Source organism: Neofelis nebulosa, chromosome 14 (assembly GCF_028018385.1).
Source record: "Neofelis nebulosa isolate mNeoNeb1 chromosome 14, mNeoNeb1.pri, whole genome shotgun sequence".
Taxonomy (NCBI): Eukaryota; Metazoa; Chordata; class Mammalia; order Carnivora; family Felidae; genus Neofelis; species Neofelis nebulosa.
Genome location: NC_080795.1, coordinates 52,002,142 through 52,482,525, shown reverse-complemented (window position 1 = coordinate 52,482,525; position 480,384 = coordinate 52,002,142). Strand labels below are relative to the sequence as shown.

The following is a 480,384-nucleotide window of genomic DNA, read 5'->3' as shown; positions in this document are numbered from 1 at the left end:
AGCCAGACTTCTGAAAGTTTCTCCCCAGCCCAAAACCCTTCAGTGTTTCCTCACTACTGCCTAAATTTGAAATAAATGTCAGGTTAACCCCAGCCTACATCTCCAGATAACTTCACTCCACCTACTCCATATTTCAATCAAAATGAAGAAGCCTCTGTGGTAGACTAATTACAAATATGACCACTACCATTCCCCTTTCTCTACTCCTGCCCTTACAATGTGACTTTGCAGTTCATCCGATAAAAAGGTGGAGTCTACTTCCTAAATGGCTGGCTTGAGACTTGCACTAGCCCATAGAATGCAGAAGTGCCTATATGTCACTTTTGAGCAAAGGTCTCAAGAGTCATTCCGCTTCAGCCTACTTCTCAAGGTGAAAAAGCCCCAAGTAACTTAAAGGAAATTTGGAGATCACAGGAAGCAAGTTTACCAGCTGAGACCTCTGCCCCTAGTCCCAACAGCCCCCACCTGACCTGCCACATGACACCAGATACGTGAGGGATCTCAGCTGAGATCAACTGAACCCGGCTCAGATGAGCGGGAACTGCCCAGAATAATCATAAGAGACATTAATGGATGGTTGTTTTAAGCCACTACATTTTGGGGTGTTTTATTAAACATCATTGTAGCCATAACTAACTAATACAGAATGAAATAACAACCAACCTCTCGACACACACACAAGATTTTTGTGAATCCTAAGGTTTCAGAACCACTCCCCCAAATTATGTTCTCTTCCTTCAGATGGGCAAATGCTCTAACAGTCCTCCATGGTGCATCAAAATTGTAGTTCCTTCCTGATACTTTTTCTGATGTCTTCTAATAATCATCACCCTCTCTCCACTCACAAAGCTTTTAACACATTTTGCTTGAGCTTTGTTTTCTCTTTTCTACTGTTTTATAAGAAGCTGTCTCCTACTCACTTTTTTAATTCCCCACAGTACCTGTTAGACTCTTGTTATTTGTTCAATGGAACTGAATTGCTCTGAAAGATGAAGAAATCCCTTCTATCTATACAAAATCCAATACCTGTAGATTTGACCACTATCTTAAGCCATTTAAGATCTTAAGCCATTTGCAGACTTTAAACTTAGCTCATTTTCTTCCAGAAAATAAAAGATGTCCAAATTTATAATTTATAATTTTAGTCAGCTCAGAAATTTATTTCATTACCAACTTTGCTGGAGCATTTTTATTGTGTAGATTGAAAGAGGTCTATGTGTTTCTTTTAACTTTAAATTATGTAAATATAAGAAATGTGCTATTGAATAGTAATTATTCACCTTTATTACACATTTGCTATTGTTATTTTAACGTAAGACAATTTTGAATTTAGATATATGGATTTAACCTTTGGGATTTTGCTCCTCGAATAAGCATTGTCTTGTCTAACTCAAGGTCAGTACATTCTTATGAATCCTTCTGATCATTACTGTATTGATTTCTTACTTGATATCAGCCATTGAGGTTAAAATTAAAATTGAACATACAAATAAAGGTAAACATAATGAAAAAATTCCTAGGAAATATTGACGTTAAACAAGTCGTTACATCTCTTGCATTCTTTCAAAAAAGAAACCAACAGACTCACCTGAAATAGCAGATAATGGTTAAGGTTTAATAACTCCCAGGGCTTTGCCTTTTAACCAAGGATAAACAATTGCAAACTCTGCCATATTAACTCTCATTTTGATGAGAAATGTGAAAGTATAGTTTATTTTATCTTATTTTCGTGGAGGGCAGAATGACTCCTGCTATCCTCTTTTACAGGCAAGCTCCTACTTCATCCACTCATCAGACCAGTGTGCCTCCTGACCATCCATCCAATCTATCTTGGCCTCCATGGGGAATTGGTGTTCATGATGTGATGGTGGGAAGCAGAAAGGTACCACTATCAGCTAATTTTGCCACAGAACTACAACTACCCTAAGTTTCTCTTATATACATTCTTTTTTTTTTTTTTTTTTTAGTAAATACACATTGGCTTCCCAGATATGCTGTAAGGAACCAGAATCAAACAAAAGAAAAGTGAGGGGGGGTACTAAAACATTTTAAGTTAAAAATGGATTTAAAAGAAATTATAATCAAGGAATATTCATTTGTATGCATTGTAATACAATGTGTAAGCATTAAAACAGTGGTATAAAAGGTTAGAGAAGACATTATTAAGGTTCTAAATTAACTTAAATATATTTCCATTAGGAAAGGTACAACCATAAGTCATAATGAGATGCTGGATTATACTTATATAAGCTCTTCCTTTGGGAAATTATTTTATAGCAGTAATTTAATGGTAGAATGGGAACTATATTTAACAAATATACTGGATCATTACTAGCATCCAGATGAAGCATTAGGCAGAAAAATTTTAATTAATAGGATTAAGCTACAAAAAGAAGTCTGAGACAGGAGTGATTAAGTCCACTAAAGGTTGTGTTGTGGGATAGCTGTGTATAATAATGATTAGTGTGTAAAGACAAAAATGAGTAACTATAACTCAATAGTAAATTTTATATATACATGTTTTTAAAATTAAAAGAAACATGTAGGCCTCTCTGAATTCACATAATCGATTTCACAAAAGATGGCATCTGAGCTTTATTTTGAAAGTTTATTGGGAGTTTACAGAGAGACAGAGGAACTACAAAGGCATAAAAATGTCAGAAAGCACGGAGTTATGGGGAACTCCAAGTGGTTCAGTATGAATGGACTATAAAGTTTCTTTGAGGGAAGGGTAAGCAGGAGATGAGGCTGGAGATAGGGCCAGATAAGGAAGGACTTTAAGTCATGTTCTTAAGCTTAGGCTTTATTTTCTTGTTAAAGGGAGACAGTGCAGGGTTTTACACACTTTAGGAAGACTAAATGTGCCGCAATTAGTAGGAATTGAAAGGGAGTAAGACCAGAGAAGTTTGAGTCAGTGAAGATGCTATTCTATAAGCCTGTTAAGAAGAAAGACCTGATCTATACAGCAGTGGCAGTAGGAATGGACTGAAGAAGTTGGATTTTGAGAGATACTAAGGAAAAAAAATCCAAAAAATGTAATGATTGGATGGAAGGTGGGGAAGAGATGAAGGTCATTTCATATCTTTGTCCTGATTAATTAAATAGAAGGTGGTACAGATGTCCAAAAGAGGAATCACAGGTTTTGAAGAGTAGCTAATGAGTTAATTTTACATGTTGAACTTGAGATGCTAATGATTCAAGTTTTGCAATTGGATACATGAGTCTGAGCTCGATCAGGACCGAAAGGGAAGATTTGGGACTCTATAGTATCCAGGCAGAAATTAAAATTACTAGATGAGATTGTTTCAAGAGAGTATACAGTAAAATATAAACTGGATGGAACATAAACATTTTAAAAAACAGGTAAACAGGGAGAATTCAAAAAGAAGATGAGAAATTGTGGTTAGACAAAAGAGAAACCAGGAGCGAATAACATCATAGTAGATTGCATTAACAGTCAGGGATGCTTAACTCCCCAAAGAGGGTGGGAGGTACTATGACTGCAAAGTGTCCATTGGGTTTGGCATTCCAGGGAGAATTGGTGATTTTTTATGGGGGGCATTAGAGGTATAGAGGTTAGAAGCCAGAGGGTAAGAGGGTTCTGAATAAATGGTAGATAAAGACATAAGGGGAACTAGAGTTTAGACCTTTGCTATGTAGAATGACCTCTCTATAGCAGCATTACAGATTGGGGACTAGGTTGAGGTGCAGGATCTCAGGCCCCATCCCAGACTACTGAATTGGAACCTTCATCTTAACAAGATCCTCAAGTGATTTATGGATATTAAAGTTTGAGAAGCTTTGGTTTAGAAAATACTTCCAAGGAAATGGATGAAAATGGAAGGAGATAGGGAGGGAACTAGAAGGACAAGGACAAGGATAGGGATGGTTTTTAGGATGAGAGGTGTGTGAAAGAATTTTAAGGCTAAGGAAAAAGAGCTAAAGGAGGAGCTGAAAGGAGGAGCGGAAAAGTCCTTGATGGAGCAAGTACTTTGAGATAGCTAAGGATCTGGAGTTAAGAATAGAAGGGGTAAGGGGTGCCTGGGTGGCTCAGTCAGCTAAACATCCGACTCTTGATCTCAACTCACGTCATGATCTCATGTTTGGCAAGATTAAGCCCCACGTCAGTCTCTGTGCTGACAATGTGGAGCCTGCTTGGGATTCTCTCTCTCTCTGTCTCTGTCTCTTTTTCTCAAGACAAATAAACTTAAGAAGAAGAACAGAGGGGTGAGAGGAGGCTGAATTTGAGTAGGAGAATTATTCCTTCTTCTAAGAGAAGAGGCGAGGAGGGAATGAAATGCCATAGGAGGAGCAGCCACCTAATGGCCTGTTTTATAAAGGAAGTGGAAGAAAAGGAAGCTTTATGAGAGTATAGGCCGTTCAATTAAACACTGTTTGAAGATAGGTCTGGAAAAACCACTTAACATAATGGAAGAACTAACTGTCCAGAAGAGTTACAGCTTTACCAAGCACTGTTAAAGACTTAACTGAGATGGGAAATCATGAATGTGAAGAGACTAATCCACTCTTTCCAGTGATTTCTATATGTATGAAAATGGTGTAATGCATAGCACCACTTAGTGTAACACCTTCACACTGCCACACCCAAGTTTCTTTACACCTTCTAGTGTCTAGTTCAGCCAACACCATTTGTGCCTGTGAATGTTCACACCCAGGAAACACTGCCTCCTCTTTAAAGGCGACCCAAATTCCCATAAACTCAATTACTCACCCTTCCGCTGTGCTGCCACAGCATCTTACTTCTACTTATATTGCAGGATTTTTACAGTTTGACTTGTGTTCCAGTCAACTGCTAACATACTTGTTCTTGCTCCAGATCAAGAGCATTTGGGGTCAGGTATCAAACTTAGTTTTGTGTTGGTAGGACCTAACACTACCTAAAATATTCTTTGAATCACAATTAAGGGAAGGTTATTTGCACAGTCTTTTTCCATTCCAGATTATAAACTCCTTGAGTTCTTGTTGTGACTTATTTTATTTGGTTGTAAGTAAAGGTTTGTTCATTGGGTGGGTGGATGGGTGGATGGATGGATACATGACACATGAATGAAAACAGCAGGAATTCAAAAGGATCTACCAAATCATTTTTTCCCTGAGAGTTTATATTTTAAGAAAAATGCTTTCCTGCTTTCAAGAAGAAGATTATGAAGACACATTTTTCCCCAAACATCAAAGAGCTCATGTAAAAAGAACATCGGATTATTTATATACAAATGAGAATCATGTGGATTACATTTCTTCAAAATTAAAGATATTTTGTTTAAAGTTTAAGGAAAACCAGGAAACAAGCACTGAATCCTAGCATAACAAACCATTTGATAATCTTTGAACTGCCTATGTCCAAACTAGTGATTAACAGTGAGTCTAGGGCTCAGAGAGCAGCAATACCAGTCTAAGTATTTCCCTCCAGGAGGGAAGAGCCAGAGAGCAGGATGACAGCCTTTCTTTGGCCTGTGAAAGGGGGAGAGAGGGACTCAGGGATTTCCATTATTACACAAAAAGACAGAAGACTCCCCTGTAGTCTCTCTTGTTTTGATGTAGTGCTTTTGTGAGACTTCTGGTTAGGAGTGGGAATGAGCCACTTGGAGAGGGTGCCTGGGTAGACAGGGATCTGTAGAAATTTGTTTATTGACTGTCACTGAGCCTCAAGAATCTGAGAAGTCTTACAGCAAACACTATTGGTGCCTCTCCGTATTGACCTCAACAAAGGAAAAGATGTTTACTGCGACAATCCAGCAAAGAGATGTTTTGTTTGCTTTCATGTTTGTTTGTTTGCGGGCCAAGAGAGCATGCTCAGCTCCTGGATGCGGCGAGCTAAAACTAAGGGATAATTAATGTCTCAAGAAACAGACTTCAACAGATGATAGGTACTTGCAGATAAATGCCTCCGCTTCTTTTCACCTCGATTGAAGTGACTCTGAGGTGTAGAATACACCTGCTCAGATTCCCCAGCAGAAATGAGCTCCCGTTGCTCACACAGGCAACTAGTTTGATAGCACACAATTTATGGACTTATTCTCTTCCATGTCTTATCTCTAATCCTTTACCGGTATTTCCTGGAATCCCCTCCTGAATAAACTACTTGCCCTTGATTCCTTTTCTCATGCTCTACCTCTGGCAGAATCAAAACCAAGCAAAGTCTACATGTGTCAAGGTACATTCTTGAGAAACAGATGCCTCCAACAAGATAAAGTCCATTTGAATAAAAGCAATCACAGAGGAGTTTCTATGAGGACAGATGGAGCTTGTGATCTCTCATCTAGTTACCAGTTATGAGTTATATTTTATCTCTGTTACCATTATGCTTCCTTTTGCATGGTTTTGTTAAATATGCCAGGCCAGAATCAAATATATACTATAGGTAACTGAGAGAAGGATATATGCCTCCTCTGTGTTAGAGCAGAATAGTGAAAAATGATCTTCCCTGAGGCAATTTTGGGGTTGGCTATGGGGACTGAGAAGTTCTCTGAGGGGGGAGGTGAATCTGAAGGGAAATGAATTAGAATAGCCAAGTATTACTGTTCTTCCTCAGGAGAGAATGCTTCCTCTACTGTAACCTCAGAGTATTTCAGATTAAGGGAGTCAGCCGATTTCTTTAGTGTGTCTTCAATTTAAATGTACCCTACATGTAGTGGTTGCGTCAGCCCAGATCCAAGCCAGTGCCTATGCCCACCCTATTCCTCTAGTCTTCCATTTCAGCATTTCTCACTGCTCCACCCCTTTCCCTGCCAACTTTCTATTGCTCCATCCTTATTCCTTCCCAGCTATATAGACCCACCACATTCTTAGTCCTGTAAACCGCATAACTCAGTCTTTCATATTCTGAGACGTGATTACGTGCAAACTCAAGCTGGTTTTCAGCATTACTCTTTCAGTGGGAAACATCTATTTGGCTTAAAATATTTTAGTATGTTTTATTGTTTTCTAACATAAAGACCTTATTTATTTTCTCCAAGAAATATTTTATCAAAATATTTATTTCAGACTGTTATATCCTTTTGCATTATTGCACTGAACTTTCTGCTCAGAGTCCCACAGGTCCAAATCAATGCTTCCGTAGGCTGCTTTCTCATCTAGAGCTGGGGATCCCCTTCCAAGCTCATTGTTGGCAAAATTAAGTTCTCAAGATTGTAGAACCAAAGTTCTGTTTCCTTGCTGGATGTGAGCTGGAGGCCATACTCAGCTCCTGGCTGCTCTCAAAGCACATTGTCTGTATGGGCTTGACATAATCACAGGAGCCCTTTAAATCAGGTACTAGATGTCAGAGACAAGAGTGAAATCCATCGCATTCACAGTCTGGGAGATTATATAGAGTAAGTACAATAAGAACAGGGAATCTTTGGGGCCACCACAGAATTCTGCTTACCATTTGTGATAAACCAAGGGTATAATAATACTCTGCTTATCAGGAAAAAGATCTAGGCTTTTGGAAATGGTTGATGTGCAGTGACACATTGTCATATATGGTTAATAACTCAAGAAACAATCTTCAACAGATGACATATCTGTAGATAAATGCCTCAACCCTCTCTGACGCTCTGTATTCTAATTCTATTGAATTTTTAGTCCATCCTGTTGATCTAGTTCTCTTCTGTTCACATGCCTTTGTGTACTATGTGTATCCATATATTTGGTATATCATATGCTTTATGTATATGATACTGCAGTCAATACTAGGGAACAAAATCATCATGTTGAAAACTAGTAAATGAAGGGAGAGAATCTGGCATTTATCCCGCCTATCTTCAACAAACTTTTCCTCAGGATAACCAAATAGTTGATGTAAATACTTCTGCTTATAAAATGATAGACTTACAATATCACCATTTTGCAGCCCCTAATGAACCAGTAGATCTAAGCAATGGCTGTTAATATCTATAAAAATAAAGAACTAAATATCATGTGACTACTGATTGAATCATATTGTTACAAAAGGCAAACCTGAATCTGATCCAGCCTCTAGATCTAACTACTAGCTAACAGGATCCCTTTTGATTCTTTTTTTAATTTTATAATTTTTTTAAAAAAATTATTTTTATTCTGTTGAACGAGAGATAGAATGCAAGCAGAGTAGGGGCAGAGAGAGAGAGAGAGAGAGAAAGAGAATCCCAAGTAGGCTCCACACTGTCAGAGCAGAGCCCGATGCAGGACTCAAACTCACAAACCATGAGATCGTGACCTGAGCTAAAATCAAGAGTCAAAGTCTTAATTGGGCACCTTAACACCTAGGTGCCCCTACTGGATGGATCCCTTTTGAAATGAACAAACTGTAACATATTTATAAGACAATCAGGGAAATTTGAAAGATAAATCTGTTTAAGTTATTTTTAATTTTTTTTTAACATTTATTTATTTTTGTGAGAGAGAGACACACACACACATAGAGTGCAAGTGGGGAAGGGGCAGAGAGAGAGGGAGACACAGAATCCGAAGCAGGCTGCAGGCTCTGAGCTGTCCGCACAGAGCCCGATGCAGGGCCTGAACTCACAGACCATGAGATCATGACCTGAGCCAAAGTCAGATGCTTAACCAAAGAAGCCACCCAGGTGCCCCTTAAAGAGAAATCTTAAAAAGATATGCAAGTCCAATGTTACTACAAAGGCATCAAAAAGCAGGCTTACCTAATAAACGCATTTTCAACCTCATTTATAAGTTATGCAAATATTTTGTTGAAATTTGGCTAGTGACTTTTCATCTTCCTCATGAAGTAATTTTTTCTGGCAAAAAATAATACCTTTGACTATTTTAATAAATGGATTCAAAGCCCACAATAACTTTTTATTTGTAAGATTCTTAACAGGTGGAAAAAAGTTTCCAATATATTTTTCTTTAATTCAGAGATTAATGTTTCAGAGTAAACACACTGGTAATTACCACTTTCAGAAACAAAATATCATTTTGTTATTATTGAACCTGGAAAAATCTCTTAGCATCTTTATTTTTTTTATTTTATTTTTTTTATTTGAGAGAGAGAGAGAGAGAATGCACAAGAGGGTCAGAGAGAGTGAGAGAGAGAGAGAATCTCAAGTAGACTCCATGCTAAGCACAGTGCATGACATGGGGCTCAATCCTGCGACCCTGGGATTATGACCTGAGCCAAAATCAAGAGTCAGACAATTACCAACTGAGCCACCCAGGCACTCCTCTTAGCATCCTTATTTAAAATGATTTTTCCGGAGCACCTGGGTGGCTCAGTCTGTTAAGGATCTGACTTTGCCTCACAATTCATGAGTTTGAGCCCAGTGTTGGGTTCTGTGCTGACACCTGAGAGCCTGGACCCTGCTTCAGATTCTGTGTCTCCCTCTCTCTCTATGCCCCTCCCCAACTCTCTCTCTCTCTCTCTCTCTCTCTCAACAATAAATAAAAATAAAATGATTTTTCCATAACAAAATTTTCTTTGAATTTCAACTTTTTTAGAATAAGTGTGTGATTTTTAAAAATAATCCATTAGTTATGTTAGTGCTATCCATTTATCTTCAACAAATTTAGAATACTCTTTTATGTAGAGTAAATGTGTAGATTAGCTTTAAGTCCACTTAAGTCCAACATTCTTGAAAAGTTCCTTTAAAGTATTAAGTCTCTCTAATTGTGCCGTGCTTATACAGAAAGATTTTCATGACCGCTCCCTATCTCACTATATAGTATTTTGAAGATTCTGCTGTATCTCAGATGTCCTGCTTTTATATAGAAGGTATCCTTTAAGAGTTTATGTACCAAACATTTCTGGGTTTATGTACCCTTTTGCCTAAATCGCTTACCTATGAAGGATTTAAAAAACAGTGTTCTCTGCTCAATATTGCATTGGAATCCTTCTGGGAAATTCCGGGAGAGCAGCTGCTTCATCAGTGGTTGCACTTCACAGTTATTTCCACAAAACATTGCTTTTATTAACAAAATAATATTCTGCTGAGAGTGCATCATCTTTGCTACATCTTTCTTTTGGTGGTTTACAAAAATAAGTATTTCCTTGTGTATTTCATTATTGAACTAGAATTTAGAAAATACTGTCAGCTGAGACATGTTAGCAACATTTGTGCTTTCCTCCAACAGCATTGCAAAATTCCCAAGTTGGGTGGCTTCTTTCTAATACTCAAGTCTATCCATCTGTATCAATCTTGTTCATCTTTGGATGATTTTATGACAGAGGCATGCATTTAAATATGTAACTACATTTTCATGTTTTTCTGTGTATTACTGTAGCCATTTTTGTTGTGGTAGGAAGAATAAGCATATCCTTAAAGGCATTTGGCTTTCTGTTTTTCATTATTAAGTAACAAACCTCAAAAAAACATCCTTTAAACATTGATTGTTTTATTTAGTAAATTTTGCAAAGTGTGGTTGGGTGTCTCGCAGCTTTAAGCAATAAACAAAGGTATAGATATTTGTTTTTATGTTCTGACTGTTTCCCCCAAAATTTCTCATACTAAATGTGAGAGTCAAGCAAGGCACCAGAGGCCATGGAGATAATTAGTAAGTCTTAATTTCCTTACATTGGATATCTTTGAATTTTGTATTTTACTAATGTATTCTTTATTCTTTTCAAATTTTTAAATGTTATCAACAGAAGTAGAAGTTGTAATATTTCTCCCTGTAATCAAGGCTTGTCTTGGATAGGTCTGGTAAATGACTCCTACTGTGAAACCAATCTTCTCTCCTGTAAGTGCCCCCAGGGGGGACCAGTTTATATTCATGTTTGTAAACCTAGATTGAAGTTCAGTGTTAGGCACAAGCTAAAAAACTGTTTGTAGAGTTAAAAAGAACTGAACTACTAGATTTTAATTAAGCTACATATATTCTTACTCTTTCAAAGGAGGACATTTTCTCTAGTTTACTGCATTTAGTTCATTATCTAAAGTTCATGTCCCTCTCCTTTTAATGAGATTGATTATAGATCTATCAGTGTTTAATTAATACCAGTTTCATTAAGGTGAGATATATTTTATCATGATTCTTAAAAAATAGACTTTATCCAAGCATTTGAAATCTTAGTTAGAGATCTGCTATATTTAAAAGGTAAACTGTAACCGTAAAAGAAAAAAAAAAAAGACTTATGTTACTATTCTCAGTGCCATTTTCTACATTTAAGGAAACAAGCATCAAACCAAACAAAACCATTACTGGGGCATGATATGTGTGCTTCCCTTGGATATTTAATGACTAGGACTAAAACAAATAATATTTCTTTGCCTCCACTTAATAATATCATTAAGGTTAGTCTCTAGAAACATGCCTGAAATTTAAGACTTCTCTATTATTAACCACTATTTATTGGCCTTAAATAATAGAGTTGGAGCTATTTAAAAAAAAGAGAGAGAGAAAAGGATAATTTCTACATTGAGGGTTTGCTGTGTAACTTGGACCAGAAGCTGAATGGAAATGTTTCAAGGTAGAGATCCAATTTTAGCTATTAGCTACATTTGCAGTTCACAGATACAATTTTAAGAAGGCAATAACCCCCTACGTTATGACACTTGAAATTTCAAATTCCAGCCAGTCAATATTTATAGAGTACCCACTGTGTGGAAAATGTTGTAGTGGCACCATGGATAGCTAAAAACAAAGTAAACATTTTATGACAAGGAATGAACAATTCAGTTCGGTCACCCTGTGTCAAACCCTCAATATCATGCTGGTCACTCTGCTATGAAGTTGAATGGTACATTAGTAAGTAAATTCACTCAATTCACTCAAGCATTTTTATTTTTCTGCAATGCTGAGGTCTTTTCCCTGATTCCTTCATACCCTGAGTGCTAATTGCAGCATACTGAGCTCGTCCATCATTTCCATCCAAGGTTGCTGGGATGCTGAGGCAAATTTCCTAGGCTCTGTTTGCATGCAGTCTCTTACTTCCTCTCCATACACTAATGAGTGGGAATTAGAGCCCTGTTTCCAAAGAGCAGACTGAAACTCTCAAACAAGGAAGTAGAAAGAAACGCTGTTCCTACTTTTTTGGGAGGATACCTCAAAAATTAAGAGTAAGCAATGATAAGTGAAAGGGTCATCCCCAACCAGAGGTTAATATACATCACTGAGCAAGCATGCTAGGATTGGTGGAATACTCAGTCTAGAAAGACAAGATTGTCCGAGAACCAAAGCACTAATTAAATGTATTCCAAAAACAGAATCAATAATTATACTAGCATTATAAGAAGGCCTTTGGGGCGCCTGGGTGGCTCAGTCGGTTAAGCGTCCAACTTCAGCTCAGGTCATGATCTCATGGTTCTTGAGTTCGAGCCCCGCCTCAGGCTCTGTGCTGTCGAGCCTGGAGCCTGCTTCGGATTCTGTGTGTGTCCCTCTCTCTGCCCCTCCCCCACTCACACTCTGTCTCTCTATCAAAAAATGAACAAATGCTAACAAAAATTTTAAAAAAAATGAAGAAAGGGGCGCCTGGGTGGCGCAGTCGGTTAAGCGTCCGACTTCAGCCAGGTCACGATCTCGCGGTCCGTGAGTTCGAGCCCCGCGTCAGGCTCTGGGCTGATGGCTCGGAGCCTGGAGCCTGTTTCCAATTCTGTGTCTCCCTCTCTCTCTGCCCCTCCCCCGTTCATGCTCTGTCTCTCTCTGTCCCAAAAATAAATAAAATATATAAAAAAAAAAAAAAAAAAAAAAAAAAGTTGAAAAAAAAAAATGAAGAAGGCCTCGAATACGAGTATATATATCTGGATAGGTGTGTGGATGGCACTCAAGGAGACTTTGACCTTGGGGAAAGGGGTAACCATATTAACATTTTAGTGGAGTCAGGGCAAATAGCAGACCACCCTGAATTATTTCAGGAAATCTGAACATAAACAAGGCAGAACAGTAGCAAAGCCCAGTCCAGTACTGTAGGAAGTGAGGCTGGAGAAGCCTAGCAATAAGTTAGAAAAATAGTTTCAGGAAGTTGTCATGGATAATAAAAAAAATGTATTATTTGGGATGATGTTTCCTCTGGACAGAGGACAGTCTCATGTCAAAAACCCTGGAGAGGAAGTACTGACTTAGAAGGCAATTATTAGGTTGTTGAGAGGCAATCTTTCTTTCTCTTAGGCCCTATCTAAAGCACAGAGATGGAGATGGAGAGGGCGAGCCCAATCGCAAGTGTGAAAAAGTAGTTAGAAGCCCTCTCCTGCAGCATGTCTTTCTTTCTTTGTTTATTAACGAATGCAGTAAGTAAATGCTGCATAGCTGGTACAATCCTAGGCTGATCACAAGACCCATACATCCTCTACATCACTGACTTTGTATTTTTCTGGGGGAGATTAATTAGTTAGTACATAAATAATTTAATGATAACTAAAGATGCTATTAAGAAAATGAAGCAGCGTAGGATGTCAGAATGAATGGGCAGGGGATGAGGAGGCCATTTTGGAAAGTGATCAGACATACAGAGGACTTTAATGCGAACAGTGAATTAGGCAAAGGCTCCGAGGACAGAGCGTCCTAGATGAGGAGACTGCAAATAAAAAGGCCCAGAGGCTAGCATGAACTTAGCATGCTAGGGAAAGAGCAGAGGTCAGCATGGAGGTTGTTGAGGGCTGGGAGAGGTCACTGGGCTGCAGAGGTCTGTAGCACCCTACCCTGTAGGTGTGGATAGTGTGTGTTAAGGATAGAGGTTTTATTCCAGGTGCTGTGGGAAGCAGTGGAAGGTTTTGAGCAGAAAGCAATGTAATCTAATTTAATTCTGTAAAATTATTTCATTTTTCTTTGCTTTATGATGAGAGCTATTGCTGGATCATGATACTCTACACCTCTTTCGTATCACTGACACCACTCTGGCACAGACCATACATCAAATATCATCCTAAGTATTATTCCAGAACGTCCACCAGCCAAAGGTATACATTCTCTTGAGCGTATCATACTGAGGAAAATTTTAGAAAGGTAAATAAATAAAAATATAACCAATTATAGGGACGCCTGGGTGGCTCAGTCGGTTGAGCGTCCGACTTCGGCTCAGGTCATGATCTCACGGCCCGTGAGTTCGAGCCCCACGTCGGGCTCTGTGCTGACAGCTCAGAGCCTGGAGCCTGCTTCAGATTCTGTGTCTCCCTCTCTCTCTGCCCCTCCCCTGTTCATGCTCTGTCTCTCTCTGTCTCAAAAATAAATAAACGTTAAAAAAAATAAAAATATATATAACCAATTATAAATAAATAAATAAATAAATAAATAAATAAATAAATAAATAGAAAAAAACAATCTTTAAAGGTGAATTCCATGGAGAAAAAAATTTTAAGCATAAAATGTTCCTAACGATAGTAAAGTTCTTCTGTTGGTACAGAATCTAGTAGCAGTGGAGTTAACTTCTTCTTTTAAAAACATGGTGCCAAAAATTCCTAAGTGATGATCAGAATAAAAATAATCCATTGGAATGGAATTCTGGCAAAAGATGAATGCTTCTTGATTCAGGAACTGCTCCTTGGTGTTCTCTCATGACTGCCACCTCCTTTTTGACACATTTCCTATTGCACCTAGAGACACCTCTCATTTGCCACCAGGACAGGCACCATGATTTAAAGAAGAAAAAAGAAAAACTTCCATTCTAGGGAGGCTGGGTGGCTCAGTCAGTTAAACATCCAACTCTTGATTTCTGCTCAGGTCATGATCTCATAGTTCGTGAGATCAAACCGCACATCAGGCTCTGTGCTGACAGCATGGAGCCTACTTGGAATTCACTTTCTCCCTCTCTGTCTGCCACTCCCCCACATTCTCTCTCTCTCTCTCTCTCTCCCTCTCTGCCTCTCTCTCAAAATAAATAAATAAACTTAAAAAAACCTCTCATTCTGTAAGCTTCTTTTATTTTCATAAGGGTCACTTGCGTGGCTATGTCTCTATATTGATAAAACTTCCAGTTAATTCTCACTACCAAGTGATCCTCTTTTTAAATCATGTCTATACCTATACTAAGAACTATATCTCAGGTAAATAGATGAGCTTTTGGAAGACAACGTTTTCACATGCAGAGAAAGGAATGAATCCCTTCCACTTAAAGCTATGGGACTTTGAGCAAATTACCTAACCTGTCTGGACCTCAGTTTCCTCATGAAGCTATTATAAAGGTTGAGTTAATATATATATAATATATATAAATATAATATATATAATATATATATTAATATTATATATCATATTATATATATTATATTAATATATTATATTTTATATTATTATATTATATTAATATATCATATTTTATATTATTATATTATATATATTATATATTTATATATATAATATTATATGTTATTATATATAATAATATATAATATATATTTATATATATATTTAAAATTTATATATATATAAATTTATTTCACATTCAAGCACCACATACATGGTATATATAATAAATGGAAGATTTGCTGTTAATAAGTTGTCAGAATAACAATTACCAGTGCAGCCTACTATTTTAATGAAGAAAAGAACATAGTGAAACTATAAGCATTTCTGGTCCCAGAACCATCTAAAGAAATTCAGAGAACCCTTCAAGAGGGTTTGTAAGAAAAGTTATGAAGTTATTTGAACACATCAATATTTTTAGCTAAAAATTACATAAACTCACCATGTAGTAGCTCAAGTTCCAAATGTGTATTTTAAGAATTAAATAAGGAATGCAACAAATAAAATAATATGATAAACATTTATGAACGAGAACAATCTTTCAGGATGATTTCTCTATGACTATCTGTTTTACTTATGTTCCTCTGTGGGCACTCTTAAGTAAAACCCTACAAAACTCAAGAGATTACTTTTCCAAGGATTGGCATCTAGATTATTTTAAAATGACATTTCTTATTTTTAAAAAGAGGTCACCTATTATTTCCAAAGGAGTAAAACAGTTTCTTGGCCTTCACCTCTGAACTCTCACCTTCCCAAAACACATCTCCAGCAATCTGCAAACCCGTCCATATGGAATGATTTAATTTGACAAAGGACTAAAATACCAATTAACTTTATTTTAATTGACTCAACTGTGTGATGTCTGGAAAAGTTGATGACTCAAAAGAAAATATGACAAGAATGTTTTCAGATCAGAGGGAAATTGTGAAACTTTTGGCTGGGCACCAAATAGGCAAACTTTGGCAACATCCTGTAATAAACACCAGGAGAAAATTGTGAGGTATGCAACAATTTATTCAGGACAATTTTTAAAAGGTTTCCATTGAATAAAATGGCCTTTTCTTTTTTCATTTAATCTTGAGTGCCTGTCTGTGTTTAGTATTGTTCACAATGAACTACAAATTAGAACCAGACCTGGTACAAGCATCTCTGAAATTCTCCTCAGTCACTGTTGACCTGTGACACCCTTATGATTTCTACTGTGAGCCACTATTATGAGCTGCTTGCCTTAAAAAAAAAAATCTTTACTATTTCAGATGGATTAGGATTGAGCTGCAAACTTGAATTCTCCAGACCAGTTTTGTAACTTTCTGGAAATTTGAGTTTCCAGACCAGACGGCATCATACTCACCTAATGTGTGAAAGGTGAGGATACTGAAAAGGTATTATAATGGTTCAGAGCTTGGATTCTAGCACTGGTTGAGATCTCCGTTTTAGTAACAGATTTCTTACGTAGTAGCTGGGTGTCCTTGAGCCTGTTAGTTAACCTTTCCACGCCTCAGTTCTCATCTGCAAAATGGAGCTAACAGTATTAGTTCCTCCCATTTAGGGTTATAACAAGGATAAAATAAAATAAATCATGTAAAGTGTTTAAGCACAGTGGACCTAATTATATTAAGTTTTATAGCCTTCTCAGTTTAGAAGGGAAAAAATACTGATTTTATTTATATGTATTGGGTCAGATATTCAACCATATAAACAATTCCCATTGCTTCACAGGGTAGTTTAGCTAAACTATCAATCCCTCCTGGCAAACATTAGTTAGTGTTACTCTGTGGAGTGTATGAGAATTTAGTTTCAGCATTCACATCAGTCAGAATGGGTGCACCAATTTTGTTTGTAAACATTACCTCAGGTAAACTTGATTCTGAAATCACGCAATTTTGTTGTTTTTTTTTCTGAAGCCTAATTTAGTAGCAGTCAGGAAACCTAGACCAACCAACTATAAGAAAAATAATATAACATTAATTTTTATGTAGGCCCCTCATTTCTATCTTTTCAGATTGGTTTACATGCCTAAAACAATGATGAATTGATTGTAAAGGGTCCCATGTCTTAAGAAATTCATATATATTAAAAGACACAAATTTTTATATATTAGATGACTTCTAAAAAGAGGTAAACTCTCTGGACTTCCTAGGCACAGGTTACCTAAAATTATATGCTCACTGTTTTCTAAATATCATCCAGGAGACTCCAAAGGACAATATCCTCACACCAAGCTTTCAAAAACAATGGAATCCAACTGGGGTGAGCGAAATGATTAATCTTCACGGAATGCAGAGGGGGAGCAGAAGCACCGCCAAAGGTGAAGAGTTATATATAACACAAAGATGTGTGGTTTCAGACTGACACCTTGCATATTATCTAGGAATGAGTAGAACCAAAATAATGACTGCAAAACAATGGTCCTATTGTGTTCCAGGAATTTAATAGAAAAGCTTAGGAGATACAAATCTTCTGGATGGTCTTCCAGGGACCTTCAGTAATATCCCGCAGGGCTTGGAGACCTTTGGAAGACACGACATAGCTGAAAATGCACAGTAATCAAAGAAGCACTTTTTACCTTCTCAGCTCTTTGTTACCTCACCAAAGTATAGTCAGATGCAGCATTGTTCTAAGGGAAATCAAACTTAATCACTACAAAAAACCTATTTCCTAGAAAGCATTTCCACTTCTCTCTTCAGATTTGGCAAAATTCAGTTTAAATTTTATCTTTAACTCGAGCTCTTGATGATACATTGAAGAAGTGTGAATGGAAGGAAAGACTCAAACCAAAGACTTTATGTGGTTCACAGCAACAATTTTTCTTAATTCAAGTTGGTCTCCTCCCTGATTCTTAAACCTGGATGTTGATGAATGTCACAAGGCAAAAAGTAAGTAAAAAAATGCTTTTGTATCTTGCCATAATAAAAGGAGATGCTTAAAAAATTTGAGAAATGGTCAAAATAAGGATTTTATAATTCAGTAACCCGACCAGTTTTGATATGCAGGAAAGATGATGGTGATTTTCTAATACACAAGGGGTGAATGTGTCAATAATTTCAAATTCTAAATTTGTCTAAAAGAAGTAAATATGCTTGGCAGAGTGCTTGATATGTTATATACCAACAAATATTTATAAATATGAATATATATTTTTATATATAGAAGGAAGGAAAGGAAAGGAAAGGAAAGGAAAGGAAAGGAAAGGAAAGGAAAGGAAAGGAAAAGAAATGTGTATACACACACACTTAATTCATGTTAGCAGTTGCATAACAATCTATTACATTAGTTAGTATCTATTTACTAATTTCCTATAGATCGAAATTCAGATTGTTTATATATAATGCTGAATTAAACTTTCTTACACCCAAATCTTTATGCACTTATATGAGCTTTTAAAAGTGGAGTTCTTGGATCAAAAGGTACAAATAGTAGTTTACAAACTTGTATCCCTAGATATCCCTAGATATGTCCATATTCAAGCTCAAATCTTAAAAATATCTCAATTGGGGCACCTGGGTGGCTCTGTCAGTTAAGTGTCCAACCTCAACTCAGGTATGGGTTCGAGCCCTGCGTCAGGCTCTGTGCTGACAGCTCAGAAGAGCCTGGAGCCTGCTTCAGATTCTGTGTCTCCCTCTCTCTCTGTCCTCCCCTGTTCACACTCTGTCTCTGTCTCTCAAAAATGAATAAATGTTAAAAAAATTTTTTAAAAATCTCATTTAAATAATTGCAGACCTGAATAAAATACTCAGAATACAACACAACACAAATATAAAAGAAAGGTAATGAGACATAGAAGATACAGTGAAGTAGTCTAACATGTCATATTAAACAATCAGAAACAGAAAATTCAGATTGTATGGGAGAGGCAAATTTTTTTTTAATTTTTTTTTTAACATTTTATTTATTTTTGAGACAGAGAGAGACAGAGCATGAACAGGGGAGGGGCAGAGAGAGAGGGAGACACAGAATCGGAAGCAGGCTCCAGGCTCTGAGCCGTCAGCCCAGAGCCCGACGCGGGGCTCCAACTCACGGACTGCGAGATGGTGACCTGAGCCAAAGTCGGACACTTAACCGACTGAGCCACCCAGGCGCCCCAAGGGAGAGGCAAATTTTGAAGACAAAGTTACAAAACTAATGATAGATATAAATGTTTAAATTTTTGAAAGACCATAAACTGATAACTAGGGCTATCATAATAAAGCTAGAGAAAGCTAAAATAAAATTTTTTAAATGTAAAAGCAAGTAGGGAAAAAAGACAATATAAAAGGGAAGTAAAGTTAGACAGTAAACAACCAAAGAGCAACATTGAAGGTATGCTGTGAATTGAAACACAGCATAAGTTTCAAAACCACAGGCTTTTGAGTTGAGAGTAAACTCAATTTCCGCCAAAATTAAGAAGCAGCTTCCAGAATAAACTAATATAAACTTAGACCTTATTTATAGAAATCCAGTGACTATATTACAATAAGGGCAAAGGGTTTAGATTTGCTATATGATTTATTTGGTATAATTACATTAAGATTGTGGGGCTTAGTTCTCGTACCATCTTGTTTCAAGTGAAGAAACTCAAAGTTCTGTTATTCCAGGGGCAAATGAAGAAACTAGGGATATTCAACAGGAGTAACATCTAGAGATCTAGAGAGTTAGTTTTAATCAGCTGTCAATATGAACAGCTGCCACAAGAGAGACAAATTAGCTATGTCATATAGGATAGATCCGAATGCTTGTCGCCTAGAATAGGCATTAAATATGTCTGTACCTGGGAACTACTTGTGCATTGTCAGATTTTGAGGAAAAATAACCTGATCATTAGAACTAAACACAGATGGAATGACCTCTTTCAAAAGATAATGAAACTCCTATCATTAGAGATATTCAAAAGAAAACCTAGAAAGGACTTGGCAAGTAGGCTAAACAGAGAATTTAGGAAGTATGTGAAAAAGAAAAAAAAAAAGAAAAAGAAATAACAGCTCTAAGTTATGTGTTAGTTGGCCTGGAAGGAGTTGAGCCACCACCGAGAATATCTCTGGAGGAAAAAATAGAAATGATTGGAAACTTTCACAATGTCCCATCTTACCCAGGAAAGACCTCAGCCTGACTATATTCAAGTCAGAACAATCAAAATGAAAGTTAAATATTGGCCCCTTTTCTAAATTTAAAAGAAAAACCCCAGTTCCTCCTATATTATGGACTTTTATTTGAAAAAATCTGTTGGGTACATTTACTCACTTGTCTATGATGAGAGTCCAAGAAAAAGTATCCAAGATCTAATGGCCTATGATATTATTGGGAGTGCCGATTTCCATATTTTCACTCTGATATTTTGTGAACTGCACTATACTATTTCTTTGGATGAAGTTAAATCACTTAGTGACACTGAGGAAAGGACATTTGGCCCGCTGTATTAAAATTCTATAAAGCAGAGAGAACACTAAACTCAGCAGAGATGTCAAAAGACAGAATCAGACCTGGATTCAAGTGCTCACTCTGCCATTTACTGATTTACTAGTTGAGCAAGTTACTTCACCTCCCTGAGCCTTCATTTTCCCATCTATAAAATGAGGATAATAGTAACTACGTTAAGGATTATTGGTAAGTTTAAATAAGAAGGGAAAATTCTAGCTCAGTCCTGGTACAGTTAATATCTGAGATGTGTTAGTTTTCCTGTCTTGGACTCATTGATTCTTAATTTATTTGCTTGTAAGAAATGAATAAAATAGTTTTACAACACCTAAGCTGCATGAAGGTAAGAACCAAATCTGTTGTTTACCATTAGATACCAGGGCTTGGCACAAAATAGGCACTGACAAATAAGTCAGTATTATAATTTAGAGTACTTTAATTATATCATTAATCTGAAAAACAAAAGTGAAGATCAACATTTCCCTGCCACTTTATGACTTGAATTATTATGCTAAAGCATAAACTCTCTCTCAAAACTCTCTCAAAACTTAGGAAATAGTAAATTCTTTTTGTACTTTTAAATGCTATGTCTCAATAGGAGCTATATTTATTATTTTCCAATGTAAGAGGCCACATACTCTATAGGACAACTTTTTGGAATAGGCCAACACCCCAAAAGCCCTAACATCTAACCAACTAAAGCTGCCTTTTAAGTGTGTATTTGTAGATGTCATTTTTTAAAAAAATCAACTTTCCACTTCAGCATAAGAGCCGAGGACCACATTTTCAATAAAATCCATCTGGTTTGCATTGCATTTCAGAATTCAAACCCAGGTGTCTTTCATGTGTGTTTAATTTTAGAGGGAGAGAGTACCACAAGAAACAGAATGATTTGAAGTTGTTTAATAACACAGATAAAGGATATGCTGATACTGTATTGCCAAAATACAATTACTTCTTGTTGTTGCTCTTCTCGTTGTTGGTATGGACTGAATTTAAATTTTCTTTTAAATTATAAGCTTGGGATGTAAGGCAGTAAGCATGATTTTGGGTATTCATTATGCTTCATGTATTTGTAGGTGTTCATAGATAGAATGCACTTGATGAGAATTTCAGACACTAGACCCCTCCCCCCAAAGAAGAGAGTGGAAAGAAGGGAGGGAAAGTGGGGAAGAGAGAAAAATTCTTCACTAATATCTTTATCAAACAATTACTCATCCTTGGGAAATGTGGTTCAGTTTCTTTGATAGTGTAATGTTTAAACAAAAGAATAATTATTACACTAGTTACAGAAATCAAGCTGTCTTGGGGGAAAACTTTTTGATAAATGAAAGGCATTTCATCTTCTTGTGTACAGAGTGCTATAAAATGATTTCCCTTGGGAGAATGAGTCCACTTTTAATGAAAATAAAGCCCATGCTATGAGTCCATACACAGTGCTTTTAGCCCTGCCCCCAGTCATCAGAAAATCACTAAACATGCACAGCTCTCCAGTGTTAACATAATAGATGACATTTTATTTGCTAAAGCAAGTAAATACCACCAAATGTGTGACTGTCAAAGACAAATTCCTGATTTTGCAGAATCACTAACACTCAGAAACTTAAGTTTTCTTGAGAATGTTAGTAATGGTTTTTCTTGAACATCCTAAACAGAAGTGGACAAGACACGACAGGACAGGCATCCATGTGGAATTAAGATGATACACATTAAGAGTATTTTTAAAAATTAGTAAACTAAATAATATATCCAAAAACCCTAAAAGTATAATTTATTACAAGTAAACTAGCTCTGAATCTAAAATTTCCTCTCATAATTTTCTATACACTCTATGTTCTGCCTTTAGGATGAGCTTTCAACAAACACAGCCCTTAGTTGGTAAGCACAAGCTCTCCACATTCTCAGCTGAAAGAAAACACTTTTCAGAATGCAAAGATACAAAAGTCAAACTTATCAGGTACAATGATTCATATCATGCCTTAAAAAAATCTCTTTATCATCTTATTTCTTACTATGCAAATAATCAATACAAAAGCACCAGGAAATATTTTGGTGGTGGAAAAGCTCAGGTACCTTCTGGGCACCTTCTTGCATTGCGTGACTCATGGTTACAGGGACTGGGGGAGAGGTGGCTTTGAGACCTCTGTGGAGCCACCTCTTGGGTATATTCAGCAGCTTACACCCACAGGTAAGAAGGGTGCAGCACCTTGCTTCTATGCATTGGTCATATATCTGGCAGACTTTCAGGGAGTCCAGCTTTGCGTCCAGTTCATTCATGCAACACCAGCTCCATGGCTTAGCAGGTATGTGACACTGAGAAATAACATCACTTATTTCAACTCCACTGGTAAAGTATTAAATAAGACAATGTACTGCATACACACAGCTCATTTTTTGGTCCATAGTAGGCATTTAGTATGCGACTACTAGTACCATTACTATTCTTTTTCTTAACTCCCCCAACCCAAGATGAAAATTGTTGCTTAATGAGGGCTTATCAGAGTGCACTGGGTCAAATATAAGGATTGTCAACCAACAAACAAACATTTGCAGTCATGTTCAAATTATAAAATACAGAAACATTCTTACAAGCGAACTAAGACAAAGGATCACATTTTCCCTTAAGAAAGGCAGAAATAAATTGGATTTTTCTGACTATCCCAGTTTAAAGACTATAAACCTTATTAAACACACAGTAAATAATGGCTTTTCATTAATTTGATTTATTTAGATGTAAAGAAACTGGAGAGATGCACATCCTGAACTTATTATAAATCCAAAACTCCTGAACTACAGAAAGAATGGAGTAAGCATATAGTCCATACTTCAGAAGCAGAAATCAATGTTTTAAGGGTTGAAACAATTTCACTAACACATGGAAAGGATTTTTTTTCCAGATACACTGCAAAGATTTGCAAACAAAGATTGATAATAGAAATACAACACAGACCTAAGGTGAACTTGGTAGGTAAGCCAAGATTCAAGAGGTCAGAGAGTTATTTCCTTATGACTTGATCTTCACCTACCTAAGTTCCCAAGAGATCTGCAGACCTTGTAGTAGTTGACTGGCAGCAGCTGGGGTGGTTATCAAAGTTTTCATTGGATAAACACTTATTCAGTACCTATTATATAGTCAGACACTACGCCAGACTATAGAAACACGAAGATGACTAAGATCCTTCTTTTTTTTTTAATGTTTATTTACTTATTTTGAGAGAGAAAGAGAAAGCATGAGAAAGAGAGGGGCATAGAGTGAGAATCCCGAGCAGGCTCCATGCTCAACTCAGAGCCCGACATGGGCTCGATCTCACAACTGTGAGATCATGACACGAGCTGAAATCAAGAGTCGGATGCTTAACCAACTGAACCAACCAGGCACCCCTAACTAAGCTACCTTAGAATTCTGTAGCATCCAGTGGCTCTAGAAACATGCGAATGAGGAGTTATTGAGCAGCAGGGTAACAGAAGTTATCAAAGAGCTGCCAGAATGCAAGGTCCCATGTATACCTACAGCAAGGGGGCAGTCCCTCTACCCTAGGGAGAGAAAAGATTTCACTGAGGTTGTAACACCTGAACCAATGGCTTTGGAATAGCAGCCTAGGACAATCTGGTCACAAGTGGCTGACTTGAAGTTGTATTTGTATAGCACTTCATACAAAATTGATAAAATGTCATTTGTTCACAAGAAAAAAAAATATGGAGGAGGCAAGACAGGTATGAGGGATCACTCTTAGTCTCTCTCCCCTCTCAGTATCATGACTAATTTCAACTAAGTACCTCGAAATGAATAGAAGTTTTCAAGATTGAAATGAGAAGCAAGGCTATCCCTGGCAGAAAAACAAGATGAAAAAAAAAGAGAATTGGGAGAATTGATAAGAACTGGATCTCATTCTGGTAGTAAATTAGAATCTCTTGATGGGTTATAGAAAAATACCAATGTCCAAGTTTCACCTGAACTCAATTAAATCACAGATCTGGGCATGGGGACTTGGCATTGGTCTTTGTTTAAAGCTTCTAAGGTAATTCTAATGTACAGCCAGACTTCAGAACTATTGCTCTAGCAAAATGCATGTGGGAGAGGGAAAAGGGGTGCAGAGGTAGCAAAAAGTGATGCTGGAGATGGGCATCTCCCTTACAGATTATGAAAATTGGGTCTCATCACATAAGCAAAGTAGAGAACTCTTCATTAATTTTTAATGTTTATTTATTTTTGAGAGGGGGGGAGGGGCAGAGAGAGGGAGACACAGAATCTGAAGCAGGCTCCAGGCTCTGAGCTGTCAGCACAGACCCCGATGCAGGGCTTGAACTCTTAAACTGTGAGATCATGACCTGAGCCGAAGTCGGATGCTGAACTGCCTGAGCCACCCAAGAGCCCCTCATTAATTTTTAAATGGGAGGTGGTATGGTAAGATGAGCATTATGTCATTTTAGAAGTAGTGCAAAGATTGAGCTGAGTGGGAAGTATACAGAAGGCAGAGAGACCAGAGTCTATTGACTCAGGTCAAGGGATGGTACCTGCGGCAATTGCAGTTGGGGTGCAGAGAAGGGATGGATTTGAGAGACGTTTAGGATCCCAGAACCCAAGTCCTGGGAGTGTAAGGGAAAGAGAGAAGTCAACAAAAATACTAACCTCAGGTTTGAGCAATCTGATAGATGTTTTTTCAATCATCGAATCATCACATACAGAACAGAATAAAAGGAACTGGTCTGGAGGTAAGGAGATGAATGAGACATTGGACAGTTTGAGGTCAGCGTGCACAAGCAATAATCAGCTGGCATTTTTCAGAGCATGTGTAGATTCTTGGTGGTGCTCAGAAGAAATATCTAGGTTGCAGGCTTGGAGACAGGGTGATGTGGCTATCAGCAGGATAGCAATGGAAAGTCTCAGGGGAGGATGACTTCTCCTGGAGTGAAAGTAGTGAGGACAAGAGATGGCAGAGGTCAAAGCCACAGAGAAACATGACTTTAAATGTCTGCTTCAATTAGGGGCACCTGAGTGGCTCAGTCAGTTAAGCATCCAACTTTTGGTTTCGGCTCAGGTCATGATCTCATGGTTTGTGACTTCCAGCCCCCAGAGGGTTCTACCCTGACAGTGCAGAGCCTACTTGGGATTCTCTCTCCCTCTTCCTCTGCCCCTTGCTCACTCTCTTTCTCTCTCTCTCTTTTTCTCTCTCTCTCAAAATAAATAAACTTCCAAAAAAGTTTAAATGTCTGCTTCAATGAAAGAGTGGCTCTGGGCCATATAATACTTCAGTTTGAGCACCTGATCACATACAATATCACTGTAAATAAAATGTTGCTGGTTGAAGAATGCACAGTGAAACACTCCAAATTAAAACGAGATCCCCCTTTTTTAACCTATGTAATTAATCACCTTCACAGCTCTTTTTAAGTCTGAGCTGCAAATATATATTTTTTTCTAATAGCACATCCTTATTTACAACAGGTAGGCTTGGTAAAACAATTTTAGACAGTATCTTAGGAGTATGAATCAAGAATCTAAAGAAACAATATTGTTTTACTAATGCACCTCATTGCTGGTTGTCTATCTTGAGGAACAATTATCCAAACACACACAATTTTTTATTAAAAGGGTATTTAATTCATAGTAACACTCACTGTATACAGGATATTATTTATAATACTGAAAAAATCAGAAACAGAAATACCTGTTATTTGTGCTTTAACTAATGATGCACAAAAATGGCATATTTTTGTATAATCAAGAGAACATGTTCTGAGATAAGATTTTACTGCCTGTTGGCTCTGTGACTGTGAGAAATTACTAACTTTACTAATTTTCCTAGCCTTCCCTTACATTATCTATAAAGGAAAGATAGTAATCCCTATTATGTACGCTGGATCTAAGCATTAACTGGGGGAAAATGAAAAGTAAAATGGCTAACATTTATTCAGTGCATACAATAATCCAGGCACTCTTCCAAGGGTTAATATTTTATATATATTTTAAAATTAATCTTCATAAAACCATAGTAAATTCCTCATTTTAAAGATGAGGAATCTGATATACAGCGGGTTGAGCAAGGTCACACAACTGAAAGATGTAGGAGTGTGGATGCTGACCAGACAGACTCCAAAAGCCTTGCCTGTAACTGCTGGGTGTTTGACATCTGGGAGGACTCAATAAATACAGATGATTTTTGCTATTGTTATTAATTTAAAACATCATAAAGAAATACAAGAGTGCTTGCCTTTGGGTGGTAAGCCGATAGATACTATTTTTATTCTTCTATTATTCTGTGTTATTTTTAATTTTTTAAATAATTAACTCTCAACTCTACAGTGCAAACAAATAAAACAAACTTAAAATAAAATAAAACGCAACAAGAGTCTGAGTTCTACTTCTGCTTCCACCAAGTCGAAAGTAATTTTATTGAGTTGTTCACTTCAGTGTTTTTTCAGTATTCTTATATATAAAATAAGGGTGATATTTAACAGTGATTTTCAATATTTCTAACAATTGAATTATTTAAGAAAATACATTTTAGGAGGCACCGGAGTGGCTCAGTTGGTTAAGTGTCTGACTCTTGATTTCCACCCAGTCATGATCTCACAGTTTGTGGGATCACGCCCCACATCAGGCTCAGCACTGAGCACAGAGCCTGCTTCGGATTCTCTCTCTCCCTCTCTCTCTACCCCTCCCCTACTATGCTATCTCTCTTGCTCAAAATAAATAAACATTTTATTAAAAAAGAAAATACATTTTAAAAGCCTAGTAAACAAATCATCATATGTCTTCTCTGATTATAGTAGGGAAGAGTAGGAAATTTAAAGAGGGAGTAAACAGAATGGGGAGGCCTGGGTTATCTTATCCCCACAACACACACACACACACACACACACACACACACACACACACAACAGAGGGTTAGTTATGTTGCAGTAACAAGCAGTCTCAAATTCTCAGTCACTTCAGTCAACAAGAGTTTCTTGCTCATGCTATATGTCTAAGATACATAAGTGGGGGTGAAGAGATGTGGGAAAATGGAGGTAGTGGATTGGTCACTCAGAAACCCAAGTTAAAGGAGTCTCTTCCATCTTACTGATTTACCTACAAAAATTCTTAGACTTCTTGGTTGTGAGGACAGGGGAAGAAAGAGACTAGATAATTGGATAGAGTTTATTCTTTACCAGGAAGTGAAGTCTGTCACTTCTGTTCACATTTCCTTGGCAAGTACTGGTCACATTGCCCAGCCAACAGTGAGATGACTGTGAAGTACAATCTTGCTCAGGCCTGGCAGAGTAGGAGAAGCATTCACTGACGAGACCCAGCAATTTCCTTCACAAGCACCAAGGAGGCCCCAAAAGACCCTCAGAGCACAGTCTTAAGCCATCACTCAATGAGATGCTTAATCGTATCCCTCACACTCAAGGAGTCTGAGTCTTTGAGGTCTGCAAAGACTTTCAATAGCTGCACTTTGTTAACCCTGATATGAAACGGGGCATGAATCTATGTTATAATGCTTCATTGACCCTTCCTGTCCTTACATTTTTAGGTACAAACAGATATCCATTTTCTTTTTTCATGTGAACACAATCAATAATGCAGTTCTGCATTTTGCTTTTCATTCAATGTCACCTTAGAAATGAAAAATGGATTTGATGAGTACAAGGAAGTCTATGTTCAAGTAAATACTAGAAATACTGGAAAAAAATAAGTAGGCATATTTATTGCAGAATTATTTACCTTTAATATGCTAGCATAGTTATAATTTTCCATGAGGTAGTTAAACCATGCAGCATTTCCCAGTATCAAACTCTTTTTGCATTGAGCTATTATTCAAAAGTCTAAAATCTCATGCTCCCTAGAACACATTTAAGAAAATGCCACATATTGTGAAATATGTTATCTATAGTACAACCAGTATTTTGATCCTCAGAGATGTGCTATATTTTGGCTTATCTTATTGTTTCTAATGCCTTCAACAGCCATAGGAGTGAAATACAGATAAGCAAGTCCCCAAATCCCAAATCCCACATGATAGTGGGTGTGAAGTTGCTTAGCAGTGGTGCCCCTGACCTGACTGTAATGGTGTTACCCAAAAATCCTTGCATGGTGCTACGCAACAGGGGAGCTAGTTTTCAACACTAACCCTGATAAGTGAGAACTTCTCCCCCACCCCCACCATCTAAGGGAGGAGAATATATCATCATCTGTGTCAACAGAGCACATCCAGCAAAGAGAAGACAAAAAGAACTGAGCATTCAGGCCACAGAGAGCTACAGAACCAAGCAAACAAACACCATAACTGGGACACTCCAATATTCTGCAAAACCTTTTCAAGATAGGATTCTGAAGAAAAAAATTGCTAAAGATTGCTAAAGATTGGGTGACTTTTCTAAGTATAGAAATGAGGCCTGAAAGTAAAGGGTCTCAAAAAGAGAAGTTACAATATTAACCTAAATGGTGATCCTTTGTAAGCTAAGAATGTCATGTATCACAAAAAATAATTTAGCAGAATTCAATAGATTAACCCACTGTTTTCCAGAGTTTATATCCCTAGACACATTGACCATGAGCTTCTGCTGACTTATTTGTGAGAAAAAGGTGACAGTTTTGTCAGAACCACCTCTGAAGCCAAGAAGGTAATATAGCCAGAATCCAGGAGTAGCCCCCTCCTGCCTAGATGCCTTTTTCCATCCCTGGTCCCCAGAGGGATGCCCACCCACTTGATATGTTAGGCAAAAATGCTCTTTGTTACTTGATACGCCTTTGCCCTAAGTCCTTCTTGTTCTTCACAAGCAAAGAAAGGCACACTTTCGGTAACAACTTGTTACAGAAGTTTGAGCTTTCTGGAAAGACAATTCTTGAATTACAGAGTTCATACTAGAACCAGGGTTACTACTGGCTCTAGTTTATAGTCAATTATGCATGTTACCAAGAATCTACAGTGAACACTACCAGGGTTCTCCAAAAGGTCTAAGTGTCTAAAGAGTTTCTACCACTGTTGTGTATTCATAACATATGGTCAACTCCAGTACATATTTGACCTGTCTATTCATTTGTGAATTATGAAATGGGCTTAAATAATTTTCTTCCTAAAGTATGTGTTTTGTAATTTTCATGTCACATTATTATACTTTTAAGAATAGCAATTCTATTTTAAATATTTTGGAAATTACAATGTTTATTTTTTGCTTTTGCATACATTTGATCTAAATGCCCATGCTTTTCTTCAAATCCCCTCTAATATATTTATGTTTTGAATGAAATGAAATATAACTGCACGTAGATATAGAGAGAGTAAGAGATGTAGATAGAAATGTGTCCTCAAACAGGAGCACAATCCCCATATCACAAATGCAGGTATAGCAAAATATATATTGGCTCCATCTGGGCAGACACTATATTTCTCTTGCTTGCTAGAACAAATCTTATGGTAAGTACTCAAAAAATATTTGCAAATTATTTAAGCAATTCCTTAGGAAAATAGAGAGCTGGAAAATTTTTCTTTTTCATCACATTTCTATAAAACTCTACCATCAGATATAAACTATGATTAAGAACTTGAAATGAGTCAAACTGCTTTAATTCAAATTCCAACTCTACCAGTGAAATACCTGTGACCTCAAGCCTTACATTTACATCTTCTAATGCTTCAGTTTTCTTTGCCTTTAAAATGGGGAAAACAGTAACCCTAACTCAAAGGGTCATAATGAAGATTAGAGTTAGAGTTATAATGAGGCTCAGGACTGAGGTGTTCAAGTATGTAATAAATAAGCACCAGGTAAATGTTTACTACTATTACTACTACTACCACTGTAAGGACGAGGACTACCACTGCTGCCATTTTCCCTGGACTGCAGTTTCTTCACTTATGAAACAATATGTATGGATAATGAGTAGCTTTCAAACCCTTTCAGAATTACTATTATGGTTCCATTAGGGAAGCAAACCCTTTTGAGTGATGTGGACTAAGGGGCTTATTTTCAGTATGATACCATATCCCAAGATGTGAGTTGTAGAGCAGTCTATGGAAGGCTAATGCATCTGTTGGGTAGTGGGCCTGAAATGGCTGTAGGTCAGCAGAATCAGCATCTGGGAAGAATCCTAAACATGAAGCAGGGAGAGCACGGACTAACAGACCCTCAAGGACGACAGAAACCCATGAGGTCAAAGTGGAGTTCACCTCCACTTCTTACCACCTCCAGCAGTGGTGCTGTGGATGACCTGTAGAAGAAGCCACCCCATTGCATCACATGTGAAGCATATATACTATGCAACAGCAGAGTTGCATCAGGACCAACGGAGAACATGGAAAAGCTGAAGGAGCTATGGAACCAGTTGTGCCCTACGAATAAGGTAATCTGGCAGATCAGTGACAGTATATATGTGATGGCCTCTCCACTGAACTTCAGAGTATGATGATACCTCTGCATTTACCTGCCAGATCTACACCAACCTTCTCTTGCAGCCAGCCCTAATCTGGAACTACTCAGGGAAGGAGAATCTGGAGAGTTCTAGTCAAGCTACAGAGAATCTGTAGTTCTAGTCAAGCTTCACTGACACAGTCCAAAGCCACTGCATTTAGCAACAGTAGAAGCATTATAAATGCTCATAAAGACCTGCAATATCAGAAAAAAGGGGGAAAAAGTACTCTAGCTGAAGGGGGCAAGGACTAAGGAGCCTAAATCTTTTGGCCTATTCCTTGTATCTCCTCCACAGCTTGCCCTCCCCAGAATTCTTCACAGTTTGAAAGCAAACTTTAGTTGACCTCTCTTTCTCTGGGAAATACATATCAGTGTGTAAAATATGTTGGATACGTTCTATCACATCATAGACGTATGATGTCAATTAGGCATGAGACTCTTAGGTAACATAAACTTGGATTTACAGTCAAGATAATACAAATTATTTAAATCAACTCTAGATTCCATCATTTTTCAATAATAATCCAACACAACACTCTGAAAAACTATATGGGCAGCAAATGTCCAAATAATGACTGTGCTGATGCTTCAGTCTAATGTTGATGCTTAGTCCTTAGGGAATAAGGAAGGAGAATATGAATGCTTCCTAAACCACTGCAATCAATTTGTGACCCCAGGATTTAAATACATTTAATCCATGGGATTTACATCTGCATGATATGCTGCCTTTAGTTGTTGTTGTTGTTTTTAACTAATCATCTTCAAGGTAAAGATAGTTTTCCTAATAATTTTTAAACTTAAAAAGAATATCTAAAATATGAAATGATATTTCTCATGAATCAAAGTGTTTGGAATGAAAACATTTTCACTTGGCACATACTCAGGGTGCATTGTGTGTGTGTGTGTCTGTGTGTGTCTGTGTGTGTGTCTATGTGTGCATTTCAGTAGCCATCTGGGATTTGGAGGTTACTATCTCTGGGGTCGGCAAACATTTTCTATAAAGAGCCATATAATGAATATTTTCAGCTATAAGGGCCATATGATCTATGTCCCAATTACTCAGTTCTGCTATTATACTGCAAAAGAAGCTTTAGACTATATGTAAATAAATGGGTGTAACTATGTTCCAATAAAACTTTACTTTTAAACACCAAAATGTAAATTTCAGATGATTTTCACATTATGAAATATTATTCTTTAACATTTTTCCAACCATTTAAAAATACAAATACCATTCTTAGATCACAAGCACAAAAACGTCAAAAGGCTGGATTTGGCTCATACGCCATAGTTTTTACCAACCCCTGACCTATCTCAATGGAAATCATTAGCCAATTAAGAAAAATAAAATGTTTTAACCAAAACCTGCAAGTATTTAACTAAATTTTCTCAAATAGATTTAAGAAACTTGAGATTTTTAAATAGCCAACTAACTTTCTACCATTAAAACACAATGATTGAAAACTCAAATCCATTTGGATACTCAACATTGCAATGTTTTATTTCCAAGGTTGTACCAAAATAGTATATATGCTTCACATGCGTGCTGTTGGGCTGAAAAACCTATTATTTTATTAAATAAGAAAAATAAATTTTTGTATTTGAGTTTGTTTTTAAATCAATGCAGGCCTTTAACAAAGTTAAGATTACTTCTTGGCTACATAGGAGCATGTCAAGAATAATTAAATAATCTCTTGTCACATCATCACAGTTAGTTGCTGAGTATCTTACTTTTTCTATATTATGGAAAAAATGAAAACCTAAGCATTCTGCCAATATGTTTCTTTTCCTAGTGTTTTGAAAGTTTACAAAGCCATCAGTTGCCATGGAAGCAAAAGAATATAAGTTGTAATGCATAAAATATGTCCAAACATGGTATGGATTATCAGATCAATCTAGTGTGTGAGAAAGACCTTCACAACCCTGCCAGTTGATTATGGGTTTTGTGTCCCATGAGGGATAAGCTTGGTATTCCATGAGGAAATATCATATTACGGTGTTGATTCCATTGTGTTTATCTTCAGCAAGTGTTCTGGGCAATGTTATCAGAGACAACAATTTTTAAAAAAGGGTTTCAATCTTTTAGCAAGAATCAAACTACAAATAAATCAAGATTTAAATTTTCTCTAAAATGAACCTGGATTACAATTTAATGTATATTTCCAGGGAAGAATAAAACTATTAAGTTCATGTTAAATCTCTTTTGTCTATAGCCATGCATTCTAAAATTATGTGTTTTATGCTAATTAAATAATAATAATAGTAATATAATAATAATATAATGTGAAGAAAACATTTCATCCAAATAATCCAATTATTAGTATAGAAGACTATAATCCAAACCATTCACATTATTTTATTTCTCCAAAACTCAGCTATGCCTAAGTTGTTTTTATTTATTTATTTTCTGTAGCTCATCTACTTTGGTTCTTAAGTACTTTCTCATTGAAATATTTTTATGTTTGTGAAAACAAATTGGTTACTAAAAATAAGTACCTATTTTTACACACCTTTTGTTTTGACTGGAAAGAAGTCACAAGAGTATTGGCCATCATCAAATAATAGAGAATGGAAATAATGCATCAGGAAGTTAAAATATTTGAGGGCTTTAAAATTAAGACAAAATGAATAAAAATATACGAACAAAATATGGTATTTCAACCTAGTCATTGGACTCTTCAACCTCTTCATTAAAAGTGAAACAAAGTTGGGGGGCCTGGGTGGCTCAGTCGGTTAAGTGTCCTACTTCAGCCCAGGTCATGATCTCACAGCTGTGAGTTCGAGCCCCACATCAGGCTCTGTGCTGACAGCTCAGAGCCTGGAGCCTGCTTTGGATTTGGTGTCTCCCTCTCTCTCTGCCCCTTCCTGCTCATGCTCTGTCTCTCTCAAAAATAAACATTAAAAAAAAAAGTGAAGCAAAGTTGAGAAAATGGTCAATAAAATACAAGTTTTAAATACCACTCCAAATTCTTTTTGTTATCCAGTAATTGCTTTTCATAAGGATGATAAATGAAAGTGTATATGTTTTCAGTATAAAATGTGATGTATATTCATCAGACATTCTACAGAAACAAGAACAAAAAGAGTATGAAAATTATTTTCAAAAAGATAATTGGGGTGCATGGGTGGCTCAGTTGTTGAGTGACCAACTCTTGATTTCAGCTCAGGTCATGATCCAGTGTCATGGGATCAAGCCCCATGTCAGGCTCCATACTGAGCATGGATCCTGCTGAAGATTCTCTCTCTCTCTCATCCTTTGCCCCTCTCTCCCTCTCATGTGCTTTCTCTCTCTCTCTCTCTCTCTCTAAAATAAAAAAAGTAAAAAATAAAAAGAAAGATATCTTATACCAGAGGTGAGAAGTTACATAATCACAAGTATAGTCCCAAAATAAGTTTTGTTCATTACCCCTAAGCATAAATATAATGCCTCATTCCTAATCTACAGTTACCTATCTATTGCAATATTTCTTTCTACAAGATATTATAAGATGACCACTTCTTTTTCCTCCATAGAAAACTTGATCACCCTTGTGAACATTTTCATTCTCACACTTTTGGTCCTCTCTGAACTTCAGTCTCTTTATTTGTAAAATGAAGATAAGCACATCTACATCAACATGCTTGGGAGAAGGAAGTGAGACTACATACATGAAAATATTTTTCAAACTGGAAAATACACAGGATAAGTCATCTATTATTTTTATGATCTGTAAATATACTATTTCAGGTTTCCTTCACTACTCACCCACTCCCAACCACCACTATAGTGACATGATTAAAATAAATGAATGATGGGGAAATTCAAGCCCCCTTGATATGGTTGCATCATCAATAATCTTTTGTATATGTTCTTATTCATTTTGGTGAAACCAACCAGGGGATCTAGGACCACGTCTAGAGTGCAATGGTCATGAAAAAGCAAGGCAGACAAGAAGAACCTTCTTGACTACATATTGCATCAGGCATTTTGCTAGAAACACATAATTTTTTTAATCTTTAGGAAAATACATACATAGCAATGTAATGCCCATTTTAAAGATGGGCAAAGTGATGCTGAAGATTCAGGATTTGTGGTAGAGGGTACTGTGTTGATATTGGTTCTGTCCAACATGCCTGCTAAAGATACAGTTTTCAACCCCTTAATACCTCCAAAAAAAAGTCTCTCTGTCGATAACTTCCCATCTAAATGGAGGAATCAGACAATGCCAAGTGTGGTTGTGAACAAAATCTGTTGAGCATCAATTAAGCAGGACATTTTTGGCAGTAAACTAGCTGTGAGTGAATGACTACACAGGTGATTCAGTGACTAAAAAAAAAGGTGGCAAATTGTCATTTTAAATAGCATGCACCATCACCCAGAAGTTAATTCCTTCTCAAATTCTTTTCTTCCGGCCCCTCTTGCCCGACCTTAGCCTTGCTCATACATACAACAAAAGTTCCCCTTTTTGCTCCACTTGCTGTAGTCACTTATCTTTCATCTCCAGTGGAATGAGTTATTTTTCAAAACAACATAGTCACTGTAATAAAATGGCCATGTGGTTAGGTTAGCACAGAACATTTTTGTGCAGAATAGACCTACTTTGTTCCTATCTATTATATAACCAACATTCATTACTGAAGCCTTAAGTTTACATTTTAGATATCTAAGCAAAAATGTCAGAAAGGAGTTCCTTTATCTTTTTTGTCCTTATTGTTAAATGGCCCTTATTCCTTTCTAATTGAAAAACAAGCAGGCTCAGTGGTAGAAGGCACTTTCTTTCCCGATCCCTTTCATTACAGAAAGAGTTTGGTTCTTAAAGAGCACAGGCTTTGAACTCAGATCCGCAAAGCCTACTCAGGATCTCAGTATGATCTTAGGTAGGAATCTTAAACTTCAAAGCCCTAATTTCCTCATGGGAGTAATAGCCACAACCTTGACTAACTGCTGCTGGGGCTAGCAAATGGGACATCTGTGTGAGAAAGCACACTTTGTTTTTTAATGTTTATTTATTTTTCAGACAGGGAGAGGAAGACAGAGAGAGACACACAGAATCCAAAGCAGCCTTCAGGCTCTGAGCTGTCAGCACAGACCCTGATGTGGGGCTCGAACTCATGAACCTCTAGATCATGACCTGAGCTGAAGTCGGATGCCCAAACAACTGAGCCACCGAGGCTTTAAATGGTAATGTCTTGACATTTGACACACTTTCCACCATGACTTGTTCTTGTTTGGCCACTTGTTCATGGAACAAGAAATGTTTCCAGAGGGCCTAGTACATGCCAGATGTTGTCTATCTGCAATGAATGGTGGTATCTCTTAATACTTATGGAAAATTAGAAAAAGGTGAAGTGATTGGTGTCTTTAAATTCTAACACAGGTTTTTAGGGAGAGGCAACTTGAGCTGGAAAATTAGAAAAGAATCCAAAAAGGGGTATTTATATGGACATGATGAAGAACATGAGTATATGTTATGGTATGAAAGGAGATGAAGGTTTTGGCAGTGAACAGTGTGGGATATACCCAGGAACACCAGACTTTTCTGTCGTGGTTATGGTGATACCCTATGGACACAAATCATACAGGACCTTGAAAATCAAGCTAAGGAATATAGATTTCATTTTAGTAGGAAATAGAGAGCCTTTGACAATTTTGTATATAATAGCGGTATGATCAGAAACGGGGCTTCGAGAATGATGGTCCGAGGAGCTCAGGGAATACTTCCCCAGTGAAACAACCATTTAAATCATGAAAATTATAAAAATTATAAATAACAATTTAAAAACCACATGTCCCTGGAAATATTAAATGGGGAAATATTTATTCAATAAACTCTATGAGCTCTTAGTAAGAACAGTAAGAGTCTGTGGCATATTAGTCACAACCTACTCCTGCCGCTAATCAGCCTAAGGGGAGCTCTACTCCAGGCAGGTGTGGCTGAGAAGTTGGATGAAACAGTGGAACAATTTATGCCTGAGGGCATTGTCAAAAACAATAGAGCAATTACTTAGAAATTAGTGGGAGCTACCATTCGGAGGTTATGTTGGGGGCCCTCAAAACTGCCCTCAGTTCCACAATTCACTACGACAAATCAAAGGGCTCAGCATACAGTTCTACTCAAGGCTTGATTTATAGTTCAGTGCAAGGTGGCCAATTAAAATCAGCAAAACAAAAGGTGAATGAGGTGAGGCCCAGGGAAAGCAGGTGTAAGTTTCCAAGAGTCCTTTCCCAGTGGAGTCACACAGGATTTAGTATCCCTTTCACTGCAGATTGTGGTGACATGTGAAAAGATGTTTAGCAGGGAAGCTCTTTAGAGACTTTGGTTTTTACTGGAGACTCGTCACCTAGGCACTCTGCCTAGCATGGACGAAAATTTCAGAATCCCAAAAGGAAAGCAGGAGAGACGCCTGGGTGGCTCTGTCTGTTAAGCGTCCAACTTCTGCTCAGGTCATGATCTCATGGTTTGTGGGTTCGAGCCCTGCGTCAGGCTTTGTGCTGACAGCTCAGAGCCTGGAGGCTGCTTCAGATTCTGTGTCTCCCTCTCTCTTTGTCTCCCCCTCACTCGCGCTCTGTCTCTCTCTCTCAAAAATGAATAAACATTGAAAAAAAAATACCAGACAAAAGGAAAGCAGGAGTTTAGCATAAACCACATTCTTTGTGCAAACAGTTTAGCCACAGTGAACCTTTATTATCGGTTCTGGTAATAGTGGAAACCCTCGCTTAAATCCAAGTTCCTAGATATGAATTACATCACAAGAAAGCTGTCAAAAATAATGCAATCAAACCTGAACTTCTGAAAGGTTAATGCAGATTTAATGTAGTGGGACTAGAGTAGAGAAATACTGAACACAGACGAGAGAGTTAGGGGGGTTCTGCAATGGCCCAATCAAGAGGTACCGAAGAGCTGAAGGGCAGAGGAAGGGAATCACCAAATAGTGAGCAGTGATTGTGCCTATATCATGCTTGATGTGGCCCAAACCTTCATTCCAGGAAAGGCTTCTTTCCTGTTACTCCCCTCACGTGCCCTATACTGCAGCTAAACTCAATACACCCTGACTAAGGTGGTAGTAGTAAGAAAGGTAGAGGAGATCATGATGAAAAACGTGCAGTTACACTTTTACTTCTACCATTTCCTATACACATTTCCTATACTTATGCAACAAGTTAAAAAAAATCACAAAGTATTAGACAGGAGAGACTAGATTATGCTATTGCAGTGGTACTCAAACTTAAGCTTGCATAGGAATATCCAGGAGGGATTGTTAGTATATAGATTGCTGGGCCCCAGGCTGAGAGATTGTGACCGAGTATTCTGGAGTGGGACTTGAGAATTTGTACTTCTGATAAGTTCCTTAATAAGGCGGATGCTCTTGGTCAAGGGAACACACCCTGGGAATACCTGTGCTATTTTAGCAAACATTCCTCCAAATCCCTGTACTTTATCACAAGGTAAAGTCATACATGCTACTTGTCCATCACAGGACACCAAAGATAGGATAGAGGTACGGGAGGGTCTCTGCCCACATAGTCACTCAAGGACACAGGCTGGACTCCATATAGCTGCCCCATATAGAACCCCCCATATCATTGGTTGTCATAGAGGAAGAGAGCCACAAAATCTCATGGCTACTCTTTCATGTTTGGCCTAGAGATGACACCCATCAGGTCTGCTCACGGTCTATTGGCCAGAATGAGTCATATAACCCTTGAAATCTTCAGATTGCTGGAATGAAAAGGAAACTGGATATTAGTTAGATCCAATTCTCTAATATTGGAATTACATGTTTACAGTAATTAGCTCTAATTAATTGAACTGTGTTTAATGGAACACAAATGATCTACCTATACAAAGCTGCTGACCAAATCTTACTGTGGCTGATTAGAATATAGTTATAAATATCATTTTCTACAGTAATGAAAACAGTGTGATCTGCCATAAGGATACACATATAGACTAATAGAATACAATAGAGAGCTCAGAAATAAACCCTTGCATATTCGGTCAAATAATTTTTTACAAAGTTTGCCGTGGTGAAAGAATAGTCCCTTCAACATATAGTGCTGGGAAAAATGGATGTCCACATGTAAAAGAATGGAGTTGGACTCTTACCTTCTACCATATATGAAAAAAATCATCCCAAAATGGATTAAAACCTCAGCACAAGAGCTAAAACTCTAAAACTCTAAAAATAAAATATAGGGCAAATCTTCATGACCTTTGACTTGGCAACTGTTCCTTAAAGATAATTCTGGATATATAGGCAACAAAAGAAAAAAAATAGGTAAATTGGACTTCATTAAAATTAAAACCTTTTGTGCATCAAAAGATAATATGAAGAAGTAAAACGATAACCCCTCAGAATAAAAGAAATATTTGAAAATCATAAATTTAGCAAAGGTTTAATACCCAGAATGTGTAAAGAATACATACAACTCAACAACAGAAAGACAAACAATGTGATTAAAGAAACATACAAAAGACTTTAATAGATATTTCTTGAAAGACATATCAATGTATAAATTACCAATAAGAACTTCAAAAGATTTCAACACTATTAATCATTAGGGATATGCAAATCAAAAGCACAATGAGATAGCACTTCACACCTACTAGGACGACTATAATTAAACAAAATCCAGAAAATAACAAGTGTTGCTGACAATATAGAAAAATTGGAACCCTTCTACATTACTGATGAGGATATAAACTTGTGCAGCTGATGTTGAAAACAGTCAAAAAGCTTAACAGAACTACCATATGACCTAACAATTCTAAAAGAATTAAAAACGGAGACTCCAGCAGAAACACATATATCAATGTTTATTGAGGCATTATTCACAATAGCCAAAGAGTGGCCAGAACACCCCAAGTAGCTATCAGCAGATGAATGGATAGACAAAATGTGGTATATACACACAATGGAATATTATTCAGTCACAAAAAGAATGAAGTTCTGCTACATTGTAGATGAACTTTGAAAATATGCTAACTGAAATAGGCCAGACATAAAAGGACACAAAAGGATTCTATTTACATGAAATATCTAGAGTAGGCAATTTCATGGAGACAGAAAGTATATTAGAAGTTACAGAAGGAATAATGGGGAATTATTGCATAACAGGTACATAGTATGTATTTGGGGTAATGAAAAATCTTAGATAGTAGTGATGGTTGCAAACATTGTGAAAATGCCACTGAATTGTGCACTGAATTGAATGTATGAAAAAAGGAAGATAAAATTTTATGCTATATTATACATATAATATAAAATGATATGTCATATTATACATATAATATAAAAATTAAAAAGAAACAAATATTGATTTTATAGTGCCTATGTATCATAGTAAAAATAACAGGAATAACATTCTAACATGAATATCAAAATTGTGTCTGGCATAATATATACCAGAACATGGACCATACCCTCAAATAATAGGAGAAATTCTTTTTTTCCCACTATTATTAATAAAACTATCCTATTTTTATGATTAATGATATTTAATGATATCATTACATTATCATTTATCTGTAACTTAAGTTTCTTTGAGAAAAACCAGATGGAGTTAGGCAGCCAGCCAACAAAGTAGAATGGCTATGAGCACAGATCTTGCAGTTGGAGTGTAAGGGCTTTGAACCCCAACTCTGCCATTCATTACCTGAGTGACCTTGGGTAAGTCACGTAGCTCCCTGTGTCTCAATTTCCTCATTTTGAAACAGAGCTAATAATAGTACTTACCTCTTATGTTGCTCTGAAAGTTAAATAAATTAATACTTATGAAGTACATAAAATGGTGTGCCTGTTTCATGGTAAACATGCTATGTAAAATAAAATTTCTCAGTATAGAGGTTGGCTAATTTAATCTGTAACAGCCTAATTTCCAAAGTAATGCTGATACAGCAGCTATAGGGGTAATGCCCTATTTTTCACCTGGAACAAATTTTGCAGAGGTTACACACCTGAAAAGCCTTTGTATGATGGTGATACAATGTAATTACATTGGTGAGCAGAATAAAAATGACTGAATTACGTTAAGCCATCTCTGTACATGAGAGAGACCCAAAGACAGGACAGTTTGCTCTAACACTTCTCACCTACTTAGATACAGGATGATGCCCAAATCTCTCTCCTCTCAGGGAACAGGGGAGTTGGATTGCACACCTCCCTGAAGGGTTCTACAAGGTGGAGATGGAAGTAGGAATCTCTTGACATTGAAATCCCAGGAGTCCACCAAAGCAGTTGCTGAGAGGGTTTTCCAAGTCCAATTGGGCAAAAAGCTATGGCAGGCAGAGGGAAGCCAAGAGGAATGGCCATAGACTCAAGAGCCAAAAAATAGAAAAAAAAAAAAAAAAAGTGAACCTATGAACCTAAGAATATCAAGTCAGCTGTTAACCGGAAGAGGTATGGGTCAACTGCCTATAATTTCACTTCTTGTCTAAAAGTTGCTTTTATGTGAAAACCACAGCTATTGAACTAAGAAGCAGATTCAGTCATTTGTTCATTCAATGAGCACTTACACATACATTGTACTCTGCACTGAACACCACATTGCATGTGAAATGAGATGTGGAGCCTTCAGATACACCGATATATTGTTACAAGGAAAAAAACCTTTGAGACATAGGAGGGATCCCATGAAACGCTGACATTATTGCTCTTGTTTTTAAAAGGAAGTGAAAAAGGATACTGAATATTTCTTGCATGATGTCTCAGCAAGGAAATTCTTACACCTAGCTTGAAAAAGAAAAAAAAAAAAAGGAAGATTAAATCAACTGTGGGAATAAATCTCTTTTGACCCGGTGACTTATCTAAGCAGAAAGTCGCTTCCCTTGATGGTAGTTGAGATGCCTTGTTTGTACTCACTTGATCCCTGGACTCTTACCCTGCCCCAAACTCCCATTTGCCTGAAAATAGTTAAAAGGCAAAGCAGTAAATCAGGAAGTCTCCAAACACAGCAGGGTTCAGCTGACAGTACAGCAGGGTTAGGGCTGAAAACTGAAGTCATCTAATTTCATTTTCAAAGCTGAACATCTAATGGTGGATTATCATTAATGGCAGACAGCATGGTGTCAAAGGGTTGTGTCAGGCTCCAGACCTTTTCATGCTTTACATTCCTATGTTTAATCAAAGGTTAACCAAATCATTGCTGGTAGCAACCTGCAGCTTCAAGGGTCTGTGGGTGGTCTGTCTCTGCCACTGAGGCAGCCACTGCTGATAAGAAAAAGAATACACTTATAGTCCATATATACACATTCCTGGATGTTTACCGCTTTACAAAAACTGTAACATGTAACTGCCTCATGAGCTGCTGGGGCTGGAGAGGCTATACCATTTTATCTTCAATTGGGAACTAATTTTATTATTTGAATGTATGATTACTGATTTATTAAATCATTTCTTTAATTTGTTTAGTCAAACAAACAGAAAAGTGTCCAAAGTATTTATTATTATTATTTTTTTAATTTCTTGCTTCTTTCCCAGGCCTTACTTCAGCGGCTTCTCCAAGTGGCTGGTAACTTTTTCCTTAAATTTTTTTAATGTTTGTTTATTTTTTGAGAGAGAGACAGGGCATGAGCAGGGGAAGGGCAGAGAAAGAAGAAGACACAGAATCCGAAGCAGGTTCCAGGCTCTGAGCTGTCAGCCACAGAGCCTGATGCGGGGCTCCAACTCACAAACCACGAGATCATGCCCTGAGCTAAAATCTGACGCTTAACCAACAAGGCACCCAAGCACCCCTGCAAGTGATTGATAACTTTAAGGAGTTTCCAGCTAAGCTCTTTGCTAGGCCTCCAAAGACAAAAGTAGGAGAAAATTCCTGCAGGTGAGTTCTCAGCTGATGGCAGGGACAAAACCTGGGCTGGTCTACTCTATGGTGTGCTGGTCTGGTAGGAATTCAGTGGCAAAAGTAAAGGGAGATAAAAATTTTCTTAAATACACAGCTGGAGGTTTTTCAATGTTTATAGGTAGGGAGGCCAATCAGCAGTGGTTCTCAAACTTCAGAGTGTATAACAATCACCTGACGGCTTGTTAGAAATACAGGTTTCTAATGTTAAACCTCCTGGGGATTATTTAACCTGGCCCCTCATTTCACAGATGCAGAAATCAGGGCAGGACAACAGAGGGTCAAGCCCTCTGCCCAACAGCAGTCGTTGGTCAGCAGAACTGGGATTAGAATCCGAGTGTCCTGACTCTCTGATGTGGGTAAGTATTCAGAGTTGAATGAAATAAGATTTTGTCCTTAACCTTGACAGACACATAAGCAGAGCATTCAATTCATTGTGATAATTACTATATTAGTAGGGTAAACAAAGGGCTTTAGGACTAGAGGAGGGAGTAACTGCTGGCCACAGCCAGGAGATGTTGAGGGTGTACTTGAAAAGTGGGGTTTGTCTCTCTCTCTCTCTCCCTAAAATAAAAAAAGGTCAGGGGGGCACCTGGGTGGCTCGGTCAGTTGAGTGTCCAACTCTTGATTTGAGCTCAGGTCCTGATCCCAGAGTCCTGGAATGGAGCCCGGTTTCTGGCTCTGAGCTGAAAGTGGAGTCTGCTCTTCCTGCTCATGCTTGCTCTTTCTAAAATTAAGGAAAAAAAGAAAAAAAGAAAAGTAAGGCTTTACCAAACTGAGTGAAGTGATAGCAAGCATTTAAGAAGAAGTTTGGGTGGGACGCCTGGGTGGCTCAGTCGGTTAAGCGTCCGACTTTGGCTCAGGTCGTGATCTCGTGGTCCGTGAGTTCGAGCCCCACGTCGGGCTCTGTGCTGACAGCTCAGAGCCTGGAGCCTATTTCAGATTCTGTGTCTCCCTCTCTCTGCCCCTCCCCCGTTCATGCCCTGTCTCTCTCTGTCTCAAAAATAAAAAATAAACATTAAAAAAAAAAAGGAGTTTGGTTAGGAGAATGAAAATTATGCACGTGTCTGTGATACACTTGTGCTCAGTGTCCGTGCTGGGTTGCAGGACAGGGCAAAAGCTGAACATGGCTGGAGAAGTAGGTTAAGAAGTGGACCTTAAAGAGCCTTGTATGATATTCTAAGGAACCGTCACTGAATCCTAAAGGTGAGTAGTTCTCTACTTTACCATCAGGAGAATCACCTGGATGGCTCTTTGAAACACAGATTGCTGGGCCCCACTTACAGAATTTCTGATTAAGCAGCCCTGGGGTGGGGTACAAGAATGTACATTTCTAACAAGTTCCCAGGTGATGCTGCTCAAAGGATCATACTTTGTAAACCACCGCTGCTGATCATAGCCAGAAACAGTTTTAAAAAATAAAGAACATAATAGCATTCAAGTTGTGGAAAGAAAATCCAAGGTGGGGTAGAGAAATTAGAGTATGCTGGTTTCAGGGAAATAAGAATCCACATCGCCCGTTTGTTGCCATTTATCCTGTAGAGCATTGTGTGCTAGGAGCTAAATTTCTAGCTTTCGTTTAACATACTTAAACTATACAATTGCCAAGTCTTAAGCATAAGGCTTTGGTTTGACTAAGTGTTAGAATTACAGCTAATAGCCTCTCAAAGATAAGAAGAGGTAAGGATTGTTGGGCGGTGCTGGGACCAGCTCTTAGCTGCTGATGCAGAGAAACATTTCCACTGCGGCGAATGGAGTTTGGGCACAGCTGGCTCTACATTAGCTGTGGTGTGGGAAAGGACACGTATCTCTCTTTCACTTCTTCTAGGCTCCACTGGTCCTGCATATCAGGATCCTTAGCAGCCTCAATTTGACCTCACCATCTAGCATAAAGGAAAGTCACCTAAATGTACCTTAAAATCCGAACTCCTCATCCCAGCTCTCCAAATTCTTTTTCATCCAGATAACTTCTGTTACCACAACCTTTAAACATAACTTGTTTATGTTTGAGAGCCTGGTTATCTTTCCAAAAATATGCCATTTTTCAAACCAATAATACTACTGCCTTTCTCCATCCCTGTCCAGTCACAAACCCTACCCATCCTTCAAATCCCAGCTCAGAATCCTCTTCCTTGGACCCTCCCTGTATTTCTCTAGCCTGCACTGATCCTGCCAATTGTGAAGTTCGATAACGGCAATTGACTTGTAACTCACACTTTACTCCTCAACTGTGCATATTTCTGACTCCTGCTCAATGTTTCTTCATCCATCTTAGCTTCTCAGCCAGACTGCCAACCCCAGCTCCTCAAAGTCATCTGTGCTACCCAGGAAATCAGCAAGGTGCTTTGCACAGAGTAATTAGATTCTCAAGTACTGATCCATAATACCAGTCCATGTCAATGAAAACAAGTACAGCTAAAACCTGAATCAAACATACATTTTAAGTGGCACAGTAAGGCATTGTAGCAAATTACCTAAAATTTTAAAAAGTAAAGTAACCTAAACGTCTTTGGTGGACATTCTATTTGCCCATCCTCACCGTGTTTTCTCTATGGAAACATCATCATTACACCATTATGTTTGCTTGTCCCCATTTTTACAAACATTTTTCTTCTCTTTGCTTTTTTTTTTTTTTTTTTGGTAGTTTTAAGCTTCTGAATTGCAAGCCCTCTAATCATAGAGAGAGGCAGGATTAGTACAGATACAAAATGTTGAAACTCCAGACAGGAGTAAAGTACCCTCAACATTCCCACCTCAGACCCCCCTCTATCTGTGTCTGGGACCAGCTCCAACTTGGCTCTGCTCCTGGATTACGTGGCGCCCAGACCTCCCTCTCCCTGGCAGACCCCTACGCTCACCCAGCTACAATAGCATCATTTTGCAGATCATTCCCAGATCTACCTTTCTAAGCCAACCTTACTACTCCTCCTGTCCAGACCTGCACTTTAAGCTTTCAGATGTTTTTGCCCACATGTTTAACAGCCTGCAAACCTATCATCATATGGATAAACATAATGCTTGCTGTCTCCCCCAAGGCCACATTCCTATCTTGCTTGTCTTCATTTGTAGCATGAGCTTCACAGCCCTGCAATTGTCATAGACAGCCAGTGCGGAGGTCACTGTATTTCTCTTGGTTCATTTTGTCTTCTGTACTTTGTCGATAATATTTACAAAATATCCACATTTATCATAAAAGGTGAAATCCATGCCTTGCTAACCACATGGAGGAATTATGCTAATACTGATCTCCCTTTTCTTTTGTCCATTTGATTTGGATTGTTTTTTCTGTCCACACAAAATGTGGCTGTCAAAGATTCTAACATGATTAATTCACACACATGTTCACACCATTTCTCTACAGGATTTTATAAACTCTTTAAAAAATGAATGGCTTCAGGGTTAGCCACATGTGTATCCTTATTTGCAGTCTTTGTCTTCTTCTTTTGGACTCCTGGAATCGAGATAAACATTGAGTTACCTTCAACCCCTTCATTCTCTTTATTAGTGCTATACTTTCTTTTATGACATCTGAAGTCTAGTGCAAACTTTTTCTTGAGTTTAGAAACTATTTTAAGACGCTTATCCACCAAAGATCAAGAATTCACTGAAGCATCCTACTTGCAACACCAATCTTAAAAAGACAGGGAGATATACTGATTATTTTTAACTTTCCACTAATAATGAACCTAGGTTAATCATTGATACATTTAACTGGAACTTTTTAGATTGTATGGGAAAACAAAAAATCATGGGCCAAACACTGTAAGAACTTGGAAGGAATACCTTGAGATGATGGGAGAACAGACAGTTGCAACGTTAGTTTTCCCTCCCTTTTCTTTTTTGTGTTCTAGCATTTATCATGGTCTTTGATGCATAATAGGTACTAAATAAATATTGGTATAATGTATGAATTCACATGAAAATAATGCGTAAACAGTAGTAGCACATGGAAGTATTCCTAGTGGTTCCAAAATACGCAGTGTTCTTAATTCAAAATGCTATAGTTGTAATTTCTGTGTTTTGAAAACAACACTGAGGATGCAGCCAAAATATATCATGTACTCTACATTTAGAAAATCTTGTTAGTTTACGTTTCATCTTAGAAGAATGGAATTTCTAATTTATTTCCCAGAGTTTTGTCAAAAGGGTGGTATTGATTACAATGTTTTATTTATACTTGGGAATCTAAGGTTTAAACTCAGCTTGAAAGCAGGGTCATGAATCTGTTCTTGTGTAAGTATAACACAAAGTTGCTATAATCAGATAACTTTAGTATTCACATTAAAATTAAAAATAACATTGAAGTCATTTTAGGTAGACAGTTTGCAATGGCTCCCCTGAGTCCCCTTAAATAATTTTATGTTCTGGAGACATCTGAAACTTTGATTGATGCATTGATAAATGCTTTCTTCTGTTTTAGATAACGAAGAAACCATTGACTAAAACTAAAGCCAAGTTTTGCCTTTAAAATGTCCTCCAGTGAATGTCAAACTGTATCAAAGCCTAATTCACACTGCAGTACATATCATGAATATGGTACTGATCATAAATCCCAACTTTAAGTCCAGATCTTATAATGACAAGTCTGCTTTCAAACACTTACGTTGTTGGTGAGATCTCTCTGAAGACTGACTGAAGGGATTACAAGGTCATCCTTGGTTCCAGGGAAATCCATAAACTTGTGAATAAGAAGCACTTATTTTTCCAGGGTCTTAAGTGTCATGATAAGGAATATGTTAATAACCTGCTCTGTAGGTTTCCTGTCTTAGATGTCTGGGTTTGATCACATCTCGGGTAATAATTTTGCTTCATAATTATTTAAAGTGAATCATTTGGAAACGTGGATAGCTAGAGTGACTTTGGAAATAATATTTGAGGTTACCTAGAACTCAAGCTGATTCATTAATTTCAATCTGTTTTAACTAATGTCAATTCCAACCAAAGTCAGTGTATTTTCAGCATTTCCTTGATTATTCATATTATTATTAATGCGTGTTTGTCTCAAGTTCTTTCATAAGTGAGCTTAAACTAATACTATTAAATCTAATTCAGATTGCAGTAATGATATACACAAAAGCTTTCTCTGCATCAGTTCTCTGATTGAGAAACTAGATTTTCTCTCTCCCTACAAATTTCATTATTCCTAACCTGAGAATAACTGGTTCCCTAGCCCCTTGAATGATGTCCTAGTTCTCAGCATTTGCAGCGAACTCAGCCTTACATTTTCAGTGGACATACTTGGTCTTTCTTGCTTCTGTGCCTTTGCCTTCAATTCCCTTCCTTTCACTTGCCTCAAAGTCAGAAAACCTTTTCCTGACAGTTTCAGTACCAAGATCTCATTCCCTTTATTTTTAGTTTCCTGACACATTTAGCTGTTGGTACGCCTTTTTTTTCCCCCACATGTCATTCTCAAAAAGACAAAAACAATGTGGTTTTTCCTGAGTATTTCACCCAGAGCCAACTGAAATACTCCGTATACAGTTGATGCTTCCCACATGCTGATGAGCAAGGGGACATCAATGCATTTGGGAAAACTTCTTAGTAAAGTTGCCTTATCCCTTCACAAATTCTCTGTTAATCTCCTAACCAACTGTTTGTGTTGAAAACAAACAGTAACATGAATTACTATTACATGGTACATCCTACCACTCTCCTTTCTGATTATCAATCCAAATAGGAACAATCTGGAATGATATTGCCCAAGGGCAGGCACTTGGAAAGAAAAGGGAAGAAATTGAGGAAAATGGCTCATCCTTAGGCTGATAATTCAGGATTGATCTTATTGATTAACAATCATAATTTATTATGGAATTCTGATAGAAAAAGGATTTTTAGCTTAGACACAGAGTTTGAAAGAAGTTACTCTATTTATAAAATTGCACAAAGAAAGAGCTGGGGAATTGTGCCTGCTTGGTGCTATGTGTTAGATTTTTCTAGCTAAGTTATTCCTGAAACAATCTAGATATGGAAGTCTAGTTACTCTTCTGGAAGTCTGGTATTCTTGTTTCTTAGACTAGTAGCAAAGCAGAAGCAGCCTGTTGAATTAAGTGGAGCTGAAACCAAGCCTTCCTGCACCACACCTGTTAATCACTGAAATGAAAGGCCAATTCAAAGATGTAACACAACACTGTTGGTCGTCAAAACCTGCTTGAGTTACCACAGATTCATTTATGACTCTCTTGGGAGCATCACTGCTGTGAAATCTATCAAATTAGGAACTGCCCCCAAATTCTGCTCAGTAAAGAATGCAAACATTTCACTCAAATGGCACTTGTTTGTCAAATGGGCAAGGGCAGGGAAATTGATGAGGGTACTAATTATTCTTGAAAGAGCCAGAAAGGAGTGAAGAACATTCAAAGACTTCATAAAGAAGTGAGGAGCAAGAGAGTGAATTTCCCCAAACTTTAAAAGGCTTCAGATCCACAGACAGCAGGGCTGGTAAGCAGGGCAGGGCTTCCTCAATTAGAAACAGGTCTCCTCCTCTGTTGCAATCCTGACATTTCCCTTTGCAGATTAAGACAGAGTTGAATTTTTGAAAATTGTGAAATTTTATGTTTTCTTTCAAACACTGAATATGCATAATAGGGGTATATAGACCATAACTATTTTGTCTAATCTTTTGTTCTTGGTGGGTTTTATAAAAATTAATGTTATTTTGCCCAAATACCAGAAAGGAACACCATGGTAGTTTAAGTGGTGAAGCCTTTCAGGGAAAGTAGGGTTCAGCTACTCACTATTTAAGCTAGCTATGCTAATAAGCAACTCTGGGCCTAAGTGAAACGACTCAACCTAGACATGGCTAAGTAGAACTTGGTGTTCAATCAACAGGTACTTGCCTCTAACAAGTTAAGAAATTCAAGAAGAGTTGGAATAAAATTCTTTGACTTAATAAACTAATACAAACTGGCAACTAGTTTTATGTTCCACGCAAGGGTAAATAAAATATCCATATTATCTTCTGGTTCCCTTCTCTAGATATAAGATAAAGAAGATACTAGAAAGCAAAGACCTGAAAGAGAAATACCTTGAGAAAGCAGGCATCCATTGATATAGGGGAGACCTTAGGCTCATTCTGTCTAGGTGTGTTTTAGTTTTTAATGGGACATAAAGATGAAGAAAACTTCCAAGCCTAAAGAAATGAGTCTTATTGTTAGGAAATCAAGTGGTTTAACTGGTGTTGAGGATGGAAAATGTATTTAGATTGGAAAATACTTACATGCATGCCAGAGTAGGATGAGCTATCTGATATCCATTAAATTTTGCCAGTGAGAGAGCAAACAGTTTTTAATGAAAGTTTGCCACTTGCAAAGCACTGTGGCAGGCTCTCTGAGGACTTGTGCTTGCCCTCAAATTGGTTATAATTCAGTAGTGTTGTAAGAAATACGTGGCAATCTAGTGAGATAATGTTTAGTTTAAGACATAGCATAGGAAGAAATGTCATGTGAAAGTATGAAGATAGGAAAACCAATTCTCCATGCTGAGATAATGAAGAATGTTTGTGGCAATTAAACATGCATGGTTGCTTACTTTGCCTAATTGTAGAAACATTCTTACTTGTTGAGCTATGCTCCTCCGCTTCTGAATTGACCCTCAAGTCTTTCATTATTGATTTAATGGGGAGTATAGTGATCTTGCCAAATCCTCTTCTCCCCTTTCTTACCTGCTATGTCACCTCTTGACCATTATGACACCGGGTGGTTGATATAAGGTTTTGCACAGTGACCATAATTATTTTATCCATTATAAAATATTTAAACTACATGAGGAACTCAGATCTAGGCATATTCAGATAAAAGGTAGGTTTGGGTTATTAAAAGAAACTACCATGATGAGTTACGGTTGGATGACCCCATTTGAACTAAGGAATTATCTTGGAAACATGCTCACATAGGACAGAAACGACGTGTTCTTCCAAGAGGCTTTGCCAAAGCTTGTTCTAGGCCAGTACATTTGATCTCAGTGATCTCCCACAACTGGGACTGTGGCTCAGTAAAATGGAATTATATCATCCCTAGTTTCCTAAAATAAATATAAATTAGGGGTGGACATCTGGACATGCACCGGTGCCCATCAGGCCAGGGCAGTAGATTCTGTCTAAGGATGCCCTGATCATTGTTTCAGAGATGCAACCTAAGGCAGGAAACAGTTTCCCAGACAGGGTGGATTATTCAACGGATTTATAAATGTTTTATAGCTATTTAATTTCACAACCACGAGGTCTGGATTACAGGGAATTATATCCAAACTAGGACAGAAAATCTATAATAGATGCAATCCGGATCGATTGCTGGATAAAGATAGTGACTTAAATCTTTAAATAATGTTTTGTTTTGTTTTGTTTTGTTTTGTTTTGTTTTGTTTCTGAAAGAGCTGCTAGATTGGCCAAGCATAGGTCCATGGAATAGCAGAGTGCACCCACTATCTCAGGCAGATTATTAACATTTCTTTTCTTTTCATGATAAGTCTTCACTCTGACTGAATACTTGATAATTAATTACATGTGTTGTGCTCCTTTCTTTTTGGCCATGTCTAAAGCAGTAATTGATAGGTTGTTGTCTGGCTATTTTCTTGTATGTCAGAAAAGAAATATCAAGCAACTAACTGACACAGAAATTTTCTGCCCAGTTTTGTGTGCCCAGGGGACCTCAGTTGTAAGAAAGACTCAAACAGAGAGTGAAAAGTAGGTAGGAGAGCACTGTCCTTGGATGCCTTTCTATGAGAGTTATTGGTTATAATGTTACCTCTCTTCTGCCATTTAAATCTTCCCCTCTCTTGTGTTTTCTTTCCCCTGCTTTGAACTTTGGGCAATAATCAAGACTTCAACCTATTCTTTCTCTCAGCAGTCCCCAGAGATATTGGAGAAGCTGAAGGTTTGGACTGGCCACAAACAACCTTATGCATTTGCCAGATTAGCCCACTCTTGTCAAAACTGTCATGTTCTCAAATCTTTTTTTATAGAAGGACAATTCCCTTGGTTGGAGGAAGATTTTTCTCACCAGAATTTTAAAGAGTTAAAAAGAATTTCCTCATACAGATCACTCCTGCAGAAACCAAATCATTCACAGCTTGTATATGATTATAAAGGAAGTCTCCTCTCAATAGATAGTATCAGCTCCAAAGCCAAGCAAACAAGCTGAGTTCCATTCAAAGCCACAAGAACACACACTCTATGCTTCCTCTTTTCTGAAAATAGCTTAGCACCTTCAAAATAATGATATCCTCAAAGAATTGTGATGAGCCAAGGAATGAGAGCATGGGGCTGGTCTCCATCAAACCCTGGGCTTGCTAAGTATAGCTCTATTGGACTGCTCAAAAGACTTGTACAATATCTCTCCCAAATGTGATTAGAATAGACCAATGTATAGTTTCTGAGTAATTTACCAGCACTTCCCCCTTTTTATCATAATGGATTTATGTTAATCATCATCTTTGTCTTCAGGGATCTCATTTTGAGCTCAACAAAGTTGTGAAAATATCGACTGACTTCTCCAGTTTCTGCTCTAACATCCTTTATCAGTCTTGGATGTATAATGTTTGGCTTGGTGCCCTGTCAATTATAACATCTAACACTTGCAGAGTTCCAGCCAAAGCTGTTAGCACAGTCTTACTCTCCATTTGATATCCAGAGCAATTTAATCCCCACTTAAGCTAATCTCACTCCTCCCTGTCCACCATGATTTTGGATGGGGAAAGGATAATTGTTCTGCTATTTTCCTACCTCCTTGGGTTTCATTTCATTTCAAAATTATGCTCTTTTTTACTCTTCTGAAAACAGTGTTTGCTATCACTAGTTACTTGTTGTATATAAAAGAAACCTGATAAAGTTTAATGAAAAGAATTGCATCTTTCATTAAACCAGAAGTTATCTCAAGGTATAAAAATATGTATTGTCCTTGCAACTATAGGTTTGAGGAAATAAAAATTAAAATAATAATTATAATTTGGGCTTATCCACTTGGCAAAATAAAAAAAGAGGATAGATTATTGATGGAAATATAATTGGTATACCCTTTCTAAGAAAAAGCAGGAAGGATGTATCAAGAGTTTTTAAATGCTCATTTATTTTAAGTACCTTCACCTTAAAATGTTTACCCTGAGATGATTATTAAAATCATGGGCAAAGAGACTGATGAACAAGGAGACTTTGCTAAACCATTCCTTGTAATCAAATTTCATATGATAGGAGATTAATCGGTTATACTCATGGAATAAAATATTATGTGGTGTTAAAAATCATGCTTTAATGTAAAATTTTTTTACCTTTTAGTAAAAATTGAGCAGATTATAAAACTTTCCATATAGAATAAGTCTCTATCCATGTAATCACACATATATTTATACTGAAATAAAAATTTTTGTATCTTTACAGGGGAAGTTATTTTTTTCAAGTGTCAAGTTTTTAAATTTTGTATACTCTTTTATGATCAGAAATGTAACATAATTTCCCTATTTAAAAATATACAGAGCCATTATATAAGCATTTGTAAACATTGATTGTAAGTGTAAAGAGACCATCATTTGCAGGTTTTGACTTTTAAAATCAAGTCTATCACCTTAGACTTCAAAAGCAAGGCTAACAAAAGTATGTCCTATAATATATTATCATAATACACATTTTTGAAAACTGGTAACTGATGTTGCTCTAAAAATAGAAGACTAAAATAAATTATTCAAAGACAATGATTCTTTAATATTCAGTCATTCGGTATAAAGTATTCTTTTTCAGAAATACTGTGCTATAAAAGTTTGCAGAGTGGATATGTGGGAGTTGTCTTTGTACAACTAGTTAACAAAATTACCAGCCAGGTCTCTGGGTGTTAAGAAGATGACCTAAAGACAAATGCTCTTGCTCTGTTTAAAGCACGTGCAGAAAGGCAAGTTGACAGCCTTCTTCCAACTGAACAAGCACAGTAACATATGAACACTGGACCTTCATTAAAGATCTATTCATTTCGACAGTTCTTAAGTGAGATTCTCCTACATTCTTAACTCTGTCTTAATCATATAGATAAGAAGAGGTGTAAGAGTGGTTGCATTCTAAACTCAGGGATTAAAATCTTTCATTTTTAAATGTTTATTTATTTTTGAGAGAGAGAAAGAGCCCGCAGCAGGGGAGGGGCAGAGAGAGAGAGGGGATAGAGGATCCAAAACAGGCTCTGTGATGACAGCAGAGAGCTCGATGTGGGACTCGAACTCACAAACCTTGAGATCATGACCTGAATTGAGGCCGGTCGCTTAACTGACTGAGCCACCCAGGAGCCCCAAGGGTTAAAATCTTAAATAATAAACAGCAGCATGAAAGACAGATATTATATGATTTCACTCACATGTGGAATTTGAGAAACACGATAGACAAATATAGGGGAAGGGAAGGAAAATACAATAAAAACAGAGAGGGAGGCAAACCGTGAGACTTAAATACAGAGAACAAGCTGAGTGTTAATGGAAGGAAGGTGAGTTGGGGGTGGGGTAAAGGGGTGATGGGCATTAAGAAAGGCACTTGGGATGAGCACGAAGTGTCATAGTAAGTGATGAATCACTGGGTTCCACTCCTGAAACCAAGACCGCAGTATGTTAAGTAACTTGAATTTAAATTAATAATAAAAAAGAAGTGTGACACAGGAAAAAAAGAAGAAGAAACAGCACAAATGAAAACATTAGTAATAAACATACTTGAGGAGGTGGAAAAATCATGGAAGTCAAAGGCAGAGCAAATCATAAAAACGGTCAAAAGGGTATCAAGAAAAGGTTACTGGAAAGTCTGAGTATTGTTAGTATTGAGTCCGGTGGAGATGCAAACTCAACCATAGGGCCGTGTGTAAGGAGAACAGACACAAGGAAAAGCAAGGAAAAACTGGAGCCTGTAAGGTTGATGTGAAACCCATGTGGAGGAAACTGTGGACTGACTTGCTGCTCCTGAGCAGCTGAGCCAGGATGTAAGACTCACCTGTGCAGCTGCAGCAGCATCTTGGGCTCTCCTCTCACCTAAAAAGATGCTTGTGCAAATGCATCACCTTCCTGGTCCTCGTTCAGCTTCTCTACTCTTGGGACAAATGTGTTAGCTTCTTCTTCTTCCTTTTTTTTTTCTTTTAAGTTTATTTTGAGAGAGAGGGGGAGAGAGAGAATCCTGAGTAGGTCCCGTGCTGTCAGTGCAGAGCCCAATGTAAGGCTCAAAACCACAAACCATAAGATCATGACCTGAGCCAAAATCAAGAGTCTGAGGCTTAACTGACTAAGCCACCCAGGTTTTCCCAAAAGTGTTGGCTTCTCGATGAAGAGTACAAGTGTTTCCTTCAGGACACTTCCATCCTCAAAGCTGGAGTCTTAGAAGAGTAGAAGAACTTGGATGAAATGTTAAGCAATTTCAGTTCTGGACTTCGCTCTTTTCTGGGATTAAATGACCCCAGGCCAGTCACTCAACTTCTCTGGTGATCAATTTTCTCATCAATAAGATGAAAGAAGTTGGGTCACCTCTAAACTGGTAAACATTACTAGGAAAGTAATGCCTGTAACAAGGAAAGGAATATACAAAAATTATACTGGGAGAGGCTGTTCACAGCCTTGTTACTACTAATGGAGTTTCTGAAATTCAAATCACAGGCAGGTCAATCAGAGGTGACCATGTGAAACAAGGAGAGACAGAAAGATGGAGTGTAGTGGAAATAATAAGATGGAGAGTTGGGAGACTGAGGCTTTTGTCCTGGCTTTATCACCGTCTCCTTGAGCTAAACTCAATCGTTTAGCTTAGGAGAGTCTGTTTTCTCCTCCACAACATGAAGGCAAGAGGCAGTGGTGCTTATCGTGACTCACAATGAAATCCCCTCAGGAGCTTTAAAATATGTTGAAGTACACGTCCCATCACCAGAGATCTTGATTTAATTGATCTGAGATGTACCTAATCAGGATTGTTTAAAGCTCCCCAGATTGTAATGGGCAGCTAAGCTTGTGAATTCTTTATTAGAATTTGCTTTGGAAAATGGCAGTATGATTTAAGGGTTGTGGGAAGGCTTCCCCCCCACCACACGCCAAGTATGTCTGTTACAAACCTGTCAGATTGCATGTTAGCTAACCCTTAGAGATTCATCCCTTTGGGTATTGAAGCCTCTTAATTACTTATTAAAATTCACACGCTCCTGCTAAATGTGACACCTTGAATTTACAGTAAGTATATCTTACTTAGAATTGTAAAAACTAACTTGGAAAAAAATCTCAGAGGTCACAGTACAAACACGCAAGTATTTTTATTGTGATTTTTATAGATAAGAAGCAAATGCAGGGATGTCTTCAGTGTTAGGCTTTTCAATAGCATTTATTTTGGTGTGGATGTGGGAGGGGTTTTAATTAATGTTCTCTCTCTTACATAAGATTTTTTTTCAAATAAGAGGTTTGGGACTGTAATTATGTGACCATGCATTTTAAAACGCCAGCTGGGCTTTTATCTCAATCTATTCTAGAGTTTAAAATCCTTTTTTGGTTGGGGATTCCCACAAATGACGTTTTAGCCTTTAATGTGTCTCATTTATCTAAATAAGCATTTCCTGCTCTGATTTATCATCACCCTGTGATTGCTTCCTATGATCTACCTTTCACTCTTTTTGCCTTTCATCTTAATCCACAATATATCTGCTCTGCTGGCCAGAGAGAACATGTCACTGCCAGATTCCAAAGCCAAATGATCTCCCCCCTTATATCAGAAGACATAAACAGTTGTCATGTAATGTACATGTCTGTTCTCAAAGACATGTTGGGCATTTTGCCTGTCTGGGAATTGTTTGGGGTTCTTTTGTGGGGGGTGAATGGATCCAATTCTATAAACTTGTAACACATTAAATTAATTAATACCTAAAGGTAATGTTCTAGTCTATTTAAGGTTTGGCTATTCTAACTGGAGCACACCCAACTCTCCCCTCTAATCAGCATGGTCCTGTCCAAATCAGAAACTATCTGAATAAAACTGGAGGTATCTTAGTACCACATGCTGGTGAAGAGATGTTTGCAGAGGGACGACCACATCAGGAATTCCACTGGAAGGAATTCTAACCAGCTCACACAAGCAGGAGGCTATGACCAATGCATGTACTACTTTGGGACCTAAATTATAATTGGAATCACACAAATCTTGTTGTCAAAATTCTATTGCTGGTTTACTCCTCCAACAGGAGAAAACAATCCTTTTTCTGCACAAAAATAAACATTTGAATAATTTTTTAAAATCTTCATCAGCCTGATGTTTTTCTTCCTTTAAAGATACAAAGGTTAGTGCAGTATTATAGTACATTATATACTGTTTACATTAAGACATTTCATTTATATAAAGGACACTGCTCTAATGCATTCAGCTCACAAACTACTTAATATGTTATACTCTCCAGTCTGAGAGAGAAACAATCCCTTAAGATTTTTCATAAATATGAACAAGAGTTTTCCATTGACTGGTCTCAAGAAATCATTTTTTAAATAATTGAATGAGCAATAAAAAATTGTTGATGATACCTATCCAAGAAGAACTAAAAAATGCATTACTTTCACTTGGAAAAGTTATTAATGTGACCTAAGGTGCTATAGTTTTAAGGCTTAATATTTGAAGAGCCTTGGGAATTTTCCTTGGAATCTTAGGATTTATTCATGAATTAATGACTTCTCAAATTTCAGTTCTCTCCTTTTCATTTGAATCAAATAATGTGCAAAAAGCATTTTAATAAAATGTGTTTGAAAACCCACAGAGTTTTCAATTACAGTCATCAACATAGAATGATATGATAAGCATTCCTGAATTCTAGTCTTTATTCCATCATGTACTCCTTGTATGAAAATTGGAAATTACCTCTTTACAAAGCTCTCATATTCTCATTTGTAAAATTTGTTGTGTGAGAATGAATGATGATGTATGTAAAACACCTTGAAAAGTACCTGACAAAATAGCAGCTACTAAAGAGAAAGAGCCTTTTAAAACAAAACGTGTTTATCCATGGGATATTTGCTACTTAATAAAATACCCCTCCATTAAGGATTCTATCAAGTTTTATCTTCTCCAGAGTAATGTTTCCCCAAACATGGCAAAACCTGATCTCACCACTTCCTTCTCATTCTTAAAGTCTCTTCACTCTTTGCTACTTGATTATATTCAATTTATCACTATAAAAATCTTTATTTTTTTCTTTGTTCAATATTCCCCTAGAAATATGGTATGACCCTTTAGAAGAACCTTATAAAATAGTGTATTTCAACAGGGAAACATGTATTGTGTGTTTGTGCATTTGTGTATATTTTGTTATAAGGGCTGCATTTATTCAATACATTTCATTTGCTAATTTCAATATAACAGTTTTATGGATATGTAACATTCACATACCATATAGTTCACCTGTTTAAAGTGTACAGTCCAATGGTTTTTAGTATACCCAGAGTTGCACAACCATCACCACAATAAATTTTAGGGCATTTTCATATCCTAAAGGAAACCCCACAGGTATTAGCAGGGACTCCTCATTTTGCACCAACTTTACCATCCCAAGTAACCACTTTTTTTAAGTTTATTTATTTATTTTGAGAGAGAGGGAGACAGAGAGAGAGAGGGAGAGAATGCATGTGAGCGCAAGGCAGCATCAGAGAGAGGGGGAGAGAGAGAATCCCAAGCAGTCTCCACAGTGCAGAGCCTGATGTGGGGCTTGAACTCACAACTGTGAGATCATGACCTGAGCCAAAATCAAGAGTTAGGCTTTTTAACTGACAGAGCCACCCCGGTGCCCCCAAACCAGGTAACCATTAATCTAATTTCTGACTCAGTAGATTAGCCTGTTCTGGACATTTCATGTAAATTGAATCATATATCACACATACATATGTGTGTGTGTGTGTGTGTGTGTGTGTGTGTGTGTGTGTATACCTATTTTGTTTGTCATTTATTAGATGATGGACTTTTGGGTTGTTTCTACTTTGGGGCTATTATGAGTAATGCTGCTAGGGACATTCACGTAGCGGTTTTTGTGAGGACATATGTTTGCATTCTTTTAGGTGTATTTCTAGGAATAGAATTGCTGAGTGATATAGTAACTCTGTTTGAACTTTTGAGGAACTACCAGACTATTTTCCATCATTTTCCATCCCCAACAGCAATGAATGAGTGTTCTAATTTCTTCACATCCTCATCGGCACTTATTATTATTTGAATTTTTAATTAAATCCATCCTAGTGGGTATGAAGTGGTATCTCGTTATGGTTTTGCCTGTGTCTGCATTTCCGTGATGGCTAATGATGTTGAGCATCTTTTGATATGCTTATTGGCTATTTGCATATTTTCTTTGGAAAAAGTCTATTCAATTCCTTTGCCCATTTTTGATTGATAAAAAATTTGTTTTTTATTATTGAGTTGTAAGAGTTCTTTATGTATTCTAAACACAAGTTATTTATCAATGCAATATTTTCTTGCATTGTGTGGGTTGTCTTTTGACATACTTGATGGTACCCTTTAAAAAACAAAAGGTTTTAGGGGCACCTCAGTGGCTCAGTCAGTTAAGCATCCAACTCTTGATCTCAGCACAGGTCTTGATCTCAGGGTCCTGAGTTTAAGCCCTGCATTGGGCTCCACACTGGGAGCCTACTTAAACAAAATAATATAAATAAATAAATTTTCGAAAAGGTTTTAATTTTAATGAAAGCCAATTTATCTATTCTTTCTTTTGTTGCCTATACTTTTTTGGTGTCACATCTAAGAAGTCTTTGCCTCACCCACGTCACAAAGATTTTCTCATACTCAATTACTTTAATGGTATGTTCACTATATTTTTTTCTATTTTATTTCTCAGTGGTTACCTTAGGACTTACCGTATATACCTAAACTTATTAGAATCTGCTTCAGATTTATACTAACTTCACTCAAGTTAGTATAAATAACTGCCTTGTTACCCTAGGTAGCTCTTGTCCTTCTTCCCCCTTTTCTGTGCTAGTATTTCCTCCATCTCTATATCTTGTAAGCCAACAACACGTTTTCATACCTATACCCTTATGTTATTTTATGACTTCTTAAGAAGCTGAGAGAAGAAAGGAGAACTAGTCTATATTTATGTAATTTGTTATATTCTCTTATTTACTATTTCTTGATCTCTTTACTTCTTTCTATGGATTCCAGTTTATCTGATGTCATTTCCTTACTATATTATACCTTGATTCCTACCCACCTTCTTCCTGCTGTTATTGTAAAATATATTTTGGTTCCTTATGCCATAAGCCAATAACAATTATATCCATTTCTATGTGATTGCTTTTTAGCTCAATTAAAAGAAGACAGTGGAGGAAATATGTCATTTTTACTGTCTTTTGTAATTAGCTACATAATTACCTTTATTAGAGCTCTGTTTTTTTACATGGGTTGAATTACTTACTGTCTGGAGTCACTTGCTTTGAGCTCGAAGAACTTCCATTAGTATTTCTTACAAGGCAGGTCTGCTAGCAATAATTTTTTTAGGTTTTGTTTGTCTTGGAATGCCTTTATATTGCCCTCACTTTTTAAAGAGTTTGCTGGGTATACGATTCTTGTAACTTTTATTTTTCTGGAAATTTTAATATCATCCTACTGCTTCTGGCCTCCATTGTCTCTAACAGGAAATCATCTGTTGATATCTTTCTGTCATATGTGATGGGTTGTTTTTCTCTTTTAAGATTCTCTCTTCATCTTTGGCTTTCATTATTTGCTCTATAACATGTCTGAGTGTGGATCTCTTTCCGTGTATCTTATTGGGAATTCTTTGAGTTTCTTAGGTATATAGATTAATGTTTTTCATCAGATTTTGGATAGTTTTCTTTGATTCTTTTCTCTAACCTTTCTGCTCCCTCTCATTTTGGCCCTCCACCCATGAGTGAGCTTAGTGGTAGCCTGCATTCTCCTGAGAGTGTGTTCCTTTTTCTTCAGATTACATAATCTCTACCAATTCATCCTCAAGTTTTCTGATTCTTTTTTCTGCCAGTTCAAATCTACTATTGAGCCCCTCATGTGAATTTTTCATTTCGGCTATTATAGTCTGAATTTCCATAGGTTCTTTTGAGAATGGCTGTCTCTTTATGGATATTCTCTACTTGATGACACATTGACATCCTATTTTTTTCTTTAATCATGATTCCCTTTAATCCTTGAAAATGTTTATAATAGCTGCTTTAAAAGTTTTGTCTGTTAAGTCTGACACCTGAGCCTCCTTACAGGCAATTTCTTTTGCTTCACTTTCTGGTTTCTTTGCATTTCTCATAATTTTTTTGTTAAAAATTTGACATTTTAGAACTTCTACATTAATGGCTCTGGATACTACAGCCCTCAACCCCCCTGCTGCCAGGCTTACTGTTGTAGTTGTTTGCTTATTTATTTGTTTAGTGACCTATTGGACAGAAGTCTATATCCCTCTCAGTATGAAATCTCTGGATGTTGGCGTCTCAGAGGGTAAATCTTGATCATATGCAGCTCCCTACTATGACAGTAGTTTTAGCAAGGTCTTTGCCTTTTTCCCTGATTTATGTTAAGCTACCTGCCTCTTTTGGTATCTTTTGGTATCACGCCCAGCTCTTAGCTTCCACTCACGGCTATCTGATTGCTCTATTGTTTTCAACAATTCTCTGGGTCATAAACTGCTCTGCAGCCTGGCCTAATTAAATTCAGATGTCTCTTTGAAGGGGTACATTTTGAGGCCAGGCTTTGAGGTTTGTTCTGGATCCCAGGAGTGCTCTTCTTAGTTGTCTTTTTTTTTTCCTGCTTCTCTCTTTGAACTAGGTGGCTGAGGATTTAGTCTGTTGATTTCATGGAGGTACCAGCCCACTCTTAGATCTTACCGTCTAAATCTCCATGGTTTTCCAGCGTGCCATTAGGCTGAACCTCCCATAGTCTATTCTAAAGAAAGTCATTTCCTTAGGGAGAGCTTTGAGGCTCATTGTTACAATGACCTACCTCTCCCCTCCTTGGGAAGAATCTCTGAGCTTCTGCCCCAGGGCTGGAGTAACAGTCTGCTTTGTGAGCAGGTCACTTAGCAGGGACAGTAGCATCTAGTCTTATCAACTTTTCAACCAGTCAACTCTCCCACAGTGGAACCTCTGCCATACAACTGAGCTGAAGTGTGGTGAATCAGGGCCCCCAATACTTGGCCTGCAGTACCTGGAATAGAGCCTCCACCCCTATGAGGGGAGAAGCCTCCTCCCCTCAGCCTGTCAGCCTCACTCACCTAGAATACGGCCTCTGCAACACAAAGCTGAAGGGGATGAGAAGTGTTGTTGTCCTACCTGACTTGAGATACCATAGCCCTCAAGGGAGACATGGGGGACAGCGAGAGAGGAAGCAAGAAATTCACGTTCTTGGCTACACTGACCCAAACTAGAGCTTCTGTTGCATTGAGCTGGGGCAGGGGGGAGGGAGTGAGTCATACTCAAGCACCACAGAGCTTCACTGTATTACGGAAATTTAATACATTTTCCTGAGTAATTTTTTTTTCCTTAGCTCTATGCCCTCAGGAATATTTGCAGGGATTTTAAATCATTGTCTTTTTATCATTTTCATTAGTTAATAGTCATTCTATGGGGAGCAGATCTGCAGAGCTCCTCACAATGCCATGTTAGAAGTAAATCTTTTATTCAATAATTTTCAGCTCTACAAGGAAAAAAAGTCTTTGTCCCAACACAAATAACTGTTGCTAACATTTTGATATATTTCTTTCCAGGACATTTTTCTAGACTCGATTACCTACATTTGCCTTTCCTTCCTTCCGTCCTTTTTTCTTTCTTTTCTTCCTTTCTTTTTATTTAAGCATTAGAAATCACCACCTTTGTGCAGTTGGATATATTTTACTAACAGTCTAAGATAATTTTATGCATTATTCCATATTCTTTATAAATATCAATATTAATAGGCACATACTATTCTATCAATTTGATCTATCAAATTAACTTAATAGTCATTTCCTATGGCTAGAGGTGTATTAGTGATGTTTTATTGTTGTCATTTACTGAGCACATGAACTCAGAACTTCATAATTCATCTCAGTACTCACAACTGAATGAGGTAGAGCTTCTTACCATGTTTTATAGAAAACAAAACTGAGGCTTACTCAGAGAGCAATAACTCTCAAAGTCATAGAAATAGTCAGGGAAGGGGCTAGGGTGACCACAGATCTGTCAGATTCAGTGAATATGGTTACATATAACTTTTTTTTTGCCTTTATTACTATTTCTCTTTTTAGGCAGGTTTCTAGAAGTAAAATTAGTAGGCCAAAGGAGATTACTCCTTTACTTTTCTTGACAAGAATTGACAAATTGATTTCTAGAATAACATTTTTTATTCATCACTCTTCTGTGCTGCAATTAGTGGGGCCAGAATATCCCTTTCGTTTTTCACCAGAAGAAAATAGCATTGCATAATCACCTTCATTTATATTCTGTTATTCCCAATGTTGACAACATTTCCATTCCCTCAATATATGTTGGTTATTATACATTTTGTACATATGTCTGTTGAGACTCTTGAGGCTTTCTTACTATTTTTATGAGTCCTTTACATAATATAATATAACAGCCATCAATATTTGCTGCAAGTAATTGTACTTAATATGTTTTCCACTGTTTTATTGTAGCCAAACATATTTTTTATTATCTGAAGAATTTATACATAGTCAGATTTACTAGCAGAGCATCTATTTGGTTTTTGATATGACAAAGAAAAAAAAGGAACAAAGAGAATTATCCTAGAGATCACAGTTCTGAAAATTATTGTCAGTCCCCTTTGGTTCACGGGGCGCTTCCTGGGGAGTGGCTCCCCTCACACTGGCTGCGGGAGCACTACCCCCTCTGTAAGATGCACCTCTCCTTAGAGGTCTGGCAGAGCCCATTAGTGGGTAGTCATCAATTTACTTTTTACTGGTAAACTCTCTCCTAAGTAGCTATGCTTAAGATTCTAATTACAGTGGGCTGGGCTGGGCTGTCCTCCCCGCCCCCACCTTTTTTTCTTTATAAACCAAAACACTTTAGGAACTATGATATTATGTATTAGAGACTTCAATTTTCCTTCATCCAGGATGCACATCTTTCAATTCACTTGATGGGTTTGAATGAGTCACTTGACCTGTTTGAATGAGAACAGCTGAATGCATCTTGAGTAAGTTTGTGGTGACTAATCTCTTAAATATTCCTTAGTAGGCGGGCACGTGTATGTGCCCTCTAAAGCACATACTTCATTATTAATTTAGGATCTTAGTTCTTGAGTCTTTCTGAGACAGCATTCTCACCTATTTAAATGCTCCTACACAAGCTTCCACTTCTTTCCTTCAAGAGGGCAGCTATATTTAGTTAGTCCTCAGTGGTGGACCTGTCCATACAACTTAACCTAGAGTGTTCTAATGACTACATGCTTCTAAGTCAGCTGTGTAGATGCATAGTTACTGTCGATTCTGCCCCCTCCCGCCCCCATTCAAACCAACAGGCAATGAAAACACAGCACATACCCTGCAAGTTACCTACTTATTAATTTGGGATAGGACTAGTGACAAATGTGACTTTATTCTTTCTTTAAAATATCTGGCTAGTAGTGGTATTCATAGAAAATATTGATCAAAATAACTAATAGTCCAATTCATTTGAGAGAGAAATCAGCTTTTATAAGAAAATAATTTTTCTCTTGTGGTATGAAATAATATATGATCATATTAATTTAGTCTAGAAATAAGTCAAAATTATGTGTTATCCCACATTTTCCCTAAATACACATCATGGGCTATAATAACTTGTAGTTTTCTTCTGCCATGAAAGAAAAACTTTCTAACTGAAAACTTCAGAATCATATAACCTATATTTTATTGGCGGGGGTAGGGGTGTCTTAAATATGGAAATTCCAAACTGGCATTTTTTCTAAAATGCAAGAAGGCTCGTATTTCAGATGTGACCTTATCCTGAACTATTCTGAAAGAGCACAAAGAATGTATTTAACCCTATCAATTCACTGAAATTTGAAGCTATCTATCCATCCATCCATCCATCCATCCATCATCTATCTATTATCTATCTCAACAGTATATCTATCTATCTATCTATCTATCTATCTATCTATCTATCTATCTATCTCTACTATCTATATAATACCTGGTAATCAGGTATTGTCAGCAAAACGATAGTCCAAAGGTTCAGGTATTTAAAACCTCTTCACATGAAAACATGAGTGATTTTTGGTACTAAATGAAAATGTTCTGCCTGTTTTATCAGCTTCTATGTGAGTCTTTCCTTTATAAACAAAATCATTAAAAGATTAAAAAATTAAAAAAAAACATAATTACTCATTGTAAAATCCTCAGAGTATACTGTTAGCCTATATCTACTTTGAGGAAGGGAAAGGAAATCAGTTACCAGTTTTGTTTTAGGTAATTGCTATGGCCACAGTTACCACAAAGATTTCTCAAAAGCAATCTCACAGACAATGTTTTTATCCTCAGTGAATTCCACCAAGTAGGTATTTGACAAAGGTCCCACCCAGCAACAGCACAACAGAACCATTCTCAGTGGCTCAGAGACAAAAACAATATAGATTCCTCTGAGTAAGAATATGAGCCAACAGGTCCTAACCTAGTGGAGAACGTTTGGTAATACCAGCCTTGAAAAGGTTTATTATTTTTATGAAAGTGGCTTTATAAGCTTTAATATATAGACTCATACATTTTACTAGTGATATTTTTCAATAAATATTCCACCAATTTAGTTTATGGATACAACTTTTGACAAGACTGAGAAAAAGTAAAACCTTCCAAAAGGGCAACATGTCCTCCTTTTGTTGTGAATACTCATATGCCTAAAAGCATCCTGTCGAGAATACCACTTACCAAGCATACTTGGCCTAAACATCTGTGCTCTATTGTGTTTTCCTGAACAAATCAACCCATTCAGGGACTATAAAACAAGAATCCATATAAAAATGTACGTAAGGAAGACACACTTCTCTTTTTAAAAGCTCATTTATCCATGGTGAAGCTATAAAAAGAAGGTTCAAGTTAACAATAGAGACACACAATAGAGACAATTGTGTGGATATCTGGGGAGGCCCAGACAAATGGCAGTGTGGTTAGAATGATGGAGACCCAGTGACCAGACAGACCACAGGGATGTCCTCTGAGGCTTATTTAAGAATAAAAAAAGAGAGGGGGATCTACACAGATGTGCCAGAGATTCATGGTAAACAGCTGGCAGACATTTCAGTTAGTGAGGAAATCACAGTGCCAGCATGTCCTGGGATTATAAGAGGAGAGGCCAAGCAGAGCACCAAGAAGGTGGTGGAAAGGGATGCGAAGTAAGCAACCCACAAAAGTATAGGAAGAAAAGCAGTCAGGACCTGTAAAGTATAGCTATAACATGTACCAGGGGAGATAGGTTCAGAAATAAATCTCTGATACCACAAAGAGTGCAGGTGCTAGAGAAACTGGAATAATAAGGAGGCTTACAAATCCAGGAGTAAAGCACAAGTGACCCTGCTTCTGAAATCAAAGGACCTTAAAAGCATTCCCCAAAATGGTAAGGGATCACTCCCCTCCCACCCCCAGAAGTCTAGATCAGAACGTGCTTGAAGTAAGAACAAGCCATTTTGAAATTACACAATTACTCTGCCCCCATCCAGCCTCGACTCTGTTTTAACAGGCCACTGTTACTGATAGGAAAGCTTCTTATTGCACAGGTGTACTGGGGCAAATAAAAAAGGTAGAATAGGGGCTTGGTAATAAAAAACAAAAAATAAGAAAACAAGAACAAACAAACAAACAAACAAACAAACAAAAAACAAGCAAGGAGCTCACTGTTGCTCCTGAGCACAGTATCAGAAATACAGTTGCATTAAAGTCTATCTTGATGCTGAGCTGTGAACACCAAGCAGCTGATACAACAGGAAGCTCATGCACCTTGGAATCAGTTGGCCAAGGTTCAATTCCCAATCTGCTGCATACCACAGGCATGTTTTTAAACTCACTGGCTCTAATTTTTCTACTATTACTTTAGATCCACACAACCATGTGTTTAGAGAAAAAGTATACATCTGGTGATCCAACTTGGAACTCCAGAAATACATTTTCTATGGTACTTCAGTTCTTCAGTGGCTTATAATGTCCTTCCCACCATTCCTCCATTCTCTGTTCCTTCCCAACCAGCTGGAAATCCACCCCCCCCCCGCCCCCGCCCAACATGGGCCCCAATCTAATGCTCTGGGGATGAGTCTCAGGCAGAGGATGTTGTGGAGGAAGCAAGAGATATTGATGAAGAACAAATTGGTAGTTGGATGGGAGAGTAATGATCATGAATACAGGCTCTCAGCAAGTCCTGGGAAGGAAGTGCTGAAAAGGACCTGGGGCCTCTATGTAAACCCCAAGAGGCAAGTGTTCTGAAATGGCCAGATGTGAACCACTGTCTTTGTGCTCTTCTCAGGTCCCTAGCTACCATGGGCCATCTATGATGAAGGCCTCTCTATCCCTTCCCTCCTTGGTTCTCTGAAGAATGAACTATTGTTTCAAATTTTAAAAATAATAAATAGCACAATAAGTTTATAATTACAAATCAAGATAAGTGCTAAGTAAGAAAAGAAGAAGATGCAGTGAGAAAACATAATAGGGATCTGATTTAAATGTAAGTGTTGTGTTTGAGAAGTGGAGAAGTAGAATATGAGGAAGTTAAACGTGTAATGAATAGAAGGAAAGGGGTTTCTCGGCAGAGGGAACAGCAAGACTTCTATTTTAACACCATTATGATAATACCTCTAAGAGGCATTATCAGTATCTTTTACTGTTATCAGGAAACCAGATGAGCTTTAGAACTCTTTGACCCATGAATGATTTTATGCTTACAAATAAAATAAAAGAATAATAAAATGAACAACACTTAATTCTTAAAGAATGAGGCTAAACCAGCAATATAAACTGAGAAAATAAAATACTTTAAATAGTAATGTTATGGATGTAGTCATTTCCATTGTGATCTAATAAGTGTCCATCACTTTCCCCAGGCCTCAGTGAAGGGAAAGAGAAGAGAAAAAGGTAAGAAGCACTCTGTGAAATTTTCTTCCCCCACCTCCAAGTTTTCCAATCTGTCACTGATGTTTAAGGACTTAGACCCTCTCACATTCTTCCAGAACAGCACTGGAAGTCCTGGGCAGAGTATCACACATGTGATCCCTAACCTGGGATCTGGCCTCTCTCAGTTTCTCCTTCTTCACTGCCTTCTCCCGGTTAATGAACCTTAAAGCAGCACTTCACCTTCACTCCTCTGGGGTTTGGCCATAGGTTGATGGGCACCAAAGGAAGGCTTTGCCAGTCTGTATTATCTGTCCTGAGGCAACTAATTTACATAAAAGGCTCTACTGAATGTACCTAAGAGCGGCTTCTGTCATTAGAGAAGTTTCTGACACTACTTCTCATCATCACAAGTAGTTGTTAAAAGCTTCTGATATCACTGCTTCATAGAGATTATACTGGAAAATAAGCTAGGTTTTACTCAATTCTGGAGAGCTCTTCACATGAGGATCGACGCATCAGTCCTTTGGGACTGTATGGGGGAATGGCTAAGACAAGTCCAAATAATAAGTATAATAATCATAAACAGGGTAATGCCTTAAGCATTATCAATATGCTTTTCCTTTTGCCTTTCTGAATACAAGCGCTCCAGCCTCACTTACCCAAAACATCCATTAACCTCAGCCTTCATTTGGATATTATGAAGAGAAAGAATAGGATGCTACCTGGCCTCTGAGACTGTTGTTATGAGAATAGAATGTTCCAGTTCCATAGAGCCTTTTTTGCCCTTTGAGGTTATAAAAAGTATGCTCAAAGGACTCACTATTTTGTGGAGGGGGTGCTCCATCTGAAGCAAATGAATGTAAAGAAAAGATAAGATCTGGGGGAAATAGAAGAAATGCCCAGTGTGGTGTCTGAGTGGCTCAATGGGTTAAGTGTCCAACTATTGGTTTTGGCTCAGGTCATTATCTCATGGTTCGTGAGTTTGAGCCCAAGCAGAGCCTGCTGGGGATATTCTCTCTCTCTCTCTCTCAATCTCTCTCTCTCTCTCTCTCTCTCTTCTCTTCTTGTGCTCTTTCTCTCAAAAATAAATCAATAAATGTAAAAAAAAAAAAAAGAAATGCCAAGCCCTTTTCAAGTCTAGGAAATTTGTGGGAAAGAGTAGGGAAAAATGGATGTTAGTCAGACAGGTATCTTCTGATGTCCTCTCTGTGGTGAAAAGGAGAGAACATTCCATAGAGGTGAGGGAAACACTGAAGGCAAAGAAGAACTTTTCTCTCTCCACATTAAGACTCCTAGAAAGATAATCATGTCTAAAACATCTCCCAGTCACCAAGATGGGCAGTGGCCACAGCAAGCTGGCAATGCTAGGAGGTCAAGTGGAAGAAGTCTCCAAAGTTTAATGTTTTGGTGTAACCCTGGGTTTTAGAGCAAATGAGATTCTGGCTGGGGAGCTTGTCATACTGGTTTGACCACATGACTTACTGAGCAAACCGCAAGGCTCAAGGTCAGATGAGCTAAACCCTGAAAGGTCTGTACATAAGCACAAGTCAATATGAGGCTCATTTGCCAGTGATGGCTTCTCAGCCCTGACCACAATGAGAAAGACCAGCTCATGAATCTTACCAGCTGCAGACTTCAGCTGCAAATGACAAGAGGACTGGGTACACAGCTGGATAAGGATCATTGTCCTAGAGCCCAGCATGACATATAACACTGAGCCTGAGGGCCTGGCCCTTCTTATTAACTTAAGGTTTCGTGCTCAGCCCCTCCTTCTCCCTATTCTCAGACACTAACTTAAGGAGAGTAAGAGTATTTGAATGACTATTTTATGACACTTAATGGAATATTTAAATAAGACTAATATTGATAGCAGATGGTTCATTTATTCTTGTGATTGATTGACTTTATTATCTTTTGGAAGATGGTGAATTGTGTAAGCACCTTAATGTTAAAGGCTATATTTCATTCATTTTTGTGTCCCTTCTAGTAACTGACCCATGACTCTACGTGTAAAGGAAGCTCAAAAAAATGCTCTATAAATTAACAATGAGTAAATAGATATTTTGACATCTCAGTGGTTCACAAAATTCTAGAGAGCAGCTCATGATATCCTAAAGTTTCTCCCTGTTTCTATACTTTCCTAACTCAGTACTCTAGAGGTAAATCTCCTCGAGTAAGAAAAAACCACATCTATATGACTGGATTTCTAAACTTGAAAAATTTTTGTTTTCCAGTCATTTTTGTATTGGAAGGAGGGAATCACATCTAGTTTGTGAAACCCTGGCTAGAAGAGATTTTTCAGTCAACACACAAAGGTTCACAGAGGTTGTTCCTTCCAAGAATAATCTCCCAGGGCCCCATTCAACAATAAATATTGCCCAACTTCCCCATGCAGAAGTCAGCGTAAGGCCGCAAACACTAAGGAAATTACCTCTGCGTCCAGCCAGCTGATTTGGCAGGCCGAGAGCCAATGCACAAAGAAGATCTGTCTCTGTTTGTTTTCCTCATACTTTTCCTCCTTTCTGAGCATTAGGCCATGGAGAGTTATGGGGCAAAGCCTGGGAAGAATGTGTTAGAGACTCTCTTCCCGCAGACCCCCCTAATTACAAAGAGCCAACGGTTTTGCTTAAACTGACTGGGTAGTCATGATTCTGACCACTGGACATACTGCTAACATGGACTTCTGTAAATGTCCCCTTGAAAAAAGTCTTGGGAGGAAGACCTCAGAGTGTTTGCTCACTCTGTTTCATCTTCAGGCTCCTTCTCCTAAGAAAATTAAAATAAAGACAACAGCCATGTAATGACTCATCGGCCTTGTTACCCAAAGGGACATTCTTCTTCTTCTAGTGTCGTAGAAGAGCACCAAAACAGCAAGCAGTTTGTTATCTTAAAAGACCAGGATTTAAGAGATGTAGCTTATGATTGTAGTGTGAAAAAAGCTGCTGGATCCCTGCATGACATGGACCAGGTCCTTTTACTTGTCTGGGTCTGAATTTCCATCCTGAAAACAAGGAGACCTTAATGTGTTTGAAATTGTCATACCGAATAGTTTTAAAGTTATTAGCTGGATATAAATCTTGACACTTTGGCTTGAGTTGCAATTGTTTTCTTTTGTTGTTGTTGTTTGTTTTTTTGTTTGTTTGTTTTTTGTTTTATTTTTCAAGAATATATTTAGGTGATTAGTTGTATCTTAAGTTGATTAGTTTGTATTATTCTCAAATAAAAATTTTCCTTCACTAGCTAGCTGTATATATTAAGATAAAATTCACACAGAAAATGTGGAATAAATATTTGATTCTTTCCAAGTATCATGCATTATAATATCAATGCCAAGAGAGCCTTGATTTATGCATAGAGTTGTTTGGTGGCAGTTTTTTCTTTGGAGTTGTGAGTAGCTGTCTCTTCTAGGTCACTGTGTTTTTATGCTAACAGATGCAAGCTGTACTTTGTTGGTGAAATTCAACTAAAATAAGATATTTGCTGGAGTCAGTCTTGGTTCATTACTAATTGCAGAATTTCTGAATTCTGAATTTTAAAAAAGCTAATATTTTCATTAATCAAAGGACTGTCATCCTGTATAATCTTCATCTGGGCCATAAAAAATCTATTCAGACAAACTAGGTGGTCTCAGTGAGAGAAGAAAAGTTTTTGTAAATAAAGAAATAACATCCGTGAGATACTGAAATGCCAGCTCAAAAATAGTGACTTTGTATTAAGAAATGCCATGAAAGGGGTGCCTGGGTGGTGCAGTCAGTTAAGCATACAGCTCAGGTTGTAATCTCACAGTTCATGAGCTCGAGCCCCTGCTTCAAGTGAGCAGGAGCCCCGCATTGGACTCCTCAGTCTCTTTCCCTCCCTCCCTCTCTCCCTCTCTCTCTCTCTGCCCCTTGCTCACTCATGCTCTCTCTCAAGAAAAAGAAAAAAAAAAGAAACACGATGAAAAAGAGGATTGCCATATACATTCAGAAGTGATAAAACAAAATTGTTCCCATCATGTGTACTGCGTGGGCAAAATGTGTGTCAATTTGTTTGAAAATTGTATAGATACTAGAGGGAGGACATGTTTTTAGATATTTTAACAAAATTATTCTATTTATAGTTTTTGAAATATTAGTTTCTATTATATTAAATATTAGCTCCTATTTTGAAATAGAGCTACATAGTCTAAACATACTGTTCTATTATCAATAACCACTTGATTTTTATAAACTTCTCAAGAATATCTAGGTTAGCAACATCCTATACCTACACTTGGGTCAAGTAAGTGCAAATATCTAACAGAAATCAATAAAGAACACAACATATGGAACCATTACTTTTCCACTTACAGGTGATTATGTTCAGAAAAGAATGCAATAATTCCTTTAATGGTAACTCTACTTAAATTTCCATTTTCCACCTTTGTCTCTTGCCAGAAGCATAATAATTATTCCAAACCTGGGCTATGTAATAAATGTCTGGGAATAGTTTACTTGCTTGAGCTGTTTCTCATACTAAGACATAGAACATATGGTATCCCACCATCTGGGTCCTTTATATGTGACTTTTCCTACTTCTCCACCAGAGTTACCCCGTGCTCTGAAATATAATAATGCAAATAATAAGATATTATTTCACCTTTGGCTCAACCTATTATTCAAAGAGCCTAAGGAAGTCAGTTAAACTGTTCATTTTAAGTAGCATTGAAAAAAATGCTATGTTGGAAAATAATGCAGAAATGCATTTGTATTTTAAATTTCTAAAACTATTACCAGAGTATTAGGAATTTACAGCTTGATGGTAATCCTCCAACAAAAAAACAAGTAGAAGAGGATATTTAGGAATCAAATGATCACGTTTTAACCTGTAACCTGGAAGGGTGATGAAAGCTTATTAAGATTTTTTAAAAAGTAAAATACTAGCAGATGTGGGATATTGTACAAACTCAGTAGGCATCCACATAGAAAAGAACCATGACAATGTAAAGCTAAAAGGAGTTTCCTGAGGTTGTTTTTGTATTCAAGTAGGATGTACTCAGCCAAATTTGCCTAGAAATTTGGTCTGCCCAAACTGGATGGCTGATAAATAGGTCTAGACTGTGGAGATAAGTGGTCAACCTAGTGCATGCAAGTATGGCCTGGAAATTATAGAGAGAAGACATTCTAAGTTCTGAAATATACAACACTGTATATATTACATTATTACAATGTACTCTTGAAAATGAGAACACTGGTTCTTCTGGATACTTTTTTGTGTACTATGGTCCTGAAAATGGACTTTCTTGAGTTTCTCCCCGACCCTCATTCCAGGTCCAGGCTGAACATGTCTATACCTAATCTACTAAGCAGACGATTTCCTTGAAATTATCCCCTGGTTTTTCCAGGCAACCTCCAGAGCTCTCACAGAGAGATATCACAATGAGTCTAACATTGTTCTTCATGAGTTTGCTATGACCTATAGAGCTCTCCTGTGATCTGACCCCAGCCTCCTTCATCTAGCTCAACTGGAGACACTCTGTGTTACCCTCCAGCTATGCTGGATTTCAGTCAATCTCTAAAATACCACAAACTCTTTTCTGTTCTCATCCTTTCCCTCTGCCCAAAATGTTTCTCCCAAGTTCTTTGCATGTTCAAGTTGGTCTCATTCTTTAGATCTTGGCTTAAATCCAACTCTTCAGAGAAAACTCTCCTGAATACTAGGTAGAGTGCTTTTACTTCAGCTAGAAAGGAATCTGTCTCCATTAGGATATATAACAGCAACCCATTACTCTCTTGACTATGGCTTTTGTCACATGTGTACTGTTGGTTTTCCTCACTGGAATGGAAACTAGTCAGGGAGAAGTTCTGTGTTGTTCATTATTGCATCCCTAGTACCTAGTATAGCCTCTGAAACAAGGGAAGCCTCAGCATAATGTTGTTAAATAAGTTAATGAAGAGAAGATTTCACAGTGAAATGAAAAGATAAGAGAAGTAAATGGGAACAGTAAAGGACAGGAGAGAGAATAAGGGTGAGAGGTTGATTTTCTGTGGGTCGTTTTAAACCCTTAATTTTTCCCAGAACCTAAGCAGACAAGATGAGGTGACATAAGCATATCCCAGGATTCTTTAAGGATAGAACTAAGGGATTTGACTTAAGGAAGCAAAGGAAAATAAGAGGAGAATGTCCAAAATGCCACAAAAATAAAAGTCATCAGATACTCTATAAGAACTAACTAAGCCTCTTGACTCACTCATAAACTGGTTACCTTAACCATCTACTCTGTTTATAAATTGGGAAACTCAGCTACAAGATTAAAACTTAAACACCTTAGGGGGGTTTACTCAAATGATTAATGAAAATCAAGGACAAAACTGGAACACAGTTTGTTAGAAGAAAGAAAAAGACAGTGAAAAGAATGCTTATTATATCCACATTATCAAACCTTCAGGAATGAGGTAAGATTAGAGATGTACATATGAGAAGATGAGTAAGAGCTCGAGCCAGAATATGGCTGAGATAACCCTGTGGTGATGTGTGCTGAGATCCCCTCAGTTACAGAACACCTACCATCATCCTGTGGGTTGGTTCAGGAGTTCCATGACCTTCCGTGAAGCTATGTTGGTACAATGTACCAGTGAGAATGACTGTTTCCACTGCTACTGAGGATGGAACAGCTTTTTCCTGATGTCTATTAAATGCAATGTGGACTGTAAAACAACAGCAACAAAAAGAGAGTAGACAAAAGCATTTTCCTATAAGCACAGGGATCTCATTCGTCCCTGCCAAGGGCTCAAAGTCAGTCTGCACTGAGCAGCAGGCTGAAACCCGCTGAGCAGACAGCTGCCACTGGCCTGGAGCCCACTGTGGACCTGAAAAGTATAAGCCCCACTCCATTCAGGGCTTAAAATAGAGCTGACTCATCACTTTGGACATACACAGCGTGTCAGCCTAGGGAGGGCTGAGATCATTGCTTGAGATGTCTAAGGTCGGGCAGGAATAGAGAGATGCCTTCAGAAGATATGTTAACCAAGCCACAAGCTATATTATTACTCCAGTTCACCAATTTGAATTACTGTCCTGTTCACTATGCAAAAGATGGATAGGTGGATTTTCCAAAATTATTTTTGCTTCCCCGCTGATTTCAGAAAGTTAAGGATGACTCTCCAGACCTAAAAATATTTCTAAAATAACACTTTCTAAAGAGATTGTAGAGACCTCCTAGACCAGTGTGTTTATGGTCCTAAATATCTAGGGGCATGACTGACTCAAGGATCATTATCAGGAACCCCTCTGTTTCTGTTCCCTTATGCCCCAAGGTGGTGGCAGGACTTCAAGAAATAGATTCCACACATATTTGTACAAACAAAATTTATCAACCAGAGAAACGATGAGACCATAGCTTTTAAAAATACCCAAATAATGTAATTACAAAGATTTTCTGCGATGTAGCTCCCAGAGATCCATCTTCCTTTTTGACAAAGGATACTTAAACACATATAATAATTCACCATATCCAAAGACTGCGTGTCATCAGAAACAATTTATGAAGCAGTAGGAGGTTGTATGTGGCAGTACATTAAACACTTCTCAAATAGATAAACAGTTGGGGTTTTTTTCATATGCAAGTAATTTAAGTTTTCTATTAGTCATCTCATGAACTTTAGAGGAAATTGGACACCATATAAATGATATGGAAGCACTAGAAGACACTGAAACACCAAATGAATATGTCTAAGAAACTAGATAACATTTTTATGATGTGTATTTTGTTATAGACTGTTTTTTGAAAATTGGCAAACTACTTCTGTTTTTAACAGAGGGATCCAGATGGACCAGAATGTTCCAAGTTCTTTCTATTTTTTTTATCATTTCATTTATTAAGTATTTGTTGACATCAACTATTTGCCAAGCACTGTGCTAAGAACTAGACGAATACAAATTTAAAAAAGACAAGACCCATGCCCCTGTGCAACTGGCTACCAGAGGAAGCAGGCTAATTTGCATATTTAATTATGTAATTCTGTCTATGAAAAGTGCCCCCACCCAAAGAAATAGGTGGTGTTAAAAGAACTTGTAACAGGATATCCTGACATGCTGGAAGATCAAATGAGGGTTCTTTGATGAAGTGACATTACTCTAATTTCTGAAGGGTATAGTTATTAGATAAAGAAGGAGAGGAAGAGCATTCCAGGCAAAGGAACAGCATGTGCAAAGGACTTGGGAATGAAAGAAGCTTAGCAAATTTCGCAAGTGAAAAGTGCCAAAATGTCTGGAACATCAAAAGCCAAAAAGGGAGCGATGACAGATGAAGGTAACCAGGATCTTGCTGACTTTTTATCTTAAAACTTTGGGATTTTAAAAATCGTTGGGAGGGTTTTGAAGTATTAGATACACTGGAATGCTACCATTAGAAATAGATTTTTTAAATCTTTTTTTTTTTTTGCTAGTTAAAGGAAATGAACTGACAAAGGAATAAAGGATGTATGTAGAGATGTATTCAGCAGCTATTGCAAAAGTGCAGAAGAGAGATAATTGTAGTATTGAATGTGAGTGCTAGTAGCAGTGGTAATGAAAAAATAGGTTACTCTGCATTAGAATGAAGAGAGTTTGATTTACCTGGCACACAGTGGGCTTCAATAAATATTTGTTGGACCAACGAATGATTAGTTGTGCATTTAGGAAGAGAGAAAAATCAAGGATACCTCTTACATGGGTCTAGTTGAGAACTTTTTAAACATAAAGTTGTTCTCTGTTCAGTGTTTTCCATAGAACCAGCAGCATCAGCATCACCTGAGAGCTTATTAGAAACACAGAATCTTGAGACCACAAGGAATGGGGCCTTTAATGAGATCCCTAGGTGATTTGTATACACATTAAAGTTTAAGATGTGTTGCAAAGTGAGGCAGCCTTGGGGCTGAGAGACACGCAGTTAAGAGAACAGGATAGAATCAGAACCAAAAGGGGGAAATGCAGGGACGTATTTAAATTATACATGGATCAAGAATAATAAGCTATTAAAGATGGGCTTGAATACATAATTAGGTGAGACTCCTTACAAAAACTCATCACCCAAATAAGCAGGTTAAATTTTCAAATTCCAAAATGTGGTAAGACAATGCTAGTGATAACTATTTCTCTGCCTAATAATAAAAATAATAATAATAACTATGATAATAATAGTAAGTTATAACAGTAAGACTTGTATTACTTGATGGTTTTTCAGCTTCCTTTTATATACTCTTTCTTTTGGAAAAACTCTTAAGAGTATGGGAGGAAATGGCATTGTATTTTATGGTGTGTGTAAGAAAATGTTGAAATTCTTTACTCCCATGTATTTTAACAGAGGCTAACTTAAAAAACGAGATCAATACTGAAGCTATACACAATAACCTCAGAAAATCTGTATGCCCTGTGTATAAGGCAAATCATGTTGGGCCATTTCTATAGAGTAAGCACAGAAATACTGGAACAAAGAAGAAATGTGTATCCAGTATGGCTGTTGCTATGTCATTATGAATCTCAATAGGAAGAAAATGCCAGAAATAGTTCTAAGCTACACTCTAACTCAAAGTACCATGCAACCAAAATTACTAGGCTGCTCACCATTATGCACTAGATCAGTTCCATATACCCCCAAAGTATAGGAGGAGGTGGAGGGAAACCACAATATTTCACGTATCTTTAATATATTGCCAAAAAGAGATATGGTTCAATTGTGCTCAATGCGTCTTGAGGTTATGGAACATCATTCTTTTCTGAAGTTCCAGTTGGCAGTTGCTTTCCCTCACTCTCATCTGCTCCCTTGTGTTTATTTTATATTCATGCACGTGACAGCAGAGTTACCGAATCAGCCTGTGCGATCTTGCAACTATTGTTTTCAGAAAAATGCACATGACAGTTATTAGATCAACAATTGAATAACTGAAAGCAGTCACTTAATATTAATGTCATGTGTGTGTAACTTGAAGAGGGCACAGAGAGGAGCAGCAAGAATGTTGCAGGGCCTAAAAGTTTGAACTTGAGGGAAAAAGTGAAAAAGTGACTTGTTTGACCTTGACAACAATAGGCTGGGAGAGTAATCAGAAGCCTAAGAATATGGAGAAACAGGCTTGAAAGGAAGAGGTTCTAGGACTTGGTCAGCAGGGGAGCCGAGGGACACAGTGGAAATGAGTTTTAATGACCACAATGAAGTGGAAGATAAACATTTGAGCGATTAGAGAACCTAGTGTAGCATTGCTAATACCAAGCTTTGGGCTTTAGTGTTCCTGAATTTAAATCCTGGCTGTTCCAGATTAAAATAAAACTGACCAGAAAACTGTGGATGGAGGGAAATTGTGCACTTCTGCTTTTGTAATTGTTTGGAAAGGGCTAGAGCATGAAACGTGGGAATCAGATTATTTCAATGTTCTTATGGTAGAAGATTGGAACACATAATGTTTGCCTCTGTATTGGTTTTGGCAATTACTTGGTAAATTCATTTTTTTCTGACTTAGTGCCCCCTCCCTTTCTTGGGGCGCCTTCCCTGAGGTCACACCACCTGGGTTTGGGTCCTGTGTTGAAATATTTACCAGTTATTCATTCTCTTGAAGTCTCAAGTCTCATACTTGTAAAATAGAAATAATAATAGTACCTGGCTTGTATGTGTTTTAAAGGATTAAATGGAAGTTTTCAGACCGATTGGCACATCATAAACTCCCAATAAATGTAAGCTGTCTGCATTGTTATTCCTGGCCGGTGTAGAGCACTCCCTAAGGTCTATGAAGAAGTTGGAGATGAATCAGATAATGAACCTGAACTGGGAGAGCTTTTAGAATCAAGTAGAGGAAAGAAGGCATAGATTCAGATGGCCATAATAAAGAGGAGTAAATCTGCCTCAAGAAAGACACAGGTAATAATCTGAGCATTTACAGAAGAGAACTGACTTTAAAGTGCGGAGGAGGAGAAAGAACATGAGGGCACAGTTTGCGGGGACGGTGGTATTTGAGGTGGATTTAGAAATACAAAAAGAGTTCGACGGTCTGGAAATGAGTGTGTGGCAGGAGTGGTGGGAGTATCGTGGGGTAATGCATTCCTAGCTAAGAGAATATGACAGGCGTTCATTTTGCAAGGTTTTCAGATTCTAATGCTGACTTGAAGATTAGTTTCAACACATTTTTCCAGCCTAAGATATTCCAACTGTTGGCTAAATCTTCAGCAGTCAGTTGGCCACCCACACACCAGCCTCAAAAGCAGTGACATGTCAATTGCTAAGAACAACCATTTCAATGAAATACCATGGTCTTAGCATCACTACAACCCTCATGAGTTTTCATTGTTATTCCATTATGGAGTTTACTTCCAAATTTTATCGTTTAATCTTCCACATTGTGCAAGAACAGTAGTTTATTCATGATTGTTAAAAGGGAAGAAAAACCTCAAATATTCAAAACAACCTATTTGGATTCAAACCGAGTACAAAACTCACAGTGTATCTTTTTGGAACTAATGTTTTATTTCATACTTTGATTAAAATTAAAATGTAGAAAGTCATGAACATCAACAAATTAAAGATGCAAGAAAAGAATGGATTCATTTTCTGAGACACATAGAATTTATTGGGATTAAAATACTAGAGGGAAACATTCTTGGCAAAATATAGTCTAGATTTTCCTTCAGGCAGTTAGTTTGGAAACTTTGCATAGCTTTAAGGGACTGACTCCTAGACATAGTTTTTTTTTTTTTGTTTTTGTTTTTGTTTTTTTTTTTTTGGTTGTTGTTGTTGTTTCTCACCTCCTGCTTATACATACAGTGTTTAAAAATTGGGGCTCCTGGGTGGCTCAGTCGGCTAAGTAGATGACTCTTGATTTGGGCTCAGTTCATGATCTCACAGTCCATGAGTTCAAGCCCTGCATCTGTCTCTGTGCTGACAGCACGGAGCCTGCTTGGGATCCTCCCTCTCCCTCTCTTTCTGCCTCTTCCCTGCTTGCACTCTCTTTCTTCCAAAGTAAATAAATAAACTTAAGAAAATTTTAATACACATATGTTAATATAAATTACATCTGTCACATTTGTGCATTCTAATAAAAAGCTTACTTGTGTAGCATGGGGATTTAAATTCTTAACTCTATCAAGAAGGCTTTATTTTCTGAAACATTGCTGATTATTAGCCAGTCAGAATTAGGTACAAGAAGGGAAGGAGGGCATCAGCTCACAATTTGACACGTCATTCAGATTGAGAGAAAAACAAGCTATTAAAATTGCGCACACTGGGAAACACTGACAGCCTTAGCTGGGGTGTCCAAATGAATCAAATATGCGTCCCTGAGTCACATGGAATCGGCAAACAATTGAACTCAGGTTCTCAGTGAAACTGTTAACTTTGTCTATAAGCAACGGCACACTCCCTTTCTTTGGAATGAATTGAAGTTTCCTCTGAATGAGAGTATCACAAATTATTCAGAATTAAACCTACTGCATGATCACATTTCCTATGATAAAAATCAAATTTATCATTCCATCAGAACTGATAAGAATTGAATCTACTTGAATACAGAATCCCCTGATTGGTTTATATTTCTACTGATTTATAATACCCTCTCTCTTTTTGTGACTGAGACACAATTTTATTTTGATTTTTTTAATAAAGGAAGATGTTCAAAGAATTGCTTAAGTAGGATAATGTACAGATTTATGAGGAAGAAAATGACTTGGGAAACACAGTGTGTCATAAACATTAAAAACATGCTTGTGTGAGGCTGAACTGTGTACTGTGGGCAAGGGAAGGCCTTGCTTTTATCTGGATGCCATATGAGCTGATAGTGAATGACTGTGGTATACGTAAGCATTTCTTCATACATTAAAAGTGATGGCTACATCTGAACTCACATTTTCTAAGGAAAACCACATTGAGAATCATCACATTGTAGCGGCATACTGAGGTTTATCTACCTTGGATGAGGACAAAACTCTTCACTGGGGATTTCATTTTATAAAAATATCAACAAATTCTAACTTCTAGGTCATGAGAAATGCCAAGCACTGAAAAAGGAATGCTTTGCATGTATATGTCAAACAGAAGACACAACATTATTTTCTTTTTTCATCGTCAACAGGAAGACAGTTATGATGTACAGTGGGGACAACTTGAACTTTAGAGTCTGAAATAGTTTGAACCCCAGCTCTGCAACTTACAAGAATCTCTGAATTCCAGTTTCTTAAACATCTAATATAGAAATGATAATAATGCATATTTTGAAAGTTAATTGTGGATGCTAGATATGATCACTTGTATATCCAAGGTGGTTCTGGGTTTCACAAAACCATAAGCACTTTGGAGTCTCATTAATCATAACAATACAGAGGTGCCTGGGTGGCTCAGTTGATTGAGCGTCTGGGTCATGATCTCATGGTTTTGTGCCTTTGGCCCTCTGTCGGGGTCTGCACTGACAGTGCAGAGCCTGCTTGGGATTCTCTGTGTCCTTCTCTCTCTCTGCCCCTCCCCTACTCTCTCTCTGTCTCTCTTAAAATAAATAAACTTAAAAAAATCATAACAATACAGATTTCAGCGGCTCTGGCCCAGCCCCTCATAAGGGAGGACGTGCAGTTTATCGAAGTCTCACCCAGTTACTTCTTCATGTCCCCCGAGAGATCGCCCCCAAATATTTAACACCCCAGGGCTTTCCTTCATCAGTATCCTCTGAGCCTAAAGCCTTTCCCATCAGTGCTGCTCTATACACCAGGACAAGGTCTACACACGTGCTGAGAGTGCTGGCTTCTAGTGCTGCCCAAACAGGATGCTCCAAGATAGATGAGCCACTGCCTTTCTCTGAATCCTCACTGGACTGAAGCCAGGATGAGATCCACTCAGCAGTGTCTCACCATGTTACCTGCGCCCAAAAGCTGCCTGTGCTGCCCTGGTTTTCAGAATCACTCACAAAACCAGTTTCATCATCTTTTGCCTATGGCTTTGCTCTCCATAAGGCTCAAAGTGATGCACCCAGGCCATGAAAGGCCAGCTGTGTGACCATTCTGTACCTCAGTTTCCTTTTGTGTTAAATAAGTATTATACTAATATCTACCTATAGATATTGTCATAACCAAATACATTAATATATGCAGAGTGCCCATTGTGAGTAGTACATTAAGGGTCAATGGTTATTAGAACTTTTAGTATTCTCAAAATTGTTCTAGACTATAGACCCTGGGAACAAGAGGAAATTGTTGGAAGAGGTTAAAGGATGACTCAAACTATTTAATTTTATTTAACTGAAATATGAAAAGGAGATGTGACTTACACTATACCCCTGCTGGTATAGTTATTGCCAATCAGAAGGTGATAGTTTAAAAAAAAAATCAGACTATTGTGGGAACATAGAAGAGAAATTAATTTGTTCTGGGGATGCTTAAGGGAGAAGGGAGAGGATTCACGTCAGAGTTAGTGTGTCCAAGAGGTTTGGAAAAATTAGTGTGACTTTGAAAGAGAAGATGAGACGGTACAGCCAGACTGGCAGCAAGACATGACTATAGAAATAGCATGAACACCAAGCACACACGAGAATGGTGAGGGCGCACAGAGTAACAGAAGAGGGGAAACAGTGAGTGCTCTAGCTTGAGAATAAGCTGGGATTTTAGGTGATATGGAATAGCATGCTTAAAATTTAGATGTCTTGTTAAGGGAAGGAAGAAACACTGAGTTTTTGTAAATAGAGCCCTTGACCATTTTAATATTTTTAAACAACACTCACTTTCAGACAGTATGTTCGAAAACCCTAAAGTTGATTTTTCATGTTCTAAATGTATGTTTGTACCCCATCTGGTATGTTACCTTTTGATGGTAGTGCTTGCTCACTGAATTCATGTCAGCATCTTAGCACAGAAATTTAAACAAAATTGTAGTTTTATTGCCTTTCACTTCTTACTTTACAAGCAAATATTACCCCAAAAAAGTTCTGAGATTAGAGACAACGAGCAAAGATCTCATCAACTTAATAAACTTGAGATAAAGATGGGAGTCATTAGGCTAAACCTAAGCTTATTGACTACATTCATAATTAGGAAGGAAAAAAACAAAGTGAAAGGACATGCATGATATGTTAGTTATAAAATTATAGCAACCCTTTCTAGAAGGTGAGCTGTAATTAGGAATTTGGGATGAATTTTTAGTCCTCTAGGGAGAGATTTTCCTTATAATACATAATTCCATTGGTGGCTTGCACATATTTGACTTTGGTAAATTTTCAAGAATATCATCATGTTAGAGAACAGTAGACTGTCTGAAGATATTGTTTTAGAATGTTAACTTGAGGGGCTCCTGAGTGGCTCAGTCAGTTAAGCATTGGACGTCGGCTCAAGTCATGATCTTGCAGTCTGCGTTGGGCTCTGTGCTGACAGCTCAGAGCCTGGAGCCTGCTTTGGATTCTGTTTCCCTCCCCCCCCCGGCCCCCAACCTCTCTTTGCCCATCCCCCACTTGTGCTCTGTCTCGCTCTGTCTCTCAAAAATAAATAAATATATTTTTTAAAAAATTTAGGATGTTAACTTGAATAGCTATATGGCTAAGGGAAGAAACAATTTGGGTAAGGCCAGACAGAATCCTTTGTTAGAACCCAAATTAAAGATGGTGGAGATCTAAGGCAAAGGCAGAGAGAATGAAAAGAGATTTCACAACAGCTGCTCAAGGAGATAGAAAAGAGGGCCAGGAAGGATAACCTCCTGCCTTATCTCTCTCTAAAGCCCTGTACTGTTAAGGTTTAACTCATGACCATTGTCAAAGGAAAAATATTTAAAGGACCCATCTCCATTTTCACAGAGCAGGCAAAAAAGTGTACGCTTGGAGCTGAGAAAAAAGGAATTGCTAACCAGCACAATTAGTAATGAAAATCTAACAAAAAATATACAGTAACAATTATAATTTATTTTAAAACCCTCCCTTTAAAATCAAGAACAGGACAAAGATTCTAGCTATTACTGCTTCTATGCAACAGTAGCTGGAGGATCTAGCCAGTACAATAAGACAGAAAAAGATACAAAGCATATTAGCATTGTAATCCAAGGGAAGAATTTTCTAGTGCTCTATTATGAGAATCATAATATAATAAATAATTATAAAATTAGAATTTGCAGAGATTTTAACCTAGGCCGCTAGACTAAGGGTTCATATTTTTAATTACCTTAACATGTCCTTTTAAGTAATATTCAAAGGCAATTCAGGCTTTAAATATTTGTCTGTGACACATTTTCAGACTCATGCTACTAAGGCTGGAGGAAATACTCTGAGTATTCTCCACAGATATAGAAGTTCAGAGGACCCTGCCGTGGCCCGGAAGCACCTCGTCTCCAGCGATGATACCTGTGAGACTGCGTGGCTGACAGCCGGGATAGGAGCAGGCCCAGTGCCCAAAATCTCGGTGGGCGATGCTTGAGTGTGGCCTGCACCATGGCCACCTCTGCTGCCTTCTCGGAGCATTTCGAGAAACTTTACCAGATCTTCCGCTGCCTCCATGAAGACCTGCAAGGGGTGCCAGAGCAGCTCCTGGGGACAGCAGGGGCAGAAGAAAAGAAAAAGCTGATCAGAGATTTTGATGAAAAGCAACAGGAAGCAAATGAAATGTTGGCAGAGATGGAAGAGGAACGACATTATGCACCTCTGTCTTTCTGTAACCCTATGATGTCTAAGCTTGGAACCTACCGGAAAGACCTTGCTATACTCCATCAGGAAGTGAGAAGCACACCTTTGACAGCCACACCTGGGGGCCGAGGAGACATGAAATATGGTACATACGCTGTAGAGAATGAGCATATGAATCAGCTACAGTCTCAAAGGGCATTGCTTCTGCAAGGCACTGACAGCCTGAACCAGGCCACCCAGAGTACTGAGTGTTCTTATCGGATTGCCACAGAGACTGACTAGATTGGCTCAGAAATCATAGAAGAGCTGGGTGAGCAATGTGATCCATTGGAACGTACTAGGAGTAGGCTTGTAAACACAAGTGAAAACTTGAGCGAAAGTCGAAAGATTCTCCGTTCAATGTCCAGAAAAGTGACAACCAACAAGCTGCTACTTTCCATCGTCATCTTACTGGACCTGACCATCCTAGCGGGTCTGGTTTATTGCAAATTCTTTCACAGGCATTGAACTTCCTAGAGGGAAGGGTTTGTGGACCAGAACTTTGACCCTGTGAATGAATGGTGTTAGGGATGGGGAATAAGCGTAGTGCTGCTGTAAGGTAATGGTTCAAGGATGCACTGTGTAGCTAGACTGGGAGGAGGGAGGGAAGATGGAAAACCACCTAACTGTGAAGGAACAGCAACAAGACCAGTATGATATACCAAGGTAAAGAAAAAAAAAGAAGAAGAAGTTCATTAATCCTCCATTAGTACACAAACACACACATAGATACAATGTCCACAAATATACAAATAAATATATCAAGGAAAGAACTTGGAAATCAGATTATAGTACCCAGGGGACCGTGGCCTGATTTTCATTTCATCTGAATATCTGATGCAGTGCTTATTTTTATGGCTGAGATATAATATGTAACTTAAACATCCAATGAATATTCACTGAACACTTCTCATGGGTCAGTCTTTAAGATGCTCTGAAAATAGCTATAAAAATATAGGCTAAATCCTTGCTCACTTCAACTTACATTCAAACTGGAAAAGCACTGTGAAGAAAGTAAAACAATCATACACTAAGAGTGTCTTGGTGAACTTTGCAGAAGTCTTTCCTCCAACAAAACAACTCATTATATATTGGAGTGCTATCATCAGTCTCATGAGTTTACATTCTGGTTACAAAGCTAAATTTGATAAAGCATCCCTTACCCAAATTAACATTCCAGTTCATCACTTTCAAGATTATGCAATGCCTAATGGGATCTTGAATAAGCATGCTTTGATTGGTAGGCTTGGCCCACCACTTATAAGCTGTTTATGAGAACTATAAAATAACAATGATAATACATATCTCAGTACATATCATAATGTATAATCTCATAAGGTAGTCATAAGAATTAAATGAAACACCACATTTAAAGTACTGAGTGCAATTGCTAGAAGATAGTATTCAATAATTATAAATGATAATAGTGATTACTTTTATTTTTATTAAAAGTCATACAACTTGAATCACAAGAAGCCATACAACTTATCCTATCAAAAACATGTAGCCAATCCAGTGCCATAACTATCTGATATTCACTGAGCTGGGTGAATGAATTTGTTGGTCTACATCCAATTACGATCTAAAGGAATCTTCTGTTTAAAAAATCATTAAAGCTAGGGAAACAGAGTTCTACATGTTTCTCACCATTGGGTATAGGCTGTCCAGATTTAGTGGAAATGCATTTGTGGGCAAGTTTACATAGAACTGTAGTTTAAATTTACACTAAACTATATTTTTCCACACTACCATGACAAAAAGCCAAAGCTGTAAGTCAGCTGTGTATGGGAAATACTTACAAATTGACGCCAATAAACAAATTAAAGGTGATTCCAGAAGTTTTAGGGGAAAGAGAAAAAAAAGTCCCAGAAATCCCTATGTGGTATTTTTATTTTTAGTTGAATTGTTAAATCGTCATTTTGTGGTAATCGTTTCCGTGAGAGTATAGTTAAGATTGCAGAAGTTACCTCATGAGTCTTTTGCCAATAGCAGATACCAGAGAGTGGGTACTGGTCTCAAAATAAAATTGAAGAGAGAGAGGTAGAGAGAGGCAAATCAGGGAAGGAGGGAGGCATGAAGAAGGATGAGGAAAAACAAAAGAGATTCCTTCAGTTAATGATAATGATTCATGTGTTGTCTTCCTCTTAAAGCTGCTGCTGAAGCATTGTTGTCAATGGAATTCTTTTCCTTTCCTTCTCACACCCCACACTCTCTTTCTCCTTCTCTTACCCTCCTCTTTCTATATCCCTTGACTTCTCTCTAAACTAGGTTTCTTATGTTCATTTATTTTCTATTTGTTAGTAGAAAGGAATTGTCCAGTTCGGCAGAGGAGCTGAATATCAATGCTGTGTTCTCTTCCCCTATGCAAATAATATAGCACAACTAAAGCTTTGCATAGGAAGAGGAATAAAGTAAATTGTCTAAGAAATTCTTTCTGGATGGAAGGATTTGGATAAAGATTGTTCTTCTGTTTTTGATCTTTAGAAACAGGCTATAGTAGTATTCTCTAATAGTACCTTAATGATATCTCTAGCCCTAGGTAATAGTATATATAAAATATAGAATCATAGAGTTGTGGCAGACAGCCTAGTTATTGTACCTGACCAGGAGTTCTTCTCATTCTTGTTTGTTTGTTTTTTTTAAGTTTGTGTGTTTATTTTGAGAGACAGAAAGAGAGAGAGCATGTGTGCTTGCAAGCCAGAGAGGGGCAGAGAGAAAGAGAGAGAGAGAGACAGAGAGAGAATCCCAAGCAGGCTCATGCAGAGCCCGATGTGGGGCTTGATCCCATGAACTGTGAGATCATGACCTGAGCCAAGATCAAGAGTTGGACGCTTAACAAACTTAGCCACCCAGGCACCCTAGTTCTCATTCTTCATCGCATCTTCATTTCCATTCTAGGAGTTGTCCTTTCCCCATTGTGTATAATCTTGGTGGGAAGTAGCTTCTGCTTTCTATCAAAGAGTCACAGGGAAGCGATAAACCCTCTCCACGGCCCTGTGCATGCAGTGGGTGTAATGTGATCTAAGCCAGGCCAATGAGATACTCTCTCCCTGGACCTGAGTAAATGATGCAAAGATATGAGTCATCGCCAGAAGTTATTCTTTCCCACTGTAGGATTGACAAGCTACCTAAATTCTTGCTGTATGCTGTTCCATCTGTGAGCCCCAGATGTGATCCAAGTAAACCCTTTTGCTTAAAATAGCCACAGTACATTTTTGTAGCTTACATTCAAAACCTGAATTTTATATTGTTTATTGGAAGAGATCTTGGAAATTCTTAGGAAAGATATAAACAAGGTAAGTAGTCACCTGGAAAACGGGGTTCAGAAACACTAACCCGGTCCATGTACATCCATCTCTCTCCCAGGAAGACTGACAACGGATTTGGAGCACACGGTGGTTTTATCAATAGAAGAGCATTCAGACATCCACATGTATGGATTAGGCTCACTGCCTTGGGAAAGGGAAGTCACACTCAACAGGGAAAAGAGAAGTCAATTCTCAAAGAATAAAAGGAAACTTGTAAAAATGTTAGGGCGCCTGGGTGGCTCAGTCAGTTAAGCATCCAACTGTTGATTTCAGCTCAGGTCGTGATCTCACAGTTCATGGGTTGGAGCCCCACGTCCGGCTCTGCACTGATGGTGTGGAGCCTGCTTGGGATTCTGTGTCTCCCTCTCTCTCTGCCCCTCCCTGACTCGTGCTCTCTCTCTCTCTCTCTCTCTCTCTCTCTCTCTCTCTCTCTCAAAATAAAGGAATAAACTTTTTAAAAAATGCTAAGCAAAGGGTATAGGGTGTGATAAAGGATTTTTGAGTTCCCAAACCCTGACTTTTTATTAATGAAATTCAAACTGATGTATATAACCGATAGAGTTGAAAAGAATGCATATGAGAGCCGGGTTGTCGTTGTTGTGTTTGTTTGTTTGTTTTTTACCCTAAATTTGCTTTGAGAAATCAGGACTGAGGCAGGAAAATCAAAGCATGCAAAAGAGCAGTAAGAACACAGGTTGGGTAGTTCTGTGCAGGAGCACTTCATGCCGTCTTCTCCATATTGTCCCAGTTCCAGCAGAGGTTTAGTAAGATCACAGGGCAGATCATATATTCCCAGGCTCTGAGGGAGCCTACAGAGGCATGAAACCTTCTCGTGACCCTGACACCAGGGGCGGTTGTAACTGAAGTGTAGACAGCACTACAGTGTCTAGGCAGAAGGGCTGGATGTGCCTTCTCCAAGTTTTTGTGGGATCAGAGAGAATCAGAAAGTTTTTCTGGTCCTCCAAAGGGTACAGAAGTGTCCCAGAGAAGGTCAGCTTCTCTTAGGAGCTAAAAGGATGCAGTATGCACGGCCCTGCACCTGCAGCAACAGATGGGAACTTGACTTCACCCCAGATAGATACCAGCGGAGATAGATGCCAAAACATAAAGAATAGAGATGACATACATTTTAGTGACATCAGTCAAATATCTGACAGAGGTCTTCTGTGTTTACCTGCTTACCTCTGTGTTTACCTTACCATCACATTCTTATTCTGCTCAGGGCACATTAATTTTCCTTTGTGAAAGCCCTCGTCTTCATTCTCTCTCTCTGAGACTGACCCATCCCCTGGCTGTAGAGGTAGGAAAGTCACTCAGGCACAGCAGATCGGAGTCAAAGTGATTGGTTCCAAAATGAGTTCATGACAATCCAGAACAGTGAGTTATCTTGAGATATTTTCGTTACAGTTACTGAAAAGCAGATGTTGGTAGGGGAGATGCTAATGGCCATCTTTCCGTGTTAAGGTAAAAACCTTGCCTGAGAGAGGAACCCAAGCAGAGAAGGAAAGAAATGGAGAAACAGTCCCCTGTAGTCATTATTGAAGGTCTTGAAGATCCAATTCTGCCTGGATCAGATTTATCCCTTGAATATATCTTGATTGTAGGCAATATTTTTTCTATTGTTTAAGTGAAATTTATTCACTTGAAATGAAAAGAGCCATAATGGAAATAAATTCTCTTTAAAAGTAAAAATCAAATTGAAACTCCTTAGCATGACCTGCCAGGTGATATATTGTCAGCATTTTGCCTGACTGTCCAACTTCTTCCTGTGCTCTTAGCCTTTTCTAACGAAACTCCACATGTACTAAGTTGTCCTCCTCATGCTTCTGGCTCTCCTCTCTGTGCTTCACATGGCTCACTCCTCATCCTTCAGGTCCTGGCTCAAATATTAAAGAAAGATTCTCTGACCAAATCTGTTCCCCATATCCCCACCTCAAATCTTACTTCAGCACCCAGTTTATTTTTTTTTCATGAAAATAATCTGTATCTGAAATAGACTTGTCTATTTAGTTGTTTACTTACTTTTTTCTTCTCTTGCTCCTCCAACTAGAATGTAAACTCCATGAGGAAGGTACCTTATCAGTCTTAAGCAACCCATAGTGCCTGACCTTTGGAAGCCATCTAATAAATACTGCTGGAGTAATCAATGAATTTCATTTTTATGCTCAGCAATTACGTAGTGCTTGCTACAATACCAGGCACTGTCCTAGAGATTTTATAATTATTTATTTTTTTCTAATTTTCATAAGAATCCCATGAGGTTGGAATTAGAATTATCTCCATTTGACCAACCATGAAGCTAAGCTACATGATGGGTAAGCCATATGAACAAGTGGGAGAGCTGAATAAGGTTCACACCTGGCACCTGGTTCTTGATTCATTTCTCTTGGCCTCTGTGCCTTGCTTCCTGAATGACTTATTGAATGATTTGATAAACAAGTTGGCTACTAAGAAACTGATCATCTCTAGGTGAGCTGAGAATGCCAAGATATGACTTTAAAAAGTAAGTATTGGGGCGCCTGGGTGGCGCAGTCGGTTAAGCGGCCGACTTCAGCCAGGTCACCATCTCGCGTCTGTGAGTTCGAGCCCCGCGTCGGGCTCTGTGCTGACAGCTCGGAGCCTGGAGCCTGTTTCCAATTCTGTGTCTCCCTCTCTCTCTGCCCCTCCCCCGTTCATGCTCTGTGTCTCTCTGTCCCAAAAATAAATAAAAAACATTGAAAAAAAAATTAAAAAAAAAAAAGTAAGTATTGACCATGGAATCTGTGACTCAGCCCAGATATTAGCCGCGAGAGGTCCAGCCTCACTCCTTTAATTGCTACAGCACCATGCATGCTTGGGAATTGTTAATTTGCAGTGGTGAGTTATGAGCGCTTATAAAATATTTTACATCTATTTAATATTGTCATATAACTTTGGTCGGTTGAAAAGATACCAATTAGTTCATTCATGGAGAAAGACTGCAAAGGCTCTCAGTGAAGAAAGACCTCAAAGGCATATTTTTACCATTCCTTATGAAGCAGTATGACATTTTATAAAGTTTGATCAGCTACTTTATAGTTACTGCTATTGAACTTGTGTAGTGTACTTCAAATCCTACTCCCTAATAATTTTACAATTTTTATGATCTGACACTACTAATCATCAGGAAATATGATTAATAATAATAGAAAGGATGTTTCTCATTTAATCTTCAAAGCTATTTTTATGTTAACCAACATTAAAAAGCTGTGGGTATATTCATTTCTTTCCATTGAGAACATTAGTCTTCCCTTGTTACAGACAACTTTTTTTTTGTCCTTCTTTGGGTAAAACTTAATCCTACTGAAATGAGTTGCAGCTGTTGTACAAATTCATATTTTTATACTGATAGGAAGCAGTCAGACATTTCAACTATTCAGTTTTGTTTAAAAGTAAGTTAACAGTTCAGTTCACTCTTTAGAAGACACAGATGAAGGAATTGTACAGGAATGTGTTTGTGGCCAACTGAATGTTTGTGATTAAAAATACTTATGAAGGCAACATTGCTGGACTTGAAAAAAATTATAAGGTCCTACAGCTTGGGAGAAATTCATTGAGGGAGAATCCACATTAATGCTTGAAGTGGTAGCTTTTGACCTCTTGCACTGGTAAATACCAGCCCATGGTGCACAGGCTTCCCTTCTAAATGACTAACTCTTACATAATTTCCTTTCCTTAACAGTTCCATGAAGTCTACAATTTTTAGAATTACAGAGTCTGACATAACAAGATAAACTTTGATACCAGGCTTCCCTAAACACTGACCATTTTCTCCTCATATCTCCATTCCTGATTCAAAACCATATTGATTTCCTTTCCTGGGAAATTAGAAAGAATTAGGAAAATTAGTGCTTCATACAATTTCTCTATCTCAGATTTCCCACTAGCAACCCACATCTTACCTAATCTTATGAAATAATTGTTAAAAGCAAGAGCTGGAGGCTAAACTGATTGGAATTAGAATCCAACTAATGAAAGTCTCTTTGAAAGCAGTCTTGCCACTTAATAGCTGCCTAACTTAGGGTGAGTTAGAAATATCTTCTAACCCTCAGTTTATTCATCTATTCAAAGGGTATAATATTGCCTACTTCAAAGAATTTAGGGACATTAAAGAAGATAATCTATACTTAATGCCTAAAATCTAGTAATTCATCAATAGAAAAACCCAATAGCTACTGGAAATATTAAAAGCTTAACTTACAATCAAACACATATTTAGCTCCACCTCCCAAGCTGGTAAGAGTCAGAACTAATTCAAATTAGGGGGAAAAACAATTTTTAATAGTAATTTAAAATAATACTGGGGTGTCTCACAGAACCCCAGGACAAGAATGCCACTGGGTCTCAGGAAGAATTAGAAGAGGAACTTCAGAGCTAGCAGGAATCTCTCTGTCCCTCATCTATTCACATTTCTGAATCTCCACTTGATCCTTCTCTCTTCCTCTCTAGTTGATTCCCCCTATCTTGGCCATGTGGTGGATGCTATGACCATTAACATCTCCCAAGGGTTATAAGGTCAGCCATTTAAGAAGGGAAAATTACTTACCTCTTTACATTCCATATCCAAATCTCTGAGGGAAAGCTCTGCTAGTCCAGTTTGGCTCATGAGCCCATAGCTGGTCCAGTAACTGAAGACAGGTTCCTCTTTGTTATAATCCTGTTGGTGGAAGGGATTAGTTGTAGGAAGGAACAATTAATTTAGTTTCTAGGAAAGGAGTTTCACAGGTGGCTATGAAAATCACCAGCGTTCTCCAACCCTGTCCCTCTGTCTCTGCTCATGTTGGGATAAATGTATTGGGGAGGGAGAGCTCCCTTCTCCCTGAGTCGTTCTTGGTCATCCTGGCTGCCATTGTTGTTGATGCCATTCTATTTCCAGGCATGGAACACTTCTGCTATATTTTTTTAGCAGCACAGCAACTGCCACTGATACAACCTATAGGTTCTCAAAAGTGCTTATCTGGTCCATGTACCTTTATCCGTCCTCATCCTAATGGATTATAGGATATTGGCACTTAGAAGTAAATTTAGAACACAGAAATCACACACACACACACACACACACACACACACACACACACACACACGTTTTAAAATGAGAAAACTGAAGCCAAGATAGACCAAGTCCTTAGCTAATATCACATAGCAAATTAATAAATCAGGATCAGAAGCCAGGTTTCTAGACTTACAGACTAATTTTCTTCCTAAACTAAGTTGGATATTTCTTTTTCACCATCACCACTCATGATCCAGGTCTTTCTCCACAGGATATAGTTGTGTCTGGGTCTGGAGCACTGTTCTTCAATAAGAGTAGGTGCCTTTACCAGTCCACCCTGATTATAACTTTGCTGATTGTATCTGACTTCAGAAAAAGCAGATGCTGCACATGACTGTGAATTTCACTTGCTTTTAGTTTAGGGGCAACAATCTTACCTGAAGGAGATTTAAGTTACAGACTGTAATCATTTATCTTTGCTATTCATTTTTCCTTCATAAGTTCCTTATTATTAGTGCATAATATTAAGAAGCTAAATATCCCATTAATGACACTTTTGAAAGATATTTAAAGATGAAGACAGCCAAAAAATATATAATAATAAAGAGTTTGATGACAGTTTGGGACTTAGTATGACTTCGCCTGTGCCTTTGAGATATTTTGCCACTTTTGCCCATTTCTAGGTAGAAAAAGATCAATGAAAGTTTCCTGAAGGGAAAAAAAAAAAAAGAACACTTGTAGAGAGGGCCTAATGGCCCTCCTTTCATCTACTTTTTGGTGATTCTCCAAATAAGCCTAAATATCATGTATTTGAAAAAAATAAGGATTACCCTATGATGACTGTCTAAGGTCAGATATATTTATGTCATGATGTACTGAGCTTCATGATTAGTTATTTATACTTTACATATACTACTTCCTATTGACACAATACCTGTATATTTTTCCTCCTCTCATATATAGTTCATATTTATTGTTTTTGAGTTAGCAGAATAATACTCTAACTTTTTAAAAGCTGCCTCTTTTCTACTGCAGTCCATGAGGTTCTATAGAAGATGCCTCTATCCTTGGATCCAAGGGGTGGCATGTAACCAAGATATAGCCAATTAGAGTACTGACGTTGCCTGGCCATGGTGATGGGCTCAAGAATAAGCATGTGTCCCAAACGCAGCCAATAAAACTCAATTTTAAGACATCTGTTGGAATCATTGAGTAGAATGCTGAAAAGATAAATTGTAAGTTGAAGTTGGTAGCAACTGCCAAGAAGAGAGTCTTTCTGAGACTTGAGCTAACACAGAAGAAAGCCAAAGTGAAACAAGAATAGAATAAGATGGAGTTGAGTTGCTATTATTTGAGCCCCTTGATCTAGCCATGCAAGAAGTTTTTTTTTTACACTTAAGACAATTTTAATTATTTTTATCTGTCACAGCAGGAAGAATCCTAACCAATTCTTTGTAAAAACTTCTTTTACAAAGCTATATCTCATAAAAGCACTCTTTAGTGTATCCATCATAATTTTAGAAAAATAGAATTTATTGAAAAGGGTAATTGAAAACAGTGCAAGATTCCAAAATGGAGGATGTCGTGTTTTCCAAAATGAAAAGACTGATAATTCAATTTAATGTGCTGATACCAGAATCTGAATTTTTAAAAAGTAAACTATAGTAATCAAGATGGGAGATAAGCACACTTTAATTAATGAAGGTGGAGAGGAAGAAATGAGCAATGTAGATCCTGAAGAGAAAAAACATCAGCACTTAGAAATAATAAAATTTACCTTGGGGTTTTGTGATTTTTTTTCTCTTATAAGGTAGCATGATTTAGTGCATTTGGAGACTGGATGGGGGCGACAACCCTGAAAGCAAAGTTCACTGTTCAATCTTTGCTGAGTTTCCTTTGATTTCACACCAAGACAGCTAGTTTGAGGACTCTGGGAACTGGATGATGGGTGGGTAAGCCCATTTCCATGCCATGTGTGTAGAAAAGGTGTTTTACTGAAAGTAGGAGAATTAGTTATATCGTGGCTGATAGAAATTAGAAGACAGAGCCCAGGCTGGGATGGCAGGAGTTCACAGAAATTGTGAAGAAAGCTGAATAGAACATGCCATGTAGAATCTTAAAAGGTAGAGGAGGTAACCTGGACAAGGATACACCTTTTCTGTTTCACCTATTTATGAAGCCAAGGAAGATGAACTAAAGGGAATGTTCTAGCCCCCAGCCTATGTTTTTAAGAGGCTACCCACGTTACCACATAAATTAAGAAAAAAATTGGAGTTCTTGAGTTTTACTTTAATGTGAATTTAGCCATCATATAAGTCAGCTTTCATCATAATCCCCTCCTAGTTTGCATGTTTTACAAAATAATGTGGCACTTATGACAACATAGATGGACCTTGAGGGCATTATGCTAAATGAAATAAGTCAGAGAAAGACAAGGACTGTGTAATCTTACTTATATGTAGAATCTAGAAGCAGGTAAACAAACAATATAATGTGGCAGATTAACATCTTCATGTATGTGTTCAATGCAAAATGGGATACTAAACAAAACATTGCTGTTGTTTTCTTCTTATAAGATACCACATGATGACTATAATAAACAATAACTGTATTGTATACTTAAAATTTGCTAAGAGAGTAGAACTTACATGTTCTCACCATAGAAGAAAGAAGGGAAGAAAAAGGTAAATGTGTGAAGTAATGGATATACTAATTGCTTGAGTGTAGTGTTAATTTCACAATACATACATATATCAAAACATCAAGGGGGCGCCTGGGTGGCTCAGTCTGTTAAGCGTCCAACTTCTGCTCAGGTCATGATCTTGTAGTCCGTGGGTTTGAGCCCTGTGTCAGGCTCTGTTCTGACAGCTTGGAGCCTGGAGCCTGCTTTGAATTCTGTGTCTCCCTCTCTCTCTGCCCCTCCCCTGCTTGCACTCTGTATCTCCTTCAAAAATAAACATTAAACAAAATTTTTAAAAAATCAAGTTGTAGACCTTAAATATATACAATGCCTATTTGTTAATCATACCTCAATAAAGCTAAAAAAAATAATGCCATGTTTCTAAACAACTAGATTCATGGATATTAGCCTAATGGGAAAATCCTCCCTAAAAAAATTAGCACTGATATTAGCTAATAATATCTGATTATTTATGGTATATGGCATTGTCAAAGTTTTAATATGCTAGTGTCTGTTAAAAAACATTTTTACAGTAATGTAACACCTTAGCATAATTTAATTTGATGAACATATATATACGGTAGTGTTCTTTCATATATGAATGCAAGAATCTATCATTTGAATTTTTAAACTTTTTAAAGTAATCTCTACTCCCAGCATGGGGCTTGAACTCACCACCTGAGATCAAGAGTTGTATGCTCTACTGACTAAGCCAACATGGCATAATACTTAATTTTTCAGGAATCACTTAGAAAATAGACCCTTATTTACATGTGTAACTTGAATTAATATCTTAATTCTTACAAACATTGCATTATATTAGCAGAATATCATTCATAATGTATAATTTAGGAAATAATTACAAAAGTTACATTAATAAAATAATTCTTATAGAATTTGCGAAGATGCTTTATTTATTTCATGGAGCCATGTGACAATTGTTGTTAACTAATCCCTTTACTTACAAAGTCTAAAGATACTTTAGATTCCCAAATCTAAAGATTTAGGAATTAACATTTGCAAATTTTGGATTTCAGGGATAAACTCTTGTAAATTTGGACTTTTACAAGAGCACATCAACCAAAAAAAGAAATGTCACAGGACAACTGATGGATGTATTATATACTATTTTATTTTTTTTTATTTTTATTTTTATTTTTTTTTATAATTTTTTTTTCAACGTTTTTTATTTATTTTTGGGACAGAGAGAGACAGAGCATGAACGGGGGAGGGGCAGAGAGAGAGGGAGACACAGAATCGGAAACAGGCTCCAGGCTCCGAGCCATCAGCCCAGAGCCTGACGCGGGGCTCGAACTCACGGACCGCGAGATCGTGACCTGGCTGAAGTCGGACGCTTAACCGACTGCGCCACCCAGGCGCCCCTATTATATACTATTTTAATACTCACTGACTTCTAGGTATAAAAGTACATTTATATAATATATGCTTAAAACCCACCTGCTTTCAAACTGCTGTACCTAAGCACCAAATTCAAAAGGACTTTAAAAACGCCTATTTGCCTTTCTCTTCACTTCTGAAGGCAATTTAGTTCTATTCTTTCTCTAGGATGAGAGGAGAATTTAGAGGAACACAAATACCCAGAATGAAATCAGAAAGTATAATCTAGCCTTGATTGTCTAATAGTCTGGAAACGCTTAAGAGTTTTTTATGGGATCATTCTTGGGATGTGAAGGAAATAGAACCTGTTACTGATGTGGGAACAGTTAGATAGTATTTGCCAAACTCTTTCCCTCTCTATTTGACTTCCTACTGGGATTCTCTACCACGCACTTCTAGGACCTCCTTTTAAAAAAATCCCCCAAAGTCTCATTTCATCCATAAGGCTCTCTTTGACAATTCCTGCGCCGTTATGGCCCCAACTATTTTTAGATGATAGTCATAAAATGAGGAACAAAGTATAAATGACCAGAAGTGTTAACCACCATCTGTAAGACTAAAAATATGTTTCTAGTTGATGTCGTAAGGGTCATAGCTTTTCTGTGACCTGTAGTTTTTATGCAGGCTCCACAGTTTATCTCAGTCTATTTTGATCACTCAGGCCATATTATCTTCTCATAGAAGAGCATTTTTTTCCCTTTTATACTCCTAAAATTTATTTTACATGCTCAGGAGTTGGACTGCCTCTTATAAATTCCAATAGTTATTACTATCTTAAAAGTACTCTAGAGAACATTTTGATTAAAGAATCTAACCATAAAATCATCTTTTATGATCCTCAAGATTTATATTTTTGTAAAGGCATGTATATTATAGGTACACACATATACGTTATATATGAGTGTGTGAGTGTGTGTGTGTGTGTGTGTGTGTGTGTATGCATACACATATAAGAACGTGCTTATAGTGAAAGGTATAGTTCTTAGAAGCACACAGTGGAAGGGCTACAGACAATAATTTAAATGAAGTACATGACATTGTTTATTGAATAATTTACTAGTCTAGTTAGAATAATTTTCATGTAGATGGAAAGGACCAAAAAGAAAAATAAATAAACAAGTCATAGTTGTGAATTGTCAGTAGTAGTAATAACAGAAGTATCCTATTTCATTATTCCATAATTTTTCTACTCTTTATAACCACCCAGAAACAACAAACAGCACATTTTTTCCATGCTCTTTTAGACACTTGATTGCATTTCCTTTTTGTACTTTTAACAAGAAATAGAACATGATTATTTCAACCATGATTATATCCACATAATTGAAAACAATAAATTAAAAAAAAATCCATACTGGGGTTTTGCTCTTTGCCTCCCCAGCATTGTCCCTTCCCATAGTATCCATACTAGATTTATGTCTGGGAATCCAAATAGTCAAGGCTGCAGATTACCTAGGGCTAAACTGTGCACATATCATATTACGAGGGTTACTCTGGTCATTGGTTCCCAGAGGAGCGTTTCAGGGAGAGGTAGCGAGAGGCAGTGGATTTCAGGGGAATGTTGTGAAAGAGGCTCCTTTTCCACTAGTATGCAGTCTGGGAGCATGTAAGGAGATGATTCAGCCACCTTGCCACCACAGTGGAAAATCTTGCAGCTTCTGAGGTCATTTTATTGGGCCTCAGAATACAACCGAAACAGGGACAGGAAGGTATGATAGATGAAGATAGATAGATAGAGAAACTGAGTCCTCTTAACATTTGAGCCCCAAATCCATCCATGTTGGTGACCCTACTTCTGAATGTTTCTGATACTGATAAATGTATTTGAATTGGCAAAGTCTCTTTTACTGTTTTCTGATACTTACAATCTGAGCACACAATCCTTGGTTAGGGTGGGATTTCTAAAAGTATTGGCAATATGTTTTCCAAAGATACTGCTACCAGGAAATTTCTCATCAAAAGTTTTCTGTGGTCAAATACAGTTGGGGAAAGGTAAATATGATGCTATATTTTTCTTTAAGAAAATACTATTTTAACACCAGTTCCCTCATCAGAATCCTTTGTACTTAAAATAAAAATCATCCTTTGTACAGCCTCTAAGATTCCATGTGAATCTACCCTTCATTATTTCTTCTGCTTCACCTTGGGCCTCTTATTTCCTGTACTCTGGCCACATTGGCCTTTTCTTCCTCTTGTGTAGCAAATTTTCTTTTGCCTCAAGCCTTTGGATTTGCTGTTCACTCTGCCTGGAATGCCCCTCTGTATCTGGCTAATTTTTCTTATTTGTGCTTCATCTTAAATCTCACTTCCTTTCCTAAATCCATCCTCCAATTAAATTGATACCCTTGTTCATGGGTATCAAGATGTTTATGGCATCTTATTCTTTCTCTTCATAGCATAATACAATTTATTGCAATCTAGATATTTACGTCTTTATTAATCTCTCTCTTCCCATTACTTTAAAAACTCTGTGAGGACAGAAACCATGCCTGATTTGCTGACATTTCTTTGAGCAAAACATGATGCTGTTCCTGGCACACAGTAGGGACTGGAAAAAATATTGCCTGAATGCTATCTAGAGCCACAGGACATTTCAGAACATTATAGAATTTCAATAAAGAATCCCATTTAGATATGTTTAATCCAGGATTTCCCCAAGCTATTTAAAACCTGAAATTTTTGTAAGTAGTTAACATGTGTGAATATTCCTAGATGCTAATATTCCATAGCTCACATATCAAAGAATGCTGTTTCACATGTTTTAGGTCATTTGTCAGCTAAGAACTCAAGTCTAAAAGCCTAAGCTTATACTTTTATGAGCATTAGATGGATCTAAACTTCAGAGGTTCAAATGAGACATGGCAAAAGTGATAATTTGAGGACATTAACACCAATCATTCTGGACAGCATTATATAGCATGCACTTGTTAATTTTCCTATCCTGTTTTCAGTGAGTGGGTTTTAAAATACTCATCTTTAAGATCATCAGCATGTAGATTTGTATATTAGATGACAAGGAAATAATAAAAAGTCCCTGCACAGCAAAGGAAACCATCAACACAACAAGAAGGCAAACCGCTGAATAGGAGAAGACATTTGCAAATGATATATCCAATAAGGGGGTAATACCCAAAATACATAAAGAACTTATACAACTCAACACCAAAAAACCTCCAATCCAACTAAAAATGGAGCAGAGGATCTAAAAAGGCATTTTTCCAAAGAAGACCTACAAATGTCTAAGAGATCTCAAAAAGATGTTTATCATTACTAATCAGGCAAATCAAAGCCACAATGAGAGATCACTTCACACCTGTCGCAATGGCTAAAATCAAGGAGAAATAGCAAACGTTGGTAAGGATGTGGAAAAAAAGGAACCCTTGTGCACTATCAGTGAGAATGTAAATTGTACAGCCACTGTGGAAAACAGTATGGAGTTCCCTCAAAAAATTAAAAATAGAAATATTATATGATCCAATAATTCCACTATTGGGTATTTACCCAGAGAAAACTAAAACACTAACTTGAAAAGATATATGCACCCCTATGTTTACTGCAGCATTATTTTTACAATAGCTGAGACATGGAAGCAACCTAAGTATCTATCAATACATGAATGGATAAGGAAAATGTGGTATACACACACAATGGAATATTGTTTGCTCAGCCATAAAAAGAATGAGATCATGCCATTTGAGATAACGTGGATGGACTTAGAGAGTTGCACTAGGTGAAATAACTCAGACTGAGAAAGACAAATACCATATGATTCCACTCATAAATGACATCTAAAAAATTAATAAACAAAATGCAGAATCAGAACTATAAATACAGAGAACAAACCGATGGTCTCCAGAGGGGAGGGAAGTGGGGAATTGAGAAAAATGGGTGAAGGGGAGTGGGAGATACAGGCTTCCAGTTGTGGAATGAGTAAGTCATGGAAATAAAAAGCGGAGCATAAGGAATACAACCAATGATATTGTAATAGCAAGGTAACGGGACAGACAGTAGCTATACTTGTGGTGAACACAGCATAATGTATAGAGTTGTCAAATCACTAAGTTGTACGCCTGAAACCAATGTAACATTGTGTGTCAACTACACTTAAAGAAAAACAAGACAGCTATATGTTGTCTACAAGTATACAAAAAAAAAAAAGAAATATGAATTAAGAATAGAAAAAGAAATTGCTTACTCATTGTGTATTGAAGCCTATTGTTCTAGCTTATATTTTTTAGGCATCCTTTAAATTAGATAGTAACAGTCAAATACATTTTTATCAGGACTAAATACTACCCCAGGGCATGTTCTAAAGTTTACATAAAATTAGAATAAAATCTCAATAAATAGTGACAATTTTAGCTATGTCCCCTTTTACATTTGAAATGTGTATTCTACCAATACAGAAAATTACATATAAATGCCCTTTTCAAAAATCTCCAAAGAACACTTAAAGCTAGCTCTTGCATTGCTTTCCCTTTAGAATTTAGAGACTAGCTTTCTAACTGAGCTCTGCCAGAAACAGATGAGACAAGCCCAGGAATATGTTACATGGCCACACACATCAACAGTCAAATCTTCAAGCCCAGGTTCCTAACTCCAGAGCACGACAGAGTGCAGAAAGCCTTGAAAATGTCCATTAGCTGAGCATGTGTAGAGTGAATTATTATTTGCTCCGCCAGCTGGAAGTCTACCCCCAAAATAGGTTTCTTTGAAAAGCCACGAGCTCCTCTCTAAGCACACACATGCATGGCTTGCTCAAGGAAGTGTTGGGAAATGTCATCAGCTGAACCTGACATTCCTCTGCCCATCTGGATCTAACTTTCCCAACTTCATCTTGAGCCAGTAGATTCTGAACCAAAATTTACCAAGCAATATTACAGTTTTCCACTTGTGGTTTACCTGACACCATCTGTGAACGGCATTTTTGATGTGTTCAAATTCATTTTTTTTTAATGTTTATTTGTTTTAGAGAGAGAGGGACAGAGGATCAGAAGCAGGCTCTGCGCCGATGAAACTGTGAGCCTAAGTCTGACGCTTAACTAATTGAGCCCTCCAGGAGCCCTCCAATTCATTTTCAATAGCGACAGAATGTGCAGAATTTTCTCCCCTTCTTACCCCTACTTTTATTACTTCGTTCTCAGGATTGATATACAAGCAGATAAAAGACATTGCTAAGACTGTAACAAATTTGAACACAATTAGCAAGACTGATTTAATAGACATATGCAGACCACTGGAGTCACCGTTGCAAATACATATTCCTTGCCAATATAAAGTATATATATATCAAGAATTATATATAATTACTACTTTTTATGTATAATTTATAAATCCATATATCATTTCAAAACAAATTTCAAACATCTTTATACACATAGTTGTCTATCCAAATCCAGTTTTAGAAATGAAAAGCAAGAAATAAACCTTTAAAATATTAGTACTTATGTGTCCAAGAAGAAATAATATTGAAAATTTAAAGTCCTTAAAACTGGTCATTATTTCATAATAATAAATTATAGGTGGCATAATTAGAGATGAAGCAAAGACATAAGATATTAAAAACAACTTTTAGTCAAAATATTGGAAATTGAGGTAAAATAAATTCCTAGATTTAAAAAGTGCCAAAATTGTCATAAAAATATAAATATAAAAAGAAAAACTTTGAATAATCCTACGATAACTTGATAACTTTGATCTGTCATTCAAATTTTTCTTCCAAATACTATAGCCTTGATATTTTGGTTCACATTATTACCAAACAAAACCAAAAACAAACAAATAAACAAACAAAACACACACACACACACACACACACATCTTTTTAGTAACAAAGAAAAATCATTGGGCTACACAAGAATATAAAACAAATTAAATACACAATGATTTAAAAAGAATAAATTATATATATATATATATATATATATATATTTTTTTTTTTTTTTGGATTCTGAGTTTGTACACACAGAAAACCCAAAATTCTAAGTGGACAAATTATTACAATAATTAATTGGAGATATTAGCAAGAATGATATACAATTAGTACAGAAGTCCGATGTACTTTCTTATACCAGAAAGAAAATATTAGACAACAAAATATAAAGCCCCTAGGATAAATCTACTAAATGATCTATAAGACTGTTTTGGACAAATTTATCAAACTTTTTTTTAGGAAGGCCTACATAAGTAGAAAGATATAACACACTTATGGAATATGGCACAGTAGCTTACAGACATTAACTTCAATTCTATTTAATCTATAAATTTGTATAAAACCCAATTAAAATTTAATAGGACTTTTCTTTGATGAATGTTAGATTTATTTGAAAAGGGCCAAGAAGTAAAACATTCCTGAAGAATTAGCTAGAGGGAAAGCTATAGTGAATGAGACAGAGTGATAGTAAAAGAACATTGTACACATTTTCTAATGAAACCGAATAGAGGGCTAAAAAATGACGTGAAATCCATGGAAACGGGTGCAGGACAGAGATACACTGTAGATAAATGGAAAAAGGAAGGACTACTATTCAGTACATTGTACTGAAACAAATATCTACGTGGGGAAAGTGGATATGGATCTCCGCCTCTCAATATACACAAAACAATTCCAAATGGATTAAATCATAACTGAAATCTGAAAGACAAAACTTTAAAAATTCTAGAAAATATCTAGAAGAATAATTTTATAAGCTGTATTTAGGGAAGAAGTTCTTTTTTTATTTTTTTAACATTTATTTATTATTTTTTTATTTAAAAAAACTTAATGTTTTTTTAAATTTATTTTTGAGAGAGAGAGAGCCAGCAGGAGAGGGGCAGAGAGAGAGGGAGACACAGAACCCAAAGCAGGCTCCAGACTCTAAGCTGTCAGTACAGAGCCCAACATGGGGCTCAAACCCAAAAACCATGAGACCATGACCTGAGCCAAAGTTGGTTGCTTAACTGACTGAGTCACCCAGGCGCCCCAATGTTTATTTATTTTTGAGAAACAGAGCCCAAGCGGGGAAGGGGCAGAGAAAGATAAAGACACAGAATCAGAAGCAGGCTCCAGGCTCTGAGCTGTCAGCGCAGAGCCCAACACGGGCTTGAATCCACAAACTGTGAAATTGTGACCTGAGCTGAAGTCAGATGCTCAACCGACTGAGCTACCCATGTGCCCCTAGGGAAGAATTTCTTAAACAAGAATCAATACAAGCTGCAAATATCGCTATAAGTATATAAGGAAGAGACAACTGAGAAAGAAAAATGACCGAAGACATGGACAGACATTTCACTGGAAACATACGTGAGTGACCTAGAGAAATGTGAAAAAACACTCAACTTTGCTGATAGTGAAATAAAATTTCACACGAACCAGATTTACAAAAATTTTAAATGTCAACCAAGTATTGATGAGATTATAAAGCAAAAGGAATTTCCCTTTACATGGCTGCATATATTCATAGAGTGAATTTCTTTGGAAGATAATTGGGCCTCACCTAGTAATGTTGAAATGAACTTGTATTAACTCTATAATACCTAGTTCACTCATAAGGCATATATCCTAGAGAAATACTTGTGTATATTTATACAGAATTATACAAATTATGAATGGTCACAACAGCATCACTTATATTAAAACACTACTGACAACCCATAAATCCACGAAGAGAAGAAATAATTTTTAAAGTGACAATGTATACAATACAATATTGTACAGCACCCAGCTATACATATCAATGTGAGTGAATCTCAAAAATAGATAAGGACAGCTATTAGAGTGGCCAAACTCTGGATTCCTGGCAAAACCAAATACCGGTGAGGATGTGGAACAACAGGAAGTCTCTTCATTGCTGGTGGGAATGTAAACTGTCATAGCCACTTTGGAAGGCAGTTTGACAGTTTCTTACAAAAGTAAGTATATTCTTACCATGCACTCCAGAAATCACACCCCTTGATATTTCTCCAAAGAAACTGAATATTTATGTTTCACAAAAACCTGCACACAGATGTTATAGCAGCTTTATTCATAATTGCCAAAACTTAGAAGCAACCAAAATGTTCTTCAGTAGGTAAATGGAAAAGACAGTGGTACATTAGGACAATTTGTTCTTCAAATGTAGTTTTTCAGCACACACACAAAAAAGGAGCTATCAAAACATGAATACATATTACTAAGTGAAAGAAGCCAGTCTGAAAAGTCTGTATACTGTATGGTCCTACTATATGACCTTCTGGAAAAGGCGAAACTAGATCAGTGGTTGTCAGGGGCTTGGGGTTGGGGGAGAAGTGAACAGGTGGAATACAGATTTTTTAGGGCAGTGAAAATACTCTGCACGATACTATAATGATAGATACATGTCATTATACATTTGTCCAAATGCATAGTCTGTAAAACACATAGAGTGAACCCTAAGGTAAACTATGGCCTCTGGGTGATTATGATGTGACAGTGTAGGTTCATCAATTGCAAATGTACCACAGTGATCAGGGATGTTGATAATGGGGGGGTGGGTGGGTATGCATGAGTCAGGGCAGAGGTATATGGGAAATCTCTGTAACTTCTCAATATTGTCATGAATCTAAAACTGCTCTAAAAATAAAGCATATATACATATTTAGTATAAATATAGATACAAATATATAAAATATGCATATAATACGTATACATTCTATACATATAATACGTATAATGAGAAAAACAAGCAAGTCACACAAGAACAAATACATTGTAATTTTCATGTATGTAAAGTTCAAAGCCAGGCAAAACTAAATACCACATTCTTTTGAGATACAAATATATATGAGAAAATAATAAGAAAGTCAATGGAAATTCAGGCTGTTGGTTATTATTCTATTGGGGAGGAGGGCTGAGATGGAACACGGCACACAGAGAGATTTAAAGATGTTAGTAAGACTCTATTTCCTAAGCTGGCTAGTGGGTTCGTGAATGTTTATTTTATTATTATTGTTTATACACACGGGCATGTTATATTCACTTTGATCTGTATTATATATTTTATTTCCAACTGAAGTACATGTATTCAGTGTAGGATACATTTTACGAATTTCTGTAAATGGCCCGAGAGTCCGCCATATTCTCCCTCCCCAGCATGGCGATGTCGGAGCAGAGCAGTCCGTATCATCAGGGTCCTTGCTGGAGCAGACAGCAGAACAGCAGCAAGAGAAGCATCTATGCATTTTTAAATGGTATTGGTTACGGGACAGGAATATAACCAGAGAACATTTAGAACAAAGAAGGATATGAGGATGATTAGCACAAAACTGAAACCTATGAATCCCTCAGCCTATTCCTGAATACATGGGAAAAACCAAACATTACCTAAACTGGAGAAAAATGCCATAGACCACTCAGGTTTCGGTAATATTGCTGGAAAGAGGCTATAGTCAGAAAACGATTATTTTGCTTCTGGTCTAGTGGCCTAAAGAAAAGTAAGATAAATTTGCAAAAGTAATTAAATGAGACATAAATATTTTCCACCTTGGGCTACATAAATATTACAGGTTTTCTAAATCACAGGTCCTTCATCTCTTAAAAAAAACTCCCTAAGACAACCTGTATTTGAAAAAATAAGTTTGTATAGATCATTTTGAATTTTGCCATTATTGTGCAGACTTAAATTCCTTCTTACATCTGATCTGAGTTTTTTTTTTCCTTTGCATGATCTGAAAATTTTAATACATTCTCCAAGAAGTTAACCTTCATACAGGAAGCTTCTTAATCTCAGAAGAGTAAAGGCTTCCTGTTTCTTCCACAACAGCTACAATATGGGGCTAGTATTTCCTGCCTTCCTAAAGAAATGGTAGTAATTGATGGCTCAGATACTTAAAAAGAACTATACGATTCTATGGAATACCGGGCAAGTAAAGTATTGTTATATTTGGACATTTTTTCCTCTAATGAACTCTTCAGATTTTTTTTGGTTGGTATCACTCCAAAAATTATAAATAGGAAGAAATGTGTGTTCTCTCCCAAAGGGCAGTTGAACTTTGTTCAGAATGCTTAGGAAAACATCCGGTGGGATGTTTGCTGATGGAGCTATGTCAACTCATCTTCAAGATCCCCCTTCTAGAATAGTACAACCGTTACAAATGCCATGAATATTTCTGTATCACTGACATCTCACTGAGAGTGGCCACACAGCAGTTGTAACCAGCTACTGCTGGAGGCCTGGACATGTTGTTTATTCAGGAGGAAACTGAAAGTTGAAGAACAGAACAAAATCATAAGAGTTATGCTTTAGGGACAGGAACTGAAAATGAGAGACATCTTCAGCAAATGATAAATATGTGTGTGTGTGTGTGTGTGTGTGTGTGTGTGTGTGTGTGTATGCGTGAGCATATGTGTGCTTCATACTCCTTTATTGACAAATGTAAACACTAAATGGTTAATACATTAAAATGTCCAGGAAGATCTTTATAGACAAGAGCTGAGCCATAGAATATCACGGTTTTTGCCAAATAAGAGGAAGTTGCTATTTGGCCCAGAGCTTCTCTCCCTCTTCCTTGTGTCTCACCCCACTCCAGGGTTGCAGCAACAGGCATTTTTCTGATAGAAGGATTCAAAGACAAGAACAAAGGTCATGAATGTGTGACTCTACAAAGAGAGGAATTCAAAAGGAGATTACTTGGATAGTTCTACTGTGCTTTTGATCTTTTAATCAAATTATATGTAGAAAGTTACATGGCTCAGGCATTCTGAAAACAGCCCTGATTTATTTTTCTTCATTTAATCCCTTCCAGGAAATACTACTGAGAGCCCATTGCGAGCAAGTCAACTGGAGACCAAGCACAATCTTAGAATATCACCAGAGTTAAGACTAAATCTGAAAAATTAAATATAAATTGGAAAAATTGAGATTATTCGGATATTCATAAATAGTCATTGATAGATAACCTACTTTTCTCAGCATTGGACTGCACACTGGAAAACATACCCATTGCACATGGCATTTACAGTCTAGTGGGATGAGTTATTAGTACAGCCTCATATAGCATTACACAAATGCATAATTAGTAACCATGAGAACTATGCAAGAGAAAGGATATGTAGCAGACAGATTTTGATCCAGACTGGACATCAGGGGGCTCTCCAAGGAAGTGGTAGTTAAGCTTATACTTGATGATGAATAGACGTTAACTTGGCAAAGGATTGGAGATGAAGTGAAGGAATCCATGAACATAGTTCTGGGCGTTTTCATATTTTTCAAAATTCAGAACTAGGACAGGCTTTATGTTTCAGGAGAGTTTTCACGTATACTCATCAGAGTCATTCGTCCTGACGAACTAAATTGAATGTGCTCTGGACTGAGAAAATCTGATGGCAGAATCAGTCTCTTTCTGGTCTAGCCATACCCCTGGGCAGGGTCACCAGCCAGCTACACTGAGTGATTTGTAAAAGTTTGTAAGACTTTTAAGAGGTGTCCTCAAATATCCAGACATGTCGTTGTCTTCTCTGTGAACATTTCTTTTCTTTATTTCTTTCCTTTTTTGAGAGAGAGAGAGAGAGAGAGAGAGAGAGAGAGAGAACATAAGCATGAGCAGGGGAGGGGTAGAAGGGGAGAGAGAGAGAATCTTAAGCAGGCTCCATGCTCAGCACTGAGCCTGACACAGGGTTTGATCCCATGACCCTGGAATCATGACCTGAGCCGAAATCAAGAGTCAGCTGCTCAACTGACTGTACCACCCAGGTGCCCACCTGTGCACGTTCCTAATGGCCAGAACTCCTACTATTACTTTTCTTCCTTTGAGTTACGCATCCTCAGTAAATGAGGCTATAGAGCATTCTCTCTCTAAATCATAGACTTTGCCATGATTTGCGAAACCTTGGATGATGTGGCCCCTTGTCTCTACCCGCGCCCAGCTCCATATCTCATTTCTCCCCACCCATGCTCAGTGCAACCCAGTCAGGGGGGCCTCTTAGTTGTCTAATCCACGTGCCCAGCCACCTCAGAGTCTTTACCACTCTTCCCTCTCCCTGGCTTGCTCTTCATTTCTTTTTTTCCAGTTAACTATGATTTTTCATTTAGCTCCTATTTCCTCAGGAAAGCATTGTTTAAACATCTAGGCCAGGCTACTTTCTCATTATATACTGTGTTCACATCTTGTATTCTGCTTCTTAAATTTATCACAACTGAAATTTAAAAACGAAATAATTAACTAGTCAAGTGATGTCTATCTTCCTTGGTAGTTTATCAACTTCATAGAAGCTTATGTTTTCTCTCTGTCTCCTTGCAACAACTAGCACATAGTAGACACAGAATATCTACTAAAGAAGGGAAAAAAGAAGAGATGGGGAAGGTAGAGGGAAAAAATACACATGTGGTCCAAGAGGTCTGTCTGCCCACCATCTTTCCTTTAAATAACCACCCCTCACCATTCCAAGTGCCCCAGGCGAGAGTGGTTCCACCCCACGGCTAGTGGCCCAAGGCTCTCCATACCCCAGATTCCATGGAGAGATGTGCATGTGGCTCAAGCTGGGTCAGTTAATGTTCTTCCCAAGATGTCTACCCCAAGAGATTTGGAAGAGATGCTCATTTCCTCTTAAATCACAAGATGAAAGGAAAATGCAAATGAAGAGATTTGAAGCTATTTTCATTCGCCACACAAAAGAAGTAGTCAGCCGCAGGAAAAATCAGGGGAAAACCCATTATGTCGCAATGGAGACATGGAAACAGGGAATGTGTGGAAACCGATTGTAGAAGCAAGAGTGACAGACTTTATGACGTCTTGAGGGGCTCTGACCCAGCCACACTGAAGGCTTGGCTCCCTGCTCAAAGAGTTTTCAGTTACACAAATCAATCCATTTGCTTTAAATTTAATTTAAGTTGGATTTTTGTTACTTGGGGGGAAAAACTGACAAATCGAGGAGTGAGGGGCCTGTTTGAACAACTCTAACCCTTCTCTAATCAGAAACTATTTTGTTCTTGCAACATCGCTGGTGCCAGAGCAGTGCCCAGCATCTGACAGGAACCCAGTGAGCACTCTGGCTACTGATGAAATAATGAACGGCCTAACAGTAACTGTGAATATTTTCAAAGGCACAGACGGAGAAAGGAAGTTAAGAGAACATCACTTCAACATGAGTTACAGAGCTTTTGCGTGGTCAATGGGAAGTTATGCCTCAGTGACCACAACAGGTGGACTGGGAACCAGTTAGTAGGCAGTCAGCAAGCCGTGGACTCTGGTGGAGATGACCTGGGCTCATATCTCAGCTCCGTTATCTGTCCACTGCTGGACTTTGGGAAAGTTACTGAATTCTCACATCCTCAGCTTCCTTATTTGCAAACTGCTGATAATCATTTATGATTAGGAAGACTATAGAGTTGTTGCCAGAAGGAAAACATGAAAAGGTAGAGTTCAATGAGACAGTAAAAGAAGTACATGAATCCAATCAAGTGTTCTTCACCCACACGCACACACACACACACACACACACGCACACACATGCGCGCACACACACATACACACACACACACACACACACACACACCTTAGAAGAAGTAGGTTATAATTTCAGAAGTAAATCACAGTTTTGGTTGACCACAATACCCATTGGGCACTACCTACATAAATTATGTAACATTCCAACTGTGGTTCTAGGAAGGATTATCTGGTAGCTTTTTCTCCCAGGCCCCATGTTCTAGGTTCTAATATCTGAGAAGTAACTATATTGTGGGATTAGGTTTGTGGATTTTTAACCTCAGGGTGTCCGACATGGTAGCTGTCCTTTATTTGAGACTTTTAAACTCTAGGAGGACATAGAAATAAAAATCAAACCCAATCCTTGGTAGAAAAAGATTATGTTAAATTCCTTATAATCTGGGTTTGTCATCCATGGTATTTATACATATAAGAGAATCTGACATATGAGTTTCATAATTTTTAACTAAAAGTTATTTAGAGCATTTAAGTAGTCAAGAGTATCAGAATGCCTAAAAGAGAATTTGATTTATTACACTGCAAAGTTTAATGTTTTAAATTAGTTGGAGCTTTGCCACTTATTATCTGTGTGACTTTGAACAAGTTACTTTATCCCTTTGCTACCTCAGTTTTCCTTGACCTTAAGGTAGAACTCAGAATAGCTACTTCATGGGATTGATGTGAGGATTAAATGAATTAATATATATACATATATATGTATATATACATATGTATGTATATATATATATATACATATATATATATATATATATCTTAGAAAACTATCTGGCATAGAGTAAGCAGTCATATAAATGCTAACTATAAGGGTTTAGAAAGGTTTTGCAACTTAAGGTTATAAGTATACTCTGTCATATATTTGAATCACTTAAATCAACTTATTAAAATTTATAAATGCAGATAAAATACTTAAAGAAATGTGACTGAATTTTAAATATCATTGATGGCTTAAGGTGGTTTAGTCGGTTCAAATTCAGTTCATTGATTGCTGTTTTGATGCAGGGAAAAGTGATTTAATTTTCATATCGTTAATAGTAGGTATTCAGAAAGAAGATCAAGCAATGTAAGTTGAATTAAAAGGCTAAGGGAGGGGTGCCTGGGTGGGTGGCTCAGTCCGTGGAGCGTCCGACTTTGGCTCAGGTCATTATCTCATGGTTCATGAGTTCAAGCCCCCGTGTTGGGCTCGGTGCTGACAGCTAAGAGCTTGGAGCCTGCTTGGGATTCTGTGTCTCCCTCTCTCTCTGCCCCTCCCTCACTCACGCTCTGTCTCCCTCCCTCTCAAAAATAAATAAAAGTTAAAAAAAAACTTAGCTAAAGAAAAGCTGTTTTTAAAATTTTTCAAATTTGATAAGTTGAATATTAATTCAGATTCCAAGTCACTACGAAGAGTTATTTTTGCTCACCAAGGGTATTTACTGTCTCCTAGTCAAAGGGAAATTTACATTGACAAATTTCAGTTTCTAGTTAGCCAGGATAAAATACACTGTTGCATTTTAGCATTTCTAAACTATCTTCCAATGTATGTTAGGAAACTGCATAAACTCTATATCCTTCTTGAAGAACCAAGTGCTTGTTAGCATGTTGGTAAACCTGTTTATTTATCCTAGATTCTCCAACATCACTTTCCCATGGGGCATTTTATTTGTACACATCTGTCATCCTTGTGGGCCAACAGTTTGGGAACTTTAAGCCCCAGACAAAACAGAAAGTTTATAAATCATCAACTTCAGTATGTCTGAGATGGTAATTCTCTCATCCAGGAGTGAAGAGGGCAGGTGCTGAGGTAGAAGGGGAGGTCTGGTTGTGGGGGGAGGGCAGGGGGGACCCACTGGTGAAAAAGAAAACCAAAGTGGGGGTAGAGCACTGAGGCAAGTTTTGCTTGTGGACCCCCACCCCATCTCAGGCTGTTTACACATGAAGTTTTTTTTTATGTAAACACTCCCATGGATGGCAATGTGACATAGGTTCACCCCCACCCAACCCTTCATTTCAACTTCTATTGCTCCTGGGGAAAATATCTGCAATAATTTTATTTTAAAATATTTTAAATAGTTTTTAATGAATGCTTTTAATAATATGCCATGTCAGTGGTTGATGTATGGAACTGGCAACATCTTTTTGCCTGATGCTACAAAATTCTGGTGCATGGAGGTCAAACTACCTTGTGGAATCTAGGGAAGTCTTTCTCTGGTATCCTCCACACTTTTCTGATGTCTGTGCTTTAGTCTCCAGGACACTCATCTTTTGGAGCTCATGAGCTCCGGTCTGCTTTGGTTGTGGCCCCTTATGTCTACTAGGTATCCTAGGGAATTATCTAAAGCTCTTTGGTCCTCAGACCCTAAATATGTCACTTGAAGTTCTCCATCCATCTCCTTTCCAAATGTCTTCCCTTTTAAGTTTTCCAAACCTGGAAGTTGTCCCTTGTATCTTCCTGGAGAGGTTACCCCCCTTCTCCAATCAATCTCTACTTTCTTTCGTGAGAGCTTCCATGATGCATAGTTGTGGGCATGCTATTTTCTGATGCATTGCACTTTACATAACAATTTTGGCCACAACTTGTGTTTGCCAAATAAAATTATGCCTCCTTTCTAGTTTGTGAGTGTGTGTGTGTTCTTTGAAATTGCTCTAACTGCTTGTTGCTGTGATTTTGTATAGTTGAGGTTAGCCAGAGGAAATTTACATCCAAAAAAAGGAGATCTGTCCATTTGAAGACTTTTTGTTCTCTATTTTTAAAATTAGTACCCATGATACTGTGAAGCAAAATGACATGTTGTTAGAAAAATCTAAGAAATAAGAGGTAGTCAAGATCTTTACCGGAGAAGTGCACTTCAGAAATTGAGAATGGTTTCATATCTGAACAAAACTTCTGTTTTTAATGGTTGGTTGAGGTCATATTAAAAGGTTTGATGTCAATCAATGTCCTGCGATATATATACCTGAGACATGTAAACAACAAAGCAAAACATAGACCCCTTGTAAAATAATATTGGCCTGCAAGTAATCTAGGAGACAAAACTTTTTGTGCTAACACTCCTAAAGCACCCATAACCCATGGGGGCATTATGAACCCCACTGGGATAAAAATCGGTTCTTGCAGTGTGAAATAAACCATATATGTTTCAATGGTCTGTGGTTGCTCATAAACAGATAAGGTATATCTGTGATATTTCAATTTTATGGGGGAAAGAAGCAGCAATTAGGAAAAACATCAAAAAAGTATCCTTGGCAGGATAGTGATCATGAAAATAAGGTTGAGAAACAGTTATCTAAACTGGGACTCACGATGCATTGATGAAATTATTGAAAGTTCATCTCTCTAACATCTATCAGTTCTTGTTCTAATGTTTATGCTTCACAAACAGAATCTGCTGCCTGTATAGGTCTTGCTTCTTTGTTATTAAAGGTGTATCATTTCTCACAGCTGTGAAATATTTTTTGATGTTTCTTGGATGGGATGTGGGTAAAAGGCTATATATATGGAATTCAAAATGACATTTTCCTGTGATTCATTTGATTGAACTAAATTTGACCTTTGAATTGGCCTAAGAAAACCGTAAATGATGGGCCTACATTGCCACATGTTACCACTTATAATTTGTAAGTATTCATAATTTGTAAGAACTTATAATTTCCATGCCTACTCAATCTTTGAGATCCAAATCAAGCATTACTCTGGTTTTACAGCTTAAATAGAACTTCAAGGCCCAGGGAATATTATTATTCCTTCTTCTGAGCTGGCAGTATAAAGCACATGTGTCACTTATTACACTGGCCACACTGCATTATATTTGTTTCTCACCTTCCACATTGAGCGCTCTCCTGGGTGGAAAGCAGCGGCCGAGCCACCTCTGTATGTCCGTACCTTGCATGCCAACCAACAGATGCATCAGTGATCGGGTGTGGTGTTGCTCTTCCAAAGGAAGTGGCAAGAAGTCATGATCAAGGATTCCTTTTCATTTTTTTGAAGTACATTTACAGGAAATACTTCTCAGTTAAACTGTTTCAGTATCTGCAAAAATTACAACACTGCACATTTATTTGCAAGGCGCATCATTATTTTGTTCATACTGCAAGTGTTCAGAATCTACATCCCTGCTCCTTTCCCTTTCCCCCATTTTGGATAATGGCGCCACAATTCATGAGTTGCCCAGACTGGAAACCTGGAAGTTGAACTTGCTGGTCCCAATTCCCACACCACATCGATCTTTTTTCTAATATTTAATATTTCTTCAATCCTTCCTCAGCTTCTAATGTGACAGAAACAGCCTTGTAAAAGCATACTCTCTCACTGGCTAAAGTATTCAGTTTGCTATGGGTACAGAGGCATTGGCTATTTCAAGTTCTGCAGCAGGGAGAAGGGGTGGGGGCGGTGGGGTGGGGGATGCTGGAGGTTATTTATTGCAGTTCAATAATGTTTGGAAAGGAATGCACAAGAATTTCAGGATCAAACTGTAGCCATTTTTAATGCACACAGGAAGAAGAAATCAAGTAAAAGGTATATTAGTAATAATGGTTTTTTTTTTTTAATTGAAGCCCTAGTCATTGCTTGTCTGTTCCTAAGACATAAAACATTGCCACCTTTAGAAATTCTTTATGCATTTCTATTATGAAATTCGGTTATGTTCTCCATAAGACATCACTACCTTTGGAAATTCTATATGAAAGAGAAAAAAATAGAACAACTATTATTTACCTGATCACAATATATGATCATTATTAGTTTTTTGGAAAATAGTGAAACACACACACACAAGTCCAGCATTAATAATGATAATAATGTAGACGATAGTAGTGAATAACATTGTACACATACACACAAATTATATAATATGCTAATACACATTATATATATTTACCTCTATTTTTACAAAAAAAATAGTTTTAAAGTGAACATACTTCCCCAAACTACTTTTTCCGTTTTTAAACAATTATAAACATGTCCTGATATCTGTACTACTGTATCACTTTTTTTTAAATGACGCCATACCATCCTGTTCTATGGAACTTATCTGAGCAATCTTTCATTGTGCAACATAATAATTTTTAATTATATGTAACACTTTGAAGAACAACTGTATTCGTAAATCTTAACATACATCACTGATTTTGTTTTCTTCTGATAAATTCCAGGAAATTAAACTGCTGAGTCACGGAGGCATGTTTAAGTCTTTGAATGGATACAGCTGAACTTCCCTCTAGAAGGGTTGCGTCAATTCACATACAAAATATATTAAAGACAGTGCTTTAAAACCACAGTGTGACCCACCTTCATAACATGGCACAGATGTGGGCTTCCAGGCCATACCACAGCAGATTGCAGTGAGGAAGGCTCTCTTCATGGAAATGTTTGAGGCAAAGTTACAGAGTAGCTAATAGCAACAGCCCTGATTTAGAGTGCAGACCACAGACAAGTGCTCATGCCTACCTTGCAAGCTGGTCACACAGTCACGCGCTTTTTTTTTTTTTTTTTAATTTTCCCAGCCTGGTTAGTGCTATCATTTTTAGGATTATGCTTTTAAACCCTATAGGACAACAGCAGCAGAGCAGAGAAAGAAAAGGAAGAGAGGAAGAGAGGAAGGGACAGAGAAAGAAAGAAAGAAAGAAAGAAAGAAAGAAAGAAAGAAAGAAAGAAAGAAAGAAAGAAAGAAAGAAAGAAAGAAAGAAAGAAAGAAAGAAAGAAAGAAAAAGAAAGAAAGAAAGAAAAAGAAGGAAGGGAGGAAGGAACTCACAGAAGCACTCCAAATAAAGATTCTGGACTAAGATTATAAATAGTGCAAACTATGCCTGTCTCTATAGATGGTCTCTACATCTATATGTCAAATAAATTTTAATCCTGCACTGTGGAAAGATCTGGGGACTAATATTAGTTCTGTCAGCCATTTTCTCCCTCAGAAATGACATATAAACCAAGTGTAAACCTTGGATTTTATAGAGCCATTTCTTCCCAGTGCTCAAACGTTTCACACAGGTAACAAATATAATCATTTGTTAATGTTAAATACTGCCTTCACCTCCAGATAATAATAGGACTACTGCCTGACATAATTTATCCTGATAGATAGAAACATATTTTCCAATCCCTCTGCTGCTCTCATTATTGACAGTGAGAGATTATCCAAATGAGGGGAAAATGTCCAAAACCAGAGGCCTGACTGGAGAGTTAATATCATCATCAACTCATGGCCCGTGGGTCCTGTGCCAGAGCTGGTATTCTAGTAGAAAATGGGTAATGTGACACCACCGGACCTCAGTCTATAGAATTCATCAGCCCAGCCATCCTGCACAACTCAATTTATAGACAAAACCCATAAAATTTTGCAGTCAGGAAAGAAACCTTCAAAGAGTTTCATGTCTTCAAAGGATCAATTTTCACAATTAAGTCCCCAATTTAAGGCAGTAGAAGATACTTGGTGGGAATGCAGCCTGGTAATTATCTGTACAAAATAGCAGCTCTCGACACAGAAAGGAATTTGCACGTGCACGCTTCTATTTGTGTGAGCAATCCCCTATTTTGCACATGAGGCCATATACTGTGCAGACATAGCCCCTTAAAACTTTCTGGAGCCACTGTGATGGAGTCAGTTGGTATTCACCTAATGCCTGCAATTAGAGCACAACAACTGACCTACGGGCAAATTCAAGTTCTTTATTGTCTTAGAGCTAAACATGCATATCTTAAACCAGAGTAATTTAAAAATTGATAGGTCTGCAGTTAAAGCTTTTGGGGAGGAACACTCAAGAAATCCTGCCTCTGGAATAACACTTTTTTCTATAAACGGATTCTTTTCGAATCCCCAATTTACAACACCCAGTCCTCAAATAACCTAAATCTAGAAACAATTACTCCTTTACACTCTGCTTCGGAAACACCTGCTAACATTCTTGCTGTGGACACCCAGATAATGTTTACAGAAAATGTGTTGCTTCAAAACCGGAAGGAGAGAATAAACTACAAAGAGCACAAATCACAAAGTGGCTAATTCTACAGAAAGGCCATTGGGCGGAAGTGGCCTCTGCACGTGCACTGAACAGAGCCTTCCTTGGTCTGCCCAGGCCAGTGGACTGACTTTCTCCCTGTGGGCGCATCACTTTGCATTTCGAAAATTAGCCATCTATTCTGGAAAGCATCTTCATAGCACAAATGGTTCACAGAGTTTTCTTTCTTTAACAACTTCTACATTTTTGTTAGGACCACATAAAATAAAATCAACTTTTATTTTTAACCCCAGAGACACTTTATAAATGCCCTATCCCTTCTACTATCGCCTAGCAAACCTAAGTTATTCATTAGCCCCCTCATCAGCACGTGAGAAGTTTACGGTTTGCACACACACACACACACACACACACACACACACACAAATCAGGTTATCTAGACATAAACAACTTTATTTACTTGCCAGAAATTTGGCAACATATATGCCAAGTATGCATACATAGTCTTTTAAAAATCTGTGGAAGTAATGACTGATGAAAACAATCAGTATCTCCATGGGAAGATTAGCTTAACACTGCAGCGGTGGTGAATTAGAGACAGGTGAGGGCTCAGGGATACTGGAAACTAACATTTTTAAAACAAAATGGCTCTACAATGCAGAGCTACTATATTTTCTTAGAAAACAGTTTTATTTAATAGTTTCTTGAAATTCTAGTGACAGATCTGACTGTTCACAAAGTAGATTAAAAAGTGATAAATGAGACAAAGCAAAGATAATAGCTAACAGAACAGGGCACTAAAATTTATCATCAGTAATAAGTACAGCTCATGAATCAAGATGTTAATGCTCTATATCATATAGAAAACAAATACTGTGACTTATCTGTTAATGCTGACACAAAGCAAGAGAATTTCACACATCTTCCCAAGACACTTCTAATACACTTTTCTCATAAGTAGCAAGGAACAAATCATGTAATGAATAGTTGATGCTATGGGGATTTTTTTTTTTAATTTTTTTTCAACGTTTTTTATTTATTTTTGGGACAGAGAGAGACAGAGCATGAACGGGGGAGGGGCAGAGAGAGAGGGAGACGCAGAATCGGAAACAGGCTCCAGGTTCCGAGCCATCAGCCCAGAGCCTGACGCGGGGCTCGAACTCACGGACCGCGAGATCGTGACCTGGCTGAAGTCGGACGCTTAACCGACTGCGCCACCCAAGCGCCCCTATGGGGATTTTTTTTTAACTAAGTACCCAAGAGGTAAGGTAAAAGCAGCAAGAAAGGAAAGAAATTTGCTCTTTATTAACTCAGAAGACAGAAAAGGGTAGGAAGTACAGAAACAACATAATCTAAGAAACAATATTTAGGGGCACCTGGGTGGCTCAGTCAGGTGAGCATCCAACTCAATTTTGGCTCCGGTCATGATTCCAGGGTTGTGGGATCAAGCCCCACATTGGACCCCACACTGAGCATGGAGCCTGCTTAAGATTCTCTCTCTCTGTCTCTCTCTCTTTCTCTGCCCCTCTTCCCCACTCATGCTCTCTCTCTCTCTCTCTCTCTTTTAAAGGTAATTTTTTTTTTAATTTTAAAATAAAGAATATTTAACAGCTAGAATTGGTGAACAATGAAATCAACTTTGACATTCTTTGTGTTCTGTCACAGATACTGTTATGGATTATTTGTCAAGGAAGTTGTATGACAACACCTAGTATTTCACTTTCTGCATATTTATTGTCTATTATTTTCCAAACGTGCTGATTAGTCAAACTATGTGCTACTAGAAACCCAAATCCATTTTGCATCACACCTGTCACTGGTAAATACAATATTCTACCAGTATTGGGGAAAATGGTCAAGCTCAGGCTTGACCTCCATTAACCCTAAAACTCTCGCCCATCCTGAGCATGTTAAGATGCCAGTATGATATAGGAGAAGTCAAGACCTGCCTTTGGAACCACAATATGATAGATGTCAAAGAAATAGCAATGTGACAGGCTAATGGTCTGACTAAATAATCATCTCAAGACCTCACCTTGTGCCCGGCAGAGCTCTTGGCACCACTGATGTTCTCAGTCACCTCTTCTTTCCCATCTGTCCCTGGTCTTGCCTGGTTTATAAACCTAAGATCACAGTGACCGTATTTTTCCATTGGGCGGTCCTGAATTATGCCTATTTGTCCCCATGGGATAATAATAATAAGGCCCCCTTTCACTCTCAAACCCATTTTAGTTTGAAGAATAAACTATATTGTCACCTACCTTGACCCAGTATGTTCTGGAGTAACTAACTGTAGTGCTTGGTTTGCATGGTATTATGTTAATGGGAACCTATGCATGCTGGAACTGCTTCCTCGCTTTATACAGCAGAACCACACAAAACACTGACACGTTTGCTGTGGACACGTGTCATTGAACACAATGCTATGCCAAGTGAGGACCGCCTGTCCTTACTCTGCTTTCTGACAGAATAGTTCTCCAGCATCTATTTCTGGCCAAGTGGGATTGCAGCTTCACTCTTCCCCTTACTGTAGGTGCTGTCCAAACATATGACACACCAAAGGGATTTTTCCGATTAGGAGGCTAGAAACTCTGGGCCTTGCACCACAACTGCTATTTTGTAATTGACTTAGTGTCCAAAATGAAAGAACGGGAGCCTCTGACCCAAGAGGTCTTCCTTGGATGCAGTGTAGTTAATACTGCAGGTTGGTTTACCTGTATTAGAGAATCCTGTGTCTGCAAAAGGCTGGACATCTTGGGTACCTATAAACTTCTCTGGATGTGCAGCTAAGCCGGTTCACACTTCACGAAGCCTATAAGCCGCGTGTAAGGCTGTGTCTCATTAGTTAATGAGTGGCTTACTTACGAATGCCTGCTCTGGGAATATTAGAATTAGTGTGTTTCATATTTGGACGATATTCTAATGCACTGTTCAGACTTTCTGGCAGAAATACTCCATGTGCATAGAGCTCGGTCATCACCATTTTTAAGCTAAACCCCAGGTAACATTCCCACCCAGGCAGTGGGGTTCCTGGCCATGACCTGTCCTGTTCACTATCAACACCAGGCTACCTCTACTGAGATCACCAAAGTCCTGTGGTTTCAACAAAACTCCACATGTTGTAAGTTCTCTTTTTCCACATTTTATGTTCTGTTAATGAACTGCTTCAAAAAGGACCCCAATGGGGCGCCTGGGTGGCTCAGTCGGTTAAGCGGCTGACTTCGGCTCAGGTCATGATCTCGCGGTCCGTGAGTTCGAGCCCCGCGTCAGGCTCTGTGCTGACAGCTCAGAGCCTGAAGCCTGTTTCAGATTCTGCGTCTCCCTCTCTATGACCCTCCCCCGTTCATGCACTGTCTCTCTCTGTCTCAAAAATAAATAAACGTTAAAAAAATTAAAAAAAAATAAACAACAAAAAGGACCCCAAGTAGAAACAGGGAGTCCTTTCTTTTAAGAAGGCCCAAGTACCAACTATGTTTACCAGAAGTTCATCCCAGACATGGTGAGGCAAGTTCTCAGAGGATCATTAACTTCAACTTCATCTTGCCACTCACAGTTCAGACGTCCAATGAGCCAGGTTTGGAGCCAGGCTGGCACACCTGGACACTTGTCACTCTTGTTGGATCAGGTGGACCTCACTTTATTTATTTCAGTCTACTTCGCCTAAAAACACTTCACCCAGAAACAGGGTGAGGAGAAATGTGCCCTGTGACCCAATCTCCTAAAACTCAGTGCTTTTCTGAGTGTTTCTGAATCTTCTTGGATGTCTTAATTCCCTTTGTCATTTTTTCATGCCGGCTTTTCAAGATTTTTAAAAACCAATGTATGTTTACATCCAACTTAATGCTTTTTCATAAATGTTTACATAATATGTAGAATTTTAAAAACTAAAACATTGTTTTGACCTTTCATAGGTATACTTTCTTTTTTTAACTTTTGGGAACTTAATAATACATTATCCAAATTAAAAAAAAAAAAGAGGATTTGTCCAAATTGTAATTATTTTATATTACTTATTTTTGATTGGCTTAATAAATCCTTAAATACTCATGAAGGATTTCAATTGAAAGCTAGCTAATCATTAGAGGATTGAATCAACAAATGGCTATTAGGTGAAGAAGTGAATCTTTTGTTTCTTTGTTTGCTTTTGTTATTGTTTTTCCCCTTCCTTTCTGTCTATCTACTTACCAGGATCCGGAATCACTAGGCAGACTCCTGTGTTAAAAGCCATAGTACTAGATGGAAAGCAGAGGCTCCTCCCTCCACAGAAATCCTTCCCCTGAAAATTCCCCACCACAGATTGGCTATGTGGAATCACATAGGAACAGGTTAGAAATCACAGAGGCAAGATGAATGTTCTTTTGGTACATAGTGATACGTGTATTCCAGTTATGTATAATCGATGTGTTTTCAAATTGAGCCAGTAACTTGTCCAACTAATGATACTTGTGTTATATTAAACTTTATTCTATTTCTCCACTGAGAATGTATCAATCTTAAAAAAATCTTAGCTTTCTTAGCCACTTAGCCATTCATTCATAATTCCATATACTGTCACAACACTGGACTCAACACTGAAAAAAGAGCACACTACATAGGAGGATTATAATCAATATTAAATGTACCAACAAATAACACAATCAACATAAACCATAGAAAGGTGCATAGGCATGGAATATCAGGAGAGACACTGATTTTTGAAAATTTCGTGTTATGGGGCTAACAGTAAGAACTCAGTAAATATGACTCAGAAATCCTTTCTATTTGTTACATGAATAGCTTTATAAATAACAATATTTCTATTGTTATTATCTCAATTTTACTAATGAAGAATCTGGGATTCAGAGAAATTAAGGCATCTGCCTATAAATCTGTTCACTGATGTTACTTTTCTCAGCTCTACCCAACCCACATGACTTGTGCTAATCCCCATCAGACCATTCTTCTGCTACCCAGCAAACACTACTGGAAAGCTGGTTTCCCTTTATTTCTTTTCTTTTTTCTTTCTTTCTTTCTTTCTTTCTTTCTTTCTTTCTTTCTTTCTTTCTTTCTTTCTTTCTTTCTTAAAAAAGCTTTCTCTAAGGTGCCTGGGTGGCTCAGAGGGGTAAGCATTCAACTTCAGCTCAGGTCATGATCTCACAGTTAGTGGGTTCAAGCCTTGTGTCACGCTCTGTGCTGACAGATTAGAGCCTGGAGCCTGCTTCGGATTCTCTGTCTGCCTCTCTCACTGCCCCTCCCCCTCTCTCAAAAATAAATAAACATTAAAATAAATGCTTTTTCTAAACATCTTTGACTTGGCACCAGTGGGGTTTGGCTTTAACCACATGTTCATTCTTTCCTCTGGACAATAGGCTAAGTGCTTATTGCATCTTTTTTCTTTAAGTTTATTTTTATTTATTTTGAGAGAGAGAGCATGAGCAAGGGAGGGGCAGAGAGAGAGGGAGAGAGAGAGAATCCCAAGCAGACTCCACACAGCATAGAGCCCAATGTGGCACTCGAACCACCAACCATGAGATCGTGAACTGAGCTGAAACCGAGTCAGACACTTAACTGACTGAGCCACCCAGTCTATGTCTATGTCTATATGTCTATTTTTAGGATAAGAAAATATTTTCAGAAAAATAAAATTTCAGAACCCATTGCTTTCCCATGTTCATCTGGGGTCTCTGGGGAAGATTTGACAACCCTTTCATTGCTCTTTTGGTTCACAAACTCCCTTAGTTAAAGACATTTCTTTTTTTTGGAATTTATTAGTTTATATGTGTAATCAAATACCTCAGAGCACATCATAAAGTGTTCGTTTTTTTAAACACAAACAAGAAACCACAAACAACTAACATTGCATGCTGACGACAATAGACTTCAGTCTAGAGTGATCCCTAGTTAACCATCTATGAATTTAAATAAAATTTCCCGTCCGACAAACTTCCTTTAGACAAAGGCTTCACTAAACAGAAGGGTTAATCTTGGTTCCCTGTCCAGTTTCCATTCACTATGATAGAGTTTAAGGTGACAGAATTGACATTATGAATTATGTTCTCTATGTTGCTATGACGGAGAAAGAAGAAAAAATAAAAATTAAAAAAAAAAAACCAAAAAACAAAACTCACCTACCCACAAGAGACTTGCTGAGATGTCTATCTCTTCCAATCCAGTAAAAAGAGTAGGTAGGGCCAGATTAAAGAGTATGTAAAACGCGCAAATGTCACTACCCCTATTTTATAGGCCAATGTACTTAAGCCCCAGCCACACTCCTGCCACACTCCTACCACACCGCGCTGCAAGAGCAAATAGCAAAAAGCCGAGGTGAGGCTCCCGTGTACATTTTTATTCCTGCCTCTCGGGTAAGGGGTAGACGGCCAGTTGAAACGAAGAATCGCTCAGTTATCCATCAGCTGTGTTTTCAACACTACATAAAACTGATTCCACTGATTCTTGCTCAGAGAATGGCCAAGCCATTCAGCTGATTTACCATGGGCTTCTGGTTTTAAAATGAAGTCTGAAAAGTATTATTTAAACATATTAGGGAAAAAAAGAAACAAATGTTTGTGTAGTTTATTATCCTTGCTTGGATGGTAGGAATAGCTGGCTGATCGTGCACACACTGCCTAACGTTCTCAGGTACAACCAGAAAGGGAGTTGAGGCCAAGTGAGTTGAAAAAAAAAATGATAAAAACTTACCCAGAATATTGAACCCTAAGCATTTCAGCATTTCATCTCATCAAAATCTTTTCTTGCTTTTTTAATCCTTTAAAAGAATTACAACTATCATTAAATTAGGTATTTACTGGGGCACCTGGGTGGCTCAGTTGGTTGAGCGTCCGACTTCCGCTCAGGTCATGATCTCACAGCTCGTGAGTTCGAGCCCCGTGTCGGGCTCTGTGCTGACGGCTCAGAGCCTGGATCCTGCTTTGGATTTTGTGTCTCCCTCTCTCACTTCCCTTAACCCACTTGCATTCTGTCTCTGTCTCTGTCAAAAATTTTTTTTCTTAAATTAGGTATTTACCAATAGTAATGTAATAATATCTATCAGCAGTAATGAGTAACACCTTTTGAGCATTTCTCAAGCATTCTAAAGAGTTGTCACTCCTGATATATAAATATTTTGAAAACATGTTAGGAATGATTCAGTATTTTTTAAGGAAAGAGAAATGACACTTTAAGCACCCTGGCAAACATATCCTTTACCTTTTTTTTTTTCCAGTGGTGGATTATATTCTCCGACATGAAATCTCTGTGGCCAAAACAAATTTTTTAATATTATTCACTTGTGTACTCATACTGAGTGCTCACATTCTTTTAATCATTTTCTGGACAAATTAAGTATTGAGCATAAATTTATTTGCATGAGAGTTATTACTGATGAGTAACTTCAATGTTCTTTGGTTGCATACCCTTACACATATATATTCCTAAATATGATACATTTATTTTAGTATTTTCACATATGTGAGTGATTTGAAGCCCTCCAATTTTCTATATAACTTTCTATATTAATAAGCATTATTGTAAGCCCTCCTACTTTCTATAGAACTTTCTTTTTTTAAAAAATTTTTTTTAACGTTTTATTTATTTTTGAGACAGGGAGAGACAGAGCATGAACAGGGGAGGGGCAGAGAGAGGGAGATACAGAATCTGAAACAGGCTCCAGGCTCTGAGCTGTCAGCACAGAGCCTGACGCGGGGCTCTAACTCACGGACCGCGAGATCATGACCTGAGCCGAAGTCGGCTGCTTAACCGACTGAGCCACCCAGGCGCCCCTATAGAACTTTCTATACTGATAATTATTATTATAATGTTCACGCAGGTTTGGTTGTGGTTGTTAACAGTCTAATGTGGTTTGGGCTCCTCCTCATTTCTTCATGGACTGGACAGGCCCAAAGAGCTAAATATGGATTCTTCTATCTTCATTGCATTTACTTTCCAAATAACTCACCAGATCTCTCATCTTTGTTTTTTCCCTCTCTATTAATATAACGCTTCTCAACTTTGCTGCATAGCCAACTTCATAGAGAAGTACAGGAGCTATTGCATTGGAATCATGCTGCCATCTATCTGTCTTCCCAGACTACTTCAGCAGGGCTGGCTTTGAGGCAACTGCATTAGCGTCCTGATGACTGGCTTGTTCTAGGATTTTGTTCTGGGTAACCTCATCCTATTTATATGAAATTGAATCCAGAACATAGCTAAGACTGGTGAAATGCTTCAGGGAGCTACTATCCATAAAGGATTTTCCACAGAGAACCACACAGCTCTCTAATCTTTTGGACTTAGATTTTGATACATCTTTAAATTACTAATAAAAGAAAGGCTAAAACAGACAGATGGGAATATTTCTCCAATGCATTTGAGAAATAATTGCGGGGCAACTATATCGTGCATAGTACAAGGGGGAAAGAACATGTGTGGAGTACTAAGTGCTTATGCAAGTACTATACTCAGTACAATCCGATGAACCAGTTCATCTCACTCACTCTTAGAGATGGGCAAACTGAAGCTGAAAGAGGTTCTATGATGACCCTGGCCAGCTGCTAATAATTTGGATTTTAGGACTATCTATTTTAAAATCAATGCATTGTTCTACGCATGGTATTTCAAAAGCTAAAATATTCAGTGTCTACCCTAATAAAAATAGTTAAATGACAGCCATAGAAGTAAACTGTAATGCATTAGAAAAGCATAAGACATGCCCCAAAGCATCATGACATTAAAGGTGAGAGATTGAGGGGCGCCCAGGTGGCTCAGTCGCTTAAACATCTGACTTTGGCTCAGGTCATGATCTCGCGGTTTTTGAGTTCGAGCCCCGCGTGGGGCTCTGTGCTGATAGCTCAGAGCCTGGAGCCTGCTTAGAATTAATTCCCTGTCTCCTTCTCTCTTTACACCTCCCCTGTTCATGCTCTGTCTCTCTCTGTCTTTCAATAATAAATAAATGTTAAAAAAATTTTTTTTAATAAAAAATAAATAAAGGTCAGAGATTGATTTAATGTGATGGATGCCTGGGTGGGTGCCCTATGAAATTATCAGAAAGGAGGTGGGAGTTGAATGGGACCTAGAAATAAAGGTAAATGAAAAGGTACCTGGGATTAAAGGTCATACAAACCGAGGAGAAGGATAAAAATTCTAATAAGCGAGATGTTACAGAAATAACAAGCATGTCTCTTTCGAGAGGCAGGGAACAGTCTATACTAGTTGAGGAAAAATGTGAAACAGAACAGTGTCAGATTTAATTTCAAAGGTCACGTTATACTTGGTTATTATGCAAAGCTTTTAAAAGCTAATGGTAAATTTTTATTGGATACTACCCAATATAAAAAAGAGGATGGGGAACCATTGAATATCTGTGAGTAAGAAAATGACCTGATAAGAATGAGACTGCAATTGGTCTGGGGTAGGTGTGCAGGGTATAATGGAAGGGAAAGAAAATCAGAAGAAGGAAGAGTGCTGAGGAAGCAGATAATAGGCATGAGTGTTGTGAACCTGGATATAATGGCAGGAGCAGGTTGAAACAAAAAGTTTCAGAGAACCCGTGAAATGTTTTAGACAAGCATCTTCACTTTGGCAAAGATACATGGTCCATTCTTAAGGGTGTGAGGTTAACATGGGCGTTTTTATTAGTCTGTGTTTTTTTTCCACTGGCTGTTTCACATATATCGATGGCACATCTCATAACATGCAAGGCCACAGTCCATTATTCTAACCATGAAGTAGTTACAGACTGAAACCTATCTTTAAGGCTTTCTTACAATTTAATTCTTTACAGACTTTTAGCTATCCTTGAAAAGGGTACATTTTTTACTCATTCTTTTGGAGGGAGGACACTAGAATTAAATGTCATATACCAATGTTAATTTGATGACCAAAAGAGTACATATCATCAGACTTCAAAAATGAAAACTTAATACACACATTATTTTTATTTTTCCATTGTCACAGACATTTAATTTTCTTACAAACGATCCTATTTTAAAACTTCTAAAAGGCCAACTAAATAATGTTACATGGGGAATTTTAGATGGAATAGTAAGTAGATTCTTTGACCATGTTACATTGTGGGTTAATGTTTTTTACTACTACAGGAAAAATAATATTGATTTCTGAATGTAGGAGTGACTCTCATCAAGGGAAGCTTCCCTTATATAACTCAGTCTGTAAAGAGATGTTTTTCCTGAATCTGTTTTGTAAGGCTCATAATCTTTTTTTAAATGCGTTCCAGGCTCTTATCATAGTGGCACTCACATTTTACATAAGATTTGTAATTTAAACTTCTCTAATCTAAATGTGACTATGTAGAGTTAAGGCTACGTGATCACAAACAGGCAAATGTCTGCTTCCTTGAAATTTCATCTAAGAGTAATAAGATGTGTGTCAGTTATGAAACTTAGCCAAATTTCTGGGTAATGTTAAGTCTCAATTTATGTAGAGCTACTTCATTAGATAAGCAGACTTCTTAGAAGCCAGACCAGCATTCGTAATAAAGAAAACCAGCATTCGTAATAAAGAAAAACAGGGCTGTAATTCCCTCATTGTTATTGGTAGAATTTTCTGTTTATATTTGTTTTGGTTTTTTCTATTTTTTTTTAAATGATCACCAGCCAGGCCCAGAAGATTATTTCTTGTATTGGAATGGAGATAAGAAGGAATTTCAAAAGTAGAGAAATGAGAAACACCGTGCCGTTCCTTATCCAAAATATCTATTATCTAAGTATCGAAGCCTGGGAGTTTAAAAACCAAAAATCCTTCATCATTTCTTTTCTTACCCATTATTATTCTGGATAAGAACAGCCAGTAACAATAGGATGATGGTGACGATGAAGATGATGATGATGATGATAGTCTAAATTTAAGTGTTCATATAGATGGAGAATGGAACTGCTTGAATTAAAAAAAGTGAGTATTGTCAGGGAGGTGAAGAGATTGGGATTGGTGAAATAATCCACCAGTAACAGTATTGAGACGGCTACATTTAGACTGAAGAGTGTGACGGAAATTAAATCTAAATATACAGCAAAAGGAAAACCATGCAGGGGCACCTGCGTGGCTCAGCTGGTTAAGCATCCAACTTCAGTTCAGGTCATGATCTTGAGGTTTGTGGGTTTGAGCCCCGCGTCAGGCTCTGTGCTAACAGCTCAGAGCCTGGAGCCTGCTTTGGATTCTGTGTCTTCCTCTCTCTCTCCCCTTCCCTCATTTACGCTCAGTCTCTCTCTCTCTCTCTGAAAAAATGAATAAACACTAAAAAAAAATTAAGAAAAACCACTCCCCTTAAGAAAAAAAAGAAGATATAATTTTATGTAAGTGTTTTTAGTCCCTCCTTTCCAACAATGACTTCTAGAAAGCAGTTTCCTCATATCATTTTTTTCTAATCTTACCACTAATTTCTGCAGTTCAGATGCTTATCTTTATGGTGCTCTGTTCTCAAATACAATCATTGCTGGCCCAGACATTACTGTTGATAAAATGAAATTTATTATACCATATTATATTACACTCTAATATATATTGTTAGATGTGGGGGAAATATGTTCTCAAAGGTCCTGGTAGGGAAACTCCCATATATTATTCCTTCTTCTCCACAAGCTTGAGTTCATCAAATATACACATGAATGTAGGGACAGCTGCCTGAATTTTGTTTTTAAGAGCCAGTTCTTCCTGAGTTCCTACATCTCAACAGACATCTTACTCTCAGACTAAAAAACATCCCTTACTCTCTGTTCCATAAAATGTAAATTTACCTATATATAACATTGTGCTCTGAATTAATCACTTTTAATCCTTCACTGAAGGTCAAATTGTTCCTGCAAATACAGATCTTGACCAATGGATCTCAAGATACCAAAATATAAAGACCAAAAAGCCTGGTGATTTAATAAGAAAATTATATTTGACACTGACATAAATCCTTTCGCCAAAAATTGTCTTGAAGGAACACTACTTGTATGATAGTCTCAAATTTCAGTTTGTCATTTTGGATATTTCTGAATGACCCCACTGATATATGGTATCTATGTCTTTGTAACTTGGATGACCCCGGAACCCATTATGAGGGACATAAGGTCGTTATACAGAGTAAGTGAGTGACCCTAGCATCTCTAAACACATACATCTTCATGAGGCTTTGAGTTTGCACATTAAAATGAGTTATTCCTGACTCTGGACAATGGAGAAGATTCTTATAGAATAATAATAGTACATTCTCCATGCTATGATGAATAAGGTCAAGTTAGAGTGGGGAAATACACTGTGGAATCTTAACAGTCCTCCTTTGAAACACTTTGTTCTTGACTCTCAAAATTACCAATACAATCCTTAAATCAAGAAGTCATTCCGAGATGCCTTCAATGAAGTGTAGTGCATTAGAATATATAGAAGCTAGAAATCCAATTGTCAAAATTTTAAATCAGGCTCCAGGTGACAGGAAAAAAATGATAATGACATTTAACATATTGTCTGCCTTCTTTTAAAAGACAAATTAATCCGTCTAAACTACATCTCATAACCATTTCAGCTTTCAATATAAGTCCAATTAAATTCCCTAAAGCTTAATCACACGAAGGAAAACAACTGGTAAAGTCTTTCATTAGAAGACTCCCTTACTCTCTGGCCCATAAAATGTAAATTTACCTATATATAATATTGTGCTCTGAATTACTCGCTTCATTTCTTTTCATCTCATCACACTGGCAAACACCACAATTTTTCAGTGCAGGAATTGTGTCTTTATTCAACAAACATGTATGTTGTTATTTTCCCCAGGCGAAAATGAACAAAGCAGAATATACAGATGAAACTCAGTAAGTTCTGATCATTTAAGTTCCCCTACATGGCATCTTACTAGGCTCAGACAACACTGTCAAAGGTTCACGAGTGCAGTCAAAACGTGGTATCTCACTCAGATAAATGCACGATTATTCTTTTTTTTTTTTTTTTTTAATTTTTTTTTTCAACGTTTTTTATTTATTTTTGGGACAGAGAGAGACAGAGCATGAACGGGGGAGGGGCAGAGAGAGAGGGAGACACAGAATCAGAAGCAGGCTCCAGGCTCCGAGCCATCAGCCCAGAGCCCGACGCGGGGCTCGAACTCACGGACCGCGAGATCGTGACCTGGCTGAAGTCGGACGCTTAACCGACTGCGCCACCCAGGCGCCCCTATGCACGATTATTCTTAATAACGCATAAATAAGCCCAAGATCACGTGTGTGTGTGTTTTCATTGTTGTTCCATGCTACGGCTATTACTTCTGCTCACTAAAATGCAGTTGATTTTTTTAAACATGTATGTGAATATTCTCAAAGTTATTACAATTTCTTTCCTTGTACTTTCTTTATAAAGCTGACAAATCACATAGACCTTCACACAAAGTTGCTTCTCACAAAGGGCAATTCCGCTGTGTCATCCAGGAGAGAAATTAGAGTAGCAACCCTTATTTGCAAACAGCAGAGCATTCAACCAAAAATGAATTGGTCAGAACGATTTGAACAACAAATAACAATAGGATTGCATTATAACCCAAGGAATAGCATACATATTCACGAGTCCATACTGGTACAGATAAGTGATGGAATGAAATACTGGGGAGGAAGGACAGCTCTTCCTCAGAGAAGAATTCGATTAATGAAAGTTGAAGGAGGGGCGCCTGGGTGGCTCAGTCAGTTAAGCTTCCGACTTCGGCTCAGGCCATGCATGATCTGGTGGTGGGTGAGTTCGAGCCCCGAGTCGGGCTCTGTGCTAGCGGCTCAGAGCCTAGAGCCTGTTTCAGATTCTGTGTCTCCCTCTCTCTCTGACCCTCCCCCGTCCATGCTGTCTCTCTCTGTCTCAAAAATAAATAAAAGTTAAAAAAAAATTTTTTTTAACAAAGTTGGATGAATGAGGGAAATAGAAGGAAATCACAATTAGAAAATCACAGTAAGAACTGCTACAAGCAAGATCCATGGGCGAATATTAAATTAAAGAGAAACTGGAAATTTGCAGGCCCTCACAGTATGTCCTCCACGTAATTATCTATTACTGACATAGTTTTAATGTACATCCACAAACTCTTTGATACTCCTCTCTAGGGGGTGAAACGAATTCCTCTTTCCCTTGAGTGTAAGCTGCACTTAGTGATTCAGTTCCAAAGAACAGAGTTTGGAAAGTGAAAATTAGTAAGCTTACAGTAGTAAAACCTGGTAGGCACCACCTTAGCCATATGACCAAGGTTAATATCACTTGTTATAAAACACTGATATCATGAACGCTCTCAGAGAATGAGGACAACACATCTCTATGCATTCTTCTCCAAAAATCTATCTCCACAGTCATTCATTAAAGAAAATATCAGGCAGAGTGCCTGGGTGGCTGCATCAGTTAAGCAACAACAGACTCTTGGTTTGGGCTCAGGTCATGATCTCATGGTTCATAGGTGACAGCATGGAGCCTGCTTGGGATTATCTCTCTCTCTCTCTCCCCCTTCCCCACTCACACTGTCTCTGTTGCCCTCAAAATAAATAAATAAATAAATAAATAAATAAATAAATAAATAAATAAGAACAACAACAACAACAACAAAAACATCAGGCAAGAGTGCCTGGTTGGCTCAGTCAGTTAAGTATCTCACGGTTCGTGGTTTTGAGCCCTGCATCGGGCTCTGTGCTGACAGCTCAGAGCCTGGAACCTGCTTCGGATTCTGAGTCTTCCTTTCTCTCTGCCCCTCCTCCACTCACACACTGTTTCTCTCTCTCTCTTTCTCTCTCAAAAATACATAAACATTTAAAAAAATGTTTTAAATTAGGTGAAACCAACCTGAGGGGCATACTACAAAATATGTGACCAAAACTCTTCAAAAGTGTCAAGATCATGAGAGACAGAAAAAGACTGAAGGGCCATTACAGATGAGAGGAGACGAAGGGGCCGAGGCAACACTGCAATGTGACATTGAGGCTGAGACACTGGAACACCAAAAAGACACAGGGAAAGGCTCAAGAAACACAAATAAAATCTATAGCATGGTAAACAGGATCAGTGTTAATATCGTCGTTTCAATCTTGCCTTGTAAGATGTAAGATGTTGACCTTAAGGGAATAAGAGAACTCTCCAGACCCTCTCTGTAACTCTTCTTAAGGCTATAATTATTTCAAAATAAAAGGCTGTGTCTTTTTTTTTTTTTTTTAATTTTTTTTTTTCAATGTTTTTTATTTATTTTTGGTACAGAGAGAGACAGAGCATGAACAGGGGAGGGGCAGAGAGAGAGGGAGACACAGAATCGGAAACAGGCTCCAGGCTCCGAGCCATCAGCCCAGAGCCCGACGCGGGGCTCGAACTCACGGACCGCGAGATCGTGACCTGGCTGAAGTCGGACGCTTAACCGACTGCGCCACCCAGGCGCCCCATGGCTGTGTCTTTTTTAAGCCAGAAGGAATCTTCAGTGAGAAATTGGTTCAACCCTCTGCCTTTGGGCAGATGGCACATCACTCATTCATGATTTCAATCATTTATTCCTAGAATGCAAGCACCATAAGAACAAGGAATTTCTCTGTTTTGTTTGCCACTGTAGCCTCAACATCCAGGTGTAATGTATGATGAGAGGAATTTTTTTTAATGAACAAAAAAAATATTTAATGAACTGGATATATTCTTACATCTTAAAACTAAAATAATGGCTGCTAACAGCAATAGCAACACACCTTGGGTATCAAGGGTCTTCTCACACTCTATTTTTTTTAAGCTATCAAATTCTCCTAAGCCACTTCTCATCTTCCTAGTTTTGGAGAGGTGAGATGATTTACTGACAAGGAATCACCTTGTGCCTCATTTCAAGATTCTTTAAGCATGAAGTTAGATGCCGCCTTCTGAAGATTTAATGAATAGCTCCGGTGGCCTCGGGCAGTAGACAACCAGTCCAATGGAAAGTGATCTGGAACTCATTCCTGATCGCCAGGAACTTGTTAAATGATGTACTCTGTGACTGATGGAGGTTTTTGAGTTAACACTCTGCAGGAAGTTGACAGGGCACAGGTTACACTCTGCTTTATCTTCAAACAGGTTTTAGGAGGAAGAGAAAATAAGAGAGAGATTACAGACACCTCTGGTGAGAATTCTTTAAATGTGAGAGAGTTTCACCCTGCTGTCAGAAAGCTTCAGTCCTGACACTTTCCTCTGTCTAAACAGAATCATCTTTGGAGCATAAAAATGACAGGATATGGCTTTTCAGTCACAGAAAGGGTAACTATTGGTGAAGTGATTCAACCCCTGTAATCTGATACAACAAGAAAAAAACTAAATATTCTGATCCACATTCAAAATGTGCTACTTTCCAGCCAGGACACAAATAATGTTTCTGCTTAGCAACTGAATTGGCCAAAAAAAATAACATTTTCTCTTCTGCTTCTTACCTCTCCATATTATATATAATTCTTGTTGAAAACCAAAGAGAACATACCATATGGATTTTTTGTGTGTGCTAATCTCATAAAATTACAAATAAAACTTTCACAGAATCATAACATCTGCTTCAGCCTTACCCTGGAGAAAAGTCGTCTTAGCAGAATCATGTGAGGACATATAGTTTAATGTCCAAGTTGCCTTCCACATTTGGCATTCACATTGTCTTTGAGAAGGCTTGAAGGACATCGGCAATAAATGCCAGATGAGGAAAATGAGTCTCTGGATAGAAAAGGGCTTTTTAAAAATATATTAATGATAGTATTATCAAAATTGAAATGTGCTATCACTTTAATTTGTTCATGGGAACCTATGGCAACATATTTTAATATGCATTTTCTTAAGAAACAAAGGGTATGTCTGGCTGCACAATGGAATGTCCAAAGAGTTTGACCTTTGCTTTCAAACTGGAACTACTTGAAGGGTGTCAAGTTAGAAGTCCATTGACAGGTCAGAAATGAGCCTGGTGCCTGCTATGCCTTTCTTCTATCTCCATGTCTCCTTTCACAGAGATCAGACCTAAATACTTCTCAGAGGTAACCACATAGTTTTCATTTCTATTGCTACCACCCTGGGCCAAGCCATTCTGTTTCTCCTTGTCTCCACTTTTGCTTATATTTATCCAGGGATGTGATGGTAAACAGCTTTCCAAAAACAGCAGCAGCAATAACAACAACAACAACAACAACAACAAACAAAACCTTACTTGTTTTGGAAGTTGAGTTTGCCAATTTCCAGCATGTAATTTCTCCCACCATGTCCTGTTGCAAGCTACGGACAGTGTAACAACCACTTAGCAAGACTCCTGAATATTTATTTAGCAGTTGGCTCTCTTGTGCCAATGTGAGCTGACTCAAGCACACACTGTCTCCACGCATGGTTCCATGCAGCTGGTCTCTGTAATTTCCTTGCTTAAAAATCTTCAATAGCTCCCATTTCCCTAAGCACTGAGTGTCAAATCCCTCACTGAATTTATAAGACCCTTCACAGTCTGGCCCATGGCCACCTCTCCAGTCTAATGTGATGTTCCTCTTTAATCACACACCAGACATCGATTTTTTTAGCTCCTTATCCTCATATCTTGATAACTCCTACTTGTCCAGGGATCAGCTTAAATATTTGTTTAATTTGTTAAATATTTGTTGTCTGGGGAAATGAGCCAGCTAGGTGTTTCTAATATGTACACTCAAAGCATTCTTCACATCAAAACACTCTCCAAAATCCATCAGGATTACTTGTGTAATTATCTTTTACCCTCAAAACTAAAGCTTTCTGAATCCAGGAGCCATGGCTTTGAGACCATCACTTTTTCTCCAGGACCTAAAAAAGTACCTGGTACCTAGTAGGTCCTCAAAGACTCATTAAATAATGACTTAATGGGGGATTTTCATCTCACGTAACTTCTCCTTAGTTATAGGAGCCTATTTATAAATAAAAGAAATTCATAGTTATATTAAGAATTACAATGTTTCCCATTTAGGGTCAAGTAAATTCCAGAAACAGAAAAGATCTTCAAATTCTTACAAGAAAAATATGGTTTACAAAGTAATATACTCTGAAAGCTGAGGTCTTATGAAATCAAAAGTCATGTAGTTTATAGTTATGATTGAAAAATGCCACCTAAAGAGGCATTCTGAGTATGAAACAGGAAGAACATTCTTTCCTACTCCAGGGCACACACTCTGGAGTCTTGGGTGAGAGCCTGGAACTCCACGATGAATTTTTGTAAACTTGTCAGAGGTAATATCCACAGGGATCCCTGCATTAAGAAAGAAGTCAGGGTAGATGATCTTCAAGTTTGCTCCCAACTCAAGGATTCTGAGATACCATAAAACAAATATGAGTGGTGGGTGATGGTAGAGCTATATAGTCCGCTTCTGAGTCCACTTAGTTATTTGTCGTTGTGCCCTGGCAGTGACCTTGGAAGTTAGAAGAAAATATACCTGCAAATGGAGACACACTTCCACTGAGCAGAGCCCCGAAAGGAGGAATAGGGTAGCATGGTGAGAGTAATTTGCTATACAATCTGTCAACCCCTTATCTATTGGTAGTGTTGGAAAAAATTACCTTTAGAGATTTAAGGGACTAAAGATGTATGTAAAAACAAAACAAAATGCTTATGATACTATGTCTGTGAATTCTTTAACCATATAGATTCCTGGATGTGGTTTTCCACATAAATCATCCAAACATATTAGAGCAACTCATGAAGAATGTCTTATAAATATTAAAATGGGTTTTTGAGGGGCTCCTGGATGGCTCAGTTGGTTAAGCCTCTGACCTCAGCTCAGGTCATGATCTCATGGTTCGTGGGTTCGAGCCCTGTGTCGGGCTCTGTGCTGACAGCTCAGAGCCTGGAGCCTGCTTCGGATTCTGTGTCTCCCTCTGTCTCTGCCCCTCCCACTTGCTCTCTCTCTCTCTCTCTCTCACTCTCTCTCAAAACTAAATAAACATTAAAAAAATTAAAAAAGAAATAAAATGTAATTTTGCAAACTCAACTGAAATTATAAGCCCAGAAATAAGCAGTTCTTCATTCTTTCAGTTACAAGTCCTGCATAACTTCTATTAGGAACCTAAAATTAGCTCTGCAGGTGGCGATGGGGGTGGCCACCTGAATAGGACACAGTCTGTGCCCTCACAGTGTGCACAGTGTGGTGGAAGAGGCAGATGCTGTGTGAATACTTGTAATTGTCATAAAGGAATTGTCCTAAAGTTGTATGTGAACTATTCAGGAGCAGAGAGTGGATGCCATATGTTCTCTTTTAATTAGTTTTTCAAATGGTCACAGAAGGTTTTCAAATAGATCTTAGGTTACACATCTCCCTCCTCAAATTTTAACTTACCAGAAACTGTTGCATTAAATGTCTACACTGATTTTAAGTTGTATTACGTTTTCAAAAACGTTTAAAAGTGAAAAAAAAACCCCACCATGTTTGTGCAGAAGTAATGAGATAATGAGGCGAAGACAACTTACAACATCTGACAGCCAAATCCCTGCTAGGTAAATTCTCCTTCAGTGTCTGGGTTCCGGCTTGAGAGTTCACGGCATGGGATTAGGGGTAGCACTACACAGTTTAAGGCAAGACTGAAAGGATTTGGGAGTTTCCAGGGAAAATTCAAGAGAGAGGAAAACGCAAATGAAAGAGGGAGAGAAGATAGAAAATTAGGGAAAAACTTTTTGGTCAACACTATGGGCCTACATGAGACTCCAGGAATTTTCATCTTAAACTTTAAAAAGAAAGAGAGGGGGGCTTTCATGACGTGTAAGACAGAGACAGGACTGGGTTCATAAGTGTGCAACCTGTATGGTCACTCCATGCTTTAATGCTTCACTGTTGCTGCCTTGAAGTTCTTTTTTTTTTTTTTTTAACGTTTTTATTTATTTTTGAGACAGAGAGAGACAGAGCATGAACAGGGGAGGGTCAGAGAGAGGGAGACACAGAATCTGAAACAGGCTCCAGGCTCTGAGCTGTCAGCCCAGAGCCTGACGCGGGGCTCGAACTCACAGACTGCGAGATTGTGACCTGAGCCGAAGTCCGCCGCTTAACCGACTGAGTCACCCAGGCGCCCCGCTGCCTTGAAATTCTAAATAACCCTTGGAAGTGTCTATTTTAGGTGAAGTCCAGTGAGAAAATGGAGCATATGTGTGAGCAGAGGAGATATGTGTGATATGCATGCTGCCTTTTCTTGCCACTTCATTTGTGTATAGTGGTCTCAGTGTTCTGTGAACCTAGAAATCCGACCATGTGTGGGAGTTCAGCCTGTTGTCTACTACTGAGTAACTGAGGACATTGAGAAGACCCTAGAAACCTCACCTTCAATTCCTGAATTTACTTCAAATGCAGAAAGAAGGCAATGATATTCTAAGAAACACGAATGACCAAGAAATCTTATCACATATCTTTTTACTTGCATTGCTTCTCTGTATTGGCTGACCATTTATGCAAAAAAATATTAACAGCAAAGGAAAGAAAAAGGTAAGACAGCACATAGTCCTTTCTCTTTTCCTTCTTCCTTACTCTTCAATATGCCTAAGATAGACAATGTTGATAGAATGTGTACCTATTGAGAAATGAAATGAAAACAATAGAGTTAGTTTTGTACAGCATTTCTATTGTTCTAGTAATTATTACATATATATTACATATATATATGTACATATATATATATACATGTGCAAGTTACAAAATACAAATTGTGTAATTTCACTGATTCTACACAGGAATTACATGCTCATATATTTGCACTTAAAACTGACAGGGGTGCCTGGGTGGCTCAGTCATTTGAGCCTCTGACTTCAGCTCAGGTCATGATCTCATGGTTTGTGGGTTTGAGCCCCTCATTGGGCTCTGTACTGACAGCTCAGAACCTGGATCCTGCTTCAGATTCTGTGTCTCCCTCTCTCTCTGCCCCACCCCCTTGCGCTCTGTGTCTCTCTCTCTCAAAAATAAATAAATGTTAAAAAAAACTGACATTGCACAATATAAAGATGAACAGTAAAATTCATTCTAATCATTTAAAATTTTAATTTTCTTTAGAACAATAATAAAAAACAAATAAAAACATCATGGCAAGTTGAGAGAAAGTGCAGAGGAGAAGGAAAAGCTTTATATTTTAATTACTTTAACAGCACTTTTTCCTGCTTTTTTAAACAAGGGACTCCATAGTTTTCATTTTTCGTTAGGTCCCACAAATTAGGTAGCTGGCCCCGTATATGCATGTATAATTATATATATGCCTAGCAGCAAAACAGAGAAAGAGAATAAAGGAGGCAGAAAGATGAAAAGAGAGCGGTAGAAATCTTGTGCGCATCCACCCAGAGACAAAGCGAGGGATAGGGCTTTACTCCTCAGATTCTCCCAGATGACTTTTCAGCTTGGACCAGCTTTCTTGCTCAAGCTCTGGTTCATGAAATTCTTGCATATTGATAAAACATCCCTTAGATGTTACATGTTTGATATGGAAAAAAAAACTGTAAACTCATTATGTATACTTTAATTTTTTCAATAGTTATATATATTTATACATACATATAAATACATATACATATGTATATGTACAAATATATGTACATTGCATATGTACAAATACATATACAATATCATCACCATTAGGGGGTTTTTAAAGTAGTCAACTGATATCTTTTGAATCTACCCTCAAATGTTAGCCAGAAACTGAACATTTCTCCCCACCTCCACCTCTACCAAGATCAAACTATCATCTGTTCTTACCTGAACTATCACAATGGTGTCTTAAGTAGTTTTCCTGATTCTGCCCCTCTCTCCCACACACATAGCCTTTTAACACAACAGGAAGAATCTTTTCAAAATTTCACATCTTGTGCCCCCTTTGCTCAAAACCCTTAAATAGCTTCCCTTCTGTGTGGAATAAAATCCCATTCCTTAGACTGGCCCCAAGGTTCTACAAGCTCTGGCTCCTGCTACTTCTCTGACCTCACCTCCTTCCTCTTACCATTCCTGTCTTCACTCATCACAAGCCATGTTGGCTTCTTTGCCGTTTTCTAAGCATGCCAGCCATGCTCCTTCCTGGGGACTGGCTCTTCCCACCTCCTTGAATACTTTTCCCCCAGATACCTCAATGGCTTGCTCCTCACCTCTTCTTAGTGAGGCCTTTTCCATTCACCCTTTTTCAAAGTACAACTCCAACTTCACAGCCTTCCCCGCTGCCGCCCCCCCCCCACCCCCACCTTCCCGTGCATTCCCTCTTCCATGCGGGGTGAGTTTCTCCATAGCACTTATCACCATCCAGCACTTTGATCATTTCGCTATTTTCATTTTAAATTGTCTGTCCCCTGGGATACATATAATCTCCATGAAGGCAGAGACTTCTTTCTGTTTTGTAAAATGCTGTATCCTCAGCATTTAGAACAGTAACTAGCACTTATTGGGAACTCAATAAATGTCTGTTGACAAAAGGAACACTGGATTAACTAGCAAGATGTTAGTGATAGTGAGTCTCCAAGAAGATTAGGTTTCTGGGTTTTGTGACTCTGGGGAAACAAATGTTTACCCTTGTATATCATTGTAACCTTTTTTTTTCTTGATTTTCTTTGTTTTAATTTTACTCCCTTTAATACCTTGACCTTAATTGTACAAAATCCCTTGTCACCGGAGAGTGGTGAGGTGTAGAGTACGGCCCTGCAGACACTTCAGAGAGTCTAGAGAAGCTGTCAGGGGCTTGTATCCAGCAGCTTAGTCAAGCACTTGCCCTGATTAACACCTTTGTGTATTCTCAGCATGTCTATGGTTTTGTTTTGGTGCTGGCGTTGACTTTTTGGGGGATTCTTTGTCCAAATGGCCTCTTCTGCTTCTGACTTGTATTCAGATATGAGAATTAACCATGCAGCTTCAATATTAATACACTTCCCTTCATGCAAGCAAGCCTGATCCCACAAATCTCAGTTTAGCTATTAATACTTGGGACCTAAAAAATAGAAAAATATCAAATATTTTTGTATATATCCTTTCTAACATACAATTGTTTTTAGAAAATTATAAATGTTTTGAAGGGCTGATTAATATTTTTGTCTATATAGTCAAAATTACTTGTTCTAGAAGCCAAAATGTGTATTTTCAGAATTCTTTTCATTGCAAATAAGAGAAGTTCATCTCAGTTTATGAATAAAGTGAAGAAGTCTAGGGATAAAGAGGGCTTCTGAAATATCTGTATTCAGGTATTCAACTAATACCATAAGAATCTCTCTCTCTCTCTCTCTCTCTCTCTCTCTCTCTTTCAATCTTTCCTTCTTCAGACAGTTCATGCCACACACAAGATAGCTGACTAACCCCTGACTATATCCTGCCAACTTACTAAGCCCAATGGAAAGAGATCGTTTCACTAACATCTATGTTGAAAAACTAAAGAATTTTCCTGATGGAGATCACATGCCATATGTTCATTCCTTAACTAATCTCTTTGGCTGGAGGAAGGAATACTCTGGTTGGGGTTTATGACCACCATGGCCACCCCTGTGATAGATGAATGGAGTGAGTAGGGTTATCACAACCACAGGATCAGGAGCTTCTTATACTGGAAAGCTCTTACCATCCCACTCAATGCAACCAATCATAAAAAATTCAGTGGGCTGTTACTTACAGCAACTATTTCTAGGCGAGTTGGATACTTTAGATCTCTAGAAAGAGAGTGGCTTCCAGAATCAGGAGGCATGATTTGGCAGTGGGCTGGATACCCAAGGTGTATCAGATGCCTTCTATTTGTTACATATATCGCTCAATTTGCTACATGTGACCACACTCATCTCCTCTTTAGTCTATGAAATAACCCTGTGAGGTAGATTTTATTATTTTTCATTGAGAAAGCAAATTGACCTAGGCCATAAGCTTGGTCACTCAAGAATCAGAGCTTAATTTTGAACTCAGATCTAATTCTGAAAAACATTCACTTTTCAACATATGGTAATGTTCTTACTTGGAAAATGTCGGTGCCCTGACAAAGTAAATAGAGGTTCTTATTTTGTCTTACTTTCTCTCTTCCTTTCCTTTGAGAAAAAAGACATGTTGCCTGTTAGAAGTCAACTCTGAGAAAGGAATCAATTCCTAGGACCTGGGAGCATGGGTTCTAGAAAGGCTGTGAGGTCATTAGCATTGAAAGCAGCAAGAAGGATGGAAAAGGTCTTTAGTGGTGAGCTTTAAATGGAATATTTCCTTTTCCACTATCATCCATAACATGAAAGGATAGAGATTTGCTGGAATTTCCCACTTCTATATGTAATCAGTAAGGTTATTCTTGTCATGGGTTTTATATTAATTATTGGCATGAAAAGCCCAACTGCTTTATTCACTTATATAATAACAATTTATTGAATTTTTACTATGAGCTAATCATTAAAAAAAAAAAAAACCTCAGGGCATAAAATCCTAACAAAACAGTAAATATTTAAACCAGTGTTTCAGATAAATCAAGTAAAAAAGAAAGTTCAAAATTCAGCTAAATCAACAAAATCTCATGCAGGTCACCTTGTGTACTTTGATGGTTCTCATCCTCCCAAATCTTGAGGAAGAATGTGTTATGGCCAAGTTCAGTTCTTGTTATTCCTCCTACAAAATTATAGTAGACTATGAACTTGTGGTTTCTGTCCAAGTGAAAACTTCCCACGATTATGTTCCTGACATTTTACTATATAAAAACGTAAAATCTAAATTCTCTACAGAAACAGAGGATTTCAAAATTAAACCTGGAAGAGTGAATAGTTCAAAACATACGATCTCTCAGTTATTTGAAGTGACCTTTCACGACACTTAGTTGGAGCCACTAAAGAGCAAAAAGTCCTTCATTTTTAGTTTTCATAGAACTAAATGTATAAATATCCAAAGCCCCAAAGGGAGCTTGACTGAGTTGTTCAATCCAGAATAGAAATCATCAGTATCCACAAATATGTACGCAGATCAGCCTGTATAGTTACTCAGTTCCTACAAGATTATGTCCTAAATCTTAGAATGGCATCCTTGGGTTTCTATGTTCAGATGCCTGCTGACCTTTACATGTGACTCAAGTAACATCTTCTCCCTCTTTCAGTATCTAAAGGCCTTGCCATTTCCAGAGTCATGCTGCTTTTTGCCTCTGTACATTTACATGCACTTATTTGTAGGGGAAAAGTCTTTTCCACATTTTTAGAGCTAGCAAACTCTAATGCATTCTACAAAATTTAACTCAAAATTCAGAGTACCAAAGGAAAAAGTTCAACTCATTGTCTGTTATCTCAAAGTGTTTTTAAAAAATTTTTGCATATCCTTATTAGAGCTCTTTTATTACATTAATTTACATTAAATTAAATTACATTAAATTAATTATATTTAATTATGTTATATTTTACTTCATTTAGGGTCATTAGACTGCAAGTTTCTCAAGACTCTTCTTTTATTATCTTTATGCTTTCAAATCCTAAGAGTGCCTTTGTATCCTAGGAGGTGCTCAGTTAATAGCAGGTTGACTAATCACTTTCTTGAACATCTACTACATACAAAAAAGTTATTCTCATTACTCAAGATAAAAAGGGACATAAATAATGCTTCTGGCCTGAAGAAGTTTGCAATCTGCTTACAAACACAAGACACAGGAAATAATATTAATATTAATAATGACAAAAATAATAGAAAATATTTATGTAACACCTGCTATATGCTGGAGACCAATTGCAGTAGTGTTAATCCTCATAAAAGTACCTATGAGGTAGATATAGCTTTACCAGTGAGGAAACTGAGGCACAGAAAAAATAAGGAATTTACCCAGAGTAAGTGGTGAAATGGGGACAAAATCCCAGGCAGTCTACATTTAGAGTCATTTCAAGCTATATATTATTCTGTAAATGACCTAATACAATATTAAGTTTATTAAATTAAATTGAAAAGACTAAATATTAAAATAACCATATATTTATTTAATAACACATGCAAAATTTCTACATAAAAATATTCCATAATTTTAATTCACTTTGAACCAAGGAATTTTTTTTTCAGTCCCATACCTTCTCTCAAATATCATTAAACTCGTAGAAACTATGCACAGCTTCTTCTTAGGAACCTCTCAGAAGAGTAAGACATTGGTCCCAACTGCCACTCCTTCTAACCAGGGCAGCTTGCTTCTATTTCTCTTCTGTATTGAGGCTTCGCATAGGATTCTGTCCGCCAATAAAGTAAAAGTACTTTTAAAATCACTGTTATATCTGATATGTGTAAGTATACATAAGACTCAAGATTAGCCCTAGATAAAAACAGAAAATTAAGTAGTATCACATACCTCTGCGATCACATACCTCCCTTCTATTTCCTTCTCCTATGTCAACATAATCACCCTCTACAGCCACCGTTAACCTATGCATAGGTAAGCTAAACTTTTTGTGAAATATACAGGAAATGCTTCCCAAACCCTGACTTCATTAACTACCGGTGTCCTGAACTTTTCATCCCATCTTGTCTTCCTGTCCTGGCCAATGCTATTTTCAAGTCTGTATTTGATCACCTCTACTTCTTGTCTCTACGAATCCGCATTTAACCTTGGATTTGATGCTAAGCACATGTTTACTCCAGCACTCACTATTCTTGATCTTGCTTCCTAAATCACTCCAGGTAAAATTCCTGCTCTGGTAGACATCACACTGCTGCCAGTCCAGATCGCCAGTATTTAGCAAAATATCAGAAATCTGCGGGACATTGACGGGGCCTATGGCAATACCTTATCTAGAGGTTCCAGCTTCTCTTTTATAGAGATTCTTGTAAACTCTTAAAAAATGGACCTCTGTTGGTAGTTTAAAACATGCCAGAGGTTTGGGCTCCAGAGGCCTACCCATCAGCACCATGGGAACTGATTTTTCTGACATGCCTTATCTTCCAAACTCATGTCCAAAAAACCAAATACATTGTCACCCATCTCTCCCATTTCATCATTTTTTCCATTATAGTATCTTAAATATAAGGCTTTATGTATACATGGTACTGCTCTCAACTCTAGAAACCACGAATTATGGGCTTTAAAATAAGGCCACATAAGTTAAAATATAGCCAGGAAGTAGAAAATCTAACCTACAAGATCTTCAAACCCATACACACACACACACACACACACACACACACACACACGCATATATATGTATATATATAATTAAAATATATATATTATATATATTTGTATATTTTTAAAATATATATATTTTATATATAACCATATACATATATATATATGGTTATATAACCATATATATACGTGTATATATATACGTATATATATGGTTAAAAGACATATAACCATATATATACGTATATATATACACGTATATATATGGTTAAAAGACAAAGTGTCATTAGTAACAGGCCTACTCAGTTATCATAAGTTGCATCAAATGTAGTGTTTCATAACCTTCAACATTATGTGCTTAAGGTAGATAGGTTTGTCAAGAAGGCAACTATTCCAATATTACTGAAGTCTGTCTTGTGTCTGGTGCACTTTTCCATGGGACTTGATAAATGAGCAAGAGACACAAGCACCACAGGATGTAGATAAGATGGGCTGAACATAAAAATGTGTAGAAAGGGAGAAAGCTGGAAAAGAGACACAAAAATAGAAGTTGAAATAGCATGACCATCAAATTCTAAGAAGTCAAATCTAATAAGCAGTCTTTTGTACTCTAGGGATGGCTAGAATCTTTTTGAGGCAAGAATCAGGTGGTCCCTAAGGCCACAGGTAGTCTGGTAAAAGATAAAGACCTCTGTAAACAATCCCAACATAAGAGGATAACTTGGATATGAGCTCAACAAAGGACTATCAATCATGTATACAGCTTTAAAAAATGGTGAATGGAGGAAATAATCTCACAAGAAATACCTTCCCATACAGAGGACACAAAGAGCTATATGGCTAATACTCACTGAATTTTAGAGGGGCGTCATTTGGGAGTTTCTTAACATGGTTTAGGACTCAATTATCTGACCATGTCCATCTTGTTACAGTTCTTTAAATATGATTCCGTTTTTTCCTTCCTCCCTTCCTTCATCCCCTCTTCCCTCTCTCCCTTCTTCCCTTTCTACCTCTTTCAACAAATACTTATTTAATTCAAATTCTAGGTCAGGAATTTTGCTAAATGGCTCATGTCTTTATGCATGTTTCCCCAAACTAGCAATCCAGCCCATACTCCTGAAAAGCAATCCATATACCCAATGAATCTTGAAGTCATACAGCCTAGGATTCAATCCAACTGTGTAGCCTTGGGCAAATTACTTAATCTTTCAACTGCTATATACTCATCTATAACCTAAAAATGATAGTTACATATCCATTTCCTAGTTTTGTGGTAACTATCAAATGAGATAATCCAGATAAAGAATTTAATAGTATACCTGAGGTATAGTAATTGCTCAGTAAATTTTAGATATTACTCCCATCACTGTTTGTAAGATTCATCATGGCATCACTCTAAACCATCTGTGAACCACTCTCCAAGTCTGAACTAGCCTTCTTTTGGGATCCTATAGCATCCTGTGTGTGGTCAGCAGATCCCACCCCCCTCAGTTGCTTCCAGGTTTACAAGGAGTGTGGTCATGAGACAGTCTTCAGCTGACAGCTTCAGACTCTGGCTCAGCTGCAGAGAATGACCTCACCCAAGGTCATGTCATTCATCAAACAGCCTGCATCTGGCCACTAAGCAAAGAGATTTATAGACTTGGACTGACATGGGACAAGTCTGATGGGCAATACTGCAGATTGTCCCACTACGTTAGCCAACACTTTGGCAGACCTGCATTAGTTCGAATTTTCTCTCTGCCCAATCCTGTTTCCCGCCCACTACTTTCACACTTTCACTACTTTTATTAGGGATAAACATCTTGTCCCCTAAACTTCATCTTAGTACCTGCCCTCAGAGAACCTAACCCAAGACTACACCATAGCTCTGTTCTATTAGTTTATTCCTCTCCCAGACTAGACTGTATGTTCCTTGAAGACAAGGAGAATTCTATTTAGCCCTGTACCTTCAGCACCTAGCAAGTGTTGATCAAACAGAAAACACTCAGATACTGTACATTGAATGACTAAAAAATAGGCAAGGAATCAGCTTGAAAGGAAAAAAAAATTAAATGTGTTCAGTCAAATTGAATCATCATTATAATGATTCTGTTTCATCTTAACTTAAAATGCTTCCATGAATGAGGTAGAAGCTCTTGTACAAATTACATATGCAAAGGTAGAAGAAGTAAGTTTTATCAGCAAATTCAACACTGCTCTGGATAGAACCCTCTTAACATTTTAACAGCAACAGAAACTATTTTTTCTTTTCAATGCTTACTACACATACTTGGAGGATCCAATAATGAACAATGTATGTACGACATCTGGTGGCTCCCAGATAATGTTACATCGAACTTGCCTGGAGTCTGAGCCACAGAGCTGGGCGATCACACCAGCCTGAAACTTTGCTCAGATTGAAATCCTACCCAAGATTAACATAGGTTGCTTGCCAGTGTTGGGAGGATAGGAGTTATTACGTTTACCAAAGACGCCAGTTGTGATGAAAGTAACAGCCCCATTCTTTCAATCCTTTGATTTATAACGTCTTCAGAATTAATAATCATTCATCCAATTAAATGCTGTTGGTCTGGGCCTCTGGCCAATTCTATGTCATAGGAGGTGATAAGACCCATTAGCTCTGAGCCTTAAATTAACCAGCATCAGGCCCAAGGGAAGTATGTTGCCCAAATGAGCCACCTCCCTCTAATTCCAAACCTTCATGACTGATGCTAGAAAATATCTTCATTACATTGCTGCTGTTATGGTCAAAAGAACAGATTTAGATCCTACAATTAATAAAGCTTAAGGTCTCTTGATAGTTTTTCAACCATTAGTGGATTGAAGTTACATTTTAAAAATCTATGCACATATTATGTGACCTAATATAAACTTATGCAAACATAAAACATCTAGAGGTAGGGAAAAAATCAGAATTTTATGTGCTGTTGATGATGTTACAAGAATACACTCTGGTGACCAACACATTGACTAGATTAAAAAAATACTCTCAGTGGGGCGCCTGGGTGGCGCAGTCGGTTAAGCGTCCGACTTCAGCCAGGTCACGATCTCGTGGTCCATGAGTTCGAGCCCCGCGTCAGGCTCTGGGCTGATGGCTCGGAGCCTGGAGCCTGTTTCCGATTCTGTGTCTCCCTCTCTCTCTGCCCCTGCCCCGTTCATGCTCTGTCTCTCTCTGTCCCAAAAATAAATAAAAAACGTTGAAAAAAAAAAAATTAAAAAAAAAAAAAAATACTCTCAGAAATGGAAGAACAAACTTTTGTGCTTTATTAATAGGTAGCAGGACTAAATGTCAGATTATGTTTATTTGCTTTGTTTGGACAAGTGACTTTACCCTTGATTTTGTATGTATTCTTATATTTTCTGTTGAAAAATAAATTTAAATAGCATTGAGATATATAATTCATACATCAGGGAAATTAGGACATGACAAATAAAAATTTAGGAAACATTTGCTAAGTAGCTGCAGTTTCTTTAGGAAACAAAAGAAATCCACTAAAGCTAGGTTAATGTTTGGTGCAGTTCACATGGATTTGAGCATATGCTACTTTGCAATGGGCTAAAATGTGGGCTTTTCTTTGAACTACAAATCCTCAAAAATAAGAACTGATGAAAAGGGTCAGCAAAGTTAAATCACCATGGAAATCCAGGCAGTTTTACACTCTTCACTTTCAAAGTTGACAAGTGTCATTGGGTTGAGGTCAACATTGGTATTCAAACAAGAGGGTGATCTACATTCCTTGTAACTAAAGTCTAACAAACATTTTTATAATATTTTATTAATGGAAATTTCAACATGCCCTCAACCTTTGGAATTCTATTAATAAACATAGGACTCTTTCTCCAACAGTGATATTAGAAAAGATATCTTTATTAGTTTTCATTTGTACATATGAATTGTCTAAATTAAAATTATCAGAATTTATTGAATGTGGTTCAGAGAAAAGCCAGGAGACTTTCTGGATCAAATTACCTCATAGCCTATTTTATTCCATTTGATTTATAATGACTTGTGTATAATCTCCTGACTACAGAGTTTACTACAAGAGTTTGATTTGTCAAGGAGACGAGACAATTTTTGTGCTTATTGCCTGCTGGAACACATGCTACAAGTTCACAGGTTAGTAAACGTGTCCAGATATGAGCATACACTCGCTGGTTTTCAATTCCCTTTCAATTTTTCATGCTTACTTCTCAAGCTTATCATTGTTATTCTTGAACTTGGAATTTGAAATCTTTCTCAAAAGTTACCCTCATTGCTTCCTATTGTAGATATACATCTGTAGAACCAAAGTAGGCCAAATCTGTATTTGCTAAGTGCTAGAGTTTTATTTAGCAAAATTTTGCTAAGTAAATAAAAGAGCAGAATTTTAAATAGAGCTGATTGATGACTTCATGAAAATCAAACCCTAATTTTACCATAGAAATTCTGCAAATTCAGAAGTGGACAAGAAAATATATGGACCTAGTTATTTTTTAAAAATACATACAAAAATCCCCACCTCATTTTTAATTGTAATGAATTATCATATTATAAAATAGGTAAAAAAAGATCCATCACAGGGAAGTACGTAAGGACAGGAATCATGACCATCAAGAGGAAGAACGAAGGAGGGCTTACACAGAGCAATCAGCTAGCAAGACGGTTGATGATCAAATGGGAACACACCACTGACTGGGAAACTGAGGAAACCTACAGGGGCTGGAATCCATCTGTGGGCTCTGGGTCTCGATCAGGGACCTTGCTCTTTCACCTGTTAAACCTGGAGATCTTGGGCAACTTCTTAAACATTTCTTGTCTCTATTTCCTGCTCTGTCAAATGAGAGTAAAAAGTACCAATGTCTTGAAGTATTAACTTTGGCACTTAATACTTTGGCCTATTACTGGCACATGATACGTGTTACCTGTCATTATAAAAAGAGTTTTTGATAGAATCAAATATTGTAAAAAAGTAAAGAAAAATAATCAAAAAAGACATTCAGATAATAATCATGAGGTTGGACAAAATTAAATGTGACACATTAGAGGAAGAGAAAGTTTTTTCTTTGAAATTAGGGGAAAAGTACTGAGGACTTGGGCTTGAAATATCCCAGCAGAGTTTTTGTTAAAGAAAATGCCAACTCCTCCTTTTGGTCTTTTGATATGAACTAAGGGAAGGGTTTCACAGAGTTCACAGGCTCCCAGACAAATGTCCCTATTAAAGTCCTTTCATCAAAATAGAGAGAAAATTATTTGAAGGGATTAATGAGTGTGAACATGGGAAGAATTATTCACAATGGAATATGGATTCCAAAGGATGTTGCCAAAACATTACCACAGTTAGGAGAGGAGTGAAAAAAAAATCGGCAGTAAGAAAGAACAGCGCACTAATAAAGATATATGGAAAATAAGATAAAGTCAAAGTCTGAGAAAATAAGTACAGAATTAAATCATCACACATGTCCTAAATTTGGTGCAAATTATATTGGTTCTGGAACTGGCTGAGCTTCCCAGGTGCTGTCTGGGTTGGTTTCAGAGAGATACTGAAGTCCCAGGGAGAAAGTAACCAAGTGCATCAAATATCCATGTTTGGTCATGCAGCAGACACAATGCCATATGTTCCCCAAACCCCGTTTTCCTTTCCTCCTGACCACATAGCTAGATCCGGTTGTCATTGTGTCTAACAGTTAGGTGGGGTAATGAGATTGAATTATCCTAAATGGGGTGTAGAAGTTGTATTGTACATTATTTTCAGCACTAGCTCTTCTGAAAAAAGTAAACTTGGTATGCTTTTCTTCTCTTTTCCTTCATCTGCCAGCCATATTCAGAAGTTTTGGGGAGGCTCTAGAGGACTATGGAACCATTATTTGGAAAAGGCTTGGGTCATACAATATCATTGTCTCCCTATTCCAACCTTCATTTGTGACATGAGCAAGAAATAAAATTTCACGGTGCCAAGACACTGAGATTTCGTGAATATCAGTTAAGTCCCCACTGATGAGAACCAGGAATTCATCTTGGATTTGGCAAAACATAGGTAATTGACAACCTAAGTTTAGTTTTTAGTGGAATGATGAAAATGAAAGCATGATTGCAATATGTTCGAGAGACAATGTCAAGAGCACACAGTTGTTTGGGAAGTTTTTCTGTGAATGCAGAAAAGTTACATATATATTATAAAATTATATATATTATAGAATATATATAATATTTGCATCCACACACCTATAAACATACATATATACATATATACAAAAATCAGTGGCCAGGTTATATGTATAATGAGGGGTGAAATAGGCACATTAATAGCCCCCCCAAAGAGGTCCACTACCTAATCCCCAGAATTTTTGAATATGTTAAGTTACGTGGCAAGGGGGAATTAAGGTTGCAGGTAGAATGAAGCTGTTAACCAGCTGACCTTAAGGAGATTATCCAGGTGGGCCCAATGTAAGCACAAGAATACTTAAACAGGGAAGGAGGAAGCAGAGGAACCAGAAGCAGAGAGATGTTGTCAGGGAAGGACTCCACTGGCCGTTGCTGGCTTTGGAGATGGAACGAGTGGGTCAGCTGGGAGGAGCTGGAGATACATTCTCCCCTTGCGTCTCTGGAAAGAACACAGCCCTGATAACCTCTTGATTACAGCCCAATGAGACGGCTTTTGGACTTCTGACCTCCCGAGTGGTAAGATAATAAATTTACATTGTTTTAAGCCACTACGTTTGTAGTAATTAGTTACAGAAGCAGTAGAAATCTAATATGGAGGACATTCTAACAAAAACAACCAAAAATGGCGTGTCTAAGAATATACTTTATAGGGAATATGTTGTTCCTATCTGAAGAAAATTACATAACTTTACTGTAAATTATAAAAGAAAATAAAAAATAATTGGAGAAACTTAATATGTTTCCAAATAGGAAGGCTGAATACTACAAAGGAGCTCAATGTTCTCAGACTTACATATAGATTTAATGCAATCACATCCATACCCTTCAAAGACCCTTTTTATTATTTATGACTAATAAACTTAGCTCAAGCTAGGGTATTGTTATTGTTTCAGTGATTTTTGTGTTGGAAGAGTAAACTGGAAAACACTGAAAATTTGGATGGTCTCCACCTCTAATTTCTGCTTCTTTCCTCAGATTAATTTCTTTACTTTCTACAGCTGTTTTCTTCATACTCTCGGGAGAGCGAGGGCCATGGTTTCCCTGCAATATAGTCATTAAACTGATTGGCTCAGTCTAGGTCAAATAACCGTTCCTAAACTAATATGTGTAGTCTGAAGAATGGACATCATAATTGGTCTAGTCTAGGATACTAGCTAGTCCTATAGCCAGAAAAGATGAGTCTTTTACCAGAAGGAGAGACACAGGTAAACACAAAATTTCTCAATACAAATCTAATTCTAGGAATCTATTCTAGGAAATAAAGATGGAGAAAACTATGTAAATGTATTTCATCATTGTGTTATTTATAAAGGTTATTGAAACGATCTAAATATCCAACAATAATAAATAGTAAATTAAATTATGGTCTAACCACACGATGAAATACTTGGCAGTCATAAAAAAACATTTTCCATGAGTTTTTAGGACTGACTGATAGAATTCACATTCCATGGGAAAATACTCAAGGTATTAAAAAAAAAACACAAAGAATGTATATTATGGCCCTATATATATATATATATATATATATATATATATTTAAATAAATTCACCAAATATTATAAATATGTATATCTAGATAATCAGATTACATTTTCTTTAATCTTCTCCATATTCTAATGAATAGCCTCAAGTGATACATTTAGACTGTTTGTAAATCTATATATATATATATAATATATATACAAAACTGTCTTTGCAAACTGTATAAACATTCAACTAATATAGACACATCTTTTGCTACTAGTACCCAAGGCTATAGTGCAGTACTTCTCAAGTTTGATCAGGCATCATAATCCCCTTAGATGACAACTTGAACACTGATTGCTGGGCCCCATCCCCACAGTCTCTGATTCAGTAGGTATGTGGTGTGAATGGAGAATTTGCATCCCTAACAAGTTCCCATATGATGATGATAATGATCTAGGGACCACAGTGTGAGAACCAGTGCTCCAATCCTATTTGATGTCATAAAATTGCTTGTACACTCTGCTTAAGTGCCTTTCTGAACCTCTGTCTAGCTTCTCCCTCTTCGAATGTATTGGAAAACCATGGCTTCTTGTCAGCCTAAATCCTCCCTGATCAGAAATCCGATGAGACATTACCTCTCCTGAAGGATTACTTCTTTAATTTCCTAATCTGGATCAGGTGACTTTCCCATTGGTTCTCAAAGCATCTAGAGCTGATTTCTACCTGACTCCACAGGGCTCTGCAAGCCTCCGTTATGGCCCCTAGCATAGCTTTGAGTAAAAGAATGAGCCTATTGTCTTTTTGGATCTATAACTATGTAAGGTCATTGTTGTTGTTCAGTCAAATTGTACAAATCAGTAAAACTGAGGTTCACAGAGATTAGTTTACTATTTCAAGGTCAGCCAAATAGTTAACAGCTGGGTCAGGTCTCCACTCTAGGTTTCTTGATTGCAAGTCCTGTATTTTCTGTATTCCCTGATACTCTAATCATAGAGGATACAAACTATGCATCTAAAACTGTTACTTCTCCACTACGCACTACTGTGAGATCAAATTGAATCAGAAATAATGGGTCTGAAGCCTGCATCTTCACAAAAAGCCACCTGAAGCAGGGAAGTAGGAGACAAAAGAAAGAATTCTTTTTTAAAAAAACAAAAACAAAAAACTTGTATGCCTCTGGTAGCTAAATTAGGAATTTTTAGAACAGTTTGATTGAAAGAATTCACATAGGACACATTTACCCATTTTAATGTGTCCAATGTGCAATGGCTTTCCAGCAATACAAGGTGTGCAGCTATTACCACAGTCAATTTTAGAACATTCTCATTATCCCCCCAAAAAAGCCCATACCCTTTAGCTGTTACTCTGCAACCCATCTCCTCAGCCCTAGGCAACCACTAATCTCTCTCTGTAGATTTGTCTGTTCTGGATACTTGATTAAATAGAATCACTGAAAAAATGTGGTCTTTTGTGACCTTCCTTTACTTAGCATAATGTGTTGTGGGTTCATGTCGCATTATAAATTAATAATTCACTCCTTTTTATTTTGCTGTATAGTATCCCATATTTTACCTGTTCACCAGGTGATGGACATTTGGATTATTTCTACATTTTGGCTACTACTGAATAATGCTGCTAGGAATGTGTACAAATTTGGGGGCCTATATTTTCATTTCCCTTGGGTATACACCAAAGGCTATAATGACTGGGTCATATGGTAATTCTGTTTAACCTTTTGAGGAATAACAAAACTGCTCTCAACATGGTTACATCATTTAATTTATTTTTTAAGTGAATTTGCGCAAATACTTAAGTTTTATTTGGATTGTGCAAAAACAAACCTAACCAAAGTATTCACTTTTTGGTCAGTTATTCATGTCAGATCAACACAACGGACAGTCTTCTGGGGTTGGGGGGCAGGGGAGATACTTGTGAAGCATTCTTACCCTCCTTCTCCATCCTAGATGTCCTATCTGTCACCCATGGCTGATGTGTCATTTCACTTCTTACCGAGTACTACTAGCCTGACCATTTCTGAAAGCCTGGAATAAGGCCTAATTGAGTATGTATAGTAGTTTATATATGTCACTTCATGTAAGAAATTGAAAAAGCCTTGGTGAAAACATGTGAGGCTTACTCAAACAGCTGATTTTTCATTGCTAATCATTTGTAACTACTTCACATATTTCCCCTAAATTTATGGGAGGCATCATGCCATTAGAATAATAACCAAGATTGTTTCCCATTTCAAAAAGATGGTTTTATTCATGTTTCAATTAGGCTTTTCCATAATCACAGGTAGGCATCTTCAAGAACAGAGCTCTGGCATCTTGTACCCTACAGGATAACTCCTCGTTTCTTCCCAGAATTGTTGCCCTTAGGCATTGCCTGGTGGGTTTATTTGGAGTGGCTAAGAATCTTGCCCAGGTTTTAATCTAGGCCTCTTGTTGTACATGATTGTACATAAATTCTTGGGAATACTCAAGTTCAGTAGGAAGAATGAATTCTCAACTGGAGTGTATGATCCTTGCATAAGGACTTCATTTTTAAGTGTCTTTTTTTTTTAAGTTTATTTATTTTGAGAGAGAGCACAGCATAAGCAGGGGAGGGGCAGAGAGATTAGGAGAGAGAATCCCAAGTAGGCTTTGTGCCATCAGCCCACGGAGTGTGACACAGGGCTTGATCCCATGAACCATGAGATTATCAAAATCAAAAGACACTGAATCCACAGAGTCACCCAGGTGCCCCTAAAGCTGTGTTTCTTTAAAAGAAGCTTTGATACGGGCACCTGGGTGGCTCAGTAAGTTAAGCGACTGACTTTGGCTGAGGTCATGATCTCATGGTTCATGAGTTCAAGCCCTGTGTCAGGCCTTGTGCTGACAGCTCAGAGCCTGGAGCCTGCTTCAGATTCTGTGTCTCCCTTACCCTCTGCCCCTTCCCTACACACACACACACACACACACACTCTCTCTCTCTCTCTCTCTCTCTCTCTCAAAAATAAAAAAACTTTTTTTAAAGAAACCTTGACAAACCGGTGGGGGGGGGGCAACTGGACTTTGATTAGTTGTCCTTTGTGTTCTAAGGGAGGGGAAAGACGAACAGTTTTCCATCCCTTCTGAAGATGTGCCCTTTGCCTTAGATTTCTCTTGTTCTTACCCCACGACTTTGCAACAAAGTGCCTTAGAGTTTTGAGTCCAGGAGCAAAGCAATTTCCCAAATAAAAGTATGTGAATGAACAAAAAATGTAATTTGCAAAATGCTTCAAATAAAAGTATGTGAATGAACAAAAAATGTAATTTGCAAAATGCTTCAAGCTAGAAAAAGAAGGTAAGGCAGCTTGTAAACCTATTACACTGAGAATTTAAGTTTATATGACTTTAAGCCATTGAAATTGTAATATCCAGTTAATGAGTTGGTCATACTCCTGTAGGATTCTAATAGTTCTTAAGTGAAATAAACATCTTCTGTTCGAAAGCACAGGCTTTAGAGTCCAATAGCTTTGCTCTGAGTCCTGGTTCTGCAGCCTTCAAGCTATGACCTAAGACATGTAGTTAAACCGCCCTTGTCTAGTTCCCTGGTAAAATTGGTAAATCAAAAAAATCCATATTTGCAAATAGGATTTTTGTAAGAATTAAACCAAGCCATACAGTGAAAGATCTTTGCCCAGTAACTAGAAGATAGTTAAGTACTCAAAAGTTGCTTACTATTACAATGACCGCTAAGACGTTGAAACCATCTTCTCTAAAAGAAACAACTTCTCTGAAAGAGCTGTATCAAATCTTAACTAATGAATTCTAAAATCTTCAATAATTGAAATTAAAAAAAATCAATAAGGAAAAGCGTCAAAGGATTTTTGCCTTCAACAAACCCATCAAACCCAAAGTTTTCAGAACCAGTTTTTAGATAGCCTTGCTTCAGAATATCCATCTGCTTTTAAACACTAGTTGAAGCCTCTACTGGGCTTTGTGGTTAAAGTTTTACCTGGTGTCCTTCTTAAGTATCCCTTCCTTAAATAACTTCTATCACCTCCACCTTCATCCAATTTCCCACCAATGGCACTCCCCTATACACTGTTTGAACCCCTCCTTTGAGAGTCAAATTTCCTTCCAAGAGCTACATTGGCAACTGCTTCCATCACCAGCACTTGAATCAGGTACAAGTCTGTCTTGCTTTTTTTACTCCAATTTTTATCTCTTTAACTAGTTCAGTTTTTTCTATATTTTGGTTCCCCTTTTTATATTGAAAAATTTCAAACTTCCAGAAAAGTTACAGAGACCATGAATACTCAAATACCTTTCTTGTTTCACCAATTGTTAATAATGTGCCACATTTTCCTTATTTCATTCTATCTCCCTGACCCCCAACACACTTTTTACTTTCCCCAGAAATATTTGAGAGTTAGATGCAAGTATCTTTATTTCACCCTAGATACTTGAGCCTTTATCTCCTGAGAACAATGACCACATTTGGGAAATTGAACATTGTGTAATTTTGTCTAATACATAATCCATATTTAACTTTCCCCAGTTGCCCAATAATGTCCTTCATAGCTACACCAACCCCCACCCTCCAGTCTAGGATCTATCAAGGGTCACACAATGCATTTAGCTCTCCTGTCCATCCATCTCTTAATTCACCAAGGATACCCTTTCTTTTAATTTTATACTCTCATAATAACCCACTAAATTGATACACCTAGCCCTAATATCTAGGAGTGAGCTACTGAAATGGTCTATTGAATGCCTCTCTTCTTGCCAATCTGAGTGAGAGGAATCTCTGTGTTGATTAGAAAGATAGGGGTTGGAGTGCCTGGGTGGCTAGGCCAGTTAAGTGTCTAACTCTTGATTTCCACTCAGGTTATGATCTCACGGTTTGTGGGTTTGAGCCCTGTGTCAGGCTCTGCATTAACAGCACAGAACCTGCTTGGGATGCTCTTTCTCCCTCTCTGCCTATCCCCTACTCAATAACCTCCCCCCCCCAACATAAATAAGTATTTAAAAAGGGGGGACTAATTTCATTTACTCTGCCTTGATCTCTGTATCCAAGTCAATACAAATTCTTAAACTTAAAATCTGTTCACTCCAATGACTGAAGAGCAACAGTCTGCAAACGTTGCAAAAAGTTTTCTTTGTTTTTACTACATTAACCCCATGTTTTGAAATCTTGACTCCCAAAATGCATTAATTAATAATCAGTACCTTTTAAATAAAATCTCAGCACAAGGCTAAATTGGGGAAGGGAGGTGTTGGCAGGCAAATGTCAGCCTTAATAGGCTTTTTGAAATATTTGACAATAATGTTTAGTCTCCTTCCCAGGCCACTAGAAAGGATGCATGAACCCCTCCAAATGAGAACTACTAGCTTACTAAATAAATGTGGAATTCCTTACCCTGCCATAGAAATCTCTCTACCACATCCCTTTTTACCTCTGGCCTAATTATCCACTGCACCATCTTACGTACACTGCATCAGCCACTTTTGCTGTTGCCCAAATTTTTTCACACGTCTGCTCTTATCTGTTCCAAAGTTCAGAATCCTCTCATGTCCATTCTTACCTGTCAAGATACAGGCTAGTGTCATGTTCTCTGTGAAGCCTCCAGTCCTCTACACCATGATTTCTAGACTTACCTGAATGGTTTTCTCAGTACTTTGAAGATATCTCTATCATAAATTTTTATCACATTCTGTTACTACTCTCTCTCTCTTCAGAGACGATGAGCTACTAGAGGACAGAATCTCCCCTTAATCATTATTTTCCCCTGTGGTCTAGCACATTGTAAATGCTCAATAAATACATGGTGAATAAATAAATTCATCAACGAACCCTTGGGCAGATAGTAGAGGCACACAGCCAATGAATGGAGAGTATCTCAGTGATAAAATGGTGGTATACTGGTTCTCAAGCCATTTTGGCTCTTGAACTCCTTTGAGAATTGTCTATGAACCCAGAACCTATTCCCCTAGAAGATGCTTACATGCACAACCACATAAAACCCCTTACAATGTTAGGTTATTGAACTGACTCTCAGATAACAACTTCTGCTGTGTCCTGTGATTTTTCTGTTAATAAAGCTCAGCCAATCACAGGTTCCTCCCTTGGAAGTAGCAAACAGATTACCCATATGTTTTGCAGAATCTACTATTTGGCTAGCAAATAACTTTCAACCTGGCAAAGCAGTATCATGTTGATAACGAAAAAGGGAGCAAGTAATCAAATGATAACTATAGTACTTTAGCATTAAAACACCACTGGTGCCAATTAAATCTAGTTCCTCCCTAATTTGAATGATCAAACTAAATCTAATGGAAAAACTATTCCTTTTGTGTATCCACACTCAGATTTTTAAAGCAGTTAACTGTCTGCTTCTTTGTCTTCAGAAAAGATTTAAATTTAAGAAAGGCTTTACAACATGGAGAAAATTAGCTGCTGATAAATCAGTTTCTCTAAATTACATTACTCTAAATCCAGAATTTAATCAAAATCAATCACCAGTTTTCAGCAAAGTATGTTCTAAGAGTGTATCCTAAATATGCATTCAAGAATATCTTAGAAAGTCCGTAGAATGACCTATTTTTTGAAACTTCATGGACTGAAAAGATGAGAAAATAGATTGTTTAAGTCTATAGACTTTCCAGACATTTGATATAAAGAATTTTAAAATAAGAACTTAAAGCAAAAGCACACAGCACCATTTTAGATGTAGCAAACATGTTTTAAATGTTTTTGTTTTTTTTTTAATTTTTTTTTCAACGTTTTTTATTTATTTTTGGGACAGAGAGAGACAGAGCATGAACGGGGGAGGGGCAGAGAGAGAGGGAGACACAGAATCGGAAACAGGCTCCAGGCTCCGAGCCATCAGCCCAGAGCCTGACGCGGGGCTCGAACTCACGGACCGCGAGATCGTGACCTGGCTGAAGTCGGACGCTTAACCGACTGAGCCACCCAGGCACCCCTGCATTCCTTTTTAAAACAAAACAAAAAACAGATTTCCTATTCTATCAGAATCAACTTGGTGCTTCTTTTTTCTTTGTATGACTTATTTATTTTTTATAATTTACATCCAAGTTAGTACATGGTACAACAATGATTTCAGGAGTAGATTCCTTAAGCCCCTTACCCACTTAGCCCATCCCCCCTGCCACAACCCCTCCATCAACCCTCCATTTGTTCTGTATATTTAAGAGTCTCTCATGTTTTGTCCCCCTCCCTTTTATGATTTTTGCTTCCCTTCCTTTATGTTCATCTTTTCTGTGTCTTCAAGTCCTCATATGAGTGAAGTCTGACTAATTTTGCTTAGCATAATACCTTCTAGTTCCATCCACGTACTTGTGAATGGCAAGACTTCATTCTTTTTGATTGCCAAGTAATACTCTGTTGTATATGTATACCACATCATCTTTATCCATTCATCCATCAATGGACATTTGGGTTCTTTCCATACTTTGGCTATTGTTGATAGTGCTGCTATAAACATTGGGGTGCATGTGTCCCTTCAAAACAGCACACCTGTATCCCTTGCATAAATGCCTAGTAGTGCAATTTCTGGGTCATAGGGTAGTTCTATTTTTAATTTTTTGAGGAAACTCCATACTGTTTTCTAGAGTGGCTGCACCTGTTTGCATTGCCACCAACAGTGCAAAAGAGATCCTCTTTCTCCACATCCTTGCCAACATCTGTTGTTGCCTGAGTTGTTAATGTTAGCCATTATGGCAGGTGTGAGGTGGTATGTCATGGTGGTTTTGATTTGTCTGTCCCTGATGATGAGTGATGTTGAGCATTTTTTCATGTGTAAGTTGGCCATCTGGATGTCTTCTTTGGAGAAGTGTCTATTCATGTCTTTTGCCCATTTTTTTCACTGGATTATTTGGTTTTTTTGGGTGTTAAGTTTGAGTTCTCTATAGATTTTGGATATTAAACTTTATCTGATGTGTCATTTGCAAATATCTTCTCCCATTCTGTCGGTTGCCTTTTAGTTTTGGTGATGGTTTCCTTCACTGTGTGGAAGGTTTTTATTTTGATGAGGTTCCAATAGTTCATTTTTGCTTTTGTTTCTTTTGCCTCTGCAGACGTGTTGAGTAAGAAGTTGCTGCGGCCGAGGTCAAAGAGGTTTTTGCCTGCTTTCTCCTTAAAGATTTTGATGGATTCCTGTCTTACATTTAGATCTTTCATCCATTTTGAGTTTATTTTTGTGTATGGTGTGAGAAGGTGGTCTAGGTTCATACTTCTGCATGTCGCTGTCCAGTTTTCCCAGCACCACTTGCTGAAGAGACTGTCTTTATTCCACTGGATATTCTTTCCTGCTTTGTCAAAGATTAGTTAGCCATACGTTTGTGGGTCCATTTCTGGGTTCTCTACTCTGTTCCATTGATGTGAGTGTCTGTTTTTGTGTCAGTACCATACTGTCTTTTTTTTTTTTTTTTTTTTTTTTTTCTTCCCATACTGTCTTGATCACAGCTTTGTAATACAGCTTGAAGTCTGGGATTGTGATGCCTCCAGCTTTGGTTTTCTTTATCAAGATTGCTTTGGCTATTCAGGGTCTTTTCTGGTTCCATACAAATTTTAGGATTGTTTGTTCTAGCTCTGTGAAGAATGCTGGTGTTACTTTGATAGGGATTGAATTGAATACGTAGGTTGTGTAGGTTGCTTTGGGTAGTATTTACATTTTAACAATATTCGTTTTTCCTATCCAGGATCATGGGATGTTTTTCCTTTTTTTTTTTTTTTTTTTTTTTTTTTTTTTTTTTTTTTTTTTTTTTTTTGTATCTTCTTCAAATTCATTTTCTATAGTTTTCAGTGTATAGATTTTTCACCTATTCAGTTAGATTTATTCCTAGGTATTTTATGGTTTTTGGTGCAATTGTAAATGGGATCGATTCCTTGATTTCTTTCTGTTGCTTCATTATTGGTGTATCGGAACCTAACCGATTTCTGTGCATTGATTTTATATCCTGCAACTTTGCTGAACTCATGGATCAGTTCTAGCAGTTTTTTGGTGGAATCTTTCTGGTTTTCCATATAGAGTATCATGTAATCTGGGAAAAGTGAAAGTTTGACTTCCTCCTGGCTGATTTGGATGCCTTTTACTTCTTTGTGTTGCCTGGTTGCTGAGGCTAAGACTTCCAATACAATGTTGAATAACAGTGGCGAGAGTGGACATCCCTGTCTTGTTCCTGACCTTAGGGGGAAAGCTCTCAGTTTTTCACCATTGAGGATGCTATTAGTGTTGGGTCTTTCATACATAGCTTTTATGATCTTGAGGTATGATCCTTCTATCCCTACTTTCTTGAGGGTTTTTATCAAGAAAGGATGCTGTATTTTGTCAAATCCTTTCACTGCATCTGTTGAGAGGATCATGTGGTTCTTGTCCTTTCTTTTATTGATGTGATGAATCACATTAATTGTTGTGCAGATATTGAACCAGCCCTGCACCCCAGGTATAAATCCCACTTGGTTGTGGTGAATAATTTTAATGTGTTGTTGGATCCAGGTGGTTAGTATCACGTTGAGGATTTTTGCATCCATGTTCATCAGGGAAATTGGTCTATAGTTCTCTTTTTTTAGTGGGGTCTTTGTGTGGTTTTGGAATCAAGGTAATGCTGGCTTCATAGAATTTGGAAGTTTTCCTTCAGTTTCTATTTTTTGGAACAGCTTCAAGAGAATCGGTGTTAACTCTTCCTTAAATGTTTGGTAGAATTCTCCTGGAAAGCCATTTGGCCCTGGACTCTTTTTTTTTTTTTTTTTTTTTTGGGTGATTTTTGATTACTAATTTGATTTCTTTATTGGTTACGGGTCTGTTCAAATTTTCTTCCTGTTTCAGTTTTGGTAGTTTATGTTTCTAGGAATTTGTCCATTTCTTCCAGGTTGCCCATTTTATTGGCATATAATTGCTGGTAATATTCTCTTATTGTTTGTATTTATGCTGTGTTGGTTGTGATCTCTCCTCTTTCATTCCTGATTTTATTTATTTGGGTCCTTTTTCTTTTTGATCAAACTGGCTAGGGTTTTATCAATTTTGTTAATTCTTTCAAAGAACCAGCTACTGGTTTCATTGATCTGTTCTGCTTTTTTTTGTTTCAATAGCATTGATTTCTGCTCAAATCTTTATTTCCTGTCCTCTGCTGGTTTTGTGTTTTGTTTGCTGTTCTTTTTCAAGCTCTTTAAGGTGTAAGATTAGGTTGTGTATCTGAGACCTTTGTCTCTTCTTTAGGAAGGCCTGGATTGCTATATACTTGCCTCTCATGACAGCCTTTGCTACATCCCAGAGGTTTTGGGCTGAGGTGTTATCATTTTCGTTGGCTTTCATCTACTTTTTAATTTCCTCTTTAACATCTTGGTTAGCCCATTCTTTCCTTACTAGTATATTCTTTATCCTCCAAGTATTTGTTATCTTTCCAAATTTTTTCTTGTGGTTGATTTCAAGTTTCATAGCGTTGTGATCTGAAAATGTGCATGGTATGATCTCGATCTTTTTGTTGAGGACTCATTTTTGTCCCAGCATGTGACCTATTCTGGAGAATGATCTATGTGCACTGGAGTAGAATGTATATTCCACTGCTTTAGGATGAAATGTTCTGAATATATCTGTTAAGTCCATCTGGTCCAGTGTGTCATTCAAAGTCATTGTTTCCTTGTTGATTTTCTGATTAGATGATCTGTCCATTGCTGTGAGTGGGGTGTTAAAGTCTCCTACTATTATGGTGTTACTATCAATGAATTTCTTTATGTTTGTGATTAATTGATTTATGTATTTGGTTGCTTTCACATTTGGAGCATAAATGTTTACAATTGTTAGGTCTTCTTGGTGGATAGACCCCTTGATTATGATATAATGCCCTTCTTCATCTCTTGTTGCAGTCTTTATTTTAAAGTCTAGATTGTCTGATATAAGTATGGCTACTCCAGCTTTCTTTTGTTGACCATTAGCATAATAGATGGTTCTCCATCCCCTTACATTCAATCTGAAGGTGTCTTTAGGTCTAAAGTGGGTCTCTTGTAAACAGTATATAGATGCATCTTGTTTTCTTATCCATTCTATTAGCCTTGTCTTTTGATTGGAGCATTGAGTCCATTGATGTTTAGAGTGAGTACTGAAAGATATGAATTTTTTGGCATTATGTTGCCTGTCAAGCTGGAGTTTCTGGTGGTGGTCTCTGGTCCTTGTGTAGTCTTTGTTGCTTTTGGTCTTCCCTCCTCTCCCCAACCCCCCAGCCCTGTGTCTTTTCTCCCCTCCAAGTCCCCCTTAAAATTTCTTGCAGGCTGGTTTCGTGGTCACAAACTCCTTTAATTTTTGTTTGGGAAACTTTTAATCTCTCCTATTTTTAATGACAGCCTTGCTGGATAAAGAATTTTTGGCTGCATATTTTTCCGATTCAGCACATCAAATATATCTTGCCACTCCTTTCTGGCCTGCCAAGTTTCTGTGGATAGGTCTGCTACAAACCTGATCTGTCTTTCCTTGTAGATTAAGGACTTTTTGTCCCTTGCTGCTTTGATGATTCTTTCCTTGCCTGAGTATTTTGTTAATTTGACTATGATCTGCCTTGTTGATGGGCAGTTTTTGTTGAATCTGATGGTAGTCCTCTGTGCTTCCTAGATTTTGATGTCTGTGTCTTTCCCCAGGTTAGGGAAGTTTTCTACTATGATTTGCTCATAGAACCCTTCTACCCTTTTTTCTTGCTCTTCATCTTCTAGTACCCCTATGATTCTGATGTTAATCCTTTTTAATGAGTCACTGAGTTCTCTAATTTTTATTGTGTGCTTTTTTGCCTTAGTCTCCCTCTTTTTTTTTTTTTTTCCTGCTTCATTGTTTTCCATAAGTTTGTCCTCTATATCACTGGTTCACTGCTCTGCCTCATCCATCCTTACCACTGTGGCACCCATTTGAGATTGCAGCTCAATTATAACATTGTTTATTTCATCCTGACTAGCTTTTATCTCCACAGAAAGGGATTCTAATCTGTTTTCAACCCCAGCTAGTATTCTTATTATTGTGATTCTAAATTCTGGTTCAGATATCTTGATTGTATCTGTGTTAAGTCCCTGGCTGTCATTTCTTCCTGTTCTTTCTTTTGGGGTGAATTCCTTTGTTTTTTCATTGTGAAGGAAGACAGGGAATTAATAAGGTAAAAAAAAATTAATTTTAATTAAAAATAAAAATTAAAAGCAACACAAAAAAATCAAAGGATGCTAGATCCAAAGTGTGTTCTGGTCTGATTGTTTAAAGGAGCCTGACAAAAGAGAGAAAAAAGGGAAAGATAAGAAAACAAAGGAAAATGTTTGAAAATTTGAAAAAATGAATGCAATGAGATAGAATAAAATGAAATGATGGAGGTAAAAAAATACAATTTGAAATATTTACAAAGTATTAAAAATATTTAGTAGAAAAAAATTTTTAAATATTTTTAATAGAAATGGAAAATTTTTGTCTTTCTGTATTCAAGAATAAGAAAAAAAAATTGAATAGATGGATCAGGAAACAGACTGAAGTACAATTGAAATTACATCAGTTTCCCCTAGAAGTTGAACTATGAAGCACTTAAGAGTTCATAAACTAAGCAAGTGGAGAGACTTGTGTTGTTCCTGAAGAGTGATGTTGGCCCAGTTGGGCAGGGCTTACTGTAAGGGCTCCGTTCTCCACTAGATGGCACTGCTTAGCTTACTGGGATGGATTGTTGTGGCGCTTATAGGTGTGCATGTACATGCGCAGGAGGGGTGGAAATGGCGTCCCCCAGCTACCCAGTCTCTAGTATCAGAACTCTACTTGACCAGCAATCATGTACCCATCCTTTGTCTCCAGTTCCTGTTCACTCCCCATTTTTACACTGTCGGTGACAAAGCCATCAGGCTACCAGGCGGCACCTCCCTCCTGAATTTTATCTCCAATGTGGCTGTGTTTCCCAACCCCTCACTTCTCCGGGACTGTGGCTTTGACCTGCTCAGACTTTCTGGGAGAGGGTCTCACCGATCAATGGCTAGGTGCCAGTCACATCCAGGAACATTCATGGGACTGTGCTGTTGTCAATGCCCTGAGCCGGTGGCTGGGTGCCAGCCCACCCCAGAAAAAGTTCACACGATAGTGTAGCAGCAGCATTTCAGGGATTATGGGATATCACAACACACATTTGGTGCTACGTTTCCCCCTTAATGTCCTTGTTCTAGCACCAGCAAATGTGGTTGTTTCCCATGATCCACTGGGACCTTTGCATGTGGGGAGACCACACAACCTCTATCAGATGTCCTCCCAGCAGGGAGCAGGGGAACCACCTCTCCACGTGTGGCCCAAGGACACCCAGACCTCACTCTGTTCGTGGGGATTCGCCCCTCCCACCAGGGCACCGCCAGGTATCGAGCTGTGGAGTTTGAGACCCTAAATTCCCCCTGTTTATAGAGTCTTAATGGAATTTAAACCCTCTCCTTTCTCCTTTCTCCCTTTTTTGTTCAGTCCCTTGTGTACTTTCTTTTCTCTTCAGCTGCTTTCCAAGGAGGGGGCATGCTTTCCATACTCTCCCCCATCTCTGTCCTCTCTCCTCAAGCAAAAACAGCTCCCTGCTCTGTGTTTTCTTCCCCTGTTTACCTCTCCACACTGCATAACTGCTGAGTTCTCTGGTTTAGGTTGTGCAGATTGTTGTGTTAATCCTCAAACCAGTTTTCTAGGTGTGCAGGATGGTTTAGTCTGATCTGGCTGTATATCAGGGACAAAAGAATGCAAAAAGAAAAAAAAAAACCTTCCAGGCTGTTCTATCTTGGCCCTCCACCCAAAATGAAAAGCTCTCAACTTGGTGCTTCTAATAATACACCCTTCAAAATGCCACTGTATTGATAAAAATCCTTTTATAAAACAGCAGCCCACAGATAATTTAAATATGTGAAGATGTGATCAAAGAAATGAATTTTTTTGCCCGATTTTGATAATTTTATAACTGCCTCTAGTTTATTAAATGCCTCTCTATACAACTTTTCTGAACCTTTTCTCTTAACTCTGATGAAGGCAAAATAGACTTACAGATAAACTGTTTTCTTTTTTTTTTTTAACTTTATTCATTTATTTTGAGAGAAAGAGAGTGGGGGAGAAGCAGACAGAGATGGAAAGAGAGAATCCCAAGCAGCCTCTGCACTGTCAGCACCAAGCCCGGTGTGGGGCTCCATCTCACAAATGGTGAGATCATGACCTGACCTGAGATCAAGCATCGAACATTTAACCTACTGAGCCACCCAGGCATCCCCAGATATACTGTTTTCTACTAAATAACATGGTGTGCAACTTTCCATATTTGGTCTCAATTCTATTTAAAAAAAAAACTAAACTAAATATCTTAAAAGCCTATACCTGTTTCAATATAGTACTTTCCTCACTATTTGCAGGGGAAATGCTAAAAATTTGGGAAGACCTAAATTAGATGTAGAAGACAGATATATGGATAGCAAGAATTTGTTCATTCAGCTACCAGTATTAATAGGAAAAATGTGTAATTATCCAAGTTAAGATACTTTGGAGAATGAAACTGGAAGTGAAATTGAGATGCTATTAATAATTATGTTGGGACAATAGGTACAAATTAGACTTTCCCAATCAGACTGGGTTGTATGCTTAGCATAATTATTAAGCATCTGTTAACATGACAAGCATAGGAATATTTTTAAAATAAAAAAAAGTTGCTGCCTTCAAAGATCCTTGAGTCTAGCAACTGAAAGGAATAAATCAGTCCTGCTGATGCTGAAATAGCAAAAAGGCACTGTCTTGCCAGCCAGTTGCTTGCAGTGGTAACTCTCATCCCTTGTTTGAACTCTGGGATTAGCTTGGGGTCTAGGCTTCCATGATCTGTTTGGACACTTGTATGGCTTGACTCGAGTCATAGTTATGACCCAGCTTTGCCCTCTTAATGGCTCTTTGTGTGTATGCCCTGTTCCCACTGTGGTGGCCCAAGACCTGTAAGTAGGATTACATAAATGCTCTTGTTACCAGACCTGCACATGCTGCAAAAATGATCCAATTTTGAGTGTATGTTTACTCCCTGAGGATTTATGATATATAGCACTGATATTAAATCTCTACATTGGCACTAAGTAGATCATTTTGTAAATTGTTGGTAATATGTTGTACATTCTATATATTGGCTTCCTTATATATGTGGAACAATGCAATCTTCAAAACAACCCTAGGACATTGATCCTATCATTATTCTCAATTTGTAGATGAGGAAACAGTTTCAGAGAGGTTGATTAATTTGTCCAAGGTACCCAGCTAATAAGCATGGAACTAGGATTCAAATCCAGGAATCAGGCTCTAAACCTCCTACTCCTAACACTACACTTCACTGGACTGGGCAGAACAACATGCTCAACTTGAAATTGGCATTCTTGAATTAATCCTCACTATCAGCTCAACTGAAATATAAGAAGATTAAGTATTGTTAATCCCTTAAACTATAAAGAAAGCAAATTTAACTGTAAATCTTCTCAACAAGTGTGTGTGTGTTTCAAATGAAGGAATCTGAAACTGCTTAGAGAGTACACTGTCCTTTCACAAAGTAAATATATACTAATGTTATTAGAGGAAGGAGGGAGTCTGTATTTTAAGGGTTGAAGAAAAGATAGTGATTTAAGCTCCAAAACCCACAGGAAATCCACGATCCTTTATCCAACAGTACAATCAGTTGAGTGGTCCAAGTATCCATCATTCCAAAATACCTCCCCAAAGAGGAAATGCAGAAGATTGGTTCAATCAAAATCTTCGGTTGGAAATGTTCTTTATCATGCTGGTCACATAAAGATGCTTGGCTTATTTCTATATTTTGAATAAGTTAGTTTAAACTGAGCTTCAATTCCTCAACTCTAAATAGATAGAATTACAAGAATGGTATTCGATATCACAAACATAAAGAAGTATCTTCTAGCCTATCTATACAAAGTAGAATTTTATTCCATCAGAACATAACAAGTACTCTTCATAACTGGATTTGTTATTTTTGCGAATAGAATTAAAGCCCTCTTGCTTTCAACCTGAATTGTTGAAAAGCATTCCTAATTGTCTTTGTTCACTCCTGTTGTCTTAAATATGGACAAAAGACCTTAAGGTGCCTCCACTAGTTTCCCAAGGATAGGGTATAATGCAGTAACCTTAGAATGAAAACTGAATTCAATAGCTGTCTGTTCCTGACACTTAATAGCCACTATTGAGCCAAACCCTTAATCACTTAATCATTTATGTCCTGGTTTCCTAAACTGTAAAATGGGTGATTTCTGACCTATTGAATTTAAAATACCGGTTCAATGGCATCTGAGTGGCTGAGTCAGTTAAGCATTGGACTTCTGCTCAGGTCATGATCTTGTGGTTTGTGAGTTCAAGCCCCATGTTGGTCTCTGTGCTGACAGCTTGGAGTCTGGAGTCTGTTGCAGACTGTGTGTCTCCCTCTCTCTGCCCCTCTCCTGCTTATATTCTGTCTACCAAAAATAAGTAAACATTAAAAAAAAAAAGACTTTAGATCATCGTTTCAAAATTTAAATGGCCCAATGTATATAAATATACTTTGCAACTTAGAGGTGCTATATAAGTTCATATCCACTTAATAGGAAATATGTGTAACTAATTAGGCAGTATGACTTCCAGGTATACTTTGGAAGTTGTTGAGAATTTTCCATTTGAAGTATTAGCATGTTTTTGTTGTTGTTTACTGCCTTTGAGTTCTTATGACTGAAACTATTTGAATTCTGAGGTTGCTCTATACATACTCTGTCTGCACTAACCTGTAGTTCATTAGGCTTTATGAGATGTGTGTTGTGGTCTAGATTTACATACTGTTAAAAAAAATAGTTAAATCCCTTGATTTGTGTTTCAGTGTACTTTCTTTGGATATGAAAAATCCTGTAGTATAAAGGGTTATACTAGTTACTTGGTTGTATCCCCAGTCAGTGCTGCTGCTTTCAGATGATTTCAAAATTATTAGAATTGCAGCAGATTTATATGCCATTATATGCATCTTACTGGGACTATGTATGTGATTTTTGTCATGGGCAAGTGACTTAGGATAAAACTAATATTCTTTAAAGTTGTCACAAGCAAAATGCAGCTTAGGCATAGATGACCCATAGAAAGAAAAATACTATTTTTTTTTCCAAGTTTTTATTTAAATTCCAGTTGCTTAACCTATAGGGTAATAGTCATTTCTGGTGCAGAATCTGGTGTTTCAACACTTACATACAACACCCAGTGCTCATCACAAGTGCTCTCCTTAATCCCCATCACCCATTTAATGTATCCCCCATCCAGGCCCTCCCCCAGCAACCCTCATTTCTTCTCTATATTTAGGAGTCTTTTAAGGTTTGCCTCTCTTTTTTTTTTTCTTCCTTCCCCTGTGTTCATCTGTTTTGTTTCTTAAATTTCACATGTGAGTGAAATCATATGTCCTTTTTTCTTTTTCTGACTGACTTGTTTTGCTTAGCCTAATACATTCTAGCTCCATCCACATCATTGTGAATGGCAAGATTTCATTTTGTTTTTATGGCTGAGTATTATGGCTAACAGACACATGGAAAGATGTTCCACATCACTCATCAGGGAAATCTAAATCAAAACTAGAGTGAGATACCACCTCACACCAGTCAGAAAACGTTATAGGAAACAACAGGTATTGGTGAGGATGTGGAGAAAGGGGAACCCTCTTTCACTGTTGGAATCAAAACTGGTGCAGTCACTCTGGAAAACAGTAAGGAGGTTCCTCAAAAAGTTAAAAGTAGAACCTATTGACCTATTGAATTTAAAATATTGGTTCAAAATGTAAAGGGCCCATTGTATACAAATATTCTTTGCAACTTAGTCCTATTGCTGAATCATTGCATAAGGGATACATGCAGCTGTATGTTTATAGAAGCATTATCAACAATAGCCAAATTATGGGAAGAGCCCAAATGTCCATTCACTGATGAATGGGTAAGGAAGATGTGGGGTGTACACACACACACACACACACACACACACACACACACACGTTCTTTATATTTTCTGAACCATTTGAGAACATGATGCATATATCAAGCCACCTTAACTCTAATGCTTCAATGTGAATTTCCTAAAAACAAGGATATTCCCCTACCTAACCATCCTAATCAAATTCAGAAAACTTAATATTGATACAGGAATTGCATTTAAAAATTTTTTTGAAGTATAGTTGACACACAATGTTACATTGGTTTCAGGAATACAACATAGTGGTTTGGTAAGTTTCCACATCATGGAGTGTTTATAAATGTAGCCACCATCTATCAACTTACAACATATTACAATACCATTGACTATATTCCCTAAGCTTTATCTTTTATCTCCATGACTTATCAATTCCATAACTGGAATCCTGTATCTCCCACTCCTGTTCACCTATTTTGCCCATTTCCCAAACTCCTTCCTCTCTGGCTATCATCAGTTCTCTGTATTTATGGGTCTGTTTCTGCTTTTTAAGGTTTTGATTTTTAGATTCCACATAAAAGTGAAATCATATGGTATTGGTCTTTGTCTGACTTATTTACTTAGCATATTACCCTCAAGTGCCATCCATGTTGTCACAAATGGCAAGATCTCATTCTTAATTATGACTGAATAATCCATTTTAAATACACAACACCTTTTCTTTATCCATTCATCTATCAATGGTCATTTGGATTTCTTCCATGTCTTGTCTATGGTAAATAATGCTGCAATAAACATAGGGGTGCATATATCTTCTTGAATTAGCATTTTCTTTTTCTTTGGATAAATCCTGAGTGGTAGAATTACTGAAGTATATTATGGTATCCTATTTTTAATTTTTTGAGGAACCTCCATACTGTTAAAGGAACCATTTTGGATTTTAAGGGAGTTACTGTCACACATAAGGCCACAACCCACCAGGTCTTTCATTCCTTTTATGAAGAAGTGGAGAAGTGTCCTCCCATTTCTGTCATGATGAAAAATCAGTTTCTAGCCCTAGCAGAGATTATAGCCCAGACTCTAATGATCTCTTCTTGTTATGTATGTGGGGGAACCAATATGGGGCACCAATGGCCATGGGAGGCTAGAGAATTAGATCCCTGTAAACCTTATAGTGGAACAGAATACCCCAGTCCTACTCCCAGGGTTTGGATTCTCAAAACCTCAATTATTGGGAAAAACTGCCTTGCCTGGTGGGGAGGGAAGCTCACCATCTCTGTTGAAAGCTTAACATGCCTAGGCTAATGATTTTATAAGTCAATCCCCGGGAAACCCAATGGTGGGGAACCCCAGATCACCTTGAGCCAGGTCCCCACCTTTTGTCTAACTTGTCTTATCTCCTAGAGGCATGGGGCAATGTCAACACAGCCATCAGATGGCAGGCCCCAGGTGGACTATACTGGATATGTGGAAGGAAAGCCTATACAGTACTTCCCCCAGGCTGATCAGGCTCATGTGTGCTGAGAACTATTCATCCAAATTTCTTCCTGCTCCCACTTGCCAGGGGGAACATTTAGGCATCCAAGTGTATGGGGACAGGGAAACAACATGTCCTACAAATTGGCAGTTGGAAAGATGACGAATGGCCTCCTGAGCATATATATAATCCATCATTATGGTCCTGCCACCTGAGCAGAGGATAGGTCCAGGGGCTACCACACTCCCATTTACATGTTAAACCACATGATCAGACTGCAAGTAGTTGTAGAAATTATATTCAATGAAACTGCCAGAACTCTTAACTTACTAGCCAAGCAGCAAACCAAAATGTGCAATGTTATCTATCAAAATCACTTGGCATTAGATTACTCGCTTGCTTCTGAGGGAGGAGTTTGTGGAAAATTTAATAAGAGTAATCATCTGCCTACAGACAGATGATGAAGGAAAAGTCATAGAGGAGATCATAGATCGAATGAGAAAGGTTGCTTATGTCTCAGTCCAGACCTGAGAGGGTTGGAACTCTGGGGAGTTATTTGGAGAATGGTTTTCAACTCTTGGGGGATTCAAAACTCACATAGGTATTATCCTTTTGATTTTTGGGAGCTTGCTTAATCCTACCTTGCCTAGCTCCCCTGGTTATATGGTCTGTCTTCAGCTTCATTTAGGTAATGGTCAAAAGGAAAACAGCCACGCATGTGACTATGTTATGGAAGTATAAACCTCTGAACCAAGATGATGCTCTTTGACCCAAAATAGGGGGTCTGAGCATCAAAGGGGTGGAATGTGGTAGAGCCCTGCCCTAAGGAATGTGGTGAGAACCTCAAGACAAAGGAAGGCAACCTGGCTATCTGCCCATGTGCTACCTTCCTCATGACTCTGTAACATAGACCACCCATTCAGACTGTATGTTACCATATGTGGGAGACAAAGGAGCAAAAATTGTACAAAGGGCTATACTCCGCTGAGCTTGGGGCTCAGTTTTTTGGGTACCAACTGCTGAGCCCATGCCAGCATGACAAATTAAGTTGCTTTCTGCAAAGAAAAGCCTCAGTGTCCCATTTCTCTGTGCAAGAATCTTGCTACATTACCACAGAACTTTTGTTTGTGGTTGTATGATAAATTTTAGTTGTTAAAATGGGGGAAAGACAGGAGGAACATCTTATGCCACCATGATACCAATATCACCCTCAACCCAGCTGGAAATCTTAAAGGATATTTTCATGTCTGCTTTCATTTCCTCATTATTCATTTCCTCTAAATATTGCAGAGTTTGGTTTCCAACCTTATTTCTACCAAACTGATTGATATTTACTAATGACTTCATAATCATCAATTTATAGGCCTTCTCTCCTTCCTCATCTTCTTTTATATCTTGTGATTTGACACTTGTAGATGTTCTCTTATTTCTTCCTCCATACTATCCAGATATTCTCCAAAACCGAATCTTTGACTTCTGCTGCACTCTCCCCTTGGCAATTCATATTCAATCTAAACAGATAGCTCTTAAATCTGTACGTCCAACCTCACTTGGTTACTAAATTCTAATATTTAATATGCAACTACTTCCTAGATTTCTTTGCCTATTTGGTCTAGAGACATCTCAAATTCATCATGTCCAAAATTTAAACCTCTTCAGCTTCCATTCTCTGACACTCTTCTTTGAATCACTATTCTCTTAATGAGCCAGGCTTTAAATTTAAATGACATCCTATCTTCTTTACCCTCACAACTCATTAAATACAATAAGATGGTTAAGTGAGTTTCCCTAATTCTGTCAAACCCAGGTTGTTCTTCCTCTTGTCACATTCAACAACTCCTTCTTTAATCTAGTTTACACTTCGCTGATTAATCTTCTTTAAGGAACGCCTTAAGCATTTGCTTCCTATTCAAAAATCTAAAATGACTCTGTACTACTGAATAATATTTGGATGCCAAGCCTGTTCTTCAATGGTCTGGCTTCAAAAAAAAATTTATCCTGCTGTTTTCTATGATTTTTCTATAACACAGGGCTATTTGCTCCATGTACATACCCTGCATTTTCAGTCTCCATATCTTGCAAAATGTTATTCACTTGCCACCTGATTTCCCTATGCTTGCTAACTCTTGCACTGAAGTAGTTCTAGATTCTACTCATTCTTTAAGGGATTAGTTTACATTCCATCTTTATTGTGAAATAGTTCTTAGTCTTCCAGATGGAAATAATCTCTTTTATGAAATCTTAGATTATTTTTATCTTTATTTCATCTATGGCATTGGTCATTTTTGGCTTTGTACTATGTAATAAGTTTCATAAATATTTATTAAAATTTCATTAAACACTTGCATGTACCAGGCACATTGGTAGATACTGAGGATGCAAAATTAAACAGAGTTCAAATCCTCAACCAGCCTCCATTCTAGTACGTTTATCAACATTTATCTTCCCTACAAAATGAAAATATTTTGGAGAAGACCATTTCAAAATACGTTAAAAAGAAAAAATCAGTTTATGGAAAAATAATAACATAAATACTTTGATCAGAAGAAATTTTTTAAAAATTCTTAACTTCAAGATCTCTACCACAGGTAGAAAAGTTCTCAGAGAATTCTGTTACTTTACATATGTCTCAGTCTATACTAAATTTCACTTAATTTCAACTAAAGTTCAACTTTATGCTAATTCATTTTTTCTTCCTCTTAGTAACTAAAGTAACTTTTTTAAATAAATGAAACAAAAAGGAAAATTTTGTTATAAGGAATGACTTTGAAAGTTTCCATGTGAAAACAAATTAGGATATACTCCTAAATACAGACTTGGTAATAAAAAAGTGTTTTGTAAAAGATTGGTCATAAATTACTTGTCTAATAAGACAATATTCCTATCAATATATAGCAGTGGTTCTTAAATGTTAGTATGTATCAGAAACATTTGCAAACTTTAAAACAACACAAATCAATAGGTACCCACTCCCAGAATTTCTGATCCAATGGGTCTAGGATGGGGCTTTAGAATTTGTATTTTGGTCAAGGTCTCAGATGATGTTGATGCAGTTGTTCCAGTGATCACATTTTGAGAACTACTACTCTACAGAATTACTTTGTGCCATGAATATTTTGAAAATATTTCTAAGGGCATCCAATTCCTTTTTTCATTTCTTAAGAATTTTTAGAGAAGAGAAAATGGTCCTATATCATGATCTTCTCTTGGCTACTTTAGTTAGTAGTCTTAGATCTCTACACCATTCATCAATTCTAGTAATGATAAAACTAATAAACATTTTGAAGGCTAATGTTATCAAACCATTATGAAGTAGATAATCTCATAACGTAATAAAATCTATCAATATATAACATTATCACCACTTTGCATATATTCAACAGTAGGTAGAGCTAAAACTCCCACAAAGGTCTGCCTGACACCAGATTAAGGCTTTACTCTTCCTACTATTTCCTTTGAGAAAATAAATTTGTAGAGACCAGTGATGCATTGTTCTAGTGTTTGTTCCACAACTTAATTGAACAGAGATAATATATTTTCTGAATATAATATTTGATGAAATTTCTCAGACAAAATTATTCCACCATGTCTCCTTATAGCCTATTTCCTTTTTGTTAATTTTCTATTTTATCATTAATAGTGAGCTCTTGGTGAGGGCATACATTACGTGTTTTCATATTCTCATCAGTGAAGCATATTTTCTGCCACACAGTAGACATCCAAGAGTCAATGAAGTGAACTAGGGTTATCTAACATTTTATGTTCTAAATGCCAAGGCTTATCACCTAGTATCAGCAGTGATTAGATTTAAACACTTAGAAAGATAAAAGCAATTTTCTGGAAAAGACTAAGCAAATTCACAATTTTATAGGGCATGTATGTTTTTAATCACTTCTTGGATCCCAATCAATCAATAATACCACTTCCTGGAATAATAAAACAAAATAAAAAACAGATACTAAAAAGTAATATATTAGGACTCTAATTCTCTTTCAACAGTGCTTGTTTTATGCCCTGACTCTGAGGAACATTTATTACTATGAGTTAAATAAGGAAAACCTTGGGGTGACTGGGTGGCTCAGTTGGGTGAGTGTCCAACTTCGGCTCAGGTCATGATCTTGTGGTTCATGGGTTCAGGTCCTGCATTAGGCTCTGTGCTGACAGCTCACAGCCTGGAGCCTGCTTCAGATTCTGTGTCTCTCTCTCTCTCTCTCTCTCTCTCTCTCTCTCTCTCTCTCTCTCTCTCTCTGTCTCTGCCCCTCTCCTGCTCATGCTCTTTCTCTCTCTCAAAAATAAGAATATTTTAAAAAATGTAAATAAGGAAAAACTTTTTTTCTATAAAGGGGTCATTCCCCCCACTCTTATCTGAAGAACAATTACCATTGTTCTTTTTAAGGCACAAAAATATCTGTATTATGCATATATATTACATTGATAATATTTCTGTCAATGAAGAATAGAAAAAATTCTCTTCATATGACCCTTTCCAAAGTGCCTGCCTGAGAAAGTAGTAAATTGGAAGTCACTAGAACAAAATTAAAATCTTTATCAAAACCCAGATGTTGAAAATCTATGGCCAAACTCCAGGGTAAAAAAATACATAAATATATACATATATAAATTTCAGGGGCATGATTGCCAAAGAAAATCAACTTAAAAACTGGTGTTGACAGGGGACCATCAGTGAGAAATCATAGGAAGCAAGAAAGCATATAATTAGATACTTGATCTGTGACATATTAAAGTTAAGTCAAGATGATGTGAACGAAGTCATGGTACAGTCTGAAAGACCTACCATGAAACCAAGGGTAAAAACAAAAGGATCATGTAGCTGAAGGTTTCAAAGCAGCAAATAAACTATGACATGCTCTTGAAACAAAATGACATCCACTGGTGAGGGTCTAGGGGATCACCATGTCAAGAACCACTACATCCAAACACAAATAACATTTACCAATATGTAAATAGATAAATGTTCTATAATGTTCCATATATACATACATATGTAATGACAGATGGTTTTCTTTTTTTTTTTTTTTTTAACCTCTTACTTTAACACACCCAGAAGCCTGAAAAATTGTAAATCCACCAAACAAAACCTGCTCTATCCTTGGAACCTGAAGATTTCTGGAGTCCTATAGCTAAGCATAATAAACGTCAAGCTCTAGGCTCAAAGAGAAATGGCAAAAAATAATAACCTGAGCAGAAAATAATCAAAGTATGAAAAATTTGTGCTTTGTGTTTCTATAAAACTTAGAGCTGGGACTCAGTTGAATTATAAGCCCAAGTCTGAAGCCAATATTTCCACAGATTCTTTCCCACCAAACACAGTATTCCAGGATGAATCTGAAACATGGTAAGACTATTCAGTTTTTAACATATTGGTAAGTGAATATTAATAGTGTTACTCACCTGAATATTAATAGCACTACTGAGGTTTTTAAAATACTCTGCCTAGCTTGATTTTTACCAGAATCTTCTACAACACGTAACTGTTACCAGAATCTAGACACAAATCTAATGTTTGTCAAAATATTGGCCAGTAAAGCATATATCCAATGTCAAGATTTAATTTACATGTCAAATCGAAAGGATGGGTGAAGAAGGAAGGACATATTTGTCTCTTTAGGTTTAAGTGCGACTGACGCTAACATAACATTTTAAATTGTGCTGATCAAATTTTAAATAAGTATCATAAAAAAGGAATAGAGGACTTGGAATGAATCAGACATGAATGCATTAGAATTTTTTCTGTTAGGAAATTTTTTTTTGTTTTTTTTCTATGTGACCTTAGGCAAGTTTCTCACCCTCTTTGAGCTTTGCCTTCCTAACCTGTAAATGAGATAACTGTATTAAATAACACATAAAAGATGAGATAGAAAATATAAAGTGTCCAGTTTGATGTCTATTATTTAGGAAATGTCCCGTAATCTGTGTCCAAAGTGATATTTATCATGCATCTAATAAAAATATGTTTCTGGGCACTTTGTTTGGGACCCCTTCTGAGATCTGGGAAGAAGCCCTAGCAATGTGTGATTTTGTGGTGTATGTCAACTTAATTTTTAAAATTCGGATACATAAATCTCATTTTAAATTTAATTTTAATGCCTAAATTCAACTTCATAATATTGTATATACAGTTGACCACTGAACAACACAGGAGTTAGAGGTGCCAGCCCTCCATGCAGTAGAAAATCTGCATGTAACTTTCAACTCCCCCAAAACTTTACTAATAGCCTGCTGCTGACCAGAAGCCTTGCCAATAACATCAACAGTTGATTAACACATATTTTGTGTGTTATATGTATTACATACTATATTCTTACAATACAGTAAGCTAGAAAAAATTTTAAGAAAATTACAAGGAAGAGAAAATATATTTATAGCACTGTATTTGTCAAAAACAATTTGTATAAATGGACCCTCAGTTCAAACCCATGTTGATCAAGCATGAACTGTATTCTTAGCTTCATAAATTGAAATTGAAATTCCCACAAAACCTCTATCTACCTGTAACTATGCCTATAATTATGTCATTACTAATATGAATTGGTAACTCTAGGGGCACCCGGGTGGCTCTGTCAGTTAAGGGTCCGACTTCAGCTCAGGTCATGATCTCACAGTTTGAGTTTGAGGCCCACATCAGGCTCTGTGCTGACAGCTCAGAGGCTGGAGCCTGCTTTGGATTCTGTGTCTGTCTGTCTCTCTCTCTCTCTCTCTCTCTCTCTCTCTCTCTCTCTCTCTCTCTCTGTGTGTGTGTGTGTGTGTGTGTGTGTGTGTGTGTGTCCGTGTCCCTCCCCCACTTGCACTCTGTCTCTCTCTCAAAAATAAATATTTAAAAAAGTTTTAATGTTTATTATCAGTAACACTAAAATTCAGTGTAATTTTTTTTCCTAGCTTAAAATAATCACAAAAGGTTACTTTTAAAGAATATATTTATGGAATCTGAGATCACAATTAAGTGTGTATAACTAGTTTTGCTTTTCAAAGCTGAATTGCCATCAACAATGGCTTTGCACACACCTGAAAAACAAATAATCCAGTGAAGAAATGGGCAGAAAACATAAATAGACACTTCTCTAAAGAAGACATCCAGATGGCCAACAGGCACATGAAAAGATGCTCAACATCACTCCTCATCAGGGAAATGCAAATCAAAACCACACTCAGATACCACCTCATGCCTGTCAGAGTGGCTAAAATGAACAAATTAGGAGACTATACATGCTGGAGAGGATGTGGAGAAATGGGAACCCTTGTGTACTGTTGGTGGGAATGCAAACTGGTGTAGCCACTCTGGAAAACAGTGTGGGGTTCCTCAAAAAATTAAAAATATTTCTACCCTATGACCAAGCAATAGCACTGCTAGGAATTTACCCAAGGGATACAGGAGTACTGATACATACGGGCACTTGTACCCCAATATTTACAGCAGCACTTTCAACAATAGCCAAATTATGGAAAGAGCCTAAATGTCCATCAACTGATGAATGGATAAAGAAATTATGGTTTATATACACAATGGAATACTACATGGCAATGAGAAAGAATGAAATCTCGCTGTTTTTAGCAACGTGGGTGGTACTGGAGAGTGTTAGGCTAAGTGAAATAAGTCATAGAAAGACAGATACCATATGGTTTCACTCGTATGTGGATCCTGAGAAACTTAACAGAAGACTATGGTGGAGGGGAAGGAAAAAAAAAAAAGAGGGAGGCAGGCAAAACATAAGAGACTCTTAAAAACTGAGAACCAACTGAGGGTTGATGGGGGGTGGGAGATGGGTATTGAGTGCATCTGTTGGGATGTTGGGATGAGCACTGGGTGTTGTATGGAAACCAATTTGGCAATAAATTTTCATATTAAAAAAGTAACTCAAGTTAAAAGTATCTTTCAAGTTTGCCCTTTCCAAATAGGCAGTTAAGTCAGGTGCAGTTTTGAAAATGTTAGCAAATATTATCAAAACGTTTGTGTATTGGGTGAAGAAAGAAGCCCATTTTAACACTGTAAGAGAACAGATACTTAGCATTGGAAGGAAAAAGGCTGAGTTTAAATGATATTGGATCCAACCCAAAATTGTCAAGCCAGGTAGGCTGCTTACAAAGACCATTTGCCCAGAACCATAATGTCCAAATCAAAACTTCAAGAATGAACACAAGAGTCCAATTGCCCATATACACTTTACTCAAATACACAAGAATAAGTGTAGAGAGAGACTGAGAGCATATGTGTAGGGGAGAGAATTAAACAATGTGGGAAAAGCTGACCTCTTTGTGCTGGATGATCCAATGCCTCAGAGTGGCAGGTGCAAAGAATGAATCCGCCCTCACCTGATGTCCAATCCCATGAGTCTCTCATTTTGGGAGTTTCTTGCAATCTAAGTATCTCAAGACACAAAGCACACAACTTAATCTGGTGTCACCTGAAAAAAGAGCTATTCTTGAGCCCTGGAGGAAAAACTGCCTGTGTGGGATGAATTGAGTAAATATATAGTATATTGCACTGTATGCTTGGCCTAAGGGATTTCTTGAGTGACTTTTCATGGTAAACAATTCTGCTTTACACCTAGTTTAAGAAATGAATCTTTAAGAAATAATTCTCGGGGCAACTGGGTGGCTTAGTCAGTTGTGGCCAACTCTTGATTTCAGCTCAGATCATGACCTCACGGTTCATGAGTTCAAGCCCCACGTCAGGGTCTGCACTGATAGTATGGAGACTGCTTGGGATCTCTCTCCTCCTCTCTGTCTCCCTCTCTCTGTCTCTCTCTTCCTCTCTCTCTTTCTCTCTCTCTCCCCCTCTGCCCCTCCCCTGCTCATGTGTATTCTCTCTCTTCTCTGAAAATAAACTTAAAAAAAGAAGTCTATATCTTAAGATTTCTAATCAAGATTCTGTAACAGAAATAGGAAGAAATCAAGTATACATAGCAAGTATAAATTATCGGGTCCTATTATTCAGATATGCAAAGATAATATGCCTCCTTCGTTTTTTATAAATAAACTCAGATCCCTATCCTACCTGATTTTAATCAATTCTAACATTAGTAATTTCAAATTTAAGCTAGCCCTCTAAGAGTTTTCTTTCCCTGTCTTCCTCTCCAGGTTTCTGGATTCTTACCTTAGTTTGTAGGGATTAGTGAGTCCTGGTGGTGGTGGTGGTGGTGGTGGTGGTGGTGTGTGTGGAGCAGGGCAAATTTGATTATTGGAAGAATCTGGTCACTTGCTGACACTTTCAGCCTCCTTGGTCCCTAGCATTTCATGCTCCCATGCTGGCATCCAAGGAGATCCACTATCCCATTGGTCCTAGCTTTTGTTTCACTGTCTATGTTCCCCTCTCCATATAGAGAAACATTTTCTGATCTGCTATACTTCTTTGACATTCTTGAGCCATGAGATATCATTCTACTTCCCCTGAATCTTTTAAGGGCCATAGGAAAAGGTCTTGAGAGCTATCTCAAGTGTGATCTGCCTAGTCCCATCCCACCACCATTTCTGCTCCACTGCTACTGCACTAAGTTGATGTGGCACTGGACAGTCGCAATTTTTGCCAGCTTCCTTGGGCTCCACATTGTGTTCTGAATGACAAACTTAAGTGGAAGATATAAGAAGTTCTATCATATGCCTCCACTTGGAAATAACCACAGAGAGGACATAGCATCCAATTTGTAGCTTAGACACCCACCCAGGACTCACTCTGATGTACTTTGTTTCTCTTATCCTATTATCTTCCTGAGTCCAACTTGAAAGTCTTGATCAAGATTGAGAAAAATGGGTGCTCATTTCAGCAGCACATACACTAAAATTGGAATGATACAGAGATAACCATGGCCCCTATGCAAGTATGACACACAAATTCATGAAACATTCCATATTTAAAAAAGAAAGATTGGGCATGTGGGTGGTTCAGTCAATTAAGCATCCAACTTCAGCACAGGTAGTGATCTCAAGGTTCATAGGTTTGAGCCCCATGTCAGGTTCTGTGCTGACAGCTCAGAGCCTGGAGCCTGATTTGGATTCTCTGTATTCCCCCCCACCACTCCCACTCTGCCCCTCCCTTGCTTGTGCTCTGTCTCTCTCTCAAAGAATTAATAAATATTAAAAATTAAAAAGATTGAGGGAGAAAAGCATTTTGGGGGGGCATGAACTTTATGCTTTGAACTTTCCAGTTTCTCCTTCTGAAAAATACAAAACACAGCTCTTGTGATTCAAAATTCCTTAATATTATCACCTTGTCTTGAACTTCAAAAATCTATTTCAACATGCAAAAAAGCTCAGCATTTGTTCATCTTTCACTTTACATTTCTGCAGTAACATCTACTGTTCTGGTAATAATCCCAGGATGATTTCATTGCTAGGACAAGGAGAAGTATTCAGTGTCCTTCAGAGTGGGCACTGAAACCTAACAGCAAATGTGACACAATATCTCAATAGTTCATGAAGAAAAGCTACTTGAAAGAGAATATTCTCTCTTAAATGCTGAGGGGGAACTCTGCCTAATGGAAGAAATTTCTTACAAATCTCTTAACCGGGCTTTTCCAGAAACCCTGGAGAAGACAGAGAGCACTTGGAACAATGGTGGCACAGGTCTCTGATGTAACAATGAAAACTGGGTGAACTTTACTTAATCTTGTTCAGATGTCAAAGTAACTGGAAGTCATGGAATTCTTTACAAAGTGATAGAACTTTTTGTTTGATGGAATTCAGCTGTTAAAACTATCCTGTTTTGAACATATCTATATAAATTAGAGTCATGTATTAGTATCTTTCTCTCTTCCCTCACTGCACCTCTTTTTTTTCCGTAAGTGTATAAAATGCAAATAGTCATAGACACATGAGTCCATAAGGAGAGCAAATGATCAAAATAGGTATGGTTAATTATATCCTATTCATGTTCATTTGCAATTTCCTCATTATGTGTCTCACTTTCAGTACTGGACTCTAAGAGTGACAAACAGCAAATATTAAAAAATTGAAGTAACTTGAGATTAGGAAAATCCTGTCTGTGGATTATTTTTATTCCTTGACTCTGGAAAAGGCTGCTGCTAACTGTTTCATTTTCTTTATTGGAATTTATTCAGCTCAAGAAACAACCTAATATTTGGAACCACCTAATATTCCTGTACTAACTGATTCTTGTTTCATCTTTCAAAGATTTGGAATCACCTCTTTCTTATGACCAGTCTTTTCTCTGCATGGGTTGTAAACAGCCTAAAGAAAGTGATTTTTGAGATCCCAGTGTAATCCACATGTTCTTATAAGCAAAATTCTAATCCACAACCTTTTGCAAATACAGGAACACAGGGCAACAGGTTTGTTTGTTCTGTTTTGTTTGGGTTTTTTTTTTTGCATGTTTCTTTTTGTTTATATTGGTTTGAAGTAAAAGATAGTCAACAACAATGAAGGAAACAGATTTAGAAAGAATTTCTGTAATGAATGTCTCCCAGCATCTCTCAGTACAGGCAATATTATATTTCCTGCCAAAACTCATTCAGAGTATTTGAGCCATTCTTGTTACTTAAGAGCATTTGGAAGGAGTCACACAAGAGAACTGTAGTTCCTACAACTCCCTCTTGTATCTATTTGAGCAATAGCAATAGATAGAAGAAGCAGTAGAATTAAAACTGATAGAATTCATGAAGTTCGAACAGAAAGCATCTGTCATTTACAAACTGAGCTTTGAACAATGGCAGGCAAGCAATCACTGCTATCAGATGTAGGATCTAGCAGTAGACCATATGAATCAAAGGCAGAAACAAAACTAAGAAAAAAGAAATATTTAAAATAGACCAAAACTCATTCTAAGCATGCCCACCTAGGGACTTCACCAGCAGCAAGAAAATGGTTGATAGTTTTCAACCAAAGAGCCAATTCAGACAATAGGATAGCAGTTGCTAGAATTCCATTTTATGTGTTTCATTGTATATAAGCTTTACACTTTAGCTCCATGACTGTCCAAAGTAGAAGAGCCATAAGGAGTGACACTTGTGCTATGAATTTTCTGAAGTATGGGGAAAATGCTGCAAGCAACCTGAAAGAAAGAATGGTCTTTAAGCTTCTGTTAACTATAAACTGAATATTTTAAAAAGTAGATTTTAAGTTTCAAAGAATTCTTTTGTTGATCTTGTAAAAGTATCAAGTAAACCTGTTCAGACATTGTTAAGGAAGGGCATGTAAATGAAGACTCATGACACTAGAGTCACTATACTGGATCAGATTTAGAGAATTTGCACCTTAATAGGGAGCATTCCTATTGGAATACGTCAATAGGTAATCTTTTTAAAAAAATTTTTTGAGTGTTTATTTATTTCTGAGAGAGAGAGAAACCAAGCACAAGCAGGGAAGGGGCAGAGAGAGACAGAGACACAGAATTTGAAGCAGGCTTTAGGCTCTGAGCTGTCAGCACAGAACCCAACACAGGACTCGAACTCATGAGCAGTGAGGCCATGACCTGAGCCGAAGTTGAACACTTAACCGACGGAGCCACCCAGGCGCCCCAATAGGTGATCTTTTTAAATTGTGTCTGAGCAGAGTCTAAAGGTACACAAGCCAACAAGTAACTCCAAAGAGAATACATATAATTATATCTTTGAATGTAAGATACTTATTTTACTATTTCTACTCTCAGTAACATTATAATACTTGCGTGGTGGTATTTTTATTTAACTGAACTAATATAATTAGACCAATTTTATAAACAACGAAGACATCTTAAAACTGAAGGAATATGACATCAACACGAGCTCTAAATTTCTCTTGATCTCATTCTTTTTCCCAGTTTTGAGATATATTAAACATATAGTACTGTATAAATATAAGGTGTAAAGCATAATGATTCGACTTACATATATTGTGAAATGATTACCACAATAAATTTAGTTAACAGCCATCACCTATAAATATAGGGGGAAAGGGGTGGGGGAAAGTTTGTCCTTGCAGTGAGAACTCAGGATTTATTCTTGTAACAACTTTCAAAGGTACCATACAGCAGTATTAAATATAGTAGTCATTATGTTAAACATTACATCTCTAGTAATTACTTACCTTATAACTAGAAGTTTGTACCTTTTGACCACATTCATCCATTTATCCTTTCTCCAACCCCCACCTCTGGAAACCACAAATCTTTGTTTTGTTTTTAGTTTGCATATATAAATGAGATCCTACAGTATTTGTCTTTCTCTTTGTATAATGCTCTCAAAGTCCATGTTGTTGCAAATGGCAAGATTTCGTTCTTTTTTATGGCTGTGTGTGTGTGTGATCACATCTTTATCCATTCATGAAAACTTAGGTTATTTCCATGTCTTGGCTATTGTACATAATGCTGCTATGAGCATAGGGGCGCAGATACATCTTTGACATAGTGTTCTCATTTCCTTTCAATAAATATCCAGAAGCAGAATTTCTAAATCATATATGGTAGTTATATTTTTAATTTTTTGAGGAACTTCATTCATTTGCAATAGTAGCTGGATCAAATTACAACTCCATCAACAGTGCACAAGTGTTCCCTTTTCTCCACACCCTCTTTTGCATTTGTTATCCTTTGTTTGTTTGATAATAACCATACTAACAAGTGTAAGGTGCTGTATCATTGTGGCCTTGGTTTGCATTTCTCTGATGATTAGTGATGTTGAGCAGATTTTCATGTACCTGTTAACCATTCACATATCTTCTTTGGAAAAATATTCCAGTTATTCTACTCAGGTCCTTTGCCTATTTTTAATTGGACTCTTTGTTGTCCTGCAAATATTCTTTTCCCATTTGATAGGTTGTGTTTTCATTTTGTTGAGCAGAAGTTTTTGATGTAGTCCCACTTGCTTATTTTTTATTTTGTTAAATAGGCTTTAGGTGTCATATCCTAATAATCATTGGTAAGACCCATGTCAACAAGTTTTTTCCCTGTTTTCTTTGAGGAATTTTACAGTATCCAGTCTTACACTTAAGTCTTTAATCTGTTTTGAGTTAATTTTTGTGAGTGGTGAAGAATAGGGGTCTAGTTTTATTCTTTTGCATGTGAGTATCCAATCTGTCCAGCACCATTTATTGAAAAGACTATCTTTTCTCCATTGACTATTCTAAGATCCCTTATCAAATATTAGTTGACTGTATGTAAGTGGGTTTATTTCTGGGCTCTCAATTCTATTCCATTGAACAGTATGTCTCTTTTTATGCCAGTACCATGTTGTTTTGACTACTGTAGCTTTATAGTATAGCTTGAAATCAGAAAATGTGATACCTACTACTTTATTCTTCTTTCTCAGGATTGCTTTGGCTATTTGTATCGTTGTGGTTGCATATAAATTTTAGGATTCTCTTTCTACTTTTGTAAAAAAATGTCATTGGAATCTTGATATGAATTGCATTGAGTCTATAGATGGCTTTGGGTAGTATGGACATTTTAATAATATTTTTCTAAGTCATGAACACAAATACCTTTTCATTTATTTGTGTCTTCTTCAATTTCTTTCAATCAGTGCCTTGCAGTTTTCAGTGTAGAGATCTTTTGCCTCCTGGTTAAATTTATTCCTAAGCATTATTTACTTATTTATTTTAATTTTGTAGATAGAGTCATTTTCATTTTCCAATAAAAAAATATTGCTAGTATATAGAAAGGTTACTGATTTTTTGTATGTTAATTTTATATTCTGTAACTTTTCTGAATTTATCTTTTAGATGAACAGCTTTTGGTGGATTCTTTAGGATTTTCCTATATATAAAATTATGTCATCTGCAAATAGAGACCATTTTACTTTGTCCTTTCCGATTCCAATGACTTTTACTTGTTTTCTTGCCTGATTTCTCTGGCTATGATTTCTACACTATGCTGAATAAGAGTGGTAAGAGTGGGCATGCTTGTCTTATTCCTGATCTTAGAGGAAAGTTTTCAACCTTTTACAATTAACTGTGATGTTAGCTGTAGGTTTATCATATATGATCTTTATTATGTTGAGGTAATTCATTCTATACCTAATTGGGTGTTTTATCATTACCAAATATTGAATTTTGTTAAATGCTTTTTCTATGTATATTGAAATGATACAATTTTTTTCTTTTATTCTATGAATGTGATGTATCCTATTGATTTGTGTGTATTAAATCATCCTTGCAGCCCAGGGGTAAATCCCACTGATCATGGTGAATGGTCTTTTTTGTGCTACTGAGTTCATTATATTTTTCACATGCTACTGAATTTATTTTGTTAGTATTTTATTGAATTTTTGCATCTATATTCATCATAGATATTGGCCTGTAGTTTTCTTATAGTGTCCTTTTTTGGTTTGGTATCAGGGTAATACTGGCCTCATAAAATTACACTTTTATTTTTTGGAATAATTGGGAAGGATTGGCATTCTTGGTTAAATGTTCACCAGTGAAGTCATCTGATCCTGGGCTTTTCTTCATTGGAAGTTTTTTTATTACTCATGCAATCTCCTTACTAGTAATTAGTCTGGTCAGATTTTCTATTTCCTTCTCATTCAATCTTGATAGGTTGTATGCTTCTAAGAATTTTCCTGTTTCTTGTAGGTTGTCTGTTTTGTTCACATATAGCTGTTCATAATACCTATTTATGATCCTTTGTATTTCTGTGATATCAGTTGTAATGTCTCCTCTTTCATATGATTTTATTGATTTGGTCTTTATTTGTTAATCTTGCCAAAAGCTTATAAGTTTTGTTAATCTTTTTAAAGAATCAGGTCTTTGTTAATCTTTTTTTATTGTCTTACTATTCTCTATTTCATTTATTTTTGCTCTAATCTTTATTTCCTTTCTTTTGCTAACTTTGGGTTCAGTTTATTCTATTTCCTTGAGGTATAAAGTTAGGTTATTTATTTGAGAACTTTCATGTTTCTTGCTTTTGTGAGTGGGTTAGAGGGACAGAGAGAGAGAGAGAGAGAGAGAGAGAGAGAGAGAGAGAGAGAGAGAGAGAATCTTAAGCAGGATCCACTCTAACATGGAGCCCAACATGGGGCTCAATCCCATGACCCTGGGATTATGACCTGAACTGTAATCAAGCAACAGATGCTCAACTGACTGAGCCACCCAGGTGCCCCAAGAACTTTCTTATTTCTTAATGTAGGTGTTCATTGGTATGAACTTTCCTCTTAAAACTGTTTTTTGCTGCATAAGTTTTGTCATGTTGTGTTCCCATTTTTGTCTCAATACACCTTTTTCTTTTCCATTTAATTTCTTCTTTGATCTGTTGATTATTTAAGAAACTGTTGTTTAATTTCCACGTATTGATGAGTTGCAGTTTTTCTCCTGTCATTAATTTCTAGTTTCAAACAATTGTGGTCAGTGAAGAAACTTGGTATGATTTCAAACTTCTTAAGTTTTCTAAGACTTGTTTTGTGACCTAACATATGGTCTATCCTAGAAAATGTTCTAAGCACACTCAAGAAGAATGTGTATTCTTCTGTTGTCAGATAGAATGTTCTGCATATATATGGTATGTCCATTTGGTTTATAGTATTGCTCAAATCTGATGTTTCCTTATGTTTTCTGTATAGGTGATCTATCTGTTTTTGAGAGGGGGTATAAAAATCCTTAACTATTATCATATTGCTGTTGATTTCTCATTTTAGCTCTTTTAGTTGCTTTAAGGTACACAAATGTTGGGTTCATAAATATTTGCAATTGTTATATCTTCTTGATGGATTGATCACTTTATCATTATATAACAATGTTTTTTGTCTCTTTTTACCATTTTTAGTTTAAAGTCTATTTTGTCTGATAAAAGTATAGTTACCCCTATTTTTTATTGTTATTGTTTGGTTTGCTTTGTTTGTTTACCATTTGCTTGAAATACCATTTTTGATTCATTCACTGTCATTCTATGTGCATCTAAGGCTAAAGCAAGTCTCTTGTAGGCAGCATTTCACTGGATCTTTGTTTTTTGTTTTGTTTTTTTATCCATTTAGCCATTCTGTGTGTTTCCATTGGAGAATTTAATCCATTGATGTTTAAAGTAATTGTTGATAGACAAGAACTTACGATTGCCATTTTGTAAATTGTTTTCTGGTTATTTTATAGATACATTGTTTCTTGCCTCTATTCCTGCTGTGGTTTTTGTGCATGTGTTGATGTCTTTTTGTGTCAGTTTTCTTTGATTTCTTTATTATATTCTTTTATATGATCACTACAGGTTTTCCCCTTGTGGATACCATGAGACTTACATAGGATATCTTAATATTATAGGGGTGCCTGGGTGGCTCAGTCAGTTGCACATCCAACTTCAGCTCAGTACATGATCTCGCATTTGTGGGTTCAAGCCCCGAAATTGGGCTCTATGTTAACAGCTCAGAGCCTTGAGCCTGCTTCAAATTCTGTGTTTCCCTCTCCCTCTGCCCCTCCCCTGCTCATGCTCTGTCTCTGTCTCTCAAAAAATAAAATAAACTTTAACAAAATTTAAAAAATTATAACACCCTATTTTAAACTGTTAGTAAATTAACCTTGAGAGTGTTCCTAAAGTTTATACTTCTTCTCTCCCTCACATTTTAAGTTATTGATGTTAAAGTTTATATATTTCACACTGTGAATCCAATAGCAGATTATTGTAGGTATGGTTATTTTTATTACATTTTTAACTTTAAACTAGAATTGTAAGTGAATTACACACCTCTATTACCATATTAAAGAATTTAACTTGGACTATGTATTTAGCATTACCAGTGAGTTTTATGCTATTTCCTTACGTTTTTACAATGTTAATTAGCATCCATTATTTCCATTCAAAAGATTCCCTTTAATTTTTTTTTTTTTTTTTTTTTTTTTTTTTTGGTAAGACAGGTGTAGTGGTGATAAACTACCTCAGGTTTGTTTATTTGGGAAATTCTTCATCTGTACACTTCTGAAGGACAGTTCCACTGGGTACAGAATTCGTGTTTGACAGTTATTTTCTTTCACTATTTTGAATTTTGAATATCATCCCATTCTCTCCTGGCCTGAAAAGTTTGTGTTGAAAAATAGGCTCATAGTTACATGGGTGTTCCCTTGTATGTAACTTGTCACTTCTTTTTTCTGCTTTCAAAATTCTTTTTCTTTGACTTAATAATTTAATTTTGTGTCTTTGATATCCCTATTTATGGCTCTTTAGGCTTCATGGATCTGGATGTTCATTTCCCTTCCCAGGCTTGGGAAATTTTCAGCCATTATTACTTTAAATATACTTTATGCTCCTTCTTTTCTCCTTCTGGCTTTCCCACAAGGTGGATATTGTTTATTTTGGTTGTGTCCTATAAGTCCCATAGGCTTTCTTCACTCACTTTTTTTTTCTTTTTGCTCCTCTGACTGGACAATTTCAAATGTCCTGCCTTCTAGGTCACTGGTTCATTCTTCTTCATGATTGGGTCTGCTTTTGAATCTCTGTATTGAGCTTCTCAGTTTAGTCATTGTATTTTTCAGCTCTAAGATTTCTGTTTGTTTTTTGATGCCCTCTATTTGCTGAATTTCTTGTTTTGTTCATGCACTGCTTTCCTAATTTCATTTAGTTGCATATCTTGTGTTTTAGAGTTCATTAAACTTTAAGATGATTATTCCAAATTCCATGTCTTAGAGTTCATTGATTTCCATTTCTTTTGGTCAGTTGTTAAAGCTTTATTAGTGTTCTTTGGTAGTTTACCCTTACTTGATTTTTTTATGCATGATCCCTGAATCCCTTATATTAGTATCTGTATATTTGAGTAAGGAGTTTCCTCTTCCCATCTTTAGAGGTTCATTTTGGAAGAGACCGTATTTTACCAATAAGTTCAGTTTGAGTTTCTGGCCAGGTCTGCTTCTAATGTCCTGGTACACGGAACTTACTATCAGAGTCCATTTTGGGGCAAGGCCTCTGCTGAACTCTGAGATGGGGGGTAAGGAGTATGTACCAATGGTCGAGAATAGTTAAACAGGACTTCTGACTTGGTTTCCTGCCCAAGCAAGGCTGTAGGATGGGCATCACTGTTGCGTGGGTTCTCTGTTCAGTCCTCCTAGATGTCAGAACTGTGTAATATTCTCAGCAGTAGGTTCAGCTATGAGTTAGTTTCTCTGCCCTGGCAGGGCAGCAGAATGGCCGCCATAACCCGCATAGCTAATTGTTTGAGGACTCAAATCAGGAAGACTGTGCACTGTATTCCTTGGCCAAAAAAGGCCACTGATTTTGCTCTGCAGATGGGAAAGACCACAGGCTAGGCTCTCTGTTCAAGTGCCCCTGTACACAGGACTGTTGAAGGGGCTACACAGCGTCTCATTTTCTCTGGTTAGGTTCTCTGGTCAGGTGGGCTGAAAGTTATATGCAGCAATGAGAGGGACTGTGAATTAGTTTCCCTGCTTGGGCAAAGCTGGTGAACTGGCTTTAAGTCCAGGAAGGCTTTTTTGGAGTTATGGACCGATTTTCAGGATCAGTAAGACTCTGAGGACCCAAATCAGGCAGATCTGTGCCCTACTGAATTCCCTGGTCAGGCTGCACTATCATCTTGGCTTTGCAGATGAACTGAGACACTAGTTCAGACTACTACTTGGATGCTGCAGGTAGGAATTTGGTCTGCAAAGATCTGGCAACTGGTTGTTGCAAATACCTCCCCTCATCCCCATTACAATCAAATTCCTAGTGGTCAAGTCTCACAGATTTTCCTGCAATACCATGGGGGTGATATCAGAGTAGGGGCTCCCAAGAAGTGACCCAAAATGCTGGAGGTGCTGAATGTCTACCCTAGGTCCCCCCCCACACACTAATGGAAGAACCATAGGCTCAGGGGAGACCTCTCAGTGTGGTACCATGCTGGCTTGAGGGAGGGGCAATGTGGTCAACATGTAGCCATTTTTCTGACACTTCTAATATAGTCTGTCTTGGTCTCTGTGGTACCCGGTAGGAGGTGGGGGGCTTGTTTCAGCCTCACCTCTGTGTTCTACGATTTTCTCAGTGGTGCCTTGTCTATGAACAGTTATTAGCTGTTCTTGTGAGTGGGAGCAAAATTGGGATCTATGTCACCATCTTGGTAATACCATTCTTCTCTTGGAATCTTTGGACAATAAGCTTACTAACCTAACATTAAGTCATATTACAGGCCTATACTTCAAAAGGAAGAGTGATTAATGTGCTATTGTAGAAAAAAAAATCCATGAATGAGAAATAAGATGACCTGGAGTTTATTTCTAAGTAAGTTCATACTAACTAGTCTTCTAGTTATACTAAATTAAGTTTATAAGCTCCTCCAACTCTAATATTCTTGTTTTGTTTTTTTAGTAAACTTCAAAATATCCATTCTATAAAAGCAGTTAATATTTATAATTTAAATATTTTATAATTCAAGAAATATATAAATTATCAAAGATTGAATTCTACTCAGCATGATCTTGATGTTAGGTGTATTTTTTTATATTCCGTTTTTTAAAATTGGTCATCTACTTATACAAGTTTGTCTTAAACATAGTTTGCTACTATGTTCCTCTTTGTTTAATCAAGTTAAATAGGTAAGACTTACTTTTTGGATTTTATAAACTTGAGCCTAAGTATAAGCTACCACAAATACTTCGTGAAATTTGTTGAAATTTAAATTTATTTGTTTATAGGTAAAAAATAAAGTAGGCACATACCATCAACATAGTTTGATCACTAAGTTATTGCAGTTGTTTTTTTAACTCTTAAAACATTTTTTTAAATGTTTATTTTTGAAAGAGAGAGAGTGTGAGCAGCGGGTGAGGGGCAGAGAGAGGGAGACACAATCAAAAGCCAACCTCAGGCTGTTAGCTGACAGCTCACAGCCTGATATGGGGAGCCCAAGTCACACGCTTAACAGATGAGCCACCCAGGCACCCCACAGTTGGTTTATAAAAAGAGATGAATATTAGAATATATTCATTAAAAATAAGAAAACATAGAAGGATACTTCCAGAGCATTTAGCAAATTTAATCCCCAAACTTGCAGTTTTCGGTTGTATCCCCGTTTGTTCATCACAGACTGTGCCAATAGCTTAGCTTTTAATCCCTGAAAAACAATTAAACATTTAAGCACCACTTAATGGAGAAGAATCATTAAAATAAAATTTAAGTTCTGGGGCGCCTGGGTGGCGCAGTGGATTAAGCGTCCGACTTCAGCCAGGTCACGATCTCGCGGTCCGTGAGTTCGAGCCCCGCGTCAGGCTCTGGGCTGATGGCTCGGAGCCTGGAGCCTGTTTCCGATTCTGTGTCTCCCTCTCTCTCTGCCCCTCCCCCGTTCATGCTCTGTCTCTCTCTGTCCCAAAAATAAATAAAAAACGTTGAAAAAAAAATTAAAAAAAATAAAATAAAATTTAAGTTCACATTGTTACTTGGAGAGGCTTATATTTATTGTTTCCTATAAAAGTTCCAAGGAAACTAAAAAAATTACAAATATTGGCATGGGGCACATCACTTCTTTGCCTGCTTTTAAAAGAGTTGTCTCTGACAAAGTTTACTGATATGAAAAAAAGGGATAACAACTTAAATTTTCAAAGAGCTTGGAACATAGATCTCTAGTGAAGTGACTTTATCAGTTCACTAGATAGCTTTTTCTCTCACCGGTGACTATTTTAGAGAGAACAGCCTAACAGGCATATCACAGACTGCACAATCTCCATAATATATTTTCATTCTAAACACCAATGGTTGTATTTGGGAAATATTAACAGTATTAGGAAAAGTCTTTAAAATTTTTTCTTTAACGTTTATTTCTGGTACAGAGAGAGAGAGAGCATGAGCAGGGGAGGGGCAGAGAGAGAGGGAGACACAGAAACTGAAACAGGCTCCAGGCTCTGAGCTGTCTGCACAGAACCCGACGCGGGGCTCAAACTCACGGACCGCAAGATCATGACCTGAGCCGAAGTCGGATGCTTAACCGACTGAGCCACCCGGGTGCCCCAGGAAAAGTCTTTTTAAAAAGACACTACAGAATTAGAGGTCAGGGGGGTGCTTAAAAGAATTATGAATAGACATTATATTTACAAAGAATTTAATAGGATAGGAAACTGTCATGTTAGTGAAAAAGCATAATACAAAGCTATGTATATAGTGTAATATCCATCATATATAACATCTATAAATATGAGTACTAAGTATACTAAATGGAAATTTATTAAAAGCAAATGTACTAAAATACTGTGATTTTCTCTTAGTGTGACCTTGTTTATGCTAATACTTTGCTATACTTTTCAAATTCTTTAATATTCATAAAAAGGGAAGATGGCTAAGTATATAATACAAAATTTAAACATCCTTTATCATGATGAAAATTGATAGCCAGAATGATTAAAAATGAAAGCAAAACCGTTTAAATGGGGGGAAAGTACCACTGTGCTCAATTTAGATAAATGACACAAAATCAATGCCATATTAGAAAAATTAGGATTTTTAAAAACTTCAACAATTAGCTAACTAGAGAAAACTCTCTTAACTCAAAATACTTTTCTTCCCCAATAATGAGCAGTGAGAGAGGAGTCCTTGTTTGTGCAGAGAAGGTAGAGTTTCAGGCTCTTCCTTTCCTATAACTTCTGTTTCCTCCTCACAGATTCCTATAAATCACTAGTAGTTTATGTTACTAAGCCTATGCCATCTGCTCACTGGGGCCATGTTGTAACCAGGCTTATTATATATCACAATACAGTTGTTAAGAGGACAAGTCCTGGGTTAGGCACCTGTGTTCAGATCTTGGCTTCACTTCGAATGTTGCCCAGCCCCCTAACCTCTATTTCAGTTTTGTCTTCTGTGGAGTGGAGATGACAGCCTCAAAGTGTTTTTTAAATTTTTTTTTAATGTTTATTTTTGAGAGGGGAGAGACAGAGTGAGAGTGGGGGAGGGGCAGAGAGCGAGAGAGGGAGACAAAGAATCCGAAGCAGGCTCCAGGCTCTGAGCTGTCAGCACAGAGCCCAATGCGGTTCCAAACTCACTAACCGTGAGATGATGACCTGAGCCGAAGTCCAACACTTCACCAACTGAGCCACCTAGGTGTCCTGGCCTCAAAGTGTTTTAAGACGGTTAAAGGGGTAATTCCTGGAAAGCTGACGATATCCCTCCCACCCTACCCAAAGCCTCACGGTCTTCTCCATCTCATTTCATGCCAATTCAGTCCTTCCGTGTGCTCATGTCCAAGTCCTTGATTTCATCCTAATCCCTCTTTCTTCTCACACTACATCCAATCTGCCAGCAAATTTTGCTGTCTCTACCGTCAAAATAAATGCAGGGTCTGACCACTTCTTTCCATCTCTACTGAGACCATCTTGGGACCAGCTGCCATCCTCTTGCTCCAGGACTATTGCAACAGCCTCCTTAACTGTATCCCTCGTTCCCTACAATCTGTTCTCTGCAAATCGCACAGTAAACCATCACGTCACTCCCTGCCAAAATCCTTCAGTGGCTGCCCATCTTGGCCAGAGGAAAAAGCAGATTCTCAACCAAGACCTAAACGGCCCTACAAAAGCTGATCCCTCGTACCTCTCTGACCTCAACTCCTATTCCTCTCGCCTGTGCCTCTGGTCTCCAGCCACGCAGGTCTCCCAGTTGTTCAGAACGAAAGGCAAGTCTTGCTTTAGGGCCTTTGCACTTCCTGTTCCCTCTGCATGGATCATTCTTCCCTTAGATATTCCTATGGTTTGCTTCCTTACCCCCTTCAAATCTTTACTTACATATAATCTTCTCAACAAAGCCTTCCCCATTTAAAATGGCAAATCCTCCCTTAGGACTCCCCATCCTATTTCCTGGTTATATATATATTTTTTAATTTTTTTTCAACGTTTTTTATTTATTTTTGGGACAGAGAGAGACAGAGCATGAACGGGGGAGGGGCAGAGAGAGAGGGAGACACAGAATCGGAAACAGGCTCCAGGCTCCGAGCCATCAGCCCAGAGCCTGACGCGGGGCTCGAACTCACGCGAGATCGTGACCTGGCTGAAGTCTGACGCTTAAACGACTGCGCCACCCAGGCGCCCCTTCCTGGTTATATTTTTAACTTGAACATGTATCACTTTTTCCACTTAATATATAAAGTTTTTATTTCTGCTATTTAGAATATCACTCTAGAAAGGCAAAAATTGGGGTCTTTAACAATCCCTGGTACCTATAGGTAATATTTTCTGAGTAAATGAATGACCGCATATCCTTAGGACATTGACTGAAGATAGCAAGTACTTTACACATTTTAATTAATAACATGTTCCATGAGAATATCTAGAATCATGACATCATAAAGTTGGAAAGAACTTAAACCATCTATTGTTTTTTCTATAGTTTTGAAAGGTGATCATCTGAGCTTTCAGTGTGTTCTTTCTCAATAGGCCATTGGCTACCAAAAAGAGAAGCCAGTTTCCTTTTTAAATCACTCTTTTTGTTAGCTAGCTAGGCTGACATGTGTCTCCTGGTAAGTTCTGTTCGTTGATGCTAAGGTTATGCTCTGCAAGTATACTCCATCCATCTTCTACATGAGGGAACATTCTGAATATTGGAAGACACCTAGAATGTCCCACTTAAGTCTTCTCTTCCTCCCATGAGCATTAAGCATCCATATACATTTTCTGTTAATACCTGAAAAGTGAGCTCAGAGATGGTCACACCAGTATACTTCCACTATTGCAGACCAAGACTACATTAATATTTTATCCACTGACGTCATACCATTAGCTCATATTGAATTTTTGGTGGTATAAGATAACCAGGTTATGTTAATGATTTATGGGGTTTTTTTTTCACATTAGCTTCTTTTAAGGTGGTTCCTTATATACTTGTATTTTCTCACAAATACGAGATAATCTTCACAGAGACCTCATTCTTTTTAAACTTAGAAATAAACTAAACTAGTGAACTATTACAGTGGTAATGCTATAAACTTTCAGGCAAAGAAAGAATAATAATCCACTATTTTATCATCTATAATCAGAAACACTTGTTATATATTTAAAGCTTCACTCAGGTAGTTTCCATAAATTCTCTTCTTCACCATCATATCCTCTGCTACAATCTCGGAATTCTCAGCTAAAGAGGATCCCATCTTTGATGAAACACATACCCCCACTCCTCTCAGACACTCTATACTCTAAACATGCCTCAGAGATCTCACAGTGGAAAAACCTCTGTCTCTCCATCTGCCACCAAACCAGGATCTTGAGAACACATAAAACTACAAAATGACTGCTTCTCACAAAGATGATGCCATTAAATTAACTTCATGCTATGAACTAAAAATGTCGAACAGAAACCTTGGTTTGGTAAATTGCTTTCTCGCTCTGATTTTTGTACCTCACTGCTCAACCCATTTGTTTATCATTAAAAGCAGGGTCATAGCATGATGCCTAATAATATCAACAGTGGAATCAGATAGCCTTAATAGGATATATTTTGAAGTGCTTACAAGACATATTACAAATAACAAGTATTTATGAGTTGAAGAATAAATCGTTAACTACAAGCAGTAAAGTGTTTAGTAACAGAACAAACAGCTTATTCTCTGTACTACAATTCTTTTCATCCTATCATAACCCTCCCCGAGCTAGGCCTGAACATGGCTGATGGGAAACCATTTTCACCTTCAAGATTAATTACACATGTGTAGCTAAAAGCGATTTGTCACCAGGAAGATGTCAAATCTTGACACGAACAGAAACAGAACCATATTGTAGTCAAAACAGATTTGCTGGACAGTTATTTTAGGCTTCCAGCACAGGTTACATCTAATTATCCAGATTGGACATGAGAGACATAAGCACATATATACAGCCCTCCAGATAATAAAATGTTAATAAAAATCTATTTAAGTTGCTTTAAGCAGTTTTAAGAGAAGGCTACCAGACTTTGCAAATAAAATTCCAGGTGCCCAGTTACATTTGAATTTCAGATGAACACTTTTTTAGTTTACACATATCTCCAATAGCAATTGACATACACACACAAAGAAATTATTCACCATTTATCTGAAACCTAAATTTAAATGGTTATCCATTTTCTCTGGCAATCTTAGGCTAAGATCTAAGCAAGGGGACTACCATTGGAGTTCACATCAGTGTAACAGAGTGTTAACTGGGCTTTTGGTCCATGCAACAAAATACAACAGGTGATGTGTACCAAAGCTAGGTGACAGACAAAAGGTAGAATGCACAAAAAGAATGTACAAAAACTGGTTCCACGCTTCTTGGACCATTCAATCAGATCAAGATTATAAAAAGGGGGGCAAAGCATTTAGAGAATGAAAAATATATTTGGGGGAATGTTTCTATGGAAAAAGCTGGGCTTGAGCCTCACCTCCAGTCCCTGAGGGGAAAAGAGAGGAGTTTGTCATTCACAATCTCAATGAAGAGTAAGGGTTTCAGCCAGAGACACTAGAGGGACCTAATCCTCTCCATAATTGAGAGATACCATGGACTGAGAAAATTAGAGTGGCCTATTTCAGGAAAACAAAGAGACAACATGGTTCTATTTGCAAAGGAACTATACTTCCATTAGTAAAAGCCAAGAAATGTTTGATTCCCATGGACCAAATGTGGGCTGTAGGGGAAAGAGCTGGTCTGGAGCATGAAACGACTTGGTGTAGAACCAGGATGGGGATATCTCCACACCAGGGCTGAGGTCAGAAGGTGAGATGTTCTCACGTGCTGTGAGAGCTGCCACTAAAAAGGGCTACTGAGAGGGTCTTCATAGTACCCACAGAAGAAAGTATCAGCTACAAACACCCACCAGGGCCAGAGTGAGAAACCAGCTTATGAAGATACCAGCCACCAGCCAGCAAATAATTTCCCTTGTTCCCTCCTCCCTCTTTAACTTTGGCATGGTCCAAAACTACAGCTGGACAAGTCCAGGAATGTTACCGATAAGCTTCTCTTTCTCCTCCCCAAATGCCCGAACCTACTATCTACAGGCCTGGGCCCCTTACTCTGGATTAAAACTCAAAATGCTAATTAATATCGTACACTGATTATTTTTGCATTTTGCACGAACGCTGTCTTATCTCTTATAGTAACTGCATTACTGTACGGTGAACATAAACATTTTAGGACCTGATAACTTTTAATCTGGTGGACAGAAAAAATCTCGGCTCAACTATAAGTTTAAAGAAGCAATATGAATTACAAATAAAACAGTTTAGATTATATCTAATATATAGTGGTTATATTGGAACAAAGATTAAAATAGAGCCCTTTCTATGAAAACCAGTTTGGCTGGAACAACTTTCAAGGAAAATCCATCTATGTCCACCTGTCCATCACATTGATTAACCAGGAAAGAGGCTGCCGGCTGCTGTACTATCCACTTTGGCCACGCTGTTCTCTTGCTGGCCACATGAAGAGCCAGTTTCAATTCGAAAGCCTATATACAATTTTATGCATTTAAGAACATATCATTGAGTTGTTTTTTGTTTTATTTTGTGTTTTTGTCTTTTGTGGGTTTTGTCTGTCTTTGTTTTTACTTCTGAAAGTCAGCAGGAAGATAAAGACACTGTACATAAAAATGCTTCTAAACTTGTCTGAGATTTTTTCAGACCTAAGAAAGGTTTTACTTTGAGTCGATTTGTAGGGTTTGTTTTTTTTCCAAAGACTTCATTCAGTGTTTTTTTTTTCCATTTTTTGTGCCAGTTTTATCCAACTCTCAAGGATTCCCAGATTCCTTTCTGCAAGAAAAGGAACAATGCTAGACAGATTAACCTCCAGAAACTGAGAACAAGAAAGATATATAAACATATCTGGAATCAATAACAAAATCTATTGCAATAATGTATAACACAAGAAACTCCTGACACAGCCATAGCCAAAATGTAATGCTAGCCAAACATTGCACAATGCTGAAGGCAGCTGTCAACTCTGAAAATAAAAATAGTAGATAGTGTCACCACAGACAGAATGTACAAATTCCCATAATACAATTCTCACCTGAACATAGTACAAGAAGAGCAAAAACGTAGAAGCCTGATCTGTTCACCTGTGTCTATCTCTTAAAATTTGCAAATGTCCAAGATGCTTAGGAGTTATCCTGTTGTATTTCACAATAAAGAATAACTAATGCTACATTTGGAAAAGAAGGGAAAGGGATACTTTTAAACAAAAGTAAAATTATATGTAGTATTTATATATAGTATCTTGTGAGTCTATCAGTATAACTCAGATTTATGTATCCAAAAGTATTACTTATTTTGGTTTTTCTAATTTCTTATATTTTTTTAGAATTGAGATATAATTAGCATATAACATTGTATTAACATTAGGTGTACAACATGATTTGATATATGTACATATTGCAAAATGATTACCACAACAAGTTTAGTTAGCATTCATCACGACACATAGTTACAATTTGTTTCCCTTTGAGAACTTTTCAAAAAAATTTTTTAATGTTTATTTGTGAGAGAGAGCACTCACACTCATGTGCACGAATGGGGGAAGAGCAGAGAGAGAGACAGAGACAGAGAATCTGAAGCAGACTCTGGGCTATCATGAACCATGAGATCATGGCCTGGGCTGAAGTCAGAGGTTCAACCAACTGAGCCACCCCAGTGTACCCCACCTTGAGAACTTTTAAGATCTACTCTCTTAGTAACTTCCAAATACATAACACAGTGTTGTTAGGTATAGCTCTCATGCTGTGCATTCCATCCCCAGGATTTACTTATTTTACAACTGAAAGCTTATATCTTTTGGCTTCTTACACCTATTTTGTGCCCACCCACCACCTGTAACAACCATCAATACATTCTCTGTATCTATGAGTTTGTTTGGGTTTGTTTGAATACATTCCACATATAAGTGATATCACATAGCATTTGTCTTTCTCTGACTTATTTTACTTAGTGCAATGCCCTCAAGGTCCTTCCATGTTGTTGCAAAAGGCAGGACTTTTTTTTCTCTCTAAAATATACTAAAACCCTAATTTTAGGTCAGTAACCCCAAAATGCTATTTATTGTGCTTTTAAACATTTGTGAAAAACTACGCACTAATAGCAACCAGTTCTTCTGAAGAAATTTAAAAAGAAAAAATAATCCTGTGTAGTGGGTCACAAACTAGGAGCCCTGACTGCCATCTCCTACTTCAAATCTCAGTTTAGGTGACAACATAGCAAAGCGAGAGAAGCTGAAAAAACCTGGCACAAACACACACCTTTGCTTCTTCACCAGAAACAGTTTTGAAAAGGCGCATTTGTGCCAATGACTAATTCCACCTCGAAACTATAGTCTAGAAGGGTCTCTAATCTAAAACACATTTGACAAAAATTTCTCCTCACTTTCCACCCCCATCCTTTCCCAGTACAGTATTTAGGGTGTTTTTTTTTTTTTCCAGTGGAATAGGCAAGATGGATGCAATGTAACCAAATATTCAAGTTAAATTCCATCTTGCCCATGCAGGTTAATCAGAACAGTGTCTGAGCCAACTGATTCCAAATAAACCAAGCTCTGTCTCATCTTCAGAACATTTATTTCTTTAGGTTCTATTATGAGCTTCCCTTTGAAAGCTATTCCTATAACAGCTACAATAGAACGCTAAAGGACATTTTTCAAGTCTTGGAACTCCTCTTTGGTTTTAATCAGGATGAGCTTGAGGGGCTCAGGCTTGTTTATTACAGAATCTTTTTCTTTCTGATGATTAAACTGACACTGCTATGCTAATGTTATTGCATTTAACTTTTTTTTTCACTCAAAACATACTCATGAACAGGCCTGAAAATTCAGACAAGTAGAAACAAAGGGGCAGAAATTATCAATTTTTCTTCAACTATTTATTCTAACAGTTTTGGTCTTCTAAGCCTTTGACAAAAATATGTACACCTGAAACATATATAATTATATATATGGTTTTCTGTATTATTCTTTTTATTTATTACTCCATTAGCATTTCCATGTTTTTACATAATCTTTGTAAATATATTTATTTTACATAATATTTTAACAAGTGAATGTACCATGGTTTATTTAATTCTTTCATTATGATTGGACATTCTGTTTCTAGTTTTCACAATTTTAATGCTAGAGTATTAATCTTAGAGTAGAAATCTCTTTTCAATATTTGGGATTACTTTATTATGGCAGATACTCAGGGGTGGAATTACTATTTAGAGGACACTATGTTTCTTAAGACTCTTCATACATATTGATAAACTGCTATCCAGAAAGGTCATACCGAATAACTGCCTCCGGCAATAACTAGAACATTCCTTGGTACATTTACCAGTGTTTTCATCCCAGGCTCATTTGCATTTTTGCTAATTTGATAGATGAAGAATTGGACCTCATTGTGCTTTGCAGTGCATCTTTGAAAACTCAGAGACCTTTATGCACATACAGATTTTAAAACCTTATAAATCCTTTTATGTAAATTAGTAATTTTCCAAATCCTTTCCTCCCACCCAAACACACAGCAACCATTTCCTACTCCCCAGAGGCAGAGTTTGTTCTAGCCATTGTTGCTGCCTCATCCTTTGACCATGAGACCACACATTTATGGGCCTGGAACAATACGACCTCTCCCTGTCTCTTTTTGATTGCTGATCGCAATTGAGGTGATCCACCTTGGCATGACAATGAGCTGAAGGTGTCTTCTTATGTGGGTGGACACTAAAATGCCCCTCTCATAAAGACAGGATATTAAACAACTTGATTCTTGATTCCTGCTCCATAACATGTTTCACTCAATAGTCTATCCCTGGGCTACCGTGTCAGTTGTATTTCAACAACTCAGCAACCCTCAAGATAATGAAAGTCAATTGTTCTTACTTAGCTGTGTTCATGGAGCTGATTTTCTCCATCTTTTATGGTCCAGGTGCATTCAGTTAGTTACAAGATAAATAACTTCTGCCTTCCTCTCAAGAAACCTTATAGGTATTGATGTACCCCACAGCCTGCCTTTGCTTTTCCAGGGTAATGTTTTCAAAGAGCAGAGTTCACACCCATATTAGAAAAAGCAAGTGGCTGGTGTGAGATGGAAGTTCTGACTCTATTAATCTCTGATGTGACTTTACTGTTACTTTCTGGTGCAACCCTGTGCAAGGTCCTTAATGTTTCTGTGCTTTAATTATTTGCCTGAAAAATAGGAAAAGTATCTACCTCATAGGACTGTTATGATTAAATGAGCTGGTGGGGGGAAAGGTGTAGATATGGGTGTGTAGTACTTAAACAACAAGCGTCTCACACATAAAGTCCCATACATGTACAAGCTAGAACTATAATTTTATTCTACTTAATTCCTGAAATGAAAATCTTGGCTCATAGTTTATGATATTTGACATTTCACACAACTTAACTGTATAACGTTTTGAGGTATAGCACAGAACCTGGCTGCTTTTTGTGTTCTGTCACATACTTACTGTTATTCATATTGACATTTGAAGTTCTAAGACACATACATCCAGCTGGATTCTTATCAGGACTGTCAAATTCATAAATGAATTTGGAGAATCGACGCCTATATAATAGTTAATCTTACCAGTTTATAAATATGTCCCTCCATTTGTTTAATACCTATTTCATAATCTCTTCTCAGAATTTCATCAGAGAGGCAGAACCACTGTATATAAGATAAGGCATTTGTTACCAGAATTGGGTCTTATGCAATTATGAAAGCTGCCTAAGCAGTGTCTGTAAGTCTGCTTTCTTTCCTCTGATGCTAGAGCTTGAAGTTCACAGGGAGGGAAGTTGGGAAGAGAAGATGGATATAGCATTGGGAAAAGAGAGGACAAGCCGGAACCTACAAGCAGGAGCTGAAAGCCATGAGGAAAGGACAAAACTTATGCCAATTCTCATCACCTGTGATCTTGATATGGGTGTCCTACATAGAAAGCTGGTGTCCTTCATCACAGAGCGAAGCACACACCTGTGAGGAATAGCAGAGTTAAAGAAGGATCCAGGCAAAGGTGGTAAAGCTGCAGACCCAGCTACTGTGTCACACCAAAGTTTGAGATCGCACCAGTGCCTCTGTGTTGAGAAAAACCAATGTTTCTGTTTAACTTCCATCTCAAATAGCCTGTAAAAATGTCTCTAGTGGCCCACTATAATTGGAAATCTACAGAGAATTCTGAGAAAGGCAGTTCAGTCTAGTCAAAGTGAATGTTACAAAGCCACCACATCTCTCAATAGAATTTATTTAATAGATTATGAGTGGTCTATACTTCTAATATTTATAATAGGCTACTACTATAATAGACTACTCCTACTATTATAAGTCTCATACTCCTAATTGTTTACAATCGCCACTGTGATATCTACATATGGTGTGGTCTCTATACAATATGTTTAAGATATGGTTGTGAATACCTTAATGCCTTTGTCTCCTTTCCCCCCATCATACATCATAGTAACTCAAACCTAGTTATCCAACACACTGCTCTCTCAGCACTGAAGTAGCTGATTTATAGCTAGAATAAAACTCAAAACCATGTTAAACAGATCAACTTTGACTTCCTACTTTAGCCGTCATTGCTGCCTTTCAAACTTATTATTATATAATTTTTCACATCTCCAACACTTCCCCTCCTGAGTGGAGTTCTCACAGTTCTAGAGACTGGCAAGTCCTAGGTCAAGGTGCTGGCCACTTTGATTCCTTGATAAGAGCTCCCTTCTGGCTTGCAGATGGCTACCTTCTCACTGTGCACTTGTATGGCAGGGAGAGATGAAGCAAGCTACCTGACATGTCTTCCTATAAGGACACTAAGCTCATTATGAGGGCCCTATCCCATGACCTCATCTAACCTAATTTCCACTCAGGTCCCATCTCCAAATACCATCACATTGGGAGTCAGGGCTTCATCATATGAATTTGGGGCTGGGGGAATACAATCCACAGCATCTTTCTTCATCATCCTCAGTAAATGATTCTGTGTCTTATTTCATGTAGAAATGGAAACAATCAAAAGAAAACATTGGCATCAACCCACTTTCATATCAATGCTTTACACTTGAATTCCTATACTCTGCACCTTTCCTGTTACAGTGGCCAAAATATACATCCTATTGAACCAAATACTCAACTTGTTCATTAAATTTCATGCTTTCCTGTCCACTGAAGAATCTCAGTCCAGCAAATGGCCCTCTTTATCCTACATTATCAATTTTCCCTCTCTACCGACTCTTCCTGTAAACATGCAAACATGTTGTAATATCTCTAGTATCTATAAAAACTCAGCCTTAATTTTACCTTATCCCATAAGTTGCCTTTAGAGAGAAATTCACAACACCTATTCTCTCCATCTCTTCTCTTCCCTTCCCACTCTCTCTTGGACTCCTCTCAAATGGGCTTTCATTGCCACCATTGGACAAAAATTGCTCTTGACAAGTTCACCAGTAACCTCATCAATAAACCCAACCATCAGTCTCCAACCTATCTAATCTGGTAACAATTAATAATATTAATGATTCCCTCTACCAAAAACTTTCTTCTTGACTTTTAAAACAAAAAGTACTTAAGTCTCCTCCTACTTCATTAGCCATTTTTTCCCTAAGATCTTTTGCTAGACTTTTCTCATTGCACCAACTTCTTAATGTCAGAATGCCTTATAAACTCAATCCTCAGACCTCTTCTCAATTTATACTCCATCCTTAAGTGAGCTCATCCAGTCCCTCAATCTTAAAATCATTCATAACTTGATGATTCCCAAATGTGTAGCCATAGCCCCTGTCTTCAGACTCATATATGCAACTACCTAGTTAACATCTCTACTTAGATGTTATTTGGCATCAAAAGCTTAAAATTCAAAACAAAATTGTTGATTCTTCTTACCCCCATATAGTTTTCCCCCTGGTATTTCCTTTCTTACTGAATGGCAACTATTCATCCAATTACACAAGACAACAAGTGTGGAATCATCCTGATTCTTCATTCTCCTACATTGAAAGAGCCAATCTATCAGTAAATCTTACTGGTTCTTCTTTCAAAATACATAAAAAATTTATCCACTTCCTACCAACTGGCCCAAGAATTCTTATCATGGACAAATTGTAAAAGCCTCATAAGTAATCACTCTGTCTCCAATCTTGTAAGTTCACAGTCGAATCTTTATAAAGTTTCCAAATTTTTAGATTATATCAGATCTATGCTCATAATCCAAAGTCCATGCATAGTCTAAAAATCCCGTATTATGGCACATAGGTAACTATACGACCATATTTCCATTCTCTCCCTTACTTATTTACACGGACTCCTTGTTATACGTAGAACAATACAAGTGTGGAGGAAAAAAAGAACATATCAAGTGTGCTCCAACTGCAGGATTTCTGCATCTATCATTTCTACGTTTTTGGATTTTTTTTTTCCCGCTAAGATAACATCATGGCTAAATAATTACTTCTATCAGGTCTCTTTTAAATGCTATCTCATCCCAAAGATAGCACCCTAAATAAATCATCACCCCTGCCATTTCTCTTTCCTTTTATTCTGCTTTCTTTTTCTTCATATCACTAATCAAACCTGAAATAGGTGGGGAGCCTGGGTGGCCTGGTTGGTTAAGTGTCTGACTTCAGCTCAGGTCATGACCTCACAGCTTGTGAGTTCAAGCTCCACGTTGGGCTCTGCACTGGCAGCTCAGAGCCTGAAGCCTGCTTTGGATTCTGTGTTTCTCTCTCTCTCCTCCCCCCCCCCCAAATAAATAAACATTAAAAAAAAAAAAACAAATAGCATGAACTACTTAGATTTGAAACTAGTTTCCCACGTCCCACGGAAACCACGCACTGTTATGACTCTAGGTGACTTCCTTACCTTTCTATGATGAATTTTCCACATCTTTAAAATAAGCATAAAATAGAATCTACCTCACAGAGCTGTTTAGTCATGGGATTTAAACATGTTTGTGTGTGTGAGAGAGAAAGAGAGGAACAAAAGCACTTAGAGAAATGTGGCATATAAGCATTACATATACATTAATGCTAGAATAAATATCATTATTTGTCTCCTCCCTTAAGAATGTAAGCTCAGTGAAAGCAGTAATTTTATCTCTCTTGTTCCCCATTGTATCCCTAGTATTTAGAATACTAACTTCACATATTTATTGAATGAATTTTTTACTGGTCACTTTCACTTAAATTTGAATAATTGAGTCTTTTGACTCTTCTTAGTATCCAAACCTATCAACTATAAAAATATTTTCTTACCTTCCTATATTTACTATTCAAATATATGTTTTATATACTTTTTAATTGACTAGAACTTTTCTATTATTTTTTTGAAAGAGAGGGCAAGAGAGTGCACACAGAAGAAGGGTAGAGAGAGAAACCCATGGGGCTCATAAGTCATGGGACTTGATCTCATGAGCCATGAAATCATGACCTGAGCTGAAACCAAGAGCTTGATGCTTAACTGACTGAGCCACCCAGGCTCCCCTACACTTCTTTTTAATGTAATACAGTGGTAACACTCTATTTTGGTGTTGTTTGTTTGTTTGTTTTCTCATTTAGCCTGGTAGGAGTAGTGAGGGTTTCTGTGTGGTAGCCAGCTGTGCAATCTAAGCACATGGGCTCAGATCATATGGACATGAACTCAACTTCCAGCTCTAACTTACCAGCCCACTGGTAAGCCCACATTGAGCAGGATACTAACTCTGCCTGATTCTACTTACCTTTATATTTCCTCAAAGGTTAACTGTAAAAGTTGAATAAAACAAAAACGATAATGTAAGTGAAGTGATTCACAAAATATCTAACATACATTACAAGGTGAATAAATTTCAGGCGTCTCTTTCCCATTACCTTTCTTTTTTTTTCAATCATACTGAATCCTCATAGTCAATTGTTTGACATGTATGCATACAAAATGTGCTAAATGTTACTCATTAATCCAGCCACTGAGATAGAAGTTCTCACAGTCTGGTATGAGATCATTAAACAACTAATTATAGTGCAATACAAAATGTGCCTGAGAGCAGATGTTCAATTATTGTTTAGTGAATAAATGAACAAATGGTTAAGTATAAAGCTTAACCTATAGTATATATCTCTTTCTAGAGATTTAAATTTATTATTTATCCTACATCAGCAAAGACTAAAAATTTCAGCTCCTGTAAATACAGCACAGTATACCTTATGTATGTCTGTGGCTAGAAATGGGAAGGGGAAGATATGGGAGATGGAAAATGGGAGTATGTAGACCCTCAAATAGTAAAATGACATCATGGTTTTGGTGCCTTATTAAAGAAAAAGAAGGGTTTCGAAATAGAAAAAAAATTCAGCAATTTGCTTTTATAAACATCCAATTCCATCCTTGGCCATATATTCAAATAGTTCCACAAGAAAGTGCCATTAGCACAAAATAAAATGTTTCATAAGACTTCTAAATACTTTGTTTCCTTTTCTGAGTTTCCAATAAGAACTTAATTGTGAGATAAGGCACAAGTACAAAATACCATCCTGATATTTTTCCAGTTTCAGAAAAACAGACATTAAAGTTAAACCAAAAAATATATTCACCTATCATCATCCATCGTTACTTAGAAAGCAATAGTTGCCTATCCAAACAGAGTTGATTGATCCTAGTTTTTCAAAACACACATGAATAGTTTTGGACAGATGTTTCATCAATGACAAATTGGCCTTGAGGGAAAAACGACCACTTTGGACAAAAGCCACATATCCACATATTAGTTTCAGCAGCACTCATTTGAAACTGTTTTCTAATCTTAAATTTCTAAGTTAACTTCTGTAAAAATAAATATTAAGAAAGTTTTAAAATTAGATTTAAATAAATCCTCTAAAGGCTAAGATGACAGTTTTAAGTAACCTACTAATCAACTTTCCAATTTTTATGGCAATAATGTTATTGGCAATATTTTACCAAGCGGTTGATGACATCAACCACAAAACCCTGTTTGTAAATACATATTATCACATTAAGGGAACACTGTTTTGATTTTTAGAAGCATTCCATTTAAGTTCTGGCCTTAAACTGACTAATACTTTTTCTTGTACTGGTTGTGTTTCCCTCTCTTTTTTAATTTTTAAATGATTTTTTTAAAATTTTAAGATTTGAATGTAAATTTCAGTGAACACACAGTGTAATATTAGTTCCAAGTGTACAGTATAGTGATTCAACGCTTCCATACACCACCCAGTGCTCATCAGAACAAGTGCACTCCTTCATCCCCATCACCTATTTAACTCACCACCCCCCCACCTCCATTTTTTTTATTTTTTTATTTTATTTTTTTTAATTTTTTTTTCAACGTTTTTTATTTATTTTTGGGACAGAGAGAGACAGAGCATGAACGGGGGAGGGGCAGAGAGAGAGGGAGACACAGAATCGGAAACAGGCTCCAGGCTCCGAGCCATCAGCCCAGAGCCTGACGCGGGGCTCGAACTCACGGACCGCGAGATCGTGACCTGGCTGAAGTCGGACGCTTAACCGACTGCGCCACCCAGGCGCCCCCCTCCATTTTAGTTTTGACGATACACAGTGGGAACTGTGAGAAATATTCCAATCAAAATTAAAGACTCTGGCTAAGATTAGCATGGCTAGTACCAAAAGGTGTGAAATTATCTCTTAGATATTCTTCAGAAAGTAGGGTGGAAGAAAGATATGTAATAGCTTTAGAAAATGTTTCCAAGAGAAACTCAAGAATTTCATAGCTAAGTAGTCACTAATTATTGAGATGTTTCGCTAAATTCATGTTAAATGTTCTCTACCATAGAATTTGACACTCACACATATCACCACACAAAACAATGAGGGCTCATGATGAACTTATCTCAGTGTACCCACCCCATCTTCACAAATTGTTTTCTTGGTCAAATAGTTCATAGTTTAAATGGTAAAGATGATCTAGCCATTCCTGGAGAGTTTGCTATTCTGTTTGACTTTAAAATCTGTATACTTAATAATACCTCTCAAAGAACATTCTTGTGAGGGAGAAGGGATGAGCTGTGATAACCTAATCAGGTTTTGATCTCCCTACTTATCACTGTTTCAGAAACCTCACAGCGTTATGGAAATAACTCCCCTTAGTAAACTTTGGCCAAGGCCATCCATGCCTCTCTCCCACCTGCTGAGGAAGATCAGAATGTCCAAGATCTTAGATTCAAAAAGAACACTATAAAGAGTCTGATTCAAAACTGGCAAATTGAACCCTTCTCACTGTTGTCCAAAACAATGACCTGAACTCCCCTCCTCTTCACCAGGTCAACCCCTGCCCAACCTTTGAGCCTCTCTCTGGCTTCTCCTCTGGAAATTCTTCATTGACTGACAAGTGCTTCTCCTGGGAGTTCACTTAGAATCTTTGCTCACCTCAATCAATTTCTCAGGACATTTACCAAATAATATTGGGTAGTTCAGATGTACACTATTCCCTCATCCTCATGGTTGAATCACACTCCCCGTCCCACCCCCACAAAAACTGCTGTGTAAATTGGTTTACATTGGACATTTTACCATTTACAACTTTAAAATTCTGCGTAGGTATCTATCTGCTTTAAAATCACCATCTTTACCATTCTCCTTCTGACAGCATCCTGGCCTCCAGAATTCTGTCTCTATTCTGCAGAGCAATTCCACTTACAAGCATATCAGGTAATTTTGAGTCTTTGACAAAGCAAGATCATGCAAACAGTATCTACCCTCTCCAGAGGGCAATTTGTCTATTCCAGTGTTTCCTGATCATACTCGTTGAAATCTTTTCCTATCTGATGAAAGAAAAATAACATCAGGACTCTGCAGTTGTTTGTTCTGGAGCTCTACCAGTGTTGTTACCTTTTATGTTTCTACTTTATTTCCCATCCCATCTCCAGCAAATGGTTCCTTTACCCTATACTGTCTTTATACCTATTCTCTACCTCACGGTCACTGCTTACTTATAGTCTCTAATTCCCTCATAACTTCAGCCTGTACATTCGATCACTATGGCCTCTCTGACTTCTGAACTTCTCCCAATACTACCTACTTCAGATATTCAAACTAAGAAAGCTGATCACCTAGCTTATCCTTTAAATCTGGTCCTATCACAGCTTATTGGCCACCATATGGATTGACTGTCCTTTGTTCAAGGCCTAGCCCTGGTCCTCCAGTCATCCATAGTTTTGATTATTCCATGGTACAAAGGGGATCATCCAGCCTCACACCTTCTGCAGCTGTTGCTGATGGCTTATTCTTCTTAGATTGGGCCAGAGAGAAGCGACTATTAGTTATGCCAATTGCAGTTTCTTCTTCACTATTGTAATAGATGTGTGGTCCCCAAACTCCAGTTCTAGGAGCCACGCTCCTGTGAGTGTGGCTGTTAAACACTCATAGCTTTCCCCCTTTTCCAGGGAACTTTCTTCAGCTGACAGAGCTGCCTCACCCCCAGCACACACACCGGATTGCTGCTCTTTTCCCTTTTTCAGCCTAATTATCCTGCCTTACATCTTATAGATTTTTTTCTGAAGAGCTCTCCCTCAAGATATCTGCATCTTAATTCTTGTGTCATATTCTGCATCTAAGGAACATAACCTCAAAAACCTAAATAAACTAAGCTCCCTTTGCAACTCTATTGGAAACCAGTGATTCTGCCAGCAACTTCTGATAGTAATAACCTTATATTTATATTTTGAAATCCAGAATTGAGATTCTATTTTGATTTTAGACACGCTATCATTCTAATGGAGATGTAAAATTACATAATTCATCTATAAATAATGTGTATAAGTTTGTGGTGAAATTGAATGAAATGAACTATAACAGGTTTGGCAATTGTATATATAGATCATATTTTTAATCAAATTTCCAGTACTCAAATTATTTTATATTATTCAGATATAACTGACATAGAACATTATATTAGTTTCGGTTGTACAACATAATGATTCAATGTTTGTATACATTGCAAAATGACCACATTAGTACGTCTAGTCAACATCCATCACCACACATATTTCCAAATATTTTTTCTTAAATGAAAACATTTAAAATTTACTCTTTTAGTGGCTTTGAAATATACAATACAGTATTAACTATAATCACCGTGTTGTACATTACCTCCACGACTTATTTATTTTATAAATGGTAGTTTATACCTTTTGACTCCCTTCACTCATTTGCCCATGGCAACAATCAATCTATTCTCTTCATGAGTTTGGCTTTCTATTTAATTTCACAAATAAGTGATATCACGCAATATTTGTCACTCTCTGACTGACTTCAATTAGCATAATATTCTCAAGGTCCATCCATGTTGTCGCAGATGGCAAAGTTTCTTTTATGGCTTAATAATATTCCACGGAATACATATGTGACATTTTTTTATCCATTCATCCACCAATGGACATTTACATTGTTCTCATGTCTTGCCTGTTGTAAATATGCTTTAGTGAATGTAAAAGTATAGGTGTGTTTGAGGTATTGTTTTTGATTCTTTTGGACAAATAACTAAAATTGCTGGATCATATGGTAGTTCTATTTTTAATTTTGGGGGGGACCTGCATACTGTTTTCCATAGTGGCTGCACCAATTCACGTTACTATCAACAACGCAGAAAGATTCCCTTTCCTCCGTATCATTGTCAACTCTTGTTACTTCTTATATTTTTCATAATAGCCTTTCTAACAGATGTGAGGTGATACCTCATTGTGGTTTTGATTTGCATTCCCCTGATTAGTGATGTTGAGCACTTTTTCACATACCTGTTTGACATTTGTATGTTTTCTTTAGAAAAATATCTATTCAGATCCTCTGCCCATTTTTAATTTTTTTTTTTTGGTATTTAATTGTATGAGTTTTTATATATGTTGGATCAATCCATTATCAGATATATGGTTTGCAAATATTTTTTCCCATTCTGTAGGTTGCCTTTTCATTTTGTTGATGAAAGAGATAATTTCCTTTTTTGTGCAGAAGCTTTTAGTTTGGTTTTTTTAGAAGCTTTTAGTTTGATGTAGTTCCCACCTGTGTTTTTTTTTTTCCTTTGCTGCCTTTGCATTTGGTGTCAAACCCAAAAAATCATCACCAAAACCTTTATTAAGGAGCTTACCACCTATGCTTTCTTCTAGAAGTTTTATGGCTTCATGTCTTACATTCAAGTCTTCAATCTATTCTGAGCTAAATTTTGTATATAGTGTAAGATAGGGATTCTGTTTCAGGGAGCCTGGGTGGCTCAGGCATCCAACTTAAGCATCCAACTTCAGCTCAGGTCATGATCTCACGGTTTGTAAATTCAAGCTCCACACTGGGCTGTGTGCTGACAGATCTAGAGCCTGCTTCAGATTCTGTCTCCCTCTTTCTCTGCCCCTCCCCCCCCTCTCAAAAATAAACAAACGTTAAAAAAAAAAGATAGGGGTCCTGTTTCATTTTTTGCATGTGGCTGCCTAGTTTCCCCAACATCATTTATTGAAGAGAGTGTTCTTTCCCCATTATATATCCTTTACTCATTTTTAATTTAATTTTTATAAGGTATAACTGATGTACAATATTATATTAGTTTTGGATATACAGCAAGATAATTAGATATTTGTATATGCTGTGAAATGATTACCACTGCAGGTCTAGTTAACATCCATCACCACAGTTATAGAATTTAAGAGAAATTTATTTTGACTTTAAAAAATTTTATTTCCAGTTAGATAACATACAGTGTTATTAGTTTCAGGTGTACAATATGATTCAACAATTCCATACATCACCTGGTGCTCATCATAACAAGTGCACTCCTTAATTCCCATCACCTACTTAACCCATCCGCCCATCCACCTTCCCTCTGGTAATCATCAGTTTTTTGTCTATAACTAAGAATGTATTTCTTGATTTGTCTCTTTTTTCCCCTTTGCTCATTTGTTTCTTAAATTCCACATATGAGTGAAATCATATGGTACTTGTCTTTCTCTGACTTATTTTGCTTAACATTATACTCTCTGACTCCATCCATGTCATTGCAAATGGCAAGATACCGTTCTTTTATATGCTTGAATAATATTCCTGTGTGTGTGTATCAATGGACACTTGGGCTGCTTCTATATCTTGGCTATTGTAAATGATACTTCTATAAACAAGGGTCCACGTATCCCTTTGAATTAGTGTTTTTGTATTCTTTGGGTAAATACCCAGTAACACAATTACTGGATCATAAGTAGTTCTATTTTTATTTTTAAGCTAAGGTTTTGAGAGAAAGAGAGAGCATGCAAGCAAGGGAGGGGAAGAGAGAGAAGGAATCCCAGAGAGAGAATCCCAAGCAGGTTTTGCACTGTCAGTGCAGAGCCCGATGCAGGGCTCAAACTCAGGAACCATGAGACCATGACCTAAGCTAAAATCAAGAGTCACAGGCTTAACCGACTGAGTCATCCAGCTGCCCTTGTAGTTCTTTTTTTTAATCTTTTTGAGGAATATTAATACTGTTTTCCATAGTGGCTGCAGTAGTTTGCATCCCCACCAACACAATTGTTCCTTTATCTCCACATCCTCACCAACACCTATTGTCTCTGTGTTGCTGATTTTAGACATTGAGACAGGTGTGAGGTGATATCTCCTTATAGTTTTGATTTGCATTTCCCTGATAGTAAGTAATGATAAACATCTTTTTATGTATCTCTTGGCTCTCTATATGTCTTTTTTGGAGAAATGTCTGTTCCTGTGTTCTGTCCATTTTTAACTAGATTATTTGGTGTTTAGGTATTGAGTTTTATAAGTTCTTTATATATTTTGTGTACTAACCCTTTACTGGATATGCCATTTGCAAGTATCTTCTCCCATTTCATTGCTTGCCTTTTAGTTTTGATTATTGCCTTCACTGGGCAGAAGCTTTTTATTTTGATGTAATCCCAATAGTTTATTTTTGCTTTTGTTTCTCCAGCCTCAGGAGACACATCTAGAAAAAAGTTGGTTTAGCTGATGTCAAAGAAGTTACTGTCTGTGTACTCTTTTAGGATATTTAAGGTTTCCAGTCTAATATTTAGGTCTTTAAGCAATTTTGAATTTATTTTTGTGTATGTGTAAGAAAGTTTATTTCTTTTGCATGGTGCTATCTAGTTTTCCCAACACCATTTGCTGAAGAGACTGTCTTTTTCCCATTGGATATCCTTTCCTGCTTTGTCGAAAATGAATTGACCATATAGTTGTGGGTTTATTTCTGGATGTTCAGTTCTGTTCTATTGATCTGTGACTTATTGTAGCACCATACTGTTTTGATTACCACAGCTTTGTAATATAACTTGAAGTTCAGAATTATTATGCCTCCAACTTTGCTTTTCTTTTTCAAGATTGCTTTGGCAATTTTAAGATTGTTTTAGTTCTGTGAAAAATGCTCCTGGTATTTTGATAGTGATTGCATTAAGTGTGTAGATTGCTTTGGGTAGTATAGACATTTTAATAATATTTGTTCTTTGAATCCATGAACATGGAATGTTTTTCCATTTGCATCATTTTCAATTTTCTTCATCAGTGTTTTATATTTTTCAGAGAAGAGGGCTTTCACCTCTTTGATTAGGTTTCATCCTAGGTATCTTATTATATTTGATATCTATATAAATTATATGGGAGATTATAAATGGGATCGTTTTCTTAATTTCTCTTTCTGCTGCTTCATTGCTGGTGTATGGAAATGCAGCAGATTTCTTTGTTTATTTTGTATCTGTGACTTTACTGAATTTATTGATAAGTTCTAGCAGTTTTTCAGTGGAGTCTTTTGGGTTTTCTATATGTAGTATCATATCATCTGTGAAAGTTTTACTTCTCCCTTACTGATTTGGATGATTTTTATTTCTTTTTGTTGTTGACTGCTGTGGCTAGGACTTTCAGTACTATGTTGAATAAAAGTGGTAAGAGTGGATATCCTTATCTTTTTCCTGATCTTTGGAGAAAGGCTGTCAGTTTTTTCCCTGTTGAGTATGATATTAGCTGTGGGTTTTTCATATATGGCCTTTATTGTCTTAAGGTATGTCCCCCCTAAATCTACTTTGTTGAAGGTTTTTATCATGAATGAATGTCGTACTTTGTTAAGTGCTTTTTCTGCATCCATTGAAAGTATCACATATCCTTATGCTTTCTTTTATTAATGTGATGTGTATCATGTTCATTTGAAAATATTGAACCATACTTGCAACACAGGAATAAATCCCACAGAATTGTGGTGAATGATTTTTTTAATGTATTGTTGGATTCAGTTTCCTAGTATTTTGTTGAAGATTTTTGCATCTATGTTCATCGGGAATATTGGTCAATACTTCTCTTTTTTTTTTTAGTGTTTAGTGGTGTCTTTATCTGGTTTTAATAATAGGATAATGCTGTTGTCATAGAAGTAATTGTGAACTTTTCTTTCCATTTCGGTTTTTGGAATAGTTTGAGAAGAATAGCTATTAATTCTTCTTTAAATGTTTGGTAGCATTCACTTATGAAGCCATCTGGTCGTAGACTTTGTTGGGAGTTTTTTGATTACTGATTGAATGTCTTATTGGTTATCAGTCTGTTCAAATGTTATATTTCTTCTTGTTTCAGTTTTGGCAGTTTATGTGTTTCTAGGAATTTATCTGTTTCTTCCAGAATGTCCACTTTGTTGGCATGTAGTTATTCCTAAGATTCTCTTATAATTATTTGTATTTCTGTGGTATTGGTTGTTATTTTTCCTCTCTCACTTGTGATTTTATTTATTTGAGTCTTTGTCTTTTTTGGTTGGTAAATATGGCTAGAGGTTTATCAATTTTACTGATTTTTTTCCCCCCAAAGTATCAGCTCCTGGTTTCACTGATCTGTTCTCTTAGGGTTTTGTTTTGTTTTTAGTTTCCATGTCATTTATTTCTGCTCTAATCTTTATTATTTACTTACTTCTGCCAGTTTTAGGTTTTATTTGTTCTTTTTCTAGCTCCTTTAGGTGTAGGTTAGGTGTGAGATTTTTCTTGCTTCTTGAGATAGGCCTGTATTGCTATAAATTTCCCTCTTACAACAGCTTTTGCTGCATCTCAAAGGTTTTGGGCCATTTTGCTTTCATTTGTTTCCATGTACTTTTTTATTCGTTAATTTCCTAGTTAACCCAATTTTTGTTTAGTAGTATGTAATTTAACCTCCATGTATCTTTGTTCTTTCCAGATTTTTTTTTCAGGATCAACTTCTAGTTTCATAGTACTGTGGTCAGAAAAAATGCATGGTATAACTTACATCTTCTTGAATTTGTTGAGGCTTGTTTTAAGGCCTAATATGTGATCTATTCTGGAGAATGTGCTGTGTGTATGTGGGGGAAAAAAATGTCTATTCTGCTGTTTTAGGATGGAATGTTCTTAATATATCCGTTAAATCCATGTCTTCCAGGGTATCCTTCAAAGCCATTGTTTTCTTGATTTTCTGTTTTGATGATTTTTCCATTGTTGTGAGTGAGATATTCAAGTCCCTTTTTATTGTATTATTATGGATTAGTGATTTTGTTATTTTATGTATATGGGTGCTTCTGTTTCATGCATAAACATTTATAATTGTTATGTTTTCTTGTTGAATTTGTCTGCTTTATGATTAGATGGAGTCCTTCTTTGTCCTTGTTACAGTCTTTGTTTTAAAGTCTATTTTGTACAACATAAGTATTGCTACACCAGCTTTCTTTTGACATTCATTGATATGAAAGATATTTCCCCATCCCCTCACTTTCAATCTACTAGTGTCTTTGGGTCTAAAATGAGTCTCCTTTAGGCAACATATACATTGGTCTTTTTTTATCCGTTGTGTCACCCTCTGTCTTTTGATTGGAGTGTTTCTTTCATTTCCATTCAAAGTAATTTTTTTTAGTGTTTATTTTTGAAAGATAGAGACAGAGTGTGAGTGGGGGAGGGTCAGAGGAAGACAGGGAGACACAGAATCTGAAACAGGCTCCAGGCTCTGAGCTGTCAGCACAGAGCCTGACGCAGGGCTCAAACTCTGGAATGGTAAGATTATGACCTAGGCTGAAGTTAGATGCTTAACCAACTGAGCCACCCAGGCACCCCCAAAGTAATTACTGATATGTGTCTATTGTTATTTTGTTATTTGTTTTTGTGGTTGTTTTTGAAGATTTTTCTTTGATCCTTTTTTGTCTTTCTTTCATGGTTGGCTGATTTCCGTTAGTGATATATTTGGATTTCTTTCGCTTCATTCTTTGCATATATATTAGTGGCTTTTGAACTATGGTTACCTATAGGTTTGTATATAACCTCTTCTGCATATAGCAGTCTATATTAAGTTGATGGTCATTTAAGTTTGAACACATTCTTTATCCTCTCCTCCCCATGTTTTATGTATATGTTATCATATTTTACATCATTTTATTTTGTGGCTCCTTGACTGATATTTTACATAAATATTCATGTTTACTTCTTTTGTGTTTCCTACATTTATACTATCACTTTTGGTCTGTTCTTTCCACATAAGCAGTCCTCTTTAATATTTCATTCAGGGCTAGTTTAGTGGTCATGAATTCCTCTAGTTTTTGTTTGTCTGGGAAACTCTATCTCTCCTTCTATTCTGAATGATGACCTTTCTGGATAGAATATTCTTGACTGCAGATTTTTCCCATACAGCACCTTGAATATATCATGTCACTCCCTTCTGGCTTGGAAAGTTTCTGCTGAAAATTCTCCTGCTAGTCTTATGGAGGATCCCTTGTATGTAGTATCTTCTTTTGTCTTGCTACTGTTAAAATGTTTTCTTCATCACTATATTTTTCAAATTTAATTACAATATGTCTTGGTGTGGATCTGCTTTTGTTGATTTTTATGGGGATTCTCTGGACTCCTGGATCTGGATATCTGTTTCCTTCCCCAAATTAAGGAACTTTTTGGCTATTATTTCTTTAAATATACTTTCTGTCCCTTCTTTTCTTCTGGGATTCCTATAATATGAATATTACACTTGATGGAGTCAGAGTTCCCTAAGTCTATTCTTTGGCACAAGTTTTTTTGTCTCTTTTGTTCAGCCTTATTACTTTCTATTACTCTGTCTTCTACATGATTTTTTCCTCTGTGCTTCTAGCCTGTTCTTCATTCCATCAAGCATGTTTCTCATTTCATTTACTGAGCCTTTTATCTCTGCTGTTATTCCTTATGTCTTTGTTAAGGGTCTCACTTGTGTCTTCCACTTTTTTCTCAATTCCAGTAAGCATTCTTACGATCATTGCTTTCAATATGTTATCATACTCCATGAGGTGGAGTGCCTGGGTGGCTCTGTTGATTGGGCATCTGACTTTGGCTCAGGTCATGATCTCTCAGTTTATGGGTTTGAGCCTCATGTCAGGTTCTGTGCTGACAGCTCAGAGCCTGGAGCCTACTTCAAATTCTGTGTCTCCTTCTCTTTCTGTCCCCCCACCCCCAATGCTCACGCTCTATTGCTCTCAAAAATAAACAAACATTAAAAAAAAATAAAAAGAATACTCCATGAGGCATGTTACTTATACATTTTGCTTAGATCTCTGGCCCTGGTCTTGTCCTGTTCTTTGGTTTGGGATAAATTTCTCTGTCTTCTTATTTTGTCTAAGTGCCTATTTCTCTGTGTAGGTTAGTATTTGTTGACATGTAATTGTACATAGTAGTCTCTTATCCTTTGTATGTCTATAGTACCAGTTGTAAAATTTCCTCTTTTGTTTCTGATTTTGAGTTCCCCTTTTTTTGTTTCTCTATGGGTCTAGCTAAAGTTTTGTCAATTTTATGTTTTCAAAACTGATAATTTTATTAATCTTTTTAATTGTCTTTTTACTCTCTATTTCATTTATTTCTGCTCTGATGTTTATTTCCTTCCTTCTACTAACTTCGAGATTCATTTTTTTTTATAGTCCCTTAGAGTGTAAAGCACCTTGGTTTTTTTTTTTCTTATATTTGATATAGACACTTATCGCTATGAGTTTCCTTCTTAGAACTGTTTCTGTTGTGTCCCATAAACTTTGATAGGTTTACTTCTTTTTTCATTTGTCTCAAGGTAGTTTTTGATTTCTCTTTTGATTTCTTCATTGACTCATGGGTTTTATAGTGGCATGTTTCATGTATTTGTAAATTTGCCAATTTTATTTATGTGATTGATTCCTTGTTTCATACTTCATGATCCAAATGATTTCTCTCTTTGATTTCTTCATTGACTCATTGGTTTTATAGTGGCATGTTTGACGTATTTGTAAATTTGCCAATTTTCTTTGTGATTGATTTCTTATTTCATAATCATGATCCAAATGATTCTTATTTTGATTTTAAACTTGTTAACACTCGTTTTTCAGCCTAGCATATAGTTTAGATAATGCTCCGTATGTTCTTGGGAATAATGTGTATTCTATTGCTCTTAGATGGAATATTCTGTATAGGTCTGTTACATCCATCTGATCTAACACATTGTATAAGACCAGTGCTTCCTTATTGATTTTCTGTCTGGATGATCTATCTCTCCCTTTAGGTCTGCTAATATTTGCTTTATGTATTTAGTTGCTCCTATGTTGGATGCATAAATATAAATATTAAGTCCTCCTTTTGGATTGACCCCTTTATCATTATATCATAACCTTCTTTATTATATCCCTTGTCTTAAAGTCTACTTTGTAGCTAAATGTAGCTACTCCTGCTTTCTTTGGGTTTCAGTTGCATGGAATACCTTTTTCATCCTTGCAGTCTCAGTCTGTGTGTCCTTTTATCTGAATGAGTCTCTTGTAGGTAGCATATAAATAGGTCTTTTTGTTTTTGTTTTTGTTTTTACCATTTAGTTACTCTGTCTGGTCATTAGAAAATTTAATCCATTTTCATTTAAATACTGTTAGATATGTACTCAAGGCCATTTTTTAAATTAATTTCTAGCTGGTGTAGAATTTTTCTTTTTTGTTTGCTCTTTTCATTAAAGATTTGATAATTTTCTGTAGTGATAAGCTTAGATTCTTTTATCTTTTGTGTGTCTACTTTAGGTTTTTCCAATGTGGTTATATAAAAAAAACTGAGGTTTGCATAAAATATAACTTACATCTATACCAATCTATTTTAAGATAACAACTTTAAATGCATTCTAAAGTTCTACATATTTAGTCCCTTCCCTCATGTTTTATGTTTTTATGTCACAATTTCAGTCATTTTAGCTTGTGTGCACGTTAACAAATTATTGTGATTAAACATATCTTGTGTACTTTTGTCTTTTAACCTTCATGCTAGCTTCATAAATTATTAATATTATATAAATTATACATAAGCGTCCCTTACATAGTGCAAATTTGGCCCACCTATACTGTCCCATAAGTCCCTTAAGTAAATCTTTACTCTTTTTCATGTTTTTTAAAAATTTAAGGGCCCAAGGGAGCCTGGGTCACTCAGTTGGTTAAGTGACCAACTCTTGGTTTCAGCTCAGGTCATGATCTCATGGTTCATGAGTTCTAGCCCCATGTCCAACTCTGTGCTGTTAGTGCAGATTCTCTCTCTCCCTCTCTCTCTGTTCCTTCCCCCTCTTTCCAGAAAAAAAAAACATTAAAAACAATTTTGTTGCTCTAATAGGGTGAGTGCCATATCCTTATCTTTGAGTTCACTGATCCTTGTTTCTGCATTATCTTATCTGCTTTATTGTATCTTTGAGTCATTGTATTGTCCAGCTTTGTGACCTGCATTTGGTACTTTCTTATATTTTCTCTTGGTTGAAATTTTTACTTTGTTCATTCAGTCTTCTCCTGAGGTCAGTGATCATCTTTATGATCACTGTGGTGAATTCTTTACCAGGTAAATCACTTACCTACATTTTATTGAGAACTTTGAGGTTTTATTTTTTGCCCCATTTGAAACCTATTCCTCTATTTCTTCATTTTCCTTAACTCTCTGTGTTGTTTTCTATGCATTAAACAGCTAACTCTCATAGTCTCCAAGGAATGGTCTCCTGTAAGAGATGAACCTTATTATTTAACTCTGCCCTAGTTCTTGGTCTTTCAAACATTTTTGATTGTGTAAGCAGCATCTTTTATTAGCTATTTTTAGTGGTTCCTAGTGGTTGAGGGTGTACCAAGACCTCTACATATCCAAAGGAGAGGATCACAGTCAGCACCTAGATTCAGGTTGATTACAAGCCAGACCCTTAGGCAGCAGTATTGAAAATATAAAAATACACCTCTTTCAGGAAAACTGGGATATTGGCATTTCTGTCTATTCCTTCTGTTATAAGCTTTGGGGTAATAGCCAGTTAAGACCTGTTTCCTACGTTGCTGCTGTCCTATTAAACCCATAAACATAAGCAGCCAGGATTTCAAGGGATGTGTCCTCTGGGAAGCAGACACAAAAGCTGGAGTACCAGATTTATACATAAACTCCTTTTTTCAGAGATACCGGTGACCTGGACTAGGCAGAGGGGGAATCCAAATAGGGTGCCTGCCATCTTCCTCAGTCTCTGAAGAGGACAGTAATTATCCCTAGATGTATGTTTAACTAGAAGGCTGTTCTTCAGGCCACAACTATGATGATTAGCTAATAGGCATCTTTCACAGAAACATTAGAGCCCTCACTCTCTTGCCTCTCTGCTTTGCCCTACAGGTGGTATGTAGTTAAGAACTCTTTTTCCATTGGTTACAGTTCTGTGGGACCTATGAGTGTAAGCCCCATTGGTCACCAGAGCCAGGTGATACAGAGGTGTCCCTTCAGTGGCAGATGCTAAAATCAAGGTGCCAGACAAGTGTACAAGTTGCTTTCCAGTAGCTATCAGTGACCTGAAGTCAATCTGTGCAGAGTATTTCAGTAAGCACCTAGATGTGTGTTAAATTAGATGCCTACCCCTCAGGCTAATGGTTTAAGATAGTCAAATAAGCCTCTGGTACAGAATATCTGGGCCCTTTTCAGTCACCTATCCCTGTGCTGGACCTTGGTTCAGGTGAGTCTGTGCACAGGAGCCCTGTAAGCTCCCTCCCCTTGGACCTGAGCCCTATTGGCTTTCAAAGCTAGATGTTTTAGGGGCTCATTTCTCAGGTGTAAATCTTTAAAGTTGGGTTATTTGATGTGGGATTCAAACCCTTTATACCTCAGGAAGCAGCTCAGGGTTTTGCATCCCCTCCCTATTGTGCATTCCTGCGTGGAGGGGGAGGGGCTAGAGTTTATGGCAAGATTGTGTCTCGGCCTCTCCTACCCACTTTTTTTTTTTTTTAATTTTTTTTTTCAACGTTTTTTATTTATTTTTGGGACAGAGAGAGACAGAGCATGAACGGGGGAGGGGCAGAGAGAGAGGGAGACACAGAATCGGAAACAGGCTCCAGGCTCCGAGCCATCAGCCCAGAGCCTGACGCGGGGCTCGAACTCACGGACCGCGAGATCGTGACCTGAGCCAAAGTCGGACGCTTAACTGACTGCGCCACCCAGGTGCCCCTCTCCTACCCACTTTGATGTGGGTTTTGGTCGCATTTCCTCAATGTATAGGAGTTGCCAGCCAGGTTTTGTTATTGTTTTTCCCTAGAGGAAATTCTTCTCTATGTACCTCTAAATTTGGCATGTCCACAGGTGAGTTCAAGGTCCTCCTATTCCCAGGACTCACATTCTTCTTTTTTTAATTCCAATTTAGTTAACATACAGCATTGTGTTAGTTTCAGGTGTACAATATAGTAATTTAAAAATTCTGTACATTACTCGGTGCTCATTATAAGTGTACTTTTAATCCCCTTCACCCATCCACCTGCCTACCCTCCCCTGGTAACCATCAGTTTGTTCTCTATAGTTAAGAGTCCATTTTTTGGTTTGTCTCGTCTTCTTAAATTCCACATATGAGTGAAATCATATGGTATCTGCCTTTTCTGACTTATTTCACTTAGCATTATACTCTCTAGATCCATCCATCCATATTGTTGCAAATGGCAAGATTTCATTCATGTATGCATATACATACATACATGAATATATATATAATCTATCTCACATCTTCTCTGTCCACTTGTCTATTAGTGGATCAGTGGACACTTGGCTTCCATAAATTGGTGGTTATAAATACTACTATAAGAAACACAGGAGTGTATATATCTTTTCAAATTACTGTTTTCACATTCTTTGGGTAATTGACTATTCTTCAGTAGAATTAGTGGATCATATGGTAATTCTATTTTTAATTTTTTGAGGAACCTTCCCAGTGGCTATACCAGTTTGCATTCCCACCAGCAGTACATGAGGGTTCCTTTTTCTCCACATCTTCACCAGTATTGTTGCTTCTTGTGTTTGATTTTAGCCATCCTGACAGGTGTGAAATAATATCTCATTGTGGTTTTGATTCGAATTTTCCCAATGAGTGATGATGAGCATTTTACATATGTCTGTAGGTCATCTTTATGTCTTCTTTGGAGAAATAGATAGTGGGTTTGGGGTTTTGTTTTTGTTTTTTTTTTTTTTTTGGTGTTGAGTTGTATAAGTTCTTTATATATTTTGGATGCCTACCATTTATTGAATATGTCATTTGCAAATATCTTCTCCCATTGAGTAGGTAACCTTTTAGTTTTATTGATTGTTTCCTTTGCTGTGCACAAGGTTTTTATTTTGTTGTAGTCCCAATTGTCAATCTTTGCTTTTGTTTCCCTGCCTCAAGAGAGCTACCTAGAAAATGTTGCTAAAGCTGATACCAGGACTCAAATTCTTAAACCAATTAGCCAAGTAGATAAGAAATTAAAACATTTGTAGTTATTTAATAGCAACTCAAAAATGAAAACCTTTTTACAAGTGCTTTGGAAAAATGGAACAAAATAGCCTTAGGAACCTTTCCCACCACCCCTGTCAGAAACAGTAGACAAAGAAGATAAAGATGCATTTAAAGGAACCAAAATAGAATTTTACATTATACAGATTTTAAAAGTTGGTAATATATGTAGACTTCTTAAAGATTAACTTTTTTTCCAAAGAAGATTGATGATTTGTCTCTTTCACTACATTTTAAACATAAGTATGTTTGATAAAGTGGTTTGCAATGACTAGTTTATAGTCTACTTCGTAATTCAGAGAAAGAATTCTCATGTATAAAATGTCCCTTTTTATTTCTATAACTATTTCCAGCAATAAATTGGTTAAGGGGGATACTTAGTTTCAAGCATCATTTAAAGATATGAAAAGTTTATACCTTAATCTTCATTCTATTGTCAACTTGAATTGTGTCATTACCATAACTATTTTTGAAATCTCTAGAAAACTTTTTCTCTTTAGACAAATAATGAACCTTAGGTTTCTGTTGTTTAGTGATCCCACTATCCAATGCCTTCTCAACAATTAATTAGCTTGCTTTGAATTGGTTTTAGATTCCAAGCAATACTGTTTTTTTTTTAATTTATTCTGAAATATAACACAGGCCAAGCATGTTCCAAGGAGATATTCTTCCATTGTCTTCCAGTCTCTCTGTACTATAACAGTTGTAGAGCTTATATTCTACACTTTGAATTCCTCTACCTGGAGTCAGAGTGTTTAAGACAGATTCCCTCCAGTTAACAGGTCATTTATGCATTTGAGAAAGGAAAACCTTTGTCAAATAATATCCTCAATGAAACATAAATACTTGTACACATCCAGTAAAGCAGGACACTAATCATCAAAGCAATTGAGTTGCTCACGTGGTGTTTTGAGCTTATGTTATTATAGGTATCTCTATCTCACTGTAATAGAAAACAAACCTTACAAATACGCCGCTGTCGAATATGAAGAATTGGCTTACTGGTCCTCTTTTCCATGTGCTTTCTAAAAAGCAGTTTCTGCCAAACAACTAGAAAACTAAAAATTATATTTCAAATTCCCTTGTGACTAGGGTTTTAGATACAGTTTATCAATGAGATCGATTTAGGCAAAGTCCACAAGATGGAAGTGGAGTAAAAGCCAATGTATTGCCCTTTTCTGGGGACAGTCATAGCTGGAGATGTTGAGTCTTTTTGAAATGGTGCTCCAGTGCCCACTCGCTAACATAGGGATGCCCAGCAGCAATTGCTAGGTGCTGTGGTGGTCTTGTGATTCGTACCCCTTGATTGCGGCAGAGGAAGCAGCTTCTTTGATGGTGGGTTCCTTGTTGCTGGTCTGAGGCTCAATCCAAGAGTCCCTTCCTAGGAACTACTTCTTTGTTTTGAATCCTTCTCTGCTTCAAAACACTAGAGTTTTGCTTCTTATAATTGTATTCTGATGGATAGATACTGTCTTAGCTGTTATTTTCTAAGCTGTTTTTCCTGAGGTGTACTTAAGGTAAATCAAAAATTTCCAATTATAAGTGTGAAAGCACTTCAAAAATATTTGGCCATTGAAATTCAAACTTTACTCTGGCTTCCAGCAGTTGGTGAATGGGTGATAACTGATCAATCATGCTGATAGGAAGTATGACAAGTTGCAAAGAGCAGAACCTTTGAAGTCAGACAAGAATACACACAGTCTGGTGGGTTCTCAGTTGTAGGTATAGTGTCTGGACATGGTAGCTAAATTAAAGAAGAAACTTCATCTTTACATAAAGACAAAAGTCCCATAGTCCTCACTAGAAGTTACGCCTGGGAAGTTAACTCATGCCAGGTGGATAGACTCCTAACATAGTAAAGAGAGAGCAGCCTTTGGAAGGCAACAGTCCTCAGGTCTTCCATCAACTTGGCTACTAACTGACTGCTTGACCTTTACCATTTTCTTTAGTCTTTGAGCTTCAGTTTCCACAGCCACAAAATGTGGATATCAACACTTTGCTCACAGGATTGTTTTATGAGAAGTATAAATAAAGGATGAAAAGCACCTGTGATATCTGGCACATAACAGGTATTCGAAGTGGTTAGGAACTATTATTCCCTCAGCTTTCAAGGGAAAAGTGAATCCAGTCTTGTTCACACAGAAGCAGAAATAAGAAAATAAGAGACCAAACAGAAGAAAGAGAAAAGATAAATAGAAAGATATACAGCCAGAAGGGCTAATGTTGTCTCATAGGCCCTGAGATGCAGGGAAAAAGGAAACATTCTCCTATGGTGAGAAGAAAGGAAATAAAGTAGTCTGGAGCCACAAAGAATCCAGGGTAAGGCCCTCCTGCTGCATTAGCGCTGGGTGACTGTAAAAACATGAGGTCTGCTCTCAGCGGTAGAGGTATGCATCGTGGTTTCTATTATAAATCTGTTTTTACTCAAAACTTGCCAAAAATTTTCTTTTGAGGTGAAACTCTCCAGCATTTTCTACAGCTCAGATTGATTATTTGAAGTAGCATTGGGAGAAAGTAACAACATATTTGTTATTAAAATGCAAGGAGGTGGGAGAAAAGACACAAAATTTTAAGATGTCCCTTATATAAAGGCTAACACCATGTTGGATTGTCCATACGAATCATTAAAAAGTTGTATTTTTTATTGAAATTCAGTTGTAAAAGAGCTTCACAGTGAGAATTTTTGTGTTCCTTTTAAAGTTCTGAATACGGACAATACTGACTAAAATACCTAATATAAACTCCATGAGGAGTAGCAACCATATTGTGTTTATTTGTGCCAGCATGGCACATGTACATTGTGTCCACAGCCTACGCACATGGATTCCTACAGCCAGAACAACACAAAAGAAACTGGTTCATTCTGTTAAATCTGTTAAATTGTTGGTCAGAGAAACAAAGCATTGTTTGCTCATGGAAATTGAACTTGTTTGTATATAGGAGATCTAGTCACCTACTTAATTTAAATTTACATCACTTTAAAAACTGTTGAAATAGTATAGTATATGCATAATTATTATTATACACTCTTTATAAATGGATTTAATTATACTTGTAGGAATGACTTTGTTCCATAAAGTTCAATCTTCATCTGGTGCCATTTTTCTTTAAGAGTTTCCTTGGTCATGGGCACCTGGGTGGCACAGTCGTTTAAGCATCCAACTCTTGATTTGGGCTCAGGTCATGATCTCACAGTTTGATGGGTTGAAGCCCCACATCGGGCTCTGCCCTGACCCTGCAGAGCCTGCTTGGGATTCTCTCTCTCCTTTCTCTGCCCCATGTGTTCTCTCTGTCTCTCTCAAAATAAATAAACTTAAAAAAATTAGTTTCTTTGGTCAGGCAGACCAAGGCTTAGCTTAGAAGAATGATGCTACCTGGGGAAGCCATGTGCTCAGACACACAGGTGATATGGATACAACTTTGAGGTCCAGCTTAATTTAGAATGCTGCTCCATGCAGATTTTTGAACAGGAGTTTGGGAATAAGGCACTGCTATTGAACCATGATGGTATTAAGTGACTGGTTGCTGGCACTCTACAGATCAGCAATCTCACAGAGACAGCAAGGAAGTGCTATACAATCTCCTCCACTCTGACCCTGCTCTCATCTCAGATTCAACACTACCAGTCACTCTAACTCTGTAATTCATTGCATTTTTCTTATTTCCTTTCCCACTACTTCTACTTTAAATTAGGTTCTCATTGAGGCAGCCAGTGGCTCAATCAGTGGAGTGTCCGACTCATGATTTGGGCTCAGGTCATGATCCCAGGGTAGTGGGATAAAGCCCCACATTGGGCTCTGTGCTGAACATGGAGCTTAAGATTGTCTTTAAGTCAATCAGTCAATCAATCAGGTTGTCATTAATTCCTATCCTAGAATATTTTTGATGAGGGGTAAGCTAAGGGCAAAATACAGGCTAACAGCACCCTCCCCACCACCACCAGGTGGAATATGTGTGATATTCCTCGGACACTCCTGGCTACCCAAGAACAAAGGAAAGGGGTTTAAGTGCTTGCTATGGAAATGTGGCAAACTAAGGCAAATGAAAAATTAAATTCCCTTACTGCCTACAGCCCATTGACAAATCCTTGAAAACTTTAGAGTGACCTCTCTTTAGGAGTTCAGCTGCCTCGATGATGACACTTTGCTAGGGGCAAAAGGGAATCCTGGCTTAACATTATCCTGACACCCCACCAAAATTTCTTTAGAAAGTTCCTTTATCTAAACTCCCCAAGATATAGGTTGGCAATCATACTCCAAGCTTATGGCCCCCTGATATACATCTGAAGGGCCCCATGATTGAGGTTTTACTAAAGGCTAATAAATGGTGTTTCCCCAGTAACAGCTAGCCCCCTCAAGGTCCTGGAAACCTTGCTTCCAAAATACCTTAGGGATTTACTCTATCCCTAATCCCTTCTCAACTTGAAGGTATATAACCAGTCATGACCCCAGTGCAGCTCTTCCTGCCCATGGGTTCTGTCCCCATACTTTAATAAGACCACTTTTTTTGCACCAAAGATGTCTTCTAGAATTCTTTCTCAGCTGTTGGCTCTGGACCGCCCCATAATCATCCCAAAACGTCATCGTTTTAAGTTTCCAACAATGCTAACAAACCCATCATTTTTACATATATACCACAGGCCTCCTTAAAATTATTTTTCCCAATGGAATTTGAGGCTCCTTAGTTTGTTAATCAAGGATGTCTATGATCTGTCTCCACCACTAACTTTCCAGTCCTTTCTTCCTGTCACGTCCCATGCTTTTTACCAGCTTTATCTTTCCTGGATTATGACATTCACTTTGTGTTCTCTGTCACATTTCTACAGGCTCAAGTTTTGTCCTGCTCTGAATTCCAGGGTTATTTTCTCCATAATCATACTTTTTCCTGCAACCAAATGTCATTTCCCTACCCCAATTACTAATGGGGAGGAAAAAAAATTCCTCTATCCATCATAGATTGTCCAGTTTGGGGAATTAGACTAGCCAAAGATCGGTTGGTTAACAAGAGAAAACAAGCAGAAGTTTACTAATATTAGCGTCACAAATATACACCAATTTGGGTTTATTTTAAGTTAAACAAATGTAAACGGATTTGGGGCTTTTGGGCAAGGAAGAAAGTTCAGGGAAGATGAGCAGAGAAAGTGTGGTTAAAAAAGGAAACATCTCTGCAAATGAAAATTTCTTTTATCAAAGGAAAACTTAGGCTGTGTTTTTAGAGCTTCTCCTGCTTCTGCTGGTTTTCAGTGGCCTTTAGCTCAAAATAATCCATATGCCAAAGAGGCATATTTGTGGGTGGCATATTCTGGTACCCTTCTGCACATATCATTTATTACCTTAGTAATTCATTTGTTACAAAACATCTCATTTTCCTAACATGTTGAGATTGTCCTAACATAGATTAAACTGGGGAAATTTCCCCTTTCTGCCTCAGCAAGAAAGATGTTTTAAAGGGTAGGGGAAAGAATAGAAAAAAAAATAAGGCCCACCTCTTTCAGAAGAGGCTGGGTGTGTGGCTGAGATGGGGTACATTCCAAACTCCAACTCATTTCTATCCTCAGCGGAGAAATATACTTAGAATCAGTAAAAGTTGCTTTACTTGACAAATACTGGTATAACTGGGAGGCCCCATTTTCCTGGGAGAAGAAACAGAACAAAGCTATTTCTTAGTTTAAACTAAGAGGAGCCCCAGGATTGGGAAAGATGCTCATTCCAATCCTGCCCCACTCTTGGGAACTGTGGAAGGGGGCAGGGATACGTCAGCCCCCAAATATGCCTCTGTGGCATAAAGATTATTTTGAGCATCAGTAGAATCTCTGAAAACAAAGTGTAAATTGCCCTTTTGTAAGGGATATTTACATTTATGAAGGAAATCTCCATTTGTAAACGTGTCTCCCTCTTGGTATCTGGAAGAGAAGGTCACTCTAAATCTTCAGAAACTCTTCTCCTTGGAGAAGGGTAACAACTTAAATCTGCATAACAAATCCGACCCTTATTGCTACACTCTCCCTGGTAATCTCCCATAACTAGCCTCCCCTCCAAAACATCTTTCTTTTGTCTTTAACTGGAGATAGTATTTAAGGTGGTGGTTTGGGCCATTTCAGGTAGTTTAACTTGGTTTTTCTGGGTATCTCCCATATATACAGAAGGTATACATGTTATTAAACTTATTTTTTTCTCCTGTTAGTCTTCTATTATAAAAAGTTCCTCAGCCAGGAACCTAGAAGGATAGAAAGAAAATGATCGATCTTTCCCTACACTCCCCTGTGGCCTGGGAAATAACTGTGCCAGTAGAGTAAAAGAAGGTTTTATAGAGGCATTTTCCCAATGCACCTGGAAGTGCTCTAACAGATGACACAGCTTTGCCCTGGCTTCACAAGTCCCTGGTGAGGAGCTTCAGGAGAGGACAGGCTTTCACATCACTGAAGACCTCAGGCTCTGCACATCGGAATTGAAAATCTGAGGCACATATTCCCAAGGGCAGCACTGGGAGTCTGGCCCTGAGTGTTTGGCCTAGGGGACCATTCTGAATTTGCTGCTACTCCTAATAGGTGAAAACAGAAGTTCAACTCCATCATAGGATAAAATGATGGCTACCCCAATTACAATACCCTTGAGTCGATGGCTTGTCTTGTTCAGAGAGGGCAATAGCACCTTGTACAGCAGCTATTAATTTTTACTAAATAGAAGTTACATAGTTGTGTTTTGGTAATTGATCTTTTCCTGTCTTATACATGCAATTCATCTCCCTTAGACTTGAATGTAAATGACAGACTAATACATTGCAAATTTTCTTTTCGATGATTTTAAAACATTTTAACAGTAATTTAAAAAATTAACATATATAAAGCATTCTATATACTAGAATAACAGCATACTAGAATAACTAGAATATAATAGAATATTCTATATTCTAGAATAACTAGAAAAGCCACAGCTCTGTGCCTAAGAAATATGCAATATATTTAGAGAAATGTTCACCATTCACATATGCAACTTCTATTTATTTACTAAAGAAAAATTAGAATCTGCCTGTGTATGAAACACCCAGCTAGGCACAGGATGACCCAAACCTGCCCTGAAGTTAGCAAATGAATAGGTTTAAAAATGTCAATATATAATGATAAATTGTGATGAACACCATAAAGAAAACAAAATAAATAGAAAATAACTCTCTCCTTTAGATAGATGAGGGAAGTTCTCCATGAAGATGTAGGGTTGCAGCTGAGACCTGAAGGTGAAGAAGTAATCATTTTTGAGAAGTTAGTCCAGACAGAGAGAACAGTATGTTGAAGGCACCAATGTGTAAGATGTACCTTCCAAATAGATCAATGTATTATAAGGGCATAGGCTATTCCGGTGATAAAGATATTGAATGTATTCCTTTCAACAAGTATCTACTATGTGAGTACAATGAGCTGGAGATAAAATGAGGAATACAGATCTAAAAGAAGTTCTTCTGGAACTTCTAGTCAGGTGAGAAAGGTGCTGAGTGTGCATTTCAGGTGTGATGGGGACCACGAGATGGGGTAATACAGACATAAGTAGCAAGTGGATTTTGATGGAGTGTGGGGCAAGCTGAGAGCAAAGTACAGGCTAGCAGCCCCCCCACCCCCCACCACCAGGTGGAGTATGTGTGATATTCCTCAAACACTCATGGCTACCAAAGAACAAAGGAAAGGGGCTTAAGTGCTTGCCATGGCAATATGGGAAACAAAGGCAAATGAAAAATTAAATTCCCTTACTGTCTATAACCCATTGATAAGTCCTTGAAACAGGCAGTGACCTCTCTTTTGGAGCTCAGCTGCCTCGATGATGACACTTTGCAAGGAGCAAAAGAATCTCAGCTTAACATTATCCCAATCTTGAGAATCTTGTAAGTCTATTTTAACACATAACAATTTCTTTGGAAATTTCTTTTATCTCAGTTCCCCCAAGATATATGCTGGCAATCACACTCCAGGCTTATGGTCCCCTCATATATATCTGAAGGGTCCCATGGTAATAAATGGCATTTCCCTAGCAACAGCTAGCCCCTCAAGGTCATGGAAACCTTGCTTCCCAAAATACCTTAGAGAATTACTCTATCCCTGACCACCTCCCAACCTGACGGTATATATTATGACCCCAGCGCAGCTCTTTCTGCCCACAGGTCCTGTCCCTGTGCTTTAATAAAAGCACCTTTTCACACCAGAGACATCCTCAAGAATTCTTTATTGGCCATCAGCTCCAGACCACCCACCATCACCCCCAAAACTTTATCAGATTTTACCAACCCTAGAGTGAATGAGGGAGTCCTTTCTAAGGAACTGAAAGATTAGTGTCAACCTGAAAATAAAAAGCCACAATGAGAGGCAAGTGAGTGTTTATTCTGGGATTAAAGGGGAGCACAGATTCAGTGAGAAACTCAAATAGTGTCCAACTTATTGGGTGAAAGCCAGGGTTTTTTTTTATGAGGGAAAGGAAGGAGCATTTCCATTATTTGAAGTACAGAAATATTTTTTTGGTGGGTTATTAACATGTTAACTACTTTGGGTTATCTGTTGATTGAGTGCTGGTTTTAGCTACTGGTTTCATCTTCAGAAGGTCCACAAGAGGGGCGCCTGGGTGGCGCAGTCGGTTAAGCGTCCGACTTCAGCCAGGTCACGATCTCGCGGTCCGTGAGTTCGAGCCCCGCGTCAGGCTCTGGGCTTATGGCTCAGAGCCTGGAGCCTGTTTCCGATTCTGTGTCTCCCTCTCTCTCTGCCCCTCCCCCGTTCATGCTCTGTCTCTCTCTGTCGAAAAATAAATAAAAAACGTTGAAAAAAAAAATTTAAAAAAAGAAGGTCCACAAGATTAGTCTTGTGATCAGAACGTCCATTCTCCCACTGACTTCTCTAACATCTGCCAGTTTGTCTAGTCCAAAGGTTTTGGCCCAATTTAAACAAAGGATGTGTAAAGCAGTTTTTCTGTAATGACCACTCTGGCTCTATTTTAGAAATGGATCTAGTCAGGTCAATTTTTCACAATAGGAATTTTCTGGGTAAAGAGTAAAAGGCTCAGGAAACTGTCCAAAAAGAAAGAAAAGCCTGGGTCTGTTGTTATGGGTTCTCTGCAGGTGGACATAGGTAGATTTGTTAATTTAGAGGAAACAATTTACAAGACTAAATGGGCAGTTCAGATTTGATGTGTGATAGAGAAGTAGGTATTGAGACCTTGAATATAATATAAAATTGTGAAATTGCTAGTCAAGGCTGGCAAAAGGAAGGAGTTGAAGTACATTTGAGACTGATGTGCCATTAGTTTTCATTGAAAACTTTTGCATAAGAATTAGTCTTTCTATTCTTGTCATCACATTATTTTATACTTAATCCCTCTCTTTTACCTCTGAAACTGTGCTAATACAAACGCATTTTAGTTTTGGGTTTTTTGTTTTGTTTTGTTTTCAAAATTGCTGTCCATAGCGCTTTGGGGTTCCTCTCCTATTTTTCTGTTCACTCAGTTTTGATATTTACTCGGGAGGAAAAATGGAAATTTTATGAAAACTAAACTAGGTCACAAAAGAGTTACACATTTCCCCCTAAGGCTCCTAAAACAATTTTGAACTCAGAACACTTGATTCTACTTTCCTGTCCACAACATTGGGTAAGCATGAGAGCAAGAAAAAGGCATTCCTTCATGCAAAAGCACAATTTGTGGAAAAGAGAGGCTAAAACATTTGTTTTTCTAGAACCTTTACCAAATGATGTGAAGTCCATATGATTGCTAATCATGTTTTACCATTATGTTCCTGGATTGCATTGTCAAAAATACTTTGGTTTTATGATTTCAAAAACTGCTGTTTTAAATATAATTTTTATGACAGAATGAATGGTCCCATAATCTAATGGACATATAATTATGTAGAAGTTATATTAGCACAGCTAAATACAGCTTGTAGAAATAATGTACAGAAATCCTGAGTCCCAAGTCTCCTTCTCTTTGAAACTGTCCTACCTCCCCTGACATTGTTGGTTACTTTCTGGGCTCAGTCCTTTAATACATCAGTTATAATTACTGTTCACATACCCATTTCCTTTACTAAACTGAGTGACTCATAGGCAGAGAATGTTTATTATTTGTTTTTCTAACCACAAAACTTTATAGTAGATGCACAAAAATATACTTTTGCAGGAACAAATAGGAAAGTTATTAATACATACTACAGAGGTTATCAGACATTGGACATTTTTAAAAAATAACATGTATTAAACTTTAAAGGGGGATGTTTGTATAGAAGTAACAACCCCTACCCCTGTAACTAAGCCAACACCCAAATACCCCTTTGGCCACTTTGACACCTAGTTCTTGTAAATGTTTCCCTTCCTTCCATGTATTCACTCTCATAATCCAGTGAGTCTAAGAAACACAGCCATGTTTAAACATCTGGGATTCATCAGGCTGATTCTGGTAATCAAAGTTCAGAAGATCAGTTCCAGATGTTGCCTAACTAAAGTTACATAAACATTGTTCACATTTTTAAATACAATCAGACCTAACTTCCCATATCTTGAAAGTAACTTAATTTGTATAGGTAGGAGTTATACTTTGCACTATTTTTTTAAATTAACTTTCAACTTAACACAGAGATAAGGCTGATAGATCTTCCCTAAAGGTGAATGAATATCAATAAAATCAAGATACATTTTTGGAAATCATACATTTAATTACATTAGCTCTAAGATTCCATAAGACAGAAAGAAAGAGTAATACTGTCTGAGTGTCCATTATGTAGGGGAGTAATTTTCGCTCTACCCTTCTGGGTTCGTTGCTGGGCCATACCACCCTCTATAGTAAAGTACAGACAAACAAGAGAAAACAGAGTTTAATAACATGACTACCCTTCCTGTATATATGGGAGATACCAAGGAAACCTGAGTAACTCCTTGGAATGACTCAAACTACCACCTAAAAACCACCTCTAGGTAAAGACAAAAGATGTTAGGGGAGGTTATCAGTCACAGCAGAATAAACAAGGGTATGGTTGATAGGAGTTTCTAGAGATTTAGTCATCCTTCTCTTCCTGGTCCAGAAAGGGAAACACCCTTATCAATGGAGATTTTCATTATAAATGTCAATGACCCTCACAAAACGATTACTTCTACTTGTTTCCTCCTGCATCTGCTATTGTCTTAAAAATAACTAGCTCAGGGGCACCTGGGTGGCTCAGTTGGTTAGGCGTCCGACTTCAGCTCAGGTCATGATCTCACTGTCCGTGAGTTTGAGCCCCATGTCAGGCTCTGTGCTGACAGCTCAGAGCCTGCTTCAGATTCTGTGTCTCCCTCTCTCTCTGCCCCTCCCCCACTCACGCTCTGTCTCTATCAAAAAATAAATAAACCTTAAAAAATTTAAAAAGTAACTAGCTCAAAATAATCTTTATGCCAAAGAGGTTTATTTTGGGGCAGGACACTCTGTTCTGCTTTTGTCCTGTCATTGAAATTTGCCCAATAACTTTCACAGAGATTGCTCTGTAGCTCACTGAAACAGTCTTTTAATCTTGAGAATAGGTAAGTTCATAAATTTTTTTAACTTTTATCTACTTTTGAGAGAAAGAGAGAGAGTGTGTGTAAGCATGAGCAGAAGTGCAGAGAAAGAGGGAGACACAGAATCCAAAGCAAGCTCCAGGCTCTGAGCTGTCAACAGGAGCCCAGAACCCACAAACTGTGAGCTCACGACCTGAGCTGAAGCTGGATGCTTAACTGACTGAGCCACCCAATCACCCTGAGAATAGGTAAGTTCAATTAAACAGTTGCGTTTCATTTCAGGAGGCTGTGTAACAGGTGGGCTTCCAAAAGTTAGGTCAATATGGTACAAGCAATCGTGTTACTTAATAAGAGGCATTTCTATGGGAAAGAAAACAGATGAACAGTTAAAGCAGACTGTAAACTCAGTCTGAGTCATGAGGGAAGATGGTTTAGAAGATTATATTAGGAAAGATTTTCTCTGCTGTTCAAGGTCCTTCCAACTGGACTAAGAACCAAATTGACAGGGGATAGATTAACAGGCCAAGATAAAATGTAATTTCAGACATGAAATTCTAAACACAGTAAGGCACATGAGGCTTATATGAGATCTTGATCTACAGAAGGAGGTAGGGGAGGATAGCCATTAATAGGAAGGCAAGAGGAGATGTTTGGAAAACAAAGGTTACCCTATCATACAGGTAAGTTCTTTAGAGAAAGAGGAATCTCTAGTAATATCTCTCTTCCTGGGATAGGCAGGCAGCTAAAGGGAGGATAAAAAGGTTTTCCTGAATCTGCTACGTCTTGATTGCTTTTAACTCAAAAAAACATTCATGCCATTTTGTGGCCCATTCATGCCAGGTGGCCCATTTGGGGCAAACTGGCCTTAAACCTTATAGTTCCCTCTTCCGAAACTTATGTGAAGTTTCATACCTTAAAGTTTGAGTTGGTAGATGGTTTCATCTTGTTGAACCAGTCTTAGTCCTGATATTCAGTTCAATTAAACTCTTTCAGGAAGTGATGATGCAGGTATGTTCTCAAAGTTAGGCCTATTGTTCCAGTAATCAGTTATTAAATACGAGGGCTTTATATGGAAACAAAAGAAAAACAATGGTTAGTAATTGAACCAAATTGGAAACCAGTTTCTGAGTTCTGAAAATAGCCAGTCAAGAAGATTTCTAGATGTCAAGCTTGAAGCATCTTTAGATAGAGTAAGAGCTTTTGTGATTTCTCTGACGTTTACATCAAGCTGTTCATATTTAGTTTGCAGGCTTCAGGAAAAAGGAAAGTTTAAATTCTCAAATATATCCAACTCAGAAAGATAAGAGAAAAAATGAAAATATTCATTTGATGAGTTGTAGCTAGGCATTGGAGGAAACTAGAAGAAATCAGGATCTAGTCTAGTTTATAATGAACAGTATTCGAATCTAATATTTACTCAGGTAAGTTATCAAAACATTTTCTTTCTGTATTCACACTCATTTCTACCAAAGACAGCCAAATCAATATTAATTTGTTTGCAAAATAAATCTAGTTTCAAAAAAACTGGGCCTGGTTATTTGCATAAGTACTACAAGAATAGCAATTGACCATATAGAAGCTTTAAAACCTGCTTTGCTGGTACTTTATATAAGGGGTCTTTTTTTTTTAACAGCCTCTCAAGGCCAGAAACAAAGCCGAATACTTGTCATCAGACCTCACCTGCAATAGCTATACATATGGGTGAATTCCTCTTTTTCTTGAGGTCTCCCACATATTGCTAGGTTTCTGTACCTTCTTTACTCACCTGGTAAGGCTGCTGGGGATTCTGTAAGCAAGTATCAGGCTGATATTTCCCAGGGGCTTTATTAGCTCCATAAAATCCAGCTTAGTTCTTTAAAGCTGTCTGGTCATATCTGAGCCTATGCATGTTTCTCCCAAGCATGCCATTCCAGTCAAAGCGTTGGTAATATAATCAATATTTCCAGTAGTTTCCTGTCACAAGAAGAAAGGATTGTTATTGAACATATGAAAATTTATTGCTATAAAAATATAAGAATTGACGGTTTCAAAATTCTGGATTCTGAAATCAGGTAGGGATAAATGATAAATGTTTCAATTGGAATATATCTGTGTGAACAAATTTCTGGAAATTCAGTTAGCCGAAAAGAAAATTTTTTAAGACTATATTTTCCAGATTAAAATATTGCTGGCTTTTTAAAAAAGTCACAAAAATTACAATTATCCTCTCCAGTTTTTTTACTCCCATGTTACTAATTTTTGTTCTGTTTGAACACAGTATTTGCACTAGTTCTGGAAATTCTTATCCAGTTCAATTTTTATGATGTTAAGGTTATCAGAAACCTGTTCTCAGAGTTTGTTTAACACATTTGCAATAGCCTCAGTAAAACAGTAACTGTAAATGATAAAATTTACAAATGGCCATGGTTAAAGATCTCATTAGAGTTCATTACAATGCAATTGACAAGGATATTTGCTTACTTCTGTAACGTACAACACTTCAAGATAATAACACAAGGACATCAGACTTCGAGGAGTTTTGTACTATTTTTAGGACATTTATTTTTTTTTTAATTTTTTTTAACGTTTATTTATTTTTGAGACAGAGAGAGACAGAGCATGAACAGGGGAGGGTCAGAGAGAGGGAGACACAGAATTTGAAACAGGCTCCAGGCTCTGAGCTGTCAGCACAGAGCCCGACGCCGGGCTCAAACTCACGGACCGCGAGATCATGACCTGAGCCGAAGTCGGCCGCTTAACCAACTGAGCCACCCAGGCGCCCCTAGAACATTTTTTTTTTTTTCCAACATTTTTTATCTATTTTTGGGACAGAGAGAGACAGAGCATGAACGGGGGAGGGGCAGAGAGAGAGGGAGACACAGAATCGGAAACAGGCTCCAGGCTCCGAGCCATCGGCCCAGAGCCTGACGCGGGGCTCGAACTCACGGACCGCGAGATCGTGACCTGGCTGAAGTCGGACGCCCAACCGACTGCGCCACCCAGGCGCCCCGCCCCTAGAACATTTTAATAACATAACTACATAAATGCAATTTATGTACAAAATACAAGAGGATTTAGTATCACCTATTTGACAAACCTTTCCATATAATTTAACATACTTAATATACTTAATTTAACTAATTAAGCATAATTAAAGCTTAATTAGTTTAATTTCTCAAAAAATTTAAAAATGTCCCAGGAGCTCTCAGGAGTATCTCGGACTGTGGTCAAACATGAAAAGATTTTGACATTTGATAAGATAGGATCATATCATTATGAAACCAGATTTAATTATCCATTTAATCAAACTGACAATAAAGGATACCAAAGCCAAATACAGAAGGTTATAGTTTTGAGCAAAATTTAGTTCTTAGACATAGGAAAATATGTTGACAAAGCACAGAATTATTGTTTTCTTTAAAAGTAAAGAAAAACATGTTTACACAATTTCTTAAGAACAAATCAGTAGTTCAAGAAAACCATTTTTTTCATGAAAACAATTTTATTTTTGCATCAATGTATTTTTATATTAAATTGTAGCCAGTACTGACTGTATATAAAATTCATTTCTGAAGATTCCTTTTCCATAAACCTTCTACAACTTTCTATCTTACATTCAGATTTTGGCCTGTTTTTATCCAACAAAAATGTATTCCCATTTCTCACTTGCACACAGAGTTGTTTCTCTCATTATTTCCAGTAGTCTTATTTATTAGAATTCTTAACCCTTAGTGAAAATTAAATTGTAACTGTAGGGTCCAAGGGCAGTCTACCCCAAGATGGGCCAGTTAGGCATGAACTTTATTTTTAGTTAAAAGCAATCAAAACCAAGTAGATGCAGCAAAAGCTCTCTTCCTCAGCCTCAGTTGCCTAAAGTTACATCGGAAAGTAGGGCCTGTATTTCAATACAGGGCCTGTGTTTCAATTCCCCTTTAACTAAGAAACTTACCTACAAAATAGGGCAACCTTGTTTTCAAAACATCTCCTTACATCTCCTTTTGTGTTCCTGCCAGTGGTTTTCTCTGACCCCCTACCCCTCTTTTTATTCCTGTTACCTCGCTGTCTTTGGAATTTCATGTCTGTATAGATTCCATCTGTCTCATGTTAATTTGATTCCAAGTTTAGCTAGAAGGGCCTTCAAGGGCAGAGGATGTTCTTCCTCTTTAACATAAGTAATTGTGAACTGTTTGTTATACCAATATTCTTCAGGAATTTTTGAATACATCTCATGTCTAGAAAGGTACCTTTTTATAGTATGATTTTTCAATAAAGCAAAAACCTGGTTTACTAACAGACTCCTATTTAATTTCTCTATAAGACAAAAGTAAATCTGTTTAGTACTAAAGATTTTATTATTTGGAAATCATCTAGATATTTAATAAATGATGATGAATTAAGTGACATTTAGCTTAGCAAAATTTAAAGTTTCAGATTGCCAAGCTTTGCCAACAAACTTTTTACCTTTTAATCTCATTTACATTTCCTTAAAGCATTAACAAAGGCTGACCTGAACAGACTGGCAGGAGTGGACTCTGATTAGGAAAGACTGGGCTCTATCCAACTAGGCCCCCATGAGCCTTCAAAATGAAGGTGGGGGGCCAAACAATAGACTTCATGGTCAACACTGAGGCCGAACACTCTGTGGTGACACACAAGGTGGCACTTTTGTCAGGTTGAGAAGTCACCATCACAGGAGCCTCACGGGTGCAAACTGGAAGGCCAACTGGGGAAGTCACCAAGTAGTTCATGAATTCCTGTATCTACCCTATTGCTCAGTCTCACTGTTAGGTAGAGACCTCCTAGCCAGGTTGAGTGCAGTAATGGCCTTATCCTCAGATAGACAGATGCAATTGTGCCTAAACAAAAAAGCCTAACCCATAATTTTGTCCCTGATGATTCCATGGGAAGAGGAATAGAGATTAAATACTTCCCCTCCCAGTGAGCCAACTGTGGCCCGCAAGCTAGAAGCTGAATTCTCTTCAGTTGGGGTAGAAGGAAACCCCCTGGTCTGTCAAAAAACCACCCCCTGATATTAACTGACCTAAAGCCTGGATCCCAACCTGTCAAAATATGCCAATATATAGTCCCACGAGAGGCACACCTGGGGATCCCGACACACTTGCATAGGCTACTCAAATGGGACTTGTAAAATGATGCCAGTCTCCATGGAATACTCCCCTGCTGCCCACGAAAAAACCTGGGACAAATGATTACCACCCTGTGCAGGACCTAAGAGCCAGTAACGAAGCAGCCGTCATGCTGCATTCAGTATTGCTTAACCCATACACTCTACTAGGACTCATACCCTTGGAAGCAAGATGGTTCACATGCCTAGATTTAAAAGATGCCGCCTTCTGTCTCCAGCGAGTGCCTAATAGCCAACCCCTATTTGCTTCTGAATGGGAAAACCCTACCACAGGGGCAAAGGAACAGTTCACTTGGACTAGACTGCCTCAAGGATTCAAAAAATTCACCAACCTTATTCAGCTGGGCTTTGGCATATGATTTAGCCAGCTTCTGGGACAGGACCTAGGATGCATCCTCCTCCAAGGTATGGATGATCTTCTGCTAGCCAGTCCCATGCAGACCCAGTGCTGGGAGGGAACCAGAGCCCTATTCAGGCTACAAGCAGAGGCAGGATATCAAAGAAAAAGGTGTCAAAGAAAAAGGCACAGATTTGCCAATAGGAAGTTAAATCCTTGGGCTTCAAAATTACCCAAGGCAAATGGATGCTGGGAGCCCAAAGGAAACAGGCAGTTTGTGCCATTCCAGTTCCCACTACCTGCAAGCAGGTCCAAGAGTTCCTGGGAGCAGCAGGATTCTGTCGAATACGGATCCCAGGGTTCTCTGAGTTGGCCAGACCTATATATGAGGCACTGAAAGGGGAAGAGAGAGGACTCCTTTTCTGGGTCCCTAATCAAGAAAAGGAGTTCAAAACAAAACTCAGAGGCACTAGCCTTGGGACTCCCAAATGTATCACGAGATTTCAACCTGTTCATACCTAAGAAGGGAGTGGCCCTGAGGGTTCTCACCCAGGAATTTGGACGTTGGCAAAGACCAGTGGCATACCTTTCAAAGCAGATTGGCTCAGTGGCCACACTGTCTGAGGGCACTAGCAGCCACCACGCTTTTAATCATGGAAGCAGACAAACTCACATTTGGGGTAAAACCTAAATGTTAAGGTTCCCCATTCTGTTATTACCTTGATGGATGCCAGAGGGCCATACAATATCAGGGACTGTTATGTGAGAACCCATGAATAAGACTGGAAGCTATAAAACTCTAAACCTGCCACTTTCTTGCCCGCAGTGGTGGGGTCCCCAGAACATGATTGTCTAGAGGTACTTGATGAAGTGTATTTTAGCCAACCTGACCTATCAGACAGACCCTTACAAAATCCTGACCTCATCCTGCACACTGACGGCAGAAGCTTCATGAACGAAGGCAAAAGATATGCTCGTTATGCAGTAGTCTCTGATTTTGAGGTCACAGAAACAAAGGCCCTTCCACGAGGATGGTCAGCCCAAAAAGCACTGATTCGCACTATGCCTTTGCCACTCTACGTGTACATGGGGCTCTATACAAGGAGAGAGGACTTGTGACCGCAGGAGGAAGAGAAATCAGAAATTGGGAAGAAATCCTAAAGCTATTAAGGGCAGTCTGGGAACCAAGGGAGGTAGCGGTCATCCACTGCAAGGGACACCAGAGGAAAGGACTCAGCATCAGAAGGGAATCGACAAGCTGACACCACAGCTAAACAAGCAGCAGGAAAACAAACAACACCCTCAAAAATCATGCTGGCCCCAGAACTGCCAACTTCCCCAAAGTACACAATCCAAGAAACAAAATGGGCACAACAGGAAAAAGGCCAGACAAAAGAAGGATGGTGGGTACTTCCAGACCAAAAAGTCCATATACTGGAGCAGCTAGCATACCAGGTGGCTCTCCTACAGCATGAGCTTAGCCACCTAGGAAAAAACGCCCTTGAAACCTTATTAAGCCATTACTATGTAGTTGCTTGAGTCTAATCCCTCTGCGCGTAGGTCTCTCAATGCCGCCTCTTCTGTGCTCAAAATAATGCCAAACAAGGCCCCACTGGGCCCATAGAAATCCAACACTGTGGTCAGGCACTCTTCAAAGATTTAGAGGTAGAGTTTATCCAAATAAGACCCAGTAAAGGATACAAATATTTTTTTTGGTATTAATCTGCATGTTTTTGGACTGGGTTAAAGTCTATCCCACACTCACCAAAAAGGCAAGAGAAGTACCCAAGGCCTTGCTAAGGGATATCATTCCCAGACATGGAATACTGTTAACCATAAGCTCAGACAGTGGCCCAGCCTTCGTGGCCAAGGTGGTGCAACAAGTAGCCAAAGCCCTAGACATCCAAAGGTACTTAAAAGCAGCCTACCAGCCCCAGAGTTCAGGGAACATATGAACTGGACCCTTATATCAGCCATGGCAAACTATGTCAGGAAACTAACTTGTCCTGGCCAGATATACTACCCCTAGCTCTTCTCCAAATATGCTGTGCATCCCGGGCAAAAATAGGATTCTCCCCCTTTGAGATCCTATATGGAAAACCCCTTCACTAGTCAAATTCAAGGGGGACCTGACAGAGCTGGGGAATTTAGCAGTATAAAAACAACTACAAGGAAAACTGTATTTGAGATATATAGATGAGTGACAGGATACCTATTTTGCCTAGGAATAAAACTGTACTTGAGATACATAGATGAGTGACATCTATGGAATGTCACCTAGGAATAATTATATTCCCCCACAAACCTGGGGATCAGGCTTGGATAAAAGACTGGAAAAAGGAACTGCCTAAACCTCCCTGGAAGGGACCTTACCTAGTTGTGCTAACCATGACCACAGCTCTCAAGGTTGCAGGACTAACCACCTGGGTCTACTATTCTGGATTAAAGGCAGCCCATCTGTCACCTGACAACCACTTGAAATGGAAAGTAACGGCTAACCAGAATAATTCTCTATAGATCACCCTTAGGAAGATAGCAGACAACAAGTGGCCTGCAGCCAACACCTGAGAACTCCCTGTAACCAGAAGCTTGAGGAAAATCACCAAGCAACTTAAATGAACTGTAACAAATTGTTCTCTCTCAGATTTCATGGTTCTCAGATTTCATATTCTCTTTCAATACGTGTTGCTCTACTCTTTGCAGTAGGGCTGACCCAAGTCACTCCCACAGACTAGCACCTCAGTCACAAACTCTTGTTAGCCTTCCTCTACTTACTAGTGTCAGGATGCATTATTCTCCTTAGATGTATATTATCTGCGTTATGATTGATGCCCTTCTCTGCATGTTGTTCTCTACCTTTATAACTGACTCCTACCCCAGGATGGGATCGCCCTACTTCCTGTCCTTGCTACACATATTCCTGTTCCTAACCTGTTTAAGAGGAGTCTTCTCACTCCCACCATGCAATGTATGACTTATACTTGCCCTTGTCCCCCAAGGCACAAAGAGCCATTCAAGTCATACCTCTTCTTATTGCCTTAGGAATAACAACAGGGGTGGGCACTGGAATAGGAGAGGAAACAAACCTGATCTCTTCAACCACTTATTATCATGGACCTAACAGATGACATAAAACGTGTTACCAAATTTCTGATGGTTTTACAAGACCAAGTAGACTCCCTAGCAGTGGTAGTCTTACAAAATAGAAGAGGGCTGGACCTGCTAACTGCCAAAAGGGGAGGATTATGTCTCTTCCTAAATGAAGAATGGTGCTTCTCTGTCAACCAATCAGGGCTAGTCTGAGATATGGTCCAGCAGTTAAGGAAGTGAATCAACAGATGAAGACAGGAACTAGCAGATTCATGAAACTCTTGGAGTAACATATGGAATTGGGCCTTTTGGCTCCTCCTTTTAGCTGGTCCTCTCCTAATGCTTTTCATAACCCTCCTATTTGGTCCTTGTATTCTTAATATGCTCCCCAGGTTTGTTTCCTCTCATCCAGAAGCTATAAAAGTCCAGATGATGCTCCAGTTGGACCGTTCTAGCTGTCGCTACTCTCCTTTGGATGATGAAGAACACTAGATGCCTGGCCCCTCCCTTCCATGTCCTTATCCAGCAGGAAGAAGCCAGAATGGTCTTAGCCCCTCCTCCCATGGTGGCAAAGGGTTCCCTGGACCCCATAAATTGATTTTCTGTAAGTCTGCTACAGCAGCTTAAGAATCAAGAGGGTGGAATGAGAAGAAAAGCTACTAAAAACAAGATAAAACAGGTCAGCCAGATGTCTGGGGCTGCATACACCCCTTGCATACCTTTGGCTTCTGTAATCTTTCTTGCCTCCAACTACTCATGTAGCACCACTGATAAGTGTCCCCTCTCCTTTTTCTTTTGTCTCTCAGTCCCCTACCATCCCAGCCATAAAAGGAGGCAGATGCCAAGGTTCAGAGCTGAGCCTTTGGAGGTGACTTTGCTGGGCTGGCACCGGTGAGCAATAAACAGTCTTCTGCTCATTTCCCAAGTGCATGTGCCTTGTCTCTTCCTGGGTACCAAGTATTTGCTGTAACAAGGGGACATGAACTCTTGCAGTGGCAGCTGGGGGCCAGGGGATGTCTAGGATACACCTGCAAAGGACATTGCATAGGGAAGTCTGAAACTGGCAGAACCTGATTATAGAGCCCTGGAAGGTAGCAGCAAAGCAAGCTTCAGTGCTACTCTTGGGTGATTTTGTTAAATTCATTTCCTGGTTTTCAGCATTTACATGAGCAACCTGTATACTTGAACCTAGAAATGAGGTTGGGGTGTTTCCTTTAAATCTTGTAGAGAAAGAGAATTTATGTTGGAAGTGGACACTTAAGTCTAATTTCTTCTTTTTCTCATGAGAGACCCTAAGGTTAGCCATTATACAAACAACACAATTGTGAACTCTCCATAAAGAATATTTTTCTTTTAAATATAACCAACTTAAAGGACCCAGCATCTGACTATTGGCAAGTAGGATCTATTATTAGCAACTTAAATCAATAAGCCTTTTAATGGTTTAACTAAATATGTAATAGATATCCTAACAGGGCATAGCTGAGGGAGTCTCCATGTTCCAGAACTTTACTCTGCAAATTAGTTGAAGAAAGAAGAGGACTTTGTTGCACAGGTGGTAAGGAAGGTGTAGTGAAAATGGTGTCTCTAAACTTCCACAAATCATGAGATGCCTTCAGTCACAGACCTGCTCATCTGTGACACTGAGCAGGTGCTATTAAATTGGGACTTTCCAGAACTAACAAGCAACAAAGGCTGAGCTCACAAAGGTTCCTATGGGCTGGAGCCTCTCATGACAAACACCTTGGAGAGCCAGCACAGCTGGACAAAAATAGAAAGACTTGGATCCCCAGTCTATTTGGCCACCAAGGTGTACCCTGGTAAGTGCATCTATCCCACTGGTCACAAAGCCAATCTCTTAGAACATAGAATGAGATGAAAAGAAAAGCCTCATCTGGTTTTTCTTTTGGCTAAGCCTTGGGTCTCTTGGAGCCACACTAATACCTAGGAGGGATGTACTGCAGGGCTGAGAACATGTGTGGTTTTACAGTAACCTCACTGCATGGAAGTTTTCTTGAGGTCGATGGGTGACCTAATGTCAATCTAACCCATTCCATGACCAACTCATCCTAACACAGTAGTTTGTGAGTTAGGTGGTAAACACCCTACCAGCTTTTAAGTGCTTGACCTGTGCCGCCAATTTTGCAGCTTTCACTTCCAAGATTATTCCTTACCAGAAGGCTTTAACCACAGCAAAGCTTGTCTAAACAGATGCTGGTCTGATGAGAACTGTGAACATTGACATTTTTATGACAAACAACGAAAGAAAGAAAAGAAAGAAAGAAAGAAAGAAAGAAAGAAAGAAAGAAAGAAAGAAAGAAAAGAAAAGAAAAGAAAAGAAAAGAAAAGAAAAGAAAAGAAAAGAAAAGAAAAGAAAAGAAAAGAAAAGAAAAGAAAAGAAAAGAGAAAGAAAAAGGAAGACCATCCATGGGAGGAAATGGATTAGTAACCAACTACCATACCAAATTTAACCAAAGAGCCACTAAATGCAAAAATCCAGTTCCAAAAAGTATTTTCTGCTGCTAATCTAAACTTAGGAGAGAAAAAGTACCTGTACCACTCTTGCTCCATCAGACTCCACAGATAAGATTTCTTACCATGTCAGCCTCCTGAAATCTCTACATTTGTCAGCTGTTTGTCAGATTTCTCAAGGATCTCTCAGCTACTGCAGGGTGTCAGGTGAGTGGTGTCCTGCTGAGTGTGCCAACTGTTGGAGAGGAAGAATTTTCTCTGCTGTTCAAGGTACTTCTGGCTGGACTAAGAAACAAATTGACAAGAGACATATTAACAAAAGAAAATCAAATTTAGTATCAAATGGACAGGGAATCCACAGAGACCTGAAATTCTGAAGACAGGCAACATGAGGTTTATAGGATATCCTGAGCTAAGGAGAGGCATAAGGATTTGAGGATACAAAGTGGGAGGATGATCACTAACGGGAAGGCAAGAGAAGATGTTTGGGAAAAAAGGATACCCTATTTTGCAGGTCAATTTCTTAGAGAGCTATTAATAGAGATTCCTCTTTTTCTGATATAGGTGGGCAGTTGAGGGGGAGGTAAAGAGCTTTTCCTGAATCTATTAAGTTTTAATTTTAACTCAAAACTACATTCATGCCAAAGTGGCCCATCTTAGGGTAGCCTGACCATGACCCCTAGTTTCTAAATGTCCAGCTTGAAGCATCTTCAGATGGAGTGAGAATAGGCAGTGGCAATCTGACAGGCTTTTCTAGTTTGCAGGTTGAATGTTTCTGTTGATGTTTTTGAATGGGTCACACATCACCAGGCATAAAGATTGTCCATAAATGAGATGTTGTGGTTTTTCTAAAGTTTATATGTAGTCATTCAATTTCAATGCAGAGTGCTTTGGGAAAAGGTAAAGTGTTGTTCTTAGTGATTCCAGGTCAAAAAAAGTGGAAGAAAATTGGAAACATTAGTTTGAAAGTTTTGACCAAACATTTGAGGAAACTAGAAAAAATCAGGATCCAGCCCAGTTTACAGGTAGAAAACAAACCCTTAAAGATAGTTAACAGCGTTAACTAGTATCCACAAAGGGATGTTATAGTTTCTACTGAAACTGAAGTTTTATTCTACAATCACCCTCATTTCTACCAATAATAACCACAGGCACTAAATTGTTTGCAAAATAAGTTTACTTTAAACGTGGCATGATTATTTATATTAGTGCAACTAGAACAGTGATTGATCATATAGGTTCTTTTTGTCTGCTTTGCTGGAACTTTTCATAAGGAATATGGAATTTTTCATCAGAATCTCAGATTAGGCATTTAAAAGCCTTTTCAGGGTAGGACTCTGCCTTAGACTTTGCCTGCAATACCCATAGATTTGGGTAAATTCCTCTCTTCTCAAAGTCCCCAAGATATTCTGTGATTCTGGTCACATAATTTACTCACTTGGTAGGGCTGATGGGAACACTTATAAGCAAGGTAGGAAATTATTTTTTCAAGGGGCTTTCTTGTTTCCATAAAGTCAACCTTAGATCCTTAAAAATCTCTAATCATATCTGATCTATGCACATTACTCTCAAATATGATATTTCAATCAATTGTTTCCAATTGTGACCTATTACAAAGAGAGCAGGTTCTTACTGAACTTTATAAATTTCTAAATTCTAGGGGTGCCTGGGTGGCTTGGTCGGTTAAGTGTCCGACTTCGGCTCAGGTCATGATCTCACGGCCCATGAGTTCAAGCCCTGTGTCGGGCTCTGTGCTGACCGCTCAGAGCCTGCAGCCTGTTTCAGATTCTGTGTCTCCCTCTCTCTCTGCCCCTCCCCTGTTCATGCTTTATCTCTGTCTCAAAAATAAATAAACGTTAAAAGAAAATAAATAAATTTCTAAATTCTAAAGGCATCCAGTAGGGAGAAAATAAAATTGTTTCAATTCTGGTTACAAAGGTAAAATTTACCAAACTATTTTCATAGATGAGAGAAAAATCTCATTAAGTCTGGAAATAAAAAACATTAATGAACCAGCAAAGTTTCAAACAAAAAGACATCCTTATGAATTCATTCAGTCCCATGTATTTAATTCTTGATTTTCATCTTTTGTTAGTAGTTTTATGAATCCATCACTTTCTCCATTAGGGTTCTATAAATTCTTTCCCACTTTAGTGGTATGATATGAAAGTTATCAGAAAACTGTATTTGTCAAAATCCTTTCCACGGATCTCCTTGAAAACACTTTTGCAAGAGAATCAAAGTAAAATAATAACTGTCTGTAAATAATAAAAAGACTTAAAAATGGCATGGTTAAAGATGTAATGAGAATTTATTATAATGTAATCGAAAAGGAAATCTGGTTATTTCTGACATACATTTCACAATAACTAGAACTATGACTAATAATATTAAGCCAAAACATATCAGATTTCTAGGAATTTCATAGAATTCTAGAATATTTATATTAACATATACTCCTCCAAATATGGTGTAAAGAGGTTTACTGTTTCTTATTTGACAATGCTTTCTATATGATTTAACGTGTCCAATAAACCTAATTAGTGTAACATCTCTCTTTTCAAAAGGTGAGTAAACCTGTTGAGATGTTCCAAAGTTAGTAAAAAAGACTTCATTTAGAATTTGATTTTGTGATTTTTGTCAAAAATATCAAAAGGTTTCAGACATTTGAATAAATAGGATCACAGACCATTATGAAACACTGTTTAATCAAAGTGAGAATAAAAGATTTAAAGGTAAATACAGAATTCTATATAGAACCTTGTGAGCAAAACCTAACTCTTTAATGTGGAGAAGATTCAGTTTTCTTAGGTAACCAAAAACGTGATAAAGCAACATCAAGTATAAAACCTTAGCTTTTGAGGGAGATCACTGAAAAGGTAAAGAAAAATCTTTTAGTCTCTTATCAAGAGCAGACCAATAGCCCAAGCAAAGTTTCTTTCAGCTGTTACAAGGACAAAGTTAAATTTTAGTTTTACATAAGTACACTATTGCTATCCAAGCTTATTTTTAAAAGCCTTATAATGACAATTCAAATTTATTTATTGTTTTAATGTTTATTTATTTATTTTGGGAGAAAGAGAATATGAGGGAGGGTCAGAGAAATAGGAAGAGAGAGAATCCCTACAGGCTTCATGCCTCCAACACAGGGCTCCATCCCACGAAATACAAGATCGTGATCCAAGGCAAAATCAAGAGTCCTATGCTCAACCAGCTGAGCCACCCAGACATCCCATGACAATCCAGTTTTAGCTAGCCTCTTGTTCTTTATTCTCTTCTTTCCCATTCTGAAATAACCAGTTATTCTTTAGGACAAAATTACTTTTATTTCCCTTGACAAAAATGTATCTCCATATCTTGTAACTTTTCTTACCCTAAAACATCCTACTTGCCCTGTATACCAACAGAAAATAGATTCTCTTACTATTGCTAGTAGTTCTAATCACATATTTTAATTCGAATTCCTAACCCTTAGAAGCCTTAATTTCTAGTGAAAACTCAGAACTAAGCAATCGTGAACTGTTACACCAGAATTCTTTAAATTGGCAAACTTATGATTATATTTCATAATTTCTAAAAGTATATCCCTCTTTTTCCAATGTGGCACAAGACCTGTTAACTAACAGACCCAAATAACTTCAGTTGTTTGGTTTTTTTTTTTTTTTGGTAATAAGAAACGAAAGGAGATAAATCATTGTTCAATAATTAATGTTCAGTATTTTATCTTACTCAGAATTGATACTGATATTCAATGATTTTCCATCACTTAGCAAAAGTTTAAGACCTAAAGTTACTGAAAAGATTTTGGGAGCTATTTCAAAGCAGTCCTATCCTATAAAACCTCTTCATTGTTGGAAAATTTATTTATAAACTTTCATTCCACCTAGATCTATGTAATTCACTGTTTTTAATAATCATATTAACATTGCTCACGAGAATTTTGAGACATTAGACAGAGTTAAGCCATCTTATTTTTCTCTTGCTGACAAATTTTCTAACGGAAATAACATGATCTTATTTGACTAGTAAACCCAGGTACAATAAAAGTGGCACATCTGCATTATGTTTAATGCTAGTAACTCTGAAGATGTGCCTATTTTAATTAAACCAACAAACTTCAACTAGTTTTTATTTACAGAAGATTATTCTAAATCATATTAACTTGGAAAACATGAGGATTGGTTGTTACATTTCTGGAAATTTTGGGATACCCAATCCATATAAGCATTTTCCTTCAAGCCAACCAAACGTAGCTTATACAAATTAGTTTTGGTAATGCCATCTGGAGGTAGAAAAATACCACATATGTAACATACACACATAGACATATATAATCATACAGACACAGATCTTATAGCTTTTGTTCTAAAATTTTAGCCATGAGTCAAGTACAGTCTAAAACTCACGAGCAGTTGGATCCAAAATGTGTTTCTGGCAGATGAAATAAGTTTACCTGCTCAGATGGCTAAAGCTATTTTAGTAATATTTGTGGAAAAGACAAGATTTTTTATTTGCCAGATTTTTAATTAGCTCCTTTTTTCCCCTCCTGATGAGACCATTTCCCCCAAAGTTTCCCTTTCAAAGAAATAGCTGTCATCATCCAGAGAAGACAGGGTAGGAAGGCATATCTCAAAGGCACAGAGAAAAGGATATCCAAGTTTCTCCAAGGTGGAGTTTTGGTATATCTGACTGTTATCAGATGTCTAGCATAATTACTATTTAAATTTTTCCTTCTTAAGGGCAGGACAATTCTTATTCCCAATGTTCTGATTTTTTTTTTTACAATATCTGCAAGCATTTTAAGATAAATAGGGGAGGTTTGGCAATTGGTAACAATAAGTGGGCTTTGAATTGCTTCTAGAGCTGCATTTCGGGTTTTATAAAGATTTTTAAGACAAAGAGTTTCTAATTCCTCAAACATTTGGACTGTGGCCTAAATGGATGGGTGAGTCAGCACCTGGATATCAAATACATTATCTTTATACCAGAGAGATTTCCAACTAAGATGGAAATCAAAAGATTCCTACATTCTAGAGCTTCAGCGTTTAATGCCATATGACTTTATAAAGTGTGTATACATAATTACCTTTTTTTTTCCCCTGGGAGTACAATTCAACCTTAGACAAATTTGCTTTAGAAGGAAAACCTCTTCTAATGTGTCTATCAGCCTGTGCACACTGGCTTCCAACTGAGACATTTTCTGATCATTTGTAAGAGGGTCTGGGAGAAATTCATCTGTTTTCTCTGTGAGAGGCATTTTCCCCATGTGGCAATCTGATTTGTCAGGTAACTGCAGTATAAAAGGTAGGGAGAACACTCCTTATCAGCCAATCAAGTTCCCTGTGAGTAGAGTTGTGAATGTCCACTGATCCAACTCTTCTCTAAATTTGGTAGGATTTTATGAAATTGGAGGTTAAAAAAAAACTTTGTATAATGTCATCTTTCTATTGGTCCCAATAAAAAATTGTTTAGGATGAGAGCTCTCTAAAAATTTCCTGCAGTTCAAAAGATGCACTGTCTGGCCACTGACAAAGATCTTCAATGGTACATTCATTTCAATAGCAACTCAAACTACTAAGACTTCTTATGACTTGACTATGGATGCAAAAGTCATCCCAAAAGAGGGCACAGAAGACGTAGCCCCCCTGATCCAAAAAGTTCACCTTCACAGTTAGCCTAAGAAAGAAAAGAACTATTGTTGCAGGCCATAAGAATGGTTTTAGTAAAAATAACATCTCTGTTCTTTCACAAAACCATGAGATGCCTGCAGCTGTAGCCCTGCTAATCTGTGACACTGGGCAGGTGCTACTGGAATGGAACTTTGGCAGCATTAACAACAAATGTTCAGATGACAAAGGCTTCTTAAGGACCAGAATCCCTAAAGATAAACTCCCCTGAGAGCTAGCTTGGTCAAAGAGAATGCTGCTTGCCACCTTGCATCTAGGATGCCCTGCCGAATTCAGCTGGGTGAGACAAGAGAGAATTTCCTCACCAGTCACAAAGCCATGCTCTTAAGATGTAGGATAAGGGTTTCGGTTTGTTTGTTTTGTTTATTTTTTGAGACAGAAATAGTGGGGAGGACAGAAAGAGAGAGAATCCCAAGCAGGGGCCATGCTGTCAGCATGGAGCCTGACTGGGGGCTCAAACTCACAAACCTGTGAGATTATGACCTGAGCTGAAGTCGGATGCTTAACTAACTGAGCCACCCAGGCTCCCACGGTTTGTTTTTTACCTTCTCCTCTCAATCAGGTATACAGAGATAGATCCAGGAGAGCTGACTTTGCTTACTCTCTGCCAGTCTTCCAGGATCCTATCCACAGGCTCTGGAGCAACTATAGTATTGCAATGGGTCCCATCATGGGTCATCAAACTGTAGGGGAAGAAAAATAATTTTCCCTCTACCCTATAGATACCTCTGACTTAGATTCCTGACTTAGACAACCCTGTAATAAAATACAGGTTATCAGGAGAAAAACAGAATTTTAATTCCATGCATGCCTCTTGTATACATGGGAGATATCCAAGAAAACTGAGTAACTCCCCTAAAATCACCTAAGCCACCAAATAAAGATAAAAAATGGATGGGGAAGGAAGACAATTATAAGGGAGGCTATCAGGCAAAGCAAAAAAGGATATAACACTATATGGATTTAAGTTGTTGCCTTTTCCACTGCTAAAAAATTTCTAGATATTTAGTTATTTTTCTTTACTTGATACAGAGAAACACCCATATAAAAAATGTCCCTTACAAAAGGGTTAACTTCTACTTGGCTTTTAGACCTTCTCATGTGTCTGCTGTCTCTTAAGAAGAAGCAGCTTGGGGCACCTGGGAGGCTCATTTGGTTAAGTGTCTGACTCTTGATTTCAGCTCAGGTCAAGATCTCACTTTGTGGGACTGAGCTCACATCTGGCTCTGAGCTGAGAGCATAGAGCCTACTTGGAATTCTCTCTCTCTTCCTCCTCCCAGTCATGCTCTGTCTCTCAGAATAAATAAACATTAAAAAAATAAGAATAAGCATTTCAAAATAATATTTATGCCAAAAAGGCAGATTTGGGGGCAGCATATTCTGCTCTCCATTACTGGACATTGTCATGGGTAACTCCATATATACCATTTTGTTTAATTCTTATAATAATTACATTGTTGAAAATAATATATTTAGTGTCTAACCCGGGATTATAGTTTTTTTTCCTGGCCCCAAATTCAGTATTCCTTCCACATGATACCTTCTTCTGTAATCTTAGACAATATAGTCCAGAAAGATGAATTTAGAAAAAATGAAAACATATCTACAATCTTTTAGGAAATCTATTTCCCTGAGGAAGACCATAAATGTAAAACTTATATTTCCTTTCCAGATGTATTTTTTTTTATTCTAACCCTAGCGTTGGGCTCAAACTCATGACCTTGAGATCAAGAGTTGCATGCTCTACTGACTGAGCCAGTGAGGTGCCCCTCCTTTTCAGATATAATTTAGTATTTTGTCCATATTTTATTAAGGTAATTATCTGATTAGATTTACGTGAAGCTCAGAGTCTAGCATATGAAGAAAACAAGTCAATCAATCTAATTCCAGTGCTGGAGGCTGTGTAATAAGATATCTATATGCTATTGAATAAAAGTCCTGCACTAACTTCTGATGTTAGCAGAATACAAATGGTTCTCTTACAGCAGTGCAAGTTGATTCTGCATAACTACAACATTATTTTTTAAAGTAGAGTTGGGCTCAAAAAAAAAAAAAAAAAAAACAAAGACAAGAAAAGAAAACTACAGGAAGTCACCCAAGATGAGAAGAAAGAGAAGGAGAAAGTGGGAGGAAGAAGAAAAAGAACAGTGAGTTAAATTCTGAATAGTGCCAATAAACAATTACAAAAGTTTCCCCATATCTAGTAGCATTTCTGAGCTTAGAAGATACCTAGACATTCTGCAAGGTGAGGGTGCTGAACATTAGGGTAGAATGCTGCATCGGAGCCAAAGTAGTTGCAGTTATATATGCTTTTGGCTCCAGTGAAGCAAATGCAAAACTTATGTGGCAGAAAGTCACCATACATTGAACATTCAGAATTCTCAAAATTATTTAATTAAAATAAACTTGATTTTTAGAAATCACCTAACAATGAATGAAATAGGCCACCATGAGTGAGAGTCCTCAGAAACAATGAAAAATCAAATTTAAATGGCCAAAACTTGGAGATACGTAACCAAGAAGACTATAAAAAGACCAAGTAGAAGTTTTATAAATGAAAAATAGATTAATTAAAATTAAAGCTCAGTGGCTATATTAAATACTATTAGACAACTAAAGAGACAACTAGAAACACGAACATGAAAATATAAAATGAAGATTAAGAACTATTTTTGTTAAGTTTATTTATTTATTTTGAGAGAGAGCGTGAGCAGGAAAGAGGCAGAGAGAGAGGAAAGAAAGAGAATCCCAAGCAGGCTCTGCACTAATAGAGCCTGATGCGGGACTCCAACTCACTAATTGTAAGATCATAACCTGAGCCAAAATCAAGAGATGCTTAACCAACTGAGCCACCCAGGTGCCCCAAGATTAAGAACTGTTGAAGAAAAAAAAGACACAAGAAGGCAAAACATACATGTAATTATAGTTTCTAAAAAATAACACAGAAAGAATGCAAAAGAGACAGAGAAGGGTTGAGAAGTAGGCTGAGAATGGCTGAGTACTTATGACAGACAAACTGTAGGTATAAGATACACAATATTTACCAAACAGAATAACCAAAGGAATCTACATGTAAACTATATAATAGTAAAATTTCAGAACACCAAAGATAAAGGAAGTGTCTAAAAGACAACTAGAGAAAAAACCAGAACACCTATAAGAAAGAGAACAATCTAACAGTAGACTTCTCAACAGCTTCAGTGAAAGCCAAAAGTCTTTAGAGCAGTATCTTCAAAATGCAGAGAGAAATAACTATCAACTTAGAATTGTGTCATAAAAATTCTTTTTGAAAGTCATTATCAAATAATATTTACAAAAAAGAAAAACCCAGAGTTTATCACCAACAGACCTTTACTAACATATATTCTAAATGATGTAAAGATTCTAGAAATAAGTTATAAAATGCAAGAAGAGGGGCGCCTGGGTGGCGCAGTCGGTTAAGCGTCCGACTTCAGCCAGGTCACGATCTCGCGGTCCGTGAGTTCGAGCCCCGCGTCAGGCTCTGGGCTGATGGCTCAGAGCCTGGAGCCTGTTTCCGATTCTGTGTCTCCCTCTCTCTCTGCCCCTCCCCCGCTCTTGCTCTGTCTCTCTCTGTCCCAAAAATAAATTAAAAAAAAAAAAAAATGTTGGAAAAAAAAAAAAAAAAAAAAATAAAATAAAATGCAAGAAGAAATGTTTAACAATTTCCTTGATTAACATGTAGATTAACCTAAAAAGAAATAATGTAAATAATAAAATGACTAACTTCTGTGCTAAGACAGAACAAAAATACTAGATTTACATTGTCCAATACAGTATCTATTAGCCACACACTACAATTTGAAAAATAGTGACAAATTCAGTTGCTCAAACCAGCTACATTTCTGGTGCTCAATAGCCAAATGTACTGGAGGGCCAATCTAGTTAGTAAGAAAAGAGTTACTATAAATATGGAAAGAAACTAAAATATCGCTATTGGAGTACCTGGGCAGCTCAGTCAATTGAGTGTCTGACTCTTGATCTCAGCTCAGGTCATGATTTCACCATCCTTGGGCTCTGCACTGACAGCATGGAGCCTGTTTGGAATTCTCTTTCTACCCCTGCCCTGCTCATGCTCTCTCAAAATAAATTTAAAAAAAAAATTAAAAAAATTAAATCACCATTAACAGATTATATGATTTTCTACATAGAAACCCAAAGCAAATCATCTACCAACAAAATATTAGAATTAGTGTTTATCAAGGTGCCTGAATAAAATATACATTAGCTATAAATTTAGAAAGCATAATTTAAAGTACATATTTACAATATCAAAAATAAATACAATGAAATATTTTTTAAAGATGTACAAAAAGTTAAAGATTTAAAATTTTATTCAAATACAAATCATAAAACATATTAAGTTTATGGATGGTCACCCATAAAAATGTCAGTTCTCCTTAAATTTCACTACAGACTTAATCAAAATTTAATAGGGATTTTGAGGAATTTGACATATTAATTCTAAAACTTATTTGAAAAAGCAAAGGCCCCAAGATGGGCAAAGCATAACTAAAGAAAGATAAGGTGGGAAAAATTGTATTTCTAGATACCAAGCTTTATTATAAAGCTATATAAATAAATATAGTGCAATATTCACTCAAGGAGAGACCAGTTACCAAGTGGAATAGAATACTCAGTAGAATAGAGAGCCCAGAAACATACCTTTGCATAACAGATCTTGGTAATGACAAAGAGGATATATTACTGATAACTGGAGGAAGGAAATAAGCTAATTCTATGAAAAACAATAAAATGTATAGCTTATTTTATAATATATATTATGAAATTCCAGGTAATTAACATTTTCACTCCAAAGGGAAACTTTTGGAAGAAAATATGAAGATAATTTTTTTAATCTCAGAATAGGGAAAATATTAATCTTAAGTGAAAAAATATTGATAAACTTAACTACACTAATAGAAAGAAATTCTATTTATCAAAGACCACCATAAATAAAATTGGAATAAACTGCAAACCATTTGCAACACATAGATTAAACAAAATATTAGTATCCATTAAGCAAAATTACTCTTATGAATCGACAGGAAAAAGACAAATACCCTCACCCCACAAAACAAACAAAACCAATAAATGACCAAACAGGCATTTCAAATGAGAGGAAATAATAATGGCTCAGTCCCATTAGTAATCATAGAAGTATAAATTAAAATCAAAAGACATAATTTTACTTATATTACATTAAATTACATTTATGTTACATTAAATTTAAAATTCTGATAGTATCTATTATTGGCAAGGAATTAATGACAAATATATATAGCTCTAGAAGCTATTTCCAAATTATTGGAAAACAATAATTTTTTTTTTCAACGTTTTTTATTTATTTTTGGGACAGAGAGAGACAGAGCATGAACGGGGGAGGGGCAGAGAGAGAGGGAGACACAGAATCGGAAACAGGCTCCAGGCTCCGAGCCATCAGCCCAGAGCCTGACGCGGGGCTCGAACTCACGGACCGCGAGATCGTGACCTGGCTGAAGTCGGACGCTTAACCGACTGCGCCACCCAGGCGCCCCGGAAAACAATAATTTTTAAATTGCATCATGAACTTACCTATAATTCAGGAATTTTACTCCTAGAAAAAAGACCTAGAGAAACTTGCATATGAGTCCTAGAAGATATGTACAAGAGTTTTATAATTGACGGCAATGATTGAAATAGAAAAAAAATCAGGTAACAAAAATCTGACAAAACTGGATGAATTCATTATGACATAGTCACAGAATATTATATAGCTGTGAAAATGAATTACAGCTACTGACAAGATATATGAATCAAAAACGTTGAGTGAAGAGTAAATAGAAGAAAATTACATGTTAGTAGTTACATAATATGTGATATGTACACATATATAATTAAATTACATGCTATAAATGTTTACAAATCGCTTTTTATTTAAGGATTGCTATATATGTGAAAATTTTATTTTAGAAGAGAAGGCAATATGTCAGTTACTTCTGGAAGGGAGGTAGAGAAATGAAATTTTGGAGGAATATACATATAACTCAAAGATGTTGGGGAGGGAAAATTTCCTCTACCCTAGAGTGTCCTTCTAGCTGAAGTTAGAATCAAATTGACATGAGACAGATTAACAGGAGAAAATCAAATTTAATAGTATATGTACAGGGAATTTATACAGACATGGAATTTCCAAAGACAGGCAACATGAGGCTTACATGAGCTAAGGAGAGGGGTAGAGATCTGAGGATACAAGGGGGAGAAAGACTATTAGTACAAGGTGAAAGGAGATGTTTGGAAATCAAAGTTTGCCCAATTATGTAGATAAAAGTTTCTTAGGTAAAGAGGAACCTCTGTTAATAGCTCTCTCTCTGTTATAACGATGCTGAGGGGGAGGTAAAGAGCTTTTTCTGAATCTGCTGGGTTTAGATTACTTTTAATTCAGAATAACGTTCATGCCAAAGTGGCCCATCTTGGGGTGGCCTGCCCTTGCCCCTTACAATAACATTCTAGTTTTCAAATAGTGGATTCACTAGTGTTGGTGTGGTTATGTTTCATGAATTCACATCAATTATTTGTATTACTAGAAAAATTCTCTAAAGGCCTGATATACAAGGGAATCCATTTTAGATTTTTTTAAGTTTATGTATTTTGAGAGAGAGTGTGTGCAGAAGCAGGGGAAGGAAGAGGGAGAGACAGAGAATCCAAAGCAGTCTCCACACTGGCACTGTGGAGCCCTACACAGGGCCTGAACTCACAAACCCATGAGATCATGACCTGAGCTAAAATGAAGAGTGACGCTTAACCAACTGAGCCACCCAGGTGCCCCCTTCCTAGATTTATTTCTAAGTCAACATGACTGTATATAAACTTTGTTGAAACCAAAAGCCTGATTTATGACTCACCAACCATGCATTGCATATCTGCTTTGTGAATGAATAGCCGAAAGGAAAACCATCTTGTTCTTGAGATACTGAATAACACCTCTATTCCCTGCTTACCCTTGTGAGAAAACTCATGAGTTCTGTCTATATGCTAATCCATAATCTTTTGTGCTTTTACAAGATGTAAAGGTATATACCCCTGCAAAAACTGTTCATTCTCCAGAACACTTTCTTCCTTATGAAGAGCATGTTTCCCAGGCAGCTGTCCTAACTTGGACTCAAATAAATCTCTTTCATACTTTTAAAGATTCTAAAAGATTTGTTCGGTTTGTGCTGACATTTCTTGGTGTAGTTGGCAAGATATCACAGCAATTCACACCTGGGGGTCATCTAGAACTTGGTGCTCAGTACCAGCACAGGCCCTTTGTGCCCCTTTAACTTCTCAGCACCTCACAGGTGTCGCTGTTGAGTTCTCCTGATATCTGGATCTCCTTAATTTGAAGATATTTTTATTCAAGCTGTTGTGGGTTACCAGTAATGTTCGCTAGATGGGAATAACTTAGATGGATTGAAGTCTCAGATTGCCCAATGGGATTTTTTGACAGGTCTAAATCATTTTTCTTATGCACACAAAGAAAGCTGCCCAATAGGCTAAGCAACCTTAACTAGGTTGAGAAACAAGAAAAAATGGGGCACTGGGTGGCTCACTAGGTTAAGTGGCCAACTCTTGATTTCAGCTCAGGTCATGATTTCAGTTTGTGAGTTTGAGCCCTGCTTCATTCAGGCTGTGTACTGACAGCATGAAACCTTCTTGGGATTTTCTCTCCCTCTCTCTCTGCCCCAACCCCATTCTCTCTCTCTCTCTCTCTCACACACACACAAGTATTAAAAAAAAAAAAAAAAAGACTGGGAACAGAACTAGAAAGAAACTATGAAGACTTTTGGTTCAGTCAATGAAAGCTCCAACTTTTGGGGAGGAATCAGTGCTCATAGAGGAATTTTAGGATTTCTTTGGTTTGTTTCTGCACCTTTTGTCATATTTGGACAAAACTTGACATATCAGGTTGGAAAATGGAAATGACTAATTAATAGGTCTGTAGATTATACTAATACCTTGCAATTAGATTTATTTTAATAAAAGAGATAGTTAGAAATTGGGCCTTTAATGTCCTCTCCAAAAATATTAATGAAACAAAGGCTAGATTTTGTTTGCATCTTTGTGTATATGTGTCCATGTGTGTTATGTGAGATGTTTTTTCTACTTCTGGTTGGTATTGAAAAAGTAAATTTGTGAAAGAGTTCTATTTAATTGTTAAAAAGCAAGTGCTTATAAAAATTGGACATTCTAAAACTTAAAGACTAACCAAATGTTTTGAAAGTTCATGTAATCTGGAAGAATGGTCTGTCTTAAAACTAGTTTAGGTTTGTTGGTTTAATTAAAATAGGTACGTCTTTTGGAGTTATCAATATCAGATATCATACAGATAATCAGCCTTTTATTCTACCTAAATGTATTAGTTTGATTCATATTGCATCTATTATAATTTATCAGCAAAAAAAAATGACTTAAAAGGATAGTTGATTTTGCCTGACTTATGAAGTTTTCATGGGCAATTGTTAAGAACAAGTAGGTTGAATAGATAAAATGGTTTATAGGTAAAATTTTAAATGGCTTACAAAATCTTTACTAACCTGAAATTTTGAAGTATTGGGTTGAATTCATTGAATTTTTAAGTCTTTTCCAAATAACATAGAACACTAAAGTGTTGAGTACTACATTGTCTGCTTTTGGGCTGTTATTGCAAAGAAATTGAGACTTGTGTCTGTTGGTAAACATCCTTTGTGCTTAATTGAAAGATTGTATTATGGGGGAAAAGCTATGCTTCCATAAATTATGAAATGTATTCATAAATTTCTAATCTAAAGAATTCTGAGGTAATAGGTAAGTTCACTATTGATTAGTACTTAGTTTGCACTGGAAGCTAAGGTTTCTAAAAGTAAAAATTCTGATAAATATCCTTCCTAGCAGTCTTAATTATATGGAAAGCAGCTCTATGTGCAAGAAAAGTAAGATGTGTTTTTGTTTTTGTTTTTGTTTTAGAGACAGAGAGAGAGAGTGCAGGGAGCATGTTGGAGTGAGGGAGGGAGCAGAGGGAAAGAGAGAGAATCTTAAACAGTCTCCACACTCTGCATGGAGCCTGAGGCAGGGCTCCGTCCCATCACCCTGGGATCATGACCTGAGCCAAAGTCAAAGTCAGATGCTCAACTGACTGAGCCACCTAGGCATCCCAAGATGTGTTTGTAACAAGAAATCTTTGGGTAAGAAAGGTATAAGGAATGGGACTACACTTTGTTGAGGGAAAAGAAAGTAATTTTGCCCTAAAATGAGTCTGATTATTTAGAGAAAGCAAGCTTAGGACAAAATCTAAATGAAAAATAAAATTATAGAAGGTTTGTGAAGGGGAATCTTTGGGAAAAAAATATGCATGGTTTGGACTAAGATTCAAATGAGTGAGTTTTAAAAGTGTACTAGTGTAAGATTGGGATTCAGTTTATCTTTTTTGAGAAAAAGACCAAATTGTCTTTAATTATTGGCCTACTCTTGATAAATTGTAAACAAAGCTTTTCTTTATCTGCTCAGAAAAACAAAGTTTCTATGCTTTGTCTTTATCAGGTCTGTGATTACTTAACAAAAGTTAAACCTTCTCAATATTAAAGGTGCTGTTTTGCTAATAACTATATAAACTTCTAGTGGAATCTCTTATTGCACCTTGGTTAAATATAAAGATTAAGTGTATAATAATCTGTAATCCCATATAGGCACGCTCTTTAAAACCTTCTGAGGTTTTTAACAAAAGTTCCCAAGTATTCAAATTCTAAATGAAGTCTTTTTGACTAATTAGGCTTGTTTATTTGGTATGTTTAAGTTACAAGGGAAGCATTGTCAAACAAATGATAAAAAACCTTTTTACGTTACATTGTAGAGGTAAATGCTGTAACTGTTCTTAGAAATTATATGAAATTCCTAAAGTTTTAATATGTCCTAGTATAAAGTCATGTCAAATGATGTTATGTCACAGAAATAACTAGATTTCCTTGTCCACTTTATTCTAATGAATTCTCATCAGATCTTTAACCATGGCCAGTTTTTAATCTTTTGTCATTTATAGTTATTGTTCTTATACTCTTGCAAAATGTGTTTCCTCTTCAAGGAGATTCATGAAAAGGACTTTCTGACAAACACTGGTTTCTAATATATTTAAAGTTATAAAACTAAGCTGAGTAAGAATTTCCAAAACGAATGAGAGAGCTGCAACTAGAACACAAATTAATAACATGAGACTAAAAGAATTAAGAAAGGTGATTATATTTCAATGACTTTTGTTTGAAACATTGCTGGTCCTCTAATGTCTGGGTCTTTCAGATTTTGTTTTTAGTGTTTATTTATTTTTGAGAGAGACAGAGACAGAATGCAAGTGTGTTAGGGGCAGAGAGAGAGGGAGACACAGAATCCGAAACAGGCTCCAGGCTCAGAGCCCAATGTGGGGCTCGAACTCACAAGCTGTGAGATCATGACCTGAGCCAAAGTCGGACGCTCAACCGACTGAGCTACCCAGGCACCCCTGGTCTTTCAGATTTAAGGAAACTTCTTCTCTTAGGATATCTATGTCTTACAGAAATAAATGTTTCAATTCATTAACAAAGGAATATTTTATCTTTACTCCCTACCTGAACCCTCCAGAACTCAAAAACTGTCAGTGAATATTCTTTTTTTTAATGGAAATTATTTGTATAAGTTCATTAACAATCTGTTCTCCTTAGAACAGAACACCTTTGGAAACAGTAATTATATTACCAGGGCTTTGACTGGAATGTCATCATTTAGAGAGACATGTATAGACTCAGATACGACCAGACAACTTTAAGGAATGAAGGTTGACTTTATGGAGCAAGACAGCTTGGAAATGTTGCCCTGGTAACTTGCTTTTAAAATTCCCTGCAGCCTTACCAGGTGAGTAAAAAATGTCACTTCCTGGCAGGTGCAAGAACCTCAGGATATTTTGGGTACATCAAGAGAAATTCACCCAAATCTACAAGTATTGTAGGCCAATCTGATGGCAAGTATTTGGCTTTTGGCCTTGAGAGGTTATTAAAAGCTCAACTTGAAATTCCTTATAAAAAGTTCCAGCAAAGCAGATTTAAAAGAATCTATATGGTGGGGCGCCTGGGTGGCTCAGTCAGTTAAGCGTCCGACTTTGGCTCAGGTCACGATCTCCCAGTGCATGGGTTTGAGCCCCGCGTCAGGCTCTGGGCTGACGGCTCAGAGACTGGAGCCTGCTTCCGATTCTGTGTCTCCCTCTCTCTCTGCCCCTCCCCCACTCATGCTCTGTCTCTGTCTCAAAAATAAATAAAAAACAATAAAAAAAATTAAAAAAAAAAAGAACCTATATGGTAAATCACGATTCTTGCTGTGGTTATGTAAATAATTAGATCACATTGGTTAAAACAAGGGTGATTCTGGGGCGCCTGGGTGGCGCAGTCGGTTAAGCATCCGACTTCAGCCAGGTCACGATCTCGCGGTCCGTGAGTTCGAGCCCCGCGTCAGGCTCTGGGCTGATGGCTCGGAGCCTGGAGCCTGTTTCCGATTCTGTGTCTCCCTCTCTCTCTGCCCCTCCCCCGTTCATGCTCTGTCTCTCTCTGTCCCAAAAATAAATAAAAAACGTTGAAAAAAAAAAATTAAAAAAAAAAAAACAAGGGTGATTCTAAAAAGAAAAGGTTTCAGTAACACATTTTTGTAGATATTAGATTTTACTACTATTCATTATACACTGGACTAGATCCTGATTTCTTCTGGTGTCCTCTAATGCCCAGTACAACTCTTCAAGCTAACATTTTTATTTTTCTCCCACCTTTGTGACTTGGAATCATTTGACAACTAAAACTGCCCTTTTTCTTGAAGCTTTATAAACTGAAAATATAAATGACTTGCTGTAAAGAAATCACTGCAATAGCCCATCTATAGACAATCTTTATGCTCATTGCTCAGTGGACCACTCAAAGATCAGAGACATTTAAACTACAAACCAGGATGAGAAGTAGATGATATCAGGGTAGACTGCTTTCCGAAGATTTGGGATCCAGTCTGTTTTTCTCCTTTATTTTAAAATTGTAATATTAGAAGATACTAAACCTATTTGTTCGCTTTTACCTCCCCTTTATTGTATCCTAATAAAATATCATGGTAACCCTCTGATTTAACTAACTTCAAATACTACCCTAGTACTTTATTATAATGAGAACTTAGATAAAATATTTAATGACCTCTTGGACCTATTCTAATGTTCGGTTAGCTACACTGGTGCTTATATACTATAAAGGACCTCTGTTAGAAAAACACTGTCAGGAAGTACTCCCAAACTCAGATTATATGTAACATTCACCAGGTTGACCATTCTGCCTCTTTAAACTTAGATAATAATTTATTAAGAAAGGTTCCTGGGTCCAATGGGAGAAACATAGTGGCAACTTGTCCAACATGGAAAAATATCCAATGTTCTCACAAACCGTGTTTTTTGGTGAATGGAATAGCCTAAGACAAAATAAGAAAAAACAGTGGGTATCTATCAAAGATGCTACTTTAGGAGTGATGTGGTGGATTCAGCCATCTCCTAAACTAACTTTGCCATGCAACCAAGAAGATTCTGAGGTAACTACAGGTCAGTTCCCTTCGTTCTTAACTATAGAAACCCAAGATGTATAGCTCTCCTCATCTGTGGAAAATCATTAAAGACTCTTATATAAAGTACAGCCCTGATACCCAACCTGACATATGTTTTTAACATCTTAACTTTTTATTTGTTTATAATATTTTATTTTTAAATAATTTCTACACCAGACATGGGGATTGAACTCACAGCCCCAAGATCCAGAGTCACATGCTTTACTTACTGAGCTAGCCAGGCATCCCAGGAACTATTTTAAATACCACCAGAGTTTTTCCCATTGGAGGAAAATGGACTTTATTATCCAATGATTCTTGTTGGATTTCAATATCCATGGACATCTGTGAATTCAGGCAAAATATATGGTTATGCCCTAAACAACAATGGAGCCCTGAATTCACTCCAAGTTGGCCTATAACAGCTCTGCCTATACCAACCAACATATGGTATACAGGAAAAAGAAGATTTTGTGGGTTTATAAAACACCTGTGTAATACTCTGATTTATTTTGTAACCAGAATACTTTTTATCATAACACTACTGCTATATGGTGTAATGCTGGCTTTGCAACTCAAAAGAATTGCATGATGCTAACAAAACATACACTAATATTGATATTGATGACCAAATGTTTGGGGAGATAGAATTACAACAACCACAAGATGTAATATCTATAGAAACCAATTGGCCAGAGAAATTCTTACATATAACAAAAGGAAATTAACATTTGAAACAAATCAGCTCAAATATTTCACAAGGCTCAAAACTTTAGATAAAGTAGGTAAATGGATACTCAATGTACAATTATCAAAATACTCGGATTTTCTTTGGATTCTTGTGTTTCTAATTTTATACCTATTCCCTATTGGTTGCTTCAATTGTTACTAATTGGATTTTTATTACTAATTCTGCATGTCTGCTATAAATGTTACCAAAGGCAAAACTCACCACAAAGCACATGTACAATGTTTCCACAACAATTTGGTGTCACTGAAAACAAATCATTTGTAACATTTCCTATTAAAGGCCATACTCTTGACCTCCCTATGTGGACTCCTAGGCAACCTAAACCAGGCCTAGCATCAAGGGATGAAATAATAAACATCAATGCTTTCTATCCAAAGATTATTGATCAAAAGGGGAATGGTGAGAGAAAAACTCTCTAAAGGCCTGATATACAAGGGAAACCATTTTAGATTTCTTCTTAAGTCAGCATGACCATATATAAACTTGGAACTTTGTTCAAACCAAGAGTCTGATCTGTGGCTCACCACACATGCATAGCACATCTGCTTTGTGAATGAGTAGCCTAAACGAAAACCATCTTGTTCTTGAGATACCGAACAATGTTCCTACTCCCTGCATTTCTTTATGACAAAACCCATGGTTCCTGCCTATATGGTAATCTGTAACCTTTTGAGCTTTTGCAATATGTAAAAAAATTATCACCCTGTAAAAACGGTTCATTCTCCAGAATACTTTCTTCCTTGTGAAGAATGTAGTTCCCAGGCAGCTGTTCTAACTTGAGCTCAAATAAAACTCTTTCTTACTTTTAGAGATTCCAAAAGGTTTGTTCAGTTTGTGTCAACAATATATATTAAAATTACATAACATTTTATTTACATCTTTGGTGTGTTGGTTATATCCCATAATTTGCTAAAAATCGTGAGAGCATTAAGTAAATCATATAATGCATGAATGAACATAAGAAAAGCATGAATTGGAGCCACATAGACCTGGATTCAAATTTTTTTGTTTTGATGCTTGCTAGTTTGGGAACTAGATACTTAAGATCTCTGAATATCAGTTTCTTTTAACAATATTTAGGGTAGGCATACTATGTGCTAAGTAGTGTTCAGGGGACTAGAGATGTAGTCGTGAACAAAGTTAGCACCAGGTCGAGGTGCTATAGAATTACATATAGAAGAAGTTATATATACTAAGGGGCCTGGAATGGCTAACCACCAATGAGCCACAATTCTTAATGTGAGACCCAAGTTAATGCCTTCTTAGATGAATTTCTGGAGACATTATTTGATAGACTTTTTTTTAACTTGCCATAGGCTGTTCTTCCAACACTCTTGGGAATATATGAAACATAGACAAGGACATTTTACACCAAACTAATATTAATGTTAGATGTAATGAAAAAGCTGGTTATCTGCCCTTTCATTGGTCTATCAAATTCTTCATGGTGTGAGGTTGTGTTGATTAGTGTACAAGGGGTTGACTCTGTAGAGAAGTCTTTCTTATACCTTTATCAGATGCTAATAATCCCTGACTGCCTTAATTGTACCTTTCCCCATTTATAAACTCACTCCTTCGAACCTCCCCTAATGTCACTTGAAAGATAATTACTTTCCTCCATCTTACTTTTACAGACATCAGAATCATAGTTCTCCAATTTCCTATCTGCCCATCTCACCTTGTGGGTCTCATTCTTCCTCACTGCCATGTGCCCACTGAACAGTCAAGCAGTTCTGAGGCTATGTATGGTCAGTGATGCTGAGTGGATCACCATTAATTCTGAAGCCACTTTTGCTCCAAAAGGGCATGAAATATTTCTATCCTCATATAACAAACACCTAAGAGAAAAATACAATGCAAGTCTGATAACAGTAACGTTAATATAAAAATGAAATTTGTGTACATGACATTTATAGGAATGTAATAAAAATCCCTTGTAGTCAGCAAAAAGGCAGCTTATATGTCAAAGAACCTTCTTGAAACCGGGAGTAAATTCCTATAGAAGAGCATGCATCTGAAATACAGATCTAAAAGAAGCATAAAGACAATGATCTTAAATTCTCAGCATCTGAAAACTAAGAAAAAGAAGAGGAATAAAAACATTTGCACAAGTCATATTTGGGAAATTTCCAACTGTGAGCAAACCAACGAAATGAGACCTGAATATGTATTCAGATAGTTATTGATGGCAAACTGTGAGCAAAAACCAATAGATAAGACCATAACCATTTAATTTCCTAGGAAAAGGGACTAGGAGAACACATGGTAGTCTCTCTCAACCCCAAACTCAGGTGGTAACATTGAATTCTTCATTCTCAAGCATCCCAAAGCATAAATGAACCGAACAATAAGACCACAACAGGGGAGCTTTTAAATATGAAAGGTTGTTATTCAACTGTTTATTTTTGGGTTTTTTTTTCCCCCTCTAGAAATATCTATATCTGAAATAAGAAGTGTTGACCCATTTACCAACAAAACACAAATTTAAAAAATGCCATTCTGAGTAGCCCATTAATACTATTTTTCTAAGCAGATAATAATTTCTAATCCATGAGATTAGGAGATCCTAGAACTATTGACCTACTAGCTATATCTTTTTTTGAGCTAATGTTTTACAGATCAGTAGACTTTCATCTACCATAATTGGTGATTTGGATTTCTTTGTCCTAATCAGGATTCTGAGCACCAGCAAGAGTCAAAATTCTGGAAAGCATAGGATCCAGACACAATACATCTATTAAGAAACTGAGATGGATTTTAGCCTTTATGAACTTATATGATCTGCTTATTAATGATAAGTATCTTCATGAAAATCAGGCTTTGCTCCGACCTTGTGCTTTTTACTCTTTATCTTACCCTGTTTAATTAAACAAATTCTTGAAAATAGTGATTTTATTGGTATAGTACTTCATTTCTTTCGCTTACTTTACAAGTCCCAATGGTGTCTCACAGATAGTTTCAGTCCTTCTATACAAAGTATGATTTTCCATTAGGATGAATGAGAGAGGCCACTTACATCTGGGTAGTATGTGGTTGCAGATTTCTGTAAAACAGCACTGGAAAACAAAAGTCTGGTCACAAATCCTTTTCTCAAAGGCAAATACAGTTCTCGCTTTTGATCCAGGCAGAAAGCCAAACCTAGAATAAGAGAAGCCATATGTATGTGTTTGAGAAAAAGTTGCCTACATAAGTAGGGATCCCCCCCCCCCCAATAATGAAGTTAACTTTTTGAAGCCTTTTGGAAAATGATGGAAATGTAATGGTCAAACTACAAACTTTAGAAATGTTTTACAAATACTTTGAGGTAATTTTTTAAAAAGAAGAAACATGAAAAAAGGGCCACAGCCTTCATCAAGACTGATTAATGTGAAGAGGGCAACTACAGTATTTAAAGGTTCACCAGTTTACCTACAGCTGAAACTTGTTCCCAGATATTTTTATCCATGTCCAAAGGAAGAAAGATCTCTGACTCAAAAGGGGAGAGCCTGTAAAATGGCCCACCCTCAACCCCTTCCTAATCTTCATTTGGGCTTAATTAGACAAGAGAAACACAAATGAGTTATTCCAAGGTTACTATTAGAAAAACCTCTTTTATACACATTAGCACAGTTCAAGAAGACTGATCCTAATGTCTCCAGGCTGAGAAGAGTCTACAGATCTTCTAAACAAGTGGTTCTCAACTGGGAGAAATCTGTTCTGGAACACGTGGCATGTCTAGAGACATTTTTATTTTTACAACCAGAGAGTGGGCGATGCTACTGGCATCAAATGAGTAAAGGCCAGGAATACCACAAAATATCCCACAGTGCACAGGACAGCCCCTGGCAAGAAAGCATTGTAGCCCCAAATATCAAATGCAGAGGCTGAGAAACACTGTTGTAGGTCAGTGTCCCCTGCATTAGCCCAAGCTGTGAGCAGCACAGTCTTCTTACTGATTTGTGACTTTTGGGTCCTCATTGTAAGACGCCATTTGGGGCCACAATTCCCCTGCTGTGTATGCATCATTTGGGGGTGAGGAGGTGGTTTCTCTCATTATTTCCAGACTGGAAGACCCTCCTTGTAAGTGATTATTTGGAGTCCAAAGCTCTGTTCCTCCCTTCTAGCGGACCTGGCGCTCAGATCCTGACCTGCTCTGGCCTGAAAAGAAAGGCACAAAAGGGAGGCAAGAACCGTATGAGGTGTTATTCTTTTTCTCAGCCCACCTGGAATATTCTAAGGTAAGCAAAATGACATCTGGAGTTTGCTTCCACCTCTAGGCCAAACAGTAGGTTTGGGAACTATAGACAAAAATAAATTTCAAGAATAGATTTGGGGGTGCCCGGGTGGCTCAGTCAATTGAGCGGCTAACTTCGGCTCAGGTCATGATCTCACAGCTCGAAGGCTTGTGAGTCTGAGCCCCACATCAGGCTCTATGTTAACAGCTTAGAGCCAGGACCCTGCTTCCAATTCTGTGTCTATCTCTCTGCCCCTTCCCTGCTCACGTTCTCGCGCTCTCTCTCCCCCCACCCCCAAAATAAACATTTAAAAAATTAAAAAAAAAAAGAATAGCTTGGATATTTGAATTCTGTTTCATAGTATGCAATTATACATGTGAATTTCCACTTTGATATATTTAATCAAGAAAAAAACAAAATATTGAAAATTTCCTCTATTTGAAAACATTTAAATATATGCTTTTTTCCCCCTTCATTTATTTATTTTGAGAGAGAGAAAAAGAGCAATGAGCAGCAGATGGGCAGAGAGAAAGTGAGAGACAGAGACAGAATCCCATGTATGTTCCATACTGTCAGTGCAGAGCCTGATGCAGGGCTTGAACCCACCAACTGTGAGATCATGACCTGAGCTGAACCCAAAAGTCGGACACTTAACTGACAGACCTACCCATGTACCCCATAAAAACATTTAAATATATACTTTTAAAAATATCCATAGAAAGTGGTCAAGGTTGTTTTCTTGACAAGAAAAAATTATTGAGATGATGTACTTCATTAATTTCAGTATTAAAGTAAAGGTAAAATTAGGGGAAAACATTCACACATGCTGTAATAATTTTCCCTAGTAGGTTGCAAACATTTGTTCATTTGAAGTTTTACTGATCCATGAAACCCAAAATTCTGGATCACTAGAACTGTCTAGTCCACCACCACCAATTCACAACTGAAAAATCAAGGTCTTTGCTTAAGCAACTCTACTGGTAAGAAATTTACTGCTTTCTGAGGAAGACCAGGTCATATTTGGCCAGTCTATTGGAAAGTTCTTTATGTCGCAGTAAAGTATAACATTTGTGATCATCTCGTCACAATTTCTTGGTGTTTGGCTCTTGTTCTATCCTGCAGGCCACAGCAAATGAGTCAAATTCCACTCCTATAGGTGGATGAATGAATAAAGCAATGAATAAAGATGGTTACCATACCCATCTTGAACTTCATGTTCTCTAAGCCAAGTGTTTGCTAGTGCTGCACTGACACAACTCAAGAGTTCCTCTCTACATTGTGGTCTCTGTCCTCTCAATAGCTTCCAGTTGCTAGAAGCTGAACAACACAGTTTTGGCTAAAACAGAATCTACTCGTACTATCATTTTTCTGTTTTAGACATTTCACTCATACTGTTCAGCTTTAGGACAAACTAGATTTGTTGGCAAGCCTTAGTAATATTGACACATGAAATTGTAGTCAAATCAAATTATAGATATTTAAACAAATTTTTCTTTTAACTCACATGCCCCCTACTGTGGATACATTCAGTTGGTGAGGTTTCTATTTGATTCAAGGTTAGGATTTTTTTTATTCATCTCTCCTAAATTTTATCCTGTTATTGTCAGCACATTGTTCCACACTGCTGAGATTTAAAAAAATATATCGTTCTTATAAAATATCTCAAACATTTGGAAAAGAGATGAATACAATGAACACTCACATGTCCAAACCCAAATACAATAAATATTAATATTATACCACATTTTCTTTAGGTTATTATTATTATTATTATTATTTTTATTATTTATTTTTGGGACAGAGAGAGACAGAGCATGAACGGGGGAAGGGCAGAGAGAGAGGGAGACACAGAATCGGAAACAGGCTCCAGGCTCTGAGCCATCAGCCCAGAGCCCGACGCGGGGCTCGAACTCACGGACCGCGAGATCGTGACCTGGCTGAAGTCGGACGCTTAACCGACTGCGCCACCCAGGCGCCCCAGGTTATTATTTTTTTAAACAAACCAAACATTAAATATAGTTGCAGCCGAATGGAAAACTCTAAAATCTCATAATAATATATAATTATATAATATATGTAATAATATATATTATATAATATATATACACATATATAATATGTAATTATATTATATAATCATATATAATATATACTTAACACTTGATCTTAAGAAGCGATATATAATATATACTTTGATATATAATATATAATTTAAATATATATTATCATAGATGACGAATTATTCTGTAACTTATTTTTTTTCCAATATATGAAATTTATTGTCAAACTGGTTTCCATACAACACCCAGTGCTCATCCCAAAAGGTGCCCTCCTCAATATCCATCACCCACCCTCCCGTCCCTCCCACCCCCCATCAACCCTCAGTTTGTTCTCAGTTTTTAACAGTCTCTTATGCTTTGGCTCTCTCCCACTCTAACCTCTTTTTTTTTTTTCTTCCCCTCCCCCATGGGTTTCTGTTATGTAACTTAATTTTTTAACTCAACTCTTCTTTCTGACCCTCATCCTTCTTAGAAAAAAAAAATTAAATACACATGCCATGTGAAGATAAAGGCAGACAGAGATTCGGGTGAGGTATCAGAGGTCAAAGAACACGAAAGATTGCCAACAAACCTGCAGAAGCCAGAGGAGAGCATGAACAGATTGTCCCTCATAGCTACCAGAAGTGGCCAACACTTTGATACTATTCTTCTAGTCTGCAGAACCATGAGACAATAAATATTTGCTGTGGAAACCACCCGGTTTGTGGTACTTTATTACACCAGCTGTAACAAATCAATATACTCATATTACCTGATTTTTCAAGTGTTTGCCAATATGATAGATATGAGGCAAAATCTTTAATTTTTATTTTCTTTCACTAATGATATTGAGCATACACGTTGCTAATTTGGTTTCCATCTTCAAAGAATTACCTTTTTAATCTTCTCTGCCTACTTTTAACTGACTTGCCTCCAAGCACGATTATTTTTTACATAAATATTTTAATTATTCAACCATATTTTCCTTTATGAAATAGGCTCTTTGTATCATGATTGAATATTTTCCTACCCTGAGGTCTTACTATCTTCTACAACTTATTTTCTAATAATTTAGAGTTTTGCTTTTCACAATTTGTTCTTTAATCTGACTGGATTTGAATTTTGTGTATAAAATGAGGCAGGAATTTATCATTTTTTACATTTGGATAACTGATTTTTCAAGAACCATTTATAATTCTGTTTTTAGGTCATTAATTTGTACTAACACTTCTGTCATAGTTTGTGTTCCCATATATGTGCTGCCTTGTTTCTAGGCTATTCTCTTCCACTCATCTTTTTCTGTCTAATTTTGTGACACCAGTACACCATCTTAACTATTATAGCTGTGAAGTTTTCATTGACATTGAAAAAAACCTTACTATCATTTTTCTTCAGTTTCTAATTATAGCACATTGTCATTAGAGAACTTAGTATATTGAGTCTATAATAGATTATTAAAATGGGTCATTTTCCTATCTGTTTTGGCATACTTCCTGAGGCCAAGAACAAAATGGTAGTACCTATTCCAAAGTGCGAGACAAAATATCTTTGAAGTAGTTGCTAAGTAGTTTGCAACACTCAGTCCAAGAACTACATTTAAGGCAAATATGTGCAGGAGGTGAGGAGAGAGAACTTCTTTCCCTTTCCCCATATGTAAAAGAAAGAGATATCCTCTTATGACTAATGAGGAACTTTAAGAAATCATTACAGAGTTTGATTCCAGTCTTCTGGAGGTTGAATAGCAATGCTACTAGTAGAAAGAAAGGGACATTTATCACTAGAGACAGAAGTTCAGTGTAGAGGGAACAGGCAACCAGCCAAAAAAGCACAGCCTGCATCAGGGAGCCATAGCAAAGTGTTTCCAGCTGGGGAATCTTTGAGGAACCCCCTTGGAACTACCCTCAAGAGAAACATTCAACTTTAAACATCCACCAAGCATCAATATAGATGTGTGTAATAGCAAACAAATAAAAGTTTTCTTTTTCCTCTTCCTCTCCTACTTTTGCCCCACATCAAATTCAAGATGCGAGAATACAAAGAAAGAACTGATTAGAAAACATGGAGGAACCAAACAAGGTAATAGTCCAACTAAACATGTCTCCCTCCCATATGTTAAGGTTTCAGTGAGAAAGGAAAAGTATTGAACTTAAATAAAATTAAGAATTTTTGTTATTCACTATAATATATATCATTTTTAGTGTACATGAAGCATTTATAAAAATATAAGAAAAAACACCCTTTAAAGAATCAATATGATAAATACTCTGTCCTCTAATCATTATATAATAAATTGGGACTTGGTAAGAAAATTAGTGCTTTAGAATCTTGTACGTTTGGAAACTGTGACATATTTCCAAGCACTTGTGTTAAAGATTATTATTCTTAGAAGGACACATGTTAGTAGTATTTCTTCCAAAAAATATATAACCTGAATCTAATCATCAATAAGCATTAGACATAATAAAATTGAGGAACAGTCTACAAAATAAATGACCTGAATACTTCAAAATACCAATATCATGAATGACCAAGAAATGGCTAAGGAACTGTTCCAGATAGAGGCTAAAGAAACATAAAAGCTAAATGTAATGAGTGGAAAAAATAAATGTAATGGGTGATTCTGCAATAGATTGTGGACTAGGAGGGGAAAAAAGTTATGAAGGTCGTGACTGAGGCAAAAGCAAAAAAAAGGGGAGTATTATAAACAACTTAATATTTTTAAAAAATCTAAATATGTGAATTTCTATAAAAGCATAAAATGTCAAAGTTGAATAAAAACTGAGTAGAAATATTGAATAAGAAGACTTAAAGAAACTTAAATCACACTCAACAGCTTTCTCCCACCTTGTCCCCCATTAGTCCTAGATTTTACAAATGAGTTCCTTCCACCTTTCAGAAACATATAACAGCACTGACAGAAGCTGTCCAAGAAAATAGCAAATGCTGTCCAGCCTAATTTATATAAAGAGGTAATATTCAACCAATTCTCACCTATACAGCTGTATCAATTGCTTACATTCTGATTGGCTGTGCCCCAGTATGAATAAACAGTGAACACTGTCATTTTGAAGTATACTTAATTTGAGTATTACTTGGAACAAGTATAATTAGAATTCCAAAATCAGATGACAGAACAACAAATGATACAATTTCACTTATGCATCGATGGAAATATCCCTGATAAAATTTAGCTTTAAACAATCCAACAGTCCATTGTTTTTTATTTTTTTAATGTTTTTAATTATTTTTGAAAGAGAGAGAGAGAGCATGAGTGGGAGAGGAGCAGAGAGAAAAGGAGACACAGAATCTGAAGCAGGCTCCAGGCTCGGAGTTGTCAGCACAGAGCCCAATGTTGGGCTTAAACCCATGAGCTGCAAGATCATGACCTGAGCCAAAGTCAGACACTTAACTGAGTCAGCCACCCAGGAGCCCATCAACAGTCTATTTTTTTCTAATCATGCATTATAATCACTTAGTGTTATCTGAGGACAATTCTACATGAAAAATCATTCAATGAATGAGTGATGACAGTGGAACTCGTGAACTAAAGGTCACCTAAAATCTTCTCCATAAAAGCCACACAAACACTGGCAAAAATTGTCCAATCAGCTTCTTCAGAACCTGAAAATTAATTAAAGGCTAAAACAATCTGGGGAGCATTTATTTAAGAAAATCAGTTGAATCTCAGTAATTACAATTGCCTTTGTAGCATTTGAACTTGGGCTGTTTCCATACGTCATTCCCCAGGTCCATGGTAGCTTTGAAAACCAACAATTCCACAATCACAGGAAAACCAACAGCATAGCAGCCACTGGAGGGAGAATAGGGTTGGAGTTTCTTCAAAGCCCCAGGTAACTGTCATTATTTGACCTGTCTGGCAGTTCCCTTGAAATCCTCAAATGGCTTGTCTTTATTTGACCTGACTCGAGTTTGCCTAATGCAAATAACTTTTTGTCCTCAAAGGGCTTGTCAAAGATACTCAGCAGCAACTGTTTAATGTCTCAGCTGCCTGAGACAAACAACTAGCTGACCAAACAATGTGGTCATTAGATGACCCCAGGAAGCTTTGAAAAATTCCAACTTATTCCTGGGCATCTATAAGGTTACACATACATGAAGGGCTATATGCATGTCCAGAGCTGTGCACATGCTCAGGAAAGACCTGAGAAAGCCCTCAGCTCTCATCTCTGTCTGACCTTGACTTCAAGGAAGTAAGGACTATGATAGAGTTGTAAACTACCTGGCTGAATGTGGAAAGCTGGAACCAACATATACACTCAGCCCCTAGGCAAAGACTGGGAGAACTATTGGTTCCAAGCATTAAGAAATCACAGTCAGGGTGCCTTGGTGACTCAGTCAGGTAAGTGTCCAACTTCAGCTCAGGTCATGATCTCATGGTTTGTAGGTTCAAGCCTCACATCAGGCTCACTGATGTCAGCCTATCAACGCAGAGTCTGGAGCCTGCTTCAGACTCTGTGTCTCCCTCTCTCTGTGCCCCTCCCCTGCTCAGGCTCTGTCTCAAAAATAAATAAATGTAAAAAAAAAAAAGAAATCACTGTACATTATTATCCAGCCATTAAACTAACTGAGTAAAGACTCTAGTGGCTTCACCCAACAAAGAACACAAATTTGACAGAATTAGTTCAGGAACACAGCTAAAGAAACTGAAGTAACAATGACAATAAATAGTAATAACAAACTCTAGGGGAGAGGGAGATAGGATTTTTAAAGCTGCCACATTATTCAAAATATGTAATTTTCCAAAAAAAAAAAAAAAAAGAGAGAGACATGCAAACAAACAAGGAAGTATGGCCCATACACAGAAAAACAAGCAGTCCATAGAAATTGTTACTGAAGAAACATAGATGTTGTACTTCCTAAACTGGATTTAATCAGCTATTTTAAAGATGTTGTAACTATGGGGCGCCTGGGTGGTTCAGTTGGTTAAGCCGCCGACTTCGGCTCAAGTCATGATCTCGCAGTCTGTGAGTTCGAGCCCCACGTCGGGCTCTGTGCTGACAGCTCAGAGCCTGGAGCCTGTTTCAGATTCTGTGTCTCCCTCTCTCTGACCATCCCCTGTTCATGCTCTGTCTCTCTCTGTCTCAAAAACAAATAAACGTTAAAAAATTTTTAAAGATGTTGTAACTAAAGGAAATCATGTCTAAATAAATAAAGGAAAGTATGATAACAATATCTCATCAAACAGAGATTTAAAAAAAACAAAGGGAAATTCTGGAATTGAAAAGTACAATATCTGCAATAAAAATTTCACCAGAGAGAGTCACAAAGAGATATGAGCTAGAAGAAGAAAGAACCTGTGAACTTGAAGGTAGTTCAAAAAACAGAACTGAGGAAAAGAGAGAAAAAAATAAAGAAAAAGTGAACACAGGCTCAGAGACCTGGGGAATACCAGCAAATGGTGCAACACACACATAACAGAAGGAGAGAGAGAAAGGAGAGATAAAAGAATATTTGGAAAAATAATGGCTGAACATCCCCTGATTTTGTGAGAAATATTAATTTACACATCCAAAAAACTCTACAAACTTCAAGTAGGATAAGCTCAAAGACATTCCCACTTAGACATATCAAAAATCACTGTTGAAAAACAAAGATAAAGGATTCTTAATGTGGAAAAACTATTTAGAAAAGTAATATTTTTGCTTTATGTTTTTACTAAAGGTCCTAAATATTGAACATTCAAATATTCTATAAAAGGCAGTACAGTATATTCAAATGTCAAAGTATTATGGATTTGTTAATAATAGGAAATATTTTGCACTGATTGAATCTGCCCATTTGACCTAGACAATAAATAGAATCAGCCAGAGTGGAAATGTTGATTGCAAAATCTTTTCATTCTCCGCAATAAATAATTCCTCCCTAGACCTGTCTTGGTCACAGTGCCAAACTCAGTCAGAGATTCTTTAGAGAATTCATGTCCTAGACAGCAAACAAATCTCAGTCTTCTAAATAACCTTCCATGCATTACTGAAAGTGATACAATGAACTTGAAGGGGCCCATAGGAAAGAGGATACTAAGGAAACAGCTAGATAACCGAGAAAGAAAAATCCGCATAATTCTATATATGGTTCCACCCACTAGAAACAGTTGGTGTAAACGTGATATATTATAAATATGAGGAACTCAGCTCATCTACAAGGCAAAAATATCCCCCCAAAACCTCATGTCATATATTTAGTGAAAAATTAAACAAAAATGATTCTTGGTGAATTCCTTCCTTCCCTTTATTTTTGTGAACAAATACTATGACTCTCCTTCTTTTATATCTATGTATTTCCCTCCTTTCAAATGTATTTCATTAGAACCCTCTTTTGAAGTAGCCTCCTTAAATCTTGCTAACTTCAGATAAGAACCACTTTCCCACCTCAGATGGGCATCAGGATACTTTATCTTCCCTGGGTTTCAAGAGACTTTCCACCCTTGCTCACAAGGCAGCACTTGAAAGTAGTTTTGAGTATACTCATATATAGAAGTAAGACTATAATTTTGATGTTTTAAGAAATGGGGTTTAGTGATTATTATCTGTCATAATTGTATGGATTGCTTTAGATTAGCTGGGTGATTGATCTGTTCCACTTGGCATTGTCTGGGATCTCTTGTTTGGGGCTGGGACACTTCCCAAACCATTCTATGAGGCCAATATCTGATTCCCAAATCAGACAGACATTACAAGAAAATAAAACTATAGACGAATATTCTTTATGAACATAGACACAAAAAATTCATAATAAATTCTAGCAAACGAAATCCAGCAACATACGAAATGTATTATACACCATGACCACGTGGGATTTGTTCCAATACAAGGTTGGTTCAATATATGAAAATCAAATAATGCCATAGACCATTTAATAAAGAATAAAAAACACAAGATCATTCAATGGATGCAGAAAAGACATTTGACAAAATCCAACACCCTTTATTATAAAAACACCAAACAAACTAGGAATAGAAGAAAACTTTCTCGACCAGATAAAGACATCTGTGAAAAATTCATAACTATCATACATAAAGATGAAAGACTGAATGCTTTCTTCCTAAAATTAGGAAAAAGACTGCTTTTGCCATTCTTTCAACTGTAATGAAAACTATAGCCAGAGTAATTAGGCAAAAAGAAAAAAGACATCCAGATTGGCAAGAATTTTTACAATTCAACAACAATGTAACCTGATCAATGTATGTGCTAAGAAATTGACCAGACATTTCTCCAAAGAAGGTATACAAATGGTTGATAATTATCAGAGAAAAGTAAGTCAAAGCTACAATGAGATAGCACTTCCCACCTAGTAGAATGACCTTCACTTAAAAAAAAAAAAGTGTAGGTGAAGATGTTGAAAAAACTCATGTATTGCTGATGGGAATGAAGATATAGCTGCTTTCAAGAAGAGTTTGGCAGTTCTTCAAAAAGTTTCACATACAGTTACCTTAGAATTCTGAAATTCCATTCCTAGGTATGTACCTAAAATAAGTGAAAACGCATGGTATATGTCCATATTAAAACTTGTATCCAAATGTTCATAGCAACATTATTCATTATAGTCAAAAGGTAGAAACAACTCAAATATTCAAGTGATGAATAAATAAACAAAATGATATATCTATGTAATGGAATATTATTGAGCTATAAAAAGAATGAAGTATTCATACATGCTACAACATGGAGGAACTTTGAAGACATGCTAAGTGAAGGAAGCCAGACATCAAAGACAACATATTTTATGATCCATTTATATGAACTGTCCAGAATAGGCAAATTCATACAGACAGAAATCAATAGGGTGGCTGCCAAGGACTGGGGGCAGGGAGCAATAAAGAATTACTGCTTAATGGGTATAGGATATCCTTTGGGGGTAATTAAAATGTTTTAGAACAAGACAGAGGTAGTGGTATCACACTTTTTTGGATATATTAAAAAACACTCAACTGTGGTGAATTTAATGGTGTATAAATTACACCATTTGACAGCATTTAACATGAAAATTTGACAATATAATTTGCCACAAAAAGAGTGGGAAAATAATGTGACTGCCTCCATAGAGAAAAAAAATCTTTGAAAAATTTCCAGATTCTTTTATTAGAGAAAAAAAATCACACACCAGAATGGAAGGAAATCTCCTTGACTTGTTAAAGTTTGTATCTACACAGACACACATGCACGCACACACACACACACACACACACACACACAATATAATTAGTATACATAACAGAAAACTTAAGAGTTACTTCCACTTATTGAATAAGATTCCCACCAATAGTGTCATTTAACATTGTATCAGACTTCCTGGTCAATACTAGAAAGTATAAAAATAACAATAGGGATGCTGTTGGTGAAGAAAAGGTATTAGGCTTCTAAGGCAAGATGTAAAAATGTTGTTTAGAAATTATATTATACACCTAAACAATTCAACTAAATTAACAAATAAGAGTTTAGCAAGGTTCCCAGAGACAAAATCAGTATGTAAAAACCAATGGCATTCTCTATACCAGCAAAAATCAACTGTTAAATACAACTTAAAAAGGTATCCTTCCAAAACAATAAAAATTTAAGGTACATGAGAATTCTTTATGTGGTATACATAAGCTCAACTTTTACAAATGTTAAACTTTACCAAGGTATGTAGATAAGTATACAAATAAATGGAATACATTTTCTGCTCTGGATGAGCCCATTTAACATTATAAAGATATCAGGACTTCCAGGGAAGATGGACAAGAGGAGGACAGCAGAGTTCATCTCTGTCCCACAGATACAACTAGGTAACCCCCACATCAGTGTAAATAACCCAGAAAATGAACTGAAGACTGGAAGAATAGAACCTCCACAGCTAAATGTAGAGAAGCCGTCACAATTGGAGAGGGTAGAAAGGGAGAATATGCAGTACTGTCCACTGGAGGGAGGTATGCTTTGGGTGAAGAAAGGGGAAAGAATCAGAGTCTCACCCAAGGCACCCCAAGGAGAGGACAAATCCCTGCAACATTTGGCTTTGAAACTAGAAGAGCATAATTTGACAAGATCTTACATCAATGGGACTTAATACCTGGAACTTTAAATATCAGTGGGCTCAGCTCTGGGAGAGCCCAGAGGGCAAGAGGAAATTGAGTTCCACCCTTAAAGAGACAGCATACAAATAGCCCCAGTGAGATACAGCAGGAAGCCCCAGTTTGAAAAATGCCTGTGATATACAGAAGGGAGATTTGTTTACTATTCCTAGATCACCTGACTAAGAGGCAGGGATCATTGGGAGCCTTCTCCAAGAAAAAAAGAGCTGGCAGGCACAATTGCCCTTACTTGGCCCCAGGCCTAGACACAGGGCCACTTGTGGGAACCAGCTCATTGCCCACACTCACTACCTAACTTGATTACACCAAAACCCTACCCACTTCCCCACTCCTGTGGAACCACCCTTCCCAATCTTGCTTGCCTCAGTCCCAGTTTGGTGGCCCTGACCCCCAGAAGACCAGCCCAAACCCCTGCTTACAAGCACCTCCCAGTGTGAGAGTTTTGCAGAGCCTCAGCCCAGGCAGCAGTGGGGACAGGTCTCATTTCACAAGCAGACCAGAGCACACCTAATTAAACATACCCCTTTCAGTCCAGGAACTAAAAACTGCCCAAAACAGGCAAAGGGAGCCTCTGAAAAAGACTGTCCTGAAGGAGAAAGTGGCCAGGACAAAACAGCAGGGCACATGCAGCACACAATGGAGTCACTCTCAGAAGCACTGGGCCCTGGGGAACAGGGGACACTACACAGAAGGGCACTATAGGATCTCTTCTTCATAAAGGTCATTACTCTCAAGAGCAGGAGATGTAACTGACTTTCCTAACACAGAGAAATAGGCACATAGACTTAGACAAAATAAGAAGACAGGGAAATTTATCCCAAACAAACAAACAAACAAACAAACCAAACAAACACAAAACAAAAAACAGGGCAAGGCCAGGGCCAGAGATTTAAGCAAAACATAAAAGTAATGTCCCTCATGGAATATTTAAAGCAATGATCATAAGGATACTTACTGGACTTGAGAAAAGAGTGGAATACAAAAGTAAGTGAGACCCTTAACACAGAGGTAAGGACTAACAGAGATGAAGGGCTTAATAAATGAAATGATAAACATGTTTGATGGAATGAAGAACAGGCTGGAAGAAGCAGATGAACAAATTAATGACCTAGAAGACAGAGTGATATAAACTAATCAAGCTGAACAAGAGACAAGAATTATGCAAAAGAATAGACTTAGAGAACTGTGACTCCACCAAATGTAATCTTCATATTAGAGTAGTCCCAGAAGAAAAGAGAGAATAGAAAATATATTTAAAGAAATAATAGCTGAAAAGTTTCCTTACCTGGGGGAAGAAACAGATCACCAGATCCAGAAGGCACAGACAGCCCCAAACAAAATCAACAAAAGGAGATCCATACCAAGATACAGTAATTAAACTGGAAAAAATACAGTGATGAAAAAAAAAATTTAAAGTAGCAAGAATGAAATCCCCATAAGGCTATCGGGGGATTTTTCAGCAGAAACTTCCCAAGCCAGAAGGGAGTGGCCTGATATATTCAAAGTACTGAATGGGAAATTTTTTCAGTCAATAATACTCTATTCAGCAAAGCTATCCATAGAATAGAAGGAGAGATAAAGAGTTTCCCAAACAAAAATTAAAGGAGTTCATGATCACTAAACCAGCCCTGCAAGAAATATTAAAGGAACTCTCTGAGTGGAGAGAACAAAAGTGACATAAGAAGGTAGGAAACACAGAGGCAGTAAAAATAGATATTTCTGTAAAAAAAAAACAGTCAAGGAACTTACAAAATAAAAAGATGCAATATATGATAACATACACCTAAAACGTGAGGAGGAGAGAAATAAGAATGAGTTCAAACTTAAATAATCATGAACTTAACATAGACTGCTATATGCAGAAGAGGTTATATACAAACCTAATGGTAACCATATTTCAAAACCCACTAATATATATGCAAAGAATAAAGAGAAAGAAATCCAAATATATCACTGAAGAAAATCAGCAAACCATAAATGTAAATGGACTAAATGCTCCAATCAAAAGACAGAGTGACAGAATCGACTAAAAAAAAAGGCTCAGCTATATGCTAGCTACAAGACCTTGTACAAGACAGCTAAAAGGCTGTCTTTTAGACCTAAAGACATGGGTAGATTGAAAGTGAAGGGATGGGGAAACATTTTTCATATCAATGGATGTCAAAAGAAAGCTGGTATAACAACAAAGGACCCTATATAATCATAAAGGGGACAATGCAACAAGAAGAAACAATAATTATAAATATCTATGCACCCAACATAGAAGCACGAAAATACATAAAGCAGTTAATAACAAACATAAAGGAATTAATTGATAATACAATAATAGGAGGGAGCTTTAAAATTCCACTACATCAACGGGCAGATCATCAAAACAGAAAATCAACAAGGCAACAATGGCTTTGAATGACACATTGGAACACATGGATTTAACAGATGTATTAAGAACATTCCATCCAGAACAGCAGAATACACATTCTTTTCAAGTGCACGCAGAACATTCTCCAGAATAGATCACATATCAGGCCACAAAACAAGCCTTAACAAATTCAAGAAGATCAAAGTCATACCATGCATTTTTTCTGACCACACTGCTATGAAACTAGAAGTCGATCACAAGAAAAAAACCTGGAAAGAACACAGATAAATGGAGGTTAAATAACCTACTATTAAACAACAATTGGGTAAACAAAGAAATGAAGGAAGAAATTTTAAAAAGTACATGGAAACAAATGAAAATGAAAACACAATGGTCCAAAACCCTTGGGGTACAGTAGAAGCAGTTCTAAGAGGAAGCTTATAGCAATATAGATCTATCTCAAGAAGCAAGAAAATTCTCAAATAAACAACCTAATCTTGCACATAAAGGATTTGGAAAAAGAACAAACAAAACCTAAACCAGCAGAAAGAAGGAAATAAAGATTAGAGCAGAAATAAATGATATAGAAGTTAAAAGTAAAAGCAAAAAACAATAGAACAGATCAATGAAACCAGGAGCAGATTCTTTAAAAAAAAATAAAACTGATAAACCTCTAGCCAGACTTACCAAGAAAAAAAGATAAAGGACCTAAGTAAACAAAATCACAAATGAGAGATGAGAAGTAAAACCAACACCACAGAAATACAAATAATTACAAGAGAATATTAGGAGTAGCTACATGCCAACAGACTGGGCAAATTAGAAGAAATGGAAAAATTACTAAAAACACATAACCTACCAAAACTGAATGAGGAATAAATAGAAAACTTGAACAGACCAATTACCAGAGATGAAATTGAATCATTAATAAAATAACTCCTGATAAAAAAAAAAGTCCAGTACCAGATGCTTCGCTGGTGACTTCTACCAAGCATTTCAATAAAAGTAAATACTATTCTTCTCAAACTATTCAAAAAAAAAAAAAATAGAAGAGGACATAAACTTTCCAAATTCATTTAATGAGGATACCAAAACCAGATAAAGATACCACCAAAAAGAAAACTGTAGGGCAATATCTCTGATGAACATAGATGCAAAAACCAACAAATTATCAGAAAGCTGAATCCCACAATATATTAAAAAAATCATTTACCATGATCATATGGGATTTATTCCTGTAATGCTATGGTGGTTCAATAGTCACAAATCAATCAATGTGATAAAACACATCAAAAAGAGAAAGGTTAAAAACCATCTGATCATTACAATAGATGCAGAAAAAAAATTTGACAAAGTACAATATCTATTAATGATAAAAACTCTCAACAAAGTAGGTTTAGAGGAAACATACCTGAATATAATATAGGCCATATAAAAAACCCACAGTGAACATCATCTTCATTGGTGACAAACTGAGAGCTTTTCCCCTTAGATAATGAGAAGGATGTTCACTCTCACTACTTTTATTCAACATAGTCCTAGAAGTCCTAACCACAGCAATCAGACAAGAAAAAAAAATAAAAGACATCCAGATTGGTAAAGAAGAAGTAAGACTTTCACTATTTGTGGATGACATGATACTACAGAAAACCCTCAAGACCCCACCAAAAAGCTAGTAGAACTGATAAATAAATTCAGTAAGGTGCAAGATACAAAATCAATATATAGAAATCTCTTGCATTGTAATATATTAATAATGAAGTAGCATAAAGAGAAATTAAGAAAACAATCCCATTTGTAATTTCACCAAAAAGAATAAAATACCCAGGAATAAACTTAACCAAGGTGGTGAAAAACTTATACTATGAAAATTATTAAAAAAACTGATGAAACAAATTGAAAATGATACAAACAACTGGAAAGATATTCCATGCTCATGGAAGAATAATAAAATGTCCATACTACCCAAAGGAATCTACAGATTTGATGTAATCCCTATCAAAATAGCAAAAGCATTTTTCACAGAGCTAAAACGAATTATCCTAAAATTTGTTTGGAACCACAAAAAAGACCCCAAATACCCAAAGCAATATTGAAAAAGAACAAAACAGGAGGTATCACAATCCCAGATTTTAAAATTTACTACAAAGCTGAAGTAATCAAAATGGTATGGTACTGGCACAAAAACAGAAACATTGATCAATGAAACAGAATGCAGAGCCCAGAAATCAATCAATATTTATATGGTCAATTAATTTTTAACTGAGGAGGCAAGAATATACAATGGGTAAAAGTCTCTTCAACAAATAGTGTTGGGAATACTGGACAGCCACATATAAAAGAATGAAATTGGACCACTTTCTGACACCATACACAAAAATAAACACAAAATGGATTAAAGACCTACATGTGAGACCTAAAACTAAAAATCCTAGAAGGGAGCACAGGCAGTAATTTCTCTGATACCGGCCATAGCAACATAGATATGTTTCTGAGGCCAGGGAAACAAAAGTAAAAATAAACTATTGGGACCACATCAAAATAAAAAGCTTCTGCACAGTGAAGAAAATAATCAACAAAACTAAAAGACAACCTAAGGAATTGGGAAGATATTTTCAAATGACATATCTGATTAAGAGGTAGTATCCAATATATATTAAGAATTTATACAACACTAAAAAAAACCCAAAACTAAATAATCCAATTAAAAACTGGGCAAAAGATACAAGCATACATTTATCCAAAGAAGACATACACATAGCCAATAGACACATGAGAAGATTCTCAATATCACTAATCATCAGGGAAATGCAAATCAAAACCATGAGATATCACCTCATATCTGTCAAAATGGCTAAAATCAAACACACAAGAAACAACAAGTGTTGGTAAGAAAAAGGAATCCTTGTGCACTGATGGGGGAAATGCAAACTGGTGCAGCCACTTTGGAAAACTGTGGAGATTCCTCAAAAAGTTAAAAAATAGAAATATCCTATAACCCAGCAATTGCACTACTAGATATTCACCAAAGGATACAAAAATACAGATTTGAAGGGGCACATGCATGCCAATGTTTATAGTAGCACTATCAATAATAGTCAAATTATAGAGAGCCCATACATCCATCAACTGATGAATGGATAAAGAAGTGGCATATAGATTTATTTGTGAAGATGGCGGCGTAGGAGGACGCTGGGCTCACCGCGTCCTGCTGATCACTTAGATTCCACCTACACCTGCCTAAATAACCCAGAAAACCGCCACAAGACTAGCAGAACAGAGTCTCCGAAGCCAAGCGCAGACGAGAGGCCCACGGAAGAGGGTAGGAAGGGCAGCAAGTCTGTGTGCACTACATGGACTGGCGGGAGGGAGCCGGGGTGGAGAGGCTGCCCGCTGGCCAAGCCGAGACCCCAAGTCTGGCTTGCAAAAGCAGAGGGGCCGGATGGAGTGTGTTTGGACAGCGAGCAGGGACTTAACATCTGGAAGGTTATAAGTTAACAGCTCTGCTCAGAGAGCGGGAAGTCTGGAGGACAATGGGAGGGAGAGTTGCTGAGCCCCGGGACAACAGAGCTCAGTTTGGCAGGGAACAAAGGTGCTTGCCAGCACCATCTCCCTCGCCCATCCCCCAGCCAAAATCCCAAAGGGAACCAGTTCCTGCCAGGGAACTTGCTGGCACTGCACAAACACCCAACGCTGTGCTTCTATGGATCCACACCTCCAGCAGTGGGTCTGACTCCCTCCCGCTGCCACAGGGCCCCTCCCAAAGCGGATCACCAAAGGAGAAGCAAGCTGAGCCTGCCCCTTCCGCCCCTGTGCACCTTGCTGATCCACCCCAGCTAATACACCAGATCCCCAACACCACAAGCCTGGCAGTGTGCAAATAGTCCAGACGGGCCATGCTACCCCACAGTGAATCCCGCTCTGAGGAGAGGGGAAGAGAAGGCACACACCAGTATGACTGTGGCCCCAGCGGTGGGCTGGGGGCAGACATCAGGTCTGACTGCGGCCCCGCCCACCAATGCGAGTTATTCAAGACAGCACAGGGGAAGTGCCCTGCAGTTCGGCACCACTCCAGGAACTATCCAAAATGACCAAACCGAAGAATTCCCCTCAAAAGAATCTCCAGGAAATAACAACAGCTAACGAACTGATCAAAAACGATTTAAACAATATAACAGAAAATGAATTTAGAATAATAGTCATAAAATTATCGCTGGGCTTGAAAACAGTATAGAGCACAGCAGAGAATCTATTGCTACAGAGATCAACGGACTAAGGAATAGTCAGGAGGACCTAAAAAATGCAATAAATGAGCTGCAAAATAAAATGGAAATGACCACAGCTCAGATTGAAGAGGCAGAGGAGAGGAGAGAATAGGTGAACTAGAAGATAAAATTATGGAAAAAGCAGCTGAGAAAAAGAGAGATAAAAAAAAATCCAGGAGTATGAGGGGAAAATTAGAGAACTAAGTGATGCACTAAAGAGAAATAATATACGCATAATTGGTATTCCAGAGGAGGAAGAGAGAGGGAAAGGTGCTGAAGGTGTACTTGAAGAAATAATAGCTGAGAACTTCCCTGAACTTGGAAAGAAAAAGGCATTGAAATCCAAGAGGCACAGTGACGTAACTTGAATCGATCTTCTGCATGACATATCATAGTGAAACTGGCAAAATACAAGGATAAAGAGAAAATTCTGAAAGCAGTGAGGGATGAACGTGCTCTAACATATAAAGGGAGATCTATAAGACTCGTGACCGATCTCTCTTCTGAAACTTGGCAGGCCAGAAAGGAATGGCAGGAGATCTTCAATGTGATGAACAGGAAAAATATGCAGCTGAGAATCCTTTATCCAGCAAGTCTGTCATTTAGAATAGGAGAGATAAAGGTCTTCCCAAACAAAAACTGAAGGAATTCATCACCACTAACCCAGCCCTACAAGAGATCCTAAGGGGGTTCCTGTGAGACAAAGTACCAGAGACATCGCTACGAGCATAAAACATACGGATATCACAATGACTCTAAACCCATATCTTTCTATAATAACACTGAATGTAAATGGACTAAATGTGCCAACCAAAAGACATAGGGTATCAGAATGGATAAAAAAACAAGACCCATCTATTTGCTGTCTACAAGACTCATTTTAGACCTGAGGACACCTTCAGATTGAGAGTGAGGGGTGGAGAACTATTTATCATGCTACTGGAAGTCAAAAGAAAGCTGGAGTAGCCATACTTATATCAGACAAACTAGACTTTAAATTAAAGGCTGTGACAAGACATGAAGAAGGGCATTATATAATAATTACAGGGTCTATCCATCAGGAAGAGCTAACAATTATAAATGTCTATGCGCCGAATATGGGAGCCCCCAAATATATAAAACGATTACTCACAAACATAAGCAACCTTATTGACAAGAATGTGGTCATTGCAGGGGACTTTAACACTCCACTTACAGAAATGGATAGATCATCTAGACACATGGTCAATAAAGAAACAAGGGCCCTGAATGATACATTGGATCAGATGGACTTGACAGATATATTTAGAACTCTGTATCCCAAAGCAACAGAATATACTTTCTTCTCAAGTGGACATGGAGCATTCTCCAAGATAGATCACATACTGGGTCACAAAACTGCTCTTCATAAGTATACAAGAATTGAAATCATACCATGCATACTTTCAGACCACAATGCTATGAAGCTTGAAATCAACCACAGGAAAAAGTCTGGAAAACCTCCAAAAGCATGGAGGTTAAAGAACACCCTACTAAAGAATGAGTGGGTCAACCTGGCAATTAGAGAAGAAATTAAAAAATATATGGAAACAAACGAAAATGAAAATACAACAATCCAAACGCTTTGGGATGCAGCGAAGGCAGTCCTGAGAGGAAAATACATTGCAATCCAGGCACAGCGAAGGCAGTCCTGAGAGGAAAATACATTGCAATCCAGGCCAATCTCAAGAAACAAGAAAAATCCCAAATACAAAATCTAACAGCACACCTAAAGGAAATAGAAGCAGAACAGCAAAGACAGCCTAAACCCAACAGAAGAAGAGAAATAATAAAGATCAGAGCAGAAATAAACAATATAGAATGTAAAAAAACTGTAGAGCAGATCAATGAAACCAAGAGTTGGTTTTTTGAAAAAATAAACAAAATTGGCAAACCTCTAGCCAGGTTTCTCAAAAAGAAAAGGGAGAGGACCCAAATAGATAAAATCATGAATGAAAATGGAATTATTACAACCAATCCCTTAGAGATACAAGCAATTATCAGGGAATACTATGAAAAATTATATGCCAACAAACTGGACAACCTGGAAGAAATGGACAAATTCCTAAACACCCACACACTTCCAAAACTCAATCAGGAGGAAATAGAAAGCTTGAACAGACCATAACCAGCGAAGAAATTGAATCAGTTATCAAAAGTCTCCCAACAAATAAGAGTCCAGGACCAGATGGCTTCCCAGGGGAGTTCTACCAGATGTTTAAAGCAGATATAATACCTATCCTTCTCAAGCTATTCCAAGAAATAGAAAGGGAAGGAAAACTTCCAGACTCATTCTATGAAGCCAGTATTACTTTGATTCCTAAACCAGACAGAGACCCAGTAAAAAAAGAGAACTACAGGCCAATATCCCTGATGAATATGGTGAAAAAATTCTCAATAAGATACTAGCAAATAGAATTCAACAGCTTATAAAAACAATTATTCACCATGATCAAGTGGGATTCATCCCTGGGATGCAGGGCTGGTTCAACATTCGCAAATCAATCAATGTGATACATCACATTAATAAAAGAAAAGATAAGAACCATATGATCCTGTCAATCGATACAGAAAAGGCATTTGACAAAATTCAGCAAACTTTCTTAATAAAAACCCTCGAGAAAGTCGGGATAGAAGGAACATACTTAAACATCATAAAAGCCATTTATGAAAAGCCCACAGCTAAAATCATCCTCAACGAGAAAAAACTGAGAGCTTTTTCCCTGAGATCAGGAACACGACAGGGATGTCTACTCTCACCGCGGTTGTTTAACATAGTGCTGGAAGTGCTAGCATCAGCAATCAGACAACAAAAGCAAATCAAAAGCATCAAAATTGGCAAAGATGAAGTCAAGCTTTCACTTTTTGCAGATGACATGATATTATACGTGGAAAATCCGATAGACTCCACCAAAAGTCTGCTAGAACTGATACATGAATTCAGCAAAGTTGCAGGATACAAAATCAATGTACAGAAATCAGTTGCATTCTTAAATACTAACAATGAAGCAACAGAAAGACAAATAAAGAAACTGATCCCATTCACAATTGCACCAAGAAGCATAAAATAAATCTAACCAAAGATGTAAAAGATCTGTATGTTGAAAACTATAGAAAGAAAAAAAAAAAAGAAAACTATAGAAAGCTTATGAATGAAATTGAAGAAGATATAAAGAAATGGAAAAACATTCCGTGCTCATGGATTGGAAGAATAAATATTGTCAAAATGTCAATACTACCCAAAGCTATCTACACATTGAATGCAATCCCAATCAAAATTGTACCAGCATTCTTCTCGAAACTAGAATAAGCAATCCTAAAATTCATATGGAACCACAAAAAGCCCCGAATAGCCAAGGTAATTTTGAAGAAGAAGACCAAAGCAGGAGGCATCACAATCCCAGACTTTAGCCTCTACTACAAAGCCGTAATCATCAAGACAGCATGGTATTGGCACTAAAACACATAGACCAATGGAATAGAATAGAAACCCCAGAACTAGACCCACAAACGTATGGCCAACTAATCTTTGACAAAGCAGGAAGAACATCCAATGGAAAAAAGACAGTCTCTTTAACAAATGGTGCTGGGAGAACTGGACAGCAACATGCAGAAGGTTGAAACTAGACCACTTTCTCATACCATTCACAAAAATAAACTCAAAATGGATAAAGGACCTGAATATGAGACAGGAAACCATCAAAACCCTAGAGGAGAAAGCAGGAAAAGACCTGTCTGACCTCAGCCATAGCAATTTCTTACTTGACACATCCCCAAAGGCAAGGGAATTAAAAGCAAAAATGAACTATTGGGACCTCATGAAGATAAAAAGCTTCTGCACAGCAAAGGAAACAACCAACAAAACTAAAAGGCAACCAACGGAACGGGAAAAGATATTTGCAAATGACATATCAGACAAAGGCCTAGGATCCAAAATGTATAAAGAGCTCATCAAACTCCACACCGGAAAAACAAATAACCCAGTGAAGAAATGGGCAGAAAACATGAATAGACACTTCTCTAAAGAAGACATCTGGATGGCCAACAGGCACATGAAAAGATGTTCAACGTTGCTCATCAGGGAAATACAAATCAAAACCACACTCAGATATCATCTCACGCCAGTCAGAGTGGCCAAAATGAACAAGTCAGGAGACTATAGATGCTGGAGAGGATGTGGAGAAATGGGAACCCTCTTGCACTGTTGGTGGGAATGCAAATTGGTGCAGCCACTCTGGAAAACAGTGTGGAGTTTCCTCAAAAAATTAAAAATAGATCTACCCTATGACCCAGCAGTAGCACTGCTAGGAATTTACCCAAGGGATACAGGAGTACTGATGCATAGGGGCACTTGCACCCCAATGTTTATAGCAGCACTCTCAACAATAGCCAAATTATGGAAAGAGCCTAAATGTCCATCAACTGATGAATGGATAAAGAAATTGTGGTTTATATACACAATGGAATACTACGTGGCAATGAGAAAGAATGAAATATGGCCCTTTGTAGCAACGTGGATGGGACTGGAGAGTGTGATGCTAAGTGAAGTAAGCCATACAGAGAAAGACAGATACCATATGTTTTCACTCTTATGTGGATCCTGAGAAACTTAACAGACACCCATGGGGGAGGGGAAGGGAAGAAAAAAAAAAAGAGGTTAGAGTGGGAAACAGCCAAAGCATAAGAAACTCTTAAAAACTGAGAACAAACTGATGGTTGATGGGGGGTGAGAGGGAGGGGAGGGTGGGTGATGGGTATTGAGGAGGGCACCTTTTGGGATGAGCACTGGGTGTTGTATTGAAACCAATTTGATAATAAATTCCATATATTGGGAAAAAAAAGTGGCATATAAATATATATATGCAATGGAATATTACTCAGCCATAAAAAAGAATGAAATCTTGCCATTTGCAATGTTGAAAGACGTAGAGTATATTATGCTAAGAGAAATAAATCAGAGAAAGATAAATATCATATGATTTCATTCCTATGCAGAATTTAAGAACAAAACAGATGAATATATGGGAAGGGAAAAGAGAGGGAAGGAGGCAAACCCTAAGCGACTCTTAACTAGAGAGAACAAATTGAGCATTGCTGGAGGAAATGTGGGTGGGAAATGGGATTAATGGGTGAGGGGTATTAAGGAGGGCACTTGTGATGAGCACTGAGTGTTCTATGTAAGTGATGAATCACAAATTCTACTCTTGAAACCAACATTACACTATATGTTAACTCACTAAAATTTAGAGAACAAACTGATGGTTATAGTGGAGGTGAAAGGGGTCATAAGTGAAACAAGTGAAGAGGATCAAAAAGTACACATATCATAAAGACCACTGAGTAATGTATAGAATTGTTGACTTACTATATTGTATGCCTGATACTAATATAACTATGTTAACTAAAGTGGGATATTAAAAAATTACAAAAATGTCAGTTTTTACCAATTTTATCTATTAACTCAAACTGAAACAAAAAAAAAATCCATTTGGAGTATTAAGGATTCGTGGTTCAATATTCACATGGACAAAATAGAAGGGTACAAATAACTAAACTGACATATATTCAAAAAGCAGAGATCAATGCTTGCTCTTTAAATTATTACAATAAACAATAAATAAACAAATGGCTGATGAATCAAAAGTTTGGAGAGAGACCCATGAACATGTAAAAACTTAACATAGAGAATGATAGCACTACATATTTATGTACTAAAGGGAAAGGACAGGTTGTTTACTAGATGGTTTTGCCAAAGTTGGTTTTACTATGAAGAAAAATTAAAATTTAGTTCATTCATTTGTTTGCAAAGATAGAAACACATTTCATTTTTTTTTTTTTTAATTTTTTTTTTTAATGTTTTTTTTTTATTTATTTTTGGGACAGACAGAGACAGAGCATGAACGGGGGAGGGGCAGAGAGAGAGGGAGACACAGAATCGGAAACAGGCTCCAGGCTCCGATCCATCAGCCCAGAGCCTGACGCGGGGCTCGAACTCACGGACCGCGAGATCGTGACCTGGCTGAAGTCGGACGCTTAACCAACTGCACCACCCAGGCGCCCCGAAACACATTTCATAAAACACCTATATATATGTAAAATTATGTAAAAAAATCTTTGTGAATAGAAGTGGAAATGAAATATTTAAACATAACCTGAAAGGCACAAAGTATCAGACAAAAAAATCATTTTAAAATCAATTTGATATATCAAAATAGTGGCTACTGATTAGAGAATATAAGGGTAAAATTAATGAGTATAGATTGAGAGATGAAATTTACAATGTCTGAAATCAATCAGAAACTCTCTTTTAAACCAGAAGTCAGAAAAGTTTTTCTGTAAAAGGACAGCTAATAAATATATTAGGCTTTGTGTGTCATATGTTCTTGTTTGAACTACTCAGTTCTGCCATTGTAACATAAAGCCAGCAATACATAATATATAAATATTTGCAGCTATGTTCAATACAACTTTATTTATGAACACTAAAATTTGATTTTATATCATATTCATGTGTCCCTCAATATTATTCTTCTCTTCATTTTCCCTGCATCATTTAAAAATATAAACATCATTTTTAGCCCTTTGGCTGTATGACAACAGGCAACATGTTAAATCTGACCTGCCGGCCAAACTCTGCTGACCCCTGGCTCAGACTGTAAAGGAAACTTTGCAAACGAACAACACAGTGGAAGGATAGCAATACCAAATATGCAAAGACTGAAAGCAAGCAAAATATAGAAAATGAAATTTATAAGTCCTCACTATTGAATACATACTCAAACTAAGAATCTGAAGTGCAAATGTATTTATTTTTATTTTTTTAATGTTTATTTATTTTTGAGAGAGAGAAAGAGAGACAGGGCATGAGCAGGGGAAGGGCAGAGAAAGAGGGAGACACCGAATGTGAAGCAGGCTCCAGGCTCTGAGCTGTCAGCACAGAGTCCTACACGGAGCTTGAACTCACGAACTGTGAGATCATGACCTGAGCCAAAGTTGTATGCTTAACTGACTGAGCCACCCAGGTGCCCCTCGAAGTGCAATTTAAATGAGATGTTATTTTTATACCTTTCAGATGGTCAAAATTTAGAAAGCTGAATAATGCCAAATGCTGGCTGGATAAGAGACATAGGAATCTTCACAACTTGCTGATAAAAATGTAAATTGCAACCCTTCTGAGAGATCTGATACCACCTAGTTTAATTAAGTATATTAATATCTTTTTTCCTCTGAAAATCCTTCTCTTGCTTTTATATACCGAAAAAGTGTATTAAGGGATGTATATAAGCAAATTTATTCAGATTTGCTGTAGGGAGTTGAAGGTAATCTGGGTGCCCATTATTGAGAGAATAAATGGGTAAATGTGATGGATATACACATACTAGTATGGAGAACCAAGCAGATTTTAAAAGCAACATGACAAACTGATAGTCATATCAGCATAGTACTTTGTGAGAAAAAAAAGAGAAATAGGTGAAGTTATAGGATACTGTACCATTTATGAAAATAAATAACATATGCATCTTATACAATATATATTTCACAAGCTTATATACGAAACAAAAGGCATCTGTCAAACCAGCTAGAAATGTGTGTTGAATGTGTGTTGGGGAGTGGGGGGCAGGAAAAATAAAGAATGAGGCTTCAACATATAAATATATGAATCAAAACAAAAAGGGCATTGCAGGACCATCAATAATTCTACACTGTGTATTGAGGTATGTGATTTATTCTATCTTTTTTTCTCTGAGGTTCAAACAGACATTCAAACACATACAGAAACACAAACAAAAGGCACAAATAGAAATCTCTGAAAACATGATAGTGGGAGATTTTAACTTTCTATTTCTGACAGAGCAAGTACACAAACATAAAAGAAGAAAGAAGACATTTTTACTTAAAGTTAAATGAAGAGATATAACTAACTTCCTATCCTGCAAAGGAAAGAAACATTTTCATATTTTGTCCAGGGACATTGAACTGAAATTGATCACCTAACCTTATTTTTTTTATTTTTAAATGGGAAAATACTATTTAATCACTTAAGATAATCATGAAGATTGAAACAGAACTTTGTTTAGATTCATAAACCAAAGTGATTTCAAAATTCTCAGGTCCTTATGACTTAGAGTAGAAAATCTGCTCAGTAATCCCGACATAGTCTTTGTGATAAAATCAGAGTCCTATAGTCACATATTAGAGGATGCCACCTTCTTAATTTAAACAAAAAACTTAAAATCTGTAATTCTCCATAATGTAAAAAGTTTAAAACACACAATCTAAAACAAAACATATCCCAACCACAGAAACTAAAAATCAGTTATCTATTCATAATAACAAAGAGAACATCTAAATTAACAATAGCTGTGGACAATTATAGAGTAATAAAAATACCATATATCAAAAGGTATAGAATGACTTCTAGTACCAAGTAATTTTGTACCCCAAATTTTATTAACTATTTAAAGGAAATGGAACATAAAAAGACATACATCTAAGTATTTATAGAAATAAAGAATAACAGTTGTCATAAAGAATTGAAGGAGATAATTTTCCAGAAAAGCAAAAGCTAAAAGAGTTTGTTATCATAAACCAGTCTTACATAAATGTTAAAAGGATTTCTTTAAGCTGGAATTAAAGAGCACTAATTAGTAACTGGAAAACTTATGAAAGTGTAAATCTCAGTGATAAAGGTAATACATATAGTAAAATTCAGAATACATTCCAGTTGTAAAAGGTGGTGGATTGAAACTAATTAGGAAAACTAATATGAAGGTTAAAAGAAAAAAGTAGAAAAAGTAACTATAACTACAATAATATGTTAATGGATACACCAGATAAAAAGTTATAAATAGTGACATCAAACATATAATATGTAGCAGGAGGTAATTATGTAGAGCTTAGAATGCATTCAAACTTAATCTGCTGTCATCTTAAAATTGACTGTTATAAATGTAAGTTGTTTTATATAAGCCTCGTGATAACCACAAGTCAAAAATTTACTGTAGATACACAAAAGACAGAGAGAAGAATCTAAGCATACCACTACAGTACATCATCAAATCATAAGGAAAAGACCAGGAGAAAAAACAGAGGAACTACAAAACAACCAAAAATCAATTACCAAAATGGTGTTAAGTACATACCTGTCAATAATTACAAAATGTAAATGAGCTAAATTCTGCAATCAAAGGACATAGAGTGGCTGAATGGATAAAAACAAGACCCATCTATATGCTGCCTAAGAGACACACTTCAGATGTAGGACACACACAGACTGAAATTGAAGGGATGGGAAAAAATATTCCCGGCAAAAGGAATATTTCTTTTGGAAAACCAAAAGCAAGCTGGGGCTTTATCAGATGAATTAGACTTTCAGATAGACTATAATAAAACACAAAGAAGGTCATTACCTATTGATAAAGGGGTAAATCCAACAAGAGGATATAACATTTACAAATATTTATGTACCTGACATAGAAACACTTCAATACAGAAAGCAAATATTAACAGACCTATAGGAAGAAATAGACAGCAATATAATAATAGTAGGAATTGTAATACCTCATTTCACCAATGTATATAGATCAGACAGATCATCAATAAAGAAACATTAGCCTTAAATGACATACATGTTGGTTCAGATGGACTTAATAGACATATACAGAACATTCCATCCCAAAGCAACAGAATGCACATTCTTCTCAAGCATGTATCAAGCTTATGTTAGGCTACAAAACAAGTCTTCATTTTAAAAGACTGAAATCCTATTAAGCATCTATCTGACCATAATGGTATGAAATTAGAAATGAATTACAAGAATACAGGTAAAATATTTTCACAAATATGTGACGATTAAACAACATACTACTGGACAACATACCAAAGCTTATGGGATGCAGCAAAAGCAGCTGCATGAATTTCATAGTGAAAAGACTACATCAAGAAAGAAAGAAACAAACAAAAAAGAAACAGTCTCAAACAACCTAAGTTTATACTTCAAGGAATTAGAAAAAGAAGAACAAATGAAGCCCAAAGCTAGTAAAGAAAGGAAATAACAAGATCAAAGGAAATAAATGAAATAAAGAGAAAAATAATAGAAAAGATCCAGGATACTAAGATGTTTTTTCAAAAAGATAAACAAAATTGACAAACCTTTAGCTAGATTTACCAAGAAAAAAAAAGGGAGGATTCAAATAAAATCAGAAATGGAGGAGGTGACATGACAACGGATCCTACAGAAGCAAACAGAACCATAACAGACTACTATGAACAATTATACACCAACAAATTAGACAATCTAGAAGAAATGGCTAAATTCCTAGAAAGATACAACCAACCAAGACTGAATCATGTAGAAATAGAAAAACTGAACACGCTGATTACTAGTAAAAAGATTTGAATCACTAGTAAAAAATTTCCAACAAATCAAAGTCCAGGACCAAACTTCTGGACTATACAACTTCACTGTTATAGAATCCATTGGTGAATTCTACCAATCCTTTAATGATGACTTAATACAAGTCTTTCAAAACAAGAGGAGAGACACTTCCAAACTCATTTAACAAGGACAGCCTTACTCTAATACCAAAACCAGACAAGAATACCGTAAGAAAAATCACAGACAATATTCTTAATGAATATAAATACAAAAATCCTCTACAAAATATTAGCAAACCAAGTATGACAATATGCTGAAACAATCATATACTACAATCAAGTGGCATTTATTCCAGGGATTCTAAGATGATTCAACATACACAAATCCATCAATGTAATACACCATGTTAACAAAATGAAGGATAAAAATCATACAATCATCTCAATAAATGCAAGAAAAGCATTTGACAAAATTCAACATCTATGATTTTTAGAAACTCTCAACAAAGTGGGAATAGAGGAACATACCTCAACATAATAAAGGCCATATATGAAAGGCCCACAGCTAACATTATTCTCAATGATAAAAAGTTGAAAGTTTTTCATCTAAGATCAGTAAGAAGACAAGGATGCCCATTCTTACCACTTTTACTCAACATGATTAGGCAAGAAAATGAAATTTCCATCCAAGTTGGAAAGAAAGAATTAAAGCTGTCATTATTTGCAGATGACATGATATTATATATAGAAACCCCAAAACTCTACCAAAAACACTGTTAGGACTAGTAAATAAATACATTCAGTAAAGTTTCAGGATACAAAATCAATATACAAAAATTTGTTGCATTTCTTCACACTGATAAACTATGAGAAAGAGAAATTAAGACCATAATCCCATTTATAGTTGCATCAGAAGAAGAAAATACCTAGGAAGAAACTGAACCAGGATGGTGAAAGACCTGTACAATGAAATCTGCAAGACCTTGATGAAAGAAATTGAAGAAGACACAAATAAATAGAAAGATATTTTGTGCTCATGGGTTGGAAGAACTAATACGGTTAAAATGTCCATACTATTGAAACCAATTTACAGATTCAATGCAATTCCTATCAAAATTCCAATGGCATTTTTCACAGAAATTAAGCAAATAATTCTAATATTTGTATGGAACCACAAAAGATTCCAAATAGTGAAAATCACCTAGAAAAAAAGAACAAATCCAGAGGTATTGCACTTCCTCGTTTTGAATGTATTATAAAGCTATAATAATCAAAACACTTTGGTACTGGCATAAATACAGATACATGAACAGAATACAGAGCCCAGAAATAAACCCATGAATATATGGTCAATTAATTTAGGACAAAGGAGCCAAGAATATACAATGAGGAACGGGCAGTTTCTTTAAGAAGTCGTGTTAGGAAAATTGGATAGTCACATGCTAAAGAATGAAACAGGACCACTATCTTAGACCATATACAAAAATTAACTCAAAATGAGGTAAAGACTTGAACATAAGACCTGAAACCATAAAACTCCTAGAAGAAAACATAAGGAGCAGGTATCCTGGCATTGATCTTAGCAGTATTTTTTTTTTTTTGTATTTGACAACAGAAGGGCAACAAAAGCAAGATTAAGAAACGGGGATATATTAAATTAAAAAACTTCTGCCCTGCAAAAGAAATCATCAACGAAAGAAAAAGCAACCTATCAAGTGGGAGATAATATCTGCACATCCTATATCCGATAAAGTGTTAATATCCAAATTATATAAAAACTCATTCAACTCAATAGTAAAAAAAAAAAAACAACAATCTGATTAAAATATGTGCCAAGGATCTGAGCAGACCTTTTTCAAAGAAGACATACAGATGGCCAGCAGGTACATGAAAAGGCGCTCAACATCACTACTCATCAGAGAAATAAAAATCAAAATCACAATGAGATATCACCTCATACCTATTAGAATGGCTATTATCAGAAAGATAAGAAATAATAAGTGTTGACAAGGATATGGAGAAAAGGTCACCCTCATCCACTGCAAATGGGAATGAAAATCGGTGCAGCCACTGTAGAAAAGAGTATAGGGTTTCCCTCAAAAAGTTAAAACTAGAACCACCATATGATCCAGCAATTCCACTTTTGGGTATTCATCCAAAGGAAATGAAAAACACTCACTTGAAGAGATATCCTCACCCCCATGCTCATTATAATATTATTTACAATAGCCCCAAACATGGAAATAACCTAAGTGTTCATCCACAGATGAATGGATAAAATGTTTTTTTCATGTATACACAATGGATTACCCAGTTAAAATATTAACAATTCTAACACTTTTAACAATATGGAAGGACCCTTCAGGATATGCTTAGTGAGATAAGTCAGATACAAAAAGACAAATACCATATGATCTCACTGATATGTGGAATATAATGAAAGTTTAAGTTTAATGTAAAGAGAGAAAGAGAGCAAGTTTATAGATACAGGGAACAGATTGGGGGTTACCAGAGGCAGGGCACAGAGGTGGGTGAAATGGGAAAAGAAAGTGGAAAGGTACAAACTTCCAGTTATAAAATATATAAGCCTGGGATGTACTGTACAGCATGGTGACTAAAGTTAATAATACTACTGTCTTGTATATTTTAAAGTTGCTAAGAGAATAAATTTAAAAGTTCTCGTCATAAGAAAAAAATTTTTGTGGGGCACCTGGGTTAAGCATCCCACTTCAGCTCAGGTCAGGATCTCACGGCTGATGGGTCCGAGCCGTGTGTCGGGCTCTGTGCTGACAGCTCAGAGCCTGGAGCCTGCTTCAGGTTCTGTGTCTCCCTCTCTCTGCCCGTCTCCCACTCGCACTCTGATTGTTTCTATCTCTCAAAACTAAATAAACGTTAAAAAAAATTTTAAAAACTGGTAACAATGTGTGGTGATGGATGTTAACTAACCTTATTGTGGTGATCTTTTTGTAATATGTGCAAATAATGGATCATGCACACCTGAAACTATTTTATGTCAACTATAGCTCAATGAAAAAATCAAAAGAATAATAAAATGCAAAGAATTCAGAAGGAAAAACGTATAAGAATAAAAACATAAATCAGCATTAATAGAAGCAGCAAATATATATATTTATTATACAAATTTAGATATGTAAACATTTAGTAACAAATTTATATTCACTTAAGAAAAAAGTGATAAGACATGATTAAAATTAGAAATTATAGTGAGAAGAGAAAAACAGGTTTGCCCATATAAATTACTAAGATTGACCCAAATGCCAAAACCCCAAACACTAAAAAGGAAATTAAAAAAAAAAATTAACCTTTATTTATTTTGAGAGACAGAGACAGCACAAGCAGGGGAGGGGCACAGAGAGAGGGAGGCAAAGAATCTGAAGCAGGCTCCAGGATCTGAGCTGTGAGAGCCCAACCCCGGGCTCAAACCCATGAACCGTGAGATCATGACCTGAGCTGAAGTCAGATGCTTACCTGAGCCATCCAGGCACCCCAAAAAAGGAATTTTTTAGTATTAAAAAAATCGTTTCACATAAAGGCTTTGATACAATATATTCTTAACAGTGAATTCTTTCAAAGCTTCACGGAAGGCATTTTTTAGAATATTTTATTTCATTTGTGAATTTTATAAAATGCTGTTAGATTTCATCTGAAATGCAAGAAAGGTTTAAAGTTCGGGGCTCCTGGGTGGCTTAGTCGGTTGAGCCTCCGACTTCCCCTCAGCTCATGACATCACAGTTTGTGAGTTGGAGGCCCTCATTGGACTCTGTGCTGACAGCTCGGAGCCTGGAGCCTGCTTCAGATTGTGTGTCTCCCTCTCTCTGCCCCTTCCCTGCTCATTCTCTTTCTCTCTCTGTCTCTCAAAAATGAATATACATTTAAAAAAAATTTTTTTAAAGATTTAAAGTTTATTAAATCTTCTAAGACATCAAAACAATAAACTGCATAAGAAAAACGGCATAATCATCTCAGGAGACACTGAAAAGACTCTTGATGAGAACCTTACACCCATTCTTCCTTGATGTGAGAGGTAAAAGAAATTTCCGTTCAAATAGAAATCATTAAGGATGCTGACTCTGGTCATTATTATTTCTTGTTTTTAGAAGTTCTAACCAATTACAGTAAGAAACAAATCAGAAAACACAGATGAATCAAAATATAAAAAAGAAAAGCCATTTTTATCTCAGCAATTCTTAGAAATCTCAAAAAAATGGACTGAAAACTTACTAAAATTAAAAGGTTACTTCAGTGAAGAATCTGAATAAAAATGAAATATTCCCGAGTGAATATTCATTCCCCTAATTTAACGGAGGAAAAATAAAGAGAATTATAAATGACCTCAAAAAGAAAGATTTTAAGTGTAAATAAAATCATAAAACTTTGCTAAAGAATGAAAATTCGCATTAAATGCCAAATACTACAAAGGTATCATTTTTCTATAATAAAATTGTTAAACTCAAAGATAAAGATGCATTTCAATTTGTGTGGAACAGTAAACGTCTTGTTAACATGTGTTTTACAAACAAAAAGGCAATCAAATATTTGCACAGTATTCAAATTTATTATGAGTTAAAATGAAATTAGCCCCAAAGTCAATCAATAGACGATAATGCTTCTGGCTAATATAGGATTTAAATATGTGATAAAAGAAACAATTGACTTATAGAAAAAATTAGGTCACACTGCACTCCAAATAAATTTCATATTAAAGTCTAAGTATTAAAAGAAAATGAACCGGAATGAAATACAGGAGAACATTTTTGCAGCGGTTTTGCTGCCTGGGCAGAGCCAGGCTAAGTGGAATCAAGAAAAAATTTTCCTAGGGCCATTGGAGAAATGCCCAGAAACTAACTGAGTTTGGGTTAAACGGGGAGAATTTTCCCACGTACCACTCATCTTTCCCATAAATGTGGACTTCTCACCACCTGCCCCAGAGCACTGCAACTGTGTCTATCAGTTTACATGTGGATATCTCATGATTCCTTCCAATAACTCGTCTAACAAACCTTCCCAGAATACACAGCCCTAGACATCTACTATGGTAAAAGAAAGACCATCACCTGCTAGCCCTTTGGAATGTAACTAATGATCTCAAAATGGGATGGTGGGGGGGGGGGGGATACCCTTAGTTTTAAAAGAAGTTTATTGTTAGTGTAATTTTCACAAACAACTTGGCATCTGAGCAATGAGACCTTCAATGAAAGGTAAATTTTGAATATATGAGTGTGAGAGAAGGGCAGCCCAACATAAAGGAATAGCAATGAAAAAAGGCAAAGAATTGGGAAACTTTGGAAACACAGAAGGTAACATGAAATAGAATGATCAACAAGATTAGTGAGTTAAGTGTATGCATTTGCTAGGGCTGCTATAGCAAATGGCCACATGCTGAGTGACTTCGCGGAAATTTATTGTTTCACTGTTCTGGAGGCTGGAAATCTGAGACCAAGGTATCAGCAGAGTCAAGCTCCCTCTGGGGGTGCTAAGGAAAAATCTGTGGCAGGCTTTTCTTTTAGTTTCTGGCAATATCTTGGCTAATGTCAACAGAACTCTAATCTTCACGCGGTATTCTCCTGTGTTTCTGTCTGTTTCCCAATATCCCCTCTTTATAAGGACACTAGTCGTATCGGATTAGCACCCATTCAAATGACCTCATTTTAACTTGATTACCTCTAAAAAGACCCTAGCTCTAAATAAGGTAACATTCTGAAATACTGAGAGTTCAGACTCCAATATGTTTTTTTTTCTTGTGGGGGAATTGGGATTGGGGGGGGGTGGGCGGCAGGGAGGTGGGTACACAACCCATTACAGAAAGCAACAGATCAGAGAGAGCTTTATTTAATGGGCTGGTGGAATCAAATACTGTTTAACAATACCTTAGGTAACAAAATAAGTTCAATGGTTTTAGTTCAGGGAAAAATGAAAATAAGAAGAAGAAAAACATATCTAGTTATTGAAAGCAAAAACAGTTAAATGTGGTTAACAGGGTCAGAATAAGTTAGGTATTGCAATTTACATATGCTTTGTTATTTCTTTTGGAAAGAAAAACTTGCTGTTCAGGTCATGGAAGAACTACACCAAAGCACAGATTTTAGTAAAAAGAATACTGGAGCTACCAAGAAAAATTGAACTAACAGCCTACAAAAATGGACCATAACAAAGAAATCTGCTGGAGGATATACAATCCCAGGAATTTTGCATGCCCTAACAATAAACAGCAGATGGTAATAAGTCCAAAGAACATTGGTAAATAAAATAGCCAATGGTTTCAATCAGTTGAAAAACTGGAATGTTAACTCCAAATCCTATGTAAACCAGTTTCCAGAGAGAATTTTTTTTTCTTTTTAAGTGAAAACATATTAACATTTTGATGGCACATTTCTTTCAAGGCTTTCAAAGCCTTATTATGGGTAGATTTATCTTCTTTATGAATCATCCAGGGCAATTCACTTTCAAGCTGGTATTGTGTTATTTTCATTATAAATGTATAACTATTTCAGGTATATTGCAGTTTCTGGGGTTGGGGTGGAGCAGTAACCACCATTTTTAACCATGCCTCTATATGCATGTGAATGTAATACATGAATAAGGTGCAAGCCACATGAATAGGAATAAACTAGGAAATACAGGCCTATAAGCCTATCACCATAAAAAACATCCAGTTCTGTACTAGTTAAAGCTTTTTGCAGAATGTAGCATGTTGGCACAAATCTATGAATTCTGCAAAATTTAATATAACTCATAGAAACCGCTTATATTAACACTACAATAAAATCACCTCTAACATGGCTTATGCTTTAAAATAAGTACGTAAGGAGAAAACTCCACGTTGTCAAAATTACCCCCAATAACCCATTAAATCACCATATACTACACTATGTGATTTTGTGCACTCTCTTTTTCCAACATGGATTTGAATTGTTTTGTTTTGTTCTGGTATGCACCAAATAAAATACTTAGTTAATATATAAAGTCCATACTGTAATAGATAAATGATATATGTATATGGAACACAAGTAGTCAAATTTGGATAAATGAAATGCATATATGACAGTTCCACCTTCATGATTAGGATTCACTCCACTTTTACTCAAATCAATAAAATATTTTTAGACATCAAAAGCAAAGGCAACAAAAGCAAAAATAAACAAATGGAACTGCATTAAACCAAAAAGTTTCTGCACGGTAAAAAGAAACCAGTAAAATAAAAAGATAGTATACTGATGGGAGAAAATATTTGCAAATCACATATTGGATAAGGGGTTAATAACCAAAATATATAAATAAGTCCTACAATTCAATAGAAGTAAAACAACCCAATTTGAAAAATGAACAAAGAATCTGAATAGACAGTTTTCTCAAGACATACAGATGGCTAACAGGTACATGATCAGGTCTTCAACATCACTAATTATCAGGAAAATGCAAACAAAAACACAATGAGATATTATCTCACACCAGTCAGAATGGCCAGTATCAAAAAGACAAGAAATAACAACTGTTGGCAAAGATTTAGAGAAAAAAAAAGACTTGTGTACTATTGGTAGGAATGAAAATTGGTGCAGCCACTGTGGAAAAGAGTATGGAAATTTTGCAAAAAATTAAAAATTGAACAACCATGTGATCTAGCATATCCAAAGGAAACAAAAACATGATCTCAAAGATATCTGCACCCCTATGTTCACTGCAGCATTATTTACAGTAGCCAAGACATGGAAGCAACCTAAGTGTCCATCCATGAATGAAGAAGTACACACACACACACACACACACACACACACACACACACAGGAATATTATTCAGCCATAAAAAAGAAGGAAATCCTGCCACTTACAACATAGATGACCTTGAGGGCATAATGCTGAGTGAAACAAGACAGACAAAGAGCATATGAATCTAAACTTACATGTGGAATCTAAAACAAATAAAAACAACAACACAGACCTCAAAGATATAGAGAGCAGATTATTGGTTGCCAAAGATCGGGGGAGGGGGAGGTAAGCAAAACAAGTGAAATGGGTCAAAGGTACAAACTTTCATGTAATAATAGCATGGTGACTACAGTTGATAATACTGTGTTGTATATTTGAAAGTTGCTAAGAGAGTAGATCTTAAAAGTTCTCATCCCAAGAAAAAAAATTTTAACTGTGTGTGGTGATGGATGTTAACTCAATTTATTGTGATGATCATTTCACAATATACAAATATTGAATCATTATGTTGTACACCTAAATTTAATATGTTATATGTCAATTATAACTCAATGAAAAAAATTTTACAAGTATTTATGTTTAGACCTTGACCTTTAACTTCTCTCTCATTTGCTCTCCTTACTGTCATTGTCTCTTGGTCTTTCATGATTTCCAGCTCTTTATTTCTCTATCTACTGAATGCCAGGTGCTGATTTCAGTGGAGCATAATGTGAAGGCTGTAGTACTAGAAGCTGTGTCAGGCTTAACCAGACTTTATCACTTACTACTGTTGAGGTCTTAGGTCACTAAACCTCTCTAATCAATACCACCAAGTCAGAATTAGTGTCTGATTCACATGGTTTGGGAAGAATATATAACTTCTACCCCAATGTACTGACATATATATACACGTGTGTGTGTGTGTGTGTGTGTGTGTGTGTGTGTGTGTGTGTGTGAGTGAAATAGCACCCATTCTACAGATGAGGAAACTGAGGTTTGGGAAAATTAAGCCCACAATAATAATAATATGAAATTGTGATTGACTAGTATAATGCAAACTTTTATGGCTTTAGGATGAATTCTTTATTGTTCTAGGTCTATAATACAAAAGCCATAAACACAAGAGAATCTTCCTTAACTTTTGCTACTGCATCCAGACCTAAACACATTCATCTAACTTAGATATCCAAGCTCTTTTCTTTTCTGCTTCCTGCCATCTATTTGTGAAGATTCTATGGCTAAAATACCACATTCTACAAATTCTTCCAGCTATTTCAGTGGGATGTGGATCATAGAAAATATGTATGAAAGAGCTAAAACACACTGTATAGCAAACAGAGATAAGTTCAGCTTTAATGTATCAACTAGAACAAATCAACTATTTTTTCAATGTCTATCCTATTAAACTGTTAAAACAATTTTTATAAATTCCCTCAGTATCCCTTCTAAAGGGGCTTCATATTAATTATTATGTTATCTTAAACATTCTCTTGCTTTAGTAAAATTTTGTAAAAGAAAATCATAAAAATAAGAGCAAAACTTAAGAAGTGTTCTCAGTAATACTAAACACAGATAAAAACAAAATAAATGCATGCCAAAATATCAATTTAGATATAAAACCAACAAAAGTTCTGAATTAAGTAAAAAGGGATAAAAGTTTAAATGTATCATTTCTTTTTCATTCCAACTAGCTTACTTTTGCTTACAATAATATTTTAGGATATGTACAGAATTCTCCTAGGGTGCAGATGCTTTCTGAATTTAGCCATTTTACTCTCTGTCCCTGTAAATACATAGCAAAGAAACATTAATTTAATGAGATATAATTAAAATTCCAGATGACTGAATTAGTAACAATAGATAGCCCATTTGTCACAAACATTAAAAATAATCACTAAAATACATATTTATGTCTTTTATTTCATGGTCAGAAAATGAAGATTCAAGCTCTTCTGGAAAAATTCTACATTAAAAAATATATATAACAAGAAAAGTAATATTTATAATTCCCCTTGATATAACCTCCATTTCATCTTAAACAATGTAAAGTACTGTGGTAAAAAAATAACTAAGAAGGGGTGCCTGGATGGCTCAGTGGGTTAAGTGTCCAAGTCTTGATTTCAGCTCAGGGCATCATCTCACAGTCATGAGACTGAGTTCCACTTTGGTCTCCGCACTGAGCGTGGAGCCTGCTTAAGAGTCTCTCTTCTTCTCCCTCTGTCCCTCTCCCGCGTTCACACACTCTTTCTCTCAAATAAAATAATAATAATAACTAAGCAAGTTACTGATTTAATTTGTTTTCAAATAATTTTAGCTCTAAAATTTTAGAGAAATCTACTTTAAATTTGTTTAGATTATTGGTTAAAATGGAGGCACACATGGCAAGAATATATAATGGGGTAAAGACTCTCATTGATAAAGGGTGCTGAGAAAAGTAGACAACTACAAGCAAAAGAATGAAAGTGGACCACTTTCCTACACCATACACAAAAATAAACTCAAAATGGATTAAAGACTTAAATGTGAGACTTGAAGCCATAAAAGTCCTACACGAAAACATAGGCAGTAATCTCTTGGACATCAGCCCTACCAAATTTTTCTGGATATGTCTCCTCAGGAAAGAAAAACAAAGCAAAAATAAGTGATTGGGACTGCATCAAACTAAAAACCTTTGCACAGAATAAAAAAGCAGGGGTGGGGGGGCATTGCCTAGGTGTCTCAGTCAGTTCAGCATCTGACTTTGGCTCAGGTCATGATCTCATGGTTCTTGAGTTTGAGCCCCATGTCGGGCTGTCTGTTGACAGCTCAGAGCCTGGAGACTGCTTTGGATTCTGTGTCTCTCTCACTGCCCCTCCCTTGCTCATACTGTCTGTCTGTCTCTGTCTCTCTCTCTGAAAAAAATAAACATTAAAAAAAATTTTTAAAGAAAGAAAGAAAGAAAAGACAGGCAACCTACTAAACGGAAGAAGATATTTGGAGGTCATTTATCCAATAAGAGGTTAGTAGCCAAAATACATAAAGAACTCATACAACTCAAAACCAAAAATCCCCAAGTAACCCTATTAAAAACAGGCAGAAGACCTGAACAGACATTTTTCCAAAGATATTCAAATGGCCAACAGACACATGAAAATATGCTAAGTATCACTAATCATCAGGGAAATGCAAATCAAAACCACAATGAGATGCCATTTCACACTGTCAGAATGATTATTATCAAAAAGACCAGAAATAGCAGGTGTTAGGATATGAAGGAAAGGGAACCCTCATGCACTGTTGGTGTGAATGTAAATGGTGCAGGCACTACAGAAAACAGTATGGAATTCCCTCCCTCAAAAACTTAAAGAGAAAAATACTGCTGATCCAATAATTCCACTGCTGGGTATTTACACCCAAAGAAAATGAAAATATTAATTTGAAAAGATATGTGTACCTCTATGTTTACTGCAGTATTATTTACAATGGCCAAATTATGGAAGCAACCTAAGTGTTCACTGATTGATAAATAAAGATGTGGTATAGAGAGAGAATGGAATATTACTCAGCTATAAAAAGAGCGAGATCTTGTTATTTGTAACCATGTGGATGTACCTAGAGTGTATTATGCTAAATGTAGTAAGTCAGAGAAAGACAAATATCATATGGTTTTACTCACATGTAGAATCTAAAAAGCAAAGCAAAAGAATAAGCAAAATAAGCAGACTTATAAATACAGAGAACAAACTGGAAGTTGACAGAGGGAGGTGGGTGGGAGGATGGGGAAAATATGTGAAGGGAATTAGGAAGTACAAACTTCCAGTCACAAAAGAAATAAGTCACGGGGATGGAAGGAACAGGAGTGTTATTAAGATTGTAATAATTTTGTATGGAGACAGGTGGTAACTACACTTTTCATGATGAGAATTACATATATATAGAATTGTCAAATCACTATATTGTACACCTAAAATTAATATTGTAGATCCATTATACTTCAGTCAGTATCAGTCAAGGCACACATTCTGGATGTGTTCAACATATATTGGTTCTTCAACAACTATCCATTCAAAATATCCTGAGGCACTGTTCTAGGTACTAGGAATGAGCTGAACTTCAGCCCTCATAAAAATTATACTCCAGTTAAGACGGAAGTAGGGCAAATATTTTGATATCAAATATTTTTAAAACATGGTATTTTAAAAGGTGGTAAGTGTTGTGAAGAAAAATAAAGCAGAGAAGGGAAAAATAGACTGCCAAGGGGTAAATAGTGTCATTTTAAATAGGGTGGTCAGAGAAGGCTTCACTGGTAAGAGGGTAGTTGAGCAGAACTCAAGTAGGTGAAGAAATGCCTATGTCTGGAAATGGGCATTTCTCACATGACCTTAGTTACTGTTCTATAGAAGAAAAAAATCAAAAGACATTATTACAAGAATTGTTGGTTTTCACTGTGACAACTTAGAACTAAAATCACTGCTTTACTGTGTTTTATAAATGACTATCTTATATCCCTTTTAAAGTATATACAGTAAGGCTTAGCTTCACGTGTTCGTTCTATCCCAATACTTAATCAATTCATTGCCTATCATTTTATTCCTTATGGAAATCCAACAGAAACAATCATAGAGAATTCAGCCTAATTCAAATTACAGCTAAAATCAGTGATTTTTATACTTTTAGAGTATGAGAAGAATTTCAGAATATGTGTGATCATATGTATAGAGAGAGTGAGAATATTCCCTAGGCTCCCTATTACCTTCTAGTGCCTGGCTCAAATCCATTCTAAGGCAAAGCTGCATTCTTGCCTGTCACTTCCATGAAAGAATTATCATCATTAACAGTTGCACAAGCCAACTTTCATGTGGTTTCTTTTAGTTACAATGCAAAGAGTCCTAAATAATGCAGACAAAGGAAAATAAGACAAGAGATGAATCAAGGCTTGTATCTAAAAACTGCAGGCTAGTGAATTATCATCAATTCATTGTAGAAAGAAAGGATTGATGAAAGAATATGTGACAAGGTGTTATACGTAATTTATTTTAAAATTTTAAAAAGATAAAAAATAAATTTACAAAGGTAAAACACCAGATGAAATTTATAAAATAGCAGATAGCAGCCAAACCTAGTTCATGATTCTTTGGACACCATGACCAGATGAAGAACATAAAATGGGATCAGAGTGGAGAGGAGAGATATGATGTGGGAGAGATCGTTTTGTGAAGAGGAATTTTGAAGAGTGCCACATAATGTTGGAAGGCCAATTCCTTCAGGTGGAGGGAGACTGGAACCTAGCCCCTCTCTTCAAATTCTGGTGGGGAAGATTTCAGCTGGACTTTGAAGAGAGATTATTCTGTGACCTGTGATATTGGAGGCATAGTGAACTAGGGTGCCTGTGGAGAAAACAGATGGAGGAATATTTGGCAATGGGCTGGAAGGTTCTATGTGGAGAGAAAACTACAATATGGAAGACCAGCTGACTTAGTACTTTAGTGGCAGAGCAAGGATAGTTGCCTCATCACTGAGGTTGGCTGCATCCCCAGAGTTTGTTGGAGTAAGGAATGCATGAGTGTTTCATATGTGCTGTAAGTGAGGGTCACCTTGAGTCCTCTTGTAGAAGAGCAGAGATCCTGAAGCAAGAAGCTAGAGATGGAAGCAGTCCCTGGAGACTGTAGGAGGAGGTTCAAGTCACTAGTCAGACTAGACAATCTTCTGAATCAAGGACACAGTAAGTAAGAGGTCCCCCATTTAGCATTCTCACAAGAGCCAGGGGAACCAACCACAGGAGTGGGCTTTAACCATGCCAAGCCCAGAGGGCACAAAACCACCAGTCAATATTTGTATTCCATTACCTCTCTTCTCTCCCCATGCCTTATCACTGGTGGGGTAGAGAACATCCATCGGAAGAGTAGTGTAAGAAAGAAACTTGTGAGAAGATGACAGACACGTATCTGATAAAAAAAAAACACACACACAAAAAACTGAAGTGTTAATTAAGAGCTTGACCCTGATGCTTTTAATTTTTGAATTGTGGCTTATTTGGTGACATCAACTGACTCCAGTACAGTTTGTTACTTTAATAACTCCACTGAGCAGCTGAGGAAAGTCTTCCCCTCTGAATAAAGTCAAAAGGGGCACTGGGAGACAAAACTTTGATCGCATCTCATGAATCATGTGTTCAATTTATCAGTTACACATACCTACTCTATATATGTAATCTTCATTATAAATGTTGTGGTTTTCACGTTTTAAGACATCTGCAAATGATTGGGCATGCTTAATTTAAGTGCTATAGTAAATTTCATCATACCCATACATTTAGTATATAATGAGCTCTCCATAAGAATTAAATGGTTATAAGTCTGCATACAGAGAGCGTGTGGCAGATGCAACTGAAGAATGACTGTAACCCCTGGACTCTGCTCAAAGTTCCCCTCCAGGTGAAGTAGACAAGTTCCCTGCAGGGGGACATCTTCCCTCGTCGCAATGACACTGTGTAATCTAGTGGTATAATTGTCCAAATGGCATAAACAGAAATTGTGTAAAAGGATAAAAAGTGGTCCCCTCTGAGGAACATGAGGTAGGGTAGAAAAGAGTAACACATAGAACCGTGGCTTAACTGATGGACTCCTGTCTCCTTTTTCTTTAATTCTTTAAAGTGTTTAGGTATACATACATCCCCAAGAGAACAATGTGCAAGATATGTTATGACATTCCAATTTGAGGTGCAGAAAAATATTATGTGCATACTCAATTTCAGTAGAACTAAATGCATGCAAACACACAGCATAAGATTTGTGGAACTTCTCTTAAAATAAATTGCTTTCTTTGGTGCAATTTGACGAACTCTTATGGTCCAGAGAAGGTGACAAGACAAATGTCATCTTGGGAAGGAGAAATAAGACTTTTCTAACTCTGGAAGACTGCGGACACGGTAAGATATTTAGTGGTGAGGACGAGTCAAGACCTCCACCCCACTTTCAGCCATAATCTCAGATTGGGGCGGGAGGCATATTTGTCTGAATGTGGGGAGAACTAAAAGTGAGAGGGTTTTTGTCTGGTTTCCCATTTTGTCCTGTGGGAGAGAATCACATGGATATGACCACCACATAGTAAATAATTAAACAGTACAATGGAGGAGAAGCAGGGCCTGAGTTTATCTTTCTAGAACTTCTGACAGATGCCCTTATCATATGATACAGAAGGCACCCAAAGGTTTTTACCAGTCCTCTGGAGGGAGGATAGGCCTTGACTGGTTCCTTCTGGGAAGCAGGATTAAGAGGGCAAGACAGGAGAAGCAGAACCCAACAAGGACCCAGAAAACAACTCTGGGACTTTCACGCAAATATGAAACCTCCTCTACTACCTCCCATCACCACAAACACACCTTGCATTGCCCCAAAGGCCAAGAAGTCTATTAGGGAGGGAAAAGAGCTAGGAGGAAATCTGAAAAACTAAGCATTTATTCAAGAAGGGCTCTGGTACACAAAAAAAGAACCTTATAAACAGCCGTCAGAACTTCACAAAATACACCTTGAGAAGGTTAAGAAAAAAACAACACAAATTTTAAACAGTCACAATTGCATTCGAACATGAAATATGATAGATCATGAAATTACCGTGTGGGTTGTAAAACACTCACTGCTCTTCTAAGACTGTAAAACATACTCAGGTTTTTGTCAGATACAACTGAGAAGACACAGGGTGGCGTGCCTTCTTATGAAAGACCTTCTACCCACTGCCTCCTGCAACCCAGCAGCCCACCCCCTCGAACAAGCCCATTGTCTCATTTCTGGGTCAGCATTAGATCATGCATGCATATCAGAGTCTGCCTGTGTGAAACCAATTAATCAAAAGCACATAACATTTACATTGGGCTAATTAATTTCAAAACAAACATAAATCTTAAGAGCATTGTCTACGTAACAGCAGGAGTGTGTGGAATGAGTCATGTTTCCACAACCTCCTTGCCAGCTCTGCAACATTTCAAATAGCCTTGCCCTCCCTAATAGAAGGTGACCAGGTTTTACTGTAGAACTGTTATTTTATACTTGATGACCAAACAATGACCTGAGAATGAAAATACACAAGTCAGCCAGCCCCTTCCCAATTCTGAGCTTTATTTGTACAGCCATTTTTTTTTGTATAGTTCTTCTCACTACAATGAACGAATGAAAGACTGTGTCAGCATCAGAGACCTAACCTAAGTTAAGATGATAAAGCCTATTCCTGCCCCTCTTAGGAGTGTCACTGCAGAAGAGCATACAGACTATAACCAACCAAGAGTGATTTTCCAGCAGGTTGTAAAACCGAACCCAGACGCAGCTTTGCTGGCAAGAAAAGCCATCTCTACAGCATGATGTGTTAAAAAGAGAATGGGCTTTGCCGACAAACAGATCTTATTAAATTTTTGTCTTTTCCCCCTTCTCAGTGAAATAAGATTAGTAATACATTACTTAGATTCTTAGATGCAAGCAATAGACACTGACTCTGGATGATTTTAGAAAAAAAAGGGAGGGACTTTATTTAAAAGCTAATGTGTGCACCTGCCTGGATGACTCAGTCGGTTAAGCACCAACTCTTGATTTTGGCTCGGGTCAAGATCTTGGGGTTCATGGACTCAAGCCCTACATCAGGCTCTGCCTTGACAGTGTAGATCCTACTTGGGATTCTCTCTCCCCCTATCTCTCTGCCCCTCCCCACCCACACATGTGTGTGCTCTTTCTCTCTCAAAATAAATAAATAAACTTAAAATAATAATAATAATAATAATAATAATAATAATAATAATAGTAATGGTAATATTTGGTTCACAGGATCTCAGGGAACAGCAGAGAACCAGGCTCAGAGACTGACAGTCTCAGCTTGCCTCTCAGATACCATGGCCACCTTCTCTTTCTGTCTCCACTGCCTTCATCAGTCATAAGCATAGATATTGTTTTATGATCATAGATTTACCAGGAACATCCTATTTCCACAAAGTCTGGTGTCAGCGTGTGCACATATTAGTTATGAAGGAGGCTGAGAAAATGAAGTGGAAGATAACTTCTGCCCATTGGTCAGCTACAAATACTTCTTTTGAAGATTTGTAATGAGGCTGAAATTGTATACATTCCATCAAGGAAGAGACCATAACCCCTAAGTCCAGGCTGGCACACAATGGATGTTCAGTAAGAGTTGTTTGAGTAATAAAGTTTTAAAAAGCAGGGAACAGATGAACGATATGGGTGAAGACTCATGCAGCTTGGCACATAACAGACAAGTAATAAATGTATTTTCTTCTCCCAGTTTATGATGCTCAGTTCTCTGAAAACTATGTTATATGAATTATTTATATTTAACAATTAGAGATTAAGTTTTCTTTCTTTTTTTTTAATTTATTTTTGAGACAGAGAGAGACAGAGCATGAACAGGGGAGGAGCAGAGAGAGAGGGAGACACAGAATCTGAAACAGGCTCCAGGCTCTGAGCTGTCAGCACAGAGCCCGACGTGGGGCTCGAACTCACGGACCATGAGATCGTGACCTGAGCCGAAGTCAGACGCCCAACCGACCAAGCCACCCAGGCGCCCAGAGATTAAGTTTTCTAATTTATAGATTAGCATGTTTAAATGGTAAATATACATTCTATAAGTTATCAATTTAAAAATAGAGTGCAATGTATGTAGTTATTGCCAGAGTTTTTAATTCAATTTATCTTTTTTTTTTTTTTTCAGATTTAGAAGGCTCTATGGTATTACCCACTAGACACTGTGCATTCTATCTTTCGTTAATATTCTGGTAATGAAAGTAAATGCCATATAATAAAGACTTTTAATTTTAGATGACGTGCTAAAGTAACTTTTAAACATATTTTTCCAGTAATTATGAGTATGAATTTAGTATTAACATTCTATAAGGCATTAACATAAATGTTTAATAATATTTTTTTAAAAATACTATTTCATTTTCATTAGAAAGCAGGGTATGCAAAGTAGTCTTTAATTGGCTCATTTATTATCCTTCATTTATGCTTTGGAATGTTCATGTCCTCCACAAATTATTTGCTTTACTAATGAAGTAATCATTATCATGGACCAAACTTTCACTGTATTCAATCATCAGAATTCAATAATTTTATTATAAAGATGTTATCATTTTCTAGGCAAGGAACTGAAAAAGTAGAGGGGAAGGTAATTTACCATAGTAACCGAATAATCTTATCTTTCTACCTCTGAAACATGGGGGTTTTATGAAATTACAAAATAAATACAAAAGTAATTCAAGATGTTTTGAACCATGGTAAATCAGAGTTAAGCAGACCATGCAGCAAAGCTATTTACAAAACACAGCATCTTTGACCATATGGATCACTGTTAAACTAGACCAACATAATGATGAAATACACACAGGCAGAAGGACCAGAGCCATATGCAACAAAGCCAGCTCTCACCTCAACTCACTTCATGTGGCCCCATGGTTAGAAATGACATTGAATCAAAGGTTTCAAGAAAACACTCTTTCCATTAAAAAAAATTTTTTAAGATATTACACATAACATACATTAAAGGAAAATACAAATAAACAAAATCAGATTGGAAACCACTCTAATCTTGCCACATAAGTAAATCCTGTTAATGCTTTGGTATATTTCCCTCTAATGATGTGTGTGTGTGTGTGTGTGTGTGTGTGTGTGTGTGTGTGTGTGTGTTTGGATATCTTTGGATATCTATCTTCCTTGGATATTCAGGTTAGTTCTAATTCTCTCAATATAAATGTAATTGTGATAAACATACTTTGATAGATGGATTTCACTTTTGACGTTCAACTCGTGTTTTCAAATCCTGCCCCTCCTCCTCTTCTGCTTGTTCTAGATCTGGGGCAAACCACACAAACTCCACAGACACCCTCCTTGCAACCTAAACCCCAACCTCAACAAAAACCAAGGCCACCTACTTGTCCCTCTTTTTGCTCAAGTCATTCTGCATGGTCCTGTTATCTGAGTAATAAGCCTTTTCCTATCCCCCATGTGCATGTATAACATCATTCTCAACATCCAGACCAAATGTGAGTGAGAGGTTGATCCTGCCAGCTGTAAGCAGGATGGTCTAGGTGATGGCTACCACCACCACCACCAGGGGGGCTCTATTCTCTTGCATTTGACTTGCTACCCGGATCATTTGCTTGTGGCAAGCACACACTCTGAACTGCTGTCTGCCAACTAGTGTGAGTTTTGAGTTGTGTTGCCTGCTAGCAAGCTTGCATTTTGAACCGCCCCACATTCTGTTGCATTTGCAGAATTCTACCAAGCTTATGTTACAGATTAAACCCACTTAAATCAAAAGTTTCAATACGTGACATTAAGGATGTAAGTATGGGTTTGGGGCTGCTCTTTTTATTATTTATTTTGAGAGAGAGAGAGAGAGAGAGAGCGAGCGCACATGCATGGGAGGGGAAGAGAGAGAGAGGGAGAGAGAGAAGTCCTAAGCAGTCTTCACACCAGTAGCATGGAGCCTAACTCAGGACACATGAGATCATGACCTGAACCAAAACCAAGAGTCAGACACTTAACTGACTGAGGCACCCAGGCACCCCTAATTTGGGATCCTCTTAGACTGGTCCTGGGTTGTGTGTCTTGATCCAAACCTGTCTGTGTGACTGAGATTAAATCGTGTCTCAATTCCAGCTGACCGTAGGCCCATTCACCCTGTTACTTACAAATTGACCCACTTGGAATTGTGTTCTCTACCAAAAAAAAAAAAAAAGACTCTAGAATCTACCCCAGCTTTTATGCAACAGGCACTCTCATTGGTATCCCCAGAGACTCTGTCTCTATGCAAGAAACTTCCCTCCTCAGCCCCATGCTACACTCCATTAGAACAGCAACTTCTGCCCACACACTGAACCCTTCTGGGATGCAGCCTCTCACAAGCCCTAAGCCTATGACTCCTTAAGCTCAGCTGACTCTTATGCCTTGGGTTATGGGAGCAGAACCGCAAAGGCTTGGGATGGCCACAGAGGCCTCTTTATTAAAATGGAAACAGACTTACAGGTAGAGCAAAACCTGGACCCTCTGGTATATTCTACCTATAAAAGAAAATGGCTTTGCCTGTCCTCATACCCTTGCCAGGTCCAGTGGCACCAGAGGAGGTCACCCATCTTCAGACCCATAGCCACTTGGGAAGCCCATAGCAATCACTTGAGTGATCAGAAAGGGAGTTCATACACTCCATAGATGACACACGTGGTGGAGCTCCCTAGAGAGTTGCTGCTGTCCATTCTTTAACTGTACATCCCTGATCAAAGACAGCATCTAAGGGTCAGCATCACTGACCAACTTTGGGCAATTGTCTTAGCACTGGAAAGGGACCTGGACAATCACCAATCCTTTCTGCACATTTTACAGACTCTTGGGTCATTGACAATGGTCTGGCTATCTGTTGCCAGTCAACAACAATAGAAATTCCTTATCCAAAGTTTCTTCCAATAGGAACTTCTTGCCTCACTGATACCCAAAATACAAATCAAGGTCACACATGGCTCTACACATATTAAAGCCATTGGACAAAGTCTCACCAAGACACGCCTTATCCCTTCAGAGTTCCAGGCATTATTAATGGTGACCAAGGCACTCGTCTTACCTCTCAGAATATACAATACTGAGCTCCCGAAGCATATAGTGGAACTTTCACTTTCCTTATGAGTTAGGGTTCAGGCCTCACAGAATGTCACAATAGCTTAGACAAGTTCAAATTCAGTTAATAAAATAGGACATATTTCCCTTATCAATCTAATATCAGGAGAGAATTGCAATAAAGAGTCTGGCTCTACTTTTCGATGTTTGATCACAGACAGCTTTCAAGCCCCACCTGGGCTGATAAGAAGGCCTTGATAACTTCTTTCTTTTGGTGCTCTTGGAAAAGTCAGATCATACAAATGCCCTGCACAAAAACACCCACCCCAGCCCCATTTCCTTACCACATTCAAAACCAAAGCCACTCACCTTTCCCTCTACTCAAGCCATCCAAATCAGCTTGGGTGTCTGTTCTTCCCTTGCCGTAAAGTCTTATATGAATTATAAACTTTTTTATAGCTTCTTGGTGCATGTGGCTTCATCAGTATCAATATCGGAACCTCTTCTGAGTGAGGGATTGATCCCGCCCTTGCATGGCAACCACAGAACATATATGTACATGGTTGGGCACTTGTCTAATTACTGCCGCAGGAAAAATTCCTAGAAGCACAATACTCATGGTTTCTAATTTTTACTCTTTACTCATGAGAGTAAAGCCAGTGATATAAATTGAGTATCTATTACTTGCAAATATTAAATAAGATGCTCTTTCATCTTTGCCCCTCCGATAGATGGAAAACCATATCTCATTATTTAATTTGAATTTATTTGACTCTTAGTAATGTTAAACAAGTTTTTAAAATTATTTTCCTATATTATTCATGTATTTTTTTCTATTGTGTACTTCTTATCAATACCAGGGGTCCTTCTTGCTATTGAAGTCTTTCTCTTTTCCTTATTAATTCTGAAGATATTTAAATGTATATTAATATTAATCCTTTGTATGTTCTATATTCAAACATATGAATTTGCATATGTAAAATATAGATGACAATCTAAAAAATATGTTATATACATATACAAAATGCCATTTGTCAAAAAATAGCATATGTCAATTGCTTTACTTTACCATATTTATGGCCCTGTTTGTAATAGAAAAGCTCTAAAATTCTTTTTAGAATTTTTAAAAATTTATTTCTTTTGAGAGGGAGAGAGTGAGCATGCTTGTGTGAGCAGGGGAGGGGCAGAAAGAGACGGAGAGAGAGAATCCCAAGTAGGTTCCATGCTGTCAGCACTGAGCTCAATGTGGACCTTGATCTTATGAATCATGAGATCAAGATGTGAGCTGAAATCAAGAGTCAGATGCTTAACTGACTGAGCCACCCAGGTGCCCCCAGATTTTTTTAAATTATTACTTTTAAGTAATCTCTACACCCAACCTGGGGCTCAGACTCATAACCTTGAGATCAAGAGTCACATGCTCTATCAACTGAGCCAGGCAGACTCCCCAAACTATAAAATTTTTACATTAAATTCATTAAATGCAGTCTTTTTTTTTCAGTTTATTTTACTTACTTCGAGAGAGTGAGAGCACAGGAGGGGCAGAGAGGGAGAGGGAGGGGGAGGGAGAGAGGGAGAGAGGGAGGGAGGGAGGGAGAGAGAGAGAGAGAGAGAGAGAGAGAGAGAGAGAGAGAAATCCCAAGCAGGCTCTACACTGTTAGTTGTTAGTGAAGCCACAATATGGGACTTGACTCACAAGCCATGAGATCATGACCTCAGCCAAAATCAAGGGTCAGACACTTAACTGACTGAACAACCCAGGCTCACCTTAAAGTCTTTTTTTAATGAACATTACTTTTAATTTCATGGTAGACATAATATTAGGATTTTGATAATGAAAACAGTTATCTAGCAGTTTTGGTCCTTAATATGATAGTTTGCCATATATATGTTTAAATATAATATTAATGTATATTCACATGCTAGGCATATATTAAGTTTAAATACATATGATAGCATGAGACATTGCCATTTTTGTAAAGAATTCCATTAAAACAAATAACATATTTAATAAAAGATGGCTATAAAATTCGAAGTTTTCTATTATTAGTTTACTAATACATTGGTAATCTGAGATTTTTTTTCCTCTAACAAGTTAGGAATATTTTAAGTTTTTATTTTATAATGGAGAGGAGGAATGCCATATTTGGGTTTTCTATGATCTGTACAAATTTGCTTTAACTATTGAGCTAATCAGATATCATACAAGGAGAAGGGATCTCTGAATATAGCAACAGAATTCTCATTGTCAACATCCATTTTTAAAAATTAAGGATCTACTGAATTACAGAAATATTTTATGGTTTGCTCCCTCCAGTTTATACTCAAAATATGGAGTCAGTGATTTTATTAAATTTTAAGTCAGACCATTCATCCCTCTCTTCTAAACCTTCCCATCGCTTCTCAACTTAAAGCAGTGATTCTCAGCAGTGATTTTGTCCCCAGGAAATACTTGGCAATGTCTGGAGACATTTTTTTTTCATTCTGGGAGAAGACTACTGTAATCTAATGAACAGGGGCTAGAGATACTACTAGACAGAGAACAATGCACAGGACAACCTCACAACAAAATGTCAGCAGTGCTCAGGTTGGGAAACCTGACAGAATAACAAAGGCCTTGCTATGACCTGCAAACCTGTAGATGATCTGCCTCTTGTCCTTAATAATTACCTAACTCTTCTCTTATAATCCTCCACTCCCTTACTTTACTCCAGCCACACTGGCCTTGCCTTCTGTTCCATAATTAGTCAGAAAGGCTCTCACCCCAGGATCTTTGCACTGCTGTTACTTTGCCTTGAAACCGTCTCCAAGCGTCTCAACAAGTTTCACTCCTTCCTTCCTAGTGTGTTTCTACTCAAATGCCATCTTTTCAATGAAGACTTCTCTGGCCCCAAGCTGTCAACTTTCAACCTCTCTTGCCTCTAACACTTACTCCAACCCCTCTCTGTTTTTTCTCTGTGGCATTTATCACTACCAAACAAACTATATGATTCATTTATGTCATATACTGTCCTATTCCCTAATTAGAACATAAGCTCCAGTAGAACAGATTTTTGGCCTTGTTCTCTTCACTTTTTTCCCCCAATGCTGAATCTCCACTACCTAGAGCACTGCCTGATGGTGGTATAGGTAGTCAGAAAATTGTTAAATGAATAAATGAATGAATGTCCAAAATCTTTGATGTTGTATATTTGTTGTACCCCAGAAACTCTACCATCTCCAATACACAGTTGGGTGTGTTGTTTTTTTTCAATGTTAGTTTAACAAGAAAAATTTGGCTGTATTAGATGAAATCTTTTGGCCCATTTCTTCAGAACTTATAAACTTAAAGAAAGGATTAGAGCCAGAAAAGATGTAGAAAACTCAGCAACCCAGTCAATGCCTTTTCTAAGTCTTCCCCATGAATTATTTAGTTTCTAGCCATTTCCTGAGAAGGCAATTCCTTCTACATTTTACAGATCTGAAGATGGAGTGATTGCTTTATGTTTTATTTTTATTAGGGAAAGTCCAATAATTATACTATTTCAACCCCTGAGACTCATTTTCTACTACTCTGTTCAACTTCTAAGATACTTTAGCATCCTGCTCAATCTCTATTCTAAAGGAACTCAATCCCTACAGACATTAAAAAGGTATTTCTATAAAAACATAAACTATTTGTATCATACCTTCAAATCTGGTCTTATTTCCTGGGTCTAAAGTAGAACACCATTTATATGAAGCCAATGAAGCAAGAGCCACAATTGACCAATACTCATATCCTGATGCTGAATAAATTGAGTTCCCCCTGGGCCAAGTCAACAGATGATTATTACAGACCACATGCAGCTCACAGGGCTTGTGCCTATCACAGGCCTCCATCCCTGCCAATCTGTCAGAGAATGGATTGAATAGAATACTCCAAAATCTACTCATGTGGAAAATTTGACAGTGAAAAGAATATTTCTCTTGACTTAAAAAAATTGATTGAAACCAAAATGTGAATTTGAATCTCATAAAGTTGATTCTCTGCCTTCATCAGCCAACAGATCGAATGAGGTATACACCATGCCACCCTTCGCTCTGGTTTTAGGTCATCGGTGTTTAACACAGGTAGAAATTCTGCATGCTTCAGTAATTTATACAGATTTGTTTCCAAACTAGGAAGATGGCCAAGGCTTAACTTTGGCAGTACAGCTGAATATCAAGTATTTATCTCAATCCCAAAGTCCAAACACATCAATGTGAAGGGAAATTTTATGGAGTCAAATTGAGCCATCGGAGATACTTGTCAAGTATGCTAAGTCCACAAAGCAGTTTGTGTCTTTCTCAAAATATAAATCTTAGTTCATATTTCACCAGTGCTGTCTTATTGTTTTATTTTATATTACTTTGGGTGGGCAGAGGAATGTATGGAATAGAAAATAGTTGGGAAGCAAATGCCTTCTATCAAGCATGTGACCCAGAGACAGCAACCTAATGTCTTCTCCTGAGCAAGCATGATTGATCAGTAGTGATGGTCAAGACAGCTGCACTGAAAGAGTTTGAGGTTGAGGGTCCATGTATCTTGGTCGTTTGTTTATGCTCTGAGCTGTGGGAGAGGCTTTGGAGTTAGAGAGACCTGGGTTCAAATCCTAGTCCTGCCAATTACTAGCTGTTTTTCACATTGCTGCATCACCTGTAAGTAGGGATGATGTTCTTTATATCAAAGGTTCTTTGTGAACATTAAATTAAATAATATCATAAAATGACTTACACATAATAAACACTCAATAAATGATAGCTAATATTTTAGAATGGTAAAGATATATACCTCACATACACACTCCCACATGTAAACCCACACACTTATTTATAGCCTCTCTTGTTCCAAAAAATGATGAGAGAACATTTCTAAAATGCATTTTAAAATGCATTTAAAAAATTTAAAAAATTTTTTTTAATTTACAAAAACAAAAACCAAAAATTTAAAACTTGGGATAAGTGCAAATTATGGTAAGAAAATAAGAGGAAGTCAGGTATGATATTAGATCTCAAAATATATACAAAAGGTTTTTAATCTCACTAAAGTTGGGCCAGAAATTTTACTTTAAATCTGGCAGATAGCAAGGAGAGGAAATCTGATCATTTAAAGATCCTTGGGGCCAAAAAAGTAAAAACGTTTTGTTCAAAACATTTGGGGGCAATAGTTTTGGTGTAAAACTATTTACTTGGCATGATAAACATTCATATGGTCAACAGAACAAGGAGTTTCACACAGGTCTGCTTCTTAAATACTTTTCAAAATAATCCAATTCCATCATATCAATGTATTTGTAATACAGAGAATGATATATATCAACAGGTACATCATCCCTTTCGAAAGAAAAAAAACTCTTATTCTAAAGTAAAAAGACCATGTATAGAGACACATATAATATGTGAATGATGTGGTTTTAAACAAATCTCCAAAAATTCTTGGCTTCTCCGCCCCTTTTTTGACCCCCTTTTTTCTTGAAGGGAGCATTGGCTTAATGATTCATTTCTAATAAAATAGAATGCAGTAAAAAGGAAGGTATGAGATTTCAGACACTGGGTCACAAAAAGGCAGGCTTTTGTCTTGTTGTCTCTTTTGCTTGGATTACTTGTTCTGAAGGAAGCCTGCTGCCATGTTGTGGGCTGCCCCATGGAGAGGTTCACGTGGCCAGGAACCCAAGTCTGCACCCAACAGCTAATGATAAACAGGCTTCCTGTGCACATGTGATAGAGCTTGGAAGTAAATCCTCAGCTCCAGACAAGCTTTCAGGTGACTGTAGCCTAGGTTGGCACCCTGACTGTGATGTCATGAGAGACATGGACCTAGAACCACCCAACTGGGCTGCTCTCAAATTCCTTTCTCAAATGGAGAAAACCAGTGTTTGTTGTTTGAAGCTGTTAAGTTTTAAGATAATTTGTTACACAGAAATAGATAACTAATGCCACTTCCTTGGAGAGAAAGACTAGAAGATTTAAGCTATTTATAATTACTATAGAATAACACACTAATATTGGTTTCCTAAAGACAAAATAAATATTTTTGAGTGTCTTTCAATGGGACAAGAACTGCTTGTCTACAAGACCTTGCAAGCTTCTACTTGTGGAAAAATACAGATATGCACAATTTAATGAATCTAATTAAAAACACTTTGCGTTCTTTTTTTTATTTTTGCATTTCCAAGGTTTTTTATGAACCCCTTACAATAACCACAAATATTAGAAGATGATTGGATTCAAAGGCTTGATGGTAAATGTAATTAGCCTTTAAATAATGCACAACAGTTGTACAAAGGGAATAATTTGCGTGTAGCCATGAATTTGTTGCAAGATGTAGAGGAGCTAAATGGTCAACAGATATCATTCACTGGCTCATTCTTTTAATTGAAAACATTTTGACTCCTACTATGTCTTAGACACTGGGCTAGATACTCCTGGTGCAGACATCAAGGCCCAAACTTGAGTCAGCTGATTTTTCTAGAATAGTATGAAGGTCTAACCAAACTGCCCCCATGCCCATAAAGTCATCCCCAATTATTAAAGAGGACTTTCCTGCTTTTGGACTCATATGGCATTTGCTTGCCTAACATGGTATAACTGCCATCCTCATTACACTGTTACAGCATCTGTCTTATTGCCCCAACTGGTCTTCCTTAAGCTCAGAAGGAGTATTTCCTGTATGCTTGAATTTCTCACGATATCTTCCTAAATGTCCAAGACAGAATAGGGGTTCAATACTTGTGTAACTTATCAATTGATGCTGCTTTAGCATTATATAAATATACATAATGGACAATAGAGATGGTTGAGAGAGAGGGAGGGAGAGAGAGATAAAGGGTGTATATTTTTACATTTTTTCACAACTCTTCATTTTACTTCTGGGAAAGCTGGATTTACAAGTGGAACAAAGAAATAAAACTACTTCCTTCAGAAAGGACTATTTTGCTTTTAACGCAGATGAACAAATTACAGCTAAAATCAGAAGATATAGAGTAGTTAACACATCCAGCTTTGAATTCTAGCTCTTCCACTGACTGCTCTGTCAAACTAGCATTTACTTTTCCAAAACTTAGTTTTCTCAGTGGTTAAAGAAATCTACCTATTGGGTTTCTGGGAAGAATAAATAAATGACACAGGTAAAATACTTAGCACAGCTCTAGGCATATAGTAAGTGCTTAATAAATGCTAGGTGGTGGTGACACTTACTTGCAATAATCCTTTGCAAACTGCATCTAGTAAAATTCAAAATTGGGAATCCTCTGATGGCATCAGCTCTCTCCTCAGTGCCTTTGGCTTTATTTTTTTCCCACCTTCCTCACAGTTAAACCTACTGATCTTCTTGACCGTAGATTCCCTAAAACAGGAAGTACTGAATGAAGCCTTATCCTGGGGGCTTATAGAATTAAGTTATTCCCTAACTTGAAAAAGTGGCAATCCCAAGCTGATTTCCTTTTTTTTTTTTAAATAAATGTTTTATTTTGGGGAAGAATGAGCAAGCAAGCAAGCAGGGAAGGGGCAGAGAGAAAATTCCAAGCAGGCTCTGTGCTTGACATGGGGCTCTATCTCACAAACCATGAGATCATGACCTGAGCCAAAATCAGGAGTTCGACGCTTAGCCAACTGAGCCACCCAGGGACCCCTGATTTCATCTGATTTGCAATCTGTTCACTATTCTTTGATGCTAATTTTGAGGCACTTTCGACTGTGCTCCTGACACTATGTCAGACACATCTACCCAGGTTTGTATGAGTGGACTTCTGATCTCAAGTTGTGCTTCTAGAAATCTCCCCTAGGACTCCAATTGCTTGGCCATATTCCCCAGTCTCTGAGATTGTCTTCACTTCAGTATGTTCACCAACTCTGAAGGCTTGGTTTGGTTCCCTTCTTGAATGCTCTATGAACAGCCATGCTATACTCACCTCTGATCATTTCCAATCTACACCTCTTCCAATCATTTCCTTCTATGCCTCTGGTACTGCCCACAGCTGAACAGAAATGTCCATTGTTCTCTAAACCCAAAAGTGAACAGGATATTTAAGTGTCTACCATTCACTAAACAACTAGCAGAGTTAACAGCTAATTCCAGGCCAAGAATTTTATTACCCTCTTGTGCAACTGACACAAGGAATTTAGGGAGTTAGGATAAAATTATTTCAGTAATAACATAGAAGAATCAGAAAAAATTAGTTTTCAGTTTTGTCTATGCAACTTCCTCATGCACTATGGGGTTCTACCACTCCTAAATTGAATGCTTTTTCACAGGCTGCATCTTCTGTACAAAAGACCTAACCTAGCTCAATCTAACTATTGTTCTCTTTGAAATACCATCTTTCTAGGAGCCCTCTCTATGCTCACTGAAGTGTGGGGTGCTGGGGTGAGGCAGACAAATGGTTGTGGTCATGAGGCAGGGATTATGTAGTAATAGATAAAGGTTGAGGCAGGACTAAGAATCTAGCTGTACAGAGTAGGGACTAAAGTTACTGGAGTTAGATATTCAGAGACCAAGCTGAATGAGGCCAGAGTATACCCCAACCCAAAAAGGGTGATTTTCTACCTAGTCCCCACATAATCATCTATGGAAATTTGTAAAGTGGACATGTCTAGGCCCTAATCTCAGCTACTCAGATTCCCTAACTCTGTAGAAGATGCTGGAAATAATTGCAAGATTTTGATTCAAACATAAAGTTGGTCTATTTCCAGTATTATTATCATTGCAGAATACATTGAATGTTCATTCTAGGCCAGCAACTGTGCTTAAAATTTTATCTGCATTTGTGTTTTTTTTTTCTGAGACCATTTTATAGACAAGAAAACTACTGCTTGCCCAAGCTCATGCAATGACAACTAAAGGTCAAAGTTGGAACTCAAGTTGTGGGCCCCCAAACCCCAAGCCTATTTACAATCCCTACCCTACACTGCTTTGCAATGCCCCTGCCCCTTGCTTCTGTTGCCATAAATGTAACTTACTCTTTGGGACTTGTCTTAGTTTAGGCTGATCTAAAAGAATACCTTAGACTGGGGGCTTATAAGCAAATGCTCATTTATTTCTCACAGTTCTGGAGGCTAGGAAGTCTAAGATCAAGGTGTTGGCAGATTCAGTTTCTGGTTCATAAACAGCTGTCTTCTTACTGTGTGCTCATGAGAGAGAAGGATGAGGAAGCTCCTTGGGGCCACTTATAAGAGCACTAATCCCATCAGAAGATTCCATCCTCATGATCTAATCACCTCCCACAGGCTCAACCTCCAAATATTATCGTACTGGGGATTAGGTTTCAAAATAGGTATTTAGTGGGAGGTGGAGGAGGAGACAAAAATTGAGTCCACAGTAGGGTCATTAGAGTCATACAATATAGCACAGTGCTGCACTCAGCCATTTCCCCAAATGTACTTGGTCCAGACCAAATTAAAAAAGGACACAAAGGATATTAAGATGAGAACTGATCCAACTCTTTCCTGATGTCATTCTGCAGTAAGGATACAGACCCTACATGAAAAATTGTCCCCGTGCCCCCCTCTCAGTAGGACCCTGACATTTCCCCACATTTCTCACACTCTCCTAATGGCAGTCACATTGAACACTGGGACAAAAGATTCTGAAGCTCAAACAAACCAGGTTTGTTCATGTTGTTATTATGCCTCTTCGTGTGTGTGTGTGTGTGTGTGTGTGTGTGTTATAAAGATGTGTCTTTCCTTTTTTAACATAAACTTAATAAATTTATGAAATCAAGGCAAACAACCACAAATAAATGAAATTGGAAATAGAATTTGTCATAATCTCCTTCTTCAAAGCTCTGCAGCTTGAATTAGGATATTTGTTTAAACTAAAAATCCATATTTAGCAGTAGCTGTGAAAGGGGGCCCAGCTGCTTATAGTGCAGCCACCTTCAGATTTCAAGGAGGCTTAAATATGTGTACAGCCTAAACAGAGAAGAATGCGTTACCACCACAACTCCAACCCACTGACGTATATCATATGTGTTAGAAGCTAATCAGTACTTTCTCTTCTACCACTAATGGGATAAATGCATGTGCTGAAATTCCAAAAGAGAGACAAAAGAACACACAGCATGAGAAATGTCGGGACACTTCTGCCCCTAATTTATGCTGCCCTATATAGTCACTGGCTTTTGAAAGAGGATGTCAAGACAAATAGACCAATCTTTCTTGGAAACTGCAGCAGCACCCCACAGTATCATGACTATCCAGTGGTCAGCTTGTCCTAATTGACCATGAAAACAAGGTTTCTGATACTTCTTTCTTGGCCCAGACCTTGGCCAGTCTCTCCTCCACTGGAGAGAATCATGTTTCCCCCATCTGTGAAATCAGAAAACTCTCCTCTCCAACGATGGGATGATGGATTAATTATCTACTGTCTGCTAAAGGATCATCAGTTTTTCTGGGGAAAATATCCAAAACCTTGATGTGTAGCAACATATGTAAAAGTGCCCACCTGCTGTTTTTTTCTCTTGGCCAATTGGCAGCTACTGGAAATTGAGAACATACTGCTGGGCTTCAGAACACACTGCTCCAAACCTTCAGTGTTCCCACAACGTGCAATCACAACACAGAACATTTCAGTTGGTCTTTGGTGTGCATACACATTTGAACTCTTCTTTTGCTGTTTGTGTAAAAAAACCTTATGCAGGGAGAATCCTGTCTTTAGAAATAGGATATCCCTGAGTGCTTCTGCAATATAAGCAGTAACTTAGGAAGTTTTTTTTAGAAGTCAAAAGGCCAATGCCACCAACAGCAAAGACACTTGAATAGAGTAACGATGTTTATTAAACTTCCCACTACTGATAAATAGATTCCCATGGGCATAGAATACTTCAGGAGAGTGAGCTGAAGACAGGGTTATACTTCATGACTATTGAGTGCATTTTCTTTCTTTACAGTTCTGATGCTCTGCTCCCAGTGTGACAAGCACGGTGGGAGAATACTAGGGCTCAAATCAAGGCTGCATCAACACTATTTACTTGTGACCAAGGAGCAAAGACTCCATGAGACACAGTGCATCACTCACTCAATTAACGTTTAAATCTGGGTCTCATTTGGGGTGCCTGGGTGGTTCAGTCGGTTAGGCGGCCAACTTTGGCTCAAGTCATGATCTTGTGGTTTGTGGGTTCGAGCCCCACATTGGGCTCCACACTGACAGTTCAGAGCCTGGAGTCTGCTTTGGATTCTGGGTCTCCCTCTCTCTCTGCCCCTTCCCTGCTTGTGCTCTCTGTCTCTCTCTAAAATAAATAAACATTAAATAAGATTTTTTTAAATCTGGGTCTCATTTCTTTTTTAAAATAGATTTTTTAATAGTTTTAGGTTCATGGAAAAATTGAGCAGAGAGTACAGATATTTCCTATATACAAGCCCCACACATGCATAGCCTCCCAACTATCAACATCCTGGACTAGAGCGGCACATGCGTCACAATCAATAAGCTTATGTTGACACATCATTATCGCTTAAAGTGCACGGATTCATTATGGTTTGATCTGGGTGTTGTATAGTCTACGGGTCTGACAGATATATAAATGACATGCATCTACCATTTATAACATCACACAGAATAGCTTCACTTACCCTAAGAATCTTTTGTGTTCCATCTATTCATCCCTCCTCACTCCTACCCCCAAACCCAGGCAACCACTAATCTTGTTACCTTTTTTTTTTTTTTTGCCTTTTCAAGAATGGTGTATAGTTAGAATCATGTTATACAGAAATTTTCAAATTGGCTTCTCTCAGTAATATGCGTCTAAGGTACTGTGTCTTTTCATAGCACGACAGTTCATTTTTTTAGTGCTGAGTAATATTCTATTGTCCAGATGTACCACAATTTATTTATCCATTCACTAACTGAGGGACTCTTGGTTGCTTCTAAGTTTGGGAAATTATGAATAAAGCTACTGTGAACATCTGTTTGCAACTCTTTGTGTAGATATCTACTTTTATCTCATTTGAGTAAATACTAACGAGTAGGATTGCTGGGTCATATGGTAAGAGTATGTTCCATTTTGTAAGAAACCACCAAACTATTTTTCAAAGTGGCCTCATTTCTTCCTTTTATCCAGAGGAAATTTGCCTTGGGGCTCCAAATTCTCTCCTGTTCATTGTGTCATCATCTTCACTGCCATCTGAAAGGAGCCGGGCCTGGATCTGGGATACCTCCACCCCCGTCCTCAACTCCTGGATCTCTGGTCAGGGGCCCTGGAAAAAGATACTGACACTGAGCAGTACAGCACTACTCAGGTGGTCAAAATTCCTATCCAGAAACCCTACACCATCTGTTTCATGTCAGCAAGAGGCAGCAGCCCAATCATGGTTCAGTCAGAATATCCTACTGGCAGTTTTTCCTAAAGGATTAAGACTCAACACAACCTCTTCAGCAATTTGCATGTTGGGGTGTCAGGTTGCTCACTTTTAGTAGTTGGTCACCTTCCATCAAGCTTTTTAGAAATGTCTCAGTTTGAGAAACACCTCGTTGTCTGCTGCTAGGTTAAGAGGTTTGGAGCAGGAGAAAGTCTTTAGTTCACTATCTAGGGATTCAAATTTCCACATGAATTCTTAATTGGATGGACGAATGGATGAACAGTCACTCTCCACCCACAACACACAAGCTCCAGACATCCCTCTTCTAGAGAGATTTAGATGCACACACATCCTCTTTTGCACCCTGAGGGGCCCCAATGAGCCTGTCAGTCTCATGAACAAGGACAAAATGAGACATCATGGTCACTCAGACCTGCTCGGGATTCCCTTAAAGACATGTCATTGCCAGGAAATGTCAACATGTTAATTCCACAGCCCAAAGAGATATAGGCATAAACCTGCAAACATATACAGCAATGAAACGCATAGATCATAATAGTCCCATCATAACGGGATGGCCCCTGATTAGCAACTTACAAAACAGTGTAAAAGTATGAAAATTGGGATTAGTAAACTTTAATTTCTTTGGCTGGTCTTAATTGTACAAGCTTACCTTGTATTTGATTAGAATTATTTTGAGAACTATCTTGTTGGCCTAAGTAAAAACATCCTATGTTGAAATTGCATTTCTGAATAAGATGCAGAAGAAAAGGGTACAGTACACCACACTATATCAGCACTGGGCCTCACAGCAAACATCTGGCACCCTTCTAGGAGGCACCCACACTTCTAGGAGGAGTGTTCAATAATGGGTCCTGTGGACTGATCTGGGTAGAGAACAGTAGCTGGGGCAATGGTGGAAGCCATTACCACACCCAGGCCAGAGGGTGCAAAGGGAAAAGGCAGTTACTGGAACCCAGAGAGAATTATGCATAAAGGGCCAGATGGATGCCCTTGACTTCCAAAGACAAATGCAGCCAACCTGTAGCAACAGGACAGGGAGACAGCAAGGAAATAAATACCCCTACCCATTCTCCTCCTAACCTCCAATATTCTGCCTGTGTCTTTCCCTGGTAGAACCACTCTGGGAGCCAGGGAGAAAGGGAAGCCTGTGAGGCAGAGAATAGCCTGAAGGAACAATTGTCTTATTTAAGTCTAAATCTATGCAAGTTCTGTTTCTTATTAGCATGATTAAAGCTTCTCTTTTTAATATTCAACCACTTAACTAACCTTTTGGTTTAATCACAAAGGAATGTAACTCTTAACAGTAAAGCTTTTGAAGACCACAAAGATTATAAAACATTTGCTATAGGAAATCATGCTCAGTTAAATTAAAAAAAAATGTTATCAGAAGTTAAATTTACACACTAAAGTTATAAATGTGCTCACCAACATCAACGTTATAATCAATCCAGCCCTCTGTAAATGAATTCATCCTTCTTGAGTTCATGAATTCATCATGTGGATTTTCTTTGAAGCAAAGAGCATTCTGGCAAGTGTCCTGTAGCTATAGAAAAATTAATTTCACCTCTGACAAATTTATCTAAACGCATCACAAAGTAACGTTGCTTTTTCATGCAAGATAATTCTTTATGCTCTGTTTGGAGAACTTGCCTGTTTTTTTTTAATATTTATATAAATCATGGTGATACTTCTTGAACTTTGAAACTTGGACTATAGAAAAATTCTGAACTATCAAGTTTTTGTTTTCTTTTTTACACCAAATGGTCTTTTACTTAAAATCACCCAAATAAAAGGGACTCTAGATCTTTGTAGGATGTTCAAAGCAATTACCTGGGATGTGGGAAATAACAATAAAATCTCTATGTATATGTCTGTCTCTTTGAAACTAATCTGTCTGTGGGAAATGTCAGTGGAAGGATGAAGCACAGATGCAAAGTTCAGGGTGTACTTTGTTCTCCTTATGCTTAACCTTTGTGACATACATTAGCTCTGTGTTACCAAAACTCTGGAAAATCAATTTAGTAACATTCCATAATATGTACTCATCTAGGATAATAACGCAGGAAAACATTAATGTGCATTTCCCTAGGACGTTTAGCCACGACAGACAATATAAACACATTTTATTGGACTTCATCTTTTTTTTTTTTTTGCTTTTATTTTTTAATGCTAATTATGCAGGTTTCTTTGTATACTTATGTACAAGCAAGTAAAAACAGAATTTATTCTCCTCCTAAGTAGTATGCCTAAGAACTAGTTATACGTCAGTTCTAGACCTTTTTCTAGAACCTTTTCTCTAGAACCCCTTTGTGTTTGTTGATCCTGTCCTCCAAGACCCTGTTCTCAATCCAAACTATACAGTAAAACCTTGGTTTGCAACCATAATTAATTCCAGAAACATGCTTGTAATCCAAAGCACTTGTGTATCAAAGCAAATTTTAAGAACCATTGGCTCAGTTGTGATCACGTGACATTCAGCATCACATACTTCTCATATTGCAAGACATCGCTCGTTTATCAAGTTAAAATTTATTAGAAAGGTTTGCTTGTCTTGCCGAACACTCACAGAACAAGTTACTCACAATCCAAGGTTTCACTGTACTGCTCAGTTCTTAGAGGGCTTTGGTGGTGGTGTTTTTACCAATGCCTTTGCTCAAAGTCCTATTTTATCAAATCCTTATTTGTCTTCCTCTGACCTGAGACTGGGTTTAAAATAAAAGAAAGCAGAGACATTCAGTTTCATGAAACACACTTAGAATAGTAAGTTTGAAAACAGAAGAATGGACAAGAGAGACCAAAGGCAAACAAAAAGAGTGGCAAGATTATTAGATGAGGTAGAATGTAAGATTATAGTGCCAAATAAATTGGCACCTTAACTTGATCCTGTACCCTTTCTAGGTAGCAAATATTAAACACTAGTGTTTATCCTTCCACGTCTTTCCCTGTGATCATAGAATTACATACACACAGGTACCTTGGTTTTGGCGACTGTTTTTATACAAATGCTTTTCATATTATGTACTTACACTTGGAAATTTCACCAAGAAAGTTGACTTAGATCTAATGCCTTCTTTGGTCACACACACATATTTGACACTTTAATCTTACATTTTACCTCACCTAATAGTAGTACCACTCTCCTCTTTTTGTTTTCCTTTGTTCTCTCTTGTCCATCTTTTTGTTGTCAAATTTTATCACTTTAAGGGTGCCTGAGTGGCTCAGTCAGTTAAGCTTCCGACTTGATCAGCTCAGATTATGATCCTACAGTTTGTGGGTTCAGCCCTGCACTGGGCTCTGTGTTGACACCTCGGAGTTTGTAATCTGCTTCAGATTCTGTCTCCCTCTCTCTGCCCCTCCCCCACTCACACTCCATCACTGTCTCTCAAAAATAAACGTTAAAAAAATTTAAACAAAAATCAAATTTTATCACTTTAAGAACCTATCTGCTTTCTTTTATTTTGAACCCAACCTCTCAGTTTCCATTTTTAAATAAGAAAATTTGACTAAGTCATGTGTAACAATTTATTTACAGTAAAGCCTTGGACTGTGACTAACTTGTTCTGCAAGTGTTCCACAAGACGAGCTAACATTTCTAATAAATTTTACCTTGATAAACGAGCGATGTCTTGCAATACAAGTACATGATGCCAAATGTCACATGGTCACAACTGAGCCAATGGTTCCTGAAATTCACTTTGTGATATGAGTGTTTTGGAGTACAAGTGTGCTTCTGGATGAATTATGCTTGCAAACCAAGGTCTCACTGTACTTTACTTTATTCTTTGCATCTTACTCTGTTCACTAATTTTCACTTGGTAATGGTTTCCTCATTCTTTTCTCTTGCTTTTGCTGTTTTGCCAGATATTCCCTCTTTACCCTGTGTTTAATTTGTAATTCAGTACTTTTCCATTCTACCATTCCAACACTCCTGAACACTTATTTTTCTCTTTCTATATGAAACCAAAGTAACTATTTCTCCCAGCTTAGTTGAGCTATCTCTTCACTACGAGTTCTTTCCTCTCCTCAGCAAGTCCACACTAGAAGACCTGACTTTCTCTGTTCATTCATTACTCCAGCCCACTCCATCCACACCTAAATTCTAAGTTTCTAGGCAAACATTTAGGCACTGCACTTTTCCCTTCCTGTACATCCCATCTGTTTTAAGAGTGTGAATCTAGTGCTTAAATGATGCATTCCTTAGTTCCACTATTCATCTATTCATCACTATTCATTTACATTCATTTGACTTCTGTCCATTGTGAAGTTTATTACTTGCCATTCTTTCCTCTCTTCATCGTCATTTACAGTGAGGTTTCTTTTAAGGTTTTCAAGTATCTTTCCCATTTGGGGTGTGTATTTGACATTCTCTCTGAATCCGCACAAATCCACAACCCTTTCTCTTCCCCTAGCAGATGAGTTACATCAACATTTTCGGCTTGCAGCCCATTCCTCCTGGCCGTCTATAGCAGTGAGTCCAACGTCTTCTGCCTTCCAGGATTTCACTCTCATTTTTCTTCCTTTGTAACTAGTCTGTTTTTCTTTTCAGCTTGAAATCTTGCAAGATTTTCCCTTTCCATCTTCTACCTTCTCAAAAATTTCCTAGGTCTATCCTTCACATTTTCTAGCCTCTTTCTATTGTCTTTTACATTTTCTGGAATTTTGTCTAGTTACTCAGTTAAGTTGCCAGACTAAAAATTTTCCAATTTTATTCTTTTTTAATGTTTATTTTTGAGAGAGAGCACAAGCAGGTGTGGGTGTGGGCAGAGAGAGAGAGAGGGCAGAGGATCTGAAGCAGGCTCTGAGCTGACAGCAGCGCGCCTGATGTGGGGCTCTAACTCATGAACTTCTTGAGATCATGACCTGAGCCAAAGTCAGATGCTCAACTGACTGAGCTACCCAGGCAACCAATCAAAATTTTCCAATTTTAAATTATACTTTTACTTAATCCACCCTCTTTCAGCAAGTTATTGCACTCTATTCTCTTCTCTCCATACTTTGTAAATGAGAAACATGCAATGAACGTTTACACATTCATTCACTCTCCCGAATGTATTGAGTGCAAACTGTGAGTCACGAACTCTTCTAGGTGCTGGGATACAATAACACTCTTGTTAAAGACAAAATTTCTTGCCCTTATTGAACTTGCTATGTGTTCATCTTCTGTTCTTCTACCTACTGAAATCTGCTTCCACCCCTCCACTCAACCAGGGTTGCTCTAGCAAAGATAGGGAACAAACTGTAATTGCCAAACCCAGGCCCATCTCAGCAATCCTCACCAATGGCATTTATATCATTTTGTTCAATGTCTTAATTTAAAAAAAAAGGTTTATTTATTTATTTTGAGAAAGCGCACACGAGTGGGGCAAGGGCAAAGAGAGAAAGAGAGAGATAGAATCCAAAGCAGGTTCCATGCTATCAGCACAGAGCCCAGTGCGGAAATTGAACCCATGAACTTTGAGATCATGACCTGAGCCGAAATCAAGACTCAGATGCGTAACTAAGCCACCCAGGTTCCCCAGTGTTTAATGTCTCCTTGATTGTGATAATGTAACTGTATCAGTGAGGATGACTTTCATTGCAAAGAAAGTAAAATCCAACTAAAATTGGCCTTAAACTGTAACAATCTGTAAGTGAATGTAACTGAAATTTTTCAGTTAAGGCAGGTTTCAGAGCCAATTTGATTAGGTGGCTCGTCAAGAACCTGGTCCTTTCCTTCTACTCCGCTTCTCTGGTATCAGTTCGTCCTATGCTGTTATAGTTCCATGCTTCACATTTACAGGCCACAACTCTCCAAATAAGATGGTCTTTCAGGAGTTTTTTTTTCCCCAGAAATCTCTAGCAAATTTCCTATCATGTCCAGTTAAACTTAATTGGGTCTTTGCCCCTTCCTACATGAATCCCTCTCACCCTGGAAACAATATGTTCTGATTGTCTTAGGCTTGGGTTATTTGAACCCATCATTATGGCAATGGTATAGACTTACTCTGAATGGCTACATGAACCAGGACTCATCCCTAGAGCTAGGTTAAGTCAGCTTCTTAGGAAACACATCAGCAACATAATGGATAGATGTGTGGATGCCCAAACAAAAATTTGGGTATGGTTAGGACGAGGGGGTAGGGGAATTATTGTTGGGTTGATCATGCACAAATAATAATCAGTTTCCTCCTAGACCATGAATTCTATTTTGTGGCTGTCTAGAATTTCATGTACAGCAAATTCTGGATATTTTAATCCACTACTTCATGATTTTAACTACCAACTGTATAATGGGGCCTCTCAAATCCATATTTGCAATGTCAGCTTCTTTCCTGGAATCTAACTTTGTATTTTCAGTTACACGGAAACTATCTCGGCTCACTAGTACTTCAAACATAACTTATCCAATATCTGCATAGACATGACCTGCAATCCAAGATAGAATCCTCATGAAAACCTTTGATACTCATCTCTTTGGCTTGTTAAAATTCTCTCTGAAACTGAGGAACTTTTTGCTATCTGCACCAAATATTTGGATCTTTTTTATTAATGTGCAACTTGTGCAGCTGTGTATTACAGTCTCTTAGGCACCTAAGAGTTTTGTGAAGGAGCAATTTAATGTTTAACCTATGATCCTGTCTCCATCTTTTGTCCCAAAGCTCTATCCACTTTTACAATATCGAGTCAACATGATAAACCAGCTCAGTAGTATAGAAAGGTTAATGATCTTACCCTTTGTTCCTAGGCCTTCCTTGAAGTCTTGACCAGAGCTAAGTAATTGAAAATACTTTACCCTTTCATATTTTTGTATCACTGCTTTCCTGGTTGGAATTTTCTTTTCTCCTTGGGCTCATGCATGAAGTCTTCCCTGACTCACCTCCAGTCAGGAGTTACTGACTCTGTTTCCAAACACCTTACCCAGACAACTCGCTAGTATTGAAATTATTTACTATTGTCCAGACACACTACCTCATCATTATTTAGTTTTATGTCCACCTCCATAGCAAATAGCAATGCCCTTGTTAGGTGTGTAAAGATGCACTATGTCCGAAAGAATGGAAGGAGGGAAGAAGGAGGAATGTATTGCAGTAATAAACAGTAATCTGTACTGTGATCTTAGAGAGTATTGCCTTCAACTTTCAGTGGATGGATTTTATATGAGTCAAAGGGAATAATTTGGGGAGGTAAATAAAGATCTGAACCTAAATCCTTCTATTAATTACAATATGTGCGAGCACCCCAAACTCAGCAAATTCTCTTTCCTGTCTGGATCCAACATCAATAATTCACAAATGCAGGTAATTCCAATCAGCCAAAACTTTTAGGCTGGCTCTGGGGTAATATGGGATATGCAGTTCAGTGAAAATGCTATGGCTCAAATGAGGCATGTTACATTAGTAATGCGGATCTGGTTTCATGTGCTGCAGTACAGATCTGCATAGGCACTAAATTAGAGACAAAATCCCAAGAGGATAGCAGATAGCTTTCTGCCCCATTTAACAAACAAAACTTTTTCTCCTTTCTTGGAGATCGAGCTCTTGTTTCACTGTCTTATTGCCTATCAATCAGCTTGAGAAGACATTTGCAATTGTATTTCCTTCATAAAGACACAAGTCGGGCAGCAGCCACCGACAGTCATCTAAAAGCTCCTTTCTAAATTACCTCTGTCAGACTGTGTAGAAAGTAAAAGGCACACTTCAGTCTTCTTTGATTAAATCAGGGACTGTACCAGCTAGCCAAAGAATGGAAAATCCTTTCCATTTACATGCTCCATTAACTGCACTTCACTGAAAAAATAAATCTCAGGGCGATTCTTTACCTCACTCCTCTAATTACTACTTACAAATTCTTTTCTCTCAATCATGCTGTCTTTCATAAATCAGGAAGCAAAAGCATTTGCAGATGAGGTCCTGGCTCTAATTTAACATGATTTGCCACTGTGCCACTATTAATGCCAAAGACAAATAATATACCAAGTCACCATGGGAACCAGGGCATGAAAAGGTGAAAGCCCTTCCTTCATAGACAGGTGGGGCTTTGGGAAGCCTTATGCCCCACCATCACGGGCCATGGCATTTTGGCAAAATTCCTCAGAATCTGCCCATTCCCAGCCCCAGAACTGTGTTGGTCCATCCTGCATCCCCTGAAAACTAACATGTAATTGGTCCTTACCTCCAAGGGAGAAAAATTACAAGGTAATCATTCACATTGCAAAGAGATTACTCGACACATTCACTTTCAAGAAACAAAGTACATGACCAAGTACTAAAAGCAACTTAGAAAAAAAGATCAACTGAGGATTATTACTACCATTAGAATAATATATTTTACTTTATAAATGCACTCATCTCAAAATTCTATTAAGTATATAGTATCCTTTTACCTTCCAATTTTTATTTACACATAGATTGTAATTCAAGGTTGGAAATGAGATCACATAGTTAAAAATCAGAAATAAAAATGAAATATCTTTATAGTTATAAATCAATGGAAACAAATTATCCTGTTTTCCACAACATTAATTCACACAGTGTTTCAGTGATAAGGCTTGTTTCCAGGGATATAAAACTACTCCAGCAGGGCACCTGAGTGGCTCAGTTGTTAAGCATTTGACTTTGGCTCAAGTCATGATCTCATAGTTTGTGAGTTCAAGTCCAACATCGGGTGAGCACGAGCCCGCTTCAGGTGGTGGGGGAACCTCACTTCTCTCTCTCCCTCCCTCCCTCCCTCTGCCCCTCCTGGGATTCTCTTCCTCTCTGCCCCTTGCTCATTTATGCCCCCCAAACAAACACAACTACTTCAGCACATGTATCTGTGCCCATACCCTCTATGCACAAGGAAAGAGCTCTCATACAACTCTTCCCCCCAGGAAATATTTCTTTCTCAGCCTCATCCACTTATATCTTATTTGCTCGTTTTGTCCTCATGCAAACAGAAAATGTCAATTATAAGGGAAGAAATCATTGAATTTCCACTGTAAGAAAAATACTTCTTTAGATGAGGGGACAAAGAAAATGCAAAGCACAGTACTAATATGATAATATATAATTGCTTTGGAGAAAAGTCAATTCGATTTTATGTATGTTATTGAATAGTGTCATTTATTTACTTTCCTGCAGTTTTCTCCATTTTATTCAGAACATGATTTAAAAAGCTGAGCCAAGGTAGGTGACTGCATTCTCTTTTGCTATAGCTCTGTAAAATTTAAAGTCAAAATTGGTACACAAATGCATTGCTGGTTACCAGAGTAGACAAATCTTTGCCACACATGCTGATTTCATTGGGATTCAAATTATTGCTAACAGTCTTGGGTTTATTCAATTCAAAACATATTTTAAGGAATATTTTGACCCTTGAGTTATAAAACCATGTGTGCTTTAGTGAAAATTAAATTTTTTTAATGTTTATTTATATTTGAGAGAGAGCGAGCAGGGGAAGGGCAGAGAGAGATGGAGACAGAATCCGAAGCAGGTTCCAGGCTCTGAGCTGTCAGCACAGAACCCAGCATGGGGCTCAAACCCACAAACCATGAGATCATGACCTGAGCCAAAGTCAGATGCTTAACCACCTGAGCCACTCAGGTGCCCAGCTTTAGTGAAAATTTAAATTCAGGAGTTTTATTTCACCTGAAATCATTAAGATTTAAATAAACTTCTTGATGTTGAGCAAAAAGGTCAACCAAACCTACAGAATAATGTTGAATGAGACGCCTGGCAGTTGCTGAGAGGCCAGTACTTGAATTAGGATACTATAGAAGGAGTGGACATGCTTGTTTGTAATATACCCACAAGTCAACCATGAACCTTTGGAGGGTCAGAGCGAACCAGAGGGAGATTTATTGCAAAGCATCCCCAAAGAATTTGGTTCACTTACCTTGCCTTTTTTAGGAGACTAAATGCATACAGTTTCTTGCATATATCTCTTCTAATTGTGTGCATGTACATGCATGTGTTTGTATACATGCTATTATATTAGTAAGATACAAATTTATTGAATAGGAGAGTTTTTTTCAAGTTTTTTAAAAAATAAGTTATTTCCTTAGATGACTGTTCAAGTATTAGGTGAGCCATGAAGCTAGCAGAAGACATTGTGATGAGGGAGAACAAGGCAAACTGAGGGAAAAGCCCAGCTGGCATCCCACCCTCCCCGCATCCCAGGTGGGACATGTGTGATATTCCTCAGGTACTCCTGGATGTCCAAGAACAAAGGAAAGGAAAGGAAAGAAAACAAATGTTTAACTGATAGAGATCACAGTCATGCAGGACATGAGTTTCATCGGTTTACATAGGACTTAGTAAATTACAAGAAAAAGGCAATCTTATCAATAGCCTAATCTCCAGAAACCTGTAGACTCAGTTTCCTGGAGCCCCTAAAATCACCCTCCCCTCCATAGTGATGTGGGGAACAAAAGCAAGACAGAAATGGCAGGTAAAATTAAATATCCTTATAACCTGCAGCCCACTGACAAATACTTGAGACAAATACCAAGTTTAACATTTCTCCAGGAACCCCCTATTGTTATAATGTTAATGCCTTACTAGAGGGAAAACTACCTCAGCTTGACCACAGCAAGGCCCCTGGGCATTTTTTGAGTCCTGTTTAGCATATGAAAGCCCTTCTGGAGGCCTCCCTTTTACCTTTAGCTCACCCAACTTCCTAGTATGTCATCAGTCACTCTTCACAACCGGAATGCAGCTCTTTCTGCCCATGCATACTGTCCCCATGCTTTAAGAAAATCACCTTTTTGCACCAAAGACGTCTCAAGAATTCTTTCTTAGCCATCAGCTCTGGACCCCCATCACTCCAAAACCCCATCAACTATGCTAGAATTAATACTATTGCTAATAAAAATTGATTGAGTACCTATCACATGCTTGAGTATTTATCACATTCCAAATGCGCTGCTGAAGATTACCCAAGAAACATCTCATTTAATCCCAAAATAACTCCATGAGGTAAACATATACCATACCTCATACCTTTTCTAAGGTCGCATATCATATATCCTTTCTACTTATCCTTTATAAAGCAGTTTAGAAAAGAATGTAAGGAAGCAGGCCATACTGGGAGGTTTTTGCTTCAGGTTTCATCATTTCAAAAAGGAGGCGTCCTTGACATGACAGCAAGAGGGAAAAGCTGTCTATCTGTGCCAAGGTCATAACCAGATGGTCTGGTGGTCTATGGACAAGACAGACAGTCGTAAAGTTTAGGTAACAAATACTGTACCAGATTCAATCTAGCAAAACAAAAAAACACAAGAGGTAAGACACAGTGTTATACACTGTATCATTATTCAAAATATCCACTGCTCCTCTGGGGGAGAATTATAATATCCCTGTTCTGTTGACAACAGGTTTTGCCACGTGACTTACTTTGGACAATGAAATGTGAACAGAAGGTGAAACATGTCACTTTTTAGCAGAAGCTTTCAGATCCTGCATATGAATCACCATGTTTCTATGTTTCCTTTATTATGAGCCCAGCACTGCCCCTGATAGGAACTTCTCCATCAGCCTAGGTGCAACATTGTGGACAAGAGATGACAAGACCTCAGCCAGCCCGTGGTGACCGTGTAAATGTGAATGAGAAATCAGCTTTTATGGTTTAAGCCCCTAAGTTTGGGACGTCATTTGCTACTGCACGTTAACTTTACCCCTACAGATACAAACGATACCACACAGCGATTACAGGACAAGGCTAACGAACAGCCCTCAAATCACAATTCCAACACTGTTATTTAGGTTACTGAAATTCAGCTCCAAAAATCTGACCCTTGAATAAGCCAAAGCAAATATATAACAAATCAAATTTGGTCCCTTGAATACTCACACTGGCTAATATGGACAAACAAATAGGGTAATTTACAGTTGGTTTACGTTAAGCAAAATAGGTTACAAAGCTCAGACATCTCAAAGGCTTTTGTAGAAGTTTTTCCAATACATAACCATGTTGTAAATTTCAAGCCATAAGTGATGTTGGTGCCATAATTCCTTTCAATAACACTTACCTAGTATTTGTTCTGTGTTTGAGTTGTGTATCTGCTTCTTTTTCCCTTTCCATTACTGGAATTATATAACATTAATATTTCTCTATTTCTGATCTTCATTATACATGGAAGTATCCTACTGGGAAAGTAATAGTATGTGATTTTCTGGTAGGTCATTTGCCATACTTGATAATTCATTCTTTACCACTGTTTATCCTACTTGTAAGTTTTGATAAGGAAAAATAGAACGTCTATTCAAGTAATTATACCCTAACATACTTTCGAAGTGATTTGGAGTTGCTTATGGATATACAGATACCATGACAAAAACAAATTGAGAAAGGAGTGCAAAGGAGAATAAAGGCAAGTCTTTTACAGGGATTCAGTACATAAAATTGAGTCCAACAGGAGCTTACATAGTTATAAAATGCCTTGCAAATTACACTTTGACAGTTCTAGTGCCCAAAGCAAAGAGAGAAACATAATCACTTACCAGATACATAATGTCCCAAGAATTTTAAAAAGCGATCACTCAAGAGAAGCACAACTTTTTATGTCATGGAAATCTTTCAACATCTCCTCTGGAGGCCAACATAGAAAATGTGAGATAGCATTCTTAGCAATGTCCTTATCAATATCCCTTTGCAACAGCAAAATACAGATTTCCTACTCTGCATTCTATAAAGAATTGAATTCCTTCCTATGACTTGAGAAAATATCCAAACCAAGATGATAAATCGACTCAAGTGATTTATTCACAGTAAACTTATGTAGCCATTTAGGCCATGTTAATTTCTTTATGTATAATATTCCATGTGGCATTTCTGGACCAAATACAAAAATAAATATTGAAACACTGATCATGATATAGTCTGTAGTGTGTGTGCTACAATCTATACAGGTCTAGATGTTGGAAAAACATTCTGGTTTATCTGCAAAAGAATTTTGAATTAGATCAAATTCTTTTGTTTAATTCAATTCAATATCATATTCTTCTATTCACTCCAACAATCTCTACATCCCTTGCCATCAACACTTTTTTCTATTGTCATCTCCAATTCATAGTTATCTTTTATTTTGTTTTTCTGAAGTCATTCTTCTTTCTATAACTGCCATTGCTCGCTGGGCACCTCACTTAAGGTGGCAATCACGCAAAACTATCTAATGAGTATAACTTGTTACAGATGTCCTCTGTGTTCACATAGAGACTATATCATAATATTGCTGTTGGCACCTGTCTTCAGAGTGCTTTGCTGTCTATAGCGTTTTTCTGGCCTTGTTTGTCTCACTATATGAATGTCAATGATGTTCATATAGCAAAACTCTGCCTGGTTGAACAGCATCAATGAAAGCAGTCCAGAAAAGGGGGATGGGGTGATGGGGTAGGGAGTGGAGACGATCAGCGAAATGATGAATGGATTTGAGTACATCTCTGAATCTCAGACTCAGACTTGGGAAAATGTCTTCAGGAACCCCGAATGAACCTATATATATATATATATAAAACTTCATTTAGATTTGCAAGGCCATTTGGTTCTGCTATTTATTTGTAAATATATAAGGATTTAGAAATTATTTCACTTTGGAAATTTAATACTGATTTGTTGTCCACATACTTGTCTGTTTGACGCAGAGCAAGTTGGTTAATCTCCCTGTGCGTCTGTTTCTCCACCTTCAAAATATAGATTTCAACAGGGCCTACACTGTAGGGTTGCTGTGAGGAAAACACGGGTTAAAATTCATAAACCATTTCCAGTCATCCTTGACAAGAGTGTGAGCATTACAAAGTGCCTGCTACAAAAGTTTTATTCTTATCACTTCCTATATTTTTTTTCCTCATCCAATATTCAATAGCATGAAATGACAGAAATGGGCACCATGAAAATTAAAACACATTTTTAATTTTTTAAATGAATGCCAAATTCTACCTCATTAGGAAGAAATGAGGCTACAAGTTTTCCTTTCCTTGCACATACTGCTTTAATCAATAGACAACATGATATTTTAATCAGTGATAATTCAAGAAAGATTTGTTATTGCTAAGGTCTCTTCACAAATTAGTCCTTTTTGTTAAAGGCCTAAATAAAGCCAACTACAGTTTTAGATATTTTTTTAAATTTAAAACCCCTTTTCCTCCACCCAGCTTGACCCTAAAGGCTCTCTGTTCATGTATCCCTGGACTGGCAGCAGGTTATAGTGAAAACACACAGGTCTGGAAAATAAAAAAAACTTGTTGTAAACAGACTGTCGTTCACTGGTTCTTTAAACAAAGCATGTCCCCTTTATGAACTTTGTTTCCTGCAAGGGCTGAATGGAGATGCTCCTTTATAATTAAAAAGCTGTATAATTCTCAGAAATCTTTCACACATTATCTACATTATGTTTCACAATGTGACATTAACTCCTCCAAAGATACACACCTACATACAGAGTCATATAGAAGATGAATTCTCCTCATCTAGATCATTCATGTGTCGTCCAGATTTTTATGCTTTCTAGAGAAAACAAAAGAGTTCCACAGAGAGCAAGATGGAGTCAGTCATGTTAAGCAGTGGTATGCAGCTAAAGGCATTGCCGCTCAGACCAGATATCGCCAAAACCAGCACAGGCTGATGTTACCCAGAACAGATAACCAGCAAAACCAAGGGAGTCTGGAAGAACCAAGAGCTGATAATCACTAGAAACAGAAGAGGCCAAGACTGATGAAATTTCTTGAAAAAGTGAGGATTTTTGCAGGAAAGTGTCAGATTCTCCAGATTCTTCCATATATGACCACATCAGAAAGGAAGCTGCCCCCAAAGCCTCTGCTTGTTTGATCTCTGAACATAATAGAAATCTTCCACTGCTTGAATAAGCAGTGAGCCCCAAGAGCTGACCTGGCCTGAGGCCTCATCTCAACTGCATTCTCATGGACTGACTTTGCAATCAGTTTCTTCACTTCTTACCTCTTTTTGTGTCTTGTTTGTTGTGTGACTTTGTGTTAGGCTTTGCTCTGTGTGACATGTATGAAGTCAAATTAAATGCATACTGAAATGTCACTGAATTTGAATCCTGAACCTACTCTATAATTATGTCAACGCTGTTTTATGATTGAATAAAGCTGACATTGTGGCATGACACAACCTGTGTGTGTGCCTTCATACCGTGCCAATGGCAAGTGCTGTCTTTCTTTCAGTGTGCTAGTGACAAGTTCATAGTTAAAGCTATTCCATACTTAATAATTAGAATATTCTTAACAGCATGGAAACTCTCATCCCTCTCTTTCCACAAAGCAAACACATAGATTTAACTGTATATATTTTTATCTTTGCAGTGATGTCCAATTTATGGCTTCTTTTCAGTCACAAATACAAATGAGATCGTCATTGCCACATTTTCTTCTCAAAATATAACTCTCCAAATATAGCTCCTTCACTCCTTTGTGCACAAACATGTAGCTATCCTCTGGGATTCCCACTTGTACATCCCAGTGCCAAGAAGCCAGTGGCGTGTTTTACTTCCAAGATCACTAGCATCTAAGTGATACGAGCAACTATATTATTCACAACTGGAACCATATGCTGCACATTCTTGGAGATACCATTGGTGTCACAAAAGGTAGGAGACAGTTCCTAGAGTCACATTCTCTCCAAAGAAAAGAAGATAGACAAACCAACAAAGTAGAGCTCACCCCAGTGGTTCTGGGGGACAGGGACTGGGTCAGGCAGGAGACATAGCAGGAATCTCTGAAGAATTCAGTAAAAATGTCCTTGAGCCAGGCCCACTGAGGAAGGCAATCTAGGCTAAATGCATAGAAAATTTGAGTAGTGGGCAGTCAGAGGGTCAGGGAGATGGGCTAACTCAATAGACACCATTGAAAGGCAGAGTCCCAAAGCAACAATATTGTAGGGCTAGCATCAGGAGGGAAAGTTGAGTCTGAGATTCCTCTTCTGAGCTGTAACTGATATTAAACTGTCTACAGTGTTTGGAATACCTCATCGACCCACCTAACAGTGGGGGCAAACTGTCCTTAGTGGAAAGCTTTCCTAAGATAGGTCCAAAGGTCTACAGACTGAAAGCAAGCATGACCTTACAAATAAAGATCACCGAACACGCAGGAAAACAAGCCACTGTGTGTGAGAATCAGCCCACAAGAAACAAAGATTTAAATGGAAAGAAGTGCAGATATTGAAACTGTTTGCCATAATAGGAAATAGCTACGTGTAAAATTTGTAAAAGAAAAATGGAATTACAAAGCACATAGTAAAACCATGAGAAATAAGTTGAGCTGAAAAGGTTGTAATGTACAGAAATAACAAAAGTGTAATTAAAACTATATATGTTGAATTTTAAAAGCTCAGTGAATGTCAACAAATAGATTTGACAAAAAATAATCGGTTAAAGGAAACAGGAAATAGGAATGGGGTTACAAGTTCCAATTCTCTAATGGTACTTTGGTCTTTCTGGTAACTAGACCCCATCCTGACTCGATCCAGGGGACCCCCACCAGCAGACATCACATGAGCATACAAAAGACATCCTTATCACTCTGGAGATTGATGGGTTTTAAGAACTGTTTGCCAGGAACCAGAGGCAAACACCAAGTATCTTTTACTTGTCACATATCTTTTAAATTGAATGTTATCTTTCAGCGAACAATAGCTATTTACATTTGTTATGATTACATTTGCATAGCAATGCTTCACATCTTCAGGGTGGGACCTTCAATCATTTTGACACTAAACAACCAAGATTATTATTGTGTTCATTGCACAAACTGAATTAATAAAATCAAGCTTTTATTTTATATATTTAGCATAAATTTGAAGAGAATGTTTTTGCAGAAAGTTATTTTTAATGCAATTAAACTGAAAGGCCTTGAGTTCCAGAAACACAGGAGCCACAATATTCCCAATATTTTTATTTCTCTGAAGCCAAAAGCAGTTATTCTGTAGCTATATTCTGTGGCTATATTCTGCAACTTGAATCCAAGAGTCATGGAATCTCATATGGGACCTGTGGTAGGCAGAGTACAGAGTAGTGGACCCCCCAAAATGTCTATGCTCTAATTCTCAGAACCTGTGAGTGTTACTTTACATGTAGCAAAGGGGCTTTGCAGACATGATTACAAGTATGGATTTTGAGATGGAAAGATTTTGTTGGATTTTGCCTACTCAAATCACGTAATTTTTTAAAGTGGAGAATCTTTCCAACTATGGTCAGAGAGATGTGATGACAGGTAAAGAGGCAAAAAAGAAAGTGGGAAGAGGACAGTCACTACCTTTGCTGGCTCTGAAGACAAAAGAGCTTACAAACCAAAGAATGAGGGTGGCCTCTCAAAGCTGAGAACCAGACAACAGCCAGCAAAACAAAAAAAACCAAAATAACAACAAACAAAACATGGGACCTTAGTCCTGCAACTACTAGGAAATGAATTCTGCTAACAGGCTGAATAAGTAAGGAAACAAGATTCTTGGCTAGAGACTCCATAAAGGAATGTGGCCTCATTGACACTATGCTTTTAGCACAAGACATGGGTCAGACTTATGACCTACAGAGACAAAAAAATGATAAATCTATGTTTCAACAACTAAATTTGCAGTGATATGTAATAGTAGCTAGTAATAGAAAACTATCATAGGACCTCAGTGAATAGAGAAGTCGTTTTTTCAAAGTCAAGCAACTTTTAGGGATAACATTAAGCTAAATATTTTTTTATTCCATTTTCTATTAACTTACTATTGGTGGAATCAGAATATATCTTTATTTTTCTGGTTAATAAATATTGGACTACTTCCTAATGGACAGTTAGCAAATGAACAGATACTTGAAAGACACAGGTAATGGTGGTATTAAATTAATATCAATTAGTTTTCAAGGAAAGGAATCATAAGAACTTGTTACTTTTGGCTTAGAGGAATGCAGAGTTTCCACATTTTAAGAAGTTTTGTTTCATACATATCACTTAAGAAATGTTTGTTTTATTGGCAACAGAACAGAGGTAGATCTCAGTCAAAAGGCTATTTGCTACAGTTGTTAGTACTTCAAGAACAGCAGGTCAGATTCCCCAGAAAATTCAGGCTGGCCTCTACATAAAATATTGATTTATTAGTTTAATAAAACATGTTTCTTAATTATTATAAATGTAAAGGGAAATTGTTTAAAAACCAAGAGGTTGTAGAATTGTTTCTAGTGCTTATTTTTGAGAGAGAGAGAGAGAGAGAGAGAGAGAGAGAGAGAGAATGGGCACACCAGAGGGACAGAGAGAGAAGAAGAGAAAAGGACAGCAAAAGAGAGAGACAGAAGATCAGAAATGGGCTCTGTGCCCAGAGCGGGGCTCAAACTCATGAACTGTGAGATCATGACCTGAGCCAAAGTCAGATGCTTAACCAAATGACCCATCCAGGCACCCCAAGAGGTTGTAGAATTTTTTAATAGGCCACTTAAGACTTATTAAAATTGGCAAGTCAGCAAATTGCAGTGGAAATAAACTTGAACTTGGAAGCAAAATATTTCTCATTGTGTAGCCTTGAGCAAAAATCCCTCTATGGCTCCTTATTCTCATCTCTAAACTAGTGGAGGACCAAATCTGTTTCTGCCTACATGCCAGATTATGTTAAGAGCCAAATGATGCTGTAGAGATAAAAGTGATGTGTAAAGGGGTCACAAAAGCACAGGACTAACAGCCAGGAGACTTGTGTGTTGCTTTCCAATCTGTCACATGACATTGTAGAATAGGCCATTTCATTCCTCAAAACTTTAGTTCTAACCTCTGCAAAATAGAAACAGTTAAACATTCCCTTTGAACTTCACAAGACACCATCTTTGAAAGTTGGTTTTTTTTTTTTAATGTTTGTTTATTTTGAGAGAGAGAGAGAGAGAGACAGAGAGAGAGCAAGAGTGGGGGAGGGGCAGAGAGAGGGGGGGGAGAGAGAGAGAGAGAGAGAGAGAGAGAGAGAGAGAGAGAGAGAGAGAATACCCCAAGCAGGATCCACACTGTCAGCACAGAGCCCCACATGGGGCTCGATCCCACAAACTGTGAGATCATGACCTGAGCCAAAATCAAGAGTCAGATGCTTAACCAATTGAGCCACCCAGGCACCCCTTTGTAAGTATTTTCAAGTAAGAAAACTATACCTGAAATCTTTTTGGTACATGAAAGGGGTAGCCCACTCTCAAGAAGTTATGTACATTATAGATACAAGAAATAAACTCGTGGTCACCAGAGAGGGGAAAGAGTGGGTAGGCAGGCAAAGTAGATGAAGGGGAGTAAGAGGTACAAAATTGCAGTTATAAAATAAGTAATTCATGAGGATGTAATGTACAGCATGGGGAATAAAGTCAATAACATTATAATAATTCTGCATGGCAACCAATGGTACTACATTTATCATGAACATCATTCTGTAATGTGTAAAAATATTAAATCACTATAATAAACATCTGAAACTAATAGGATGTTATATATCAATAATACTTCAATAAAAAATTTAAAAAGATGTCCAAAGAAATCTAAATACTTACTGAGTAAATGATGTGATGTTTTATATGTATATGTAGTTTTTCTCCCAGATACATAAAAAAATTTCATAGTTCCTAGACTTCTATGTAAAGCCACAAGTTTGGATTAATTGCCAAAATAGCTTAAACCTTACAGGAAACATGCTCCTTGAAAGAGAACCATTAAATATAATCATAAGACTAACAGAGAAGAGACCAATAGTCAAGCCAAAAGAGAAAGGCATTGTGCAGAAATGTCCAGGAAGTCAAGAGTGAACAGTAACTATATTGAGACACTGAAGAGGATGTCACACCTTACTTCATGAAGAGTGGACTCTGTCTTCCATGTGTTTTCAAAAATAGCCGAAAGCGTCATAAAATTTCCCAGTGATGAGAAATACCCAACAGCTGGCTGATTCATCTCTTTGGACAGAATCTGTGATTTATAACACTTCATTAGATTAAGAACATAAAAGTAGGATACTGTATTTTTTAGGTATTTACTATCTGATTGAAAAGGTTTGCCTTGTAAAGATGATTAGAAGACTCCAAAATTTATGCTTAGGACACAATTCCACCAAACCAATCACACATGCTCAGATGGGCCAGGTATCTCCTTTACGATACAAATTTAAAAAGAAAAGAAGGTGTATTCTGTTCAGCTGGGTCAGAATCCAAAAGTTCTTATAATTGCTCATTACTTGTACTTTCTACCATTAAAACCAGAAATGCTGACTTGCTTTTGAGAATTTTCCAGAAACTACCCTGAAGACTATCATACTGTCTCTGGACAAATTGTGATTTAACCCTCTCTTGCAGTTGCCTACAAACATCAAGCTTTTCATTCAGAATTACATTTTTTGTTTCTAAAAACAAGCAGTAAGTAAGTCCACAGTACAAAATCCTATGTCTTCATAAAAAAATAGGATTTTGAATACAATCATTTACCAAACAGAAAGAGAATGGTAAAATAGTATTTAATTTTTTAAGAATGCTAGTTAAGAAATAACCCAAACACAGTAACTGTAAAGATGATCAATAAATTATTCAAATACATTCATACAATGAGTTAGATGACTCCTTAAAATCCCTACCCCACCCACTCCTTATCTTTGGAATCACTCAAACCTTCTGATACTCAAGGAAATTTAAGCTCCTTAACCCCTTCAATTTACAGTGTACTTGTTAAGAATATCTACTTTACATGACGGTGGTGAAGACAGAAGAAGACATTATGTGTAAAGCTCCTACCTTAATTCTTGTTACATAATAAAGCATCAATAAATGGAAGTTTTGTTTTATTGGTCCATAACCATAAGAAATAGAGAAAAGTATTCTACTGTTCACAAATTAAAGCTCTTAAGAGCTATATTCTAGTACCCCTTTTAGCAAAATAATTGTAATAATCTGAGCAACATTTTATAATTGCATAGGACTTTATCATTTAAAACACTTTATAAATATCTCATTTGCTATGAATCCATAGCAATAGTTAATCCATACCCTTTTAAAGAGGAGACATTTGAGACCCAGAGAAATTAAGCGATGTTTAACAATTTTTAAAGCTGTAGATGTACTTTGGTTGCCTAGGATTTTTGTCTTGAAAAATGCCCTGCCCTCCACTTCATGTATAAGGTTCCTCTGAGAATTTTCAAGATATACATAAATCCATGCTCCTGGCTACAGTTGATTGGCTTACCAGTGGGAACAAGATTCAAGTGGAGCCATTAATAACAGCCCACATTCACAGACGCCATAAGTGATTGGTCCTAGGATGGACATCTGACTCAATCTGAGCCAAAGGTTTCTTTCTTAATATTCTTTGAACTTAAGCCAAGGAGGTTTCTCTCTGACGGCAAGTCTTCGATACGTTTAGCTCTGGTGCTATTGGCATCTATGACTTCCACAGAATGGGGAATATTATTCTGAGCCAGAGAAAAGAATACAAAAATAAAGGTAAAAAGGAAAGTGGGTACAAGACTTCCTGTCCCATTTCATCATGAGATGAATGTTCTCCATACTCCTGTTCTTGGTTTCTATGCAGTACACCGGTATTTTTACAATAAATTGAGTTTTGGCTGAAGCTAGTTTGTATGATTTCTATAACTTGGAGGCCTAAGAGGCTAAAAGGGGGTTTCTTACACTAAATTTGGTGCCTTTTTTTTTTTTTTAACTAGAGAGACCACTAATAGACATCATGGTTCTTCTAATACCTTCTTTTGCCATTTTTATGCATTTAATCTTTGGTGGTCCTAAGTAGGATAGAGCTGTAAAGGGTGATAATCAAATTCTATTCATGTAATAAAAGCATTACAATATATAAGAAGAAAATAATACAAAACAAAGAGAGATCACGTCTGAAAGTTGTTTTAGTTCATCCAGTATACACTATAGAGTAGCTAATAAATATTGAATTCATATAACCCCAGCTCACTCCACATTTGTTTGTTGCTGCTGCTGCTTAGAACTCCCAAACCCTGGTCTACAATCTTGACAGCTCTTCGCTAAGTGCTCAGTTCTCAGCAAAGAGATATTTTATTTCAGATAGACTCCTCTTCATCTCCAAGTCTGGGTTTTGTGTATCTCCCCCAAGTTTTATGAGCACCTATATTAAAGTTATTATAAATCTTGCCCCTTTGCAGTGGAATTTCCTGATAAAAGTCGACCAATATAATTCCAAGAGGGCAGTAACTATTCTGCTCAATGCTATATCTTCAGTGGCTAGGACTGTGCTTAACATACAGTGGATACTTCACTGTAGATATGTGGATAAATATTTGTAATGGTCACTTTGAATAAATTTCGTTGGGAATTTTTATAAACTTTATAATGTCCCCTCTTTCAAATGAATCACTGATGAGGCATCTCACTTACTAATGAAAGTACTGGAATTACTCAGTTGTATTAGGATGAACATTAGATTGAAACCACTCAATTCTAATATCCCTGAAGTCGCCTTATGAGATTCTATAAACAGTATTAAAGACAAATTTAAATGGGTACTGAAATAGGAAGGGTATTCAAAGCAAGTTCAAGCAATTTATTTATATTGATAATGGAGAATAATAATTAATATCTATATTCCATCAAAGTACAATACGAGTGCCAAATATCCCCTAGAAAAGAAATTTGCAACAGGTTAAAACTAAAAATTGTAAAATAGTTCTCATCTAACTGGTCATTGACTTAGATTTTGGCAATATCATTATGGACTATGTATTCTCAAAACCAAAATGTTTTGCCTTATGTGAGTGGACATAACTATGTAACCAAATCTCCCTCAGAATATATTAGAAATGACAGTGATGAAATAAAAAAATAACTCAGTTAAAAAAATATGTGTGCTACTCAAATTCCACCAGCAATTTAGATGGTATGAAGCAAATGATCCCCTCACTGGGTGACATCAATCCGACATAAACAATCGCACCAGGAGAGTAACATACCTAAATATACTCCTGTCACAAGGACTTAGGTTGAAGAGAGGCAGAGAGGAAGCTCAATGTTTTAGTTTCCATCAAGTATTTGATGCAGTATTTTCATCCTATTGCTGATTTTGGCCCTTATGAACACTTTTTTTTTCTTTTAAGGATTTCTAGAAATAGCACATCTTAAAATACAAGGGCATTGTGCATTCTAGGCCAGAAGAATGGCAGTGCCTACTAATATGTTATATGTGACAATAGTATACCTCTAATAAATACTTATTGAATAAATAAATGAATAAACTAATAAGCATGTTTGCATACCTTAAATTTATTGGTTTTCCATTTTTAAATTTTTTAATTGTTTTTAAATTTTTAATTATTTTTAAATTTTTTAATTGTTAACAACAACATTATCAGTAAAAACTTGGGTAGTGTATAAGAGAGCAAAGCAGTCTTATTCATAAGGAGAAGGCTTTTTGGTTATTGTTGGTTTTGTTGGGTTTTTTTTTTTAGTTTTATTTAAGTAATTGCTACATCTACTGTGGGACTTGAACTCATGACCCTGAGATCAAGAGTGGGATGCTCTTCTGACTGAGCCAGCCAGGCACCCCAAAATGGACAACTTCTAACAAGTCTTGAGTTTAATGCACATTTTTTTCAAAATATGCCTACATGTCTATCATGAGAATCACCTTACTTGTTTAAAGAAGAGCACTAGTCATATCCAAATGTTTCCTTTGGATCAAAAATTTGAATAATATATGTATAGCCCTTAACATGAGAAGAAAACAATTTATACATTTTCCACAGAAAAGATCAAGGAAAAAAAAAAACAGAAAAAGGACAAATAAATTATACTGGAGCAACTATAGAGCCATAAATTCAGAATGGGATATAATCACCATGTATTATTAATATCATGCCAATAGTTCAATGATCTAAATAAAATGGACCATTTCCTGCAAATATATACTTAGTGTAACTTCCTCAAGAAGAAATAGAAAACATAAATAGTCCTTACATCACTAAAGAAATTGTATTAGTTAAAAATCTACCCAGGTAATCCAAAGCATTTCAGACTGTATTATAGATGAATTCTACAAAACAGAAAAGGAAAAGATTGTCACAAACTCTACCAGATAAAGAAGAAACACACTAGTGACATTTGCTTTCAGTATAGTATAACTTTAATACCAATATTACAGTATGAAAAGGAAACTTTACCCTAAATTTACTTATGAACAGAATTGAAACAGAAAGGGGTAATGCATGTTGGATTCGTTCCATGAATGCAAGAAAAATTTAACAATAAAAGGTTATCTACCATATTAACAGATCAAAAGACACTTAGATAATCACAGGGGTAGGAAAAGAATTCAGTAAACTCTGTACAATTAATGATAAAACTTTTATAAAAATCAAGAATGAGAACTTCATTACCCAATGAAGAAGATATACATAAAACCTACCACAAATATCATACTTACTAGTGAACCTTTAAAAGCTTTCCCTTTAAATTCAAGAATGAATCATTTCCTGCCATCTTCACTTTTAATCTGCATAACCCTGGAGGTCCAAGTAATCATAGTAAGACAGAAAAAGTAAGGTTTAAGGGGATAAAGGTTGAAAAGGAAGAAACTGATCATTATTCACATATTACATAATTATTTACATTGACACCTGCAAAAGAGAACATAGGCAATATGCGAGCATTAATTTTAAAAATACATCAAGATTGGTGGACATAAAGTAGATTTTTTTTTAAAATAGTCTTATTTCTATATACTAGCAACACAAGAAGATGAAATTTTTAAAGTAGCATTTTAAACAATCAAAAGAAGATGATAGAAATAAATTTAAGAGCTTCATAGGTAATGGTATAAGACCTTACAATAAGAATTTAACAATAACTGGATAAGTGGAGGGATGTACTAACATGCGTTTCTTCAACTAGACTGTGACTGCACATTGGAATCACTGAGGGAGTTTTTTAGAGTGCTAACACCTGGGCCCCATTTTCAGAAAGTTTTTTGAGAGAGAGAGAGAGAGAGCATGCACATGCATGAGCAGGGAAGGGGCAGAGAGAGAGAGGAAGACACAGAACTAAGCTGTGCTGACAGCATGGAGCTGGATGTGGGGCTCAAACTCAGGAACTGTGAGATCATGACCTGAGCCAAAGTTGGACGCTCAACCCACTGAGCCACCCAAGTGCCCCTCAAAAAGTATGATTTAACTGATGTAGCATGCAGACTGAGCTCTGGGAGTTTGCAAATCTCCCCAAGTGATTCTAATGTGCAGGCATATTTAAGAGGCAACGATTACTCTGAATAGATATTGTGGTGCCCACCCAGATCTCCACTACAAGATAGAAACACCCGTTCTCCCAGCTACTAAAAGTATCGACAACTAATAGTTTTAAGATAATTCCTTTGTCCTGGACTTTCCCTCAAGTCCTTTGGCTGAAGACAGTAGAATTGAAACCCCCTGTATACCACTCTATAGCCACTTCTCTCTATTCCTTGCTCCAAAGATAACCACTAACTTGGGTTAGGTGTTTTGCATTCTCGTGCATTTATCACTTTAAATATATATGCATATATCCCTAATGATACACAATACTAAATTAGATCATACTGTATATATTCTTGCTTTATTTGCTCAACTGTTTCTATAAGACATTCACATTAACAACTAATTCTAATTCATTTCTTTTCTAATACATAGATTTAAATTGTATGCTTACACTATAGTTTATCCATTTTCCTATTGATTCCTTGTATTCAGGGTGATTGCATTTTTCTGAAGGCAGTGGTTAGAGGGTTTTGAGATGCCCAAAACAATTTGTGAGGTCTTTAAATATATAGGGAAAGGAATAGAAGGGCTTGGTGGGGTGGAAAGCCATTGAATATGGTACCATAGAAGGGTAGAAGAAAGCAAGAATGAGAGAAGATAGAAGGGATCAAGATGAAAGCTAACTGGGATCATGTCTCCTGAGGGCCAAAGGACTACTTTGTACTTATATTTCTGTCACATCTTCATTTGCATGTTCTCTTTATCATAGCTATCTTAAGACTCTTCAAAAGCCCTTACCACTTTTCTCCCAAGGTACTTCTAAAATGACACGTAAGGCAAATTGTATCCCTCTGTAGACCATTTTTCCTTGGCCTATGTTGGCTCCCCGCCCCCCCCCACCCCCCACTGCTTTTAAAAAGGAATAGGATCCCGTAACATCAGCAGAAGAAAGCAGGATACTCATGCGTCATGGCCTACATTTTCTAACAGGTGAGATCTAAGTTTTAGAGTCAGACAACCCGGAATAATATGCTACTGTGTGAGGAAGTTACTTTGCCTTTTCAAGTTTCAATTTCTTCATCTGTAAAACGGAAATATAATTTAAATACAGTTCTTCAAGGGTTATATGTAGGACAATTCACATATGCATATAAAGTCTTTGGATGCACAGCTGGTACAAAGTACTCACAGATGCTAGCTTTTTAAAATTATTATTGTGGGAGAGCCCTCCTGAAGGAATGTGATGAAAACTTCAAGACAAGGGAAGGCAACCTGGCTATGTGTGCATACGTGACATTCTTCACGACTCTGTAACATAGACCGCCCAGACTGTATGTCTGTATATTACCATGTATGGGAGGTAAAAAGTAGAAATTGCATAAAAGGCTACACCCCTCTGTGTTCAGGGCTCACTGAGCCTGTACCTGCATGAATAAAGCTGCTTCCTGGACAAAAAGCCTCAGTGTCCTCTCTGTGTGAGACTCTGGCTACATTTCTTGGGGGCTCACTTCTGGGATTGGGAGATGGTGCATTTCCACCTCCTTTGTTGCCGGGTGCAAACCTCAGAGGGCCTGGAGAAGCTACCTCACTGGGCGCCAGCAGACTGTTTGATCTGGAGACTAGCCCCTCCTGGCATGCTGGGGTGAGGACCCCAGATGCACAACAGAACCCAGTGAGGCCCAGGAACCAGCTCAGGGAGTGCCACCTGTCAGACTGGTAAGAACCCTAGTTCATTTTGGTAGATCTGCCCCTAAGAGGCAGAAGGGAAGCCTGATCACCTCCCAGAGTTGCCTGAATAGTTCCACACAGAATTCCATAAGAAACGAAACCGCAATTCTATGGAACTGGGCGCTGCGCAGCAGGTTAGAGTCTTTGTGTGACTGTGTGTGAATGAGATGGACAGTGGAAAGGCTCCGACCTGACCAATGGGCTGAAGCAAGTGTTAAGTCCAGATCTGCATTTCCATTGTGACCTCATAGGGCTTAGGGTGGCATCAGACTTCCTTGGGAGTTTGATCTGGGTCCACGATTTATCGTGAACCCACCAATGCTAAGAGGCACCTGAAATATCTCCAAGAAGAAAGCAGCCAGAAAGAGATAGTGTGCATCCTCTCCAAATTAACCCCTCCTATCCCCCTTTTTCCTCTCTTGTGCAAAGGGGAGGAAATGGGTGGAAAGCAGAGTAAACTGACTCCCCCACAGGGTATGTTCAGGAATTTCGAGAAGGGATATTCAGGAGATTATGGTATGAAATTAACTCCCAGAAAGCTCCATTTTGTGAAATTGATTGGCCATCATTCAGGTGGGCTGGCCCTCCAAGGGCTCACTTGATAAGGGATTAGTTAGCCGAATGTTCAGGGTTGTTTGGTCAGGGTGGCCTGGATCCCCCATATTTCCTTACATTAACTGTTGTCAAGACCTGATCCTATCCCAGCTGGCTTGGCTAAAAGTCTGTATTGAAGACAACTGTAAAGTTATGATGGCTTATGTCACAGCTTCCTCCAAATGCCCACCAAAAATTGAAAAACCCTTACTGTCAAGAGAGACTGAGGGGACACCACTGTACCCCTCACTGCCACCTGCTCCTCCAGCTCCCCTGGCTTCCAAAACCCCACCCCAGCCTGCCCATAGTTCCCAGGCCTCACCACCTCTAGCACCACTGGCCTCTCCTGATGTGACCAGCTCACTCAGACTACCAGTCCTAAACCCATGTACCCCTCCCAGAAGGGGATTAGACAATCAGGCCAGTGGAGACAGTCCCTCCCTGCAACAACACCAGGGAGCCCTACAGATTCCACTGAGGGAAACTAGAGGACCGGTCTGTTATGAGCAGGAAGGCGAGATCTGAGGAGGCCAGTGTGTTTTTGTGTACCAACTTTTTATCACTATAGACCTCCTAAATTGGAAGCACCATACTCCCTCTAAACAGAGAAGACCCAGGCTATGATTGAAATAATGCAGTCCATAATTCAAACCCATAAACATACCTGGACAGAATGCCACCAACTCCTCCTGACCTTCTTCAACACAGAGGAGGGTTGCCGAATTACCCAGGTGGTACTAAAATGGTTAGAAGAGAATGACCCAGCTGGGATGCTAGATACCCAGGCTTATGCTCTGGCTCACTTGCCTGGGGAGAACCCCAAATGGGACCCAAATGACTCAAGTGTAGATGGACGGCTCACAAGGATTGAACTGTATCAAGAAGCTCTTCTAAATGGCATGAAGGAAGGGGATAAAAAGGCTATAAATATGAGTAGAACATCAGAAGTGCTCCAAGGACCTGAGGGAGAGCCCAAGCCAGTTCTAGGAGAGACTAAATGAGGCATTTCATCTCTACACCCCTTTTGATCCAGAGGTGCCCATTAACCAGTGGATGATCAATGTGGCTTTCACATTTGGTCAGGCCCAAAGGGACATCTGGCACAAACTGCAAAGGCTAGAGGGTTTCTCTGGCCTGAATGGCAGTCAGTTGCTGGAAGTGGCAACTCAGGTGTTTGTCACTCGTGACCAGGCAGCCTAGTGGTAAGAACACCAGAAGATACAGAAAAAAGGCAGACTTGTTATCTGCTGCCTTAGTGGAGCAAATGGAATGTTCCTGGAAAGGTGCACCGCAGGGATGGGGCTGAGGCCAAAAAGGGGAATGGAAGGGAGGAGGGTCTCACCCAGGACCAAAGTTAGGATAGAACCAGTATGCTTACTGTTGTCGGGAGGGCCACTGGAAAAATGGGTGCCCCCAGCAGCCAGATAATTCCCAGCAGGACCTCAAGCAGAAAGACACCATGTGGTCCAAGGCTGGTACCAACCAGCATTACGGCCACATGGGACCCTTGGAGATGATTTTATGGGGCTAGCCACCATGGAGGACCATAAGGAGGACTAGGACAGACCGGACTCTATGTTGTTAGGTCCCCAAGAGCCTATGGTCTGAATGAACGTGGGGGGCTGACCCATTGATTTCATGGTGGATACTGGGGCAGAACACTCAGTGGGGACCGAACCCATGGGTCCCCTCTCACAGAGACAAGCCACCATTGTGGGGGCCACAGGCAATATATTTCTTTCCTCACTGTGATGCCCTGTCATAGTTTCTCACTGTTACTGTGATTCTTGCTCTACCTTTCACTGTAAGATTGGCAGAGGCCATCCTAGCTGACTGGAAGCATGGTGAGAGGTTTCTTTCAGCACTCTCCTTCCTTTTATGGATAGGATGCTTCATTGGTGTTTGTTGCTTCTAATCGGGACCCCTTTGGTAGACCTAGATATCGCATCATGTGACCCATGTATTCTCATAACCAGGACAAGCCAGGGAGTCACTTGAACTTTACCATGCTCGCTTCTCATGCCAGAGAAAGGTCCTGGGGATCTACGGACACAAAAAGATCACCTATTCTATCTGCCAACAGGAGAGGTAATACACTTGTTTTGACCTGCAATATCCCCCAAAGGAGGAATGGTTAGAAGTCTGAGACTCCCAGGATGGGGGGGAATTAATTAGCCAAACCCAGATTATGAATCCCCACCTACCAGCGTCGGTACTTTTTGACACGTGCGCAGCTATTAACAAAAATCCTTTGTTGGTTCAAAATTGTGGAAGTCTACCATGGGAATGAGAATACAGGCTCACTGACAAATATGTGTGAACAGGCCTCACCCCAATCCACATGTTATGGTGACCACTGGGCTTACAGCCTCTATCGGAGCTGTGTCTTGTGGGCCACCCATGAAGGTAAAGATAAGGCAGCAAACCTCCAAAAGGGGGCTACAGCCTGTAAACTGGGAAGCCTGTAACCGTGTTAATTTTCCTATCTTTAATCCAGGAGACCCAAAATGGCCAAATGGCCTCAGGACTGGTATGTCTATGTGTATATATATATATATGTGTGTGTGTGTGTGTGTGTGTGTGTGTGTGTGTATGCATATATATATATATATATATATATATATATATATATATATATACATATATATATATGTGAGGCAAGGCACTCACCCAGGAACCCTGTTGTACTTCAAGACGGTTGCTGTCTCATTCTAAGCCTCAACTCATGAAGTCTTTCATTCCTTTTATGAGGCAAGAGAAAGTAGCCCTCCCTTAATCTCCACCACAATAAGAAACCTGTTCCTTGCCTTAGCAGAAACTATAGCCCAGACCTTAAATATCTCTTCTTACTGTGTATGCAGAGGAACCAACATGGGGGATCAATGGCCATGGGAGGCTAGAGACTTAGATCCTAGCAAACGTTATAATGGAACAGTGCTATTATCGGACTTTGGCTCCTCAAAACTTCAATTATTGGGAAGAACTGCCTTGCCTGGTGGGGAAGAAAGTTCACCATCTCTGTTGGAAGCTTAGTGTGCCTAGGCCAAAGATTTTATAAGTCAACCCCCAGGAAACACAGTGGTGAGGGTCCCCAGATCACTTTGAACCAGATCCCCACCTCTTGTCTAATTTCTTTCATCTCCAAGGGGCCTGGGACAAGGTCAATGTAGTCATCAAATGGTAGGCCCCAGTATAGGTGGACTATACTGGATATGTGGAAGGACAGCCTATACAGTACTTCCCCCAGGCAGGTCAGGGCCATGTGTGCTGGGAACTATTCATCCATCTTTCTTCCTGCTTCCATTTGCCAGGGGGGGGATATTTGGGCATCCAAGTGTATGGGGACAAGGAGACTCAAAGGAAATGATGTGCCCTACAAATTGGCAATTGGAAAGATGAATGGCCTCGTGAGCATATAATCCAATATTATGGTCCCGCCACCTGAGCAGAAAATGAGACCTGGGACTAACACACTCCCATTTACATGCTAAACTGCATAATCAAACTACAAGCAGTTGTAGAAATTATAACCAATTATAATTATAACCAAACTGCTAGAGCTCTTAACTTACTAGACAAGCAGCAAACCAAAATGTACAATTCTATCTATCAAAATCACTTGGCCTTAGATTACTTGCTTGTCTCTGAAGGAGGAGTTCGAGGAAAATTTAATCTGAGCAACTGCTTCCTACAGATAGATGATCAAGGAAAAGTCATAGAAGAGATCACAGATCGAATGAGAAAGGTTTCTCATGTCCCAGTCCAGACCTGGAAATGTTGGGACTCTGGGGAGTTATTTAGAGGTTGATTTTCAACTCTTGGGAGACTCAAGATCAAAATCATGGAAATTATCCTCTTGATTTTGGGAGCTTGCTTAATCCTACCTTGCCTAACTCTCCTGGTTATACAGTCCATCTCCAGCCTCATTGAGAAAATGTTCAAAAGGAAAACGGCCACGCACGTGATGATGTTATGGAAATATAAACCTCTGAACCACGATGATGCTCTTTGACCCAAAATTGGGGGACCCGAGCATCCAAGGGGGGAATGTGGTGGAATCCCCTAAGGAATGTGGTGAGAAAAACAAACAAACAAACAAACAAACAAACAAACATCAAGACAAGGGAAGGCAACCTGACTATGTGCTCATAGGTGACATTTCTCACGACTCTAACATAGACCACCCAATCAGACTGTATGTCTGTATGTTACCATGTATAGGAGACAAAGAAGTAGAAATTGTATAAAAGGCTACATCCCACTGTGTTTGGAACTCAGTTTTTTTTGGGTATGAACCCACTGAGCCCGTGCTGGCATGAATAAAGCTGCTTCCTGGACAAAAAGCCTTGGTGTCCTGTCTCTCTGTGCAGGAATCCAGCCATATTATTGCTTTACATTCCTTATGAAGATGCACATCAATTACAACTACAGAATATCACCAAGTTATGATCACTGTCAAAAATTAACACCTCTGGTGAAATCATTTTCTTGAGATCAGAGTACACTGAATTCTGATTATATGAATTCCTTTACAGTCCCCCAGTTGGTTCAAAATCTGTCAGTGACAAGGCACCTGGGCAGCTCAGTCCGTTGGTTCAGCACCCAACTCTTGATTCCAGCTCAGGTCATGATCTCACAGTTTGTGAGATCAAACCCCACGTTGGGCTCTGCACTGTCAGTGCAGAGCCTGCATAGGATTCTCTCTCCCTCTCACTCTGTTTATTTATTTTTGGAAGAGGGGAAGGGGCAAACACTAAAAAAAAAAAATCAGTCAGTGATGCACATTTACAAATCTGAAAGTGGCTTTCGATCCTGTCCATTTTAATAGATTCTATAAGCTATACACTCCTACTTTTACTGTAACACTTATTTAAAAAATTAATACAAGTCTATTGTGTAGTTTATGCCTTATAGGGCTGATAAACATAGGGCCCATATTTTCATAGGTAGCTTCATAGAAACTGAGCAATTCCCTGGAATTGCACGCAAAATTTGACCTGTGTGTGTATTCTTCTGTGGAGCATTTTGTTAGATTTTATCAGATTTCAAAAAAGATCTTTGACACAGAATTGAGCAAACCCTGGCTTACTTAAACCGAGTTTGGGTGAGTGACAAGCAACAATCTTGTGTTTCCCTCCTGTGTTGGTCCTGGTGGGCCTGTGATTTATAAGGTTGTTGCACGTGCACAGCATTAATCCGTCACCTACTTCACCTCATGACAGAACTTATCTTCCTCCTTGTCAATCCTTCTCACTATAAATGGCCTGGTGAAACCACGTCTATATTCTTCCAGCTTGGGTGAACTTTCACCCTGGTTGGCCTGGAACAATCCTATTTTACACTGGCACCAGTCCAATTATTAAGAGCACCAATTTCACTCTCAACACTGTCCCAGTTTGAATAATATCATTATTATAAACACAGCTCAAGAATGGCTGAGAAAGAGACTGACCTTTGATGAGCTACCTTCATCCCTTAGAAAAATAAATAAATTGCAGTCAACTTCCAAAACAGCTCATCTTGCCAGGAGCCAAGAGAAGAGCAGCAGCCAATCTTACCAAACTTCAGTAAGTTCTCACTGCACACAGGGGCTACAGACCCCTCCAGGAGATGTTTACACAGGAGGCAGAATGCATTGGGGTCATTGGGAAGAAGCCATTCTCCACACTGCAGATTCTAGAAGAAAGTAGCAGTTCTAGGACTGCATGATGAATGATCACTTGCCCTGACATTGCCCTTTTGTTGGCCAAGCCACCTGACCTCTGAACGAAAACAACTACTTTTAGAATCCAGATTCCCAGAATTCTTGGTAGCTTGTCCAGATCCCAAAGCTAACTTCATAATTCCCAGGAAGAAAACATGCTGTGAAAATTCCTGAAGTACCACCAGTAGTCAGCCCTAGATGCAAACTTTAAATGAAAAAATGTCTACTATATTTTCCATGCCATTCTTTTGGGACAGTAAAAATGCATGAATATGAGAATGGAAGCATAATAGATGTGACATTATAAGATATTATTACACTATAAACTATTATCTTGCACAAAATGTTACATTATAAGATATCAAATGAAAACACAGCATTGTTTTGATTAGTATATTGAATGAGGCCACAAAAATGAATTAATTTCTACCTTAGTGATGTGGGACTCAGTTATAGGAAATTCTTCAAAAAACATAGTTCATCCTAAGTTTCAAACTTGTCCACAAAAATACTAAATATAGTGAAGTGGTGATAAATATGAATAAGAAGAACATAAAGATAGAAACTTTTATGTCCAAATTTAGAATGATGTAAAACATTATATGCTATTTCAGAAGATTCTGTCATGTGAATATCTTCTCAAAATAAATTATTTTCTTGTAAAAAAAAAATAGCTAGAGCTGTAATTAAATTGAATTAATGTGGACATGTGATGCCAGTGAGGGTTAGGTAAATATCACTGGAATCCATCGGGCTTCAGGAATAAAAATCCTCTTGCTGAAAGTATTTTATTAAGGGAAGAAAACCATTCAATTTTATCCTCTCCAAGGAGAAAAATCCTAAAACACAGTCCTAAGACCCATCCTTCAAAGAAGTCAAACAGAAACTACATTCTGGTAAGAGTGCTGACGGTCTCACTGAACATGCTTGTGCTGTTGAGATTTCTCCTATAACTTGGAATGTTAAGTGCAGCTGGAACTGGCCCCCAGACATGCTCCTTGCTGGAGAATCCAATCTCACCAGGTGAAGTAAAACCCAGTCGTCGTCAACATTCAAGGGATGGGGGTTTTCATCTGACATAAGAACATGATTTGTAGAACATGAGCTGGGAACACAGTTTAACCCAGTTCCCACTGAAAGCCTAAATCCAAATGAATCCCTCTGGGGTTTTATGTGCCTTGTACAATAGAAGCTGTGTCAAGCTACAAGAAGACTGTGATGTGAAGGGCTGTGTGGATGCCACCCCACAGCAATAAAGCTAGTGCCAAAAACTGGAAATGTTGCAGAATGAAACCATATCCTGCCTGGGCTTCCAGTCCTCATTTAAACCCAATCATGCCTGGTTTGGCCATTTGAAGCTATTCCAAAAGACCTACTATTCTATCAATAAGAATGTAGATGCTGTTATTCACAAATGCTACCTACAAACTCATTAGCTCTTTTTCCTTCCACATGCTTCCATCCTAGTAGGCTATCCTGCTTCTTCTGTTAACATGAACCAGTGTCTCTGTTAAGTATGGTAGGTTAAAGGAGGGATGTCTTACTTGGCCAATCTTCCCACCACTGAGCTTGCCCCAGCCCATCATTGTGAGTCCCTGAAATGCCAAAGCAAGGAATGCTTCGGATTCCACCTCAGAGTCATGCCTAGTCTCTAGTTGTTCAATAAGATAGGACTTGTATGTATCTTCAGCCACAGTGTTTGTCAATGAATTACCTGACACAAGCATGGCACCCATGGAAACTGGATATATCTGTGTTCTTTCTTTGTCTAAGTACTAGCTTTTCTATGTTCTATAAAACTTAGGAAGTATTAGGAACCCAGTGATTGCATGAGGAATATACCTTTCCCCAGTTTTAGGTGGTTATGAGCTGGCACCGGAATATTTCAAGCGATCTAGAAAACATATTAAACAATGTAGTTTTAAAACACATTATGTAAAAAAGTGGTAACCCCATTGGTGAACAGTTGTTGATAGTGCAAGTGGGGATTTATTCATTTCAAATATCTAGGAATTCAACATATAGCTATCTAAGTAGGTACCAAGTATAAACATTTATATAGGCATATCTTTCCTTCACATTGATTGAAATTTGCTTCCTTAGTTTTTCCATACCCTATTGTAAATTGAGAAGAATTTTCTTTTCATTTTAGTTTCCTTTCTACCATAATATGCTGGTTAGTTTTATGTGTCAATTTGACTGGGCCACAGGATGCCCAGGTATTTATAGTCTGTGTCTGTGAAGATGTTTTGGGGTGAGATTAACATTTGAATTGTTAGACTCAGTAAAGCAAATTGCTCTCCCCAGTTTGGGTGGGTCTGATCCAATCAGTTGAAGACCTTCATAGAACAAAAGGCTGATACTTCCTATAGTAAGAGGGAACTCCTCCTACCCTGGATGCCTTAGAGTTAGGATATCTGGATTTTCCTGCCTTCAAACTCAAACTGAACCATCAACTCTTCTGGGTGTCAGACTTGCAGGCCATCCAACTGGATCTTCTACTATTATGTCTCTTGGTGGTCAGACCTTCACACTCAGACTAGAACTGGCTCTCCTGGGTCTCTAGTCTGCCAGCTACAGATCTTGGGACTTCTTAGCCTTCATAACAATGTGAGCCAATCTCTTATAATAAATCTCTTTCTATGTATTTATACATCCTGTTGGTTTTGGTTCTCTGGAGAACCCTAACACACATGAGAAAAACCACCAAATCACAAATCCACCAAATACTTAGACTTTAGAATACAAGTCTAATCAAATGAATAAATATATTCATAAATATCTAGTAAGCCTAAAGGTGCTGCAGTGGACAAAGAAAAACACAAAACTTATAGTCTAGTGAAAGAAAAATGACTTATAATCTAGCTAAGAAAAGAAACATCTGGCTAAGAAAATAAGATGTATACACATGAAAAGCCAAGGCAAAATTAGATGATGAAATATAATCAAGTCATAGATGGTAAACAAAAGAAAGGGATTTACTTTAAGAAATAGCCTGGACTGGACAAAATTATGATTGGCGTACAAAATTTACTCATTTTATATATACATTTAACATTTTCCATTTTATCTAAATTATTTCATGGCCTATACTTTGGGAACTTTAGTCATCTATAGTCTGTTACCTGTAAAAAATAGGAAACGCAAGCCACGGTTTGGGAGAAAATAGTCTCAATACATACAAATACCAAAGGATTTGTATCCAGAATATAGAAAGACTTTCTACATTCAGTAATATTAAGACAGACTATTGGTTTTAAAAATAGAAAAAACATTTTAACACGTCACAAAAGAAGATTTGCAAATGATCAAACATCATCAGTCATCAAGAAAATACAAATGAAAACCACAATGAGATATCACTATACATATACTTGAGTGGCTAAAATTTTAAAAGATTGTTAGCAAGGATATGTACCTATTGGAAATCTCATACATTAATGGCAGGAATAGAAAATGGTGCCAACACTTTGGAAACACCTTGACATTTTCTTATAAACACCCACTAGTATAACTTCTCCGACTTATCTAAGAGAAGTGAAAATATAGGTCCACACAAAGTCTTGTCTTCAATATCCATAGCAGCCTTATATGCAAGAGCAAGAAACTGGAAACAACCCAAATGTCCATCAAAGAGTAAATAGAAATACAAGCTATGCAAACTATTCATGCAGTGTAATGCTACAAAGGGATGCAAAGAAACGAACTGCTTTGTTGCTGAACCACCAAAAAATTTATGCTGAGCAAATGAAGGTCAACAAAAATAAATACTAGTGTATAATTTCATTTTTATAAAACTCCAGGAAGATAAATATAAATTACAGGTATAGAAGAAAGATCAGTGATTGTCTGGGACTAGTGGTAAAAGGTGGGGGGTGAGTGGAATGGAGTAGAAAAAAACCTTCAGAGGTGACAGAAATGTTTTGTATTTTGTTTTTGATGGTGCTAACATGAAATACACAGTTATCAAAACTCATCCAACTCTAAAATTACAATGGGTGCTTTTTATATGTAAATTATACCTCAATAAAGTTCAATTTAAAAATCCAAATTAAATCCAAATATGGTCTAATGTTCTTTCACTAAATAGCCACATGAAAGAGTCCTTCACCTCCTTTGAGTCTTTGTTCAAATGTTATCTTTTCAATAAGGACTTTCTTAACCACTCTACTTAAAATTTGAAACTTTCTTTCCAATTTTCTTTCAAGTTTTTTTTTTTTTAATCTTTATTTTTGAGAGAGAGAGAGAGTGCAAGCGGACGAGCAGGGGAGGAACAGACAGAGAGGGAGACACAGAATCCAAAGCAGGCTCCAGGCTCTGAGCTGAGCTGTCAGCACAGCTGACAGAGCTAGAACGCAGAGCTTAAACTCATGAACTGCAAGTTCATGACCTGAGCCAAAGTCAGACATTCAAGTGACTGAGCCACCCAGGCGCCCCCTTTCTTTCCAATTTCTGATTCCCTTATCCTGCTTTATTTCTTATAATGCTTAGTGTTGGCTATTACACTATTTAATTTATTGTATGTTTACCGTGTATTCTCTGACTCGAGTGTAAACTCCATAAAGCCACAGATATTTTATGTTTGCTTTTATGTTTTATTTATTAATGCATCCCAAATTGTTATGTGTCTTATACACGGTATGTGGTCACTAAATCTTTGTTGGATAAAAAAAAAAATTCCAAAGAGCTAATCCTTTCAGAGTAATCTCATTTTAACAAGCCACTAGACAAAAAGAATTGGAATACCTTTGAAAAAAATCATATTTTTCTATACCGTCACATCCAAGCAGTCCTTCTCAAATGTGTTCTCAGTGTTACTGATTGGCCTTAGGCAACTAATATATACATAATCTTGGTATTGTTGTAGATAAAGGAGAAGAGCTGAGAAAAGTATAAAGAATGACTAAATATAAAGACCACGGTATCATATTCTGTGATGCAACAAAGGAACAAACACCGCATTTTAGTAAAAATGTCACTTTAATTATATTTACTCTCAGGAATGCTTTAGGAGTTCATTTACTCTTAGGACTATTCAAAGAGATTTATTTACTTAAGTCCCAAAGGAACTTGATTATATTTACTATAATCAAATTATCTAAACCCTCTGGATCAGTTTTCTTATCTGTAAGAGGAAGCAGATTTTCAGACCAGGTACAATGGCTAAGTTTTGAAAAAAGATTGTTAGAGTCCTAAAGAGTAGTTTGCAAGTAGAATTGGGTTTAGATAATTAATGAAAATGTTTTCAAGCTGTGTCATCATAATGGCAGAATGCTAGAGAGAAGATCCGCTAAGTCCAGCTGTCCCTCCACTTCCCCACGGCTAAATTGTTCCACTCTTTCTTTGAATCTATGGGTTATCACAGCTTTTCTCCAATATCCCCAGTCTCTTCTCTTAAACTTACGTTAACCAGAGTAATCCTCTGTTGCTTGCAACCAAGAGTCCTAATGATGACATTGACCCTTGGAAGTGGGCATCACAAGTGTCATATGCTAAATTGTAAGAATGAGTGGAGACTGAATGAGAAAGAGTGAGGTTTTCTTACACTGAGGGCTAGAAAATTTTTGATTCTTGCTACTCTAAGTAGAAAAGATGTTTGATTAAGCAACCATCTGTTGTGTTCTGAGACTCGGATAATATGACTAAAGATAGGAATTTCAGGGGGCTGGATAGATGTCAAGGTGCTGGAGCGGGTCAGCTACTTCTTTCAGATTGTGATAAAGTATTGCAAGAGAGGGAAGCACATGGCCCAAGGTATTCCAGCTGAAGGAGGCAAACAGGACAGTTACAAAGGTTTGTTAAGAGAGGCCCAATAAAGCAAGACTGCCAATGGGCAGACACTGAAATAGTGTAATTTGTTTCCTTCGTGGCTTGGCCAGGGATAAATAAAAAGTGGGAGCAGAGGAATTGAGAAAGCTGTCAAGAAAATGATAGCACTTTACACAGTACCAAAGGAAAAAAGGAAAAAGCATGAAACATTACATGAGGCAATAAAGGGATTGGTTTACTCCAAATAATGAATCAATTAAAGTATATGTACGGGATAAAAAAACCCAATCCTTTCCATCAGGTGATTAAAATTTGGAGACAAGATTTAAAAAGAGATCAAAGTTGAAAACTGGGTTAGAGCTAAATTTACTGAATTGATAAAATGAGCCTCAGCCATAATTCCAGGCATTCAGCTTGCCATTGACAAACCAACAGAGCCTCGTCTGTATGAGCAAGACCAGCTCATTGATACTACATTAAAAAAAAAAAAAAAAAATCAGTTTGGAAGACGCAAAGCCAAGACAGGTCCTAGGTCCTGTTCCTCAAATCTTAGCCAATAACTCAAATCCACGTTTGTATCATAGTCACCAATATTCAATAGGTAACTTCCATTTATATGAGACAACACACATGTCCCCTATGTAGATAAGGGAGTTTCAAACTACAAGAAGTTGTGAAAACCAGGGTAACTAAGTAAATCAAATCCATTTTATTAGCAATTTGGAGTTAAGTTTAGAAATAAGTTCTACAATCACCAAATGTTATTTTGGGTTTTTATTTTTTTGAATTAAAAAAAATTTAATGTTCTTATTTATTTTTGAGTGAAAGAGACAGAGCACAAGCAGGGGAGGGGCAGAGAGAGAGAGAGGGAGACACAGAATCTGAAGCAGGCTCCAGGCTCTGAGCTGTCAGTACAGAGCCCGATGTGGGGCTCAAACTTGTGAACCACAAGATCATGACCTGAGCTGAAGTCAGACGCTCAACTGACTGAGCCACCCAGATGCCCCCAAATGTTATTTTAGGTTTTTAAATGCTTAAAATAATTTGATGTTTTAGAGAAATTTTATGTATTTTAATAAACAGTATATAATTCTATGTAATAGGTACCCTTTTGAATCTTTAGAAATACTAAACCATTTAATACCCCTAACAAACCTAATAATATATAAGAAAATTGAAGCACAGAAAAGTAACTTACTCAAGGCTATACAGGTAGTAAGTGGCAAATCTGGGGTTTGAATCTAAGACAGTAAAGTTCCCAAGTTCATTCTATTATCCACTATGCTATGTGGACCCTCCACCGATTTATTAAACATGCAGTTTTACTTAAGCTTTAAAAATTGATATTATAGGTGTGATTTTACTTTAAAAGTCATAAAAGACAGATTGACTGACTTGTAAATAGTTTTAATATAAAATATAATCTATTTATTAAATTTATAAATTTAGGAAAAAATTATTTAGAAGTTATATTGAAATATTTAAAAATACTCTGCTTGTTAGATGTGTAAGTCTGAATATAGTGTTGCAAAAAATCAGATTAACTTTTTGAAATATGATATTATAGATATTATTCATACAATGGGATTTAATCTGTTAAATTTATAAGGTAATGAATGTAAACAACAAATGGGTGATTGCTCCCATCCCATATATGTGTAAGTAGAATAAAATGTGTAAATTGTACATAGGGCAGAGAAAAAACTAAGTTTGAAATTTATACTTCCAGTAATTTCAGTATTGGTTAAAATCCTTTATGAACACAAAATTTTCCTCATATATTAAAACATTTCATTGATCTAAGGGTAAAGATAAGCTTTACCACAAAAGTTCAAGGAGATCATTTCTATGGATACTTGTAATTTTTACTGCATTTTCTGTTTTTTACTTATTTTTATTTAAAAAATTTTTAATGTTTATTTATTTATTTATTTATTTATTTTTAAATTTTTTTTAATGTTTATTTATTTTTGAGACAGAGAGAGACAGAGCATGAACAGGGGAGGGTCAGAGAGAGAGGGAGACACAGAATCTGAAACAGGCTCCAGGGTCTGAGCCGTCAGCACAGAGCCCGACGCGGGGCTCGAACCCACGAAACGTGAGATCATGACCTGAGCCAAAGTCGGACGCTTAACCAACTGAGCCACACAGGTGCCCCAATGTTTATTTATTTTTGAAGAGAGAGAGTGTGAGCAGGGGAGGAACAGAGAGAGAAGGAGACAAAGAATCTGCAGCAGGCTCCATGCTCTGAGCTGTCAGCACAGAACCTGATGCGGGACTCAAACTCTCAAATGTGAGATCATGGCCTGAACTAAAGTCAGGCGCTTAACCAACTGAGCCACACAGGTGCCCCTAAATTTTTTTTAATATTTATTTTTGAGAGAGATTGTGGGGAAGGGACAGAGAGAGGGATGCACAGAATCTGAAGCAACCTCCAGGCTCTGAGCTGTCAGGTCAGAGCCTGACACGGGGCTCAAACTCATGAATGGCAAGATTATGATCTGAGCCAGTCAGACGCTTAACCTACTGAGCCACCCAGGCGCCCCTTTACTGTATTTTCTAAGCCTTTTCTGCAATTAACATTATGCTAAAAACTAGTGCATTTAGATAATAAATTTCTATTGTAAATCCTATGTTCACATTACATGTATATATCCTCCCATATCAATCCAGGTAAAGTTTAAGATACAATTAACATCGAAGAACTGAGGCAATTGTAGTATCAAAATTCAGATCTTCAAATGGGTTATCTCCTACTTTATATAATCCTACCTTTACCTATGCTTGTCATTAAAAAAACTGCACGATCTTTAGTTGTAAAAATAGGCATCTTTCTATGAATTGCATTACTATTTCATTGTGATGACCAGAGCAGACAATTTTGAAAGAAAATTGTAGACAAAGTCTCATAAGCTCACCTTGCTTCTAATTAAACCTGTGCAGATAGGCTAAGGGGATACGCAGAATCAAGGTTCTGTTAAGAAACTATTAATTTAACAAGTATTCATAGTGTTGAATGACCCTATTTTAAGCAAACACAAATTCATACGAACATAACAAGCTTATGAGGCAGATACTACTATTATCCCCATTTTACAAGTAAGGAAGCTGAACACTGAGAACAAAAACACACTGCGCCTGATCACACAACTTGTAAGCAGTGGAGCTAATATTTGAACCTGGGAAGTCTGACTCTGCATCCAGAGTCACGAAGCCCAGATGCAAATATGGTAATTCAGCAACAACTTTAGCACCGATTATTGGCCATCAGTCTTCTAAAAAGAAAGCCAAAGGACTTAAGACCATTTTATCGTCAGAATAACAGCAATCGTGAAAGTAGGATGGTGGTTGCTCCAACTTTACAGCAAACTCCTGGAAATGGGTTGTTTTATTCACCCGCAGAAATAGACACTGCAAATCCTACTCACAAGGGGCCATAAAAACCAGTGTTGATTCTTTCCAGCCCAAAACCACCAGGAAAATCCCTGTAGTCAAACAAACTTAGTATCATTGACAGACGTGTTGCACCAAAGAACACACACTGTTGAGGAACTGTGGGGTGATCTCAGTAAGGGGGTTTCAAAAAGGATTCATAATAGGGTTTTGGCAATGCATTAGGTGATCTGAGAGTGTGTTCATAGAAGCAGGGCTTTCTTTGTTCTCTCCAAGAAGTGTGAGTAAATCTATGATTGAATATCTTAGTTTTTATTATAAACTAATCTTGTAACTACAGCACAACTAAGCTGTAAGAAACTGCTGCTTAATTTTGGTGTAGGGGCTACTAAAATACATCTTCCTTTTCCAATTACATATATGTCTGAGGCTGGATTTGCTTATATACTTCCAGCAAAACAATATATTGCAAAAAAACTAAATGCAGAAGCACATATAAAAATCCACCTGTCTTCTTTTAAGGCAAGACATTAAAGAGATGTGGGGGAAAAAGCCAATGTTGCTCCTTTCACTAATTCTTTTTGTTTTAAAAGATCTAGTTTACTTTCCATAAAAATGTTATTTGTAATAATGTAATGGCTTTATGTCATTGTATGAGAAAATTAACAATTTAAAATGTTCTGGGCTTCCATTTCTAACGTGGTAGATACAATAATATAACCTATATCAACAAAAGCTCTTGGTGGTTCTCAGCTTTTCAGTGTATTAAGGGATCCTGAGAACAAACAGTTTGAGAATCATAGATGTAGGCAAAGGAAGCAACATGTGCAAAAGTTCAGGGGCCAGAAAGGATTTAACATCATTGCAACAACTACAAGAAACTCAGCTTAGTTGAACCAGAGAGCAAAAGGAGGGATGTTCTAGAATAGACAAAGTAGGAGAGGTCAGCAAGAATTGAAGAAATACACGTGTCAATATGGCACAAACTTATCAGGGACCTTAGCATCTCTTGGTTCACTGTGGAGACCCATCACTTTTTTATAATAGTTGTCTATGGTTTTGTCAGCACCCACTGGTTATGAGGCAATGTCACTCTGAGATCTGCAGTTAGTCAATAAATCATCATCATCATCATCATCATAAATAAATCATTTGGGACAACTCCTTTGATCTCTCCCTGCCTCAATTATTTCAGAGACAAAAAGTTAAAATCTCAAATCCAAATACAGGGTCTTGGGAAGGGCAAGAGACTGAATGAGGGAGAGTTATTTACTGCCTGCTTAGCAAAAATCAACTAGCTAACCTCCTGAGAGTACGTTGCTTGGGGAAAAAAAATCCTGTTGGTTTAAATCCACTATTTTGCATGATGTTGAATCTATCCAGAAGATTATAAGGTAAGCAACTATTTACCTGAAGTCTCACTTCTCTATTTTGACTTTTGCATTCATCTTGGGCAGGAACTGAATTTCTCCCTAAATACATTATGAAGAAACAAACTTAAAGCTCACTACCTTCCTAGAAGGAAGTGATCAGTTCCTAAATTTGAGGCTGCTTTCCATATGGAAATACGAAAACATTTCATTGCACTGTAGAAAATAGCCTGATAGTTTATCTGTACCACATCTAGATAACCTTGAACAATGAGTTTTAGTCCTACTCCATTTTTGTCTAGGAAGTGTACATCATGAATTTGATATAATTGCTTTTTTAAAATTATTATTATTAAAGGACATGGCACTCAATCCGGTAAGAAACCAAGATCTAGGAGGCTAAAACAGCTCCCACGACAAAATACCATGACCAGAAAAAAAAAAAAATCACAGGGGGAAATGTGAAAGATAAAAATTAGCACATAGTGAATTCTAACAATTTACCTAACACAACATCTCAAAATTTCTTTACCTTTTACACCCTAGATTTTATGACATACAATGGGAAAGAGAAACAACACATTCATTAGGATTAGTATAAATGGGACAAACTCAGACTTGACATATTCTTGTTTAGAAACCACGAAGTGAAAACATGTACAAACTGACATCACCATACTCGTGGTGTTTTCCTGTTGCTTCAGTTTTAAGAACTGTTACCATTTTCACCAAAGCTAACCCCCTCACCTCTTGTGAGAATTCTCACTCATCTTCTTGGGAGAAAGAAAACAGCTCCTTTTTCCGCTGCAACATCCACTTCAGAAATAATGAGTTAGGGCAGTGACGTTCAAATAAGTTCCACAGTGAAATCATTTAGGAGCTTTAAAAAATTACCCACGTTTCAATTCCACCCAGAAATAATGATTTAATTGTTCTGAATAAGTAGGTGCTTAAGTATTAGTTCTTTTAAAACGACAGTTCTCAGGCCTCATTTCATATTAGAATCACCTGGTGCACCTGACAGGTTAATGCCAAAGCCAGCCCCATACCAATTGGCTGGCGGCGCCTGGGTGGCTCATTCCGTTAAGGGACTGACTCTTGATCTCAGCTCAGGTCACGATTTCACGGTTTCTGAGTGTGAGCCTCCCGTGGGGCTCTACGCTGACAGTGCGGACCCTGCTTGGGATTGTCTGTCCCCTCTCTCTCTGCTCCTACCCTGCTCACACATGCCCCCTGTCAATAAATGAATAAATGTAAACAAGACAACACCAGGCTGGACTCTCTGCAGGTGGCACCTACCAATAGCAGCGCTTAAAAAGCTCACAGGCATTTCCGAGTGGCAGGTTCTTCAGGTAAAACCTTGTCTGCAGAAGTGATGAGAGATCCCAAACTCCTTCAGAGCAGGAAATCCAATGTATGGATCGGCTAGCTGGCCTTATGTGACGCCATGATCTGCAAATGTATCAACATGAAGCTGCATTGTGATCAGATGCACAGGATACCGTGGGACTGTCCTATCAGGGACTGGACATATACAAGCCCATCAACGTTCAAATACCTAGTGTTTCCACATATTATGGTTTACTTAAAGAAGAACTTGAGAAGAACTTACCAAGATACGAAATCCCTACGGAAAGGGCAGGAGTTGCTACTACATGAAGTCCAATATTAAAAAAAATAGTAATGCAACAGACACATAAGAATAATACATTTGAAGAATACCATAAAAAATTCTGAATCAGACGCCTTACAGCTGCATGATGGCATCAGATTCCCTTTAGCCTCTATTTTCTCACTTGTACAAGGGGTTAATATCTACTCTGCCCAGCTACTGGAGAATTCCACATAAAATCCTTGCTGCTCAAAGTGTGGTCCTAGATCAAGGACATGATGTGGGGGCTTCTTAAAAATGCAGAATCGCAGGCCATACCTGAAATATACTGAAACGGATTCTGTATTTAACAAGATTACCCAGGTGATGTGTGTGTACATTCAAGTTTTAGAAACTCTTCTCTGTACATCAGCATTGTTGTTATTACTAAAACAGTCACTGTGGGATGCCTTTACCATTAAGTTCATTGATACAGGTACCTATATACAAATAAAATAAATTTATACTGAACTTTTCATCGCACAGATTTTTCTGAAGCAGTGAGCATCTGGAAAGTGCTGAGTTATCTGCCAAGACATGCTACAATCTTGCAACCTGGTAGAATTCATTTACTGGGCTAGTCAGTTCACCGGGAGGAATTTCTATTCTGAATCCGCTCTGAAATTCCCACACACATGACAATGACATCTCTGTGGAAAGGCTAGCTTACATTCAATTGTCTTATATTCAATTGTCCAAGAAAATCTTATCTCCACATCCCAGACAAAAACACGAGAAAATGGAGTATACAAATATATACAATGGAATATTATTCAGGCTTTAAAAAGAAGGAAATCCTGCCATTTGTGATAACATGGATAGATGGACCTGGAGGACATTATACTACATGGCATAAGCCAGACACAGACAAACGCTGCGGAATCTCACTTCTGTGTCAAATCTAAAAAAGTCAAACTCATAAAAGCAGAGAGTAGAATGTGGTTTCCAGGGGCTGAGAGGAAGGGGGAATGGGGAGATGTTGGTCAAAGGGTATAAAGTTTTAGGTATGCAACATAAAGGAGTTCTGGAGATCGAGGGCACAGTATGGTGATGATAGTTAACAACACTGAATTGTATACTTGAAATATACTAAGAGGGTAGATCTTGAATGTTCTCATCACAAAGGAGGGAAGAAAGGAAGGAAATAAACTATGTGAAGTGATTATTTTCCAGTGTATACCTATAGCAAGACATCATCAACATGTAAACCTTAAACATCAATTGTATTTGCCAATTATACGCCAAGAAAGACGAAAATAATAAGAAAAAAAAAGAAGGAATCTTTTCTAAGGTTAACTGGAGAAAGAGACCAAGAAATGGAGAACTGTATCAACTTAAAAAAATGAGAACTTGTTCTTGAATAAGAATAGATAGATGATTTTGAAACTCCACAGGAAAAAGTCAAAATTTTTAACCCTTTGCCATATTATTTCTTTTTTACACAGAAGCCTTTACTAAGATGTTTTCCAGCCAATTACATGAACTGCATTGGATATGCTACATTTGGGGAGGCAGAATCTCTCCTCAGAGCACAAAAGTTTCCTCAGACTAATGGAAGTTGTTTTTCTTAAGATTTTATATGAAAGATGAAATTTGTCACATGTCATATGACCATTCATCGTTTCTCTGAGTAGGAGAACGAAAGAAAAATATACATGTACAACTCCATTTTCATGTAGAACAAGATTTTTAAAAATTATTTTTTACTAAAATATCTGTATGGAATGGTCATATGGCTACTCTCACAAGCCCCAGCATGAAGACATGAGACAAAAAGTTAAAAGAAAAACACATAGAGGAAGTTAATAGCATATTAATGCAAACTAAGTATTCTGTGAATATTCTCAATGCATACTTTATGCATGAACATTTTGCCTTTCACCAAATCAAATGATATATACTCTTGTTAAAGACTTGTCTAATCACAAATCTGGATAGGAATTTACAATCTGCTTTGCTTGTAGACAAGCTTTACTCAATTTGACCAGCCCATGAAAAAAAAAAAAAAAAAAAAAAGAGGAAAGAAATCCAATTAGACACAGATGGAGGAAAACAAACTCTTTCTCAGCAGGTTTTTTTATTCAAAAACAGCCAACTTGAGTATGATAAATATTTGAAGTTTCAAAGGGCAATAGAAAAATACAGGTAAAACCTGAGAAAGAAGCTTTTTTCTAGGGCTTTAGATTTAGAGCTCTACGAATTTTAAAATTTTAACCCTTTCACATCAGTAACTAATAGGAATATTTTTGTGCGCTACATGTTTTGCTTTGGGGCTTACACTTGATGTATATAACCTGACTTCAGTTTACCAATATTCTTCAAAGATATTGTCACCAAATATGTAGTTTTAGGCAGATATATTCTCCATCTGCTCAGTACAGCATTCTATTCTATTTTCATTATTAGGTCTAGTCTCTAAATTACTGTTCAAATTTATTATGTACTTAACTTTAACTTTCTTGACTGCTTGTTATGTACTGAAAGAGGTAAGCTACATATTCCCTAGATGATGGATTTTTTCCATCTTTTTGCATTTTTGTATTTGTATTTCAATTTTTATGTATTTATGTATTTTGAAGACATTTTTTTTAGAATTGTTATTTCTCCCAAGTGAATCAAACAGTCTTTCTTTGTGGAGACAATCCTACAATAAATTATCTTTTTTGAAGTCACCTGTAAAGTTTTTATTTTACCTTAAAGTCTGTTCTTGCCTGATATTAATTCAGCTACTTTCAGTTTCTCTGGCTCGTATATAATCTTTATTTTTCCATTTCCTTTTCTTTCAAAACTTTAATGTCTTTTTATTCTTTTGTATTAGCTGATTCTTTTATAAATATCGCAAAGTTGCATTTTTAAAATCTAGTCTTGGGGCGCCTGGGTGGCGCAGTCGGTTAAGCGTCCGACTTCAGCCAGGTCACGATCTCGCGGTCTGTGAGTTCGAGCCCCGCGTCAGGCTCTGGGCTGATGGCTCGGAGCCTGGAGCCTGTTTCCGATTCTGTGTCTCCCTCTCTCTCTGCCCCTCCCCCGTTCATGCTCTGTCTCTCTCTGTCCCAAAAAAAAAAAATAAAAAAATAAAATAAAATATAATAAAATAAAATCTAGTCTTATATTTGTTGTAATGTAAAACTGAGTATATTTGATTTATATTTCTTTTACTGATAAATTTCATTTCTAGCATCTTATTTTTGTACTTATGGTTATGATTTTCCTTTTTTTTTTTTTTCTCATACCTTGGTTTATTCAATTGACTGGGAGAAATTTTTCTTCTCACTCCATCTACCTCCTGTATTAACTTATACATTATATTTTTGTATTCATTCTTTTAATAAGTTCCATGAATAACTAAATCTGGATCAAGTCTAATGTTAATCAAGATCCTTACTCTCCTTCCACCAAATACAAGAATCTTGGGACACGTTAATTTTGATAGCCTCTACTAACACGTATGCTATTGTTTCCAGTATCTAAGTTCTATCATATATGAATTCCCCCATTGCACACAGCATGAGGCGTGTTAGACTATGTTTCACTCACATTATGGGATACATGTAGAATACATCTCATTATCCTTTTTGCTTACACTGTCAGAGTTTTACATTTTTATCTCCTGGTTTATGCAGCCCCAAAAGCTTCAGTTATAGTCTTACAGATTTTTTTTCCAAGAAATGTTTTAGGCCTTTCTCACACAATAACTAACATCAGGGTTCACCATTTCTTCTCACCAATTAGAGTTCCCTGCAGTATAATTTTTCTTCTGCCTTACATGTGCTCTTTATAACATCCTCTAGTGTGGGTTTATTGGTGATCAATGTTCTGTTATTGTTGTCTGAAAATGACTTCATTTTACCAATATTCTTGAAAGATATTAGCACCAAATATATAGTTTTACATTGACAGCTATTCTCTTTAGCACTTTGAAGATATTATTGGTCTTCTGGCTACTGCTATTAAGAAGTCAGTCGTCCATCAAATTGTCTTTTCTCTGTAATAATCACTTTTTCTGTCTTTGTTTTAGCATCTTGTTTTTGACTTTAGTATTTTATAGTTTACTCTGACTCATTAAATTAGTATCTCTTATTTACCCTGTTAACTTTATGTCTTACTTTGGTCTTTATTCAATTGTAGAGTTATGGCCTTTCTAAAATTCTGGAAAATTCTTGGTATATATCTCCTCAAATATTGTTTCTCTGTTTCTGAATTTTTCTTCTGAAATTCTAATTAGATACATGTTAGACTGTATCCCAATGTCCTTTTTTGTCTTAGCCTGACATATATTTTCTATCTCTTTGTGTGTATGTGTGTGTGTGGTCTCGAAAATTTAATTGCATTCTTCTTTTATAGATTTCTCACTTAATTTAAGGTGGTTATGCTTGACATATTTTGGAACAAACAGATCACATGAATCCAAGTAGCAAAACTGCATGAGGATTAACTTGTGGTACAAATATTCAAGGTAGATATTTTCCCCTTCCAACCTATGCCAAAGTTATGTCCTCTTCTGTGGACAGGTCTATTTCTCACTTTGCTCTGCATTAAAGTAGCAGAGTCTTCTACAAGATTCTTCATATTAAGGAGGTCCTAGATTTTATCTCCCAGTCACCAAGCTCTATGGAACTTGGAAAATTGGGGTTTAATTCTCTTCTATTCCCTCCCTCTTTTTATTTAGAAAACAATATTGACTTCCTTCTTTTCATCATCAAAAACCCATTAGATCTGAATGAGGTGGTGTCCCATGGAAGCAGTCTCCTGCAGGATGGGATTAACCACCAGCAGGATGAAAACACTGGCTATATATAGGAGATGGAGGCAATGGGAACTAGGTTTTCACTAGAGGAGCAAGTATAAATATCAAATGGAAAAAAAAAAAAAAGCTAGAATAAACCTTGTGTTGTTGGTTTGGAATTGGAGATAACCATGCGAATTCATGACTTTAAACATATGTCAAGCTAAAATAAATTATGGGTTTTTGTTTTGTGTGTGTGTGTGTGTGTGTATATATATATATATGCATTTTTTTATCTTTCTACTAATAGAGCTTGGGAAAAGTGATACCATGTACAGCTCCCACCTAAGTCTTAGTTTCTGAATGCCAGTCTCCATTGCATGAAACTAGAGACCCTTGGAAAAATGGATGAAGCCAGGGCTGGAGCATATGAAAGTCAAGACAGCCCTGGAATATCTTGTACTAGGTAGTAAGGAAGTACACAAATTAATAGGTGCATGGGAGAGAACACAGAGGCCAGCTTGAAGGCATTCCCGTTGGCTAAATCTGGGGAATATTAAAGCATCACAAACAAATAATGATAGTAATGGATTACCATACCTAGTAAAATGAAAACCCAGAAATCCACATTAATATAAATTAATAGAAGAAGCTACCTAATAGCCACCAATAGAAGCCATCTAATAAGCAAGGAAAATGAAAAATTACCATTTGACAACCATACAAGCTATGATTAATGCAATCAATTCATGCATTAAAATCAGGTGGTAAGTTAGTTAAGAAACAGGATTTTGCCCTCTCTCTCTCTGCCCCTCCCCCGTTCATGCTCTGTCTCTCTCTGTCCCAAAAATAAATAAAAAACATTGAAAAAAAAATTAAAAAAAAAAAAAAAAAAGGGGCGCCTGGGTGGCGCAGTCGGTTAAGCATCCGACTTCAGCCAGGTCACGATCTCGCGGTCCGTGAGTTCGAGCCCCGCGTCAGGCTCTGGGCTGATGGCTCGGAGCCTGGAGCCTGTTTCCGATTCTGTGTCTCCCTCTCTCTCTCTGCCCCTCCCCCGTTCATGCTCTGTCTCTCTCTGTCCCAAAAATAAATAAAAAAACATTGAAAAAAAAATTTTTTAAAAAAAAGAAACAGGATTTTGTATAGTCCAACTATCTTCCTGCAAAATTAATATTGGAAAAGGGAATAAGATTTGGGAATAATCTTACCACGGAGAAACCTTGCAGGCATTATCTTAATAAAGTGATAAAATTTAACACAACCAGGGGTGCCTGGGTGGCTCAGTCGGTTGAGCGTCCGACTTTGGCTCAGGTCATAATCTCACGGTCTGTGGGTTTGAGCCCCTCATTGGGCTATGTGCTGACAGCTCCGAGCCTGGAGCCTGCTTCAGATTCTGTCTCCCTCTCTCTCTGCCCCTCCCCCACTCATGCTGTCTCTGTCAAAAATAAATAAACATTAAAAAAAAATTTAACACAACCCATAATGGGAACATCATGTGTCACCCAATAATATTCAATGATCTTTGGACAAAAATACATAATCTGGCATGGAGTAACTCAAGTTGAGGGGCATTCTAAAAAATGACTGGCCTAGACCCTCCAAAATCACTGTCATGAAAGTCAAGGACTGAGGTACTGTTCCAGGTTGAAAGAGTCATTAAGACAGGACAATATGTGTAACACATAATCTAGGTCTGGATCCTAGAAAAAATCCATAGAAAAAAACATGACTGGGACAATTAGCACAATTTAAGTGGGGTCTTTGAGAGAAACCTCAATAGTTCTTTTATTTTTTTTTTAAATGTTTATTTCTGAGACGGAGACAGAGAATGAGAGAGGGAGGGGCAGAGAGAGAGGGAGACACAGAATCAGAAGCAGGCTCCAGACTCTGAGCTGTCAGCACAAAGCCCGATTCGGGGCTCAAACTCGCAAACTGTGAGATCATGACCTGAGCCGAAGTCCGTCACTCAACCAACTGAGCCACCCAGGTGCCCCTGATTCCGTCACTTTTGTAGTTTCAAACCATGTCAAAATACAGTATTAAAAATCAAACCACCTGAAGCTCAGGGTCACTAGGGTGTAGCACATATCCTCAGGGCCACATGTTACCTCCCAGTTTTCCTGCTTTCACTTTGGTTTTGGCCTGTATGGATTTATTTTCTTGTCAGATCAGCGATGCACTTGAAGAGATATCGCTTGTATTTTACTCAACATTTTCAATTATTTTCAACAGAAGAAATGTTCAGAGTATCCAATTCGCAATGCTATAGGAAATTGTAGCCTTATTTATTTTTTAAATGTACTTTTTAATTTACTTTTTAAATTCCAGTGTAATTAACATAGTTTTATGTGTACAATATAGTGATTCGACAATTTTTTTCTTAAAGTTTATTTGAGTATTCTCAACACCTAGCGTGGTATTCAGACTCACAACCCTGAGTCCAGAGTCACATGCTTTTCCTGCTGAGCCAGCCAGGTGCCTCTGAACAATTCTATACATTATTCAGTGGTCATCACAGTAAACATACTCTTAATCTATTTCACCCTAGCCTCATATTTTAATATATTCTTTTTTTTTTCTGTTCTGTTCTTAAGAAATGTCAGTGCATGTGTGATCTCCTTTGACTTTCTAGCATATTATCTATTCTTTTAACTTTTATTCATTTGTTCAATTTCTTCACGCCTGTATTTCATATCCCTAATTCCATTTTCAGCACTATCTAATCTTTAGTTTTCTTTTTACTAATTCTTCTATGTTTTCCATTTCTAATATGGTTTTATTTCTCACATTTCTTTACTAATGTTGACAGGTTAATATTTTTAATGATCTTCTACTGTCTTATCTCTAAGCATTTATTTGAGGGCAGCCACTATTTAACTTTATTTATCTTCTACCCTAATATTTGCCTGCTTCATGGTGAAGTATCTCTCAAACCCCTTTCAGTTTTTTGTCACATCCCTTTCCAGATTTTTTCTTCCAATATTTTGAGAAATTCCACCTTGGCTACTTTCTGGTTATTACTAGATTTTTGAGTGCCAGCTATGTTGTTGAAAAAGAAAATAGGGGAGAGACTTGGAGAATCAAATAGTCTGTAAATAGCTTCAATTTCAGCTAGTTGTGTCCATACACTTACCTCTTCATCAGCTTCTGCCAAATGAGCCGATTTGAACTCCAAGAGAACAGGAATTTTTCTGTAACCCATTAAGTGGTGATTTAGCCTAATCATCATTAGCTGACAAAACTACATGGCTACAAAACTAAATAGAAACAGTTTAGTGATGTAGCAAAAGAAATAAACCCAGTAACAAAGATGGCATGTCACTGCATTTGTTCTTTATCACTGCCCCCAAACACTCTGTAGTATCACAGTGGGATATTTATGCAAGTCAATGGACATACAAACACATCTAGATCCTACAAGCTTGTTTTGCTCCGGGAACAGCAGGAGTGCCAGAGTGCTTGGAAAGTATTGAGCATATTTGAGATGAGGTCAGACAAGTAGGTAGTGGCCAACTCACATTGGGCCACAGGCCAAGATAGGGAGTTTACATTAAATTTTAAATACAATAGGAAACCATTAGCATATGTTAGGAAGGGAAGTAATAAAATATGTATCTAACTTCACAAATAGGACCTAAGGGTGGAAATAAGGACTCCAATTTGGATGATATTCTCATAATCTAAATAAGAAATTGCACTAAAATGGTAGCAAGTGAATGAGTGAAATGGATGAATGCATAATTTGGGAGATGCAACCACTAAGACTTGCTGTTGAATGAGTTATGGAAGAGGAAGAAGGGAAAAGGGAGGGTTCCAAAGATGCCTTGTAGTAATTTCTCTAAACAAAGGGGAAAATGGGTTGTTACAGGAAGAATAAGAGGAACTTTTTTTTAGAGTTGGAAATATTAAATGAATGAATGAACAATGATGTATCGATCTATCAGGACGAGCATATGACTCAGTTGGCAAACAGAAACTAGAAAGATCTTTCAATAAAATAGGAGAAATACTGTAATCAGGAGTCTGTGGGACCCTCTGGAAGTACATAGGAAGGGAAACTAAACAGTGCTTTGGAGGTCAGGGTGGACTGCTTGGAGGAAATGGCTGTCACTTGAATGAAGATCCAGTGGCGAGAAAGAGGATAGTACTTTCTGGAAACCTCAGGGTGGCTGAGAGAGAACAAGGCAGGAAATGGAGAAGGGATACAGAGGTGAAGGCAGACAGACCATGAAAAGTGTTTTCTTCTTTTCAACCATTTTTCAGAGTTGGTACTTATCCTGAGGGGAACAGGATGTCAGGATAGGCTATTCAAACAGGGAAACCAAAAAGTACATACTTCCCTTCTGTTCCTGCTTCCTTATCAGAAACCAGTCACAGACCTCAGAGCTATTGGGCTGGGGAGTCAGGTGTCCCTCATGCCTAGGAAGGAGGTGGGGGATCCGTGAGCATTAGCAGTGTCTACCACAGGGGGAGGCCTGTTGCTATGCAGATGATATAGAGTCTGTAAGTATCCAGATTCAGTTTTCTTCAGTGAAAAAGACACATGGAGGTAAGTAAAACAAATGATCTGTTAAAATGAAGTTCTGGTCTAAGCAGATATTGGTTTACTGCTGTAGTATTTAAATAGGGATGCATACATTATCATCAGGTCTTTATAGCTACATTTGGGATGATCGATTTTTAATATGGGCTCTGCACCAGATGCCTGAATGGCTAACACTGAGAAACTGGGAAAGCCCAGCATGGCTACAAAGTGGAAGAGATTTACCAAATATGTAAAGACACCACTGACAGAGCAAACAGTGTTTTGAAATCTGGTCTCCAAGCAGAAAGCCCCAAGTGCAGATGCTTCAAATTGCTGTGATGGGTTCAAGCTGCTTCTCCCAGTGCATTGCGTGTGTGTGCGTGCGTGTATGTGCGTGCGTGTATGTGTGTGTGTGTGTGTATGCACGCCTGCACATATGCACACATGCCTCAGAAGAAACAGGGAGCAGAGACTGATTTTTAACAACAGCTGTGATTCTCCTCAGTAACTCTGTAAAAACTAGTTCTTGATACCATAGGGAAATTTTTCAATATTATGCTAGAGTTGATATGAATCAAGCTGGTTGGCATTGCTAGAAATGTTACTTTTTCCTACTATTCAGATGAGGAAACACGTCACATGCTTTGTTTTGAACAGAAGAATCCTATTGACCCCCAGGTTCTACTTACTATCTGTGTGGTCGTGAACAATAAACTCCAACTTTGTGAGCCTCAGCTTCCTCATCTAGAACAGGATCATAATGTGTACTTTACTATGTTATTATAAAGATTAATTTTTTGAGAGCTGTAAATCACATAATACCACGCATGCCTGCTGTCTGGTGCAGGCTCAATTATTGGAGCACTCACAACACCATTTTTCAGTTCTCTGTGCACAGTTGTATGTTTTGGATAAAACTTATTTTCTTTAGGTCACTTAAAATAATATCATTCTCATTTTAAATGCATAGAATAATCATTTTACACTGAGGAATTTTTAGAGAGTCTATTTTAATGATCCAATTGTTTTATTTAAAAAATCGTGAATCCTATTAAGGTCAGATATCTTTCTTCATAAAGTTCTAACAAGCAAAATTAAACATGTGCCAAATGTTTTCCCATTTGCTAAGAACTACAGATGTCCTGGCTCGTGGTACAGGGACACCCACAGTCATACCCACAGGCTGAAGGGCTTAAAGAAAACCTAATTTATGGAATCAGAGCTCACCGTGTTTGGTGGCTCAAAAAGCTCCCCAAACACACAGCCTTCAGGCTTGGCTCCATCTACTGATGGTCCCCTGAGGGACCCACAAAATTCAGCACTGTGAGTAGTGGAAGCCATAAGTGCAGATAATATGTTCTGTGGATTCCCCAGGAGCCCCGATCCATTCCAGGATTAACATGGTTGAATAGGTTACAAAGAAAGTATACTGAATTAAGTAATGCCTGGACATTTGTGCTTTAATAGTAGTTCTGTGAAGAGAGAAAGGTAAATGGCAAAGACTTGTAATGGAAAAGCACTACAGCAACAACGTCCATGCAGAGTCACCAGAGAACAGGTATTAGGGGAAAAAAGAACAGAAGACTAAAAGGAACTCACACCCGGAAATCCGGTTTCAGAAAACACTAAGACTAAAGTAGGTGAGTAGCACAGTTGTGAAGCAGCAACGCTTGGCTAATGAGTAGCTTATGAAAAGCCTACTTTTTTAATGTTAATTTTTGAGAGCAAGAGAGAACGTGAATGGAGGAAGGGCAGAGAGAGAGGGAAACAAATCCAAAGCAGGCTCCACGCTCTGAGCGGTCAGTGCAGATCCCAACATGGGGCTCAAACTCACCAACTATGAGATTATGACCTGAGCCAAAGTTGGGCGCTTCACAGAGTCACCCAGGCGCCCCTATGAGGAGGCTACTATTTAAACAAAATGTTTATTTTAATAAAGAGAGAGAGCCAGTGAGGAGAAGAGAGAGAGAGCAAGAGAGAGGGAGAGGGAGAGAGAGAATCCCAAGTAGGCTTAGTGCTGTCAGCACAGCAGGACTTGATCTCCTCACCTGAGCTGAAACCAAGAGTTGGACACTTAACCAAGAGAGCCACTCAAGGCCCCCATGAAAAGCATACTTCTGAGAAGCTCTCTTCCATTCTATTCCTGATACTTCTGCATATATGTAGGTAGAAGGACAAAAAGGCCAACTTCTAAAAACAAGCTGACAGGCAACAATGCACTTTTTGCTCTACTCACCTCTGTATTTGCCAAGGTCATTATTTAGCTTCTCTTGCAAAGCAATCACAGAAAGCTGTCGAAGAGGTCATTGGCAAGGAAGGCAAGCATGCAGGAGAAACAGACACACACCATTTTACCAAGAGCTGAGTTTTAGTCCTTCCTTGGTCCCTGATGAAATGTGTGACTTCACTAAATTGCAAATCTTTGGGGCTTTGTTTCAGAACGTGCACTGTGAGAACGTTTAACTAGCTGACCTCTTGGAAAGTGACATACCTCCCAGAACAGTCCCTGTTTACACGCGCCCAGAGTTTTCATAGCATTTTGTCTCCTGTGGAAACAAGTCCTGGTTTGTTAGAGGTTCGCTCTAACCTCTTAGCTTGTCTTTTTGAGCTCATAAATTCTACTAATTCTTCCACTTATTTATTCTTCTACACATAGATCATTCATACACAGCAATGCTCTCACTGGAAAATAGTTGATGATTATTCACCTAAGTGTGCTAAACCAACTGTTCCTTCCATGTAGGTCCCTTTTAGCTGAACTTTTGCTGGAACTCCAAGCTATCATTTCTCTTGTAGAAAACCTAATTCACTTGAAATTTTGATGAGATACATACAACTGATTCATTTCCCTGTTGGTAAAATACATCATTATATACTCGGTGGCTTTTCACAGATTATAAATTATAATGGTGAAATTCTTTTTTCCTAGCCAATGCTATACTTCCCATTTATAACTAGCTGATGTACTTTACAAAGGTCAAAATTTTTAAACGCTAAGAGTTATTGAATATGTGTGTATATATATGTGTATATATATAATTGAATATATATACACAGATACATATATATATTTGAATATATTTATATACAGATATATATAGATATATACATATACACAGAATATATATACATTATATAATTTTCTGAAGATTTTTCAAGGACAGGTCAATCTCAAAGCTACTTTGGCCATAAATGTATTTAAGTAATTTGAACATTTTCTTTCTTAAGTGAAGAAATGTAATGATTAGTTTCATATATTCTAATGTGTCAACAATTTGTATAATTTAAATTTTCTACTTGAGATGCGGCTTTTTAAAGAAAAAAAAATTCCAAACTTACCAATTAAGTAAAAAAAAAACAACTTTATTTTAGCATTGCATAAGCCAGACATCTATTTCTTGGCCATCTTTCTCCATAATTGATGATCCTCCTTGAAAATACAGACTTCCCTTCTTCCTTCTCCATTTCTTTGGCAGCCATGATGGTCTTCTGGGACACTCCTCCCTCTGTCTGAGCCTCCTCCGCCCTTCCCCCCAACAAGTTATCTCTGGCTTGCCCCTCTCAGTCTCTTTCCTGCACCCTTTGACTGGAACTGCCAGTATTTCTCAATTTGATAAACTGCTTGCAGCAAAGCTGCGCTTTAAGCATTAACACCACAGTGTGGGGGCACATCTTCAGGCAATCATCCGCCGTCCAAAGAGGAACCAAAATGAATTATTTGATTAATGAAGGCCACCTCACAATCATAACCTGTGCTCCCCTCTTTTCTCCACCAATTAACCTTCACATTTGCCAGTCTTCCAAAAGAAGACTCCAACACAAATCTTACAATCATTTATCATCCAAGTAAATCTACAAACTCGTAACTATTTATTACTATTAAATTAATTTCCTGTAATGATTATAGACTCTCTCCATCCATGTCTCCAAAGTATTTTTAAATGATTGATTTTGTACTTCAAACTATGCCATATTAACAGAGTTTGACAAGTTATATTTCATGCTCAAAGATCAAAATACATTGGAAAGTCTAATAGTCTAAAAATAAGTAACAGAACAAAAAATAAAACAGATGGTTTCAGATACCATTGAACAAGAGAAAGGAAAGGGGTAAATAGTCAAGGCTTATAATAATTATACCTAACATTTATTTTCTATGTACCAGTTCTAGATCTAAGCACCTTCTGCTGCATAAACTTATGTAATCTCTGCAACAACCCTACAAAAGTTAATTATTTCAAAGATGAGCAAACTAAACCAAAAAAATGGATGACTCTCCAAAGCTCTCAGAACAAGCAAATAATGGAAATAGGATTCAAACCCAGGACCTCCCCCCATAGTCCTTTTTTCCTAAGTCATTAATGCTCTTCTAAATAAATCAATGGTTTTTAACCCTATGAAATCAAATGCCCACTTTTTATTTTTTTATTTTTTATTTTTTATTTTTTTTTTAAATTTTTTTTCAACGTTTTTTATTTATTTTTGGGACAGAGAGAGACAGAGCATGAACAGGGGAGGTGCAGAGAGAGGGAGACACAGAATCGGAAACAGGCTCCAGGCTCCGAGCCATCAGCCCAGAGCCTGACGCGGGGCTCAAACTCACGGACCGCGAGATCGTGACCTGGCTGAAGTCGGACGCTTAACCGACTGCGCCACCCAGGCGCCCCTAAATGCCCACTTTTTAAAATAAATATCATGTAACTCCTCTTCAAAATCCTAAAGTAAAATTTCTAGAAAATGTAATCTGCTTACATTTACATATAATATATATATATAATTATATGTAATATAATACATTACATATAATATATACATATAATTAAAACAAACACCCCCTAAAACTTCCTAGTTGTTATATAAAGGAGAAATAAAAACAAAGCAAATTATAGTAAGATAATGCATAATTCAACAGATGAATGTTCACATTAGAAGAAATAATGATCTAAACAGCCAAAAATGCAAACTGACACAGGTGTTTTGCATTTTTGACTAAAAAAAACACAAAGGGCAGTGTCATCAGTGATGAGAATTACCGGAATGATGAACAACTCTTGGTAAAGCTCCAAGTGAAACAACGGAAAACCTTTCTTTACATATACAATAGTTGCATTCTGGCAACTTTGGTTTGTATTAAAGCTGCATAATAATACTAAATGCTTAATGTGTAAAAAGATCATTTGGTTCTTCCTTCAGATAATTATAACTAGGTTCTTCACATATACACATGTCTGGGGGGAATTCTAAAAGCGAGCGACAATGTAAGCAACAATGATTCATTCATCAGTCCTCTCCTGAACATGACTAGACATGCAGCCTCCTGATTCCCCACTCACTAAATGCCGGGAGAGTCTCTCAGTCACTAGGGCAGCTACAGAACACCCCCCACCGACTTCCAGAACAGCACTTAGCAGTGGGGCTGCCCTCCTAAGTACCACTGCTTATGGAAAACAGAAGATAGGCTTCAAGCAGAGAAGGCGTTGCCTCTACCAGAGAAAGATAAAGCACAAGACAGAGTAAAGATGGAAAAGTTTACTTTAGAATGCATCCTCAAAGGCAAACTGATCTTGAATTTTAAATGAATATTGCAAAAATGGTCTTCCAGGATTGGAATTTTGTTTTGAGACTTTTCTCCCTCTGTGCCAGTATAAAACTTCCCACCTGGCAAAGATCAGTATGTGCCTCTAGTGTGGCTCCTTTTCCAAAAAAAAAACCATGTCGGAATGGAGTCAGTCTACCTGTGAAGGGAGGTTTATTTGTTTGAATGAACTTCATTACCTTCCCTCCTCTGACCCTGATTCTCTCATCATTATTTTTTTCATATCCTTAGCAGATACTCTTAGGAAGTAGAATAGGACAAAAACTGAGCCCTAAGGACAAATATTTTTGCGATCAAGGTTAGTTGATATAAAAGGGGACTAAGACCTTTCATTCATTTCATTCATTCAGTATTATTTCATTCATTCAGTAAATATGACTGAGCACCTCAGATGCACCATACACTGAATTTGGTACATACTCTCCATCTAGAAGAAAATTTTGTCAAATCCACAGGCAGCTTCAAGATACTGTAACAAATGCCATGGGGAAGCCCAGGGGAATACTGATAACATCGAAGCGCAGAGAGAGGGCGCCTGGCCAAGCTTGAGGACAAGGAAACGTAAAGGACCAGAAAGTAAGATGAGGAATAAAGAAAAAGAGGATTTGAGCAAGGATAGCAGTGCAAGTATAAGCCAGAGTCAGGAGAACTTGGAGTCAGGGAGCTGCAAGCCACTTAGTGCTCCTAGAGGCAAGGTGAGAGCGACAAGTAAGGAGGTATGTTAGCAGAGGCCAGACCACTCTGGGTCACACGTGTCCTGCTAAGATCAGACTGTACCCTGAGTGCCCTGGGATCCTCCTGTGAGGCTTTCATTATGGGATTTGCATTTCATTTTTAAATTTTTATTTTAATTTTCTACTGTGGTTGACATGCAATGTTTTATTAGTTTCAGGTGTATGTACAACACAGATTTGTATTCTAGAAAGACTGTTCCGGCCCCTTGTGGAGAATAGTTTCAAGAAAGTTAGGGGCGCCTGGGTGGCTCAGTCCACTAAGTATCTGACTCCTAATATCTGCTCAGGTCATGACCTCATAATGTGTGGGTTCCAGCCCCACAATGGGCTTGGTGCTGACAGTACAGAGCCTGCTGGGGATTTTCCCTCACCCTCTCTTGGTCTGCCCCTCCTCTATGGCCACGCTCACGCTCTCTCGCGCTCTCTCCCCCTCCCCTCTCAAAATAAATAAACTTTAAAACAAAGATGGGCAGTGGCAGAGGCAGAGGGACCAGTAACATGGATCTCACACTATTATAAGCAAGAGATGAAGGTAGCTGGGAAAAAGTAGTGTCAGCAGGGATGGGGAGAAGTGGCCAGTCTGCAATTTACGATGGACACAGGAATGATTAGGACCCGGCGACAGTCTGAATGGAGAGGTGAGGAGGGCACACTCACAGGTCTCCGTGTCCATTAGCTCCATAGCGGATGGTGCCCTTGGGTGAGATGCAGACCACAAGAGAAGGAGCAGGCTGGGGCTAATGAGAATGCAGAGGGTAGATTTTGAGGCAAAATATCCAGTTCCACCTCTATTACTAAGGTACCTAATTTTCTCAGAAAGGAACTTTTCTGTTTAGAGCTATTCAATTTTAGAGAACCAAAGGTTTTGGTTCTTAGATACTTAAGCTCTTCATTTAAAAAAAAATGAAACTGAGCTCTAACTAGAAGAGAAGGCAACTTAAACTTAGAAGTGATAATTAATTGAGGCAGAGTGAGAGAACACAGAAAGAGATCCAGAACACTAAATCCCTGATCTGCTACTTGTCAGCGGTGTGGCCTTCACCAGGCTCCCACTCTGTCCACCTCTGCTTCCTAGTGTTGTTGTGAAATAAATGGAATCACAGGTGCACAATTCAGCACAGTGCTGGGTGCAGAGCAACTACGCACAGTATTTTGTTTTTCATCCAATCAACTTGGTCATTTCCTAGATAATAGGGCAAAAGGAGGATTTTCCTAATTTTCATTAGTCCTCTACTTGGGCATTGGAGTTGGTTAGAACCAGGTTCGAATACAGATTCTGACACTCAACAGCTCAAGTTACTGAAATGTATTAAACTTTGATTTCTAAACACCAACAAAAACAAAAACACACTTGATTTCCTGATAGTTACTATGGTGATACTGTCTGCCCTACAGGTTTTTCCCAAAGATTAAAAAGAAATGGGAATATATTTAAAATTGTCCCAGTCACATAGTAGATACTCAGTGAATCCTTCTCGATAGGCATATGTGGTTGAAATGTTAACCTAGCAGTTTAGAAAGGAGACCAAGGCAACATATGTAAATTAACCTCTAAATAAAGTGACAGATAATTTAAGATTGAGCTTGCAAAGGGATGCTGAAACTGGGGAAATTTACCACTGTGTCTTAAAGAGAATCTATATTTAGGAAAGATGGTGTGGGGGGTGGGGAGGAAGATGGTCAGTGAAATCAAGGACTGTAAGAACTATTGACAGAGGGGAACTATTTAGGGGGGGAAGTAGGGATCAGTCACTCAGTCAACACGGCACATGAATAAATAATGAGAGGGCCCAGCAACAGACTATGAAGTACCTAAACCGGATGTGAAGGCTGGAGAACACTGACAAGCAGTTTCAAAGTGCTTTCAAAGTATACAAAGTGAACAAGTCAGTAAACACCTCCTGTGATTCAAATATGTTTTTTAATGTTTGAGAGTGGCGGAGGGGCAGAGAGAGAGAGAGAGAGAGGGAGCGCGTGCGGGAGAGAGTGCAAGCGAGAATCCCAAGCCGGCTCCACACTCAACAGAGAGCCCAACACAGAGCTCAACCTCACCACTGCAAGATCATGACCTGAGGTGATATCAAGAGTTGGATGTTTAACCAAATGAGCCACCCAGGTGGCCCTGTACTTCAAGTATTAATTTCCAGGATGTGTATGTATCACTGAGTGGAGGTTTTGTTTTGTTTTTTGGTTTTGAGTGAAGGGTGCTACTTTTGGTTTTGGAGTTGGGGGTGTTTTGTAGCAGACAACTGGGTCTGGACAATTTTTGCGTTGGAAAAATTGTGGATGAATGCAGTCATGTCCCAGCTTGTGGATCACACAATTCTGATAGTAAAGATTTTGAGCCTGCATTCCCAATAAACACAATATGCACAAACATATGCACTATCTTAAACATTTTTATATGTTTTATTTTCACATTTTAATTTTATATAAATATACTTTTGTATTTATGTATCTACATCTTAAAAAGCGAAATAAGGGGCTCCTGGGTGGCTCAGTTGGTTAAGCGTCCGACTTCCGCTCAGGTCGTGATCTCACAGTCCGGGAGTTCAAGCCCCATGTCGGGCTCTGTGCTGACAGCTCAGAGCCTGGAGCCTGCTTCAGATTCTGTGTCTCCCTCTCTCTCTAACCCTCCCCCATTCATGCTCTGTCTCTGTCTCAAAAATAAACAAACATTTTAAAAAAAGTGAAATAAAAATAAACAAAATTAGAAATTCAAAAATGTCCTACCCTGTATTGTTTGGGTATACATTTCACTATCCTACTTAAGACTCCTAGGCTTGTTGTGAATGACAAAACCTTGCAACGTTCTTGAATCCAAGTTATATTCTCACTGGGTGAAAAAGTTTGACAAGTATTTCACTTATCTATGTTCTTAAGTTTTGATATGCTTGATCAAAATCAGATAGATATATTCACTACACTATGTAAAGGACACCTGTAATTTCTTCAAGTATTGATGTTTTCACTTTCTAGATGTGAGATTATCTAGTGATGTGAGAATATCACTTGCCTAAAAATACATAATTCACCATCTATTTGGATGATTTCCCTCCTATGGAAATATTTAAATAAGCATAAGTATATAAATTTTGTTATGTTTTTATTTTATTTTTCAGAGAGAGACAGAAAGAGTAGAGAGGATTGGGGTGGGGGGGGGGGGATGGGGAACAGAATCTGAAGCAGGCTCCAGGCTCTGAGCTGTCAGCACAAAGCCTGATGTGTAGCTTGAACTCACAGACTACAAGATCATAACCTCGGCCAAAGTAAGATGCCCAACCGACAGAGCCACCCCGGCACCCCGAAGCATAAATATATATAAATATATAACTATAGAAATATATAATATTTAAATATATCAATAAGTATACCAATATATATATGCTCATTTAATGATTTTCCCCATAAATTCTCCTTTGCAGAATGTTGATGTTACCACTGTTTGAATTTCTATGTGCCTACTCTAACTTTGCCATTCCTTTTACACTTAATACTTTTGTGATTTTAGTTTTGCCCCTTGGGAACAGCATGTATTTGAACTTGGGTTTTTCCTTCTCTTTCTTTAATCGAAAAAACAATCTATGTTTATGGAAAGCAAATTATTATTTTTATGTATATATTTGAATACACCCCTTGTTTATAATTTTCCCTCTACCTGTTCTTGTTTCTGTCTTTTGCTTTGTGGACTATGGCTATATTTTCTCTGCTTTTGTCAGAAGTTATCTGAAGTGTTTTCAAAACTCAAAACATGTTTGAAATCACTTTCTTCAATTATCAATATCAAGAATGCAGGAGAATCTCTTGACATTTTTATGTAAATAAGAAACTTAGTATGTTTTTGCTTTACCTCCCCTAATTTTCTCCCACTTATTCAGTATTTATTTATAAAATATGGCTTTTTTGGCATCAGTTATTGTTATTTTGTATATGCTCTTTGGGCATAGTTTTACATTTGCATTATCTTTGCATTTATATTTACAGCAAGAATGTAGACTTGAATCTATATGTCACTGCTATCAGTGTTTAACATTAATCCTTTATGACCTAATTTATCCTTTTGAGTTTGTTGCTAATATATATTCTGTTCCAATGTATATTTTTAAGGATGGATGGGTGATATAATTTTTATATCTTTGATTTTATGAGAATTTCTTTCCTTTGTTTTGTATAACTTCGTATTTCACATACTCTTACTTTCATATTTCCTATACATCTTGATGGAAGAGAGGGAGACTGAAAGTGACCTCAGCATCATGGTGACAGGACTCATTTTTCTTTGCTTTCCCCTTTGATTAACAACTATTTGGATGTCCACAACCAAAGTGCCTCTGCATTACACCAAAACATCAAGGTTTCTACCCACCTGTGCATTCCAAAGTGGACAGACAAGACCTCAGCAGGGGCTGTGGATCTCAGGGAGTCCATGAGCGGCCCTGCCTCCACTCTCCTGGATAAGGAAAAAGGGCACCCGGAGAGTCCAAAACTGGACACGTACCCATGGGTGGATTTCCTACCCATAGGAAGGAAAATTTGTGAAAGTCCAGCATGCCTGAAGGAAGAATATGGAGAGCCATTGGAGTGGGATCGAGAGGAATTGAAATTGCAGAGGAAAGAAAGAGTGGCCCTCCTCCCCATGGGGACAGGACAAGTGGCTGGGGCTTTGGGCAGTGGCTACCTCGGACAAAGGAGATGGAAAGGGACAACCTCTCTGCCAGAAAAGGTGAAAAGCAAAAGTGGTGAGTGGCTTCCTAGCTGTCCCAGTTGTGCCCATTGTGGGTTGTGGCTGGAGTGATTTGTTTCTCTTCAGCAGCACCCGGGGAATTCTAAGGAGACACTCTATGACTCAGAGGGGATGGAGAAGAAAGGAAAGGAAGCAGGTAAAAATCTCAAAGGGCACTGAAGGATAGCGTTTCCTGCCATCTGCTCTGGGCCTTCAGCAGGGGGTCTGTTCATGGACATCTGGGACTGCCCCACTGGAAGATACCCCTTACCGGACCCATGGTACCCCCAAAGCCCTCCTGATAAATAAACCCACACCTCCAGCCACTCTGCTGCCAAGTGCAGGAGCAGCAGCTTTACTAGGAGAGACCACAAACTTGAACCATAGCGCCACCTTCTGGACAACAAAAGGTTTCTAACAGCCAATCTGTTGAATGTAAGAACTAAAGGCTTAAAACTTACAATTAAGGATGGGTTGGCTACTTCAAACAAAAGCAGAAGTGCATGCCTTTAAAGACTGGGGGGGGGGGGCGGGTAGGGAGGGGGAGAAATCAAGGAAATATGGTATCACAAGAAGAAAATCCTAGTTTTTTAGCAAATTCAAAGGCATGGAATACTACAATGTAACAAAGGAAGAATTCAAAGTAGTTGTTATAAAAGAATTCAGTTAGCTACAAGAAAACTTATAAAGGCAATTCAATGATCCAGGGAATAAAATTATTAAGCATAAATAATTCTTTAATAAAGATTAAGATTATAAAAAGACACAATTTGGAAGCTAAAGAATGCAGTAAATGAGAAGATTGCCCTAGAGAGCATTGGTAACAGGGAAGGCCAGATGGAAGAAAGAGAAAGTGACGTGGAGAATAGAAATACAGAAGTAATTTACTTAGAAGAGGAAAGTGAACTAAGATTTTTTTTTCCCCAGGCCTATGGACTCCATTTTATTTATCTATTTATTTTTAGATTTTTTTTTTAAGTAAAAAAACCCTACAAGATCTATTAGATTAGATCAGAAAGGCAAATGTAAGAATTGGTGTACCTAAAGGAGAAGGGAAGCCCAAGAGGGCAGAGAGATTATTTGAAGAAATAATAGCTGCAAACTTTCTAACCCTGGGCAAGAACTTGGACATATCCTTCTGCAAAGCTAATAATAGAACACCCTATTATCTCAATGCAAAAGACTTTTTACAGGACATATTATAATGAAATGATTAAGAATCAGTGCTAAAGAATCTTAAAAGCAGCCAGGAAGCCAGGGGAGAAAAAGTACCCTATGAAAGAATCCCAATTAAGCTCTGAGCCAATTTCTCAGCAGAAATTCTACAGGCCAGAAGAATAGGATGACATATTCAAAGTGTTGAAAGATAAAATTTGCCAGACAAGAGTACTTTATCTGGCGAAGGCATGAAGGAGAAATAAAACAAAAGCTGAGGGAGTTCACCACTGCTGGGCCTGCTTTTCAGAAAATGCTGAATGGAGTTCTTCAAACTGAAATGAAAAAAACACTAATCAGTGACATGAAAACACATGAAACTATATAACACTATGTAACACCATGTAAACTATGGTAAAAATGAAAAATAGCTAGAATTGGAAAACTGTAATTCTATACGAAATGGTGCATTAACCACTTAACTGTAGTATAAATGTTAAAGGACAAGAGTGTGAAAAACAACTGCAGATGCTTGTAATTTGTTAATGAATAGCCAGTATAAAAAGAATGTGACATCAAAAATATAAAAGAGGAGAAGACAAAGGGTAGAGCCTTTATAGGCAAATGAAGGTAAGTTGCTGTCAGCCAATGATGGACTGTTTCATCTATAAGATGATTTATATTAAGCCTCATACTAACCACAAAGCAGAAATCTACAATAAATTCATGAAATATAAAAAGGTGAGGGTGGGGAATAGAACATATCACCATGAGGGGCACCTGGGTGGCTCAGTCGGTTGAACATCCAACTTCGGCTCAGGTCATGATCTCATGATTTGTGAGTTCGAGCCCCTCATTGGGCTCTGTGCTGACAGCTTAGAGCCTGGAGCCTGCTTTGGATTCTGTGTCTCCCTCTCTCTCTCTCTGCCTCTCCCCCACTTGTGCTCTGTCTCCCTCTCTCAGTCTCTCAAAAATAAATAAAATGTAAAAAAAAAAATTTTTTTTTAGAACATACCACCATGGAACACTATCAATTTACAAAGGTAGAAAGAAACGGAGGGAAAAAGAAGCAATGCAAATACAAAGCAACCAGAAGGTTAACAATAAGCTGACAGTAGTAAGTCCTCACTTATCAATAATCATTTTATATGTAGATGGATTGAATTCACCAAATTCAGTCAACTGGTACAAAGTAGATGGATGGATAAAAACAAAAAACCAAGACCCAACTGCTGCCTTCAGGATATTAACTTCAACTTGAAAGACACACTTAGGCTCAGAGTGAAGGAATGTAAAAAGATATTTCAGGCAAGTAGAAACCAAAAGAAAGTGGGAGCAGCTATACTTACATTAGGCAAAATAAGACTGATAAAATCAATAATTAATTGGTAACAAAAGGCAAAGGTCATGATACAATGATAAAAGGGTCCATAAATCAAGAAGATATAATAAATGTAAATATATATACACCCAACATCAGAAAACTTAACTATATTAAGCCAATACCAACAGGTCTGAAGGGAGAAATAGGTAATACACTAATAGTAGGGAGCTTCAATAACTCATTATCAGGAGAGGATAGATTATCCAGACAGAAAATCAACAAAGAAACATGGGATTTGAGCTATACTTTAGATCAAACAGACTTAGACATATACAGAACATTCCATCCAAGAGCAGAATACATATTTTTATCAAGTACATACAGAACATTCTCCAAGAAAAATCATATGACAGGCCACAAAATAAGTCTTAGCAAATTTAACATTGAAATAACACCAACTGTCTGTTTTGCTCATAATGTTATGAAATTGAAATAAATAAGAAGAAAACTGGTAAGCCTACAAATATGTGGAAACTGAAGAGCACACTTCTGAAAAACAATGGGTCAAAGAAGAAATTAAAAGGAAAATAAAAATTATCTCCAAACAAATGAAAATGGAAACCTATCAAATCCTATGGGATGCTGCAAAAATAGTTCTGAGAGGAAAATTTATAGTGACAGACGCCTGTTTTAAGCAATTAGAAAGATTCAAATAAACAACCTAACTTTACACCTCAAGGAACTGAAGAAAAAAAAATTAAGCACAAAGTTAGCAAAAGTTGAGAAATAAAGATCGGAACAGAAATAAATGAAATAGACACTAGAAAACAATACAAATAAATAAATAAATAAATAAATAAATAAATAAATAGGATCATCAAAACCAAGAGCTGTTTTTTTTAAAAAAAAAATAGTAATTATGATTTGACAAACCTATGGCTAGACTAGGAAGAGACAAGAGGCAAATAAAATTAGAAATGAAAGAAAAACTATATAACTGATTCTAGAAAAAGACATAAGTTCACAAGAGTCTACTATGAACATTACATGGCAATAAATTTGATAACCTAGAAGACATGGGTAAATTCCTGGAAACAGACAACCTACTATAACTAAATCATGAAGAAATAGAAAATCTGAATAGACCAATAATGAATGAAGACATTGCATCAGTAATCAAAAACCTCCCAGCATAGAAAACCCTAATACCAGACTGCTTCACTAGTAAAATCTATGAAATATTTAAAGAATTAATGTTGATGCTTCTCAAATTAAAAAAAAGAAAAAAGAGAGGAGGGAGCAGATCCAAGCTCATTCTATGAGGCCAGAATTACTCTGATAGCAAAACTAGATAAGGGCACTACAAGAAAAAAAAAAAACACAGACCAATATCCCTGATGAATATAGATGCAAAAATTCTCAAAATATTAGCAAACCAAATTTAAGAACACATTAAAAGAACTATACACCATTACCATGTGGGACTTAGCCTTACGTTGCAAGGATGGTTCAACATACATAAATCAATAAATGTAGTATGTCACATTAACAGAATGAAAGACAAAAATTACACGATCATCTCAATAGATACAGAAAAGGAATCTGACAAAATACAACATTCTCTCATAATAAAAACTCTCAACAAATGGAGTATAAAAGGAACACATTGCAACATAATAAAGGCCATATACAACAATCCTACCGCTAACATTATACTCAATGCTGAAAAATTGAAAGCATTTCTCTGAGATCAGGAATGCCTGGTCTCAGGCATGTCTGAGGGATGCCTCCTCTCACCAGTCTTATGCAATATAGTATTGAAAGTCCTAGCTAGAGAAACTAGGCAAGACAAAGAAATAAAAGGCAACCAAGTCAGAAAGGAAGAAGTAAAATTGTTATTTGTAGATAATATGATTTTGCATATAGAAAATCCAAGGGGCACCTAGGTGGTTCAATCGGTTAAGCATCCGACTTCAGCTATGGTCATGATCTCATGGTTCGTGAGTTTGAACACCACATCATGCTCACTGCTTTCAGAGCAGAGCCTTCTTCAGATCCTCTATCCCACCTCTCTCTGCCCCTCCCTCTGTTGTGATCCCTCTCTCAAAAATAAATAAAACAGTAAAAAAAAAACCCAAGACTCACCCAAAAAACCTGCTGAAATGAAGCAACAAATTAGGTAAGTTTGCAGGATATAAAATCAACATACAGAAACCAGTTGCATTTCTACTTGCTAATAATGAAATTTCTGAAAAAGAAACAAAGACAACTATCCCATTCACAATGTTATCAAAAACAATAAAATACCTAGGAGTACATTTAACCAACGAAGTAAACAATCTGCACAAGACAAGTACAAGATTTTGTTGAAGAAAATTGAAGCAAGAGACAAATTGGAATGACATCCTATGATCATGGATCAAAAGAATTAATATTGTTCAAATGTCCACACTACCCAAAGCCATTGATAGATTCAGCGCAATCCTCATCAAAATACCAATGGCATTCTTCACAGAAATAGAAAAATATTTCTCATGTATAGAACCATGAAAGACCCTGAATAGTCAAAGCAATTCTGAGAAAGAACAAGGTAGGAGGCACCGTAATTCTGATTTCTAACTATACTAAAAAGCTATAGTAGAAGAACACAAAACAGTAGGATACTGGCATAAGAATGGATACATAGAGGGGTGCCTGGGTGGCTCAGTTGGTTAAATATCTGACTTTGGCTCAGCTCATGATCTCAGTTCATGGGTTTAAGCCCCGCGTCAGGCTTTGTGCTGACAGCTTGGAGCCTGGAGCCTGCTTCAGATTCTGTGTCTCCCTTTCTCTGCCCCTCCCCTGCTCAGAGAGCCCAGAACTACCCAGCCCCCAACATACAGTCAACTAATATTCAACGAGGGTGCCAAGGATATCCAGAGAGGAAAGGATAATCCCTTCAATGAATGGTGTTGTGAAATTTTAATAAACACAAGCAGAACAATGAAATTGAGCCCTTATATTACATTGCTCACAAAAGTAATTCACAATGAATCAAAGATTCAAACATAAGACCTGATGCCATAAAATTCCTAGAAGAAAACACAAGGAAGAAGCTCCTGGACATAGGTCTTAGCAATGATTTTTTTTTTGATAAGGTACCAAAAGCATGAACAAAAAAAGGAAAAAAGCAAAGGGACTACATCAAACTTAAAATCTTTTGCATAGCAAAAGAAACAACAAATGAAAAGTCAACCCATAAACTGGGAGAAAAATTCTGTAAATCATATACTGGATAAAGAGTTAATATCCAAAATATATAAATAACTCCTACAACTCAGTAAGAAAAAAATTGGACTAAAATCGGCACAGAAACTAAACAGACATTTTTCCAAAGGAGATATCCAAAGGACCAATAGGTACATGAAAAGATGCTCAATATCACTCATTATTAGGGACATTTAAATCAAAGTCACAAGAAGCTGTTACCTCACATCCATCAGAATGGCTACCATCAAGAAGACAAAAGGTAAGTGTTGGCAAGAGTATGGAGAGAAGAGAACTCTTGTGCACTGTTGGGTGGAATGTAAATTGGTACAGCCACTATAGAAAATATGGTGGTTTCTCAAAAAATTACTAATAGATTTACTATATGATCCAGCAATTCCAAAGATAATGGAAATAGATACCCCAAGGAAATGAAAACAGGATATTGAAAACATTTGTATTCCCATATTTATTGCAGCATTATTCACAGTAACCACCTAAGTGCCCATCAATGGATGAATGGGTAAAGAAGATGTGGTATATAGATACAATGAAATTTTCCAGCCATGAGAAGGAAGGACATTCTACTATTTTTGACAATTTGGATGGACCTTGAGCACATTATACTAAGTGAAAAAAGTGAGATAGAATGACAGGTACTTTAGGATATCATTTACATGGGGAATCTAAAAAAAAAAACAAAAAAACAAAACTCATAAAAACAGAGTAAAATGGTGGTTACCAGGGGATGGGATGGGGCAGAGTGAGGGGATAGAACAGACGTTTAAGGGTCTAAACTTTCAACTAATAGTAAATAAGTCCTAGAGATCTAATGCACACTATAGTGAATATAGACAACAATACAATATTATAATCCTAAAATTTGATGAGACTAGAACTGTATTATTCCAGGAAATCATTATAAAAATGGAGGTTTTAATTATCATTACAATAGCAATCCTATTACAATATATAAAAGTATTGTATTAACATGTTGTACACCTTAAATTTAAATATTGTCCATCGGATTACTTTAATAAAAAATATTTTTAAGAAAAAGAAAACTTGGATCACAGTTTTTTCCAGTAGTGTGTAAGAATTGTGTCCTTAGACATGCACCCCCATGTTTATAGCAGCACTATTGACAACAGCCAAAGTATGGCAAGAGCCCGAATGTCCATTGATGGATGGATAAAGAAGACGTGGTATATATATATATACAATGGAGTATTAGTCGGCAATCAAAAAGAATGAAATCTTGCCATTTGCAACTATGTGGATGGAACTGGAGGGTATTATGAAATTAGTCAGAGAAAGACAAAAATCATATGACTTCACTCGTATGAGGACTTTAAGAGACAAAACAGATGAACTCAAAGGAAGGGAAACAAAAATAATATAAAAACAGGGAGGGGAACAAAACAGAAGAGACTCATAAAAATGGAGAACAAACTGAGGGCTACTGGAGGGGTTGTGGGAGGGGGGATGGGCTAAACGGGTAAGGGGCACTAAGGAATCTACTCCTGAAATCATTGTTGCACTATATGCTAACTAATTTGGATGTAAATTTTAAAACATAAAAAATTAAAAAAAGAGAACCACTCAAAAAAAATTGTGTCCTTAGAGTAACACTAATGTTGTAAAGTATAAAACCAGTTTCCTTTGTTTTGTAATTTTTTTTTATTTTTTTAATGCTTATTTATTTTGACAGAGAAATCATGTGAGAACGTATGAGCAGAGGAGGGGCAGAGAGAGAGAGAGAGAGAGAGAGAGAGAGAGGAATAGAGAGAATCGCAAGCAGGTTCTGCATTGTCAGTGCAGAGCCCGACATGGGCATTGATTCCATGAACTGTGAGATCATGACCTGAGCAAATCAAGAGTCAGATACTTAACCGAATGGGCCACCCATTCACCCCTATGGTTTATTTGTTTCTTTAAGCAATCTCTACACCCATCATGGGGCTCCAACTCATGATCCCAACTTCAAGAGTCACATACTCTTCCAACTGAACTAGCCAGGCACCCTAGTTTTATTTCATTTCTAATAACCTCGGTTTGCTTCTATTTTGGTCCCCCCCCCCACCCCATCTAGACACTTAAATAGAGTGCTCTCTTTTTCTCTGAAATTCAACAACAATTCATCAGGCTATGTCTAGGGGTTGCTTGCTTCTCATTCATTTTGCTTGCTATTTGGAGTCTATTTTCTTTACAACTGGTCTTTCTTGTGTCAGTAAAGCTTTATCCTCTCATATATTTGATTTTTACTACTTTTTATTTTTTCTGATCAGGAGCTGTCTTCAAATTTTTAAAGAATTTTTTTGAACAATTGATTATACCCTTCACTGCTTCTATTAAAGCTGTAAATCATACTGAATTATTTAACTTTGTGCAACAAGATTTTTTTCTCATTTTTACCTGCATAAAAGTCACTCCTTTTTCTTGTTTCTTATCACAGAGGTGTGTATGTGTGTGTGTGTGTGTGTGTGTGTATATATATATATATATATATATATATATATATATATATATAGTCTCTTTTATAGAATTTTATTTTATTGGAAACCCAAATCAGGTGATTTATAAAATTTACTTCTATGTTCTCAACCATTTTCAGAAATCTGATTTTTCTTTACAGCTTGAAAAAGGGGTTCTCTTTGTTTGGACTATAGAATCTTTCCCTAAGTCCAATGTTCCTTTCACCCAATTCCTTAGGTGGGTTTCAGTGAGGAGAGCTCTGTCCAGCTGGAGCGTTTCCCACAAACACAGCATGAGAACATTCTCCCTGAGAACCTGGATTTGGTGCTCGAGGTGGTATGTATTGCCTCTAAACCAGTTCCTGATGTCTGACATTCATTCTTTCAGTGTTATCGTGCCCCATCTCTCCGTGTTAACTGCAGGCTTCTGGAGCATATTAAGGCTTTCTAAAGCCAATGAAGTACTCCTCTTACAAGCACCCCAGGAGGTGTTCACCAGCAGCAGGCGTCCTGATGAACCCATAGCATACTGCTGCAGAGGACCGATTCTAGAGCCCAGGTGCCTACATCCACATCCTGATCTATAACTTCGAGTTTTGTTCTGTAGGTACTTGCGCTGGAGGATGCCTTTTGAAGCTATAGGGGGAATTTGAATTTTGCAAACGTTTTCTAGTTTTCTCATTTCTAAAATAGAGAGTCTTCCCTCATAGGGCTGCTTTAAGAAGAGTTATACACAACTCTTCAAACATAAAGCACTTCAAACAACACCTGAAACATAGTTACTCTTGAAGAGCATGTTTTCCACTTTTAAGGAACTTTAGCTTTCAAAGGGATTGTGTAGAGATTTGCAGTCTCCACATTTACACAGATATATGCATTATCATTTGGGAACTGATACAACCAGAGCAAAAGAAAAATGGTTAAAGACGCTCACTTAATAAGACAATCTCCGTAACGGTTGACAGTCTACTCCATACTGAGGAAGCTGCCTCCACAGAACTGTTTCCTCTTCTGATGTGCTACCCTGACACTCCATCTGAATGATTTTGTCAACCTCACGATGTATATTCACACCCATTCAAATCTTCACATGTAAAGTGTGTCCATGACGATGCAAGTATTCTCAGTATCTGGCAGTGACACACAATAAAGAAAAGACAGCTGTGTTTTTGGAATTAGAGACGTGTGAAAGGGTAAGGAAGGCAGGAGAGGGAAATAAGATAGGAGATGGAGAGACAAAGGGCAGTGGGCTCAACACCACAACAGCCATGGGATGATGAATACAGAGAAAGATACCTGTGACGTTTCAAAAAGATACAATAAAGAGAAAATGGGTTCCAAGAGGATAAAGACGCCAAGGAAGGAATCATCCTACAAAGGACCTTGACTTATAGGGTGTGGGTCCCACCTCATTCATGACTCCCATGGAGCACCTGTTGTGTGGCAGATACCTTGGAGTTTCGAATAGTGAGTGTAGAAAAAGGGACAGTGCCCTGTGCATATAAAAAGAATTTTTTAAATATTTTTCAGAGAGATAGAGCAGGGGAGGGGCAGAGAAAGAGGGAGACACAGAATCCAAAGCAGGCTCAAGGCTGTGAGCTGTGAGCACAGAGCCCGATGTGGGGCTTGAATTCACGAGCTGTGGGTCATGACCTGAGCCCAAGTCAGATGTTTACCAACTGAGCCACCTAGGTGCTCTTATAAAAAAGATTTTATAAAGAAATAAAATTCAGAGAGTGGTATAGATCGGTGGTGAGGTAGAATTATTTGACCACAAACACAACCCTCCCCGTTTTGCTCACGTTATAGGATTGTATGGTAAAAATGTTGAGGGTGACGCATGAATCAACCACTTGCAAAGCAGCCTTTGGTTTCTTTGCCAGATCTTCTTCCCTCAGTGGTCCTTCATTATGTTTTTGTTTGTTTGTTTGTTTCCAACTGAAGCATTACACATTTTAAGAAAACTAAACCAACTACTTGATAAGACAGCATTTGACCCATGGATACTGAAGTTAAGAAAGCGTTCCAGATTCCTAGATCAAATACAGGACAAATCGTTTTCTGAAAATTGTTTGAAATTGTTTCAATAATTAGCACATTTCAGAGGGAAACCCCATTCCATGTTAATTATCTGAATAACTGTCTCAATTCCTGTCCCTTTTTAAAAACCGCAATTTCCTTGTGATTGAATAAATGATCTTGCTCTTACCAGTATTTCCAGTAATTACCAGTAATTCCAGATAGAATTGGGTGCAATTCTCACTGTGTCCTCAAGATGGCAGGCAAGGATTTAGACGGAGTTTAAGAGCTCTAGGGAAGACTTCCCACCGATCCCCATTCAGGTTTCCTATTACTCAATCCATTAACAAGTCTTTTTTTCTTTTTATCCCCAAACTTACTGAGGTATATCTGAAACATTAAAAATTGTATGTGTTTAAGGTATACAACGTGACAATTTGATATACCTACACATTGTGAAATAACTACCCCCATCAACCTAACACACATCACCTCACATAGCTGCCTTTCGTTTTGTTGTCACGTAGATTGACTCTTCCAGAAAATACTAGATATGTGATACATTATTAATAACCACTGCCACGTGCTCTACATTAGACGCCCAGAATTATTCATTTTATACTGCAAGTCTCTACCCTTTGACTAACATCCCATTTCTCCCATGCCCTAGTCCCTGGCAACCACTATTTTACTCTCTGCTTCTAGGAGTTCTGCTTTTCAATAACTCTTTTTTGAATGCATAGCTTGTTCCAAGGATTATGCTAGATTTTGTTGGGCAATACCATTCAGCTTTAAAAATTTACCATTATTTACTATATGGTTTAGAAAAACACAGGACATTTTATTCCTTGGAAAAAAGGCAAGAGTTTTGGACAGTACACTAATATAATTAAATGGTGCACGGACATCTGCAGCTTAAAAAAAATAGGGAGAAAATAGCACATAAAATAACCAAGATAGACTGTCCAGCAATTTTTAAAAATCCTACTTGGATTACCACAAAAAAATCTGAAGATTGACTCCAAAACCCCAACCCTTTTCTAAAAGTCTTTCCTTTGGAATTTGATTTGCTTGCAATAATAAAATTATAAAATATATTTTTCCAGAAGCCTATGTTAACCTTGCCAATTGAGTAGATTTAAATTATCAATGCTAAAGAAACAAGCCTTTACTATATTACAAAAGTCCATAAATAGAGCTATATTTGAAAATAAAGGGAATTTGAAAGGTCAAGAGATGCCAGAGAAATTGTTCCCTTTCCAGATATTGAAATTTAAATCTCATATTTTTTTATGCCATACTGATGCTAGGCAAAATTGCAGTCGCTGAAAAATAATATAGCTTATTTGTACATATTCACACGTTCTCTCAGTGTTCCATGCCATTTGACATTACAAATTATTGGTAGTCTTAAAAGGTAAATTTTAAATTAGTATCCAGTATTAGAGAAGACTAAAATAACATGAATACAAAATGCCAGGTGGTATCATGAATTCAATCTTGGAACAGAAAAAAAAAGGGGGGTAATAGTGGGAAAACTGATGACATCTGAATAAAGTCTGTAGTTTGGCTAATAGCATAGTATCGGTGTTAATTTCTTGCTCTTGACAAATTGAACCAACGTCTTCTGACACGTTAATAGTAGGGCTGGGGAACAGGGTGAAGGTATACACAAATACTTCATATTTGTACCTTTCCTATAAATCTAAAATGATCCCCAAATAAAAAGTTAAAAATGTATTACTGCTCAATTTATTCAGCGAGTGCAACTAAGTGCCTACCATACATCAGGTAATGTTCCAGATGCCGGAGACACAAACCCTGCCTATGCTGTTCACAGCCTAGTGGAGAGATATTAAGTATTTATTTTTATCAAAAAATATCTTTACTAAAATTTTGTTATCTGCTATTCTTGCTTTTATTTGGAAGAATGAAAAATCACATCATAGAAATTAATATGAGTGAAAGAAAAAAAGAGATACGGTGTTGTAAAAAGCATAAAAAAGAGAAGTCAAATAGAATCAAAAGGAATAATGGCAGAAGCAAAGAACAATTAGGTGGATGAAGTACACCATCTGGTGTGTTAATGGACATCTTCTCCACCAATGTTTACTTGTAGACTTTTCCTGTTTAAAGTAGGCATTTTTAAGTTAGTTGCAAAACAATTATGACCTAAATAACATAATTCCCATGGAAAATTTCATGTACTACTTTTATATATATGTATCATGTATTACTTTTATATGTACATGATATATATATCATGTACTATATATATATATATCTCCATCCTACCATTTTGGCTTGAATGAGCGGGGCTTATTTTACCCAGTTCTCCCAATAACATGCCTTATAGATAGTAAGGGAGAAGGAATAAAAGAAGAAAAAGCACAAGCAGGGGTGGGGGTGGGAGAGTTGTGAAAGAGGGGCACCTGGGTGGTTCAGTCGGTCAAGCCTCCGACTCTTGATTTTGGCTCAGGTCATGATCTCATGGTTCATGAGATTGCGCCCCACATGGGCCTCTGCAATGACAGTGAGGAGCCTGCTTGGTATTCTCTCTATCCCTCTCTCTGCCTCTCACCTTCTCACACACTCTTTCTCTCTCAAAATAAATAAACATTTTAAGTTGTGAAAGAAATGGAGAAAATAGAAGAAAAATATGAAGTAGGGAAATAGAAAAGGGGAAGACATCTTGCCTCATCTAAAAACTCACTCCCTAATTAAATAAGGTAGGACCCTGGTATAAGGTTAGCCAACCCAATTCATGCTTCAAGATCACCATTAATTATTAATAGATGGCCCAGACAATGAACTTTCCACAGAAAGGATTTAATAGCTTTTTGAGAAGTAGGGCTCTCAAATTCCAAGAAAGTTACATTTGTAAAATATCTTTTAATGTTTATTTATGAGAGAGAGAGAGAGAGAGAGAGAGAGAGAGAGAGAGAGAGAGAGAGAATGAATATGTATGAGTAGGGGAAGGGCAGAGAGAGACAGAGACAGAATCCAAAGCAGGCTTCAAGCTCTGAGCTGTCAGCACAGAACCCGACCCAGGGCTTGAACTCACTAGTGTTGAGATTATAACCTGAGCCGAAGTCAGATGCTCAATCACCTGAGCCACCCAGGTGCCCTGTAAGAAAGTTCCATTTTTATCTTCCTTTCACTAGACAAGAATCATTTGCTCACCCCAAAACACAAACAATTTGATTAAAAAATGGACAGGAGATTGAATAACATCTTTTCCAAAGAAGACACAGATGGCCAACAGACACATGAAAGATGCTCAACATCACTAATCTCAGGGAAATGCAAACTAAAACCACAATGAGAAATCACTTCATACCTGTCAGAATGGCTACAATCAAAAACACAAAAAGTAACAAGTGTTGGCAAGAATGTGGAGGGGAAAAATAAAAAATCAACTCTCATACATTGTTGGTAGAAATGCAAATTGGTGCAGCCACTGTGGAAAACAGTATGGAGGTTCCTCAAAATATTACAAACAGTATTACTACTGGATTTTTACTCAAAGAAAATGAAAACACTAATTCAAAAAAGATATATGCACCCCTGTGTTTACTGAGGCATTATTTATAATAGCCAAATTATGGAGAAAACCCAAGAATCCATCTATAGATGAATGGATAACAGAGATGTGACATACATATACAATGGATTATCATTCAACCATAAAAAATAAGAATGAAATCTTGTCATTTGCAAAAACATGGATGGATCTAGATAATATAATGCTAAGTGAAATAAGTCAGAGCAAGACATACTACTATATGATTTCACTCATGTGAAGCTTAAACAAAATGAACAAATAAAAAATACAAACAAGAAGACGCTCTTAAATATAGGGAGCTGATGGTTACAAGGAGGGAGGTGAGTGGCGGTGGGGGCGGGGGTGGAAAGGGTGAATTAAGTGTAGTCCTAATCTTCACCTATCTTGATGAGCACTGAGTCATGTCTAGAATTGCTGAATCACTGTTGTACATCTGAAACTAATAAAACACTGCATGTTAATTATACCAGAATTAAAATAAAAATTTTAAAAACGGTCATATCTCAGGTTCAGTATTTACCCATACTTCATCATGACAAGTAGAAACAGTATTATCATGTAATCAGAAACTTGTTGAAGGCCATAAGCTGAAATATGGCAGTTAAGATGTCACCTCTTATTTCAAAGAAGTCTGATTAATGAAAGACACAAACCAATCCATGGATCAGTCAATGATACAGAAATGCTCTTATTAGTACTTAATCTACTCAACAACAGTTGACCACCTGCCTGGGGAGAATCAGGACCAAAATCCTATTTAGATCTCTGTCATAGGAGTTCACCAGTTCCCTGGATCATTAAGAATAGAATTGTCTTGCATTGACCTCTCATTTCTAGGAGGAGCTAGAAGTCATAGCAAACAGGGCTGCTTAGACTATATCATCTCCATGTTTTCTTTCAGTTCACCATGCTTCTGTGCTTTTTATACTCTTACCTGTGAAAGCACCTTGTGCTAGGCTCCATGATGAAGCTATTAGCAGTGACTGTGGAGGAAGGAGGAAGGTGGGGATGAGGTAGAGGAAAACAGTACAAAAAGCCATTTATTTCATCAAAAAGAGGATTTTTCTTGTTAAAATATTTGATGTATTTAGAGTATGTCATACTGAAAAATACCTCTGTGCAGTGGGTATCATGATTTATAAAGCTACACAGCATGCCAAATTGACTCATTTTTACTCTCATACGTTCAAATGTATTAACAGTGTGCATACTTTCACACTTTTTTTTTAAATTTTGATATAGCAATACAGACCTGCAGCCTTCATTTACACTAAAATCTCAACCTTTCTTTTTAATGTTTATTTATTCTTGAGAGGGGGAGAGGGGCAGAGAGAGAGGGGAACAGAGGATCCGAAGCAGGCTCCGTGCTGACAGCAGAGAGCCCAATGCAGGGCTTGAACTCATGAACCATGACCTCATGACCTGAGCCGAAGTCTGACACTTAACTGACTGAGCCACCCAGGCCCCCCTAAAATCTCGGTCTTATTTCAGAGTGGATTAAAGTTATTTGGAAATAAAATCAACTTTCTTGAGAAGTTACTATGCCCCAGGAACTTTTCTAAGTTTGTAATCCTAATAATATCTCTATGTGCCAAGTATTATACTTAATAAAAGTATTTACAGATGAGCAAGGTGAAACACAGAAAAATCTAGCTTCTCCCAAGACCCTTATTTAGGCAGTTGCAGTATCAGGATTTGAACCCAGGCATTCTGGGTTCACAGCTTCACTCATAGCCTCCTTGTAACCCAACTTCTAAGAAGCCATCAAGAATAGGATTTAGGCACCTGTGTGGCTCAGTCGATTCAGCATCTGACATCAGCTCAGGACATGATCTCCTTGTTAGTGAGTTCAAGCCCTGCGTCCATCTCTGTTCATATTCTGTGTCTCCCTCTCTCTCTGCCCATCCCCGTTCCATTTGCATTCTCTGTCTCATGCTCTCTCTCTCAAAAAAATGGATCAACAACAACAACAAAAAAGAATAGGATTTTATGCTTAGGCATTTGGTACTGGCTCTGTAGGACCATCACGGACAACAAAGCTGAAAACAATCTTAGTGCCCACACTCATGTGACAGAGGTCAGTACAAAGTTGAAAAGGGTCCTTTGGAGAAGGTGTAATGAATTTCTGTTGACTTTGCCCCTAAATAGCCTAGTATAAAAGGACAAGTAGAAGTTTACAGCCAATTACACTCTACTTGTTTTATGTTGTAGTAGAAAATGGTAGGTTCCAAAAGGAAAATATCTGGATTGCTCTTTGCCCATGTAAAATTCCTACTTGCCTTTTTTTTTTTTTTAACATTTTTAAATTTATTTTTGAGAGAGCACAAGTGGGGCAGGGGCAGAGAGAGAGAGAGAGAGAGAGAATCCCCAACAGGCTCTGTGCTGGCAGCAGCAAACCCAATGCAGGGTTCAAATCCACAAATTACAAAATCATGATCTGAGCCGAAGTTGGACACTTAACTGACTGAGCCACGCAGGGACCCCCAAACTAATTCTGAAGGGCAGAAGATCCATATTGCAGCATGACAGTGGTAGTATATGGAATTAAAGGGAAAAATGAGGCAGGAGAGTTCCACACTGACCTCATCTCACAAAACACCGGCTATTTTTTTCCAGCTACTCTAGTAAGTACTTCGGTTTTTATGACATGCTAAAGAACATTGCATTTATGCATCTATAAATGTCAGCTTGAGTCCTAGGATTAGCAGGGTACATGGTGCCCCATTTTGTAAAAGACAAGATCTTTAAATATTCTTTCTTCGCAACATTCTAAGCATTATGTTCAGAAAGCACTGTGCCTTAATGAAATAAGACCTTAATATGCTCAAAGGGAAATAAAATGAACTCTACTTAGTATTGTAAAGATAAGACCAGGAATACTTTTGCCTTGATTAAACCTTAGTTTAGGGTTTGGCAAACTTTTGCTGTTAAGAGTCAGATAATTATTTTAGGCTTTGCAAGCCAAATGGTCTCCATTACAGCAGAGACTATAGACAATATATAAACAAATGGATATGGTTGTATTCCAATAAAACTTTATCTTTTTTCAAAAAAAAGGTATCAGGCCCAATTTTGCCCACAGGCCATAGTTTACCAACTTCTAACTTAGATAATATAAACTTCACTGAAACACAAATTAATCTAAGCTCAGAAAATTACCAAAGAAAAAATTACTTAATTAATGAACAGGGATTTGAACACTTAAATATTCTACAATTCAAGTATTAATTGGTTAAATATTCTACTAGATTTTATGTAAAAATTAATCATGATATACTAGATTTAGTTATTTTTCTAGGAAGTTTTCACATTTTACAAAACCCAACCACGTAGAGATGGAAATCAGGATTCATCTTTAGATATTTACATACTCCTAATTTTAAAGTTAATAAATGTGTAAATTATTCCAAGTACCTACATGCATTTTCAGTACATGCTTGAGTACATAAATATATAGCCTTCTCTAATTGGAATTGACTAGCTCTATACCCTCATTTCTGCTGATGGTGGAAAACAGGCCAATTCCAGATCAGTGCTCAGTCCAGCCCAAATACTCATCAGGTCTATGGTTATAGTCTTATTATAGTTAGTCTTGTTAGAGTTCATAGCTTCCTTACATTCTTTTGAGTTTTCTTTCACCCATTTTCTGGGTTAACTCTATAGTCCTAATGCCAGGGAAATTCTAGTGTTATCTGGTGAGTCTTTGTCCAGTTTCTTTGCCCTGCAGGTGTGAATACTGACAGCATTCTGTGTAAATGACTGCACTTCTCTCCTCTCTGGCTTTTTGGGGTCTACTGAAATTCCAAGTATCCTGATGATCCACATCAACTCTTTACCCTCACATTTTATGCAGCTACTAGTCATGGGCACCTGACTAAAAGCCTGGAAAAAGTTCCTCTTGCCAATTTTTCTCCCCTGTCAGGCCCAAGGGAACTCCAGGACACTTCCAATTCTCTGAAGCACTGAAAAACTCAGATGGGGGATGAGGGACAGGGCAGTCTCTGAACTGAGGCTCAAATACATTTTATTTCCATTTTTAGCTTCCCAACTCACCCACCATATAGTCAGTTGTGTGGGGGAAACAGACACAGCTACACTCCAAGATCTCAAACCAGAAGTAGGTTCCGGTCCACTCTCTCTGAGCCTTGAATCCTATGGCACTGGTGAGGGGCTGCTGAAGGATGGTGGGGCAGGGCATCACATCCCACCAAGGACTACCTTTATTTCCACATGTTGTTCTTTAGATCTGGTAGAGAGGACCTTTAGCTTTTTCACAGGAGATTAAGATTTTGAAGGCTTCTGTTTTTAAATTGGTCTTTGTCAGGGCACCTGGATGGCTCAGTCAGTTACATGTTTGACTCTTGATCTTGGCTCAGGTCACGATCTCATGGTTAGGTTCATGAGATTGAGCCCTGCGTCAGGCTCTGTGCTGACAGCAGGGAGCCTGGTTGGGATTCTCTCTCCCTGTCCCTCTCTCTCTGCCCCTCTTCTGCTCACATTCTCTCCTTCTCTCTCTCTCAAAATAAATAAATAAAATTATAAATAGATAAATAAGTCTTTGTCAACTCTTCCTTGGTGTATGGGAACAGTGATGAGGTGGTTCATAAGCAAAACCAAATCTGACCTCAAGAATGGAGGCCAAGATCTCCTTTAAGAAGAGTCCATCTCTCATTAGTAGCCCAGAGCCAGTGGGTGAAAGCTGGTGGGAATAGGTCTCTTGGCTGGAAGAAGGAAGTAGTAGATAAACCATAAAAATGTTTTCTTTAGGATTCTTGGCAGCATTTGGCACAGCTAAGGATTCTGTCCTTTCTGAAACATTTTCTTCAGTTGGACTGCAGAATAGTTTATTCTTTATTTATGCCTGTCTCACTGACCTATCCTTCTTAGTCTCCTTTGCTGGACCCTCCTCTTCAGGTCTCTTCTCTAACCTCCCTTTCCCTAATGAACTTACTCAGTGCTCTTGCTTTAAATCATTTCAGTATCATTTTTTATGCTGATTCCTGAAACTTTAGCTCTATTCCTGACATCTCCCTTGAGATCCAGAAACCCTGCTCTACATATCTACTCAGATATGTAATAGGCATCTCAAATTTAATTGTTCCAAATAAAATGCAAAATCCTCCTGCAGTCTCAAGACAAAAACAAAAAACAAAAAATAAAAACCAAAAACAAACCAAAAAAACCCAACAAATATTGAACTCTAACAGTTTGCTTTTCAGTGATATGCATTAGCAATTCTGAAACCATTTTGTATATATTCCAGGATTGAGAAAATGGGTCAATATATTGAGAATAATAGGAATCAATTTGCTCACTAATGGAGAAGAAATTACAGATGCAGAAATGGGGAAGTCTAGACTGGAATTCCAAGTATTAGTAGGAACTCACAGTGCTAGACATAGATCAATAGATGATAGACAGATATGGTAAATAAATAAAGTTACACACACACTCACAGTTTTTCCTACTGAGAAGACTTAGAGGCATTGACCCCCTGGGAACAATGAGCTCACTTAGCATATAGCTCTTGATTTCAAAATACCATTTTTCACAAAAAGAAATAAGAGTTTCTTGGAAACCATGGATTAGGGAAAGTAAAGGAGAAGGCTGGAACATCCTCCTGTTTAAGGAAGAAATTGTTTAAAGAATTGTTTAAAGAATTGTAAGGAATTGTTTAAAGAATAATGGGGGCACAAAGAGACACAAGAATCTGCATGAAAGAGACTCTGGCTAAATCTTGGGAAATTTAGACACTAAAATAATTATAGTAATATATAATAATCCTTTGAATAGAACAAAAATCCATGATCTTACACAATACAAATAAATTAATAAATTCAGGATAAAGTAAAGCTTCACCTTACAGTGGAATGACAACTAATAGATATAAAAAGCAGTGATAGAATTGGGGGCGTCAGTAATCACCTATTTGCACCATCTATGTGAGACTTATTTTAGGCAAGAATCATTGATGCGTGATAAAACTAGTGTTGAGCGTTTGATGAGGAACAGGGCATTTATATAACGTCTAACCATCTTCCCACAGATTATTAATAGCAAAGGGAAATATAGTATGGTGAAGAGAGGTGATGACCGCTACCTTAACATAGTAATCAAAGTTAATATCACTAATAATAAGACACTGCTCCATTATATGTTTAATAAGATACACTGAGGACAGAACATTTGTAGACTCCTGCTGACAAAGCATGTTAACCTAATCATGAGGAAACCATAGATAAACCCATGCCAAAGGACATTCCAGAATTTACCTTGTTTATTCTTGTAGAAAATATCAAGATCTGGAAAGACAAAAATGGATGTGGAAATGTTCTCGATATAAGGAGACTAAAAATATAGGAAAACAAAGTAATGTGTAATACTGAATTGAATACTGCATTGGGAAGAAAAACAGACATTGGAAAATTGATGAAATTGGAATATGGAAATATAAATTAGATGAAATATTTAATAGTAAATATCTGGATTTGGATTTTACTATACTTATGCAAATGAGTGTCCTTGTTATAGGAAGTATACTCTGAAATATTTGGGTAATACAGGGGTGCTTTCATTATTTTTTTAATGATTCAGAAAGAGAGAAAGGGAATGGAATAAGGCAAGAGGCTGAATGTAAGTGGTGAGTCTAAATGTAGAGTACCAAATTCTTTGTACTATTTTCACAACTTTTCTGTAAGATTGAAACTGTATTAAAATTTAAGGTTACAGGGGTTCCTGGGTGGCTCAGTCAGTTGAGTGTCCAACTCTTGATTTTGGCTAAGGTCATGGTTCAGGGCCATGGAATCAAGCCCTGCCTCAGGCTCCATGCTGAGCATAGAGCCTGCTTGTGACTCTCTCCCCCTCTCCCCCCTCTATAAAATAAAAACTTAAAGACTACAAAATGTTTATATTGTTTTACAAGTATCAGAAATGGCAAAGAGGTCATAAATAATGCCAGAAGCCAACATCAAGATCAAGACAGTGGTGCCTGGATGGCTCAGTCGGTTAAGTGTCCAACTCTTGATCTAGGCTCAAGTCATGATCTCGTGGTTCATGAGATCTAGCCCCACATTGGACTCTGTGCTGACAGTGGGAGCCTGCTTGGGATTCTCTCTCTCTGCCCCTCCCCTGCTTGTGTGTGCTCTCTCTCTCTCAAAATAAGTAAATTAAAAAAAAAAAAAAAAAAAGAGCAAGAGACAGAAGTCTGGGTGTGCTAAGAAGAAGGAGCTTCAGAGCGTTAAGTCCATAAAGGAAGTGGTTTCTGAGGGTGATAGTCTAAATCACAGGCTCACTAATGATGGCTATGAAAAGGGAAGATCAACAACTTGGCACTGTGCAAGGAAAGAAGAGGCCAGTCATCAATACAATGTTTGAAGTCTACAAAGATGACAACAGTGATTCAGTTGTAGACAAAGACTTCTCTAAGTGCAGAGGTCATCAAATAAGAGCAATGGACAACAGCAATGAAGTTGGGGAGAAGGTCGCATTAAATGGTTAATACTGGGGCTCAGAGAAAGGCACCAATAAGGGTTAGTAGGGGAGCTGGGAGGACGGAGCAGAAAATGGGAATGTAAGGTATATTGACATTTCCAGAATCAATGATCAGAAGGTAGGGAAAAAAAGGCCTCTATGTAAGAGGGTGGCCAGATTAGGAGAACCACATATGACTTAAAGGAAAAATAAAATAGAAAGCATTCCAGCAAAGTATCAAAACTGCAGGGTCATCTCTTCAACAAATGGTACTGAGAAAACGTCATATCCACATTCATAAGAATAAAGTGGTTCCTTACTTACACCATATACAGAATCAACTCAAAATGACCCGAGACCTAAGAATTAAAACTATAAAACGCTTAGAAGAAAACATAGGGAAATTTTTCATGATGTGGATTTCATAATGATTTCTTCAATACAATACCCAAAGCACAAGCAATAAAAGAAAAAATAAATTTCACGAGATTGAAAATTTTTGTGCAAAGGACGTAAAGCCACAGAATGGGAGAATATATTTGTAGATCTTTAAAAAATCTAGATTTGTACTATCTAGAGTATAGAAAGAATTCTCACAATGCAACAAAAAGACAAATTAAAATGGTCAAAGAGCTTGAATAGACATTTTTCCAATGAAGATATACAATTGGCCAACAAGCATATGAAAAATGTTCGACATCATCAATCATTAGGGAAATGCAAATCAAAACAGGAGGTGCTACTTTATAGCCACTAGGATGGCCATAATAAAAAATGGCAAATAAGGGTTGGGGAGGATGTGAAAAAACTGCAACCCTCATACATTGCTGTTGGAATGTGAAATGGTACAGCCACTGTGGAAAACCATTTCGTGGTTCCTCAATTAGTTAAACATGGGATTACCATATGAACCCATAATTTCACTTCTAGAGACAGGTATGTATGTGGGGTGGGGGCAGGGAGGGGGGAGGGAGAGACAGAGAGACAAAGAGAAAATTTGTATACAAATATTTATAACAGCTCTATTCACAATAGCCAAAAGGTAGAAATAACCCAGATGTCTATAATAGTTGAATGGATAAAGAGAATGCAGTAAATCCATACAATGGACTGTAATTCCACTACAGAAGAAATAAAGTACTGATACCTGCTACAACATGGAGGAACCTTGAAAACATGCTAAGTGAAAGAGGCCAGACACCTAAGGCTACTTATTCTAGGATTCCATTTGGGGAAACGGGGAATGGCTATTTCATGGGTATGGGCTTCTTTTTGCAGTGATGCAACAGCTATGGAACTAAATAGTGATGATGGTTGCAGAGGATAGGAGTGTTCCTAATGCACTGAACTTTACACTTAAAAATGGTTAGAAAAGTTTCAGGTCGTATATATTTTAGCACACACACAAAAATTACAGGGTGTTTCAGAGACCACAGTAGAAGCTACAGAGGTGTGAAATTATGTTGGGTGTCTGCAGATGGAGAACAATAAATTGGGAAGAGCTGCATGAAGACACCAGAAGGGAAACCAGGAATCAAATTTTGGAAAATCTGCGAACATCACATTAAGGAGTTCATACATTACTCTAGAAACATTAAAGAGCCATTGAAGAGTTTTAAGCCATAGGGAAAATTGACCTGACAGTTTTATTTTTATTTTTTTTTACATTTTTTTTAACGTTTATTTATTTTTGAGATAGAGACAGAGACAGAGCATGAATGGGGGAGGGTCAGAGAGAGGGAGACACAGGATCCGAAACAGGCTCCAGTCTCTGAGCTGTCAGCACAGAGCCCGATGCGGGGCTCGAACTCACGGACGGCGAGATCATGACCTGAGCCGAAGTCAGCTGCCCAACCGACTGAGCCACCCAGGCCCCCCGACCTGACAGTTTTAAAGTTTCATAACACTCTTTTTGAATGGAGCTCCTGTAGGATATAAAAATGGCTATCAAAGCTCTTACTGACAGTTTCATTAATAAACGTGATTAAATTGTCTCCTCCTTTTCCCCAGGAGGGCAGGGCTCAAAAGTCTTCTAGTGTATAATTTTTCCAAACTCTTTCTTAAACTATAAGCTAAAAGTAGCCAGACTGATGGCCATCCCTAACACAGTTTTTTTTTGTTTGTTTTTTTGCGTATAATTGAGATACAATGTTACATTAGTTTCAGGTGTAAAACACAGTGATTCAACTTCTCTATACATTATGCTATACTCACCACCAGAATAGTTATTAACATCTATCACCATAGAAAACTATTTCAATACCATTGACTGTATTCCCTATGCTGTGTCTTTTATTCCTGTAACTTATTCATTACTAACTGGAAGCTGTATCTTCCACTTTCTTTCACCCATTTTGCACATCCCATCATCCTCTCCCCTCTGACAACCACCAGTTCATTCTCTGTATGTATAGGTCTGATTCTGCATGGATTTAATACCTCCCTTAGGATACCTTTTTTTTTTTTTTTTTTTTTTTTTTACACACAAAAGGAAACTGATGCCTCCCTAAACCATTAGTAGACTGAAGACCTAGGCTATTTTAACAAAAATATTTCCCCTGCTCCCATGCAGCCCTGAAGCCTCCCCCCTAGCTAGGGGGATGATCCTTCATGCGTAAGCATGAAAGCCAGGCTGTTAACATTTCATGGCACAAAGTCAACTCTGCCGCCTGCAAGTCTGGCATGTAAGGCATATAGATCTATCTTTAATCAAAACCACAGACAGTTGGCATTTGGGGCGCTCCAAGAATGCAGAAAGGAATTCTCTATGATCCAACCCTGGCTAAAAGCTCATATGAACACCTGATACAGAGATTTGGTAAGATCCATTGTTAACTGCTTACTAGATAGTGAACCATTATCGTGTTTGATTTGGGTGAGTTAATAAATCTCATACAGAGCACTTAGTAACTATAGTTCCCCATTTGTATGCCTTTCTTGGATTTTAATATTATAGCTTCAGACTCAAATATTCAACTCAATTTTTATTTTTAAAAGCCAACCACATATAGCCAGGGTTCATTTGAGACCGTTTGGGAGTTATCCATAGTTATTTTATCCATCTAGACTCGTCCCCTACTCTTCCCCGACGGAGCCCCAACTTTTGCCCATTTATCTTATTTATTGCATACCTTCTGATTTGTCATTTGCTGAGGATACAAAGATGGTAAGGCATGGTTACCCTCTAGGCACTCTATTAGCCACTTACCCCTGCTCCCAAAAAATCAGGGCTCTTGCAGGAACAAGGTACGTTCCATGTGTCTCTCTCCAGCATTGTTTCACTATGTTGCAATTCTGTTCCGAACACCTTAGGAGCTTTAGAAGATTCAGAGACATCTCCCCATTCTAGGCAGGACCTTACTTTGCATTTTTCAATCACCATGAAATGAAAGTTAAGGATGATTAGACCAGAAAAAGGGCTATCCCTTTATGCCTGACAAAAATGGGCTAAGAAGAAACACTCCAATTATACCAGCTCTGCTCTTGTTTTGAGCAGTTTGCGTGTCTCCCACCTGAGCAATCCAGGACCCATAAGGCTTGCGTACTATTCACAGCCCAACCTCATGGCCGTGACCAGTGGCAGCTCCCAAGGAGAGGAGGTGCTGTGTACTTTTACTGACTCTTGGGCCTCAAACTGTGCTACCAAATCACAATGCTATTACTTCCTCTGAGTCATGAAGAGGCAGGTCTCTAACTGGTCACAGAATCATTAAACATGCAAAATTTTGATGAAATTTTACCTTAAAAATTTTATAAGATCAACATGCCTTCTTCCTTCGTGTAATATATAGAACTTATGTTACAGTGACTTATGTAAGAATAAACAGGAAGCACAGTTTGTTAATCCTATTTGTTTCCTATGAGAAGAGAAAAAAATATGCTAAATTTCAGGGACTGAGGCCCTTGGTGATGATTAATTTTAGGTTTCAACTTGACTGGGCTAAGGGATGCCCTGATAGTTGGTAAAACATTACTTCTGGGTATATCCATGAAAGTGTTTCTAGAAGAAATTAGTATTTAAATCAGTAGATTCATTAAAGAACATCTGCCCTCACTAATGTGAGTGGGCATCACCCAATCCATTGGCCTGAACAAAAAGGCAGAGGAAGGGTGAATTCCCTCTCACAGTCACGATCTCATGGCTCATGGCTTGTGAGTTTGGGCCCCACACGGGGATCTCTGCTGCCAACGTGGAGCCCACTTTGGATCCTCTGCCCACCTCTCTGCCCCTCCCCTGGTCACACACTCTCTATGAATAAACATTAAAAAAAAAATAATAATTTGTTTTCCCTGAACCATGTCGGACCAGCAGTTGAGAAGAGAGGTGACTCAGTGGTATGCTAAAATGCCAACAGGCTTAAAATAGGCCATTTCTACAATGGTTCTTCACTTTCCAAGGCAGTTCCTTGATGACCACAGGGGCAAAGGAAAATAGGGTGAACCATGAATTTAGTTCTAACTCCTCCTTTCCCTAAACACACACAAAATCTCCAGCCGAGAAGACAGATCCAACAGAGTCTAGAATGTCTGACACATCTTTACAGTCATCTGGTCTCCACTTTTCTCCCAAACAAGAGCAACATTCCCTGTAATAGAAGAAATGTCGGAGGAGAAAAGCTATAGAAATTCGAAGTAAGTTTAACCTCAGCAAGAAGTAAAATTCTAATAACGAAAATCCTTGGCAAAGAAACCAAACTCATCACTGGAAATGCGACGAAGAAGCTGGATGTTCATGGCAAGGCGCTCTAGAAGGGATCTAGAGCTTGAATGAGAAATTAAAGATTCTCTGAGATCCAAATATAGGACACAAAATGAAACCAAGCTGTTGTCCAGCCCCCAAGCATGGCTTTCTTTCCCCATGTAGCTTGAGAGGCCACCAGGTGTCAGTGTAAGCTAGAAAATAAAAATAATTCTTTGGGTTGTTTTGTGTGTGTGTGTGTGTGTGTGTGTGTGTGTGTGTGTGTGTTGTTTGTTTTTACAACTGGCCTAAATTTACACGAGGAGAGAACATTCTGGACATGATGGAGATAAAAGATACTAAAGGGAATATCAAATACAGAAACTCGTAAAAATCATCAAGAAAGTTTGATAATGAACACCATGATCAATCAACTCCCAATTTTTCCTCATATAGAGAATGTTTTAGTTAACCAAGGACACGTTTGGGAGGAAGAAACAATGGTTTCTATTGGTCACATATGCAGCAAATAGCAAAATTATTTTAATAAACTTGACAGGAGATGCATTCTGACCCGGGATCAACACAAGCATCATGTGAAATAGGCAGCTATTTGAGAGTCACAGCTCTTGATTAAATTCCAAGGAATTTTGCTGACTTTTCCACATTCCCCATGCAAATAACCTGGCTTTATATTCTTACTGGCAATTTTAGAAAAAGCTCTATTTAGGGAATTTCCTCTAGCCACAAAGAATCAAGTAAAAACGATCAACACCCCACTCCCATAGGAAACCTAAATTTACTATGCTTAGAATAAATGGGCACCGCCCAGAAAATCATCTCTTATCTTTCCACTTCAGAGGTTAATAGGTTCTTGTGAAGGCCTCACCTATACTTTCAAATTAGCCAGATTCTTGAGAATTAGCAACCTTCTTGCCTTAAAACCATAATTACCCCTGAGGAAATGAAAACAATTATTTCTATACCACTTTATGCTTATCAGACATCACTTCTACCCACATTTGGTATTAACAGCAATCCTATTATATAGGTAAAATAATTCCATGCCCATTTTATAGGTGAGGAGATTGAGGATAAACACCCCAAAATTTGTACACTGGGTTCACTTCTTGGTATACACTTTCAATTTGTAAGTTTCTGACTCCGCTCCAAGAAGAAATAAAAATAAAAAGCCATAGGCTTTTGAAAAGGTTTTCTATTTCCAGAGACAACTACCATACAATGGTAGGATAGAGACAAATCTGAATATGGTTATCCAACAGGAAAAAAAAAAAAAAAGAAAAACATTTAATACAGTCAACTAAAGCAATTTTTGTCAAATTCTAAAGAGATTAAGTTTGCATGAGACTACACCACTGTAAACAAAATAAAAAATGTATATTTTTTTCCCTTCATGTCTTTGGCAGGAGCAGAGTGGATTACGAGCAAAATATTTAATGTTTATTTACAAGGCCTTAATTTCATATTTAAAATTTTTATTGTGACAAAACTAGGAGAGGTAGAGAAGTAAAAGTTATGAGGATTTGAGAAAGAGCTTCAACAAAATAAATGTTTACTCTCCTGAGTTCTGAACGGATGAACAGTGTACTCAGGCAGATGAGACTGGAAATGAGCACTTTATCACTCATGAGCTGGCAGAAATGTGGCTTAGGAGACACAGCACTGGGTTCCTCAGAATGTACCCTGACCAGATTCACCCAGAAGCAGGACCCAAGACAAGGGTTTAACTACAAGTGGTTTATTCAGGAATTAATCCAAGCAGGGGAGTGTGGGAGCGAGGCTGGGCAGGGGGGAAAGCTAGCAAGACTGAGTGTTAGAGCCAGTCACTATGGTGGGCAGCCTGGGGGATTCTGGGAGACAGCAGAGAACACACCTGTCAGATATCTCAACATCCAGTCCAGGAAGCTGGCATATTTACTCATCAAACTCGCCTTCCCTCCTTGCTTGAGAGTTGCCTTTAGGGACATCCACTCTTGGGCACTTCCAGCTTGCTGTGGGTATGGGCTAAGCAAGCTCATGTGGCAAAAAAAAAAAAAAAACAAAAACAAAACTCAGAAAACACAGGTGTTTGAAGCAGCAGCCTTCTGCCTGTAGAGGTGAAGGTCAGAAGGGAGAGGTGGTGCACCCACAGCATTTGCTATACCCAAGGCACAGGCAGCACTGGCCAACCTTGGGCCTCCAGCTGGGCAGGCACCCAGCTCTAAGCTTCCCATGTGGCCAAGAGCAGAGCAGGCTTTGACTTTCCTGAGCTCGGACAGACAACGTCACTGACCCGCGCATGCTCAGTTCCTCACCCAGACTCAGATGAGATGAGCAAGTGAAGGAAAAAAGGAGCCAGCAGTGAACTCAGTGCAGATGGAAAAACGAGACTGTCCAATGATGGCAATTCTGGGTGAGAACTGGGGTAGGTGAGAAGTATCTAGAAAAGTTATCTAGAATGCCCTCACTCACTTGTTGCCAAAAACAAATCCCAAGCAAGCTTCTTCTTCTGGTGGGACTGCAATCCCTTAAGAGACTCAGGGTGAGAATCACTTAGCTAAATGTGCAGCCAACACTCAGAATTATGGAGACAATAGAGATAGTAAGTATTAGCTAGGATTCTAAGCCCCTCTTTGAGGGTGGTTTCTTACACACTAACGACAATCTTATGGAAGTAAAAGCTCCTTCAGCACCGACTAACCAGAAAAGGGTATTAGAAGGCATTGTTTCTTTATGTCTGCAAGGACTCCCCTGTAGTGGAGATGGGGTTTGGCGGCCCTGAAAGCCAGGAGGTCCTTATGCCGGTTTTCCTGCTGCCTTCCTATGCAGGCTTCTGGCAGCACTCACTGTTATGCAGAAACTCCACTCTGGCCAACTTTTTTCATTGCAGAATAAGTAAGACACCACTTTTTAATCCCTTAGTTTGGAAATTTTACTGGTCCTCACCTTCAGGAATGGCCCTTTGCAGGGAGAAAACTACCAAAATGATTCTGAGGAAATGCTATTTTCCTGGAAGACAGCAACATCGGAAGGATCCTTTTCAATGCAACATTAATATAAATCTCACTGGCTTCTTTTGTTGCCGTTGTTTTCAGCAATGTGTAAAACATTCACGGGCAGCTCCTTTTAATCAGCACAGCAGGAGGTGTTCTACTTATTAAAAGATGCCAAATGCAGGCAATTACCAAGAATGCAATTGCTCCCAGATCTCATTTACAAGATGCTACTACCCGTGCTGGTGAGGAAGCAGCCTCAGGAATAATGAGCTCAGTCTTTGCCAATGAGAGGCCCCTTGCCCCACCCCCAGGACACTGGCAAGGTGGGAGGGCAACAGGGGTGAGTGACGGCCAGCAAACCCAGTAATGGCTTGGGAGGGATAGCTGGGGTGGAAGGAAGTGAAATACCTAGGCTCTAACTCAAAGTGGCATCCGCAATTTCTCCCTGAGTCAATGGCCAGTCTCCTCCACGGGGAGCTAGTATTGCCACATATCCCAAGTTCGAGCTAAGTGACCTGGGTCCTCTTGTTTTTTCAAAAGGACGGAAAGTCAAAACAGCTTTACTGGGAGATCATTGCCTGCATATTGGCTTTGCTCTGTAGGTCTCAGAAGCCTTTGCTACAGGTTTTTAACATCTACATGCTGGCTCTTAAGTCTGGACCAGCTCAGCCATCTACTGCACACGCCATACAGAAATGTGGTCATGAAGTACGCTGTTGGCTTCACAGTTACGGTCCCTTGTAGCAACCCAGAAAGAGTACTGGGCTTGATGCTATCATTACTTCATAGAAGCAGCATTACAGTTAGGCATTCCCAGATTATATTTAGCTAAACAACAGAAGGGGGTTAGAGGAAATGTAGGGGTTCTCAACAAATGCATTTCCCGTAACCGTGGCCTTCAATGTGTGCCTGACGGTTCCCAAGTTCGGCAGCACATTAGAATCACCCAGAGAGCTTTCAAAATGTGCTCATGCCACGTCTCCCCCAGACCAATTAGATGACAATTACTGCGGGTAGGTCCCAGGCACTAGTAATTTTTAAAGCTTCCTCGTGATCTTAACGTGCAGCTGAGTTTCTGCTTTATATTATTTTCATGGACAATAAATCCTCATGCTTTTCCAAGTAACTTTTCAATGCTTTCTGATACTCTAGGGCTGTCTACTCCTACTGTTCACATTTAATCTATTGCAGTAGTTAGCACTACAGAGGACCCTCAATCTTTGTTACAAGGACCTTTGCCAGTTGGAAATACAGAAGACTATGAAAAAAGAAGGAGTTCTGGACTGAAATGGTCTGTTGCTTGAAAGTAGATTCTGTACTCAATGTTACCTTGAGGCTAGCCATTCTCCCTAAAGACTTGACAATTGTGTCTATATATTTTATGGAACCCCCCCCCCCAAAATGCGGAGTGCCCTCTGGAATTAGAGTATTGCTTGTATCCACAAGGCAGTACAAATGTATATCCAAAAGGCTTTGACAAAAGGGGTCTTTACTCGTAGTTCCTGAAAAGTGACAGAAAATTATATAGCATAAAATAAAAAAATATGCTTAAAAACACTGTCTCCCCCAAACCCTACGTAACAGGATAGCAAATGCTTCTAATATCTCTTCCCTGCTCTTTCAAAAACAGTCTCTCAAAAATATTCGGCCTACTGGGGATTTTCCACTTCCCTATCCTCTGTTTTTAAAAATCAAGTCCTCTTTCCATAAATAGCTTGTTTCTTTAATATTTATCTTTATATTTATATCTTTGTAATTATATAATATTTATCAATATTATTAATATTGATACCTTATTTTTCATGCCCAGCATCTGTAATTTCTTATTCTAGCAATAAAAGCACTTTTCCTTGGGAATTCACGCCACCTCCTTGAAAGTGTTTCAGGTGTCGGTGATCAAACCTGCCTCCGGGACTGAGCACCAGCCCTGGCCAATCATCTGCAAACCACTGTGATCCGCCTCCATTCAGTGCATACATGCTTGTATAGCCAGGCCAATCAGAGGCAACGGAAAATCCAGGACTGTTTATGCTACTGGAACAAAGACTTTCTTTTTCTTCTGAGGCCAGTTTCAGAAATCTAAGTTGTCAAAAGTGAGCACGAGGAGTCTGAGAATGAATCTGACGACGAGTATAAAACTTACGGGTGAATATAAAACACCTGGATGTGACAACGCACTACAAAGAGGTTAATCCCAAACCTCCTAAGCTTTTGATGAGATCCAGCTGTTCAAGAAAAACTACCCTGCTTCACACATAGAAGACAAACTATGTTAAGGTATTTTAAGTTAGGTTGCTGTCGCTTGGAACCGGAAGAGTTTTGTCTAATACAGAAACCAGCACTTGGATGTAGAGTATTAGGAGTCCATAAATGTGGAATTGGCTGAACTGTGATGTGGTAGATGGCAGTAAGGATATCTCGACTATTACTAAGAAGTCAGAAAAGTTTGTTCCGTGATGGTTGACCCATCACCTGTTGTATGTGGGATATAGAGAACATGCCTAACAAGGCTGAAATACTGGGGCCATTTTGCAGAAAAACTCTAGAATGTAGGGGTGTATTGGTTACTTCATGCAGCCTTCGCTAAGCCCCAAGAAGAAACTTCTTGTACAAAGAAAATCTGGGCATGCTAGCCCATCTGGAAACAGAGGGAAGAAAAGAGAACCGTGCTATGAAAGACCTTTTCACGATGCAAGTAATCAAGGGCATTTTAGATTCTGTTCATCTTTTTACTTGCAGGGTTAGTGACACTAAATTCTCTGACCCAGGATAAAGTTGGAATTGAGGCTAAAAGTGGAGGAGATAAGATAGCAGGAGGAATCAACAGCATTCTCCCTCAGACTTCTTTTAAACACTCCAACCTGTGAGCTCCCTATCTAAACAGCAGACAATCAACTCCAATGAAAGGAGTCAGTCATTGGACTATAGGCTGAAGGACAAGGATAATACGGGACTTCTGAGCTATCTCGAGACAGCAACCAAGCTGGAGACTATTAAGCTAATCACTGCAAAGATGTACAGGGCTCTCGGGTCCACTGACCAGAATCTAAATTTTGGGACACTGACTTGATAAGATAACTAGCTTTGTCTTTACTATAATTGGTGCAAATAGGCTCCAAACCGATGAAGCTTTTAAGGGAAATATTCTTTCAGAGAATCCATAGTCTGTTGAACAAACACTTTTCTTTTTTGTTAGCAATATGTCTTGGGAAGAAGTCCATACCAGTGCCTACTGGCTTAAGCCTCTCTAACCTCTGCAAATGGTATTTCATTGGGCGAAAGTTTTATCATTTATTTATCAAGTCCACTATTGCTGACCACTGACTACTATCCAATTTAGAGATATCATAAAGAATTCTGCACTGAATACTTTTGACTATAGTTATAAAAATAGTTTTTAAATCTCAAACTTGGTACTATGGAAAGGGTTACCATATTTTAGCAGAAAGCTTCTGGGAACTCCAACAAGCATTTGTTCAATAAATGAACGGATAGAGGGTGCCTGAGTAGCTCAGTTGAGTATCTGATGCTTGATTTTGGCTTGGGTCATGATTTCAAGGTTCATGGGATTGAGCCCCAGTTGGGCTCTGGGCTGGCAGTGTGGAGCCCGCTTGTGATTCTCTCTCTCTCCCTCTCTCTGCCCCTCCCTTGCTCACTCGCCATCGCTCTCAAAATAAATAACCTTTAAAAAAATAAAATAAATGAATGGATAGCTATCTTTATTAACCACGAATGTTCTGCTTCATTCCCAGATGGGAGAGTCTCAGATATATCCTCCATAATGCTTCAACCAAAGACCTCATCGAAGTGCCACATAGACAGTGAATTTAGGATCTTACCTTTTATGATCCTCAAGCAGCCTGCCAGCACAGAGTCTCCACAACCCAATTATCTTTTTCTTCCTGCCTGGTTTTGTCAGAGCTCCACAGGTTCCTACTATGCCAGCAGCATGTTTGTGTTTCATTTGCCTGTGGCTTATAAAGCCACGGTTGTGGGTGGGTGGCAGGAACTCAGCACTTTGCTTCCTGAGTGATAAGTACCACCATCAACTGCACGCATATGGCTCCTATTAAAGTAAATGGAAGGCACGTGTCTAATGTGGAGGGCAAAATTGGCAAAACTGAAACAGCTGTAGCTATTGACCCTCTGTTTTGAATGAGTGCTACGTGAGGTAAATAGTCCGGTCTCTTTTTCTAACCTGTTTATATGACTTTCTCATTACATAATGGTCATTTCTTTTTCCCTCTGTTCACATATCCTAGGATTTTCCCCAGGCTCCTCTTGGTTCATTATTTCTCATAATGAAAGAAAAACACAAAAACAAAAACGAGAAAAGCCATTTTGCATGGAGTCTATCAACACCAATGACAAACAATAGACCTCCAACGAGGGCAGAAAGCGGGTGACCAATTATTGGCATATTTTAAAGGAGAATCAAATATTTCATTGAGATTGTGGTTGACTGGAAAATTTCTTTTGACCTCAAGTGTCTAGGATTCATGAGTTAATTCAGTGAACATATTTTGGGCATCTTAATATTCCAGTTCCTCGTAGAATCTGGACACACACAAAACAAAGACAATTACTATTTCCAAGGATTTCACATTCTAGAGAGGACAGTCAAAAAAATTTCTTCCCACCATGAACCATGAACACCTTGAGGGCAAAGAAACTGCTGGTTGCTCTCCCGTTGTCAGCATTCAGAAGGGAATGTTGTATGAATAAAATAATTGCAATGTAGATGAGGAAGCTAACTAGACAGAGAAGAAACATAGATCTGAAAGTTGAAAGAATAGTCTAAACTTGGATGGAGATTTTTGAGTCATCACCATAGAAATGTTAAAGAGAATATATAAATGAATGAGATTGACCAGGAAAAATACATGAAACTTGGCCCTCTTTGGAGCAACTGACCTCTAATGAACTGATGCAGGGCAAGGAGCCATCAGGTCACAAACAGAGATATAAGATGAGAATCTATAAAAAGTTATGTCCTGGAAGTAAAGAGAAGCTATTATAACAATATACCATAAACTGGGTGGCTTATGAACAACAGAAATTTATTTCTCACAGTCCTGGAGGCCAGGAAGTCCAAGAATAAGTCACCAGAAAATTTGGTGTCTGATGGGGACCAGCTTTCTGGTTCATGGATGGCATGTTCCAGCACATTAACTTCACATGGTGGTAGAGGTGAAGGAGGGCTCTCTGGGGCCCCTTCTATGACAACATTAATCATATTCATGAGGACTCTGCCTTCACGACCTAATCACCTCCCAAAGGCCCTACCTTTTAATACTATCACTTTGGGGTTTGGGATTTCAATGTATGAATTTTGGAGGGACACAAATATTCATATCACAGCAGAGAGTTTCAAGAGGAATATTAACAAAGATAAGAACAGCTACAGAGTACATATATATGTAAGAGACAGACTGAAAAGTTCCCATTTAATAAAAAGGATTAGAAAAAATAAAATAAAATAGGCTAAAATTGTAGAGAAGATGTAGCCTAGGAAAGGGGAAGATGAAGTTAGAGAAATGATTTTCCTTTGTCTCTATCCTTTGGGGAGAAGCTTCCTTCATATCCCTCCACAGAACACAGCACAATGATTCTCAAAGAAAGAATTTTCCCATGCAATTCAGCTATGTTTTAAGTTGGACAAAAGATATTGTACTATTAAAATAAAATACTGATAATCTTTCCCAACTGGTACAAAACTTAATTTAAAAGGTGCTTGTGTTGTCAACGGCACGTTCGTCTCTCACATATTTGTATTACACTTTTGTGGTCCATTCTGCACCTTCTGATATCAAGTGCTAGTGTCTGAAAAAAACAAAGGGGGGTAAAAGTAATAGACTTTAAATGGGGAAACCTAGGAAGAAGCCAACCTTGTGGGTTTGGTGACTTTTTATTTCATAGGACAGGTATGCTCAAGATTGTGATTTCATGTTATAAACATAAAGTATGTTTTGGGTTCATATCATAGAATTAACTAGTCCATTTTTCATCATGTTCTGAAAAGTACCATAAAATCCAGGGGTTTTCTGATATCTCCTGGACAAATTTGAGAACTGTTGGCCTAACACATTAGTTTGCGTGGAGTAATCAAGCAAACTTCCAAACTGTCATTTATTTATAGTCCTTTATATATAATCAGCAGAACAATGGTGCAATGGAGTCCTGAAACTGAAGAAATAATGGCATGGCCGGGCCAAACCTACTACTTACTCCTTCCATGTCTTAGCAGAAGTCTTATAGTGAGTTTAGAGTGGAACCAACCTTCTAATGAGAAAGCATCTATCTCCTTTGTGCCTAGATGATGATGATGATTGCCAAGGACATAGAATATTCTAGACCAGGAAGTGAGACTATGGGTATATATTGGAGAATCTAGATAAATGAAGAGAAAAATTGGATATCTTAATAAATATTACTGCACAATATTTGATTCCCTCTATGAATAGTCTCAAAATAATACAAGTGAAATATCTGAGTTTTTCCTAGATGCTTTTTGGAGGTTCTGGATTCTGTTTTTTGAATGTTAAACTACTACTTAAATGGGACTACATGAGTCTTTAAGTTCAAAGGGGTCACATCCAGAATTTCAGGTCCACTTGGGTCATTCTGAGGCAGGTCTCCAGTTAGCTGTACTAACTTCCTCAGCAGAGAACTTTCTTCTCAATAACACATTGTTACACGCATTCACCTCCAAATAACTGCATCCTGGGCAAATGGCTCTGACCTCCCACTTTCCTTTAATTCATTACTGAATTTATTTTTATTTATTTTTTTAATTAATATTTTTAATGTTTATTTTTGAAAGGCAGAGTGCGAGTGGGGAAAGGGCAGAGAGAGAGAAGGAGACACAGAATCCAAAGCAAGTTCCGGGCTCCAAGCTGTCAGTACAGAGCCTGACAAAGGGCTTGAACTAGGAAAAGGCGAGATCATGACCTGAGCCCAAGTGCTGAAACCACTGAGCCACCCAGATGCCCATATTATTAAATCTAAATCCAAAAGGTTTTTCTGCACACGTAAATGCACATGTAGAAACAACTGGTCTGGTCACCTGGGTTGCTCAGTCAGTTAAGCATCTGACTTAGGCTGAGGACATGATCTCAGGTTCATGAGTTTGAGTCCCAGATCTGGTGAACTTGAGGTCCGTTCCAGGCTCTGTGCTGACAGTGTGGAGCCTGTGTGAGATTCTGTTTCTTTCTCTCCCCTTCTCTCCCTCTCTCTCTGCCCCTCACTCACTCACACCCCCTCTCTCTCAAAAAGTAAACAAATAAGAGGAAAGAAAACAACAACAACAACAACAACTGGTCTCCCAGCCTCAGCTAAACTTCTAAGAACAAGAAACCAAAGGCCTTTATTTCATGGTGGAAAATTACTCCCACATCATTGGTATGCTATCATTTTACACACCGGGACTCAATGGACTGAGTAAATCCCATTTCTTCCACCATTGGGAGAATTAGCTGGACAAAACAGACATCCTACTGATTTACAATCTGGACGGCCTTCCCCCATACATGACAAAGTATTTCTCACAGGGCTTTTCTCAGCTGTTGCTTTTTCCTGACACAAGTGTCAAATGCTCTGGCAGGTGAATTCTACATCCCTGTGGTGGCCTTGGGTGTAAGCCGGTATATTTCTGTCATCTCCTGCATGTCAAAGCTCAAAAGAAAACTATGTGTGTGTGTGAGGAAAGGCAGCTGCTATTGTCCCTGGGGGAAAATGCAATTAAGAAGTCTTTTAGCACACAAGCTCAGCATTTTCTTTGGAGAATAAGTGGCAAAGGTGGGGATCCAGGGGCTTCAGGCCAGGGGAATGGACTTTCTAGAACCAGATACACGAATCTAAGTCTTAAGGAGATAGCAAGATAGAAGGGAATGATAAAAGATCAGGGCCTCATTCCATACCTCATTTTGCCCAAATTTTCATTTGATGTAGCACCCAGAAACCATTTCATTTGATTCTGCCTGACAAAGCACAGAGGTGGAATTAATTTTCAATGCATTTTATGTTGTATAGACATACCATGAACTGATTGGAATGGAAGGAACCGCGTGTGTATCAAGAGTCATCCTAATGGCTTAGTTAGCTGCCAATTGAAATATCCAACACTTTACTGAAGACAAGTAGGTGCCTTTTCTGCTTTTCAAACAAAAGACAGTAGGTAAGACCATCATCGGGTTGAAGTAACACTTTATACACTTAAAGGAATATATGGAAAAACATTCCGTGCTCATGGATTGGAAGAATAATTATTGTCAAAATGTCAATACTACCCAAAGCTATCTACACATTCAGTGCAATCCCAATCAAAATTGCACCAGCATTCTTCTCGAAACTAGAACAAGCAATCCTAAAATTCATATGGAACCACAAAAGGCCCCGAATAGCCAGAGTAATTTTGAAGAAGACCAAAGCAGGAGGCATCACAATCCCAGACTTTAGCCTCTACTACAAAGCTGTCATCATCAAGACAGCATGGTATTGGAACAAAAACAGACACATAGACCAATGGAATAGAATAGAAACCCCAGAACTAGACCCACAAACGTATGGCCAACTCATCTTTGACAAAGCAGGAAAGAACATCCAATGGAAAAAAGACAGTCTCTTTAACAAATGGTGCTGGGAGAACTGGACAGCAACATGCAGAAGGTTGAAACTAGACCACTTTCTCACACCATTCACAAAAATAAACTCAAAATGGAATATAAAATATTAGGGTGAGAAATCATCTTAGAGTTAAATTTCCACACCCTTCATTTTGGGTGAGGAAACTGAGGCTCAATAAAGTGAGTTGACCAAGGTCTCAGCTGGTTAGTGAGAATAATAACTTGGATGGTTATTAGCAAAAAATCATTTTTCCAGGCATGATGCTGGGTACTGTGGGTACAAAGGAGAAGTGAACACATTCCATGCAGTTCCTGGAGGGCAGGGGCTATGGTTTCACACAGGGAAGACAATGCTAAAGTATCACACCGAGAAACACACATGTGTGATAATGGATAAATCCAGGAGTGGGTGAGCTCATTCAGGTACGATGTGCAGAACAAAAACAGGAGACACAAAAAGCCAGTCTCCTCATGAAAACTCCAAGGTTCTTTTTATAAGGCTACCTCAATCAATACCTACAAAAAAAAACTTAACGTAATCTCCACAGCATTATATTGTTCAATCTTATAAAGTAAGAGAATTTTATGTCAATTAAAAATGCCATATTTATACCAAAATGCTCTCAAATCTTGTACTTATACTGGTTACTATAAAGCAGATTTTGGGACACAATCTAAATATCCCAGGATTCACCACCTGGGAGGTCACATTTTCCTTTTATAATCTAACTGCTACATTTAGAAGCCCCTTGTCCTCTTGATGTACTTTTCCAGTTGTCTTAGCCGTTTCCAATTCAGGCTGCTATAACAGAATACCATAGATTGAGTGGCTTATAAACAACAGAAATGTATTTCTCACAATTCTGGAGGCTAGAAGTCCAAGATCAGAGTACTGGCAGGTTCGATATCTGCTGAGAGGGTGCCTCCTGGCTCATAGACTGCCATCTCTTCACTGTGTCCTCACCTGGAGAAGGGGGTGAGGGAGTTCTCTGGGGCCTCTTTTATAAGGTCACTAATCCCATTCATGAGGGCTCTGCTCTTATGACTTAATCACCCCCCAAATGTCCTGCCTCCTATTACTACAGATGGTCCCTGACTTATGATGATTTGACTTATAATATTTGACTCTAACATGGTGTGAAAGCAATGTAGAAACACATCTGGAATTCTGAATTTGGATCTTTTCCCAGGCTAGCGGTATCCTGTGGGACCCCCCTTTGGCAATGCTGGGCGGTGGCAGCCCCAGCTCCCAGCCAGCCATGTGGTCACGAGGGTAAACAATTAATTCACTTACAACCATTCTGTACCCATACAGCCATTCTGTTTTTCACACTCAAAAGAGTATTTAGTCAATTATATGAGCTATTCAACCCTTTATTATAAAATAGGTTTGTGTCAGATGATTTGACCTTTACAGGCTAATGTGAGTGTTCTGAGTACATTGAAGGTTGGCTAGGCTGAGCTGTGATGTTTGGTAGGCCAGCTGTATTAAATACACTTACAACTCATGACATTTTCAACTTGTGATGGGTTTATCGGGATGTAACCTGATCATAAGTCGAGGAAGATCTGTATGGTTGTAGCAGTGAGGATTTAAACATAATGGATTCGGTTGTGGGGGATACATTCACCTACAGTATACATTTTCCTCTTCTAACAGTTTCTGAATATCTCAGAATTTTGTGGTTTCTCCCAAATCCTCCCTTGACCACTCATCTGACCATTCTTGACCCTATTCACCACTTCTTTCATCCCAGGAGAGCCATCCCTGCGTGTGTCAGAGCACTTCCCCATCACTTCTCATAGCATTGGAGAAATGAGCTAGTATTTTAAAAACCATCATAAAAAGGCTTTTTAAGAGCAATTCAAAGTGGGGTGCCTGGATGGCTCAGTCAGTTAATCATCCGACTCTTGGTTTCAGCTCAGGTCATGATCTCACGGTTTGTGAGTTTGAGCCCCACATCAGACTCTGCGCTGACAGTGCAGAGCCTGCTTGGGATTCTCTCTCTCTCCCTCTCTCTCTCTGCCCCTCCCTGCCTCTCTATCTCTACCTCTCTCTCAAAACACATAAATAAAATTTTTTAAAAAGAGTAATTCAAAGATACTGCACAGTCCCTGGCACCTTCTAGTCCCTTACAAAACAGGTTCACATAATGTCCTCTATCCCAAGCCATTTCCTCAGAACTAAGGTTTATTCTATACCAACCACTCTTCATGCTCCAGGTACCTTATGCCTCTAGGTGTAGACCGAAGGGAGCCCAGGCCTCAGAGAGAGAAAGTATTTCCCTCAACCTGTTCTAAGGCTCATTCGAGAATGACTTCTTTCCAGAAAAATTGATGACTGGAATGTCCATTTCCTTCAGAGGCAAACCTATTCCCAGCTACAAGGTTGTGGCCAAGTTGCTCACAAGAAAATTCTATGGTGACTGACAACATGTTTCCCAAAGCCCATGTTCTTTAGTTTGCCCCAGTTTGCAGGATATCAAGAGCCCAGTGGAAATTAGGTAGTGCAAAAATTAGTGAATGTGTTTGCTACTTTACATGGCAAAAAGGACTTTGCAGATGTGATTGAGTTAAAGACCTTGAAATGGGGAGATTATCCTGTGTTATATGGGTCGACCCAATGCAATCAAAAAGGACCTTTAGCTTAGAGAACGCTTCCTGGTTGTAATTAGAGGCAGATATGACTACAGAACAATGGTCAGAGAGATATAACATTACTGGCTTTGTAGTGAAGAAAGAGGCCACAAGCAAAGGAATGTGGGCAGCCTATAGAAGCTGGAAGGGACAAGGGAATGGCTACTCCCCTAGAGCCTTGGTAATGAATGCAGCTTTGCCAACACCTTGCTTTTAGTCTAGGGAGACCTATGCCAGAGTTCTGACCTATACTCTGTAAGATAATAAATTTGTGTTCTTTCAAGCCACTAAGTTTATGGTAACTTGTAATGGCAGCAATAGAAAACAAATATCTTATTCCTTTTCTGTCTTTCCTTATTAAGGCTACAAAAGACATGGAGACACATTGTCACCTAGGAATACACTAGTGATGTGTATTATGCTTGTTACACTTGTAATGTTGGTTCATCTTGGACGCGATGTAGGAAATTTTGATAAGCAGCATTCTCTTCTAACCTTAGTCATTCTCGGACTCAAGAAAATGATCTAAAAAAAAGGAGAAATTGACCTAAAATGATAAATAAAGGTGAAGTCAATAGGGAGAAAATTTAAATCAATTAGAGATAAATTCTCTAACCCAGTAGTTCTCAACTTCCGCACTATTGACATTTTGGGCCAAGTAATTCTCTGTGTGCAGGTAATCCTGTGCATTGCAGGATTTGTAGCAGCGTCCCTGACTTTGACCCTCTAGATGCCAGCAGCAAGCCTCCATCTGTGACAACCAAAAATGTCTCCAGATACTGCCAAGTTTGTCCCAGGGACAAAACCATTTGTAGTTGAGAACCAAGGTTATTTCCCAGTGATATCTTGGAGGACAAAAAAAAAAGTATATCTTATAAGGATAACCTTGCTATTCTAAGATATGTTAAGAAGTAAACACTGGTAGGACATATGTCAGTCCCTTAGGCCTTTACATTTTCCATATGTGGAACACACAGTGTCAGGGATACAAATATTCATTTCAAAGAGATTTAGGTATAAAAACCTTCTTGGATAAATTAAATTCTCTGTACTGTCTTTCATTTTCAATACAAGGTCTCTTTCCATGAGTCAATCATGTTTCCTGGCAGACTGACTTGGAATGACACTAAATAGAGCTGCGCACTGTGGCTTTACTTGTAAGGACACAGCACGACTTCTGAGGAGATCACACACCAGCACAACTAACTGCAGGTGACTTCAAGTTACAGAGCACAGGCCAGTGGGTACAAAGGGGATGTCACCACAGAGTCACTTATGGAGGGCAGGGGCTTCAAACAGAGCTAAATTCACTTGGGCTAAAGCTATTAAGTGGAATCTATTCTTAGGGGAAAAAATGCATTGAAGTAGATGTTGTACACAACCAGTCCCATACTTCCATCTCATGAATGAGATTATCTGCTTAGCCCTAAGTGCTGGCACCTCCAACCACCATATGCACAAGACATCAAAGGTTACCTATTCTCCTCAAATATGGTAATGATCTAAAAATAGGGAAGTGATTTAAGAACTAAACAAAGCAACTGAGTTGGTTGTTTATAACCTGTGAATAAGCCAGTGCATGAATTCAGCTGACAACAATTTGAAGTGAGGAATTCAGACTAGAGCAAAATCCATCATCATGATCATGGTAACCCAAATTAATAAATTAATAGAACAGATGGTCCAAGGTTCTAGTCTATAGCAAAATAGCTAAGAATTTGGGTGACATTTCTTTCTGACCAATAAAGTCGGTTGGGTCTCTTTTACAGGACAGAGACATTTAAAACTGGGATTTTCTTTAAAGTATGTTTATAATGACTAGTTGCTATATGTAGTAATAGTCTATGGAAGCAGTGTTTGGGAATGGGAAAGTGAGTTAAAAGTGATAAAGGAATTATTTTTAGCAGAGTTCTGTTTCAGATGGTTTTTATAAATATACTCCCTATAATTAATAATCACTACACAATAAGAAAAAAATCCCCATTTCTCCTTCAAAATAATAATTCCCATTCTACTTTCAGATAAATTCAAGATGGTATCTCAATTACATTGCAGGTAAAGGTATTATGGTCACAATTGACAGCTCTCTTCAAATACTTCAAGGTCTGTTACACTGGAGAGGGATTAAGTCCTTAGATGTTTATCCAGAATGAGAACCCTTGGATGGAAGTTTCGGGAAACATGTCAGGGTGCCTGGGTGGCTCAGTAATTGAGCATCTGACTTCTGCTCAGGTCATGATCTCACAGCTCGGGAGTTTGAGCCTTGTGTCAGGCTCTGTGCTGACAGCTCAGAGCCCAGAGTCTGCTTCGGATTCTGGGTCTCCCTGTCTCTCTGCCCCTCCCCACTTATGCTCTCTCAAAAATAAACATTAAAAAAAACTGAAAAGAACCTACTGCGTCAGGCACTGTAGCAGGCATTGAGAATAAAGGGATGAGGAAAATAGGGCTGGTCCCTGCCTTTTAAGCTGTTAACAGTCAAACAGAGAAGAAAGACAAATGAGCAAGCAAGAGCCTAAGTGAAGTGTAATAAGGGAAACAGCGTACTACAAGGGCATATGGTGGCAGCCTCTCACCTGTTGGGGTGAAAGGGGGCTTGCCAGAGCCAAGAGCCTTTAAACTGAGACCTGACAAAGGAGTGGGGATTGGACAAGGAAAAGAATGAGTGTGGCCAACAGAGGAGAAAGCCTAAAGGTCAGAAGTCGCCAGAGCTAACTGCTTTGGAGGGAGTGGTAGAAGCTGCCCACGGCTGGGATAGAGAGAGGTGGGGAGTCCCGAACACTCAGGCTTGAGAGGTTGGTGGAGGTCCTCTTCCTCCTTGGTGATTGTGTGGTGTAGTCACATGAAGTCAGTTTTTCTGGGAACAAGGAGAGTACTGCCCCTATGCTCTATAAAACAACCTACCCCAATACCGCGTGCATCTCTTCTTTGCAAAGTCCTGTCCCTGCCCAGACAACCCGGGTGCTGACCTGTTCAGGCCAAACAGCCTAGAGGTGACTCTGACAGTAGAGTCAGTGACTGTCTCTCTGCCCCATCTCTCTGCAGTTCTCACTAGGTTACTAGGAAGCTGCTACCCTGCAGAGAGGACATACTGCTGAGATATCTTGTAAAGCAGTCTCCAGGTCCACCACCAGCCTCCTGACTCTGGTACCTCCCTGCTGGAACCCTCCCAACAGACAGACTTGAGCAGGGACTTCAGTGCAAATGCCTCTCAGCATTGTTCTTAGGGCACAGGCATCGCCTAGAGAGGACGTTTGGAGAGGGGAGTGTTAGTGAGATGGCCTATCCCTTCCGTACTGCTTTATCCTTGCTTTCCCCTTGGGATTGATTGGGAATGATTTTCTGGAATGGCAGATACCAATTCCAGCCTCTCTCTTCTACTCCCTACCCCCTGGTTGCATGATAGGGGAGGGTGGGAGATTGTGTGGATGCAGCTGTAAACAGTGCAGTTTCCTTCATCTATAATTAGGACCTCTGCCACACCTTTGCATCATGCAGCTTACTAAAGGGTGAAGAGAAAACTTTCTCTGATTCCCACCTGTATTTAGCCACTACCACTAGTTCAGACTCTCATTGATGTATGTGGATTTTCAAGGCCCGCCCCTTCCCTGTTTCTCAGAGGAGGAAGCTCTCCTGGGCCTTGGAACACATGGCCCCAGGGAATACCCCGAGTTCTGGGTAAAAAGGGATCAACTTGGTTTCCAAAGAATCTTGGTGGGCACAGGGTGGCCACCCAGCGGTGATCACAGACAATGAGGATTAGCTCTGGAAACCATGCCTGGGAAAAGAAGCCGAAGTTTTAGGCAGCTAAAAGTATGACTTGTTTGGTAGAATTTGAACCCTAACTAATTGATCATGATGTTAAGGAATGATGGTTTATTGTTTAGGTGTGATGGTAGTGTTAGAAACATATTAAAATTAATCTTAGAAAGACAGGTCTGGCTGAAATATTAATAAAATGATATGCTGTCTGGTAGTTTATTTTAAAAAAAAATTTTTTTACATTTATTTTTGAGAAACAGAATGAGACAAAGCATGAATGGGGGAGGGGCAGAGAGAGTAGGAGACACAGAATCTGAAGCAGGCTTCAGGCTCTGAGCAAGCAGTCAGCACAGAGCCTGATGCGGGGCTCAAACCCACAAACTGTGAGATCATGACCTAAGCCAAAGTCAGACGCTCAACTGACTGAGCCACCCAGGCACCCCTGCTGTCTGGTAGTTTAATTCAACATAAACTAACAATAGAAAGAGAGTAGGGATGTATGAGGGGACACAAGCTTAGCCATTAGCTCATGATTGTTGAGCCTTGTTGACCTGATTCGGGGTACATAGGACTTACAATGCTGTAATCTCTCCTTTTGTCTATGTTTCAAATTTTCCCTACTATGGAGTTTTAAAGAGTATACCTAGTAAATATGCAAACTACTAGAAAGGTTTAAGATAACTGAAACCCTTTAAAAAGGCATTAATAAGTGGCATTTCGCTAGATGACTAAAGGCAGAACAAAGTCTCCACAGTACATGTTGAATCAAGCAAACCAAAGATAGCTTTTGGAAGACCTTCTACTATGAATTATAGGTATGTGAAAATTTAGGCTTGGAAAATTCAAATTAGATCTCATGCAAAGAAGGGAAGATCAATAGAGAGATCTGAAGTAATATATGTTCTTTCTTGGCAATGTTACTATTAGATTTACTAGATAATCAAGATTGGACAACAAGAACAAAACACATTTATTCATTTTCTGAAAAGTTTTGAGTCCAGTGCTGTTAGAAGGCAGAAATAAATTTCCAAGTGACCTCCAGGGCTCCCAAATTGGTTTCTGTGTAAATGAGAGACAATACGAAATTCTCAATGTCATTGTTTCTATTCCGCTGTCGGCAGGTTTGGTCCAAAAAACAAACATCAGTTTATCATCAAAAGGATTGGAAACACGCAGTTCTAAATCTATTGTGTAGAGATATGGCAAAATTCAGGAAGTGGATCCTAACCCTCGGGGTTGGATCCCACAAAATGTAAGAGAAATGGAGAGAATACAGTGAGCTGATCATTTCATTCTCATTTAGAATGTAGATGTCTGTCACAATCCAAATTCTTAGTACTGAGTTCAACTGCCAAGGTTTTCATGTCACACTTCACTTGCCACTGAGGAATTGGATCAGGAGACAGACAGATATTGACCACATGAGCAAGTGCCCTGTCCACCTTCAGGTAGGATCAGAGCCTAACAGTGAGTTATTGGGTGTCCACTGGGTGCTAAACATCTCACCAACATTATTGAATATAAACTCTTCAGCATTCTTATTATCTTTCCATTTTACAAATAAGGAAACCAAGGCACAGGGAGATTCAGAGAGTCACCTAAAGTTATAAAACTAATAAGTCACCACTAAGTTTGGATTTAAGACAGATCTTACTACAGAATCCATGTCTTTTGCCACCACACAAGCCCCTTTTATCAGATACAACAGAGACTATAAAATACATCAGAGACTATGTCCTCTTTGGTGTTAAGTAAACACATATTCTTTTATTGATCCATCAGGCAAGTCATCCAATCATGTCCTTCTTGATCCATCACTGCAATGAACCTCTAGTACTGTGAAATTCCTTTCCTTCCAGAAGCTCATCAGGACTCCCACCTGGGATAAGGCAAAAAGCCACTCTTACGTTTAAAATTAGCCACTTATTTGGGGTGCCTGGGTGGCTCAGTTGGTTGAGCATCCAACTTCGGCTCAGGTCATGATCTCACGGGTTCGTGAGTTCAAGCCCCGCATCAGGCTCTGTGCTGACAGCTCAGAGCCTGGAACCTGCTTCAGATTCTGTGTCCCCCTCTCTCTCTGCCTCTCCCCTGCTCGTGCTCTGTCTCTGTCTCTCAAAAGTGAACAAACATTAAAAAATAAATAAAGTAGCCACTTGTTTTTCACGTGCATGCGTGCGCGCGCGCACACACACACACACACACACACACACTCACATGCACATATACGTTGATTTTGGTGGGTTAAAAGTCAGAGAATAAGAGAAAAGAATCCCTGGCAAGGATGCCTGTGATAATCAAAACTACTTCTGATCAGAATTCAGAAGACAGCCCAATCTAAGGCAAAGCTGACTTGTTAATTTGGCAGACTATTTCCTGTCCAGGAAGGAAGTAAATCTAGACCTGCAGATATGTGGGCAAGATGGCTGCAAATGACTTGAGAAAGAGGTGAGAAAGGAAGAATTCTTTTCAGACAAGGTTTTCCTTAGGAATAAGAGGCAAGGCCAATCTTTCCTCTGCAAGCTCAAGCTCATTAGGTCTGTGTTGCTAGCCCCATATGTGATCACTAAGATTTATTGTATAATATTAAATGGATCCAGTTATAATGTCCTTGTTAACCCTGATGGACAAGTTATTTGACAGAAAACTGAACACAATCCTCCCCTGGGAGAGGTGTAAATATTTATCTTCCTAGCCCCACTAGAAGAACAATTTTGTAGCTAATAATATCCTCTATGCAAAGATTTACCATAGTACTGGGCTAGTATAGTCATTGGTTAAAAAAAACATCTCCACGATAGAACTTTTGAACTAGGTGATCAGAAGCATTTAAAAGTAAAATAAAGTAACTTGTTTCTCAGTTTTTGAGTCTTATGTGGGTAGGCTATACTAAATCCAATTCAAGAACTCCTTGCTTTGGCTATATCATACTGTGTGTTTCAAGAGGATGTCAACTGTTATGTTTAGTATTTTGTTGTACTTGTTCTGGAATTTCTCATGAATGGTAGGTGACCAAATGCTTTTTTTTTAAGTTTATTTATTTCTGTTGAGAGCGGGGAGGGGCAGAGATAGAAAGGGAGAGAGAATCCCAAGCAGTCTCCATGCCCAGCACAGAGCCCATGACTGTGAGATCATGACCTGAGCCAAAACCAAGAGTCTGACACTTAACCAACTGAGCCACTCAGGTGCCCCGAACAATTGCTTTTTTATGATGCTAGACCATAGGACATTCTTAGGTGTAGTACGTTCCTTCATTTAATTAAACATGTGAAAAGGAAAAATAATGGCCTCAGCTCATACTTTCTTTCACAGCGCTATGAGGTGAGTGGCACAAATGGCACAAATATATAATTGCAATGAAAGAATCAGAGTGTATGCATTTTTTCTTAAATTAAAGCAGAATAATGGTTTTTTTCTATAATATCACTCCTGCTAACTTATGTTTTATTTAATTCATGTTTTAATAAATTCTAATTTATTTAAAAAATCTAAAATTATTGACTTTACATGATAAAATTACAGTTCAAGGTGTCTTAAACAAGAAAAGGAATTTATTAGTCAACATAAGTACATCTTTAGATATGGCTTGACCAAGATGCTAAAACAGTGTCATGTGGACTTTTACTCTCCCAATCTCCTTCCTTTGCTTTCCTTTATGTTGATTTTATCCCTACGTAGGCTCTCCCCAAGAGGTAGCACAACACCTTACCTTCTCTCTTAGCAATACCAATAGAAATCAAACCTTTCCTTCCCAATAATTCTATAAAAACTCTGGGATTGAGTCTCATTATATCATTAGGGCCACTTGTCCATTTATGCCTCCGGGGGGGATAAAATATGCTGATTTGTTAGATCATCACTCCCCTGGAGAAGAGGAACTGAGAAGGTAGTGGGTTCCACTTAATTACATGGGCAGAGAGCAAGATGATTACCGAAAGAAAAATTGAGATGCTATTTCTTGGGGAAAAAAAAAAAAAGAAAGCCAAACAGAAAAACTGAGAGTAGTCAACTCCATACAACAATGAGGAATGTTAGCAAATGCATCTGTCAAGGACAGCTAACAGACAAACCTATCTTATGTTTCATGCTCTTACATGACAACACCAGCAATTACATTATGGTGGTAATGTGGATGATAATATTGTTTTCTCATTTTATTGATAGATAAATTTTGAATAAGGAAGAGAGCAAAGGAAAATGCAGGGGGAGTAAGTACTATATCCATATCCATATTGACTCTGAAGCCATTATAGTAAACTTTGCTTAAACTGACATCTAGATTTTTTTTAAGTGTCATCTGACATATGTGTGAAAACAGATAAAAGTTGGAGAGCTGCTCTAAGACCTCTGAAGCATGAGCTTTATGGTAGCCTATCTCTACAGAAGGAGGAATTCTAACCCACTAAAAAGTTTTCTGGTTGCTTAATTTATGTTGTTTGGGTTTATTTTGGAATTTGTCCTTAGATTTTCAACCTATACTAGCATACAATATAGGAATTACCAAGAACTTTATTGACATCAACAATATAATTTGCAGAAAGATGCATGCTTTAAAATGAGGGTGGAACCCTATGACCCAGCAGTAGCACTGCTAGGAATTTACCCAAGGGATACAGGAGTACTGATGCATAGGGGCACTTTACCCCAATGTTTATAGCAGCACTCTCAACAATAGCCAAATTGTGGAAAGAGCCTAAATGTCCATCAACTGACGAAAGGATAAAGAAATTGTGGTTTATATACACAATGGAGTACTATGTGGCAATGAGAAAAACTGAAATATGTCCCTTTGTAGCAACGTGGATGGAACTGGAGAGTGTAATTCTAAGTGAAATAAGCCATACAGAGAAAGACAGATACCATATGTTTTCACTCTTATGTGGATCCTGAGAAACTTAACAGAAACCCATGGGGGAGGGGAAAGAAAAAAAAAAAAGAGGTTAGAGTGGGAGAGAGCCAAAGCATAAGAGGCTCTTAAAAACTGAGAACAAACTGAGGGTTGATGGGGGGTGGGAGGGAGGGGAGGGTAGGTGATGGGCATTGAAGAGGGCATCTTTTGGGATGAGCACTGGGTGTAGTATGGAAACTAATTTGACAATACATTTCATATAATAAAAAAATAAAATAAAATAAAATAAAATAAAATAAAATAAATAAAATAAAATGAGGGTAGAAATGAATGACTTTCACTGCTTTATATATGCAGTTGCCTTTCAGTGCCCTAACATAATTCCATCTTGTTTAATATTGTCATAGAATAAGATATTTGATACAGGAAATTTTTCCAGTTACTTATTTAAATTATGTGTTACTTTGACACTTTTTTCTTTTTTTTAATTTTTTATTTTTATTTTTTTTTATTTTTTATTTTTTAATTTATTTATTTATTTATTTTTTTTATTTTTGGGACAGAGAGAGACAGAGCATGAACGGGCGGGCGAGGGGCAGAGAGAGAGGGAGACACAGAATCGGAAACAGGCTCCAGGCTCCGAGCCATCAGCCCAGAGCCTGACGCGGGGCTCGAACTCACGGACCGCGAGATCGTGACCTGGCTGAAGTCGGACGCTTAACCGACTGCGCCACCCAGGCGCCCCTTTTTTAATTTTTTAAATGTTTATTATTTATTTTTGAGAGAAAGACAGAGGGAGAGCAGGGGAGGGGCAGAGAGAAGGAGATGAAGAATCTAAACGAAGCAGGCTCCAGGCTCTGAGCTGTCAGCACAGAGCCCGATGTGGGGCTCGAACCCACGAACTGTGAGATCATGACCTCAGATCAGATGCTTAACCCACCGAGCCACCCATGCGCCCCTAGTTTGACACATTTTTCTAAAGTGCATTATTTTACTTAGTATCTTAACATACATATCAGGGCCATGGGTAAAAATATCAACTCAATTAATATGCCAAAAGTTGGCAGTCTCAGGTCTTACAACTTACTGTGGTTTGTATGTATCTTTAGACAGTATATTAGGTGCCTTACAATTCACACGGAATTGCAGCTGGGTCTGCTGTGTCCTCCTCCACTGCCAGATGGTCAACTAGCTTCTTAGTGCTATAAACATATCCTCTTCATTGCAGTTCCAACCTGTGCTAGAAGGGGTAACAAATAGCTTATTAGAATTTATCTAAAATAAGAGTATATTGATTCTATATGATCATTTAAGGAGCTCTGCAGTAAGTAAGGTATAACAGTTTTAGTGCATGGATTGTAATTTTATATCCATCAACCACTACTCTAAAATATCTCAGATAACGAGGCCACGTCTACATTCTTAGAACCTACCAAAGTAGTTGATATTTAGTCGGCTCTCAAGAAATAGGTGTTAGAGGCCCCTGGGTGGCTCAGTCAATTAGGCGTCCAACTGTTGATTTTGGCTCAGGTCATGACTCCAGGGTTGTGGGATCAAGCCCAGCATTGGGCTTTGTGCTGGCAGCATGGAGCATGCTTGGGATTCTCTCTCTCCCCTCTCTCAGCCCCTCCCCCCCAATCAAAAATAAACAAACATTTTACAAAAAAAAAATAGGTGTTAAATGACTAAATCAGTTTACATTTTGCATTTAAGCACTCTGAAACTTTTAAAATTATCTTCATATTTTTGGTTTTGTAGATTTAGATATATGAATTCTTAAACTTTCTGGTAGTCCCGTGAAGTAAGAAAATGGGCAAAACCATTTAGCTTAGTGCTTGACACATAATAGGTACACAATAATAGTTGGATCAACCTTTTTTGTTTATTTTTAAAATCAATTTTCGTTGGTTATAGAATTTTCACAGAGGTTCCATAATATAATGGGAAAAGTGCTTAAAAGTGAAAATACCAAGTTCAAGTCCTGGCTTTCTTGTGCATTATTTACTTCTGGCAGTGAACAATTAACATAGTTCTTGGAGCATCAGTTTCCTTGTATGTAAATGGAAATAATTATTCAATTTATCAATAATAAATTGAATGCCAATCAGTGTTAACATCCATAGGATTCAAATATTATCTATCACTGCTTCACTTCACATTTCTTGTGAAATTTAAATTAGATCATCTGAAAGTCTTGTAAACTATGGAAAAATATCCCAAAATTAAATGCTGTTGGTATTATTTCCCCATGAACTTTAAGATTTTACTTGTTGCTGAAAATCATCCAAATTCTTTTGTTTCTTTTTCTTTCATGTATCCTTCAGAGATAAATTTTAAAAAATGCTTTTTTTTAATTCAAAATGTGTTTTTATTTACATTTGGTTTTTCCAAAGTCCAAGTTCTCGCTTGCTTTTGGATTTGTTTTGTGGGATTGAGATACATATTTTATAAAAATTTGGGAGTGTTGGGAATGAATATTTGTTCAGAGGCTCTTGGGGAAAAGTTTGCAGCCTTTTAATAAGTGGATTTGATTAATCTAGGGAATCTACTTCCCATATCAATTTTTTTTTAATTTTTGTTAATGTTTATTTATTTTTGAGACAGAGAGAGAGACAGAGAATGAGTGGGGGAGGGGCAGAGAGAGAGGGAGACACAGAATCGGAAGCAGGCTCCAGGCTCCGAGCCATCAGCCCAGAGCCCAACGTGGGGCTCGAACTCACAGACCGCGAGATCGTGACCTGAGCTGAAGTTGGACGCTTAACCGACTGAGCCACCCAGGCGCCCCCCATATCAATTTAATAAAGAGTCAAGGAATGAAGTACGGATAGGGAACATAAGAGGTCTCTTTGAGACCAGCTTCATTCTTTATTGGGTAGAGATTCAAGGTATGCTAGATTGCCAAGTTTAGCAATAAACTAAAAGACCAGTTAAATTTGATTTTCAGGTGAACAATTAGTAAATGTTTAGTGTAAGTATTGCCAAACATTATGTCCTATTCTTTGTCTGGAAACTGTAGGTAAGACATAGCTTTTAAGATTCTTAGAAGACTCCTTATCTACATGAAAGAGACCATAAGTGTGGGGGATAAGCTTAGGAATCCCAGGCTTACACCAATGGGTTGACAAGGAATAAAGAAATACAAAGTTATAAAATGCTCACACCCGAGTTTGGGAAAATCAGATTGGCACCCCAAGAACAGGGGGTGAAAAGGCACCACAAGAATAGGGAGGCACAAAGGTGCCAGGAATAGAAAAGTGCAAAGGTACCCCAAAATAGAGAGGGGGTGTAGAGCCCCCAGAATAGAGAGGGAGAGGCAAAAGTCTGAAATAGAAACGGTGCAAAGGTGCCCAATACATAGGTATATGAAATAAACATGATTAGATATTTAGGATGAAAGCACCCCCAATTTAGTACTATAACAGAAAAGCTGCTTTCACAGGAGAATAGGGCCAGGTTAGGTAAATTGGTGACTTGGACTATGGACCACTGTGCTGCAGGCAAAACAGCCCAGAGCAGAGATGGTTAACAAAAGAAAAGGTGCCTTGTCAACCCTGAGGTTATTTCCGCTATCTGTCTCATCCCCTAGGCTAGTAAAGATGAACAGAGGTGCTGCCTCATGTCCACTGTAAACAACCTTCCTCCCGACTGCCTGGTGCCCGGATTTTGTTTTGTATTAACCTAAACCCCTAACCACAAATAACCTCAAGACCCCCTTTCCCTCACAACCACAAGTTAATGTCCACAGATTCATTGTCCCTTTGTGCACATCTATCGCCATGTTTGTAAGCCTTCTGATCCTAACAAAAATGGGGCAAGGACCCTTATTTGGGGCTTTTGTCTTTTCCCGGGCATTAGCCATCTCTTGCTTTAATCCTGTGTCCGCTCTTTTGCTAGACAAAAGAGAACTTTAGACTTAGAGTCTATGACACATAAGTAGTCTTAACAAAACTGCAACCTTCACGTGATCTTTACCCTGTTAAAAAGTAAGATACTTTTGACATCTGGAACAGTATTCTGTGGGTTGACCAGGGTCATCTGGGAGGTTCTCTCTTAGGATCTCTTATGTAGATGCAATGATACAGCTGCTGGAGCTGGAGGGGTCTAAAAACTCAACTGAGCTGGAGACCCAATGGACTTCAATCATATAACTGACTGTTGACCAGGAGCTCAGCTGTCACTACTGATTAAAGTATCTACATATGGTCAATCCACGTGGTTTAGGTTGCTCTTCCTGGCATGGCAGCTGTGTTCATAAAGAACATCCCAAGAATGAGTGTTTCAAGAGCTAAGTCCTTTGCTTTGTGTCAAAATAAGCAAACTCAATGATATTGTTGATTCCACCAACACTCACGTCTTAGAGATATTTAATGTTACAGCTGATGTTACATGGCTTCTGCTCTCTAGGAACACATTTACTTCAATAAGTGCAAGTAGAAAGACACAGTTGAGAGGTCAAAGAGTAGCATGTGAAATGAGGATTAAACAAGGGTCAGAGGGACAGGTGTGGAGGCAAGTTATAGACAGAGAAGTGGTGACCAATAATAGAGGTCTTTGGTGGATCGGGGTACTAGATAAAGTGGGAGAGCTATGGATTATGTTGGATTGATATATGGATTATCTATGATAATTCTGAGGATAAGGAGAGCTGGTCTAGTTAAGAAATAAGTTGACTTCTGAGGAAGGAAAACTGAGAACCTGGGATACAGGAAAAAACCCCCCACAAAAACCACCCATGTATTTTTTAAACTCTAGACCCTATAATGGACTAAAATATAGTAGGTTTGTGGTTTACTCTTTCTTAAAGAAAGTGAAATTTTGTCTGATTTTATTTACCCTTTTTCCATTTCTTTTAAGTCTATGCCTAATCACTTTAAAATAAAAGGCTACTTTCACTTAAACGTACTAAAAATGTTAATTTAACCACAGTAACTTGCCGCTAACACAGATCTTGGCTTATATCTTGAATTATACTATAACATTCACTGCACTGCTGTTTTCCTTCCATATTTCATGAATGTCCCAAGTATAAGCTGAGAGCCCCAAAAGCATTCAGGAGCTTGAGTGAGTATAAATTCCACTGTATCAAAGTTTCTAATTGTAAGTTCTTGACATGCTTAAGACATGCTGGGTGTACGGAGAATATTTGATTGAGGCTCCCTATGATTGTAGGTTAGCCCCAGAGGTTGCTCTTGGTAAATAAATATTAGGTCTGTTAGAAGGCTACCTTTCCCAACCATAACATGGCTGCCTACTGAGCAAAACAGCTGGTGGCTGGAAAAGTAGTGAATAAGAATATGTTCTGTCTGTTGCTATGAAATGTGGAAAGAGGTAGCTGATAGTTCGACTTGCCCTGAGAGACTGCAGAATAGAAAGGTCAAGTAACTCCACTGTATATTTGCTCTAAAATGCAACAGAGTTGTTTCTGACAGGCAAACCCAGAGGGAGACTATAACGGGAGGGAAAAATGAGATACTGTCCAGCCAGTGACTGAAAAATCAGGCTGTGATCTTTGGGTCTGTCACTATATCAAAACAACAACAACAACAACAACCCACAAAATTTCACCAATAACATTCAGTAATGGGACCTGAAAAGCCATCGAGTAAGGAGGGAAAATTATGGGGGTGTACATTTCATGCTAAATTGGAGTATACATGGCCCTGGAAAAAAACCAAAATAGTCATTAGTCAGCAATATATGCATCCTGTTGATGTGGCCTGGCCATGACTAGTTAGAAGAAAGTTTTACTTGGAAAATGGGGATTAGGAATGCAAATGAGTTAAGGTCATAAAGGGAGAAGAATCAATTTGAGCCCACACGGCATAAAGATTGAGGTTAACCTGTCCTAACATGGCATTTCTAAGCAGACTTGGAGGCAGATAACACTTGAGTGTTTAGTCTTCTGTCTCCTCTAAGAATTAGTCTTCACATTGGAGACATTTAGATAATACTGGCAATGTAAGGTGGCTCTTTACTACCTGAATTGTTGATTTAACCTGGTCATATCATCACTGTGGCAGAAAGACAAGGGTGGTTCATTTGTCGATATTTCAAACTTCAGTTACTCATCCTCCCTCACTTAAAGAAAAACAAGTCATAGAGGTCTCCCTAACTCACTTCAGACAGTGTCTTTGTTTGTCTTCCAGTGAAGACCAAAAACTCTTTATTCCTGTGTGTTTGAGGCTGGCTTATAACCAGCAAGATTTGCAGCTAGGTTGCCAAACCCTGTCATCCTCCCAGCAGCCACTGGGATAGCAGTTCCGCCTTCCCCAGATTAATGCTTTAAGACAGAGGTAGAGGCATCACTGTTTTTCTATCTCCCTTTCCTTCCTCAGCAAGAGTAGTTCAGAAGCTCCATCAAGGTCCTTGGATTTCCAAATATCAGATCCCATGAAGTGGCTTTCCAGGTTGGAGGTTTACAGAGCCGAGGCAGATTAGTTTACAGATTAGTTTGAGAGGAAGATGGAATGAAACAGTGCAACAGAAAGAAGACATATCACGATCCTTTTTAAGACAGCTACTGGCCCCTTGAATCACTGGAACTTCCAGAAGCATCATAGTCATGTGTTAAACAGCCTTATGCGTTGGTGATGCTCAAAATATTGAATCCCTGGGACAACTGAGTCTTGAATTAAAGCTGGGTGTTGAAGGTCCTACTCTGTGCCAAGTGTTAACCCTATAGTTTCCTGACTCGGGGCGTCTAGAGGTTGCTGGGGTGGAGGTGGGGGGTTGGGCACAAGTGCCTTTTGCATGAGGATCTAAACATTCCAGTGGCTGTGCTAGCGGCATCTGTGAACACCTGCATCTTGTTATTCCTGTTTACAGGCTGGACCTCTCTCCAAAAGGTCTATGACAAGACACAATAGAAAGCAAATATGACCTTGATTTTGTACCTTTGCTGTGTTTCTTATGCAATTATGTAGTTAATCTCATTGTCTTAAGTTTTCCTTGTGTGAAATAATTTTTCCCACCTTCAGTCAAGACATCACGAAAACATAGAGATTGTGAAGGCTTTCTGAAGGAAAATCTGTCATCTAAAGATGTCTTTTCTACTCTACAGTATTGTCTTTGAAAGATCCTTAAAGAATTTTTGTCATATAACTTCTCTCACACAGTCATTAAAAATGCACATACTAACTTAGCTGGATCAGATTTGAAAGTTATAACTATCATCCCTCTCTTCCTCTTATTATTAGTGTAGTGTGTTGGTATTATTATTTAGATAAAGTTCTAAAGGAAAGTTTATGCTCACTCTTTTTTACTGTCCCTAAGTCAAATATTTTTGAATGGGTCAAAAATACACTCTACTTGTGTGTGTGTGTGTGTGTGTGTGTGTGTGTGTACTACAATAAAAAAATCATTCATGATGTTGGCAGTTTAGGGCTAGAGTATATTAGAAATCCAGGGACTTCCAATGCAAGAACATTAATAAATATTTATATATAGGCAGAAACCTGTATATTAACTGAGACATGAGTTGCAAACATGAAGACTGTCATATTAAGTTGACTAACGGACAAGAAAAATTTACACTCTATCCTATTATCATGAATGTCTGAGGACGTGGTACAATTTTCACAGCGAGGCTGCCTCGTCAGTAGGCTGAAGTGAGAATAACGCATTTGCATTAGCACCAAAACTGAAATGTTCAGCTGCTTAAGGAATGAAAAGTAAAACAGGTACTGAAGGAGATAAACCTGTTCCTTTGTCTCATCACTTGGTGGCTTAGAAAGGCTTCTGAGGGACGAAGACGTTGTGGGAATTTTGTCGCATGTAGGGGAGGATGTCTGATGGAAGTTCGGTTATAGAATAATCTCATCTGGGGTAGTTGCCAAAACCCAAGTGTGGGTGACTCCCACAGAGGGCAGCGTAAAGCCCTCCTGAATGCACACTGAGCTTTCAAACAAAGAGCAGGAGGACAGGGGGACGCTAGCCGCAAGTCCCCTGAAAGGGCATTATAATTGAAAATATCTCAACAGCACTTTAAATACAGTATATAGAATCCTTTCAAGAAGGTAACAGAGGCATTGACAAAGAGTGACAGGGATACTCCGCAAGTAAGCGCTGGGAATGGCACTGCACATGCTTTACGTAGGGGCTAAAACAAATGAAGTGAAGGGTAGAAGTCATCTCCCTTTGTAACTTGACCATCATGACCATGCTGCCTGCCTCTCAGAGACCTGTTATTGCTTCTGCCTTGTTTACATCCGTGGGGGATGGCGTGGAATCGAAAGTTAACATTTTGCAAGCCCCGAAACAGAGTTTCTGCCAAAGAGGAAAAGAATGGACGGTTTATTGACGGGCAGGTGAGGAGGGGCGGACACAGGAGGAAGAAGCAGTGTTGAAATCTGCATGAAGAAATGTTTTTTTACGGACAACTGGGTGGTTTAGTCGGTTAAGCATCTGACTTTGGCTCAAATCAGGATCTCACGGTCGGTGAGCTTCAGTCCTGTGTCAGGCTCTCTGCTGTCAGCACAGAGTCCACTTCAGATCCTCTGTCCCCCTTCTCTCTCTCTCTGCCCCTACCCCACTCTCATGCAGCCTCCCTCTCACACTCTCTCTGTCTCTCTCAAAAATAAAATAAACATAAAAAAAGAAAAAATAAATATTCTTTTTTTTTTTAAACGTTTATTTATTTTTGAGACAGAGAGAGACAGAGCATGAACAGGGGAGGGGCAGAGAGAGAGGGGGACACAGAATCTGAAACAGGCTCCAGGCTCCGAGCGGTCAGCACAGAGCCCGACGTGGGGCTCGAACTCACAGACCGTGAGATCATGACCTGAGCCGAAGTCAGACACTTAACCGACCAAGCCACCCAGGCGCCCCAAAAAATAAATATTCTTAATACAGCCCATCCTCTACCTGCACCTGTCTTGGGCCACATAGTAAACAGCCTATGGTGTTTTGAGAATCTGGGCTTGAATCAAGATGCCAGATTTCAATTCTACTTACATCGCGTATTTCCTCCACGATGTGGACAAATCATTTCTTCCACGGCTCCGCTCACCTGTCTGTAAAATGAAGATAAAGTACACATTTTTCCACTTGGAGCTGTAACCAGGAGATGCCTGGATAGAGTCTCTCAATTGGATAAACGTAACACAAGAAGCAGCAAGCAACGGAGACGCCAGAGGCATGTTAGCTGCCTTTTCACTGAAGCAAATTAAAAAGACACACTTGGGATGTCCTGAAAGCCCTTATATACACAAGTTGCAACATAATTTTGTATATCCTGCTTCAGTTCCAGTTAAAGAGCAGTTTGCAAAAGGCTTTGATAATCATGTAATTCTCTGTATCAGGTATATGCTATAATAATACAATTTTGTTTTAGCACTTACCGTGGTTGAACAGGCACAGTTTTAAGTACTTTACACATATTACTCATTTATCTGCCCAATAACTCCCTGGTTAGTACTATCTTTATCCCCTCTTTATATTTAGGTAAACAAGAGAATGGATACGTAAATTGCCCTAGATATACTGATTTTCTATGGATGTGTAACAAATCACCACAAACTTAACAGCTTCAGATAATACACATTCATTAAGTCCCAGTTTCTGTCAGTCAAGAGCCCAGGCACATCTTTTTTTTTTTTTTTTTTTAATTTTTTTAACATTTCATTTTATTTTATGAGACAGAGACAGAGCAGGAGCGGGGAGGGGGGGGGCAGACACAGAATCCATAGCAGGCTCCAGGCTCTGAGCTGTCAGCACAGAGCTGGACACGGGGCTCAAACTCACAAACTGCGAGATCATGACCTGAGCCTGAGTCAGTCACTCAACCGACTGAGCCACCCAGGCGCCCCAAGAGTCTAGGCATGTCTTACTGTACTTTGCTCGGAGCTTCCTTGTGGGGCCGTGGTGAAGGCGTCCGCTGGCCTGCTTTCCCATCCCGAGGCTCAGCTGCTTCCAAGCTCATTCAGGTGGTTGACAGAAACCATCTCCTTGCAGCTGCATGACAGAGACCCTCCCTTTGGCTGGCTATTGGCTGGAGGCCAACCTTAGGCCCTAGAGGCCACCTGAGATTCCTTGCTGTGTGACTTTTCCTAAATAGTTACTTATATCATCAACCCTACACGGAGAGCCTGTCACCTCAGGGAAGCTTCCATCTCTCCTTTAAGGGCTGTTCACCCAACAGCTGTGCACTTTTAACTCAAAATCAACCAATGCCAGACGTTAGTTATTGCTGCAAAATCCCTTCACCTGTGCCATATTCTACCGGCCGGAGGTCAGCCACACGTCCCACTCATACTCAAGGGGGAAGGGGTCACACAAAGGTGTGAATAGGAGGTGGGAAATATTGGGGTCACCCCAGGGTCTGTCTGCCACACTAGAGCGGTGCTTCTCAAACTTTAACGCACATATAAATCATCTGGCAATCTTGTTAAACGCAGATTCTGATTGAGTAGGTCTGGGGTGGGATGAGGGTCTGCACTTCCAAGCTCCTAGGTGACGCTTGTGCTACTGGCTGGTCTAGGTGATGAAGTTTTGGGGTGATCGTGGGGTGGTCTGGAACCGAAGGCCAAGAAAGAATTTTTGAAAACGTCTTTGGTGCAAAAATGTGATTTTAGTAAAGCACAGGGACAGGACCCATGTGCAGGAAGAGCTGCACTGGGGCCATGACGGGTAACGTGTATACTCTCAGGCTGGGAGGGGGTCAGGGATAGAGTAAGTCGCTAAGGTATTTTGGAAGCAAGGTTTCCAGGACCTTGAGGGGCAAGCTGTTGCCAGGGAAAAGCCACTTATTATCCTTTAATAAAACCTCAGTCATGAGACTCTTCAGATGTATATCGGGATGGGGGGGGGGCGGGGGCGCATAAGCTTGGAGCATAATTGCCAGCATATATCTTGGGGCAGTTGAGATGAAGGAAGTAGACTTACAGGATCCTCGAGGCTGGGATAAATGTTGAGCCCAGGTTCTCTTTTGCCCCTTGGAAAGTGTCCTAATCGAGCCAGCTGAGCTCCCAGAGGGAGGTCACTCTGCTGGTTTCAAGGACTTGTCAATGGGCTGTAGGCAGTAAGGGAATTTAATTTTTCATTTGCCTTAGTTTCCCACATTACCATGGCAAGCACTAAACCCCTTCCCTTTGTTCCTGGGTAGCCAGGAGTGTCCGAGGACTATCACACATGTTCCACCTTGCCAGCCTGTATTTTGTCCTCAGCTTGCCCCACACTCTCTCATCATAGGGACCACAAGGGCCCCATAAAGCTGGGGTAGGAACCAGCAGTTTGGGTTCCTGGCCCCCTGCTCTTAACCATTCACTCTACTTGTCACACTCCCAGGACTGCACTAAGGTTGTTATCCACAATGGTTCTAGTTTTATTTCTGTTCCATATTCATCCTGGGAACCCCAAGCTATCCAATGTAGTTGACATCTCATTGCCTCTTTTTTGTATTTGTGTGGTTTACAGAACAAAATTTTACACAGGCAGCCTGACCTTCAAGTCAAAGCTTCAGGAACTCTCTAGCTGGTCCAAATGTCCTCCAGCCCCCTTCTTCAGGCAGGTGCCCCGGCTGAGGGTGACAGCCCTGGGGAGCGAATTTGCCTGCTCTGGGGGGTTCCATGTTTTGCCGCTGAGGAGTGTTGGATGAGTATTACTATGGATTCTCGACCATCACCCCCTCTCTCTAAATAGGAGAGGATTCATTTGTTTCATAAATTGGACCTCCATAGACATTTTCATTTGACTGAAGTGTTTTACCGGAGAAGCCTTTTCCTTCTAAGGAAAGGAAAGGAAGGACAGGTTTTAAATATTCCTTGCTTTTGAAAAGAATTTACTTCAAAGAAGACAGGATTTAAAACGTCTCCTTAACTACAAATAACTCTCCCTGGACTTTGTAGGGGGGAATCTTTCTCTTGAAGAGAGTAAAGAAAACTTGAATGAAACCTTCTCTTTTAGTAATCTCTCCCAGACAGGAAACTCGTATCTACCTTCTTTTAAAAATGCTGCTGAGATCTTTACAACTTAAATTTAGCTCTCAGGCACCCTCTCCTTTCTCTCTGTGGGATACAAGTGGTGTTAAATGACAGAAAGATGTTAAACAAGATACCTCCCCACACAGCTTCTTTTGACTCTTTGAGTAAGTGCCAAACTCTACTTAAAAAAAAAAAAAAAAAAAAAATGAAGATAAGCCTGTCAGAAGGCTCTGAAATTAACATAACTCAGACCTCCTGCCAGTATCCTAAAACTTAAAATAGTGAATTACCAATTGTCTGCCAGTTAGCTGCAAGGCTTCCAAAGCATAGCCAGGGCTCCAAGATTGGAGCAGACCTCCAACACTTACCTTGGCACTGGGAAAAGGAAGGCAGAAGGACCAAGATAAACGCTTCCTTGTAAAACTGCACATTGCAAAGCTGAAATCCTACCACAGATGCTAACCACAATGCGGTCATCTCTTCCCATGTTTTTGAGCCGTGCTCATAGCTCTACATCCGTGTCCCACTTAATCTTCACAATGATCTTGTCAAATGCATATTTACACTTCCCCCTTGGGTAGGGAACTCAGGCACAGAGAAGTTAAGTAACACACCCAAGGTCACACAGCTAGCTGGTGGCTGGACCGAACTTGATCCAAAGTCAGGCTACTAACACAGAGAACAGAAAAGCACAATAGGATGCTAAAGGAAAGTAAGAGAACACCATGAGAGAAGACTGGAGTGGATTCACTGGTGGCTGCCCAAAAGATATGTCCACATCCTAGCCCCTGGAATTTGTGAAGATGACATCATTTTTATTTTGATTTATTTTTTAACGTTTATTTTGAGAGAGAGAGGAAGAGCTCGAGCGGGGGGTGGGGGGTGCAGAGAGAGAGAGCAGGAAGAGAGAATCCTAAGCAGGTTCCAGCACTGCCAGTGCAGAGCCCGATGCAGGGTTCAGACTCACAAACTGTGAGATCGTGACCTGAGCTGAAATCAAGAGTCGGACGCTTAATTGACCGAGCCACCCAGGCACCCCTATGACATCATTTTCAAAAGGGTGTTGTAGATGTAATCAATTTGAGGATCTCAAGATCCTCCTGCATCATCTGCGAGGGCCCCAACTAAACCCAATGACAATCCTTACATAAGACAAAAGCAAAGGAAGATTTGACACAGACAGAAGAGGAAAAGACACAGACACAAAGGAGATGGCCACATAAAGACCGAGGCAGAGACTAGAATGGTACTGTCACAAGCCATGGAAGCCTGCAGCCACCAGAACCTGATAGAGACGAGAAAGGATCATCCCCTGCCACGTCGGTGGAAATTTGTTACAGCAGTCCTTGCATAGCATTACTAAAACAAAACAAAACAACAACAACAAAACCCTTAGGTTAACAAGGTATGGAGTCCCCTGTAATTTTCCTGTGTGCCTGAATCTCTGACTGGATTAGAAACCCTAAGAGGGCACAGACACAATCTCATTTGTCTCTGTACCTCTAGCATTCATGATATTTATGTGCAGCTGAATGAATGTTTATTGAATTGAGCCACGGAAATAGTTGGAAGTCTGGCAGGTGATGCTGTGGAGGTTGTGAGCCGGGGACCATCTGAGAGTGAGCAGGGTGACTGTGGCCAGCCAGTCCCCTGTAAAAGGACCAGACCAGACCGTAATGGTGCATGTGGCTCTTCTGCAGAACTGAGAAGAATCAGGAGTCCTGTCCTCATTTGGGGGATATAGATGTGACCCTGGGGAAATTCAGTGCTACGAAATATTTTCAGCCCTTGTCATGGCAAAACGTAGTCATAGACATGGAGACTGATTCCTATAAATTCTGAAATGGAGAAAATAGGAACAAATTTGAGGCCCTCCTACTATTCATTCTTTTGTTGATTTATTTTTAATTTTTAAGTAAATTCATTATTAAAAAACACAAGGGTATGCAGCGACGTCCCCCTCCCCCATCACCCATTGACTCACCGACCAAATGCTTGTTGAGTGCCTGATACGTGCAGTGTTCTCAGTGCTCGGGGTACATCAGTAAATAAAGCAGGAAAAACAACAGTCTTCATGGCCTTCACGTCCTACTGCACTGAGAAGTTGAGGCACACGTCCCTGGGAAGGCCAGACTTAAGCAAAGACAAAGTAAGGCACTTTCCCCTACCACATACGTTATTACATTTTCTGAAAGCTTCTAGAGTCTCTTTGTGGCTATGGCAGCAAATGTATACACATATTCTTATTTTCTCTCTCTCTCTTTTTTTTTGAAAACCAAAGACAGTGTATTATACTGTATCTTGCTTTTTTAAATGTATCTTGGAGCTTTTTATCAGATAATTTTCTTGACCGGAAAGTTTCCCTATTTACTCCTTTTTGTAAGACAGACTAGAATATCCCTATTTGTGTGGATACAATAATGTATTTGTTTCCTTATGATGGACGTTTAGGTTGTTTGTGATCCTTCACTCTTCTGAAAAATGCAGTAATGCATAACTTTGTACATGTATCATTTACTCTCTTGGATAATTTCCCAGAAGACGAATTTCTGGGTCAAAGCTATCTGAATGAGTGATTCTAACAAATATTCCCAACTGCCCTCCATGGGGGTTTTTCTGAAATTTACTCCCCAACAGCAGTGAATGAGAGTGCTTGTTTTCCACACGTGGCCAATAGAGTGTGATATAAAATGTTTGTTTACTTGTAAGTATTCTGGCCATTGCAATGGGCAAAAAAGTGATACTGCCATGTAATTTTAAATTTTCATTCACGTCTTATTAGGAACCATTTGCTTTTCTTTTCCAATGAACTCTTTGTTCATATTTTTGCCCAATTTCCTACTGGGAAGTTGCCCTGTTTCTCATTGATTTCTGTGTGCTTTTTACATACTAAGGAGATTATTCTGTTTTAAGAGTTGCAAATATCTCTTCCTGTATATTTTCTTTTGGCTTTATCTACAGTTGTTTCGCCTTTCTGCATATATATTTTTTCCTTGTATAATTTTTTTATGTATTAACTTTATTAATATAGCCTCTGAATTTTGAGTGACATTTAAAAAGACTATCCTCACCACAGATTTATAAAAGAATAGTCTCATTTTCTTCTGGTATCGTTTCATTTTTTTACATTTAAATCTTTGATCTATTTAGAATATGTTCAGGTGCCCAGTGTGAAAGATGAATCCAATTTTTTCCCTGGCTGGCCCCATACTTGTCCATCACCATTTTCTGATCATCTCCCCTACTGATCGAATGCCTCTATCATGTATTAACTTCTTATATGTAGTGGGTTTATTTTCTTTCCTGCTCTGGTGGTTCTATTTCTCAATTCATATATCAATATAATATGGTTTAATAATTGAAGTCTCCCTTTTTTTAGTGTTTTCCTGTTCATTTTGATTGTTTAATTTTCATATGATCTATAGAACTAGCTCATCTTATTCTAAGGAGAGAAAAAAATGAAGTTTTTGGAATTGAGCTGACTTTATCATAGAAATTATGCAAAGTCCTCCTATCTAAGATTATGTGTGTTTTTCTGTATTTTATTTTATTTTTAAAGTTTTACTTAAATTCCAGTTAGGTAACATACAGTGTAATATGAGTTTCAGGTGTACAATATAGTGATTCAACACTTCCATACATCGCCCAGTGTTCAGCAGAGCAAGGGCCCTCCTTAATCCCCATCACCTATTACCCATCCCCCCACCCCCACTCCTCCAGTAACCATCAGTTTATTCTCTATGGTTAAGAGTCTGTTTCTTGGTTTGCCTCTCTCTTTTTTTCCCTTTGCTTCTTTGTTTTGTTTCTCACATTCCTCATATGAGTGAAATTGTATAGTGTTTGTCTTTATCTTGCTTTGCTTAGCATAACAGTCGTCTCTAGCTGCATCTTTGTCCTTGTAAATGGCAAGATTTCATTATTTTTTATGTTTTCATTATTTTTTATGTTTGCGCAAATGACATATCCAGTTATGGTTTTATCTTTTTCTTATTTGGTTGTATTTTGCGTCTTTCAGGAGTACTTTGAGGCATACAGTTTTTGCATATTTATTAGTAAGTTTATTCATAAATATTTTAATGTTTATTTATTTTTTGAGAGAGAGAGAGTGCAAGTTGGGGAGGGGCAGAGAGAGGGAGACACAGAATCTAAAGCAGGCTCCAGGCTGTGAGCTGTCAGCACAGAACCCAACACAAGGGCTTGAACTCACAAACCATGAGATCATGACCATATCGGGCACTCAACTGACTGAGCCCACAGACGTCCCTATTGTTATTATAACTGGTTAATTTCATTATATCTTCTAAATGATTTTGTTAAATATATGAATGTATTCATTTCTGCATAGTAATTATCTACTCCACCATCCAACTGAATTCGTATTCATCTTAAAACATTTTGATTCTTGTATTTTCCTAGTACACATTCATATTCTTTGTAAATAATGATAGATTTATGTTTTCCACTTCCATTTTTCTATCTCTAGTATCTTTTTTAAGGTAACACATTTCTGAATTTGTTTTTTTTTAATTTTTTCCTTTTTTATTTTTAATGTATATTTTTAATTTAAATCCAAGTTAGTTAATTTATAGTGTTACCTCTAGTATCTTTTTCAAAACTTTTTTGTCTTTGATAAGTGTCTTTCCACCTCTCCATGAATTTTTTTTGTATCTTCTTTGTACTCTCCCTTCTTCTTCATAGAGATTTCTTTGTCTTTAAATTTATGGCTAAATATTCACATTTTTCACCTGTTTTGTGGCAACATTTTTTTTTCTAGTGAATCTTCTTTGTTGGTAGGTTTACTGTCCTTTCCCACATGTTTTTCTTAAAGTGTGTTTAGACTGATATCATGCCCATTTAAAACTTTTTTTTTTTTATATCATTCAATGAGTTGAAGTATTCTGAACGAAGCATTTAAAAAAGCTCCTATGAGGAGGCAGGAGAGACTAGAGTAGCTTTCCAGCTTTCAAACCCTAAGAACCTTCTGTTGCTACCGTAGAGATCAACTGTCCTGCGAACACAGTACGCCCATGTAATTCTCTGTGCAGCCTTGCTACCTCTGCCTCTTTAAATCCATTGCTTTTCAAAGTTGAAGTTCAGGAGGATTTTTTTTTTTCTTTCCCATTTCTGACACCAGATTTTCCCACTCATTATAGCTAGCAAATCATGCAGCATTTTTACTAGAGGGTGAACCCCTTCCTTTCAGAAAATATGTTTTTGCAAGACCATTCTTCAACCTACCTTCTAAGAAGTATCCTGTTGACTTCCTGCTAGTTGGATTTTAACCAATCTCAGCTAGTTTAGCAGTCCTTACACAAATGTCAGAGTCTGCAGATGATCTGTGTCCTATTTAACGGAAGATAGAGTTTGAGGGGTTTTTTTTAAATTTAATTTTGTTTTATTTATTTATTTATTTATTTATTTAAATTTACCTGTTGGTTTTAGATGACTTACAGGAGAAGTGGGGGGGGGGTCTGGTATACGAAGTCATGTTCAAGAGGTTTTCTCAGCATTTTTTCCCCTCAAAATAATAGCTCCTCCTTGAAACTTTCTAGCACAAAGTTTCAGGATTGGAAGTACTTTGTATGAAAAATGCATGTCTACGGACGAGCTGAGTGAGTGTGGTATTATAATTACCTATTTCCTTTGGTTTCCTAAACTTTCACTTTTTGCCAAGACTCTCTCTCTCTCTCTTTCCCTCAACACATACACATATTTACAGACACACACACACACACACACACAGCACACAGAAGAGGACATATACAAGATTATCAATGATATAGAAAGTTTAAATAAGTGAAAACCAAAACTCTCCCTTGGATTTGGTAATGAGGAATTCCTCTGTGACCCTGAATAAATTGAGTTTGTGGCCAGAAACCAGAATTGTGAGTTAAAGGAATTGAGATGTGAACAAAAGATCATAAATTAAGACTACTTTTTAAATACACATTTTTCCTTCTTCATTGAAATGTAATTGACATAGTGAAAGTTAAAGGTGTACAAGCTACTGGTTTGACACACTTATATACTGCAAAATTATTACCATCATAGAGTTAGCTAACACCTCTATCAGGTCACATAAAGACACATGGCTATTAAGGAAGGGAAAGTTTTACAGGGTCAAATAGAAAGAGCTAAGGAACTATATTTAGACCTCCTTTAGAAGCTTGTTTAGAGGATGGTGTCACAAGATTGTGAAGTCCTGTCCTTTAAGGTGGGGGTGGAAAGCAAGTAGGAAAATAATTTGTATTACAGCACAGTTATTAACAACTTTGACTCTTAAGTCAGAGGGCCTGGATTTGATCCTGTTATAGCTCTTGTTAGCTCTGTGACTTGGTACAACTTAGTCTCCATGACCCAAAGTGATGCCCTAATCTATATGAGTCCAGATCTTTCTCATGAGCTCCGTTCCCTACCTTCTGGATAACTTTGTTTGGGTGTCCTGCAGGATCTCCAACGTATCAAATATTTAATCTACTATGTGTCCAATCCCCAAGCTTATTATCTCTGTATTTCCATTCTTAGTGAATGAAAGCATGTATGTAGAAACCCAAGCCAGAATGCTCATGTTTATCTAAATGCCTTCATTTCTTTCACACCTAACTTCTCATTGTGACCAATTGTATCAATTCTCATTGCATTAATTCTACCTCCCGATTTCACCTATAGTACTTACCTCCTGCCCAACTTTACTGCTGCCATCTTGGAGTAGGTTTCAATCATCTCTTACCTACACTACTGCTCTCATATGGCCTCCACTCAGCTCCCTTGTACCTGGCCTTGAGCCAGAAATCCCCAGTTCAGATTTGTGGATCAGGGACCCAGGTAAGGGGGAGGGGAGACAGTTGGCAGAAGAGAAAGTGGAAGCAGTTGTCCATTGGCTGGAATTTGGCACAATCACATAGTAACCAGATTGGGTGGGTGGGGGCACCTCTCCACACTCCCACTTCTAATGGTCAAAACAATCCTGGTCTGCCTAATTTGGAATTAGTGAGACACGTTGACTGAAATTTCTGTATTAGAAGGGCCTAAGTGGTATAGGAAAGAGGACACAGAACTTTCAGAGACATTCCCCACCCCACTCCCCCAGAACATCCTGCTTTTGTGGTGGGGAACTTCCTCTGGATAAAAGAAAAAAATACCCGAGTCTCTACTCTTGCCCATACACCATGCTTGAATCTATCCTTCATACCACCAACAAAGTGAATTTATGAACAATTTTAATCTTGCCATTCTGCAGATCAAACTTTACAATATTAGGATAAAACCTACATTTCTTATCAGGGCTTGAAAGTGCCTCCACAATCTGGTCCTGCCTATTTTCTTCTCTAGCCTTAAACCTTACTTACCTCCTTCCTCAGTCTCTGGATTATGCAGAGGCAGTGGCACCGAGCTTGGTGAGAAATAAGAAGGTCTGGGAAATAGTGCTGAAATCCCACAGCAGGTGCAAGCTTGGAAATCAGTATGACAGAAGCAGGGATTAACAATGCAGATAAGTCATAGGAGAAGCAGGCAGGGAGCTAACAAGGGGAGAGTTATAAGACTGTATAGACCATTGTGAGGATTTTGACTTTTATTCAGAGGAAAAAAATCATAGAAGGATTTTGAACAAAGTGATATGATCTTATGTTTTTAAAGGATCTGGCTAATGTTGAGAGTAGATCGGACAAGGGTGGAAGCAGGGAGACAAATTAAGAAGACAATGAAATAATCACACCGGAGGTGATGGTGGCTTGAGCTGTGAATGGTCTAGGTGGGCCAGGGTGGGAAGGTAAAGGGTGGTAAAGATGGTGAGAAGTGGTCAAATTCTGGATACTTTGCAAGGTATATCCAACAGGATGTACTAGTGGGTTGGATGTGGGATATGAGCAAAGAAAAGGAGTCAAAGATTACTTCAGGTTTTCTGGCCTGAGCAACTGGCAGAACAAAGTTGATTTTGAGCTGAAAAGAGGATACTGTGCCAAGCTCTAGTTGGAAATATTGAAATTCAATTTGTACACATTAGGGTTGAGCTAATCATTAGGCACATATCCTGTAGAGATGACTACCATGTTGCTGAGTGTGCAAGCCTGGAGTACAAGGGACAGGTCAGGCTGGAGGTCTATATTTGAGAATTGTCATCATAGAGGTGGCATTCGAAACCTTGAGATCACCAAGGAAGTGAGTATAGATTGAGCAGGGAAAAGGACCCAGGCTGAGCCTTGCACAGTCCAATGTTAAGAAGCTGGGGAGAAGAGCAAGTACCAGCAAAAGAGATTGAGAGGCAGCAGTGGTGATGTAGGAGGAAAACCTAGAGAGTTGTTTCCAGAAGTAAAGTGAAGAAAACATATGAATGAGGATTGACCGACTATTCTAGCATGTCCAATGTAGCAGATAGAACAAGTATTTGGAACCAATAATTGATTATTAGATTGAACACTATGGAAGTCATTGGTGACACAAGGATAGTTTTAATAAATTGTGAAGGTAAGACCTGTTTGGATTGGGTTCAAGAAAAAACAGGAAACAGAATTAGAGATAGGCAACATACACAATTCTTCCAAGGAGTTTTACTTAGGGGGAGTGGAGAAATGGAGTGGATATGGGATCAAGAGATTGTATTTTTTAAGGTAGAATAAATAACAAACACTGTTCAGATTTATTATAATAAGCACTTGCATATTTGCTTTCTGAATTCATGTGACTACAGTTTGATAATGGGTCTTGTGACATTTGTTGTCTGAAATTTTCTTTAGTCTCCGAAAATATATGTAAAATTGTTATTGTTTACAATGTAAAAATTTATACTGCATTATTCATACTGAGGTTTGATATGTAGTCTATGAATCTAAGTTATTTATTTAGAAGATGGCATCATTATCCTCAGTTACAGTATAAATGACAGTGTACGAATCTTCCATGTGGTTCTCTTATACAGTGTACTAGGCATTAGGCTAACTGCTTCAGAGACTTCATCTTGTATAAACACAATAGCAACACAGGGGAAGTAATAATTATTGCCATTTTCAGACAAGGCAATTGAGTCTCAGAGAAGTTAATGAACTCTGCAAGGATACGGAGATTCCGAAAGAAGATCCAGAATGTAAAAACAATCTATTTGAACCCAGACCTAAGCTACTGGTCACTGTGCCCTTAAAGTCAATATGGTGAGTGTCTGCTGGACCCACAGTACTCTAAAATCTGGAACCTTGGTTCTCAACCCTGATGGTATGCTAGATTAAGGTGGTGCCAGGACTCCACCCAAGACCTGTCTCTAGATACAGCACTTTACCGTCTGTAGTTTTTAAAGCCCCACAGGTGATCCCAATGTGATTTGAGATTCTAGTGTAGTTCTCACTGATTGTAAACCACTGAGCTCTATATTCCAGGAGGTTCCAGGGAAGAGTTGAACTCAATGGTGTTATCACTACCAAATAACTGAGACCTCATCTGACCCTCATCATGCTGAGGGAAACCTTTTAGACACTGCCTTAAAAGCCTCACTATAAATTACCTTACAGCCTCCAGTCCCTACAAGTGACCCCGCTTGACCCTCCCATCTGAAGACTGACCCCTGCCATGGATGTGGTATTAATCCTGTCCTTCATCGAACAGAATTATTTAAGGAGCTTTAGTTTTCTAACCCCTTGACTCAACATCAAGGTATGAATAACAATAACCATGTATCAAGGACTTACGTGTGCCAGGCATGGTGTTAAGTGCTTTACGTGTGTTAACTCAATCCTCACCCTGACATTATGAGGTAGATGCCCTGATAATACTCATCTTACAGATGAAGAAACGGAATCATAGAGAAACTAAATAACATGGCCTACATCACCCTGCTAACCAGCAGAACCCAGATTTTCACTGGGTTCTGCTTGACCACAGAGTCCATATTCCTGGTCCCTCACTACTCAACATCTCCACAGGCATGCCCCGGAGCTTCCTCACTGCAAAATGGAGTTTTACCTTCTTACCACAAATCCTCCTCTTCTCCTGTTCTTTCCCAGCTAAAATCATGTCCTCACACTCATCATTTAAATCGATATCTCTAGATCATCCTTGACACCCATCACCCACAGCAATTCATTGGTCCCTATTATGTCCTTTGGAATGTTCCCCTCAGTGGCTCTCAAATCTTTCAGATCCTCATGTGTTTCTTTTCAAGATTAATTTACTAACTCCTGTAAAGAGTCTCCCTGTCTTTGGGGTGCCTGGGTGGCTCAGTCAGTGAAGCGTCCGACTTCAGCTCAGGTCATGATCTTGCAGTTTGTGAGTTCGAGCCCCAGGTCGGGCTCTGTGCTGACAGCTCAGAGCCTGAATCCTGCTTTGGATTCTGTGTCTGCCCCTCCTCTGCTCATGCTCATGCTCTGTCTCTCAAAAATAAATAAACGTTTTTTATTTAAAAAAAAAAGTCTTCCTATCCTGTCTTATCTTTTCCAATCCAGATCCCACTTCACTGGTTCTAGATTTCATCACTTGGTAATGCTAATTTGAGATTGCATGGGGCTTAAAATACTTGAGTGATGCAATGAGTCCCATATGATAAAACACCAATTCCTTCACAATGTAGCTCTGACTACTTCTTCAAAGGCCTGCCCTACTGTTCCCTAGCCATTGTCCTTACCCTATACACTGTATATTCTTCTCTCAAACTCATAAACTGAGGGCCCATAAACAACCCCACCCCATGCTACACCACATTGGTTCACCCAGTACTAGTGTGAATGTGTGCATGTGTGTGTGTGTCTTAACAGTTACCATTTAAAGAATTGGGAGAGTTCATGTAAAAATCCACATTTCCTACTTCTCTTGAAACATTACTTCACCAGTTGCCCATAGGTCTCACCACCCCACATTGTACCCCCAAACCCAACTCACCTCACACATTTGAGTGACCTGTACGACCCTGCAGGCATCTGAGTTTGTGATCTCTACTCTGGACTGTTAGAAGGTCTCTACATGTACCGTGTATCTTCATGCCTCTGTAACTTTGTTCACATTGTTTCTTCAGATCAGAGTACCTTTTCTCCACCTGGTAAGGTTCTCTTTATCTTTGAAAAAAAACAGATAAAGGATCACCATTTCCGTGAAGTTCTTCCAATAAAAGCAGTCACCCTTTGCTCAATGATCATTCCATTAAGCTTTATTTATATTTCTAATATAGCTCTCCCCAAACTTTTAAAACAGTTGTATATATGTGTTCTCCTGGCTAGATTGGGAAACCTGGAAAGTAAGCTCTGTCTTGCTCAGCTTTCTACCCTCACCCACATTGTCTATCATCACGCTTTGCCCATTGTATACCTTTCATGAACACTGAGTAAATTCACTTGAAATCAGAAGCTCTTTTTTGTTCTGTATTGAAGTCTTTTTATTCCTATTTTTGTGAAACTGAATGATTAAAGGACTTAGTAGTTTATGTATAAAGGATCAGTGAAATTATTGTTGCATAAAAGCTTTGAGCAGGGGCGCCTGGGTGGCGCAGTCGGTTAAGCGTCCGACTTCAGCCAGGTCACGATCTCGCGGTCCGTGAGTTCGAGCCCCGTGTCAGGCTCTGGGCTGATGGCTCAGAGCCTGGAGCCTGTTTCCGATTCTGTGTCTCCCTCTCTCTCTGCCCCTCCCCCGTTCATGCTCTGTCTCTCTCTGTCCCAAAAATAAATAAAAAACGTTGAAAAAAAATTAAAAAAAAAAAAAAAGCTTTGAGCAAACGTAGGTTTCTGAAGTCTTGAGTAAAAGTATACAGATGATTATGAGAGTTGGTCCTACCTGACTCCTAAGTGCATAATGCAAAGAAGCATATAAATACAACTCCCTTCCTTCCCTAGGATTGCCCATAAGAATCTAGTAAAAATGAATATAGTTTCAAAACACTTTCACACTTATGACACATTTCTTAGGTGGTAATTACTTCATTAATCACCTCCAAACCTTCACTTACAGTTTCTAATCTCATGTTTTCATAGGAAGCTCACATTGTAAACTGCTTTTTCTACTATATCTTTATCTTTTAGACTCTATCTCCATTTGTTTTGCACTTTCTATTACAATAGAAGAATACTGAACTCCTAAGAATTTAGATCTAGGTTGAGAAAGAAGATAGAACATTTCTTATAAAATGCACACTAGGTAGCATACAGAACTTGCTCTAGGGAAGGAATGCCCAAAGTAGACATAAGAAGGAAACAAAAATTTTACACTCTCTTCTGGAGATGTAGGAATGAAGAGCCACAGGCCGCAGTTGCCGAAGTGAGATCTCAGAAAGAATGACCAGATTCTGTTGGGAGCTGCCTCTGTTTTTTGCCAAGACCATCTGCTGACAGCCCCAAGCCCCAGGCAGTGGACCGCAAAGCCTGTTAATATTGAAACTCCAATAACATTTTATGGTCTCTACTTTGTCTCCTTCTATCAGAATTGAACGTGGAGCAGGTGTGCACAGAGGAGCAGAAAAACTCCCCGGACAGTTGTAAATTAGCCTGATCCTGGGCTAAGCTCATGGGCATCTCTTAAGAACCCCATTTCTTCCCAAGGGCATTCCAAGTGGGGTGAAAAGAATCTAACGGGAACCAGTCTGCAGTGTATCTACATTCCGGGAAAGCATGCCAGAAATTTCAGACTCAGATTTAAATCTTGATTTGTAATAGTCTTCTTTCCTTGTGATCCAATTTCCTCTTAATCAAGAAAGATTTTGTCTCCGTTAACATTATCAGATGCTGTTGAACTCTGAGTACACATCTGACAGATTTCTAGGTAGAGTATTAAATCATCTCCCAAATTGTTTTAATCTTAGGAGGTAAATGACCTACATGATGAAAAACTGACATCAACATTTTTTTTAAATAAATTTGTCTCACCATTAGAATTAACTGACTTTCATGCCCCTTTTTATCCTCTTAGGCAGCAATTCTCAATCAATATTGATTAGAGGAAAGGATACAGTTCCGAAGTCTATAGACTATTGTATGAGAAAAAATTCAATTTGTCTTTAAGAAATTATTCAGTGCTGAGTTCTGAGCATTTTATCTGGTTTAGTACACTTCATATCTGGTTCTTTTTCTCTCCAAATGACCTATCTATCTAGTCCTTTTTTAAAAACTCTATTTCAATCTTTGTTCCGAGAATCGAATGCATGGCTTTTTCTACATCAACCTAAAGGAAGGGTATGTTATTAAAAACAAAAGGTCATGCGGCGTTTGCTTCTGATAGCGCTCACTTATTTTGTCTTTAAATGATCTTTTTTGAAACAAAATATTTTTCAACATATTTGAAAAGATTTTTTGTAATAATAATTTCCGAAAGTCAGTGTGTGTGTGTAGGACTTAATTTAAAGCTTAAAAAAAAATTGGACCAAAAATTTGACCATTGTCTTATATATCAATATGACCTGTCTATACAACAATTCAAGCTTGGGACTGGAAAACCCGCCCTTTGTCTCCCCCTTACCTGGGCCTCGGTTTTCTCATCTGGAAAATGAAGGTTGGAGGAGGTGATTCTAAGGTCTGTATCAAATAGAGGTGAAGACAAAAGAAAAAGGTAATAGGATCTTTGATAACTAGAGTAAAAAGCACAAGTTTTGAATCAGACAGATCTGGGTTTGAATCGCGGATATTATTAGCTGTAGGAAGTGAGATTTCAATGTACTTCTCTATAAAATGGGACTAATCAAGAGCCCTTTTGAGATTTAAATGAGAACAAGCCTATAATATTCCTAGAACAATTTGTGCACATATTTTACGCTGCTATAAATGGTAGGACCATATTTTAAGGTCAAGAAGAACATAGGGCTGAGCACATGATCAAACCTAGTCATTTCCACTCTTGGCACTTGAGAAGAAAGGGAGTGCGTATCACTGTCCTTTACCAGCAGAGACGTCCGTCTGCCGTGATGAAACTGGAGACGTCAGGGTTTAAAAAAAGCACACCATCGCGGGGAAGGCACCACATCTTGGCAAGAAATATTTCACATAGTTTCCACGGTCACCAAACTCTTCCCACCCCACACCCTGCTTCTATTTAAATCTCAGGCACTCCACAGGTGGACAGTCGCTTCAGCCAGTGCCCGGGCTACCGGCAGAGAAGAGAAGGGTGGCATGGCTCTGGGAGAGAAGGGAAGAGAGGAGGGCCCAGCCAAGCGTGCCCTCCGGAAGGTCCGCACAGCCACCCTGGTTATCAACTTGGCCCGAGGCTGGCAGCAGTGGGCAAACGAGAACAGCATCAGGCAGGCCCAAGAGCCCACAGGTTGGCAGCCGGGAGGGACCCAGGACGCACCCCGAGCTCCTAAGCCAGTGATCTACCCCACCCCCTGCCAGAAAGCTCAGAGCGCCCCGAAGTCTCCCTCCCAAAAGCCAGAGGGAGCCGCTGAAGCCTCTCGTATCAAAAGGAGAGAGGTGACCAAAACAATTGTCAGCAAAGCTTACGAGAGAGGAGGGGATGTCAGCCACCTCAGCCACAGGTACGAGAAGGACGGTGACATGCCTGGAGCCGGGCGGCAAGAGGATGACATTGACAGAATCCTCCAGAGCCATGGCTCCCCGACGCGGAGGAGAAAGTGCGCCAACCTGGTGTCCGAGCTGACCAAAGGCTGGAAAGAGATGGGACGGGATGAGCCCCAGTGGCGGAGTGATAGCATAGACACAGAGGACAGCGGCTACGGAGGGGAGACCGAGGAAAGGCCCGAGCAGGACGGAGAGCAGGTGGTCACCATCAGAATCAAACGCCCCTTGCCTTCCCAGTAAGTGAATGCCCCCTTCAGCTCCTTACTCTGCCTTGGAGCCGTGACCAGCCATGGGGACCGAGAGAGCAGGGAAATGCTACCAAGGTTAGAATGAGAATCTTAAAGACTGGGCGGGCAGTGAGGTCCTGTGGGGACTAAAGGGGCAGTGCCCAGCTACACATGGGCCTTGGGGTCGAGGGCCCGTACTATTTTGTTTCTGCTTTCTGTTTTGAACTGGCTACTCAAGTCTTAGCCTCAACAAAGATAAAGCCACCAGAGAAGGTTGTCTGCTTTGGGTACATTTTTTAAAATACATTCTATGATGAGTAACAAACTGACTTATTTCTCTGCCGAAACAGTGCTTGTTGGTACAGCGGGCAAACCTTTCCCTGGTCTCAAACCAGTCTGTAGTGTTATCAGCAAACACATCTACCTAGAGAGTGCCTGCCAGGCAGAGGTCTCTGTGACCCAGTAAACAGGTGGGGAGGCTGCTATCTAACTCCAGAGTAGGCTCTGAAGTCAGACAGACCCAAGTTCAAGTTCCAGCTCCGCCCCCACTATAGTTAACAACACTGTTACATGCTTGAAAGTGGCTAAGAGAGTAGATCTTAAATGTTCTCAACACATGCACACACACTGTTTATTTTTCTAAACCCATTTCTTTGTAAAATGATAGCAAAAGTAACCTTAGGGGATAAAGTCTGTTGTACTGGCAGAAGTAAATGAGATTAAGGCTGCCAGGCCCTTAGCACAGTACCGGCCACATATACTCCATATGTAAAAGCTGTTATTATTCATATAGATTCTATTATTTGGAAATTTTTCAACGTTTCAGAAAAAGTTCGTTCTGTTGGTAAACAAAGACAGACACGCTATTAAAGCCAGGTGATTAAAATACCACAATCCGAAAACATTTAGATGTCAAATACACATACCTACACACTCAGACATACACACTGAGTCAAACTGATACATTTGTTCAGACAGAAAAAAAAAAAAGACTGTCTTTCAAGGCTGTCTTTCAAGACACTCCACCTGCACATAGTAGAAAGTCTGGATATCTCACTCCACAACTGGAGAATATCAAAATATGTGAAAAGTCTCTGATGAATGCTGATCAACAGACTCCCTCTTGGAATATTAGATGTGTGGGTGTGCTTTTTACATTTAATGAAATAAGGTAAAGAACAAACCTGATTACCTGGTTTGACAAAAAACTGTCTTACAGATTGTGACATGAAAGACATTTTGAAAGAGGACTACAATATCCCATGTTTTCAAGAAAAGTGAAATGGCACATCTAGATAATTGTAACAACCCTCGTGCATTTAATGTGTGCCACGGGTATTTTACATGCTTTGTCCTTTTCTGAGGCAGGTATTATCCCATGTTAGGGATCAGGGCACTAAAGTTCAGAAGGTAAAGTTTACCCAGCAAGTTTGTGACAAAGCTGAGATGTGCCTGTCTCCAAATGCAATGTTTTGAAAGCAGACACAGTGCTCTCAGGCGGGGCCTTGAGGATGTGTGAAGAGATCTGGATCTGTGTTCTACTCATGTTCATACAGAAATTCGTTATCAGATATAATTGTTCTACCAGAACATATGGAACCACAGTCTAATTCTGGCCTTGTGGATTTTGGGTGTGGGTGTGTATGTGCTAGAAATGGAATACTAGAACCTAACAGAATCAAGACTGAGGATGACACAATGAAGATCTTCTGTCAGCACGCTTTGGACTGGCCAGAGGTAGGAACGTGACAGCTGGCATCGATCTCCCAGGCATGTATTCTTCTTTGGCACCTGTCAATGTGTATTCTTATGTTTATTCGTTTCATCCTCATAATATTCTCCTGGGGTCGGTATAATTATCCACATTTGATAGATGGGGGCATAAGACAAAGACATAGTAGAAAATTTGTATAAGAGTGTACAGCCCAAGGGATTTGAAGGTAGGCAATCTGGCTTCCAATCCCACCCTCTTCACTAGACTCTAAACTATTTCACCTGGAAGTGAGGACTCGCATACATGACCCTTCACAAGTTCCTAAAGTCAGACATGTACACGGACACCTTCTTAGTGTGATGGGAAGGTGCATAAGCTTTGAATAAGAGACAATTAGGTTTGAATCATGGTTACTTTGGCAAATCCTGTCCTCATCTTAAAAAAAAGACATAAGCCATAGAGTTATTTTGATATTAATATGCAGAGCAGTGGACCCAGAGGAACTCGTGAATAAGTTGTATGCATTGTAAGCAGAGAAGAAGGCCCAGCCATGGTAATCCCAATCCTACAGGACACTAGAAGACTGGTCCTCAGGGCTGGGGTGGAAGAGTGGGATTAAATCTCTTCATTCCTTCTTTGGTTCCTTTCTCTCAGTCTTGGAGTACATAGGATACCAGAATGTCTTATGCAGAGACAGCATCTCTTAATGTCAGCAGTAATCCTAGCTGTGCTCAGAAAACTACAGCAGAAGCCTGATGGGACTCTCAAATACTGTTTGAGAAATGAGTGTGGCATTATTGAGTAAGCCTATATGAAGGGGGGGTTTTGTTCACTTAATCCTAAGCACCATTAATTACCCATTTCCACCAATAGGGAGCAAATTATGTATCATGAGGGATTAAGTAGAAAGAATTTTCTTGGTGGTCAAGATGTTTCATAGATAATAAAAATGAATAAGTCAGATTTGGTAAAAAGTAGAGATATTCTTTACTAACAGAGTTTTGCTAACCTATGAAAATGGTTTCTATTTTATGCCGTATTTTTAAAATACTGAGTGTTTTGATTGTACGGCTACATGACTTGTTTGGTCCAGCTCCTTTAGACAAAAGGAATTGCATCCCTCACCAATACAAAAATGGTGAGATCTTCTGTACAAAAGTGCCAAATATCCACTTATCCTCCCTGCCAAGTTACATTCAGCAAAAATAAAAATTGAGCATCAGAATGCCATTTTATAGATAAGGGAATTGACACATAGAGACATCAAGAAATGTATCCAAATCATAGAGTTGGTAAGTGATGAAGTTGGGAAGGTTGATGACAGAGCTTATGTTCTTACCCACTGATTCTCTGAGAATCTACCAATTCTCTCAGTAGAGAACAGACTCAAGATATAAAATGGAAGGCAAAGTGTCAGCTTAACTAATGGAATCCTAATAACACCCAAAGTGTAAGGTTTGGGTACAACTATATTGAAGGGTTTTATTAGAAACAGAGGACAAAGTATGGCTTTCTGCTATTGACCCCAATTCTAGAGCGTGGAACCCTTTCTATGGACGCTGAGGACAGTTGCCAATTTGCAAGAAGAATCACAGGCCGGGCTCTCAAATCTGATTGCTGACAGAAAGAGATAAATGTGACCCCGTGAATGCATGCTTCCCTTAATCAAACTGGCTACACTTCCTGTGGAGAGGAGTAAGCGAATCAATTTACAGAGGAGCAAATTCTTGGCAACACTTTCCCGGGAAGTCAGAAAGGAATTATTTGCTTTCCTGACAGAGAAATGTTGCTGTGCTAAGAGGAGAGATGCCCCCTCGGCTGTAGGAGAGTCACACTCTGCAGTGGGGCAATGAGAGCAGATCTCTGCTTTCTTCAGGCAGATCCAAGACTTAGACCAGAAAACTTCACCTCCAAGCCCAACAGCGTTTTGAAGCATCATTTGGTGGTGCAGGTGAAGGCCACCTACCAGAGTGTTTCTAGTGTCAGTGAACTTGGTTAAGTTTGAAATATGCCTTTCAAGACTTTTATTTCCCATGGGGTTTATTCATATTTAATAACTTACCCATATAATTATTACTCCAAAATGATAAAACCTATGATACAGTTGGTTCCTATATTCTCATTATATTGCTGAATATCCCATTCACAGAAGAAAGGAGCCCTCGAACTGATGTCATTTTGAAAGCTGACAGATAAATAAATTTCAGAATTTATTTCAGTGAAAGAATGTACACTTTCCAATGAGAATGCTTAGAATGTCTAGTAGAATTAGTTACTTTTGCACATAATAGGACCAGGGAAATACTTGTTGATTGTAAGAAACTTTGTTTACTAAGAATGAAACTAAGAAGGCAAGTTTAGATTAAATATTACTATCCTAAATATGGGTGTGATGTCAGTCTTTGAATATTGCTTTGCTTTCTATAAATTTATACTAGATTGTACTTCTGAAGCTCAATCTAAACTATTATTCTCATTGTTACTTGAAAACAAAAACAGGATAAGCAAGTATATTGTTTCTTATATTCATTGACCAAGAGGATATTCAAGGTATAACATTTTCTAATCCTGATTTAAACATGATATTTTCAGGCTTTTTTAAAATTGGAAATACAATAACAATACAGAACGTTTATAAGATAAAGACAATTAAGGTAAGGTACCTCGTTAAGGTATATTTTCTCTTAGGACTTCATCTTTTATAACCTGCCTATTTTCTAATTCTTCCTTATTGGACCAATTTCTTTGCTTTCCTTCTGTCCGATTATTGGGAATTACAATTTGACAATATAACAAATGGGCATTAAGAATTAGGAGGTGCTTTTTTAGAAGATAAATGCTTCACTTCCTCAGAGATTTATTACCTCACCAACATCAACCCTATCCCTAAAGACACAGAGTTGAAAATTAGAGGGGAAAAAAACCCACATCAAGGAATCAGAGACTCATATAACACACAGTTTGAACAAGTTAGCTTTGGATGTCAATTTGAGTATTTTCCTTTTTTTCCCTTTCTTTAAATTACAAAATCAACATGATACCAACATGAAAGATGATTTTTAAAAAAATGAAAAAAAAACTGGATCTGAATACTAACAGTTATTTTCAATTATGCACACGCTAATGATTTCTTCATCTTGATGTGTACACATTTTATATACTTAGAATTTTACCATATACTCAAATTTGTATTAGTCTCATTATTTTCATGAATATCTTTCAGTGATTATTTATTGTCTTTTTTTTTTTCATTATTGAATATCCAGTGAGTACCTAAAACAGTATCTGACACACACCAGGTGTCATAGCTACTTTAATAAAGGATGCCGAAGTGCCCAAAAGCACCTGACAGGGAAGATGTACAGGAGTCCCCTCCTTACGTGTGGGGGATACATTCTAAGACCTCTAGTGGATACTGAAAACTGCAGAAAGTACTTACATATGTTTTATTTCCTATACGTACATATCTATGATAAAGCTTAATTTACAAAATTAAGCACAGTAAAGACATTAACCACAATAGAACAATTCTAACCATGTAGTATAATAAAAGTTATGTGAATGTGGTCTCTCTCTCAAAATATCTTTCTGTTCCGTATTCACTCTTCTGTGACTACGTGAGATGATAAAATGAGGTGAATGATGGCACCGTGATGTAGTGTTAGGCTACTGCTAACCTTCCGATGACTCATTAGAAGGAAGCTCCTGTGCTCCCAGACTGGGGTTGCCGGCGGGTAACTGAAACCATGAATAAGGGGTGGACTACTGTATTACATTTTCTTATATAGGACAGAAGTACAGTTGATGCTTGAGAAACATTTGTATGAGTTAACAAATGATGCTACTCTTCACTTTCTTCTGAGACGTTTCAAGTCTCTTCTCTAGCAGGATGACCCAGTCTGAAATCAGGTGTGAGCTTTGGTTATATATGTTAGGACGGCTTTGGGCTTGTTATTGAAGACTATGCCTGTCATGGATTGCCATGGTTCTAAGGGGAGGTTCTAATGTTTGCTCTCATTTGATAACAAGATCCAGCAGTCCATACTCTGAGAAGTTGAACAGGGATAGTCTGTGGAGAGGCAGGTGATGGTGAGGATCAGGGGGCTGAGGGAAATCCATTCCATTTCAGTGTGGTGTAATTCCTAGCACTTTTCCACACATATGTGATTTTTAAAAATTGCAATAATTGTGTATACAGTTTTTGTGTGCTTTTTCCTGATTAACTTTGTTATATACTTTGTGTATACTGTTTTTATGTGCTTTTGCCAGATTAACTTTGTCATATACTTTTGTCCACACGGCTACAAAGAATAACAGTGTTATACGTATCAGCATATCCCTAGTTTTGGCTCTGTTTTAATAAAGAAACTGAATGCAGCAAACATAGTTTTGAACACACAAAGCATGGGAATTAGTGAAAGTTCGCCATCTAGTGGTTGTTATTCCTCTCTTGAAAACTATGCTGCTAGAAGTAACCTGTGTCTCCCTACCCACATCTGGGAGTTTCCTGCATTGGGATAACCAGATTTCAGGAAGTGAGATTGGACAGTGAGGAATACTCACATCTGACCTGTAGCTGGGTTTTGAAGAGAGAGTTGTGAGAGCTTGGATAGGAGGGGCCACTTAGCTCAGGCCTGCGGTTCACGCCAGCAACTTCAGTGAGGCTCTACAGCACCCATCCCAGTGCTTCCAGACATAAGGGCGCTTGGGGAGTGGAGAAAAGGAAGGGCGGGTCACTCGTGACAATGAGGAATACAAATCTCTGACTTTTAGACAGTCCAAGAGTTTCCTTGTGAAGACAAAGAGACCTAGGAGAAAAAAGTCTAGGAGACTGGAGATACAGAAAAGACAGAGATATCCTTTAAAGATAAACTACCTATTTTAAAATTGGGCCTGCACCTTCACGATACTACTGGTCTACGCTTTCCAATGCTGTTTTTTATTAACAAGAAAATGCATTCCAAATTGCAAGGAGAAGACACACACATCTGAAACATAAATCATCTACTTATTAGACACTGTACCCCCCCATGATGAGTACCATCACTGCACGGTGGGAAGGATATTGACTTTAGCCTCAGACAGTTGGTATTTGAATACTGCCTTTGCCACTGGTTTAGGGCAGTGTTTCACAGAAGTGACACACAGACCTGGTTCAAATCCCAGCACTTAACAGTTTTGTGTCTTTAAGCAAGTTGCTTAACCCCTCTGACCTCAGTTTCCTCATCTGTGGAGAGAGATTAGTAGTACCAATCTCCTAGAATGATCATAGGAATGTTAATAAAAAGTGTTTGGAAGAATGCCAGCACCAAGTATTCAATAAATGTTACAATTGCTACCTATTGTCTTCTACCTATACAACTTGATATTCCAAAATTCGTGGCACATCATTGATACTAGTATAAATACACTCTCCTAAAAATCCATATATGAACATACATACATAAGTAAGTAGTACAATATACGTGTGCTATATGTATAATAAGCCTTGTTTTGGGAAAATAACTGATTCCTGAATTCCTATACAAAGTGGTTTCTCTTAATGTATTCATATGATTCCAGTTCTAAAATGTTACTAACATGCAACGTTAAGACACACATATTTACATTATATTTGTGTAAGGAAGCTTTTTCCCTGAAATAGAGTTTAATACTTTTTATGGTATACCAAAATAAGAACAATGGTGGTTGTCAACTATCCTTGAAAAAAAATAATAATAAAGAACAAAGGTGTGACCATTCTAATTTTTCTTCTTTCATTTCTAATTTTTTGTATTGTGATTATATTTTGTTTATAGTGAAAAAATTAGACTTACGTTAAGATGCGTATGGGTAGGAAGTGCAAAGAGAAAACAACACTTGGATGTTAAATATCAGTGTCTTGATCCTTCACCCTCTCTACCTTTTAGGGCAAATAGATTTACAGAGAAACTCAGCTGCAAGGCCCAGCGGAAATACAGCCAAGTGGACAACCTGAAAGGGAGATGGCAACAATGGGCTGACGAACACATACAGACACAGAAGCTCAATCCTTTCAGTGAGGAATTTGATTACGAGCTGGCCATGTCCACCCGCCTGCACAAGGGAGATGAAGGCTATGGCCGTCCCAAGGAGGGAACCAAAACTGCAGAAAGGGCCAAGCGAGCTGAGGAGCACATCTACCGAGAGATCATGGACATGTGCTTCATCATCCGCACGATGGCCCACCACAGACGAGATGGCAAGATTCAGGTTACTTTTGGAGACCTCTTTGACAGATACGTTCGTATTTCAGATAAAGTAGTGGGCATTCTTATGCGTGCCAGGAAGCATGGACTTGTTGACTTCGAAGGAGAGATGTTATGGCAAGGCCGAGATGACCATGTTGTGATTACTCTACTCCAGTGAACCTTCAACAACAAAAGCCAGACTTGACCCACTGTTGTCTTAATGCTAAATGTAATGTAATAAGAATTAAAATGCAAACTGCTCTGTAATAACCTAGTAAATGTTAAACAATTTTTACATAAATGACTATCTGGCACTCTATTTCTGAGGTAGTTTGAAGATCTTGAGGAAGCATACACAAAGCATTTCAGAAAGCACATAGTGTTATTAGTATACAATAATAGCATAAGCATTTGAAATTCTACTTACCCTTTAGGCAAAAATATTTGGCTATTAATTGCAGAAATTATTATAGATCTTTAAATAATTACTATGTCTAAGAAAAACTCTAACTTTAGGTAAATATTAGAACATATTAAGATGTATCTTTTTGGGGGGAAAGAATTACATTAAGTTTAGCCAAACTAAAATTTTTCTAAGAAGCTTGATTTTGTACTACTACTTCTATCAAAGCATCACTTATAAAATAAACACGTAGGTAAAAAGTATCCAAACAAGATGCTGAAATTGCTGAAATTTCTCTGTGATCTTGGAATTTTAAAGATTGCCAATAGGAATTAATCATCCTTCTGTACCAATTGCACAAACCACATAAAAACAAACATGACTGGTGGTTTTAGACTTAAAGGAGAAGCTGGTATGTTCACCTTCACTGGGAAAGTATAGTGCAAGTGAGAGATTCAGAATTGCCTGTCTTTGTAGGACTTCTTGGAGAAGTTTTTTCTCAAAACCTTGATGAGTCACGCCTCTTACATGTATGTCAATATACAATGAAGTAGGCATGCAGAAAATTCTACAATGGAGTGGAATGTTCAGTGTAGGAGAATCTGATAGAATCATTGCTTGGTAAATTAGAAACAGATCTGAGCCATTTTAATTTTCTTTATGCTCTACAAACTTTATGAAATATCTAAAAGTCATAAAATGGCAATATTAGTTTTGCCAAAGTTTAGTTTGGCAATATTAGTTTGCCAATGAAAAAAATCTGTATGATATGACAGAGAAATTTAGTGGGCATTAATCTGCTATTTATTTATTTTTCTCAGATTTAATGTGTCTTAGAAAATTCTAAAAACAATAAAATGTGAGGTTATAATTCTTACCAAATACAATGAAAGTTAGTAAATATTACGGTACTTTCGTGCTAAATACAGAATTTAACGTCAAATTATGATACCTCAAAATA

At 37.8% G+C, this 480,384-nt stretch overlaps 1 protein-coding gene, 1 long non-coding RNA gene, 1 other non-coding gene and 1 pseudogene across 5 annotated transcripts; 3 read left to right on the top strand and 1 right to left on the bottom strand.

Annotated features, from left to right (window-relative positions):
* The first annotated feature begins 83,712 nt into the window (after positions 1-83,712).
* On the top strand, positions 83,713-85,048 carry LOC131494429 (vesicle transport through interaction with t-SNAREs homolog 1B-like; annotated as a pseudogene).
* Positions 85,049-180,808: 95,760 nt separating this feature from the next.
* LOC131495200 (U6 spliceosomal RNA) lies at positions 180,809-180,912 on the top strand. The gene has a single exon (XR_009253830.1). It is a non-coding gene; the product is annotated as a U6 spliceosomal RNA (small nuclear RNA).
* A 10,680-nt stretch (positions 180,913-191,592) lies between these two features.
* On the bottom strand, positions 191,593-428,783 carry LOC131494430 (uncharacterized). Of its 3 annotated transcripts, none has more exons than XR_009253399.1 (9): positions 428,452-428,783; positions 268,062-268,183; positions 266,724-266,883; positions 264,525-264,639; positions 246,133-246,292; positions 236,749-236,936; positions 235,896-236,046; positions 202,741-202,807; positions 191,593-192,002 (listed from the first exon to the last, which is right to left on the bottom strand). It is a non-coding gene; the product is annotated as an uncharacterized LOC131494430 (long non-coding RNA). The 3 variants fall into 3 exon arrangements; XR_009253398.1 differs by lacking the exon at positions 191,593-192,002 and adding an exon at positions 196,338-198,620 and having other exon boundaries at positions 428,452-428,782; XR_009253400.1 differs by lacking the exon at positions 202,741-202,807 and having other exon boundaries at positions 428,452-428,782.
* Positions 428,784-470,394: 41,611 nt separating this feature from the next.
* ABRA (actin binding Rho activating protein) lies at positions 470,395-479,325 on the top strand. Its single transcript, XM_058698832.1, has 2 exons — positions 470,395-471,106; positions 478,721-479,325. The coding sequence occupies exons 1-2, from the start codon at positions 470,466-470,468 to the stop codon at positions 479,196-479,198; spliced, it is 1,119 nt and encodes a 372-aa protein (XP_058554815.1). The 5' UTR covers positions 470,395-470,465; the 3' UTR covers positions 479,199-479,325.
* Positions 479,326-480,384: the final 1,059 nt, after the last annotated feature.

Bases quoted from the DNA above. Each gene is read 5' to 3' on its own strand.
- ABRA (XM_058698832.1), top strand. From the start codon at position 470,466: ATGGCTCTGGGAGAGAAGGGAAGAGAGGAGGGCCCAGCCAAGCGTGCC. The intron at 471,107-478,720 runs GTAAGTGAATGC...TCTACCTTTTAG, and splicing joins AAACGCCCCTTGCCTTCCCA to GGCAAATAGATTTACAGAGA.